Raw genomic sequence first — 576,716 nt, forward strand, 5'->3', positions numbered from 1 at the left:
TAATTACAACCATCTGATACAGTCGGTCACCTAAGTTCCCTTACAAATCTGGTTTTCAAAACAGGTATACTTCCAGAGAGCTTTAAGTTAACCACTATTTTGCCTCTGTATAAAAAAAGAAGACAGAAACTCACTTGAAAATTGCAGGTCTATCACAATAGCGCCAGCAGTACCAAAAATTACTGAAACCTTCGTAAAAAACCAACTGAACGATTTTTAAAAAAGTTAATCCCTTTTAAATAAAGTCCAGTATGTGCTTCGAAATGTACTATCAACTAGTTCAAGATGTGTTTTCTTCCTTACAGGGCTCTAAAAATAGATAATACACCCATGCCAGTCTAGCAGATCTTAGCAAAAACTTGGGCACTGTTTCACATAATAACTTAATAGAAAAACTAGAACATTATGGAATAAAATGCAATGAACTAGCACTTATGAAATCATATTTAGCTAACAGTATTCAAGAGAAAAATCAGATTTTCTGAATGTAAGGTATGGAGTCACCCAAAATTCTGTAATGGGACCTTTCCAGACCTTTCCTGTCTGTTCTGTATGTAAATGACTTGCCAGTTTTAGCGCTGTATAGAGCAGTGGTGTATGCAGATAACACCACCTTCTTCACATCCCATGCTGATGAAAAGTTCATGGTACAAATGAATGACCTCTTGATGAAAGAGGTTACTCAGCGGTTCAGGGATAATAGGTTACAGCTGAATGATACTGAGCAAATACGCTTTTCTCCATCAGGTTTCTTAATACTGACTTGTTCAATCAAAATGAAAAATGAGAGAAATTGTTAGGTATAAATTTCGACATTGAATTATTTGGAATACAACAACAGACAAATTGTGCAATAAATTATCGAGTGTAATGTACCTGATAAGAAAATTAAAAAGTTGTATCAATCAAGATCTGCTTCTGATGGATATCTTCCAATAAAAAACTGAACTATAGGCTACTGCTCTGGGGAAGCTCTGCTAGGACTAAGAATGTTTTCCTCTTGCAGAAGAAAGCAATAAGATGCACTTTTGGTCCAGAAAACAAGTGTTCCAAATAAAATAAGTCACTGGATGCAAAGTAATTACTTTTTCCAGCTTGTACATACTCCAAATACTTGTCAGTGTCAAAGAGTATATATATATTATGAAACGTCCCCTTAGACAAATTATACAAGACTGTGCTTAAACTGACACACAACAATTTTTAGCGCAACACAATCTGACTTTCAAAAATCCCTATAAAAAAATGGCCCTGATTAACATTAACCTATACGTTTCACAAATCGCTTACCTCACAAAAATCTTGGTTACTCAAACTACTGCAATACAGCGAGCGCCACTACTGCCATCTAATTAAAAGATTCAAACTACGGAAGGCACTAACTACTGATAGATATAGTTAGCGAATGAAAGATTTTAACAGAGAACAAACAATGTATTTACCCTAATAGTCATAATATATATAGCAGTTCATGACATCCAGTCTTACAAATTTCAAAACTCTGCCATCTCTCTTCCTACGTCCACCACTGCTGGCGGCTCACCTCCAACTGCGCAATGCTACGAGTTGTTAGCATCCAGCTGCCGCTGCCCAAAACTACAATGGCAGACAACAATGCAAACCAGCCACAGACTGCACACGGCACAGAAAGTGATTTTCATACAGAGCGCTACGTGGTGGCGGCGTTACCAATAAAAAACCTAAACAGCCTACTTACAATATATATATATATATATATATATATATATATATATATATATATATATATATATATATATATATATATATATATATATATATGTCCTTTGGACTAGACTATCCAAGACAAAAACAGTTCTGCATACACTGGCAAGGTGTTTCTGAACAAAGTACCACTAAGTGTAAAGGAACTGCCACATAAATTTATAATGGCAATGGAGTCTTGGTTAAAACGAAAGACCTTTGATAACCTTGAGAAATGCATATGTAATAGAGTAATCAATTAAATAATTTGAATATAATGTGATGTGAATTCTGGTTTGTACAAGATGTGTGATATTGAAGTGTAAACTGACATTCATGTAAGTCAAATACGTAATATTATATTCTGTTGTCTGTAAAGAAATAACCTGCACTGAACCATGTCTCATGCAACAGTAATATTGTTTTCAGACAAATAAAGGGATATGATTTGATTAATTATATTGAAGTGGTACAAGTCATTATATATATATCTCAATTACTGTATGCATTCATATTTAAATATGACTGTGTGCAGAACAACCGCAATTAGTTTCCATATTTATTTAAAATTTTCTAGCTCAGATGTGAATTAGTTATGCCTGTCTAACACCTTTTGCACACTACGAAAACAGAAATCCTTCTACAGAATGGGAGGAGAAACTTTTTCAGTTTGTTTCCCAAGTCTATCCTCGCTACCTTTCAGTCGTTTTATCTTCTGCGGTAGGTGATCAAAAATGTTGGTAGCAGTATTGTACATCTATTTTTGTGCTACAGACAACTTTAATGTGAATTAATGAAACTTCCATCAAATACAGTCACCGTAAAGAAACTTCTAAAGAAACAAACATTACTGTGTAATAGGTGTAAAACAATGTGTATGGCTGTAGCTAGAAAGATGCTGAATGAAATGCGTTTGGCTTCCAAGAGAGCAATACGTGACACCTTCAGTGACTACCATAGCAGAATACTGTCAAGTCATCTTTTACAGAAGACTGTTAGTGGCACCAGAGTTAATGTCCAGTCCCTAGAGAATGAAACAGGAACTAAAAATGAGAGTAGCAAAGCAAAAGCTGAAATACTTAACTGTTTTCGAGCGGTCCTATACAAAGGAAAACCCAAGAGAATTGCGCCAATTTAATCTCCGAACCAGTGAAAAGATAAATGAAATAACTATTAATGTCAGTGATGTTGAGAAACAGCTGAAAACATTAAAACTGAACGAAATTCCAGGGCCTGATGGAATCCCTGTCACCTATCTATACTATATCGTAGATATTTCTAAAAATAAAAAGCGTGCCCCGTTCTTGGAAAAAGGCACTGGTCACGCCTGTCTACAAGAAGGTTAGTAGAAGTTATCCACAAATCTACCATCTAATATCCATGACAGCGATTTGTTGTGTAGTCTTAGAACATATTCTGAGCAAAGACATAATGAGATATCTTGAATAGAATGACCTCCTCAATACCAGCCATCATGGATTTCGAAAACATCGATCACGTGGAACCAAACCTGCACTTTCTACACGTGACATACCGAAAGCTTTAGATCAAGGTAAACAGGTAGATGCTGAACTTCTTGATTTCTGAAAAGCGTTCATAGTTCCACACCTACACTTACTGTCAAAACAACGATCATATGGGACATAAAGTGAAATTTGTGACTGGACTGAGACCTTTTTGTTGGAAGGAGGCAACATGTTACTTTGGATGGATTGTCATTGTCAGATGTAAAACAAACTTTGGATGCGCCCCTGGGAAGTGTGCTGGGCGGTTTGCAGTTCATGTTATATATAAGTGATCTTGCAGACAATATTAATAGTAAAATCAGGTTTTTTGTAGACGATGCAGTCATCTAAAATGATTACTATCTGAAAGGAACTGCATAAATATTGAGTCAGATCTTGATAAGGTTTCAAAGTGAGATTGGAAACTTGTTGTAAATATCCAGGAATGTAAAAGTTTGCACTTCACAAAAAGAAAAAAAACATAGTATCCTATGACTATAACATCAATGAGTCACTATTAGAACTGGCCAGCTCATACAGGAACCAGGGTGGAATGCGTCGTAGGGATACGAAATGGAATGATCGCATAGGTTCAGTCGTGGGTAGAGAAGGTGGCAGACTTTGGTTTATTAGTGCAATACTGAGAAAGTGCAACCAATCTGCAGAGGAGGTTGCTTACAAATCACTTGTGCAATATTGTTCAAGTGTATGGGACCAGGAGCACATTAGGCGTAACAGGGGATATCCAACACATACAGGGAAGGGCAGCACCAAATGTCACAGGTTTGTTTAGTCCATGGGAGAGTGTCACAGAGATACTGAAAGAACTGAACTGAAAAACACTCGAAGATAGGAGTAAACTATCCCGCTAAAATCTGTTAACAAAGTTTCAAGAACTGGCTTACAAGTATTACTGAAGGAATCCACAGCCCTGTATATATATCTCACATAGGGATCGTGCAGATATGATTAAAATAATTGCTGTAAGCACAGAGGCATTGAAACAATCACTTTTTTCGTGCTAGGTACGTGAATGGAACAGAAAGAAGCCCTAATAATTGTTACAATGGGACGTTCCCAATGCCATGCAACTCACGATGGTTTGCAGAATATAGATATAAATGTAGATGTACTAAATGTATTTTTTTGTCCACGTAGCACTCGTTCTTGTGATCTCGCAAAAAAGGCCTCTCACTGAACCATTCAATAAACTGCGCAATTGTTACTAACGACCTACTGTGAGACGTATTTTGTTAGCCCAAAGCACACACATGACATAATTACAATCACAAAAATCAGAATAAGGTGACGTAAATACAAAATTCTGTCGCAAATTGGCAGTTGAAGGACGCTAATCGGTGATGGATTAGATTAGATTAGATTAGATTAATACTTGTTCCATAGATCATGAATACGACACTTCGTAATGATGTGGAACGTGTCAGGTTAATGAAAGATGTCTGTACAAGATATTACATTACACAAAATATTGCATGACACTAATGCTTAAGTTAGTTTTTTTCCCTCCCTTAATTTATATCTAAAAATTCAGCCAATGAGTAGAAGGAGTTGTCATCTAGAAATTCTTTTAATTTATTTTTAAATGTTGGTTGACTGTCTGTCAGGCTTTTGATGCTGTTTGGTAGGTGACCAAAGACTTTTGTGGCAGCATAATTTACCCCCTTCTGTGCCAAAGTCAGATTTAACCCTGCATAGTGAAGATTATCCTTTCTCCTGGTGTTATAGCTATGCACACTGCTATTACTTTTGAACTGGGCTGCATTATTAACAACAAATTTCATAAGTGAATATATATACTGTGAAGTTACTGTGAGGATCCCTAGATCCTTAAATAGATGTCTGAGAATGACCATGGGTGGGCTCCAGCAATTATTCTGATTACACGTTTTTGAGCAATGAATACTTCTCTACTCAACGATGAATTACCCCAGAATATGATACCATACGAAAGCAGTGAATGAAAGTAGGCATAGTAAGCTAATTTACTGAGATTCTTATCACCAAAATTTGCAATAATCCTAATAGCATACGTAGCCGAACTCAGACGTTTCAGCAGACCATCAATGTGTTGCTTCCAGTTTAACCTCTCATCAATGGACACACCTAAAAATTTTGAAAATTCTACCTTAGGTACAGACTTCTGTTCAAAGTCTATATTTATTACTGGAGTTGTGCCATTTACTGTACGGAACTGTATATACTGTGTTTTATCAAAATTTAAGGAGAGTCCGTTTGCTGAGGACCACTTAATAATTTTGTGAAAAACATCATTGACAATTACATCACTTAGTTCTTGGTTTTTGGATGTTATTACTATACTTGCATCATCCGCAAAAAGAACTAACTTTGCATCTTCATCAATATGGAATGGTAAGTCATTAATGTATATCAAGAACAGTAAAGGACCTAAGACCGAACCCTGTGGGACCCCGTGCTTGATAGCCCCCCCCCCCCCCCCCCCCAGTTTGAGGAATCAGCTGTTGTATTAACATTACATGAACCACTTATTTCAACTTTCTGCATTCTTCTAGTTAAGTATGAATTAAACCATTTTTGCACTGCCCCCCTCAAACCAAAATGATTTAGCTAATCTAAAAGAATTCTATGATTTACACAGTCAAAGGGCCTTTGAGAGATCACAAAAAATACCAATGGGTGATGTCCGGTTATTCAGAGCATTTAATATTTGATCAGTGAAAGCGTATATAGCATTTTCTGTTGAAAAGCCTTTCTGAAAACCAAACTGACGTTTTGTTAGTACTTTATTTTTACATATATGGGAGGCTACTCTTGAATACATTACTTTCTCAAAAATTTTTGATAGAGCTGTCAGAAGAGAGATTGGGTGATAGTTGTTGACATCCGACGTATCCCCCTTTTTATGCAATGGTTTTACAATGGTATATTTCAGTATATCGGGGAAAACACACTGCTCCAAAGAGGTATTACATACGTGGCTGAGAATCCTACTTATCTGTGGGGAACAAGCTTTAAGTATCTTGCTGGAAATGCCATCAATTCCGTAAGAGCTTTTACTTTTCAGTGAGTTTATTATTTTACTGATTTCAGAGGGAGAGGTTCGTGGAAATACAGTTGTTTCAAACTGTGACTTCACGAAATTACACGTTTTGGTAATTCGAGTTGTTTACCGCTGGTGTATACATTTACAAGATTTACTGAAAGAGGTAATATGGTTCTAACTTTTAATGGCATAATTAAAGGTGCTGCCACTCTATGAACACTACAGGAATCTGGTTGTATCCAAATGCAACTACAATGACACTACGGGTGACGTTACTATTGTTGCATTCGGAGACCCGACTTAAGCCTTCAACGATGGTGAGGTAACGCTATAATCCTTCGACCATAGATATGGTCGAAGCTATAATCTCTCCTTTCATGAACATCTTTGATGATTTGAAAATCTGTCATCAGAGGGGCATGTGTTTATTTATTGGGGTTTACGGTGGTTTGATGGATGACAACTTCGTTGGGCTTCACTGTTTATTTCTATATCGCTTGGTTTTGCAGTCCACAACGCAAAAAGTAACGTAAGCATATTAAAACACTTCCTAAATTTACCTTTTCTTATGAGTGCACAGCAGACGACTACCTTGTTTGCATTTCTGTAGTTTTAAATCTAAAGTCGTAGTATCTTGTACCTAAGTTGGCCTATAGACACTGTTTTTAAATACAAGCTCATAGTGATATTGAATTAAGCTTCGTAGCTCAGAAATAACTATGTTTTTTTGACGAAACATTTATAATGCACTACAAAGTGATAGGAACAGACCCATATCCTGCCAGAACAAATCACATAGATCTCGTAATTGTTATGTACTGCTGACTTCAGATTGGAATCCTGACCTTAAAGTTCTTCTGGTTGCTTTTATGTTGTATTTGCGAATAGTGATTGTAGCCTTTTTCGAGAAATCTAGTTGTTTATGTTGTTTCACGACACGAAGTACTTGGGTACAATTGCATATATTTTTAAATCTCTGGGCCCTTCTTCTGAGAACGTTTCAAAATTTGTGTGGTGCTTAACTGATTGCATGTAGGAAAGTTTCATCATACATTTCGCATCATATTTGAATGCTTAAGATAGACTGTAACTCGTTAACTATACTGTATGCTAAATTGTGGCAATTTTTTTTTAATCCATGTATTATAGGCCGAGTGAAGTAGTGCCCACTAACACATCAGATAAGCAGACAAGGTACTTTTACAATAATTTATTTGAAGTTCTCATATGTGAGTACGGCTGTGTACATTTTGATGCTATATTTGAAGTACTTTTGTTTAACTCTTAATTAATGGCAAGAAGACATAGTGCTTTGGTTTTTGCCTCAGTCAAGGATAAATAGTTCATCTGTTCAGTGACATAAAATTTTTATTTGTTGCTACTTAATTTTACTCATAATAATTGGTGATGACAAGAATGCCCAACTGTCACACTGTTTCACCTTACAGAATATTTTGATTGTCAAACAACAGTGTGGAAAATGTTTTGTTATAGGTGATGCAGGCAGATGTCCAGTTCTTCTGCAGTCATTGTTAACCTCACTTAATGACAAGTGATACAGTTACTAGTACTGCATTTTGTAAGTGGAAAATTCTCTGACTTGCATAACATATTGCATCCTATGTTAAAAAACTTGCCAAAATAAAATGCCTTATGTTTTCTGTGTAATATAAATCATCAGAAATTAAATTCTGAATCGCTAATAGAGATGTTGCTAAACATTTATTGTTTTATCATTTCAACAAGACAATAGGTGCTTGTGTTTTTTTTCCCTCCATCTTTCACCATTAACATGCAGTCGATGTCATCAGAAAAATCACAACTGTTTGGACATTATGTGTTACATGGGCCGTAGTCACACGACATTATTATTATTATTATTACATAGCAAAATATTACATGGTGAAAATATTACAGTGTTGTACCCTATTAGCTTATAGCTGCCGCTACACCCATATCTATACATGACAGTAAGCCTTAATTTATCGGCCGAGCGGTTCTAGGCGCTACAGTCTGGAACTGCGCGACTGCTATGGTCGCAGGTTCGAATCCTGCCTCTGGCATGGATGTGTGTGATGTCCTTAGGTTAGTTAGGTTTAAGTAGTTCTAAGTCCCATAGTGCTCAGAGCCATTTGAACCTTAATTTATCAATAAATTAGGTCATGTTTACAACTACTCTGAAATTCTTCTATACCATAAAAGGTATTTTTCTTCATCCACACTTTGGTTTTAGTTTTGAAAATATCCAGTGAAACCAGCTGAGTCTGTACGGGTAAAGTGTTGAACTTTTTGCATGTACATGTTGTATTGTGTCCACTTACAGGATAAGGGGGGTAAAGTCCTACAATTTTCAATTTTTCTAACATTATGGTCAATGGTGTGTAAATTTTTCCCACAATTTCAAACTGAAGGCATAGATTGTGGTGTTATCTATAACCCACCAAGATTTCAGCTCTACCTTATTATTAATTCCAGAGAAATTTAAAGTTAGGCAAAAAAAAAAAAAAAAAAAAAAAAAATTGCATGTTAAAGCACCGCAGGTCTTGCCCCATTTGGGATAAATATGGATTACAAAAGGATCATTGCATTAAAGAAAAACCACTTGTAATATCCCTTTGTGATGTCGTTCAATTGTAGCCAAGTGACTCAACACAATATTGAACTTAAATATCTCGCAAATTTGAACATATTGCTTAAAAAATATCTGTACAAAATAATACTTTTTTTCCCCACAAAAGCAGGATTGGTAAGGTAGCCTGAAAGAGTTCAGTGACTGATGCTAAGCTATCTAAGTACCTAGTAAATAGTGTAGGCCTACTTTGTTGAGTCATCTGAATAAGTTATTGCATTATGGAAGCATGAAGCATTCATCTTTGTGGGTTTCAACAGTTTCAGTATCGCATTGTCAACAACCCTTCCTCTATCACAATAAATTTGTAGGCTCCTGGAAAAATTCACCTTCAAAGCCTTCCTCCTGGTATAACGAAATTACCTCGGCAACAAAAATCCGGAAGCTGGAAGTCCTAGGCTCCTGTACCTTTTCTTCAGGTACTCCTTCACTTTACCTGAATATTTTTGTTTTTTGGCAGGAGAATTATATCTTTAAGTGAGATAATCTTATATAGTGTGGGTTGAATGTCATCTTTTGGGGGAGGGGCAGGGTTATTATTGGAGCATTTCTGTCATGTTACTGGGGCTATGGGTGTTAACCCCAAAACACTCCGGGGATTTGCTCTATTTCGCCATATTATGACAAATATCCCATGTTTATCTTTGGGAACAACTGCAACCATTATTTCCATTTGAAAGTGAAATTTAAATGCAGGAGTGTCAATAAGTTCTTCGTTATTCTTCTTTCCAGATGATACCGTATACAATGTTTAAGTGAAATATCAGAAAAGTTACATGTAAATAGGAAAATACAGTCTTGCCACATTTTCTCATCTCTGGTACGACCGACCAGGATGAACTTTAATGGAACAGTAAGTTCTAATAAGGCAAATATGCCACTTGTTGGTCAACTCCTGAATCACTGACAATTAATTCAAAAACTTGGTGTGGTTTTTTACCCCACATGGTGCTTTATCCTGCCTACACTAGACAAGAAAGTATTTGATAGCTTCAATTTTGTCGTTAGGGAATCAAACTGGTGGCTTTTGCTTTGTTTTCAGGTGAAATGATAAGTCCATATTTTTTCACCAGTTTGACTGCCTGACATTGCAAGTATCATATCTGTTGACAAAACATTGAACACTGATCACTTTGCACTTGTACAAGGTTTTGCAGTATCTGCTAACTGCATTCCTCCTTGTTGTGACGATTCTCTTGTGTGACGTTAGAGATGGCCTTCTTCATAATCTCAAAGACTGTGAAGAATATGCAGTCAGGTGCAGTAAAGATTTTAAATTATTTCTCACTAACAAAATACATTTTCTTTGGCAGTGGCTGCTGCGGAGTGGCTTGAGTTATTTTCACCTCCAACAAAATTTCTTTGGAGTGTTAGTTCATTGAACCAGCTGCAGACTATGATAACAGAAAGTAAATAATTCCAAAGTGCCAAATTCAAGACTTCAAGGCACTGACTCACACTGGCAGAGGAAACAATTTAACCAACTGTGATAGTGTCCACAATCTTATATAAAGGCGAATATTAAATAAATTCCTCACTAGTAATGCTGCTCATTTATTACATGACTACAAATAAATATGTATGGTGAAACCTGACAGATGATGGGGGCAAAAATGAAAGTTGCAATTCCACCCATCTCCTTGACCTGTGATATCATCAAAATGGCTGGACAATCCTATTTCAAGCACATACAAAATGGCAGCCATGATCACAAATTACACTTCACCTCCAGAATGAGATTTTCACTCTGCAGCGGAGTGTGCGCTGATATGAAACTTTCTGGCAGATTAAAACTGTGTGCCCGACCGAGACTCGAACTCGGGACCTTTGCCTTTCGCGGGCAAGTGCTCTACCATCTGAGCTACCGAAGCACGACTCACGCCCGGTACTCACAGCTTTACTTCTGCCAGTATCCGTCTCCTACCTTCCAAACTTTACAGAAGCTCTCCTGCGAAACATGCAGAACTAGCACTCCTGAAAGAAAGGATATTGCGGAGACATGGCTTAGCCACAGCCTGGGGGATGTTTCCAGAATGAGATTTTCACTCTGCAGCGGAGTGTGCGCTGATATGAAACTTCCTGGCAGATTAAAACTGTGTGCCCGACCGAGAAGTAAAGCTGTGAGTACCGGGCGTGAGTCGTGCTTCAGTAGCTCAGATGGTAGAGCACTTGCCCGCGAAAGGCAAAGGTCCCGAATTCGAGTCTCGGTCGGGCACACAGTTTTAATCTGCCAGGAAGTTTCATATCAGCGCACACTCCGCTGCAGAGTGAAAATCTCATTCTGGAAACATCCCCCAGGCTGTGGCTAAGCCATGTCTCCGCAATATCCTTTCTTTCAGGAGTGCTAGTTCTGCATGTTTCGCAGGAGAGCTTCTGTAAAGTTTGGAAGGTAGGAGACGGATACTGGCAGAAGTAAAGCTGTGAGTACCGGGCGTGAGTCGTGCTTCGGTAGCTCAGATGGTAGAGCACTTGCTCGCGAAAGGCAAAGGTCCCGAGTTCGAGTCTCGGTCGGGCACACAGTTTTAATCTGCCAGGAAGTTTCATATCAGCGCACACTCCGCTGCAGAGTGAAAATCTCATTCTGGAAACATCCCCCAGGCTGTGGCTAAGCCATGTCTCCGCAATATCCTTTCTTTCAGGAGTGCTAATTCTGCATGTTTCGCAGGAGAGCTTCTGTAAAGTTTGGAAGGTAGGAGACGGATACTGGCAGAAGTAAAGCTGTGAGTACCGGGCGTGAACGTGCTTCGGTAGCTCAGATGGTAGAGCACTTGCCCGCGAAAGGCAAAGGTCCCGAGTTCGAGTCTCGGTCGGGCACACAGTTTTAATCTGCCAGGAAGTTACACTTCACCTGTGTAGCGCCCTTGATACGATGAACCCACAAACAACTTCAAACACAATATTGCAGATTTCACTTGACCTTTATGGTAGCTACAACAACACACTTATATTGTCAAATTTGTCATTTTGGCCTCCAGTTACTCTATCTGTCTAAAATGAAGTCCACAATACAACAAACCAAAATATACAAAAATGTAACTTAACCAACAATACCTGTCAACCACAACCCAACACAGTTACCAAAAACTAACAAGAAAAACCCCAAACTTCATGAAAACTTGCATCATTACCAATATTGATATGCACAAGCAACTGCAAACACTAACACTCATCCACACGTATTAAAATAAAAAAGAAAGAAAACCATGAAAACATGCTCGTCAACCAAAGCCACTGTCACACAGATCTAGGCTACCCAACCTTGTCTTCGCCCACCCTCCCTCCCCGCCCCCCCCCCCCCCCCACACACACACACACAAAACCTAAAAGACAAAACAAAATCATCTGAAATCAGCCAAAAAACTGTAGGACATTGAGCATAGAAATCATATCTTTACCCTATGCACCAAGCAACAACCTATTTGCAAATTTTTATCACACACATGACAGACAAAAACAAATAAATCTCTAACCATAAGAAACTCATGGCACTAATAATTCTAAACACAAACATGTATCCACCAGCAAAATTGAAGTGCCTCACTAGCAAACCGCAACAAACTCTTTCAATAACAACCTAATACCCTCATCTCACTGACTAACATGCTAACTAACAACTTTGAAAGATAAAAACATCAGATACAGGAGACACTACCAAACATGATGCAACTCATAAACACATCACCATGACTTCACACAACGTAACACAGTGACGTCATGGATCAAAGCAGTTGGGTGGAATCACAATTTTCAGTTTACCCTATTTGGGTTGCAAGGATGGCAACTTGACTATCTAGCACAAGGGAGACTTCTATGGCTGTATATCCTGTAAACAGTGTAATGGATATAACATCACAGAAATGGTAATCTAATTTGGGAAAGTGCTAGAGAGTATGTGCTGTGCCATGTCTTAACACATGATAGTGGGAAGACAGGGTTTGGGTCAGTCTGTAATTTCCAAATGGTGAAGAGCAAATGCAGAAAGACAAATTCCTAGCTAGGCAGATTGATGACTTGGATTAGTGCTAAACACTGTCACAGGACATCTATGAAAGACACTTATTCTGGGACTTGACAGGATTCTTGTAATGGGAGACTCATGGAATTCAGGGGGTCTGATTAACACTATTTATTAGTGATCAAACTAACTACTAGACTGAAGGCTAGTTCCAAACATTAGAAAAAGCAAAGGAGACGCTTGGTTGCATGACAGAAGTCAGTATCTGTATCCTTGGGGTGGGGGGCAGTAACAGTAACAGCATGTTATGTACAAACTTGAGATCATCACTCCAAGTGAGAAAAATAGACGTTATAGCTTACCAAGGCTGGCCAAGAATGACATGGTGTCGGCACCCAAAGATCTGACTGCGAACTCCTCTAAATACAAAAACATGCATTTTTAAAGAATTGTGGTGGCACACTACTACTCCCTTCCTGTAGTTGACTCACCAATCCACCAGCAATTACCAACTTTCTGTCAACCAGATGAGTTGCTCTGCACCTCCAAGGTCTCTCTAGCCAACCACATTTAGATTCCTCCCCTTCTCCTATTCTGTAAGTAAGGTTGCTTCTGTACTTTACATTAACAAACCCCCAAGTTTGTCAGCAATACCATTCAGCAGAAAGCTGTAGGTCATTGACACTGATATTATGGCCAGCAACAACAGTGTTCTAAGTAACTTGGCCCTGCCCCCAGTCCTCTTCTGAGTGGGGAGAGCTATAGTAGAACTCTTAACTTGTCTATACCCACTGACATTGCAGTTTGTAGGAGCAAGTATCAAGCTTGCTGCCTCTGGTAAGACTTGCCTTTTTGTGGCCATCTTCTAGTGTGATGCCTTACTACAGTGTTCAGGTGGTGACTGGAGTTACCAGTTAATTCTCTGACATTAAACTTAACTCCCCTGGGACAGCTGTCCACAGCGTCTGCATTTTGCAGGGCTCTAGTGTTAGTGTTTAGCCCCACTAACTTAAAAGTGACCATTTTTGCCTGTTCTTTGCATTGTGTCTCTGACTTCCCATCTTGTAGTGCCCTTGATGGCTTCCAACAGCCTTAAGCATAACAAATTGCAAGTCATTACGTTGTCAGTATGTGACAGTTCTTCATGTCTGTGAGACTTAACTATTCCTCTTTTCTCATATTCGCAAGAGCATTATGGAGGTGATCAAGAAACTTCACTGACATATGCTACAAGATAAGTTTTTATAAAAGGAACAAACACAATATACAGACCATAGTTCGGGATTACATATACGTCCGATTCCACCCGTCTGCTTTGACCCATGACATCACCAATATGGTGGAAAAGACCATTCTAAATATCTCCAATACGGCACCTATGATGTCATTACATAAACATGACAACAAACTCGAAAATACATATAAGACCAACACACATATCTCCCTCCAAAAATATAATCAAACTAACAGGATCATGAATACATATAGACACACACAATCCCAAACCACACAAAACTACGACATAAAAACACCACGAAATCCCCTAATTCCGCTACACTTACAATATCGACAGGAATTGGTCTCTTCCCTTCAACTACATAGCTCAACCGCAATTGTTAATACTGCAAAATAAAAACCAACTACTCCAAATATTATAATCACGCTGGAGCTATCAATACCACAAAACCACACTTAAAACAACTAAAATTGGAATAGGACACTTCCGTTGTGACCTATCAACAGCTCACAATACCAAAACACACATAGCTATGACGACAAATTGGAATCGGTCACTTCCCATGATCTATGTAGCTCAAATACAACTGACGATACAAAAAAAATTGAAATTGGGTACTTCCTCCAAGATACATAAATCAGCGACAAGTGCCAATACCAAAACATCAACCACAACTCATGCAGTAAATAACACCAACCCAACAACACGCAAAAACCCCACTGAACAGCATAACATGCGAACAATAGACCCAAAGAAATGACTGCTTACCGCATTTCACTATTTCCATCTCAAGCCCAAAATGTTGCAGAAACTTAATGATGGACAACATTTCAGCTCGCAGATGCACACTATTAAACTTAAGTCATATTCACACCCGTAAAAGAAGCCAAAAAATTGAATTAAACGACTTACCGCGTGACAAACAGCAAACCAATAACATCAAATGACACCACAATAACATAAACACAACGGAAACTTAATTCTTCACTCACTGAAACCAATTTCCATTCTTCTATAACAGTCACGACCGATAAATGCACACTTCAAGAACCGACACCCAAATAAATCCAATTCACATAACACACAGACCATACACACACCACCAGAGGGCACCACCAATCGCAACAAGACGCATCTACAAGCATAACACATTCATAAATTAAACTCCACACCGTCATGACGTCACACGCCACAACACCCTTACGTCAGGGGTCAAAGCTGACAGGTGGGATCGGACGCCTCCGTTGACCCCATAGTTGTTTATAGAGCAACATGTAAGGTGCAGGTTGTGTATAGCACTGAACCCATTGACTAGACAACAATAACACAATGTAAAGGGTAGGCCGAGCACTCATTTGTGATATCGTAAATAATGCTGTTTCATAGGGCATGAGGGGAAGAAAGAAACATTCCATATGGGAAAAATATATTAAAAACAAAGATTCCATGACTTACCAAGCGGGAAAACGCCAGTAGATAGGCACAATAAAAACACACACAAATATACACACACACACAATTTCGAGCTTTCGCAACCGGCGGTGGCTTCGTCAGGAAAGAGGGAAGGAGAAGGAAAGATGAAAGGATGTGGGTTTTAAGGGAGAGGGTAAGGAGTCATTCCAATCCTGGGAGCGGAAAGACTTACCTTAGGGGGAAAAAAGGATAGGTATATACTCGCGCGCGCATATATATATATATATATATACACACACACACACACACACACACACACACACACACACACACACACACACACACACACACACACACACACACACACACACACACACACATATACAGACACAAGCAGACGTATTTCTGCAGACATATGTCTGCTTGTGTCTGTATATGTATGGATGGATATGTGTGTGTGTGTGTGTGTGCAAGTGCGAGTATATACCTATCCTTTTTTCCCCCTAAGGTAAGTCTTTCCACTCCTGGGATTGGAATGACTCCTTACCCTCTCCCTTAAAACCAACATCCTTCCCTCTTTCCTTCTCCTTCCCTCTTTCCTGACGAAGCAACCGCCGGTTGCGAAAGCTTGAAATTTTGTGTGTGTGTGTGTGTTTGTGTGTGTTTTTATTGTGCCTATCTACCGGCGCTTTCCCGCTTGGTATATATATGATTGGAATGACTCCTTACCCCCTCCTTTAAAACCCACATCCTTTCGTCTTTCCTGATGAAGCAACCGTTGGTTGCGAAAGCTTGAATTTTGTGTGTATGTTTGTGTGTCTATCAACATGCCAGCACTTTTGTTTGGTAAGTTACATCATCTTTGTTTTTATATACACATAACACTATGGAAAAAAGAAGCACTGGTACTGAAAAAGTACTGATACTGTGGATGGAAAAGAAAATCACTAATGTCATAAGGTACCACTGAGATTATGTTTACTGATAACACCAATGACTGTGCTGATGGCCGTTTCATCGTATGACAAAGGCAGCTGCCAGGTGCTGCAGCATGTGGCGGACAGTCACTGACGAGTAGGGGTGGAAGTGATGAGGGGTTGGGTTGGCGCAGTGTCTCCCCTCTCGTGAGAGGCTATAGGGCAGGACCAGGGACAGTGCGTGCATTGCATCATCCTCACCGAGGCCAGGGGCTGGTGTCACAGGTGTCAGCAGGGGCATCGGAGATGACACCCGCACAGGACCCAGCAACAACAACGGTGATGGCTGCAGCTTGGGGTGCAACCATGACGCCAGTTGAAGAGTGTGTGATGAAGTGTGAACCTCAGGAGCAGTCAGCCAGACACTGACCCGCTCTGTGGCATGAACCGGTCTGTCTGCGACACAGGAACAGGCATCAGCTGTGGCAGGGGTTTGCGGGGTGGTGGGCCCCCCAGAACAGGCCCCATCTGGCGTGGCCACAGCTGGTCGAAGTGATGGGAATTTTACCCATCAGGAGTGAAGGTGACACACTGGCGCCAGCCTTGGCAATGCTCAATAATGGCAGGAACCTAGTTTGGTCAGCAGCCAAAGCCACGAGCCCAGACAGGCACACTTTGCTGGAACTGTTGTGAAGCTGATGGTGCTGGTGGATGGAGTGTCAGATGCAGCAGGTGAAGGTGGTTCAGTAGTTGGTGTCCATGTAGCAGCTCCATTGGGCCCTTGCCCCCACTTGAGTGAAAAGGTATGGGCTCAAAAAACTTTTTAATGCAGCTTCAGGACACCTGTCAGATACCACTTCCACATTTGATTTTTAAATATTTGAACCAAGTGTTCAGCCTTGCCAGTAGATTGAGTGTGAAATGGAGTAGCTGTGAGATGGCGAACACCATTAGCCTGACAAAAACATGCAAATCTTCAATTAACAAACTGGGGGTCATTATTGGTATCCACTGTATACATAATCCCTCAATTGCGAAAATCTTGGAATAGGCATCCACTACAGTTAGCCAATACTGATTTAGGTAGGCCCCGGCAAAATTAACATGTAGACACTCCCTTGGGTGGAGCTACATGTTGCTGAACACAGTGAGTGCATGCGGTGTTAAACCACATAAAATCCTCGTCTATGTCTGGCCAACACATATGCCGAAGGGCCAAAGTTTTGGTGCAAGAGGTCACCCAATGACCGATACACAGAAGCCCCAGTATATTATGGTGTAAGGAAGTGGAAATCTTAAAAAAGGGAGCATCCTCATCCATAGGTAGCAAAATAACCCTAACAAACACAGGAAGCCGGTGCTTGATGGGAAGAAATTATGCAAGGCATCTGAGGCATGGCTCAGGATTTTTACTGACCAAACATTCTGCACAGAAGAGAGGACCCAACAAAGTACAGGATCCACGGTGGTGGCAAAGCTCTCATCTAAATAGAAACAAAGCAACTTATTTTGATCAAATGCCGTGTCTGGGCGATTTGAAGGTCAGATAAGGCATCGGTGTTGGTGTGTTATGCTGTTGGCCAATATTGGATCTGATAATGATAATGGGAGATGAAGATAGCCCACTGCTGCAAATGGTACTCTGCCTTGTTCGGCGTGGAAACCAAAGGTTTAATAAGAACAAGGAATGGCTTGTGATCTGTGAGTAAATGAAACTTAGACCAATCGCTAAAGCCTCCTTTCAATCTGAGAATACCACTGCTGAGCAGGAGTTAGTCTTAAAGAAGTGTAAGCAATAGGCCGTTCAAACTTCAGACCAGTCTGTACATTTGTGAGACAATACTGCACCAAGACAATGCTGAGAGGCCTCTGTAGCCAACACGAGATGCTGACCCGCTGGAAGTGGGCTGACACAGGGCAGATTGCAGCTTAGATTTAAGCAAAGTGAACACTCCATCACAAATTGGGGACCAGAAAAAAGGCACATTTGTATGGAAAAGCATGTGCAGGGACTGAGCAACTGTGGATGCATTTGGTAAAAAACATATGGTAGTATGCAACTTGACATAGAAATGCTTGCAGTTTTGTAACGAAGGTCGGCCACGGAAAATCTGCAATTGCATTAACATAGTGGTGCAACGGCTTGATCCCTGTGCAAGAATGTTTCAAATTCATTTGACGTGAACTGAGGTCAGTTGTCTGACACTAGTACTTCAGGTAAACCTTCTAGGCAAAAGACTGATGTCAACACCTGAACTGTGCTACGTGATGTGGCAGAGTTAATTGGCACAGCAAAAGGGAACTTGCGATATGAGTCAATCACAATCAACCAAATGGTGTTCAAAAAAGTTCCCGCAAAGTCTATGTTCACACGTTGCCAAAGCAAGTGCGACTTAGGCCAAGCAAAGAATTTTTATGGCAGAGCAGATTAATTGTTTGCCAGTGCGTGACACTGTAATGTCATGTGTTCTATTTGGGCATCCATACCCTGCCAAGCACTGTGTCTGCACACTAACTGTTTTGTACGAACAATCCCCACGTGTCCTTGGTGAAGTAACTGCAATACTTTTTTATCCAAAGCTTTAGGGATCAACACACATGATTGTCCACTGTCATTCTGAACAAGAATCACACCTTTCTGTACAGTGAGGCGATGCTGACGTGCAAAGTATTGGCACACTACAGAATTCTTTATGCTATTCAATGTGTGAGGCCAAGATGTGTGAATATAATTGAGCAAAATGTTCAAACCTAAATCAGCTTCCATGGCCTGTGCTATTTTCCTATAGCTCAGTGGAAAAGACTGAAGCAATTCAGAATCCTGAGCATCGATGTGCAAAAAGATGCAGCAGAAGTGTGAAAGTCTGTATCAGGGCCAATTGGAAGACGTGAAAGCGCGTCTGTATTACTATGTTAAACTGTCGGATGGTACACAGTCTCGTACTGGTATTGAGACAATAACAAAGCCCATCATTGCAATTTTTGGTCAGGTCGTACAGGTACCAGTTTCATCAGATGAAACAAGGACTGCGAAGGCTTGTGATCTGTTACTAAGTAGAATTTTCTGTCATACAAATAGTGGTGGAATTTGGTGAATCCATACGCAATAGCTAAACTCTCTTTTTCAATTTGTGACTGGTTACATTGAGCTTTGGATAACACTTTTGATGTGAAAGTGATAGGTCTGTCTTTATCACCAGTTCTGTGCGAAAGCACTGCATAGATTCCGTAAAAGGAAGCTTCAGATTGCAATACAACTGATTTTTCAAGATCAAAGTTAATTAAGCATTGATCACTGAGCAATGCATCATTAAGTTTTTGAAAATCTACTTGGCACTCATCTGTCCAAGCAAAGGGGACATTCTTGCAATGCAAGCGATGCAATGGAGTTGCAATTTGTGCAGCATTCAGTATGAACTGAATATAATAGTTCATTTTCCATAAATATGACTGCAATTCTTTGACATTGTGAGGAACTGGCGAGTCTTGTATAGCTAACAAATGCGACTGAAGAGGATGTACACCTTGACTGTTTATGACATGACCAAGATACTGCAATTAGGTTTAAAAAATCACACTTGTCCAGTCTACACTTTAGTCCTGGTTCAGATATCACATGAAACAAAGCATGTACATCTGGAATATGTTCTTCAGGTGTACGACCTCCTGCTTCTACAATATTGTCCAGATAGTTTGAACAGTTTAGTACTTGCACAGTCAGCTGTTCCAAATACCATTGGAAAATGGCGAGTGCGGAAACATTGCCAATAGGCAAATGCAAATATTTAAACAAGCCCAAATGAGTATTTGCTACACTCACTAGCTCAAGACAGTAGTATGCTAATAGATAATTTATTTGTACAGAAAGGGGATGTAAAACAAACACATGCTTATCCTGTGGTGAATGGATTTTCAGACCATGATGCACAACTGATTAACTTACAAAACCTAACAGGGTGTACTGTTTGGAAACCATTAAGTAAAAGTGTGAGGTCATTCAACCCGGTATCTGTAGAGCACTTCAGAGAAAGCTTAAGAAATGTTAATTGGAAATATGTATATAATGAGCCAAATGCTAATGATAAATGCAACATATTTCTTGATAAATTTATACCAATTTTGGAGCATTGTTTCCCAAAGAAAATTATTAAATGTAACACCGCACACTTTTCATAGAAACCTTGGATTGCTAAAGGTATTAAAGTGTCTTCAGAAAGAAAAGGAAAACTGTATGAGACAGCAAGAACTAGTAAAGATCCAGAAGTAGTTTTACACTACAAAAATTATTGTAACATACTGAGAAAAGTTGTAAGGAAAATCAAGAAATATGCATGTTAGAGAAAAAATTAACAACTCCGGCAATAAAATCAAATCAATATGCAATGTTGTTAGAAGGGAGACAGGAAAAGTACGCACTGGGGTAGGTAGTATTACTATTAAATAGAGTGAGACCATCCTAAACAACAGTACACAAATAGATAATGTGTTTAACAACCATTTCTTACGTGTAGGAGAAAAAAATTCGTGAGAACAGTTCAAAAGAAAAAGCCAGGCAGTACATGGAAGAGCCTGTTAAAAAAAAAAAGTCACATTAAGTTTCACCTAACAACCTCTTGTGAAGTAAGTAAAATCATTAAATCTTTGAAAAATAAATGTTCTGTTGGAGTAGATGACATCTGTAATAAGATATTAAAACAATGTGGAGCAATGACAACTGTTGTTCTGAGTCACATATGTAATGCATCACTAACTCAAGGTATTTTCCCAGACAGGGTAAAATATGTCATTGTCAGGCCTCTGTACAAAAAGGGGGTCACCACAGATGTCAATAATTATCAGCCAGTATCCTTGCTTACAGCATTTTCAAAAATCTTCGAGAAAGTAATGTACTCTTGAGTGGTTAGCCATCTCAACAGTAATGGGATACTTGGTAAATCACAGTTTGGATTTCAAAAATGTTGTTCCACTGAGACAGCTATATAGAATTTCACTGTCCACATAATAGAGTCTTTAAATAGTAAAATGTCACCATTGGAATTTTCTGTGACTTGTCCAAGACATTTGATTGTGTGAATCATGACATTATGTTACAGAAATTACAGCTCTATGGTATAAATGGAATAGCATACGAGTGGTTTAAGTCATACCTACAAAACAGGAAGCAAAAAGTTTCCTTATATGGATCAAGTGATTTAAATAAGTTTCCCACTTCATCTAACTGGGGTGAAATTACATTAGGTGTTCCAGAGGATTCAATCATGGGCCTCCTTCTGTTCTTGATATACAAGGTGTTACAAAAAGATACGGCCAAACTTTCAGGAAACATTCCTCACACACAAAGAAAGAAAATATGTTATGTGGACATGTGTCCGGAAACGCTTACTTTTCATGTTAGACCTCATTTTATTACTTCTCTTCAAATCACATTAATCATGGAATGGAAACACACAGCAACAAAACGTACCAGTGTGACTTCAAACACTTTGTTACAGGAAATGTTCAAAATGTCCTGCGTTAGTGAGGATACATGCATCCACCCTCCGTCGCATGGAATCCCTGATGCGCTGATGCAGCCCTGGAGAATGGCGTATTATATCACAGCCGTCCACAATACGAGCACGAAGAGTCTCTACATTTGGTATCGGGGTTGCGTAGACAAGAGCTTTCAAATGCCCCCATAAATGAAAGTCAAGAGGGTTGAGGTCAGGAGAGCATGGAGGCCATGGAATTGGTCCGCCTCTACCAATCCATCGGTCACCGAATCTGTTGTTAAGAAGCATACGAACACTTAGACTGAAATGTGCAGGAGCTTCATTGTGCATGAACCACATGTTGTGTCGTACTTGTAAAGGCACATTTTCCAGCAGCACAGGTAATCACGTATGAAATCATGATAACGTGCTCCATTGAGTGTAGGTGGAAGAACATGGGGCCCAATCAAGACATCACCAACAATGCCTGCCCAAACCTTCACAGAAAATCTGTGTTAATGATGTGATTGCACAATTGCATGCCGATTCTCGTCAGCCCACACATGTTGATTGTGAAAATTTACAATTTCATCACGTTGGAATGAAACCTCATCCGTAAAGAGAACATTTGCTTAGGAATGAGGATTGACACATAGTTGGATGAACCATTCGCAGAAGTGTACCCGTGGAGGCCAATCAGCTGCTGATAGTGCCTGCACATGCTGTACATGGTACGGAAACAACTGGTTCTCCCGTAGCACTCTCCATACAGTGACGTGGTCAACGTTACCTTGTACAGCAGCAACTTCTCTGACGCTGACATTAGGGTTATCGTCAGCTGCATGAAGAATTGCCTCGTCTGCAGGTGTCCCCGCCATTCTAGGTCTTTCCCAGTCGCGAGTCATAGGCTGGAATGTTCAGTGCTCCCTAAGACGCCGATCAATTGCTTCGAACGTCTTCCTGCCGGGACACCTTCGTTCTGGAAATCTGTCTCAATACAAACGTACCGCGCCACGACTATTGCTCTGTTCTAATCTATACATCAAATGGGCATCTGCCGACTCCGCATTTGTAAACTTGGCACTGACTGCAAAACCATGTTTGTGATGAACACTAACCTGTTGATGCTACGTACTGATGTGCTTGATGCTAGTACTGTAGAGCAATGAATCGCACATCAAGACAAGCACCGAAGTCAACATTACCTTCCCTCAATTGGGCCAACTGGCGGTGAATCGAGGAAGTACAGTACATACTGATGAAACTAAAATGAGCTCTAACATGGAAATTAGGTGTTTCCAGACACATGTCCACATAACATCTTTTCTTTATTTTTGTGTGAGGGCCAGTTGAATAACCATTTCATGCACCATGTGATCAGCATAGGATTCGCGATGAGTGCTTGTGACTAATTTGCAGTGATGGCTCAAACCTTGTTATCCTGCAGCCCAGGCTTTGTAATATTGATTGGGGTGTTTCTGACAATGGTAAAATTCTACATGTGTCCCAATGATATGCGTTCTGTCACAGTAATCGGTTGAGAGAAGCTTGCAAATTTCATCAAATGATAAGTTGAGCGGTTCTTGCAAAGGTGTAATTTGGCACAACAACTGATATATGTGTGACGAAAACCAGGAGAGAAAGAAAGCCCAGCTTGGGTTTACATCACCCACATGAAAAACCTGGAAATTTCAGCGTAATCGTGTCTTGTAGCAGTCCCGGTCTTCAGCCAATTTATCATATGGTGGAAAGGACAATGGTTACACTGATGTAAGAGCAACATGCTGCGAACATGAAGATGCTACTTGATTGGAGTGCTGTTGCTGTTCTGCGAAAGCTTGCTGCTGTGCAGTGAGACATTGGAGTATTTCTTCCATCGGGATGTTTGTTGGGTGATTTAGCACTGGCACTAACACACGGAGGAAATCTAACCCTCACTCACTGCCAGGTTTCTAATATCAAGAACAAGCACGATATTTGGAACATAGTACTTTGTAGAGCAACATTAAGATACAGGTTGTGCATAGCACTGAACAAGTTGACTGGTCAACATGAATGCAGCATAAAGAATAGGCAGAGCACTCATTTGTGGTCACTTAAATAATGCTGTTTCATTGGCGCCGTGCCAGTGTGTGCCAGGAGACTGACACAGGTGGTCTCTATAAGCGGCTCTATGGACTCGTATGTGGACTATATGGGCTCGTGCTCTCAGAAATTGCATGCATCATGAGGAAGTGTTGTGTATCGCAGGGAGGGTTATGGTTGAAATTCTGAGCATATGTTCCAAGAAGGATCAGGCAATATTTTACTTCCTCCCCCGCACATCTTGTGAAATGAATGCATCTAGAAAATTATAGCTCAAATTAGGGTTTGTCAACAGTCATTCTTCTCACTCATCATTTGTGAATATTGTGTTTAATGGGTTACATTTAAAATGAATTATTGTACCCATCATTATCCCCTAAGAGGCCCTACACATTCCTCATGGCCTTTCAACATGCTCGTGATGGGTTTCACTTGCTCGTAAGTGTGAGTTTCCACTGTGTTAAGAGTGAAGAAGTTGACACGTACCATCCTCTTGATTATACACAATTTAACAAACAATAAGTGCATATCATGAGCACAAGTAAATGATGTTGTGATGCTCAGTTCATGCATATATTATTCATTAAAAACCAATTGAGATGGTGTGGTGTTAGCACACTCGAGAGGACCACAGTTCAGATCCCCATCTAGCCTTCTAGATTTAGATTTTCTGTGATTTTCTTAAATAACTTAAGACAAATGAAGGGATAGTTCCTTTGAAAGGGCATAGCCAATTTCCTTTCCCATACTGAGTTTGTGCTCTATCTATAACGACATCATTATTGATGGGATGTTAGACACTGTTCTTCCTTGCTTCCTTCTTTCTTCCCTTCCTACCTTTTATTCATTAAAATATGTGTATTCAGATGTATTTATTGTATTTATCAATGTCTTCACAGTGGACACCTTATGTTCTCATACTGTCCGAAGATGATTCGAGCTATATAGTTGGTGATGCTCCAGGTGTGACGGAGAGTTTTGTTTACCTCTATATGTTATTCTATAAGCTGTAGCATTTAAATAGTGTTTTGATTTTTTCAGCACTTTATAATAGCCACCTACTGGAATCAGCTGATGGTCGCACAAGCAACTAATCAAGTAAACAGATATTTATTTAAAGATTTTAAATAAGTGAAGGATGCAAAATGGTTTTAACTTTTAACATATTTTTTGCTAGTCTGTGCTCACAAACATATGTTTCCTTTATAGTGAGGCAGTCAGGAATGACTTTTAAACATAATCCTCCAGTTTCTCATTAATACAAAATGGTGTCACAATAGAAACTAAGCTGTAGAGAACTGTCTATTCTGCCTATGGCACATGACCTATCATGAAACACCATCAACCAGAGAAATGCTGCCTTCTTTTGGTACTACTGTCTGTTAAAAAAAAAAATGGTGAGAATTAAAATGTGCCATGAAAATTGTGGCAAAGTGGTCTCTACACGACTGTGGTAAACACATTACTCAATTATTTGATCACAAATAAAGTAAACTTTCCATTTTCAGAAACAAAAAATAAAGCAACAGGAACTATATCAAATTTTTTGTTACTTGTTGAACATCCTGTAATAAACAGCATCCATCGTTCTGCCCACATCTAAGCTGACTGCATGTTGTTCATTTTCTTCATACTAATGGGACATTTTGTGTTATATAGATATTGTCAACTGAACGTTTATGTCTTTTTGTTGTTGGAACAGAATACCTTCACTAGGATATTACTGGTGAAAGTGTCACTAAAGCTGAGTTACTAAACATAGTTTTCCAAAATTCCTTCACAGAAGAAGATGTAGTAAATAGTCTGTATTTGAATCAAGAACAGCTGCCAAAAAATGATTAATGTAAATTAAATATCCTTGGTATATCAAAGTAGCTTAAAACACTTAATGAAGGCAAGTCTTCTGGCCCACATAGTGTACTGATTAGGTTCCTTTCAGAGCATGCTGTTATATTAGCACCATACTTATTGATCATATACAGCTGCTTGAACGGCAAAAGGTCTATACCACAACACTGGAAAGTTGAACAGGTCACACCAGTACTTAAGAAAGGAATTAGGAGTTATACGATGAATTACAGGAAATCATTAAAAAAACGCTCATTTTTCGTTGCAGCAAGATCTTTTTACAAAAGTTCGGGCACCAACTTGATCTTGTGAATGCAGAAATACTTTGTCACCAGTGTACGTAGGGAGAAATGATCATCATAAAAATATAAGAGAAATCAGAGCTTGTAGAAGTAGCGTTAAGTGCTCATTTTTCCCAAGCACTATTAGATAATAGAAGTTAGGAAAATAGTCGGAAGTTGGTTTAAAGAACCCTCTGCCAGGCACTTAAATCTGAATTGCAGAGTGGTTATGTAGATGTAGATGTAGGATGCCCAGAATGGTTGTGTGTATTATCTTATCATGTTTTGTTGGTGTGCCATCCAGACACTGGTTTATTGCAACTCTCCACATGGTGTATCCTGTGAAAGCCTTGTCATTGCTCCGTTACTACTGCAGCCTGCATCATCTGAACTTGCTTACTGTATTCAATCCTTAGTCTCCCTCTACAATCCCCCTCCCCCCTCCCATCCCTACTTCCCTGCAATATAAAACTGATCATCAGTTGATGCCTCAGGATGTGTCACCAATCAGTCCCTTCTTTCAGTACGGGGTGCTGTAAGTTCCTTTTCTCCTCAGTTAGGTTCAGTACCTCCTTGTTAGTTATTCAATCTACTGATCTAATATTTGGCAGATTCTACTGCACCATATTTCAAAAGCCTCTGTTCTCTTCTTGTCTAAACTGTTTACCACCCACGCCTCACGGCCATACAAGGCCACACTCCAGACAGACACTTTCAGAAGAGTCTTCCTACAACTTAAATTTTTATTCATTGTTAACAAATTTATCTTTTTTAGAAATGTGTTTCTTGCTATTGTAAACCAGTTTATATACTCTCCACTTGGGTCGTAATTAGCTTCTTTGCTGCCCAAATAGAGATCTTCCTCTACTGCTTTGAGTGTCTCATTTCTAACGTAATTCCCTCTTGGTTGCCTGTTAAGTGGTGTTCAATTTATAACCTCCTTTCGAAATACTATCCTTTCCATTCAACTGCTTTTCCAGGCCTTTTGCTAGCTTTGGCTGAATCACGATCTCGTTGGCAAATCACAACATTTTTTTTTTTTTCTACCCTAACTTTGCTGTGATTTACTTTCCCAGTTGCTCAGTGTACAGACTGGATAACATTGGATATAGGCTACAACCCTGTGTCACATCTTCCTAGCTACTACTGTATTTTCACATTTTTCAATTGTTAGAACTGTAGTCTGGTTGCTGTACAGGTTGTGATAACTTAATGCTCTCTATATCTTATCCTTGCTGCCTTCAGGATTTCAAATAATGTGTTCCAGTCTACATGCCAAAAGTTTTTTTTAAATATCCAAATGCTCTAAATCTAGGTTTACATTTCTTTAACCTATCTTCTAAGATAAGTCAAAGAGTCAGTGTTACATCACATGAACCTACATTTCTCCAGAACCCAAACTGATCTTCCCTGAGGATTGCTTGAACTAGATTTTCCATTGTTCTGTAAATAATTCATGTCAATATTTTGCAACCATGGCTTGCGAAACTTACGGTTAAAGCTAATTTTCACACTATCAGCACCTGTCTTTTTTAATGTAAACTACTACATTCTTTTCGAAGTTTGAGGGTATTTTGCCTATCTTATATACTAGTAGGTAGCATATATAAGGCACAATATGTACAGTTCTGTACAGTAAATGGTGTTATGCCATTGATAAATATAGACTCTTAACAGAATCTGTAGCTAAGGCAGAATATTCAAATTTTTTGGGTGTGCGCATTGATTAGAGACCGAACTGAAAGAAACACATTGATGATGTGTTGAAGGCTTTGAGTTCGGCTATGAGTGCTGCATTCACTGCTTTCATATGGCATCATATTCTGGGGTAACTTGTCATTAAGGAGAAAAAAAGTATTCATTGGACAAAAGTATGTAATCAGTAATAGCTGGAGCTCAGCCATCATCTTGCAGGGATAATAACAGTAGCTTCACTATGTATTCACTTATGAAATTTGTTATTAACAACCCATCTCAGTTCAAAAGCAGTAGTGATGTGCATAGCTAGGAAAGAGGCTAATCCTCACTATTCTCGGTTAAATCTAACTTTGGCACAGAAAAGGGTGAATTACACTGCAAGAAAAGCCTTTGACCACATAACAAATAGCATCAGGAGTCTGACAGCCAGCCAACCATAATTTAAAAACAATTGAAAAGACTTTTTGTATGACAACACCGCCAACTCAGTAGATGAATGTTTAAATGAATATTAGTAATTTTACAATTAGTAAAACAAAAAAATCAAAATTCAACTATTTCATGTAAAGAAATCTCTTGTTAAACTGACACAAAGTGTCTACCTTTCCCCACATCATGCATGCTTCTGCAGCCTTGCATTTGTCCTCAAGCCATTCCTGCTTAGCAATATTGCACTTTCGGTCACTCATTTTTTAGATATCTTTGTTCCCTTTTGCATACTTCATTGCTGCATTTTTATGCTTTCTCCTGGCATCAATTAAATTCGCTGTCTTGTGCATTATACAGGGATACTGGGTGGGTATTTTCTTTGTACTTATGTGTTTTATTACTGCCTTCATTATTTCATGCCTCAAAGCTATCCACTCATCTTTTATTGTATTTCATTCAATTGTTGCCTAATGCTTCCTTTGAAACTTTCAACAATTTCTAGTCTTCAAGTTTTTTGAAGGACCATCTCCTTAGCTTCCTACCTTACAACGTGACTTTTTTTGAGGGGTTGGGGAGGGGGAGGAGGAGGAAGAACATATTTACGGTTAAGGCATATGAAAAGGTACATTAATGTACACTCCTGGAAATTGAAATAAGAACACCGTGAATTCATTGTCCCAGGAAGGGGAAACTTTATTGACACATTCCTGGGGTTAGATACATCACATGATCACACTGACAGAACCACAGGCACATAGACACAGGCAACAGAGCATGCACAATGTCGGCACTAGTACAGTGTATATCCACCTTTCGCAGCAATGCAGGCTGCTATTCTCCCATGGAGACGATCGTAGAGATGCTGGATGTAGTCCTGTGGAACGGCTTGCCATGCAGTTTCCACCTGGCGCCTCAGTTGGACCAGCGTTCGTGCTGGACGTACAGACCGCGTGAGACGACGCTTCATCCAGTCCCAAACATGCTCAATGGGGGAGAGATCCGGAGATCTTGCTGGCCAGGGTAGTTGACTTACACCTTCTAGAGCACGTTGGGTGGCACGGGATACATGAGGACGTGCATTGTCCTGTTGGAACAGCAAGTTCCCTTGGCGGTCTAGGAATGGTAGAAAGATGGGTTCGATGACGGTTTGGATGTACCGTGCACTATTCAGTGTCCCCTCGACGATGACCAGAGGTGTACGGCCAGTGTAGGAGATCGCTCCCCACACCATGATGCCGGGTGTTGGCCCTGTGTGCCTTGGTCGTATGCAGTCCTGATTGTGGCACTCACCTGCACGGCGCCAAACACGCATACGACCATCATTGGCACCAAGGCAGAAGCGACTCTCATCGCTGAAGACGACACGTCTCCATTCGTCCCTCCATTCACGCCTGTCGCGACACCACTGGAGGCGGGCTGCACGATGTTGGGGCGTGAGCGGAAGACGGCCTAACGGTGTGCGGGACCGTAGCCCAGCTTCATGGAGACGGTTGCGAATGGTCCTCGCCGATACCCCAGGAGCAACAGTGTCCCTAATTTGCTGGGAAGTGGCGGTGCGGTCCCCTACGGCACTGCGTAGGATCCTACGGTCTTGGCGTGCATCCGTGCGTCGCTGCGGTCCGGTCCCAGGTCGACGGGCATGCGCCTTCCGCCGACCACTGGTGACAACATCGATGTACTGTGGAGACCTCACGCCCCATGTGTTGAGCAATTCGGCGGTACGTCCACCTGGCCTCCCGCATGCCCACTATACGCCCTCGCTCAAAGTCCGTCAACTGCACATACGGTTCACGTCCACGCTGTCGCGGCATGCTACCAATGTTAAAGACTGCGATGGAGCTCCGTATGCCACGGCAAACTGGCTGACACTGATGGTGGCGGTGCACAAATGCTGCGCAGCTAGCGCCATTCGACGGCCAACACCGCGGTTCCTGGTGTGTCCGCTGTGCCGTGCATGTGATCATTGCTTGTACAGCCCTCTCGCAGTGTCCGGAGCAAGTATGGTGGGTCTGACACACCGGTGTCAATGTGTTCTTTTTTCCATTTCCAGGAGTGTATTATCTTAATATCTTTTTAGTGGGAGGCAGAGGGGGAGAAAAATCTTTATTCCTCTCCTAAAACCAAGTAACTAAAGTGTTGATCTCACTAGGTTCACAAGGACGACCCTTCAAAAAATCTTTAATCTGCCTATTTGACTTTAGACATTTTACTTTGCATGGATGCTGTCTGCTTACAATTACAAGTTAGAAGTATAAGATTAAAATATTAACAAAAGTTAATAAATTTCGATCTGTTCCAAGTTTATATTGCATAAATAGTTAGGCTATATGCAAACAGTCATTGGTTTCACCAATATATATGATTCCTTCTTCACATGGATATAAGTGAGCAAATATAATTCAATTATTTAAGACTCCTTACCAGAGACATGATTTTAAATTAAATTTACTTGCTTTTACAATACAAACACTGCCTAATTCATGAAATAAAAATGACATCCATGTGAAGTTCGTGGGTTTGTAATTCAGTCGACATATCTTACTCATATAGCTAACACTTGGTTTAAGAATCATGAGAGAAGGTTGTATACATGGAAGAAACCTGGAGATACTTAAAGGTGTCAGATAGATTATATAATGGTAAGACAGAGATTTAGGAACCAAGTTTTAAATTGTAAGACGTTTCCAGGGGCAGATGTGGACTCTGACCACAATCTATTGGTTATGAACTGTAGATTAAAACTGAAGAAACTGCAAAAAAATGGGAATTTAAGGAGATGGGACCTGGATAAACTGAAAGAACCAGATGTTGTACAGAGTTTCAGGGAGAGCATAAGGGAACGATTGACAGGAATGGGGGAAAGAAATACAGTAGAAGAAGAATGGGTAGCTTTGAGGGATGAAGTAGTGAAGGCAGCAGAGGATCAAGTAGGTAAAAAGACGAGGGCTAGTAGAAATCCTTGGGTAACAGAAGAAATATTGAAATTAATTGATGAAAGGAGAAAATATAAAAATGTAGTAAATGAAGCAGGCATAAAGGAATACAAACGTCTCAAAAATGAGATCGACAGGAAGTGCAAAATGGCTAAGCAGGGATGGCTAGAGGACAAATGTAAGGATATAGAGGCATATCTCACTAGGGGTAAGATAGATACTGCCTACAGGAAAATTAAAGAGACCTTTGCAGATAAGAGAACCACATGTATGAACATCAAGAGCTCAGATGGAAACCCAGTTACAAGCAAAGAAGGGAAAGCAGAAAGGTGGAAGGAGTACATAGAGGGTCTAACAAGGCCGATGTACTTGAGGATCATACTATGGAAATGGAAGAGGATCTAGATGAAGATGAAATGGGAGAAACGATACTGCGTGAAGAGTTTGACAGAGCACTGAAAGACCTGAGTCGAAACAAGGCCCCCGGAGTAGACAACATTCCATTGGAACTACTGATGGCCTTGGGAGAGCCAGTCCTGACAAAACTCTACCGTCTGGTGAGCAAGATGTATGAAACAGGCGAAATACCCACAGACTTCAAGAAGGATATAATAATTACAATCCCAAAGAAGGCAGGCGTTGACAGATGTGAAAATTACCGAACAATCAGTTTAATAAGCCATAGCTGCAAAATACTAACACGAATTCTTTACAGACGAATGGAAAAACTAGTAGAAGCCGACCTCTGGGAAGATCAGTTTGGATTCCATAGAAATACTGGAACACGTGAGGCAATACTGAACTTACGACTTACTTAGAAGAAAGATTGAGGAAGGGCAAACCTACATTTCTAGCATTTGTAGACTTAGAGAAAGCTTTTGACAATGTTGACTGGAATACTCTCTTTCAAATTCTAAAGGTGGCAGGGGTAAAATACAGGGAGCGAAAGGATATTTACAATTTGTGCAGAAACCAGATGGCAGTTATAAGAGTCGAGGGACATGAGAGGGAAGCAGTGGTTGGGAAGGGAGTAAGTCAGGGTCGTAGCCTTTCCCCGATGTTATTCAATCTGTATATTGAGCAAGCAGTGAAGGAAACAAAAGAAAAGTTCAGTGTAGGTATTAAAATCCATGGAGAAGAAATAAAAACTTTGAGGTACGCTGATGACATTGTAATTCTGTCAGAGACAGCAAAGGACTTGGAAGAGCAGTTGAATGGAATAGACAGTGTCTTGAAAGGAGGATATAAGATGAACATAAACAAAAGCAAAATGAGGATAATGGAATGTAGTCTAATTAAGTCGGGTGATGCTGAGGGAATTAGATTAGGAAATGAGACAATGAAAGTAGTAAAGGAGTTTTGCTATTTGGGGAGCAAAATAACTGATGATGGTCGAAGTAGAGAGGGTATCAAATGTAGACTGGCAATGGCAAGGAAAGCGTTTCTGAAGAAGAGAAATTTGTTAACATCGAGTATAGATTTAAGTGTCAGGAAGTCTTTTCTGAAAGTATTTGTATGGAGTGTAGCCATGTATGGAATTGAAACATGGACGATAACTAGTTTGGACAAGAAGAGAATAGAAGCTTTCAAAATGTGGTGCTATAGAAGAATGCTGAAGATTAGGTGGGTAGATCACACAACTAATGAGAAAGTATTGAATAGGATTGGGGAGAAGAGAAGTTTGTGGCACAACTTGACCAGGAGAAGGGATCGATTGGTAGGGCATGTTTTGAGGCATCAAGGGATCACCAATTTAGTATTGGAGGACAGCGTGGAGGGTAAAAATCGTAGAGGGAGACCAAGAGATGAATACACTAAGCAGATTCAGAGGGATGTAGGTTCCAGTAGGTACTGGGAGATGAAGCAGCTTGCACAGGATAGAGTAGCATGGAGAGCTGCATCAAACCAGTCTCAGGACTGAAGACAACAACAACAACATCTTACTCATTCACCAGACTGTTACTCATACACTGAATGAAAGCAGTTGTCATTTAAATATTGCTGAAGATTGATTCTAACTGTTGCAAATAATGTTACCTGTTTAATGTTTTCTGTTTTACTTGTAAAGTGAATGTTTTCCCTAATTTTAGTTTATGAATATTAATAGAACTGTTTCTGGTGTATGCTGTAACATATTTTCTAATATATTTGAGGCTGTGGAAGATATAATTACAAGGTTCAGCTAGGATATCAAGCATAATTTTATTAGAATCTATTCACCCATGAACATCAGCAGCTGCTGAGTTAGATTTTGTCTGTGGCTTGTATGATGTTTCAGCTGTGCTTATAGTGTTACGGTCATCTGCAGACAATATTTGTTTTTAGTTAGTCAGCAAATAGTATCTGCAAAATTAAAATGTATACTAAAAATGGTGAACGAGGTGCCGTGTTTGACTGGAAATTCATAAGTAACTCCCAGTATAGATCCAGGAAGTGTGAGTCCTACATTGGAGAGCATACCTCCATAATTGTCTTGGGAAGATGGTCTCAGAGAAATTTAACACAAAGAAATGGTATCCCACAAAGTATCAAATGTACCATTGCTTTCTTTCCAGCTATATACAGAAAGCATAACCAATGTAGAAAGGAGACCATTTAAGTGTTCAGTATTTTGTGGTAATTTTAAAATCTGTTGTTCATCCTCTAGGGATAGTCATATTGCACTTGGTACTTCAGAGACTGGAGGAAAAGGCTGCATAACAATGTTCATATTTTCCTCAGATCATTTGTGTTTGATGAGGTTTTAGTTTAGTTCAGCTGCACCTTAACAGCTCCCTGCAATCAGTTTCAACAATTTTATAGTGTTTCTGGGGTTGATATTTAATACTGAGCTCACTTTGCGGTAATTCCCAAGGAACCTTATTGTGAGAGCATTGAAGTTTGAGTATGTTTTGAAAATACTATTGTAAGAAAGTAGGGAATTGACAACACACTACAGTTTTGCTGTGCATACCAGTATATTCTTACATAATTTGATTATGAGTTTAGCTGTTATGGTTCTGTTCAGTTTTCTCAGTGGGAAATATTGAATGCCATGCAATCATATCAGCTAGTGGAAGTTAGTGAACTACTTGTAGCAATTGGTTGATGAATCTTCACAATGGTCAAGAGCAATAGCACCTTCAGAAAACTAAATAAAACAGCTAGTGGTGGAAGCTAAAGAAATGAATGTTCTCCTATAGTGGTGGAGCTAGTAGCTGCTTAAGGTTTTTTTTGCAAACCCAAACAATCTTTAAGTTATCCATACACAATGAGATGAGTATTGTAACTACTGGTGTAAAATCACTGTATTTTAAATATGCACTGTGACTTTGATTATTATAGGATGATGGCTCCAATCAAGGATACTTTATTGGTTACTACATTACATTCCTAGAAAAAGGCCTGGGAATAGATTTACCAAGGTAGTTCATTGTCTTTGATCAGTAGTTACACACAATCACAATCAGTGTAAAATTGATTAGATGTGAACATTTGTTGAAATTGCTCATCTGTTCCAGGCCACTTTGTGCTCTTCTAACTATTCAATGAGCATACCCAGCAGAGAATCTCGCGCTGGGCATTCAGGAGTCCTCCTGGTGTTGTCTCTTCAAAATGGTGATGAGAGATCATTTTGCTGAGTGTTGGAGTATTTTGGAATTCAAAGATACGAGATGTTAAGAGGCAGCTGTTAAGAGGCTATAGTGAAAATTGTATCAGTGTGTGCTTGCTTTCCTCCATGTTGTGGTTGAAAATGACGGCCATGGAAAAGAGGTTGGTTGGGAGTGAGATGAGAGACAAAACAGCTTCTGTTGGTCAGGTCAGCTGCTTGATAGGGCATACTTGTTTCTTGTAACTGAGGAATAGGATACCATTTAAAATCACTTTTGTGTTGGAGATTTGTCTTGAAGCTGTGGTTTCCTCCTCTGTCAGGAAGAACCAACATAGTTTTTTCCCTAAACTCTTGGGACACAGAGTGCAGTGCTTTTCCAAACCAGTTTTAAATACCTGTGTTTCTGATTCAAAGTATATTTGTTTTTCTTAGTGATTTATTCCCGTTTTACCATTATCTGCTCAACAGTTGTGGTTATTTTTGGAAAGTCACTAATGAGTATATCTTTGAGTGCCGTAACGTCAATGAAACAATAATCTTTTCCTAGATACACTTGGAAAAGGATGGTTTGCAAAACATGAACTGTAGGACTATTGGAAGGCAAAGTGGAGATGTAATCAGCACAGTTAAAGAGAGAAGCAATTTGGTATGTCAAGGAAACTTTGTATGTGGTTATTAAATCTGTTGAAATAATGTACCAAGAAGATGTGATAAACTGGTGCACACCTGATAGGACTTAATGAACTGCTTAATTGTTCTGAAAGTCGGATACCTGATATGTGTCTCTGTGAGCCCTGAGCCACTCACACACTCTCTCTCCCTGACAAAATACCTCTGCATAAAACTTTAGCTTTTTGCTCATTGATTCATCTTACAATTAAGACTTTTTTTATTGCTATTTTCCTTGAAATTTCTTATGAGAAGTACTCTTATATTTTAATTTTGATTGTTATTTTCACCATAGGTATTTTTTTTTCCAGGTCGTAGATGCTTCCATATGATGATATGACTGATAGACCCTTAAAATGTCCAATGAAGGGCCAGAAATGGAGCTGCAAGAGATACTGTTGTATAGTTCCAGGCATGGTGATTCTGTAATGGTACAGGAGCTTCTTGTAGCACGCAAAGATGGAAAGATTAGATTGGACATAAGCTGCAAGGGTAAATAGTACTTAGCAGTTATTTGTCAAATGTAATTATAAACTTGATTCAGGGGTGTAGGCCAAAACTGCGGCCAGCCTCTTGAGTATTGGAAGGTTTAACCATAAACTTTAGCAACATGAGGAAACGTGTGCTGACCATGCCAAGGACTGTGACAGGCCTGGCAAGCCAGTGATAGCATACGAGGCCTTTCGGAATTTTATCCACAAAATATTTCTTCGCTTACCCTTTACTTATTGTGCATGGTGTCCTTTAAAACACTCTCCTTTACAATTGATACATACACCACTCCCAATGCAATTTCCACTTCGGGTCACACGAAGCACAGTCTATGAATTTTCTTTTATCTCATCCATTGTTGCAAATCTTTGTCCTTTCAATGGGATTTTCAACTTTGGAAATAATAAAAAGTCTGCAGGGGCCAGGTCTGGAGAGAATGGAGGATGAGGCAATGAAGTGGTGGGGGTGCGTTATCATGTGCAAGAGCCATGAGGTGCCTTGCCACATTTCAGGGTGTTTTCTTTTCACATTTTCTTGCATCATCGCAACAGGTCTCAATATTACCATTGATTAACAATTTGTTCCTGTGGCATGAATTCATTATGATCTAGTTGTTCAAAATCAAAGAAAACTATCAGCATGACTTTGACATTTGACCTGACCTGATGAGCTTTTTTTGGTCTTGGAGAACTTTTCTTGACTCATTATGAAGACTGAACCTTAGTCTCAACATCATAACCATAGACCCATGTCTTATCACCAGTTATGATTCTCTTAAGGAACACCTTGTTCTCATTTGTGCATTCCAAAGCTCTTCATAGATTGCGAGGCGAAGGTCTTTCTGGTCTTGACTCATGAGCCATGGGACGAACTTGGTGCCAACATTATGCATTCCAAGACACTGTATCAGGACTTCATGACATGATCCAAATGAAATGTTACAGTCTTCTGCAATCTCGTCTAGTCAGTCAGTCAGTCTTTGATTGGCACGCAGACTTTTGTTGAAGTTCCTGACATGAGCATCGTTGACAGACGTTGCAAGGCATCCTGAATGAGGGTCGTCTTCAACTCCTGTCCAGCCATTTTTAGCTGTGTGAACCATTTGTAGCACTGAGAGCAGCTTAAGTGCTCATCACCGTAGGCTTTCTGCATCATTTGATGTGTGTCTGTAAAGATTTTCATGATTTTTATGCAAAATTTAATGCTGATGCATTTCTCCTCCACTTCTGCCATCTCAAAATTCTCAAATTGTGTGTCACAATATTCTACTCAATACAGCACTGAACAATAACTAACAGACATACAACAATGAAACTTCCAGCAGTTAAACATTAAACACAGGCATGTGCAGGGATGCTAACTGCATTTCACTCCAACACACTATTGGTGTGAAATTATGAATGTTTCGGAGTTTTTTGAACAGGCCTCGTACTCTAAAGATATAACATTTATTTGTCTAGATTGCTCCTAAAATGATATGACCAGTTTTGATTGTGCTAGCAATCATCTTCAGATCTAAAATAGACAGGAAGAAATTTTGTTCATAAAAAGGTTCTTTCTACTTACAAAATGTTCAATGAAAAATGAAAAGAAAGTAACAAACACCGTACCATAAAACACCATTACAGAGTGGGAGGGAAGGGACTAGCAAACGTTGAAGTCAGGGGTGTTATGGGAATGTAGGATATATTGCAGGGAGAGTGTAGTGCTTCGAGAATTTCTAGAATCTCTCGGCCTTCGACCGTTTCGCACACATGATATTTTAGATATGAGTAGGAGAAACGAATCAGCTACTGCGCATAGTTTATTTGTATGTGCAAGTCAAAAAAGAACAGCCACGAGAAAAAAGATGGGCATGGGGGCCGCATGGCTGCAGACAAGTACTTGCTGTACAGTCCACAGAGTTTCGTATACGGGCAAAGAAGAGCAAGAAAAGTTCATGTAGTATTCTGTGTTCTTTAATGTCTGTGATGATTATAAAAAGACTAGTGGACAATTGAAAGTAGTTTCCTAAGGACACTCGTGTTGGACGCGAATGAGAATGGAGACCTTTAAATTTTTTCATGTCTCGGTTATGATCGATGTGAGACACATGTAAGCTATTTTGAAGAAGTGTAAATGATTCTAATGTTTGGCGAATGAGTTAGCTTGCCAAAGTTATTGTTTATGAACATTGAAAATATATTGTGATTGAATTGAAAAGTTTTCTTTGAGTACAAAAAATAATTTCAAGAATAGAAAAGTAGTTAGTAAATTCCTTTAACCAGCAACATATCTTTGGAGAAGAAGCTGTTGGGAGATTCACATAGCAGATTAACCCGAGAAGAGGATCTGCTACTCATATCGGGCAAGTTAACTGAATTGAGAGACGTGTGAGTCTTGCATGCCAGCACCACACTGTCTCTTGTTGTCGTCTGGAGAACATTAGAAGAGTTCCTGCAACAATTCAGGAAAGCTGGTGTTGGTAGGAAGGATGTACATGGCATCATCTGTGAAACACACAGTGTTGGGCTTCATGTTCAGCAAGGGGTTTGGAGCAGGGGTGGAGTAGGAATGAACAAGGATATTGTGTAGGTTCGATGAATGGTGGAATACAAATGTGGGATGGGGGGGGGGGGGGGATAATGGGTATAATTTTCCTCATTTCTGGGCACAAGAAGACATAATTGAAACTCGGGCAGAGAATATGATTCAGTTGCTTCAGTCCTGGGTTATACTGAACCACAAGGTAGTATGCAACTAGAGACAAGGCATGGAAGATCTGTTTCTGGACAAGGTTGAGAGCACAATTTGGTCTGAGGAGGCCTCAGTGAAACTCTTTGCGTACATAGAGAGGGGCTGCTTGCCACTACAGATGTGAAGAGCATGTGTGTCTAGGCTGTAAGGAAGGGACTTCTTGGTATGGAATGGGTGGCAGCTGTCAAAGTGGAGGTATTGTTGGTGTGGATGGAGGAACTGATGGAGCCACCGTTGAGGTGGAAATCAACATTGAGGAAGGTGGCTTGTTGAGTTGGGTAGGACCTGGTAAAGCAAATGAGGGAAAAAGTGTTGAGGTTGTGGAGGAATGCTACCCCTCGCATTGCTTGTCTTGTGCCGCCTCCTTACCCCACCACCCACCCAAACTGCTGCACACATTAGGTGCAAGTACAGTTCGTGATGGGCCCCAGCGGATGGAGACAGTAACTGTGTGTGTGAGTTGTGCTTGCATGAATGTGTTCATGTGTGTGTCCTATTTCAGGAGGAGGACTGTTTTGTCTGAAAACTTAAATGTTTAGCCTCTTTTCATTGTGCCTGTCTGCAACTCAATGCCTCAATGTGTTAATAGTGATCTGTCCTTTTGTATTGTTATTCCATCCTGGACGTTCCATTGTTCCATTACATAATAAAAGTTATTGTATTAAAACAAAGTTAAACAATATACAAAGTAATTTTGGCAGGTTAATTTATGGTAGTAAAAGAGCTCAACAGCAGAGAATAACAAAGTGTGGGTAGCGTGTATGAGAATATAAAACAACAATTCTAATGAGCAGGCTGCTAATTGATAATGGAAGGTGCTCTTTTGTAAATTATGAAGTAATTTAATAAATAAAATGCTAGGTACAAAAAAAGGAAAGTTGTAGCATCAAAAAGTTCATTCATAACAATAAATTACAAAATAAATTATCAAATAAAAAGCAAAATACAGAAGGGCAGAGAGGAAACATTGTGCCCCTGATACGTTCATTGCATCCATCAGGGTTCTTTTACTACCATAAGTTGGCTTGCTGACATTAATTTGTCTATTGTTTAATTCTGTATCAATGTAACAAATTTTATTACGTAACTGTGCTTCTGTGGTGCCTTCTAGGAAATATGTGCATGTTTTTAGTACTTACATATAACTTCATACACTCTTTAATAATATTTTATGGTGTCCGCTTTGTCCCTTTCTTTTCTTTCTGTATTGTATATATTGTAAGTAAATAGAACTTTTTATGAACAATAGTTTTTCTTACATGTCTGTCTGAAAGGATAGACTCTGGTGACAATCGATAGCTGCATGAAATACTTCAGCATTAATTTCTGACTTAGAATGCATTGAGACCATCTGTATTAGGCCCAGATCTACTATCCAACAGTGACATATGAAAATTTGTGCCAGACTGGGACTCAAATCTTGAATTTGCTGCTTATTGTGAGCAGTCACCTTAATCACTTCGGCTATCTGTGCACCCTCAGCAGACCAACCTATATGTCCATGTGTCACACTATCTATGTCATTATATCATAGTCCACTTAATTCATTATCCAAGCTTGAACTTTTATTTGTATTCCTGCGACAGGTAGAATGAGACAGTGAATAATTGGGACAAATGATGATGTTGTCATGTGCCCACCAAGGCCTGTAATACTTACACACATGTCCGAAAGAACAGACATTGTTGATGCTCCACAGCTGTATGAAATACTGCAAAATGACTTCACTCACTGTGAATTACTTAATGTCAGCTGTATTATGTATAGATCTATTACCTAATAGTGCCCTATAAAAATTTGTGCCACACTGGATCTCATACCCGAATTTCCTGCTAATCATGAATGGCAGCTTTAATCAGTTCAGCTGTCTGTGCATGCTGTTCAGACCGACCCAAAATCTAGGGACTACATTTAGTGGGTTACAGTATAATGATGTAGACCGTGTGACATGCATAGTTTGTGTTGGTCTGGGGACCAAGCTTGAATAGCTGAAGTGGCTAAGGTGACTGCTCACAGTGAATGTGAAATGTGTTTGAGTCCCAGTCTAGTGCAAATATACATATTCCGCTGTTGAGTAGTAGATCTGAATGTAATGCAGCAGATACCAAGGAATTTGCAGTTGGTGAAATAATATCAAAATATTTTTTCTGTCCATTTTAGATCTGAAGATGATTTTTAACATGGTCAAAAGTGATTGCTTCATTTTGTTAACGTGCAACCAAGACAAGCAAAGGTTAACTGAGGATCACATTCAACATTCTACAGATTGTTTCTGTGTGATTTATGTAACGAAAGATTGTATTATTGAGCTCAATTAGCAAATCTACCAACAAAAATAATCAATTTTTGAAACATAAATAATTGGATAGATAAAAAAATCAACCTATGTAGCAGTAGGAGTAGCAGCAGCAGCAGCAGCAGCAGGAGAACACACACATAAAGCGTATTGCACTTTGCTAGCTTTTTGAGCCAATGGGCCTTTTCCTGTCCAAGGGGTTGAGGGGAAGGAAGAGGAGTGAAGGAAAAGGACTTGTGAGAATTAGGAAAAAGAGTAGTGTTTGGAAAAGTCGCCCAGAACCCAGGTCAGGGGAGACTTACCAGACGGGATGAGAAGGAAAGACTGATGTTCAGTAAGTCTCACCTGACCTGGGGCTCAGGGTTACTTTGCAAATACTACCCCCTTTCCTAAACCTCACCAGTCCTTTTCCTTCACCCCTCTTCCTGCCCCTTCAGCACTGCTGCCAGAAGCAGGAGCCGCTGGCATCAAAAGCACAAACTGTAATATCTTTAATATTTATGTTCTCTTGCTGCCGCTTTGTGCATAGATTTTTTTATTTATCCAGTTATTTATGTTTTCAGTTATTGGACCTGATTAATATTTCTTTAAGGTGATCTTCTTCAGTACCTTTGTGGTTATTTTGTGCGATGATGGTAGTAATGGACCTTGTGGTGTAGCTTGTAATACTTGATAGCACACTACTATGGTCAGTAGCCTCTAAAATACTCAAACCACAAAATTGGCTATTTCAACATGTTACTTGCACATTGTTACTACCAGAGAAAAGCAAGTTACAGTAATTACCAATACTGTGCTTCTGGTCAGGCGAGAATAGACAGAAGTATATGGAGTGATAGAGGAGCAAATAACTGGACATAGAAACAGAGGTGGTGGGAAGACTTTATTGATATTCTCAGGCTGCTGATTGTTGCAGTAGAGGAGATGGACTCTTTCAGTGAGTTCCTTAGCTTTCAGCCAACTGATTACAACAACATTTAAGTAAGGCTGCCACAGACATTCAGCAAGGATGGAAGCTTTAATTAGTAGTACGCTCTTTGCTCTCTGTGGCATATACCATCATTGTCTTATATGTGAAATAAGGGAAAGGCAACCACTTACTTATAGGGGATTGGTGTGTGGTGCACAGGAACATATAATAGAAAACAGTTTTCTATTACCGGTATGTATTTCCGTGCACCATGCACCAATCCTCTGTAGGTAAGTGGTTGCCTTGCATATTTTTCCATTGTGGAATTTCCATTACTGTTATTTATTGTGTTGTACTTATAATTTGGTGAATCTCTGTCCCTCTTTCCCTCCCCCCTCCCCCTCCTTCGTCCCTCTGCTTGGCCTCCCCCTTCACCTCTCCCCACCCTCTCCCTCTCCTATTCCCCCTCAGTCCCCTACCACTTTTTTTGAGTCCTAATATGGAATTCTATTACTTTACCCTGGTTGTATATAAGCCACATAAGCTTGATGAAGGAACCCAAGAAAATTTTTGTACGAGAATGTACTTTATATCACATACATTTAGCAACATCCATGATGGCCTTCCTGTCACTAAAACTGTATACTGGGCGAGAAGTTTTCGTGTCTGGAACCTCTCCCCAAAGTTCATAGAGGTATTTTTGAAACACCCTGTATATTAGTCAGTGTCTCATATTCCAATATATTGTGGTTAGAACAATAGGTAATGAGAATGAAAATGAAAGTAAATGAATGTGACATCAAGAAGAGCAGATTATAACATTTCAATTCCTGCAGAGAGCGACACAATATGCCATTTGTCAACGTGGATCTGTAGATGACAGTGGCACTGTTGACCTCTGCATGCCTCCAATAGTGTGGTGACACTTTATACTAAGAACTCAAACTTAAGTGAATAAAATCTTCAAAGATTTCAAAATAAAAATATAGTTGAAATCACTTCATTCATTAACACAGTCAGAATGCTGTCTCTTACTGCCACAAATTTCAAGTTCCTCCAAAATGCCCACTGATCTCAAAATTAGATACCTCAGCATTTGTAATTTAAATAATTGATAATTTAAATGTAAATCCCCCGATGATGAAAAAATCATTTAATCAGATGAGGGAGCTCTAAAGGAACGAACTTACATATGAAGTATGCTTTACATAATCACTTAACAGTACGAAAATTGTCTATTTTTAACTGTTAACACAGATGCAGCTACAGACAGTTGCTAGTAAATTGTTGCTCACCAAACATTATTGTGTTGTTTCCACTAATTAAATACATTTGTAAAGTGTACTTACAGTAAGGAAAGTGACATGAAACACAACTGTTGAGAAAACTCTTACCATCATGTACTGCAAGCCACTTTCTTATTTTAAATAGAAAATATCTGTATATTAATGTCTGAGACTTTGTATTTAAATAAATATTGGTTATAGATATGGTATCATGTTCGTGTCAGACTCTTTGATGCATAGAAAACATTTTAATATGGAACTTTTGAGTTACTTTTGTCATCTTATTGCAGTAGCTCACATCACTAAAATTCTTTTCTGATTCAGGTTTTGGTAACAGCAACATATTTACAGACAGAACACTTTCTCAGATTCAGCAAGAATGGGGAAAATAACTAAATGCAGCAATACTGACAAAACTGTACTGTTAATTCCTATTATCATTTAGGGTAGCAATACAGTCAAAATGCGGTTACTGTAATGTTTCTAAATTATTTTATTAGTTGTGATTTGCTCAGCAAGGTTCATTAGCTAATTCATTACAGTTTTCAACTTCTTGGTGATGTATTAACATTCATGGAGGTATTCATCGCATATCTGGTAATTGTTAGTTTCATGTTAAATTTCAGGAAAGAGCAAAAGTAATTTAGGTTGGACACCTTTACACCTTTCTACATACTTTGGCCATAAAGATGTGGTTGAACTTCTCTTGACCCATGGTGCGGATATCAATGCTGTTAATGATGTTGGAGATACGGCATTGCACAAAGCAGCATTCACTGGCAGAGAGGTGAGATATATATTGAGCCACTGTTACAAGTTTTCGTACTAAAGAATTTAGCAAAGATTATGTTCAGTTACCTATAGTTTATACCAGTGAATATTACATGGGTGATAACATCTGATGGGCAGGTTATTTACATGTTGTAATAAAATAGCTATGATGGTGTGACATTTATACTGAAGACGAGAAAAATGTAAGCATCTCACTTTTCATTTTCTTCTTTTAGGAGTTTTAATGAAGTGAAGTGAGGAGTATGTGACTGAAACATCAGTGACCAAATGTGAGACATTAGATAATGTAATTTTGAACATAGTGTACAAGCCACTTCTGTTGCTTTTGGTCTTTTTTATGTTATAATTTACAAAACTGTACATTTGTATTGAGTTATATAGCTTCCATTATGGACTGTAATATAGTAGATTAAACTCAGATTGAATAAATAAATATGTCTCTGTAGATGACGGTTGGTAGTTTTTGAAATGATGTACTGTAGTGCTATGGGTAGATAATACTGTTGCAATTCCAAGATTTTTACAGTAATTACATTTGAAATAACTTCAGTACAGGCTATTAACATTTAATTAATCAAACAGCTGAATAATAGTTATACACAAAGAGAGCCCTTTCATTTGCTATAACAACATGATAGACTCTGTAATCATAGTGATCTGGCCCTGCCATTCACAATCTAAGCATCTTAATGTGATGTGATCACATTGAAGTGCCAATATTAACACTTATCAGAAACTTATGTAGGGCATAAGTGTTCCTGGCAAGCGGTCTATGAATACCGTAGTTGCAAAGGAAGGAAGGTATAAGCAGATAGCCCAAAGTGAATTACAGAAGAGACTTGAAAAAAACTTCTGATAAAAATGTAAAAAGTTGTAATATATGTTTGAGAGCAGTCGATAACAGAAGATGCTCTAGTGTGGCTGGCAGATGATCTATAGATTTGTAGAGGGAAAAGCACATTAAGAATGAAATCAGGCAAAAATTATTACCACTTCACATTGCCTAAACTAAAACAAATTGGTAACACACCTTAACAGTGATATTCACAGAGTAGTTCTGCTGAAAATCCACTACAAAGGGAATTTTCTTTGTTGTAAATGTATGTCACACTGCTCTTTCGTAACATGGTCATTTCCAGTGGGTGAAGTAACTTTGTGTGAGATGTACTTTGACATAGTCGTATTGTTAAAAATTGTTGGTGTAGGCTGTGTATTAGGTACCCATAAAATATGTGCCGTTTGAGTTTACCTTCATACCAGTAGTTAAAGTTAGATAATATTTGTGTAAATTATTTCTGAGGTGTATAAATGTGGACTTTCTTAGGAAAGTTTGGTGATGAAAGCTTCTTGATTTATCAAAAGAGTAACAATCCTATTCTGTCAATACTTTCGTTGCTACAAACATGCTAATTGCATTCCGTGCTGAGGCAGCTTTTTATATAGCTCTTATGCTTGCCAAATGCTGATACCCGTGCTGAGAGATGGTAATCTGGTCAATTTGGAATACTTATCATATGATTTTTCGAAAACTATTAGGTGAAAAAAATTGATTTTTGAATATCTTATGGTTTGGTATCTTCACTCAATAAAGAACTGTATTTCTTTTTGTGATCTATCATATATCCTGTGCTGCAACAAATTAATTAAAACATAACATGAAATTTTAAATATTTCAGAGAGGTAAAAAAGCATTTAAAAATCAACATAGAATTTGTTCAAAAATGTTCAAAAACCAACAGGGATGTGTTTCAAAATCATGTGAATAATCGATAGACCAACGTGCGCAGGATGCTAGGCACTTTGTGAAACAAGGTCTTTTTCCTCAAGAATATGAATTTGGCATCCTCCCCCCCCCCCCCCCCCCCCCCCCCCACCCTATGAAATTGCCGCCCAAGGCAGATAACCTGGTTTGCCCACTGCCCCCTAGATCCGGCCCTGTTGCCCAAGAGTGAATCTGGCAGATTAGGTGTGCCAGTAAAATTTTTCCGGGTAGCATCTTGCTGCTATTGCTTATACAACTAACTGCCACACTTGTATAGCCAGAAGCGGGAGATGATGCTACTCGTACGCGACACTACAGCCCATGCGCATTAGCTCGCTTGCAACTGCTCAAATGAATCTAATGTAAGCAGTTGTGAAGTCATGCTCATCGGAGGCAATTTGTTGTTATGAAGCATTGCATAGTCTTTCTAAAGCCTTTGACACAATTGGCTGTTGGCAGAAGCTTGTATAAGCACTGTGTTTTGTTGTTGTATATGGCACATTTCCTTTGCAACTTAAGTTTTATTTTCTTTTTTTTTCTCATTTATGTTTCAGTGCTCCAGTATTATTCTGTAATAGCGATATACAGTGATATACCTTTACAGTATTGGTTCATACCAGTTCAAGTTACAAAAATTTAACTGAAAACTAAAACAATAAAAAATTACCGAATTTTAACTGATTTTCTGCTGGATGAAAAAAATTCCCAGGTTTTTCCCGGATCTTCCGGTTGTCCCGGCTCGTATACACCCTGCCATGGTTTTCCTGCATGTGGGAATGCAGAATTAGGAGGCATTTTGTATTTGGTGGGGGGTGTTAGGAATGTGTCTTAGAGAATCCTATCACATTGCCACACCATTAGTATAAATAGAAGTATGATGGCATGCTGCAGTGTGTAAGGCATTGAGTTTGAACTGCCAACCACATAAACACAGAGGCGAGCAGTGGCTAATTGGTTATGGAGTGACTATTGTGAGGATTTAAATTTTCACCTCTGCAGATGACTATGAGGAGACTGACTGTGAGACTCTGGCATTAATCCAGAAGAAGGGAGGAGAGTAAATGGCTTCTGACATGTCGTGGATATTTTCTTGTGTTTATTGTGCTGTTATTTCACACTGTGTCCGGTATGAACTCCTGAAGCAATAAACACACAAAAAAAAAAAAAAAAAATTTGCATTGACGTGTGGTGGAAACCTTCATTTGCGCATAATTTACCTCTATGAGTGGATACCTTCCACCCTGTATGTCGACTAGAAACATTGTGGAAAAAGGAGTCCAAGCTGTTAAGTATTGTGAAATTTCTTAAAAACTGCTGTGACTCTACATCATTCTATGCTTTGCTAAGATGATTTTCAACCCCATTAACCTCAACACATCACAGTGCATCTTCCTCCACATCAGTTAGACTTTTGTAAGTAAACACCTGCATTGAGAACTGTACAAAATAGCTCAGACTTTGCTATTCAGTTGCAGTGTCGACAATGTCTTTGTCGACCACATGTGGCACGTTCCACTTGCATCTCTGTGGAAGAAGGTACATTCCAACAGGTCGCAAGTGTGCCACCACGTGTCTCACTTTCTCCAGAAGTTACCATTTCATATGAATGGTTCTGAGGATGCAACCAGAGGATGCCATCTTTGCTTCATCCCACTGCATGCAATGTTCTCATCCAAGTGTCTAAGACTAGATCTCTGGAAACTTGCAGTGGGAGTAGAAGGGCATAGTATGAAACTACTAATGTTGTAACAGATAGTGTGTGCTTGAATCAGAGACAATGTGAGAATGACAACCAAATAATCAAAATGTTTGTATTTAATTGTTTATCCTGTTAATAATGTAAATAAATGTGATGATTTATTCATTTACTAATGTTTATAGTATTCTGTGCCACCTCATTTAGCTATGGTCACAGTATTCTGAAGGCATGCATATAGGACTTGACAGACACAATGACTACATCACAATGCAATTTACAGCAACTAAGGTGACAGCTGAGATATGTGGCAAATTTCAGAAATTAAATCAAGTGTGACACTGTATTACGAGATCAAAATGTTCTGGTAATTTGTGGATCTAACTGGGACAGAAGCAAATACAGCAACAGCTTAAATCCTCAGGATATAAACTTTTGTCATCATCTAAGAGTCTCTCAGAATATGAGTTCATCATTGGAATGGATAGTCCATTAGGGTACTGTCATCTGAAGGAGCTGAATAAATCCATTAAACTACATTTCACAGACCCAGAACTTCTTGGCTTTCCAGGCCTTAACATCTCATTCTCTGAGAGTAATCCCTGATGAAGTTGCATCAGGAAAAGGACATAGTTATTTTTCCAGCTGATAATGGGAATTCCAGCATGCTTCTTCACAAATTATGAAGAACATGGCAGCAATCCTAAACGATCCACATAGAAGACAATGACAGGTTGTCGCGTCCCAAGCGTGGGTTTTGCGAGGGATTGAGCGACACGGTTCGTAATCGGGAATTAGCCCGTTGACCTAATTGAGAGGGAGACTTTTGATCTGGCTAAGATGTTAAATTCCCTGGTGTGAAGGTACAAGACTAGGATGTTGGTAGAAGTAAACTCGTATGGACGTTATAAAAGTTCTAATTTATTCATAAAGAATACAGATCACCCTAACTGCGTAGTGATTGTACCTACAGAATAGCCAAGCCCATTACAGAGACGGTGACTGACTTCCACCGTTCTGGCTGCCTGATAGAACTTTCCAGCACTTTGCTGCCCACACTAGCACCCTACATCAGAGTCCCGCGGTCGCTGCCTAAACGCTCATCGGCGACTATCTCCAACTGTCTGCCTGCAGCCCGCCCTCAGCCCAAGTCGGCTGCTACTCACGCTGACTACCGTCGCTGCCTAAACCCGAGAGAGAGAGAGATCCCCGGAGCGGCGTGCCTCCGAGTTTTGTTAGCTCTTCCCCTTCGACCCCGCCAGCGCTTGGCATGACGTAGCGTCGAGTGCAACTTTTCCTTATTAGGGATTGTTTTAGTATTAACTTCAGTACTTTTCTTCAGAAGCTGGGTGGAGGGGTAGAGGGGCCTCTCCCTATATGGTCACGCACTGCGTCCTGAGCCCTTCATTGGCTCCTCATGACGTAGTGCGGTCCCCACCTAGGGCCCTCTTTCTTTCTCTGTCCGCTCCCAGACTTCTCCCTGTAGCCAAGAGTGTTGATACTGCAAGTTATTGTTTATTAAGGGACCTGCCCAGAGCGCCCTGTTTATCTTAATAGCTGAGTCTGCTTCCTTGCTTATCACGCGCAGCTGCCTGGCCGCTTGGACCGCCGCCTCGGCTATCTGGCTGCGTCGTTATCTTTTGTGACCCCTCTGACACGCCTGGCGTCCCCTGTTAACTCTATCTCCCCGTATGATTTCTGGTGTATCGTCTGAGAACAACTGCATTTAGACTTGGCTTTTCTGCGGTTACAACACCTCCCCCGCCAGGGAAATTGGCGTTACTCTTCAGAGTAGCGTCAATTGTGACTCTTTTATTTTTTTTTTCCATTACATGCTTTACAGATTTGTTTATTACATTAGCATCTGATATGTTATATTTTTCATTTTCATTTAGTAAAGTCAAATTAATTAAACACACAATAATACAATTACATTATACATGCCTAACATTCAGTTATGTCAAAAGCATTTGCATTAAAATCAAAAGACACTTTCATTGATACATACATTCACATTTCAATTAGAATTACATTTCAAATACAGTTACATTTCAATTACACATTTCAAATACAGTTACATTTCAATTACACATTTCAAATACAGTTATTTAACATCTGTTTCTGAAAGCGACCGTATCACCTTGGTCTTTTCCACATCTTTCATAAATTACTATCTCTTCAGTTTCTTTATTACTGTGTCTTCTAGCTGAACTAGTCTTTGGGTATTGGTTCACTATGGTATTTCTTATACATACTTTTCCACAACAATCACTGTCTTCAAAATATTTCCATATACTTTTAAAACAGTCTTTACAACATTTACAGTTTTTACAACAGCATGTTATTATGATTAGAATAACTATTGATATGGCTACATACGTAGTTATGGAGTAATGTGTGAAGTACCTGGAGTACTTCAATTCCTCCTCTTGTCTCTCTACCATCTTCTGGACATCATCCAGTCTTTTTCCTGCGACTTTCAAGTCGTCTAACTGTGTTATTACCTGGTCCAATGGCAAATCTAATGCTAACGTTGAGACATTCCTTTTTTCCTTGTTTACCACGCAACAATCGAATTCTAGATTGATCTGCGGAACCATGTCTTTCTTCGTCACATTACTCTGAATCACTCTATCTGTTTGTATGAACACTCTAGTGCCATACCCCTTACATTTACTGTAAAAACTAATTTTTCCTACCCCTTTTATTACTAGGTCCTTTGGTGGTTCCCTTCCACACAATACTGTTAAGCCTTCTTCCTTCGGTGCTACATATAGCCATTCGTTACTGTTTAGATGAGTCCAAAGGCTCTGATTCAGTGCGACTATTTTTCGCACACAATCTTCCGGAATTTCTCTTACCGGTTGCAACAATTTAGCTTCGCACTCTTCGTGGTCGAATGTTGACAGCAAGGCGAATGCTTGTTTGCACAGTCTCCTATTTTTACTTAGCTCCTTGCATTTTAGTTCCTCCGCAGAAAGTTTCGCGTACTGCCTTTTGGATTCATCTATTAGTAAGAATTCTTTCTCTGGCTGTATGTACACATATTTACCTTTCATGTTTGGAATTTCTTTTGGTAGTGGGAGTACTCTATACAAATTGAAATTGTTATTATTTATTAATGGAATATTAATTACATATCCTAGTATGCTACCCGAGATGAAAACATCTAAATCAATCATTCTTAACAATAGATAACCTGAGGACTCCGTAAGAGGAACAGGAAACTTTACATCTTTTAGTTCTTCCCGTATTAAACTTAGGTATTTTATAATTTGGACTGGATTAATTATATGAGGCTGTAGTATTCCCTTCTGAGCATTTACAATGGCATTTATCATTTGTTCGTATTCCTCTTCGATCTGACCAAACACTGCCGATAGTTGTAATACTTGCTCTGTTACTGTGGCGAAGGACGCTACACGTTTATACCCTATATCGGTTTCCTTCACGTATTCCTTCATGAATCGTTCTAGTCTTTGCATACCTGTCTTCAGAACGTGCTCATTTGACTCTAGTGTATATACCGTCCTGTTTACTCCCGCCAATGTGGCTCTTATCACTGCCACCTGTTCCTTTGTTAGCCTCAACAACCCTTCTGAGTTTTTCTCCATAGCGTCTATTCTTTCCTTATAGTATGCTGCATCTGCTTCGTCCAACGTCCCGAACAGTATTTTACTTACCTGCCCGACGAAGTTGAATACTCCTCTCTTCCTTCTGGTCTCGTGTTTCGTTAGCTGCTGTACTAAAAGTTGCAATCCTGTGATTTTTTCCACATGATGGGTTACTTGTTGGTCTAGTACCCTGCATTCTATTAATCCTACATTTAATTGTGTTAGTGTTTCTCGGCACCTTTGTACCGCTGCCCTACCATACCTCTCTGCATTCTGAAACCTTTCTGTTATTATATCTAGATTTACGTATGTGACTATTCTCCATGTGGTACTGTATATTTCTACCTGTCCTCTATTATCGTAATATAGTCCTGATGAACTCGGAAATGGCGTCACTTGGTACTCATTTGTTGCATGCTCTGATGCAGTGATGTAGTATGCTGTTATCACTATGACGAATTTCACGACCTGCCACTTGAGTGCCATACCTGAAATTTAAAAGAATTGTTTCAGCCTGTTGGCATGTACTTTTGTTTCCTTATTTCTTTTAACTTTTATTACTACGTTAGGACCTTCCACTTTTACTACTTCAAATGGACCTCTCCATTGTGAATCTAATTTCCGAGATCTACCCCGTCTCACCGACTCATCGTGCAGTAATACTTTATCTCCTACCTTGAAGTTTTTTGGATTTTGTTTCATGTCATACTGTTCCTTACTGATTTTCTTACTTCTTATAATCGAGTCTCTGGCCACTCTGTGGGATTCCTGCATTCTCGCTCTTAGTTTATTTACATACATTTCATAATTGTAACTTACCTGCTGTGTTTCTTGCTGCAGTACTCCTGGTATGTTAACCTTTCTTCCGTATAGTAATTCAAATGGTGTGTATCCTGTGCTGCTGTGTGGTGTAGTGTTGAACACAAAAATTGCATACGGTACCCATTTGTCCCAAGAACTTTGATCTCCTGTTACAAAGTGTCTGAGATACTCTACAATAGTTCTATGACTTCTTTCTAGTGCACCATTTGATTCAGGGTGGTACGCTGTAGTATTTATACGCTTTACCTTCAACAATTTACATACACTTTTAAATACATCACTCAGAAAGTTAGACCCTTGATCTGTTAATAATACTGATGGAATTCCATACCTTAATACTATGTTTTCCACAAATGCCTCAGCTACTGTTTCGGCATCTTGTTTGTCAATTGGGATTGCTAAGGTAAATTTACTCAGATCGTCTTGGAATGTTAACATGTACCTTTTTCCTGTATTAGATACATCTAGTGGACCCACTATATCCATCGCACACTTTCCGAATACTGTTTCTGCTGTGTCTGTAATTTCTAAGGGCATCCTAGTTTTCATTTGCGTGTTTTTATTCTTTTGACACGATGGGCATTTCCTAATGTAATTTTCAATGTCACGCTTCATTCCGCGCCACTGCTTGTATGCTTTAATTCTTTCGAGTGTCCTGTGCATTCCTTGGTGACCTCCCAAGGGATTGTCATGCATTTCCTTTAGTATATTTTCTTTTTCTTCGGGACTAATTTCCTCACCCCTATCCGTTTCCTGTTCTATTTCACTCGACACTTGTGCTTGCCGCACGTTTACGGAACTTTCTTCCCCATTTGCTTTTGCTGCCGAGATCTCTGTCTCCACCTTCTGCTTCACATCTATCTCTTCCTTCCCTTCATGCCTTATTCTACTCAGCGCATCCGCATTACTATTTAACTTTCCTGGCTTGTATATTACTTCATAATCATACTCCTCGAGTTTCAGTCTCCACTTCAGGAGTCTCGAACTCGGATCTTTGACACTAAATATCCACGTTAGTGGCTTATGGTCTGTCACTACAGTGAACTTTCTGCCATATACATATGGTCAGAACTGTTTTACTGCGTAAACTATAGCCAACAACTCTTTTTCCGTTGTGCTATAATTTAGTTCGGCTTTGTTCAATGCTCTGGATGCATATGCGATGGGCAAGTCTTCGCCAATCTTCTTACCTTGCGATAACACTGCACCCAAGGCTGCGTTACTCGCATCCGTTGTAATGATGAACGGTTTCGTAAAGTCAGGGTACTGAAGTAACGGAGGGTTTATTAATTTCTCTTTTAGTTCTTCGAACGCATTGTTCTGACGTTCGCTCCATCGGTACTCCACTCCCTTTTTTAAGAGCTCATGGAGAGGTTTCGCAATCTTGCTGAAGTTAGCAATGAAACGGCGGTAGTAACCTATCAATCCGAGAAACCCTTTTAGTTCCTTAGTTGTCTTTGGCTGTGGGAAGAACTTCACCTTCTCCACCTTCACCATATCTGGTGATATTCCTTTGTCAGTGATGCAATGACCTAGGAAGATTACTTCCTTCCTCAGGAATTCACACTTGTCTGGTTGCAGCTTCAAATTGTGCTCTCGCAACCTGTCAAATATTTCCCGGAGCTTTTCGTTATGCTCCTGCAGGTTTTTCCCATAACATACTATGTCGTCTAGATATACAAAGCATTTCACTCCTTGTAAACCTGCCAAGACTGTATTCATCAGTCTCTGAAAACATCCTGGGGCTCCCTTCAGTCCCATCGGCATTCGTTTGTATTCGTAATGCTGATAGTTTGAGCTAAATGCCGTTTTCTCTCTGTCCTTCTCGTCCGTCAATATTTGATGGTACCCGCTTGCGAGGTCAAGCATCGAGAAGTACTTAGCTTGCCCTAACTGATCCAGTATCTCGGAGATATTCGGTAGTGGAAATGCATCGCCTACAGTGATATCATTTAATCGTCTGTAGTCCACTACGATTCTCCACTTCTGTTTGCCACTAGCGTCTAGCTTCTTTGGAACTAACAGTAACGGTGCGTTCCAAGTGCTCTTACTCTCGACAATTATGTCATCTCTTAGCATCTGCTCTATTTGCTCCCTTAGCACTTCCTTTTGCGCTTCCGGGATCCTGTACGGTCTAGCGTTTACTGCCTTTCCCGCGTGTTCCGGTGCAATCGGTATTCTGTGCTTCACTGCGGAAGTATAGGACAGGTTGTCCCCTGGTAGATGAAATACATCTCCGTATTCCGCGCAAACCTCTGCTAGAGCGCTTTTCTCTTCAGCGTTCAAATGATCCATTCTTAATTGCCTTCGCAACACACTAGTACGACTTTCTGTCTTTCCTATGACATTAGTACAACATTTTACTTCGCGTATTTTCCCTACTTTTTCTAATTCTTCCGTCATTAACCTGACGTTTCCTAACTGCACTCTGTCTTCTGACAAGTTTAATGCACTTACTATGCATTTCCCATTTCGCACTTTTACTAACGCTTCAGGTACATGTACCCCTTGTGCAATCTCCTGCCTAGGAATAATCATTTCCTTTTCGATTCCCCTTTTTACATTTCCTTCCACCTTTAATAACATTATTTTTTCCTCTCGGGGCCCTATTTCCCCGCCTACTTCTGAATCTTGTTCGTTCTCATGTCCCTTTGGCTCTTCCTCTACTACTAAGGGTATATCTCGCCCTTTTAGTCTCACTATTTTACCTGCATAGTCTAACTTTATGCTCTGTCAAGAAATTTCTGCCTATCAGTCCGTCGTACGGAATATCTAATCCTCTCCCGTACACGTGAAATTTTTGCCCTACTTGCTCAGAACCGTCCACACTTAAGTGTACCTGTGCCGTACCTATTGTGCTGACGGCCTCACTGGTTACACCTTTTAGCCGAAGCCTTTCCGCTTCATTAATTGCAAGTGTACTATTTATCGGAATACTCGTTCTCTTGAGCAGACACAACTGTGCTCCAGTGTCTATTAGCAACTTCAAATATCTTTTTAATTCTATGCAGTATAAAACCAAAACGTCATTTTCTGTTGCACAGTCGATTACCCTAACTGAGGGTTTACCTATCGCAACAAGGCCCGACTGTGCGGCCTTGCCGCCTCTTAGTTTCCCTGCACCACTTTACCGGTTTTGCTCGATACTGGCACCCTGCCTTTTCTCCATGCGTGCCAGGGCCCTGCGTGACAATCTTTTGCGTAATGTCCCGGCCGCTTACACTTGAAACAAGCAACGTCTTTTACCCTCGTACACGGAACTCCACAGTTCCCTGGTAGATTACATTGTGGGCACCTCCACTCTCGTAACCCTCCATCAGCTTCCCTATGATTTCCTCTAAAGTCTCTTGTATCTATCGGCTGAATTTTTCTTAATCTTACCCGGCATTCCGCGTCTGTATGTCCTGGCTTGTCGCACCCGTAACAAAAATTCGTAAACTCTTTGCCCGTCATTATCCGTACTCTTCCCTCTGGCCTATTCTTTCTACACTTGCTTGCCATGTGCCCTCTCAATCCACAATTGAAACATTTCAAATCTCTAATATCTCTGGTATTCTTCACCGTTTCCTTTCCCCGGTTGAAAGTTACTCTTGGGGCTAGTCCCCGCTCTTTCATTGACAGTATTGCACTTTCTTCTTGCAATGCTAGTTCCACGGCCGCTGCTAGCGTGATTTCATCGCCTCTACTTCTTACTATCGTCTGTATTCTATCATTGCTTAACCCTTGTATAAAGCATGCTCTTCCTAGTGAATCAACCAGTTCTATTGCGCCCTTTAAGTTCTCCCTAGCCGTAACTCTGCTTACTGCTTCCCTGAAATCCCTTTGCATTTCATCTATTCGGCTTGCCCATGTCGCAATTGGCTCTCCTTGTCCCTGTCTCGATTGAAATATCTTGCACGCGTAGTAGTCAATGGTACGCTTACTCGCATAATTTTCCTCTAGAACATGTTTTACTTCCTGCCATGTCCCCGTGCGTTCCCTTACTTGCAGCCTCAATCTGGCCTCTCCGGTTATTTTGGCTTTAACAAACTTCAGTAACGTTTCGTGTTCCTCCGGTTTCACAAGTTCAAATGCAGCGTCTACATTTTCAATAAACTCCCTAAGATCTCTCTTATTTCCTTCGAACACTTTTGGAACTAGCTTACCGCTACTGGAGGACGACGGAACTTCGTTAGTTTGGGCCATCTTACCAACTTAACTATGTTAGCACTTTACAATACAAGATACAAAATTCTTAATATAATTTTATATGTACCGCTTCTCTTGTGGTGCGCCGTCTGTTCTGCTGATCCGCGTTGTCCCGCGTTGTGCCGTGCTGCTCCGAGCTGTCTCTGTGCTCTCTATGCCCGCGCTGTTCCGCGCTGCCGCGATGCGTCGGCCGCCGCTCGGCTGGGCTGTGCCGACCCCGTTGCTCACCTCGGCTGCCGCTGCTACGGCTGCTGCCGCTGCTCGGCCCGGACCCCCGGTCTCGAACTCTGGCTGCTTAGGCACCTTTGTGCCTCGTCGCTCCGCGTCGTGCTGCCGCTATCCTGCGTTGCCCTGCACCCGCGAGGACTACTTCTCTGGACTCTGTCGTAGTGGGGCTACTAATGCTGAAAGTTGCGAATCGCCACAACTTCCTGCTAATTGCCACAGTCGCTGTAGCAAAATCTACTGGCTCCTATCTCCTTTTTGCCTATATGCCTTTGTGGTACCCCACACCTGGCACCAAAACTTTTATTTATGTCGCGTCCCAAGCGTGGGTTTTGCAAGGGATTGAGCGACACGGTTCGTAAACGGGAATTAGCCCGTTGACCTAATTGAGAGGGAGACTTTTGATCTGGCTAAGATGTTAAATTTCCTGGTGTGAAGGTACAAGACTAGGATGTTGGTAGAAGTAAACTCGTATGGACGTTATAAAAGTTCTAATTTATTCATAAAGAATACAGATCACCCTAACTGCGTAGTGATTGTACCTACAGAATAGCCAAGCCCATTACAGAGACGGTGACTGACTTCCACCGTTCTGGCTGCCTGATAGAACTTTCCAGCACTTTGCTGCCCACACTAGCACCCTACGTCAGAGTCCCGCGGTCGCTGCCTAAACGCTCATCGGCGACTATCTCCAACTGTCTGCCTGCAGCCCGCCCTCAGCCCAAGTCGGCTGCTACTCACGCTGACTACCGTCGCTGCCTAAACCCGAGAGAGAGAGAGATCCCCGGAGCGGCGTGCCTCCGAGTTTTGTTAGCTCTTCCCCTTCGACCCCGCCAGCGCTTGGCATGACGTAGCGTCGAGTGCAACTTTTCCTTATTAGGGATTGTTTTAGTATTAACTTCAGTACTTTTCTTCAGAAGCTGGGTGGAGGGGTAGAGGGGCCTCTCCCTATATGGTCACGCACTGCGTCCTGAGCCCTTCATTGGCTCCTCATGACGTAGTGCGGTCCCCACCTAGGGCCCTCTTTCTTTCTCTGTCCGCTCCCAGACTTCTCCCTCTAGCCAAGAGTGTTGATACTGCAAGTTATTGTTTATTAAGGGACCTGCCCAGAGCGCCCTGTTTATCTTAATAGCTGAGTCTGCTTCCTTGCTTATCACGCGCAGCTGCCTGGCCGCTTGGACCGCCGCCTCGGCTATCTGGCTGCGTCGTTATCTTTTGTGACCCCTCTGACACGCCTGGCGTCCCCTGTTAACTCTATCTCCCCGTATGATTTCTGGTGTATCGTCTGAGAACAACTGCATTTAGACTTGGCTTTTCTGCGGTTACAACAAGGTAACAAAAATCTACAGTAGTAACACCCACAGTAGCAAATTACAATAAAAGTATAGTCACGTTAAAGCTCACAACACGAAACAAGTCAACTGCCAGGCTGGTACCAGTGTAACAACAAGATCCACGAATGGAGTGCAATTAGATACCATGTAGTACACAACAGAATGAAGGAGAGAGCACTCTGCTCCATGGTTACCAGGTGTACTTGTATGAAATGAGCGTTAAGATACAAATGTGTTGATAGGGAACATTTGTTGTGAACGAGCCTTAATTTTTTGTTTGTTTGGTTGGCATGACATCTGTCAAAGATATTTAGTGTACATCAAGTCATGGAACAAAGATCATCATATGTTTTCATCGTGTTAACAATGTCGAATTTTGTACCAGAAAGCGATGATTTGCGGAAAGCGTTAATTTTTTTGTTTTCGTTTGAAAAAAAAAAAGTGCTGCAGAGTTGCATTGAATGCTTGTTGAGGCATGGGGTGATCATGCTCTATCAGAAGCAACATTCAAAAGATGGTTTCAACGGTTCAGAAATAATGATTTTGACGTAAGAAATGAAGAACGTGGAAGACCACCTAAAAAGTTCGAAGATGCCGAGTTGCAAGAAATATTGGATGAAGCTGATACTTTGGGTCAGAAGCAAATGGCAGCAATGCTAAATGTTCACAACAAACAATTTCTGACTGTTTGAATGCTATGGGAAAGATCCAAAAGTGTGGAAAATGGGTGCCACATGAATTGAATGAATGACAGATGGAAAATTGAAAACAATTTGTCAAATTTTGCTTCAAAGACATGAAAGAAAATAAATTTTGCATCATATTGTTACTGACAAAGAAAAATGGATTTATTTTAAGAATCCTAAATGGAAAAAATCATGGGTTAATCTGGGACAACCATCAACATCGACTGCAAAACCAGATCGATTCGGCAAGAAGACAATGCTCTGTGTTTGGTGGAATCAGAAAGGTGTGGTGTATCATGAGCTTCTAAAACCTGGTGCCACTGTGAATACTAATCGCTACAGACAACAAATGATTAATTTGAACTATGCATTGAGCGAAAAAAGACCAGAATGGGCCAGAAGACATGGCAAAGTAATTTTTTTACACGACAATGCACCTGCACACAAATCAAAACTGGTTCAGGATACAATCAAAACTCTTGGCTGGGAGCAGCTACCCCACCCGCCGTATTCACCAGACTTGGCCCCTTCCAACTACCATTTGTTTTCCTCAGTGGGACACACATTGCCTGAGGAACACTTTGATTCCTACGAAGAAGTCAAAAATTGGATGTCTGGTTGGTTTGCTTCAAAAGACGAACGTTTCTATTGGCCTGGCGTCCACAAATTGCCAGAAAGGTGGTCAAAATGTATAAAAAGCTATGGTCAGTACTTTGAATAAAATGTTTTTACTTTTCAATTCAAAATTACTGTTTCATTTTCACAAAAAACACTCATTTCATACCGGTACACATGGTAAATAGACAAAAATTAGAATGTCCGACTCGGTGGTGCTGGACAGTGGCAATGTGCACCATTTGGAATGCACTGAAGTCTATGAGATCTGAAGTTGCCATGTCCTGGCGGCCAGTATTAGCCAAGAAACAAGTGATGGGCTAGCACCTGTTGATTTTGACTGACATGATTGGTGTAGTAGCTGCAGATTATCACAGTCATCTCCTCTTATCGGGAAAGCTGTAAGTTCGTGTTATACCGGCATCCCTCAACCATAAAATGGGACAGCGCTTGGTGTTCAGATTGGTGACATTGTCTTGTGTTGTGCTGCTGGTGGGTGCCGTGTGCACTTCAAAGAGTTCGCTGTTGACTTGCATTGGAGAATAGTGCCAAAAGTGACTTGGGCGGTGATGGGATTGCTGTGGGTGGGACGATGACACCAGGTTCTCAGAAATGACTTGGGCCATGGGAGCAGAAGAGAGCTTTGGCAGAAGTGGTGCCTGCTGTCCCTGACTTCGGCTGTTGTGAACAGTCTTCTGCACCCAGGTTCTGATGAACTGGATGAAGGCTAGAAACAATGTAGGAGGGTGAACAAGGTGTAGAATCATATGGGGACATAATCTGTGGAAGGGCCACCATGAACGAAAGGTAGGAAAGAGGACCAAGAACAGGAAGAGCAGACTTCTTCCAGATGTGGGTGGAGGTGGCAGAGAAGAGCCCTCCACTGGGGGTTGGCGTCGATTTTGGTAGTGGGTAGCCAGCCTGTCTTCTGTCTGCAATATGAAGACATGCCGACCATGCTGGCTGTGGATGATTGCTGGGATCCAGCACTCACGGCGACTAAACACGCAAGCCCAGATCGGAGTTCCAGGTGTGTAGTGCACCTTCTGATCTGCCTTTGGTGTAGGGAGCAAGAGATTCAGCACTACGCTTGGCTGACAGCCATGCAAACACTTCAGCAAGCTCTTCTCACCCATGGGAGAGAACCTGCAGGAAGTAAGAAAGTATGTGGTGCAGTATATTCATCCAAGGTTGTGCCACCATCCACTTCTTCATTTGTGTCTTAAATGTACAGATGAGGTGTTATGCCTTCACATTTGGCTGAACATGAAATGGGTGCATGAATATGTTGAATACCATGGTGTGCTCAAAAATCCTGAAAAGTATGATGGATGAATTGAGGACCATTGTCAGTTATCGGGGTGCAGTGCAGAGCAGTCCTTCAGTGGATAAGATGCAAGTGGGAACCTAACCATTGTATTTGCCATAGTGGAGCAGCAGTTGGCTACAAACAGAAACTGGGAGTTGGCTTTGATGATGACCAATCAATAACACTCAAGAAGGGGGCGTAGAAGTTAACACGGACGTGAACCCACAGCTGTAATGGCTCAGGCAATGGTGTACAATATTGTGAGAAAGAGGCCTGATGACCTGCACATTTAGAGCAAGTGCTGATTAAATGTCCTATCCCACAATCAGTTCCAGGCCAGTAGACATAGTGGCAGGCCAGTATCCTCATGTGCAAGATGTCCCAGTGAAGAATGTCTTTGAAACAACCACCTGTGGAACAGTGTTCATGTGGCAATAAGAGAATTCCATTGAGAGGCATGAATCTGTGTCTCAGCAAAAAATAATTGCAGACGGGATCCAATGAACAAGCCAGAGGTCTCCGATGCCACTCTTGCTGAACATATATTTGCACTTGACAAAGAACAGAGTTGGAGGTCATGGCGTGAATGATGTGAGAACTGCTAATAGGGAATCCGCCGACTGTCCAGCTATCCTCCTCATCAAGATAAAAATTAAATACTTTATCTTGATCAAAACTAGGGTCAGGTCCCATCAGAAAAAGCAGAAGACCATCGCATTGGAGTGCTGAACAGTAGGCTGGAAGTGAAGCTCATAATTATGTCTGCTGTGAAACAGGGCCCACCATTAGTCCATGAGTTGTCGTGTTGGGTAAATGTGCTGCAGACTAAAAAGAGACACCAATGGCGTGTGATCAGTCGCCAATGACAGTGAGATGCGGGCGTAAATATAGGTTACCATATCTACCATTATAAGGACAATGACTATGCTACCAAAGTGCTCTGTGTTACCACCTAGACATCCTGCAGTGTTTGGGGCTACAGGCATCAGTATCACCAAAAGTTCACATGGAGGGCATACCATTAAGGTACATAATTAGTGCCCTCAGGTCTTTGACAAGTGAACTGTCAAAAGATGTAGCCACCATACAAGGTGCTCCAGTGGGACACTGCTGTCACCAGATTGAAAATTCTGCACATTTTGTGGATATTGTCAGAACATTAAAATCAGACACTGGTAACATATTGGAACTTTTTAAAATTATTATTATTCTTTCATTGGTCATCAGTGTTCGTCTCCAAGAAATATATTTCCCTGAACAACATGTTGAACATCATATTAGGTTGTTTGCATCACTGCTTAACAGCAATGTGCTTCCTTCTGGATGTGAAGTACTATTAGAATTCAGTCAAGTTTGTGATGGACTCACCTCTATCATCTGTTGTGGTGTATTTCTGCAATGAGTAGTTTCATGAAATCACGCTAAAGATAGTGGCACACCCACTTAAGTATTTGTAACAATACATAGATGATATGTTTGTAGTGTGGCAACAAAACTTAATAGAGACTTTCTAAATTAATACTGTGATCTCTTAAATGATTTTCATAAATGTGCCAAATTTATTACAGAAGTTGAGAATAACAACTGTTTCCTGTTTCTGAAGGTACATGTGAAATAATAAAAATAAAAATAAAAATAAAAATAATAATAAAAGAATAGGCCTCCGGTATGTTCTGCCAGTCGTAAAAGGCGACGAAAAGAACAAACCACTAATAGAGCTAACCCCCCTTTAGTGTGATTAGTTGGTTCAGGACAGAACTAAAGAAGCCTCGGACAAGCGCCGTCATGGTCGGGGACGATGCTTGAACCCTATGCCCGCCCACAGTGGTAACGACACTGCTAGCCAACTGGAAAATGATTTAAATCCAAATAGAGGTGTTTTGCAGGATATGTTTCCTGTAACCACCCTAGAAGGAAAACACAGACAGAGGATGAGATGGTGAGATGAAGTTAATCGACACCTCATGTTCTGTTATTACCAAGCAACAAACCTAGGAACCAACACAACTGGATACAGATCACAAGTATACACAACATTTATTACCATATAACCAGAATTAAAATTTTTAACAGAACGACTAGCTGATCAGATCCGCGTAATAATCAAAAATAACAGGATACCCCAGTCAGAATTAAAAAACATCAAACAACAAGTACAACAAATACTGGAACAAAATAATGTGCAATCAGAAGAAGAAGAAGAAGAAAATACAGTAATGGACTCAAACATCCCAGATCAAACAAACAAAGAACAACACACATCAATTAAACAATCAGAGGAAAACGAAATCTTAAGACTGCCACCAGAACAAGTACAAAAAGAACACGAAGTGACACACATGTTAGATATAGAAGAAAAATTTCAGCTGACATATATAGAATACAAAGACACACATACAGACATTAGACCATTCTTGCATAGACCGCCAAATAACCCACAAGTCGAAACAAGAATAAAAACTATCAACATAATCATACACAACAAAATAAATGAAAACACAACTATGGAAGAGTTACAACTACTGGTTTATATAGGAGCACTCACTACACTAAATATACACACTACGCAGGCAGAGATCAGAACCAACCAACACACAGAAGAAACCCACAAAACCAGCATGGCAACACAGGCTACAGATCAGAATAGAAAAACTGAGAAGAGACATTGGACAGCTAACACAATTTATAAGACATCAAATGACAGAAAAAAAACAAACGAAAAAGGTTAGGTAAAGTCTCACAACAAGAAGCGATAGAGCAATTAGATGAAAAGAAGCAGAAATTACAAGCATTGGCCAAACGACTTAGAAGATACAAAAAAAGTGAAAATAGAAGGAAACAAAACCAAACATTCAACACAAACCAAAAGAAATTTTACCAGACAATAGATAACACACACATTAAAATAGACAATCCACCAAACATAAGACATGGAACACTTCTGGAGCAACATATGGTCAAACCCGGTACAACATAACAGGCATGCACGGTGGATAGAAGCAGAAACAGACACATACAAGATGATACCACAAATGCCTGAAGTGATAATTTTGCAACATGAAGTCACGAAAGCAATTAATTCTACTCACAATTGGAAAGCCCCTGGAAAAGATAAAATAGCAAATTTCTGGCTAAAGAAGTTCACCTCAACACATTCACATCTAAATTATTTAACAATTACATTGCAGACCCATACACATTCCCTGATACACTTACACATGGAATAACTTATATGAAACCTAAAGATCAAGCAGACACAGCAAACCCAGCTAAATACCGCTCATAACATGCCTACCAACAATATACAAAATATTAACTTCAGTCATTACACAGAAATTAATGACACATACAACACAGAACAAAATTATAAATGAAGAACAAAAAGGCTGTTGCAAAGGAGCACGAGGATGTAAAGAGCAACTGATAATAGACGCAGAGGTAACATATCAAGCTAAAACTAAACGAAGGTCGCTACACTACGCATACATTGATTACCGAAAAGCTTCTGATAGTGTACCCCACTCATGGTTACTACAAATATTGGAAATATACAAAGTAGATCCTAAATTGATACAGTTCCTAACCATAGTAATGAAAAATTGGAAAACCACACTTAATATCCAAACAGATTCAAATAATATTACATCACAGCCAATACAGATTAAGCGTGGAATATAGCAAGGAGACTCATTAAGTCCTTTCTGGTTCTGCCTTGCTCTGAACCCACTATCCAACATGCTAAATAATACAAATTATGGATACAATATTACTGGAACATACCCACACAAAATCACACATTTGCTATACATGGATGATCTAAAACTACTGGCAGCAACAAATCAACAACTCAACCAATTACTAAAGATAACAGAAGTACTCAGCAATGATATAAATATGGCTTTTGGAACAGACAAATGTAAGAAAAATAGCATAGTCAAGGGAAAACAAACTAAACAAGAAGATTACATATTGGATAAGCACAGCGGCTGCATAGAAGTGATGGAAAAAACAGATGCCTATAAATATCTAGGATACAGACAAAAAATAGGAATAGATAATACAAATATTAAAGAAGAACTAAAAGAAAAGTATAAACAAAGACTAACAAAAATACTGGAAACAGAATTGACAGCAAGAAACAAAACAAAAGCTATAAATACTTATGCTATACCAATATTGACCTACTCATTTGGAGTAGTGAAATGGAGTAACACAGACCTAGAAGCACTCAATAAACTTACACGATCACAATGCCACAAATATACATTCAGCAACAGAAAGATTCACATTAAGCAGAAAGGAAGGAGGAAGAGGATTTATCGACATAAAAAACCTACGTTATGGACAGGTAGACAATTTAAGAAAATTCTTTCTAGAACAAGCAGAAACTAGCAAAATACACAAAGCAATCACTCATATAAATACCATCGGCTACACCACTGCGATTTCATAACCACTTCTACAACCCTTTAGATCACATAACATCAACAGATACGAATAAAGTAAATTGGAAAAATAAAACACTACATGGCAAGCACCTGTATCATCTAACGCAGCCACACATCGATCAAGACGCATCCAACACATGGCTAAGAAAAGGCAATATATACAGTGAGATGGAAGGATTCATGATTGCAATACAGGATCAAACAATAAACACCAGATATTACAGCAAGCATATTATTAAAGATCCCAATACCACAACAGATAAATGCAGACTTTGCAAACAACAAATAGAAACAGTAGATTACATCACAAGCGGATGTACAATACTAGCCAATACAGAATACACCAAAAGACATGCTAATGTAGCAAAAATAATACATCAACAACTTGCCATACTACATAAACTAATAAAACAACATGTTTCCACATACAAGTATGCACCACAAAATGTTCTGGAGAATGATGAATACAAATTGTACTGGAACAGAACCATTATAATGAATAAAACACCACCACACAACAAACCTGGCATTATACTCACCAATAAAAAAAAAAGAAATTAACACAGCTAATCAAAATATCCATACCAAACACAACAAATATACAGAAGGTAACAGGAGAAAAAATTGAAAAATACATCCAACTGGATGAGGAAGTCAAGGACATGTGGCATCGGGATAAAGTTGACATTATACCAATTATACTATCAACCTTCCCCATGAACCATGGACCTTGCAGTTGGTGGGGAGGCCTGCGTGCCTCAGCGATACAGATGGCCGTACCGTAGGTGCAACCACAACGGAGGGGTATCTGTTGAGAGGCCAGACAAACGTGTGGTTCCTGAAGAGGGGCAGCAGCCTTTTCAGTAGTTGCAGGGGCAACAGTCTGGATGATTGACTGATCTGGCCTTGTAACATTAACCAAAACGGCCTTGCTGTGCTGGTACTGTGAACGGCTGAAAGCAAGGGGAAACTACAGCCGTAATTTTTCCTGAGGACATGCAGCTTTACTGTATGATTAAATGATGATGGCATCCTCTTGGGCAAAATATTCCGGAGGTAAAATAGTCCCCCATTCGGATCTCCGGGCGGGGACTACTCAGGAGGATGTCGTTATCAGGAGAAAGAAAACTGGCGTTCTACGGATCGGAGCGTGGAATGTCAGATCCCTTAATCGGGCAGGTAGGTTAGAAAATTTAAAAAGGGAAATGGATAGGTTAAAGTTAGATATAGTGGGAATTAGTGAAGTTCGGTGGCAGGAGGAACAAGACTTCTGGCCAGGTGACTACAGGGTTATAAACACAAAATCAAATAGGGGTAATGCAGGAGTAGGTTTAATAATGAATAGGAAAATAGGAATGCGGGTAAGCTACTACAAACAGCATAGTGAACGCATTATTGTGGCCAAGATAGATACGAAGCCCACACCTACTACAGTAGTACAAGTTTATATGCCAACTAGCTCTGCAGATGATGAAGAAATTGAAGAAATGTACGATGAAATAAAAGAAATTATTCAGATAGTGAAGGGAGATGATAATTTAATAGTAATGGGTGACTGGAATTCGAGTGTAGGAAAAGGGAGAGAAGGAAACATAGTAGGTGAATATGGATTGGGGCTAAGAAATGAAAGAGGAAGCCGCCTAGTAGAATTTTGCACAGAGCACAACTTAATCATAGCTAACACTTGGTTTAAGAATCATGAAAGAAGGTTGTATACGTGGAAGAACCCTGGAGATACTAAAAGGTATCAGATAGATTATATAATGGTAAGACAGAGATTTAGGAATCAGGTTTTAAGTTGTAAGACATTTCCAGGGGCAGATGTGGACTCTGACCACAATCTATTGGTTATGACCTGTAGATTAAAACTGAAGAAACTGCAAAAATGTGGGAAATTAAGGAGATGGGACCTGGATAAACTGAAAGAACCAGAGGTTGTACAGAGTTTCAGAGAGAGCATAAGGGAACAATTGACAGGAATAGGGGAAAGAAATACAGTAGAAGAAGAATGGGTAGCTCTGAGGGATGTAGTAGTGAAGGCAGCAGAGGATAAAGTAGGTACAAAGACGAGGGCTGCTAGAAATCCTTGGGTAACAGAAGAAATATTGAATTTAATTGATGAAAGGAGAAAATATAAAAATGCAGTAAATGAAGCAGGCAAAAAGGAATACAAACGTCTCAAAAATGAGATCGACAGGAAGTGCAAAATGGCTAAAGAGGGATGGCTAGAGGACAAATGTAAGGATGTAGAAGCTTATCTCACTAGGAGTAAGATAGATACTGCCTACAGGAAAATTAAAGAGACCTTTGGAGAGAAGAGAACCACGTGTATGAATATCAAGAGCTCAGATGGCAGCCCAGTTCTAAGCAAAGAAGGGAAGGCAGAAAGGTGGAAGGAGTATATAGAAGGTTTATACAAGGGCGATGTACTTGAGGACAATATTATGGAAATAGAAGAGGATGTAGATGAAGACGAAATGGGAGATACGATACTGCGTGAAGAGTTTGACAGAGCACTGAAAGACCTGAGTCGAAACAAGGCCCCCGGAGTAGACAACATTCCATTAGAACTACTGACGGCCTTGGGAGAGCCAGTCATGACAAAACTCTACCAGCTGGTGAGCAAGATGTATGAGACAGGCGAAATACCCTCAGACTTCAAGAAGAATATAATAATTCCAATCCCAAAGAAAGCAGGTGCTGACAGATGTGAAAATTACCGAACTATCAGTTTAATAAGCCACGGCTGCAAAATACTAACGCGAATTCTTTACAGACGAATGGAAAAACTGGTAGATGCAGACCTCGGGGAAGATCAGTTTGGATTCCGTCGAAATGTTGGAACACGTGAGGCAATACTGACCTTACTACTTATCTTAGAAGAAAGATTTAGAAAAGGCAAACCTACGTTTCTAGCATTTGTAGACTTAGAGAAAGCTTTTGACAATGTTGACTGGAATACTCTTTTTCAAATTCTAAAGGTGGCAGGGGTAAAATGCAGGGAGCGAAAGGCTATTTATAATTTGTACAGAAACCAGATGGCAGTAATAAGATTCGAGGGGAATGAAAGGGAAGGAGTGGTTGGGAAAGGAGTGAGACAGGGTTGTAGCCTCTCCCCGATGTTATTCAATCTGTATATTGAGCAAGCAGTAAAGGAAACAAAAGAAAAATTTGGAGTAGGTATTAAAATTCATGGAGATGAAGTAAAAACTTTGAGGTTCGCCGATGACATTGTAATTCTGTCAGAGACTGCAAAGGACTTGGAAGAGCAGTTGAACAGAATGGACAGTGTCTTGAAAGGAGGATATAAGATGAACATTAACAAAAGCAAAACGAGGATAATGGAATTTAGTCAAATTAAATCGGGTGATGCTGAGGGAATTAGATTAGGAAATGAGAGAATTAAAGTAGTAAAGGAGTTTTGCTATTTAGGAAGTAAAATAACTGATGATGGTCGAAGTAGAGAGGATATAAAATGTAGACTGGCAATGGCAAGGAAAGCGTTTCTGAAGAAGAGAAATTTGTTAACATCGAATATAGATTTATGTTTCAGGAAGTCGTTTCTGAAAGTATTTGTTTGGAGTGTAGCCATGTATGGAAGTGAAACATGGACGATAACTAGTTTGGACAAGAAGAGAATAGAAGCTTTCGAAATGTGGTGCTACAGAAGAATACTGAAGATAAGGTGGATAGATCACGTAACTAATGAGGAGATATTGAATAGGATTGGGGAGAAGAGAAGTTTGTAGCACAACTTGACTAGAAGAAGGGATCGGTTGGTAGGACATGTTTTGAGGCATCAAGGGATCACAAATTTAGCATTGGAGGGCAGCGTGGAGGGTAAAAATCGTAGAGGGAGACCGAGAGATGAGTACACTAAGCAGATTCAGAAGGATGTAGGTTGCAGTAGGTACTGGGAGATGAAGCAGCTTGCACAGGATAGAGTAGCATGGAGAGCTGCATCAAACCAGTCTCAGGACTGAAGACAACAACAACAACAACAATCAACTACAGGAGTCATACCACACAATATCCACCAGTACATCAAAGCAATACAGCTACATCCAAACGTGTCACGCTTGATCAAGGTCCGCGTCGCTTTCCATTTTTAACCAGACATAACATCTGAGAAAGGAAAGAAATAATAATAATAATAATAATAATAATAATAATAATAATAATAATAATTGTAATAATGTGATGCTACTCTGAAGACATGGGTAGTGGGAACCAAACACATGTAGTAGAGTATGACGATCATTACAGTAATCTTGCTGTATGTGCTGTTTGCCTCTGTAATATATGGTACCCATTCTTTATGAGTCCAGTCATACTTCATGATAACTCTGCAATCATCATGCTAACAAAAAAAAAAAATTGTTGTTCAAATGTGACACACCATCTAACCTAATAGGTCTTAACAGTTATACCTGTGATAGGATAAATTTTGCACTGAAGGTGATTAAAAGGATGTGAAACATATAGCAAAGAAATGGATGATGAGACATTCAGTTTGATTAGATTTTTGTCAGTATTATTGTTCTGATTATAATGGGAACAGCTGAGGACCTCATTTCAGAAGCTGGCTTTATAAAATTATAACTCCAACATGAAAGGTTGTTGAAATACTCAGTATAGTACAACTGTGAGAGGTACAAATCCTTCAACCTCTTCTCCTATTTTTTCACAGGAGAAGGAAATTAAAGTTCAATAAATGTTTCCCTCTGCTTTTGTATGTCTCTTCATAAGTGTGCTGTGGCTTCATAAGTAGACATTTCTGTGTCTTTATTTGGCTTTCCTTTATTGATGTCCAGTTAATGGAATGGAAATGTTGTGAGTTGTGTAGAGCTTTAAAGTAATATCCAATCTGTTTTTCCATTGTGTTGGTAGTTAGAATAGGTTATGTTAATTTAATGAAAGTTATTTACATCAAAGAATTTCATTTAATTTTAAGTAGGTTTCATGTTTTTTTTTCTGCACACTATATGCAAACCTCAACTGAAAATTGTTATTTTGACACACACATAGTTCCTTAAGAAAACTGTAGTAAATCTGATGTATTCTGTTGTAGGACATTGTTGTTCTCCTGTTACAAAACAATGCAAAAGTTGATGTAATAAATGGAGAAGGCCAAACACCAAGAGACTTGGCCAAAAATGAAGATGTTGCAAAACTGCTTTGGGCTGCAGAAAAAACAGACATGCGCCACAAAGAGGAAAGGCTCCTTGCAGCAGCGAGAGAAGGGGACCTAAACACTTTGAACATTTTGGTAATTATAATATTAAGAACTTGCTGGATGTGTTTTTTCTTGCACTGTAATCCAGTATAATTTGCTTAATTTTCAATAGATAACTACTCACCCATGAACCATGGACTGATATGGCCTTGTAACATCAACCGATACGGCCTTGCTGTGCTGGTACTGTGAACAGTTGTAAGCAAGGGAAAATCACACTTGTTGTTTTTACCAAGGCCATGCAGCTCTGCTGTATGGTCAAATGATGGCATCCTTTTGGGTAAAATATTCTGGATGCAAAGTAATCCTACACTCAGATCTCTGGGCTGGGACCACCCAGGAAGATGTCATCATCTGGAAAAACAAAACTATAGGTTGGAATGTTAGATTCCTTAATTGGGCAGGTAGGTTAGAAAATCGATAAATGGAAATGGATAAGTTGAAGTTAGATGTAGTGGTCATTACTGAAGTTCCGTGGCAGGATGAACAGGACTTCTAGTCAGTTGAGTATAGGGTTACAATTATCACAACCAAGACAAGTACAAAGCAAACACATTCCACAATGGTACGTGCTTATATGCCAACTAGCTCTGCAGATAATGAAGAGATTGAAAAACTGTGTGATGAAATAAAAGAAATTATTCAGCTAGTTGAGGAATAGAAGTTGATTTGTGATAGGAGACTGTAATGCAGTAGTAGGTAAAGAACATATATACTTTGTTCTGAAAAGACAATGCTCTACATGGGCTCAGAAAGAAATTATAGAATGGATTACACAACTCAGTAACATTGTTTTCTCAAGAGAATGGTCTACGTTGTGCTGCACAGATGACTTAGAATGTATACACCTTCATACATCCTTATAAAGTTATGAAACAAACAAATAGATTGAACTATCAAATCAATTTTATTCATGTTACAATTTATTGAAGTGCCGAATACCTGGATCCTCAACACTAATGTGCTAGAAAAATATGTGGAACAGAACTGACGTTTTTGTAGCATTAGAATATTTTAAATGACACATTTTATTCATGTGAAGTTCAGTTATTAATTAAAGTGGCCAGTCTTTACGCAATGAAAAATAATCAGCACAAGTCTAAAACCCAGCATGCACAATTACAGTGGGAAGTAATTTGTTCTGTTGTGGCATAAAACAATGTCTCTACTTTACAAAAATATCATTGCTCTCATTTACCATGATACAGTTCAGATTTAGCACAATCCTTCAGTAATTTTATTAGTGTAATTACAGTGCAGTGATACATTTAAGACAGTGCAGAATATGAATCGCCGAGTCGAAAAACAGTTCACTATGATGACGATGGTAGTCTGCAGTACTTGTTGATCACATTGCAGTTCACTTTTAAAAAAATCATTTATTTAGATTACAGATATCACTTGTTGGTAGTTAACATTAAAGTTTTTCAGTTTTGCGGTTTCCAGTGTGCATATATTCCATTATATAATGCACATTACTGTGGAATGATTCAACAGTGAGCACCTGTCTGACGTAGATGTTACTTGTTTACTTTCAGACTGCAGACTGACCCTTTCATGACTGAGACTGGCGTAGGAATGAAGTGTTATTTTGAAACTTACTAATGGGTTGAAAAATGGCTAGTTTGGCCTTAACTGCTTTTGATGCACTACAAGAACTAATATCATTTTGTTTTATAGAAAATGTTGCTATTCAGCAGTTTAAAAAAATATGTGGAACTATTATCCTTATGCCATTGTGAATCCCCTCATTTATATGAATGAGTGCAATATTTCAAAACACATGAAATTATTAATTAGTGAAGTCAGACGGGACAGAAAAATTAATGTAACAAAAGAAGTTAGGTAAAGGCTGGAATCTAGCCATGATTACTACAAAATCAGCAATGAAAAATGGTCTTAGCAAGAAACTTTGATGTTAATTATTGTGTAAGATAACACTTTACAGGAAAGTGTGAATCCTAAACTTTTGATTAGTATAGGTCACTTTCCTGAAATCTAAGTATTAGCTAAAAGGTTTCTATATGAGACAAGCAGCAGTGCTAACTTCAAGTAATTGTAACTTTTAAGTAAATAAAATAGAAAGAAACTTCCACATGGGAAAAAATATTAAAAACAAAGATTCCAAGACTTACCAAGCGGGAAAGCGCCGGCAGACAGGCACAATGAACAAAACACACAAACACACACACAGAATTACTAGCTTTCGCAACCGATGGTTGCTTCTTCAGTAAGGAGAGGGAAAGACGAAAGGAAGTGGGTTTTAAGGGAGAGGGTAAGGAGTCAAGGAGTCATTCCAATCCCGGGAGCGGAAAGGACAGGTGTACACTCGTACACACACACACACACACACACACACACACACACACACACACACACACACACATATCCATCCGCACATACACAGACACAAGCAGACATATTTAAAGGCAAAGAGTAAGGGCAGAGATGTCAGTCGAGGCGGAAGTACAGAGGCTAAGAGGTTGTTGAAAGACAGGTGAGGTATGAGCGGCGGCAACTTGAAATTAGCGGAGATTGAGGCCTGGCGGATATCGAGAAGAGAGGATATACTGAAGAGCAAGTTCCCATCTCTGGAGTTCGGATAGGCTGGTGTTATGTGGACGGATGTGTGAAGCTGGCCATTGGACAGATGGAGGTCAACGTCTAGGAAAGTGGCATGGGATTTGGAGTAGGACCAGGTGAATCTGATGGAACCAAAGGAGTTGAGGTTGGAGAGGAATTTCTGGAGTTGTTCTTCACTGTGAGTCCAGATCATGAAGATGTCATCAATAAATCTGTACCAAACTTTGGGTTGGCAGGCTTGGGTAACCAAGAAGGCTTCCTCTAAGCGACCCATAAATAGGTTGGCATACGAGGGGGGCCATCCTGGTACCCATGACTGTTCCCTTTAATTGTTGGTATGTCTGGCCTTCAAAAGTGAAGAAGTTGTGGGTCAGGATGAAGCTGGCTAAGGTGACGAGGAAAGAGGTTTTAGGTAGGGTGGCAGGTGATCGGCGTGAAAGGAAGTGCTCCATTGAAGCGAGGCCCTGGACGTGCGGGATATTCGTGTATAGGGAAGTGGCATCAATGGTTACAAGGATGGTTTCCGGGGGTAACAGACTGGGTACGGATTCCAGGCATTCGAGAAAGTGGTTGGTGTCTTTGATGAAGGCTGGGAGACTGCATGTAATGGGTTGAAGGTGTTGATCTACGTAGGCAGAGATACGTTCTGTGGGGGCTTGGTAACCAGCTACAATGGGGCGGCCAGGATGTTTGGGTTTGTGAATTTTAGGAAGTAGGTAGAAGGTAGGAGTGAGAGGTGTCGGTGGGGTGAGGAGTTTGATGGAGTCAGGTGAAAGGTTTTTCTATGTGGGAATGACCAGCAACAAACGGTCCATTCGCATGAATGGACACAGGCAGACAGTGTTTGTTGGTAATGAGGATCACCCTGTGGCTAAACATGCCTTGGTGCACGGCCAGCACATCTTGGCACAGTGTTACACCGTCCGAGTTATCTGGATACTTCCCACCAACACCAACCTATCCGAACTCCGGAGATGGGAACTTGCTCTTCAGTATATCCTCTCTTCTCGATATCCGCCAGGCCTCAATCTCCGCTAATTTCAAGTTGCCGCCGCTCATACCTCACCTGTCTTTCATCAAACCTCTTTGCCTCTGTACTTCCGCCTCGGCTGACATCTCTGCCCTTACTCTTTGCCTTTAAATATGTCTGCTTGTGTCTGTGTATGTGCGGATGGATATGTGTGTGTGTGTGTGTGTGTGTGTGTGTGTACGAGTGTACACCTGTCCTTTTTTTCCCCCCAAGGGAAGTCTTTCCGCTCCCGAGATTGGAATGACTCCTTGACTCCTTACCCTCTCCCTTAAAACCCACTTCCTTTCGTCTTTCCCTCTCCTTCCTGAAGAAGCAACCATCGGTTGCGAAAGCTAGTAATTCTGTGTGTGTGTTTGTGTGTTTTGTTCATTGTGCCTGTCTGCCGGCTCTTTCCCGCTTGGTAAGTCTTGGAATCTTTGTTTTTAATATAACTTTTAAGTAATATAGCTGTAAGGGAAAGAAGATAAAAATTAGTAAAAAGAAATTGATTATTTTTGGGAGTAGAAAAACATGAGAGATACAAAGGATCCACCTGCTTTGTCACATAACCGTACATTGGTTGTACAGACAGGGTGTACAGGGTGATTCAGCTGCCTGTACAGATCCATTTTATACAACCTGCACTACATCTATTTCAGGAATGGTATCCAGACAGGTGACAGCCACATAATTGATATAAGTTCCTTCTCAGAGCTGAAAATATGAATGTATGACTCACTGCGTTAATATGCTAATGTAATTTCATAAACAAAATTTGTACAATAGGTCTAAGATGTCTTTGTATACTCTATGCTGCAACATTTTGGCAATGTGCTTCACATCTCCAGAGAGAACTGGCCAACAACATTGTTCTGTCGTGTGGGGTTGCATAAAACCTCCCATTTTGATATTTTGTGTTAATTTCATTGTTTCCGATGAGACACACTTTATAAGGCAATGTTTTTGAGCCATTATGAATGGTTAAGTACTATAAACAGAGTAAAGTTACAGAGGCAATCAAGCCTGTATGACTACAGTGCTAATTACACAAAGCAAGATTGGAGACACTTGAATAAAAATAGAGGAAGTAAAAACAAATTCAAAACCAAACAATGGGAAATCCAGGATGGAACGTAACAACATTATGAAAAGGATAGTTGCTACTCACTATATAGCAGAGATGCTGAGCTGCAGATGGGCATAACAAAAAGACTGTCGCAAAAGAAACTTTCAGCCAACAAGGTCTCTATTATCAAAAATAGACCACACCAACCCAACCTACAACACAAATTGGGCACACATGATCACAATCTCTGGCAGCTGAAGCCAGACTACGAGCAGCAGCAGCAGCAGCAGTAGTAGTGCATGATGGGAGAGACAAGTGGGCAAGGGTAAGGAGGAAGCTGGGTTGGGGAGGGCGAGGGATAGCAGGTTAGGGGTGAGTGACAGTGGGGAGCATACAGGGACGAGGTGGAGAGAGCAAAAGGCAGCTAGGTGCAGTCAGTAGGTTAGGTGGAGGGTGGGGGAGGGTAGGGGGAGGGGGTAGCAGAGAAGGAGAGAAGTAAGAAGACTGGGTACGTTGGTGGAATAGAGGGCTATGCAGAGCTGGAATGGTATGAGGGAAGGGGTAGATGGGTGAGGACAATGACTAACGACGGTCGAGGCCAGGAGGGTTACAAGAAAGGAAGATATATTGGAGGGACAGTTCCCATCTGCACAATTAAGAAAAGCTAGTGTTGGTGGGAAGGATCCTTATGGCACAAGCTGTGAAGTAGTTATTGAAATGAAGAATGTCGTGCTGAGTGAGAGGGTGGTCTAGTTATTTATTGGGCATAGTTTGCTGGAGGCATACATACCGACAGACAGCTTGTTGGTTGTCATGCGCACATGAAATGCAGTGCAGTGGTTGCAACTTAGCTTGTAGGTCACATGACAACTTTTTCAGCTAGAAGAGATGTGAGGTTAGGGGTTGGGGCAGGAGTTGTGCAGGGATGGATGAGTATGTTGTGTAGGCAGAATACCACTGTTTGTGGGGTGGGATGGATAGTGGGCAGGACATTTCTCATTTCAGGGCACAATGAGAGGTAATCAAAACCCTGACAGAGAATGTAATTCAGTTACCCAGTCCTGGGTGATACTGGTTTATGAGGGGAATGCTCCTCTGTGGCTGGACGGTGAGATTGTGTGAGGTGTTGGGTCACTGGAAAGATAAGGCATGGGACATTGGTTTTTTACAAGGTTGGTTTCATAATTACAGTCTGTAAAGGCCTCAGTGAGACCCTCAGTATATTTCGAGAGGGACCGCACATCACTGCAGATGCAATGGCCACAGGTGGCTAGGCTGTATGGAATAGACTTATTCACATGGAACAGGTGGCAGCTGTCGAAGTGTAGGTATTGCTGATGGTTAATAGGTTTGATGTGGACAGAGACACTGCTGTAGATGTTTTTGAGGTGGAGTTCAAAGTGTAGGAGGGTGGCTTATTGGATTGACTAGGACTAAGTGAAGCAAATGGGGGAGATGGTGTTTAGGCTCTAGAGGAATGTGGATAGTGTGTCCTCATTTTCAATCCAGATCACAAAGATGTCATCAGGGAATCTGAACCAAGGGAAGGGTTAGGATTCTGGATGGTTAGAAGCATTCATTTGGATGGACCACAAATAGGTTGGCATAGGATGGTGCCATACAGGTGCCCATAGTCACATCCCGGATTTGCTTCAAAGGAGAAGTAATTGCGGGTGAGGATACGGTTGGTCATGACAACTAGGAAGGAAGTTGTTGGTTTGGAATAATTTGGGTGTTGGGAAAGAGTGTTCAATAGTAGTGAGGCCATAGTCATTAGAGACGTTAGTGTAAAGGGAGGTGGCTCAATAGTGGTGAGCAGGGAACTGTGTGGTAAACGAACAGGAACTGTGGAGAGTCAGTGGAGGAAATGATTGTATATAGGAGGTTAGTTTCTGGGTAATAGGCTGAAGGTGTTGGTCTACGAGAACAGAGATTCTCTCAGTGGGGGTAAAGTAACCGCTCACAATTGGGCATCCTGGGTGGTTGGGTTTATAGACTTCAGTAAGCATGTAGAAGGTAGGAGTGTAGGGAGTGGTAGGGGTGAGGAGAGAGATGGTTGTGGGGAGAGTTTCTGGTATGAGACTAAGGAGTGGAGGAGAGACTGCAGATCCTGCTCGATTTTTGGAATGGGGTCTCTGTAGCAAGATTTGTTGGTGGATGTATCTGACAGCTGGTGGAGTCCTTCTGTCTGGTAATATTTGCAGTTCAAAACAACAGTGGCAGCCGGAGATGGGTAATTTCCTTGTAAGGCCATGTGGGGAGGTTTCCATGAGCCAAGCAACAATGCAGGAACAGTATGTGGGACTGGATGATGGCTAGGGATATGGAAACTTTTCTGTATTGATGCAGGAGGAATGATTCGTGCTGGAGGGAAAAAAATGTTAAAAAATATATAAATAACATAGAATTACATTTAAAAAATCCCAAAAATAGACTAAAATATTCGTGAAAAATCACAAAAGAATGAAACAGATGAAATACGGGGAAAAAAAAGATGAAATCTTAGGGCGTATGATGATAGTGAAAGGCGAGAAATTACTAAAATTGGAGTGAAGACACAATGAGGTAAAAAGAAAAGAGATAAAACAAAGATGATGTAACTTACCAAACGAAAGTGCTGGCATGTTGATAGATACACAAACATACACACAAAATTCAAGCTTACACAACCAACGGTTGCTTCATCAGGAAAGAGGGAAGGAGAGGGAAAGACGAAAGGATGTGGGTTTGAAGAGAGAGGGTAAGGAGTCTTTCCAATCGTGAGAGCAGAAAGAGTTTCCTTAGGGGAAAAAAGGACAGGTATACACTCGCGTGCGCTCGCACCCACCCACACACACACACACACACACACACACACACACACACACACAAGCAGACATTTGTAAAGGCAAAGAGTTTGGGCAGATCTCTGCCCTTGGTGAAGGAGGCACAAGACCGAAGCATGCAAAGACGCAGGTACCACAACATGCAGCGAAGCATTGTTGGTGGAAAGGAGGATAACACCTTTTCTAGCCCTGTGGCGGTAGCACAAAGTGTAGTAGTTCCGCAATGGATCAGAAGTCTTAGCGGACGGACGATCTGGCCAACACTTCTGAATACAGCGTAAAACCCAGGAGAGGGTAGGGTCAGAACGCGTAGCAGCTGCCAACCGGTCCCCAGTGATGGGTAACCCATCCACAACCCACTGCTCAGCAACATCCAGGTGGAAACACAAAAGTTCGTCCCTATCGGATGCCAGATCAGGACCCACGGGAAGGCGAGACAGTGCATCAGCATTCGCATGTTGAGCCATCGGCCGGAAATGAATCTCATAATTGAAATGAGACAAGTAAAGAGCCCAACGCTGGAGGCGGTGTGCAGCCTTGTCGGGAAGCGACGTTGATGGATGAAACAAGGAAACAAGTGGTTTGTGGTCCGTAACAAGATGAAATTTGGATCCATAAAGAAAAACACCAAACTTATGAAGAGCATAAATAATAGCCAAGGCTTCTTTTTCAATTTGAGAATATTTTCGTTGGCATCCATGAGTGTTTTGGAGGCATAAGCAATGGGTTGTTCAGAACCGTCAGATAAACGGTGTGCAAGGACTGCACCAACCCCATGTTGAAAGGTGTCCGTGGCAAGAACAAGATGTTGGCCAGGTCGATAAGTAGCAAGGCACGGGGCCTGTTTCAGCATAGTCTTCAATTTCTGGAAAGCTGCAACACATGACTCAGACGAGTGAATAGGCACGTTTTTATACGACAGGCGATGCAACGGTTGAGCCTCTGGAGCAGCAGACGGTAAAAACCTGTGATAGTATGCTATTTTCCCCAAGAAGGCCTGAAGTTTCTTAACAGATGTAGGGTGAGGAAGGGCATCGATCGCAGCGACAGTTTGCTGAAGTGGACGAATACCATTCTGAGAGAGTTGAAACCGCAAGTACGTGACAGATGCTGAAAAAATTTTGATTTCTGAAGATTACACTTAAGACCAGCAGTCTGTAATACATGAAAAAGTGTGCGGAGATTCTGAAGATGTTCTTCAGTGGTGGATCCAGTGACAACAATGTCGTCATGTAATTTATACACCCAGGGACAGGCAGCAGTAATTGTTCGAAGAATTGCTGAAAGAGAGCAGGGGAGCTGGCAACCCTGAATGGCAGTTGTTGATATTGATAGAGGCCGAAAGGCATGTTAAGTACCAGGAATTGCCGGGAAGCAGCATTGAGAGGAAGTTGATGATATGCTTCTGACAGGTCAAGTTTGGAAAAATACTGGCCTACAGCAATTCTTCAGGTCGGGGCATCGGATAAGTGTCGATGAGGCATTGGGCATTTACAGTGGCTTTGAAATCGCCACAGAGACGAATATCACCATTTGGCTTAGCAACGACAATGACAGGAGAGGACCACTCACTTGATGTGACAGGAAGCAAGACCCCTGAAGCAGTGACATGATCCAGCTCCCGTTTGACCCGATCACGAAGGGCCTCAGGAATGGGCCGAGCCCGAAAAAACTTAGACCGAAGCAGAGGGTTTGAGCGAGATATAAGCTTCAAAGTCGTTTGCATGGCCTAACCCAGGAGAAAAAAGGGACAAAAATGTCGTTGACAAGGAATCCAATTGAGCATAAGGAATGGGATCAGAGACAATATTGACAGAGTCATCGATGGAGAACCCAAAAACGCGAAAGGCATTGAAACCAAAAAGATTCTCCGTGTTACTATGGTTGACCACAAATATGGTAACAGTGTGAACGATGGATTTGTAAGATACCTCAGCATTAAATGGTCCCAAGAGAGAAAGCTTCTGTTTATTGTATGTCCATAATTGCCGAATGACAGGTGATAGGATTGGAGAACCCAACTGAAGATACGCCTGAGAATTGATGATAGTGGCAGCAGCACCAGTATCCACCTGCATGCGAACATCGCGACCAAGGATTTGGACAGTGAGGAATAACTTCCCTGAAAGGGAAGAAGTACCATTGACAGACAACACAAAGCAGAATCAGCGTCGCCTTCATGAACGTCAGGTTTGTGGTCAGATTTGCAAACGGATGACACATGACCCTTATTTTTGCATTTGTAACACACGGCCCAACATTGTGGACAATCTTCTTGTGAATGTTGCGTAAAACACCGTGTCATGAAAGAACTTGCCGTGGGTTTTGCTGCAGGTTCTTAGAGGTTTGTTTATGGTTAGGCCGAGGCCGCGCTTGGGAGCGTACTGCGGCCACGTCGGTTGGCAGGGCACGCTGCACGCTTCATCAACAGCGCACAGAGGTTGTTCTTTCCCAACGTCACCCCATGCCTCTATTTGCGCCGCAGATGCACAAGAAATTTCAAAAGACTAAGCGATGGATAGGACTTCATCTAGAGTCGGATTTGCCAACTGAAGGGCACGTTGCTGAACTTCTTTGTCGGGCGCTTATTGGATAATAGCATCCTGTATCGTCGAATTAGCATAGGATTCTTTGTAAACTTCAGTAACAAATTGACACTTTCTACTGAGGCCATGAATTTCAGTAGCCCAAGCACGATACGATTGATGCGGTTGTTTTTGACAACGATAAAAGGCAACACAAGAGGCTACCACATGTGTTTGCTTTTGAAAATAGGTGGACGGAAGTGAGCACATTTCAGCAAAGGACAAAGATGCAGGATCTTTCAAAGGAGCCAATTGTGACAACAACAGATACATTTGAGGTGAAATCCATGAAAGGAACAGAGACTTATATATTTGTTTGTCCGCGATATGAAATGCCAAGAAGTGCTGTTGAAGACGTTTTTCGTAATCAGACCATTCTTCCGCTATCTCGTCGTAATGAGGAAAAGGAGGTATATACAATGACGAGGGATGTCCATTTGATGTCGCGGCTAAATCACGAATCACAGATGTGAGAAGCGTTTGCTGTTCAATGAGATCTTGCAATAGTTGCTCTAAAGTAGCCATGAAAACCAGTGGGTCAACGAAAAAGAAAAATCCACTACCTCGTCACCAATTGTTGTAACGTAAAGTTGAACAAATATAATTGTAGGACGACACAATACATGTAAGTCACAGAGCAAATAAACAATGTAAGATGAGTGTACACTGTAACAGTCAAATCAGCACTGAGTCCAAGTCTAGCGGCCGCTGGCTGGCTGGCCGCTTCGGTGGCGCAGCTGCTGCATGGCTGGCAGACAGCGCCGCATGTAGAGGACGTGTGTAACTGCGTGGTGGCACTTTGAAAGATTGGCGAGTCACAACAGTTAAGTTATTAATTACGGTGACCAGTTTTTACATTACACAAAATAATTAGTGCAAGTCTACAGGCCAGCTGGCACAATTACAGTGGAAAGTAACTTGTTGTATTGTGCATAAAGCAATGTTCATATTTGTATGAATGTGTCACCATTATTTTATCATGTCACATTTCAAATTTAGCACAATCATTCAGTAATTTGTTGAAGATCATTACAGTTCAGTGGGTTAAGACAGTTCATGATTCAGATCACTGAATACAGTTGTAGTTCACTACAGTGGGAATGATAGTCCACAGTAATTTTTGATCACATCATAGTTCAATTTAAAATGACCATTGTTACAGATCACAGATATTACTCATAGGTAATTTACGGTAATGTTCTTAAATTATGTGGCTGCCAGTGTGTGTATACTCACTTATATAATGTGCATAACTGTGGTATGAGTCAACAATGAGCACCAAGTTAGTGATGGAAAAATGGCAGTAGCCAGAGACTTTGATGTTAATTATTGGATAAGCCAGTTAGTTTTGGATAAGTATTAGCTAAAAGGTTTTTTTTTATGTGGCAAACAGTAGTGATAACTTGAATTAACTGTAACTTTTAAGTAACAGTTCTCTGATGAAAATTATTTAGACATATGGAATCAGATTAATGAAATTATAATTAGAAAATAAATTTAAGTAAAATTTTGTTTAAAGAAGAACTTGATGTTTCCTAGTAAGTGTTATGTGTTAACCAATAAATATATTGGAAAGAAGGTAAAAAAATAAGCAAAAAATTGGTTATTTTTGGGAACAGAAAAACATAATAGATAGATAAATCCACTTGCTTTGACAACACACATTCTATAGCCCTTCTTTCCCTGGATAATCCATAATTAAATATACATCATGGTGGCCTGTCTGCTAAGGCAGGAAGCTTCTCTTCACTCATTGACTTCTGTCACAAGCTACGAACTCCGCTGTGCGACCGGATACTTGGACGCTACAGTTGCTGGCTACCTGGTGTTTTATGAGGCTTCTGCCAGCCTGCTTTGCTGAGTCTGGCTCTTCTAAGTCCAGCTTTTGTCCTTGTGGTGTCAGCATCATCCCGGTCCTGCACCTGCATCTCAGCAAACATGCCACGTGGTGACACACTTGAGGTTGAGACAAGCACAGTCAGGTTGGAAGGTTTACCTGTAATGTACTGTCTCCACACTCACTTCAGATATCGGTGAGTGACAAAGTTCATGCCACAGACATCCGACTGGCGTGTATTTTTTGACCATGTGGGTATTGCCATGTAAACCTCATTCTTGATCTTGCCACCACTACTTCCCGCATTAGACAATTGCCCTGCATGTCTTTACCTAGCAGCGTAGAATTTACCAAGTAACCTCCTGCAAGTTCAATTAATCTGTGAAACTAATTCATATCCCTCTGGTGTAACTATTCAGTTTGTAAGAAAAGTGTCACAGCAACATGCTTGGAGCCACTCGCCTGAACCCATGTCTGTACCCGATGTCACTGCTACCACAGAGGCACTGCTTTTCTTTCTACATGCATTGCCTGTTTCGGCCACCTCTGCCACATCACAATGGACTGTGGGTGCCAAATTACAACAGTCCTTTTCAGGGCATTGACAGTCATCTGTTCGCTGACTTGCATCTGACGTCAAGCTACCAACCTGTCACCATTGGCATTGTGGAAAAGCTCCTCCATACTTTGAAGGCTACCATTACCTGCCACAACAGCAAGTGGACCGCTGCTCTGCCACTAGTACTTCTTTGCCTCTGCGTCACTCACAAGACTGACCTCGAGATGTCAGCTGCTGATCTTGTTTATTGCTGATCACTTTGCCATTCCAGGTGACTTCCTACAGCCCAGTGACCTGGCCACAGAAAATGTCCTGCCCAAATTCATTGTCGCATGATGTGCCTGTTGTTCACCCTTCCCCAGTGCCATGGTGAATGCAGGACATTCATTCTTGGTGACATCTCATGCACCCACATTACACTGTGTATTGACACTCACCAGCCCCTGCTTTGCGTGCACTATACTGGCCCCTACCAGGTCCTGAAATGCGACTTCAAGAAATTTACCCCGCATCTCCATGGCACCCTGAAAAGCATTTCATTTGATAGGCAGAAGCACGCCTATATGCTGCCCGATCTCGGACTGTGTAGCCCACCTACTGTGTTCGTCACCACCTGCTGGCACATGCCACCAATGATGCCAGTACCACTGATGATGGCAGCTGCATCGACATTGCTGACACTGCTGCTGCCGACATTTAGCCAAGGACCTCCACCACCGAAGCCTACCATACCACGGCCAGGGACACCATGGAAAACCAACCTTGCTAAGCTGGCACCATCTCCGACCCGCCAGCCATGGACAACACAGGTGCTCGCATCCCCAATGCCCAGGACACTCAAGTGCCAGCCTGTCCATGTCCACCGAATCCTGAACCTCATACAAAAATTCTGCCTCTGCCACTGCCAGCTGCCAGCAGTGGTCCCAATGCTGCATCAGTGTCCCTGCCTCTCCCACAGCAGAATTATGTCACACACTCACAACAACCCCCCCCCCCCCCCTCCCCTTGAGACTAGGCACCACCCATGCTTACAATGCATCTCCACAGCACCCAGCGTGTGCATTTTCAAATGCTGCCATCCAGCTGTCAGCCCCTACTTGCAGCGCCACCCGGCAGTTCCTCTATGACCCTGGCTACTCCCACCCTGCACTGGCGTCCACACACAGAATCTGCTCATAGCTGCTTGTACAGCAGGGGGGACAGCCCTAACCGGAACAGATCTGGCGCTCCCCACCCCCTGTGCCACCTGCTTACTCATTGCTCACACTCCCCTTCCCCAGTGCTTGCTGTTATAGAATGGCCCCATACTACTAATAGCTAGCCATCTTGCCTCCCTCACATATGGCAATTCGATGTGCGGTGCTTGCCTCTGTCACATGGCCGGCCCATTGGAAGATGCCAATTCACTGGTCACTGTCATCACCACACTCATTGCCTAACCTCCACTCATGAGGGAAGGAGAACTGTGTGGCAACCCCTCTGCCAAGGCAGTGAGTTTTTCTTTGCATGTCGACTTCCACCACTAGCTTATGACTACGCGTGACTGGATACCTGGACACTAAAGTCGTTGGCTACTGGTACAAAGAAGGTAGTACTGGGTCTGGAAAGACTTCCACCAGCCTAGCTTCGTTCAGTCTGGCTCTTTTCATCATTATGTCAGGATCATTCTGGTCACACGTTCACATGTCGATGGACACGTCATGTGGTGACACACTTGAGGTTGAGGCAAGTACCATCAAGTTGGAAGATTCACCAGTGCTACACTGTCTCCACACCTGCTACTGAACCCAATGAGTGACAGAGTTTGTGCCACAAACATTCCAAGCAGCATGCATTTTGTGCCATTGGTGTAACAATTTGGTTTCTAATAAAAGTGCCATTTTCTACTCACGTGTTGTAGAGTTATTTATACAGCACCTACCATGCTACACTCAGCTTCAGTAAATTAGGTGGGAAACAGTTTGCACTACACATTTCATTGGTTAATTGTGGATGAGAGATATCATTGTGTGTTTTCTGAAAGGAAAAGCGTCATCTCAACAAAACGGTGATAAATTTGCAGTCCTCTTCTGGCATACATTAGGTTCCAGAAGTAGGAGCACATTTTCAAACAATACGTTGCTGAAACAACTTCCTTTTAATACTCTCCCTTGAGCATTGTGTTCAAGCTCCCTAACACTATCATCGATTGGTAAAAATAATGTACCTACTTCAAAACCAGCTAACAAGACTATGGACTGGAATTATTAAGGGTTGATCAAGAATTAGCAGAAGCTTCACCCCTGAAATGATTTCCAGTCCATTTCAATAGATTCCATAGTTCCCAGTAAGAATCAGCTCTTTTCTTCCAGCTATTGAGTTTGTGTAGGTAAATATTCAAGCTGCGGATGTTGCCATTTTGCATTTGATGTTTCAATCACAATATTGGAATGATAGTGTTCCTTCAGAAAAAATAAAAGGAAAGTGTGATACATATTGAGCTCTTTAAATACCTTAAGGCGGAGTTCAAAGGACTGTAATTTTTGTGGAACATCAGTTGCTGTTGACTTCTTGCAGCATACTTCATCTGACACAATCTAGCAGACAGACAAATCAAATTGGAATTGTGGAGGAATCTGATAATGATTTTTGAGCTGATATGCAAATAAGGACAAAACAGTTCAAATAACTACAAAAGTATGAAATGATGTGATTTATGAAGTATTCCCAGCATGACTGATCATTGATTATATATGTGGAAACTTGTCTTGTCAGTGTAAAGATAAATAAGGAATTTGTTATTTATTTTACTGCAAACGTGCACAACAATAGAAATGAATGACTGATAAAAGAATGAAACATTAGTGGCATCATACTTTATAATTTGTACAAGGTGTGACTAAGAATACTATTTCCACACACATTTTGTGAAAAGCAGCAATAATGACATTGATTCCTTTGTCTCATATGAATTAAGCCACATGATTATCTTGTACAGTTACTTTGTTGGGAAGTGTGATACAAATATAAGAATAGAACAAACCACATTCAGTAAAGACTGCTATAGGACAGACTGCTAGATGGTTTGGGGAAGAGTGAACATTAGCAGATTACTTTGTTCTTTTAGATTTCAGAAGAATGTATAGATACTAATGCTAAAGTTAACAATTAAGATAGAGCAATGAAATTAATAAAATTGTACCTGTAAAGGGAAATGCACATAGCAGCTCATATTATGTCTTATGTAACAACTCAGATTTTGCTGTCCTGCCAAGGCACCGAGGCACTTTACCAGTCTTACTTATGAAACAATTAGTCACTGCATCTCTATTTCTTATTGCTGACACATTTCTTCTTCTTTTGTCCAAGTGTGAGGCAGACCCAAATCCCTTCACAGTAAATGATCTCTTGCCTACATAATTATCCGGAACACAGTATGGTTTAGCTATGTCAGTAACAAAATCAGATTTCTCATTAATTTCTTCCCGGAACACAAGCCATTTGTTTGACAATAAGTGGAAAAAAAAAACAACAGTTACTAATTTTGTTGTTACTGAAACTGTTAGACCAAACAAGAAAAATTGATGCACATAGTATATAGCTAACTCTGCCACTGAATCTGTGATTGTCTGTCTCTAGCTTCAAAATGAAATTAGCTTGTAATGGAATTGTAGCCACCCTTGCTGGGGAGGGATAGCTCTGGTTTCAGGATGGGAGGTGAAAGAGGTTTGAGGTGAGGTAGCAGGCTGGTTAAGTCCCAGAGAGAAGTGGCTGTCAAAATTAATACTTTATTTCCCACTCGTACAATAACACTGTGTCAGGGTAGGGCAGCAACCGTGTCCACAAGCCAAGGGAAGAGGCCTGGTGGCCAGCAAGATTTCAACTAGCATTCTGGCGAGCTGGCTGCAACATGTGCGCAGCCAGCTTTGCTAATGCCTGCACTCAGTGGTTGGGATACAACCCTGTTGCTTCATTTGCACTGCAAGTTCCAGGTCTCAGCAGCATGTGAAAACGAATTGCGACAGTGGCCAATTCTGATGTCCAACTCGTCTAGGTGGCCAGCGATGTGTAGCATGGAGGCACCCATCGTGGTGGCAGGAGCTGATTGCCGCACGTGGGATGCGACCTGCTGCCCCCTGGGCAGGAATCTGGCTTTGGCTGGAGTGATCCTGGAAGGCCTGCTACACTGTAGCAGTAAGCTCGGAGGATGGACTTAATTCAGAAAGCTGGTACTGTGACGGAGACTTGAACTCGTGACTGCTTCTTGCTGCTCCATTTGGTTCCTTTGACTGGCATAGCACCCCCCCACTACCCCACTCCCTGTCCTGGTAGAGTAGCTGGGCTGCAAATGAAACTGCTACAGAAATTGCAGCTATTTATCTAATGTAGCATCACATCTGTTATTACAGTGTGCCACTCTAGTCACATGCTCGGCAACATACCAAAACCTGAAGGTGGAGAAATCCCCTTGTCTGCACTGCAAGAATTGTGCATTACTGCATCCCTGGCACGTTTCACTGGTCTGTCTCTAAATAGTTCAACAGCTAAGTTACTATAACTGAAATAACAATACTCTGCGCCCACCAGCTAACAGTGTCTACATCAGTACTCCTCTACATATTCTCACTGACTTGCCCCCAAAGTAGTTGTAGCATTATTCTACCCTCTCCTCCATGGAAAGACCTGTCTCCTCAGGTCTCACTTATGACTGATCTACAGCAGCATATCACATGACCGCATTTAACTTGTAAATCCTGGTTGCTAGATTTCTTCTACACTGCTACGTTGCCTGTTAGTGCTCTGCTTAACAGTCCATTAGTTCCTTTGTAATGCACATCATGCCATGCCTTCTAAATCCTATCAATCATGTTCCCTTGGCTATTCTCTTTGCAAACATTAGTGGCTTGTTCCTCTTAAACTCTAGTAAATACATTTTACAATAACCTGCACACTACATAGTCTACATTCATTTATTTTCATGCTCTAGGGATCCAGTCAACTGGAATCTATATTACTGGTTGGTTGGGTTGATGGATGGCTTCCTGCCTCAGATAGGTGAAGGCTATGCAAAGCAGGGCTACACCCACAGTGATGCTAGGTACTGTGACGATCAACATCATGGTTATATGTCATTGCTCTTTACCATCTCTAAATTGTCTGCAGCTTGTGGTCTAGGGGCTAGCATTGCTGCCTCTAGATCACGGGGTCCTGGGTTTGATTCCTTGCCGGGTTGGGAATTTTCTCTGCCCGGGGACTGGGTGTTTGTGTTGTCCTAATCATTTCATCATCATCATCATCATCATCACCACCGTTTGTGAGAGTGAGTAGTTTGGATTGTGAAAAGAAAATGGACTGTGTACAAATTGGGACTTCATATGGGTGCCTATGATCGTGCAGTTGAGTGCCCCACAAACCAGTCATCATCATCATCATCATCATCCCTAAATTGCTTAACCATTGCATCAATTGTTCTGCTGAAATCTGACTTCTTGTGCAATTATTGATTGGTGTAGGGAATGGATTGGGTGTGGTTTCAATGTATTATTCAGGATTACTTCCAGGTCAGTACAAGTATGGCTGTGTCATTCTCAGCTGGGTAATTCCTTTTACTGTGGCTGGTGGATGGAAGGTTGACCCTGTTATCTCGCATGCTGTCCCATTAATAAATAACCCATTACCACCCCTCAGGCTTCATCTGCCATGAGCCTTCCATGTTTGTAACAACTTGCCACTACCACCATATTATCGTACATGGAGTTAATCCAGTGCAACCCCACTTACTGGAAATATGTTTACGGTCCCACAGTGTCCCTCAGGTAATACTGCCCTGTTGTTGTGCCCATGAGTAGCCACACAATACATCTGTTTGTACCAGTTTCAATCACCGAGGATGGACTCACTATAATATTCTCCCCCTCAAAATGCAGCAGTTCCTCCTCCATTATCACCACATTTCTGTTTGCCTGTTCAGAGATTGATAAAACACCACTATGCTCACTTGTACAAACTTTCTTATGACTCCCCATTTCACTGGATATTGACGAATGGTGTAACATCTGAACTGTGCTTGCTTCCATGCTACTGGGAATCTAACCAATGTGTACATCTGCACCTCTACCGGTACCATATGGTAGTAAAACCTCTGCTTACTGGGCTCTGCTACCAATCTCAGCTCTGACAATGGTTTCCACTGCACTTTCCGCAACACTGACAAGTATTGCTCTGCTGGTAATAGAACAGAACTCAGCTGCCCATGCAGTGTGTGATGAATAGCTTTCTGTAAGCTCACCATTACTACTTGAGCATCACTTTCGCTATTTGCTAATGGTTGTTACAGCCTTGTCGTACTGATCTTGCATCCAACACATCCACCCTTGCTTGCTTTATTCCCAGATCTCAATTTACAGTGTCCTCTGATGCCTTTGCATAATCCATCACCCCACTTGTTAGTTTTCATAGTGTATGAGTATTCTTCAACACTGTACTCTGCTTTCCAAGCTTGCTATCTGTGCAGTATGCCACTTCACCACCAACTTGCTATCCTCTCCTGACTTCTTCACTGCCTCCACTGTCATGTTCAATTGCATGATGTCACTGGCATCTGCTGTCCACAATACAGTCTTTAAAATTCTTCTCCCAGCATCTATCCAACCCCATCTATCCAACCCTTTTTCTGCCAATATAGTGAGTATGGCACAAGCTCCACTGCTTGCCACATCTGCTCTTGTAAGTGTTCTTATGATTTATCCATCTTCTTAGATTACCTAGAAACATTTCCAAGCAAGCTCTCGGTTTTCCATCGAAGCCCAGAAAACACCTGCTCCAGCCTTCTCACTTCATTCCACAACACCCAAGCATTAAAAACTAAGTTTGATGCCCATTGATGGCTGGTAACCACCACATCTTATTTAGCAAAAGAACACCTTCCTCCAGGTGGTGATTCAGCAAGTCCCCCATTCCACTCAGGGTGAAGAGATGCAACACTCCCACGGGTAGCATTCATTTTGTCTTCAACCACTGTGTACACCAGCCTGAAGACTAGGACTATCATCTCCCCCTCCCCCTTAGAAGGCTGCTGTCACTCATCAGCATACCCATACAAAGAAAATTAAAGGAACCCCCAACTCTGACACAAGAAATACATTTCTTTACCATCAATATATTACACCTCACATTTTACACATTGTGCCCTAAGTGAACATCAACAATAAAAATACCTCTGTCACTTCCTTGAACTTAATACATATGGCACCTCCCAAACAGGTCCAGTCATACTCACACCCACTTTTGCCATTCCTCTTTCTCAGGCTGTGCTCTTACTACCCCTAGTATTGACTCAAGAGCACCGTGGAACAGTCACGGGCATTCAGTATGCATTGCTGTTGACCACACCTGCAACTGTAGCCTAACATTGACTGATGATGTAGTTTCAACCACTTGGTAAGATCCGTTGTATGAATTTCTTACTTGACCCTTTGCTGTGTAATGGCTGGGTAGCATTATCCACTGCCATATTCTGTAATGTGTTAAGCTCCCTGTATGCTTCACAGCTTCCCCCTGTTCCTCCAGTGCCTTTGTGTTCACCATTTGCCCTCGTTTCCATACTTCTCTTATCATCCTCATGGAATCATCAACCAACTCTCTGTCCTTGCCCCTTCTTGCCTTAATCATATCTAACAAGATGGCATTTTTCTGCCATGCAGTATATCTTATGGAGATATTCCTTTATTAGTGTGTATCACTGAATTGTATGCCGACACAACAAATGAGATGTGTGTGTCCCAGTCATTAAGGTGTTAGTTCACATAATAGCTTAACATCCTTCTGACTGTATGATGTACCCGTTCCATTCTGACATTTGACTGTGGCTGGAGTGTCCTATTTCTCAGTTCCTTCACACTTAAAGCAACATAACTCCTTTATCAAGTCTAACGTAAAATTTGTCCCTTGAACTGTAATCATCATGTCTGGCACCCCAGACTTAAGTATCCAGCTGTTGACCACTGCCTGTACAGCTGTAACTGCTTGATGGTTCAGCATGGCAATCATTTCGACGTACCAAGAAAAGTTATCTATTACTGTCAACACAAAATGGGTCCCTGCTGAACTCTGGTTAAATGGTCCCAACACATCCACCTCACTCATTTCAAATAGCTTCGACACTTTTGGAAGTCTCTCTAATGGTATTTGTTTATTGCTCAAGGGTGCACACTACACACAATTTCTCATATACTGATCCATAGCTCCCTTCCTTCCCTTCCACCAGTATTCTGCAGTTGTATTTCAGTTCGTTACTCTGCACCCTCTATGACCAGACAGCATTTGTGCATGCATCTCCCTCAGGACTTCTTCCTGCAACTTAGGTGGCACAACACTCGTACATGACAAAATGTCACACATGGCCAACTGCAGTTGCATTTTATATAGCTTACAGTAACTGTCAACTTTCTGTGGTGCTTACCATTCAGCAAGGACATGACACAGGACTTGCATTGTTGCTATCTTTTTGCTCAGAGTATCTACATTTCCATGTTTCTTACCTGGCTTGCACACCACTTTGTAGTCAAACTCGCTGAGTATTACTGCCCACCTTGTTAGTCTGCTGTATGGGTATTATTGCCTATATCGAAATTCATATTACATCCTATAAACACAGACGGACCAGCCCAATACAGCCTGTGAAGCGACTTATTTAACAGGTATTTTATTCTTCTTGCCATCTATGGTAGCTGTCAGCTCAGTACTATTAATGTTTTCATAAACAGTCTTTCTTGCAAATCAATTGCATAATCATCTCATAGCTGCATGTTACATAACACTTCCGCAGCCCCCTAGTATTACCAGAGGCTGTGGTGCAATGAACACATCCGACCTTTGGCATCCTTAACTAGTTATGCAATACACAACCACTGTGATGTTGAATGTATAAAAACATACAAAACACACGTGCCACATCACTCTGTGTGAACTGCTGCACAAGAAAATGCATTGAATGGAGCCACAGCTCTGTTGCTCTATACAAGGAGATATTGATGACGTTTCTAGAAAGACTGGCATGGTCAATCACTACTTTTAATTCTTTCCCGTGATGATATCAAAATTACGTGACTCTGTATATGAGGATAAGCATCTCTTTCTCTGTGGCTGGATAGTTTTTCTCTGCTCTTTTAAGTTGTATGATGCATAAGCTGCAGGATGTTCCTGCCTAAAGACCTCTTGAGTCTGGGTACACCCCAGAGTGTCGTTAGATGCATCACAAACTGAAAATCTGGAAAAATTAAGACTGGATTTGATGTTAAAACTTTTTTTGACTCGTTGAATGTGCCCGGACAATCCATACACGTGAATTTCAGACCATTTTTCAACAGCAGCATGAGTGGTTGCACTATGTCAACAAACCCCCCAGATATCTCCTATAATAGTTCAAGAGTCCCAAAACCATCTTTGTTCTTTACCCAGCTTTGGAACTGGGAAATCGTGTGTCACCCATACTAATCTTGGGTTCGTACTCGCCGTTTTCTTGCTGATAACATGCCCAAAGTAACACACTTCCTCCAAAGTGAAATGACACTTTTCTATAACATCAGATTTGTAACCAACAGCCTCTTAAATAGCTCTTTAAAATGTTGCCTACGTTCCTCCACATCCTTTGAGAATACAGTTATATTGTCCAGGTAGACTAAACACTGGTGAGGCTCCAATCCGCTTAATAATCCATCCAACACTCACTGAAACATTGCAGAACCATTCTTCAACCCAAATGACACCCTCCTGTAATGATAATGGCCCCAGGGTAGAAAAAATGCTGTCTTCCATTGGTCGTCTAAAATCACTTTTAAGTGACTATATCCACTTCATTCTTGAGCCCAAACAGCATCCTCCTGTACTGATAAAGGCTCCAAGGTACCAAAAATGCTGTTTTCAATTGGTCCTCTAGAATCACCTTCAACTGATGGTATCCACTTCTTAAATCCATGGTAGAGAATTACTGGAAAGCTCCAAGTTATCAATGTTCTCTGCGATGATGGGTATGAGACAGCATCTTCACTGTTTTGTTATTCAGATGACAGTAATCACAGCAGAACCTTTGCTTCTTAGAACCAGCCATATACTTCTTAGGCATGACTACAATTACTGCTCCCAATGGGCTATTGCTCTCTTCTATTATCCTATCAGTGAACTACTGGTTGATAAAATCCACAATCGGTTGTAAATATCGAGTATTGGCCATGGTTTCCCGTACACTGGTATTTCATTTCCTGTCTGAGTTGGGTGCTGTGTAACAGGCATTGATGGTAATGGATGCAAGGGGGAAAAGAATCTTCAAGTTCCATCAACGCTTCCTCCATTCGCACTCTCTCGACTCCCTTTAGATGCCCCATCTTCTTACGTAATGCAGTCTTAGCGGTGGCCTGTGTGTGCTCATGGTTTACTCCCTCTGTGCACCAGTCATCTTCCTCTGAAATGTCCAAACTTGATACTGACATCCCTTTCATCAGCTTTACCTCTTTGCCATCAAAATTATCTAGATTCATGAGCACTATCATTCCTTCATCTCTCTCCTGTATGCATATAATCGTCCTTTTAACAAAACAGCTTTCTGAATCCAGCACATCATTCCCTTTCAGTGGCTCAATCATACACAACATATAGAGAGATTAGTCTGGTACCACACCACTCAAGCACCTTTCCATTGCCACCTGGCACACAGTCATGTGAATCAAGCCTTAGTGCATTTGTACGCGGTTAAATCAGATTGCACAATACTGTAGTTGCACCTTGAAACAGCTCTACACTGATGGAAGCTTCCCCTAACTGGAATGTTTTCCCCCTAAGTTCCACTGCATTACACCAAAGATCTGTTTTGGGATGATGTTGACGCAAAAAATCTAACCCCAGGATCACACTGTAGCCTGTGCTTATACGAGGCACTACCTCCACACATCGCTTTGACTGAACTGCCTGTACTTGAAAACTTCTTTTTGCTGACCTCAGTGGCCTTACTTCACTATCTCCTACCTCCCAAAACCTGTACCATCATGAGTTCCATTGCCTCCACCTTACTAGATCTCGTGACTTGTGTGCCCCTGTGTCCAACAAAAACTTATACTTCTTGCCCCCCCCCCCCCCCCCCCCCCCTACAACACCTATTGCTGCACATTCTGCCTCTGGATATAACTTGGTGATCTTAGGGTTCCCTCTTGAGTTTAATGGCTGCTTATTTCCTCCCTGCCCATCCTTATTACCCTTACCAAATTCTACTGCTGCTACATATTATGTTTAACCCACTGAGGATGGCAGTACTGCCTCTACACATGCCCTATCCATCCACAACCGTAACATCTTACATTTGTGAAGAACCCCTTGAGTATCACATACCCTTTCAGGAAAACCAATCTTTTCATGTTTCATTGCCAACCTAACTGCAGAATGGAGATCTTTAGCAGCTCCTGTGTGCACCTTTCTTGACATACTCGGTGGTAAACTACTTAGGAGAGTGTTAAGCACTCTTTACTTAGCTTCCTGCACCACAATTGTACTTGCTTCATCACCCCCCCCCCCCCCAACTTTTATACATGTGTGTTCACCTTTCTTATTCTACTGGTAAAATCCTCTATATCTTCCCCACACCTCTTTGAAAACATACAAAATTGATCCCGAAAGATCCTTTCCCTGTTCTGCTTCTTGTACCTCTGCAGAAGCCCCTGCTTCAACTGCGTGAACATCTCTGCATTTGTCAGTGCCTCTGTACATTTTACAAAAGTTTTCGCCTCTTCCATTAGACATAACTTAGTCACCAAAAACAAATGACTATCCGATCAACTGCCCATATCTGCTGACCTCATCAGGTCCTCCATGAATAACATCACACTCTTGGATGTCCTACAAGAAAAAGAATGATTAGGCTAGTGGCAGTTACATCTGTCACATGGTCTGGTGCATGGAAGCAATGCTATTTGCTCATTGTTAACTGCAGTTTTCCCTCGCAGCTCTTTGTTATTTGCCAACAACCGCAGTACGTTTTCTGCCGACAAACACACTGCTTCTGCTACGAAATGTCCACATCTCTGACTCTGCCGTCACAATATCTTTACCCCACTTCCACACACAATAACTACAGCAGTAATTCATGACCTTTGTGCCTTATCATTAACCATCTAGACTTACACTGCCTCGCAACATGACCATAACATGGTGCAGAATGCCCAAACAAATTGTGAACATCTAACAGGTTGAAAGTGCTGTTCTTTGCATGTACACCAAAATTGTGGCGCATCTGCCACTTTGTGTGTCCTAAACAAAGTATCTCTCAAATTACAGTTACACTTCATTCTAGACTTGATGTTTGTCACACACACCAAAAATAATAAATAGTGATCTCACTCACCCCACTGTGTTGACACTGCAGGCTGTGGTCCAGATGATTTGCTGCATGGATGATGCAACACCTGCTGCCTGCTGGAGACAGTGCCACCACTTATGAATCCTTGAGGCAATGGTAGCAGGCCAGTTAGCTTAAAATGTGACTGTAGCTCACTTCATAAACCACATATGATAGATAAACATGAGTCATAGTTCTTCAGATCCTTCCAGCATTAAGAACAATTTCAGTACTTTACCTACATTTTGTATGCAGCAATGTATTATCCAACATTCACAAAACATAATCTGGTGAGTGACTATAGTTTTCAGTACAAACTTTTTGAAATGTGTGCAGTGGGTTACTTAATTTTGAAGGGCCAAAATAACTATAAAAAAACAATCAAAAGAGAGAAAGTTCATCATCAAGGTAAGATGTGTGAGTGTAATGTGTGAAAGAATAAATGTGTTCATCAAATAGTTTCCTCAAAATCGACTGAGAAAGTCTGCATAGGGGAAACATTTGCAAATCTTATAACAGTGGTCTTTAATTTTTCATGTGAAAAGCAGAAGTTTTACTGAGAAACTAACTAAAAAGACAGATGTAGGTTTGCTACATTACATTAAAACATTAATTAACAGTATTAGGAAAAGGATAGATTGCTGTTCACCATAAAGTTGACCCATTGAGTTGCAGACAGGGACAACGAAAAGACTGTTGCACTTTATAGCTTTCGGCCAAAGTCTTCTTCAGCAAAGAAGATATACACAAATTCACACACTGAAGCACACCTCATTCACACATGACTGCTACTACTGGCAGCTCTGAATGGAATGCGACTGTCAGATGAATAGCAATCTGGAGTGGAGTGGAGTGGAGTGGAGTGGAGTGGGGAGGGGTCGAGATAGCAGGGTACAGATGGGCAGAGAAAAGAGCACTGTCTGTTTGGGCATGCATGGACTAGATGGAAACCTTACAAGACTGCCAGGTTTAGTGTTGGGGGGAGGGGGGGCGAGGTATGGGGGGGGGGGGGGGAATGGGGAGTGGGAAAGGAGGGGAGCAGGAAGGGGAAAGGCCGGGTAAGTACATTGGCACAGGGTGGCATACGAAGAGAGTGAGGGAATGTGAAAAGGGAGGAGGTGATAGGATGAGGGGCAGAAACTCTTGGGTGGAACATGTGGGGACAGTAGGTTACCAACGGTTAAGGCTAGGATAATTTTGGAAGTGGAGAATGTGTTGTAAGGATAACTCCCATCTGCAAACTTCAGAAAAGCTGGTGGTGGAGGGAAGGAACTGAACTGTGCAGATATGGAAATTATCCTTAAAACATGTTCTTTGCTCCCAAAATTATCCCAGCCTAGACTTACAGTGACCTATTGCCCTCATGCCCTTCAGCAAGCAGCTTCTGCCCACTTGTTCTATCACCTCCTCCCTTTTCACATTCCATCACCCTCTTTGTATGCCACCCTGTGCCCACTATCCTTTCCCCTTCCAGCTCATCTCCTTCTCTGCTACCGATCCCCCTCCCCTCCCCTCAAATACCACATCTCCCAATGCAGTGCTTGGCCATCTCCAGTCCGGGTGTGCATCGCCAGACAGTGCTCTTCTCTCACCCCACCCGAACCTTTCTATTCTTCCTGCTTCTCTGCTGCACTCCAGATTGCTATGCACATGACAATCACATTCCGGTTGGAGCTGCCGATGGTAGCAGTCATGTATGCATCAGGTATGCTTGTTTCTGTAAATATGTTTGTGTTTTCTTTGCTGAAGAAGGCTTTGGCCGAAAGCTATAATGTGTAACAGTCTTGTTGTTGTGCCTGTCAGCAACTCAGGGTATCATCTTTATGGAGAGTAGCAGTCTATGCATTTCCAACCTGGAGTTTCCATTGTTTGAAAAAATTAAGAAAGTTTACTAAAGCTAAAGAGCCTTCATCATCCTAAGAAGAAATGGTGCCACAATACTTCCATTGATGTCAGGTCACATGCTTACCATACTACTTCCATTTTCACTCAAAAAAGCTATATCACTTGTGCACCACTTCGGTGGTTGCCCTGCCTTAAGCATGCAATGATTTTTCTTTATTTTTCTTGTTTTCACATGTGCTGTGGAATGATGTGTTTTGTCAGTACTGGTTGTATTCTTATAATGTTCTTTCCTTGTATCATAAATAGCTTATTTTAATCTTTGCAATCCCTGTCCTAGAAGTCTTGTTTGACTAACCTAGCACCATGTTACTTTCTGTATACAGGGTGTCCCATTTATCTTGACCACCCTAAATAACTGTTTATCCAACTGCAAATTACAAAATGTTTCAAGCAAATGTTCTTTAGCTGTCAGGGAAACATCAATCAGCATGATTGCCTTCATTGTAGCTATGTTTTTTACAAAGATATGAAAAGCAGTATGACTTTTTTAAATGGTACCCTGTATTTTTTATTTGGTAATTCATTTCCTCTCTTAAAGACCTATTCAAAAATGTATCACAGTGTACCATTCACTGAAGCACAATGTTATTAATTACATAACACAACATTGACGTTGACACTCCCAGCGCTTAGTGCAGGTCCTCGGGGTAATGGAACACATCCATGTGCTGACGTTGACAGAGGATAAATGTAAACATAACTAGAATGCACACCTGTCATTCCATCAACCATCGTCAGTTGAAGACAAGGTATAAATGATACTCATCTATGGGTAATGTAAGTTAGCAGAACAGTAATTACAATACTGTTTTCTTATGTGCAGGTACATTTAGTACAGTAGTTTAGTCCTTTTAAATACTGTTGTGTTGAGTAGGCATACAGTAAAGGCTGTCCTTCCTACAAAGTGCATCGACATAATGTTTCTTTTATTGTTGTTGTTGAAAGTAGGCGAAACGCTACTCAGGCGGCGGAACTGTACAGAGAGCGATATCCTGACAAGAACCCACCTTCCCAACGGATGTTTTCTGGTCTTCTTGCAATATTTCAGGAAATGCGAAGTTTCAACCCACGACAATGCAATCATCATAGCTCTTGCACAGACGAAGCTGCTGAAGTTACTGTTCTCACTTCCACTGCTATGAATCCACATGTGAGCACACAGCAGCTTGAACACAAGATTGGCATTCTTAAAACCAGTGTACATTGCATTCTTACATGTCACCAGTTCCATCCTTGCCATGTACACCTACATCAAGAATTGTGTGGGAATGATTTCCAGAATTTTGTACAGTTCTGTCAGTGGGCACAGCAGCAAATCCTCACCAACTCGAACTACTTCTCCAATGTTCTATTTACTGATGAATCTTCCTTCTCAAACAAAGGACAGGTACATACAAGGAACATGCATTATTGGTCCAGTGACAATCCATGATGGCTTAGAAATGTGGAACATCAGTGTCAATGGATAGTTAACTTCTTGTGTGGGATCTTGGTACTACAGTTAATGGCCGTTATTTCACCAATGGTAGTCTAAACGGCACAGCGTATACCAACTTCCTCAGACGAATTCTTTCTCCTCTTCTGGATGAAGTGTCACTAAGAACCAGAATGGTTATGTGGTATCGAAATGATGGATGTCCAGCTTATAATGCCTTGTGTGCATGTTGTGTTCTGAACCGAAGGCATCCTGCCCGATGGATTGGTCAAGGAGAAACAGTTACTTGGGTCTCCTGATTTAAATTCTTCGGACTTTTTTCTTTGGGGATGCATTAAAGACGTTGTCTATCTCGATATTCCAACAACTGCAAAGGACATGCAGGAATGTATCATGCTTGCTTGTAATTCTCTTCAGTAGGCACCAGTGTATAGGTGTCCAGGGTCACCACTTTGATCACCGTTGAATGTCCTACTCCTGGGAAATGGTACAGGAGAGTCAAAGTCATTTATGTGTTATGTTTTTACTTGGTTTTCATTTGTTTTATGACAACTCCAGCAACTGGACAAGTTTGTGATCCTGGGCTCAAAGTTAGTGTTGTGTTATGAAATTAATAACATTGTGTTTCAGTGAATATGTTTTTGAATAGGTCTTTAGGAGGGGAAATGAATTACCAAATAAAAAATACAGGGTGCCATTTAAAAAAAGTCATACTGCTGTTCATATCTTTGTAAAAAACAAAGCTACAACAAAGGCAATCATGCTGATTGATGTCCCCCAGATGGCTAAAGAACATTTGCTTGAAACATTTTGTAATTTGGATGCATTCTTTCAGCTTGCTCATAGAAATCTTTACCATCAGATTTAAATAATATTTTATGTCTGAGGTCATCATGGTTGGTGAGTTGTTGTTACGTGTAACGTAATGTCTCTTTTCATCCTTACTGTATCTTCAGTGTTGTTAATTATCAAATCATTATGTTAAGATTTATTTTCTGAGTTTGTTGCAGTGTAATTTAGAATAATTATCTCAACTCATTTAACTTTATCATCTCATTAAAATACCAAGTGTGTGGTAATTATTAAGTCATTAGGTTAAGATTTATTTTCTGAGTTTGTTGCTGTGTAATTTAAAATGACTATTTCAACTGATTTAACTCTATTATCTCATTTAAGTACCATGTGTATTAATAAAGTATGTTTATCAGCATACATGAAATGCTTCGTTTTGCTAAATTAATGCACATTTTTTGCAGCTCCTTTTTGTAATGGATGATCACCATTTATCTGTGTAAACATGTAAATTCACTAACTTTGTCATTAAGTTTTTTAATAAAATTCCCGTTGCAGTTGAAAGATGAGAGGCCACCAAGTATAAATTGTGTAGATGCACAAGGAAATTCTTGTCTTCATTGTGCGGCATATAGAGGGCACAAGGAGGCAGCAGTACTTTTATTACAGAATGGCATTGACACCACAATTCAGAATACTCGAGGTGAGAAAAGTAATTTTCAATCGTGAAATTGGTTGTCTTGGGCTTCCAAAATGTGGCTATATTAAGGTATTTCACTACAAATGGGGATATTACGGCTAGTTTAGCTATTATGAAGTACAGTTTACACAGACAAAGTATGAAATACTACCATGAATGTACTGAAATGCGTGTATTGTTTATGATGTGTAGGCATAATTGTACATCCCTGTACACCGGCCTGATGAGGCTGTTTCCATGAATGCCCACAAAAATCAGAGATAACCATAGTCTCAGTCTTCCAACAATTTCCTCATTAAAAGACATACCTCACAGTAATACATGATTCTAATTATAAAAACAACGGACTTACTGTAACTGCATATACAGGACCATTGCAGAAACAGGTTCCCAGTACCACTGCTACTACTACTACTACTACTACTACTACTACTATTACCACCACCACCACCACCACCACCACCAGTTGTACTGTTTGGTCATGACAAGTTGACTCATTAAGTGTTGGCTGTTGGGAACGGCAAGTGTTGTGCTTTGGCCCTGATTAGGGCAGTCAAAGGGAGGGGAGCATTGAGTGGAAGGTAGTAACAACTCTTTCCCACAGTGCTGACTGCATTGCCCATATTTTGTGCATTTATGAAAGCAGAGGTGACACATGTGGACATATTGACAACACTCATAGAATGAGTATCTTCCAACTAATGCTGATTTCATTGCTACTGGCAACACTGTTAAAACGGATCAACTTATCATGAACCAACAATAGAAGTGGCACATGTTATCATCAGTATAGCCAATGTTTCCAAGTCTTAAGAAACCAGTACAAAATGTTTTACATGTTTGAACATTTTGCAACTTTTACTGAAATTCAGCACCAATATTGTATCATGTCTTACAATCTGCCTTTCAGATAAACAGAAAAAAGTTAAATTTAGTTTGTGTGTAACTCTAGTGTGGTAGTGATATGTATGTAATAAGGTGGGTAGTGAAACTTTTAGCTTTAATTTAGTTGCCATTGCACTGTGATGGAGTATTACGCAAATAAGTGATAACAATACTACACTGTGTAATTAATGCTTTGACAGAGAATAAGAAATAGAAATAGTGTTCCCATATGGGTCATATCTCTCTCTCTCTCTCTCTCTCTCTCTCTCTCTCTCTCTCTGTGTGTGTGTGTGTGTGTGTGTGTGTGTGTGTGTGTGTGTGTGTGTGTGTGTGTGTGTCGTGCACACGTAGAACATGGTAGAACATGTCACTCATTTATCTTGTTACGTGCACATCACTTTAATATCACATAATTTAAGATCTGAGAGATAATACAGACTTCCTTTTGTGAAGCTGTGCTTTCCAAGTAATTCAATTCAATATTGCTCTTGATTGTTGTGAAATGAGGTTAAGTAAGGAGCCACTGGGCAAATGAAATTCTCATCCTGCATCCTTTACAGTTGAACCACCCAAAGTCGCCCCATGTTCTAACTCGGTGTTACACTCTGTCAATATGTATCTCTCCTTCAGCTCCTAGAATTGTTGTAGCCATTCGCCGCCTTATACTTTCTGTTAACAACATAGTTCCATTGTGAGAAGGTGTTTGTAGGATTAAGAAATGCAGAAAAAAGAACTGTAAGAGTGAAGCCCTTGAGTCAGGCTGGGAGGTGTTTGTTTGCTTCAATTAGTCAAGTACTATATGTGAAATGCAAAGATTGTGCGTGAATGTCCAAGTCAAGCATACAGTTCTTATCTGGTTGGTGAGCAGCCAGCAAACTCTCTCTCATGAGAGTTGAATTTTTTTATTGGTGTTAAATATATTCATTACTTTTTGAAGCTATCTTATCAGAAATCTAATATATTTTGTGCTACGATGTTGCAACACTTTTAGTGCAGTATTTCATTTCTTCTCATTTTCTGTTGGCAGTTTAAATGCAACACCTTTTTTTCCACAAAAAGTAAACACTTCAGCTCATGTGCAATGGGGTGCTGTCTTCCAGAACTGTTTTTTTACTCTGCAAGGCAGCATATTTTTATAACTTCACTATATATATATACCAAGCGGGAAAGCGCCGGCAGACAGGCACATGAACAAAACACACAAACACACACACAGAATTGCTAGCTTTCGCAACCGATGGTTGCTTCTTCAGGAAGGAGAGGGAAAGACGAAAGGATGTAGGTTTTAAGGGAGAGGGTAAGGAGTCATTCCAATCCCGGGAGCGGAAAGACTTCCCTTAGGGGAAAAAAAGGACAGATGTACACTCGCGCACACACACACACACACACATATCCATCCGCACATACACAGACACAAGCAGACAAGCAGACATAATATGTCTGCTTGTGTCTGTGTATGTGCGGATGGATATGTGTGTGTGTGTGTGCGCGAGTGTACATCTGTCCTTTTTTTCCCCTAAGGGAAGTCTTTCCGCTCCCGGGATTGGAATGACTCCTTACCCTCTCCCTTAAAACCTACATCCTCCCTCTCCTTCCTGAAGAAGCAACCATCGGTTGCGAAAGCTAGCAATTCTGTGTGTGTGTTTGTGTGTTTTGTTCATGTGCCTGTCTGCCGGCGCTTTCCCGCTTGGTAAGTCTTGGAATCTTTGTTTTTAATATATTTTTCCCATGTGGAAGTTTCTTTCTATTTTATTTACATCATTATATATATTAAAAACAAAGATTCCAAGACTTACCAAGCGGGAAAGCGCCGGCAGACAGGCACATGAACAAAACACACAAACACACACACAGAATTACTACCTTTCGCAACCGATGGTTGCTTCTTCAGGAAGGAGAGGGAAAGACGAAAGGATGTGGGTTTTAAGGGAGAGTTTAAGGAGTCATTCCAATCCCGGGAGCGGAAAGACTTCCCTTAGGGGAAAAAAAGGACAGGTGTACACTCGCGCGCGCGCGCACACACACACACACACACACACACACACACACACACACACACACACACACACACACATATATCCATCCGCACATACACAGACACAAGCAAACATATTTAAAGGCAAAGATATTAAAAACAAAGATTCCAAGACTTACCAAGCGGGAAAGCGCCGGTGGACAGGCACAATAAAATAACACACACACAAAATTTCTAGCTTTCGCAACCAACGGTTGCTTCTTCAGGAAAGAGGAAGGAGAGGGAAAGACGAAAGAATGTGGGTTTTAAGGGAGAGGGTAAGGAGTCATTCCAATCCCAGGAGCGGAAAGACTTACCTTAGGGGGAAAAAAAGGATAGGTATATACTCGCGCGCGCACACACACACACACACACACACACACACACACACACACACACACACACACACACACACACACACAAGCAGTCTGTGTGTGTGCACGAGTATATACCTATCCTTTTTTTCCCCCTAAGGTAAGTCTTTCCGCTCCTGGGATTGGAATGACTCCTTACCCTCTCCCTTAAAACCCACATTCTTTCGTCTTTCCCTCTCCTTCCTCTTTCCTGAAGAAGCAATCGTTGGTTGCGAAAGCTAGAAATTTTTCTACTGGCGCTTTCCCTTTGGTAAGTCTTGGAATCTTTGTATATATATTCAAAACTCAGTGTGGTGTGTAACCAGTCAGACAAAAATTCACATCTGTGACATGAGCTTTTAATCTTTGCTCAGTTTCTACATTTTTGTTTGACAAAATGATAATTTATTTTTCCAGGACAAACTGCTGTTAATTTAGCAAGGGATCCACATATGCAACAAGTTCTGTGTGTCCGACCAGTACGTCAACTTCAAAAGTCTGCTGCACGTTTTGAAGGACAACTTCTTAAGCGATCACGATTTCTTGGTTGGAAGCCAATGTGGGTATGTTATAAATTATTAGAGTGAAATCAATAAAATAGGGCACACTAGTAATTTTGTTTATGGATTTTTTAACTGTCAATGTGTGTGCATGCGTGCGTGCGCGCGCGCTGGGGTAGGGGGATGTTCATACGCATGTGCACATCCACTCGTGCATATGCGTTCATATGTACTTCTCATTCAGAAAGGAACTGGTTTGATACGGATACACATAACTCAGAGTAATAGAGTTATAAGCATTGGCCAGAAAGAGTGAAAACAGGTCCAAATGAAGTTATTGTTATACATCATCAAATTAATGATGATTTTAGTTTTCCTTGAGCAGTAAAATAATTGATTTTAGGTTGTGCATATAGAGTAGCATATTATAAATTGAGGGAAACAATGAACTACTGCATCATACAGTTCTTGAAGGAAACACATACACGAGTTAAATGTAAACATCTGACTACGAACCATACTTAACTTGGACTACTTTGAGAGTAAATCCAGATAGGAATATGTGTGGTTCATCCTTAATAGATAAGCTTAATAGTGTTATACGTTTTTGATTCAGTCAGTCAGCCATATGTGCTTTTGTTGTAGTTTGTTAACTAGGAAGTGAAATAGTTACATTAAGAGAATATTCACAGTGATTTGAATTCAGTTTTAAACAAATTTAGTACCTCTGGGGGAATGAAACCAACTGAAATGTTTCATATATCACTATCCAATGAATGCCTCTCATCCATCACAATTGTAAATGGCATACAATATACTCTGTTTGTGGAACTGAAATGTAATTTGTGTTACTTACACAATCAAACTTATGAAATATGTTCTTGATGTGTATTCGTGCTGTTGTAACCCTTTTGCATGCCATGGGGGCTATATTTCATAGTAATTGTGTTTTTTTTCTAGGATACATTCTACTGCTGCTGTATGTTCCTGGCATGTAGTAGTGGTTCACTGCACAAGTTGTAGTTTCTGTTTGTTGTGAAATATAGCTTTTATGGGGCATGGAAGTACACATACCAGCAAATAATGATGTTTTAAAGGTTCTTGGGAAGTATGCTGCTTACTACCAAAGTAATTTCTCAAAGGAGCTGGGGAAGTATACTTACCACAAATGGGAAGTATACTTACCACAAATGGGAAGTATACTTACCACAAATGGGAAGTATACTTACCACAAAATTAACTGGAAATAAATCTTACTGCCTCTGCTTGCTTGATATCTTGTGGTAGTACACTGCACCATGTTAGTGAAAACTGCTACAGCAATCAGTTTCCGATTGTCATTACCTTTTCCAAAATACATTGCTTCATTTCTGCAGTATACATTATTGTGACTTTTATCGGCCCATGTCTTTGTGTGGGCATTGTGAAAGAAAACTGGAAGAAGTGCTTTCATTGACAAGAGAGGAATGTAGCTTGAAAAAAGGAGGATATTAGTTCTTGTGCAGTTGTATGGGAGATATAAAGTGGATGGACAACATATCTCTCAATATTTTGACAACTTCAGACAATCATAGCAATTTGTTACAAGGAAGAATAAAGATGGCATTACCAGCAGTAACAATTGTTTAACGGCTGTAGCAACATACAATAATATAATGGGAGGTGTAGATCACTTTGGTAATCTTAGAGAACACTCTGCAATAGGTCAACATTTTTATTAATGGTGGCACCAGATTCTCTACTCCCTGCAAGTTGTGGCAATTGTAAATATTTTTATATTCTACCAAATTAATGAAGGATGAGGATGATACCAACATCAACTGAACTTACTGTTATGACTCACAAAATAGTTGATAGGTGGCTTCACATACTGCTCGAAGAAATTCTGACCACACATGCTACTCAAAGAAATTCTGACCAAGAAGAACACTGTACCAGATCATGTTCAGCTGGCAAAAGTGGGACATCATGTGTCCATTTTGGAAAAAAATACAGACGATTCCAAAAGAGGTTAAAAAAACTTGAGACTAGAATAAAATACATATGCTGCTTCTGCAGAGTGCACATGATTGAACCATGCTTCTGCCAGTTCTGTGGAAACAAAATAATAAAAAAATGTGACACTCATTTGAACACTTGTTTGGGAAAGAAGTATTACTTGTTTAGATATTCTAAATTGTTAATGTTGATTATAAACTATTTGTAAACATGAAACGTAAATATTTTTGAAATAAAGTAAAATAAAAACACACAACACTTTTTTTTTTTTTTCCAGCTCGCAGTGATATTATGGTGATATACAGGGTGTTACAAAAAGGTACGGCCGAACCTTCAGGAATCATTCCTCACACACAAATAAAGAAAAGATGTTATGTGGACATGTGTCCGGAAATGCTTAATTTCCATGTTAGAGCTCATTTTAGTTTCATCAGTATGTACTGTACTTCCTCGATTCACCGCCATGATTTCATACGGGATACTCTACCTGTGCTGCTAGAACATGTGCCTTTACAAGTACGACACAACATGTGGTTCATGCACGATGGAGCTCCTACACATTTCAGTCGAAATATTCGTATGCTTCTCAACAACAGATTCGGCGACCGATGGATTGGTAGAGGTGGACCAATTCCATGGCCTCCATGCTCTCCTGACCTCAACCCTCTTGACTTTCATTTATGGGGGCATTTGAAAGCTCTTGTCTACGCAACCCCGGTACCAAATGTAGAGACTCTTCGTGCTCGTATTGTGGACAGCTGTGATATAATACGCCATTCTCCAGGGCTGCATCAGCGCATCAGGGATTCCATGCGACGGAGGGTGGATGCATGTATCCTCGCTAACAGAGGACATTTTGAACATTTCCTGTAACAAAGTGTTTGAAGTCACACTGGTACATTCTGTTGCTGTGTGTTTCCATTCCATGATTAATGTGATTTGAAGAGAAGTAATAAAATGAGCTCTAACATGGAAAATAAGCGCTTCCGGACTCTTGTCCACATAACATATTTTCTTTCTTTGTGTGTGAGGAATGTTTCCTGAAAGTTTGGCCGTACCTTTTTGTTACACCCTGTATATACTGTCATAGTTTTTGGCCCTAAATCCTAAAAGTAAAATTATCGAAAAATAAACATAATCAGCTAATCCCAGGTCTGATATGATACACAGAAAGTGTCTTTGCTGAATTGCTCCAAAAAAATGGGTCTGCAAAAGGGTTAAGAATTGGGTATATTAGATTGATACCATTAATGGAGGTGTGAGTAGAAGATGTGCAGAAATATTAAACCTGTGATAGGCACATAAACAAGATGTTGCAAATATTGCTCATTCAGTTTTCCAAACTTGTATTTATTTACAAAACGTAATATGCATCTGCTTGCTCTGAAATAATATGCAGCTTCAACATCATCTTTATATGTGAATCCACTGTTCAATACTTCATCTACACTGTGAGTAGTCATTTTCACTCATATCTATACTAAAGTAAATTACTTTACTAACAGTGGTCAGTACATTAAAAACCTTAAAATTATCAGTGAAACATCATATTTCTAGAACCATCAAAATTTATTAGTCAACCCGTTTCATTATTAGATTCCTCCTCAAAAATTGTGGAAAAGGTGATGTATTTTGACTGAGCATATCTATAAATATAATGTTCTGAGTCTGTCACAATTTGGACTGAAGAAAGGGATCACAATCAAATATGCCATCTATTCTGCAGTTAATTGTGTATTAAGATGTTAGAGTGACAGGATTTCTCCTATCGGAATTTTTCATGATCTACGCAAGGCACCTAACTGCGCAAACAACATTATTCTGGAGAAACCCATTTTTCTTGCTATATATATAAATTATCTTCCAACTTACACTATTAAAGCAGAAATTTGCTCAGCAGAACTGCAATAACAGGAGCAGGAATGAATAAAATATTCAAAAGTATTATTGACTGATGGGCTATCGCTTAATTAAAATGGTTTATTCAGTTCTAGGTTGGATGTATCATCATCAATAACAGTAGAGCATGGAGGAAAGAAACAATGTAAAGCTGATAGTTCAAAATTAATGGATGTGCATTTTTATCAGAACTTGAATTTGAAATCTCATACTATAAATCTTCCAAAACACTTCAGTTCAGCAAAATTTCCTCTGCATTTCTCTTGGTGCTGAAAGCATTCAAAAATTAGCTTTCTTTGCGTAGCTTTATTGATGATGTTGCACTGAATAAGTTTTGGGTCGATTCCATACACAGACACCAAGTGCTCATTGCACAGAAATGTCCTGTAAGGATAATAATCAATATCCATTCTTGAACTACTTGTAGATAATGATTTAAAAAGTTGGTTGTATCAACTACATTGTGATGAAGTTTGTTCTGAAGCATTAGGCACAATTTTTAAAAAGTAGTAGCACTTATAAATGTAACACTAGAAAGAAAAAGAACCTCCACTGTCCACAACTTGCCATCAGTTTTGCTCAGAGAGGCAAAGGATGGAGCCATTACAATATCTGACCACCTCTCTTCCAATTAAAAGTGCTGACAGATAGAACTGAAATAATTTGCACTTGAAAACTCATTATATTCGTAGACGAATCTCTGAGTTGATAGTATAAGTACTTGGTTGACATACATTTATCAAATTTTGTAATAAATTTAAAAAAAAATCCAGATCTGAGATGTGATCATAAAGTAATGGGAATTTTTATTTTTCTTAATCTTTATTTATTCATCAACATTAACTGGTCCCCTTGAAAGTTATCCCCCCCTCACATATAATACACTGTGCCAGCACTTTTTACTATTTTGGAAGCACTTCTGGAAACCATTTTTCATTAATGGCATTCAGCTCCTTCAACAATTCTGTTTTATCTCATCGGTGGTGGCAAAATGACATCCGTTTATGTTTCTCTTCAGCCTCAGGAATAGAGAGAAGTTGCAGGAAGCCATGCCGGTGAATGCAATACTGAGGCAACATATGGCTTTGTTTTCTGCCAAAAAAAAATTATTTGTCAAAAAATCGTGAACCGGTATTGAGATGTAAGCAAGAGCATTATCTTCATGCCATTTCCACCAGTGGTTTTGCGTCAGTTCTGGCTTTTTTCTTCAGATTGCTTCACGGAAATGACGCACGACTTCCAGGTAGTTTTCCTTATTGGCCGTACAACCATAGGGTACAAACTCGTATGCACCATCTGATTATAATCAAAGAAAACAGCAAGAAGAACCTCCAAATGTGATTGAAATTGTCAAATTTTTTCAGTCATGTCTCTTCAATCAGTTGCTATTGAGATGATTGGGCCTTGGTTTTGGCATCATACCCACATACCCATGTTGTGTCACCAGTTACAATGTTCTTTAGAAGTTCTGGACCTTTGTCGACTTCATTCAGGAGTTCCTGAGTGATGTCTATGTGACATCGTTTTAGGTCAAAGTTCAAAAATTTCAGAACAAACGTTGCTGCTACACTTTTCATGCCCAAAACATCTGAAAAAATTGCTTGGCATGAGCCAAATGATGTTCCAAAATCATCAGTGACCTTTATGATGATGATATAGTGATTTTCAGAACCATTTTTTTTACTTTTTGCACATTTTTGTCAATAATTGATGTGATAGGGCATCCAGAGCAGTTGTCATTTTCTACGTCTTCTCGACCCTCTTTGAAATGTTTATACCACTGTAAACTCTTGTTTTACTCATATAGTAGATTCACCAAAAGCAACAGTCAACATTTGAAATGTGTTGTTGCACTTCATTCCATTTTTCAAACAAAATTTCATGCAAATTCTTTGAACCATCTTTTTAATAAGTAAAAATTCACTGAGCACTTGGATGCACCTATAACCTTTTTGACTGTCAACAGAAAACTAAATATTCAAAACAGCTGAAAATGCATTCATACATGTGGAACATGTGTACCAACAAAATAAAAAAAAATTGAAATGCAATGAATAATGCCCATTAAATTAAGAAATCCTCAATAATTTTTTATCACACCTTGTGTGCCAATGTCTGGCATGTAGTGATTGTTTGCACAGAGAATATGTATTGTATTTGTGAACCTACTGACACATTTCACATCATAGGGATTTGTCATGGATATCATCCATGGAACAAGCAAAAATCTAAACTTAATTAAATTTGCTTTTCCACAGGCTGTGCTGGAACGTGGGGTTCTTACATATTTCAATAGCAGAGCTGATGCTTCCACAGGATTTAAGAGAAAGGACTTTAAGTATCTTGATGGTGCAAACATTTTACCACTTGACTGTGATAATTCATCATTTGTAGTGCATTTCTCAGATGGAGCAGTCCATCGACTTAGTGTTGTAAATTATGGAGAAACTACAGGACAGATAAGCAGACAGGTATGATTTGACATGTATGGTGTCTACATGGATATTATAAATGCATTTGTTTTAAATTATGGATTATTTTCTGTTTTAGAAATGGATCAATGCATTTTCAGAACATGCAGAATTCAGCACACACTACTTAAGTCAAGGTCATATTAAACATGACAGTGATGAAGAGGATGACAACATTAAACCGCTTGGGTCCATGCAGGTAAAAGAGCATCTACTATTTTAACTGAAACTAAGTAAACAATTTGAAAATATCCCCACTCAGTTATTCCAGATGTCAGTATGTATGCGTATGTGCATAATACATTAAATGGCATAATCAGTTGTTTCAGAAATTTGCTTTGCTGGCATCTTGCACATTAAACAGTTTTGGGAACTTGGTGATCATTGCTAAATGACGTGTGTATAGTGCTGGTCTTTTCACATTGTAATATTAAACATGTAAACTGAACGGCCATCTAGTGAACAGTGGTAACTCAAAATTGGTATTACAAAGAATACACACATGAAAACAGTGAACTGACACTATTTACACCACACCATTTAGAGGAAATTGTTAAGAAATACTATGTACAAAAAAGAACTGTCATAAATATTTGGCAATTCAGCATGAAAGCTTGGCTGATACAATGAAAGTCATCTCTGTGAACTAGGAAGAAGAATATATTGTACATATGATCGTCCACACTTCCAAGAGAGAAGTCAGAAACTTGACATCATCTTTTGCAATAATAAGATGATAAATGTACTTAGTTAGAGAATGTAAGTTTATTTGTGAGATAACTTACACTTAAAAAGGAAATATGTTTTTATTGTTGGTAAGACATGGGAAATATAATTTTGGTTACTAAAAGAATGGAAGTAGAACCAGACCATACAGGAAGTCAAGAACCTGCTTCATGGTGTAGCGTCCATAGACAATTATAAGGAAGGTACTCTATGTATGTAGTACATTGTAAATGTAATGAAATTTGCAAGGTATTTAAAGTATTTCAGAGAACAGTAGTGTAATAATAATTGTGACCATTTTGCAGAAGGTTCTCTTACTTGGTTCATTCGAGTGACGGTCAGCAATGTAAGAAATATTTTACCTTATAGTAATCTCACTTTATCATTAATGAAAAATGGAATGCCAATGCAAAATTGAGTCTGCAGTAATTTAAACGCATACAGAGCAGAGAAGAGTATTAAATAACAAGGGCAATATGGGTATAACAATGTGAAATAAAAAAATTCAGAGATGTATTTAGCTTAATTTATGTGCTCGAGCTGAAATGTTTCTCAACAGAAAAATTACATTAGATGCATGCCACTGAACACACATGTACATGTCGAAATGTTAACTACGTACTGCTGAAAATTTGATCTATATGGAGTAATTATCAGAGCAGTTGTACTCATGTCCAAACTCCATGATGCCAGCACCCAACAGACAGAACAAGATGGTGCTAATTTGTACGCTCTTATCTTTAAAAAAAGTGAAGAGCAGACTTGCATAAAATTGTACAATTCGGAGTCTTAAGCAGCCTTAATCATAGCAGATGTATGCTAGGAGTAAAAATATGTTTGGGACATTACAATGGGCATCGAAGATTAGGTTCACACAATTGTGTGGTGACTTGAAACTTTCCAGCAGATTAAAACTTTGTGTTTAAGTGAGATTCAGACCTGGGATCTCTGCCTTTTGTATTTGGTACTCGATCCTGAGATGTTTTATACAGGAAAGTGTTCATCAAATGAATTATCCAAGCATGACTCACGACTTGCCCTTGGAGCTTTACCTCTGACAGTACCTTGTACTTCATAAAAGTTTACATTTAACATATGCTAGCTCTTGGAATTGAGCATTAACTCCACGGGAGAGCAAAGGATGTGAACACTGACCTGAATGATACATTGCAAACCAAAAGGTGTGAATATTACTTTGAATGACAGGCTACACACCACTTTTAACACACCAGTATTTTAACATTCTGAAAAAAGGAACCAGTCAGTCAAGAGATTAAATTTTTACTTCAGCATACTACCAGTATCAACAGCTTGCAAAACAACATGAGTAACAGTGACTATCATCAGAACAACAGAACATACAGACTTTAAAGGACTGAAGTGTTTACAAACAAAGTATCATTACCACCAAGGAATCATTCAGAACATAGTGGGCAAATGAAATGTGGCAGAGTAACTGTTATATTATGAAAATATTTCATTCTACTATTTTGATTTGTAAAACCTCAGTTGTTTATCAGACATTTAGTTTCTGCTGGTGTGTGATAGAAAAGACAGAAAGGAAGTGTTCTTTTTATTGTGTTTAGACATTGATATGTCTTAGACAGCTTTTGTGTGTGTGTGTGTGTGTGTGTGTGTGTGTGTGTGTGTGTGTGTGTGCAAAATCTCCTTTAGCCATATCTTGTGCTCAAATTAAATTTATGCAGTGATGATTAATAAAATGAATTGTGGCTTGTTATACCCTTTACATGCATGGTGTTCAGCTTGCTGTTCATAATTTGATTAAAATTTATATTATGATGAATTTATTTATATGATGCTGAATAGTAAGTAATTTTGCAGGATGCTCTGCAGACTGCTGCTGCCCATCATCAGGTATTAGAAAAACAACTTAGAGACAGCACAGCTGTAGTTGAAGTCTTGAGTAATAATAGTCTTGCATCTGACACAATTACAGGAGCTGCTATAAGAGTAAGTTGAAAGTACAGTTCACAGTAAATATATGAAAAGTTTTAAGTATGACAGTTTTATGCAGGAAGTGTCAAATGTCATAATTTTGATGCTTTTCAGAGATTCCAGGCTTTGTCTGACACTGCTGGTGACATGCTCTCTTCCCTTGGGCATTGTCTCTCTCTGTTTCAGCAACAGGAAGAGGTATGCTAAAATAACTGTTTTTGGAAAGTGAAGTGAATAGTTCCTTGGGGATTCAGTATGACGTGTATATAGTCTCCCACTGACATTAAAGTCAGCTTGTTTGTCAAAATCTTTCAGTTTTTATTTCTAATATAATTCCCTATATTTTGAAATGTTTAATGGAACAAGGATACAGAATGGTGGAAAAAATTAATTTTTTTAAATTGCTTTATGAAGTTCTATAGTCTTTTGTTATTGCATTGATATATACATTATGGGTTTTCAAATGAAAAATGACCGATATATACCAAATTTAAAAGTTACTGTCATGTCTTCTGCCATGCCCCCTTTATTTCTGTTACAGAAACCACTATTATTTCGAAAAGAACTGTGAACTTTGTTTCCAGCAATCATACATGTGATACATTGTATATGTTGGTATCAGTGCAGTTTTCTAGTGTCTGTAAATGATTATCTTTGCTAGTATTTACTCCTGTTTCACTGAATCAGTTTGTTCACATATTATTGAATGTTTGTTGCCCAAATGCCACATATATTTGTGGAAGTACATATTCTTTAGTGTGCAATGAATATGGACTATACCTTACATCAAGAAATTCAGTAAAAGGAAATTCTATAGTAACCAGTCCACAAACAAAGCAAGCCACACTGTTGAAAGTAACCTGTGTATCAGTTCTTCAGGGAAGAAACTCCCACATGGCACCCCTCCTTGTAATTCAAATTTTTGTGTTAACAGTGATGCTGTTTGTAGTGGATTTTTTGTTGTTGATGTAGGCATCTTATCTTCTTTGATAAAGGAGGTGGTGAAATGTAAGCAATGTGACTGTGTAGGCTGTTTGGAAATAACTGAACAAAAAAGTAGGAGGAAGGGTTTAGAATCAAAATTAGTTGTTCTGTGATACTGCAATAAATCTACATCGAAAATAGCTTTGAACATTGCGCACAATTCATATGATGTGAATTTGAAATTAGTGTATGCAATGCATGCTATAGGAGAAGGAAAAAAGACTGCTCAAACGTTTTGTGGTTTGAAGGACCCTCCTCCTCCTCCCAGTAGGTTCAGCAAGTACATAAAAATACTTTTAGGTGCCTTGACGATTGTGTCTAAAGCATCTATGAAATTTTCAGAAGAAGAAACTGGAAATATTAGTGGAACCAGGGACATTGCTGTTGCACTTGATGAGACATGGCAACATCGAGGACATCGTTCCTTGAATGGTATTGCAAGAGCTACTTCTGGAGAATGGAAAAGTTGTTGATGTTGAGTTCTTATCTAAGTACTGCCACACATGCCATGGTAACACTAAAGGACATATTGAACATCAGTGTTCTAAGAATTATGGTGGTTACAGTGGAGGTATGGAGTGTGATGAAGCTCTAAAAATATTTCAGAGGGCGATGCTCATTTATAAAGTTAGATATACGAAGTACCTAGGTGATGGGGACTCTAAAGCCTTCAATAAAATTAATGAGTTCAATGCTTATGTTGCTACATTGGTAACAAAACTGGAGTGTTGTGGACAAGTGCAAAAGAGGATGGGTGCTAGATTGAGGAAACCACAAAGAGAAATGAAAGGAAAGTTGCTGTCTGATGGAAAAACTCTGTCTGATTGAGGCAGATTGACATAAACTGAAATAGACCTTCTTTGGGGTTATTATGGACTGGCCATTAGACAAACTGCACCTCTGAATGATGTTGCAACAATGAGAAAAGCTGTATGGGTCACTTGCTTTCATAAGTTGTCCACAGATGACCGCGCTGTTCACGACTTTGCTCTAAAGGAGCAGATTCTTGGTGTGGTTACCAAAAAGCAAAAGAAAGTGGTCAATCATAACATCCTAAGCATTCTTCATGGGGGCTCTCAGAATACAAATGAATGTTTCAACCATTGCATATGGGAAAGATTACCCAAGAATGTTTTTGTAGGACTAAATACATTAAAAGTTTGTGTACAAGGTGCAGTGATTGTTTCAATGATGGAGTGATAGGAAGGCTGGAAGTCCTGAGAAATGTAGACATAAAATGTGGCTCTAATATGGAAGATCAATTACTTGTGTGTGATGGACAATGGGTGCATGAAGCTGAAAGATTTGCTCTTCAAGTTACCAGTTAGCAAGAAGTCCTAAAAGTAATGCCAAGAGGAAGCTTGAAGATGACGAAATGCTGCAGGATGAAGGCTATGCTCCAGGACTGTTCTGAGGCACAGTTTAATTGGACTCGTATCTTCGTTTGCAATTTCCCGCAAGTTGTATTTTTCAGAATTCAAGTACAAATATTTTCCAAGGTTTATAAACCATTGCTCCAATTTTTTCCTGTAACTTGCAATAGTCCATACTTAAGTAGTAGACCTAAACTTTATTGCAGGAATAACTAAATTATAGAAAAAATAACATTTTTAATAGGAAAAAAATTATAAAAATTAAAATGTGAGATGTGATACTTTTTATCCTTGTAATATACATAATAGATGGAATTAAGTAGGTCTAATACCTCAGCCATCTCCTAGCAACATATTCATTGTTCCTGTAATCTCCCCTGGCCTCAACTTCTATAGTCCGCATCCTCCACTTGCTGCTGTCTCCTTTAATGTGCGCACTTCAGCCTCACACATATCTCCTAACCCCCTCCTTGCTTGCATAGATATTTCCTATTGTCTGCTTGTCTCCTCTCCTCCCTTGCTCCCTCCACTCCTCCCAATTCCTTTCAGCACAGCTCATCTGATGCTGCACTTAGCAGCTCACCATCCTGCTCCCTACATACTTCCAAAAGCAGCACTACAGCATCCCCCCACCCGTATGCAGCTATCCCTCATCCTCTCTGCCCCATGCCTCTTCTGTACTCCACTACCCACTCAAGCTGGGATTGCTACTTGCCCCAGTGGGGCTAAAAACACTGAAATGATGGTGGCCATGTGTGTGAGAATTATGCTATATGAATGTGTGTTTTTTTCTTTCTTCATCTGATGAAGGGCTTTGTCCAATAGCTAAAAAATTATACAAGTGTGCTTCTAAATGTGCACATCCACTACTGAACACCATCTCTATGTAGTGAGCTGTGATCTAATTCATGTTGTTATTCCACCCTGGATTTTCCATTGTTTAATTTGACCCCTGTGTTCTGACAATCAGATTTGAAACTTCATCTTTGTAAAATAATTGTTGCTGAAATTTATTCAGTTTTCAAGAGCACCATTTTCCATTAAGTTTGTAACGATTAAAGCCATTGTGTGGTTTTTGTTTTCTGAGGCTGCAGTCATGTGTATGAGTTGCGTTTGAGTGTGTGTGTGTGTGTGTGTGTGTGTGTGTGTGTGTGTGTGTGTGTGTGTGTGTGTGTGTGTGTGTGTGTGTTGTTGACGAATGGCAGTGGCTGAAAGATTTAATTGTTAAAGCCTTATTGTTGTGCCTATCTGCGACTCAGTATCAGTGCTATATGGTGAGTGGCAACTTTCTTTCTGATAATAGAGGATGGTTATGTAATACATGCAAGGTGCATGCAAGAGGCAAGGTAAGAACACATGCACTTCTCTTAATTTCTGTTTATTTGTGTTATCCATGTTTAACAAATATGGCATTTATTTTTCATCAACTGTGATTGCAACTAAGGATTTTTTTCCAATATCAGAATGTTATCTGTTAGGTAAGAATACTGCAGTTGAAACAAGAACAGGAGAAATGCCGAGTTCTAGAAGAAGCCCTTAATGTGCTGGCAAAAGAGCACCATGAGCTGGAGCAATCAATGGCATCACATCTGTCAAACCCTTCACTCCATAACATGGTGGATGGTCCAACTCCAAGGAGAAGTCCTCGTTTTTATGACACATCTGATGATGAGTTTTATGATGCATTTGAAGCAGGTTAGTACTTCCAGTATTCAAATATGCTTGTTGGAAGGTGATTACACTTAGGAGGACTGGTCCGTGAAGCTCTCAGTATCTTAAGTGCATGTATTGTTTACATAATTGTATTTGTCGGTACTGGTTTTACTTACAAGGTAATGATCCAGTACAACTTGTCAAAACCTGGCATGAAATGTCTTATGCGAGAAGAATTCACTGAAGTAAATGCACTGTCAAACTTTTAGCTGTGAAGTTACTCAATTGTGCTATTCGTAGAATCACTTTTAACAGCAGTTTGTACAGTTCCTGCATTGCATGCGAATGAACAAATGAACAGAAATCACTGAAATGAAAGCTTAACATCACTTAATGCAGAAATCCAGCACTACACACAGAGAAATTTCAAGCACCTATGCCATACCAAAAGTATCAGTTATTACTTACTTTTTGGATAACCTGCACTTCATATTGACTGTTAAGCTATTGACTATATAATTCTTATGGAGGTGATTAGCAAAATATTGTGGTGTATTGGCATCATGCTGCAGATAACAAGTGTCAGTTCATTTGGGAATTTGATTTGTACACCATTTTGTATCAGTTTGTATAGCACAGTTCTTATGAAATTTTTTAGGTTTTATATTAAATGAAGGGATTGGTTGATAGAACGCGCCTTACTGAGGAAGCAGTTAATTTGTTAATGGGTGGTAATGTGTGAAGGAGGGGAGGGAGGGGGATGAAAATAGTTGAGTGAAATCAATGCTTGATTATGATAAGCTGGTTCTAATGACTGTAGACTGCAATAGTTACGCAGAGATGGAGAGGCTTGCACAGGATAGACTAGTGTGGTGAGGTGCATCAAACCCGTCTTAGGACAGTAAGACTGAAGGCCACAACAGTAACATTTTACTCACAGTGACACTGTTCCTCATCTGTTTCCTATAGTCATCACTAAAATGAATCACAGTACAAAGTTTCTCTTTACAAATCGTACACAAAATGTATCCAGTTGACAGGATGATTTAGATTAACAATGACACCTTACAGCAGATCCAACACTGAGGCAAGGACGTGGCCTTTTTCTGAATACTACGACACATTGGGATATCGGGAAATGACACATCCGACAAAAAGAAGCATCTAGGGATGGAACCATACATCAGTGTAATGTCCTTTTGCATGCCATCATCTCATGATCTGACAGAAGTATCATGTGTCAGTGGAAATCAGAGGGTTGGAAGTTGTGAATGACTGTCTGTGTTCAATCAAATTGACCATCTAGGCAGGGCAGACTTCATGCCAACCACACTGATGGTAGGAAGTGCTGCTCATCAGACTGAGATTAGGACATTGCTAATTGACATGTGGTTTCTTCCTACACGGGAAGATTCACCACTCTATGAAGTTTGTGGTGTACTGCTGTTGTAGCTGTGTATTTTGTATATTAACATGAGGACCACCTTCAGTTTGGCTGGAGATCTGCCCACCATCCTTGCTGACACTGACATCAGTGTACCATGGGTTTTGGAGTTCTGTGAAGTGTTGGGCCTCATCCATAAAGTGCTGCGGAGATGAGGTCAGTGTATTTTAAATGATGGCTCAACCAGACATTTTAGTATTTTTATCAATTGATTTTAAGTGCCATAGTTTAATGTACTATGATGGCGGTTTTTACATTTGTTAGGTCAATTTTTAATGCACTATAAGAAACTCTGCTGAGGCAGCTATCATCCCCCCACGAGTTGATATTCTGACACCTCATAAGGACGCTAATGACCATGCTGTTGAGTGCTCGACATCACTAAAATACAAAGTGTTTGTTTAGCAAAAATGAGTGAAATTTGAGAATACTGTACAACTGGCAAACCTGAAATGAGAAAGAGCTGTGGAAAGCAGACAATTTACAGAAAACTGCAGAAAGAGCTGTGGAAAGTCAGATAATTTCCAGAAAATGTAGAATTTATTTATTTTATTTAGAGGTTGAATCACATTAGTAATTCCAGGGGGAATATATATTATCAACAGCTTTTTGTCATTGTTTGTAAATACAAAGGTCATGTTACATTGAGGTCAAGAATCCAGCAAAAGCAATGAATTATTTTCTGCAATCAGTAAAAAGACATTTTGAATGAAATGTTGAAAATCATTCTTTCCTGTGTTTCCAAGTTTTGATACATTGATTATGAGAGTATTTCGATACATTGATTATGAGAGTATTTTGATACATTGATTATGAGAGTATTTTGATACATTGATTATGAGAGTATTGCAAATCAGATTGTATGGAAATTCTCTCCAATTTATTCAACAAATAGAGATATGTTGCATAACAGTCCTGAGAGCAGTACAACTTACGTTCTGGAAAGCTAGCTAACGGAGTCCAAAGAGTGAAATCTCACAGACCATGCCCACAGCGAACATCAAACCAACCGACCGACTGGCGTGCACTTACACTTACACTTCATTGCCACTGGAATCAACTTACATCTGACTCAGATTGACCCAGAGCCAGCTTATATGCAGAATTCTGCTCGGCATGATGTAATCAGAAGGCACCCCTGATTACAAGCACGATCTGTGTTGTGGTGACTGCTGGGGAGGGGGCGGGGGGACGCAGGTAGTGCTTTGTCCAGCAGAGCTGACACCTTAGATGGCAGCAACTTAGTCTCGATGGGTGTTCACGCAGAAGTCTGAGACATAACAAAGCTTGATGGAAGTCACATGAGCCGCCATGAAATTGAAGTGTTCACCGAGGTCAGAGTATCGGGAACCCCTGACCAGGATGGTGGAGATGAGGTGAATTTTGATGGCACCGCAGAAGACCATGTACAGTGATCACAGTATACAACATTAATCCATGACAGGCAGAGATCGTCCTGTGGATCCAGGTTGGGTGGCATCTTAAATTGCAGTCCCACACTAGGTCACCCACCTGGGAAGAAGAGGTTTTGGTGATGACATGAGCTGGTGCCACCAGCTGCAGCATGTCACCGAGAGTGCAGCGAGAGAAGCCATACAGCAACTCCCCCCCCCCCCCCCCTACCTCCCCTCCCCCCAGCCTGTGGTCTTCAGAGTGGGCCTGTAAGTTGCCAGAGAACTACAAAAGGCATTTGGTGTGGTGCTGGACATCATTTCCTTGAGGAGTTGGGTCTTGAAAGTACAGAAAAAATGTTCCATATGACTATTGGAGACTGGGTGAAAGGGTGCAGTATGAAGGTGCATAAAACTGTTCAAAATCATGGGAGCTGAACATTGCCCCATTATCTGAAATCAAAGTGCAAGGGATGCCTTTGACAATACAATTTTTTTCTGAGGTCACGATAGTAGTTCAGAAGTGACCTGGGACATATGGGACACAAAAGGGAAGTGAAAGCAGAAATCAGTCACAACCAACCACATGGTGCCCCAAAAGAAACTGACAAAATCTAAATGGATACACTGCCATGGCTCCACAACATCAACCCAGGGAGGTATGCAGTTTGATGGGGTAGACAGGCAGAACTTTGATGGACAAGGTCCACGATGTCAGAGTCAGTTTTGAGCCAAAATATGTTCTGTCACACCAAACTTTTTATCTGGGTCTTGGTCCAATGGACAGTGTACAGAAGCAATTGAATAATTATAACTTAAAGCAAAGGCTGTATTGTAATTCAGTGTCATTGATTCAAAACATGCTACCAGTTTTGATGCTGAAAGCATCATCCTCAGGCCCCAAGTGTCATCAGCCATCATCGTATGAACCACAATGACAAAGACTAACAGAATCTTTGAATCGATACAGTACAGCTTATTAAGCATTTCATGCTAGCATGTGCAGCTAACAAATTCAAGTGTAGTAGGGCCAAAATCAATTGGATACTGTATCAGTAACAAGCCCGTGAATAACCAGACTTTTTACTGATGTGGAATCTAGTTGGTTTTGGCCCTGCTGCACTCAACTTTGTTGGCTGCACGGGCTGCCACAACATGCTTAATAAATTGTACTGTATCCGTTTGAAGACCCTATTGGTCTTGGTTATTACACTTGTCATCAAAACTGGTAGCATGTTTTGGATAAACAATACTGGGTTAGAGCACAGCTGTTTGATTCAGTTATTATTATTGAAGTACTTCATGTCTAGCTGGTGTCTCACTGCATTCAATGGATTATCAGAGTGTGTAGAAGGTACAAACTTCATGGCCTAAGTGGAGGAGAAATCGTTAGGTAATAGTGGTCCTCGTCTGAGACCCACAACAGAATCCCTTACTTTAGGTACATTTGTTTTTGTTGTGGCTAGTAGGGGCAAAAATCGGGGCTGTTAGGTGTGTCGATGCACACATGCTGCACTGAGTGATGCAGCATAACATTGTATCCTTGCAGATGGCAGCCTCAATGTCACGTGATGTTAAGGGGAAAGCTGCAATTGCTGAATACAGATCTCAGTTTTCTGGGAAACACATCAATTCATGGTGGTCAATAACTTGGTCTAGTGCCATGGGGAACCATGACAGTGCATCTGTGCTAGAATGTAATTTCACAGTACAGTAATGGTGGCATACTGAAAAATCTACAAGTCACTGCTCAGTGCTAAAGGCAGTGGGGGTGATCGGGTCTGGTGAACTTTGGACAAAAGATAGCAAGCAAATGTTTACAGTCACTGAGAAGATGAAACTTATGTTCACAAAGGAATAATTTAAATTTTTGACTGTGTACATGACAGCAGTGGCTTCCTTTTCTATTTGAAAGTAGTGTTACTGGGAGATGGATAAGCTCTTAGAAGCGTATGCACTGAGGTGTTCTATGCCATCAGGATGTTTATGGAACAGGTCTACACATATGCTGTTTGGATACGCATTGGTCACTACTAGCGGTGGCAGACCAGGGATGTGTATTTTTAAGCACAGTGTCTTCTTGAGGCAATCTTTTAAAGCTTGGAAAACTCTGATATCAAGGTGTCCATTTGAAACACAAGCCTTGGTGTCATACAGGGGTTCAGCAGGTATGAGAGTTCTGATAGTTTCCCAAAAAGTGTCCATAATAATTGATCTTACCCAGAAAAACTTGTAGATCTTTTACATTTGTAGGTGGCAGCATGTTGTTGATTGCCACAATATAATCTTCCTTTAGTTAGAGTCCATTGGCTGGGAGTGTGAACTCCAAAATATATCTAGGGTAGTTGCTTGAAAGAACACGTGCCCGGGCTACATTTGAGTCCTTTTGCTGCCAGCCTCTGGAACAAAAATTTATTGTTGTGCTGGTGATCCCCTGGAGTCACATCTGAAAAAATATCTTTGAGGTTTGTAGTGCATTTTGAAATACCTTGTACTAATTTATTCACAAAATACTGGAATATGGCAGGGGCTGATGGTATTTCAAAAGATAATTTATGGTAACTATAGATGTCATATGGCATATTGAGGGCTAGGTAAGGCTGTATGCTGCATCCAAGGGAATCTTAAAGTATGCCTCTATTAGGTTGATTTTACTGAATAAGGTGCCATGGCCTAATTTTGCAGAGTTCATCTGGCGTCAGTAATGAGGTAAGTTTCCACTTCAGCTTAAGAGTTTATCCTCACTTTAAAGTCACTGCTAAATCTCAAAATGGTTGTTGGCTTGTGTACTCTTGCCACTGTAGTGGCCCATTGGCTATGGGATTACGTGATAACGTATCTGCCACCATGTGAGCTTTAAGGAAGTATGAGCTAGCTGTCACCTTAACAGTGAATGAGCTTCGAAATCAGTCCTCTTCCCTAACCTGGGTGAGATGAGTTGAGCAGGTCTGTATTGCACACACACTTTAGGGTGACATGGAGTTCTTTGGATTGTGTGGCACATACTGTTTCATGAGCTCTAAGCACAAAAGTGTGGAAAAATCTACCCCAAAAATGTTGTCCACTTTAGGGTCATCTACCACAAGAAAATTTACTAGACAAGTGATGTGGTAGTAATGGATAAAAAGGAAAATTTTCAAAGCAGGGTCACTTGATGGCATCCATAGGCCCAATGGCAGTTACATTAAATGTTAAGTGCTTTGGTCAGCAAGGACACACAGCACTTGCCTTAAGAAATAACTTTAATGATTGTTTTCTAGTGAATGTATCTAAGGACATTTGCTAAACCGAATTCTGAGAAATGTGCATTTCTGTATATTTATCACTTACTTTGTACACGTCCACAGGATTGGGTGTGTTTGTAGCAAAGCTTCTACAATATACCTTGTGCAAGCGTCACTTTTCACCATGCCTGTAGTGTGTTGCATGCAATGGGGGCACATGGTGTATGTGTAAAGGAGGAAGCTAATCTGCCACCACTGGTGTGCTTGTTTATAGTGTCACCTGAGCTGTGGAGAAGGTGAGCATGGCTGGTCCAGAGAACTGACTGCCGTGTCATCTTCTTCCATTGCAAACAAACTATGGGCTCCACAGGCACTTTCATAGGCTTGAGCTATTCATGTTACTTCCAGTAGAGAAGGATCTGATTTCCTCAGTGCATGATTCCTCACTTTCAAATCGGGGGAGAGACATACTTTAACATGACTCATTAGTGTGTCAGTGTAGGTCTTCCTGCACAAACATTCAAAATTGCATTTCCTGCTTCATCCATGTAGGTCAGTGGCCCAGTCTTCCTTCCACTGCCAAAATACAAAAGTCTAACCTGCCTGCAAAAATATGTTTGTACATTGAAAAATGTTTTTGTACTAAAGAAAATATTCAAGGAAACCCAAATTCTAGAATAAGATTTTCACTCTGCAGCGGAGTGTGCACTGATACAAAACTTCCTGGCAGATTAAAACTCTGTGCCGGACTGAAACTCGAACTCGGAACCTTTGCCTTCTGCGAGCAAGTACTCTACCATCTGAGCTACCCAAGCATGACTCATGCCCCATCCTCACAGCTTTAGTTCTGCCAGTACCTAGTCACCTACCTTCCAAACTTTACAGAAGATCTCCTGCGAACCTTGCTATTGCGGAGACATGGTTTAGCCACAGCCTGGAGGATGTTTCCAGAATGAGATTTTCACTCTGCAGTGGGGTGTGCGCTGATATGAAACTTCCTGGCAGATTAAAACTGTGTGCCGGACCGAGACTTGAACTCAGGACCTTTGTCTTTCGCAGGCAAGTGCTCTACCATCTCAGCTACCCAAGCACGATTCACGCCTTGTCCTCACAGCTTTACTTCTGCCAATATGCCATGTTCCACAGAACCAGCAATGCATAACAGGTATGATCCTGCGTCCGGCCATCCTGATTTAGGTTTTCCGTGATTTCCCTAAATCAATCCAGGCAAATGCCGGGATGGTTCCTCTGAAAGGGCACGGCCGACTTCCTTCCCCATCCTTCCCTAATCCGATGAGACCGATGACCACACTGTCTGGTCTCCTTCCCCAAAAGAACCAACCATAAGGGGAATGCTTCTTTCAATGAGATCATGGTCAATTACTTCATGTAATCGTTAACCAACTGTGGTAGTGTTCTCTCTTGACTGATCTGTATTTCAATGAGACATTAAATTTTTATGTAACCAACAGATAAACATTGTTAAATAAATACTAACAAAGAGATAGAGGGGCTGGCCAGTACTTATCTCAGCTCAGTACAGCCGATAGATACACAAAAAACAACTGAAAATTTAAGTTCCTAGCTTTCGGAATAAATGTTCCTTCATCAGGAAGGAGAGAGGGGAAAGAAAGGGAAGAAAGGAAAGTGGATTTAGTTACTCACAACCCAGGTTATGAAGCAACAGGGAAAGGAAAACAGGGAGGGTAGCAAGGATGGAGGCATGGTTGTCAGAGGGAAGCCAAAGATATTCTAGTGTAGGTACTGTGCCGGCTTCAAACCAAAGAGGATGCATACAGAAGTAAAGAGGTATATAGTATAAAGATGTAGGATGAAAACATGCATGAATGGCTAAAGAGGAAAGGGAAAGAGGAGAAGACTGAAGAGTAAATGGGAGTGAGGTTGGTTAACGTAGGTTCAGTCCAGGGGGATGGTGGGATGAAAGGATGTGTTGGAGTGCAAGTTCCCATCTCCGCAGTTCAGAGGGACTGGTGATGGGTGGGAGAAGCCAAATGGCACATACGGTATAGCAGGTTCCTAGGTCCCTAGAATTATGTTGGAGGGCATGCTCCGCTACTGGGTATTGGAAATCTCCTAGGCGGACAGTTCGTCTGTGTCCGTTCATGCGCTCAGCCAGTTTAGTTGTTGTCATACCAATGTAAAAGGCTGTGCAGTGCAGGCATGTCAGCTGATAAATGACATGTGTGGTTTCACACGTGGCCCTGCCTTGAATTGTGTATGTTTTACCAGTAGCGGGGCTGGAGTAGGTGGTTGTGGGGGGATTCATGGGGCAGGTTTTGCAGCGGGGTCGGTTACAGGGGTAGGAACCGCTGGGTAGAGAAGGTAGTCTGGACCGCATGGAGGAGGCTTTCCTGAAGACCCAACAGCTGCTTCCCCTGGCCTGGTATAGGTTTATAGATGACATCTTTGTGGTCTGGACTCATGGTGAAGAAACAAGGTCCCTCACAAGGCCTCACAACGGCTTCCATAGACTTACTCACTCCACCTGAGCCACGTACCCCTACCTTCTACCTATTACTCAAAATACACAAAGAGAACCATCCTGGCCTTCCCATTGTAGCAGGCTTCAAACCTCTCAGATAGTTCAAATTCTAATGTTTGGTCCGACAAGTAATTCCTTTTAACTTTAGCCTCAGACATAAAAAGAAAATGTGTGGTTTATATACATAAAACAATCACCATCTGTGGCAGTGCTTTGGCAAACTGTTTCATGAATACCAGTTTAATATCAAGAGGCAGTAGGATGATTTCTGTCATTATACCAAAGATTCTCATAAATCACATTTTTCTCTGCAGGATTCATGATTGTTCTGGTAGGCCACTCTATTTAACTCCAACGCTGTTCACCGACATGGCTACCCCAGAGGCACAGGAAACAAATGAACTTTGTAAAGCCAGACTTTTATCCCAGCAGCATTATTATTACTTTTGGATCTCCACATACAACATTTTGGATCTCCACATACAACACTTTGGTGTTTTCAGATACCCACATCTCTTCCCAAGTCATTAAGTTCTTCTTGTGTAAACTGCTCTGGTTGTCATTTTGTGGGTGTGGAGCTATAATCAGGATCAGAATTTTCACTTGATGATGCTGGTGGTGATGTTGAAGATTCTATAGTAGCGGGTGTTTCAGGCACAGGAATGTTACGACCATTTGATATGAACCTTATGGTTGATTTTTAGGTTTAGATAAACAATTTGTTTTGTACTGTTCTTGATAAGTGTACCCACTTTCACCATACAAAAATAGCAATTATCTTCATGGTTTTCTTGTTCTCTCTATGCCGATGGAATCCTGAATGGTAAAGATTTCTTCTTGCCTTGTGTCCATTTCCTCAAAATGCATGCTTGACAAGCAGGGTGTAGTGCAAAATGTTTGTCCTGGTCTCCTAACTTTATACCGAAATAAGACAGGTATGCTCTTTTGAAAAATGAGATCGTGTTCTCTCTCCTGCTTTTGAGAGTCAGAGAGCTGCAGATGTGACAAAACACATCAGAGTCATTCACGCATGATGAAGTGGCCATTATTATGCTGATTTGAAATAACCTGGTAATGTTTACACACAAATTTCACTTCAAATTTACACTCAAATGACTGTGATGTGTTAATGCACTTCTAAACAACTCAAGAACTATCAATTTTTCCACAGTTGATCATGTTGAATCACTTTATGATCTATTGCAGTATATATTACGCGGAAATTTAAAAATAGCAAACTTCATGAATTATGAAATAACTGTAGGTCTTAGAAGAAAACATTACTTTTTCATAAAGAGTGTTAAAAAAGCCACTCTAATTAGCCCACTTTCCTGTAAAATGCCAAAACATCACAGCCCTGTGTTATTTTCTTGTTTGTACATTAAAGGTTAAATTCGCCAGGGGCTTAAAATATTCAAAAAGTATGTGGATTTGCGAAGTAATGCATGTACTAAACTATAATTATGCCCAGCAGTATACAAAATGATGTTCTGTTTGATGCTATGGGGGGGGGGGGGCCCTAGATTTTTTTTCCAGGGGTGCACTATAATACAATTTTTTGATTTATGGGTGGGCTGGAGGGGGGGGGGGGTTGACTTTTTTTCCCAAGAGAAACATTTCACCACTAAACCCATCCCCGATTATGGTGTAAGAAGAAATAGACACAAATTTATGTGCTTTTAGAGAGTGGGATGCATCTGTAACAGGAAATATGGAAATATCTGAGAGTTGGGGTGAGTCTATAATAGGAAGCATCCCATAGTGGGTATGTAATGCATCCTAAACTTCTAGTGACATGTTGTGTCATATTGCACAACATGACAAATACTATTCTGGATGACATGATGTCATATGTCATATTGTATAACATATTATGTACATATCATATTACCTTACTTGTGCATACTAATGTGTGCTAATATAAGGGATGTTCAAAAAGAAACAAGCCAGAGGCATGATTAAAGAAACCAGTACGAGTATATTAGAATTACTGACCCTGGCTGTTGAGACACTTGTCCCACTGTGACACAAGGCGGTGAATGGCTCTGTCATAAAATTCCCAGAGCTGCAATGTGAACCAGTTCCGCATATACGGCTGGATATCATCGTCCACAGGAGTGCAGGAAGGGTTATGCTGACGTTCTTCTTAGACCAAGATGGCCCCCTTGTGATTCACTTCCTGCAGCATGGGACAACAGTGAATACCCAGCGTTACTCACAAACCGTGACCACCCTTCGCAAAGTCATCAAATCAAAACTACTGGGCAATGTCACACGTGAGGTCATTCTGCTCCACAAAAATGCAAAGCCTCGTATGGCCAACACAGTCGCAGCACTCATTCAGAAATTCAAGTGGGAGGTTCTTGGCCACCCTCCATACAGTCTGGACCTCTCTCCCTGTGATTACGCCATTTTTGGTCCCCTTAAAAAGATTCTCAAATGATTCACCTCGGACGACAATGTCCAGCTGTAAGTGTGGAATTGGTTAACATCACAGCCCTGGGAATTTTACGAGACAGCCATTCACCACCTTCTGTCACAGTGGGACAAGTGTCTTAACTGATAGGGTCAGTGCTTCTAACATACAGGTACTGGTTTCTGTAATTATGCCTTCAGCTCATTTCTTTTTGAATGCCCCTTATACTAAAAATTAAAAAAGGAGTCATACATACAACCATAAACATACATGACAGCCTGCTCTGTGATTTTAAAGGACTAACACACAATGAAGGAATTGTGAAAAGTGTGAAATGTATAATTAGGTTTAATGTAGTCATGCAGTGTTTGTTATGGCTCAATATTTTGCATATAACCTGAGTTGGAAGTCCAAATTGTTTGAGCTTCATATCATAAAATGAGAGGGGGGGGGGGGGGGACTTTAACAGATTTGCTGTTCATTTCTTTTCTTCAGGAGGTCAGGAGGTGAAATTTCAGTGCTGCTGATGAGAGACACCTGTAAAAGAGCATACACTATCCTAGGTTTCAGAACAAACAGTTCCTTCCTGAGGAAAGAGTTGGAGGTCATAGGTTGGGTAATGTTAAAAATGAAGGGCAGGTCACACAAACCCCTGGATGATTAGGTTCCCACATGTAGTGAGGATGTGGCGAGCCTTTCACAGCTTCTGGGTCCCTCTCATCGTGGGCTCTGAATGACCTGCTCTTCCTTTTTAACCTGTTCCAACCAATTTCTCTCTGTCCTCCCTGAGGAAGGGAGTTCCAAAAGCTAGAATAGTGTATGTACTACGAATCAACAACACTGAAAGTCTACTTCACAAAGGCCTGCATTTCTGCCTCATACTTTTATTGTTTTCTCAAGTTAATTTTTATTTGCGCACAAATAATAAGAGTGTTACTCACATGACTTTAGTATGTCCCACTTGAAAATGCTTGAAGTCTGAAACTGGTCTTGAGAGCGATAAAGAGATGTTGTTGTGATGGTACAAAATGTGTTTATTTTATTCATTATTTGACTATGGCTGCAGTATCCAACATGGACAATTTTCAACATAAGTTCTGTGGCAAGCGCACCTTATCTCGTGAAAAGTATTGAAGCTTGGCTGAGCAGCACTTTTTTACTAATCTCACTATAGTAACTCTTCAGAAAGTCTGTTCAGATTAATGACCTCTACATACTATCACCAGTGGTAAATTAGGCCTCAGAACATTGTCAATTTTAATATTTACTCTATAACTTGTTTCACATGGATACCCATCTTTCACCACTCAGCACCATTTCCTCAGAACTGCGCTGATGCCAACAGCTCCATCAGCACTTACTATGATCACACAGTTACCTTGACACGAACTTTTGTTCTTGTCCTGTCATCATTCCCTTTCCACAATCCAACAACATCTGTTCTCTTCCTGCTTTGACTTTAGATTTTCCCAGTCACTCACTTTCTTATTGTTTTCTTTTCATGTGCCTAATCTACTTTTTATTTTGTTCTTACTTTCCGACTATTTGCTTTATTTTCATGGTCCTTCTTTTCCACTTACTCCCTGCCCATCCTTGTTTTCTAGACAGATTCAGCCATGATTGAATTGTGTACTTGTCTTCTTATCTCTCAGCCTTAATTTGCTCTCTCTCCTAACTGCTCCAGGTATGGCATTTTGCCAACTTCTCCTCCCTCATCTATCCTCTCTCTGTACTCTTTTCTACCTATTCCATCTTAACTAGTACCTCAACTTTCATATCTGTACTTGATAGTGCTGTAGTACTTGTAGCTGTTCGTAATTGTTCTGTGTTACACTGTTTTTCTCTTCTTTTTTTTATAATGGAAAAGAGATAAGGAGAAATGTGTTAAGTACAGGTCAGAAAGTGAAACTGAGGATAATCATTAACATATTGTGTGGTATTAGTAGTATTTTAGTAATCAGATATGCTAGTGCTTCCCTTTATCCAGATTAATATAGGCACTGTTCTATTGGTGAAATTGATTTAGTTTTAACCTGAATGCACAGAGGTTCCATCAAATTCCTAAAGTCTAACAGAATTTGAAATACACAAGAACGATATCAACTTTTCCCTTAACATTGAAACTAAAATAATAGTTTTATATTAGAATGAAGAAATCCCTCATGTTTTCCATAATTTGTTCCATAGATTCAGATAGTGATACTATCGTGACGGCAGCATCACCTACCTCTGATAGTGACACGCTTGTGAGCTTTCCTTCACCTGCTTCCTCCTGTGCCACTTTGGTTTCGGCAGGGGGGCATGCTTACCATTGCGCTAGAGATCTTCCATATGACACTGTGGAGAAGAAAACTGTTAGTAGGTAAGTGAGACTTTTCATTTACATTCGTAATATTACGCATGTTGGGATGCGTAAAATCATTAAGTAAGAAGCCAGTTGTTTGAAGCCTCTTTCCAGTCCAGGTAAGTAAAGTCAACAATAAGGCTGTTGATAATCTGAACCAGTAACACTGAGAAATGGTAAGGTAGGACTAATATTCATGGATGGAAATCATGGGCCAATTGTTGTTTTAGATTGTGTGTGGTTTCCCTAAATCACTTTAGTCTAGTCTCAGAATATTTCCTTCAGGTAGGTCTTTGCTGTTTTCACAGTAATTGCCAAAAACTGTACTTATTACTTATATCTTGTGTTAACTGGGAGTTAAAATATTCAGTTTTTAAAGGTAACTGTAAATAACTATGGACCAAATAACTTTTTGCTCTTTATGAGAAGGTACATAAGTCAGGGGTAAAACAAAGTATTGACTGCAGTATTTTGGTAGGGATTTAAGCAAGATTAGGAATGTCAACATGTGTGGTGAGATGATTCTGGAACTATCATTAGGAGTACCTGTAAGTGCACCATGATAAAAATTAGAATCCTAGTGCTATCTAAAACTGAATACTCATTCATGATCCCTACATCATTATTATGATAGAAATTAGTATCCTAGCACCATCCAAAATTGAATAATCATTATTGATCCAACATCATCATTACATCAATTGTCATCCTTTTGAATTTCAAAGTTACTCCATGGTTCTCACCCACAGATTAAAACTGTCATTCATATCACCAATCTGTTCACAGATACTGAAAGATGCATGCCATCATAGGTTGTGTTGTTCAAACCTAGCTTGTCCCTGAGTAGGGATTTAAATCTTTCACTTATTCTGCTGAAGCTCTGTCTTTCCTTTCATGCTTTTAATTAATTAATTAATTAATTAATTTATTTCATGTTCACTAAAATTGAAGTTTTTTTTTATCTTGACTGCACATCTTGCACTTATTTAACCTTTCAAAAGCCATCTCATTGTTGGCTATCCTGGGAATGTTCTTTTTGCTGCATCATTTGTTGTAGTTTGTATCATGTACTGGGAAGACAGCCTGTACATGTCCTGATCACTATTTGTTGCAGCCTAAAAATTTGGAGGTTTCTCAATATGAATGTAACCAAATGTTAATTAAAGTTTGAACTTCTTAGCAAACTGTCATACTACAGAAAATTAAAACACTTGATGGTTGTATAGTCATAATGATCCTACTTTTTAAAAATATTTTGTGTCTGTTCACTTTTCTCTCTCTTCATGATGGATATGGTAAGACTTTCAAGCTCTCCCTGAATTTTAGAAAAAGAGGGAATTAGTTTTTGTTCTGAGAAACTTTAGAATGGGTCTAGTCCCCTAAGTTAGCCAGACTTACCATTAAAGCAAATTCTTCTTAATAACTCTATGTTCCTGCTCCTTTTCTCATTTTATGGTATGTATTTGTTTGTTTGTAATAATACAGAGAATATTGAATTCACAATCTCAGATTAACAGTGGTCATTTGCTCCACTGCCAACTGAATAGAATATAGTAGTTTTATCATAGTTATTTCCAGCTTCACTCTTTAAGGTGTTCCTTGACTTATTTGGTTTCCATGAAGGTTCTCTTTCACAACAGAACTTACAGAACATGATTAATAAATTAATTAATTAATTGTGAACACTAGTTCCTATGCAAGATTTAGTAAACTGGGTAACATGTCATAAGTTTTAACATGTTATTTCAGTAAAATAATTATAATAACTACCAACTTCCTCCAGATGCTATGCTGTGTACGGTACTGTAACTACAGTAATACACTAATAAACTACTACATTAGACAGAAATCTGTAGTAACACATAACAGCCGGCCGCGGTGGTCTCGCAGTTCTAGGCGCGCAGTCCGGAACCGTGCGACTGCTACGGTTGCAGGTTCGAATCCTGCCTCGGGCATGGGTGTGTGTGATGTCCTTAGATTAGTTAGGTTTAAGTAGTTCTAAGTTCTAGGGGACTGATGACCACAGCAGTTGAGTCCCATAGTGCTCAGAGCCATTTGAACCATTTTAACACATAACACTTCCTTTTGCCCTGATGAAGGCAACAGTGCTTTGTAGCATGTGCCCCATGAAACACCAGAAACGTAGGGGAGCAATACTGATCCATGACAGATCAAGTGCTATCCACAACTCATTGAGTCTGGTTGCAGTTGTGTCTAACACATGGATATCTCATTTAATAACACACTGGAGTAGCTCCTGATTGATACCAGGTTACCAGGGGCAACGCAGTTACCTTCATTTGCCTAGAGTCTTCCTGAAAGTATTTTGTCACAGTTTGATATTCCTGCAATGATACACTGTATAATTTTAGATACAGACTGCCTGCATGGTGAACAAACAGAAGTGTATGATAGGGCAGTTGATTCCTGTACCATTCACCATTGAGGTATGACAGGCTGAGGCAAATGAGAGGTGGAGATTTCATTCTGTATTGACGCCTCCCACAAACGAATACATCTACCTCCTTCCATTCTATACTGTTCCTTTTCTCATGATGTGGGTTTCATTTAACTTTTCTTCCACTTCGCTACATTACTAATGAATATACTGTACTAATAAAATGTTACTGTGTGCAAATGAAAGCCCATTGCCACAAAAATATAGAAGCTTTGCACTGTGCTGTTGCTGAATGTATGTGGCAGCTGGATTTCTCTCTTGACCCTTGGGACCAAGCAGCAGTCAATGCATAGGTGTCACAGTGGATCACTGGTCAAGGTGAAATTCAAACAGACTGCTTCAGTGCAGAAAGTGATGTGTATGATGTTCTGGAACAGGAAGGACATTCAACTCATTGACTGCCTGCCCAGAGGTGAACAAGAGGCTTGGAATGCTTACCGCAAGTGTTGTGCTCCTCCATGACAATACTTGTCCCCATATAACATGGCGCACAGCAACTGTTTTGCAGAAGCTCAGCTGGGATCTGTCCCAATAATTTACATCTTTTCTTGCACCTCAAGAAATTCCTGTCCTCCGACCAGAGTTTTGACAACGATGAAGAGCTGCAGATGACTATTACATGCTGGTTTCATTCACAGGTAGCAGACTCCTACAACCCAGTAATACAAAAGTTGATACCCTGATATGACAAGTTAATCAATTCTTGTGGTGACTGTGTCAAAAAAGAACTCAAACATTGCTGTACGTGTTGCCAGTAACTTTTTCGTGAAACTGTGTTGCCTTTGTTTTTAAAAAATAGGAAAACTCACTTTCTGGTTGTGCCTCGTATGCAGAAGGGCTACATGTTGGATGGCTTGCTTGTATCCTACTTGCATTCTAATGCAAGGTAACAGTATAAAAATTCCAAATGAAATATATAAAATTAAGGACTCTATAAAAGTTAACTAGGTTTTGCAAATTGACAGTTATGGCATCACATTAAATTGGATCTTGGTATTTGAAGAGGATTGATTTGATTTGAGTATTTATACTGTATTTAATTTCATCAGTTAACATCTAGAAAAAAAGATCCATATGTTCTGTACCTTCTACTGAAAGCTCTTTTAAAGGCACATTCTGTTAAATCCTGCCTAGTCGTCGAATATGGGGTGTCTAGGAAACTTGCTTTCTTGGATCTCTAGACAACATTTCAAGCAAATCATGTAAATGAGGTTTATTATAAAAAAATAAATGACAGTACTTAACTTTGAGAATTACAGAGATGTGTTGCAAACAAAGGGCGGCAGACAAAATAAACAAGCTTCTTCAGTGTATAAAATTCTTAATACAAATGCAGTAATACAGTTGATGCTTCTATTCAGGCTGCTAGTCCTGAAGCTTCTCTTTGACTGGGCCATGACCAGTCAGGCGCGACGCTTATGTCCTCTACACGTAGAGGTCATTGCTGCGTTGTCATCCTGGAGAAGGGTTCTGTCAGTGTGCAATTGGCTGACATTGTCTCACAGCCTTCTCTGTTCTGATGTTCCCAAAGGCTGTGCTAGCCCTTGACTTTATGGTGTAAAATTTTCAACTTAGAAGGGAGGCTTGAGAAATGAAATAGCATTAACATTTGTAAAAAGTTGAAACCTTTAGTGACAGTACATGTTGCAATGTGATATTATTACTGATTGGGAAAATGTAGTCTAATTATAACGAGAGCTAGTTAGGAATTGACCGTGGGCTTGCTTTGTGACATGCACTCAGATCTTCTCAAATATTCATCCTACATTTTACAGTTGCACTGTTTCACTTGCTCTCATTCACATTGAGCAGTTCTAGCTGCAACTCAATGGCCAAGGCACTGATCGCTGTAAATCACTGTGGCATTCCGAAATTTTTTTTAGATATCACTGACTAGTTACAGTCAGTTCTGTATGCTGTAGGAATGCAGTCTGGTTTAGTTTATAAACTGTGTATATTTAATGTGAAAAGATCTTAAGTGGATACATATAACAATAATGGAACTTCTTGGCTGGAATAGTACTCCAAATAAGGGGAAGACAACCACTCACCTACAGCGGACAGACGTGTATAGAAACATTTAACAGAAAATAGTAGTTGCAGCAGCTTTTGATATCACACAACCATATAGACACCAAGACAAACATTATAGTGGTCACGGAGAAACTGATTATTGATTATCAGTTACTGAGAGTTGCCTAACCAGAAGGAGGTGGGGAGGGAGTAACAGCATAGTGCATGACAGGTCTTCTGACAGATGATTTTGTGGCTGCAGAACAAGATGAGTGGAGTTCAGAGGGTAGAGCAAATAAGAGATATAAAAAGAGGAAAGGGTGTGGGATGGGAGGGAGGTGGAAGAGGGATGCAGATATGGAGGTGAAGAGGGAGACAGGGAAGTGATACTGAAAGAGAAAGGTTTGGGGGGGGGGGGGGGGGAGGAGAGAGAGAGAGAGAGAGAGAGAGAGAGAGAGAGAGAGAGAGAGAGAGAGAGAGAATGTCCACATGTGGGTCAAGGTGAAGAGGAGGAAGAATGATGGGAGAATGCTGTTCATAATCTGAACAGGGAAGGAATGGTGTGGACAGTAAACAGAAGGGAAAAGGTAACATGGGGCAGTACGAAACAGTTTAGCAGAGGTTTAGGCCAGGGGAATTGTGAGAGTGTGGGTTATGCTGGAGATAGAATTCCCACATGTGTAGTCCAGAGAAACTTGAGCTGGAAATCAGTATCAAAATGACCCATATAAAGAAGCAGCTGTGGAAGTTATTCGTGTAATATTGCACAGCATGTTTCACAATGGATGTTCAAGTTTGTTGTTTGCCACAGTTTGGCTGTGCCATTCATGTTAATAGACAGTTGGTTACTTATGCGTATGTAAAGAGTTGTATATTAATTGCAGCATAATTCATATATGGCTGCTATCACATGTGACCCTCCTTTGCACTAGTTGGGCAATTTGTGTTACTGGACTGCTGTAGGGTGTGATGGATGGGCGTATGGCACAGGTCTTTCATGGGCCGACCATAAGGGAAAGATCTATGAATTCAGGATTGGGATTGGCATTTGGGATAGGAATGAACAGGTATATTCTGTAGGTTGAGTGGATAATGGATCACTACTATGGGTGGTGTGGTAGGATTTTAGGTAGGATATCCCTCATCTCAGGGCAAGAAGCTCTGGCGAAGGATAAAGCTGAGCTTTTCAAAACCAGGGTGATTCTGGGTAACCAGAGGAGTGCTACTTGGTTGGTATTAACAGATTTGCTGGTGGCAGGAGAAGGAGAGGTCATGAGAGATCGATTCGTGGATGAGCTAGATATGACACTGTCTGTCAGTATAGGCTCTGGTTAGATTACTGGTGTATTTTGATAACTCCTGCTTTCTGCTGTAGATGTGATGTTAATGGTTGTTGAGGCTGTGGGGAAGAAACTTTTCAACATGGGACAGGTGACAGCTGTTACCGTGGAGATACTGTTGATGGTTGGTGTACATGATATGTGCACAGATGCCTCTTACATTCACATAGCACCATCCTAAGCAAACATATTTATGGGCTCTGTGGAGGACTCATTCCTGTCCACCTCACCTGAGTCTTCTAATTTCAACAAGCCAACTTCGTAGATGTCAATCTACATCTCTCAGATGGCTCCATAAATAAATCTGTTCATATCAAGTGCACCAGCCACCAACAGTATCTTCACTTTGACAGCTGTCATAACACAAATGACTTCAACTGCAGCTTCACTACTTGGACCATTTGGATACTCTTTTTCCAGCACTACACAAGTGGGAATTTTATCTCCAACACTGTGTGCACTACCACAGTCCCCCTGCCCTAAGCCTCTGCTAAACTGTTTCCCTCTGCCTCACCCTATTTTTTCCCTTCCTTCCTTGTGTTCACACGACTCCTTCCCAACTGGTTCATGTACTGCCTTCGCCTGCCACTCTTCCTTCAGTTTCACCTGCCCTGCATGCGGGCATTCTCTCCCTTTCTCTCCCCTTCTTCTCCTGTCCAAACCCTCACTTCCTCTCCCCCCTTTTCTACCCTCTCCCTTTCACACACCCCACCCTGTCATTCTGTTCATCTCCACCTTCCTCTTCCACCTTCTTTCCAGCTTTACTCTTTCCATTCTTTACGTCTCTTCTTTGTTCTACCCCCTGAACTCCTTTCATCTTTTTTGTGCGTCCACTAAATCATCTCCTGGAAGACCTGACTTGCAGTATCCTATTGCACCCTCCTTCTGCACAGGCAACTGTGCTCAGTAATTGATAATAAATTATCAGTCTCGCTATGGGTACTGTAATGTTCATTTTAAAGTGAGTGTATACTGTTTTCTGTTACATTTATCAATGCGCCATGTATCATTCTGCTATAGCTAAGTTTTACCTTCCCTTATTTTACACATAAGTGAGTGCATAATTTGTTTTGACTAGTTGTGCTGTGGCATTATTGTACTGTTTTGTTATGTTTGTGGAGTGTCCACATTTAAAAAGTTATTTTAATTTATATTGAAATCCTTTAATTTTCTGTTGTGAAACCACATAAATACGGCAAATATCAGTGACAGTCATATTCATTTCTTCTCTGTTGTAGTCCTGTTTTTTTACTGATGTATTTCAAATTCTTAAGAACATTGTTCCAGGAAACAGTGATCTAATAATATTATAATTTATGTAGCAAGCAGTCGTGGTTGCTTATAAGCTGCAACTTTTTATTTGTGGGTGACTGGATTCAATCTACTACAGAGAGAGATCTGATGATGATCTCTATAGTAGATCGAAAGCAGTCATCCACAAATGAAAAGTAACAACTTAAATGTGATGACTACTCTTTACTAAGTAAATTATGATATTTTTCACTTAATGGTTGGTTCATTTTTCCTGGTGTTGTCTTTTCTAAGAACTCAGTGGCAAAGAAAAGTATTGAAAAACTTTATATTTATGCTTTTCCCTTACACTTATTTGATGAAGTGTTTTGGCTTGGTAATGTCGGGTATTATCAACAAAGGAACTCTTGTCTTAGTTTCAACAAAAATATCTTTATGATTACAAGATTCATTATTTAAAGGAGCTCATAGGAATTAAGAACATTGAGCAGTGTCTCTTTTGTCAGGAAATTAAAACTTTGTAGCTGAATTACTGTCAGATAAATAATCTAAATGCTTGGTGTACATTCTCTAGTTGGTCCTTGAATGTTGCTTGTGTGAAAGCAGGTACATTTCTCTTTTCTGATCGAGGCTTTGCTCGAAAGGGTTATGTGCAACAGTCTTTTTGTTGTGCCTGGCTTTTACTCAACCAGTATTGTTTTACTTATTTTATGATAGTCCTATTCCATCTATTCCAAGTGTCTCCAGATGAGCATTAAAGCCAACTGGCTTTCTTTCTTAGCATCATATAAGACAGAAATAGAGAAAATAGGATCCACTTATTCATTAGAAAATGGAAGGCTGTGTGTGGAAGAGGCAATACCCATGCAATGTGATGAATTTGCAATTCAGCCCACATCTCCTACTGAAATTAGGAAAATAATAAATTCACTCAAAAGTAAAAGCTCGCATGGAATTGATGGCATTTCCAAGCAGGGCACTAAAAGCTTGTTCCAAACAGATAAGTAGGATCCTCAGTTGTATGTGTAGTAGCTCACTGAAATAGGGCATAGACTGAAATATGCTATTGTTAAACCATTACATAAAAAAGGGGATAGGTCTGCTGCGAACAACTACCGCCCAATCTCAGTTCTGACATATTTATCCAAAATTCTTGAAAATGTTGTGTATTCAAGAGTAGCGTTATTTAAAAATGAAGTACTAACAAAATCCCAATTTGGTTTTCAGAAAGGCATTTTCAACATAAAATGCTATGTGTGCTTTCATTGATCAAATATTAAATGCTCTGAATAACTGAACATCACACATTGGAATATTTTGTGATCTCTCAAAGGCTTTTGACTGTGTGAATCATGAAATCATTCTAGATTAGCTTAAGTTTTGTGGTATGAGTGAGACAGTGCACAAATTGTTTAATTCATATTTAACTAGAAGAATGCAAAAAGTTGAAACTGACGTTACAGATAGTCTTCAAAAATCAGCAGAGTCCTCTAACAGGGGAGGTGACTCACAGGGCCTTGGGTCCCTTATTGTTCTTAATATACATAACAACTTGTCACTCTATATTCATGAAGAGGCAAAGCTTTTTTTCTGATGATACAAGTATTATAACCACATCCAACAAACAAGAATCAGCTGAGGAAATTGTAAATAATATGTTTGAGTAATTTATTTAGTGGTTCTCTGCAAATGGACCATCACTTAAGTTTGAGAAAGCACTGTACAAGCAATTCTGTTCAGTAGATGGCAACACCATTGATGAATATAATCTTTGAATTGAAGTCTGTTGCTAAAACAGAATATTCAAAATTTCTGTGTGTGTGTGCGCATTCATGAGAAATAGAATTGGAAGAATCACATGGATGATCTGCTGAAACTGTTAGGTTCAGCTTCTTATGCTATTGGGGTTATTGCAAATTTTGGTGATAAACATATCAGTAAATTAGACTACTATGCCTATTTTCATTCACTGCTTTCATATGGCATCATATTGTGGAGTAATTCATTATTAAGAGAAAAAGTATGCATTGCGCAAAAGCGTGTAATCAGAATAATGGCTGGAACCCATCCAAGATCACCTTCTAGACATTTATTTAAGGAACTCATGATGTTCACAGTACCTCTGCAGTACATACATTCACTTATGAAAATTGTTAAAATAACTCGTCCCAGTTCAAAAATAATAGTGAAGTGTATAGCTACAACAGTAGAACAAAGGATGATCTTCACTATTCTGGTGAGCCAAAGAAACTGGTACACCTACCTAATATTGTGTATGGCCTCCACTATCACCCAAAAGTGTTGTAACATGGCATGGCTTGGACTCAACTAATGTCTGAAGTACCGCTGGAGGAAATTGGCACCATGAATCCTGCAGGGCTGTCAATAAATCCGTAAGAGTACGAGGGGGTGGAGATCTCTTGTGAACAGCATGTTGCAAGATGTCCCAGATACGCTCAATAATGTTCATGTCAGGGGAGTTTTGGTGGCTAATGGAAGTGTTTAAACTCAGTAGAGTGTTCCTGGATCCACTGTGTAGCAATTCTGCACATGTGGGGTGTCGCATTGTCCTTCTAGAATTACCCAAGTCAGTCGGAATGCACAATGCACATGAGTTGATGCTGGTGATCAGACAGGATGCATATGTATGTGTCACCTGTCAGAGTCATATCTAAATGTATCAGGGGTCGCATGTCACTTCAGCTCAACGTATACTGCACCAGTACAGAGCCTCCACCAGCTTGAACAGTTCTCTGCTGACATGTAAAGTCAGTGGATTCATGAGATTGTCTCCATACCTTACATGTCCACCCACTCAATAACATTTGAAATGAGACTTGTCCAACCAGGCAACATTTTTCCAGTCATCAACAATCCCATTTCGGTCTTGACGGGCATAGGTGAGGCATAAAGCTTTGTGTTGTGCAGTGAGAAAGGGTACACAAGCGGGCCTTCAGCTCCAAAAGCCCGTATTGATGACATTGAATGATTCTCTTCAGTCATCATTGGTCTCATTCTAGTAGGATCTTCTTTTGACCACAGCAATGTCAGTTTTGATGTTTTACTGGATTCCTGGTATCCACAGTACACCCGTGTTGGTCAAATGAGAAAATCCCCACTTCATCACTACTTGAGAGATGCTGTGTCCCATCACCCATGCGCCGTCTGTAACACCATGTTCAAACTTATTTAAATCTTAGTAACCTGCCATTTTAGCAGCAGTGAACATCTAACAAATCTGCCAGACTCTTGTTGTCTTATATAGGCATTGCTGGCCACATCGCCATATTCTGCCTCTTTACATATTTCTGTATTTGAATACACATGCCTATACCAGTTTCTTTAGTGCTTCAGTGTATAACTCTGTTGGAAAAATGCCTTTCCGAGATTGATGTTTGAAAAACTGCTCTGTGATAGTGAAAAGGGAGAGATTGAGTCAGTAATTAAATCAATGACGACTAAGGGCTCTCATGGATATGATGGAGCACCTAGCAGAATATTAAAGTGCTGGCTGCATATGTTAGCCCTGCGTTTGTAATTTTTCTATAAAGAATGGTCAGTTTCCTGAACAATTTAAGTACTTAGTAGTAAAGCCACTCTATAAAAATGGAGAAAGGGATAATGTAAACAATTTTAGATCTATTTCTATGCCATCAATGTCTGCTAAAATTATTGAAAAGGCGGTTTATCTAAAGATAATTGATAATTTTATTTCTCATAATTTGCTATCAAATGTACAGTTGAATTTTAGAACTGATTTAACGACTGAAAATGCTGTATTCTCTTTTCTCTGTGAGGTACTCGTTGGATTAAACAAAAGATTTCAACTGCTAGACATTTTTTTTTTTAATTTAACTAAGACATTTGATTGTGTTGGTCACAAGATATTGCTCCAGAAGTTGGACCATTATGGAATACAGGGAGTAGCTCACATTTGGTTCGCCTCTTACTTTAACAACAGACAGCAAAAGGTCATTGTTCACTGTGTTGAGAATGTCTATGACAGTGGATCTTAGTGGGGCATGGTCAAGTGGGGTAGCCCTAGGGATCAGTGCTGGGGCCACTCCTTTTCCTTATTTATATAAATGATATGCCGTCTATTATTACAGGTAATTTTAAAATATTTCTGTTTGCTGATGACACTAGCTTAGTAGTAAAGGATGTTGTGTGCAACATGGTTCTGTTTCAAATAGTGCAGTTCATGACAAAGGTTCATGGTTCAAATGGCTCTGAGCACTATGGGACTTAACATCTGTGGTCATCAGTCCCCTAGAACTTAGAAGTACTTAAACCTAACTAACCTAAGGACATCACACACATCGATGACCGAGGCAGGATTCGAACCTGCGACCATAGCAGTCACGCGGTTCCAGACTGAAGCGCCTAGAATTGCACGGTCACACCGGCCGGCCAAAGGTTCATGGTTTGTAGAAAATAAACTAACACTAAATCACAGCAAGACCCAGTTTTTACAGTTTCTAGCATACAATTCAACAAAACCCGACATTTTAGTTTCACTGAATGGGCATATTATTAGTGAAACTGAACATTTCAAATTTCGGGTGTTCAGATAGGTAGTAAACTGTCGTGAAAAGCCCACATTCAGGATCTTGTTCAAAGACATAAGCTGCCATATTTACTGTTAGAAAGATATCCGAAGTAAGTGATAGTTCAACACAAAACGTTGTCTACTTTGATTATTTTCATTTGTGTATCATTTATGGTATTATGATTTGGGGTAACCTCACCCATTCTCAAAGGATATTTTTGCCTCAGAAATGGGCGGTTCAGGTGTAAGTTTATGAACCTTTTGTTGCTCCTTATTCATTAGTCCGGGTATTCCGACATTGGCCTCTCAATATACAAACATCAAAAAGTAGTTTTGCATCACCTCGGTTCTCAGAGTTTCGGAACCTCCATAGAAAAGTGCAATAGAGATCAATATAAGTATCATTTCTGCCCATTTTATTGCTCATAGAAACCACACTTTGAATGTTGTACCACCATACAGCAAGACCTTCAGAGGTGGTGGTGGTGGTGGTGGTCCAGACTGCTGTACACACCGCACCTGTAATACCCAGGAGCACGTCCTTTTGCATTGATGAATACTTGTATGTGTTGTGGCATACTATCCACAAGTTCATCAAAGTACTGTTGGTTCAGATTGTCCTACTCCTCAACGCCGATTAGGTGTAGATCCTTCATAGTGGTTGGTAGGTCACGTCGTCCTTAAACAGCCCTTTTCGATCCATCCCAGGCATGTTTGATAGAGTTTATGTCTGGAGAACATGCTGGCCACTGTAGTTCAGGGATGTCATTATCCTGAAGGAAGTCATTCACTAGAGGAGCATGATGTGGGTGTGAATTCTTGTCCATGAAGACGAATGTCTCGCCAATATGATGCCGATATGGTTGCACTATCAGTCGGAAGGCGGCAGCCACGTATTGTACAGCTGTTACGGCACCTTCCATGACCACCAGCAGCGTACGTCTGCCCCAGGTAATTCCACCCCAAAACATCAGGGAACCTCCACCTTGCTGCACTCACAGGACAGTGTGTCTAAGGCATTCAGCCTGTCTGGGTTGCCTACAAACACGTCTCCAATGATTCTCTGGTTGAAGGTATATGCGTCACTCATTGGTGAAGAGATTGTGATGCCAATCATGAGTGGTCCATTCAGCATGTTGTAGGACCCATCTGTACTGCACTGCATGGTGTCGTGGTTGCAAAGATGTACCTCACCATGGACGTCAGGAGTGAAGTTGCACATCATGCAGCCTATTGCACATAGTTTGAGTCATAACACGATGTCCTGTGGCTGCACAAAAAGCATTATTCAACATGGTGGCATTACTGTCAGGGTTCCTCCGAGCCATAATCTGTAGGTAGCGGTCATCCACTGCAGTAGTAGCCTAGGGCAGCCTGCGTGAGGCATGTCACCGACAGTTCCTGTCTCTCTTCATCTCCTCCATTTCTGAGCAACATCACTTTGGTTCAGTCTGAGATGCCTGGACACTTCCCTTGTTGACAGCCCTTCCTGGCACAAAGTAACAATGCGGATGCGATTGAACTGCGGTATTGACTGTCTAGGCATGGTTGAACTACAGACAAGACGAGCCGTGTACCTCCTTCCTGGTGGAATGACAGGACGTGGTCGTCAGTTGGACCCTCTCCATTTAATAGGTGCTACTCATGCATGGTTGTTTACATCTTTGGGTGGGTGTAGTGACCTCTCTAAACAGTCAAAGGGACTGTGTCTCTGATAAAATATACACAGTCAATGTCTTATCGTCAGGAGTTATGGTAACCGTGGTGATGCAAACCTTTTTATATATATATATATATATGTGTGTCTATATTCTTCACTGTTGTTTTTTTGTTAACGATATCAGCTTATTCCCAAGAATTGGCAGCTTTTACTCAATTAATACTAGACAGAAATTCAATCTGCATGTGTATCACACTTTCTTGACTCTTGTGCAGAAAGGTGTGCAGCATACTGATGTTTCGAAAATACATTTGTGGCTCAAGAAGTACAGTACAATGAACTACCACAAGAATTCAAAAGTCTTAGCAGTAATCCACATGACTTCAGATCGAAACTGAAGAGTTTCCTCATGGGTCATTCCTTCTATTCTGTTGAGGTGTTCCTTGAAAAATTAAGCTGATTCCTGTGTTATATTGTTGATTGCATTTATGTAAACTTAGGGCTTGTCTCTTTTTGGCTTCATAAACATTTATTTTATCTGTTATTACTTTTATGTTGTAATTTCATGTACTGATATGTTCCATGACTTTGGAGATTTGCTCTTCAATTTGGTCATGTGGAACTAGAAGTGTAAAATAAATAAATAAAATATGTATAGTTTAGAGAAAACTTATGTTAAACTGATACGTTCCACATCATTATAAAATATTGTATACTTGATGATCCTAGTAGTGCTTAATAGATTAGAGATCAGGTAACCTGGATAGCTGGTCAAGCATCCACGTGTGTGTGGAATATTCCTTAAAGCATTCTGACACAATTCTGAAGTGTTGTAGTGCACTGTTGTGTTGTAAAGCAAAGGATGCATATATGACACTACAGGCGAACAAACTGCTGCATGCGAATGGGAAGTAGTGTTTGTTCATGAGAGACGGTGATAGACATATCACAGCCCCATCTCATCACAAATGAACATCCCCCACATGAGAATACCTGTGCCATCTGTGTGTATGGTGCTGTTCTGGCAAGCATATTGCGTTGCTTCCTGCAATTTTTTTAATAGATTGGTGCGTAAGTTGGTAGTTTTTTCCTTGAGTTTAATAAACACAACAGACACACTTAACAGAGACTTTAGTCATCGATAATATATTCTCCTTCACTATTTACAATATTCCTGATGAGCTGGGGTAACTTTCTGGTTTCATGGCTATAGAAATCATCTGGTTTTGGGGTATAAACCCCATAGAGCCATGTTTGAAGTGCATTTTCATCTGGAAAGGAAGTTACTTGAAGGCTGCTCTGTAGAGAGTGGAAAGGTGAAAATCTGAGGGTGCAAGATTGGATGAGTAAGGCGGGTGAAGTATGACTTCCTAACCAAAAGCCCGTATAGTGTTTTTTGTCAGTGTAGCAGAATGCAGGTGGGTATTATTGCCGAGTGGCGTAACTTTTCTTAGTCTTTCTGCTCATTGTTCTTGGACTGTATCTGCAAGACATCTCGGTTGTTGACAGTAAATGTCAGCAGTCATGGTTAATTTCAGAGAAGCAATTTGTAGTACACCACACCATCGCTGTTCCACCATATGCATAACATTATCTTTCGTGGATGCATGCAGGTCTTTGTACTGGGAGTTGCTGCTTTGTTTGGGTTCAGCCATTTGTTTCTTTTCCTTATGTTATCATTTTTGTTGTGGTCTCACAGACAACATTTCTTGTCACCAGTAACAATACAGGATAGAAATGAATGACGTTCATGAGACAGTTGATGACAAGCTAGTAGAGGTCATGTATGGCTAGCCACTGATTTTAATGATTTTTGGCTAAGAGGATGCGGTACCTATAGACCCAAGTTTTGACACTTCTCCATTGCATGCAGATCTTGAATGATTGTGGAATAATCACAGTTCACCACATTTGCCATTTCTCAAATATACTGATGTGGATCTTTGTGGGTTCATGTGTTTAAATGATCTTCATCAAACCTCGAAGGTCTTCCTGAATGTGGAGAGACACTAATGTCAAAACGATCCTCCTTACCTCCTTAAAATGAGAAAACCATTTTCTTGCCTTGCTCTGTTCAGTGGCATACATGGTGCAAATGTTTCTGGTTCCCTCCAATTCTGTCACTCCTCTATTGAAATCAACCAGAAGAATATGGCAGAAATGTTTGGAATCCTCTTCCTGGCACTCCACTGTCCAGCATCCACAGCTCCACCGACTATCTCCAAATGATGGTCATTTTCTGTGGTTTGAGCATCCAATGACAGCAAGTAGAGGTATACATGTCCGTTGGTGAGTAATGTAGCCCATATTGAGAAGGCAATTCTGTAAGGTACAGCTGCTCTGCAGTAGCAGCAGTAGTGGTAGTTGTCATCCCACATTGAATTGACAAGTGATTTGCTGTTAAGTGAAATCTCTATCTGCTATTACAATCCACAATTCTTGCACACTGGAGCAATTTTTCTTGAATTCTCAGTACGTCTGTGGCAAGGAAGCATGTGGAAAGCCTCTTCCTGCAGGGTCTTTGATGGATTTTTGTAGCCACCTCAGTGATAAAAGATGGTGGAGGCGTCATCATCTAAGAACATCAGGGAGAGAAGTAAAAGCTTTATATTTCTTTAGTTTTCTTTTGCAGCTTAGTATATTTTGCTTTCCAGTTTGTGTGACATTGATATACAAGTAACATGGTTCCATCTTTGAGCATGTGGGAATCAGTGGAAATCTACAGCATATATCACCTGATGGCATGGTGACGCAGTTAATTCATTCACGTTTCAACTGCACTGACAATAAAAAATAAAACGGCAATGCCAAAATATAATTATTGTAGAGTAATGAAATTTTGGAAATACGTTTGTCTAGGTAACATATTTAACTGATTAACATTGCATGTTGATAGTTTAATATAAGTGTGAGACAAGCTTTTACAAGAAATGGTGGTACATTAATGACTGGTGTAACTGCAAGGATGTTGAATGAGAGCATGCAAACACGCATGCATTGAGTTGCACTGGTGCCAGATGTTAGTTTGTAGGATGCCTTCCATGCCTGTTGCATGTCATCAGTCAATAAAGGGACAGTTAATGTAGATTGTGGATAGCACTGGAGTTTGTCAGATGATGTCCCACATGGGCTCGATTGCAGACAGGTCCGATGTTCCAGCAGGCCAAGGCAACATGTCGACACTCTCTAATGCATGTTGGGTTACAGCAGTGATATGTGAGCAAGTGTTATCCTGTTGGAAAACATTCCCTGGAATGCTGTTCATGTGCAGCAGCGCAACAGGTTAAATCACCAGACTGACATACAGATTTGCGGGCAGGGTGTATGAGATAACCATGAAAGTGCTCCTGTTTTCATAGAAAATTGCACCCCAGACCATAACTCCAGATGTAGGCCCAGTATATGTAGCATTTAGGCAGGTTGGTTGCAGGCCTTGAACTGGCCTCCTACTATCTAACATATGGCCATCACTGGCACTGAGACAGAGCTAGCTTTTATCAGAAACACAGCTGACCTCAACCCTTCATTCAATGAGCTCTTGATTGAAACCTTTGGTCACAAATTGTGGTGATTTGGGGTCAGTGTAATGCACACCATGGGGTGTCTGGCTTGGAGCTACCCTTGAGGTAACCAATTTCTAACAGTTCATTGTCACTGTGGTAACAACTGCTGCTCAAATTGCTGCTGCAGCGACAGTACGATGTTACAGACCTGTATGCTGAGCACAATGGTTGCACTTCGTAGTAGTGCCCTATGGTCGTCCAGAGTCTGATCATCTTCCAACCGTACGTTCTTGTGATTGCTGCTGCCAGCAGTTGTGTACTGTGGCTACGTTGCTGCCAAGTTTTACTGCAATATCACAAATGGAACATCAAGCTTCTTGTAGCCCTATTACACAACCTCCTTCAAAGTCAGTGAGGTGTTGATAATTGTGTCTTCATCACTTTAAAGGCATTCTTGACTAACGTCAGCTCACCACATCCAGGCTCAAAGGTAACTAATGCTCTCGACCATTACAGCATATATAGTGGCATTAATATTGCCACTCTTGTGCAACTCGTGTGAAATTTGAATAGACATCATGTTTCAGATGTAGAAACATGTCTACTAACTTTTGTTTATGTCGCACAACTCCTCCATGGTGTTGTGAGTTTTTATTCTTCAGTTCACATAGGATAAATTTATTATTACTTGTTGATACAGGGATGGATGAGCAGTTTCCTCATGTTATCAGCCGGTATGTGTTGTGAATTTATATAAATTCCTACATCCTTTTGCCTGAAGTTGTAACTAATTGGCTCTGAAATCAGTTGTATATAAACTGGTAAATAATAGAGGTGAGTAGGTAAGGAGAAAAAAATTCTTCATAAAAATCTGATATGAATTCTCCCATACCTTGTCCACTCTCAATATGGCTACGTTTGAATGCACTTATATCGTTTGTCTTGTTCTTCTTTAGGTCAACTGCTGCCAATGGGCAGTGCAAGATCTGATAACGTCCGAGGCGTGTCATCTGCCAAACTATAAAATTGGTGGACGCAGCAGCTATGTCTAATTAAGTTGCTTATTAATGTATAGTGTTGTTTGACTATAATGAAGAGAGTTTAGGGACGTGATGGAAATAGTGAAACCTGGTGCCAGCACGTGATCTGCTGATAAGGAGTTGGAGCAAAGGATCGTCACATTAGACACTGGGACATATTTGGAATTTAACCCAGGATCTTTGTGCACGGTATAGTGATTAGGAATGTACACGAGCAGCTTGTTGGGTTAAAAGTTCTCCCACAAAAAGCACTCAAACAGGCTCTCTAAAAGATCGAGTGGCAGCTGACTAGCGCGCTTTTATAACCTTGAATGAGGGTGAGGCGTGGGGGTTCGGTAATACGGAAACTTCCTTATATACAGACGAAACATTATAACATCACTTAAAATCGTAAATTATGTCTCATTTGAGTTATGAGATATTGTATTGTCGGATGTTAAGTTGATGGTACACTTCCGAAAGGCGCTAATTCGCTGCCGATTAATGATGCAGACATTGACATATCGGTACGCTCGTGTTGGGTGTATGGTTTTCTGTAACAGCAAGTTTGCTACAAGCGGCAATAAGTTTGCAGGCGGTGTGTAACGTCGAAAGAGATTTGCGGTTGGAAAGGCGAGGTTATTGGATTTCGACAGACGCGGACCCACATTTTCGGGGTCAAGGTCGCGAAAGCTGAGACGAGAGTGCTTCAGATCTAGAGAGCTTGGTTTTGAAGCCGAGCGACATTGTCGGGACGTCGTCGAGTTAAGGTCGCTTCACACTTGACGAACGGAACGAAATTTCTAAACTTTCTATAGTGCATTTCAAACAGCGGCATTCACACAGGCCGTCAACTGAACGGGACGGAACGTCAGGATCGTGGTTTCTCGGGGAGAAAGTTTGGACATTGAGGGTGGTGGGATGAACGGTGTATTCTGCTAAAATCTGTACAGTTTGCATAATACTCTGTGCTGACATCAGAAGTGAGTCTTATTTTAGCTGCACTCACGCATGTCTTTCGTACTTTTGTCCCTTCTTAGTATTTATTTTATAATTTTGCTTTGTTTTTGTGACAGGTCGCAAATTTCTATGACACCTTGCATACTTTGTACATTTTGTGCTCTTGTTCAAGGGTCCTGGTACCGGAAAGCTAAAAATGATTTAGGTTCTACAAAAACCGAACAGATCTGACGCCTATGCCCTGTATACAGAAGAAATTACACTGAGGTGAAAAAATCATGGGATAGCGATATGCACATATACAGATAATAGTATTGTCGCGTACACAAGATATGAAAGGGCAGTGCATTGACGGAGCTGTCGTTTGTACTCAAGTGATTCATGTTTCTAACGTGATTTTGCTCGCGCGACCGGAATTGACAGACTATGAATGCGGAATGGTAGTTAGAACTAGATTCCTGGAATATTCCATTTCAGAAATCGTTACACAGTTCAATATTCCGAGGTCCTCAGTGTCAAGAGTGTGCCGAGAATACCAAATGTCAGGCATTACCTCTCACCACAAACAACGCAGTGGCCAACGCGTTCACTTAACGACCAAAAGCAGCGGCTTTCGCATAGAGTTGGTTGTTTTAACAGACAAGCAATTCTGCGTGGGATAACTGCAGAAATCAGTGTGGAACGGACGACGAAATTCGACGTTAATGGGCTATACAAGGGCGATGTACTTGAGAACAATATAATGGAAATGGAAGAGGATGAAGATGGAATGGGAGATATGATACTGCGTGAAGAGTTTGACAGAGCACTGAAAGACCTGAGTGGAAACAAGGCCCCGGGAGTAGACAACATTCCATTACAACTACTGAGAGCCTTGGGAGAGCCAGTCCTGACAAAATTCTACCATCTGGTGAGCGAGATGTATGAGACAGGCGATTCCCTCAGACTTCAAGGCTATAATAATTCCAATCCCGAAGAAAGCAGGTGTTGACAGATGTGAAATTTACTGACAGCTACAAAAAACTAACGCGAATTCTTTACAGACGAATGGAAAAACTGGTAGAAGCCGACCTCGGGGAAGATCAGTTTGGATTCCGTAGAAATGTTGGAACACGTGAGGCAATACTGACCCTACGACTTATCTCAGAAGCTAGATTAAGGAAAGGCAAACCTGCGTTTCTAGCATTTGTAGACTTAGAGAAAGCTTTTGACAATGTTGACTGGAATACTCTCTTTCAAATTCTGAAGGTGGCAGGGGTAAAGCACAGGGAACGAAAGGCTATTTACAATTTGTACAGAAACCAGACGGCAGTTATAAGAATCGAGGGGCATGAAAGGGAAGCAGTGGTTGGGAAGGGAGTGAGACAGGGTTGTAGCCTTTCCCCGATGTTATTCAATCTGTATATTGAGCAAGCAGTGAAGGAAACAAAAGAAAAGTTCAGTGTAGGTATTAAAATCCATGGAGAAGAAATAAAAACTTTGAGGTACGCTGATGACATTGTAATTCTGTCAGAGACAGCAAAGGACTTGGAAGAGCAGTTGAATGGAATAGACAGTGTCTTGAAAGGAGGATATAAGATGAACATAAACAAAAGCAAAATGAGGATAATGGAATGTAGTCGAATTAAGTCGGGTGATGCTGAGGGAATTAGATTAGGAAATGAGACAATGAAAGTAGTAAAGGAGTTTTGCTATTTGGGGAGCAAAATAACTGATGATGGTCGAAGTAGAGAGGATATAAAATGTAGACTGGCAATGGCAAGGAAAGCGTTTCTGAAGAAGAGAAATTTGTTAACATCGAGTATAGATTTAAGTGCCAGGAAGTGGTTTCTGATAGTACTTGTATGGAGTGTAGCCATGTATGGAAGTGAAACATGTACGATAACTAGTTTGAAACATGGACGATAAATAGTTTAGACAAGAAGAGAATAGAAGCTTTCGAAATGTGGTGTTACAGAAGAATGCTGAAGATTAGATGGGTAGATCACATAACTAATGAGGAGGTATTGAATAGGATTGGGGAGAAGAAACGTTGTGGCACAACTTGACTAGAAGGAGGGATCGCTTGGTAGGACATGTTCTGAGGCATCAAGGGATCACCAATTTAGTATTGGAGGGCAGTGTGGACGGTAAAAATCATAGAGGGAGATCAAGAGATGAATACGCTAACCAGATTCAGAAGGATGTAGGTTGCAGTAGGTACTGGGAGATGAAGAAGCTTGCACAGGATAGAGTAGCATGGAGAGCTGCATCAAACCAATCTCTGGACCGATGACCACAACAACAACAATGGGCTATGGCGACAGACGAGGGTAAGAACTGATGGTAGGGTCCGAGTGTGGCTCAGACTCCACGAAGCCATGGGCCGATGCTGTCAACAAGGCACTGTGCAAACTGTTGGTGGCTCCGTTAATGGAATGGACTGGTTCCTTTGGCCAACTGAAACGATCATTGATTGAAAATGGTTATGTTCGGCTACTTTGAACCCATTTGCAGCCAAAAACGATTGAATTTTTATGGGTGACAATGCGCATGTCACCGGGTCACAAATGTTCGTGTTTGCTTTGAGGAACTTTCTGGACAATTCGAGCGAATGATTTGGTCACTCATGTCGCCCGACATTAGTCCCGTCGAACATTTATGGGACATAATAGAGGGGTCAGATCGTGCCCAAAATCTTGCACTGGCAACACTTTGACAGTTAAGGATGGCTACAGAGGCAGCGTGGCTCATTATTTCTGTAGGGCACTTCCAACGACTTCTTGAATCCATGCTTCGTCGCGTTGCTGCACTATGCCGGGCAAAAGCAGGCCCGACGCGATATTGGGAAGTATCCCGTGACTTTTGCCACAGCAGTGCAAATCGATGAAGCAGTTTTCTTTAAACAACCTTTTGTTAAGTGAGAAGGTCAGCTCGGTTCAAGGAGAAAAATAAAGTATTTTTTCAGCAGAAGATTGCGCGTCAGTTGTTTGCATAATGGTGCAGGACAGTTCTCAGTTGTTCAGTTACTGTTGCGAATGTTCGCTCCCCATGCAGCTTGAAACGCCATATCTACGTGCAGCAATCACTCCTGTATATCTGATGATGGGTACATTCCGAAAGGCACCGTATTAGCAATAAAGTCATTCCTTGTCTGATGTCTGACTTGTCCGTCTGCGACCTGGTCAGCCTGAATATAGAACTACTAATTATACTAACGGTCGATTGCTCCCTACATGACATTGACACCTTTCTATTACTCTCGAGGATGTTTTAATTTTAATCATCGGATTTAACGTCAGACCCGATAGCTGAGTGGTCAGCGTGACGGATTGCCGTCCTACGGGCCCGGGTTCGATTCCTGGCTGGGTCTGGGATTTTCTCCGCTCAGGGACTGGGTGTTGTGTTGTCTTCATCATCATTTTATCCCCATTCGCTGGTAGCCCAATGCGGCGCTGAATGTAATAAGACCTGCACCAAGGCGGCCGGACTTGCCCCGTAATGGGCCTCCCGGTCAGTGACGCCAAACGCTCATTTCCATGGGATATTATTACAGAACAAATTTTCACGTTTTTCCCTTTATTTCGCAAATTTCATAACTCTAAGTCACCCGGTAGTACCTTACGGGCTTTACTGAGTGAGTTTACGTGTATCAAATATGTGACATAAATGGTCGTATCTTTTTGATAGTATTGACTTAGAAGCTTCAATTTTAAATACCTCCAATGGCCGTAGACCTTAGTATTTGACATAAATTTCAACTTTTTACTACTACCCATTCCTGAGGAACAGAGTTCCTGACAGTCGGACAGACAGACAGACAGACAATCATATACGGGTTCCGTTTTTACCGATTTAGGGACGGAACCCTAAAAATAGGAAAAAACAATCACTTGACAACACCGCTTCGGCAGGTAATTGAGGGAAGCACGATTTCATTTTGGAAGAAGCAGCTACCATCTCAACCCAATTCAAAGTCCGCAGCTCGCGGTGTGGATGCTAGTGGCTTTGCCTCTAGATAGCGGGGTCGCGGGTTCGATTCCCTGCTGGGTCGGAGATTTTCTTCTCTCGGAGGCTTGGAGTGCATTGTTTTAACCACTTTTATTTCATTTTCATCGACGCACGAGTCACCGAAGTAGCGTCAAATTGAAAAACTTTCACCAGACCGCCGAATATGCCCAGAGGAGGTGGGGTGGTGTACTCCAGTCAATAATGCCATACGATAATTTGGTTTCATACCACCTAAAAGAGATAGAGCATTTAACATGTGTTGTTGCATGGAAACTGCGTGACTTGCGTTATAAATTACTACCACGTTCCCCTTATGGCGCCCTGTGACTCTTTTTTTTATTTTTAAGCCTGAAGAAAAGGTTTACCGTTTAATTCTTGTAAATATCTGCTCGGATTTCCAATTTCCACACATCTGTAAGAATAAGCTTAATTAATTCTCAGTGACACAGTTTACTTCGCTTATTTTCGTTCAGTTCTGTTTAGTTGTTGCGTATTTTGGAGCAACTCTGAGCATCCACAAAGAATATTTTTGGCACGGAAAAGGGCGTTCGGTGCGATTCTCAGGGTCTGTTCATCAGCTTCATATAGCTGTTATCAAGTGCTTCGGAATTCTATCTTCAGTCACTATACACATACTAGCTCATGGGATTTGTCTTAAGTAACATGGATTAATTGAAAAATACGTAGGGAATCCAACGGCACCGTCGTGGCTTTGCTTTGGAATTATTTCTATTCCCTTAACCAACTTGCTATTTTCATGCTCAGATTTAAGTTAGCACCCTTGATCATTGTTGCGTACCGTCCAGGAGCTGTCACTTGTACTCAGTTGATTCAGGTACAAAGGTCTCCGGCGCGATTTGGACTGCACGACGGGAATGAACAGACTTTGAGCGCGGATTGGGAGTTGGGGCTAGCCGCATGGGAGATTCAGTTTCGGAAATCGTTAGGGAATTCAGTATTACAAGATCTACAGTATCAAGAGTGTGCCGAGAATGCTAAATTTCAGGCATTACTTCTCACCACAGACAACATAGTGGCCCCGACGGCCTTCACTTAACGATCGAGAGCAAAGGCGTTTGTGGTGGGTTGTCAGTGTTAACAGACAAGCAAGACCGCGTGAAACAACCACAGAAATCAATGTCGGGCATACGATGAACGTATACGTTAGGATAGTGTGGCAAAATTTGACGTTAATAGACTATGGTAACAGACAACCGACGCGAGTCTCAAAACATCACCTGCGGCGACTGTTTAGGGCTACTGACACATCGGTTGGACCCTAGACGGCTGGAAAATCATGGCCTGGCCAGATGAGTCCTGATTTCAGTTGGCAGCAGTTGCTGCATCTTTCACAAGTAAGTGTACACTAGAGATTTAACTTCGAGTTTGATCGGCTTTAAATACGCTGTGGTTCAGAGAAAAATAAGAGACACCACATTTCTTTATACGTATACAGCCGTTAAGCTGGCGAAACACAACCTGAAAAATTTGTCTCATATTTCTGAGTGAATACCGTTGAAAAGGTAACATGGAAAAAACAATTTACTGAAAAAGTCATTTTTTCGAAACCCACTACCCCCATAATTTGTTTTTCATTCCGATATTTGACTAATAAAAAAACTTACAGCATCGTTAATATCAAATACAGTCATATACATATGATAAAATTATATTTCGAAGGCACATTTGTAGAAACAAATTAGGAATATCTCTGTATCGCTGCATGAGTGCCTGATATGTGTCCACTTCAGTACCAGTTGTCGTATTGCGTTGTTTAATAAGTCTTATCCGAACACGCCGTAGCTGTTGCCCGTCGCCATACAGCGACCACCTATCGAGGTGTGGCCAACACAGATGGACGGCAGTAACCAAGATGTCAGGAAATCGCTTTGACGCCATCATCGGCGATCAATCTGTCCGGGTTCTAGTAGATTGCTTTCTTTTTTGTAATGACGAATGCTGTTCCTCATCAGCTAATAAAGAGGACAAGAAAATTGTTGTGCTTAAAGTCGCAACACAGCCATTCTATCTTCTCAGTTTTTTAGAATTTAGTCGTAATGTTATCTCGGATGGAGCTTCTTGCAAGCATCATAATCATATTCTGACGAGGACTGGAGCGCCAGATTGACGAAGCTGCAATGGTTTACAAAACTTCAGGACGAAATAACTTTGTCGTGTTATATCATTGAGTAACATAGCTCGATGAAATTTGCACCATACATAGAAAGTACTACTACAGCATAGTACAGAAAGTTAATAAAAGAAATACGCAATGAGACGAACAGAGGTGACACTTTAACTAAAGACAGTAATTACACTGAATGCACTGCGATGTACAATAGTCTCCCGGACATTAAAAAAGGTGGGACGTAGTTCTTAACAGGGTGTGTCGCACTATGCATGCTGTGCAACCTGCTCCCATGCCGACCACAAGTTTGGTTAGGGCTTCTTGTGCCAGGGCATTCAGTTCCTCCACCAGCGCTATTGACAGTTGCTGGATGGTCGTTGGTGCATACGTACGTGCTGCGGAAACAAGCAGGTCAGCCCGTCTGCCGGATACCCTCTCATTCCAAGAGCTTTACCACCTGCAGTATTCGATGCAGTCGTGCATTGTACGAGTGGGTACGAAAAAAAAAGGAATTGTTTTTTTAAAGCTATATATTTTCAAATTATTTACAAAACAACCTTATCCCCTTCAAAATACTCTCCATTACGTCTAATGCATGTATGTGTGTCGTCCCCCCCTCCCCCTATGCTTCCACTGTTCGAATTTTTTGTTGATATTTTTTGATATGATTAGAAATAACTGACAGCTCCTACCTCGTTTTTATTTAATCTTCGATGTTGTCAAATCTGTGTTTTTCCATGCCTCTTTTTGTGCGTCGAAATAAGAAAAAGTCCCACGGAGCCAGTTTAGGCGAGTAAGGTGCGTGGGGCAGCGGAACGGGTGAAGTTCAATGATGTGGAGGTGAGTACAACCAAGCATCATACTACATCTATGTCCATACACTGCAAGCCAGCGTACGATGTATGTCGGTGTACCATTAGAGTGGCAGTCACGAAATTAGACGCCTCAAGGTCACATTTGCTGCTTGCAGTCCACAGGCACTTATACCTATGATTCGCCCACTTCATAGCTTTGTTGCCGCAGTGTTAACAGTGCAGTAGTTCAGTTTTAGGGAAGGTAAAGGCACCAGAGAAGAACTCTGAGGTTGCGGTTGACGTTCATAGGATTTGTCGACATGGAAAAGCATTCGTCGTCGTAAAATGGCGCAAGATGTTGGACATTTTGAGAAAAACAGAGATAAGCTGTAGGGAGAGACAGGTGCAATATGTAATGTACAGAGCAAAGAGGGAATAATAAGAGTGGTCGACCAAGAACGAAGTGCTCGAATTAAGAAGAGCGTAACACAGGGATGTAGTCTTTCGCCCCCTACTGTTCAGTCATTGCACCGAAGAAGCAATGATGGAAATAAAAGAAAGGTTCAGGAGTGGAATTAAAATTCAAGGTGAAAGTATTTCAATAATTCGTTTCGCTGATGACATTGCTATACTGAGTGAAAGTGAAGAAGAATCAGAGGATCTGCTGAATGGAATGAACAGCTTAATGAGTACATCATGACTGATGGCCACGAAGTAGGTGAAGTTAAGGAATTCTGCTACCTAGGCAGCAAAATAACCAATGACGGATGGAGTAAGGAGGACATCAAAACAGACTAGCACTGGGAAAAAGAGCATTCCTGGCCAAGAGAAGTCTACTAGTATCAAACATGAGCTATAATTTGAGGAATAAATTCCTGAGAATGTACGTCTAGAGCACAGCATTGTACGGATGTGAAACATGGACTGCTGGAAAACTAGAACAGAGTAGACTCGAAGCATTTGAGATTTGGTGCTACAGAGGAATGTTGATAGGTAGGTGGACTACTGATGAGGTAAGAAATGAGGAGGTTCTTCGCAGAATAGGAGAGGAAAGGAATGTGTGGAAAATAGTGACAAGGGGGATGATAGGACATCTGGTAAGACATCAGGGAATGGCGTCCATGGTACTAGAGGGAGCTGTAGAGGGCAAAAACTGTAGAGGAAGAGACAGATGGGAACACATCCAGCATGTAATTGAGGAAGTAGGTTTCGTTTCCACGTGTGGTTTTACTCTTCCGTGGAACGGTGCATTGGTGTGTGTTTGACAGTGTGCGAAATGCTGAAGCAAGAGCCTATGTGTAGTGTTACTCCAGTAAGTCTACGTAAAGGACAAAATGATGTTGGAAAAAAATCTAAATTTGTCGACTCGAATTTGTCGAAGTTTTTCACTGATCTGGCTAACGGTGAAGAAACCAGAAGTAATATAAATTTAGGCAAGTTCGTAATGTGACAACAAAGTATTGTGGTAATGCGGAATCGACTGTATTTCGTATTAAGAGTGCAGTAGCATCGGCAGGCTCTCTAGAGGTGAACGCGTGTTTTGATCCTACAAAAAAGGGATATAAGTGAAGATGGAAATCTATGGAACTCGACCATTTTGAAAAAAAAAAAAGTCGATGTGTAGAACTGTACGTAAGTACTGCGACAGATGAGAGTATCTGATGGGTAAAAGAAATACAAGGTGATCTCATAAAAAATTAATTATTCTGACTTCCTCAGTTGTTTTTCTCCGCTCTTCCGGTTTTTCATTCAGAAAATGCAATGTTGGACGAAAGTTTTTAATGGAATGCAGAGACACTGCAACATTTCGAACGAAGTTTTTTGTACAATGAACTTACTGCATGCTGAGGACAATAGTCTTGTATACTTCGATAAAACTTGGGTATAACAAAACTATACTCACAAATATATTTTGCTCGATTTCAACGGAGTTAGTGGCCTGAAAACCTGCAGTATTTTGTGTAGTGTATATCGGCAGCATGGACGGTTGATGCGGTGACGAAGGGTCAGTACGAGCTGCAGATAAAAATTTTTCGGCCGTCGGAACAAAAATCCTTGCGTCTGGACAAGTACTCGTTCGCTGCGGCGCATGGACTCTCTCTCAGAATAAAAACTACATTCATTGGTAACACGATACAATAATGATGTCTTAGATGCTACCAAAATTAATTTTATAGTTTTTTTAACAACCTTCCCGCTGTAAGTTTCTACAAAGTCTAACAAAACGCAAATTCACCAGCGACGACATTTTTTGCTACACAGACGGAACAGTTTCACACCTCTTACGTTCTTTTTTTTATCGCTGGATAGTGTTATAAAATATGTATCATTTGAATTTATGAACATTCAGAATTTTAATTTTTTTTCTGTCCACTATGTCAGTACTTCTATTTTATCAACATGTTGAAGTAAAAAATTATTTTTCTCACAAATTTCTTGTAACGCTGGTTTTTATTTTTTTCGTAGCAGCTGGCAAGAATTTTCTTTTGGAAAGTACTCCATCATATTCTAGAACTAAAAATAGAGATGTCTAATATGTTTTTCTGATTTTTTACTAACATTTGAAATTATCACTAACTAGAAATGTTGCAAGATGGCGAGATGACCTTTAGTAGACTATTGTCGTGGCCATTTCATTTCTTGTTCCACTCGCAAATAGGGCAAGGGGGGGGGGGGGAGTTTCTTCCCAAGGGCTCCACACTAGCCCTAATTTCTCGCTTCTTATCTACGTGATCCTTGTGCGAGATGTACGTTGGCGGCAGTAGAATAGTTATGCAGCTGGTCTCAAAAGCCGGTTCATCGTTTTCCCTCCAGGGGTTCTCGGTCGAGCTCACGAAGCATCTCTGTAATACTTGGGTGCTGATCGAACCTGTTGGTAACAAATATAGCAGCGTGCCTTCGAATTGCTTCGATATCTTCCTGTAACTCGACTTGGTTGCGACACAAACGCTCGAACGGTACCCATGAATGGGTCGCATTAGTGTTCTGTATGCCATCTCCTTCGTACGTGGGCTACACCGTACCAAAATTCTCCCAATAAAACGAACTCTATCCTTCCCTACTACCACCCGAAATGTTCACTCAATTTCATATTGCTTTGCAGCTTTACATCTACATATTTAATCGATGTGACTGTCAGGTTGCACCCTACTAATGCTGTATTCGAATGTTACAGGATTGTTTTCCCTTCTCATCCCCGTTAAAGTAAATTTTTCTACATTTATAGAAAACTGCCCTTCATCACACAAACTAGAAGTCTACGTCATCCTGTATCATCCTGCAGTCACTCAATGACCACACCTTCCCGTACACTACAGCGTTATGAGCAAACAGCTGTAAATTGCTGCCCACCCTTTCCATCAGATCATTTGTTTATTGAGAATAAGAGCAGTCATATCACACTTCCCAAAGGCATTTCTTACAATACCCTTGTATCTAACACTCGCTATGGAGGACAACATACTGGCTTCTGTTACATAAGTCTTCAAGCTACTTACATGTCTATGGACTTAAACCGTTTGCTTGGACCTTCGTCAACTGTTTGCAGTTGTGCACGATGTAAAATACTTTCCGGAAGTCTAGGAATTTTAACTGCAGTTTGCCCTCGATCCATGGTTTATGGTAGATTGTGTGAGAAAAGGGTACACTGAGTCTCGCGCTATCAGTACTTCCTAAATCTGTGCTAATTTGTGAATAGAAGCTTTCCTGTCTCAAGGAAATTTGTTGTATGACACCCTGCACCATAACACCTGGTCAACCAAAACGGTCAGGTTCGACAATTTTCCAGGTTGTATCACGTGTTCCCACCTCTCACTATCGGAGGATATGCCCACAATCACTTCTCAGACTGAACCTGCACTTTTCCGTCAAGAGCACGTGACCCTACTCTTCATTGTTTCAGTGTCTGTGTTCTTGACGTCATTGTAATCCGTGCATGTGTTAACGAACCACCACGTACTAGTCGTCGGGCAAAGAGACCACCCCCATGCAGTGGCTGCCTCACTGTGGAGTGTGGGATTATATGGCTTGCAGTCGTGTTACATGTATTTGCAATTGCACCCGCTGTTTGCCGTCAGTTTATTCTTACTTGTTGCACAATGTAGCGGACATCTGCTGCTGTCAACCACTTCCTCTCTTTCGGGCAGCAGTGCACTTAGTTCGGCACGCTTCCCACGCACATGAAAAAATGCTGTGAGCAGTACATAGCTCCTGGGCTACACACTTCGTTCTACTCGTAGTTCCCGAATGATTCTTCCCCACTTGAAGCCATACATCTGTTGTCTTCGGACCACGTTGTAATGAACACCACCACCACAGTTCTCGCTGGTTGACACACGCTCTCTTTTCTCGTTCTTTCAACTGCCTCATCTTGCGGTGCCAACTCCATGTGGCGCTATAGTCAAGCGGACCTCTCGCCATATGACGTCAGTCTTTCTGTGCACGCATAGGAGACCTCTAACAACACGCTCCTAGACTCTTTAGGACCTGTCTGAAATTTTCAAGTTGGACTTCACAGTTTGGTATAATACAAGTAACATTCATTATAGGATGTGATAAGTCCGATCAGAAATACAACAGTGGGCGTTGCTGTTAATGGTAATATTGTTTTTGAAGTTAATGCCATTTATCTTCCAGCGCTGCTTTCAGCGAAGTATAAACGTTGGAGAGGACTGCGACGACCACGCCTCCCGAGAACGTCCCAAACGTGCTCCGTGAGCTCCAAGTCAGCAGGAAAAACGGAGCACGTCGTGCATACAGCTGTTTGCCGTCGCAAGTATTGGTACACAAAACGAGCCATGAATACTTGGACATCTGCGATTTATAGGACAAAATCAACAACTTTTACATCAAAATAAGGACGTGAGCAATCATCTAGGGCGTTATCTACATAGCTCCAAGTTGACACACTCCGACGTGGAATGACATGGTGGTACGGATGTTTGATGCATGATGAAGGTTGTTCCGACCGAACGCCGAGTCAGAATGTTTGTTGCGAGCTTGCAAAATAGGCCTTGGCTCATCCGAGGACAGTTCGAGCCCCCGTCCATTGGTGTGAAATACACGTCGGCGCTTGGTGGTCCCAAAGACTGAAAATCTGGTCAGTGTAGAAGTCATCGATCACGAATCAGCAGTTAAACAATTCACAACTGAAAATAAGTAATTATATAAAAATTATTGTATGTTCTGGAAGTTAATGAATATAAATTTTTACTAAAGATTGTAATTTTTTGTGGTAAGTTCCTGTGGGACCAAACTGCTGAGGTCAGCGATTCCTAGGCTTACACAGTACTTAATCTAACTTAAACTAACTTACGCTGAGGACAGCACACACACCCTTGTCCGAGGGAGGACTCGAACCTCCGACGGTGGGAGCCGCGCGAACTGTGGCAAGGCGCCTCAGAACGCGCGGCACTAAAGGTTGAACAAATGCTGATGATCTAATATTTTTCCTTGAAAAACACCTGTTTGTGTGCAAGTTAATTTTATTGTTTTAGAGATGTATATGTTACCGTTAAAGACCGAATCTGGAGATTGTCGTGATTCATATAGTCGCAGACAACCTGGGGTATATCTCATGAATTTTCCTGAGAGTGAAAAGGGGAATATCTCTCCTCCATCGTTAAAAACAATTTCAATATGTTATCTATATTTGACATGTAGCAAAGTAGGCCATAAAATTCATCAGACGTAAAGTGGGAAACGACTAGCCGCGTGGGATTATCCGAGCGGTCCAGGGCGCTGCAGTCATGGACTGTGCGGCTGGTCCCGGCGGAGGTTCAGGTCCTCCCTCCGACATGGGTGTGTGTGTTTGTTCTTAGGATAATTTAGGCTAAGTAGAGTGTAAGCTAAGGGACTGATGACCTTAGCAGTTAAGTCCCATAAGATTTCACACACATTTGAACATTTGAAGAATTTCAGGATCCATACAGTCTCTTGGTGTATAGCCGAATTATTTGCGAAATACCCTTAGTTTCACTTACACCAAGAAATGTCGACATTCACGATGAACTGAATATGAAAGTCGAATAAAAATATTATTATTACGTTTTTAAATCATAATTTATGATATAATATTTGTTAAAACAGGAGAAAGTTGTTGGACTTAGAAGGCAGTACATTCTTCTGGAATTAACAGTAGCTGCTACTCAGCGACATTTCCTGAGAAGTCTCATCTACGGAAAGTAACCTTTCTTAACGGTTACCTTTTTATTTGCTAATTTATAAAAATCGGAATCTTCTATTCCAACTAAAACTACCACACTTTTTATGGAAATAAACTCGTATTGTTCATTCAGGACTTGATATGCAGACATAGTGAGCTCCTCTTCAGTATGGCCAGTGCCAAATTTCCCTTCGAAAGTATTAACAATTTATTTCAGGTATTCTTCAGTTTCAATATTTGCGATATGTTTGCGAGACAAAGATAACGATCCTGTTTCTCTTTTTGGTTTAACGCCCAATGTGGCTTCATAAAGACTCCGACTTTTTGCTTCATGATATGTTGTCTTTTTGGCAAACTGAACAGAGAACAAACCATCTGATCATGTGGTACCGCAAAACTTTCCCGGCGTAGTAATTGCTGATAGTCATGTCGAGTGTCCAGCCGGAACATAAAGTCATCTTGACACATTATTTCTCGGTCCATCTGGCCCCCATCTTCAGGTAAGTCATCGAGTTAGTGCTCGCCGGACCGGTTCCGATATGAATATCATCTCACCAGGTATTTGTATCGGCATCATTTCCATGCAAGTAACATATTCTTTACATTCTGATTGATGCCTTCAACCGAACCATCGTAACATTTTTCTGTATAGCGCATGATTCGGATATGATTTAATTACAGAATTCCCTACCATTTTCTGCTCTAAATATAGCTGGGACACTAAATGTTTTAAAAAAAATCTAAGAAGAAGGTGATATGCTACTTCTTCAGCTGCCGTAGTTTTCATAGGACGTAGCTGGAGAAAGTTCGTTAAATGAACGTGATACACCATTATGAGCATATATTCGTCATCCCTGTGTGACTCCAGGTCTATCAGATGGGAATGAAATTGGTCACTGGTTTCACAACAATGCCTTTTTTAGGTACACTGTGTTTCATTTGACATCGTTTACATAACTTAGAACACAACATTACAACTTAATATCTAATATTTTTGTATTTAATTTGCAATTCTTTAAGCATACATCCTCTTCCTCGACATCATGTTCTGGTGTGAATTTCAGATAGTATCAGGGGAACCGGTAAGTAATGACGTTTGTGCACATGTCCATATTCGTTTGTCATTTGTCAGGTTATTGTGGTTTCAGAGAGATAACGCTCGTTTCCCAACACTTCCCGCGAACATGACGGCATTTTGACACACGCTCAGTTTCGATGACCGCGTGATCGGCTCTCGACTTTTTGACAAGAAAGAAGGTTTTAGCTCCTCGATTCACTCGTAACAGTTTGAAGTATCCTCTTAGGTTCCTTCCTAACCACACGCTCGGAACTCGCCACATTTTCGAAAATAAGGAGCCAAATATGTGTGAGAAGGAAGAATACGAATTTTATTGCAACTCGTTTTAGTCACAGCATTTAGAGCTGTTTTTTTTTTTTTTAGGTTCCCGCCTTGAAATATTTGTGTAAAGGGAGAACATGAATTTTATTGCTGCTCGTTTCAGTCGCAGGAATTTAATCTGTCCTCTTAGGTTCCTGCCAACCACACACTCGGAAATCGCCAAATATTTATTTCATCCTTCGCTCTGAAATCAGAGGGAATGGAAATAACATCGAATATTGCAGAAAATACTGGCATCACATTCATAAGAAAGTCCCAGAACATGTTAACAACACTCACTTCATGTTTGTCTCGTGTCTTGGTTATCATAGTTTTTGCTTTGAAGGCTTATATCGTTGTTGCGATGTTAAGTGACATTTAATGATAACAGTGACGTGTCTGTGAAAAATATTCAGTGCTCCGTTACCTCGAAATTATAAAACAAGCGTGTTGACAATAACTCACGCCTGTAATAGCGCTCTTATATGAAGGCATTAACTGTCGATAAATCATAATGTGACATTTCATTACAACAATAATTATAATAATCATAACAAGAATGACTTGTTCTTGTAAATCTCCGGTACGCTTGCATTAGGTCTTGTGAGAGACCCGTATCAAACGCTAACGAGAGTTGATAGTCGATCATGCGGTCGTCGATATTCCACTTGACGTAAGAATGAAACTACGTTACCCTTTTCAAAGTCATGCGAAAGACATTTATGGTTAGAATGACTTGTTTACTTTGCGATATTTATCAAAGTGCATTAGACTTTAATAAACGCCAAAGGTGGTTTTCTAAGTTCAAATCCGGTATTTATCGTCTTTACGTCTCTTAATGACAAAGAAGACCATCTTTAGGCAGTGGTGTATTAAGGTCGGAAGTGCAAACAAATCCGAATCAGACAATCGAGGAGCTGTCACTCACATTAACCGACCCCGGTTGACCATCTAAAAACATTTTCAGGAGATTGGTAAAGACAAACAAAACTAACCGATCCACCACATGCAACTTAGTGCTTCAGCCGCACAATACAGAAGCGTTTTTTGATCGCTTGATCTTGATCACTGGAGATGAAAAATGGGTCCTCAATGATAATCCAAAACACAATAGGTAGTGGATCTCTCCATATGAATCTGCACGTTGTTAAAACTAAAATTTCGCTCCTTGAGCCAGTGTAGACGGCAAACTACACTGGTGTCCACAATTAAAACAACAAACTGCTATTTCCCCGTCCTGTGTCTAACTTACGGTATCATCGTACAAACCGTCAACAGATGTCGTTGACGATGCACAGAAGATGGCATTCCGATCAACGGTCAACCACGCCAGCAATTACGTCATGGCACCTATCAACCGGGGTAGTGTTTGCAAGATAGTCCCACTTCCACAATCGCTATGTACACAGTCACAGACGTTCAGTGTGGCACAGAGTAGATGCCTACAGACTCTCTGCCGTGGAGGGCCATAGGAAGAATGGAAACAAGAGGGTCGCAAACTGATGTTGCCCGATGGCTTAATGTGAATTGTTCTCTTGTATCTAGGCTGTGGCGACAGTTTATAGAGACCGAAACTGCATTCTGGAGACCAGTACAGGGTCGTCACGTGTGACATCAGATTTAGTGGATCGTTATTTGGCTGTAAGGGCACGACAGTACCGCCTTAGTACAGAACTGCAACTGGCATTTGACCTCATGTACAGAAGGCTTCAGCAGAGTGGCCTTTATTGTTGGAGACCTGCTATCTGTTAACCTCTGTCGCGTCTTCACAGAAGGGAACGTCTACAATGGAACCGTCGACATGCCACCTATACGGTCGAACAGTGGGCCTATCTTCTTTTCACAGTTGAGTCCCAGTTTGGTTTGGGGAGTGATTATCGACGAATTCGCAACTGGGTTTCGTGACCCAAACATGGTGGAAAGAAGAGAGTTCGAGGAGGATACTTAATGGTGTGAGCAGGGGCTATGTTGACCACTCGGACACCTCTCCATGAAACTGTATGGGTGAATCAGCAAGATTTAACTACTGTCAGATACCGCGAGGAGATCTTGGAATCTCATGCGTGGTTGTTGCGATGTACTGATGGACGATAATGCTCGACCCCATTCAACACGGGTGGTTGATTCTTTTGGAAACGGGGGATACTGCACGCACGACGTGGCTTTCCAGCTCTCCCGATTTGGATCCCATAGAATATGACGGGGATTCACTAGGGAAATGGGTTGCATCACGCCAGCATCCAGCAACCACTCTCTAAGGCTTGTGAGCAGTTCTGCAGAAAGAACGGGCGTTATAGCCGAGATTGATGACATCATTCACAGCATGTCCCGTCGTTGTCAGGCCTGTATTGGTGACATAGATGGTCACACCTCATACTGAACACGATAACCAGTTGTCAGAATGTGCGTGTCAAATCCGTTAAGTTGGAAAAAACGAACAAAATTTTTGCCTACCGTTATGCATGTTGCAGTTGATTACGTTCTGTATTCAGTACATCGTTTGTACTTTACTATCACCTGTTTGTACTGTTTTGTGCCAAAATAAACGCAACTATGCAAAATTTCCGTTGTTGCTTTAATTATGGACACCAGTGTATTTACCGTATGAATACTTCGCTTTATAGGAATGATGATCAGACTGTGCACTGCAGGATTTGCATTATTAATAGTGTTAGTGTCATGACTGGCCGTTAGCGCCGGTACTGGTTCGGCAACGTAGGACGAACTCTGATTCCAAGGAGCAAGAACATGCAGCGTGGACGGCACACGTTGCTGTGACGTTCTTCGCCAACATGCGATGCCTGCTCTACGGCAGAGTGATGCTTTGGAATCAACTGATGTGATCACAGTGGAGCTCCATCTCAAGTTGTTCGTGAGGCCACTGGTTTACTGCGTAAATACGTTTGGAGAAAACCATTGGGCGATCGTTCCAAACTGCGTGGCCATCAAGATCATTAAATTTGAAACCGTGTGCTTTCTGGCTGTGTGTTTATCTCAAGGACAGGGTTTACGGGAAACTGTCACACGTTGAAAGTTCTGAAGATGAGCATAGCGAGTGAGATAGCGAACATCCCACCTGAGATGTTTCGGGCAGCAGTAGAACAGATGGCCGTCACATTGAGCGGTGTTTTCAACATGGAACGTGAAGATGGTACGCAATTTACAGATGTTACTCTCTCAGGTGGAAATGTTTGTTTCAGTGGTTTGTTCGTTATTTATCTTCCACTTGTCCTTTCCAATGTTTCCACCACGTTTTGTTGTCCTATGATTACTCGTTTTTAGGGAGGCCCTCTGAAGTATTAAAAGGTTTGATTATAGCTACCCTACACAGCTAAGCCAGATTTAGACCTCAAGAAGTCGCTTTTGTGTTTTTCGTGGAGAATTGACGGGGTCGAACATTTTGAAATTCTGAAACGTGGACGAATTGCGAATGCAAACTTTTACTATGAACAAGTGTGAACCGCGATTTATTTTCAAAGAATATTCTTAAGAATTTATTTTATTTACTAGCGATTCATCAAGAACATTAACACATTTAATCACACTATGTAAGCATGGAAGTAGTTGCCAGGGAGTAACTGATGAAATCATAACCAAATTCCTTTTAAGAAATGGGAATTTTATTCACTTTAATAGAGCCTAAAAGCATTTTTTTAAAGAAACAGATTTAAAATTATAATCAGAAATATCAAAGTTACAATTTATTTAGAGGCAGAAATAAACAAGTTTTGACTATGAGCTTTTGGGCAGAGAACCTTCCCATTCCCTTTGACACGGCCATAGTTACGACCGCTCACAACAGCCTCTGAAAGACTACACTGGTGCAAATCTGCAACACACCAGATAACATTCAGAGTTTTAACAATTAACACAAGCAGACAAGCTATGCACCCACCGTAGGAGGGATGGAAATGGTACAAAACACTAACAATTAAAATATTAGCCTTTCCACCGAAGGTGCAACATCATGTTAACTTCTAAGAAAAGTCTTATGGTGAAAGGGTGGTAACTTTATATACTAAAATGTTCATTTAAATAAAAGCCCATGAAAAGCAATCTTATATAAAATTCTACAAGGTTGGCCAAACAATAGTTAGGATGCTCTACAGTACACATATACCGCCTCTCGATATCATAGGCAATAACATCGAAGTTTTCAAAGATCAAAACATGTTTCAGGTATTCGGCCGTTACACTCACGGCAATAAATTCGTAAACACACCAAATCCGACAAACATGACACAGACAGCTACTAACGTACGGTAGATTGATAGGGAGATTACCGAACAACCCAAACCGCAGGTTGCTCTAACCCGCCCCTACTCCACAAGGGAAAAACGGACCACCCAATTTATAAACAACCACCTTCACGCGGGTGGGCAAACGGAGGATGATAGTGGGACGACCCTAAAGCAAAACGTCTGGTGACCTCACCAAGAAAACAAGTAGAATTTAACAAGGGTAGGTCAAACAACACACCACCAAGCTATTAACTTCTAATAAACTGCGATTTCTCGAGAAGACCTGGCGCAGCACCCCCAAATCGCTCTCCCGAACCGTCCGCTGCCAGCCGCTTCAACGGACGCAGGAAGGCGCGCCGATCTCCCGTCTCACGGCGTCGCAGCTCGCACCGGCCAGACTGATGTCGTGGGTTGACTCCTGTTGCTCTCGTGTCGGCCGCGAAGCCACTACCCCTCGCTATACGGCGCGGCCCACTGGACTCAGGTGGCGACCTCACATGCGCCGACGCTCAAGACGGACAAGTCATCTTGTGTCTCAGTGCGCGACCGACCAACCGATCGACCCAACCGCCAATGACTATTGCCTGAGCAGACTGGCGGCCTAACGCGCAGACTCAGATGCAGGAACCAAGCCCCGACCGAGCGATCACTCGCTGAGTTCTCTTATTGACGGAGTGGAAAGACTCTCATTTTGCCGGCTTTAAAGGTTGATCCGAACGACAGACACTAACTGCCTAACAAATGCGGACGAGAGACAGACCCAGACTGACCGCCTGGCGAGCTCATAGCGCTCCTTAAACGCACGTGAACAGGCAACCTTTCCCCTTTCCCACCAGAGGGAGGCACCAGAGCTGCGATTGCCACAGTGGCGCCACCGCCAGAAACGGAGGGCGACTGCTTCACACTATGCGCTGCGGCGCGCTCTTCAAAACAGCAGTTTTTACCACGGCTCAAAGAGGATGAGTAAATCAATCTTTTAATTGAAAAATTCCCCGCGATTCTCAACAGAAAATGCATAATTCATCAAACGACAATGCAAGACCGCACTGCGCAAGACGGACCCTGGAAAAAGACACTCGTCCCATATTGCGCCTTCGAATTTTCATTCATTCCGGCCGCTGCAACGTTTTCTAAGTGGCAAAAAAATTGGAAAATGTGGATTATGTGCAAAATGCCGTCTTCAGCAGTTTTTCTCAAAAACCAATTGATTTTCATCGATCCGGCATTGACAATTTGCATTATAGATGGCAAAAGGTGGTTGATAACAGAGGTGATTATATAACTGATTAAAAATAAAAACATGTTAACAATTTATCTATTTGAATTTAATGAAAAAATACATGTTCTGGTCCCCTAATATACTGAACAATCCATTGTTGTCTTGTAAAGTCATCAGATGGTCTAAACAAATTCTAAAATACTTTAAACAATATATAAGTTTAAAATCATGTAAATGAGTGCGGAAAGAAATCGGATAAATTTCTATTTCACGACAAGTCACACAAATCCAAAGGCTGTAAATTCAACTAAGTACTTAGCGACTACATTCCGAATAACTTAAATTGGCACAATGACATAGATAATGTTATGGGGAAAGAAAACCAGTCAGCAGTGTATTGGCAAAACATTTAGAAAATGCAACAGGTCTACTAAGGGGATTGCTTTCACCACTCTTACCGGCCCTCTTCTGGAGTATTGCTGTGCGGTGTGGGATCCGCAGTCCACAGCTCGTGGTCCTGCGGTAGCGTTCTCGCTTCCTGCGCCCGGGTTCGATTCCTGGCGGGGTCAGAGATTTTCTCTGCCTCGTGATGACTGAATGTTGAGAGATGTCCTTAGGTTAGTTAGGGATGACCATAGATGTTTAGTCCCATAGTGCTCAGAGCCCTTTGAACCCCCCCCCCCCCCCTCTCTCTCTCACTTTTTTTTTTTTTTTTTTTTTTTTTTTTTTTGGGGGGGGGGGGGGTCTATCCGCATCACCGCATCAGGTACGACTGACGGGAGGACATCGACAGAGTTCAAAGGAGGGCAGCTCGTTTTGTACTATCGCGAAATATGAGAGAGCTTCACAGACATGATACGTCAATTGGAGTGGCTATCATTAAAATAAAGGCATCTTTAGTTGCAGGATCTTCTCGTGAAATTTCAATCACCAACTTTCTCCTCCGATTGCGCATATATTTTGGTGGCGCGCACATACATAATGAGAAATGATCTTAATAAAATAAGAGACATCAGCGCTCACGCAGAAAGATTAAAGCCTTCCTTTCTCCTGCGCGCAGTTCGCGAGTGGAGCGGCAGAGAAATAGCTTGAAGATGTTTCGATGAACCCTCTGCCAGGCATTTAATTGTGAATTGCAGAGTAATCATGTGGATGTAGCTGCAGAAGTAGATGTAAATTGGTAACGGAACACTGTACATCTACGGGATTACTCTGCTATTCACAATAAAGTGCCTTGCAGAGGGTTCAATGAACCTCCTTGAAGCTGTCTCTCTCTACCGTCCCACTCTCCAACGGCGCGCGAGAAAAACGGGCACTTAATTTTTCTGTGCTAGTCCTGATTTCTCTTATATTATCGTGATGATCATTTTTCCCTATGTAGGCGGGTGCCATTAGAATGTTTTCGCAATCGAAGGAGAAAACTGGTGATTGAAATGTCATGAGAAGATCCCGTCACAACGAACACCGGCTTTGTTATAATGATTGCCACTCCATTTCAAGTGTCATGTCTGTGGCACTATCTCACGATAATACAAAACGAACTGCCCTTCTTTGAACTTTTTCATTGTCATCCGTCAGTCCCAACGGATGCGCGTCCCACACTGCATAGCAATACTCCAGGATAGGGCGGACTACGTGGAATAAGCCTCTTGAGTAGACCTGTTGCACCTAAGTGTTCTGTCAATGAATCGTAGTCTTTGGTTTGCTCTGCCCACAACATTATCTATGTGATCGTTACAATTTAGGTTATATGTAATTGTAATCCGTAAGTATTTAGTTGCATTTACAGCCTTCAGATTTCTGTGAATTATTGCGTAATCGAAATTTAGAAGATTTCTTTTAGCACTCATTCTTTATTCATGGTCAATTGCCAATTTTGGCATCATACAGATACCTTATCTAAAAATTTTTACATTAAGTTTTGTTCATCTGATGTCTTTACAAGACGGTAAATGACAGCATCATTTGCAAACAATCTAAGAGGGCTACTCTGATTGTCTCCTATGTCGTTAATATAGATCTGGAACAATAGAGGTCCTATAACACTTCCTTGGGGAACGCCGGATATTACTTCTCTTTTGCTCGATGACTTTCATTCCATTAATACGAACTGCATGTTCCTTTCACCTGGTTTTGATGATACTATTAGTTTCTCGTCATTAATTTAAAACTTCAATTGTCTGCAATCCAGATGTTTTCTGCCCTTACTTTTAGCAGAAATCACTAAAGTAAGTATTTATGAATACCTTTTTTGAGGAAAATAAAAAAATTGTTTTTTCGTTTACTCGCAATTAATGCACGTAGCTATTTCTTTTCTTAAAAAAAGTCACAGTTCACTGCAGTATCCATTCTGTATTAATTAGAACATCGGATAAAAAAATTAAGAAAACATTGCACGTACCAACGAACGTTGTATCAGATTGACAAACAATAATGTTCCAAAGTGTAACAAATACACTGTTGTCCAAAATTAAAGCAACAAACGGAAATTTTTCAGGGTTGTGCTTATTATGCTACAAAATAGTATAAACAGGTGATGGTAATGTAGAAATAGTGTAAAGAAAATAGAACGTAAACAATTCAAGACGCTTAACAGCAGAAAAAATGCTCTTCGTTTATTCTGTCGTGACGGATTTGCACACTTAATTCGATAACTGGTTAATGTGCTCAGTATGGGGTGTGACTGTTTCTGGCACCAATACGGGCCTGACAACAACAGGTTACGCTGTGAATGTTGGCATCAATCTCATTTTCAGCCAATAACGCCCATTCTTCCCGCAGAGCTCTCGCAAGTCTTTGGAGAGTAGTTGGTGGATGCTGACGTTATGCAATCCGTTTCCCTAGTGAAACTCAGTTCGCGAGAGCGGCTTGCAATATGTTCCATTTAGAAGAAAACATCAACCACCCGTGCTGTATGTGGTCGAAAATTATCGTCCATCGGTACGAAACCTGAGCCCACAGCAACTCACAACAACCGCACATCAGGTCCCAAGTTCTCGTTACGATAGCCGACAGCAGTTAAACCTTGCCTATTCACTGGTACAATTTCATGAAAAGGCGGTAGGGTCAACATAATCGCCGGTCGTGGTGGCCGTGCGGTTCTAGGCGCTTCAGTTCGGAACCCCGCGGCTGCTATGGCCGCAGGTTCGAATCCTGCCTCAGCATGGATTTGTGTGATGTCCTTAGGTTAGTTAGGTTTAAGTAGTTCTAAGTTCTGGGGGACTGATGACCTCAGATGTTAAGTCCCATAGTGCTCAGAGCCATTTGAACCATTTTTTTCAACACAATCCCTGCCCGCACCGTTAGGGATCACCCTCGATATCGGTCCATTTCTACAATGCCTGGGTCCCGAAATCGTGTGCCATGTTTCCTCTATATGCCAACCCGCCGAGAATCATTCTAGACATTCCCTTCTGTGAAGACGCGACAGCGGTACACATACAGCAGATCTATGACAATAAAGACACTCTGCTGAATCCTTTTGTGCACCATTTGCCTCGATACAAGACGTCTAGTGGACGCTGAGAAGTCAGATGCCAGTTGCCATGCAGTACTAAGGTGGAACTGTCGTGTTCTTAAAGCCAAATCAAGCTCCTCTCTTTCTGATGTCTTACGTGGTCAGCCCTGCCCTGGTCTTCAGGATACAGTTCCGGTCTGTGTAAACTGTCGCCGCATATGAGAAACAACAGAAAGATTCACATTAAGACATCGGGCTTGCGACTGTCCAGTTCCATTCCATTCTTCCTATGTCCCTCCACAGCAAAGTGTGTGGTAGGCGTCTTCTCTGTGTCTTACTGTGCGCCGTCTGTGACTGTATACACAGCGATTGTGGGTGTTGCACTAACTGACAAACACTACCCCGTTTGATAAGTGCCCTGACGTCATTGTTGGCATGGTTGTCCGTTGACACATGTTGACAGTTTGTATGATTATTTCGTGAATTAGACACAGGACGGGCAAATAGTGGTTTGTTACCTTACTTTTGGACACCAGTATAGATTCCACGTAACCTCAATCGCGGCAGGTTGGTTGATTGGTTTGGGGAAGGAGACCAGACAGCGTGGTCATCGGTCTCATCGGATTAGGGAAGGATGGGGAAGGAAGTCGGCCGTGCCCTTTCAGAGGAACCATCCCGGCATTTGCCTGGAGTGATTTAGGGAAATCACGGAAAACCTAAATCAGGGTGGCCGGACGCGGGATTGAACCGTCGTCCTCCCGAATGCGAGTCCAGTGTCTAACCACTGCGCCACCTCGCTCGGTAATCGCGGCAGAACAAGGGGTTACCGACAGGCTGTCGCCTCTCTGTCTACATTGGTTTCTCGTTTCGCCATCCACCAAAGCATATCTGGTTTGTCGACATTCACCTACGAGGGCCTGAATGTATAAGAATGGCCTGACTGTACAAGAATATAACCAAATATTAGGCTTTTCACCAACGTATTTGGTGTGTGTTGACGTTCAAAAAATAGTTCACCATCTTCGGTCTTCCACGGTAACATATATTTAGTTCGTTCGATATTGATTGGCATTCCCCTTTCTGAAATGTGTGTCTATGTATACGTGAAGGTACTACTGTCTATCGCCATCAGATGGCGTTGCTACTTCCCATAGGTGGCGCATTGCAGCAGCAATTGTTATGGCTTGCAAGTGCGCAGACAAGCATGAAAACGGTGGACAGTGTGGTTTCGCTGGAGGGTAGGAATGACTGCTTGATACATCCACAAGAGGTCAGTAGCCATATGTGGAGAAACAGCATCAAGTCGCATATTCTTGTTTCGTTGGGTATCAGAATTCAGAGACGGCAGGGACTGTGCTGAAAAACGCAAAAGAACTGGGCGTGCAGCAACTGCAAACAAACCAAACAATGCTCAGCGTGTCAATGACTTGATAATGAGGCACAGGAGAATCATGTTTGATGAAAAGAGAAGGGAACAGGTCTGTCATGGAAAACCTTCGACATCATCATCCGTGAGGATTTGAAGATTAAGTAGGTGTGTGCAACATGCGTGCCTCATTCGCTCACTATTGCGAAGAAAAAGAAGCGTGTGGAGATATGCCAACAATTACTGCAACAGCACAGTGCAGATTCAGCGGAGGTTTTTGAGCGTCTGGTCACCATCGACGAGTTACGGTCTTTCCAAAAAAAGAAACGTCAGTATGTGAAGTGGAAACATAGAGGGAGCCGTCCTCCGAAGAAGTCACGCATGTGACTATTCGTGCAGAAACAAATCGCTACTGTTTTTTGGGATTCAGCTGGTGGATTGACTCCTGCCACGTTGAGCAATGATCGGGACAGCAGTTCACTGCACCAACTTCGCCGGTGCACACAGCGACGCTGCGTTCTACGTCAACACGACAATGCGCGCCCACTTGATGACAGTCCCCAGACAATGGCCACCGCTGGTGAACTAGGATTTACTGTAGTGTCACGTCCTCCATATTCATCGGATCTGGCTCCGAGCGACTATGCTCTGTTCGACGCAATGAAAGACGTTATGTGAGGTAAGAAGTACACCACCGATGACGAATTTCATGCAGCTGTCCATCAGTGCCGCCAGGATACCCCAAAGAATGGTTTGATACGCAAATACGGAAGCTGTCAGAACAACGGAAAAAGTGCATAGACATTGGCGGGGAATACCTGTAAAACAATCTGTATTCGTTTGTTCAGTTAATGGTTCCTGTCAACCGACAAATATGGTAGGGCTAAGACTACAAGAAGAAATTGTATACCATCTTCTGAGCTGAAAATGTTGCCTTCGTTGAACACAGTCCCAGTTCACAGCGGAACCGTTAACAGCAGCACCTCTTTTTCTGGAAGATCTTTCATTTCTGTTTTGCGAATGATAACGCCCATCGTTAGTCTAGTCGCGTGAATTTTTTCACAGGTAATCGGTGCGATATCTCCTAGTCTAGGTTTGTGAATTTTTTCACAAGTAATCAGTGCAATATTTTCTATATGACTTAGTTGAAGAGTCAGGACACTTTCCGACACATGCCTCGTAGGATGGCTTTATAGGTATATTATTTCTGACTCGTGAATCGAAAGTTTGTTGACAGAAGTTCGTCTGTAGTACCAAGTGTATAATTACTGACAAATAATCCAGCTGTTTCGATTGGATAGTCCTCGCATTTGTTAACATTAACATCATTCCAATTTGTCACCACTCGTAGCTTTTTATTAAAAACAAAGTCCAATTCTTGTCTGAATAAACGAAATACTTCATTAAGTTTTATCTATACTAGTTAGGCAGCTACATCCAAGATAATTATTTCCATAAATGAAAATTAATAATTCGTCCCTTTATAGAAAGAAGAAATTTTGCTGAATGCAATGAAATGCACCACTTCTGCCTTCATAATCGAAGAAAAGTTCTTGGATATGTTTATTTGTTATAAAATAATGATTACTGTGTACTGTTCGTGCGTTTGGACTATTAAGAATGATTCTAAATTCCTCCTACATCGTCTTTTCACAAATACCTCTTGTACAGTAATAGCCACTAACGACGAACACGCGCATATTAGCAGAAGGTTACATTTGCGATGTGATGTAAGTTATCTGTGTAGACGTTGTACCACTTTAACGGACAGATTCTAAAGCAAAAATGTTAATGAATCTGATATGTGAGTCAAGCAGGGCCAAATAAAAGGTTTTGGCTAGTTTTTTTGTGCTTTGGCCATACTATGTGGCTTGCCAGCTGTAAACGTTTTCACCTTGATGGTCTGTGAATGGTGTCACACAGTACCTGGCGCTATGCGTACAGTCCATCACCATGAAACCTTCTGTGCACAGTAATCAATAGCAACCCTTTCAGTAGCTGCTGCTAACGGAGAGCGTAGAAGTAATGCGATGTAGTCCTACTCCTTCAAATGCCTGACTGTAAATATGCTCATACGCGCCGTCCAAGGCTATTCTTTATGGCCCTAATGTGTGCATGAGACGGCCTCAAACAGTTCGCAACCTAGCGTCCTCTGTCTCAATGCCATCGCCCCTCCACGCGTTTCATTGACGTGAAATCATATTTCGTGTAATAAATGATGCTTCGGTGTAAAGTGTCACCCCTAATAGTGAGAGGAGGGAAGCACTTTAATTACCACTAACGCTGAGTGAGAAAAATATACAGTATCTCAAGTTCTGACTATAGTTGGGCTTTGGTAATAGTGTACTCTCAATCATACCAACGGAGCAACTTAATAGTTTTAAACTCCACTTTTCACAAGTACGAAAACGAGTGAAACTAGAACATTTCAGTTACAGTTAATGAAAGTCCTCATAACAACTTAGCTGCTTCATGTGAACCGAAATGTGACTCATCCATGCCATCATCTCTGAAGTGTTCAATAAAACAAATGGGATTAAAGCTTGTTTGTTTACAGCTTTACTTAGCTTACCCGTAGTAACTTTAATCCTAAATCCCTCAGAACTCTGCTTAACTCTATCACTGAACTTTTCACAAATAATAGAAATTGCACTACCTGTGTCAATCAAACAGTAACCATGCCAATCGCCAACTGTGATTTTGATATATGGACTATCACGTAAATCCTACTGTTCGTTAATATTAGTTTCTCTAAGCAAATAATCCTCTGTATCTTCAAAATATAAATCTTTCTGCAAATGGTTCTGATTCTCATTAGATAGCTGCATATGGCAAAGTGGTACCTGTCTGCTTGTGTCATGAAGAACTTCTAATTCTTGATTGGATTTACAAGTCAGACTTGAATAGTTGTGATTATTAGTGCTGCAATCTGAACTGAAATGTGACTCATCCATATCCTCATCTCTGAAATGTTCAATAATCCTTTTATTTACCTCGCAGTGCTGTGTTCTAATGTTCTGGCAGTCGCCCAAAATATCACTGATGTCAATTCTGGATCACTAATGTCGACTGGAACAAATTGACTCTTCTAAGCATCATCGTTTTCCCAGTCATGATCTATTACTAAACGTAAACAATATTGTCCATCTCTTCTGAATCAAGTGTGTCAGCTTCAGCTTGAACCTCTACATCATTAGTGCTGACACTACTCACATGGGTGTCGAACACTTCCAGCACTACTACTTAGGATAAACCTCCCCCTCCCCCTCCCCATCACAGTTAGCTGCAAAAGTCTCGTGCTCAGGGTACTTTAAAATACAAATACCGAAGTACTCATTGTCAGCATCTGCATCTTTCACAGAACATTCATAGTTAAATAATTCTAGTAAAACACCTCCTTCAAGTTCATGAGGAGCTACAGTACATCTGTTTGATTACAATATCCTGAAACTTGCTTTCAAAATTAGTTGCTTTACGGGATGTATGTATGTATTAAACGGGGGACCTAGACACGACGGAGAGGCTTCGTCCCGCCGAAGCCCTCAGTGGTTCACAACCCTACAACAAGCCATATTAAAATGCCACCCTAAGTTTTGAGACGAGGGAAATCCTTTAATTACCACTAACGAGAATGAAAAAAATATACACTCTCTCAAGTTCTGACTATAGTTTGACAGTGGTAATAGTGTCTTCTCAATCATGCCACTGTAGCCACTTAATAGTCTTAGCCTTCACCATTCACAAGTACGAAGACGAGAGAAACCTGAACATTTCAGCCGCAGTTGATGAAAGTTCTCATAACAACTTTGATATCCTCGGGGGTTGTTGCTTTATCTTTGCGTCGCTGTAGTATTACTTTTGAAATATAACACAGAGTCTAACACTTTTCTTGTCATATATTGTGACTGATGACCAAGTACATAGGTGGAATATACTTTGACCGTCTGACTCTTACCCAAATAGCTTCTGAAAGACAGTAATGCAGACTGACTTCGTGGCTGATGCCCCACTTCCTTTTTATATAAAACTAAACAATCGAATACATTATTGAATGTTAGATTTACAAAATAACAATTTCAAGTGATGAGATGATTTTAGTTACTTGCATCAAAAAATAGTCGACATATTGCACTACGGCTAATGATATTTGATGTGGAAAAGTTTACTTAATTTCATATATAATTTCAGTGGATTTACAATACAATAATTTAAATTAAATTAAAAAATCCAGGGTTAATGTGCGGTTCGGCGCCCACTGGACACCCCCTTCCCCTCACACCACGATATCGTCTCATACCAAACGAGTGTAACCCCAAGTGTCTGCGTGGTAGAATAATTATGGCGAACACGTACGTGGAAACAATGTTTGCGGAGCAATCGCCGACATGTTGTAACTGCGGCGGAATAAGGGGAACCAGCCCGCATTCGCCGAGGCATAAGGAAAACCGCCTTAAAAACCATCCACAGGCTGGCCGGCACATCAGACCTCGACACTAATCTGCCGGACGGATTCGTGCCGAGGACCGGGGCGCCTTCCCGCACGGGAAGCAGCTCGTTAGACGGCGCGGCTAGCCGGGCGGGCTACATTTTAGTTAATTATGAACAAATTACTTTGAATAAATTATTACTAACAGTATTTCGGTTTGCTCTCAAGACAGCTGTCTATTTTTATGATCGTAATGCGGAAATGTCGTAGCTTTTCTGAAATAAGGGAGAGGTAAATTTTCAAGAACATGTGGTGCAACATGACTGCACAATTCATGTCACGAAATTACAAAGTTCAATTATTAACATTCTGCTTATCCCTTTAGTTGCTAATACAGGGTGTTTCAAAAATGACCGGTATATTTGAAACGGCAATAAAAACTAAACGAGCAGCGATAGAAATACACCGTTTGTTGCAATATGCTTGGGACAACAGTACATTTTCAGGCGGACAAACTTTCGAAATTACAGTAGTTACAATTTTCAACAACAGATGGCGCTGCAATTGATGTGAAAGATATAAAAGACACCGCAGTCTGTGGGTGCGCCATTCTGTACGTCGTCTTTCTGCTGTAAGCGTGTGCTGTTCACAACGTGCAAGTGTGCTGTGGACAACATGGTTTATTCCTTAGAACAGAGGATTTTTCTGGTGTTGGAATTCCACCGCCTAGAACACAGTGTTGTTGCAACAAGACGAAGTTTTCAACGGAGGTTTAATGTAACCAAAGGACCGAAAAGCGATACAATAAAGGATCTGTTTGAAAAATTTCAACGGGCTGGGAACGTGACGGATGAACGTGCTGGAAAGGTAGGGCGACCGCGTACGGCAACCACAGAGGGCAACGCGCAGCTAGTGCAGCAGGCCTCGAGTTTCCGTTCGCCGTGTTGCAGCTGCCGTCCAAATGACGCCAACGTCCACGTATCGTCTCATGCGCCAGAGTTTACACCTCTATCCATACAAAATTCAAATGCGGCAACCCCTCAGCGCCGCTACCATTGCTGCACGAGAGACATTCGCTAACGATATAGTGCACAGGATTGATGACGGCGATATGCATGTGGGCAGCATTTGGTTTACTGACGAAGCTTATTTTTACCTGGACGGCTTCGTCAATAAACAGAACTGGCGCATATGGGGAACCGAAAAGCCCCATGTTGCAGTCCCATCGTCCCTGCATCCTCAAAAAGTACTGGTCTGGGCCGCCATTTCTTCCAAAGGAATCATTGGCCCATTTTTCAGATCCGAAACGATTACTGCATCACACTATCTGGACATTCTTCGTGAATTTGTGGCGGTACAAACTGCCTTAGACGACACTGTGAACACCTCGTGGTTTACGCAAGATGGTGCCCGGCCACATCGCACGGCCGACGTCTTTAATTTCCTGAATGAATATTTCGATGATCGTGTGATTGCTTTGGGCTATCCGAAACATACAGGAGGCGGCGTGGATTGGCCTCCCTATTCGCCAGACATGAACCCCTGTGACTTCTTTCTGTGGGGACACTTGAAAGACCAGGTGTACCGCCAGAATCCAGAAACAATTGAACAGCTGAAGCAGTACATCTCATCTGCATGTGAAACCATTCCGCCAGACACGTTGTCAAAGGTTTCGGGTAATTTCATTCAGAGACTACGCCATATTATTGCTACGCATGGTGGATATGTGGAAAATATCGTACTATAGAGTTTCCCAGACCGCAGCGCCATCTGTTGTTGACAATTGTACCTACTGTAATTTCGAAAGTTTGTCTGCCTGAAAATGTACTGTTGTCCCAAGCATATTGCAACAAACGGTATATTTCTATCGCTCCTCGTTTAGTTTGTATTGCCGTTTCAAATATACTGGTCATTTTTGAAACACCCTGTATAAATCGGATAGTATATTAATGTGACATTTAATCTGAAATAATGAAACTCATTTGTACTAATTTTTTAAAACGCAGTTTACTACTGGAACTGGGTGTAGACATAACAGTATAAAGGCCAGAAAGTTAAAAAATCAGTTGTCTATTCCAGTTGTGTTTTCCGATCCCACAGCACCACCTATCTCCCTACTCTGATTTCCTATCGTGTGCATGGGGAGATAATGGGAACGGATTAAGCTCTGCTGGCATTCATGGGGTAGTTTGGTTCAACGCTAATGTAGTAGCGGCACGCACGCCATTCGTGTCACTTGCATTATTTTCCCGAGTGCTGTTTTTCTGACTTTTTCATCCGGAATTTATGCAAATCTACCTCCAACTCAATTTGTGGAAGAACGCTTTTTGCGGTTCTGCGATTACTCATAGTCGACCAAAGGCGTATCCGGCACAACATCTCAACACAATGTCTGTCAATGTTTAACAGTAATTCTGAGAACTTTTTGCGTCGATAGGCGACTGTTTATAAAACCTGGATCTGTAATTATGAAGCAGAGTCAAAACGGCAGTCATAACAGTGGGCGAAGGCTGGTGAAAGTGCACCGAATAAAGCGAAGGCCATTTTTTCAGCTGGTAGGGTGATAACCACTGTTTTTTGGGGTTCCCAATGAATAATCCTCATAGATTACTTGGAAGAAGGCGGATCCGTGGCTGGGCCTTGTTAGGCTTCATTGTTGTATCGTTTGAAACTTGTGTTGGCTGAATAAAACCAAGTTTGGCATGGAAAAAATTTCTCGTTTACAGGGTAATGCGCCGTCCCACACATCGGCGATAAGTATGGCGAAAGTACACGAATTATGATTTAAATTAAGTTCCTCATCCACTCTATTCACCAGACATAGTCCCAAGTGACTACTTCCTGTTCCGTAACTTGAAACTTTGCCTTGGAGGGAAGAAATTTTTATCAAATGTGAATGTGATAACTGCAGTCAACGAATATTCTGCTGAGTTTGACAGAAAATATTTTTGCGATGGGTTAAAAAAAATCTTGGATGATTACTGGACCAAGTGCGTATCTCTCAAAGGAGACAACGTCGAGAAGTAAGACGAATTGTTTACGAAACAAAGATTTTTTCTTGCTTTTGTACCAGACTTATCAAACCACCCTCATACTACTACTATTACTACTACTACTACTACTACTTTCACCACCACGAGCATCCTCGGGTCTCCATTTGAGCAACACAGTGCCCATCCACCTTGCTTCTAGTTGGCTCTTCCTTCTTTTGTAATAGTGTCTTATTTTCATTACTCTTTTGGGTATCCTATCATTCGCTAGCTTTCAGTATTTCCTGACCAAGGTCTCTGAGATTTTATAAATTTAACTATATCTCGTGCCACCACGGTGTATTGGTAGCTTTTTTCAGTACTAACCAAAACAGCCTTAGGGTTAGCTCGCAGGTACTGGTTAAATTTTGAGTAAAAATCAGCAGCAGTGACGTCTGAAGACTTCCTTGTCAAAAAGGGCGGAGGAGCAAACAGAGGTTCCGGGCACCATCTTGCCCATGGTGTGGGGAGCTGCCCCTAAAAGGCGGAAGAATCGACAGCGATCAGCGGCATTAGGATGCAGAAGGCAATGGAAACCACTGCATTAAAACGAGTCACCTGTATCCACAGGACATATGAATTGGAGAAGAATCATGATTGAGAAAGGTTCCGCATGTGTCTCCTATTCGGATCTCCGGAAAGGTGATGCCAAATGGGTGATAACCATCTGAAAAGCATGAATAGTCAACGGAAGGAGAACAATCTACGAATCGGAGCTTGGAATGTCAGAAGTCTGTAGTAGGAGAGCTAGAAAATCTGAAAACGGAGATGCTAAGCCTTAGTCTAGATATAGTGGAGATCAGAGAGGTGAAATAGAAGGAGCTAAGGATTTCCGGTCAGACGAATTTAGGGTAATATCACCAGCGGCAGAAAACAGTACATTGGGACTGGAATAGGAGGATAGGGCAGAGAGAGGATTATTCTCGCAGAATCGACGGCAAACCAACGTTGACCTTTGTAGTTTGGATATACGTACCGACGTCATAAGCAGAAGATGAAGAGATAAGATGTTGATTGTGTTATTCAGTGTGTAAACTAAGACGAAAATCTATTAATCGTGGGTGACTAGAACGCTGTAGTAAGGAAAGAAATAGAAGACAAGAGTTGCGAGAGAATACGGGCTCGACAGTTGGAATGTGAGGGGACAAATACTAATTGAGTTCTACAGTAAATTTCAGCTAGTAAAACGAGTGCGCTGTTCAAAAAACGCAAGAGGAGGAGGTATACTTGGAAAAGGCGTGGAGACACGGGAAGGTTCCAGCTATATTGCATCATGGTGAAACAAGAGATTCGGAAATCAGGATATTGGACTGTAAGAACAGACACAGATTCTGATCACAATTTGCTAGTAATGAAGAGTAGACTGTAAGTGAATGGTTCAGAGGAATCAATGTGGTAAGGAGTGAGATACTAAGGAATAACGAGAACAGCCACAGAAGTTGCACAGATAAATAAAGTTACAGGAAAGGTAACTACGAAGGAACCTTGAGTAACAGAAGTTGGTTCAAATGGCTCTGAGCACTATTGGACTTAACATCTAAGGTCATCAGTCCCCTTGAACTTAGAACTACTTAAACCTAACTAACCTAAGGACATCACACACATCCATGCCCGAGGCAGGATTCGAACCTGCTACCGTAGCAGTCGTAACAGAAGTAGTATTTCAGTTGATAGATGAGACTGAGATACAAAAATGTTCGGGAAAGACAGAAACGAAATAAATAGAAAGTGGTCGTCGTTGCAGGAAGACGAAAGTATTGAAGAGTAGCATAAATGAGGTTCGCCATAAACATCAAAATTGGGTATCACGAAATAGACGAAGTGTAGGAATTCTGCTGCCTTGTAGCCAAAATAACACGAAGCAATAAGAACATAAAAAGCAGACTAGCACTGACAAAGAGGGCATTCCTGGCCGAAAGATAAGAAATGAGGTAGTTCTCAGCAGAATCGGCAAGGAGAGGAACATGTGGAAAACACTGACAAGAAGAAGGGACGGGATGAAAGGACATTTATTAAGGCATTAAGAAGTTACTTCCATTGTAGTTGAGAGAGCTGTAGAGGGTAAAAACTCTAAGGGAAGACGTAGATTGGAATACGTACAACAAATAATTGAAAAGTTTAGTACGAAAGCTACACTTGTCACAGGAGAGGAACTCAGGGTGGACCTCATCAAACAAGTCCAAAGAGTGATTAAAAAAGAAGCTGGTTGACACGCAGGTTTTCTGTTCGAGTTGATTTACCTCATTACGTTTGAGCTAAGAATATATCGTGAGATTCTGCAACTGGTGGACGTGAAAGATACTGGACGGTAATTTTCGGCATCAGTTCTGGAGCGCTTCTTGTAGACGGATGTGACCTCTTTCTTCCAATTACAGGGCACAGTTTTTTTGCTTGCGGGAACTACGAAGAACGTCTACGCGAGTCTTCTGGACCTACCAGATGAAAATTAAAGAAGGAAAAAAACCGGGGATCTAGATTGGAGAAACAATAATTCATATCTGACCAGAGCAGACGGTATTTTGGCAATATGAAAACTAAGTCATTTGTGGTACGATTTGGTGACATCCTCTCGTAAAGAATATAGCCTTTCGTTGTCTGGTCGATATTTCCCCTTCTTACTCTAGTAATAGGGACTGCGTGCAGACCTATTGCCGTGTCCGCTACTTTCAGTTCTTTGTCAGTACCAGAGCGCTTATCTTACTTAACACCAGCCACTTACGAGTTTGTTAGGCGATGAAAAGATGGTGCGGTAGTAGAGTCCTCATTTGTGATTATATTTTTAAAAGCAAAATTTGATATACAGGCTTTCCCTTCGTCGATTTCTGTCCCGTTATCTGGGATTTTATCAGTGTGTGTCATGGAAAAAAAAAGAGAATCGGATTTACTATCAACAAATCTAATACTAGGGATACCCATTCAATGTGCAGGGAAAGAGTAAACTTGACTGAATTAGCGTAGTTGAATGTAAGATTTTGTCCCGTGGTGATGGTGGTAGAGGTAGAGGTAGACGCAGTGGTGACTCTCCTGTGGCGCTGTGGCCGCTTTCCGCGCTCGTCTCGACCAAGAAGTGGTTGCTTAGGAGGGGTGATAGCGCGCCGCCATGAGTGCTATTGGATCGTTAGCTTCGCGCATGCGCCGTGGGTGCTGCGCGGGCGGTGGGTCCGCTCGGCCGGCGCTCGCAGTGCGGTGGTCGCTTCGTGACGTTCTGGACGCAACTTCGCGCGCTCCTCCCACCCCGCGGGCGCCGGCACCCCGCCGCCGTCGATCTGCGAGCAGTCGGCCGGCGATGCGAGCGAATGGCGCGCCATCGATCGCGAGCGCCAGGTCTGTCCGCCCTCGATTCACGGTGATCTCTTCTCGGCTCTGTCAGCTGTTGCCGGTGTCGCCTAAGCTGCGTTGTCGCGGCGTCGCTCTTCGCCCGAACTGTCACATTCTTTCAGCTGTCATTCTCATTTCTCCGTTGCCTAGGTCATGGTTCTCTCGTCACGGACAGCGTTGCTTCCGCGCAATGAATGCTGCTTTCACACATTTCATTCTCCAGCGTTCATATTCACTAGTTCACATTTTCTTTGCTACTTTTACCAATTTTGCAGAGATATTTTCAGGATCCAAGTTAATTTTATTATCAAACGTCCCTCTGGAAGAATATATTATAGCTTTGTGACTGGTTTCGACCCTTTTGGCCATCATCAGATCCCCGCAACGATGTTGTTACGATCTAGCTATTCGTAATCACATCTGCATTGATCTTTACCCGTTTGCTTTATAATTCCTCTTTTTCATAGCAGACGAAACGCTACATATGCGCGTTTCGTGTTTGGTAATATCAGCTACGATATTTGCCGATAGCGACGAAAGCTATAAACTGCCCAAAACTAAACATTGTTTACGACCTGGACTGTAAATAAATTCCTGCAACTATTTCTGTGCCACGTTGTTCTGTTTCGTATATTGAGAAACGGCTCAAACGCCGAAGGCTATCTGTTAGATAACAATTTTACTGGAAAAAGTGGCGTAGTCCTCGTGTAGTAACGAAAAATGAGCTCCTTAGGGGCTTGGCGAGACGTATCCGTTTTCCATAAATTCATCCAGTAGGGTGTCAAATTAACACGGAATCCATGGCGGTAGCACTTGATGTAATTTTCTGCGATCACATCGAATAGATATGAGGGCTAGGCCAGGCTTTGAGAGGTAAGCTTCCGTATCTCGTGTCTCATAGCGATCCTCAGCAAGTCCACTTGCTTCCTATTTTGTTGTTTTTGTTTCGTCATACTGAGAGCGAGGTGGTGCTGTGGTATGCTGCCGGACGCGTTCTCTGGAGGACAGAGGTTCATTTCCCCGTCCGGACATCCAGATTTAGGTTTTTCATCGTTTCATAAAATCGCCAAAGGCCAACGCAGGAATGCTGCCTTTGAAAAGGAATCTGTTTATTTCCTTTCCCGAACATTTCCTAATCTGAGTGTATGCTCCATCTTTAATGACCTCGTCGTCGATGGCATTTTAAACTTTAACCATCCATGTTTCATTTCGATATTCATTATGGGCAGCACAGCCAACTTATTTATACACGTATATTTGGCTGTATATGAATTTTCTTGCGGTCAGTCGGTTTTTCACAATGCTTTGTGAACTCATAGAACATGTGTTGGCTCTTTCCATCCTTGTATCTTAAATTGTAATTTTATTACACGTAAGAAATTTTGGCAGCATGCTATAACTGTACAGAATTTTACTTTATATAAGAATAAATCGTAACAGTATAAATAGAAATTTATTTTCTTCCTTTTGGTGGTTGAGCAGTTGGCGATAGCTACCATTTGGTAGTACAGAGCTGCCCAGAGTGCTGACTACCTTTGCGATCAGGGTGAACTAATTTTGATAATTGAAAGTTATGTTAACAGAAACTGGTCACCACCGATAGGAAGAAAAGAAAAGTACGATTTACAGTGTTCATTTTTTCTCTTATACATAAGCTTGAAATTTATACGGTTCCGGCAACTTTGCCTTTCGTCTATCAGCTGCATATTTACGGCAGTACACAATCAGTTTAAACACCTTAAAAAAGGGTGCCAGGGCGTTACTGAGAATGCGGTGTGAAGTCTTTGATCAAAAGTAGCATTTCGTATTCTTAACTGGCAATAATTAGTTACTATCACTCCAACGGCCGAATGTCTCTGTTGTTGAAGATAAATTAAGTGGCGCAGAGGGTTTGACACTGGACTCGCATTCTGATGGGGTGGACTTCAAATTCCCACATCCATATTTCTGTGGTTTCCGTAATTAACTTAAACGTAATGCCTAGATGGTTTCTCTAGTAAAGGTACGGAATGTTTCCTTCTTCATCCTTTCCTGATCCGACCCCTTCTTCGAAGGGAAACTATACTATAACCGTTTTCCTTTTTGTTTATGAATCAATTTCTTACGTACACACTACGTTGTAGTTACGAACGTAGTCTGCGTATCAGGATATTATATGATGGGACCTGAAGTGTTGGTCAAATTTTTATTGTTCGTCTTTCGAGCGTTTCAAATACTACTACTTTGTATTTCAGCAGCGAGATGAAAGAATCTTAGTGGCGATGAAGCATTGCAATATCGTGTCATTTACATCATACCTAAATCATCACGATGAAATTGGTGGCTAATGCTTTTTAGAGATGCGGGAAGTCACAAGTGAACAAATACTTCCTGTTACCATTGTTGTCGGTAGGATGTGAAGCACAATGAAAAAAAGAAACTGTATGCATGGGAGGGGGACGACGAAGCCACCTGCGAGCATCCGCGAGTTCTGTTCCTGACCTGCGCAATCTAATGTCCATTTTCCGACGCGCTCCCGTTAAGATGGCGCTCCACAAACATAATTTGGTACCTGTTACATACTATAAAGTCCCATTGTTTCGTAATGACGACTTATGAGTCGTTACGAAGCGTCAGTGGTTATTATTAATGTAAGGGGATGTGTACTGCATATGGTTATCGTGATGTTGACACGACTACATAGCTGGTAGAAGACTTTGGACATCTTTTGGAAGATTTTATGGTTCGTTGTATGGTATAATGTTGTTTCGATACGGATGGAAAACTGAAATAAGGATTTTCACAAATCACAGAGTCCATGCCAAGCCGTAGTTTTTCACAGACAGTCTTCAGCACACATGTAGAGGACAATTTTAGAACTCGGCATTTGGAACCTCAGAATTTCAGTAGGGAAGAGTATTCTAGAAAACACCTTCACCGCGTTGACTATTCATATACTGCATATTACTTAAAAGCTGCAATATACAGTTTTTGTACTAAATGTAACAGTAAAATCATTCTATTTAAAAATTGCATTGAGAAAATAGATATAATGGCATTTAAAGTAAAATGACCCGTAACTAGAAATTAGTAATCAGCGCAAACAAGATAACGCATCTAAAATATTTTATGTTTTTAGCACGTTATATCTCAAGTGAGAAATATGTAAACCTAAATGTAGACAATAAAATTCTAATTGTATGCGAATGTATTCACAGAACTCTTAAAATAAAACTAATAAATTCAGTGGCATAAAGCCTATCATACGGAATACGTAAAGAAGCAAAGTAGAGTAAAAAATACAAACTGGGGACATTTCTGTCGACTCACTTCGATGTACAATAATTTGATAAAAAGGAAGACAGATTGATACACAGTTTCTGAGTAAAATAAAAACCAACAGCAAGTTGACGCAGATAATTGCATGATGTATGGATGTGGATTGTAGGTAATAGCAAAAACTTATGCTTCCAGACTCCAAAGGGATGACACTGGGTGTGATTATCATTGGTTAATTTCTTAGGAGGGGGAGGAGGAGAATAAGAATAAGAAGACGACTGCTACAAAATATGTCTTTAACTTGTCAAGATCGATGGAAGTATGCAGTGTGTTTGTAATGTCCAAAACTTGCGCCACATCAATGACATTGAGTGTCAAATAAGTGGCATCCTCGTTTTTATACTGCTGTTTCGGGTGTAATTTCTCCTCTTAACCGTCTTGTTCTTTCGCACATTCAAGGAACCTCTACGTATTAACACTGGTTTCAAGATTTTCGCGGCTTTCGTGCTGCGTTGGCCTGGTCAGATATGCTTAACGGTGGTAGTGGTGGTGGTGGTCGGTGGGAATGATTTTGTGTGTGTGTGTTTTCCGGAGACATAAGTGCTCTGCTGTGAACGTACCGCAATGAAATTGTCCGTCGCTTCTTTCCAAGTTTTTTTCCCTTTTTTCTTCTTTATCTATTTCGTGATTGGGCGTGCTTGCTGCTTGCACACCTTAATATAGTTTTTCCTAGGTGACAATGTGTGGCATTGATTGCTGTGAAAATGCAAGCCGTTGTACCGTCTTTTAAACGTTTTCAATTAACCTCGTTCTCACTGGTTGTCTAAATGTTCGGTTTTCGGGAATATGGACGCACTATTCCTACAGATGAACAATAAATAATAAGCTCCTTATCCATATCTCTTTGTGATTATTTTGTGATGGAGATATTAGATAGCTTTTTGTAGAATAATGGGATCGAGCAGTCGTCGTCTGCGCGTACTAGTTGCTCAGATGGCAGATTTTCTAAATTTTTTGCGTGCATTCTCTGCAGGGTGTAGTCATAAAGTTTTATTAATTACCTTGCAATCGATCATGAAACTTGGTGAGGGGACGCGTCCTTCTCTACATTGCTGACTCAATGCGACACATTTTTCCTAACCCTGGATGACTTGGCAGAGGCTTTGTTTTGAGAAGTATTCATTTTTACGGCTCAAAAACAATGGTTCAAATGGCTCTGAGCACTATAGGAATTAACATCTGAGGTCATCAGTCCCCTAGACTTAGAACTACTTCAGCCTAACTAACCTAAGGGCATCACACACATCAATGGCCGAGGCAGTATTCGAACCTGCGACCGTAGCGGTCGCGCGGTAGCAGACTGAAGCGCCTACAACCGCACGGCCACACCGGCCGGCGGTTCAGGAAACATTCCACCTCCAAAATCATCTAGCCATCATTTTATAAATGCTTGCCAGGCAATGGTTTCTTCATCCGAGAAAAAGAAAGAAATCACTGGGTGCCATGTCAGGAGAAATCTGATAGCTCAAACAACAGTGTGTGTGGCTGCGTCCTTTACATAATCATCCGGTACGTTGTCGTGGAGCAAAAACAACTCATTCAACAGCTTCCCATGACTCTTCACCTTGACAACCTTCCGTAAACTCGTCATAGATTTCAGTAGTATGCTCCTGAGACGATTTGCCCCCTTTTAGTATAATCTGTTAGCACCACACCATGGCAGGTGTCGGTGATTCTACAAGTTTCCGTTGCTTGCTTTACTCTTTGGTCTTAGGGTCACAGTGAGACACCCAGCAACGGTCCGTGGTTGGTAAGCGGCTTAAGAAGCTATTTGGATGGGCCTGGTTCTGCCTGTATTTCGAGTGCCGGTGAGCAGCTAGCGACCTTTTTCATTTTTAGCGTGACTGAATTTCACTTGTTCCGTTGTAGTATCGATCGATATACGCCGATCCTCAAAACACCAGGACCGTCTCGCCCGCCCACTTCTCTTGTAATACGCGCTATCCGCAGAGAGATGATTTGTAACTTGGTTCTTAGTAATACAGGCTTGGTTGACCACTCTGGAAGCATCTGTACCACCTAACAACGGTGTCATATGATGGCATACTGTTGCCACACACTCCCACCAATTGGTACGGATTGTTCCATCATTGTTACCCTGCATGTACTGGAATCGAAATTGCCGCACGGTACTACACTGTCTCAGTGACCCTCGCCGTTTTGGTTTGCTGTTCTAGCGGCATGATACGGTACTGTGACGCGAGGATTTCGGTGTGTGACTCCCGGCGCTGCATGTGTGTGTGTGCAAACAAAGAAACAATGACTACGTTACGATATTTTTTCTACGGTACAATACGAAGGAACATTGCATCGTTCTTCTTAACAATACAGACACTGCAGTATCGTATTTATCAAATACTAACACGAATTCTTTACAGACGAATGCAAAAACTGGTAGAAGCCGACCTCGGGGAAGATCAGTTTGGATTCCGTAGAAATGTTGGAACACGTGAGGCAATACTGTCTCTACGACTTATCTTTGAAAATAGATTAAGGAAAGGTAAACGTATGTTTCTAGCATTTGTAGACTTAGAGAAAGCTTTTGACAATGTTGACTGGAATTCTTTCTTTCAAATTCTGAAGGTGGCAGGGGTAAAACACAGGGAGCGAAAGGCTATTTATAATTTGTCCAGAAAACAGATGGCAGTTATAAGAGTCGAGGGACATGAAATGGAAGCAGTGGTTGAGAAGGGAGTGAGAGAGGGTTGTAGCCTCTACTCGATGTCATTCAATCCGTATATTGAGCAAGCAGTGAAGGAAACAAAAGAAAAATTCGAAGTATGTATTAAAATCCATGGAGAAGAAATAAAAACTTTGAGGTTCGCCAATGACATTGTAATTCTGTCAGAGACAGCAAAGGACTTGGAAGAGCAGTTGAACGGAATGGACAGTGTCTTAAAAGGAGGATATAAGATGAACATCAACAAAAGCAAAACGAGGATAATGGAATGTAGTCGAATTAAATCGGGTGATGCCGCGGGAATTAGATTAGGAAATGAGACGCTTAAAGTAGTAAATGAGTATTGCTATTTGGGGAGCAAAATAACTGATGATGGTCGAAATAGAGAGGATATAAAATGTAGACTGGCAATGGCAAGGAAAGCATTTTTGAAGAAGAGAAATTTGTTAACATCGAGTATAGATTTAAGTGTCAGGAAGTCGTTTCTGAAAAGTATTTGTGTGGAGTGTAGCCATATATGGAATTGAAACATGGACGATAAATAATTTAGACAAGAAGAGAATAGAAGCTTTCAAAAGATGGTGCTACAGAAGAATGCTGAAGGTCAGGTGGGTAGATCATGTAATGAATGAGGAAGTACTGAATAGAATTGGGAAGAAGAGTAATTTATGGCATAACTTGACTAGAAGAAGGGATCAGTTGGTGTGACATGTTCTGAGACATCAATGGATCACCAATTTAGTATTGGAGGGCAGTGTGGAGGGTAAAAATCACGGAAGGAGACTAAGAGATGAATACACTAAACAGATTCCGAAGGATGTAGGTTGCAGTAGGTACTGGGAGATGCAGAACCTTGCACGGCATAGAGTAGCGTGGAGAGCTGCATCAAACCAGTCTCAGGACTGAAGACCACAACAACAACAACAACAACAACAACAACAACAACAACAACAACTAGGCACCGACTTTCAGTTATAGTGAAATGCCCTCCCCTGTACACGGTTTGACGCTGGAACGACTACAGCCTTCACTTCACGACCGAGAACAGCGGCTTGAAATAACAACAAAAATCAGTGTGGGACGTATCAAAAGTGAGGAGAAATTTGTCGTTAATGGGCTATGTGTTAGCAGAGGACCGACGCCAGTGCCTTTGCTAACAGCACGACATGGCCTACAGCACCTCTTCTGGGCTCGTCCGCAGCTCATGGTTTAGTGGCTAGCGTTGCTCCCTCTGGATCATGGGGTCCCATGTTCGATTCCCGGCCGGGTTGGGGATTTTCTCTGTCCGGGGACTGCTTGTGTTGTCCTCATCATTTCGTCGTCGTCATCATCATCATCAATATTCGTGACAGTAGCTAGATTGGACCGTGGACTATGAAACAATTGGGACTTTGTATGGGTGCTGATGAACGCGCAGTTGAGCGCCCCACAAACCTAACATCCTCATTGTCTTCTGGGCTCGTGACCATGTCGGTCGGACCCTAGACGACTGTGCATTGGCCACATGAGTCCCGATTTCATTGGGTAACAGCTCATGGTAGTTTACCAGTGTGGCGCATATCTCACGAAGCCAAAGACCTAAGTTGTCAACAAGGCGCTGTGTGAGTTAGTGGTGGCTCCATAATGGCTGGCTCTGAGCACTATGGGACTTAACATCTATGGTATGAAATGAAATGTCGTGTGACGAGGGCCTCCCGTCGGGTAGACCGTTCGCCTGGTGCAAGTCTTTCGATTTGACGCCACTTCGGCGACTTGCGCGTCGATGGGGATGAAATGATGATGATTAGGACAACACAACACCCAGTCCCTGAGTGGAGAAAATCTCCGACCCAGCCGGGAATCGAACCCGGGCCCTTTGGATCGACAGTGTGTCGCGCTGACCACTCAGCTACCGGGGCGGAACATCTATGGCCATCAGTCCCCTAGAACTTAGAACTACTTAAACCTAACTAACCTAAGGACATCACACAACACCCAGTCATCACGAGGCAGAGAAAATCCCTGATCCCGCCTGGAATCGAACCTGGGAACCCGGGCGCGGGAAGCGAGAACGCTACCGCACGACCACGGGCTGCGGACCGCTCCATAATGGTGTGGGCTGTGTTCACATGGAATGGAATGGAATAGATGGTCCAACTGAGCCGATCATTGAGTAGAAATAGCTACGTTCGGCAACTTGGTGAGCGTTTACAGCGATTCATGGACTTCATGTTCCCCAACAACGATGGAATTTTAATAGCTGACAATGCGCCTTGTCACCGGGCCGCTGTTTTTCGCGAGTGATTTGAAGAACATTGTGGACAATTAGAGCGAATGATTTGGGCACCCGGATAGCGCAACATGAATCCCATCGAACATTTATGAAACATAATCGAGAGATCATTTCGTGCCCAAAATCCTGCGCCAGTAACACTTTCGCGGTTGTAGACGGCTATAGAAGCAGCATGGCTCAATATTTCTGAAAGGGACTCGTAACAAATTGTTGAGTCCATGCCACATCGAAATGCTGCACTACGCCGGGCAAAAGGAGCTCCATCACGATATTAGGAGGTATCCCGTGATTTTCGTCACCTCAGTGTATATTCCTGACATTGTCGGTCTGGGGGCGGCCTGCAGTGTATGGTCGTGCGGTATTAACCGAGCGGTCTCAGGCGCTGCAGTCATGGACTGTGCGGCTGGTACCGGCGGAGGTTCGAGTCCTCCCTCAGGCATGTGTGTATGTGTGTGTGTGTGTGTGTGTGTGTGTGTGTGTGTGTGTGTGTGTGTTTGTCCTTAGGATAATTTGGGTTAAGTAATGTGTAAGCTTAGGGACTGATAACCTTAGCTGTTAAGTCCCATAAGATTTCACACACATTTGAACTTTTTTTTTAATGCAGTGTATGGTAATTGAAGAAGATTTCTCAAGCCAAGATCACTGAAAAAGCATTTGATTGAATGACCGGTTTGGACACTATTTCGCCGTCATCATGCAAAATATGTTGTAATAATTTGGAAACATGTGAAGTCCGAGGATCACACTATAGTTCTGTCGAAACCGGTCATCCAATAAAACGCTTTTTTGCGGGCTTGGCTTGTGAAGGTTTCTTCAGTTATCTCTTTCCACAACTGTTGGAGAATTTGTGGCGGATAATTCAGATGGTTGAACACGACGATGTAGGTTAGGTGTGCTCGCATAAGTTTGATTGTGTTACAGTCTGGGAGTTATGAAAGACATGTACATACTTCAAAGTATTCCAACATTTGCGAACATTTCTAGTTTTGTACCACAGAACATTATCACGCTGAAGTTTCCAGTCTCACCAAGACAAATGAAGGAAAACTAGAGCGTAACCCTCCATTTATGTACTTAGAGACGATCTCGGGTTATTGAGAGGGATTGTACCTTTGTAGGGGGCAAAATATAATTTTTTTTTCATAAATCTTCCTTGGAGTGTATTTTACTAGAGAAATATGTTTTCTAAGGGCATTTTAGCCATTAAGGGTCTTAAATATTTATTTACTTTAAGGGCAGCAAATGTTGCCGCGTCCCCGTTTTGCCTTCTGTCAACTTCTTGAACTTCAAAAAATTAATTTGATGATTTGTGAAAATATTTCGTGTTCACAGTTGGCTGACCAGATCGTGCGCTACATTTACTTATTCCCTGTCCTTCCAGAGTCCAAATCAATCATTTAACGGTGTCATATGGTCTAGAATTCCTAAAACATTATTTGTGGGTAAAGCTACATTGAATTTGAGTCTTCATGCAGTTCTTCCATTTAATGATGGCCATGTGGGGAGAGTTAGGCTTCTTCAAAAGTTAAGCATAGGCCTACAAACTGGGGAAAGTACGGTGATGGCATGCTACGAATTGGGTGCTGTCCGTGTGAGGAAAGCAGATTATGAAGAAGTGACTATGATAGCTAGGAAGGCAAGAATGCACTCAAGGAATGCTAAGAGAGCCAGGGAGGATGAAGAAAATGCAGATGACCCAGGACATAGTGCAGGGATGTTCTAACGTCAGTAACAAACTATGTTCATCGTTAAAGCCGAATTCCTGAGTTTTTTTAGTGATTAGGTACAGTTTTTTCAGGAACTTGCTATCATAGAACAGTGAAACTTACACAAGTCACAGAAACTAGACTGAACATCAATGATGCATTTTTTTAAAAAAAGTTCAGTTTAACACTGTACAAATTATGAATTAAAGAAGCTTAAATATGTGGAAAAAATTTTACAACTTGCAAATCTAAAAAATAAATTATGCAAGCGACTTATCCACAAAAATAGGTCAATGAAGAGAGACTCTTCCTCCACCAGCCATTAAAATTTTATAACATTATCATGAACCGTTCTCGAGATAAATGTACCTAAAATTCACAAATTTAACATTGTAAGTATATAAGGTACCATCTCCCCTTAAGGATTAGGAAATCGATCATTAGTAGCTGTTTCAAAGCACCCACCGCGCCATTTGTTTGAAGCAATTTACCGACGACATACAAATATTAATGTTGCTGTTTGGACGAGTATTTGAACCCTGTCTTCTCAAATACGAGTTCTGTGCTTTGGCTACTGCTCACCATCGGTCGTTTCGTCTGCAAGGAAGATAATTATTAAGAGCTTGCTTACCAAGGGTGGATATATAACTAAATCCGCTTGGATGAGAGACCCTGGAGAATGTCACGCTTTCCACAGACCACATTGTATCCGTCCCCACGGCTCGCTTCCTTCTGCCAGTGGTTGCAGGATGTTTGCTCTTCTGTATTTCTCGCGGGGAACTCAGACTTGTTGCCGTCTTACAAAGGAGGAGCCTCACTCATGAGAGCAGCAACACCGTCGTCATTAGCCGGCAGCAGCATCCGCACAAACGACAATATTTTCCGCCCTTGCCTGCGCCACTGAGTGAACCAACCTTGTCATTTAAGATACATAAACCTTACCGTTTTTCTTTTCTCTCAATGCCACCATGCCACTATGAAAAACACGATTTAAATGCTCAAATCGTGAAGGAATTGCCATCATGCCTATCTATGAAGAAAAAGACTGAATAGTAGTCTTTTTATATGTTTCTCCAAGTGTAAAAGCGCCCTTCGATAGGAAGCGAGGGAAGCAGACTCACCGGACCACCTTAGGTGTTTCCATTGATTGGTTATTTCTGGGTTTTGCTCTTTTCACATGAACTTTCTTACTTGTATCTTGATGGTTGACAATAGATTCGGCAGGAAAATTATGACGTTAAATTTTTACTCTATGCCGTTCCCGTCAGTCTGTTTTGTTTGACACAGTGCCCTCTACGACGCATTATAATGATGTACGTATATCATCTTGATACTGATTTAAATAGCACAATACCCTTCGTAGATCTCAATCATGAATATGTCAGTTAAATGATTAGCTCTAATTTGTCAATTTTCTCATTTTTGCAATTTTTCCTGTAGCGATGTGTCAAAATCAATCCTCACTCTATCAGCATAATATGTCTGGTGATTCTGAACCGTTTCGGGTGCTAAGTAGCCATCTTAATGTCTGGCTTAGCTATTGCCACGCTAATTATACCTGTAAAAAGGCAATCCGTATTTGCCAGATTACTTGACATCCTTATACAAGAAAATTACGTGTAAAGAGGGTTACTTGGCATTCTAAAAGAGACATAAAAAGTGATTATTGCGATCAGGATTAAATTTGGTACAGATTTGCAAACTACGATTGCTGCTTCTCTGTATTAGACTTTCAATACTCTACCCTTAAATTACGGTACGTTTCAGTGTGGTTTCTTCGTATTAAAATGAAGACGCACAAGTGAGTGAACGCCCCGAAATTAACATTGGGAAGTGGAACAGTAAGGAGAAACTAGGCTCTTATTCAGGAGGTGGGTACGGGGAATGGGTTCGCCACCTTGTTCGCCCGTCCAGATTTCGATTTTTCGTATTTCCCTAAATCACTTCAGATGAATGCCTGTATGGTTCCTTAAACTGGAGATATATGTATCCTTGTCCCCACGATTACTCGATCGAAACATTACTCTTATCCGTAATTACCTCGATGTACATAAGAGTTTAAACCTTGACTGTCCTTCCTTTCACGATCTAAAAGTTTTGGTTGTGATGACTTTGGTGTTGGTGTTCGGGTTTGCAGGTAAGAAAAAGATCTAGAAAAGCGGCTTTGTTCGCCAGTGCGCAGATATAGTTTTACTCGAATGCGGACAGAGAAGCCTCGACGAGTAGGCCGTCGCGGAGTTGGGGCGCATTAGCGGAAAATCAGTTTGGCCGCTTCATAAGCCGGTCTCGGTCTCGCCCACGCTGCCGCCGGCGCGGTCTGGCGTACCACGGCGCTGGAGCGCCAGCCTCATCGGAAAAAGCGCATTAAAATATTGAAAAGGAAATTGCGTCAGTCTGGAGCCGCTGCCGTGGTGTATGCGGTTAACGAGCGGTCCGCGCTTAGCAACAGATTCCCTACTGGCAGCCATTTTATTTGCCGTAGTAGCTTCAGTACAGACTTCAGGGTACGTGGCAGAGGATTTCCAACAGCCAGAGGTAAGAAACTAGTTAAATGTGCATCGCTGTAGGAAATTTAACTTAAGGCAAAATCTGCTGAAAAATGCCCCTTATCGGAGCACAAAAAGGCGAATATGGTCCTCTTTATCAAAACATTCTGACTGAAAAGTGGCATACCACCTGCTGCATTCTGATTTCCTCAGCACCTTTAAAAATTTACACAAAAATATTGGCATGCGGAGATATTCTGTTTAACATGCAATTCACCTCTCACACCCACAAGCTGCCCCCCTCGGTAAGTCGCTCCCTCCCACGAGTCCATCGCTGTTAAGTCTCTCATGCCTATCCACTGCCACTTGAACATTCCCTCTCTCTCTCTCTCACTCATTTGGCCAACTCATTGTCATTACCTCTTGTGTCTCTCTGTCAGTCTCCGTCACTCTATCCTACTTCTATTACGGTCTTCTCTCACCGTTACCGCCTACCTCTTGCTCTCTCCTACTGCTACTATCTCATTCATTCCTTCTCGCTGCTACTGTCTCTTCTCACTGTCACTATCTCTCTCTTCCTCGTTCCTAGTGTCATTGTCATAGGCTCTGTCTCTCATGATCACTGGATCCCACCCACTACCTCTTTCTCCTTCTCTTTAGTTCTGTTCCACTGCCACTGTCTCCTTCACACTTTTCCTAGCATTGTTCTCTCACTATGTACTATGTTCCCCTGCCATTGTGCCCCTCACTTTCTCTCACATTTCCCCGTTGTCTCTTTCGATCTTTCTATACTACAACCAATATCTCCCAGTATATATTATTTCTCTGTCGCTTTACTGCCACTGTCTCCTTCTCTGTTAGCATACAAAGAGCGAATATGATTGCATGCCAATATTTTTGCGAAAATTTTGAAAGATGCTGAGCTGGTACTCGCACTTTCCAGAGTCTGTTAATAAAAAGGATTATATTCGCCTTTTTTGTGCTCCTACAGGAGCATTTTCGCGCTGCATCCCTTCCTTTTCCTGGCATAGCAGGGCTTGTCACTCATATGAAAAGACCGGGATGGGTCAGTAAAGTTTTGATAGTCTACTTATGTGAAACTGAAATAAAACAAAACTAATTTTACACCTCAGGCCGAATAGTACTTGCACACTAAATTTAGCAGTTGCTACAACGTCGAGCTCGTAGAATGCTTCTCAAGATAACCGAGACCAACCGCCGGCCCTCTGCTGGTCTCCCTGCATTTCGCCACAGGCTTCAGGCGTTACAACCTTCTGGCAGACAACAGCACCGTCTGTATAGAGCCTCATAGAACTTGTAACGTTATCCACTAGATCATTTTTAAACAGGGCATCCCAAGAGAGTTGGTCAATATTCAGGGATATGACTGAACGATCATTCGAAGCAAAAAAGTCATGTAAACTTGAGCTCTAAAATGCGTATCGTAAGAGCCGTGGACAGTTGTTCGTCTTCGATACTGTGAAAGTCATCTCTTCTACTGCACAGTTACTCACTGCTCTTAAGTTAATTATTTTCAAACCCATTTTTACTCGACATCTTTGTTTGACAACATCGAAGATGCTCATAGTTCGTACGGTATACATTTTAGAACCTCTGTTTACTAGACTTTTTTGCTTCGAATTATAGTTCCTGTCATATCCCTGAATGCTGACCATTTCTCCTGGGAGACACAGTGTATTGCAAACAGCAGTGGACCTTTAATACTGTCTTGGGGTACTCCAGAAATTCCCTGTACATCTCTCGATTTCATCCCGATAAAGTCCAGAGTGTAGACTGCTATTGCAGGTATTTGTAGCAGGGTAATTTCTTGTGCTCTGTAGACAGCAACTTACCACTAACCGAAAAGTCAGGGAGGCTGTCGATAGAGCAAAGCGGCCGTGCAACATGAACCACGAGGACGGCTGCAATCTTCCGCCGGATGGTTGCCAGTAGTTACAGGCCGACGGGCCGACCGGTCTAGCGGAGCTGCCTGCAGCGCGACGTTACTGCAGGCAACAGAAGTGCTGGCAAGTCTCAGGCGCCGCCGGCCACTAACTAACCAGCACTGCATCACGATGGCAGCTTTACCGGAGTCGCCGATGAAAATCGATAGGAATCAACATCAAATAATATCTGTAACCCGATCAAAACGTAGTATGCCAAGACGCCCAACCATTTTCAGATAATAAATGTCAATTTAAATAATAAACATCGAATAAGATTAACGAAACTAAAGGAAATATAAATCAACAACCAGAAATACCAAGTAGCCACCCTGATGATAGCTACCTGTGATAGCAGCGGTCGGCCGGTGTGGCCGAGCGGTCCTGCCTCGGGCATTGATGTGTGTGATGTCCTTAGGTTAGTTAGGTTTAAGTAGTTCTAAGTTCTAGGCGACTGACGACCTCAGATGTTAAGTCCCATAGTGCTCACAGCCATTTTTTTGTGATAGCTGCGGACGTGTTGATAGTTTTATTACGTATAACGCCCTCACACACCCGGAAGAATATTATGAAACTACCCGGCACAGTTCCGCTAGAACCATGTCTCCTCTCTTAGGACCCAGCCGGATGGCCGCGCGCGTTATCATGCTGCTTCCCAGACTGAGATATCGGATCTGCCCAGCGGATTTGCACCGAGTACCGCTGTGCCGGCCAGCCTAGGTGTGGTTCTTAGGCGGTTTCCCACGTTCGACTAGGTGAATACGTGGCTCGTAGCCATGTGGCGCCTCAGCGTTTTCAAGCTTTCACGTAGCTAACGCTATACACAAAAAAATAGAGTACACAATTTCCGTCTCGGGAGGGGGGGGGGGGGGGGGGGTTGGCGACAGGAAGGGCACCTGGCCATTCTCTAAAAATTGCTCTGCCAAATCCCGTTTGACTTGTCGACTCCGTGAAGATATGGGATAAGGACGGGAAAAAGGAAGAGGAATGAAAAGAGCTCTCCTTTCTTACAAAGATTTCAATTTTATGTTCTCTGAACAAGTCGGTTGAGCTGTCGCATAGGTCTTACTGACTGACCTGTTATGAGCCATACTTGATAAAGGCCAAAAAAATTGAAGAATAATGTGTCACAGGTCACCGTAGTGGTCTTGTGCGCTGTTTTAAAAAGATGAACTGTTCTTTACCAGAATCCGCTCAACAAATCTCAAGCCTGCCATTGGACACCACTACTGCTGATTTGACGCGGTTGTTCCACCTCATATTCCTTTGTAGCATCAGAAAATCAGAATCAGCGCTTACTCATTTCACGCGGTTGTTCCACCTCACATTCCTTTGTAGTATTAAAAAAATCAGAATCAGCGCATACTCAGGAAATTATTATACAGGTAGATGCTGCCTGGTGCCCTGGTCAAGATTCTACTGGCGGTGGTTTATTGTTACCTCTTTCGACGTTTACGAATTCGATTGCTGAGCCTGGGGGACCTACAGAAACACTCATGCTTCTGGTGTGGCCGACAAGCATCCAGATTGATGTGAACTCTGATGAAAATGCTGAGTACAGTGCGCGGACACTGGACCACTATTCTGGACGGCAGCAGTTCAGATCTAGGTATAGCTTTTCTTTGATTTCCCTAAACCGACTAGACTATTGTATGGATTATTTCTCCGCCAGTTGATTTCCTTTCTCGTCATTCCTCTATCCGAGATTGTAATCCAGCTATAATTTACGTTACACCCTAATCTTCCTTCCTTTTCCAATGAAAATTTGCATCACCTGAAGAAAGTCACTGGCAGCAGCCGCGCAGTCTAGTCGACTTTCCCGACTTGGTGTTGCACGAAATAAACCCATTCTCAGTTCCACGCTGGATAGAGAAAGTGTACCCTGCTAATCACGCTTCATGTATACACACATTGTTTGAAAATTTTGTTTCTCGCGTTTTTTTAAATGAAGTATTGCACCAAAACGTAGAAATCAAAAGTTTGAGAGAGGGTCATATGAGAAAGCACTCTACGCTGTGCTGTACACAATGGTTTGTGTTTGATGTATCCTTGTTTGTATTAAACTTCGCGTCCGGTCGCGAGTCAGTTTGAATATTACAGCTGGTAACAGCACTGACCGAAAAAGTCAGAGATCAGAGTAGATTGCGTATCCTGCAGAGTTGCAATCAATTTTGGAAATCGCTTCACTGTAGAGTGAAACATATGCACCAACTTTGCGCTCTCATTTGTTCTGATAGTCGTCGTATTTCAACTCCAGATGTTCAGCAAGCAACTTGCCTTGCAAGCTACAGACAGATGCGGTGGAATGACGCGATTGGCCTGCGCGTGACGCGTAACATTGCCCCCCGCTACTAATCATCGCCGTGCCTCCGACCACACTACATACATAACCAAGGGCTGATTCGGGAGGGAGGGTCTGCGGCAGGGATGCAGGTGCTCCCCCCCCCCCCTCTTCCCCTTCCCCCTTCCATATAGTCAGAGGAGGGGAAAGAAAAGAAAAAAACGGAGATAGGGAGAGGGAGAGAGACGAAAAATCTAGGCATAATCACAATTTTTACTTACGGGCAGCACGTAATTGTGAGTTTAAAAAATGCAAAAAGCCAGGAATTAACGGAACGTAAGTGTGACTTGTGTTATGCCTCCATTTTATTGCTTATTGTTTCTTTTTTTGACAGAATTTACAGTAAAATACAATAAAATATGATGTTTATTGCATAGAAGATAAATGAGCTATTATGTAGAGTTTACTCGCTATGTAAGTAGTTAAATATTTAGCTTTTTGAAAAACTAGTGAATTTTTATGGTTACTTCAGGCTAACACATTCAGATATTTTCGGTAAATATTTGATTTCTCTTGATTGTTTTCATAGATACTAAAAAATATTGCTGTTACTAGTTATTATAAACAGCTTTATTGGATGCTGCACATTTCAATTTTCCAGTTACGGACTCTTTTAAGTTTCTATTGTATCTCGAAGGCAATAAAAACCATTCTTTCCAGTTATACTGGTTGCAGAGATATGAGTGGCTTGTACAGCGTAAAATTTCCGGTGGCGGATTATGCCAGTTTGCATTACTTTTAGGCGACGTGAGGCGGATACAAATGATGTGAAACTGGAAAAATTAAAGGCAGAAACGTTGAAATTATATAAAAAAGAGTTGATGAAATTTTCACACATCACGAGAACACGAGGTGCCGCAAAGTTAATATGGCAGCCTCTCACCAATTTCCTGATGATGATGATGATGATGATGATGATGATCATGATCATGATGGAGGGGAAGTCAGTAAATATTTTTGGCCACATGAAATCCCAGGAGAGCAAGGATATAGAAGAGAACAGTGAAAAAGCTTGTACCGTACGCAAATGCAGCTGCTCTCGATCGTTATGTGAAGGCCGTCAACAGCTGCGCTGTCTGTGGTGAGAGGTAACGCCTGAAATTTGGTATTCGCGGCACACTCGTGATACTGTGGATCTCGGAATGTTGCATTCCCTAACGATTTACGAAATGGAATATTCCATGCATCTACCCCTACCTACGATTCTGCGTTTGAAACCATAGCGGATGAATCAACTGAGTACAGGTGACAGCTCCAAAAATGTATTGCCCTTTTATATTTTTTGTATACGATACTGCCGCCAGCTGTATTTGTGCAGATCGCTATTCCATGACTTGCGTCACCGCAATGTATTTAAGATGTCTTATGTTATACGGGCAACTTTGGGTGCTTCATAATTCCTTGTGGCTACCAACAGATAGCTTAACGATCGCTAACTCTCTTCATAATTCCTTGTGGCTACCAACAGATAGCTTAACGATCGCTAACTCTCTTCAAACAAAATTCTGTAATGAGTCTATGATTGTGCACTATTGTTGTAATACACGTGACACACAACTGTTTCATAAATTTAGACAACATAGTCTATGGAGAGCAGCGACCTGATGCATTATTTAAGTTGAAATGAACAAATGTTTATTTAATACAGACTGGAAGTGAGTACATTTTGCGGACATTCTCCTGTTAAGGTGTTCGTTGTGGGGAAAGTTAGACAAAAAGGGAATATCTCACCGACGGGGATAGCCCTGTAAAAAATACAGATAGCACCAAATCCAGTTCTTAAGATCGAATTTCTGTGCTACCAGAGACATAAATGCTCCTTCCTCAACAATAACAAAAAACCTCTGTATTTCATTTAGCCAGAGAGGAGGAGCATGGAGTGAGAAGTGATTTGTGTAGGTGAGTTGAGAAACAGGGAGTGGGACAAAATAAGATTAAATACGTACAGGTCATGTCCATGCTGTTTACAGACTGCCTCCAATTTCGAAAGAGAAATAACTGCATGAACTGATCAGTCATACAAAATAAGGCATTAAGCCTGAACAACATCACATGTGCCGGCCGGTGTGGCCGTGCGGTTCTAGGCGCTTCAGTCTGGAACCGCGTGACCGCTGCGGTCGCAGGTTCGAGTCCTGCCTCGGGCATGGATGTGTGTGATGTCCTTATGTTAGTTAGGTTTAGGTAGTTCTAAGTTCAATGGGACTGATGACCGCAGATGTTAAGTCCCATAGTGCTCAGAGCCGAGCCAATATCACATGTGTAGGACAACTAGGCGTAATTGCGGGATGGCTCAGTGCAAAACTCTCTTCATCCTCAGCACGACTCCCTTACGCCTATATCTACTGCTATATCTATACTCCGCAAGCCATCTTACGGCGTGTGGCGGAGTGTGCTTTATGTACCACTGTCAATTCCCCCTTTTGCTGTTCCCGTCACCAATGGTTCACCGGAAGAACCATTGCTGGTAGGCCATCGTGTGTTACCGAACTCATCTAAGTTTGCATTCGTGATCTGTTGGCGAGATATACGTAGAAGGAAGCAATATTTTTGTTGACTCTTCTAGGAGCATCCAAAGTGGGAACTAACGGTAAACCACACCGTGAGGCAGGAAGCCTCTCTTGCAACGTCTGCTGCTAGAGTTTGCTAAGCATCTCTTTGACGCTTCCGCGCTCAGAAAAGAATCTGTAACAAAACGCACTTCTCCTCTTGGGATCCAATATTAAGGTATTGGTCGAACGAGGGTTTTATAAGCCACCTACTTCGTGGGTGAACTACGCTTCCTGAGGATTCTCCCAATTAACATCAACCTGGTATCTGCCTTACCTGCGATTTTTGTATTTTGTCGGTCCACTTTAAATTTCTCCGTATATGTCTTATTGATGTTACTACTTCCTGTGACTATTCTGCCATCGTGTAATCATACTATGTTGGATCTTTCTATCAGTTTATGCGCAACACGTTACATTTGTGTATGTTGAGGATCAGCTGACAATCGCTACACCGGCCGTCGATCCTTTACAGGTCTTCCAGCATTTCACTACAGTTTTGTAGCTTTGGGACCTATCTGTATGCAGCAGCACCATTCGCGAAAGGCCTCGTGGAACTTCCGGCCTTATCCACCAGGTCATTTATATATATTGTGGAAAATGATGATCCAGTAACACTCCCTCGAAGTGTGCCCAAAGCTACTTTTAAGTCTGAGAGTTTCACTTATTCGAGAACGACGTACTGTGTTCTGTTTGCTAGAACCTCTTCAGTCCAGTCACAGAAGAGCTTGTCTGTTACTCCAGACGCTCGTATTTTGTTCATTAGGCGGCAGTGCAGAACTGTGTCAAGGAAAACGGCATCAGTCTTGGCCAAAGCGTCTATGGTTTACCGAGTGCCATGGACGAACAGAGCGACCTTGGTTTCACACCATCTTTGTTTTCAGAACACATGTTCGTTCCTGTCTACAGAATGTATAAGTAAGCATAAAACGCATTACACGACTTCATAACAGGTGTTTTTGCTTGATATTAGTCAGGTGTACTATGGTTGAATTCCAGATTCTGCTTAGTGCACCAGGTTGAGTGAGATACAGGGTGTCTATTCTTAAAGTTCCAGTTTCAAAACGCTGTAGAAGGAGAACCATTGCACATTACAATATCCCTACTACACATCGGACGGGAAAAAATCCGTTTTTTAATTGTCCTGAGAACAAAAACTGCATAAAAAGAAAAACGACATTGGCTTTTAACTGTCCTGGGACCAAAAACCGCATAACAAGCAAAATGACATTGATTTATAATTGACGTGAACTATGTTTAGTATGCTGTGCACGTTTACTGCCATAAATTGAAATCTAGAAACAGCATGTTCCATGTCAGGTCGGAGAGTTTCGATGATCACGTTCAGAATGTGTTGCGCAGTGCGTGCCTTCAGTTCAGCTGCGCCTATGATTGGATCGCTGAACATACTAACTTGCATATAACCCCACAGCCAGAAGTCACAGGGATTAAGATCAGATGATCTGAACTGCCAAGCTGTAGGAAAATGACGGCTGATAATTCTAGCATTTCCGAAATGTCTCTGTAGCAGTCGCTTCACTGGCTGTGCGAATTAACGCCATCTTGCATAAAAATGATCCCACCCACACATCCGGCCTGTTGAAGGGTTGGAATGACGTTGTAGCGCTAAATACTGCCACAGCGTTTACCAGAAGTGGTACAGGTAAGACGACCCGCAGGACTCATCTCTTTGAAAAAAGCTGGCCCTGCGATAAGCGATGTCATCAACCCGCACCATTCACTTTTGCAGAATGGAGTGTTACCGGCTGATGAGCGTGCGGTTTTCCATTGTCAAGATTCTGCAGTTTTGCGTGTTCATATGTCTTTGTAGACGGAAAGTTTCGTTGTCCACAGAATGTTCCATGGCCGTTCATTGTTTACTTCCATGCGAGCAAGAAATTCCGGAGCGAACATTTGTCTTGCTGGCAGATCAGCCGGAAGCAACTCTTGAACGTGGGTGATTTTGTATGGTTAGCAATGCAGGATATTTCATAGGATTTTATGCACCGTGCTCGCAGGCTTGTCCTTAAATTCGGGTGATTCCCCCTGCATTGCATGTTTGCACACTGACCTCTCTACATCTTCGGCAGACGTCAGAGAAACTTCTTTCCTCCCTCTCTGTTACTCCTCTTCGAAAGAACCTGTCTTTTCGAATTATGTAATCATTTTCTCCAGACATCGAACTAGTGCCTTTTCTTCGTTCACTGAGTGTCCGGAATTTCTGTAGGGCTGCTGACGCACAGTTACCATTCTTGTAAAAGAGATTTGCCAGTAGCTCGCGAAACTTCACGGATATAGGCATGTTGGCCGTCGCGGACGCAAACCATGAAACAGCCATGTGCCGCACGTCTGTTAGTGTGCTAATTCTGATACTTACAGTGCCATCTCTTCGTCAAATTTTCGTTAACTTTCTATTGTTCAGTGACGTTTCGCCCTGCGTCAATAATATGCTGTCCAGATTTGACGTTATTCTGATCAATGGTTCTCTTTCTAAAGCGTTTTGAAACTGGAACTTTAATTATTGCCACCCTGTTGTGACAAGCTTAGTCATAGTGGATTAGACTCACAGAAAAATTTCTTCAAAATCTTGGCTAATATATATATATATATATATATATATATATATAGGGTGGTCCATTGATCGTGACCGGGCCAAGTATCTCACGAAAAAGCGTCAAACGGAAAAACAGAACGAAACTTGTCTAGCTTGAAGGGAGAAACCAGATGGCGCTATGGTTGGCCAGCTAGATGGCGCTGCCATAGGTCAAACGGATGTCAGCTGCGTTCTTTTAAATAGGAACCCTCATTTTTATTACATATTCGTGTAGTACGTAAAGAAATATGAATGTTTTAGTTGGACCATTTTTTTCGCTTTGTGATAGATGGCGCTGTAATAGTCACAAACGTATGGCTCACAATTTTAGACGAACAGTTGGTAACAGGTAGGTATTTTAAATTAAAGTACAGAACGTAGGTACTTTTAAACATTTTATTTCGGTTGTTCCAATGTGATGCATGTACCTTTGTGAACTTATCATTTCTGAGAACGCATTCTGTTACAGCGTGATTACCTGTAAGTACCACATTAATGCAATAAATGCTCAAAATGATGTCCGTCAACCTCAATGCATTTGGCAATATGTGTAACGACATTCCTCTCAACAGCGAGTAGTTCGCCTTCCGTAATGTTCGCACATGCATTCACAATGCGCTGACGCACGTTGTCAGGCGTTGTCGGTGGATCACGATAACAAATATCCTTCAACTTGCCCCACAGTAAGAAATCCGGGGACGTCCGATCCGGTGAACGTGCGGGCCATGGTATGGTGCTTCGATGACCAATCCACCTGTCATGAAATATTCTATTCAATACCGCTTCAACCGCATGCGAGCTATGTGTCCGACATCCATCATGTCGGAAGTACATCGCCATTCTGTCATGCAGTGAAACATCTTGTAGTAACATCGGTAGAACATTACGTAGGAAATCAGCATACATTGCACCATTTAGATAAAATGGGGACCAATTATCCTTCCCCCCATAATGCCGCACCATACATTAACCCGCCAAGATCGCCGATGTTCCACTTGTCGCAGGCATCGTGGATTCTACGTTGCCCAATGGTTATATTATGCCGGTTTCCGTTACCGCTGTTGGTGAATGACGACGCTTCGTCGCTAAATAGAGCGCGTGCAAAAAATCTGTCATCGTCCCGTAATTTCTGTTGTGCCCAGTGGCAGAACTGTACGCGACGTTCAAAGTCGTCGCCATGAAATTCCTGGTGCATAGAAATATGGTACGGGTGCAATTGATGTTGATGTAGCATTCTCAACACCGACGTTTTTGAGATTCCCGATTCTCGCGCAATTTGTCTGCTACTGATATGCGGATTAGCCGCAACAGCAGCTAAAACGCCTACTTGGGCATCATCATTTGTTGCAGGTCGTGGATGACGTTTGACATGTGGCTGAATACTCCCTGTTTCCTTAAATAACAAAACTATCCGGCGAACGGTTCGGACACTTGGAGGATGTCGTCCAGGATAGCGAGCAGCATACATAGCACCCGCCCGTCGGTCATTTTACTCACAATAGCCATACATCAACACTATATCGACCTTTTCGAAATTGGTAAACGGTCCATTTTAACACGGGTAATGGATCACGAAACAAATACCGTCCGCACTGGCGGAATGTTACGTGATACCATGTACTTATACGTTTGTGCCGGCCGCGGTGGTCTCGCGGTTCTAGGCGCGCAGTCCGGAACCGTGCGGCTGCTATGGTCGCAGGTTCGAATCCTGCCTCGGGCATGGATGTGTGTGATGTCCTTAGGTTAGTTAGGTTTAAGTAGTTCTAAGTTCTAGGGGACTAATGACCACAGCAGTTGAGTCCCATAGTGCTCAGAACCATTTGAACGTTTGTGACTATTACAGCGCCATCTATCACAAAGCGAAAAAAGTGGTGCAACTAAAACATTCATATTTATTTACGTACTACACAAATATGTAATAAAAACGGGGGTTCCTATTTTTATAAAACGCAGTTGATATCCGTTTGACCTGTGGCAGCAGCCGGCCGGAGTGGCCGTGCGGTTCTAGGCGCTACAGTCTGGAACCGAGTGACCGCTACGGTCGCAGGTTCGAATCCTGCCTCGGACATGGATGTGTGTGATGTCCTTAGGTTAGTTCGGTTTAATTAGTTCTAAGTTCTAGGCGACTGATGACCTCAGAAGTTAAGTCCCATAGTGCTCAGAGCCATTTGAACCTATGGCAGCGCCATCTAGAGGGTCAACCATAGCGCCATCTGGTTTCCCCCTGGAAGCTAGACGAGTTTCGTTCTTTGTAGTTTTTTCGTTTGATGCTTGTCTCGTGAGATATTTGGCCCGGTCACTATCAGTGGACCACCCTGTATATGCCAAGATAACACACACTGAAGCGCCCAATATGCTGGTATAGGCAGGCGTATTCAAATACAGAGATATGTAAACTGGCAGAATACGACGCTGCGGTCAGCAACGCGTATGTAAGACAGGAATTGTCTGGCGCAGTTGTTAGATCGGTTACTGCTGCTACAATGGCAGGTTATAAAGATATAAGTGAGTTTGAACGTGGTGTTGAAGTCGGCGCACGAGCGATGGGACACAGCATGTCCGAGGTAGCGATAAAGTGGGGATTTTCCCGTACGACCATATCACGAGTGTACCGTGAATATCAGGAAACCTGTAAAACATTAAATCCCTCACGTCGTAGCAGCCAGAAAAACATCCTGCTAGAACGGGACTGCGACGACAGAAGAGAATTGTTCTACGTGACAGACGTGCTTTCCTTCCGCAAATTGCTGCAGCTTTCAATGCTGGGCCATCAACAAGAGTCAGCGTGCGAACCATTCAGCGAAACATTATCGATTTGGGCTTTCGGAACCGAAGGCCCATTCATGTACCTTTGATGACTGCACGACACAAAGCTTTGCGCCTCGCCTGGGCCCGTCAACGCCGACATTGGACTGTTGATGACTGGAAACATGTTGCCTGGTCGCACGAGTCTCGTTTCCAATTTAATCGAGCGCATGGACATGTGCGGATATAGAGACAACCACATAAATCCATGAATCCTGCATGTCAGCAGGGGACTGTTCAAGCTAATGGAGGCTCTATAATGGTGTAGTGCGTGTGCTGTTGGAGTGATGTGGTACCGCTGATAAGTCTAGATACGACTCTGATAGGTGACACGTATATAAGCATCCTGTTTGATCACCGGCAACCATTCATGTCTATTGTGCGTTTCGACGGACAGTGGCAATTCCATTAGGACACTGCGACATCCGACACATCCAGAATTGATACAGAGTGGCTCCAGGAAAACTCTTCTGAGTTTAAACACTTCCGCATGAACATTATTGAGCATATCTGGGATGCCTTACAATGTGCTGTGAGAAGAGATCTCTATCCGAACCCCTCTCCCACCCGTACTCTTCCGGATTTATGGACAGGCCTGCAGGATTCATGGTGACAATTCCCTCCAGCACTATTTCAGACGTTTGTCGAGTCCATGCCACGTCGTGTTGCGGCACATCTGCATGCTTTGGCTCTTTAATGTGTATATGGAAAAGAGTCGGAATCGTGGTTGCAGTAATGTGATGAAATGCGTCGTGAGCAAAACGACCTAGGGATGGGAAAAACCGACCGGTTAAAACTGATAGCTGTATTTTAGTTATGAATAACCGGAATTTTTCGATATTTGTTCGGTGTCGGTTGTAACAGGTGGTTTTTTTTTATTTTACCAATAACCAAGTAAAACAACTATAATGTCAGTTAGTCATAGCAGCAGTTCTAAAATTTTTCGTTTCAAAATAAGCCTGTTTTTTTTTGTTTTTTTTTTTAAAAGAAAAGGGAGTAATTTTTTTTAAAAATTGCATTGGTTTGAAATAACGCGTTATACAGAAAATGGGAAAAGCGATCAGTGCATTTTAATACAGTGCCGACAGAAACGAGTAACAGAGACATGGCATAAGAATTGGTTGCCGTGTGTCGTGGCTTGAGATACGCGTGTGCTGCTTGTGCGCAAGACTTGCCGCCACCTTTTCCATGAACTAGTCCCTGGCTGTCGTCGCTGGATATCTGTTGTATTGCAAAGTGACACCATCTCTAGTCTGGAAATATGGTTTGGAAATGTCGTAGCAATGAAGTACAAAGCTTCATTTTCTTTGACAAGTTGAAGATTTGTATACCATTTCTGTGGAATAATAAAAGAGGAAGGATATTATGGTTACAGTAATACATTGGAAACAACAACAGTTCATTCGTAGTATACAATAAGAATAGAAAGTAGCTGATCTGATGTCTATGTCCGAGTAACATGCCGTTCTCTGTCTGTAGCCGTTGAAGAGGATAAATTAACACCGATTATAGATTTGTTCAACCTCAGTTTTAAACTTTTAGCACTGACTATTCGCAACTCGCAAATAGTGATATCATCTTCAATTAAAATTTACTTGTGAGCAAGCTTTTAAAAATTTAGAATTAGTGTGAGAATACTGGTCATTTTCTTACAATCACGTATCATTTTTCGACAAGCGGCGAACGGTGGACGGACTAAGTTTTATTTTATTTAATTTAACATTTTGATTATATGTATCTTGAAAATGAGAGAGTGAAAATTTTTCAATCTGAGTTCGATTTCAACGTTTATTACAGGAATAAAAATATTAGGAATAAAAAACTGAATATCGATTACTTTAGAAACCGGTCATTTTGTACAGTTTTAGCAGTCAGGTTGAACGGGCGTGGAAGAAAAACGGTATAACCGAAAATCGGTTGTTCCAGCAATGCCCTGTCATACCTAAAGCGGCTCAATGGCAGCCCAGGGATGGTCCGCCAACGGCGAAGAGCCGGCTTCGATCGCCGGTCCTGTCGGGGCCAGACTACGTTTCCATGTCACTGCATTAGGCACGAACTCTGGGTTCGACGGCCTGTCTGGTGCGCAATGCGAGGGGCGGAGGCCCTGTCCGCCGACGGATGAGTCCGAGTGGTCGATTACTGGCGAGTGCAGGAGGGGAGGGAGAAAGGACTCTCGCGCTCAGAATTCCGCCGGCCATTACTGCTGACAATTGGAATTACAACACCGCGACAGATACCAAATAATGAAATTTTACTTATTCTGCACATACAATATAGTAGTAAGAAAACATGATTAAATTTTTGGGTAATCTGGGTGTGTACAGAGTGAGAGATGTAGTACACGGAGCTGCTGGCTGTGGCAGCAACGACAGCTCTAACCCTTGAATGACTAACAAGCAACCTCTCGAGTGCGTGGTCGAAAGTACAGTGTTCAGTACAGCTTATTTGAAAGTGTTGTGTTAACGATTATGGCAGTAAAAATAAATATTAGCTGCTGCTCACTCACCATGTGCATCACGAGGGCTGCGGAAGGTGAGTGTCTGGGAGGTGCAGAGATCAACCTTCATCTACATCTACATCTACATCCACATCCATACTCCGCAAGCCACCTGACGGTGTGTGGCGGAGGGTATCCTGAGTACCTCTATCGGTTCTCCCTTCTATTCCAGTCTCGTATTGTACGTGGAAAGAAGGATTGTCGGTATGCTTCTCTGGGGGCTCTAATCTCTCTGATTTTATCCTCATGGTCTCTTCGCGAGATATACGTAGGAGGGAGCAATATACTGCTTCTATGGGATGTTTGTATTACACTTCACAAAATGGACATCGTCGACGTTCAAGAAACGTTCAAACAAACCATTAACTTACACCATGAATACCGCATGAAAAACGACGCGCCACAGTGATCACAAAGGTCCACACCGTCAAGATCGAAGGCGAACGGCTTGGTAGTTACAGGACGTTCAGCTAGGTGTTCATTCTTAAAAAACGCATGTAGAATCACATTGGTGTAACGGGGTGATGAGAACCGATGGAATGTGATGGCATGCAACCGTATGTGAAACAATCTGTCGTGGGCTTAATCATGAAACTGGCTGTCCTTGAAGGCGTAGCTGCCGGTGGAGGCGATGAAAAAAACAAACAAACATACGTCCTTAGGCTGAATTTATCCAATGGTTCCAGATCGTTTGTGCTGAAACGTCCACGCCTTACAGGAGGGTAGTTCGCTCTAAAGACACAGACCAGAAATCAAGCAAAAGCAAGCTATTTTCACTAGCGATTGGCTAAAAGTCGTGCTCATACCGTAGTTGTAGTTGTCTTAAGGCCGTTTTATTCAATTTTGCTTGCTGTGAAGTAAATATTCACTAGTGATTGCCAGAGTCAGATCAGGTACACAAGGAAGATTCGTAGGGGGCAGATCACATCCAGCTTCTCACAGCTCATTAAATTACTTACCAGGCAATTTACCATCCAGATTAACAGTCGGTATAGTTGTAAACGAATGCGTTAAGGCATTGATGGTAGTTCATCATGATACCTCTTGGTACCTCTAATTTCCTGCATCCTTTTATGCGCATTTCCACTTCAAATTCCATTTGGTCGGAGCTAAAAAACAAATTCCTTAATGAACGATGAGATAAATTTGTTAATCTAGTCTACAAATTTTCCGGCCGATTCCGCAGTTTGCTCTGCAAGTTGATGTTTTGCTTGAGATTTCGTTATCTTACGTCTCCCAATTCTGTAGCCCTTTTGAATTTATGCAACTATCCACTGCTTCCCTTGAAATCACTGTAATCTGTGTCACGCACAATTTGGTGTGCATAACGTAATAGGTTACTATCACGCATATCCTGCAAATCGTATCGAGCATCCTTGAAACGTTCAAACGCCAATTTCTGTCCTCCCTTGAATATCCGTAGTTTTTCTTACGCACTACGCGTCATATTGCTGCGGACTTATTCGAAATATGTTCATAATTGTTTTTTACTATGCAGCGGATGAGCTTCCATGCACGTAAATATGTTTAGGACCGCCTCCTTGGACAACGGTCGTACTTTACTGCCTTTCACTGGAGATGGGATTTGTGGTTACGTGTCCGACAATTATGATGAACTACGTGGCTCGACAACTGTTTCAGTATCACTTTCATTTATGAAGCACCTATCGTCGTGATTGCAGTCGTTATATACACGCATCAAAAAAAGTTCTGCATCACCCCGGTTCCGAGAGTTCCGGAACGTGTACAGAAAGTTGCAATAGAGATCAACATAAACATCATTTCCACCCGTTTTATTGTTCATGAAAACCACACATTGCATGTTGTACCACAAAACAGTGAGACCTTCAGAGGTCGTAGTCCAGATTGCTGTACACACCAGTACCTCTAATACGCAGTAGCACGTCCTCCTGCATTGATACATGCCTGTATTCGTCTTGGCATGCTATCGATAAGTTCATCAAGGTAGGTCACGTCATCCATAAACAGCCCTTTTCAATCCATCCCAGGCATGTTCAATAGGGTTCATGACTGGAGAACATTCTGGCCACTCTAGTCGAGCGATGTCGTTCTCCTGAAAGACGTCATTCACAAGATGTGCACGATGGGGGCGCGAATTTTCGTCCTTGAAGACGAATGTCTCGCCAATATGCTGCCGATATGGTTGCACTATTGATCGGAGAATGGCATTCGCATATCGTACAGCCGTTACGGCGCCTTCCATGACCACTAGTGGCATCCGTTGGCCCCACATAATGCACCCCAAAACAGCAGGGAACCTCCACCTTGCTGCACTCGCTGTACAGTGGTCTAAGGCGTTCACGCTGACCCTGGTGCCTCCAAACACGTCTCCGACGATTGCCTGGTTGAAGGCATATGCGACACTCATCGGTGAAGGGAACGTGACGCCAATCCTGAGCGGTCATTCGACATGTTGTTGGGACCATCAGTACCGCGCTGCATGGTGTCGTGGTTGCAAAGATGAACGTCGCCATGGGCATCGGGAGTGAAGTTGCGCATCATTCAGCATAATGCGCACAGTTTGGGTCGTAACACAACGTCCTGTGGCTGCACGAAAAGCATTATTTAACATGGTGGCGTTGCTGTTAGGGTTCCTCCGAGTCATAATCCGTAGGTAGCGGTCATCCACTGCAGTAGTAGCCCTTGGGCGGCCTGAGTGAGACATGTCATCGACAGTTGCTGTCTCTCTGTTATCTCCTCCCTGTCCGAACAACATCGCTTTTATTCCCTCTGAGTTCCTGTACACTTCTCTTATTGAGAGCTCTTCCTGGCACAAAGTAACAATGCGGACGCGATCGAACCGCGCTATTGACCGACAACACGAGCCGGGTACCTCCTTCCCTGGTGGAATGACTGGTACTGATCGGGTGTCGGACCCCCTCCGTCTAATAGGCGCTACTCATGCATGGTTCTTTACATCTTTGGGCGGGTTTAGTGACATCTCTGAACAGTCAAAGGAACTGTGTCTGTGATATGTTATCAGCAGTCAACGTCTATTTTCAGGAGTTTTGGGAACCGGGGTGACGCCAAACGTTTTTGGGTGTGTGTGCATTATCCACACTGTCGAGCGTGGACGACACCACACATTCTACTGACTCATCTTGTAGAAACGCTAATATTTCATCTGCCACTTCTTTCTCACTCTACGAAATCCCTTGGGTTCCTTTCTTACAAAATGTCAACTTTGGCAAGTGTTATTATAGATGTAACGCATTATTTGCTTTGTTCATCGTTGCCATTGCTCTGCTTTGTGTCAACGCCACTAACACTGTAGCACTGTTGTGAGTTGCTCATCGACTAAGCAGTTCAACGATGCTCCGCAGCCTCGTGCTGTGGTTACCATTGGATACCTACAGTCTCACTACCTTTTGCCATTAGCAGTCAATATCGTGGGGGCACGGTAGACAATATGTGGGGCGTGGAATGTCGCAACCGTCATTGCTCTTCAATGCTGCTTCAACTCTGTGTCAATGCTAATGGCTGGTGAGTGGTGGCGTTTCAGTCTGCGGCTACCAATGATCACGTGTTTTGAAGGGTGAGACATCAGGAGAACGCGATGGCCAAGGCAATAGGCGGACACTTATGTAAAGAGATGGTCACGACAGCACGAGAAAATGCGATCCTGCTTTATCTTGTTGAAAGCTAACGTCACGGATACCTCGAAGACAGGGTACAGCCACCGGCCTTCACACGTGAAAAATGTAACGTCTGCTCTCCAAACTACCTGCTATTCGGACCGTAGGTTATCGTATTGTGTACCCAGCAGCACCCCAAACCATCACGACAGGTGTTGAGCCCGTGTAACGATGACGAAAGTAATCTGGAAAAATTCGTTCTCGTCGGGGCCTCCACACGCATATATATTTCTTGTGATGCCGTACGCAGAACTGGAACTCATCAGCCTACCGCTCCTATGTCCAGCAGCTCCGCTGTCCACACGACTGCCGACGCGCCTCTCTCTACTGCTGCTCCAGAGGAAGCTCTCTCTAGACGTCGCCACACTGTAGTGTGGATAATTGCGTTGCTGCAAGGAAGCTCTTTCCGTGACTCAAGGCACGTGACGTGGCTGTATGACTCAGCACGGACGAGTGAATAATACTGTATGTTTGTTCAAATGGCTCTAAGCGCTATGGGACATCTGAGATCACCAGTCCCCTAGACTTAGATCTACTTAAATCCAACTAAGGACATCACACACATCCATGCTTCAGGCATGATTCGAACCTGCGACCGTAGCAGCAGCGCGGTTCCGGGCTGAAGCGCCTAGAACCGCTCGGCCACAGCGACCGGCTGTATGTCTGTCCTGTGGGGTGATAGACTCACGGCCCCGTTGAGATCCTGTAAGGCGCTGAGTATGGCCCTCCTGAACTCCTCGATTCCATATTCGCATGACTGACACGACCACCAGTAAAGTGGAACGATAAACCACAGTCTCGATACGCAACGATCATACTGCTGTCGAATTTTGACGTGCACTGGTAGACAATTCTCATTCTTACAAGAGGCATAACGCGATCTTCTTGGAATGTAATCTTTCCTTATATGCTGAATGTAGATGACGATGCTCCTACTTATTTTGTGCGGTTGCACTGAAATACTAATTATTTACATGTCCAAGCATATAGTGCATTTAATGCCAATTTGACGTTTGTTGCATTCTGTCTTCAGAGTGTTACAGTTTTAACGGCCGTCAGTGTAGATATCGTTACATACTGGCCAATAGCTCAGCTCTGACAGTGAAAAGACAAGCGTAACCGTTCTCCACTGGTTGCTTCGCTATTGCTTTCACAAAGGCTGTCACGTACTTAACTTACAGCATGGTGGATGGGGTGGGAATACCGTATGGTTTTATGGGTAATGTCTAAGAGGAAGCGAATCACTGCTGCCTTCCTCTGACATGTAAATGGAGGTATCAACTGTGTATGTGCACATTATGAGTGGCTGTGGTGAGTGGTGTTTATATTACGAATGAGTGCTGAATGAAAAGAAGCGTCACGGCGAATTCGTGCATGCACATAGTTTGGTTCTTTTCAACAGCGCCGAGATTAATGCCCCAGTTCGAATCGACGGTCAGATTACCGTCGCCTCTGCCACCCGCCCTCCGCCAAAGACAGACTGCAGAGATTTAACCTATGGTCGTGGTGCCCAGCCTATATTGTACTTCAGTCAATCCACCCGTTGCCGAGCAATTCCGTTAATGAAAATTTTTCCCATCAACAGCATTGGGACTAATACACTCCTGGAAATGGAAAAAAGAACACATTGACACCGGTGTGTCAGACCCACCATACTTGCTCCGGACACTGGGAGAGGGCTGTACAAACAATGATCACACGCACGGCACAGCGGACACACCAGGAACCGCGGTGTTGGCCGTCGAATGGCGCTAGCTGCGCAGCATTTGTGCACCACCGCCGTCAGTGTCAGCCAGTTTGCCGTGGCATACGGAGCTCCATCGCAGTCTTTAACACTGGTAGCATGCCGCGACAGCGTGGACGTGAACCGTATGTGCAGTTGACGGACTTTGAGCGAGGGCGTGTAGTGGGCATGCGGGAGGCCGGGTGGACGTACCGCCGAATTGCTCAACACGTGGGGCGTGAGGTCTCCACAGTACATCGATGTTGTCGCCAGTGGCCGGCGAAAGGTGCACGTGCCCGTCGACCTGGGACCGGACCGCAGCGACGCACGGATGCACGCCAAGACCGTAGGATCCTACTCAGTGCCGTAGGGGACCGCACCGCCACTTCCCAGCAAATTAGGGACACTGTTGCTCCTGGGGTATTGGCGAAGACCATTCGCAACCGTCTCCATGAAGCTGGGCTACTGTACCGCACACCGTTAGGCCGTCTTCCGCTCACGCCCCAACATCGTGCAACCCGCCTCCAGTGGTGTCGCGACAGGCGTGAATGGAGGGACGAATGGAGACGTGTCGTCTTCAGCGATGAGAGTCGCTTCTGCCTTGGTGTCAATGATGGTCGTATGCGTGTTTGGCGCCGTGCAGGTGAGCGCCACAATCAGGACTGCATACGACCGAGGCACACAGGGCCAACACCCGGCATCATGGTGTGGGGAGCGATCTCCTACACTGGCCGTACACCTCTGGTGATCGTCGAGGGGACACTGAATAGTGCACGGTACATCCAAACCGTCATCGAACCCATCGTTCTACCATTCCTAGACCGGCAAGGGAACTTGCTGTTCCAACAGGACAATGCACGTCCGCATGTATCCCGTGCCACCCAACGTGCTCTAGAAGGTGTAAGTCAACTACCCTGGCCAGCAAGATCTCCGGATCTGTCCCCCATTGAGCATGTTTGGGACTGGATGAAGCGTCGTCTCACGCGGTCTGCACGTCCAGCACGAACGCTGGTCCAACTGAGGCGCCAGGTGGAAATGGCATGGCAAGCCGTTCCACAGGACTACATCCAGCATCTCTACGATCGTCTCCATGGGAGAATAGCAGCCTGTATTGCTGCGAAAGGTGGGTATACACTGTACTAGTGCCGACATTGTGCATGCTCTGTTGCCTGTGTCTATGTGCCTGTGGTTCTGTCAGTGTGATCATGTGATGTATCTGACCCCAGGAATGTGTCAATAAAGTTTCCCCTTCGTGGGACAATGAATTCACGGTGTTCTTATTTCAATTTCCAGGAGTGTAGAAAAATATAAGTTAATACGGATGAGTAGGAAAAACAAATACCTAATGCTAGGATACAGCATTAGTAATGTAACCGGCTGCTTGAGGCGGTCACGTCGTTTAAATATCTAGGCGTAACTTTGCAAAGCGATATGAAATGGAACGAACATGCGAGGAAGGCGAATGGCGACTTCGAAACACTGGGAGAATTTTGGAAAAATGTGGTTCATCTGTAAAGGAGACCGCATATAGGATGCTAGTCCGATCTGTTTTTGATCAGTGCCATAGTGTTTGGTATTCGTACGAGGTCGGATTAAAGGAAGACATCGAAGCAATTCAAAGTCGGGCTGCTATATTTGGAACCGGTAGATTAGAAGAACACGCAAGTATTACGGAAATGCTTCGGGAACTCAAATGGGAATCCCTGTAGGAAAGGCGATCTTCTTTTCAAAGAATATTATTGAGAAAATTTAAAGAACCAGCATTTGAAGCTTGCTGCAGAACGATTCTACTGCCGCCAACGTACATTTCGCGTAAGTATCGCGAAGATAAGATACGAGAAATTAGGGCTCATACGGAGCTATACAGACATCAATTTTCCCATCACTCTGTTTGCAATTGGAACAGGAAAGGAAATGATTAGTAGTGGTACAGGATAGCCGGCCGGGGTGGCCGATCGGTTCTAGGTGTTTCAGTCTGGAACCGCACGACCGCCACGGTCGTAGGTTCGATCCCTGCCTTGGGCATGGGTGTGTGTGATGTACTTAGGTTAGCTAGATTTAAGTAGTTCTAAGTGCTAGGGGACTGATGACCTCAGATGTTAAGTCACATAGTGCTCAGAGCCATTTGAACCATTTGGTACAGGATACCGTGCGCCACATAGCGTACGATGGCGTGCGGATTATGTATATAGATGTAGATGTACTTCCAGGCAGATCTTTAGGATCTGTCGATTAGTTGCATTTCCTCATAACATTCTCAAGTGTTGTTAAGAAAGATGAAACACAAATTTTGGGAGGCAAATCCAGAAGCAGCAGTCATGGTCGATTAAAACCTAGTAGATAGTAAAGGTACGTTATGTGATCCTGACACCGATAGGAAGGTTCCTACTTTTCCATCCCTGTAAGGAGGTCTTTCTGGAGGTTTGCGCGCAGCGGGAAGTATTTCCTGGCGAACGCGACAGCGACAATAAGAGCTGGTGGCCTGTCGTGGTTTTATTTCCCGAAACCTCCTCTAAATGTTCAGCCGCCTTTACACCACAATTTGGCCTGTCCAACCTGTTATAAACTGGTTATTTTTTTGTTGTGAACTCTATCTTGTTGCAACTGCGCGGTTCGAACAACTCTTGTTATGCGCAGTCTTCCTTCCTGAAGGTTCTTGTGGTGTAGACAGCTAATAAGTGACAGAATGCTATTGTAGTCCTTTGTCGTGTAACTTGTACTTAGGGCAAGAAGAGACCAAAGTTCGCTTCGCAGCAGCCAGATCACACTGTCACTTCCGCGGCTACATGTTTCCTCTAGAAAGATGCCGTTCGGAATATTTTCTACTAAAGCGCATGTTTCCATCGGAAAGACACATGCTGTAACATGAATCGGCACTGGACATATCTTCTTTGCATTGTCCGGCGGTGCTGTGACATCTCTCCACACACGACATGGGCATACTTTAGTATTTTGCGGCGTATGAGCGATTGCTCAACATTCTTACCGTGCCACGAAGAGATAGTCCCAGAGCAGTGTTCGTTGATAGTGGTGATGGAAGAAGCAAATGAGATTCTCAGAGCGTTGTGCCTCTAGGGATCAAACTGTGCGGTTTATCTAGTAGCCCTTGACCTGTGCACGTTCACTTACATTTATACTGCACTGTGAATTCGAAATAATCTGAGTATATTTTTGAAAACCGACGTATTAGTTAAGATGATGGCACACAGCCATTTGACTCCGTTGAAAGCCCTGAGCTGCTAAGGAGGACTCTCTTCGTTTCTCGCCCTCCGCTGTTTCTATGTCTTTCTTCTAAAGTATTACTCAGAGGCATTTATTCAAGTATTGAACATTGGACAGCTAACTCATATCAGTGTATCGCTTAGTTAATATAGAAATATGAGTCCAAGTAAGATGTAAGATGGAGAGAAACTTCCCTCCGGCTGGCAATCACATTTTGATCCGGGAAAGTGGAGACGATTTCATGCGTTCATTACGTCATCATCATCACAATCTGTGTTCCGGCTGTCCTTTAATTCATTAACTAGTTGTAGAAAATCTCTCCCCATCGAATGAAGCTATTACGCTTTCCTTTAGATCTTCGCCAGTGCCACATTGTGCTTTGTACCCAGCGATTTGAATGTAAACTTTTTTAAATGCGATTTGATAGTTAGAGACAATTAACGCTTGCTAACGTCTTATAAATTTTATTGCACTTAATTTGATCACATTTTCAATCAAGAATGAGAAATTCAAAACCGAGAAAATACACGGACGCTCCGCGGAAGGAGAGAAATTGTCTGGTCTCAGGAAACATTCATACCGCCGATGTGTTCAATTTGACCACAGTTGCATGTCATTTCGAACGGGTAAGCATAGAGCTGCAAGTTTTCGTCTGGCAACGGCTTGCGTGGCCGTGATTCGTCTACATACTTTACTATAGGCTAATACCTAGACGTGTCTCAAAGACCAGTGCCTCGTAACATGCCTACTAGAGGGTACTAGGAAGTTCCCAGTGAGCTTGCTGCTACGTCGTCCGAATTGCAGCGTACTCTCGTGTTAGTGACATGTAATTAAACATGGGTTGCGTACAATAATCGTCATCATTTTATCCAGTGGCTCGAAACTGAGGAAACCCTAAGCCAGGGATGACCTTAACGTCTTCGTTTCACAGAGTTCATGAAAAACGCTGAAAGACTGAATCTCAATAATTTCTACACCCTTTATAATTTAACGCACATAAATTTGCAGACGGGGTACAGTGCTTTAGTCCGCAGCTCGTGGTCTAGTGGCTAGCGTTGCTGTCTCTGGATCACGGGGCCCCGGGTTCGATTCCCGGCCGGATTGGGGATTTTTCTGTGCCTGGTGACTGGATTTTTCTGTTATCCTCATCATTTCATTATCATCGTCATCATCATTCGTGACATTGGCTAGTTTGGATTGTGTAAAACTTGGACTGTGTAAAAGTGGACTTGTACGGGTGCTGATGACCGCGCAGTTGAACGCCCCACACACCAAACACCTACAGTGCTCTTCAAAACGAGCTTACAGTGTTTCACGGCAACTTGAACAGCCATGCAAGAAGATCAATCGAAAAATCTCTATAAATGGCTCTAAAGAAGTCTATCTTATTCGTCGTTGTCACCAAAACTCCCGCCATCCGACTACTACTTCGCAGAAGTTTGTGACTATTTTCGGTCCAGAAGTTGGTACAGAATCTACAAAATCGTATCGTAAGATATTCTTGTAATATAGAGTGTTACCATGAGAGCAGTGTATCACAGATAATGGTGCGTATTTTATAGTTATAAAACTTCTTTTCCAACGAGTTCGTTTGCTTGAAGCAAAGCGTTCATCATGTGCATAAATTAGATAACATTGTGTCTAAGCTCGCTGTTATGTTGATTTATAACAATGGGATGAACGTTCGGTAAAGATCTGTGAGTTACCGAAGAGACTGAATTATCAAATCGGCATTCGGCATGAGAATTGAGATGTTACATCAACAGATGGCTGCCTCATGAGCTTTCAAGTTTCTGGAGAATTGTGCAGTGAGTGATTACGGTTATTGTCATTTTCGTCGCAGTGAATTAAGCTTGATTAATAGAGGGCTACACTTTTACATTGTGACCGATAATCAGTTATTGCCAGCAGAGACCATTAACCGTTGCACTAATTCAAAACTGTCCACTTGTACCGTATTTGATAGAGATATTCAAGTAACGGATGGAAGTCCGCAGTAGAAATGGACAAGACGCCTCACTCTCAAAAACGCTAAACTACTCAAAGAAAGGTCTAGCACTAACCTTTCGACGTTTATACACACCTCATCGAAAGTACCTGGACATTTGTAGGAAAGTACCTGGACATTTGTAGGGGGCATTAACGCTGAGTATGTTCACCCTTCGACTGCATATTGAACTCTGATGGGGAACGCTTTCAGTGAGATGTCTGAATAAATGTGGAAGAATGCTAGACCATTGTTCCTCGAGAACTAATATCAGAGAAGGTAGGACGCTGGGATCAGGGGCAAAGTCGGCGTTCTAACTCATCCCGAAGGTGTTCCATCGAGTTAAATCGGGACTCTGGACAGGCCCGTCCATTTCGGGGATGTTGTTATTGTCCATAAACCATTGCCTGACAGATGCTCCTTGAAGATAGGATGCATAGCGGTCCTGATAAAATTATAGTCTCAGAAATGATCCTAAGTACACACAGTGCTCAGTGGAAAAATGTGTCCACATCCTTCCACATTTAGCGTTTCTTGCGCTCAATGATGGGCCGACATCCTAACCACAAAAAAACGCCTCCATACCGTAACATCACTGCGTCCATACTTCACTGTTAAGACTACAGATGATGGCAGGTAACTTTCTTCAGGTATTCGCCAAACCCAAACCCTTCCATAGGATTGCCACGGGGCATAGCGTGGTTCATCACTCCATATCAATCGTCCCAGTCATCCACTGGCCAGTGTCGACGCTCTTTACTCTACCTCGAGTGTAGCTTAGCATTGACTACAGACGTGTATGGCTTCTGAGTAGCTGCTCGACCATTGTACCCAATTCTTTTTAACCTCCTACGCAGAGTCATTGTGCTAGGTGGACTGCCGTTAGCTTTTGGAGCTCGAGTGTGATTCCTTCCTCTGATTTCTTGCGATTTTTTTCAGCCACGCAACGTTCGACGGTTCCCGTCTGTCAGTACAAAATGTTCAAATGGCTCTGAGCACTATGGGACTTAACATCTGCGATCATCAGTCCCCTAGAACTTAGAAGCGATCATCAGTCCCCTAGAACTTAGAACTATTTAAACCTAACTAACCTAAGGACATCACACACATCCATGCCCAAGGCAGGATTCGAACCTGCTACAGTAGCAGTCGCGCGGTTCCGGACTGAGCGTCTAGAACCGCGAGACCACCGCGGCCGGCCTGTCAGTACAGTACCCGTCTGTCTTGGCTTAGCAGCGATTGTTTCTTTGCGTTTCCATTTCACAGTCACATCACCAGCAGTCGTCTTGGGCAGCTTTGGAAGGGTTGAAATGTCCCTGACGGATCTGTTACCAAGGGGCACATCCAATGACTGTTGTTGTTTTTTGGGGGAGGATTCAAATGGTCCAAATGGCTCTGAGCACTATGGGACTTAACATCTGAGGTCATCAGTCCCCTAGACTTAGAACTAGTTAAACCTAACTAACCAAAGGGCAGCACACACATCTATGCCCGAGACAAGATTCGAACCTGTGACCGTAACAGCAGCGCGGTTCCGGACTGAAGCGCCTAGAACCGCTCGGGCACAACGGCCGGCTTGGGGGAGGAGACCAGATAGCGAGGTCACCGGTCTCGAGGGATTTGGGAAGGACAGGGAAGGAAGACGGCTGTCCTCTTTCGAAGGAACCATCCCGGCAGTTGCCTGGAGCGACTTAGGGAAATCACGGAAAAACCTAAATCAGGATGGCCGGACGCGAGATTGAACCGTCGTGTTCCCGAATGCGAGTGCAGTGTGCTAACCACTCCCAGTGATTGTTCCTCATTGGAAGTCACTGAACTCTACTGACCGACCCTTTTTTCTGTTACTGCTTCTATGCTGAGATCACGATACTCGCTGCCTCCTTTAAACTGGCCTGTCCACCTCTCTTGATATGGAGTCTCCAGTTCATTACATAGGGGTGTCCGGGTACTTTTGATCATGTGGTGTAGTTAATTTTTTATAGGAAGCCTATATCTCAGTTCTCCTTTGCCCTTAGGAAATCACTATGTACTTGCATAATGGGTCTAAAAGTAAACCCGCATTCTCTGTGCAGATCAGCAGTGCGTGCTCTCTCTCTAATCGTGAAAGAAACAATGCGGTTGACTTATACTATTCGGTCGGTCAACATGTCGATGTCATTTCATGTCCAGACGGTGCGCGCTTTCTCTCTTTACAGCAAGTAGGGTTGTCGGCACAAGAAGCTATCCGGGAAATTGGTTGCACCACAGTGGCATCTTTGGAATATTCAACCACCATCGTCAGACACACTTAACATTGAAGATCCACCTCGTAGCGGGCGCGTGCGGTCAACAACGCCAGCTGACGGCTGCTACCTGAAAATTATGGCTCGTAACTTACCGACGAGACTGCAACAGAGCTAACTTCTCGGAGGCAACTTGGAGAGCTGTGTCGATCCAGGCAACGAGCCATCGTCACCAGGACGATTAAATTGCCCTCTTACTGTCCGTTACGAGCAACAGTACAAACCTCCCAGCAGAGTAGTGCATGAAGATTGTGTGCAAAGGAATACCTGGAATGGAAGTTGTCTAAGTCGCGTGGTCTTCTCTTTCACCTTCGAGTGCATTATTTGTAATCGTCGTAGAAAAGTGCAGAGGCGGCCAGGTAAGATCGAGTCAGGCATGCAGTCCAACAGTTTCAGCAGGGATGTGGATCTCATGTTTTAGGAGGGTACCACGTACATATCCGATACTTGTCATCGCTATCAAGGGTCATTTGAGAATAGTGAAGTATCGGGATAGGATCCTCCAACCTGTCGTCCATCTCTAAATTTTGAGGATGGGATCGTTTTTCAGGGCAGTAATGCCATATAACAGTGCATCCACCTACCTCGCGAAGACGGCCTTCCAGGAAACAGAAATCACCGGAATGCACTGCCGCAATACCAATTGAGAATGCTTGGGGCTAGTTGAAATCTGCAGTGCGGTGTCGCGGGAACCTCTCACTCGCTGGATGATCTGGTCGTGTTGCAAGAGTAGCAACGTGTCGACCGCCGCATGGAGAGCATGCTAAGAAGGAGCCAAGTTTGCTACAGTGGTGGAGCAATACGTTATTTAATGTTACCCAGCAGCAGATTTTGATTTCACAGATGAGCATAGATATGAACTTTCGAATAGGCTACGTTTATTTTGATTCCTGTTTTGCCTTTGTTTCACAGTAACGGTATCTCTTTTTTTAAAAAAAATTCTAGAGCTCTATCTTTCAGTTCCTGCTCTGTTTGAAACTAAGCACGCTCACACATTTGCATGTATGCAAGTGGTGCACAACTATTCTTGAGCAGATTGTGTACCTCTCCCTGCACCAAGTACAAGTGTTATATTAAAGCCGTCACAAAATTTCAGGCGCAACATTTACCAGCAGCAGTCTGAAAGAAACTGTACATACTATCGAACGGCCTATTACTGTGTACCGACTTCCCGCATAAGCGTAAATCTTGCCATGTGACGCAAGAAAATCTGCTACTATTAAAGTACACTGTTTCAAATAGTTAGGAAACGAAGCGGAAAGTGTAAAAAACTGGATGATCGTCTGTAGGAGGGCAGACCGACGGTGCTCATAAGATCTGCACTCCACTATCGGAAATTACGAACCACTATTCCAAACGTCTGTTCTCTCTTGAGACTGTTTCTGTGCAATTAGAAACAAGTCGTGCCTAAGGAACTTTACAGTCTGTATTGCGGAACGGAAACAGATTTTACGTCGTCATTTCAACAGTCGTTTCTACTGTCTTCTAACGGACGACATACGCAGTGATATACCACTGACTAAAACGCAATCACGCTGCGACCCGTTGTTGCTGTGGACAGTAAGCTGTATGATACTTAAAATTTAACTTATTCTGTCTTAGAATTATCGTGGCTATTTTCCCACGAGCTAATTAGTAATCCATAGCACAGTACTTAACTTGTAACTCCTTTTGAAGGTTTCTCCTAAAGTTTCTCACGTTTTAACGTTTCACAACTTCCTACTTACTGTTCGTCAGTTGTGTAGGGAAAGTAGTCAGTTTACAAGTAAAATCTCTGCATTTCTGCCCATGTTGTGCAAAATCCTGTATTTCCCCCCCTGTGTAATATTAAATAAAGCTTTATTTCTTTCTGTGAACTTGTGCATACACTTTAAAGTGTTTTGTGACACGTGACATGATTCACACCAAAAGGTAGAAAGTTCATACACTGTAAAGTGAGTAGTTTGGCTAGGCGGTTTCTGGGACAGCTGCCATTGTTGCCAGATTTATCCAAGATGCCGGATCCAAAATGGCGGCTGTCGATGTGGCAATCTCGCGCTGATGTCATCGTGGAAAATTCAAATTTTGGTGGGAAATAGGGCAATTGGGGTACCTCGACTAACCTAAATCTCCCCAAGCCTCGCCCCACTTGTATGACATCACCCCCCCCCCCCCACACACACACCCTTGCACCACCCCTCGAAATGGCGGTAAATGGTCAGACTGTGCTGAGCTGCAGTAGAGGAGGTTCAGGTTAGCGTACATTATTTTTGGTGGGAAACTGAAGTAAAGGTCGCTCCTAATTACACATCAGTATGCAAAGTGCTACACAACGAGTGTCTGAAATTACAGTATGACTCAAAATTGACGATGTCACACAACTGGTGTTATCCTGCTGGAAAAAAAACGATAGTTGAAACTGATATATGCATAAAAATCAGGGAGTGTTAAAAAAAACGGGAAGTGACGTTAAAAAATCGGACTACACATACCTGCTACTTATAGCAACACCGTATCCTCCTCGTGGATTGTCGTCCACACTCCGCCGCCCCGCACTTTCCGCCACCTTCTGCCCCCACTTCTTCTGATCGCGCGTGTGTATGTTTTCCTCGATGTCTGAAAACGGACTGCCCTAGCCCTCAATACCGCCACCGTAGGATGCTCGAAACTATCCTACAGCCATCGCCCACTTCCCACTTCCACTTTTTCCACTTTCCACCCCCCCCCCCTTCCAAACATACACACTGTTCGAAAAAGAAGTCAGACACCAACAGCTACTGTGATGTTCACTACTTCTCTGTAACACTGAGTGCGCTTAGTTTGTTTTCGCTGCTGGAGTCATGGATGTTAAGGTACTTATTTTTTTATTGTCCTCACTTTTTGCAGCGCAATTCTACAATGGGAAACCCACACTGATGTCTGAACATGGACGGGAAAATCAGAACAATTACATATCTAAAAGTTTGACGTATTTTGAAACGTACAACAGATTGCGAAAAAAAAGCACAGGCACACAGCAAATCGAATGTGTAAATGATTCTCCTAAAGTTCGAAGCACTGTCCTACAGACGAGAAAAATCGCTGGAATTTTCGATATCCTACAACTGCTGGTCTAGAGATACTCTAAAGTCATAATGGCGGATGAGGGACAACATCTCACATGTCCGAACCAGAGGAGGCTGGTTTTCGATTTGTGTATGAACAGTCGAACAAAGAAGATATCACAGAAACTTCCGTCACTACACACACGGCACTGGTGAGAGTTTAACAACCATACAGGTTGCATCAGTGAGCTATACAGTTTTAAAACTAGGAGAAGTGTTCTATAGTTCTGACACCAAGTGGGGTTCATGTTAAGTGCTGCTCAATAACAACCAATGGGCTTCCCACCATCTTAAATTTCAAGTGAGTACATTTTGAATTTCTCGATATTTTAAACATAGGACAAAAGAATTTTGTGAAATTTTCTACCATTTTAAAATTTGGAGCAGTGAGTTCTTGAGTCCTGGGTCTGAAACTTACGGTATCTTGACAGGGATTACATTATTTAAACTATAATGTCAAAGTAGTGAGGAAGGGAACTGTTTGAACTGTAATCTCAGAGCGGCAGTGTTCAAGCATAGCAGCAGTAGACTTAGGACGGGTTAGTACACATAACAGTGACAACCATATAGTTTTAAAGTCAGCTCCGAAACAAATGGTTGAAACTGTAACGCCAGAAAGGCAGTTGCTTAAACTTAGTTGCATAGCGGGCTTGCATTTTAGAATTGAAATAACGCATTGCTGTATGACATATGTGTTGGCCAGACTTAAGCAGCCATTTAAATGGTGACATCAGTGAGTAAAATTCCCGAGGGCAGTTGGTGTATGACAAAGGGATCGATGGTGGGCGGTGGTTGGCATGTCCGATGATGCATGTATGATATCATAGGTGACCGAAACACCCCAAAACTATCCTGCCGTACCTACTCTGATGTTAAAAAGCTCAAGGATGTAACAGTAATAGTGTTGCTTGTTGTACTTTGCTACTTGATTAACTCCCCTATTGAAACACCTTTCTCGCAAGTTTGGTTCCTGCATGATAAAAGTGAGAACGTGTCAGAGTTTCTATCACTACGTCATTGCTGTCGAAGATAAAGTGTCATCACTATGTTAATACATTTCTTTCGATGGCTACATCACATTTATCAACAGCTATCACTTTTGACGGTTCCCCGGTTCGCTGCGCAGAGTGGACATTCTCACGTCCTGGACCGAACATCTGCGCTCGTCTAAACGCCACAGATTTGTTCACCGCATGGTGTCTAACAGATTCAGCGTCGCTGTTTGCGGCTCTCATGTTCCTACATTCAGACAACGTATCAATGAGCGATACTCCCACACAGCACCCAGTGGTAGTTTCGGCCTGTCACACTTTAATTTCCTGTTATCGGTACTCGACATCACATTTCTAAATGCAACTGGCGAATATTCTCAGCTTAAATGACGATGTGGGCACGACGCCTGCCCAGTAGCTGCCGCACCTCGTAGCTTCCAGTATTCATTGACAATAACACTCATGTTGTTGTTTTTTTTTAATTTAAACGTACAACGTAGTCTTGGCACAAGAAAATGTAGTCCGAAAGCCACCACTGTTCGAGCAAAAAAATTGTCTCTCCTCGTCATCAGCCTAGTGCGATAGCTCTGTGCAGAAAGAATGAGTCGAGTACTGCAGATACGCGACGCTGTCTCACGGACACGTTTCAAAGACGCTGTCCTTCATCCAGTTTGTCGGACTTCACGTCTGTTGCGTAACCGGCAAAGACGTTTGTCGGACACTGCAAAGACGTCTTGCTGTGAAATTGTCTCCAATAATCTCATTATCTACAGTGTTATTCATCTACCGCTCGGCGGCATTTGAGTACAGTGTACAGGAAGAATCATCGGGTCCTGAAAGTTTAGAAGAACAAACGTAATGGGGCAGACTAAAACTCTAGGTTTATTCGCAACATTTGTCGCAAAAATAACCTGCAGCAAAGCGTAATTATAATTTGCAGCAACGAACATTTAGAAGTTCATATCGCTTTATTAATAATTTAAAACAATAGATGCCAAAATAGGAGTATCGTAACACAGGTCCGTTTTATAATAAATCTACTTCAGACTGTGACCGCATTTGGAAGTACGTTTGGTTCAACATCTCGATGACTTTAACATAATTAGAAATTTTTCGTGAAAATGGGACAAACGGATCGGTTGTTAACTTCCAAGAGAATGATACCTGGCATTCACCTGATATCATTTACGCAAATCGTGGGAAACTTCAATCAAGACTGATGAATCTTTCGAGTAGGAGCCATGTTCCCTAACTACGGTGTCACTTCAAACAGTATTTCCTGAGAAAAACCTTTCCTGAGTCTTATACGAATTTATTTGAATGCGCGACGTCCTCCTGCAATGCATGGCACTATGGTACGTGGCAATTGCACTCAGGGACGCTTAGTACTCTGTTTGTGTCAATAGTGCTACGACCTGCTGGGGTGGATTTTGATTCCAAAATTTGTCTCTTTGGCGTAATGCTGATGTTGGCGAAAGTCTGACTACAAATACAGAGATACTTGGATACTTCTGCTATTCGACATGGTTTTCAATTCTGTCGAAGTTATACATTCAGTGATGAGCCGATACATTACGACCGGTACCTATCGCGAGACAGAATGCCACCTGCTGGCGCTACATTCACGTCACGTGGTTTCAGGGGAGCAGGGACGAATGGCGAATCAGGGACGGTGCGGCCAGCGAAAGAGAAAACCCGCTGCTAACAAGCGACTTCGACAAAGGTCGAATTGTTACGGTCAGGTTCTGGGAACGAACATCTCGGAAACGGCGAAGCTTGTCGTCTTATTCGTGTGCTCTTGTCGTTGAGCCTCTATGGAAACTGGCTGAACGGCTGTGAAACCACGACCAGACGACAAGGTATCGGACGTGCACGTTACATCACAGAACGTGGAGATCAGAGACTTACCCGCTCTGTAAAGGAGGATAGGCGGCGATCTGTGTCAGATCTGAAGACAGAGTACCGTGCTGGTTCAGGCACAGTTGATTCGGAGCACACTGTTGGCATGGAGCCTTGCAGCAGACGACCCTTAAGAATCTTGGCCCAACTACAAAGTCGATTACGATTGCAGAGGACACGGGATCATCGACATTGGGTCACAGATCAGTGGAGACTTGTTGCCTGGGCAGATGAATCTCGTTTCCAGGACTAGGACGGTGGTCACTGACAAATTCGCTGACATCCATGTGAACGACTGTCCGAAACTTGCATCGCGCCACGGACGCAGGCCGGCAGTGGACTAACCTTGGCTACCATATGACCTGTGATAGTAATAAAAGGCATCATGACAGCTGTGGACTACATGAACGCTATTGCTGAACCCTACGTCGTTTCATGCTTCGTGTCTTCCTCGACGGCGAGAGCACCCGCACGCGAACGCCCTTCCCCTTCCTACCCCCCCCCCCCCCCAATCCCCCCTCCTACACGGCCAGAATCGTGCTGTAGTGATTTGAGAGATATGACAGCGATCTCACAAAAATTTTCGCGTCATTTGGACCCGATTGAACGCAGCTTGGTCGCTGTTTGGAGAGACAACTTTCCTAGAAGAGTCGGACAGCATATTACTTCTCCCACATAAACTGATGAGCCAAAACATTATGACCACCTGTTTTACAGCGTGTTGCTCGACTTCACAAACACAGTACAACTGAGATTTGATTGGCATGGATTCTACTAGTCTTTTACAGGATTCCAGAAGTATGTGCACCAAATTTCTACGCACAATTCCCGCGAATTACGGGACGATGGTTACGGCCACGCAGCTGGCGCCCGATATGTGTTCCAATGGGTACAGATCAGGCACATTTGCTGGCCAAGACATCACTATAATGATCTTCAAACAATTGTAGATCGATTCTGACCTTGCAACGCGGACAATTATACCTTGCAACATGGACAGTTATCCTGCTGGAAGATGTTATCACTGTTTGGAAGACTTTGAGCATAAAGCGATGGAAGCGGTCCGCATTAATGTTCATTTAGAACAAAAAAAAAAATGTCGTGGAATAGGTTTTATATGTGAAGGTTAAATAAACCTATCTTGTGTAACCAAGTCTGTTTTATTCTGTTCTAAAGATTTATTATGGATGCCGCACCACTGCCACTGCTGTGGTCAAGGAGTGGAGTGATTTTAATCAATACTGTTCACGTAGCTCACTGTTGTCATGATGCCTTCGATTACCTCCACATATCCCAAGAAAGCCCAACTCAGTGCACGCCACAGCATAATTCTGACCTCACTGGCCTGCTTCTGTGCATGTTTCGTGCAGTCATTCGCCTGGATGACGGCGTGTAAGGACCCAACCATCGACGTAGTGTAATAAATAATGCTGTTCATTCGACAGGCGACACGTTTCCATTGATCCACGGTGAAAACTCAGTCTATGGTCGCAGGTTCGAATCCTGCCTCGGGCATGGATGTGTGTGATGTCCTTAGGTTAGTTAGATTTAAGTAGTTCTAAGTTCTAGGGGACTGATGACCTCAGATGTTAAATCCCATAAAAAGAGACAAAATAAATGAAAACTCAGTGATGCTGTGCCCTCTGCAATGATATCTGACAATGTTCTTGTGTCGGCACAGGAACATGTATGGGTCTTATAAGGTGGGGCTCCATGTTCAACGATGTCCTTTGAACGGTGTGCCTGCACCAGCATTGTACTCTGTCGCCAGATCTGCCGCAGATCTATGCCTATCTTGGATTACACAGTGAGGAATCCTCCGATCTATACGTGTTGTGATGAGACGTGGTCGCCCAATACCATACGACCTGCTCGTGGTTTCACCACTCTTTAATCACTTTCCACAGTAGTACGTCAACAGACGACCAGTTTCGCCGTTTCAGAGATTCTCGTTTCCAGCCGCTGCGCCACATCATTGTGCCCTTTGTCAGAAGCGCTTTAATCAGTGAATTTTCGCATTTGCGGGCCGTATTTTCGCTATTATGACTACCCATTCATTTCTCTTCCGCTTACATTGTTTCCTTACTGTGCCACGAGCCCGAAACACCACCAGGAAGCATTCACCTCGCAGTGTTCAATGGTCATGGTGTTTTGGCTTATCAGTGTACACCTCACAGAATGACCACGACGAGAACATTCGAAAAATTAGAGCCGACAGTCATTCTTCACACGCACCAAACGCGAGTGGAAGAGGGTATGGGGGATTAGTTGGTGGTTCCAAGAAAGCCCTCGGCCACACACCATTAGCTGGCCTGCGAAGTATGGTGTAGATGTAGACTGGGCGCCAACTCCACGCTCACAAACCGCCGGTCCGTAACATACGGCAATTTCTTTACCTGCACATAGACATCTTGTGCTACATACCCCCGGAAATCTACCAGTGACTTGTCGAATCTGTTGCCATGCAGAATCGGTGCCATATTTTGTATCGTTGATGGACCAATGCGCTATTACTCAGGTGGTAGTAATGTTTTGGATCATCAGTGTGTGTGTGAATTGCACATCTTCCAATTAGGCAGTGCAAAGTAAAGCGGTCTAACCTACACTGGGGTCGTGGCAGCTTTGCTTTAGTGGGTGAGATATCCAGGCGCAGACTGACGTCATCATTGCTTCCCGTTGTAGCGTAGCAGCGACCTCTGGATCGACGCAGATCAGATGTAACCTGTCTGCAGAAACAACAAGCTGTGATAAGTAATCCTGAAAGTGCACCAGTTCTTCTTGAGTGACTCTGTTGGCCTGCATTGAGAGGTCGTGCATTACAAGCAGTTGACGGACTGAGAACGCGCTAAAATTGCTGGGATTTAACTAGCTGATTTTATCGTGCGGTATGTATGACGACGTGAATCGATTCTGGTCACCACGCGACCAGTGGCAGCGAGCATATCTACCGCAACGTCGCAACATGTCGTTGTAAAGTCGACTTTATATGCGCAGAGTATCGACTCTGATAGCAACGGGGCCATTTATAGCGGAAGGGCGGGCGAAACGTCTATTTTATTTTTTAAATTTTTTTATTAGCTAAGCTACAATCGATCTAGGAGCTCCAAAGTCGCAGGGCACAGTCAGAATATTCTTGTACGTACCTGATGTTTTTCACTCTTTTTGAACAAAAAGAAAGCACCTAAGCAATCCATAAAGTACCCAGCTGGCCTTTCTGCTTCACAGGGTTGGACATAATGGTCACATAGGTGCAAAGGGCTGAACGAAATAGAGAAAATCAGTTTTAACTCTGAAAATGTGTATTGATAGGGAAAGGTAGAGTATAAATTACCTGCTCTCTCTCGTCGCATCGGTCCCATATCTATTGCCCCCTTTCTGCTTGTATGTGTACAACATCGCTAATGGAAAAAATAAATTATTTTTATTACTTACTAACCCAACCTCATAAAATAATGGGTTCTTATCGCATAAAGTTGCTGTGGCATTTACAGCGTATGACGAGCACAACTTGCTAATGCGCGCTTCACTATACAAATACATCGAGATCAGTTTCCAAGTACTAGAGGGCTATTAAAGGTATTCTAAAACGAAGCACAGACTACACGAATCACACGGTAGTTGATTAGCTGAGTACTTTGCCAACGAGTAGTACCTTCATTAGACTTCATGCAAAACCATGGGCTCTTTTCCCATTTTTAGTTCAGGGCGGGTGTGTTGGACACAACGGCGGGTATATTGAGTGCCTCTCTAGAAGCCGTCCCACAAAATTAGTTAGTTGATGACAGTCTCCGGTGAAGCGACTGTCGATCGGCATTTGTTGCTAAGTAACCACCCTTTCAACACATTTATGTTAGAAAAACCCAGTAGTTGGTACGTGAACTTAGAACTTACCTTAGATGAAACAGTGATTGCGAGACAACGCGTTATCTTGGGTGTTCACATGGCTATGCGTAATCGAGGGGGTCACGAGTGACACCTTTATGCAGTTACCGTACGACTGCAGCTCTGTATGGACCTTCAAATTCAAATGGCCATTTTGCCAGCCCTTCCCTTGTAGCTATTAACACAGTGATTTTTTCTTCTGACGGAGCGCGCTTCTTCTAGTCCAGAGAAGATAATTAGGGTATATGCGTTCGACCACTTCGTGTTTAACAGTACCTGGAGCCGTGCTCTCAGCAGCTTAATGCTGAGCCGTGGTTTGGGCATGCCAATCAGGTTACGTCCTATTCAGCTTTGGCGGATCTTTGACTACGCAACGTTACAGCGTAAAATATGTATGTACAATATAACAGTCGGATTGTCCGATGTTGAGTGAACAGCGAATACCAATTCTACGCAGCGCACCATTCCATGTAATAAACTGTGTCGCCAAAAGTCTCTCGAACCTCGAGACTGCGGTATGAAAGCTGTCCCAGGAGGAATGGTCAACACTCAGGAAATGACGTTGACGACCATTCGAAGCAAAGAAGTAGGTGCTTACCTTAAGTAAATACGTCTCTTCTACTGAACAAGTGTTTGTAGCGCTGACAGTATGAACTTTGGAGACTATGTTTACTGGACAATTCTTTCTTCTTTTGACCTATACTAACTTTTCCCAGAGTATGGAAAGCACTGTCGAAGATGAAGAACCCACAACTCTTTAAGGTGTGCATGCTCAAGTAAACAGGACTTCCTTGCTTCAAATGACCGTTCCCGTCATATCCCTGAATACAGACCATTCCGCATCTGACATATTGTATATTTTGAAATTTGCGTTGTGAGGTCCATTGAAATTCTCTCTAGATCTCTTATTAAATACTAAATGTCTACAACTAACAGCAGGTATGTGTGACTCGCAAGCCTCAGTCGACCTCTCGCTCGCCGTCTCTGAATATACGCGTATATCGGAACTCTACAACATTCTGCTTCACTATGGTGTATAATCTATTACTTTTTTAACTTTCAATTTAACGTCAATTTGACGTTGTAATTAATGTTCTTGAATGGGAAACAGGCTTTCTACATCTGTATTCCGTACAGTATGTTGCGGTGGACATTTGTTGCACCTGAATCATTGCTACGCTTTGCTATTGCATCCGCGGTTGGTGTTCGGCAAGGAAGATTGTAGGTACCGTGTATATGCGCCCGAATTCCTCTATTTGTTTTTCCACTCGTGGTGTAAATGGAAGTATTACGTTTCTTGACATACTCGTGCTCTGGCTCTCGGAATATTCCGAGTATGGCTCTCCGCGCCTTTTTTGTAGCGCCTCTCATAGGAGGTGTTTCTGACGCTCTCACACTGACCAAATCATTTCGAAGCGCGCAGTTTTTACATATGTCCTCTGTATCTCTTCTTTTTTCTAATCCTCTGTCGCAGATCAATGAACAAAAACTGCTAGAGCTAGGGTTTTGGTAGCGACTTCCTTCATATATGACTCGCATTACTTCCGGATTCTGCCGATAACTCCGACAGACATCTGTTATCTCTGCTGTTAGATTCCACCTATAACTGCTCGATTAGGCAATCCCAGATACTGGGATTGGGTTCCTATATTTAAAGTGGAACTATTCACAATGGTCCGATTGGTTCAAATGGCTCTAAGCAGTATGGGACTTAACATCTGAGGTCATCAGTCCCCTAGACTTAGAACTACTTCAACCTAACTAACCTAAGGACATCACACACATCCATGCCCGAGGCAGGTTTGGAACCTGTGCGGTTCCAAACTGAAGCGCCTAGAACCGCTGGGCCACTTTGGCCGGCGAGCAGTAGCACTACCACTGCTCGGGGCAGGTGCTGAGTGGCCAGTTACAGCAACAGCAACGTCATCAGTAACTTCCACCGTGATAGGACGCCTTCCTCTTCGAGGTGCCACATCAAGCACACCCATTATTCTAATTTTATTATCAACTTTTTAAACCATTTAATGACATCTAACTTCTCCTCAGACCTTTCAGTCGCCAATACCCTCCCAATTCAGCACTGTAATTGCTTCCGTTCAGATAAAATAGTTTCACTAACAGCGGACGCGGCTGTTAGGGTCGAAGGTTCGAATCCTGCCTCGGGCATGGATATGTGATGCCCTTAGGTTAGTTAGGTTTAAGTAGTTCTAAGTCTATGGGACGGATGACCTCAGATGTTGTGTCCCATAGGGCTTGGAGTCATTTGAACCACTAACACCGCACGGTCTCTCTTCTCAATCGCCGTAATGTCCATTCTCGTTCCGGCTTGTTAAATGACATCGTGGATGTCATACCGTCTTGCAGACAGTGTGCAGCACTAGATTTCCACCTGATGCCCAAAATCGAAAACAATTTGTTTTCCAAAATCGGTCCAGAATTAACTCATTAACATTTCTACCAAGCTTCGCTGTCATACCGCAATTACATACCTGTGTGAGTAGTTGCATTTTAATCATAACCACCCGTTTCTTGACGCTTGTGACTGATTCTAGTGACTAACCACTGACCCATTTGTTAAATGATACTTGCAAGACTTTCCGTTTAGGCTTATTGCATTGCATTTATTTATGTTGAGGGTCAGTTGGCAGTCTTTGCGCCAAATAAGGATTATTTTCAATTCCTCTTGCATTTCGTAACAATTTTCAAAGTATGTGACTTCCCTACATAGAGCTGCGTCATTTGCGTAATGTTATGAAACCTTGTGAAACTATCTGGCAGATTAAAACTGTGTGCTGGACCGAGACTCGAACTCGGGACCTCTGTCTTTCGCGGCCAAGTGCTCTACCAACTGAGCTACCCAAGCACGACTCACGCCCCGCCCTCACAGCTTTACTTCTGCCAGTACCTAGTGTCCTTCCTTCTAAACTTCACAGCAGCTCTCCTGCGAACCTTACAGACCTAGCTCTCCCGGAAGAAAGGATATTATGGAGACATGGCTTAGCCACAGCCTGGGGGATGTTTCCAGAATGAGTAAAGCTGTGAGGACGGGGCGTGAGTCGTGCTTGAGTAGCTCAGTTGGTAGAGCACTTGCCCGCGAAAGGCAAAGGTCCTGAGTTGGAGTCTTGGCCCTGCACACAGTTTTAATCTCCCAGGAAGTTTCACATCAGCGCACACTCCGCTCCACAGAGAAAATCTCAGATTGGAAACGACACATTTCGGCATAATGAACGCCAGTACAGTATTTCACAAATCTCTCTCTCACTTTATTGTGTAGTACTTCGCGCTCGGCCATTAAGCGGCTACAGAACGAGTGACAAAGAGCTGGGGAGCACGGAAATTAATAGCTGTACGTTCAGAAGGCGATAACTGTTTCCTGCAGAGTTATGGCCCAAGTTATCTCGCGGGACTGATTGCTGGGGCTGATATGTTGCAAGCGTTCTTTTCGTCTCCTTAAAATATGAGGTTAGGTTGATGATGTTTTCTTGCCAGTGGAATGAATGTTTTGTGACCTACTTATTCCGTAGACGAATTAAATTACTGTAGGATCCTTCCAATGAATGTTCCAATGAATCTTGCTTTCCTTCAACTAGTTCTACTTGATCGTTAACTTTAAGGTCGCGCCGGACGGATACTTCAAGATAATTTACCCTCGTTAATGTTTTCTATGAGTTATGTCCCTTTGCATGCATGGAGTGTTGTTTCTGTTCTGTTCTCCCACGTCTTTCTTAGTTGTTCTTGTCCTTTCTTTCCATCTACTCATACCTCCTTCATTAATCTTGGCAGGTGATTTTCTGGAGGGGTTCAGACAACGTCAGCTATTACTCTTGCTTAGTCTCCTCAAGAGGGTTTGCATTTAATTTCTTCCGATTAGTTGTGTGTCAGGTCCTGCCCCTGCTAGTTTCTCATACCTGGAGCATGCAGGTAAATAAACGTACATAAGTAAATCAAATGGTGTGGTTGTCATAACCTCAACTTAGAAGTAAATCTTGTTCTTACACGATTGTGCCTTGTTGTAGCCTACAGTACCTTTATCAGCACGTGTTCCAACACCCTTGTCCTCGTCTCCTTATCGGATTAAGGCTTTGCAGCTAAACTAGACGCGCAAAGCTAACAGGACTTTCGTATTTACTTGCTTACATTCAGCGACGCCGTCCGTCATGAAGCTGCTAACATGCTTTGTAGGCGGAACGGAACTGACATATAAATTAAATCTGCAGCTTAAACGGATTGTTCGAGGCATTTTAAAATTTCACGTGTTTTTCATTCAAGACCTCATTATAGTGGTGTAACCTCTGATTATTGAATCATTTGCGAGTTACACGGTCTCAATCGACGGCGTTTCGTACTGAGACGACTGGTCACAAAATGGAAATGCAAAAAGCACCATACAGATTTCAGTTTCATATCAGATGTCGTATATCAGAACTGAAACATCTGATAGAAGATTGAAGATTGTGGTTCACAGTGCGTTTCTTAAAGTGTGGTGGCTTTGCTCATTATCACGGTGAGGTGTTCGTCTCCGTAGTCTTCGTGTGGACTCCCAGAGTCACACGGAGTGTGACAGCTGTCATGAGCAACATACTTCATAAGTATTGTTGTCTTTGAAGTATTTTTTCTTTCCGGAACACCGATACAAGTGCGTGATGAAGCGGATGATATGAATATTTCTTCATTTAATTCTATAGAATAATAGTTTAGCAATTATGAGAAAGAATGTTGGTTGCCAAATATGTTAATTATCTTGCTTATACAGTGCGCGGGTTGTGGATAGGCAAGACCATTTTCTGCTTCATACAGTGCTGATATAATGGGACGAGGCTTCTTTGCTCCGCAGTTACACGCGGTTTATATACTTATACGTTTTGGAGCAGCTTAAGAAGTGACCTGTATAATGAGACATTTCGTAAATGAACGTTTCCTGTCCATAACACATTGTATACCTGGACTTGGAGAGGCTGTGACAAGAAACATTGCAAGCCACATTAAAGGCTTGTAAGATAACTATACAATATTTATGTTGTTGATTCAATATGAGAACCTGCAGAACTTCACCTTGTGCTTCACAGACTTCTCGTACTACAGGGCTGTTCAGAAAGATGGAACAGATTTCAAACTTTTATTGTTTCCAAACGACCAACCATAGAAACACAATTTCAGCGTTCCTGGTTCAGAAATTCTCTAAGCGCGTCTGATGTTACGTAAATGACACTATTCCAGGACGTTTGATTGGAAGAGGAGGAGCAGATGAACTTCATCGCCGGTGGTCTCCCAAATCTCCAGACCTCACACCTTGTGACTTTTGTCTGTGGGGTTACGTAAAAGACTACGTTTTATCCTCCCTATGCAAGACACTCTTGAAAGTCTGCGACATTGCTTTGCTAAAGCTGTGAATTTGATAACGCGAGACAAGCTGCATCTTGTGTCGTAGGAAATGAGCCACCGTTTTGATATTTGTCGTTTAACGCGTGGTGCTCACATTGAATGCATAAAAATTTGAACTTTTGTCTTTCCAGGAACGTTGGGATTGTGTTTCTATCTTTTGTAGTTTGGAAGCAACAAATGTTTGAAAGCTGTTACTTCTTTTTCAATAGCCCGATATTTTAAGTATTATTTGCTTCGAAATTTGAGATAAAGGTAAAAGGCTGTTAAATGAATCTCCGGTTACCATGAAAACGGGGAATAACGGTAAGTCTTTGGTTGATTGGAATCGCTTTCCTGAAACTTGTGTCTTTCTTTGATAGAAATGGTGATACCATATTAGACAGAATTTCGAAACTGGAAGATGGCACCCTGTTGAAGCTACGAAAACCAGTGCCGTTTTCGAAATTAAGCTGTTGTAGCACAGTATTCCCCTCACGTCTTCTGTTTTATGTTTTCCTTCGCCAACGGCGACAACGTCTTTCTCTTCTTTTGCTTAAATCTTCCAGTATGCATAGCGGAGCACCACAACATATCGCCCTCTTCACTTAACAACGTATCACATGATCATTTTCAAATGTATTCTGATCAGCCTAGGGAACGTGTTTTCAACTCAGACATGTTTTCAGTGGACGTGTTTACTTGGCTTTAGAGAGAGAGTGGGAGGGAAAGGGCGAGAGAGAGAGAGAGAGAGAGAGAGAGAAAGAGAGAGAGAGAGAGAGAGAGAGAGAGAGAGAGAGAGTTGTAATGAAGGGACGATTCCAACGCTCGCTTAGATACCACTGAAAAATTCTATTGGAATCACCTGACAGCACGATCGAATCGGGATCTGACGATTTGTATTTGCAAAAACACTGTACCACCAGCATGGTAACGGAAGATAGTGATGTGAAGGTAACCAAGTTCTGTAGGTAATGGCGATATCCTGCAAGCTTTCTGCATTAGACGATTGCTTAACCCTCGATTACTAATTCATCCTAAGATTTTCTGTTGCAGCAGGCTATAAAACAGGACATTTTGTACTTAATTTGGTATGTAACATTCCGTTGCAGATCTTATAATTGTACTTAACAAGTGCATAATGTATAAATTACAAGTGCATAATGTATAAATTGTGACTCCCTTTGAATAAAATTGGGAATAGTGCAATTTACGATGGTTGTAGCAATATAACATTTTCCTCCCTTTAGTGTTCTAGTGTTAAAGAAGATTCTAGATGAAGAGCAAGGGTTGTGCATCTGCTTGCATTTGGCACAGACAATTCCGGCATTCGCCGTTTGTCGGGCAGATGGTTAACGCGGCATTAACGGCGTGCTAATCTTGATTACGCTAAAAAGGGATCTTTGGCATTAGTATCGATTGCGAACAGGGCCGGTGCGTCCGCAGTCAGTACTCCCTCCGTGCCCCGTTGGGCTGCTTTGCATTGATTCGCCGCAGTGCGCGTTGCGGTTGCAGAATAGAGCGGAGCGGTCGTTTGCACGATGCTGTTTGGCCCCATGCTTTTCAGGGGGCGCCGCGAACAACTCCACAGTAGTTGGATTTTACAAGAGATCCACAGAACAGTATGATCACAGTGTCGTAAACACATCATGCACACTGTTTACTAGTTTACCAATTATTGCTGGCGTTGTCTGTTGTTTTTCTGTTTTATTACTTCTCTGGCAGCGTTCTTATTCAGCACTGTGATGTGACCGATATGTCAGCTGCTTTTTTGTTTTCTTTAGAGTTCGGTTTGGTGGTGCATCTGTAAGATAACATAAATCTCTAAAGATTTACAGGCTGCTTATTAGGTCTACAACTTTGCTTCCGCTGGTTTTTTTTATCGAAGTTCGAGGCGGTATTGTGAAAAACTTACAAAAAATTTACAATTTGAAGCATTGGCCATCGTTGGCAACTACTTAATCGAATCTTTGTGGCAGATACGAATCCCGCGCCGGAAGAACTGGACGTCTTTTGAGGAGATCCAATAATTGATCCAATTTTGCTCTTGTTCATACACTGAAGAGCCAAAGAAACTGGTACACCTGCCTAGGGCCCTCGCGAGTATGCAGAAGTGACGCAACATGACGTGGCATGGACTCGATTAATGTCTGAAGTAGTACTGGAAGGAATTGACACCATTAATCCTGCAGGGGTGTCCATAAATCCGTAAGAGTATGAGGGGGCCGAAATCTCATTTGAACAGCACGTTGCAAGGCATCCCAAATATGCTTAATACTGTTCATGTCTGAGGATTTTGGTGGCCAGCGGTAGTGTTTAAACTCAAAAGAGTGTTCCTGGAGGCACTCTGTGGCAATTCGGGACATGTAGAGAAGTGCTGGAATTGCCCAAGTCCATTGCCTTGCACAATGGACGTGAATGGATGCAGGTGATCAGAAAGGATGCTTACGTATGTGTCACTTATCAGAGTCGTATCTGGACGAATCAGGGTTCCCATATCACTCCAGCTGCACACGCCCCACACCATTACAGAGACTCCACCAACTTAAATAGCCCTTTGTTGACACGCAGAATCCTTGGATTCATGCGGTTGTCTCCATACCTGAGGACGTCCATCCACTCGATACAATTTGAAACGACACTCGTCCGACCAGGCAACGTGTTCAGTCATCAACAGTCTAGTGTCAGTGTTGACAGGCCCAGGCGAGGCGCAAAGGTTTGTGTCGTGCAGTCATCAAAGGTACATGAATGGGCCTTCGGCTCCGAAAGCCCATATCGATGATGTTTCGTTGAATGGTTCGCACGCTGACACTTGTTGATGGCCCAGCATTGAAATCTACAGTAATTTGAGGAAGGGTTGCACGTCTGTCACGTTGAACGATTCTCTTCAGTCGTCGTTGGTCCCGTTCTTGCAGGATCTTTTCCGACCGCAGCGATGTCGGAGATTTGATTTTTTAGCGGATTTCTGATACTCACGGTACACTCGTGAAATGGTCGTACGGGAAAATTCTCAATTCATAGTTACTTCGGAAGTGCTGTGCTCTATCGCTCTTGCGCCGACTATAACACCACGTTCAAATTCACTTAAATCTTGTTAACCTGCCATTGTAGCAGTAGTAACCGATCAAACAATTGTCCCAGACACTTGTCTTATGTAGGCGTTGTCGACCGCAGGGCCGTATACTGTCTGTTTACATATTCTGGGTATGCATGCCTGTACCAGTGTCTTTGGCTCTTCAGTGTATGACCGGAAATACTGATCAGCTACAACATGTGACATAGATAAAGGTGGTAGTGAAAGGGAGCAATGTCTGGAGAATACGGCGAGTGAAGGAGAAACTTCCATTTCAAATTTTTCTGTTATGTATTGGCTGCTTTTGCGGCATGGGGGTCAAGCTTTGCCGTGTTACAGAATCACCTTTTCATGCCTATTGCTGTACTGTGATCTTTTGTCTTTAAGTGCTTAGTTCAGATGCATCTATTACTTTCGATAACGATCTCTTGCGATGATTTCCGTCTGTTTTAGTACCCTTGAAAATCTTCTCCCTTCCACCGCCATGAAACGTGGATCCATTCTCTGCACGTTATTTCACTAATAGGTGTCTCATCCTAGGTCGTACCCAGCATTTTACGAGCCTGAGCCGCAGATTTCATCATGTTAGAACTTCCTGCAAATGACGATACTTTGGCTCGTAAGTTGACATATTCAATCGAGAATAACTTTTTCATGCAATCACAAATCGACTAATATTTTAATGGCTTTAGGTTTACAAACGCCTAAGCTCATTTATTGTGCGCCTACCACGTGCACCACTTCTTGCCACTACTGCCATCTGTTGGAAAGTAGCGGAAGCAATGTTGTAGACATAATATCTAGTGCAGTGACTGTATTAATGGAAAAAATTTCGGCTTCTAACTACAATAAAATGTAAGGAAAGTAAATATACTGAAGGAATGGGTGGAATCCTTGAGAAGAGTACTGCCATGAAACTGAGTGCCAGCCGTAATATTCATCTAGAGAAACCATTGTCAACGAAAGTACACTAACTGAAATGGAAAGTGTTACGCTATAAAGCCCAGTCTCATATTTATCAAGCTTAAGTGACATGTTCATCATATGACGAGTACTCTATTAAATTATTAAACTTTCATTCCATTTGGAAGTGATGTCCATCGTCAACATCAATGAGAATTCCAGAGAGCCAAATACACTCTTCTGTATGTTATGGCGTGGAAGCAGACAGCCTCCGAATGTCATCTTGAGGAACTCTTTGCCACATCTGAAACACATACGATGCCACTTCCCGAATGTTGTTGGTTAGAGGCTGGTATGAAAGCAAGCGTCCAAGGATCCGTACATCCCCTGAGGCGTTTGTGATGTGAACAGCAGCATGGGATATGGCAGTGTCCCGGTCGTGAAGGATATTCTAGTGATTCCTCCCCCCCTTCTCTCTCTCTCTCTCTCTCTCTCTCTCTCTCTCTCACACACACACACACACACACTTCCTGAAGTAGCAAGTTCAGCCCGGTTTTAGAAAAGGCAGCTAACGCAGAAAAAAGTTAATTGTAACCACTTCAATATCGTTATTTGCTGAACAATACATTCCAGTTATTCCTGCTAATGTACAGTATAATATATTTTAGTAATAGCGATATTAATTTTGCTCACCAAAGGTAATTAATTTGTCTGTTTCCTTTATTATAACTTTCTTCGAACGAAAGAAGAAAATCCAAATAACGGCAGTTCTTGTTTAAAAAATACAAAGAACGGCGGCCACAGATCGTCGTGAAGATTGTCCTCTCAACACCTAAACCACATCCTTTTGAAAGAAAAATTAAACGTGTTCAATAATTTTCCATCAAGGCTCAGTATCTACCAAGTTTACCAGATAGCTGCAAAACGAAGCTAAACGTGTCGCCAAATGAAGCAGGCTAAAGGGAATACAAACGTCTAAAAAATGAAATTGACTGGAAGTACAAAATGGCTAAGAAGCAATGGCAAGAGAACAAATGCAAGGATTTAGAAGCACATATCACTAAGAGAAAGTTAGATGTCGCCTACAGGATAATTAAAGAGGCCTTTGAAGAAAGAGAAGCAGCTGCGTGGATTCCAAGAGCTCAGACGGAAAACTAGTTCTAAGCGAAGAAGAGAGTGCCGAAAGGTGGAAGGAGCATATAAATGGCGTATACAAGGAATATGTACCTGAGGTTCATGTTATAGAAATGCAAGAGGACGTAGATGAAGAGGAGATCGGAGACATGATACTGTGTGGAGAATTTAACAGAGCAACAAAATACCTTGGTCGAAACAAGACGCCCTGGAGTAGACGTCATTCCGTCAGAAATACTTATTGCCTTGGATCAACTGGACGTAACAAAACTCTTCCATCTAGTGTGCAAGATATATGAAAGAGGCGAAATACCCTCGGACTTCAAAAAGAATGTAATTCCAATTCCAAAACAAGTGTAAAAATTACCAAACTATCAATTTAATAAATCATAGTTGCAAAATACTAACATGAATCCTTTACAGGAGAATGGAAAAACTGGTAGAAGCCGATGTCGGAGAAGATCAGTTTTGATTCCGAAGAAATATAGGAATAAGTGTGACCATACTGACCCTACGACTTACCTTAAGAAGAGGGGTTAAGAAAATCAAATCCATTTTTATAACATTTGCAGACTTAGAGAAAGTTTTGACAATGTTGACTGGAATACTCTCTTTTGAAATTCTGGAGGTAGCAGGGTTAAAATACAGGCGGCGAAAGGCTATTTACAACTTGTATAGAAACAAGCGGTAGGTAATACACTGAAGCGCCAAAGAAACTGATGTAGGCATGCAAATACAGAGATGTGTAAACAGGCAGAATGCGGCGCTGCGGTGGGGAACGGCTATATAAGACAATAAGTGTCTGGCACGGTTGTTAGAATTGTTATTGCTGCTATAATGGCAGATTATCAAGATTTAACTGAATTTGAACGTGATGTTGTGGTCAGCGCACGAGCGATGGGAAGCAGCATCTCCGAGGTACCGATGAAGTGGGGATTTTCCTGTACGACCATTTCACGAGTGTACCATGAGTAACAGGAATCCGGTAAAACCTCAAATCTCCGACATCGCTGCGGCCGGAAAAAGATTCTGCAAGAACGGGACCAACGACGACTGAAGAGAATCGTTCAACGTGACAGAAGTGAAACTCTTTCTCAAATCGCTGTAGATTTCAATGCTGGACCATCAACAAGTGTCAGCGTGCGAACCATTCAACAAAACATAATCTATGTGGGATTTCGGAGCCGAGGGTCCACTCGTATACCCTTGAATACTGCACCACACAAAGCTTTAAGTCACGCCTGGCCCGTCAACACCGACATTGGACTGTTGATGACTGGAAATATGTTGCGTGGTCGGACGAGTGTCGAGCGGAGGGACGTATACGTGTATGGAGACAACCTCTTGAATTCGTGGACCCTGCATGTAAGCAGGGAACTGTTCAAGCTGGTGGAGCAGTACGTAGTTGGAGTGATAAGGGACCCCTGATACGTCTAGATACGACTCTGACAGGTAACACGTACGTAAGCATCCTGTCTGATCACCTGCATCCATTCACGTTCATTGTGCAGTCCGACGGACTTGGGCAATTCCAGCAGGACAGTGCGACACCCCACGCGTCCCGAATTGCCACAGAGCGGCTCTGGGGACACTCTGTGTTTGAATACTTCCGCTGGCCGCCAAACTCCCGACATGAACATTATTGAGCATGTCTGGGATACCTTGCAGCGTGCTGTTCAGAAGAGATCTCCGTCCCCTCGTATTCTTACGAATTTATGTACAGCCCTGCAGGATTCGTGGTGTCAGTTCCCTCCAGCACTACTTCAGACATTAGTCGGGTCCATGCCACGTCGTGTTGCGGCACTTCTGCGTGCTCGCGGGGGCACTACACGATATTAGGCAGGAGTTCCAGTTTCTTTGGCTCTTCAGTGTAAGAATCGAGGGGCACGAAAGGGTAGCAGTTGTCGAGAAGTAAGCGATACACAGGATTGTAGCTTATCGGCAATGTTGTTCAATCTGTACATTGAGAAAGCAGTAAAGGAAAGGAAAGAAAAATCTGGAGTAGGAATAAAAATTCAGGGGAAACAAATAAAAACTGTCATGTTTGGCAGTGACATTGTAATTCTGTCAGAGGCATCTTCGGGCTTGGAAGAGCAGTTGGACGGAATGGACAGTATCTTGAAAGCAGGCTATAAGATGAATATCAACAAAAGCAAAGTAAGGATTATGGAATGCTATTGAATTAAATCAGATGATGTTGATGGAGTTACATTAGGAAACGAGACATTTAAAGTAGTAGATGAGTTTTGCTAGTTGAGCAACGAAGTAAATGATGACGTCCGAAGTAGAGAGGATATAAAATGTAGACTGGCAATGGCAAGAAAAGCTTTTCTGAAAGCATTCACATGGAGTGTAGCCATGTATTTAAGTGAAACAGCGTAGGAAAATAGAAGTTTACGAAATGTGGTGCTACAGAAGAATGTTGAAGATTAGGTGGATACTTCATGTAACTAATGAGGAGTTACTCAATAGAAATGTGGAGTAGAGAAATTTATGACACAACCTAATTAGAAGAAGGGATCGGTTTATAGGACACAGTCTGAGACATAAGGAATCACCAGTTTAATGTCGGAAGGATGTGTGTGTGTGTGTGTGTGTGTGTGTGAGGGAGGATTAAAAATCGTAGAGGGATACCAAGAGATGAATATAGCAGACAGATTCGGGAGGATGTAGTTTTCAACATTTATTCGGAGATTTAGAGATTGGTACAGGATAGTGTACCTATGAGAGCAGCATCTTCGGACTGAAGACAACAATAACGACATGTGATTGCGCCAAGTGGTAGAGGTATAAAAGTTTTGTGACATTAGAGTATAGCAACAGGGTTTATCATTCCCTGTTGTCATATACAGTATCTCACCACAACTTGATTCCAGGAGCCGCAGGTATATGAGTTTTGAAAATCGGTGCTTCCTGTGATCTTTCACCAGGTCGCCTACGAACAGGTTGTTGTCACTCTGACGGCTACAAATAGAAGCAGCACTCGTCGCTGAATACCGTGTAAGTCTCTGCTTTCTGTGAGGCGTATGGTGTCAGCGGTAAAAGACGCAAGGAAACTCGAGATCTCAACCCAACTTCCAGTGGTCGTTTTCTGACGGTTCAAGACCACACTTTCCCTGTAACAGCTGTCTGGATTTCAAATATTGTCATCCATCTTCTCGTGGCGTGCATCTTGTTACTCTTCTTGCTACACTGTAGTCCAGATTTCATCTTGTAACCATTCGTTCTGCTGTCGTCGTACTACTTTCAGCTGTTTATGCAACCTGTCAGTATGATGCTCCTGTGTCTCAGTAAGCTCTCGTGAGGATGGAACTTTAATGAACATCTCAGACAGGCATGGAAATTCTGCAGTATCAGTTGGTACTGTTCGATCAGAGCGTTCGTGGTGTAACACTTTACACTCCTGCCAGAACATCACGATGGGAACTAAATGAATGGCAATATTCGTGATGGTTACGAAAGAGTGTGACTCACGACGCACGTCTGTTTTCAGTTGAGGCCACTTGGGCAGCTCGCACGTCAGATGTCTCTAAGTGCACCTGCCTCGTGTAGGTGACTGATGACACTGTGTCTATGTTGTTGGTAGTGATGACACAGAAGGGGAACACTGGCACCGATTAAGAACCTACTACTGTCAAATACTACCAGAGAAGTTTTCGAGCTTAATGTGCTAACCGACGGATAGACCACCATCAACTGCCGAAAGGCTTTCACCCAGGACACTGTTGCAACCTAGTAAACAACAATCTATCCTCCCCTTGTCAGCTAAATACTGACGGTGTAAATATCTTCCGCCGCCAGGATACCTCCGAGTCGAGCACCTACGCACAATCTTGTGTTGACAACCTCGACTATGGATTCAGCAAAATTCGTGGTAGAACTCCTGATGTAATATCGCTTGTAAAATACGTGAATGCAGAGAATAATCTGTGGTCACACTGGAGGTAACTGGGAAGGTCAACGAAGCTGTGTCTCGATGGTAGTGAAGGCGCTAGCAGTACCCCGCATGTCATCCCTCATAGGTATGACATATAAAGAATGCTATTAACAAAATTGAAATTCTTGTAAACGTGCGAACAGAACACAGGAAGACGATTAATAATCTAACCACGTGTTTTAGAGTAAATAATACTATAGGTATAAATTATAAATAAGCAATCATCGTAATTTTGTTTTTGTTCAGTATACCATGTTTTTATCAAAAGACGACGAATTTTTTTCCGTTAATTAAATGAGTTTGAAGTATTTTTTAAACAAGAAAAAACGATGTGGTAAAGTGCCAGATTACAGATCCGAAGAGCTCGGATTCGATTATCAATCAGTCTAGGATTTTTGTGTGTCCCATGTCACTTCTTTTCACCACTGACAATGTTTGTTAAAATGAAAAATGCCGAGTTGCACCATAGTTCGGAGTACACGTCAAAGTGTAGGCTCCCCTATAAGTGGCTGGGTAAGTAGGAGGAAGACAACTTTATACCAGCTCCAATAGGACCACGTCTTGTAAACTTTCGGGTTTAAAGATAGCTTTACCTCAAGGTCGATGGATACAGTCTAGGTGACGAAATTAATTCACTGATGCTACGGCTGCTTCCAGAGAAGTATTCTATGTTCCGACATGATAATGTCCTTACTTATCCGGCTAGAAACGTCCAAGGTTAATGTGAAGGCCACGAGGGTGAAGTGAGAGGTGTTTGGTCTCCACATTTGCCAAGTTTTAGCCTTACCTACCCGTTGTTCTTTATATGGGGGAAAAACAATTAAGGGTCCAGTATCTCTCTACAGCATATCTCAAATAATTTGATCGGTTTCTCTGCGTGGTGGTGACCGTTTAAATTTATATCCGGTCATCACTATGAAGATCCGGGCTGATCGGGTGCATTAAGCGACCGTACAGCTTATTACGTGCGAGCTCGTACCTTTCGTTGAATCCCTGTTAACGGCTGGGAGGGAATCTCAGATAGAGCGTGAAAGTAATGCTGCGTATGACTAATACTGACATAAATTTTCTTTTAGGAGGAGGAGGAGATAGTGTTTAACGTCCCGTCGACAACGAGGTCATTAGAGACGGAGCGCAAGCTCGGGTGAGGAAAGGATGGGGAAGGAAATCGGCCGTGCCCTTTCAAAGGAAACATCTCGGCATTTGCCTGAAGTGATTTAGGGAAATCAGGGAAAACCTAAATCAGAATGGCCGGAGACGGGATTGAACCGTCGTCCTCCCGAATGCGAGTCCAGTGTGGTAACCACTGCGCCACCTCGCTCGGTTTTCTTTTAGGTAATGCATTCATATCGACATCTCCAGAACGGTTCAGATAACTAGTTACCTGTTGGTGGAGTGACAGTGCTGTTCCTCTATGAGAAACGGGCCAGTGGCGCTGTGGAGAGCAAGAGCAGCCTTCCATTACCGACCATTGTTCTTTTTTTACCACAGGTTTAGCACCCGACGTAATTGTTGTTCATTTTATTAACGTCCCAAGCGTGTCATTATGCGTATGTTTTTGAATATTTAATGAAAATTTTGAACGGTTGCATTATTTAACAAGATACGTCCGCGAGTATTGCTGTAAGGACGCTAAAGACCTCAATGCCGAGCACGTAAAATCTATAGCCATCGTATTTGATTCGTAACACTTGTTTTCTTAACTGCCGAACATTGCTTCATCTGGAAACATTTCTTGTACGTTATCTAGGGCAGCGTAAGGATTTTAGAGTCACAAAGACGGAGAACAAACTTTTAACAACGATGACGATGGCCACATCCGACGTAGTAACTACCTTAACGTCTTCTTTCCGTCTTATACCTGTTAAAGGCACATACCTGAAGGGAACTAAAAGTTAGTCAGCAGTTGCACTTTCATCAAAAGAAGTGCTCTTCCACCCGTTCCTCCGCTCCATTCCCACTTGGTCGCCACGCCCTGAATGTTCGCAGCTCGCAACACGTGCGGTCCACAAAGCAAAAGCTCTAATTGACTCTGGGTAGGGGCGTCCCAGTTAACAGTTTTGAGGCACGTAACTAAGGCCCACCTACACTTCCTGCGCCTTGCATCATCTCAAGTACATTGCTACTGATGTTTCCTCTTCGATAATGGTGCTCGAAGTTCTCTTACTGCCAGACTTTGAGACGCAGGACTCATATTCTGGAGGAGTGGAATCCAGATTCCCGTATTGCATTCCTGATTAAAATGTTCCGTGTTTTCCGTAGATCATTTAAGGCAGTCACTGGACTAGATATTTTGATCAGTCGACTGTCGGTTCCTTCCACACTTCTTCTCCTTCAGAAATAGGACAGGTTCTCATAAATTTTTAACTATCGCAAAGGGGAAAAAACCAACCTTCAAATTCGATGCTGGTGTTAGTCTTGTCTGCGTGTTCACCCTACAGTGCGCCATATTTTTCCAACGATGGACGACTTGATGGAGACTGTCGTTATAGAAGTCTGCCGTTCCTACTTCCACCTTGAAAATCACATCGTTGGCATTCTAGATGTGCCCGCCATGCAATGGCGTTTTCTTTCCAGGAAAGCTTCCCCCAACGCCTCATCTTATTAGCCCACCATACTCTCGTCGAAAAATTTCGATAGTATACTCGTGTGACAGTTTGCCCCTTATAAGCATAATACACACTGATCAGCCAGAACATTATGCCCACCGACCTACTGTCGATACAAACCTGTCCAGGCGGTAGCAGCGTCACCTGATAGTCAGACACACGCACGGTGAATATATCAGTGAGCGTGCTGTCCGTGTGTAGAATGAGGAGCCGGCCGATGTGACCGAGCGGTTCTAGGCGCTTCAGTATGGATCCGCGTGACCGCTACGGTCGCAGGTTCGAATCCTGCCTCAGGCAGGGATGTGTGTGATGTCCTTAGGTTAGTTAGGTTTAAGTAGTTCTAAGTTCTAGGGGACTTCCATTTGCCACTGTTAACACTACGGCGTCGGCAACTAGGACGGAAATGGTACGTGACCATCGGCACTCGACATTGACGCAGTGACACAGCGTTGAATGGCCTGACGAATCCGGATACCTTCTCCATCATGTCGATGGGAGGGCCCTAATCAGTCGTCTTCCAGGGAAACAGCTGCTTGACACCTGTACTGCGAGATGGAGAGAAACTGGCGGCAGCTCAATTATGCTCTGGGGAACGTTCATGTGGGCATCCGTTGGTCCAGTGGAGGTTGTGCAAGGTACCATGACGGCCAAAGTGCATCGTACAATTGTTGCAGACCACGTAAACCCTTCATGGCGATCATGTTTCCCGACGGCAGTGGCATTTTTCAACAAGATAGTGCGCCACGCCGCAAGTCCAGTAATGAGATGCAATGCCTCGAGGAACACAGTGTCGAGTTCCAATGACCGGCTCGCCAGATCTGCACCCGTTCGAAAACGTGTGCGATGTGACTGAACGTGGCGTCAGAGCTCATCGCCACCTCTCCGGAATAGATAAATTGTGCGTGCAGATTTGATGCCACCTCCCTGCAGCGACCTACTAGCTAAAGAACAATTGCCAACTGCTGCGGAACAACCGATAATAATTTCTACGGAGCACTTGACCGATAATTGAATAATAAGGCGCCCTATTTTCCAATAGCTTACGAAATCTAAGAATATGGTTGGTTAAAATTCAATTGGAAACTCCCGAAAATGACCGATATACGTAAAACATAATAGATTTTGATTATATATAACATTTTGTAGTGAAAGTCAACAGATTACATTTAATAATTTATGTCAAAGAAATGTACATTTTGGAGAGTGTACTTAAAGGGTGCCCTGTTGTAGATAGTGTGGTTCTTAATTTCGATTAGGGTTACTTCATAAGCGAAATTCAAGAGATCATACCTGTAGGAATATTCTTTTATCATAAAAAGGAAAAAGGTGGTATTGATATATTCAAATTTGATTGTAATAATACAACAGCGTATATAACTACACTGCGACAATCATTTGCAGTTTTCATATTTGTACGTCTTCCAGCCATTTTTTTAAAGCCAGTACCGCCATTAGACTTGTTTATTTACCCATCCACGATTGTTTCCTCGACTAACACTTTTTGTCGCTTATACAACTAATACAAGCCAACTTGGGCGAAATCACAGTACACTCGACTTTAAAAGTCACAGTCCTCCGTTTGTCACTGCAGGATATCTTCCAGTGTGAATCCAAGCGCGCCTACGCTAAATGTTCCTCTATGCAACTGGTAACCGCCGATAACACTCTGCCACCTGACCACGCAGGAGTGGGCCTCTTAACTCCACCGAAGTGCACCTCGATTTTTCTGCTTTATAACACTTCTTAAAATTCACTGCTTGTTGGAAGTATTGTAGCTGGCTGATGCTGTGGTTGCGGAATGGGTGGCATCCATCAATTAAATCCTGCTCCTTGATAGAATCGTACGTAGCATATTTTAAAAAAAAACTAAATATCAGGAATCATCGTGGGGAGTACTCTGAATACGGTCTGGCCATCAACCCAGATCTCTAGTATAATAACGACCTACAATCAAAACTTAAAATTTCGTATTTACTTCCATGAGTACACACAGTTAGAACGACTCGCAGATTCAGGCAGATTCCAAGCAGACATGGATTTGATTAGATATACATTTTATTCAGTACATCAAGGACACATATTTACAAAAAAGAATATCATAATGTTTCTTCCGTAGGTATTAAGCGAAATATTTCTCATACACGAGCAGTCAGTAAAAACATTCTTTCACTTATTTTTCATTTAACAGATGCTAAAAAATTTGTCACAAAACACTGAGGTGCACATAATAAATCTTAGACTACTGGAGCAACGCGTTAACGAACAGAAAATCAGTTTACAACAATTTCTTACTTTGGTCTCTTTACTGCACAGACTGTGTGCAGAAGTCAAATTTTACGTGCACGTTATTTCATATTCTTAATAATGTATGCATCCATTAGTTCTACGTAGAAAGTTGTCAGTAGAGTGGGAGAAACTGGGCTCCAATTTATACTTAAGGTCCTCTTAAACTCAACTTTATTAACAATTAAACTCTGTATGGCTACTGGAAAGTTATTGAAAATGTGTATTCCTGAATACTGGACACATATCTGGACCAAAATAACTGACTTTGAAAGTTTATGAGGATTATTCCTATTACTAGTATTGATTGGGGGAGGGCGGCGAGGAGAGTGCTTGCCACAATGCTTGCGAAAGGTTTGCATTTCCAGTTTATGCCGTGCAGCGAACGAAAAACTTGGATTGAATCGAGGGACGCCTCCATTTTATTATGTAGACAGTACTGGTGCAGGTAGAAATTTAAATTCATACTGTGTGTATAGATGTGTGTCTGCGACTGACAGCGGAGTAAGAACTATGAGATAATCAGTAGCGCATGTAGAGCGACTGCGTTCCGTTCAGAAAGCTACCTATAATCCGTTCATCGTAAGAATAAACCTGATGTAAGCAAACACAAACGTGAAACCGTAGCACACGTACACTCGTGTTGTTAGGTTTTTGGAAGTGGGTCCAGCTTATGTATTAGATTCTGTCAAGCAGCAGCATTGATGGATGCCACCCATTCGGCAACCACAGCACCAGCCAGCTAAAATGCTTCAAACAAGCAGTGAATTTTAAGAAGTGTTATAATGCAGAAAAATTGCACAGAGGGACACTTGGCGTAGGCGCGCTTGGATTCACAGTGGAAGATATCCTGCAGTGACAAACGGAAGAGTGTGACTTTTAAAGTAGAGTGTACTGTGATTTCGCCCAACTTGGCTTGTACTAGATGTAGAAGCTACCAGATATAGACTGGGACACTCAGATGTTCAGGACGGGTGGTAGGGACAGAGCATCGAGTAACATTGTACTGAGTGCACTATCCGAAAATTACATCGAGCAATTAAACAGAGAACCGACTCGTGGAGATAACATCTTGGACCTTCTGATAACAAACAGACCCGAACTTTTAGACCCTGTAAGCGCAGAATAGAGAATCAGTGATCATAAGGCCGTTACAGTATCCCTGAATATGGAAGTAAATAGGAATATAAACAAAAAGGGAGGAAGGTTTATCTGTTTAGCAAGAGTAATAGGAGGCCGATTTCAGACTACCTAACAGATCAAACGAAAATTTCTGTTCCGACACTGACAATGTTGAGTGTTTATGGAAAAAGTTCAAGGCAATCGTAAAATGCGTTTTAGACAGGTATGTGCCCAGTAAAACTGTGAGGGGCGGGGAAAACCCACCGTGGTTCAACAACAAAGTTAGGAAACTACTGCGAAAGCAAAGAGAGCTTCACTGCAAGTTTAAACGCAGCCCAAACCTCTCAGACAAACAGAACCTAAACGATGTCAAAGTTAGCGTAAGGAGGGCTGTGCGTGAGGCGTCCAGTGAATTCGAAAGTAAAATTCTATGTACCGACTTGACAGAAAATCCTAGTAAGTTCTGGGCTTACGTTAAATCAGTAAGTGGCTCGAAACAGCATATCAAGACACTCCGGGATGATGATGGCATTGAATCAGAGGATGACACGCGTAAAGCTGAAATACTAAACGCCTTTTTCCAAAGCGGTTTCACAAGGGAAGACCGCACTGCAGTTCCTTCTCTAAATCCTCGCACAAACGAACAAATGGCCGACATCGAAGTAAGTGTCCAAGGAATAGAAAAGCAACTGAAATCACTCAACAGAGGAAAGTCCACTGGACCTGACGGGATACCAATTCGATTCTACACAGAGTACGCGAAAGAACTTGCCCCCCCCCCCCCCCCCCCCCTTCTAGCAGCCGTGTACCGCAAGTCTCTAGAGGAACGGAAGGCTCCAAGTGATTGGAAAAGAGCACAGGTAGTCCCAGTCTTCAAGAAGGGTCGTCGAGCACATGCGCAGAACTATAGACCTCTGCCTCTGACGTCGATCTGTTGTAGAATTTTAGAACATGTTTTTTTCTCGCGTATCATGTCATTTCTGGAAACCCAGAATCTACTCTGTAGGAATCAACATAGATTCCGGAAACAGCGATCTTGTGAGACCCAACTCGCTGTATTTGTTCATGAGACCAAGAAAATATTAGATACAGGCTCCCAGGTAGATGCCATTTTCCTTGAATTCCGCAAGGCGCTCTATACAGTTCCGCACTGTCGCCGGATAAACAAAGTAAGAGCCTACGGAATATCAGACCAGCTGTGTGGCTCGATTGAAGAGTTTTTAGCAAACAGAACACAGCATGTTGTTCTCAATGGAGAGACGTCTACATACGTTAAAGTAGCCTCGGGCGTGCCACAGGGGAGTGTTATGGGATCATTGCTTTTCACAATATATGTAAATGACCTAGTAGATAGTGTCGGAAGTTCCATCCGGCTTTTCGTGGATGATGCTGTAGTATACAGAGAAGTTGCAGCATCAGAAAATTGCAGCGAAATGCAGGAAGATCTGCAGCGGATAGGCACTTGTTGCAGGAAGTGGCAACTGACCCTTAACATAAACAAATGTAATGTATTGCGAATACATAGAAAGAAGGATCCTTTATTGTATGACTATATGATAGCGGAAAAAACACTGGTAGTAGTTACTTCTGTAAAATACCTGCGAAACGATTTGAACCATACGCGAACCATACGCGACTGGAACAGGAAAGGGAGGTAACGACAGTGGCACGTAAAGTGCCCTCCGCCGCATACCGTTGGGTGGCTTGCGGAGTATAAATCTAGATGTAGATGATGGTATGGAGTGTCTCTGAATACACAACATGATCACCTCTGGTTTGCATAGCTGGTAATTTGGGCGGTAGGCTTTATGTTCCTGGCGTGTTAAGATAGGCGCGTGTGCCCTATCTCTGAGATCTTAGTCGTGTCGTCTCCCGACAACATAACACAAGATTGCATGTTGTTCAGCTGATTTCACCTACCTTGATACAAAATGTTTGGCTGTTGCTGTGGCCACCATGTTTTCCAAATATCACATGCTTTGAAAACATCGGGTCATGGGATGCCGAGAGGCCGCCAATAAGTAATATTTCTTATTTTTCCTGATGTCGCAGTTCCAATGGCCAGCAACGAATATTTTTCCGTATGATGTGAATACATTTACATTGTTACATGACAAAGACCGAAGAGGATTACGGCTCCAGTGCTTTTGTAACTTCCAGCTCCAACTTCCAACTCTCCATTTTCAACTACTTCATTGTTGACAGCACTGAAGTCCAAATTTTATTTCTTCCCTCGGTGATCGGCATTCGCTTCGCATATGGGTGAATTTAGTTGCGTGTGTCCGCTTGCATTCCAGTAATGGCACTGAGACTACAGCCTATTGCATTGCAGATGCACACGGTTCTTTTCGGACGTATTTTGCCTGCCTATTACTGGGTGGGCCTGTATGCCCGCATGGTAGCACTCTACTAGTCGACGTCGGAGCCAACATCTTGCTGCATCAGTAACCTCCCCATTATTGCTTCCTTTGGAGTGCATCCTTCGTTGGGCCAAACAGGCGGTAGGTTATAGATCAGGGTTGTAGGTTAGGTGTGGGATAACAATTCAGTGAAGTTTAGTAAGCACCTCTCGGGTGTGCAGACTTGTGTGAGGTCTTGTGTTCTCATAAAGGAGAAGTTCCTTTGCATTTTTGTGGCGACAAACACGCTGAAGTCATTTCTTCAATTTCCTGAAGGTAACACAACACTCTTCGTAGGTGATCGTTGCATCATGAGGGAGGACATCGAACAGAATAAACCTTTCAGAGAACCAGAAGACCGTTGCCTTGACTTTACCGACTGAGGCTGCGGTTTTGAAGTTTTTCTTCAACAGGACGGGTGGTGTGGCGCCGCTCCGTGGGTTGCTGTTCTGTTTCCGGTTGCTATAATGACAGACGTCCCGCCCACAGACCCACCGTGCTTTTGTTCACTGTCAAGTCTCCGTACACACTCTCCAAGCGCCTATGGACATCTGCAATTCTCTGGTTTTCCGCCAAAAGGAGCTCACTGATAGCGATGGATGTGTTACAGATCTCTGCTTGGTTGCACCTCCATTACAGACGCTATTTTGAAAACTACTTACAGCGTTGCCACCTATCGGAACTTTATGAAACTAGAGGGGCCGAAGTGGGAATATTCCGCATGGTCCCACAACAGATTCCTCATTCTTTTAACCAAAATTGCCCGAGAAAAAAGTGTTGCATTACTTATTGAATGCGCCTCGTAAATGTAGTTAAATGCAAGATAATGCTCTTAACAAAGAGAAAGAACTCGATAGCATCCAATTAAAATATTATTGGCGAATATAGAAGGCACGCCACATCATTAAAATGTTTTGGGATAATACTGAGAAGCGATATAAAATTGGGCAATGCATAGAGAAGGCGAATGGTGGAGATAGGTTGGAAGGAGTCTGGGAAATTGTTGTGAATCTGTTAAGCAAATCGCATACAAGGAGCTATTGTGACTAACTCTAGAATAATTCTTCAGCCTCTGGAATCTTCAACCATGGGGGATGACAGCAGACATCGAACTAATTTAGAGGCATGCGCTAGGATCATGAGACATCGGTACTCTCCATACGGAAGGCTGAGTTTGCCCGGGGATCTTCATTAGGAATTGAAGGAAGAAAAGCGATCTTGTTTTTGCAAAAATCCTGTTGCATACACTTAAGAAACCCATATTCGAGAAACCTATGTGATATTGCTGCTACCACCCTGGTATATCTGGCACAGGCTTCATGAGATCCAGGGATATTAGATAGTGCACAAGACATGCTGACATGTATTTTTGTTTTTGCAATATGTGATTGGGACATGAGGGAAGATTGCTAATATTGCTATGAAATACCTTCAGCTCTGCACTATGTAGTGGCTTACAGAGTATGTATATGAATTTAAATATAAATAAAATAGAAAGAAACTTCCACATGGGAAAAATATATTAAAAACAAAGATTCCAAGACTTACCAAGCGGGAAAGCGCCGGTAGATAGGCATAATAAATAAAACGCACAAACACACACACAGAATTTCGAGCTTTCGCAACCGGCGGCTGCTTCGTCAGGAAAGAGGGAAGGAAAAGGAAAGATGAAAGGATGTGGGTTTTAAGGGAGAGGGTAAGGAGTCATTCCAATCCCGGGAGCGGAAAGACTTACCTTAGGGGGAAGAAACGGTAGGTATATACACACACACACACACACACACACACATATCCATCCATACATACACAGACACACAAGCAGACATATTTAAAGGCAAAGAGTATGGGCAGAGATGTAAGTCGAGGCGGAAGTGTGGAGGCAAAGATGATGTTGAATGACAGGTGAGGTATGAGTGGCGGCAACTTGAAATTAGCGGAGATTGAGGCCTGGTGGATAACGAGAAGAGAGGATATATTGAAGGGCAAGTTCCCATCTCCGGAGTTCGGATAGGTTGGTGTTGGTGGGAAGTATCCAGATAACTCGGATGGTGTAACACTGTGCCAAGATGTGCTGGCCGTGCAGCAAGGCATGTTTAGCCACAGGGTGATCCTCATTACCAACAAACACTGTCTGCCTGTGTCCATTCATGTGAATGGACAGTTTGTTGCTGGTCATTCCCACATAGAAAGCGTCACAGTGTAGGCAGGTCAGTTGGTAAATCACGTGGGTGCTTTCACACGTGGCTCTGCCTTTGATCGTGTACAACTTCCGGGTTACAGGACTGGAGTAGGTGGTGGAGGGAGGGTGCATAGGACAGGTTTTACACCGGAGGCGGTTGCAAGGGTAGCAGCCAGAGGGTAGGGAAGGTGGTTTGGGGATTTCATAGGGATGAACCAAGAGGTTACGAAGGTTAGGTGGACGGTGGAAAGACACTCTTGGTGGAGTGGGGAGGATTTCATGAAGGATGGATCTCATTTCGGGGCAGGATTTTAGAAAGTCGTATCCCTGCTGGAGAGCCACATTCAGAGTCTGATCCAGTCCCGGGAAGTATCCTGTCACAAGTGGGGCCCTTTTGGGGTTCTTCTGTGAGAGGTTCTGGGTTTGAGGGGATGAGGAAGTGGCTCTGGTTATCTGCTTCTGTACCAGGTCAGGAGGGTAGTTGCGGGATGCGAAAGCTGTTTTCAGGTTGTTGGTGTAATGGTCCAGGGATTCAGGACTGGAGCAGATTCGTTTGCCACGAAGGCCTAGGCTATAGCTGTTGTCTGTTTTGGAAGTGGGAAATGATTTGGTTACAATAATAGCGAAGAATACTTCCTGGGAGATCTGTTTGCAGATAAGGTCAATAGAGTAGTAGTGGAAGAGGAAAACCTGAAAATGGCGACTGATGAAGATTGAGCTGAAACAATTCCCATAGATATCTAGTCTGAAGAAAAAAGAGCATTTGACTTGGATTGGGTGGTAGTATTTGAAATGGTGATGTTACTGCTTTTTGTGTGGTATTACTTTGTTTGATGTTTGGATTTAAGTGTCAGACAGATGTCAACATGCTGGAAGGTGACTTGGGATTTGGATAAATTTAAAGTGAATTACAGTGTGGAAAAATAACTTAGCTGTTGGAGTAAGTCCATACAAAAATATATCACTATTGTGTATTAAAATTTCTCAGATTCATTGTAAGAGTCTTAAAAAGTAACCTGTTTTCTAATTTCCTGGTTACAAATGCATTCCTTCTTTTAAATTACAAACTTGTACTTCATTCCTGATATTGAGTGGACATTGCTAGCCTTTGTGAAGACAAACTTTTGTCATTCACTGTGAGGTATTATTAGCACTTCCATTCCTTTGCATAGAAAGGTGTATGCTAGGATTAATACATGTTCTCTTCTATTTTTTTCATGAGGCTGCCTCTGATTGACAGTTGGTGACACTCACTTAGCATAGGATTCAACATTTTCAGCAGAAAACCATGAACAAAAACTTCAAAGATAAATTGTGTTATGAAAGGAAACACACTATTCCAGCTTCCTTGTAAAAGTGATCCACAGATGAATAGAACAATGATCAACACCACCCCCACTACAGCCACCACCACCACCACCACCACCACCATTACTACTACTACTACATGTCATATAGTTTAATATTTATAAAGGGATGCATTTATAATTCATCTAGCCTGAGTTCACATAATAACACAATCTAACAACACCATTAGCAGATGGAGGCAGTTATCTTCACTTTTTTGTGTTTTTATAATTTCAGATCTTTTTTAATGGTGTACATTCTATTAAAATTTCTCTGATTGATTATATGACATGTAAAAGTTGTATGTTTTGTAATTCCTGAAGCACTGATTCTTCCATTTTTTAAAATTGTTAATTCAAATTTGAGTCTCGTGAGTCATTACACAATTCAAAAAGTGCAACTCACAGAGTGTGACTCTGCTCATTAAGATTGATTATGCAAGGTTACCATTTTCCTTTCTTCTTCTGCTATGTGTGATAAAATCTTAGGCGCTGTGTTGTGCTACAAACGGTGTTGCCATCTCTGACTGTAGCTTCCAGTCACCAGTCTAGCTGCATAAACTCACACTCTCTTTCTGCGTTGCTGTAGTTTTCTTTCTACTTTATTTTCATAAATGTGCATGCACACACCACTTGTTCACCCCACTTCCTTGCAGGCACATTTTTGTATCATTGTGCACATGACTTAGGAATTTGCAGAAAATTGTGAAATGTGTTGCAGTACAGAAATATCTAATTCTGCATCTTTCGTAACAGAGTTGAAACCATGAGGCAGTCTGGATGGTTGCTGCAATGAGGTGGTATTGCATTCCCCATCGTGTTTGATAGTATTCAAAGGCTGGGAAGCCTTATAGTGATTATAAACAATTTGGTTCAGAAAAGTGTAGCTCGAATGAGGCAGGAAGAAAGTGATAGAATTATAACAGTGACTGGTGTGGTTGATTCAGTGGCAATATGGCTTCAGAGGAGAGCAGTGCAGAAAGGAAGAAGTGTTACAGGTATGTAATATTTTATTTCAAAAAAACTAATGTTTTAATAATGTATTTTTTATTGCTTGTATTTGCAACAAACTTCTTTTTCCCCTCTGTTTTACCTTCCACTCCAGGACTGACAGGTTAGTAAAAGATTTAAAAAAAATCATTTATTTTTAAGAATCTGATACTCAGGTTCATTACTGTATGGACTATGGGATTTGTGGAGCTAGTGGCACCCGAAGACTCTCATTGTATACTGACTTTTGTTATTAAACCTTATTTCACGTTATTCCCATGTTTTTGAACTACAGATTAAACCTTCCAAGATAACTTTTGAAGCATGCAGAGATAAAAGTTCATTTCTTAGAAATCCTACCCTAGTAACTTCTTCATATTCATGATAAATATTTTACATTGGCACAAGTTTCTAAACTTTGTGGAATGTAAAGTTGCTATTTACATAATTTTTTTTTAGCATTAGAGACGAGACGTATAACTGGTGAAAGGAAATTATTGAAAGATGTATTGCGTGTGCAAATTTCAGTTCATGTATCTTTATATCTCGTATCCTAGTATACTCAGTTATGAATCACTTGAATTCAATCTGTAGTTTGGATGGTAATAATTCTTAGTTTTTGTTTAACCAGTGGTTACCAAGCACAGAAAATAACTATAGATTTCAGAAAATATGAACAATATTTCATGGCAGTCAGATACCAGAACAAGGCATACAAAAATAAATAAATATTTTAGGTTTCTTGTGCAGTAAGGACTACTATAGGTAACTGAATAAGTGAATTAAATAATTCTTATCCAGCAGAAGAAATTTTCAGTGAAATTATCAGGTGGCTGGCTATATCCTTTGTTGTCCACACAGTCAAGTCCAAGAAATCAGCTGGTGATGATGAAATATCGAATCAGGTAATAAACCAAGTAAGTGAGCAAATACTCTCACCACTGCTGGACATAGCAAACAGCTCTTTCAGAGAAGGAATTTTTCCAGAATAGCATAAGATAAGCAGGGTGGCACCAGTGTGCAAGAAAGGGGATAAGGATGACCCCAACAACTACAGACCTGTTTAACTGATATTACATTTCTCAAAACTGCTGGAAAGGCTTATGTACAATAGATTAGTTGATTATCTGGACAAATACAATGGTCTCATTCCATCACAGCACGGTTTCAGAAAGAGTGATCTGTGAGGTGCGTTTGAATATTTTATTTGGTAAAAACCTTCCATGTGAGGCAAGCGGCTAGCTTAGAGTCCTGACCACATACAATTTTAATCTTTTATAAAGGTTTATTACAATGCTCCAATATCCTCAGAATGCCATGTTTTTTTCAGTAAAGGTGTCCTGAAAATGTTGGAGCATTAAAAGATCAAAAGACGTATAGGAGGTGGAATCCAAAATTTTCGAGACTGGTGCTGCCATCTGGAAAGTAGGAGTATTAGATCTTTGCACCGCTAGGTGGCGAGATCTGCATATCTGATGAGTTAGTGTGCGGAGTGGCATTCAGTTGGGAGGATGTGTTGCGTGTCCACAGTGATTTCCGCAATACTCTGCATTTGGTGTGTGGCGATTTTACGATGGATCCGCGTACAGTACAGCAGGCCTTCGTCAGACTGCAGCTGGTGATCCAACCTTCTTGTCACAGGTTATCACCGGTGACAAGAGCTGGATTTATGGTTATGACCCAGAGTGAAAGCAACAATCGTCCCAGTGGAAGAGCCTGGGCTCTCCGAGACCCAAAGAAGTAAGACAGGTGAAGAGCAAAGTTAAGAGCATAATCATCATTTTCTTTGATACCAAGGGAATTGTGCACAAAGAATTCATGCCACCCATCCAATCAGTGAATTCTGTGTACTACTGTGAAACTTTGCGACGCCTCTGTGAAAATGTTTGGCCACGACGGCCCGAACTTTGTTGTCAACGGAACTGCCTGCTGCATCACGACAACACACCCTGTCACATGTCCTTGCTCACCAGGACCTTTTTAGCAAAAAGCAACACAGTGGTTGTACCCCACCCACCGTACTCGCCAGATTTGGCACCTTGCGACTTCATGCTCTTCCCTAAACTGAAACTCAAGTTGAAAGGCCATCGGTCCGACACACTAGAGAGGATTCAAGAAGCATCGCTGGCGGCGATAAGCACCCTCAAAGAACAGGACTTCCAGAAAACATTTGATCATTGGCAGAGGCGCTGGGACCGGTGTGTAAGGTAAGTTGTTCAACAGTGGCAGCACCAGCCCCGAAAATTTTGGATAGCACCTCGTAGGCTGTTTTTGGCACCAGGAGCAGCTTATAAATGTGCTTCATTGTAAAGGAAAAGAAGCTTTTCATTTACTGATTTTTTAATGTTGGGAAATTGTGTAATTTTAGGAAAATCAGCTTACTTTTTCAGCAGGAAATCTGAAATGTAGATAGTGATAATTTACTTAAGAATATGACTTTACAGTAGACCTTATTAATCAGCAAGTTCAGCATCTTAGAAAATAGGGATTCTACTGATACAGATAAGACATTTTTAAAAACAAAGGTACTTATGTAAACAACAAAAGATGTTGCAGGTAAAAAGGAGTCTTTAATTAAAAAAAAAACTATTAAAGAAAAGGAGAGAGTCATGATAACAGGAACAATATAGTGTATCCTAAATTAAACAAAACTATTTGGAACTGTCTTTAAGAGGACGTGTGATGGTAGAGTGATAATTTGGCAAGAGAAATGGTTTTAAAAAATAAGAGTATGAAGAAAACAAAGCAAAATTATTATGGTAGACATCAGACTTCATCTGCGAAGGTGACAGATGGCACAGTACCTACAAACTTATAAAATGTGTACTGAGGAGTCCACACATCAATGCTACACCTTCCACTACACTTCATTAAAATAGTGAGAAATTAAAAATAGAAAGAGGTTTGGGCAAAGAGATTCCAAATTATTTTTTTATTAATTCAAGATTTTCCTGCTCATGCAATGGAAACTTAATACAATAAATAACCAAGCTTTTTAACCTATAATTTGCACTTCCCAATTCCATGCTTGATACTGGTGACGTACTTAACACACCTGGCCTTCTTGAAATGTGAGCTTTTTCTCTATGTTCAATTTCTTTAAGTCATGGGTCTCAATCTTTCTAAAATTTACCTAGTTGGAATAGGAGTTGCAGCTTCACACTTATGTGTGAGTTGTCTGGAGGTCCTGCAGTGCAATGAATGGTCCTGGGGTAATACAACTCTGTGAATACAGTGATGTGCAGGCTGCTGCTGACAGAAATGAAATCTCATATGAGTACAGTGCTGTTGCTACAATTGGGAGATGAAAATGTACTAGACCAAACTTACACATGAATAAGAGAGGGAAAGATAGGCTGACTGCGGTTCTAGCAGAAAATGTACAGAGAGCCACTCTCACATAAAGTAAGATCCCTGTGGTTACTGGTGTCAGGGAGATATCTTTTATTAAGTTAGAGTCAGGATTCAGGCAACCTGTTGCGAAAGAAGTTAAAATAATGGAAGAGCAGCAGAAAATATATGACAATGGACAGAAAAGTAAGATTATCATATTTCTTCAGAATGTTAGGGGATTGAGTAATACACTAGAAGAGCTTCTTGCCTGTGTGGAAAATTTAGAAAACCCAGAAAAGATAAGACGTCCTTTGCCTATCTGAACACCCCCCCCCCCCCCCCCCCAAAAAAGAAAAGCTGGAATAATTTTTTTTTTAAACTATATGTTTTCAAATAGTTTACAAAACAACCTTATCACCTTCACAATACTCTCTCTTATAACTAATACATTTGCCTCACTGGTGCTTCCCTGTTCAAAACATTTTTTGTTGTCATCTTTAAAAATAGCTGGCAGCTCCTCCCTCATTTTTTTCTTGACTTCTTCAGAGTTGTCAAATAGGTGTTTTTTCATGCCACTTTTCATGTGTGGAAATAAGAAAAAGCCGCATGGAGGCAGGTCGGGCAAGTAAAATGCGTGGACAGCAGAACTGTGCCATTTGTAGCCAAGAATGGTCTAACAGAGATTTCCGTGTGTGCAGGTGCATTGTCGTAGTGAAAGGACCAGTCTCCCATCTTTCTTGATGAACACTTTTGTGAAATCTTCTTAAAACTTCCAAATAAAAAGTTTGATTGATGGTCTGACCTAGGGGAGCAAACTGTGAATGAGCTACACCCTTGGCATCAAAAAAGCAAATCGACATTGTTTTGATGTTCAATTTGACTTGACAACATTTTTTAGATGTCTTCCATTAGCTTGACCGTTGCATTGTTTGTGGGTTGTAACCATAGCACTATGACTCATCACCAGTAATGACCTTTGACTGAAAATCTGGATCAATTTCAAGCTGCTGTTTCAAAGCACAGCATGTTTCAACTTAACGTTCCTTTTGATTGTCAGTCAGAACCCGAGGAACAAATTTGGCAGCAACTCTTTTCATTCCCAAATCTTCCATCAAAATTCACTGAACTGAGCTCCAAGATAACCCACTAATCTCTAACAGTTAATCAAGTGTCTATCGAATATTTTCAATATTTTCATCGATTCAGGCAGTTGGTGGATGTCCGGAATGAAGTTTGTCATCAACTGACGTTCTTCCATTTTTAAATTAAGCAAACCACTCATGTGCTAGAGTTTTTCCCATAGTGTCATCTTTGTAAGCTGATTTCAATATTAAAGCAGTTTCAGCAGCATTTTTACCAAGTAGGTAACAAAATTTCACATCTGCACATTGTTCACTTAAATTTGCCCTCATAAAGAATGAAACAAGAACAAAACAGTGCAATAATGAAGACAGCAAGCCAGGTAAACAACACAGGATGCAGCACAGAACTGGCAATGAGTTGCGCTATACACGCCCAGTGGTAGAAGTGCGTACTACTCAAGCTCCACCCATGGCAATGTTATTCCGAATTTTTTTTTTTGGTACCCCCTCATAATGTCACGGTTAAAGAAATTAAATGTAAAAAAATGCATATAGAAGTAATACAGGAAAAGGAGGCGTTTTTTACATTGTATTAAGACAGAACACAAGTTCAGAAACATTGAAACAAGTAGATTTCATAGAGATCAACACATAGAAGAGTGTGCTTGTGAATTAATACTGAAAAAGAGTTGAGATTTGATTGTAATTGGAGAAAAATGATCAGAAAACCTTATTTGGATTTACAATGTGATCTCAGTTTACTTCCCAACATGCGTGGATACGGGCAGTAGCACTGTGATAATGTTTTCTTTGATGAACTTCAAAGCAAGAAATTATTCATGTTGGACAGTGTGATAAAATAAAAGGAGGTAGTGCCTCAGGAAGTGCTTACAGTTTAAAGTCACTTCAGTCAAAATCTGTTAGAATAATTAATGACTCCTGCACAAGAATGTTTACAAATAGTTTACGAGAGACGGCCTAGGAAGAAATTTTAAACGAACTAAATGCTGATGTAAAATTTAATTTGTTCCATGGTAAATTCATACCATTGTTTGAAAATAGCTTTCTTCATAAATGAATCAGAAAGAGCATTATACACCTATGTAAAAACCAATGGATCACTAGAGGGATTAAAGTATCTTGTGAAAGGAAAAGGGAAATATATCTGTTGACAAGAACTACTTAAGATTCTGCAGTAACCACACACTGCAAAAACTACTCAAAATTGCTAAGAAAAGTTATTAAAATCAAAGAACTTCCACAGTGTGTCAGAAATCAATAATTCTGACAACAGACTCAAATCTGTATTTAATGTAGTGAAATGAAATACAGAACAACAAGCCACAGAACTGAGTAGTGTTGCTGTTGATTTAAATGGAAGGGCTATAAATGACCAGTCACCAACAACAGGTATATTTAATAATAATTTCTCAAATATAGTAAAACTATAGGGACAAGCAGTTCAAGAGAACAATCAAAGAATTAGTTGAAAAAGCAACCCATGTGAAATTCAGTCGTCTGCATGTCTTCCCACTTCCCATGCTGAAATTGGAAAAAAAAATCTTTCAAAAATAAGAGCCCATCTGGATTTGGTGGTGTTTCAGACAGAATACTGAAGGCATTTTCCCATATAATAAGTGCTTCTTTTCTGAAATATGTAATACATCACTAACTCAGGGTATTTTTCTAGAGAAATTAAAATATACCATCACTAAACCTCTCTATAAGAAAGATAACTGGAGAGATGTAAGTAATTACCAACCTGTTTCAGTACTATCATCATTTATGAAAGCTTTTGAGATGATGATGATGCATTTGAGAATAATATCACATTGAAGCAACATCAAAATTCTTAGGTGTCCATATTGATGAGAATTTAAACTGGAAAAAATGCATTTTGGAACTGCTAAAACAACTTAGTTCAGCCCCATTTAGACTTTTGTTCAATGCAAATCTTTGGGAGAGACAAATTGGTAAGTTAATGTGTCTTGTGTATCCTCATTCAAAAATTTCACATGGAATAATGATACAGGAAATTCATTTTCCAGAAGGAAAGTCTTATTAGCTTAAAAATGTGCTGTAAGAGTAATACATGGTGCCCACCCAAACTCATCTTGCAGACATTTGTTTAAGCTGTTAGGCAGTTTGACTACTACTTCACAGTATATTCATTATGCTGCAAAGGTTATTGCAAATAACACACTGTCATTCAAAAGGACAGTGATGTATGCAGTTACAATACAAAAGGCATACTTTAGTCTACCTTGAGGTTGTCATTAGCACAAGAAGTGGTGCACAGTGCTACCACTTAAATTTGATCACTTAACCAAAGTATGACAACATTAAATTTGAAAACAAGCTGAAAAGGTTTCTCCTTGACAATTCCTTCTATTCTGTAGAACAACGATTTTTGTAATGCGTGGGTAGAAATTACTAATTCACAACCATATTAAAATAAATTAAAAAGTAAGAAAACTGCTTGCATGTGGTCAGCCTGTAGTGACATTTACATACAAATGAGTAATGTGAGTATAAAATGACTCATTCTGCATCATAACAATTACTCATTCAAATGGTGCATGGAACAGGAAAATAACTAGCCACTGAATGTGTCTTCTTGGATGTCAAGGTCATGAAATGTCAGTAAATTCCAGCATAGATCTAGAGACTTTGCAGCACCATTTTCTGACAGCCATGACTCAGATATTTAGGAATGTAAGGCACCGGCAGTGCTTAATATTGTGTAATAACTTGATTATGTGGTTTGTGAACAGTGTCAGTTTACAACTTCTGAAATTTTTGTACCTAGTTTTCAATTTTGAGACCTACTCTTTGTGCCATTATATGTTTTGGAACCTTGTGAATTGAGAATAGTGTGTAGGGTGAATGCCCAAGGGTTTTGTGACTTTGCCACTTTGGCAACAATACTGGAAAAATTACTACTATAGTTTGATATCTAAATTGCTATTTTTTAAGTACTGTGAGTGACTTTTATTTTGCTGCCTATTAAACATTTTTGCTTAATGTTAGTAGCAGTAATAATACCAGTCTTATTTCTTACAAATTCTACACTATTGTTGTGACATTCTCATGCTGCTGACATTGTCCTCATTTCATTATACTGTTAGATTATTAGTGCTGTTGTGGCTTTGACATTTGGTAAGCTTCTTGAAGACAAGGAGTGGTACTGCAACAAAGACAAGGTTTAGCACTTCTACTACCGTGACATGTCTCGGGAACAAAATGTTAGTAAAATTACTTGATCTGAATCATACAATTTTTACCATCAGAGGTACATATGACAACTGTTGTTTAATCACTTGAAACTTTTACTAGGTGCCTCTACTACATGCCGATTCAAGTATGCTGAAAAACTGTCATCTGCACAGAAGAATTAGTTAGGTCGGAGTTCTTGCTTTTGTAAATGATGTCCCAATGTTTGGCATTTTTGTAGTTGTGGATGTGACAGAAGAATATGCTAACATCACACTTAAAAAAGAAAAACATTTTAGATAATGAGAAATTGTGTTATAGGTATGACCCCAAAACCAGTCAGCAATCAAGCCAGTGGAAAACTGCTTCATCATCAAGACTGAATAAACCAAAACAAGTGAGAACCAAGATAAAAACAATGTATATTTCTTTTACGTAAAGAACATAGGCCACCATGACTCTCTCACAAACATCATAGTCAACCTGTTTTCAAATGCTTAATTCCTTGTGTAAGGAGAAATTTGTCTGCATTGTGTTAATCAAAGAATAGGTTCTCCCACCACGACAATGTTCCCAGCCGCATAGTGATGAATGTTGGATAGTTTTTTTTCCCAATTACAAGATAACATTGCTTCCTGCAACTGTCTACCTTACTGGATCTGTCCACTTGTGGCTATTCCTATTCTTAAGAATGAAACAGACATAAAGTGGAAGTGGCTTCAGGACATAGAAGAAGTGAAATAGATTTTTTTTTAAATGCGCGAAAGATGTTTACAGAAACTAACAAACGATGGTCAGTTGACACATTCAGAACAGTATTTGGTAGGTGGTGTTTAGCAGTTGAACCCATCACAAAATTCCTTCTGCCTGGAGGAATTCAATACTTACATTTATATTTTTATATTTTACATTCTCATTACACCTGATAAAATTTCTGCTAGATCATGTGTGATATGTGTTTGTACCACAGACATCTACTTTATGCACAGTGCAGACTAAGTTAATTATTTCACTGAATGATATGGAAAGGAAGTGTGTCTCCTTCATAACATATGACCATTTTGAGATACACATTATACAACTATGCCTGTCAATACTTTATTTTTCAGCAATTCATTGACCACCATTTAACACATATATTTGTTTTATTTACAGACAATGTTTGCCTGTCCCAATGTTCAGTCGAAATGATTTTTCATTGTGGTCTGTGCTGAAGAACTGCATTGGAAAAGAACTAAGCAAGATAACAATGCCAGTGATTTTTAACGAGCCTCTCAGCTTTTTGCAGCGGATGGTTGAGTATATGGAATATGCTCACCTCCTACAACGGGCATCTGAGGCAACTGATCCAGTTTCTCGTATGCAGGTAAGAGTCACCAAAAAACCATGTAACACACACACACACACACACACACACACACACACACACACACACACACACACACACACTTGCACACGCACACGCACATGCACAAGCACAGACACTGATGAGATGTTCCCATATTCTTAGTTAAAGAAATATATATTTTACATTGGATTACTTAAAAAAAAGTATTTTTTTCAGCAGATGTGTATGTGTACTCAGTACCTTGAACAGAGATCTATGCATCTCCATGTCCTCCTTGACATCTTGTGGATCATCTCAGGATTTATCCTTTGGAAGGCTTCCTCAACACTTTTGCACAATTCTTCATTAGTCTTGTATCTACAATGATCCACAAATTACTTGATTTGTCCCTGTGATGAATTAGCTGGCTTGCTAATGTACAGGCTTCATGATGTACATTCCAATAGAGCTGAAGATGTTGTTGAATCATTCCCATTTCTGTGATCTCAAAATTGTTCATTATGAAATTTACCTGCTTGCATAGCAAAGTTTGCCATATATTAGTCTACATCTGTGTATTTACTCTGCAATCCACACTTATGTGCTTGGCAGTTGGTTCATTGAACAAGTTTCAGACCATTTCTCTGTCCTTCCACTCTCAAACAGTATGTAGGACAAACAAGCACCTACATCTTTTCATGTGAGCTCTGATTTCACTTATTTTGTTATGAGGTCATTTCTCCCCATGCAGGTGTAAATCAAATAAATATGTTCACACACAGAGAAGAAAGATTGTGGCTGAAATTTCATGTAAAGGTCTGGCCACAATGAGAAACACTTGTTTTAATGATTACCACTCCAACTCACATATTTTATCCATGACACTATCTCCCCTATATTGCAATAATATAAAATGAGCTGCCAGTCTATGAACTTCTTTGATGGTCTCCATCAATCATATTTGGTAATGATCCCATACCTCGCAGTAACACTCCAGGAGAGGACAGAAAAGCATAGTGTAGGCAGTCTGTGCTGTAACCAAACATGATCCGTGGTTCCCTTGTCTTGTAGCTATGTTTTGCAGCATGTCCAAATAAGAATTTCCATTCACCTACCATTAAATAAAACGAAGGTCTGAATAGGTACTGTTATGACAGCCCAGCCTGTATCATGATGTGAGGTGCATTGTTTTCCAGTTCTTGCACCTATCGGTAATATTTATTTGGTGAGTATACCACAGTGCTCCTGAGTGAACCACAGTATATCATACATTCATCAGAAAATAGTACTCTTGAATGAGATATTACATTTGGATATTGATTGAATGACAACACCACACATTCCCTCGTGCATTTTCTTAGTTCCATTATGTGACCTGTCTTGTACACTGCTTTAAACAAATGTCCATTTCTTGCAGCCAGGCAGAGTGAATTTATGAGGGAGCCTTACCAAAACAGAGACACTAATAAGACCAGTACTTAGTTCTCCAATTATGCAAAATCAAGAGGCATAGAGGGACTTCTTGGACACGTTGTTTGTACTGAAATAACAAGTTTTTTGGAGGAATGGATTTCAAACCCTCATGATTTCATCAAGATTTATTTTTTTCTGTCATTTCCCTAAATGAGCAGGTGAAGTTGGGAATTTTCTGTGTTCTGCAGGATGTATAGTTAAGGTGATAGGATTCGGATTTTGTTTCTTCAAGGGGTGTGGCTTGTTTTGGCAATAGCTCTATGTTAGTAGCTTGCAGAGCTGATCCCTAGCTGACTAGGTCTGTGGGAAATGGAATAGATTTGGCTAAGTTTGTTTTATAAGGTGACAAAAAATAACATAGTTTCTAGAATGAGATTTTCACTCTGTCCCAAGTTCGAGTCTCGGTCCGGCACACAGTTTTAATCTGCCAGGAAGTTTCAGTAACATAGTTTCTGCTGAAAATCAAGTAAATAGAAGATTATTGTTTAATACTCTATTGATGGTATCATTAACCTGGTAATTTTATTTATGTAACTATGTCCTTCCTGCATTTAGGCATCAAATATGAGACTTTTGGCTCCAGTGAATTGAAAATTGTTGGCAATTGAATAGGGGTGCAGGAAACACCTATTTCCTTGTTCAGACATCTGTTCATGAGTTTTATGACTGTAATGAGGTGGCAGTAGGGTTAATATCAATATGTAGTAGCAGACACTCATCAGCATTGCCTCGCAGGTGCAAGAGGCACAGATGATTGTTATTAAAACAATTTTATGAATGTAGGTGTGAAGGGGGATTGCTTTTTACACCTCAATTTTTTTTTTTTTTTTTTTTTTTTTTTTTTTTTTTTTTTTTTTTTTTTTTTTTTGCTAATTTTGGAATAATTACTTGTGCAGCATATTCCTGGACCACATCAATAAAGACAATCAGTGCTCTTTACCAGTCATGTAGAGGAAAGGAACATTTTATCACCAGGTCTTAATTTCTTTCTGGAATTAAGATCTATCTTTTATGCAAGTAGACTTCTGTTGGCAAGGAATGCCATTTTGCTTATGTTAATCTGATTTTCGTGTCATATTTGCTTTGTCCATCATGTGTCATTTTGCCTTCAAGGTAGCAAAGTACATTCACTCTGCCTACCTTGTTGTCCCCAATTCTGTTTTTAAGTTTATTACTAATCTCATTTCTCATTCTCCTCATTGCTGTTTTCTTTCTTTAGTTTACTCTCAGTCCATGGTGGTGCTCATTAGAGTGTTCATTATATTCAGTAGTTCCTGCAATTCTTCATCACTTTCACTGAGAATAGCAATGTCATCACCAAATCTTATTCTTGATAACTATGCATTCTGAATTTTAATTTCATTTCTGAACCATTCTTTTATTTCCCACATCATATAACATATACTTAATTTTTTTCGTTCTTCTGTGTATTAATCTTTTCAGCAGCGTGGGTGCAGAGATGTTGAGCTGATTGTTTGATAGTTCTTGCACCTATATGTTCTTGCTACCTGAAGGAGTTTAAGGATGGTACTTTTCCATACTTAAACTTTTGGTACTTTTACAAAAGTCTGATGGTATGTCTCCAGACACAAGTACTTTGCAAGCCAACTTGAATAATTGTTTATTTGCCACTTTACCCAATGATTTTAGAAATTATGAAGAAATGTTATTTATGCCTCCCACTTGATATTTGATCACAAGTCTTCCAAACTATTGTTAAACTCTAATACTGGATCTCCATCTTCATATTATCAGACAGTTCTTTGCCCTCATAGAGGCCTTCACTTATCATTAGTAATGTACAATTTCACAGTTGACTTGGAGTTCATGACTATGTCTGTCTCCATTCAACTTGAATTTCCTAATCCATTGCATGGAGTGCTGTTTCATTTTATGTAACACTTTGTACCTTTTGTTCTGTCTTCTCATTTCCTATATATATATATCCCTCCCTCATGCTGAAGAAACCAGTTCAGAGTTCTCAGAATTAGAGTTTTCTATTATATAAAATATTTGTGCCTGTCTACTTTGCTACAGTTGTGCTCATTTCCATGGCTGCTAAATAAATACTCCTTTTCTCTGTTATATGCAGTTCTGTACAAATTGATCTTGGACCCACTATTGTAGTTTACAAGCAAATTAGACAACAGATTTGTTACCTGGTGTCTCAAAACTGACAGTAATTTGAATGAGGAGCTTTCTTATGCTATGTAATGAATGGAGTGGGGTCAACTGCTTGAAATATATTGACTTGTGTTTAGACTATCTGCAGATGAGAGGTGCAGTGCAACAGTTGCATTGTTTGTCAAGTGTGTAATGGGGTGCAAGACTGTTAAGATGAAATGGCAAAATGTGATTGGTTGCATTCCTGTGTATTGCGGTGTGACAATGTGCAAATATTAATTTTGTTGTTCTTACTTTTATCCTTGATCATGAGTCCTTTGATTCTTGTTGGAGCTCTGCTCCACTGGTACTTGTGTTGTTGTTAAGGAAAGGTAAACCATATTTTTAAACTTCTATCAAATATACAAGAAGTCCAGTTTTAATTAATAACTTATGTATCAACTCATCAAATACACATCACGAAACAAATTATAACAAGCTCTTCCATCAGTGCTCAAGGACAGTCACAGAATGAGTCTTAAAAGAAAATCTCATATTTTTGCATGACTTAATCACTATTGTTCATGGATGTGTATACATTTTCTTAGGAATTCTGTACATCATCAGAGCAGGCCAGTGATCTCTGGAACTTCTGTTTCAGTGTTCAAGCAGGTATTTGCTCTTGCACAGCTGCTGCGATCATTCTCCCATGGTGAAGGCATTTGATTTGCCACATGGAAATAAAAAATAACAACCCACACAATATCTGCACTTTTACATATGACATCTTGTATTATAATTTTCAGTCATGTGTTTCATACGATGCTAAGGAGATGTAGGAATATATATCACTCCTCTGGAGTGGTATGTATCACCACACTATCTAGCATCATGTGTGAAAAAAATTCAATTTTTCAGGTGTGTCACAAAAGACTGTGCTACAATTTTTACTAGTTATCGTAGATTACCCTAACGTACTTGGAATTAATTTCAACATTGCAGGAGAAAGATAACCACATTGGACTAAGTGTCCTTTGATTCTTTTGCAGTCACATGACTGAGTAATATCTTCCCAGTTTTCAAGTCACATTATTTCAAAGAAAATACTTGAGATTTCAACAGTACTTGAGATTTCAACAGCTGTCTTGGTCATCAAAAGGAGGAGAAAATCAAACTCCTGACTGCCAAGGCTGGCACAGTGTTTTACTTATATAGGCAGGACAGCAGTGTCTGGAGCCTCTCTGAAAGGTTCCATATTGTGCTTCTATGCCTGTATAAACTGAACACTATGCCTGCAGTTAGTAAGTTTTTTTAACACCTATTGACAATGGCAGAGACAGCTTTTACAATGAGTGGAGGACTGTGTGCTAAAGTTAATGCAAGCTGGTGGATACTGTGTTGGGTTATTTCCAATTAAATGAAAATGACTCTATTGGTTGAAATAACATAGAAATTGACCCAGAATGGCTATATTAAACTATTGGATAAACAGATTATACTGTTTGCCTCTCATCTTTACGAAGTTGGTAATATTATCAGCTTTCTTTCCTGATGATGTTGCTTGGTATGATAAATATTTAGGGGCAAACACACATCTGGAATAGCTCACAACGACCCCAAATTTGAACCAACACTGAAAACCCTGTGGGACTTTATGGTACAATACTCCATATGCCAGGTTTGACATCCCCATATTCTGGCCAAGTTGTACAAGTGTTAATGGAAAGAATGGTTGGAGATTGCTTTAATCTACATCCAGAAACTTTTCCAGTCCATGTGACAGTGAATCACAATTGTTATGAAGGATTGCAATATGATAGATGCTGGTAAGACAATTGTTTTTCTCACAAGCTAATATGTGAACTATCTTTTATTTAATATACAGCAAGTGGACGTAGTCCTCTTACTAACTTCTCAAGTATAATTAAAGCTGATGCAAAAATGAGAAATGACATATTGAATAACAAGATGGACAACATGGTAGCATTTTGTAAGTGTTAAAAAATGTACAAGGGAACCATAGAGCCTGGTGTCCATGAACAAACATTCAGCATCAACCTAACTTTGCAAGCAGATATTCCAAAAGCCAGGGAGAAACGCGTAAGTCAGAGAGCACAACTGCTCGAAGAATTCACAAACGAAAAGCCCACGACTGTAGGACATTCAAACAAGAGCTCAGGCTGAAGCCAGCAAGTGACTGATTCCAGAATCATCACAGTCAGACCAGAAGTGTTAAGATTCCACATGTACTGCCCAGTGTATGCAACTCTCATGCTGCTCATGGCAGAGTTGCAGATCACTCTGACTCTTGAACACGTACAACTCCTCACCTGACATGCCAGCATCTGGCAGGAATACCAAATCCCTCTACCCTTTAAGAGGCATGTAGGGTCAAAAATGCCCAGATCTGTACTGGAGTAGGAGAGTCAAGGTATGGGAGATGACAGGATCTCCTCCAGAGGTTCCTCGTGGGTGTTCTCTGATGGGACATCAAGGGCAATGCTGGGGGTGGTGATAGGCTGATACTCAACCTGAGGGTCACCGTAGAGGACGGATGAGGACTGGGGGGACAGCAGCCGTGAGTGAGGTACTCCATCTCCATCAGGTCATGATACCTTCCTATGCAATTATTTTTTGTGAAAGACTGGTTGTACAAGCCAAGGGCGCAGTTAAATGGTGAGCAGTGCACAGGTTGTTGGAACATTGGTGGGTGCCACCTCGTGCTTGGAGCTGTGTGTGATTGGTTCCTTTGCCTGCATGAATGTTGCCATTAGGACTTGAATGTGATGCCCTTTGCTCTGTCTGACAAAGCTGTAACTGGTTAGTGTGCTGCATCACCTGCTGCTGACTCTCTGCCACAATATAAAGTTGTTGGCACTTATTTTCCACCACTATGTCTTGCAGCCAGCCTGATGTCCACCCGAAAAAGTGTGCCTAGACAGTGGAATCTTTCTGATACCATGGCATGGCCCTTGTGTGAGGGGCTATGACTTTGAGTCCACTAGTTCAAAGAGACCACAAGGCATATGGCCATGAAGCACCTCAGCCAGACTATGCACATTGATTGGAGTTTCTCAGTAAAATTCCAAAAGATGAGATAGATTTTACTCTCTAGGGACCTCTGAGGCCGTCCTATTCAGTTCCATTCAGTTGTGATTTATATGTCGTCACCAACTGCTTGACCTACACATTAGATGCAAATGGTCAGATTTGAATACCATTTTGGTAGCAGAATGCTTAAGATTCCTCTGACACAAAGTAGTGTACCATTGACTGAGATCAGGTTGTGTATGTTAATCTCCACTGTTACAATGGCTCCATCCAAACATCTGTCCATATCATGCTCACTAACTGACAACTGTACCTGGAGTTTTATAGGTGCCATCCATTCCACACTAAAAAGTATCTCCCTTAGAGTTTGGCCAACCCTGTATGGTAGACCTCCAGTGGTGACAAGCCCCTGCCAACTATGCTGAACGACTAAGGCCTTCACAGACAGGCATTACCTCCCAAACATAGCCTTCAATTGGATTTGCCATGTCGTATCTACACTTGATAGTCCTCTGATCATCCCCAGAACCAGGTGCAAAGAATCATCCCCCTGCCCACCCAAATCATCACCCAGTATTATGCCAGACTGGAACAACTTAATATATTCTTTACCAGGGTTTCGGCTATTTATTATCGTGCTCAGAAATAAGGAACATCTGAGTCATAGATCTTCCCCCCTCCACCCCCCTCCCCACCCCCCATCCCCAAATTTTCCCAAAGTGGTTTTTCTGTCACCCACATAATCTGCCCAAAATTTTAATGCATCCTGATCACACCTACTCCTTCGCAAGGGGGAGGAGGAGTGGCACTGGCTCCCATCTCCTCCCAATCTAGAGTACATATTTTTTTTCATTACAGATTCCTCAAACATGTCTAGATACAATTTCCTGTGATTCCAGTAAACCTACTGTAAAATGTAGGTCTTGTGACATGACACATCTTACACAAATTTTTGCAGGCAGCCATGCTCCCAATCCCATGCCCACACGGGTCATATCCCAGTGGAAGGCACAGGTGCATAATGTGTCATCCTATCAGGGGCAATGCCTACTTTGAAAGCAGTTATGTTACATATGTGTTTTTGTGTAACAGAGAGAGTGGTAATTCATACTCATTAGAAAGAAACTTCCACATGGGAAAAATATATTAAAAACAAAGATTCCAAGACTTACCAATCGGGAAAGCGCCGAAAGCGCTGGTAGACAGGCACAATAAAATAACACACAAACACACACACAAAATTACGAGCTTTCGCAACCGACGGTTGCTTCGTCAGGAAAGAGGGAAGGAAAAGGAAAGATGAAAGGATGTGGGTTTTAAGGGAGAGGGTAAGGAGTCATTCCAATCCTGGGATTGGAATGACTCCTTACCCTTGAAATATGTCTGCTTGTGTCTGTATATGTATGGATGGATATATGTGTGTGTGTGTGTGTGTGTGTGTGTGTGTGTGTGTGTGTGTGTGTGTGTGTGTGTGTATGCTAGTATATACCTATCCTTTTTTCCCCCTAAGGTAAGTCTTTCTGCTCCTGGGATTGGAATGACTCCTTACCCTCTCCCTTAAAACCCACATCCTTTCGTCTTTCCCTCTCCTTCCCTCTTTCCTGAAGAAGCAACCGTTGGTTGCGAAAGCTAGAAATTTTGTGTGTGTGTTTGTGTGTTATTTTATTGTGCCTGTCTACCGACGCTTACCCGCTTGGTAAGTCTTGGAATCTTTGTCTGTGTATGTGCGGGGTGTGTGCGAGTGTACACCTGTCCTTTTTTCCACTTAATGTAAGTCTTTCCGCTCCCGGGATTGGAATGACTCCTTACCCTCTCCCTTAAAACCCACATCCTTTCGTCTTTCCCTCTCCTTCCCTCTTTCCTAAAGAAGCAACCGTCGGTTGTGAAAGCTTGAAATTCTGTGTGTGTGTTTTATTTATTGTGCCTGTCTACCGGCACTTTCCCGCTTGGTAAGTCTTGGAATCTTTGTTTTTTATATATATATATTTCCAACTTGCTTATCATTAATTTTGATATTGTGCTGTTTGTGAAAACTGCAGCACCCAGAGGAAATGGCCTGAGTCACTGCAAAATCAGGGAATGTGTACAACAGTGTAACAATAAAAAGTGATTAATATTGTGGGGAGATGGCATGCATGAAGGCACAGCAACATCTCTTTTGTCCAACTGGACAGGCCAGTTTTAAGCCACACTCAGTTGGTACAGAGTCATCAAAAATGGAAGCATGCAAGCAAGTGCCAGTATGCCTCGCTGATGTCAATGAGCATTCAATATCAGTATATGAGTGAGTTTGAACTTGACTGAATGATTGGCCTCTGGGAAATGGTCTTGTCATTCTGTGACAATGAGGCTTGTTCAGGGTATGCTGCCACAACAGTGGTACATATATGGAACCAGTGGATAGAAGGGGATCATCCACAATAATAAGCAGTTACTGGGCCACACAATGTGACAACAATGTGGAGGGACTGCCATCTTGTCCACATAGCCATAAGCAACAGAACAGCTTCGTCCCCAATGGTGGCTTGACATTAGAATTCTGCAACATGCATGGACAAATCTGCATTGATGGTTTGATGCTGTCTGATGATGGCTGGACTGATGGAACGTATGCCATTGGGTTGGCTTCAAGATAACAGAAACCACCAACCCCTCAGGTGATCCAAGACACATGAACAGCATCACTGGCATGCTGAGTGGCAAAATGGTGTGCCTTCAAACGAGTCATCCTTCAGCTTGCCCTAACTGATGGCCATGTGCATGTTAGATTTTTCTGTGGTGAATGCAGTTCTGCAAGCTGCACTGTTGAGTGGCATGAAGTAAAAATACCAAATATACTGGCTTGTGGTGCCATTCACTATAAAATGTGATCTCATCTCATAAGTATTAAGGGCAACTAGAGGAGTAGCCACTACTTCAGGGAGGTTTTAGAGTTTAAGGCACTGGCTGCTGGGCCTCCTGCAGGCTGCTCTAAATGCTCTATTTCAGGGTAACAGTGTTTGCCCACATGATGAGGAATATGCAAGTCTTCTCAAAGAAAGACAGGTATTGCTATGATCCGGGCCTGCTCATTTGCCAGACAAGTCCCACATCAAATATGTCTTGGATATGTTCAGTCGGCAGTTTCTTTGTTTTGATCCTCCTGCAACTCTTGTCAGTGCTTTGTGGATGTGCCTACAAACTGTGTGGCAGCACCTCTGGGCATTATTTAACTCCAAGCAATGATGTCTGCAGATTCTGATTGCAGCAGGTGGCAGCTTCGCACAATACTGAATTTTTATGGCCTAAGTCCAGGTACAGTTCTGTAATTCTAATTATTTGTGTATTGCCAATTCTCTAATATGTGAAATAAATTTTATTTTAATCATGTCTTCTCCTTGTGCTGCATTTTTCACAAATATTTTGTGTGTATCCATTTCTGAACCCAGCTTGTTTCTTTGCCAAATTAAAATGTAATATTTTTCTTTGCAGTTGCTGATAATTTTATTAAATATCTTGTTCATTATATAGTGGATCCTGATAGGGCTATAGTTTTAATGTCTTACTCCTCACTTGCCGGTAAAAAGTACCTCACTTTTTAAATGCCATATTATTTCTCACAAGACAATGAATGCATGCTTCAAGTTGCTGAGAATGAAAATTTGATTAATTTTGTATTCATATTTTATTACTAATTTTTCAGTATGTGGCAGCGTTTGCTGTAAGTGCACTTGCGTCTAATTGGGAACGTCTGGGCAAACCATTCAATCCACTGCTTGGTGAAACATACGAGTTGGAGAGAGATGGATACAGGTATTTTAGTAAAAGTCAATCCTTCTGTCACAAATACAAGCAGAATATTTATTTTAAATCAGTTGCTGATCAGTCATTACTTCTGTTATAGAGTCATTAAATCTGTCATACTTCTGTTATAGAGTGATCTGTGAGCAAGTTAGTCACCATCCTCCAGTCTCTGCCTTTCATGCAGATTCTAAGGATTTCATTTTTCATGGTTCCATACATCCTAAACTAAAATTCTGGGGAAAAAGTGTTGAAATCCAGCCGAAAGGTGTTGTTACTGTAGAATTGCCTAGGTGAGTATATCTTTGATAGTAATCATATTAATATCTTATCTCTCAGACGTTGTTTGCATTATTAAAGTCTGTCTCACAGGTGCATGCAACACCAGTGTAACAATAAACTCCAGCAAAATTTCATCTTCTCTGGAAACAAAAGTTTTTAGGCATATGACTTAAAAATAACTTCAGATGGCATACACACAAACACACACAAATATATATATATATATATATATATATATATATATATATATATATATATATATATATATATATATATATATGTCATAGTCTACTGTTACTCTCTGTTAAAGGAAGTTTTAGCATGGTCCAAATTGCCTACTTTGCTCAATTCCATAGCATACTACTGTACAGAATTATATTCAGGGGTAATACACCACCTACTCACTCATTTTCCTAACCCAGAAAAGAACTGTAAGAGTAATGCCACATGCTAGATATACATATTCTTTTGTATCCCGCCTGGATAGGCGGTGTGTGGGTCTGCTCCTGTGAACTGCTTCTGTAATATAGGCTGAGAGTGAAGGAAGTGAGTAGGAGCAGGAGAGGTGAAGCACTTCAAATATCAAATGCACACATAACTTTGGCTAGGATGAGCACATAGGTGTGAATCCATAGTCCATGTCTAGTCCTGTGAAGTTAGGATGACTGTTCAGTATAATGTCAAAACTAACAAATAGTCGTTGCTGTCCAAACTTCATCTAAACGTAACTAATACAAAGTCTCAATAGCAAGCAATGTTTCCAGGCCATCTGCTCTTGATGAAAACTGGACCAGCAGTGCAGGCAGGGGCACACGTGCCGTAGGTGTGTGCAGCGTAGGCACCATCGGTGGAGTCATGGGCTGTGACGGCGGTAGCTGTGAAGCATCCAGTTCTGCCGGAAAAGAACCAGCGGCAGAAAACAGAGGACGGCACAAACGGATCTGGTGTCAGAGAGACCAGAAATTACAAACAAGGTGTGGCCAAGCTGGCAAAGAATGCGCCCCTGCTCCCAGCGCTGCCTGCCAGAGAAAACACGATAGAAAACCAAATCGTACTGCACCAAGCCAGAATGAGGCAAACAAGTGGGAGCGCGCAGCAGCGGGTGCAACAGCTGCAATAACGACCGATGTGTGCGGTCATGTAGCAGTTCCACTGGGGAACGGGTGCCACGTGATTGGGAATGATATGAAGCAAGGAAAGTCCATTGCATTTGCTTGCAAGAGTGCGTGGCATGCAACTTGTTCATCTGCGACTTAAATATATGCACAAAGTGTTCAGCCTCGCCGTTCGATGTTCAGCCTCGCCGTTCGACTGGGGGTGGAATGGGGCTGAGGTCAGATGGCGAATGCCATTAGCAATGCAGAACACTTCAAACTCGGAAACTCGGAGGGCAGAAACTGGGGGCCATTGTCAGAGACAATGACTTCAGGAAGGCTCTCAATGCAAAAAAATAGATGTCAAAGTCCGAAGAGTATGGGCAGATGTGGTAGAAGACATAGGTACAACAAAAAGAAAGTTGCTGTAAGAATCTATGACTATCAACCAGCGCGTGTCCCAGAAAGGACTCAAAAAATCATACGCAGTAGGAGTTGGCCACATAAAGAAGCGCTGGCGGGGAGCAGATTGGCGCTCCATGAAAGAGCGGCAATTAGCGAGCAAATTCTCAATTTGGTTATCAATACCGACCCAAGTGCAGTGATGACACGCTAATTGCTGAGGGAGCTGCAGTTTGTAGTGTGACAAGTCCATTCACAGCAGCAAACAGCTGCATCATTTGCTGAGCCTGAAACCGTAAAATATCGGACAGTGAAGCCTGTTCCTGTTGTGAAGCCATCGTTGACACAAAATGATTTCTTAGAGCGAAGGGTGGGAGTGCACATTCACTCAGTCACACAGAGATAGCACAAAAAAGATAAAGCAGTACCTAGCAAAAAAACATAGGTAAGAGGAGGAAAAAAAAATCATCCCATCCTCGTCGCCGCCTCTTTTGTGTGTGTGTGTGTGTGTGTGTGTGTGTGTGTGTGTGTGTGTGTGTGTGTGTGTCCTGCCTGGATAGGCAGTGCGTGGGTCAGCTCCTGTGAACTGCTTCTGTAATATGGACTGAGAGTGAAGGAAGCGAGTAGGAGCAGGAAATGTGAAGCACTTCGGTATTGCATGTAACTTTAACACTTTTAATAGAGTCAAAAACACAAGTAAATAGCAAATGCATACTTATCTTTGGCTAGGATGAGCACATAGCTTGTGAAGCCATAGTCCATGTCTAATACTGTGAAGTTAGGATGACTGTTCTGTATAATTTCAAAACTAACAAATACTTCTTGCTGTCCAAACTTTATCTGTATGTAATAATTCAAAGTCTCAGTAGCAAGCTAGCCCACTCGGTAGTAGAAGTGACATCTCCAGGGCATCTGCTCTTGATAAAAAATGGGCAAAATCCAGGCAGCACTCCCTGAGCTCCACAGCATCGGCCAGAGGGTGCTGTGGTCAGCGTAGTTAGTCTTCTCTCATAGTGCCAACTTATGAGAGCATGCACATACATTGTGGCATCATAACTATCAACACAACATATTCTTTCAAACCCCTCTGTCAAAAGTCCAAGACAGAAAGTATGAAATGTGCGAATCACCAGTGTTACATGTTAAATGACAACAAAAACAAAATTACATCATTATTACTAGAGGAAGCTCAATCATTGTAAATGAAATATGAGAAATTACACTCTTGAGTATTATTAAATGTTGTTACACTAATTTTCCAGAGGAGTGTGAACATAAGAGGGAGGTGTGGGAGGCGAGAAGGGCTATGACTGATAATCGCTCCAAATGATGAATTGTATGTTAAATGCGAATGAATGATAATAAAATAAGGCAATACATTTGGGATCATAAAACAAGTGCTGTTGTCGTCTATTTAGATAGTCACAGAAGAGAATTATAGAAACTTTACAATAGTAGCAGGTTTTATTACAGTAGTTGCTTGTGGCTATTGGAGGGGGTGAGGTGGACATAATTATTGTAATTAGGCCCTGATAAATAAGTGCATGATAATATTTGTTGGAACAATAATCTTAGAAGATTAGCTTGAATGGTATGAGTGATTTATATAAAATAAAAAAAATGATTGTAATGATCTCATCTGGTGTCATGATCTACTAGATTGGTTAAGCATTAATCCCTTGAATTGGGAACCTAAATACATTTTGTGGACTGTGAGAATCTACACAGGCGATATATGGAATTCTATGAGGATCTTTCTGCTGAAATGAGTGAGTTGGAATAGATCAAAAACTACAACCTTTCCTGTTTGAAAGGAAAAATGAAGTTGTATGGTGATACGTGAAACAGTAGAAGGCTAAATGAATATTTCAGTATAGTGTGTGTTGTTTATGAAGCCATTGAGAAGGCAAAGGAAAAAGCACTAATAAATTTCTGGCTGTTTCTTGTAACTGAGTTATTGGAAACTCACTGGAACAGAAAGTGATGTAGGATTCTGTTTCAAAGAGTGTTTGAGTATGTTGCACATTGACTTTTAAGTATTAATGTATTTTTTAAATATGGTAAAAGTCTATTGAAAGGGTCTTGAAAATTTCATTAATTTTGTATAAATGATTCCTCCACTGGAATGAATTAAGTAAAAGACTGTATTCCTTAACCAGCGAGCCATATGAAACCCCAGCTTGAAGGGTTAACGAGAAAGTTCAGAAGCCAACAGTTTTTTTTTTTTTAGACTCAAATTTAAAGCATGCTTGTGGAGCTAATGAGAACTATCATCATATTGCAGTATAAATATTGTTGGCAATATCCTGAGCTTTTATAACAGCATTATCAACAAAGGAAGTGAAATGAGTAGCAATACCAGATAGCATTATTTTATGTCTGTATGTTGATCAGAAATGAAATTAGGATGAAAATATCAGAGTACTTGGAAAAGAATGAAAACAAGAAGATATAACCTCTGAATGTTAACCACAGTGTATAATAGCTCATTCATTCATATCTTTTGTTATGGCATAATGTTCTGGGATGCAAATGCGTAGAAAATGAAAAATATGTTCAGAATGCAAAAGGGCCACCAGCATAATAATTAGAAGTATCAGAATGGCCTTCTGAATATTCTTTAAAAGCTGGAAACTTTTGACAGCTCCAAGTGAATACATCTTATGAAGTATAGTCTGTAAGGAAAAGTATGTACTAGTATTAATCAAACATCACTATACATAGTCATCAAACCAGGAATAATGGCTGCTTGTAATCACGCAGAAAAAAAAATAAAGATCAAATCCAAACCACTAGGTTTTATCAAGCAGTAAAGTTGTGGAACATACAGTCAAAAGATACTCAAGACATGGAAGAACTATGCAAGGCTAACAAATGGCATAAAATGTGTTTCTTAAATAATAGATTAAGAAGTACATACCATAGAAATTGTTCCTGTTGCAAATAAATATCTAGACTGACCAACAACAGAATAACCAAAGAGGTCAATGTATGTCTGCAATAATCACAGTGCATTTATAGTTTTCTAAATTATTACATGCAGTGGGAAAAATAGCTTGTATCACCTAGAGCAGTATTGTTTGTCATTTGTATTGTTTGAATGAATGCTCTCTTTCTTTTTGATCATGCATACCTTTTGCTATAAAAGAGTAATGGAAAGTCTTGTGTCAAATTTCAATAATGGAAAGAGTAAACTTAGCAACTCATCATATAGCTGAGGCATATTGTGGTCAGTAGGCATATAAACAAGACTAAAAATTTTGCTAAGCTTTCAGATGATGCCCTTTAGAGTTAAATAGTACAGATTACACTTATGCATACCAGAATGGCCACATTGCCATAGTTGACTGCATTCTATTGGTGCTGCAGCTTGACTGGAGTGAATGATTGTATTGGATGGTGTGGCTGAGGAGAGAAATTAGGTGGAGAGGTATTTTGAGCTATGTGGCTCACAGCCAGGAAAAGGAGGCAACAAACAGATCAGTTAGGAATGTGGTACTAGTGAGCTCATCCCAGCACAGGCAGGAAGAGTTGCATGTGGCCCATAATAATGTGGAAGAGATGTGTGGGAATAGAATACAGAACAGGGGAAGAAAGAGATGGCAGAGACAATGATGTGAGAGTAAATTAACTGAAGTGGAGAACATGAGGACAGTGTTAGAGACTGGTGTGGGACAGAGTCTAGTAAAGACTGAGGCCAGGTCTCAGTAAAATGGAGAGCATAGAACTAGGGACATACTTGTTGGTAGGTGTGGAAAACGGTCTAATAGAGATTGAGATCTGGTGTCAAACTCCAATATCTTCCATCCCATAGCTATGTTCTTCCACCTCTGTCCCCATATTCCCCATTTTACTTTTCTAGGCTCAGATCATCCTCTCTGTCGTCTCTCTCATCCCTTATTCTTCCTCCCACTTTCAGCCCACTTTTTCACATCGTTATGGGCCACATAAAATTTCCCCTGCCCTATCTCATCCACATGATGCCTCTCCCTCCCCAGCCATCTGCCAGCCTTCCCTCCAAACCTCTTTCCTTTTCTCCATCTCCTTTCTCCTTTTATTCCAGTTGAATTGCAGCATCGGTATACTGTAGTTGTCCAGGACAATGTAGTTATCCAGGTGTATGTGTGTTATTTACTAATTAACTTTGAAGAAGGACGTGTGTGGGAGGGAGGGAGGGGCGGGGGAGGGGGGGCGGAGGGAGGAGCACGTGCGCGCGCGCTCACACACATACACACACCCACACACACACACACACACACACACACACACACACAAAATTCTATTTATGTCTGCATAACTACATTGCCCTGGCATGTGCACGCATCCATATAGTGGCATTTGTTTATAGATTAATAATAAACAAAAAAATAATTAAAATATGTAAAGCTATCAGATTTCAACTGCATGACCTATCCAAAAGAGACAATATTATGATTAATGACATTTTGCAGAAGATAATGGGAGTGACACACATGAAAACCTACACATTTTAGACATACTTACCTGACTGGAAACCCAATTACGTACTACTGCATCAATGTTTCTGCTTCCATTACACTAGACAATGATTTTGTTTTGGAGCTCACAGGCTAGTGCCATATTAAGTTTCCACTCACCAGTGTTTATTGTTTACTTTATTTGCAATCAAATTTGTAGCTTCTTATTGCTTCATTCCCAGTCACTTAGGCACAATTCAACAATTGTGCTTAAGTGACTGAGGATTCAGTTGTAAAAAGCTGTGAAATAGATCGAAAATAAAGCTGAGCGGAAAATTAGTGTAAAAACAGTCTGTGTACTCCACAAGAAAAGCACATAAATATGCCCTAACAGACAACATTGACAATGTCAGGATTTAATGGTTCCTATAAAAGCTCCAATTGAAAGACTTACTTAGTAATCATTAGACACTGAAAAGTATCTTTTATTCATGGCCACTTCACCATTATTTGCAAGTTAAATACTGCTAAAAGAAGAATAAAGTCTACTCTATACGCCTGCGATTTTTGCTTATGAAACACACACTATTCCATTCTGTTTACACTGTTTGCTAACACTGCTTGGTGTTAGTGAAGCTAGCCTGTCAATGGACTAAAGTATTTGATGAATGCAGCTTGTCGCAACTTTAATGTGTGCAGTCATTAGTTAAATACCAAATTAAATAAGAAAGAGTCACACTTTTGCTAAATTAGCAATTAAACATGTTTGATGTGGCAGTACAGTTACAATAAAATGTTTTTCTTTCATCTTATTAGGTGGGGTGAGGCATATACATGGACCAATGTGAACTGCTGTGTCCACAACATTATTGTTGGAAAACTTTGGATGGAACAGTATGGAACGATGGAAGTTGTAAATCATTCAACTGGTATGAATAATAATGTGCTAAAAAATTGTAATTTCTTTTTATTTTGAGAACTGTAGTGTAATATGAGAGAGGAGAAGGAAAGAATTTTGCTCAGGTGTGTAGACAGTTACTGACAGGAAACGTATGTTTTAAAGAAATTACTTCCCAGTTTTCAATCATGGTATTTCCCAATTTTAATCGTTTTTTATTTCAAGAAAATATGAGGATAATCCCAAAAGTATGGTCTCCTATTTTTTTAAAGTACATAGACCTGTTTATTTCTACAACAGTTTACATCAGTTTACTGCTTGAACATTTAGCTATTTTTTGACATAATCACCATTTCTGTTGATGCATTTTTGTAGACACTGTGGCAGTTTTTGTATGCCCATGTCGTACTAGCTCGCCGCCATGCTGTTCAGAAAGTTGTGAACCTCTTCTTTCACCTTGTTGTCGGAGCTGAATCGCTTTCTGGCCATATGTTCTTTTAACCTAGGGAACAGGTGATAGTCACTGGGCGATAAGTCAGAACTATAGGGTGGGTGGGTGATTATGTTCCACTGAAATTGTTGCAGGAGAGCAACGGTTTGCCAAGCGATGTGTGGGCGAGCGTTGTCATGGAGAATGTGTACGCCCTTTCTCAACATTCCTCTTCTCTGGTTCTGAATTGCCTGTTTGAGTTTTATCGGAGCCTCACAGTACCTATCAGCGTTAATTGTGGTCCCAGTGATCCTGCTCTGACGACGAGGTGAAAGAAGAGCTTCATAACTTTCTGAAAAGTATGGCGGTGAGCTGGTATGACATGGGCATACAAAAAATCCCACAGCATCTACAAAAATGCATCAACAGAAATTGTGATTATGTCAAAAAATAGCTAAATGCTCATGCTGTAAACTGATGTAAACCATTGTAGAAATAAACAGGTCTATGTACTTATGAAAAAATAGGAGACCTTACTTTTGGGATTACCCTCGTATAACTTTAGAATTTCAAATGGCTGCTGTACTCGTTAGCAAAAGAATGTGGGAACGGGTTTGGGGAGGGGGGGGGGGGGAGGTACTGGCTTCTGCTATTGCCTTGTAAGCATAATGTCATCAAGCTTTTAGAGTAATCAGTTTCCCTGATCATAATATGGAATAAAGTGTAGATCTGTCCTACATACTTTTCTAAATTACGAATTGTTTGCTATATGGAATAAAGTGTAGATCTGTCCTTCGTACTTTTCCAAATTATGAATTGTTTGCTACGCACATATTATATGCACTTTCTAAGAAAACTCTTAGCAAAGTAACTGATGGAAATCAACTGACACTGACTGGTAGTAACAGGTTTCTAATCACAGCTAACATAGCAGACAAAACTGTTCAGTGTATCTACATCCACAAGAGTAGAAGTGATATGCCGAATAACAACCATTGTAGTGTTTGTGTGGTTTTGGAATCTGAGTATTTATTGACATGGTAAACCTTTCCAACACAGTGTTGTCTGCTCTCTGAATTTGGTAGTGATGTGAAAGGAGTCAATACTGATTACTGTCTTTTTATTTCAATTGATGTAGCTGTTTCCAGCAGTCATCTCGATAAGAATCTTATTAGATTGTACTTACATTGGTTTTGTATTCAAATGATGTAGTGTTTTATATTCAGGTATCCACAGCTGTTGAAATGCATAATATTTGGAAGAATTCCACTAACATCTGGTAAAATTGTTGTTTATTAAAACACAACCAGTTTTGCAGCCTAAAGCCACATAATTAGGTGCAACCGACATGGTAAAAAGCAAAGGACAGTGTCACCACATTTTGTGGCTATTAACATTAATGAAGGAATATCTAAAATATACTTGCAATATTAAAAGATCATATACATACCCATCACTCCTATGGTGAGTGAAAAGTAACGAAGATATGTCCCTTCATTTAGGCATGAAATGCAGAGAGGCACAACTCGTGGTTACAGAGCCATGTTTTAACATTTGCATGCATCTAAAAAGAAAAATATTTTATAGTGAGAGAATGCTAAAAATTTTTAATGGGGCTGGATTGATGTGAAAAAATTGTCACTGCTGACATGGTTAGTCATGACACTATGCGAATTATTATATGGAATGTATCAGCTGGCAGTGTCTTACTGGTGTGATGGCAAGGCAACCCCGTGTTGTTCAAAGTAAAAGCGGCTTACACAAACAACAAAGTGACACTAGCTGGCTGGTGGAACAGAAGCTATTCATGTGGACAGTGTGACTTCATGTATTCATGACTAGGAACACTGAGTCATTCCCTTTACAATAGAGAATAATACAGAATTTTATTATGTACTAATAGCTAATTGCATAAACAATCAAAATTAGCCAGAATGCTGTGGTGCTTCGATTGTAATTGGTTATTCAGCATTAACTGTGCTTTTTCTTTCTTATGTCTAAAATTTCTACTTCCCCTAATATATTCAAAATGTGGCTTTTTTTCTTTTTATGAAATATTTTTAAATTTTCTGAAGGGCTTGTGATGCCGATCCCCTCTTTGTGAAAGTGCATTGTTAATGTAGATTATGAATTATTTAAGTTAAACTGTTTGTGCAGTCTTACTTGAAATAGCCTACCAGTTTGCCCTGTATATTTCTTCAGGCAATGTGTAATACAGTGTACACACACTTCATTATGCAGGGTGTACATAAAGTCCAGGAACACTTTCAATTATCTGTTGCACAAGAACCAAACATTGTAATGATATCATACATATGTCATTTGAAGAGAAACCTTGAAAGTTCCTTTTTTTCTCATCTATACCACCACAGCATAGCTTGGTAATTTGCCGATAGTTAGCTCTAATCGCAAACATGGCAAGTTGAGGTGTGGAGCAAGCTTTCTGTGTGCCAGAGTTCAACAAAAACAAGTGTGCTACAGCTGTTCAACAGATGTTTAGAACCAAGTGCAGTAAAAAGCCACCAACAAGGAAGGCCATTTACCACTGGCATGACACATTCTTTACAACGGGTTGCTTGTGCCCGGCAAAGAGAAGTGAATGTGAATGAAGTGAATGTGGAATGCGTACGAGAGACATTCATAAGGAGTCCAAAGAAATCGGTACGTCATACATCCTGTGAACTCAAAATGGCTCCAGTGACAGTGTGGAAAGTCCTGCGACAGAAGCTGTCTATGAAACCATTCAAATTGGAGCTACTGCACAAGCTCAATGACGACAACAAAGACAAGCATTTTGAGTTTTGTTCACAATTGCAACAATTGAATGAGGATCAGGATGGCACTGTTGATCGCTTAAGTTTTAGTGACAAAGCCACTTTTCACACTAATGGGAAAGTGAACAGGCATAATTGTCGAATCTGGGGTACAAAGCATCCACATGAATGCATTGAATTTGAGCATGATTCCTCTAAGGTAATTTTTTTTTTTGCCTTGTCACATCGAAAACTGTACGGGCCATTCTTCTTGACTGAAAACACTGTCACTGGATATTTCTACTTGAACATGTTGCAGCAATTTCTGATGCCTCAAATGCAATTGGACTCTCCATTCGTCTTTCAGCAGGATGAAGCTCCATCACGTTTTCATTGTGAAGTTCGTGGGTACCTGAACACGGATCTGCCAAATCGATGGATCGGCCGTACTACAGAAGGGGACAGCTGTTTCATGAAATGGCCTTCCTGATCACCAGATCTCATTTAACACATTAAAGATTTGGTGTATGTAGCACCTCTACCATGTGATGTAGCAGAACTCCGGGAGAGAATATGGGAAGTGACTGTGACAGTTGATGATGCCATACTGAAATGTGTATGGCAAGAACTTGATTACCATATTGATTTCTGCCAGGTCACTCATGGTTCGCATAACGAATGTTTGTAAAAAAAACTTCCAGAGTTTCTCTTCAAAATCCGAAATATATGAGATCCATACAATGTTTAGTTCTTGCGCAGTAAATAACTGAAAGTGTTCCCAGACTTCATGTACACCTTGTATTTATTTACCACGGCTTTTTCCTTGTGTCTGAGTTTTCTATGTAGATCTGTAAAATAAAAATATGCTGAAATAATATTTTTTGGATCTCATACATCTGCCATTTTTTTCGGATACTACACCCAGGTATGGTATTCTACAACAAAATAGAATACTTCTTTGTCTGCTAGGTTGATTAAGTCTTATAAAATCTGCCTCTCATTTTCTATGGGGAGGAAGATGTTTCTTTTTCAATATAATTTTATTAATTGTGTTAAAAATTCTGGATTGTAACTGTTTCGATACGCTATATACTGTATAATCTCGTATTCAGTTACTTGAGCTCCACTAGTAAGGGGCATACGATATAACGTAGCTCAGAATGCTGCAGATTTTTATTTCATTGGGTGACATGATTGCATGTGTGTAACTAGATTTGCTGTGGTTGGCTTTTGGTAAATACTGAAGCCTTTGGTAAATATTGTAGCCTGTGTTTTCATTTTTTATGGTCACTTGGATGTCCAAAATTGGTAAAGCTTCATCTCAGCACATTTACCAGTAAACTATATCTTTTGGTCCATACTACTTAGATCCCAGAGGAACTAGTCACTTTCTCCATTATTACCATCATATAATATGAAAACATCGTCAACATATCTATTCTGTAAAATAAATCTTCTTGTGTGTTGAGGGAATTTTGTCAGAAATTCATGCTCAAAGTTCATCATAAAAGTATTTGCTATGCAATAGGCAAGTGGTGAGCCCATGGCTAAGCCTTCTTGTTGTAAATAAAAATCATCCCCAAATTTAAAATAATTAAAAGATAAAACAGTAAAGACAGAATTTCTTCCACCTCCTTACATGATCTCTCTGAAAAGGTATACAGATTCTCTGCAATAATACTTGCATCAGAACAATAGGTACATTATCGTACACATTATTGACATCATGTACCATCACACATGTGGTTGGTGGCATGAATACACCCTGCAAATTGTGTATGACCTGTTTCCTGTTTTTATACTGAAATCAGTAGGATGCCGGAAATGTTTATTCAAATAATCAGTGAACAGATTTTCTACTTCATAACCTGTGCCCCCTCCAGCATTCGCAACTGCTCGTAATGCTTTACCTATTTTGTGAAGCTTTACAGTAACACATAATTTTGGCACAGTTGGGTGCATTTGTAAAAGCTAGGAAAACATTTCCATTTAATAGCAAATAGCTTCTTTAGGTTTGATACATATAGTTTGCAGTTAAATAATGTCTAATTTTCATTATCTTATTCCGCTAAAAAAAATCTATAGTCTGCCTTCTTATATAAAGAGGGGCACAACATTACAGGCCCTTCAGAAAGTTTAAAAATACTTCTTAAAAAAAGAAAAAGCTGTATTTTGAATATATTGGTGGAAGTAGAAATTTTTAGATGTTGTTGTTCTTGTCTTCAGTCCTGAGACTGGTTTGATGCAGCTCTCCATGCTACTCTATCCTGTGCAAGCTGCTTCATCTCCCAGTACCTACTGCAACCTACATCCTTCTGAATCTGCTTAGTGTACTCATCTCTCGGTCTCCCTCTACGATTTTTACCCTCCACGCTGCCCTCCAATGCTAAATTTGTGATCCCTTGATGCCTCAGAACATGTCCTACCAACCGATCCCTTCTTCTAGTCAAGTTGTGCCACAAACTTCTCTTCTCCCCAATCCTATTCAATACCTCCTCATTAGTTACGTGATCTATCCACCTTATCTTCAGTATTCTTCTGTAGCACCACATTTCGAAAGCTTCTATTCTCTTCTTGTCCAAACTAGTTATCGTCCATGTTTCACTTCCATACATGGCTACACTCCAAACAAATACTTTCAGAAACGACTTCCTGATACATAAATCTATATTCGATGTTAACAAATTTCTCTACTTCAGAAACGCTTTCCTTGCCATTGCCAGTCTACATTTTATATCCTCTCTACTTCGACCATCATCAGTTATTTTACTTCCTAAATAGCAAAACACCTTTACTACTTTAAGTGTCTCATTTCCTAATCTAATTCCCTCAGCATCACCCGATTTAATTTGACTACATTCCATTATCCTCGTTTTGCTTTTGTTAATGTTCATCTTATATCCTCCTTTCAAGACACTGTCCATTCCGTTCAACTGCTCTTCCAAGTCCTTTGCCGTCTCTGACAGAATTACAATGTCATCGGCGAACCTCAAAGTTTTTACTTCGTCTCCATGAATTTTAATACCTACTCCAAATTTTTCTTTTGTTTCCTTTACTGCTTGCTCAATATACAGATTGAATAACATCAGGGAGAGGCTACAACCCTGTCTCACTCCTTTCCCAACCACTGCTTCCCTTTCATGCCCCTCGACTCTTATGACTGCCATCTGGTTTCTGTACAAATTATAAATAGCCTTTCGCTCCCTGTATTTTACCCCTGCCACCTTTAGAATTTGAAAAAGAGTATTCCAGTCAACATTGTCAAAAGCTTTCTCTAAGTCTACAAATGCTAGAAACGTAGGTTTACCTTTTCTTAATCTTTCTTCTAAGATAAGTCGTAAGGTCAGTATTGCCTCACGTGTTCCAACATTTCGACGGAATCCAAACTGATCCTCCCCGAGGTCTGCATCTACCAGTTTTTCCATTCGTCTGTAAAGAATTCGCGTTAGTATTTTGCAGCCGTGGCTTATTAAACTGATAGTTCGGTAATTTTCACATCTGTCAGCACCTGCTTTCTTTGGGACTGGAATTATTATATTCTTCTTGAAGTCTGAGGGTATTTCTCCTGTCTCATACATCTTGCTCACCAGCTGGTAGAGTTTTGTCAGGACTGGTTGTCCCAAGGCCGTCAGTAGTTCTAATGGAATGTTGTCTACTCCGGGGGCCTTGTTTCGACTCAGGTCTTTCAGTGCTCTGTCAAACTCTTCACGCAGTATCGTATCTCCCATTTCGTCTTCATCTACATCCTCTTCCATTTTTAGATATAAAAAAGAAAGTGCATAGTTTACATTGGATACCCAATTAGAATCAAAGCACCATCTTGGTTGTTTTTACAATTGGGTATTTGTATGTAATAAAATTCTATATTATTCTCACTTGTAAATGTAGAGATCCAGTGCTCCTAGTCATGAGCATATGACGTCACACTGTCCACATGGATAGCTTCCATTCTGCCAGCTAGCTAGTCTCACTTTGTTAATCGTGTGGGCCACTTTTACTTTGCCCAACAGTGGGTTGCCCTGTCATAATACCAGGAAGACACCTGATGCATTCCACACAGTAATTTGCATAGTGCCATGAGTAATTATGTTAGCAGTGACAATTTTTTATAGCCAATCCAATCCCTTTTAAAAACTTCTAGCCTCCTATCTGTATAAAATATTTTTATTTTTTATTTTTAGATGCATGCAAATTTTAAGTTGCACATATCAGCAATTTGTCCTAAGTGAATGGAGCACATCTTCATTAACTTTCATTCACCACATTATTTACAATATTCTCTGAATAGTAATTTTTAACTTGGAGAAATGGGTACACCTCACTTACTTACTTACTTACTTATACTGGCCACACAAACCATAGCTGGTCCTTGGTCTCACTCAGTTTGCGTCTTCATATCCCAGACCCAGTATATGCATGCTCCCATGGTATTATCCTTGCATCTCATTCTCGGCCATCCCAGTGGTCTCTCTCCTTCAGCTTCTCCATCCATTACAGCCTTTATTGCAGTGTTCTTCCCTCTCCTCCTCACATGTCCATACCATCTTAGTCTGTTAATTTTCAAACTTGCTACGACATCAGGCAGTGTGTATAATTGCCTGAGTTCTCTGTTTTTTCCTGATTCTCCACTGTTAATTTTCTTTCACTGGTCCGTATATTTTTCTCAGTACTTTATTTTCAAAAGTGATGAGTTTTTTCTCTGTTTTCTTTGTCAGGGTCCATGTCTCACTTGCATAGCACACTATTGGCTTGATGATGGTTTGATATTTTCTCACTTTCGCCTGCCTAGATAGCAACTTCGATCGTATGATATTGTGCATAGCTCCTAGACATCTTCCCGCAGCTTGAATTCTTGTTACTATCTCTTGTTCTATAAGGTTTTGTTGGCTGCTGTTGACACCAAGGTACGTGAATGTGTCTGTCTTCTGTATTGTTAGATTTCCAATTTTTAGATCGTTTGGTCCTAAGTGAGCTCTAATTCCTACTACCATGAACTTTATTTTACTTTCATTTATAGTTAGACCTACTGTATTAGCTTCTTCCATTAGCACAGTCCCCATTTTCTCCAGTTCTGTCTTTTTTCCTGTTAGCACAATATCATCTGCAAAAGCCAGGACATTTACTTTTTTCCTGTGGTGACTCCTGCACTTTCACATGTTACTGTCTTCAGGGCGTTGTTGAGGGCCAAATTGAACAGGGTTGGTGATATAATATCTCCCCGTCTCACTCCTGTTTTTACTTCAAATGTTTCTGAGAATTCCCCCTGTACTTTCACTCTACACTTTGATTCCATCACACATGTTTTAGTTAACTTTATCAGCTTGTCAGGTATCCCATATTCTGCCATTATCCTCCACATTTCCTCTATTACTATGGTGTCATATGCTTTGTTGAAATCTATAAACAGGCAAAAGCTATCATGATTGTGCTCCCAGTTCTTATCTAATATTTGTCTTAGTGTGAATATTTGGTCAATTGTTGATTTACCTTCTCTGAACACTGCTTGTGCTGTGTTTAATATTTCCTTAATGTATGGGTTGAGCTTGTTCAGTATAATTCTAGATATTACTTTGTAGCATGTGAATAGGAGAGATATCCCTCTGAATTTCTGTGTCCGCATTTTGTCTCCTTTCTTGTGTCTGGGACATGCAGCAGCAGTTTTCCATTCCTCTGGCATTATTTCTTTTCTCCTTACCTCTTTTATCAGTTCGGCTAACCATTCATGTATCTTCTCTCCCCCTTCTTTGATGAGCTCTGTTGATATCATGTCTATTCCTGGGGCCTTCCCATTTTTTAGTCTTTTTATTCCCTCCTTCACCTACATCAGAGTTGGTTCTTCTACTAATGGTTGTATGTTCTGATTGTTTTCTGCCATGTTTGCATTGTTGTAGGTATCTACTGGGTTGTTCAGCAGTTCTTGTATTTCGGCCAGTTCTCTAAATTTCCTTCATTCGTAGTGATCAATTTTTCATTCTCGTCCTTCATTATCACAGCCTGTGCTCTGTGCTCTTTCATTGACCTGTAAAACTGTTTATTGTTGTTCTGGTTATAGTCCTCCTCAGCATTCTCTATCTTGTTTATATATGAAAGCTCTATTCTCTCACCTCTTCATTTCTCTGATAGTTTTCCTGGATGTTGTTTGATTTTCATGGTTGTTATTGTTCATCATTGCCTGTCTGGCTCTCTTCCTGTCCTGTACTGCTTTTCTTCATGTTTCATTGAACCATGATTTGCACTTTATATTGCTATTATTATTATCTCCTAGTAGTTCATGCACGTCTCCCTCATAACTGTCATCATCATCTTCCATTTTGTGTTGATATCTTTATCTTCTTTTCTATTGTTGCATTATCTAATTCAGCAAATCTATTTTTAAGCTTAATCTTAAACTGGTTATTCACCTCCTCCTCTTTTAGCCTACTCACATCTACTCTCTGGGTTCTTTTACCACTGTTGTCCTTACTTGGTAGTTTTGGTAATGATTGTTTCATCTTTATTAGCACAAGAGAATGGTCTGATCCTATCTCAGCCCCCCTCATTGTCTTAACATATGTTGTTGCCTTTTTATTTTGTTTTTTTCTATCAAAACTTGGTCTATTTGGTTTCTAGATAATCCATCCGGTGAGGTCCATGTTGCTTTATGTATATCTTTATGAGGGAGTCATGTACTTGCTTTTTCCATGTTTCTAGGTTTGGCGAAGTTGACAAGCCTTATACCATTATCATTTGATTCAGTGTGAAAGCTGAACATGCTTATATATGGTTGCCATTGCTGTTCTTGCCCTATTTTTGCATTTAAGTCTCCCAGCACAATTTTGATGTCATACTGTGGTAATCTGGAGTACATCTGATCTAAGATGTCATAGAATTCATCTTTTATGTCTTCCTTCTTGTCCTCAGTTATGGCATGGACACTTATTAATGAGATATTTCTATATTTACCTTTGATTCTGATGTAGCATATTCTTTCATTGACATTTTCTAATTTCATCACATTGGCCATTATCTTATAATGAACCACAAATCCTGTCCCATATATTTGGTGACCATGCTTGTGTCCGCTGTATATGATCGTGTTGTTTTTCTCTCTGTGCATACCTTGTCCAGGCCATCTTATCTCCTGCAGGGCTGTAATATCCATTTTGTACTCTGTTAGTTCTTTGTCCAGTATCTTTGTCTGTCCTGCAGCATACAGGGTTTTTATGTTCCATATACCTATTCCTAGTCCCTTATTCATAAGCTTGGGGCATTTTCCATTAGATCCATTCCAATCCAAGGCTGGGTGTAAGTGTATAGGAACCAATCAGTTTTTTAGAATGTTTGATGGTTAGCCCGATGATTAAACCTCCCATTTTATATGGGCTTGGGACTGACTGGAAGGCTGGGTAATGGGTATGCCTATGATCTTTTAATGTTGCAAGTATATTTTAGACTTTCCTTTATTAATTTTAATATCCACAAGATGTCGTGACACTGTACTTTGCTTTCTACCACGTAGTTTGCACCTGATGATGTGGTTTTAGGCTGCAAAACTGATTGTCTTTCAATAAACAATAAGTTTACTAGCTGTTACCAGAATTTTCCCTAATGTCACTCCAGAAAAAGATTAATAATAATATGGAGTAATTATTGTACAACTGCCACAAGGCCTAGCTCTTGCCTGCACTTGTAAATGGTTACACAAAGCATAAAAAACAACTGATTGTGCTCTTGAAAAGCTGAAAAACTCTAGAAAATAGTAATAAACAATTTACTGCATCTATGATAATGAACACAGGCTGAAGAATGAATTAAAATTTCTATCAAAGCTGGTATTTGAACCTGGACTCCTATTCACTAGGCAGATGTGCCACTACATCTAGCACAGCTGTACGCATTACTCTAGTACATCTTCCTCCGTAATACAAAATCCATTTCATGTCTCAGCCGATCTTGCTATTCCAGTGTCGGAGAACCCCTACGATACTGATACAAGTTATGAAGGGGGACATCAAGGTAGGCTGACGTGTGAATTAATGTTTGTGTTAGGGAGGGAGATGTACTAGGATAATCCATGCTGTTGTGGCAAGCCATTGTGTTAGGGTAGTGTATGGTTAGTGCATGTGTCTCATGAGCAGGAGACCCAAGTCTGAATACCGGCTTTGGTACAAATTTAAATTTATTCCTGCAGCCTGTATTCATTATCATAGATAAAGTTGAGGCTTAATATGTCTCTGGGGCATATAATTTATCTTATTAGTTTACTGAATGTTCACAGTGGCAGAACTTCTTCTTTTTTTTTTGAAAACTTAGAAATATTTAAACTTTCATACATATTCAAAAAGTCACACAGTTTATCGAGTATGGTGTACATAAAATGTGTGTACGGAAACATGTCTTGTCAATAATAAAAAAAAAATAAAAAAAACAATTTTGGATAGTGCCCTTGCCACAATTGAAACAAGCGCACCTACTGCATATAATTCCTGCATTCTTCATGGGCCAGCCTTACAGTCTGCTATGTCAGATTGAATAGCCTCCATGTGCCATGTTGGTACCCAACAATAAGGGGTACTGAGAATCTACAGAAAAAGATTAGAGGGCTCTGTTTCAATACAAACCTGCAAAGATTCACACACAGTTTGAGTTTAGGTTTGTACATAAAGCAGCTATTCCAAGAAAAATGGCATAGTTTTTGGTTTATGCGATACCTATTGTTCATAAAAAACCTTTTTTTCCAAATTTAATAACTATAACAACTGATGCTACCTTCCTTTCTTCTGATTTGTACTGAATGATTTTGTATTAATATCTTTCACTTACTTTTGACAATATTATGAAATGAATAGTTCCTACTCACCAAATAGCGGAGATGCTGAGTTGCAGATAGGCTCAACAAAAAGACTATCAAACAGTGCTTTTGAACAAATAGGCCTTCATCAGAATTCGACAATAAACACAAACACACACACACACACACACACACACACACACACACACACGATCACAGTCTCTGGTTGCCAAGGCGAGATTGGCCTTGGTAGTCAAAGAATGTGGTCATGTGTGTGTGGATTGCTATTGCTTGTGTACCTTATCTAATTCTCATGAAGACCTGTTGATGATTAGCAACTATCCTTTTCATAATATTGTCATTATTCCATTCTGGATTTTCCATTGTTTGATTTCACTTACTTTCCCCATAAATATATTATTGTGAAATTAATTTTGGTGTCCTCATGAATTTAACATATGCTGTTGTCATATTATTCCTTGTTGTTGTTGATTATTGTGCAGATGTTCTATGTCCTACTTTTATAATGTGTGTAATCTCAGAATGCAGACCAGTTTTGAATCACTCTGTGTATCCCTCTCTGTTAACCATTGGCAACCAATGAGAATTACTTTATTTCTGGATGACTTTCTGTGATTTAGTGAGTACTACTGGACGATGAAAACTGCTCTCCTCATTGTTAACTGTTGTCCATAGCAATGCTTTATAAGAATGGACAACATGAATAGTATCCTTACAGCTTATTCCTTGTCAATCAAAACCTCTAGTTATGAAACAGTCTTCCTTCACATATCCCTTCTGCTTTGGAAATCACTCTTCCTACTCTTTTTCTTCCTCCTCACACATTTGATCTGCTGTCATGAAACATTCACACTTCCAGTCACTTATATATTGTTTCCATACTGCTCTTCATGTATTATTGTTTTGTTACCTTCACTACATATATTGAGCAAAGGTCATCTTTTTCAACTTTTGCCTTTCATTCTGACCCTCAGATGTCCCATACCTGTGTGCTAATTTCCTTCCTGTGTGATGGTTCTCTCCCCATGTGCTGCCCCCCCCCCCCCTTCCCCCACCCCTATGTACTGGTACCCTCCCCAAGTGCTGGTCCCCTCGTCGTGCACTGGTCCGCTCATCATGCTCTTGTCCCTTCTCTGTGCATTGCTTTCCTCCCCATGTGCTGGTCTCCCTCCCTGTACACTAGACCACTCTCCATGTGCTTGTTGTCTCCACATGTGCTGGTTCTCTCTCTACATGCTGTTTCCTCCCGGGATGTTCCCCTTCCTCCCTTCTTTTCTGTATGCTCTCACTCCCTGTCAGATTTTCAACTTGGTAAGTGAGGCAGTGTCTAACAGTTGGAGAGACTGGGATCATATGTGTTCAGTCTAGTTTCCAGTTATTCATAAGTAAAGGCTGTTTCATGTGATTAACTAATCTGTGTGGCATGGTGATTAGTTAGGATTGCAGAAGCTGGCCAGTCATTATATGATTTAAAAAATACCATAGGAGTATATGACTGTGTACTTGCTTTCAAATACTTGGAGGTATTCAAGAATGATAAGGGCAGTGTTGCTCTGAAAAGACCATAATGATGATCACCATATCTCTTTCTTGTATGATTGGACTGCAGACTGCAAACAGCAGAATATCAGTAAAGTCAATGCAGATCATCTTCAATCAATTTAGTGCAAGTGGCCTCAGTGCGTATCTTTCCATGATGTCGTGTCAACAATAAGACATTCTAGTCTCTACAGACAATGGTCACATAAGTAATGCAGATAGATGAACACCACAGAGACCCATGTGTTTTTCTCTCTTAATGAGTTCTGATTTAGTGTGAACTTTGACAGTCACCATAGTTGCAGCTAAGAAGACTATGGAATATAAAACAGCATGAAGCATACCTCATATACTGATGGACTGGGACCATTGAGCATTGTGGAGAGTGGACGTAAATGATCACATGAAATGAGTTAGAGGAATCACTTGCAAGTTCTGAAAACAGTTCAACATTGTCGTGACAGACTGTTAGCATGGAGAGGAATCAGGTTTCACGTGTGTGCAGAGCTTACCATCACTCAAGTGGTTACGTAATCACTCAAGGACATAGTAACAGATCCTCCATATTTTTATTACGCTGTTGTGTGCTGGTGGTATTCATAATTATTTCCTTTTTGTTGGTAGGACCACTCATTCTTCTCCATTTTGAATTCTGTTTAGATATGCTCAGTGTTCAACTTTGTCATAGTTCTCCAAGATCTGTATCTTCTGAAACTGTTAAAGAGCTACAGTTGCTCATCTTGAAAAGCAATATAATATCTTTCCAACAACCATCAGTGTTCCAACTGACTCCATATAATCTATTTCTAAGCAGTGATGTCATACCATGTTATGAGGTAGTTGTTATTTTGTTTCCTGTTTCCGAGCTGCTACACTGGTGGAAAAAAAAAAAAAACCCTTTCACATTTTAAGATACACGGATAATAATTACAGCATCTGCTCACAGTTAACAACACTTGAATCATTGTATGAGAGACTGCAAAAAAGAAGTTACACATTATTATAGCAGGCCAAGTAGCTTTCATATGATGCTTATCTAAACACCAAATTGGCAAAGACATATGACTTTATATTTCAATGTAGCCACCAGGTCTCTCTAAACAACATTCAGAAGATTCTACCAACTATTCAGTTCATCGGTGGTACTGCTCCATCATAGAGCCATTCGTTTCCCCCAGACATTTATTTAGCTTGCCAAAAAGATTGTGGGGACATTGTTATCTGTGGTTGATGTCAATGGCATTACTTCCCGATTAGTATCACCCACATCTGTATGGCCTTGGCCAAACTTTGGTACTATTTCATTACGGCAGCATGTGACATACTGACAGAATTTCACAATGAATCTTGGGCAATGGAGATGTTTTGCTACAAGAATCAAAAACTGTTCCAGATACTTCATCTTTGGAGTATGTTTCCATTTTCGGCATTTCACTCGCATACTGTGATGGACCTATTATGCTTACTGGAGCAGGACTAAGTCTGCAGGAAACCCGGAATGCGTGGTCTCTTTTGACAGTTCACCACTCTAGTTACAATGGTCTTGTGTGGGATGACATATGTAACTTACTTTCTGAAGTTCCTAAATAATTCACTATATTATAAAGTGCCTGGATATAATATTTGGTGCATAGTCAAAGGGGCTTAAGGTAAAACTACTACTTTTTTAGAAGAGCCACAACGAAGTTCACAATCCTCTCTAAAATCCAAATATGTATATATTTAAACCAACAGCACATTATTATATAGTAAATATTCCCTATTTTATGGCCCAAATTTCTTTGGGCTCTTGGGTTTATTTTTCCCCCATTTTCATCCTTTGAACGTAGATAAGTGCTCCAGCCCATTTGCATAATAATTTTGTGACCTTGATGAATGTGGTATGAAACAACTGTATTTGAAAATAATTACTACATTCTGACATTACATGAGTACCACTATATATTAAACAAGAAAGTACATACTGTGTAAATATTTCTATAACAACATGTTATGAACAAGAACAATATTGTGGATTCAGTTATTCCATAAATCGGCCTGATGTTATAAATAAATCAAACACAATACAATGAGAATGCTACTCCAACTCAATTTTAGTTAGATCTGGATCTTGTGCAGTTGTATCAGGATCTGCAGGAAGACACACTGACAGAACACTGGTGGTATAAGAGGCAGTAGCTCAAGTAAATCCTTCTTCTTCTTGTTGGATATAGGCATGCGTGATTTGCATTTCTTTTCCACTTGGTTTATTGATGGCCTATCCCTTCTTCTGAAAATCAATGTCTTGAAAGGTTCGTAACCCAAGGAATTCTTGTAGTTGACCATTCCTTCATTGTTAGTATACTGGAGCCATTGAGCAGCATGCCATGAGTAATGTTCTCCGTCTGTGTTTTTCTTTCTAGAAAGCAAACAAGATATGAGCAGTCCAGCAAAGTCAAAAAACTGTTCTTGGTTTAATTCAACAACGTTGAATTGTTTCTTGCCAGTGCTCCTCACCAACTGGTACTAATTATGAGGATGATTAATTGGAATCTTGCATTTTTCCTCTGTTTCTATTGCATGGAATGGTCAATGTTGCATTCCATGTGTGCGTGTGTGTGTCCAGCAACTAGGAATTTATGACTGATGACCTTGATTTGAGGGAACTCTCTTGAAGCCTTAATGGACATTGCTGCAATATGGGAATTTTTATTTTGATCCCCACATATGTCAGAATAAAAGTTATTTCTGAAATATTTATGGGCATATTAGACAAGTGCATGTATAAGCACAAAGCTATTTTGTTTGCTCCCCTACAAGCTAAAGCTTAAAGCCACATATTGTTGGTGGATTGCCCTGTACCATTGTCATGTACTGTCAAATTAAATGTCCACAGCTGACGTTTGTAAAAAGTTACTGAAGGCATGGTGTAGGAAGGCATTGCTGCAGATCAAAGCTGAAACATTTTTTAGAATCATCTTTCTTACACATATCTTTGTCTTTTGCTTTTGATAAGAAAGCAAAGTCAGTAGTTGATGTAGTTTTTGTTCAGCTGAGTAATTTTATAGGTCGGCTGTCATATCAGTTTCATTTGCAACTTGTATTTTCATATGTAATACATCACATTTATGGCATGTATTTACACTGGGTTGTTTGAAGGAGAGTTTCAAGGCATGAAATTCCCTTCCTGGATACAGGTTTTGATTTGTTCTCTTTGTGTAACTGGTACATAATTTACAAATTCAGATGAGAAGGGAGATACCTCTTGTAATTGCTCCTTCTGGTGTAATGAATTTCATTTGAAGGGAAAGACAATAAATGAGCTATTACGTCATTCAATTCTTCCTCACCCTTCTTATGTTACAAAGTATGTTTTCCATGCCTATCAGTGGGGGGGAGGGGGGGTCCAGTAGTGCTTCATCTTATATTTTTAATGGTGTGTCTAACAAATTTCTCATGCTCATCTACTGTGCTGAGGAAATGGTGTTTGCATACTGGTTTCCTTTGACCATTTGACCATTGATTTCAAACCAGTATTCATGATTAACATTCCTTTTTCTAGAACATGTTTCGTTTCTGGGTCTCCTGGTTGCCTCATGTTTAGCAGTGACATGCTTTGCTATAAATGCAGCTCTTATCATGAGTACTGAGTCCCCAGATTTCTGAAAAAAAAAAAATAGTTTTGTGAATATCATTTTCCAGAATGAGGAAACATTTCATTTTGCACTGTTTAAGAGGTTTCACCTTTCTAGCACATACTTACTTCCCACTAACATTAATGTACAATTGTCCAATATGCAAAAGAACCATTTGTTCTTTGTGCAGTGTCTAGCCCAATGAGTTGAATAGCCATACCTTCACCGTTGCCATTGCTTGTAGAAGGCTGTTCAATTTCATCTCTTGAAAGAGATGTCTCCACCATTGGGTGTGCAGGAACATTTTGTGCAGTGTACTCTTGCTGCTGATCTGAATCATGAAAAGGGGCTTTCAGTTTTTTCCTGACGTGACTTTTTGTTCTTGTTATTATTTCGTCATCTAGGCTGTTTTGACTTTTTGAACCTGGTATATTTGTCTTGATCACTGTCATCCTCGTAATCCAAAATACCTGACAGTGTAGATGGTTTATCAGGGGCGCCCTCCAATATATCCCATATTTTATCTTGTTTGAGTAGTGGTGAAGACAGTAATAAATTGTTATCACTACATTCATTTGAATATAAACAATGAAATATTTTGTAGAAATTAATAGTGTTCCGTATTCAGTATTCTTAATTATTGTGTCTGTAGTCTTACAAGAAGTGCAGTTTGACACAACTTTTATAAAAGAGACCTATATGGCTACAGTTTATTTAGTCTTGTAAAATGAAAGCTACTATATCGGCTTAAAGATCCACTTGTGTTAATGCCAGTGTGTTTCTGCAGTGAATGAAGCATTTCCTTTCTGTGGATAAACATTTTCAAACACGTTCAACAAACAGTGAATGTTAATCTTCCCTCTTTCACTATGCAACAACAGTTCACATATTTATAGCACATGCTTCCTCACTAATACAGTATTGCCAACCCTGGGAAAGATTATGGAATAACAAATATCAATTAAAAATGTTGAATATTACTAAGAGCATAAATCGACAAAACTTATTCAGTTTATCGCACACTGCTGATATTAAGGGCATATGTCGACATAAGCACTTAATACAAAACAAATGTTAGCTAAGGCACAGTGACCATTTGATTCAGTATGCCTTGTATTGCAACCTGATGTAAGCCCTTTATACCAAACTAAAGCTTGTGTTTTCTTTGTCAGTGTCGTTTAACAAACCAAAAATGACCAAAAAGTGACTTACGCCCTTATGACCTTGCACTAAAGATATATGCTGCTGTATGTAATACCAAATTAACTGAAATCAAACAATGGAAAATCCAGGATGGAATGTAACAGTATTATGAGAAGGGAAGTTGCTACTCACCACATAGTGGAGATGCTGAGGCACAGATAGCCACAACAAAAAGACTCTCACAATTAAAGCTTTCAGTCATTAATGCCTTTGTCAACAGTAAACACACACACACACACACACACACACACACACACACACACACACACACACACGTGACAGCAGCCTCAGGCAACTAATGAAACCACACTGCGAGCAGCAGCACCAGTGCATAATGAGAGTGGCGACTGGTTGGGGGTAAGGAGGAGGCTGCAGCGGGAAGGGGGAGGGATAGTTTGGTGAGGGTGGTAGACAGTGAAGTGCTGCAGGTTAGATGGAGGCCGGGGTAGAGGTGGAGAAAAGGGGGGGGGGGGGGGCAATGGAAAAGAAGAGAAATAAAAAGACTAGGTGTGATGGTGGAATGACGGCTGTGTTGTGCTGGAATGGGAACAGGGAAGGGGCTGGAGGGGTGAGGACAGTGACTAATGAAGGTTGAGGCCAGGAGGGTTATGGGTATGTAGGATGTATTGCAAGGAAAGTTGGTGGGAAGGATCCATATGGCACAGGCTGTAAAGCAGTCAGTGAAATGATGGATATCATGTTTGGCAGCATGGTCAGCAACAGGGTGGTCCATTTGTTTCTTATTGGTGGCCATTCATGTGGACAGACAGCATGTTGGTTGTCATGCCTACATAGAGTGCAGCACAGTGGTTACATCTTAGTATGTAGATCATGTGACTGGTTTCACAGGTAGCGTAGCATTTGATGGGCTAGGTGATGTTTGTGACCAAACTGGAGTAGGTGGTGGTGGGAAGATGTATGGGACATGTCTTGCATCTAGGACTATTAGAGGTGTATGAGACATTAGGTAAGGGATTGGAAGCACGGTTGTGTAATGAAGGACAAGTATATTGTGTATGTTTGGTGGATGGCAGAATACCACTGTGGGAGCAGTGCAAAGGATAGTGAGCAGAACATTTCTCATTTAAGGGCAAAATGAGAGGTAATCGAAACCCTGGCAGAGAATATAATTCAGTTACTCCAGTCCTGGATGGTACTGAGTTATGACAGGAATGCTCCTCTGTGGCTGGACAGTGGGGTTTTGGTATGTGGTGGGGAGACTGGAAAGATAAGGCACGGGAGATTTGTTTTTGTTCAAGGTTGGGAAGCCTTCACTGACCATAATTATCCTCCCAATCTTGTACATAAACAAATCACTTGCTCCTTATTTTTCCAGTCTTCTGCCACCTCCCAAAGTCCTGCCATCCAGCCACAAAGGAGCATTCCCCTTGTGACTCACCACAACCCAGGACTAGAGCAACTGAATTTGATTACCTCTCGTTGTGCCCTGAAATGAGAAATGTCCTGCCCACTATCCTTCCCACCCATTCCACAGTGGTGATCTGCAATCTAAGCTGCAACCACTGTGCTGCATTGTATGTAGGTATGACAACCATCAAGCTGTTTGTCCGCATGAATGGCCACCAACACACTGTGGCCAAGAAACAAGTGGACCACCCTGTTGCTGAACATGCAGCCAAACATAATATCCTTCATTTTAATGACTGCTTCACAGCCTGAGCCATATGGATCCTCCCCACCAACATCAGTTTTTCTGAATTATGCAGGTAGGAACTTTCCCTACAACACATCCTACTTCCATTAACCCTTGTTACCTCAACCTCTGTTAGTCACTGTCCTCACCCCCTCTAGCCAGTTCCTTGTTCCCATTCCAGCACTACACAGCCATCATTCCACCACCACACCCAGTCTTTTTATTTCTCTCTTTCTTTTCCGCCACCTCACCCCCCACCCCCCCACCCCCTGCCTTCTTTTCCACCTCTTCCCTGGCCTCCATCTAACATGCAGCACTTCACTGTCTGCCACCCTCACCATACTATCTCCCCTCCCCTCCCCCCCTCCCCCGAGCCTCCTCCTTACCCCCACCCAGTTGCTACCATCAGGCACTGGTTTCAGTTGCCAGAGACTGCAGTTGCATGTGTGTGTGTGTGTGTGTGTGTGTGTGTGTGTGTGTGTGGTGTTGTTGATGAAAGCCTTAATGGCTGAAAGCTTTAATTGTGAGAGTCTTCTTGTTGTGCCTATCTATGACTCAGCATTTCTGCTGTATGATGAGTAGCAACTTTCCTTCTCATGAAATTAACTGAAAGCTTATTTTTATATTGCTCTAGTGATCTTTAAAATTGTAACACCAGGAAAGATAACAAATAATGAAATTTAACTTTTGGGTGTTTACAGTATGGTAGGAAGACCACCGTACTAAATTGGTAGATAATGTGGGGGTATACTTGGTGAAGAACGTAGTGCAGAGAGCTGCCATCTCTGGCAGCAATAATGGTGCTAATGCCACTGAGCATTGAGTCAAACTGAGGTTGGATGACAGACGCAGTTATGTCATTTGAGGAACATAGTTTCAAATCATATTAAATGACAGGAATGAACCACAACAAAATTCTTGAAGGAAGAACCTAGATATTTAGAATATGTTTCAGAATTAGTCATGATTGAAATAATGAAGGCATGAGACATCATTTTAATTTTTAAATTGCTCTTAATACATTTTCAACCAGTTCACTGAACAAAATATATTTTGATCCAGTTGTGTCTTCACATAATCTGAACTGAAATATTTATTTTAATTTTTTTATTAATTTTATTGTTGGACCTGGCCCATCATGTAAGAAAATAAAGTTGTTAACATGTCGTTGCTGGTAGATTGATGTGTTACATTCTTGCATTTAGTTCTTCTTCCTCATGCAAACAGCCACAGCCATCATCCTCATGGGCCAGCCTACACTGATGCATCAGTGTTTAGTGTCAAAACGTAAAACTGCAAACTATGAAACCAACTCCAGTTGTCTTCAGATCTTGTTTTCAACAGGTTAGGGACATCCAGTTTCTTAGTGTCGGGTAATACTCTCAGTTTATCATTAATTGGATGTTCACATACCTGGTCAATCGTTGTGTCTCATTGCAGGTGGGTTGCAAATTGCTTTGAGGGATCATCGAACCTGTATGTTGGCTCCATCTTTACACTGATGTGAGATTGCTCAACTTTCTTCTGAGTTTGTAGTCCCTTACAAAGCATTTTTGCCTAAAAATGTTACAGTTCCTACAGCCTGGTAAATCTCATGGTATTTCTCAGGTGTAATAATGTCCAAGCACTTACACAATGCCAAAAACCCTGTCTGTGGGTAAAAATCAATGTCTTCTCACTGGGAAGAATACATTAATCATGAAAATGTTGGTGGTGCTTTATTCTGAAGCCAGTAAACTAGAGCATGGATAACATGAATGTTATGTTCTGCCCTCCACACACATCTGCAGAGAGCCTGATGGAGGTGATCGAATTATCAAATTTAACCACACCTGGAAATGAGGTAATGCCAGATGGCTCCTTATTCACTCCTCTTCCATCCTTGGTTCCATTCCAAGCATACAATTTTGTAGTCTGAATTCTGACATCAGTAACTCATAGTGTGTAAAAGCATATTTGCCATGAATAGTATGCTTTGGCAATCGATAATTTAGGCAGTTGTTATACCTGTTGCAAATCAAAGCAAAATGACATTGTATCAGGAGGACATTCTATCATAAGTCTTTTAAAAGCCTTTGTGCAAACTTTGTGTGCTCTCAGTTCAGCTAGTAAACCATTCTTTTTCGTTACGTCCTTTTCAGATTTAATCTGAAAGAGAATTTGAGCACAATAACTATAAGTATCCATGTATGGTATCCCATTTTGAAGTGTGTGTGGAAAATGTTCTGGAAGAACCATTTTCTTACTTCCAAGTACAGAGGAAATCTCACATTATGCATCTTGAAGAGACTGTTTATGTTTAGTTCTGCTGGATGATAAAGCTTTTGACTTCTATTCCTACTGTAATGTGATTCCCTTGGTTAAATGAGAAATAAATGCAGTCATCTTTTCTCTTTTTGCACCAGAGCATTCTTTCTGTAGCCACCTCTCTTTTCTTGAACACCGTCACCATTCTTAACAGCTTTTGATATGTTGTTAATGCTGGTTTGGCTTATCCCAAATAAATTGTGAAGGAATTTTGAGCAGACTGTATCAAGATAGGTCAGGTCAGCACAAGCAACATGCAGTCTTACGTTACTGTGTTTAAAGATAACATTATGGACAACTCAAACATAGGGCATAGCCACCAGTCATAACATGTCAGAACTGTAATGCCTGCTGTCCAAATTACTGGCTATGCAAACCATAGGTGGCAACATTCATTGTCCTTGAAGGCTCCACATAAGGATATATTCATCCCAGTGCCGTATGCAGAACTGAGACTCTTCTGGAAAGATAATGTAATGTCACTCTTGTGTCCTGTATTGCCAATGGGCACACTACTGTCGCCATGCCTCTTTCTGCTGTACTGTAAGTGGGAGATGCAACACTGGTCACTGAGCTGATAGTCCATACCACTCCAGTCATTGTTATACTGTCCGCCTGGATACATCTCTTGCTTGTCCTGACACCAGGCATCTGATATGCCTGTACAGTCCTATTTAGCTGACTGAACAATATATTTGTCCTTCAGGGCTAGTTGTGGGATCATTGAAATGTATTTGCATGTAATACACTTAATGCTGAGCTCATGTTTTTTTGCATATTACCTTGAGATGGTGTTACAGTTTTACTGACCAGCAGTATACATGTGATGTGGTTTCTTCCCTAAATATTTTGACTAGCATCACTCTTTTCTGACATGCAAAATTTGTCAGTAGCCCAGATAGAAACTCACTAAAGTCTGGTAACTCTAAACAGTATTTTGCAAGGTCTACACTATTATCCATTTCATAATGATTGACCCCTGACTTTGAGTTTTCCTGTCACATCGCATGACAGACATTGATGTGTTATAGCTTAATGAAATTGTGGAAATGGTGATTCACATTAACACAATGAAATGCAAGCTCTGTTGTTGCCTTTCATAGCTGTTATGTTTTTATGCACATAAATCTATATAAAGCATTAACATCATATTTAATTTTTTTGCTTTTGCATTTCTATGCACTGTGTACTTGATTTTGATATGTTACTGGACCTCTGAACAGTATTTCCACTTCATTGTTCATTATTGCAGTATTTACATCACAACTTCCTGTCAGATAGGAAACAGCAGTGCTCCCATTTGTTGTTGTGTATTTGTGTGAGACAGTGCTTGTAATATAATTAGTTGCCTTGTACTTGTGTGAAACCGTGCATCATTTATGGAGCTGTGAGAAGGCTATGGTGATCAGAGCATGTGCTTATTTGAGGCTGAAAAAGAACAGGGAGTGAGCAGTTCTGTATCACAGCCAGTAAAGAGAACTTCTGAATGTTTTGGTATTTGTTCAAGTACAGTGAAGCAAATTTCAGGAGAATATAGAGAAACTTCATGATTTGTATCACCCAAAAAGAGCTCTGGCAGAAGACAGAAGTTTGCATTGGATGAGTTTACACAGGTAGTCACAAGAAGAAAAATCCATGACTTCTATGTGGAAAAGCAGCAGTTTCCAACATTGGCAGCTGCATTGGAAAAGTTGAAGACTGAAGTGGAAGATTTTCCTGATATGGGTGAAACAACCCTTCGGTGTGCTGTTCAAAAATTGGGCTTCAGATTCAAAACGTTCTACAAAAAACCTGTGCTGATGGAAAAGCACAAAAAGAGACAAGTTCTTGAATGAGATAAGACATTTGAACAACACTGGAGGGACTATTTATTACACTGATGAGAGTTGGTGTGGTGCAAATCATTCCAGAAAGTTTGGTTGCCAGGAACAAAAAATGCCTGATCATCAGAAAATGTACACAATTAACTCAGAGAAAGTGTTTAGGAGCCAAATGGCTGCAAAAGGAGGAATTCAAACACTGCCCAGTTCTTGGAAAAGGATTATAATGTGCTACATTGGGAACAAAGATAGGTTCCTGCATAATACTGGCTTATTTTATTCGCCGTGAAAGAGGTACAGATTATCATTCTGAAATGAATGCCAGACCCTATGAAGACTGGTTTAAGAGCATTCTCGAAAAACCACCAAACAGATCTTTGATTGTTTTATATCAGGCTCCATTTCACACGATGATAAATTCAGTATCATGAAATTCACCTGTGAAATTGAGAAAGGATTTTATTATTGAATGGATGGAAAGCTATAATGCAGAGCTTGTATCTAGTGCCACATCATCTGAGGAATTTACTAAAGCTGTGCTACTGGAACATATCAACTGCACTTCAGGACACAGGAGTACCTTTTAGAGAGTATTTTGTGATCAGTGGACAGCAAAATTAAACTTCTGTGTTTGCCTGTAGCGCACTGCAAATTGAACACTGTTAAACTTATTTGGGCATTTGTCAAGGACAAGGTTGCAAAGAAGAACAAGAATTTTAAAATAAATGATACTTTATAGTTGTGTTGCTCCACTCTGGAAAATGTTCCCAAAAGTGTCTGGAGGAATTCAATGAGCCATGTACACAAACTAGTAAACGGTTACACACAAAGAACACACTGTCTTGACATAGCGATAGAATCATTGCTGATCCAAGTCATGTCTGCAATAGCAGCAGGAAGACTTCCGCCAACAGTGAAAGTGATTAAGGTAGGTTTTATTTCAGTCATCATTCTTTACTGCAAAATTTATCCAAGCTAATCAACTTTTCCATTTGCTGTTGAAATGTGCTGTACAAACATTCATTTATCGTGAGCTGCTTGTATATTGGGCACTTATTTGCAATTTCCCATATTATTTGCCTCTACTCACAAAACTGAATGTGGCAATCCTGTACTGGAGTGCACCTATGAAGTTCCTGTTCTACATAGATGAACAAACACTTTTGGTACATTACAACAGTGGCAGCACACTGGTATGACAACTACGCTCCACCACAGCCTCGCATATATTGCAGCTACTAATACAATTGCTTTACAAATTCTTAAGTAACAAACCCCAGGAGTATTCATTAGTAAAAACATATGATGCAACCAACAAAAGTTCAAGATTAACACCAGTGCGTTCTCCTTCACCATAGCTGCAATAGTAAGCTCAACTGCAACATCTTGCATTTGACATTATAACAATGAAAAACTGAAAATCTGCACCTAAATAGAAGAAGGTTGTATCTTTAAACTACGCAAAGAAAATTTTTCGCCTAATTACAGTCTGATTTTTATAAGTATTTGTCCTTGAAGTTGACACTTGTGAAAAGAAGCTAGAAGCAGCCCAGTTTCTCTTAAATATCACCATGTATGTCATCCCCTTTTTAACTAAGATGTAGTATTCATTCAAAAAAGGAAAGATTTTAATGATTCTGGTAAGGTGTGACATATTGATAGTGACCAGAATATGAGCTCAAAGTCAGGGGTCAATCATTATGAAATGGATAAAATTGCTAATACTTCTCGCATTCGGTGTCTCTTTGCACTTTGTACATATTTTATCATACTGTGAGCTTTATGGATACAGTGCGACATAATCACCGTATCACTTTCAGCAACCATGACTAATGCATTCTGTCCAAGCCATAGCAGCTTGCTCACCAGTGGGAATGTTCAGATTGCTTCTTCCCATCCTCCACACACCCTCCATTCCATAACAGTATTGGTATCTTTAACACAATAAGAAACAATTGATTGGACACTTGACCATCATTAGTCTGCCAGGAAGTTACAAATCAGTGCACACTCCACTCAGAGTGAAAATTCATTCTGGAAACAAGCCCCGGGCTGTGGCTAAGCCATGTCTATGCAATATCCTTTTTTGCAAGAATACAAGTCCCACAAGGTGTACAGGAGAAATTTTGTGTAGTTTGGAAGGAAAGTTGTGAGGGTGGATCAAGTCATGCTTGTATAGCTCAGTTGGTAGAACACTTGCCCATAAAAGGCAAAGATCTCATGTTTGATTCCAAATCTGGCACACAGTTTTAACTGCCAGGAAGTTTCATTTTCCATTTATCTGACATTGTTCAACTGTTGTTTTACTGCTGTTGTTTATGATATACTGTTCTCTTTGTAGAACAAAAACTTCTATAGAAACATAAATGCAGTATTTGTTGAAATATTTCTGTATTTCTTATTTCAAAGAAGACACTCTTAAGTATTTTCATTTTCATAGGTCATCGTGCAATTTTAACTTTCAAGCCAGCAGGGTGGTTATCCAAAGATCTCCACAGAGTGGAGGGCTTTATCATGGACAAAAAGTAAGTATGCTTCACTTCGCTACCTGCTGAGATTTATTGTGGTATACTTTTTGACTCAAGTTAAAATTAATTTTTTTCTGTTTTGTGCATATGAATTATCTAAAAATAATAATACATTTTTATTTTGGATATGTTTAGTATTATAACAAAAGGTTATGAATTTAAAGCCACACTGGCTGTTAATTGAGCACCACTATTTCAAAAACATGAAAAAGGTTTTTGGAGACTACTACCAGTCACAGTTTTTGTTGAATTACTTAAATTTTTTAATAAATCAACGTGTTTAAAGGTACAAATCTCTTCTTTAGGTTACAATAGCAATACAAAAATATTTAACAAAAGTATGTACTGTTCTTTACAGTCTTTGAGCATACCGTGGCATCCTGTAGAGAAAGAGAAAGAGAACATAATGTAATTATTTGTTGGTATGCTGCTCAAATAGCTTTCTTAAAAAAACAATCATTCAGTTTGTTCATATGACAGGTCTGTCTTCTTGTAGTGTGTTCAGTTACATCTGTTGCTCTAGCTCCTGGGATCTTGTTAATCACTATTTGTAAGCTTACAGAGGATACTTAAAACATCTCATAACAGTCAACTCTCGTGATGACATATTTTAAGTGTCCTGGGCAAGAGTATAAGCAGTGGTTGACAAGATCCAAAAAGCCATAACTGTGGATGTACTGAACACATCACAAGAAAGTAGCCATTTCATATGAACAGAGTGAGTGATTGTTTCAAACAAAATTATGTGAACAGCAACCAACAGTTAATCATGGAAGATTATCTTTCTTTTGCTTTGCAATATGGCCACATAATATATCGGGAATGTAAAGAACAATCTCAACATCTGTATCTACTTTTTTTTAATGTTTTTTGTGTAACCATTGTAACCTAAAGATAAGATTTGCACTATGAAACATGTTGCTTTATTAAACAATTTAAGTAAGTAAAAAAATGTGACTAGTAGCAATATTTAAAAGATCTTCTTAGCAATTTATAGATGCTTGATGTTATTTTATTCCTGTTGTTGTGTGTTACATTATTCGATATTCATGCATGAAACAATAAGAAGTGTAAAATAGACAAGAGTCTCTCTTCTTGAAATTCTAGGTTTGATGACTATATTAGTCATCAAGTAAAAATTTACCTTTTACCCTCAAACATGTAAAGAGACAAATGGACGTAACTGTACTAATACTCGCAGATCAACTGTGTTTATATTTGCCAATCATGAACCTTATGTATTTAGACTGAATACCTCCACCCACTGTGTGTGTGTGTGTGTGTGTGTGTGTGTGTGTGTGTGTGTAGGAATCATAAACATCTATAAGGAGCTTGCAGATACTTCCAACATTTCAAAAACATCAGAATTAGACATAATGCATTGAAAGGCTAACCAACACAGAAATTAACATGTCGTTCCTCATACCTCCACCTACTTATTCTGATCTCGTGTGTAGTGACAAAATGCTTGCATTCAAAGTAATAGACTCCTTTCTCTTCTTTTTCTGATGTTCAACTGTTCCAAAACCACCACTGTTGTACAAGGCACTAAGATCTGAGTCATGGAAAACACCATCGGTGGTGCTGAAGTTGTTTCATTGCCCTAAGGTGACAGCTGCTGCAGCTTGTGGTGGGCAGGCACTGATGAGTACGGGTATTAGTGATGAGGGGGTGGGATGGTGCCCCGTCACCCCTCTCGTGATAGGCCATATGGCAGGATTGGGAATAGTTTCTCCATAGTTATATCCTTGTAGAGGTGTCAGCATTTGCATCAGGGACAGTGGCCTCACACGAACAAGCAATGGAGGTGGCGTCAGTGTCAGGTGCAGCTGGGGCTGCACCAGCAGCAGCAGTCAAGGAGTGGAGCCATAGACAGCGGTCTGTCACACAGCAACCCCTCTTGTTGCGACCTGGGCCATCTGCAACTCAGGAACAGGCATCAGTGGTGGCGGGGGCAGGGGAGGTGGTGGGCCTTCCGGAACAGGCCCCACCATGCTTGGACGCAGCTGGTCGAAGTGAAGGGACACCCACCAGTCAAGAGCATGGACAAATGCACTGGTACTCACCTCAGAAATGTTCGGTGACAGCAGAACCCAGTTCAGCTGACGACCCAAACCGGCAACCCAGTCAGGTGCACCCAGACGAAACCTTTGCAGAGCTGGTGACACCGGCAGGTGCAGTGTCAGATGCAACAGGTGAAGGAATGTCTGTGGTTGGTGTTCATGTAGCAGCTCTGCTCGGCTCATGTTCCTCATTGGAGTGAAACGGCACAACCTCAAAAAACAGCCTACAGCAGCTTCAGGGGACCTGACAGATACACACTTCTGCATCTCAGTTTCAAAAGTCTGAACCATGCATTCAGCCTGACCATTAGAGTGAGGAAAAAATGGGGGAGCTGTGTGATGTCAAACATCACTAGCATGACAAAAAGATGGAAATTGTCGACAAACAAACAGGGGATCTGTATTGGTAACCACAGTATATAGAAGTCCCTCAATTGCAAAAATCTTAGACTGAGCCAAAATAGTGGCTGGTGCAGAAGTGGACAGATAATGCACCATGTAGGGAAACTTGGAATAGGCATCCATTATAATGAGCCGATACCAATTTAGCAAGGGCCCAGCAAAATCGGCATGTAGACACTCCCACTGACACTGCGACTGCGGGACTGCCTTTTGCTAAACACTGTGAGTGCAAGTGGTGGGAAGTCATGTAATGTCACCATTAGTGCCCAGCTCGTATACATGCTGGCGGGCCAAAGCTTTGGTGCCAGAAGTCCACCAATGACTGACATGCAGATGGCACAGTACGTTACGATGTAAGGAAGCAGGAGTCACAACCAGAGGAGCAGTGTCCTCTTTAGCTAACAAAAGAACCCCGTCACACATAGAAGGGCAGTGCTGGAGGAAGAAGTAATTACGCAAGGAATCTGAGGCACGGACTATGCCTTTTAATCCCTAGCCCAGTGGCTTGTGCTGTTTGTTTGAGGACCAGCTCATTGTTAGCTGTGTTTCGAATCAGCCAAATATCAGCAGCAAGCAGTGAAATTTCCAACATTTACTTTTCAAACAAGGAAAATCTCAGAACTGGAACTAATTTTGTATCCACCAGTGCATTTATCATTAGTCTGGATTTATTGTACCCAAATCTCAATATTTTTAAACAGTTCCCAAAGCATGGAGCTACTCATGTTCATCTGTTCATTAAACAGTGTCGGATGAGATGATGCTTGATGGCAGAAGATTTCAAAGCCTTCCAACAGATTCATACACTTTCCCTTCTCACAGGGATGGAGCATCCCCATGTGTGAGGCCCGGAGGTTTTACTGGCCAATCATACAGCACAAAAGACAGGAGCTGATTAAATACACATCCAAGGTGACGCCTTGTGGTATTGTGGCACTAGTAGTAGGTAAACTATTGACCATGTTCTGGTTATCAGTATATAAATAGAAACAAAGCAACTTATCCTGACTGAATGCTGGATCTGGCTTGATCGGCATTGGCGTGTTGCTCTGTCAGCTGGTAATGGATCTGATAATGATAATGGAAGAGGAAGAGAGCCCACCACTGCAAACGATGTGCTGCCCTGTCTGGCATGAAAGTCAAAAGGTTACAGCTTGTGATCCATGATTAAGTAGAACTTAGACTCATACAAGATGAAGTGAAATTTGTTGAGGTCAGACAAGATCGCTAAAGCCTCTGTTTCAGTCTGATAATATTGTTGCTGAGCAGGGGTTAAAGACATGGAAGCATAAGCAATGGGTCATTCAGATGCATCCGTGTGTTTGTGCTCTAACACTGCGCCGAGACTTGCTGAGGGGGCTTCTGTAACCAACATGAGATGCTGACCCAGCTGGAAAGTAGCCAGGGAACAGATTGAAGCTTAGATTTGTGCAAAGCAAATGGTTGGTCACAAGTTAGGAAGAAGAAAAAAAGGCATATTTTTACACAAAAGCACATGCACTGACTGAGCAACAGTGCATGTGCTCTAGTAAAAACTTATGGTAGTATGCAACTTTACCCAGAAACACCTTCAGTTCCTTAGAGTTCGGCCTTGGCAAAGCCACAATTGTGTCAACACGGAGATGCAATGGTTTGATCCCTGTGCAAGAAACCTCAAACCTAGGTACTCAATTAATGGCTGAAACTATTAATATTTCACAAGATTGCAAATGAGCCTGCATACTGCAAAACAGAAAACAAAGATCGGAGATTGCTAAGTTGGTCTTCAGTGGAAGAAACTGGAACAATGGTATTGTCAAGGTAATTGATGCAACCATATACTGAAGCTGTTAGCTGTTCTACAAAATTCTGAAAAATTGAATCTGTGCTAGTGACGCTAAAAGGCAAGCATTGATACTGGTATAGGCCAAAAGGTGTGTTGGCAACAAGAAGGTGTGTAATGTCCTCATCCAAGGGAACCTGGAGGTAACTGTCCAACAAATTAGTTTTGGAAAAGTAGTGGCCACCTGACAATTTTGCAATAAACTGGTCAAAGTGGTGCAAAGGATATGTAATCTATCATGGACCATACATTAATCATGACACTGAAGTCACCACAGAGACAAAGCTTACCCATTGGCTTCTTAATGATGACAAGTGGTATAGCCCATCCACTGGAAGAAACAGGCCAAATGGTATTGAGCGATGTCAAAAATAGCCATTCAACCTTGACAGAGTTGCACAATCCAACAGACACCTGTCATGCTCTTGCCTGGTAATTTTAGCCTGAAAACTAGTTGCATAAACTAGCCAGGGAAAACAGAGATGAAAACTTACAGCAGAGGGACTCCAGTTGCTGATACAGAACTTCATCTGACACTAAATTTACCTTATCGGCAATGCAGAAACTGAAAGCGTTAAATGCATCTAATTTGAACAGGTCTGCAGTATGGAAATAATCCACAGTAAGAAGGATGAGAGGCAAAAAACAGATCTGTAAGAGACAGGAGTGGAGAACTGATTTAGGATTGGAATCTGCTGTTTATTGTCTCTAACTAACATCGGTGAAGCCTGTGTGAGGGGAAGGGAGGCCAAGTCCACATATGTTTGCATTTTTACGAAAGGCACTGCCGTTCCTGAGTTCACTTGCATTTTTAGCAGTTAATTAAACACACGCAAGTGAATAAACAATGTATTCAGGGAAACAGTCATTGTAGAGATATAGTTTACAGGGTATGTGTAAAAAGTAATGAGACTTAGCTTGTGAATAAAAATTTATTGTAGATATTACCACAACCCCCTCCCCCCCCTCCCTCCCATGAACCATGGACCTTGCCGTTGGTGAGGAGGCTTGCATGCCTCAGCGATACCGATAGCCATACCCTAGGTGCAAACACAACGGAGGGGTATCTGTTGAGAGGCCAGACAAACGCGTGATTCCTGAAGAGGGGCAGCAGCCTTTTTAGTAGTTGCAGGGGCAACAGTCTGGATGATTGACTGATCTGGCCCTGTAACACTAACCAAAATGGCTTTGTTATTCTGGTACTGTGAATGGCTGAAAGCAAGGGGAAACTACGGCCGTAATTTTTCCCGAGGGCATGCAGCTTTACTGTATGGTTGAATGATGATGGCGTCCACTTGGGTAAAATATTCCGGAGGTAAAATAGTCCCCCATTCGGATATCCGGGTGGGGACTACTCAGGAGGACGTTGTTATCAGGAGAAAGAAAACTGGTGTTCTACAGATCGGAGTGTGGAATGTCAGATCCCTTAATCGGGCAGGTAGGTTAGAAAATTTAAAAAGGGAAATGGATAGGTTAAAGTTGGATATGGTGGGAATTAGTGAAGTTTGGTGGCAGGAGGAACAAGACTTTTGGTCAGGTGAATACAGGGTCATAAATACAAAATCAAATAGGGGAATTGCAGGAGTAGGTTTAATAATGAATAAAACAATAGGAATGCGAGTAAGCTACTATGAACTGCACAGCGAATGCATTGTTGTGGCCAAGATAGACATGAAGCCCAAGCCTATGACAGTAGTACAAGTCTATATGCCAACTAGCTCTGCAGATGACGAAGAAATTGAAGAAATGTATGATGAAATAAAAGAAATTATTCAGATAGTGAAGGGAGACGAAAATTTATTAGTCATGGGTGTCTGGAATTCGGTAGTAGGAAAACGGAGAGAAGGAAACGAAGTAGGTGAATATGGATTGGGGGTATGAAATGAAAGAGGAAGCCGCCTGGTAGAATTTTGCACAGAGCATAACTTAATCATAGCTAACACTTGGTTCAAGACTCATCAAAGAAGGTTGTATACATGGAAGAACCCTGGAGATACTAAAAGGTATCAGATAGATTATATAATGGTAAGACCAGGTTTTAAATTGTAGGACATTTCCAGGGGGCAGATGTGGGCTCTGACCACAATCTATTGGTTATGAACTGTAGATTAAAACTGTAGAAACTGCAAAAAGGTGGGAATTTAAGGAGCTGGGACCTGGATAAACTGAAAGAACCAGAGGCTGTACAGAGTTTCAGGGAGAGCACAGGGGAACAATTGACAGGAATGGGGGAAAGAAATACAGTAGAAGAAGATTGGGTAGCTTTGAGGGATGAAGTAGTGAAGGCAGCAAAGGATCAAGTAGGTAAAAAGACGAGGGCTAATAGAAATCCTTGGGTGACAGAAGAAATATTGAATTTAATTGACGAAAGGAGAAAATATAAAAATGCTGTAAAAAGGAATGCAAACGTCTCAAAAATGAGATCGACAGGAAGTGCAAAATGGCTAAGCAGGCATGGCTAGAGGACAAATGTAAGGATATAGATGCGTATCTCACTAAAGGTAAGATAGATACTGCCTACATGAAAATTAAAGAGACCTTTGGAGAAAAGAGAACGACTTGTATGAATATCAAGAGCCAAGATGGAAACCCAGTTCTAAGCAAAGAAGGGAAAACAGAAAGGTGGAAAGAGTATATAGAGGGTCTATACAAGGGCGATGTACTTGAGGGCAATATTATGAAAATGGAAGAGGATGTAGATGAAGATGAAATGGGAGATATGATACTGCGTGAATAGTTTGACAGAGCAGTGAAAGACCTGAGTCGAAACAAGGCACCGGGAGTAGACAACATTCCATTAGAACTACTGACAGCCTTGGGAGAGCCAGTCCTGACAAAAGTCTACCATCTGGTGAGCAAGATGTATGAGACAGGCGAAATACCCTAAGACCTCAAGAAGAATACAGGGTGATTCAAAAAGAATACCACAACTTTAGGAATTTAAAACTCTGCAACGACAAAAGGCAGAGCTAAGCACTATCTGTTAGCGAATTAAGGGAGCTATAAAGTTTCATTTAGTTGTACATTTGTTCGCTTGAGGCGCTGTTGACTAGGCGTCAGCGTCAGTTGATGCTAAGATGGTGACCGCTCAACAGAAAGCTTTTTGTGGTATTGAGTATGGCAGAAGTGAATCGACGACAGTTGTTCAGCGTGCATTTCGAACGAAGTATGGTGTTAAACCTCCTGATAGGTGGTGTATTAAACGTTGGTATAAACAGTTTATAGAGAATGGGTATTTGTGCAAAGGGAAAAGCTCTGGACGGCCGAGAATGAGTGATGAAAATGTAGCACGCATCCAGCAAGCATTTGTTCGCAACCCAGGAAAATCGACTCGCAGAGCTAGCAGAGAGCTGCAAATTCCACAATCAACTGTATGGAGAGTCCTACGAAAAAGGTTAGTTATGAAACCTTATCGTCTGAAATTGGTTCAAGCACTGTCTGCAGCTGATAAGATTAAAAGAATCGATTTCTGTGATTTTATCCTTGCTCAAATGGAAACAGATGATTCTTTCATTTCAAAGATTGTGTTTAGTGATGAAGTAACTTTCCACACTAACGGGAAAGTCAACCGTCGCGATGTCTGTATATGGGGCACTGAGAATCCGCGGGAAACAACTCAGTATGAATGTGACTTGCCTAAGGTGAACGTTTTCTGTGCCATTTCAGCCAATAAAGTTTTTGGTCCCTTTTTCTTCGAAGGTGCTACTGTAACTGGACTACAGTATCTGGAGATGTTAGAGAATTGGCTGTTCCCTCAGCTCGAACAAGAAGCACAACAATTCTTATTTCAGCAGGATGAAGCGCCACCACGTTGGCACTTATCTGTCCGTAACTACCTGAACGTCAACTACCCGAGGCGATGGGTCGGCCGCCAGGCAGCCCGTGACAGAGCACTTCATCATTGGCCTCCAAGAAGCCCTGATCTTACCCCCTGCGATTTTTTCTTATGGGGGTATGTTAAGGATATGGTGTTTCGGCCACCTCTCACAGCCACCATTGATGATTTGAAACGAGAAATAACAGCAGCTATCCAAACTGTTACGCCTGATATGCTACAGAGAGTGTGGAACGAGTTGGAGTATCAGGTTGTCTGGAGGGGGCCATATTGAACATCTCTGAACTTGTTTTTGAGTGAAAAAAAACCTTTTTAAATACTCTTTGTAATTATGTATAACAGAAGGTTATATTATGTTTCTTTCATTAAATACATATTTTTAAAGTTGTAGTATTCTTTTTGAATCACCCTGTATAATAATTCCAATACCAAAGAAAGCTGATGTTGACAGATGTGAAAATTACCGAACTATCAGTTTAATAAGTCATAGCTGCCAAATACTAATGTGAATTCTTTACAGATGAATGGAGAAACTAGTTGAAGCCGACCTTGGGGAAGATCAGTTTGGATTCCGTAGAAATATGGGGACACGTGAGGCAGTACTACCCCTACGACTTATTTTAGAAGCTAGATTAATAAAAGGCAAACCCACATTTCTAGCATTTGTAGACTTAGAGAAAGCTTTTGACAGTGTTGACTGGAATACTCTCTTTCAAATTCTGAAAGTGGCAGGGGTAAAATACAGGGAGCGAAAGGCTATTTATAATTTGTACAGAAACCAGATGGCAGTTATAAGAATCGAGGGGTATGAAAGGGAAGCAGTGGTTGGGAAGGGAGTGAGACAGGGTTGTAGCCTCTCCCCGATGTTATTCAATCTCTATATTGAGCAAGCAGTAAAGGAAACAAAAGAAAAATTCGGAGTAGGTATTAAAACCCATGGAGAAGAAATAAAAACTTTGAGGTTCGCCAATGACATTGTAATTCTCTCAGAGACAGCAAAGGATTTGGAAGTGCAGTTGAATGGAATGGACAGTGTCTTAAAAGGAGGATATAAGATGAACATCAACAAAAGCAAAACGAGGATAATGGAATGTAGTCAAATTAAGTCGGGTGATGCTGAGGGAATTAGATTATGAAATGAGACACTTGAAGCAGTAAAGGAGTTTTGCTATTTGGGGAGCAAAATAACTGATGATGGTCGAAGTAGAGAGGATATAAAATGTAGACTGGCAATGGCAAGGAAAGTGTTTCTGAAGAAGAGAAATTTGTTAACATCGGGTATAGATTTAAGTGTCAGGAAGTCGTTTCTGAAAGTATATGTATGGAGTGTAGCCATGTATGGAAGTGAAACATGGACGAAAACTAGTTTGGATAAGAAGAGAATAGAAGGTTTCAAAATGTGGTGCTACAGAAGAATGCTGAAGATTAGATGGGTAGATCACATAACTAATGAGGAGGTACTGAATAGGATTGGGGAGAAGAGGAGTTTGTGGCACAACTTGACTAGAAGAAGGGATCGGTTGGTAGGACATGTTCTGAGGCATCAAGGGATCACCAATTAAGTACTGGAGGGCAGCGTGGAGGGTATAAATCATAGAGGTAGACCAAGAGATGAATACTCTTAGCAGATTCAGAAGGATGTAGGTTGCAGTAGGTACTGGGAGATGAAGAAGCTTGCACAGGATAGAGTAGCGTGGAGAGCTCCATCAAACCAGTCTCAGGACTGAAGACCACAACAACAACAACAACAATCACCACAACCACATAATACTCTTCAATGAATGACCCTTGAGAGTCAACAACTTGTGCATGTGAGATTTCCATGCTTCAAAAGCTGCCGCGAATACTGAGTCTGGGATGGCCTTCAAAGCCCTCATCGTGGTAGTTTGGGCCTCCTCTAGGGTCCCATAATGGTGTCCTTTCAGGGAAGTTTTTAGTTTGGGGAACAAAAAATGTCTCGCGGGGCCACATCAGGACTGTAGAGGGGCTAGGGAATCATTGGAATCCCTTTCTTGGCCAGGTAGCTGGTCACCATGAAGCTGATGTGACTTGGCACATTGTCATGATGCAGCTTCCAATCATCAGTGATGGCTGGCTCACGCGATGGACCCTTGCTTTCAGTCTCTTGAGCACTTCACAATAAAAAGCACAGTTGACAGTATAGCCTTGGGGCACAAACTCATGATGAACCACACCTCTGACATCGAAAAACACAATCAGCATGGCTTTAACCTATGATTTGGTCATGCAAGACTACTTTGGATGTGGTGGTGCTGCGGTGTGCCATTCGACACTCATACGCTTTGTCTCCGGGTCATGCTGAAACATCTAGGTGATAATGTTATCTAAAAATTCTGGATCAGCTTCAGGGCTCTGGAGATTCTCTTGGCAGGCATCCACACATGCTTGCTTTTGAATGTCTGACAAAGTCATCAGGAACACCTTGACACAGATCTTCCTCATCAACAATTCTTTAGTGGTGATGTGCACTGTCATTTTATCAAGTCTGAGGTCGTCTGCTATCATTCTGATACTCATCTAATGATCAGCGTTCAATAAAACGTGAACGTGGTTGATGTTTATGTCAGTTTTGCTGTTTGATGGATGTCCAGAGTGGTCCTCGTCCTCAACGCTGTCCCAGTCCTCTTTAAAGCTCTTCATCCATCTGAAAACTTGAGCTTTTGACAGGCAATAATCGCCGTTGGCTTGCTGACACATATCCAATGTTTCCATACCTGATTTTTCTAGTTTCACACAAAAATTGATGGCATAATGTTTCTTCATGGTGTGCCATGATCAACGACTTTGTGACATGTCGACTCAGCGTACAATGCTGCCGATATAGAGCCTGCAGACGACTGGCATGCCATATGTTTTCGGCCTGACACCCTACACCACCAATCCCCCCCACCCCCAGGTGAGTGTACACTGTGAAGTACAGTTGTGTCAGCAAAAAATCAGTCTCATTACTTTCTATACAACCACTGTATGTCCATAGGTACTACTGCCTCTGCCATGTTTGAAGAGGAGTTACCCATACTGATGTAGTGTGGCCTTTCTTTTGACTCTTGTTTCAAACCACCCAATGCTTAGGGCATGCAGCACGTTCACGTTGGTTCAAGCAGTATGTGCAAGACACATGGGGGAGCACACACTGTACTTTTGATATGGCCTGTTGCTGCTGTGGCCATAACCAATGGTGCCTCATGCAATGCTCAGTTGAAGGTTCTACTGCTACAACAGCTTCCCTGTCACCCTGAACACTTGCAGTGTGCTGAACAGGGTTGACTGAGCAACTTCTGATACCTCTCCCCATGCAGCAATCTGATTGCCTGTGACCCTGACACCTCATAGGACTGTACTATCTTGAGCACATCTGTAAGTATTGGATTCTCACATTAAAGTGCTCTTTCACAGACTTTCCTGTCCAGGCCCTGAAAAACAACAACATCAGGCACCATGTCATGAGCATAGTATTTGTGATGGGTACTAGTGACGAATTTACAATGGTGGCTCAACCAATGTAATTCTGCAGCCCAAACTTTGTAAGATTGATTTCGGTGTTTCTAACAATGGTAAAATTCTACACATGCCACAATTACTGTACATGAGTGGCAGAAGCCAGGAAAGAAAGAAAGCCCCATAAGAATTTGCATCACCCCTGCGAAAATCCTGGAAATGTTGGTGTAACTGCATCTTATATGAGTTACAATTTTGAGCTGATTCACTATATGCTGGAAAGGTGATGGTTGCACTGACGGTAGAGTAACCTGCCACAAACACATAGATAACACTTTATTGATGGCTGTTGTTCTGTGAAAACTTGCTGCAGGGCAATGAGATGTTGGATTATTTCTTCCATCACTATGTTTGTTGAGTGACTTAGCACTGACTCAAACATGCAGAGAAAATATAACCCTTACTCGTTGCCCAGTTTGTTATAGCAAGAACAAACACAATGTACAGAACATAGTACTTTATAAAGCAACAGGTAAGATACATGTTGTGCATTTCACTGAACACATTGACTTGACAGCTTTAATACAGCATGAAGAATAGGCAGAGCACTTCTTTGTGATCATTTAAGTAATAATCAAACAGTGGAAAATCCAGGATGGAATGTAACAGTATTATTAATAGGAAATTTGCTACTCACCAAATAGCACTGAGCCGTAGATAGGCACAACAAAACGACTGCCACAAATAAAGCTTTCAGCCATTAAGGCCTTCATCAACAATAAACGTAGACACACACACACACACACACACACACACACACACACACACACACACAACTAGCACACACAACTGCAGTCTCAGGCAACTGAAACCACACTGAGAGCAGCACCAGTGTGTGGTGGGAGTGGTGACTGGGTGTGGTTAAGGAGGAGGCTGTGGCGGGGAGGTGGAGGGATAGTATGGTGGGGATGGTAGGCAGCGACATGCTGCAGGTTAGACGGTTGGCAGGGGAAAAGTGGGGAGGGGAGGAAGTAGCAAAAAGGAGAGAAGTAAAAAGACTCAGTGTGATGGTGGAATGCTGGAATGGGAACAGGGAAGGGGCTGGTGGGTAAGGCCTGTGAATAACAAAGATTGAGGCCAGGAGGCTTACAGGTATGTAGGATGTATTGCAGGAAAAGTTCCCAACGGCACAGTTCAGAAAATCGGTGTTCGTGGGAAGGATATATATGGAATAGGCCATGAAGCAGTCATTGAAATGAGGAGTGTCATGTTTGGCAGAGTGTTCAGCAACAGGGTGCTCCACCAGGTGTTTCTTGGCCACAGTTTGTCGGTGGCCATTCATGTGGACAGACAGCTTTTTGGTTGACTTGCCCACATAGAATGCAGCACATTGGTTGCAGTTTATCTTGTAGTTCACATGACTGGTTTCACAGGTAGCTCTGCCTTTGTTGGGATAGGTGATGTTTGTGACTGGACTGCAGTAGGTGGTGATTTGGAGAATTAATGGGACAGGTCTTGCATGTAGGTTTAGTACAGGGGTATGAGACATGAGGTAAGAGGTTGGGAGCAGGGGTTGCATAAGGATGGACGAGTATATTTTGTACGTTTGGTGGACAGTGGAATACCACTGTGGGAGGGTTGGGGAGGATAATGGACAGGACATTTGTCTCCCACCACCTCCCAAAGTCCCACTGGCTGGCCACAGAGGACCATTCCCCTCATAACTCAGTACCCCCGAGGACTGGAGCAACTGAATTACATCCTCTGCCAGGGTTTTGACTATCTTTTGTTGTGCCCTGAAATGGGAAATGTCCTGCCCACTGTCCTTCCCACCCTTCCCACAGTGGTATTCTGCCGTCCACCGAACCTACACAATATACTTGTTCGTCCTTACACAACCCCTGCTCCCAATCCCTTACTTCATAGCTTATACCCCTGTAATAGACCTAGATGAAAGACTTGTCCCATACATCCTCCCAACACCACATACTCCAGTCCAGTCATGAACATCACCTATCCTATCAAAGGCAAGACTATCTGTGAAACCAGTCATTTGATCTACAAGCTAAGCTCAACCACTGCGCTGCATTCTATGTAGGAATGACAACCAGCTATCTGTCTATCCGCATGAATGGCCACCGACAAACTGTGGCCAAGAAACACCTGGTAGACCACTCTGTTGCTGAGCATGCTGCCAAACATGACATTCTTCATTTCAATGACTGTTTCACAGCCTGTGCCATATAGAACCTTCCCACGAACACCAGATTTTCTGAATTGTGCAGGTGGGAACTTTCCTTGCAGTATATTCTATTTTCCTGTAACCCTCCTGGCCTCAACCTTTGTTAGTCACTGTCCTCACCCATTCAGCCCCTTCCCTGTTCCCATTCCAGCACGACACAGCCGTTATTCCACCATCACACTCAGTCTTTTTACTTCTCTCCTTTCCTGCTACTTCTCACCCTTCCCACTGGCCTCTGTCTAACCTTAACCTGCAGAACTTCACTGTGTGCCACCCCCACCATACTGCCCATCCCCACCGCAGCCTCCTCCTTTCCCCCACCCAATTACCATTCCCATCATGCACTGGTACTTCTGCTCGCAGAGTGGTTTCAGTTGCCTGAGACTGCAGTGGTGTGGGTGAGCTGCTTTTGTGGGTGTGTGTGTGTTCATGTGTGTCTACGTCTATTGTTGACGAAGGCGTTAATGGCTGAAAGCTTTATTTGTGACAGTCTTCGACCCAGCATCTCTGCTATATGGTGAGTAACAACTTTCCTTTTCTACATCTACATCTACATGACTACTCTGCAATTCACATTTAAGTGCTTGGCAGAGGGTTCATCGAACCACAATCATACTATCTCTCTACTATTCCACTCCCGAACAGCGAGCAGGAAAAACGAACACCTAAACCTTTCTGTTCGAGCTCTGATTTCTCTTATTTTATTTTGATGATCATTCCTACATATGTAGGTTGGGCTCAACAAAATATTTTTGCATTCGGAAGAGAAAGTTGGTGACTGAAATTTCGTAAAAAGGTCTCGCCGTGACGAAAACGTCTATGCTGTAATGACTTCCATCCCAACTCGTGTATCATATCTGCCACACTCCCTCCCCTATAATGTGATAATACAAAACGAGCTGCCCTTTTTTGCACCCTTTCGATGTCCTCCGTCAATCCCACCTGGTAAGGATCCCACACCGCGCAGCAATATTCTAACAGAGGACGAACGAGTGTAGTGTAAGCTGTCTCTTTAGTGGACTTGTTGCATCTTCTAAGTGTCCTGCCAATGAAACGCATCCTTTGGCTCACCTTCCCGACAATATTATCTATGTGGTCCTTCCAACTGAAGTTGTTCGTAATTTTAACACCCAGGTACTTAGTTGAATTGACAGTCTTGAGAATTGTACTATTTATCGAGTAATCGAATTCCAACAGATTTCTTTTGGAACTCATGTGGATCATCTCACACTTTTCGTTATTTAGCGTCAACTGCCACCTGACACACCATACAGCAATCTTTTCTAAATTGCTGATACTGGTCTTCGGATGACCTTACTAGACGGTAAATTACGGCATCATCTGCGAACAGTCTAAGGGAACTGCTCAGATTGTCACCCAGGTCATTTATATAGATCAGGAACAGTAGAGGTCCCAGGACGCTTCCCTGGGGAACACCTGATATCACTTCAGTTTTACTCGATGATTTGCCGTCTATTACTACGAACTGCGACCTTCCTGACAGGAAATCACGAATCCCTTCGCACAACTGAGACGATACCCCATAGCTCCGCAGCTTGATTAGAAGTCGCTTGTGAGGAACGGTGTCAAAAGCTTTCCGGAAATCTAGAAATACGGAATCAACTTGAGATCCCCTGTCGATAGCGGCCATTACTTCGTGCGAATAAATAGCTAGGTGCGTTGCACAAGAGCGATGTTTTCTGAAGCCATGCTGATTACGTGTCAATAGATCATTCCCTTCGAGGTGATTCATAATGTTTGAATACAGTATATGCTCCAAAACCCTACTGCAAACCGACGTCAATGATATAGGTCTGTAGTTAAATGGATTACTCCTACTACCCTTCTTGAACACTGGTGCGACCTGCGCAATTTTCCAATCTGTAGGTACAGATCTATCGGTGAGCGAGCGGTTGTATATGAGTGCTAAGTAGGGAGCTATAGTATCAGCGTAATCTGAAAGGAACCTAATCGGTATACAATCTGGACCTGAAGACTTGCCCGTATCAAGCGATTTGAGTTGCTTCGCAACCCCTAAGGTATCTACTTCTAAGAAACTCATGCTAGCAGATGTTCGTGTTTCAAATTCTGGAATATTCCATTCGTCTTCCCTGGTGAAGGAATTTCGGAAAACTGCGTTCAATAACTCCGCTTTAGCGGCACAGTCGTCGATAACAGTACCATCGGCACTGCGCAGCGAAGGTATTGACTGAGTCTTGCCGCTTGTGTACTTTACATACGACCAGAATTTCTTCGGATTTTCTACCAAATTTCGAGACAATGTTTCGTTGTGAAACCTATTAAAGGCATCTCGCATCGAAGTACATGCCAAATTTCGCGCGTCTGTAAATTTTACCCCATCTTCGGGATTTCACGTTCTTCTGAACTTCGCATGCTTTTTCTGTTGCCTCTGCAAACAGCGTTCGGACCTTTTTTGTGTACCACGGGGGATCCGTTCCAACTTTTACCAATTTATGAGGTATGAATATCTCAATTGCTGTTGCTACTATATCTTTGAATTTGAGCCACATCTCGTCTACATTTGCATAGTCAGTTCGGAAGGAATGGAAATTGTCTTTTAGGAAGGCTTCCAGTGGCACTTGATCCGCTTTTTTAAATAAAATTATTTTGCGTTTGTTTCTGATGGATTTGGAAGAAATGGTATTGAGCCTAGCTACAATGACCTTGTGATCACTAATCCCTGTATCAGTCATGATGCTCTCTATCAGCTCTGGATTGTTTGTGGCTAAGAGGTCAAGTGTGTTTTCGCAACCATTTACAATTCGCATGGGTTCGTGGACTAACTGCTCGAAATAATTTTCGGAGAAAGCATTTAGGACAATCTCGGAAGACGTTTTCTGCCTACCACCGGTTTTGAACAAGTATTTTTGCCAACATACCGAGGGTAGGTTGATGTCCCCACCAACTATAACCGTATGAGTGGGGTATTTATTTGTTACGAGACTCAAACTTTCTCTGAACTGTTCCGCAACTGTATCATCGGAGTCTGGGGGTCGGTAGAAGGAGCCAATTATTAACTTAATTCGGCTGTCAAGTATAACCTCCACCCATACCAATTCGCACGGAGTATCTACTTCGACTTCACTACAAGATAAACCACTACTGACAGACACAAACACTCCACCACCAATTCTGCCTAATCTATCTGTCCTGAACACCGTCTGAGACTTCGTAAAAATTTCTGCAGAACTTATTTCAGGCTTTAGCCAGCTTTCTGTACCTATAACGATATCAGCTTCTGTGCTTTCTATTAGCGCTTGAAGCTCAGGGACTTTTCCAGCGCAACTACAACAATTTACAACTATAATTTTGACTGTTCCTTGATCCAAGCATGTCCTGTAATTGCCAAGCACCCTTTGACATTGCAGCCCATCCCGCACTTTCCCGAGGCCTTCTAACCTAAAAAACCGCCCAGTCCACGCCACACAGCCTCCGCTACCCGTGTAGCCGCCAGCTGAGTGTAGTGAACTCCTGACCTATTCAGCGGAACCCGAAACCCCACCACCCTATGGCGCAAGTCAAGGAATCTGCAGCCAGTACGGTCGCAAAACCGCCTGAGCCTCTGATTCAGACCCTCCACCCGGCTCTGCACCAAAGGTCCACAGTCGGTTCTGTCAACGATGCTGCAGATGGTGAGCTCTGCCTTCATCTCATAAGCAAGACCGGCAGCCTTCACCAAATCAGATAGCCGCTGGAATCCAGAGAGAATTTCCTCAGATCCAAAGCGACACACGTCATTAGTGCCGACATGTGCCACCACCTGCAGCTGGCTGCACCCTGTGCTCTTCATGGCTCAGCCAGAGACAGTGCCTGAAACCGGTTTGTTAGACGCACCGGGGAGGCTTTCTGATCAGCTTCCGGGGACGCCTTTCACTGCCTGCCACGCCTTGGAACGACCTCCCAATCAACCACAGGCGAGGGCTCAGCCCCACTGCGGGCAGCAACCGGGGCAACCACAGCGGCAGACCGATCTGGCGACAGACGGGACGAGGTTGACATCCCCGTGATACCCGAGTCCGGCTCCCCACAGTGGTGCCCATTGGCAACAGTCTCAAGCTGCGCGACCGAAGTCAGCGCCGATTGCAGCTGTGAGCGAAGGGATGCCAAGTCAGCCCTCATCCGAACACAGAAATCGCATCCCTGTCCATTCTAATCGATGTTGAACAACAGTTACCGAAACACGAATCCGTGCCCAGATAACGCAAGCGAAACACGCAAAGAATGTATTAACTAACCTGTACAAATGCCTAACGACTGCACTACAATCTGCTGAATTTACGATTACAGTAACTAAAACTCGAAATTGCACCTCCTATACGAAACTCACATGCAATTTAAATAAGAATCTACGAAGTAAACACTAAAGCGCGATGCTACAACTGTCAAATACTATAATACGCCCGAAATATATGAATTAAACAATGCAAGTACCCAAAAACATGCAAAGAAATTAATTAAACTATCTAAGAAACAAGTAAGCTAGGGTTATACGACTTGCTGCTGCAGCTGCTTATCCACCGGCGGCAGGGAGCACATAATATTATTTAAATAATACTGTTACTTTGGGGGCTCACCAGAGTGCCGTACCAGGTGGCATCTGTAGGCAGGCCTCTGAACTGTATGGATGCACTCTCTATGAAATCATGCGTGTTGTGAGTGAAGGTACATCAGGATGCAGCTCTTGTAGTCTGTTTATTTGGCACTGACAACAAATTCCTCCCCCATTTAACTAACCTGTGGGTGAAATATTGGCCTGTCTTATGATGGTAGTGAAATGGAAAGGGAAATATTGTGCCCAGTATCTCTTCCAAGGACTCTGGAATGGAAAGATTGATAATTGGGGGAGATGAGTAGGCAGCCAGTGTCAACAGATCAGTGGAATTGTACTGGGCTATTTAGAATGTGGAGGTGAGTTCGAGAGCGCTTCCATGGTAGGAAGTGTTGATTCAACCCTCAGAACCTAAATATTGCTGTACGACATTGTCAGGAATGTTATCTACTACACTGCAGCTGTTGATCCTTGCTTTAGTCCACTGCCACCGGAGACATCAGATTGCATTGGCTACAGGATACCATTGTCTCCATGGGCAAAGACAGGACCAGGATCTGGGTTCAGAGGGAGTGCAGAATCACAATTCTCCACTCTACAACTTTGATCAAAATTATGATACGATGAAAATGTTCAGCAGATGGCGGACGAAGTATAAAGTGCACAATGCTGGAAAAATGCTGTCTGGGAAATACTTTGGCTATCAAATATGAACAGAATTTGTAACTGAGGAAAGCTTTGAATGAGCTGGCAGTTGCCTTAGTGATCTGATGCAATGTAATGTTAAAACCATCACTTGTGTTTTGTAAATTGTCATCAATTTAAATGCAGAGCACCTCAAGCATGTCATATACTGGACCAGTCCCTAGGTAACGATGATATATGATGTCAGGAATGCCATATCAACTTTTTCAGATGGCATTTGATTTCATAATGTTGGTTAGTGAGTTATATTGAGTTATTCCAGGTAGCACTGAAAATTGTTTGAGCACCAGTAAGCCACCGGAAGAAGGTAGTTTTACTTTCTGAGAGGAATGTTGCTAACCTTAAATTAATGTGAGATATCATCTAAGGGGTGCTGCAGATCAATCTTTGTGAAATATTGGCCTCTCAAAGGCCCAGTTATCATCTCTTTGGGCCATGACACAGAATAGTATCAGTTTCTAATTGGATGTTAAAAGTAGTCAGAGAGGTCATGGTTTACATATAACCATCAGGGCTTTGGATCACCAAAAACTGCATGAGCACTACTTGGTTTTCATGATGGATAGTTGTTGCTCTGAGATCATCACAAAGGACAATGGTATGAGATGGACTGATTTAAAATTAAAAAAAATAAAAAATAAAAAAAGTCTGCAGGAACCTAATGTATATAGTCCAAGAAAATTTTTTCCGGTATAGGGTAGGAGATGACATCAGTGAAGTTCACTATTCTGCAAACATTTTCATGTTTCTGTCATGATCACTATGTCTTTTTATGGAATATCATATCTACCATAATTCAACAGGTATGTGCGCACTTCTTGCAGAGAAGGAGAGCCTATATGCCTATCAATTTTTGGCAAATGTGTAAGATTAATGCACATGTATCAAACAGAACCTCCAAGAAGGTGCCTCATATTATATGTGTGAGCAGTATATTTTACAGAAGGGCCAGTTCCAAGTTGTCAATAAGCATAAAGCTTTTTGCTTCATACCTACAGAGTGATGGCTATCTGGCAACCGGTGCAGCTGACCAGGGCAGACAACAGGAAGTTGATCTCAATTTCGTCATTATATTATTGCTGTGGAACAATGAGAGCAGTTATATTGCATATTTGTGTGAAAGCAATCTGGACAAGTGAGAAAAGGCAGACATCAGTGCGTGGAAGAGTTTGAGACCCAAATGCTAAATTTTAAGCAACTGACAACATGAAGTGTTGCAGAAGTGCAATGCTTTCCTCCCTGTGTAGGTAGGCACCAGTAAAATATTTTCACACTGAGGAGAAAGTTGGTGATTTAAATTTCATGAGAACATCCTGCGACAGCTAGAAATGCCTTTGTTTTAGTGACTGCCATCTCAGTTCATGTTTCATATTCATGGCACTCTCTCCCCTACTTCATGATAATACAAAATCAACTGCCCTTTTTTGAACTTTTTCAATGTCTTGTATCAATCCTATCTGATGTGGATCACACAGTGCATGGCAGTACTCCAGAAGAGGGAGGACAAGTGTAATGTAAGCAGTCTCTTTAGAAGACCTGTTACATTTTCTAAGTGTGCTGCCAATAAATCACAGTCTTTGCTTTGCTTTCCCCATAACATTATTTAAGTGATTGTTCCAATTTAAGTTATTCATAATTGTAATACCTCAGTATTTAATTTACTTTACAGCCTTTTGATTTGTGCAATTTATCATGAAACTGAAATTTAGCAGATCTTTTTAGTGCTCGGGTGGAAGACTTCACACTTTTCAAGATTTACAGTTAACTGTCACTTTTTGTATCAAACAAATATCTTGCCTAAATAATTTTGCAATTTGTTTTGATCATCTGATGGCATTGTGTGATGGTAAATGACAGCTTCATCTGCAAACAATCTAAGAGGACTGCTCACATGTTTCCTAAATCATTATGAAAATCATGTACAACAGGGGACATATAACACTTCCTTAAGAAACACCAGATAGTATTTATATTTTACTCGACGACTTTCCATCAGTTATTATGAACTGTGACCTTTGTGACAGAAAATCACAAATCCAGTCTCACAAGTGAGATGACACTCCACAGGCATGCACTTTAATTAGAAGTCACTTGTCAGGAACAGTGTCAAAAACCTTCTGGAAATGTAAAACTATGGAATCAATTTGATGTCCCCTGTCAATAGCACTCCATTACTTAGATGTTGATGTTGAACAATGGCAGTTGCCTGCACAATATTTTTTATGCCACAGTGGTATCTTTTATAATTTTATGACTTTAATTTTCTTTTTAAATGATTTCTGAACTGCCTACCTTCCTATCATGTCAGTAAGTCTCCCCTGACTCAGGATTCTGGGGGACTTTTTGGTAACACTCTCCCATTTTATAAACATCGCCAGTCCTTTTCCTTCATTCCTCTTCCTTTCCCTTAAATTGTTCATCCAGAAGAAAGAGTCACAGGCTCCGAAAGTTGTGTGTTTCCATATCTTTTGTATGACTTTTCTCCTGCTGTCTCTTGGTTAATAGAGAACAGATTTTTTATTTGTGAATTTATATTAGGTCTGTAGAGTAAGGAATTTCTGAATCTCAGTATGAACATCTTGGTAGAGATAAAGTTAACCACATTGTAATGGGCCATCCAGGAACAATTATAATCTGAATTTTCACAATGGGATTGGCAACAACAGCTGAAATCTTCAGGCTCCAACATTAAAACATCATAATACTGGCTGCTTTGCTTTCTACATTGTAAAATCTCTAAATGTGCAACCACTACTTGAGTCTTTTTTACAGAGTGATCATACTACATAATATACATATATCTCAGAACTTGACAAACTACTGGAATATGCAAGAAGATTCAGGTGACATTGATAGCTATACTGTTCTTCAGTTACTCCTCTTTATTCTCAATGAAGGGCCAGAATATGGGTGACAGTGCTCCGTTTGTAGGTAGCTGTTACCCCTGGCCCTGCCAGCTTTCCTGTGCCAGTTGCCGCTGATATTGTTGTTGTAACAGTGATAACAGCTGCTGATGGTATTCCTCTTGCTATTGATGATGTTTACTGTTAACATTGTTCTTGTTGCTCTGAGAACTGGAGGTTTGCATGATTTACACAGAATGGAATGGTCCAGTGGAGTTCAATGTTCTGATACCATTTTAGCAAAAGCACATGAACTGAAGTGAGCAGACCCTTCACCACTGTGGGGTATTTGTAGACACCAACTTAGTTAATGTCAAAGAAACACACCCTGAAGGTGCCACATAAAGTAAATCTGTGTCCATTGTAATCTTAATACTTTTTTGGTTAGGAGTGAAGCCGTTTCCCACCACATTAATCATTTCCATTGTTTTTGTTTCATTGACACTGACTTTGGTAATCAATCATTCCCCTTGTTCTTGGTTTAAATGCAGCTGTACAATTACTTTTACTTAAGCTTTTCTTATAATGTTGGGCTCATATCAACATCTTGTGACCAGTGACCAAGGACACCAAGAGAACCACGGGAATGGAAACGCCTCATCCCAGCACAACGAGACTGCGACGCCTGAAGAACAAAGACACCAACAGCCCTTATAAAAGGCTTTAATATGACTTTAATGTTAAAATATGTTTTTGTAAGGCCCTTGAGCCTGAAGATGGGGTATTCCCCGAAACATGTTGCTCAATAAATAACACAGTAGTAACAAATTTTGTGACTGGTAGCGGTTATTTAAATAAACTTTTTCATAATGTAAACTGTCTTTCAGATGTTGTTGCCTGTTGGTAATTTGTAGGTTATGTGCTGGAAGCACGTGGGCAGCAACATTTAGCACTTAACTATTCTTTTAGGTGTTAGGAATTTAAGGTGGAATGTTGTCAGTAAAGTTTAGGGATTCACTGAGCATGTTCTGCAGATACGGTTGAGAATATTTTAGTGACGTATTTGCAACATCATATCTTTTTTTTTTTCTTTTCTTTTTTTTTTTTTTGCAGTGTTTTACAGAACATTTTTTCCTTGTTTTATGATAAGTTTATGCTTAACTTACAGACCATGTTTACACTCATATGCATTTCTGCCCAACTGTAACAAAATAAAATATGATATTTCCCACATTTTTGTCAAATTTATGGATGCTTTACATTCCTCCATTAAAGAAAGAACTACCTAAACAACTATTTTCAATCACTTCATCTAATGATGAGCCAGGAATTTTTACAAAATTTTTATAAAAATTTAAGCTTATGTGATAGATTCTTCAAAGAGTCTCATACTTATTTAACACATATTTCAGCAAGAAGAAAATACATTTCCTTTATGGAAAGTGGACGGAATTCATTCGCTGTACAGATATAAGCTCTTATGATGATTATATGAAAGAAAATGCTCACAAATTCAGGTACAGTATGCTGTATAATACTTTATCAGTAGAAAAACTTGAAAAATGTTGTTGCATCATTACTTAAATGCATATAAAAAAAAATTACTGCCGCAACTTATTACTGTTGGTATTAAATCTGACCAGTAAGGTACTGAGTTAAAAAAAAAAAATCTAAACTGTGTCAAATAAAAATAGTTGTGAGATGGAAGCAGCTCCACAGTTATGGATGATGATGATGATGAATCAGTTTTAAACTTTCGGAAAGAGGGATCCTATGTCACATAAGAAAAGAGGGAAGGATAGAGACAGAAAATGGTGTTAACATCTTATAGAACAAGACAAGGAAAGAAAGTGAGACCTTTGAGCAAAGAAAAAAACACATTTTAAGATGCAATGGAAATTAAAATAAATATAATTGACAGAGTTCATAAACACAAGAAGTAAACTCACTGCCAGTCCTCCACACTGTAAGCCATGTGTTGAGGAGCACTGGCAGTGAGTAAAAAATATGAGAAGAGAAGATTTGTAAGAGTCATGTCAGTTGAGCTATACATTGACAAAAATGGGGGGGAAAAATAAAGAAATGAAAACTGAGCAGAAGGAATGGCAAAAGAAATGGATGGTAGGAGGAAGAATTGAAAGCACACTTGCTACCTCAGCTCATCCCTCCCCCTCTTAAATTTCTGATTCTAACTGTATTGTTACTTCGTTAACTTAGTAATATTCGGCATCGTGTGGCTCAGTGGGTAAGAGTCAGACTACAAATATGAAGTTATGGTGTCGATGCCCAGCCAGTCTTACAATTTTTTTTCTTTATTATTGCTTCTTTCATCTTTTGTGATGATTGGTTAAATTGAAAAATATGAAATTTTACTGTGGTTTGGAGTCCACATTAAACTTGTAATCTTACCCCTCCCTCACATCATTTGTTGATTCTCTCTCTTCAAAATAAACTCTTTTAATAAGCTGCGAAAGGAGTAAGATTTACAATAAACTTTTTACTTATCATCTTTTCTCATAGTTGGCTTCAATTCTTCATGTCTAGGGGTTGATTCTTGAGGCTGAAATTTTTGACTTTATAGATTTTCATGGTTCCAATTGACATAATAACTACTGAAAAATTGCCTGTTTTTATCTTGATTTTTATTTTTTCACATTTTTCTATCTCGCACTATCTTTAAAATTTCCACTTCATTATCAAAAATTACATTGTTATTGCCAAACATAAAAAAAACATCCTATCACATCACAGGCATGCCCACTACTAATCCAATACTAACAATATTCCTAAGAGTTTACAGATTTTCTTGACAAATGAATATTCACCATTAATATTAGTATGATATAAATGAGTCCAGAAATAAATTTAATAATTAGCATCAGATAGTGCAATTAATAATAGGAATTTTTAAGTATGTCAGATATTTCATAATTTCAAATATTTCTAAAAGAAAAGTAACATTAACATACATACAGAGTTAGTACATATCGACTGTAACAAAGAAAATAAAGTGATTTATTTTTATACATTTTAGCCTGAAACATAATGCATTGTATACAAAATCATATGAAATTCTTTTAGTTAAACAACTGAGATAATATGTTCAATAGGTAGAAAGTATTTTTGGTCTAAATAACTTCTGTTGAAGAAAGGTAATGTTAGACGAGGGTGTCCGTTTACAAACTGCAGGTCCCCTTATAAGTGCCAGGGAAAGTCAGTCAAGAGTTTGGAGGCATGAAGGGACACATCAGCTCCAAAAAGATTATATTTAGCAAAGCATTGCTGTGTTAAGCCAATCTTTGGCTTCAGAACAGCTTTGCTTGAAAGTGTGCAAGTGTTATTTTTCAGTTTCTTCCCCTTTAATACTAAACAAGTAGTATTTTTGCACAGAATGTTTTTCTAAAGATCTGTTTAAAAAAGGAAATGATTAGTGATTATGTGAAGTATCAATTGCCAGAAATAGAACAAATGAGATCGTACTGAAGTGCTCGAAAATATTGTTACACCACCTGCATATCTCTATGTGTGTATGGTCTCAGTTTGAAAGGGTATAGGGAATGAAAGAATAAGCTACAATAAACGTAAGTAAAAATAAATAATAAAAAAAATACTTAACTGTGAAATACACACAAAACTGTATTGACAATAAAGGCAGTATATTTGAAAGTAAACTTCTTCCTTTATATGTGAAAGCAAAATCTTGTAACTGGGTAACATTCAGTACTGTGGTGCTCAATCCTATGCATTGTAACATACTTGAGCCATCCTTGGCACATAGCCTACAAGATGGTAGAGGTGTTGTTGTTGTGTCTGTTCTGCTCTTCAGCGGTGGCCCTATTGAGTCCATCCAGAGAGTGAGAAGAGTTGATACAAATTTAAGCTGGTTTTGAGCACACACAGTTGGCAAGTATTACTGCCAGTTTCTTTCAAAGCAGCCTCCCCAGAATTGCACAGTCATTGAATTACTGTCAGTAACAATGAGAGGCATCTGACATCTGTACATGACACCAGTGCCGAAGCATGACTGACCCACCTCCCTGCTGAATGTGTGGGACTGTTTGGCGAGATGTGCATTGGTACCTAGCTGCCTCCACACTTTCTGTGACAGGCATCAGGTTCCAGTGAAGAGAACTCAATACCACTGTACCACTGATATATATTCCACTCCAAACATGCCCACGGGGCGGGAGTTGCACTGTTGTTTGTAATGAATCTGATGGGCTAAGTTGATTGTGTCAAGATGGTTCTTTACTTTCTAAGTTGACACAGGTTCCAGTTGCCTCCAAAAGGCAGCACACATTTCTATAATTTTTCTTGTGACACCTACAATCCATTAATTATAGATAATGTTCATTAGCTGATTTAGACCACAGGCAACCATTGGGAAGCAGCTCAGTGCTTTGTCTCTCACAGTAGCGTTGAAAGTCAGTATAACGTTGCTGGGTGCAAACCAATTTTCTGGGCAAATTTACATGCTGACAACCCTTCCTGTTGTAAAGTAATAATGTACATCTTGAAATGACACAATTGAACATTGCTCAAGAGCCACATTTACAATTGGGGACACAATGGGTCCTACTGAACTGTGCTGAGAATACAAGTTTATATCCACTTATACATCCATTACGAATATGACTGTACTTAGTGATTTCCTGAAGTCAAAAGGGTTTTGTGAAAGATGCTTCTTATCAAAAATCACAAACTACAAAAGTTGAAAGGCTGGCATTAAACTTTTATGAGCATTTCTTAGAGTAATAACGGAATGCTTAGTTGTGATTCAAGAAAAATACTTATATGTAATGCTGTAAGAAACAATAAAGAAGGAAGCATCAACATACACATACCTAATTGTGAATAATAGCTCCAGTCAGGCATACTGAAGCACTTTTAATGTTGTAAATGGGAAGATAGCACTTGCACCATCAACAATGCGTATCCTTTGTTGAGTCTCCCTCGTAGCAATTATAAAGGTATTTGAAAAGATGGAGAAGGAGAATGGTTCTGTGCTGGAAGTGGGTGGAGGTGTAGGCAGTGAAGGCAGTAAAAAGTTCTCAAAGTTTGTTATTTTAACCCAAATTAACTTTGGCATGATTTTTTATCAGGAGATCTAGCCCAAGTATACATCAGAGCTTATGTCAACATTAGGGAGAATTTCCACGCAAACCTGGAAGTCTCTACCCCCACCCCTCCCTCCCTGCCACTTGGAAACTCAATAAAGCTAAAGCAAGCAAGTAAACACTATCCCAACTTATGCCAGTTACCTACAACATGGTGGGTTCAAATTAATGCACCAAATGTGCTCTGTCAAGCCACATATACCTGTGACTCCATATCCAATAAAAACTTGCTCAGTATTCCTCTTAACCAGTTAGACTAATGTCTGCCACTCAAAAAATGTGTGTGAAATCTTATGGGACTTAACTGCTAAGGTCATCAGTCACTAAGCTTACACACCACTTAACCTAAATTATCCTAAGAACACACACATACACCCATGCCTGAGGGAGGACTCGAACCTCCCCCGGGACCAGCCACACAGTCCGTGACTGCAGCGCCTTCGACTGCTCGGAATGTCTGCCACCGATTCCACACAGTGGGTGCCCTGTGCTCTTATTTACAGGGAGCGATGCACAGTGATCACATAACCACATGTTCCATTTAATGTAGGGGGTGAATTTTACCTTTATCTGCCTTCTTTACATCTGTGGGCATTTTGAATTGAAGTGTCCCATTGCTTATAACTATGACATTTTGGATTCTTACAGTACTGCTAAATGTGACCCAGATGGCCTCATCTGTAATTTATGACTTCTGATCTGAAGACTGCTTTCTTCTCCCTCAGCTTTATCACCAAGTCAATCTCAGCCAAAGGTGTCACAGTCACTACCAATTCTTTCAAGGTTTCTAGGAACTCGACGTGCACTTCACACAACATTTCAGCTGGCATTTGCTGCAAAACTGCATCAGGCTTGCTCTACTTCCTGCAAAATTGCCGTATGCCTGCTGTAATCATTGGTCAGCTTATATGTATTATTTTATTTTACACATCTAGTTCCATAGGACCAAACTGAGGAGCAAATCTCCAAGGTCATGGGACATATCATATCAGTACATGTATATGAACCAAAAAAAAAGAATTACAAGCCATAAGTTTGTGTAAAGGCAATCAGCAGTATAACACAGGAATCAGATTAATTTTTCAAGGAACTCCTTGACAGAATAGAAGGAGCAACCCATGAGAAAACTCTTCAGTTTCAATTTGAAAATGCATGCATTACTGCTAAGATCTTTAAATTCTTGTGGTACCTTATTGAAAACAGATGCAGCAATATACTGCATACCTTTTTGCAGAGGAGTCAAGGAAGTGCGATCTAAATGCAGATTGGATTTCTGCCTACTATTAACTGAGTGAAAGCTACTAATTCTTGGGAATAAGCTGATATTGTTAACAAGAAACGACAGTAAGGAATGTGCATATTGAGAGACCAATGCCAGAGTACCCAGACTAATGAACAGGGGTTGACAAAAGGTTCGTGAACGTTCACCACTTATTGTCTGAACCGCCCATTTCTGAGCCAAAAACGTCCTTTGTGAATGGGAAGAATTACACCCAAATATAATATCATATTTCATAAGTGAATGAAAAAAAGCAAATCAGACTACTTTTCATGTCAAACTATCACTTCCTTCATATACCATTTGAACAGTAAAAATTTTTGCATTAAGTCTTTGAAGAAGATCCTGAACATGGTCTGCCCACAGCAGTTTACTATCTATCTGAACACCTAGAAATCTGCACTGTTCAGTTTTACTAGTCATATGCCCATTCTGTGAAATTAAAATGTCGAGTTTGTTGAATTGTGCGTTAGAAAGTGTAAAAACTGACTCTTACTATGATTTAGTGTTAATTTATTTTCTATGAGCCATGAACTTATGTCGCAAACTGCACAGTTTGAAATGGTGCCAGTGTTGTACACAACATCCTTTACTACCAAACTAGTGTCATCAGCTAACAGAGAAATTTTAGAATCACCTGTAATACTAGAGCGCAAATCATTTATATGAATAAGGAACAGGAGTGGCCCCGGCATGATCCCTAGGACACCTTTTACATTTGACTGTGCACACTCAGAGCCCACATCATAGCCAATCTCAACACTGTGAATAATGAGCTTTTGCTGTCTATTGTTAAAGTAAGAGGTGAACCAATTGTGAGCTACTCCCCATGTTCCATAATGCTTCAACTTCTGGAGCAATATCTTGTGATCAACACTATCAAACACCTCAGTTAAATCAAAAAATATGCCTAGCATTCAAAACCTTTTGTGTAATCCATCCAGTACCTCACAGAGAGAGAATATAGCATTTTCAGTAGTTAAACTACTTCTGAAACTGATAGCAAATTATATGAAATAAAATGATCAATGATGCTTACGTACACAGCCTTTTCAGTAACTTTAGAAAACACTAATGGCATAAAAATAGGTCTAAAATTGTTTACATTATCCCTTTCTCCCTTTTTATGGAGTGGCTTTACTACGGAGTACTTTAATCATTCAGAAAAGTGACAATTCTTAATGGAAAAATTACAAATACAGGGCTACCATGCGCAGACAGTAGTCTGCTAGGCACTCCATCATATCCATGAGAGTCCTTAGTCTTCAGTGACATAATTATTGACTCCATCTCCCCCTTGTCAGTATCGCAGAGGAGTATTTCAGACATCAGTCTTAAAAAGACATTTTCCAGTAGATTTATATGATTCCCTGTAGAAACTAAGTTTTTATTTAATTCACCAGCAATGCTCAGAAAGTGATTGTTAAATACTGTACATATATCTGACTTATCAGGAACAGAAATATTTTTACTATGACCTGACTTTATATCATCAACCTTGTGCTTCTGACCAGACACTTCCTTTATGACTGACTATACGGTTTTAATTTTATCCTGTGAATTAGCTATTCTATTTGTATACCATATACTCTTTGCCTTTGTAGTAACATTTCAAGCACCTTACAATACTGTTTGTAATGGACTACTTCTAACATCTTGGTATAATTCCCATTTTGTTCTGCATGATATCCTTATCCCACAGGTTGTCTTTTACTGCCAATACCCTGTTTAGAATGTTTCAGTGGAAAGCAACTTTCAAAGAGCATGAGAAATGTGATGAGGAAACCATTATATTTGTCATCTATGTCATTGGCACTATAAACATCCTGCCTCTCTTGTTCCTTAACAAGATTTAAAAAACTCTACTGCCATTGGGAGAGCTTTTCTAAATAAATTGCAATTATACATAACATTCGTTTGTGTATAAAAATCTTTTAGTGTTAAAATTTGTGCATCATGATCTGAATGGCCATTCACCCTTTTTACTAACAGAATCCCTCCATAGTAATGAAGACTGAATAAAAATCAACTCTCACACACAACTGCAGTCTCAGGCAACTGAAACCCTACTTCAAGCAGCAGCACCAGTGCTTGGTGGCAGTGTCATATGGGTGGGGTTAAGGAGGAGGCTGGAGAGGGGGGGATAGTATGGTGGGTGGACAGTGAAGTTTTGCAGATTAGGGGGATGGCTGGGGAGAGGTGGGGAGGGGGGGATGTAGCAGAAAAGGAGGGAGATAAAGAGACTGGGTGTGGTCATAGAATAATGGCTGTGTAGTGCTGAAATGGGAACAGGGAAGGGGCTGGAAAAGATGACATTGACTAACAAAGGTTGAGGCCAGGAAGGTTATGGGGACCTAGGATGTATTGCAGGGAAAGTTTCCACCTGCTCAATTCAGAAAAGCTAGTTTTGGTGGGAAGGATCCATATGGCACAGACTGTCAAGCAGTCATTGAAATGAGGGATATCATATTTGGAAGCGTGTTCAGCAACAGGGTGGTCCACTTGTTTCTTGGCCACAGTTTGTTGGTGGCCATTAATGTGGATAGACAGCTTGTTGGTTGTCATTCCTACATAGAATGCAGCACAATGGTTGCAGCCTAGCTTGTAGATCAAATGACTGGTTTCACAGGTAGCTCTGCCTTTGGTAGGATAGGTGATGGGACTGGAGTATGTGGTGTTGGGAGAATGTATGGGACAGGTCTTTCATCTAGATCTATGAGCCATTAGCTGAGGCATTGGGAGCAGGTATTGCATAAGGATGGACGAGTATATTGTATAGGTTTGGTATACAGTGGAATACCACTGTGGAAGGGGTGGGAAGGATAGTGGGCAGGACATTTCTCATTTCAGGGCACGACGAGAGATAATCGAAACCCTGGTGAAGAATTTAATTCAGTTGCTCTTGTCCTGGATGGTACTGAGTTATGAGGGGAATGCTCCTCTGTGGCTGGATGGTGGGGCTTTGAGAGGTGGTGGGAGGCTCGAAAGCTAAGGCAAAGGAGATTTGTTTTTGTACATGGTTGGGAGGATAATTATGGTCAGTAAAGGCTTCAGTGAGAGCCTCGGGAATATTTTCTGTGGCTGCACTACTGTTCCCCTGCACCCTGGTTGGAAAAAAAAAAAATAGGGAGATCTTATGAATTAAGAGATCTTCCAACAACGTTTTCTTGCACAATCACATACAAAATTAATATTGAAGTCACCACATACTTCCTATAAAGTGAGTCAAGAACCCCCTCTAGGTTGAGCAGAAATTCTCTCAGTGAACCTACTAACACCAACAATTAGAAGTTTAGTTTTACTATATTCAACTGCACATGCACAACATTCAAATACCTGTTCAGTGCAGTGCTATAATAATTATGCAGACTCAAATGGAATACTCTTTGTTACATACATGGCCACTCCCCCTCTACAAAGAACTCTTTGAAAACAGCCATCTAATCTGTATCCTGGTACAGGAAGCCTCTGAATTGTCAAATTATTTAAGTGGTGCTCCAATTTACCAATAATGTCAGTGTCAACATCTATAAGCTGTTCACTAACTTTATCTTTAATACCTGTTATATTTTGATGAGGTATGCTAATTCCCCTCCCCATGAACCATGGACCTTGCCGTTGGTGGGGAGGCTTCCGTGCCTCAGCGATACAGATAGCCGTACCGTAGGTACAATCACAACGGAGGGGTATCTGTTGAGAGGCCAGACAAACGTGTGGTTCCTGAAGAGGGGCAGCAGCCTTTTCCGTAGTTGCAAGGGCCACTGTCTGGATGATTGACTGATCTGGCCTTGTAACAATAACCAAATCAGCCTTGCTGTGCTGGTTCTGTGAACGGCTGAAAGCAAGGGGAAACTACGGCCGTAATTTTTCCCGAGGGCATGCAGCTTTACTGTATGATTAAATGATGATGGCGTCCTCTTGAGTAAAATATTCCGGAGGTAAAATAGTCAACCATTCGGATCTCCGGGCGGGGACTACTCAAGAGGATGTCGTTATCAGGAGAAAGAAAACTGGCGTTCTATGGATCGGAGCGTGGAATGTCAGATCCCTTAATCGGGCAGGTAGGTTAGAAAATTTAAAAAGGGAAATGGATAGGTTAAAGTTAGATATAGTAGGAATTAGTGAAGTTCGCTGGCAGGAGGAACAAGACTTCTGGTCAGGTGACTACAGTGTTATAAACACAAAATCAAATAGGGGTAATGCAGGAGTAGGTTTAGTAATGAATAGGAAAATAGGAATGCGAGTAAGCTACTACAAACAGCATAGTGAATGCATTATTGTGGCCAAGATAGATACGAAGCCCATAGCTACTACAGTAGTAGAAGTTTATATGCCAACTAGCTCTGCAGATGACGAAGAAATTGAAGAAATGTATGATGAAATACAAGAAATTATTCAGATAGTGAAGGGAGACGAAAATTTAATAGTAATGGGTGACTGGAATTCGAGTGTAGGAAAAGGGAGAGAAGGAAACGTAGTAGGTGGATATTGATTGGGGATAAGAAATGAAAGAGCAAGCCGTCTGGTAGAATTTTGCAGAAAGCACAACTCAATCACAGCTAACACTTGGTTCAAGACTCATGAAAGAAGGTTGTATACATGGAAGAACCCTGGAGATACTAAAAGGTATCAGACAGATTATATAATGGTAAGACAGGGATTTAGGAACCAGGTTTTAAATTGTAAGACATTTCCAGGGGCAGATGTGGACTCTGACCACAATCTATTGGTTATGACCTGTAGATTAAAACTGAAGAAACTGCAAAAAGGTGGGAATTCAAGGAGATGGGACCTGGATAAACTGAAAGAACCAGAGGTTGTACAGAGTTTCAGGGAGAGCACAGGGGAACAATTGGCGGGAATGGGGGATAGAAATACAGTAGAAGAAGATTGGGTAGCTTTGAGGGATGAAGTAGTGAAGGCAGCAGAAGATCAAGTAGGTAAAAAGATGAGGGCTAGTAGAAATCCTTGGGTAACAGAAGAAATATTAAATTTAATTGATGAAAGGAGAAAATATAAAAATGCAATAAATGAAGCAGGCAAAAACGAATACAAACGTCTCAGAAATGAGATCGACAAGAAGTGCAAAATGGCTAAGCAGAGATGGCTAGAAGACAAATGTAAGGATGTAGAGGCTTATCTTACTAGGGGTAAGATAGATACTGCCTACAGGAAAATTAAAGAGACCTTTAGAGATAAGAGAACCACTTGTATGAACATCAAGAGCTCAGCTGGAAACCCAGTTCTAAGCAAAGAAGGGAAAGCAGAAAGGTGGAAGGAGTATATAGAGGGTCTATACAAGGGCAATGTACTTGAGGACAATTTTATGGAAATGGAAGAGGAGGTAGATGAAGATGAAATGGGAGATAAGATACTGCATGAAAAGTTTGACAGAGCACTGAAAGACCTGAGTCGAAACAAGGCCCCCGGAGTAGACAACATTCCATTAGAACTAGTGACGGCCTTGGGAGAGCCAGTCCTGACAAAACTCTACCATCTGGTGAGCAAGATGTTTGAAACAGGTGAAATACCCTCAGACTTCAAGAAGAAAATAATAATTCCAATCACAAAGAAAGCAGGTGTTGACAGATGTGAAAACTACACAACCAGTTTAATAAGCCGTAGCTGCAAAACACTAACATGAATTCTTTACAGACAAATGAAAAAACTAGTAGAAGCCGACCTCGGGGAAGATCAGTTTGGATTCCGTAGAAATACAGGGACACGTGAAGCAATACGGACCTTACGACTTATCTTAGAAGAAAGATTAAGGAAAGGCAAACCTACGTTTCTAGCATTTGTAGACTTAGAGAAAGCTTTTGACAATGTTGACTGGAATACTCTCTTTCAAATTCTAAAGGTGGCAGGGGTAAAATACAGGGAGCGAAAGGCTATTTACAATTTATACAGAAACCAGATGGCAGTTATAAGAGTCGAGGGGCATGAAAGGAAAGCAGTGGTTGGGGAGAGAGTAAGACAGGGTTCTAGCCTCTCCCCAATGTTATTCAATCTATATATTGAGCAAGCAGTAAAGGAAACAAAAGAAAAGATCGGAGTAGGTATTAAAATCAATGGAGAAGAAATAAAAACTTTGAGGTTCGCCAATGACATTGTAATTCTCTCAGAGACAGCAAAGGATTTGGAAGTGCAGTTGAATGGAATGGACAGTGTCTTGAGAGGAGTATATAAGATGAACATAAACAAAAGCAAAATGAGGATAATGGAATGTAGTTGAATTTAGTCGGGTGATGCTGAGGGAATTAGATTAGGAAATGAGACACTTAAAGTAGTAAAGGAGTTTTGCTATTTGGGGAGCAAAATAACTGATGATGGTTGAAGTAGAGAGGATATAAAATGTAGACTGGCAATGGCAAGGAAAGCGTTTCTGAAGAAGAGATATTTGTTAACATAGAGACTAGATTTAAGTGTCAGGAAGTCTTTTCTGAAAGTATTTGTATGGAGTGTAGCCATGTATGGAAGTGAAACATGGGCGATAACTAGTTTGGACAAGAAGAGAATAGAAGCTTTCGAAATGTGGTGCTACAGAAGAATGCTGAAGATTAGATGGGTAGATCACATAACTAATGAGGAAGTATTGAATAGGATTGGGGAGAAGAGAAATTTGTGGCACAACTTGACCAAAAGAAGTGATCGGTTGGTAGGACATGTTCTGAGGCATCAAGGGATCACCAATTTAGTATTGGAGGGCAGTGTGGAGGGTAAAAATCGCAGAGGGAGACCAAGAGATGAATACACTAAACAGATTCAGAAGGATGTAGGTTTCAGTAGATACTGGGAGATGAAGAAGCTTGCACAGGATAGAGTAGCATGGAGAGCTGCATCAAACCAGTCTCAGGACTGAAGACAACAACAACAACAACAACAACAACATGCTAATTCCTTCACTACTTGAATACCTGACCTCCTCCGAAGGTGATTCCTTTGTTAGAGGTACTTCCTTTAAGCAGGAATACCTATCAGTTTACCGAGTGAGGTGGCGCAGTGGTTAGCACACTGGACTCACATTCAGGAGGACGACGATTAGTCCCGCGTCCTGCCATCCCAATTTAGGTTTTCCATGATTTCCCTAAATCGCTTCAGGCAAATGCCAGGATGGTTCGTTTGACAGGGCACGGCTGACTTCCTTTCCTAATCCAATGAGACTGATGACCTTGCTGTTTGGTCTCTTCCCCCAAATCAATCCAAGCCAATCCTACCTATCTGCTTTCTTCAATCGAGAAAAGGTGCAGCCCTAATGCCAACTACTACAGGAATTTTCCCACCACCATCACTACACTGTCATCTATTTGCTTTGTTAGCCTTTCCTTTCCATACCTATTGGGGTAGGCTACGCCTAGTGAAACTAGATCTATTGATTTTCTCAACTGGCACCACTGCATTGTGAGCCACACCCCCCACCAACAGCACCCTTTCCAGCTCCATGTTCACATGCCTAACAGCAGCATTAAGATGAGGCTGATGATGATGTTCAAAAAGTTGCATGAAACATGCATTATTGCCACCAGTTTGAGTAGCTATCTTCACCAAGTCACCACCTACATCATAATTCCCATCCCTATCAAGACTATTCCCAGCTCCACCTACTATCACTACCTGATTCTCTGTCATAAAATTCCTACATAACTCCCTTATGTTAACAGACACCTGAACCAACCCTGCATTAGACTTCACAATGCTGGTGACCTGGTAGTCACTCCCCATTACTTCCTGCTACTGCTGGCCCACACCTCTGCCAGATGTACTACCTAGTAGCAGAACATTCTTCTTTCTGTTAGAATTTGCAAGTGACTTAGGCTTCCTAACTGCCGAGGACTGCTGCATTTTTCCTACACCTATACCTAGAGGAGGCTCCTCTTCACTCAACTCTGACAGTTGGTCAAATCTATTGGTTATAAGCAAAGTACAACCTGAATATCTCCTCTTCCTAGGTGCCTTCTTACGAGCTGCCAGTTCCCGTTCCGCAGCCCCTTCACCCTCCTCAGCCTTTTTAATTCCTCCTTTGCATCTTTTAACTGCATCTGAGAGACATAGAACTAGCTCGTGCTCCTCTGTTAACTTATTTCTGCTACAAGTTCAGCATTTCCAGGAGAGGATCTCACTATAATGCCCAATGGCTTCCCCACTGCATTTGACCCAATAAAAATATTTTCAACAAATCTCACACTGTAACTCACTACTCACAAACCTACAACATAGCCCACTTCTCACTCGTGGTAAAATTTTAACAGTTACCGAAAAAACTATATGTCTGTGTTACTTAAGTTCAAATACAACAGTAGAACTATTTGAAGAAATAACAGTAGTGACCTCGAATTTCGCTGTCTAATAAGAAAGCAACTACTTTTGTTATTACTACTAAACCACAACTAATACTAATACCACAAAAATTCCACACAATTTCTTATTTAAGACCAAGAATTCAAGCAACCACTGGAACACTCAACAAAATTAAACACAGAAAATGAAAGTTTTACTGAAATATTTCACTGAGAACAATAAGAAATGTCAGCTGAAAACTAACATACTAAATTTAATAAATGACTTCAGTGCACCAACAACTCTAAAAAAACACAGTGGGCAAAAGTTTCTGAAAGTTTATTAAACTCTTATTTCACCAGAAACAGCATGAGACACTGTTGTAAACTACTAAATTTAATAACTGAATAACTGTGGACAAACAACTTTGTCAGGACTTAGCTTTAGAGCCACTACATCTGCCACTGCACACCAAGAAATGTCCATGTACAATTAATGTTGATGTTCCTCATATGATCTAAAAATCTTTCTACTGATTCCCCTTGTTTTTGAACTATGTCATTTAACTGTTTGTGGTAAATGTCTAGATGTATTTTTCTTTTTGTAACACTCTACTAACCCTACCCGTAAGCCCTCACAGGACTGAACATCACGTGCCTTCTAACGCTTTGGACAAATTAAAGTGGTGAGGTATGTGTGTAAACTCCCACTTCCTTAATGATACGGCTTACTTGAGATGGTCAGCCGACTTTCCTTGCTGGGTAGCTTGCTGCTGTAACCTCCTATTCTCTTCGTCTCCAAAGTATATTTGCTAGGTACAGGAATTTTTCAAGACTATTTATACTTGTAAAAAAGCAGACATATGCAGTATCTTTTGCTTCACTTAACAATGTATTTTCGAACATCAAAACTTCTACAATTCTCATTCTCCACATAAAAAAACACTGTCAAGTAAGTCTCCTCGTGTATCCAAAGGTTAGAAACAAAGTTCATTTACACATAAGAGAAAGTTGGCTTAAAAACCAAGTTCATTCTCATCCTGACTGTAAATACACATCTTATCCTCTCCAAGTCCAAGATGAGCATTAATTAACATTATCTCAACTGGTCTTTTTCTTTTTCACTACAATAGTCAAAGTTATAAAACAGCACAGAATACATAAACACTCATTGTTCTTTCACTACAGCTTGCGTGGCGTGACCGGCAAACACTTGTCGGTGCTGTTCGTCTACAGTCTTCTCACAATAAACTTCAAACCTGTACACGCAGACAGGTGATGCACAGTAGATGGGGTTTCTTTCTTCCACTCAAAACTAAAATATTGGGTGTTCAAGATGGTGGAAGGCCGAGTGGTTCTAGAATTTACACAAAAATGCTCGAAGCACTGCAACCTTTTGCAGCCCATGCTAATTTTAAGCAAACCACTTGTAACAACTGCTTGTCATTCCAGTTCCCTAAATTTGTGACTGTAGGTAGATTATCAAAGAAAATTTTATTTATTTATTTATTTAAATGTCAAGTTCCGTAGGACCAAATTGAGGAGCAAATCTCCAAGGTCATGGAACGTGTCAGTACATGAACTCACAATATAAAAATTAATAACAGATAAAAATAAATGCTCGTGAACCTAAAAGAAAGTCAATCCATAAGTTTAAGCAAACGCTATCAGCAATACAATGAGAATCATCTTAATTTTTCAAGGAACTCCTCAACAGAATAGAAGGAGTGACCCATGAGGAAGCTCTTCAGTTTCGATTTGAAAGCGCGTGGATTACTGCTAAGATTTTTGAATTCGAGTGGCAGCTTATTGAAAATGGATGCAGCAGTATACTGCACACCTTTTTGCACAAGAGTTAAGGAAGTCCAATCCAAATGGAGGTTTGGTTTCTGCCGAGTATTAACCGAGTGAAAGCTGATTATTGTTGGAAATAAACTAATATTGGTAACAAGAAATGACAATAAGGAATATACATATTGAGAGGCCAAAGTCAAAATACCCAGACTCGTGAAAAGAGGTCGACAAGATGTTCGTGAACTCACACCACTTATTGCCCGAACCGCCCGTTTCTGAGCCAAAAATATTCTTTTAGAACGGGAAGAGTCACCCCAAAACATAACACCATACGACATAAGTGAATGAAAATAAGCAAAGTAGACTAATTTACGTGTCGAAATATCACTTTCAATACCGTTCAAATAGTGAAAATGGCAGTATTAAGTCTTTGAACAAGATCCTGAACGTGGGCTTTCCACGACAGCTTACTATCTATCTGAACACCTAGGAATTTGAACAGTTCAGTTTCCTAATCATATGCCCATTCTTTAAGAGTAAAATATCAGGTTTTGTTGAATTGTGTGTTAGGAACTGTAAAAACTGAGTCTTACTGTGATTTAACGTTAGTTTATTTTCTACAAGCCATGAACTGAGGTCATGTACTGGTCTACTTGAAACCGAGTCAATGTTGCACACAACATCCTTTACTACCAAGTTAGTGTCATCAGGAAACAGAAATATTTTAGAGTTACCCATAATACTAGAGGGCATATCATTTATATAAATAAGGAACAGGAGCGGCCCCAACACTGATCCCTGGGGCACCCCGCACTTGACAGTACCCCGCTCAGATCCCACATCACAGCCATTATCAACATTGTGAATAATGACCCTTTTGCTGCCTGTTGCTAAAGTAAGAGGTGAACCAATTGTGAGCTACACCCCTTATTCCGTAATGGTCCAACTTCTGGAGCAATATTGTGTGATCAACACAGTCAGATGCCTTTATTAAATCAAAAAATACGCCAAGTATTCGAAACTTTTTGTTTAGCCCATCCAGTACCTCACAGAGAAAAGAGAATACAGCGTTTTCAGTTGTCAAATGACTTCTATAGCCAAACTGTGCATTTGATAGCAAATCGTGTGATATAAAATGACCAATTAGCGTTACATACACAGCCTTTTCGATAACTTTTGCAAAAATTGATGGCATAGAAATAGGTCTAAAATTAACTACATTATCCCTTTCTCCCTTTTTATAAAGCGGCTTTACTACTGAGTACTTTAATCCCTCAGGAAACTGACCATTCCTAAAGGAAAAATTACAAATATGGCTAAATACATGGCTAACATGTGCAGCACAGTACTTTAATATTCTATTAGACACTCCATCATAACCATGAGAGTCCTTAGTCTTCAGTGATTTGATTATTGTCTCAATCTCCCTCTTGTCTGTATCACAGAGGAGTATTTCAGACGTCAATCTCGGAAAGGCATTTGCTAAGAAATTTATATGATTTCCTGTTGATACTAAATTTTTATTTAATTCATCAGCAATTCTCAGAAAATGGTTGTTAAATACTGTACATATATCTGATTTATCAGTAACAGAAATATTATTACTGCAAACTGACTTTATATCGTCAACCTTGTGCTGCTGGCCAGACACTTCCTTCACAACTGACCATATGGCTTTAATTTTATCCTGTGAATTAACTATTCTATTTGCATACCACACACTTTTTGCCTTGCTAATAACATTTTTAAGCACCTTACAATGCTGTCTGTAATGGGCTACTGTAGCTTGATTGTGACTACTTCTAACATTTTGATATAATTCCCACTTTGTTCTACATGATATCCTTATCCCACTAGTCAGCCAACCGGACTGTCCATTACTGCTAGTACCCCGTTTAGAATGTTCTAATGGAAAGCAACTCTCAATGAGCATGAGAAATGTGTTACGGAAAGCATTGTATTTATCATCTATATTATCGGCACTATAAACATCTTGCCACTCTTGTTCCTCGACAAGTTTTGAAAAACTCTCTATTGCTGTTGGATTAACTTTTCCACGTAGTTTGTAATTTAATACGACATTTGTTAGAGTACAAAAACCTTAGTGTTAAAATTTGTGCATCTTGGTCTGAAAGGCCATTCACCCTTTTAATAACAGAATGCCCATCTAGTAATGAAGAATGAATAATAATATTGTCTATGACTGTGCTACTGTTCCCCTGCACCCTAGTTGGAAAAAACACAGTTTGCATCAGATCATATGAATTTAGGAGATCTACCAACACCCTTTTTCTTGCACAATCATGTACAAAATTAATATTGAAGTCACCACATAGAACTACTTTCTGGTACTTCCTACAAATTGAATCAAAATGCTCTGATGTCGGAGTTAGGGGAGCTATTTACAACAGCAATTAGAAGTTTAGTTTCACTAAATTCAACTAATGCTGCACAACTTTCAAATATCTGTTCAGTGCAGTGTCGTGATATGTCTATGGACTCAAATGAAATACTGTTTTTTACGTACAGAGCCAATCCCCCACCCCGCAAGTAACTCCTTGAGAAACAGCCAGCTAATCTGTAACCTGGTAAAGGAAGCCTCTGAATTATCAAATTATTTAAGTGGTGCTCGGATGTACCAATAATTTCAGAGTTAACATCTATTAGCAGTTCACTAACTTTATCTCTAATACCTCTTATATTTACCAAGCGGGAAAGCGCCGGCAGACAGGCACATTAACAAAACACACAAACACACACACAGAATTACTAGCTTTCGCAACCGATGGTTGCTTCTTCAGGAAGGAGAGGGAAAGACGAAAGGATGTGGGTTTTAAGGGAGAGGGTAAGGAGTCATTCCAATCCCGGGAGCGGAAAGACTTCCCTTAGGTGAAAAAAAGGACAGGTGCACACTCGCACACACATACACACACATATCCATCCGCACATACACAGACACAAGCAGACATATTTAAAGGCAAAGAGTAAGGGCAGAGATGTCAGTCGAGGCGGAAGTACAGAGGCAAAGAAGTTGTTGAAAGACAGGTGAGGTATGAGCGGCAGCAACTTGAAATTAGCGGAGGTTGAGGCCTGGTGGATATCGAGAAGAGAGGATATACTGAAGGGTGAGTTCCCATCTCGGACGGTGTAACACTGTGCCAAGATGTGCTGGCCGTGCATCAAGGCATGTTTAGCCACAGGGTGATCCTCATTACCAACAAACACTGTCTGCCTGTGTCCATTCATGCGAATGGACAGTTTGTTGTTGGTCATTCCCACATAGAAAGCGTCACAGTGCAGGCAGGTCAGTTGGTAAATCACGTGGGTGCTTTCACACGTGGCTCTCCCTTTGATCGTGTACACCTTCCGGGTTACAGGACTGGAGTAGGTGGTGGTGGGAGGGTGCATGGGACAGGTTTTACACCGGGGGCGGTTGCAAGGGTAGGAGCCAGAGGGTAGGGAAGGTGGTTTGGGGATTTCATAGGGATGAACCAAGAGGTTACGAAGGTTAGGTGGACGGCGGAAAGACACTCTTAGTGGAGTGGGGAGGATTTCATGAAGGATGGATCTCATTTCGGGGCAGGATTTTAGGAAGTCGTATCCCTGCTGGAGAGCCACATTCAAGGTCTGATCCAGTCCCGGGAAGTATTCTGTCACGAGTGGGGCACTTTTGGGGTTCTTCTGTGAGAGGTTCTGGGTTTGAGGGGATGAGGAAGTGGCTCTGGTTATCTGCTTCTGTACCAGGTTAGGAGGGTAGTTGCGGGATGCGAAAGCTGTTTTCAGGTTGTTGGTGTAATGGTCGAGGGATTCAGGACTGGAGCAGATTCGTTTGCCACGAAGGCCTAGGCTGTAGGGAAGGGACCGTTTGATATGGAATGGGTGGCAGCTGTCATAATGGAGGTACTGTTGCTTGTTGGTGGGTTTGATGTGGACGGATGTGTGCAGCTGGCCATTGGACAGATGGAGGTCAACGTCTAGGAAAGTGGCATGGGATTTGGAGTAGGACCAGGTGAATCTGATGGAACCAAAGGAATTGAGGTTGGAGAGGAAATTCTGGAGTTGTTCTTCACTGTGAGTCCAGATCATGAAGATGTCATCAATAAATCTGTACCAAACTTTGGGTTGGCAGGCTTGGGTAACCACGAAGGCTTCCTCTAAGTGACCCATAAATAGGTTGGCATACGAGGGGGCCATCCTGGTACCCATGGCTGTTCCCTTTAATTGTTGGTATGTCTGGCCTTCAAAAGTGAAGAAGTTGTGGGTCAGGATGAAGCTGGCTAAGGTGACGAGGAAAGAGGTTTTAGGTAGGGTGGCAGGTGATCGGCGTGAAAGGAAGTGCTCCATTGCAGCGAGGCCCTGGACGTGCGGGATATTCGTGTATAGGGAAGTGGCATCAATGGTTACAAGGATGGTTTCCGGGGGTAACAGACTGGGTACGGATTCCAGGCGTTCGAGAAAGTGGTTGGTGTCTTTGATGAAGGATGGGAGACTGCATGTAATGGGTTGAAGGTGTTGATCTACGTAGGCAGAGATACGTTCTGTGGGGGCTTGGTAACCAGCTACAATGGGGCGGCCAGGATGTTTGGGTTTGTGAATTTTAGGAAGTAGGTAGAAGGTAGGAGTGCGAGGTGTCGGTGGTGTGAGGAGTTTGATGGAGTCAGGTGAAAGGTTTTGTAGGGGGCCTAAGGTTCTGAGGATTCCTTGAAGCTCCGCCTGGACATCAGGAATGGGATTACCTTGGCAAACTTTGTATGTAGAGTTGTCTGAAAGCTGACGCAGTCCCTCAGCCACATACTCCCGACGATCAAGTACCACGGTCGTGGAACCCTTGTCAGCCGGAAGAATGATGATGGATCGGTCAGCTTTCAGATCACGGATAGCCTGGGCTTCGGCTGTGGTGATGTTGGGAGTAGGATTAAGGTTTTTCAAGAATGATTGAGAGGCAAGGCTGGAAGTGAGAAATTCCTGGAAGGTTTGGAGAGGGTGATTTTGAGGAAGAGGAGGTGGGTCCCGCTGTGATGGAGGACGGAACTGTTGCAGGCAGGGTTCAATTTGGATAGTGTCTTGGGAAGTTGGATCATTAGGAGTGGGATCAGGATTGTTTTTCTTCGTGGCAAAGTGATATTTCCAGCAGAGACTACGAGTGTAGGACAGTAAATCTTTGACAAGGGCAGTTTGGTTGAACCTGGGAGTGGGGCTGAAGGTGAGGCCTTTGGATAGGACAGAGGTTTCGGATTGGGAGAGGGGTTTGGAGGAAAGGTTAACTACTGAATTGGGGTGTTGTGGTTCCAGATTGTGTTGACTAGAATTTTGAGGTGTTGGGGGGAGTGGAGCTGGAAGTGGGAGATTGAGTAGATGGGAGAGACTGGGTCTGTGTGCAATGAGAGGAGGTTGAGGTTTGTTGGGAAGGTTATGGAGGGTGAGTGAGTTGCCTTTCCGGAGGTGGGAAACCAGGAGATTGGATAGTTTTTTGAGGTGGAGGGTGGCATGTTGTTCTAATTTGCGTTTGGCCTGTAGGAGGATGCTATGTACAGCCGGTGTGGATGTGGGAGAGGAAAGATTGAGGACTTTGATGTGGGATAGGAGTTGACGGGTGTGTTCATTGGCCGAGTCGATGTATAGGTGAAGGATTAGGCGGGTGAGGGCTATGGATTGTGCTGTTTGGAACTGGTATAAGGACTGATGGAAAGAAGGATTGCAGCCAGAGATGGGAACTTTAAGTGTGAGGCCTTTGGGAGTAATGCCAAATGTCAGACAAGCCTGAGTAAATAAAAGATGGGAGCGTAATCTGGCTAGGGTGAAGGCATGTTTGCGGAGGGAATGTAAATAAAATTTAATGGGGTCGTTGTAGGGATGTTGTGAGGTTGACATGGTATTAGTAGGTGGAAAGGGTAATATGAGGTTAAAGTGAAAGTAAATAGAGATTTATATAGGGAGAGATAAAGGTGTGAAAAAAGTCGAAAAAGTGTTGGTTTGAGATGAGCTATGTTGATCATGTGCAGAACTTAGGTTGCTGAACAACAATGGGTGCAAAGGTTGGGTAGTTATGTTGTCTCCAGATCACGTTAAAGGGTGGGGAAATTCAAGAAAATTTCGAAAAAAAAAAAAAAAAAAGTTTCGAAAAAATAATTTCCGAAAAAATAAAATTCGAAAAAAATTTTCGAATAAAATCTCGAAGAATATGTGTGTAAATTTATTCAAAGGACTGGTTATGTACTGGCAGGTTATGAGAATGAGGCTAACAATTGTTTGATGAAGAAATAATAACGTGTAAACCTGTGGGAAGCTGCTAAAAAATGATCGGTTATGTGGGAAAAACGGGAATGGAAATAAAACGAAAGTTGTTGGAAAAACTGAGATGGTTGTGTAATGGGTGAAAGGAACTGAAGCTGTGAAATAGTATTCACGAGTTTACACGAAATGTTTGTAATCTTGGAACAATGGATTTTATAGCAGCGGTTATGTTGAAAGCGTTGAAAATTTTAGGTTATGGTTTGGAAGTAAATTACGTATTATTGAGTATAATTAGGCAGGATAAAATGTATGGTAGATCACGGAAAAATGGAAGATGAATACAAAGTGAAACTTCTTGTACAAACGAAAAGAGAAAGTAAGACGATAGAGAAGATTTCGAAATGCAACAGAGACAATAACAAACGTAATTGTTGGGTTCAAATTAATGGTGATGTAAATAAAATAGAAAGAAACTTCCACATGGGAAAAATATATTAAAAACAAAGATTCCAAGACTTATACCAAGCGGGAAAGCGCTGGCAGACAGGCACATTAACAAAACACACAAACACACACACACTCCCAGGTTCAACCAAACTGCCCTTGTCAAAGATTTACTGTCCTACACTCGTAGTCTCTGCTGGAAATATCACTTTGCCATGAAGAAAAACAATCCTGATCCCACTCCTAATGATCCAACTTCCCAAGACACTATCCAAATTGAACCCTGCCTGCAACAGTTCCGTCCTCCATCACAGCGGGACCCACCTCCTTTTCCTCAAAATCACCCTCTCCAAACCTTCCAGGAATTTCTCACTTCCAGCCTTGCCTCTCAATCATTCTTGAAAAACCTTAATCCTACTCCCAACATCACCACAGCCGAAGCACAGGCTATCCGTGATCTGAAAGCTGACCGATCCATCATCATTCTTCCGGCTGACAAGGGTTCCACGACCGTGGTACTTGATCGTCAGGAGTATGTGGCTGAGGGACTGCATCAGCTTTCAGACAACTCTACATACAAAGTTTGCCAAGGTAATCCCATTCCTGATGTCCAGGTGGAGCTTCAAGGAATCCTCAGAACTGTTGTGTGTTTGTGTGTTTTGTTAATGTGCCTGTCTGCCAGCGCTTTCCCGCTTGGTAAGTCTTGGAATCTTTGCTTTTAATATATTTTTCCCATGTGGAAGTTTCTTTCTATTTTTTTTACATCATCATTAATTTGAACCCAACAATTACGTTTGTTATTGTCTCTGTTGCATTTCGAAATCTTCTCTATCGTCTTACTTTCTCTTTTCGTTTGTACAAGAAGTTTCACTTTGTATTCATCTTCCATTTTTCCGTGATCTACCATACATTTTATCCTGCCTAATTATACTCAATAATACGTAATTTACTTCCAAACCATAACCTAAAATTTTCAACGCTTTCAACATAACCACTGCTATAAAATCCATTGATCCAAGATTTCAAACATTTCGTGTAAACTCGTGAATACTATTTCACAGCTTCAGTTCCTTTCACCCATTACACAACCATCTCAGTTTTTCCAACAACTTTCGTTTTATTTCCATTCCCGTTTTTCCCACATAACCGATCATTTTTTAGCAGCTTCCCACAGGTTTACACGTTATTATTTCTTCATCAAACAATTGTTAGCCTCATTCTCATAACCTGCCAGTACATAACCAGTCCTTTGAATAAATTTACACACATATTCTTCGAGATTTTATTCGAAAATTTTTTTCGAATTTTATTTTTTCGGAAATTATTTTTTCGAAACTTTTTTTTTTTTTTTTCGAAATTTTCTTGAATTTCCCCACCCTTTAACGTGATCTGGAGACAACATAACTACCCAACCTTTGCACCCATTGTTGTTCAGCAACCTAAGTTCTGCACATGATCAACATAGCTCATCTCAAACCAACACTTTTTCGACTTTTTTCACACCTTTATCTCTCCCTATATAAATCTCTATTTACTTTCACTTTAACCTCATATTACCCTTTCCACCTACTAATACCATGTCAACCTCACAACATCCCTACAACGACCCCATTAAATTTTATTTACATTCCCTCCGCAAACATGCCTTCACCCTAGCCAGATTACGCTCCCATCTTTTATTTACTCAGGCTTGTCTGACATTTGGCATTACTCCCAAAGGCCTCACACTTAAAGTTCCCATCTCTGGCTGCAATCCTTCTTTCCATCAGTCCTTATACCAGTTCCAAACAGCACAATCCATAGCCCTCACCCGCCTAATCCTTCACCTATACATCGACTCGGCCAATGAACACACCCGTCAACTCCTATCCCACATCAAAGTCCTCAATCTTTCCTCTCCCACATCCACACCGGCTGTACATAGCATCCTCCTACAGGCCAACCGCAAATTAGAACAACATGCCACCCTCCACCTCAAAGAACTATCCAATCTCCTGGTTTCCCACCTCCGGAAAGGCAACTCACTCACCCTCCATAACCTTCCCAACAAACCTCAACCTCCTCTCATTGCACACAGACCCAGTCTCTCCCATCTACTCAATCTCCCACTTCCAGCTCCACTCCCCCCAACACCTCAAAATTCTAGTCAACACAATCTGGAACCACAACACCCCAATTCAGTAGTTAACCTTTCCTCCAAACCCCTCTCCCAATCCGAAACCTCTGTCCTATCCAAAGGCCTCACCTTCAGCCCCACTCCCAGGTTCAACCAAACTGCCCTTGTCAAAGATTTACTGTCCTTCACTCGTAGTATCTGCTGGAAATATCACTTTGCCACGAAGAAAAACAATCCTGATCCCACTCCTAATGATCCAACTTCCCAAGACACTATCCAAATTGAACCCTACCTGCAACAGTTCCGTCCTCCATCACAGCGGGACCCACCTCCTCTTCCTCAAAATCACCCTCTCCAAACCTTCCAGGAATTTCTCACTTCCAGCCTTGCCTCTCAATCATTCTTGAAAAACCTTAATCCTACTCCCAACATCACCACAGCCGAAGCCCAGGCTACCCGTGATCTGAAAGCTGACCGATCCATCATCATTCTTCCGGCTGACAAGGGTTCCACGACCGTGGTACTTGATCGTCAGGAGTATGTGGCTGAGGGACTGCGTCAGCTTTCAGACAACTCTACATACAAAGTTTGCCAAGGTAATCCCATTCCTGATGTCCAGGCGGAGCTTCAAGGAATCCTCAGAACCTTAGGCCCCCTACAAAACCTTTCACCTGACTCCATCAAACTCCTCACCCCACCGACACCTCGCACTCCTACCTTCTACCTACTTCCTAAAATTCACAAACCCAAACATCCTGGCCGCCCCATTGTAGCTGGTTACCAAGCCCCCACAGAACGTATCTCTGCCTACGTAGATCAACACCTTCAACCCATTACATGCAGTCTCCCATCCTTCATCAAAGACACCAACCATTTTCTCGAACGCCTGGAATCCGTACCCAGTCTGTTACCCCCGGAAACCATCCTTGTAACCATTGATGCCACTTCCCTATACACGAATATCCCGCACGTCCAGGGCCTCGCTGCAATGGAGCACATCTTTTCACGCCGATCACCTGCCACCCTACCTAAAACCTCTTTCCTCGTCACCTTAGCCAGCTTCATCCTGACCCACAACTTCTTCACTTTTGAAGGCCAGACATACCAACAATTAAAGGGAACAGCCATGGGTACCAGGATGGCCCCCTCGTATGCCAACCTATTTATGGGTCACTTAGAGGAAGCCTTCGTGGTTACCCAAGCCTGCCAACCCAAAGTTTGGTACAGATTTATTGATGACATCTTCATGATCTGGACTCACAGTGAAGAACAACTCCAGAATTTCCTCTCCAACCTCAACTCCTTTGGTTCCATCAGATTCACCTGGTCCTACTCCAAATCCCATGCCACTTTCCTAGACGTTGACCTCCATCTGTCCAATGGCCAGCTGCACACATCCGTCCACATCAAACCCACCAACAAGCAACAGTACCTCCATTATGACAGCTGCCACCCATTCCATATCAAACGGTCCCTTCCCTACAGCCTAGGCCTTCGTGGCAAACGAATCTGCTCCAGTCCTGAATCCCTCGACCATTACACCAACAACCTGAAAACAGCTTTCGCATCCCGCAACTACCCTCCTAACCTGGTACAGAAGCAGATAACCAGAGCCACTTCCTCATCCCCTCAAACCCAGAACCTCTCACAGAAGAACCGCAAAAGTGCCCCACTCGTGACAGAATACTTCCCGGGACTGGATCAGACCTTGAATGTGGCTCTCCGGCAGGGATACGACTTCCTAAAATCCTGCCCCGAAATGAGATCCATCCTTCATGAAATCCTCCCCACTCCACCAAGAGTGTCTTTCCGCCGTCCACCTAACCTTCGTAACCTCTTGGTTCATCCCTATGAAATCCCCAAACCACCTTCCCTACCCTCTGGCTCCTACCCTTGCAACCGCCCCCGGTGTAAAACCTGTCCCATGCACCCTCCCACCACCACCTACTCCAGTCCTGTAACCCGGAAGGTGTACACGATCAAAGGGAGAGCCACGTGTGAAAGCACCCACGTGATTTACCAACTGACCTGCCTGCACTGTGACGCTTTCTATGTGGGAATGACCAACAACAAACTGTCCATTCGCATGAATGGACACAGGCAGACAGTGTTTGTTGGTAATGAGGATCACCCTGTGGCTAAACATGCCTTGATGCACGGCCAGCACATCTTGGCACAGTGTTACACCGTCCGAGTTATCTGGATACTTCCCACCGACACCAACCTATCCGAACTCCGGAGATGGGAACTCGCCCTTCAGTATATCCTCTCTTCTCGATATCCACCAGGCCTCAACCTCCGCTAATTTCAAGTTGCCGCCGCTCATACCGCACCTGTCTTTCAACAACTTCTTTGCCTCTGTACTTCCGCCTCGACTGACATCTCTGCCCTTACTCTTTGCCTTTAAATATGTCTGCTTGTGTTTGTGTATGTATGGATGGATATGCGTGTGTGTGTGTGTGTGTGTGTGCGCGCGATTATATACCTATCCTTTTTTCCCCCTAAGGTAAGTCTTTCCGCTCCCGGGATTGGAATGACTCCTTACCCTCTCCCTTAAAACCCACATCCTTTCGTCTTTCCCTCTCCTTCCTGAAGAAGCAACCATCGGTTGCGAAAGCTAGTAATTCTGTGTGTGTGTTTGTGTGTTTTGTTAATGTGCCTGTCTGCCGGCGCTTTCCCGCTTGGTAAGTCTTGGAATCGTTGTTTTTAATATATTTTTCCCATTTGGAAGTTTCTTTCTATTTTATTTACCTCTTATATTTTGATGAAATATGCTAATTCCTTCTTTACTTGGAAACATTACATCCTCTGGAGGTGAGCCCTTAGTTAGAGGCACTTCCTTTAAGCAGGTATACCTATCAGCTGACTTCAGTCTAAAAAGGTGCAGCTCTAACACCAACTACTATAGGAATTTTTCCATGAGTGATACCACTACCATCACCACCCACTACACTGTCACCTATAAGCTTAGCCAGCCTCCCCTTCCCATACCTATTGAGGTGCAGACCATGCCTAGTGAAACCCCATCTATGGATAGACCCAACTGGCACCACTGAGATGTGATCCATGCCCTCTGCCATCAGTGCCCTCCCCAGCCCCATATTAACGTGCCTAACAGCCGCATTAAGGTGAGGCCGCGCATGACGCTGAAACAGTTGCACGAAATGCACATTAGTACCACTAGTTTGAGTAGCTATCTTAACCAAGTCACCACTGACATCATATTCCCCGTCTCTATCGAGACTGTTCCCTGCTGCAACCACTATCACTACCTGATCCTCTTTCGTAAAATTCTTACATAACTACCCTATGCTTTCAGTAACTGGAGCCAACCCTGCACTAGGCTTCACAATGCTGGTGACCTGGTACTCACTCCCCAACACTTCCTGCAACTGCTGGCCCACACCTCTACCGTGGGAACTACCTAGCAGCAGAACCTTCTTTCTGCTAGACTTTGCAACTAACCTAGGACTCCTAATTGCTGAGGACTGCTGCAAGTTACCTACATCTATGGCTACACGAGGCTCCTCTTCACTTAACTCTGACAGTTGGTCGTATCTATTGCATGTATGCAAAGTAAAACTGTCTGAGTACCTCCTCTTCCTAGCTACCTTCTTGCCAACTGCCAGTTCCCATTCTCCACCACCCTTCACCCTCCTCAACCTATCTAGTTCCTCCTTTGCGCATTGTAACTGCACGTGAAGGGCACAGATCTTACGCTCCTGCTCCTCTATTAACTTGTTTCTACTACAAATTCTACATTCCCAGGAGAGGATCTCCCAAAAATGACCACTGGCTTCCCCACTGCTTTCCCCCCAATGAAAATACTTTGAACAAAGTTCAGTTACACCAGTAGAACTATTTAAGAACTAACAATAATGGTCTCAAAATTCTCTGCCTACTAAGAAAGCAGCTACTTGTATTAATACTACTACAACACAGCCAATACCAATACCAGCAAAACTTCACAAAATTATTAGCTACAACCAAAAAATTAAAACTACCACTGTAACACTAAGCAAAGTTAAAACACTATATGAAAATTTTACTGAAATATTTCACTAGAAGGAATAATAAATTTCAGTTGAAAACTAAAGCACGAAAATTACTAACGACTTCAACACACTGAAAACTCTCTAAAACATAGCGAGTGAACGATTACAAAAGTTTATTAAGTCGTTATTTCTCCACAAACGGCACGCAACACCACTGAAAACTATTAAATTTAATAACTGTATTACAGAGCACAAATAAATTTGTCAGCACTTAGCTTATAACTGCTACAGCTGCAGTGCACGCCGTAAAATGTAAACACACTACTGAGGTTCAAGCCTCCGATGCTCTCCAGATATTTGGGCAACCAGTAAAAAGATGTATTGGTCTTGTGACTAGGGCCTCCCGTCGGGTAGACCATTCGCTGGTTGCAAGTCTTTCGATTTGATGCCACTTCCGCGACTTGCACGTCGATGGGGATGAAATGATGATGATTAGGACAACACAACACCTAGTCCCTGAGCGGAGAAAATCTCTGACCCAGCCGGGAATTGAATTCGGGGCCCTTAGGATTGACATTCTGTCATGCTGACCACTCAGCTACCTGGGGGTGGACTGGGCAACCAATGAGTCAGTACTAGTGTGAAGGGGAGGTAGGGGTTACTACGAGTTGACCTTTCCTTCTTTCCTGCTTTAACCGTTCTACTATCCTAAGTATCTCCACATTATGACCTCGAACGTGAGCTGCCTCATCCAGAAAATGCTGAATTGCTTCCTGGGTTGATAATTTCCTACTGAAAGACATTTTGCCCATCTACCACCTGAAGTGTGTGATGTACACTAGCAGAAAAGAAAGGAAGAGTAAAACCAACTGTACAGGTCCAATAAACTGCCTTTCTTGCCCTCCATTGATTTACCATTTCAGCCTGCAACATCTCTTCTTCTCACTTTAAACGTAAACATGTTGGGATGGATGGAGGGAGTGAGTGGCTGTTCTTGGAGGTGGGTGCAGAAATAGACAATGAAGGCAGCTAGATGTTGTCAAATTTTTTTATTGTGAATCATAAAAAACAGATGTAGGACAGCATGCCCGCAGTAAGCAGATGACAGGTGACGAACATAGAACCCTGTACCCAGACGTGCCTCTGAAGATGTGCCAGTGTAAATGTTTCTCGAAGAGGGACCTGGTAGTGAATGGTGTGGTGTTGCTAAATCAGGATGGAGTGACAGCATCCTGGGTTTGGATGGCTGGAGCAAGGCTGGCCGCTCAGGGTGATGAACCCCAGACTGATGGCTAGTGCCTGTTTCTTGCAGTGTTGAACCCCAGCAGCATGAAACAGGGTGAATCAAAATTTATACCTTCACTGCGAGGCAGTGATAGCATTCTGGTACGTGGCCTTGCGGAGACAGTGACAGAATGAAGGCAACTTGATAGCAAGACCATCAGGCAATAGTTGTTGGTTCATGGCCTAGTTTGAAAAATTTCACTGACTCTACAGAAGGGATCTACACATGGCAGGTGTTGATGCTTAGCCGAACAGTGCTGATGACCTCCTTGGGTGGTACGAGCGTATATATACAGCTGAAGTGGGTCTGTGAATGCAGAAGACAAATACTGCTGCATAAGACAGTGCCATCAAAACTTCCTTAATGATGGTCATTGCCTGGAAAACCAGATAGCTATTGAGGACTCTGATAGGATGGTGAAATGTTTCATTGGGTGGCTGCAATTCACACCCTGCACACGGCACGGAGCTTGCGTCTTGGCCTGGGTTATTAAACAGTGAAGTTTTTTGTCAACCTGTAGAACTTTCTCTTGTGTCATATAGAAGACATTTGAAATTAATACTGGTAGTATTTCTTGAATAAGTACATTGGCTTCAGTGTCTCACTTGCAAGTGATAGGTGGCATGAGAGTGTATTCACAAAACCATATAGTGTGGACAGTTACATGAGTACCATCCTCAGAGGGTATATAGGACCTCTTAAGTATGTGTAAAGTGCTATGGTAATAAATAATTGCTCTGTGAGGCCTTGTAAATATTTTGTCCCTCTTTCAGACTCTTGCTTGCAATAAATAGTTTTTCTGAAATAGAATATTGACAGATATAAGTAATATTATATTATGAGAGGTGTGTGCATCTTCTGTACAGATTTAGTGGCATTGATATTGGCTGAAGTTAATCTGGCAGTAGACCCCTTTTATTTAATAGACTGGTCGTAACATACAGGAATTGTAGATTTTTATAACACCACATGTGTTTACTGTGATAGTTTACATCTGAAGGGCTCAACTTGTAGTTAAGATGTAACAAAATCTGGTGAGAATAACAATGCAATCTTGAGACTCAACTTTATGCGATACTTTAAGAGAGAATTCGAAAGTGAGGCAGTGTTATGTGACAGTGGTAGATCTTACCACTCTGTCCTCTAGGTAAAAGACAGCACTGTAGATAGGTACAAACATAGGCCACTGTAGTGGTATTGAACAAATAAATAGCCAGAAAAATTTTACAACTTTTTGAGACTGAAATTTAATCATGATTGCAATAAGAAGCATTTTATCGGAATTGGCATGGTGGTTACACCAAACTGCCTTCAGTGAAGAAGAAGAAGGATGATGGTGACATCATTTAAGTCACATTGGAACTGACATATGATGGAATATTATTGTTGTCTTGTTGATGTGGTCTTCAGTCCAGAGATTGGTTTGATGCAGCTCTCCATGCTACTCTGTCCTGTGCAAGCTTCATCTCCCAGTACTTACTGCAATCTACACACTTCTGAATCTGTTTAATGCATTCATCTCTTGGTCTCCCTCTACGATTTTTACCCTCCACACTGCCCTCCAATACTAAATTAGTGATCCCTTGATGCCTCAGAATATGGCCTACCAACTGATCCCTTCTTCTAGTCAAGTTGTGCCACAAATTTCTCTTCTCCCCAATTCTATTCAATACCTCGTCATTAGTTATGTGATCTACCCATCTAATCTTCAGCATTCTTCTGTAGCACCACATTTCAAAAGCTTCTATTCTCTTTTTGTCTAAACTATTTATCATCCACGTTTCACTTCCATACATGGCCACACTCCATACAAATACTTTCAGAAACGACTTCCTGACACTTAAATCAATTATCGATGTTAACAAATTTCTCTTCTTCAGGACATCTTCCCTTGCCATTGCCAGTCTACATTTTATATCCTCTCTACTTTGAACATCATCAGTTATTTTGCTCCCCAAATAGCAAAACTCCTTTACTACTTTAAGTATCTCATTTCCTAATCTAATTCCCTCAGTGTCACCCAATTTAATTTGACTACATTCCATTAAATTACATTATATTGTTATTGAAACCTAAAACAAAATAATGTATGGCACATACATCCACATTGGCAACAAGATGCCAACAAGAATGTGAACAATGGAGGTCTGTATGAAGAAATGTCACATAAGTTGTAGATTAAAGGAAGTACTTTCAATAAGTAAAAACATCTTGAATCATTTTGGGCAGTTTGGTTGTGCTTCTTTGTTGGAACCTATTGTCAGCCCGTATGACATAGCTATGAACAGTGAAAGTGAAATAAGCAATTATGTTAATTACACTCATTAGTGATGTGAGTTTTGTGCTGGCTTTAGAAATAAAAAGTTTGGCAAGACTGTGTGAAATACACAGGTTACTGACTTCATGGTCACTCAAAATAACTGAAAAACTGAAATTGTTGGTTGATGGTTGTTGTGTCCTAGATCCTTGGTAAATCATTTGAGTATAATTCAGAAAATGAGCATAAATCGATTGTCTGTAACCAGCGTACTCCAATTAGGTGAGTCATAATTGACTTTGCCACCAATTACCATATTTAAGATAATGTAAAATGGGAGAAAGAAACATTCTTATGCATTGACTAAAGACATTTCAAAATTGCCATCTAAGAACCCTACCTGTATCAGCTTCTACACAACATGTATTTCTGTACTTGTGTTATTTATTTTAGGTTAAGTGTTTGGGTTGTATTCTGTAGTAGCATTATTTTATAATCAAGTGAATTGATCTTTTGTACATGCTATTAATTAATTCTATGTACTCTTGTATCTTAAGTGGAGTGAAGTTGATTTCAAGAATTATTAATAATTTTCCTCATTTCATTCTCAGAAGAGATGGCGATAAAGGAAAGGGATCTACACCTACAGATAGCCCATCAAATACTCCAAAAAAAGTTTTAGCTAAGCTCAACAGTTTAAAAGTTGGACCATTTAAGAGCAACTCACAGTCTGAGGTATGATTGTTAGACTTTGCGATGTCTGTTTCATTGTTTTTAGTGTAATGAACTCATAGTTTTATATATCTCATCAGGCAAGCTTTAGTGCTGATGATGGATGTCCAATACCTGAACCAGTGGATGGTGATATTCCAAAATGTGATTCCACCTACTCCATTGATATTCCCAATTCAGTAACCATGTGGGAGGCTGACCCACGACCAGAAAACGCAGCAGATGTAAGTCACACCTCATTGTAAAATCTGCATGTAGAACTAAGTACTTTTTTTACATTTTACTGTATTACTGGATTCTGCAGTAATTGTTTAGAAAGGCATTCCATTCATAAATGAAGTATGAGAAGTATTAAAGTTCCAGAGTTTATTTTTTCATTGCTGTTCAACGTACATGGTCTTGCAATTTACAAGGTCTTTTTTGCTTTTTTGTTTTCCAAACTATTGCTTTAAATTACGTTAATGAAGAGGGGGAAAAATTAAGGTCTAACGTACGAATTCATGATGAAGCGTGCAATTCTGTGAATAGAAATAACTATGTAGTAATTGAAAGAAGATTTAAGTGTAAGAATAAGAAATTAGCCAGTAGAAATATGTTTCAATAATCAAGGTTAGATAAACAAAAATGGAAATAGGGACCAACTTTGAAATTTCATCAACTTTGAAATTTATCGTTTGTCTTCAAATCTATGTGCAGAAATGCCACTGTTTTTATCAGTTGATGATGATTGATGATGGTGAAGACACTGAGTTGATTAATATTAATCAGGATGCTGAAGAAAGATTTTATTGTTTTTTATTTTTTATTTTATTCAGTTAGTTTTTTAGATGATTTAGTTAAGAAATGGAAAACTTGAGCATGCAGAGTTATGAAGCTACACTTTTTATCTTTAGTGACAATAAAACCCTGAAAACTTATAAATATGTAGTCACTTACTCAGCACATATCAAGCCATAAATTTTATTAGATCAAAATTGTGTTTGAATATCTTATCCTTCAATCTTTTCCACTCTTGTTCAGCCTGAAGTTTTATAGATAGCTTTCGAGCAGACTGCAGTGTGATTAACAACTAGTCTTCATCTTTTTTGCCTCCTACTTTCTATGTATACTTTACATAATAGAAAAAGTAAATATCTGGCACATAATGTTACACACAATTGCAGTAAGAATGTTGGAACAAATTTACTAACTTTAAAGTTACAAGAAGTCTGAGATTACAGTGTAAAAAAGATGTAATAAAATTTAATAAAACAGTGGCTCTGTTTTCATTTTTGCTGGTAATAAAACATGGAGAAAACAACAAGTTAGAGAAGTAGAATCCTAGAAATGAAATACTGAGTTAAGGAATGTATGAAACAGAAGGCAAACCTGCGTTACGGTTGATAATAGGGTAAATTATAGCAAATAATGGTCTCAGCTCACTATGCAATTGGGGGACTATTGTATGAGATAATGCCTGAGCAGCAACCAAATGGAAGAAAAAGTGTGTGACAACCAAGGGAAAGGTGGCAATGAATTAGTAGTTCATAATCAGCAAACATAACCCATCTCTTGTTGCAACTGTGTGTGTGTGTGTGGGGGGGGGGGGGGGGGGGCGGCATGCATGTGCATGGCAAAAAGTGCCCCTTCCCCTTTCCCCCACCAACCTGTGACCTCATGAATGCCTGAATGAGTGGCACCTATGCATGTAGAGGGGCATTGTGTGTTGTGTCTGTCAGTCATAAAGGTTGCTTGAGTTACTGCTCATCTACTGTTACAGTCTGAACACACTCTTCATGAGTGTGGTTTGTTTTATTGGGACACTGCAGCTCTGTGGGATGTAATGATACTACAGTGATGTGTCTGAATGGATAGACTTGCTTCTAAAATACAGTGTGTGACCTCACCACAGACTATCAGTCAACTCGTCTGAGTGGTGGCACAATATAGGAGCATTGTTTTAGGTGGGTCATTGCCTGGCTCCTGCAGGTGACCATAACATGCTGTACTTATGAATTTTTGCATATAATCGTTTGCTTGGGATTCAAACAATGGAAAATCAAGGATGGAATGTAACAATATGAGAGAAGCAAAGTTGCATGGTGATGCTGAACAACGATAGGCACAATAAAAAGATTCACACAATCATAGTTTTCAGCAATTAAGGTCTTTGTCGGCAGCAGTCACACATATACACACACACACACACACTCACGCAAGCGCAACTTGCACACAAATCTGCAGTCTCAGAGAGCTGGGGATTCATTGGATACAAACAAAATATCTTCAGCTGTAGCCAGCACATGAATGCAGAAAATTAACTGTGAACCAGGAGAAGACTATGAAATTTACTTCAGTTTGGATAGTAATGTTGGATGAGAGCATTTAAAATGTTACATAGATGAATACAGTATTCCAAAATTCATTAGATGGAGCCATCACAAATGAACTCCTGGCATTGATTTAGATTACCATTGGATACTTCTGTCACACAGTTGGTTCATTTTGTATTCTTAGTACCAGTCACTCCATTTACAAAGCTGTAGAGCAGAATGTGGTAATCTTTTTTGGTAGCTTTTCTGAACTGCATGACAACAGCTCAGCCACATTCCATACTTGTGACTTGCATTTGAGGTTCCTCTTCTCACTTGACCAGCCCATTCACTAGATGTATTGCTTTGGTGTTTTGTTGGTTCTCAACCCCATTTTTGATTTTCATCTCAAACTAATGGAACTTAATTGCAAGCTTGGATAGACACTTTCTGGAATGAAATTCCCAGCATGCTTTCAAAGCCTATGTGAGTTGAAGACATGTTTTTACCACAGTTTTGCAGTTTTCACAAACAAGAGAGCATATGAACATGTGAAATAACTGTATTAATTCAGAAATCAAATGAGGCTTTTGGTATGATATTCATACAAGTCATAATGTGCAAATTTTCTACATGCATATAGCAGTTGTCGTTGCTGTTGTTGTTTTTGGTAGTAGTAGTAGTAGTAGTAGTACTATTGTTATTACTAGTGCTGTTGATATTATTAATTTTCATTCTTTTTTGACAGTACTACCAGTTCACTTTGTTTGCCATGTCCTTGAATGAAATGGAAGAAGGAATGAGGGAGAAACTGTGTCCCACTGACTGCAGGTAAGAAATGATATCATTCATGATCTTTCATTCAAGTAGATATTTTTTTCACCTAATCATCCATTAATAATGTATTGACGCTATTTTGTAAACACTATGATAGTAATGGCACTAAACAGTGAGGTGGACTCCAAAACTGAGAGCAGCATTGTACTAACACTGATATTTAGTTGCTACAGCATTTGCTTTGAATTATATGTGAAGGATTCGCAGAAACCACTTGCATCTGACGTACGTGACATGTCTTTACATATAATCAGTGATAGTGTGTAAGTCTGATGTTCATTGTAAATAGACTACAGAATGTAATATGAGAGTAACATATAGTCCAGTCCAAATTTCTCAATTCAATAATACATAACTTTTTTTTAAAAAAATGCGATGTATTCATTACTGAAACATATTTTTCCACATCTGAGCATACTTTTCATTGTACATGCTTATAGAGGTTTGAAAGTACAGATTGTTTTAAAAATGTTAATATAGTCAACAGAATGATTGATAATATGATACTGTAATAATGAGAGATGCATATGCTTTTGTGTATTTGCTTAAATTTATGGTTAAATGTGATAGTAGTTTAAATAATAATAGAGTGCCTAAAATAATAAACCTGTGCAGTGGATCAATTTACTCCAACCACAACAGATTCTTCTTGCACCGGAAGACAAAATTTGGTGGCAATTTTGGAAGAATATGTGGTTAGCACACTACTGCCATTGATAAGTGTCACATTTCAAAATCATGTAGGTTCTTGTTTGGAGTACATTACGGTATGGATAAAACAGGGATGGTCAGTGAAAATCAAACATTAGATCTGCACATCAGTAACTAGTCTCACCAGTGACTAAATCATTTATAATTAAAGTAATATCCAAAATGAATGTACAGTCAAATAAGTATGTCATTTACCAGAGAAAGTTGAGGAAGAAACCACAAATGCTAAGTTTTAGAACCATAGATCCATCTTCTGTAAGAAAGACAGGAAAAAGTTGAAGGGAAATGAATTGTGTTCCAAATAGAAAATAAAATATTATAAAAGCACCAGTTTGCTTTTGTTCTAGAACAAAAGCAAACTGATGCTTTTCATTTATTATAATGTTGTTCTGCCAAGAACCGACGGAAGATTCTGTTAATATAATAAAATATTTATTGGAAGTTGTTAAAAAACTGCTAATTGCCCATTGAAATTATATACACTTATGCCCATGAACAGTCGACCTTGCCATGTTGGGTTGCCTTGCGTGCCTCTATAATACAGATAGCCATACCTTAGGTGCAACCTCAGTAAAGGGGTATCCATTGAGAGACCATACAAATATATGATTCTTGAAGATGGGCAGCAGCCTTTTCAGTAGTTGCAGAGGACAGGGTCTTCACTGATCTGGCCTTGTAACATCAGCCAAAATGGGCTTGCTGTGGCAGTACTGTGAATGACTGAAAGCAAGGGAAAACCACTGCAATAGCATGCTGCTCTACTGTATGGTTAAATGGTGATGACATTCCCTTGGGTAAAAAATTCTGGAGGTAAAATAGTCCCCCATTTGGATCTCTGGGCAGGGACTACAGGAAGATGTCATCATTAGTAGAATATGAACTGTTGCATGGAATGTAGAGATTCCTTAATTGGATAGGTAATTTAGAAAATCTGAAAGGGGAAATGGATATATTGAAGTTAGATATGGTGGGAACTTGTGAAGTTTGGTAGCAGGAGCAAAAGAACTCCTGGTCAGGTGAGTACAGGTATGGAGTGGGGGGGAAGAAATGAAAGAGGAAGCAGCCTGGTGAAATTTTGTTCAGAGCGTAATTTAATCATTGTTAATACTTGGTATAAGAATCATGAAAGAAGGTTGTAGATGTGGAAGAGGCCTGGGGACACTGGAAGGTTTCATATTGATCATATAATGGTAATACAGGGATTTTGGAACCAACTGGAAGATGTTCAGGGGCAGATGTGGACTCTAACCACAATTTATTGTTTATGAACTATAGATTAAAACTGAAGCAATTGCAAAAAGTTATGAAATTATGGAGATGGGACCTGGATGAGTTGAAAGAACAAGAGGTCGCTGAGAATTTCATAGGAAGTATTAGGCAAGGAGTGAATCAAAGAGGGGAAAGGAATACAGCAGTAGATGAATGGGTTGCTGTGAGAGGTGAAAAATGAAGGCAGCAGAGGATTAAGTAAGTTAAAAGACAAGACCTATTAGAAATCCTTGGATATCACAGTAGGTACTGTATTTAATTGATGGAAGAAGAAAATGTAAAAGTGCAGCAAGTGGAGTAGGCCAAAAGGAATGAAAATGTCTAAAAAGTGAGATTAACAGGAAGTGCACAGTGGTTAAGTAGGAATAGGTAGAGGACACATGTAATATAAGATACCATGTGTAGGAGAATTAAAGAGGCTTTTGGAGGAAAGATAACCAGCTGCTCGAATATCAAGAGCTTGATGGAAAACAAGTATCAAGTAAAGAAGGGAAAGCAGAAAGGTGGCAGGAATGTAGAGATGGGCTATGCAAACAAAATGTACTTGAAGGTAATATTGTAGAAAAGGAAGAGTACATAGACGAGTATGAAATGGGAAATATGATACTTTGAGAAGAATTTGACAGGGCTCTAAAAGACCTAAGCTGGGGTCTGATGCCTCATCGACATTGAGGTCATTAGAATCAGAGTACAAGCTTGGATTGTTTTTAGGATGAGGACAGAAATTGTGTGTGCCATTTCAAAGGGACCATCACAGTGTTTTCTTAGACCATGTAGGGAAATAATTGAAAACCTGAATCTGGATGATCAGATGTGGATTTGAATGTTCGTCTTACTGAATGTTTGTCCAGTGTGCTAACAGTTTTGCAACATCACTTGGAAGTGAGCAGGAAAGCTACATTAGCAGATGAATCAATTGAACATATAGTGCACACTGTCCTGCATTTACAGTAACAGTGAGCTGTTGTATAAGTACATGATGAAAGGCCCCCAGGATGCCGAAAAATTAAGATTTATATTAATAAAAATAAAAAATAAAAAATTTGAAACATCACTTAACCAGAGGGTTGGCAAAGACATTAATTATGAATGCTTGGTAAGGTGCAGACAAATGAAAAAGTTTTCTCATTCAATTGGTTGTACAGTTTTTTGTTTTAGACAGACACAGTCTAACTCTCTCATACGTAGAAGAACGATGAGGATGTGCGATTTTAGAGATGAAGTATTGTGATCTCGATGTATTATACATGTGAATGAATAATACAGTGTTAAAGAACCATATCAAGCATTTTTGTTATTGAAGTAAGTGAAGAGGAAAATTACAGGAAGAGGATTTTTGTGACTACGACAAGCGCCGTTGTGCCCGGGGTACTCTGCCGCCTGCAGCTTCAACAAAAATATGAGGAAGTCTAATGCCCAAAAGAATACCAATAAGCACAGAACATTTTAACAATGCAATCATATATAATTTAATTCCTTTAAAAAATTTATTTTTTATATTATACTGGGCAGACATAAATGGTTAGCGGAATGAGTAGATTTGTAACTGTGCGTTACGCATGGATTCTTGGGAAGAGATACTGTTTTATAAATATATTTGTGCTTTATTTGAGAAGGTGGATAAATCCAGACATCTTTTTTACTTGATTACAATTTACTAGTTACAGTTATGATCTATTGAATCAAAGGGTTGGTAAACTAAAGGGCCCTTCTAAAAGTGCAGCTTTTTTTTTAATCATGTGGTATATTCTTGTTTGTGCACATTGTTGAGTATCATTTCCATTCATGTATATATTTTGATTGTTGCTTTGGTCTAAATTTCTCACATTTCTTCATTGTGTGTCTAACCATGGAGCTGTTTACTGTTGTGCAGTGGATGCTAATAGTTGAAATATTGTATGAGAACAGGAAAGTTATGCAGAAACCGTGAGATGTCTTCGTCTGATTCTAGGGTGCAATGCAGCAACTGTGAGATGTTTTCATATGATTCTAGGGTGACATGAAACATAAGATTAATCAAAAACTTGCAGACTTATTGTAAAGTTTGATGAAACAAGTTGAAGAGTAAACATTAAGAATTCTGGATACCCTCATTCTGGCCAATCTGTGCTTCCAGTGGTTTGTGAAAGTCTGGCTGTTAGTGAAGTCGATTCTTCACCTTTGTCAAAAACTGGGTGTAGGATTTTTTTCAGCACATTATGCTTTCCACTGTGATGTTCATTACCACTCTTACATAATGTAATTAACACAGCAGCTGAAAGAAGCTAATCATGAGAAAAGGTAACATTTTATTGACTGGTTCCTGAGAAGACAGCAAGAAGACGGTGGTTTTGCAAGGAACATGATCTTTAGAGACAGAGCAACACTTCCAATTGAATGGCTTTGTGAATATAAAGAACTGGTGTATCTGAGAATCAAAAAATCCTAGTTGATTGAAGACTTGCGAATTCATCCACAGCATCCAATGGTTTGATGTGTCTACTGTGTAGGCGTTATAATCAGCCCATATTTTGTTGAAGGTGAGACAGGACTAGTTGTGGCAGTTAATGGAAACTGATACTGTGTATTGATAAGAAGTTTTTGTGCCTTCATTTCAGTGGAATGAATGTTCAAATGTTGTGGTTTCAGCATGATTGAGCCACATTTCCCACAAAACAGTTGAGTTGCTCTGTGAATGGTTTCAGATCATGTCATGTACCATCAGTGGCCACTAAAGTCACGTGACTTACCCCTTGCTATTTTTGTCTGTTTGGGGGTTACCTTAAATCATTGGTGTAAGTCAATACACCATGAAAAATCTGAGTTACAGGAGGAAATTTGGCATGTTTTTAGCAAAATGCAAGTGGAGGCTGCCATGCTAGTTCAGTAGAGGAGGTCATATGTCAGACATCATTTTCCTTACCTGATACGGGAAGGTGTGTATATATTTTGGTAATTTGTTTTGAAACAATAAAATTCATAATTTGATAGGTCAAACCAGGAGCACTTGTAGAAGGGCTCTATGTGTATATATTTATATATTGCAATCTCTTTAATGTGTAATGTGAAGTTAACAGAAAAAGAGAAACTGAGAAGGCATGAGAAAGTACCAGTCCAAATGAAAAATACTTGACATCTGCTTCCTCCTGCTCTCTCTCTATCCATCTCCACCTTTCCCGTTTCTGTGTCCATTTCCTCCCCCTTTCTGTTTCTACTTCCTCCCCCTCTCAATATTCATTTGCTGCCCCTCTCCTCTTCTCTTTGACCATGAGCCTCATTTATTGTAATTGCAAACAAAACCTTGTTTGGGAGCTTAAGTCACATGAAATAAGTAACTATATCTGTTGGGATGATTTAGGGTGACCAGGCATCCAGTTTTAACAGGACTGATCCTTTTTTTGTCGTGTGTCCAGTTATCCCAAGAAACCTTTAATGAGATACCATATGCCCTATTTTTCTGTAGACCCTTACTTTAACTTTTTCATTTTGTTCTCTGTTTTTTTGTTTTAAATGTCAATTTTGTCACATATTTTTTTGACATTTTCTTACTGAGAGCCAAGTGCAACTTGAATGTTGAAGAGAAGGCAGAGGCTAGCTGCAACATTTCAGGTGTTAAGTTTTCTTGGCTCCTGACCCGTAACAAGAGCAGAGTGGGAAAGTACACATTGACAGTAGAGGTATGAAGAAAAGATTTTCCACAGCCTTTCTCAGTGTTGACAACTCTGGTGTGAGCTTTGTAATGATCATTTTTCTGTGTATAAATGACATATGGAAATAATAAAGTTTTGTGAAAGCTCATTATTAGGACATTAATGTTCAAATGTTGTGCTTATCTGTAGTAACAAATATGAATTAGCTACACATCGTTAGATCTTATGGACTGGCAGCAGCTGCAGATTGCTTGGTGTTCACATTTCTACTGAAAGTACAATAAAAAGTAGTGAACAGCTTTTAACAGTGAGGGCACAATGAGCTTCTGCAAGTGAGTTCTATTGTTTACTTTCACTTTGTTCAAGACACATGTGCATGTTAATATGGGGAAAAGAAAATGTACTTTCTCCGAAACTCTTAAAGGTAGGGTTTGAACACTATTAGGGATTGCTGCTTAACATAGAGATTACCCACTGAGTTGCAGATATGGATAACAAAAAGACTGCTACACATTTAGCTTCTGGCCAAAGCCATCTTCAGAAAAGAAAATGCACATCCATTCATACAAGCAAGCACACCTCACAAACACGTGACTTACATCTCTGGCAGCTCAGACCGGAATGCATCTGTCATGTAAAATGAAATTAGTAGTATGGAGTGGTGGAGTGGGGCGGGGAATGGGGAGGGATAGCAAGGTATGGGTGAGGGGAGAGAAGAGTGCTCTCAGGCAGAGTGTACAAGGACTAAATGGAGGCATCGCAAGATTGCTGGCAATGCAGTTGGCTGCAAGGTGGGGGGGAGGGGGGAGGGGGAGGGGGATGGGGATGGGGATGGGGATGGGGAGGGAGGTTGTGGAAACGAACACGAACAGCAGCCTTGTCATGTCATCATCTAGTCACCACACACTTTGCCTGGCAGTGCTCTTCTCTCCTTCTACCCAAACCCTGCTGTCCTTCCCACTTCCCTGCCCCACTAGAGATTACTGATTTCATTCGATGTGGGAGTTGTGTGTGAGATGTGCTCGCTTATATGAATATGTGTGTGCTTTCTTTTCTGAAGAAGGCTTTGGCCAAAAGCTAAACGTGTAACAGTTGTTTCGTTGTACCTGTCTGCAACTCAGTGTTTCATCTTTATAGAGAGTAGCAATCTATCCTTTTCCTAATATTATTGATATTCCAATCTGGAGTTTCCATTGCTTAAAGTAGAGTTTCCTTTCTTGAAGCAAAACACAACATCTATGAAAGTAGTATGTACTTTGTCATTCAGTTTTCATCATTCAACATGGACATGCCAGTATTACACAACACATTAAGAAGAAGAAGCACATGTTGGCAATTTCCTTGAGAACTTTCAGTAATATAATGTCCTTTGTAAGTACCACTCAATTACAAACTGAGAAAAATAAACACATTACTGCTGAAGAAGGGCTGTTTGTGTTTCATTCTGCAAAACATCATTCATTCCATTCAATGGGCTGCACAGCTCTTGTCATCAGAACATTTTGAGAAGAAAGTCACTTGCTGCAGAGCAAAGTGCGAGTCAATTGTAGTGAATGTTTTATTGCCATATGCAATACAGGAAGTGTAATCAGAACTTAGAGATGCTAATTATGTGTCTGTGGTAGCTGATGCATGAAATCATGAAAGCTTAAAATTAGCCCCAATTGTAGGTAGATATTTCATTCCTTCCAAAGCTATTCAGTACAAAATAAACATTGGTGGAGAAACAGAAGAACCATTAGCTAGTTTTGTCCTAGGCATCTAATGAAAGCATAATTTAGTTGACAACATCATTGCATTTTGTGCAGATAACTGCAACACTAATTTTTATGGGTACAAGAGGGCTGGGACAAACAATGTTTATTCAGAATAGTATGCTCTAAATGAGCATTCAAGGCATTGGTTGTGGAACCCATGTGATACATAGTGGTGTACAGACAAGTGCAGCCATTCCTCCAATGGGTATAGAACCTGTGGTAAATAAAATACTTCATTGTATTTAATATGTATACTGTGCATTTGGAAGAAGTGAAATCATTTTGTGATTTTGTTGCTACTGAATATGAGGAGATTCTGGGTAGAACTAGATGGTTGTCATTGCTGCCAGGAGTTACAAGACTTACTGATACATATGAATCTCTAAAGTATTCATTAATGTCTCAAGATTGGTGCCCTACATAGCTAAAACAGTTTTTGAGAGCCCCGTTTTTGGCTTCATTTACACAAACTCAATGAAAATATTTTCAAATTCAGTCCAAAAATTGGATATAATCAAAACTTCTACTACTGAATTAGCTGAGGAACTAAAATTTCTTAAATAAAAAAATCAATAGCAGAAAATGTAGTAAGTTTCAACTTTAGTTGTTTATTCAGTGTTAATTAACTTAGAAAATGAAAGTGATTTTACTCATTTGAAATATAAAACTAATATAGATTTATTCAATGATACTTTTGTAAACTATATAGAAAATGCATTTCTCCTTATAAGCCCTGAAACCATTTAACTGCATAACATTGAAAAATACTGCATCCTGGAATGAGTTTTTAAAAACTCTGAAAATTCCTGAGACAATAGATCCAGGTTCAATGATTCAGCTTAATAATGACTTGTTTGGTGAGTTACTACAAAACTACAAAACTTGAAGACTGGGGGAAAATAATGTGGATACTGATAAGGGAGGGTGAAAGGTATCACACACATACTTAAAAATGTAGACATTTTATGTATAAAAATGGAGGTGTTTGTGGGTTTTGCTCTTGCTGTACCAGACAGAAATCCTATTGTGGAGAGAGTTGTTTCAATTGTTAACACCCTTTGAATTGATGAAAAAAATCATTATACTACTGAAACTGTTGCAGGAATTGCAATTGTCAAGAGTCATTTTCAATACATTAGCTGTAAGGAATTCTACAATCTGCTATTAAGCAATCCAGTGTTAAAATAAATATCTGTTTGCATGTATAAATCTTAGTATTCTTTTGTCTCATTGTAGCTGTGCTGACATATATGAAGTATATTTTCTTGGTAACTAGTGTCCTGATTTGTCTCTTTTTTTTCATTTCTGTTTTTCAGAAATGTTCTTTTTTATATTAAAATTTGGTTACCCTAAGATAACTGGTATATCGGGTATGATTGAGACTTCTGCAGCTGCCAGATCTGTTTGGATAGAGGTTTGATGATAATATTTCACATAGTTAATTTGTGAATGAGTAGGATTACAAAGTTTTGGATGATTCAGATTCTTTAGTAGTATTTTAATCATAAGGCGGTAAGCCATAAATACAACTTAGCTGTTTGCTATTAAAAATGCCTGTGAGGAGGACAGTAAAACAGCACATTGTTGTGTATATGTTATTTGTGTAAAGTTGTATACAAGGAGAAAGAATATATATGGGAGAAGAAATGTGTTTAGTAGTTTAAATACCATGCTGTTATAACTAAAACTGATTGTGGGAAAGAAAACAAAACTGTACATTTCCACAGCACAGCACTACATATTCTTTCTCACAGTCAGTTTTAACAAAAATCCTGTACATTGCTGTTTAAAAACATACATTGATAAGCCAAACAGTGTGTCCACTGCCCACCATGACACTGGATGCTGTCTGGTGGTACTGTGGGCATGTGACACAGTAACAAAAGTATTTAAGTCGAGCAGACATGGACACTAGTGAAGATATGAGCAGCACATTGGGTGTCAATTGATGTAAGCAACTTTGACAAAGGACAGATGATTATTATGTAGAGCACGTGAACAAGTATCTAAAAAATGGCAAAACTGGTTGAGTGTTCACGTGTTACTGTCATGAATATCTATCGAAAGACGGAGAAGGACAGTGAAACTATCTGTAGGCAGTAAATGTTTGAATGTCCACAACTCTTCACTACAGAATGTGGGATTCGGAGGACTGTCTGCTGCGTATAGTAGGATAGATGATGATCTGTGGCATCTCTGCTAAAAGAGCACATTGCGTGTGCGCGCACCGTGTTTCGGAGCACACAGTTCATCATATGTTGTTGAACATGGAGCTCTGCAGCAGAACACTCCTACACAATCACATGTTGATGCAAAGGTGTCATCAATTATGATTGCAATGGGCATGGGACCATCAGGATTTAACTGTCGATCAATGGAAACATGTCGGCTCTTTGGGTGAGTCACATTTTTGCTACACTAGTTTGATGGTCGCTTCCACAAATGCCATCATTGAGTTGAATGATGGCTCAAAATGCAGATGTGGGATGATGGGAGCAGTATTATGCTATGGGAGACATTCTCCTGCACTTGCGTGGGATCTGCGGTAGTAATTGAAGACACTCGTGACAGGTGCTGACCACCTGCATCGCTTCATGCATGATGTCTTCCCTAATGGAGATGTCATCTTTCAGCAGTAAAACTGTCCATGTTTTGGAGCCAGAATTGTGCTATAGAGGTTTCAGGAGCATTGTAGTGAACTCATGTTGATGTCTTGGTGACCAAACTTGCCTAAAGTAAATCCTATGGAACCCAACAGGGTCGCTGTTGGGCCATCACCACGTATGCAAATTAGCAGCCCATTATTTATGTAAAATACATGACCTGTGCATAGACATCTAATGCCACATACCTCCACAAGCCTACCAACAAACTGTCAGATCCCTGGTTTTCAGAATCAGTGATGTATTTTGCTCCAAAGATGGAAACAAGCTATTGATCAAGTGGTCATAACGGTTTGGCTCAACATTGAATATACCTGTGTTTATCAGAATGTTTATTAGAATATTGTGTAAAAACTTGATTTATATGTGTCAAGAATGTTTTGAACTTTGTGAGATTTTTGTTAAGCGTTTCCCACTTATACATTATATACATATTTATATATTATATATATTTAAAAAATATGTAGCCTTGTCCATCTGATTGTGCAAAAATTTGAAGTAAGTCAGTGAAGAACTTTTTGAGACTACTGGTGACAATATTTACCTTTTATATTATGTACATATATTTATAAACCATATACTGAGTGAATCAGCTAAAAGTTGTGCCACAGATATTGTGGAAATGGGTATTGCAGAATTGATGTGCAGTTTTCACCAGGGGCTCATATTGTTAGCCAATAAACAGATTGTAACAACACTTAGAAAGTGTATTTTTTGTGCTAACATAATCTTTGTAAATGTAAGAACACTTATTGACATTAACAAACTAAAAATAGGATAAATTAGAATGTCAGTGTTGTTTGTTGCAGGGTTCTAGTGAGAGTCATTATGAGACAGTGTTGTTTGAAAAGTTTTCACACCTGCACTTGTTTGTACTATTCAATATGTATAGTTGTTAGGTACGATATGTGTATGTTTGCTTACAGTGTGATTGTGTGTTGAGTGCGTTGCAACTTGCTGGTCAGTTAGTGTGTTACGGTCCAAGCAGTAGGTCATGGATGGACAATGGGATTTATCGATGTAGCAAAAGCTGACACGCTCATGGTGTATGGAGAGGGTAGAGAGAATGCAGTTTATTCTTGTACGATGTGTGCAGCAAGATATTCCAATAGATGTCAACCATCTTGGCAATAATTTATCAAGCTCTTCAACCTTGTATGTGAAAGTGGTAGTTTAATACATAGACAATGTAACTGAAGGAAACAACTGATGACAGAAGATGGGGAAGTTAATGCTGTTGCAGTTGATCCACATGTTAGTTCCTGTGCAATCCAATGAGGAGGTGCCATGAGTCAGACAGGTGTCCTACATATTCTTCATCAACATATGTTCCAACGATACTGTGTCTCTCTCCATCAAGAGACGCATGGAAACAATAATGAGAATCATGTTAACTTCTGTGCGTGGGCATTAAGAAAAGGTACTCCAGATGTATCATGTATCTCTTTTAGTGATGAAGACTTTTTTTCCAGTCAAGATAAGGTAAATAGTTGAAAGATGCACTATTGATCTGTTTACAATCCCAGTTGGTTTCTTCAGGTGGAAAGTCAGTTTACATGGTGTGTAGAAATGTGGTGTGGGATAGTGAACTATTAGCTTGTAGGCCTGTTTCTCATAGACGGAATACAGAACATACACAAGTATGACAGCATCCTAAAAAACCATCTTTCACAGCTGCTTGTAGACATTTCTCTGCAGACTAGTAGAAACCTTTGATGATAATATGATGGCTGTCCAGCCCATAGTGCATTAAGTACTACAACTTGTCAACACAAATTGTTTTCAGATTGTTAGACTGGAAGCACAATACATGTACCTTGGCCAGCCCATTCCCTGGACTTGACAGATGTAGACTTTTCTGAGGGGAAAACTGAAAGATACTGTGTACAAGGACATACCAACTACACCTGATGATATGCAACGACGTACTACTGCACCATGCTTGGACATCTGTGCTGAAATACTAGCACATGTACAGCAATCATTCCATATTAAACTGGAAGTGTGTATTGCCACTGTCAGTAGTCATTTTCAACACAACCTGTGATGGTCAGTTGTCTTGTTACTGGTCAGATTCCTCATAACTAGTGTTGTTCTTGTGTTTTTCTTTAGTGTGTGCTACCACAGGTATAGTACAAGTGTCAGTGTGGGAACTTTTCAAAATACTACATCTTATAAATGACTCACAGTAGAATCCTGCAACAAACACCAGTAACATTCTAATTTAACCTACCTTTAACAATGAATGCTATTTACCATAAAGAAGACACATCAAGGTGCTGCAAACAGGAACAATTAAAAGACACTCTTGACACTCACATATAGCTTTTGGCCACAGCATTCATCAATAAACACACACACACACACACACACACACACACACACACACACATTCACACAAAAAGCAAGCAAGCACACCTCATCCACACAGCTGCCCTCAGACAGAAAGCAACATCATGTGGGATACAAGCAGCAATCTGGAATCAAATGCAGAATTGAAAAACAGCTAAGTGATTGATTAAACAATATCAAGGACATTAGTGTATTTGTGGGTAGAGAGACAAACACTGTCTGGTGGAGTGTACAGAGGCTAGACTGCCAACAGCACAGCGTCAGGAGATTCTGGGACCGGGAGGTGGGGAAAAAAGGAACAAAAAAAGGAGAGGAGTGGGGAAAGATGGGCAGATGCATTGGCAGAGGGCTGCAAATAAACAGGTTGGGAGACAAGGATAGGGAAGAGACGGTAGGACACTGAGGGTGGAAAATGTTGGGTGGAGGGTATGGGGAAAGTTTGTTACTGTAAGTCGAGACCGAGATATTTACAAAAGTGGAGAATGTGTTGTAAGAATAACTCCCATCTGCGCAGTCCAGAAAAGCTGGTGGTGGAGGGAAGGATCCAGCTGGCTCGACTAGTGAAGCAGCCATTGATGTCAAGTTTGTTCTGTTCAGCTGCATGTTGTGACACAAGGTGGTCTACTTTGTTCTGGGCCACAGTTTGGCAGTTGTTGTACATCCTGGTGGGCAGCTGGTTAGTATTCATACAAATATAAAGACCGGTAATTTTCGTTTGGAGGTCTACTGGAGTTGATAACTCTTGTCCTGGGCAACGGAGGTCAACAGCCAAGATTATGCAGTAGTGTGGAAGTTACTGACAGCGCTGTAACCAAGAACTTGTAAGAAGATTTGAATAGTCAATAAACGGTTATTAAATCGTTGACTATGATTACAACAAAGAAGAACGTAATTATGAGTCATAAGATGCATCTTCCAAGAGCTTCAATTGTGTCATCAGTCCTACAATGAATTTGTGGCATCTGTCACAGATTGCATCTGTCCCACTATCATATGGACATACCTTACCATCAGCATCTCAACATGGTGGACTATGCAAGAAAAATTTGGTGAGCTATATAAAATCCAAGTTTACTAGTGTGGAATTGCTTTTGGTTGTTGTGTTTGTGTTGTGGGTCAAATTGCAAGTGGTTTGACAACCAAAGTTTGTGGTTGTAAATAATGTTGTGGGTGTCATTGTCACAGTATTAAGCTAAGTTTAAATTTATACATATTTATGTAGTTATTGTATGGAGGCATGGAGGCAAATGTACCCAAGTGCTTTAAAAGTTTTTGTGTGCAATTCAGGACAGATATAAAGCTGTTATGGAATCAAATGCTGAATTGGAAAACAGCTAAGCGACTGATTAAACAGTATCAATGTTAGTATAAAAGCTAACGGGGATGATCTTGCAACTACAATAGCAAGTATGTGTAATAACTTCAGATTAGAGTTGAGCAAGGAAAAACAGAAAATTAATGATAAAATGTCTACATTACAAACAGCACTTTGCACCACTATGGAGGAGTTTAATTCTGCAGTAATTAAACAGTGTGATTTAGTCTGTGATGAAGTTAATGAGCAATTTAAAGATGTAGACAAGGCATAAAATAATTAAAAGACATAAATAAACAGAAATTTAAAGCAATACCAAACAAATATCAGATGCTCAATTAAGGCTATTAGTGTTTGCCCAAAGCAAAGATTCTGATGTATCTACTATTTCAGTATCTATTTTTGCTAGTTTGGAGGGGTATAGGTGAGAAAAAATTAAGTTGTCTGTCAGCATATTTCATTTTAATGCAGAAACATACAGAATGGAGAGAAAATAGCAGAATATTCGGGATGGATGAATTAGGCAAAACTAAAGAGGAATTAAAAGAAACTGATAGAAAAATTGAATCTTGGGAGTGGAAATAATTTATCCAAACAATTCACTAAATTTAAGCCAGATGGGAAGGTTGCCCCCTGCATTTCTTAAAAGAGTTTACTAAATCTTTTTGTAAGTGGCAGGATGATTCAAAGGGGATAGATTTTGAACTAAGTTAATTATAGGGTGACACGGCTGAGTGAGCAACTGCCCAGTTCAAAAGAATTTATATCTTGAGTTGATATTCAGGAAAAGTTTAAAAAGAAGTACTTGCTGCGCAGTAATAAAGATAAATTGTCTCTTGAGCTTCTTGACCCAAGGTTCTCTAATAATAGGTGGAGAACTTGTACAAAACGTATTGCATGATGCCTGACGAAGACTAAATACTTGGATGATATGATAGAGGGGAGTCACTTAGTTGAAGTCTTCGTTCTTAGTGGAAAATAAAAAGGTGTGTGTAACATAGATATAATATAAGATATGTGTCCTAGAAACACACTTTAGGTGAGTTCACATCCTGCGTTAATTTAGTGGATTGACATGGGCTGAACATCAAGTTGTCTGATGAAATTCTTCAAAATTATATTCTATATTGCTGTTTTTTACCCTTTCCCTATCTTCTTTAAACCTGTAATATCCTTTAACTAACCTGTACCTTACAAATAAAGTAGAAACATGGCTACAGAAAGTGATTACGATAATACAGAGACTTCAGCTGAGAACATGAATATGAAACAAAGTACTAAGCTTAAAAAGCCTGTGCAGGTTTTTTACTGTAAGGTAACTAATTGATGTGCAATGTAGTAATTGTGTGTAACTTATGACATAGATTGTGAAAGAGCCATTGAAGTCAAACATGTTGTGCTCAGTGGCATGTTGGTCACAGTTTGGTGATGAAAATTAATTTTTGTGGGCAGCTGTTTGATCATCATGTCAAAATGTAAGGCTGCGCAGGTGTCACTGGAGATTTTTTGTATGCTGTGACTGCTTGAACGTGTGGCTCTGTATCACATATGGTAGGATTAAATGATGATATGCTGGATGAAAGATATGAAAATTACCGACTATCGGTTTAATAAATCACGGCTGCAAAATACTAACACGAATTCTTTACAGACGAATGGAAAAACTGGTAGAAGTTGACCTTTGGGGAAATCAGTTTGGATTCTGTAGAAACTTAGGAACATATGGGGCAATACTGAGTCTACAACTGATCTTGGAAGATATATTAAGAAAAGACAAACCTACATTTCTAGCATTTGTAGACTTAGAGACAGCTTTTGACAATGTTGACTGGAACACTATCTTTCAAATTCTGAAGGTGGCAGGGTAAAATACAGGGAGCAAAAGGCCATTTACAATTTGTACAGAAACCAGGTGGTAGTTATAAGAGTCGAGTGGCATGAAAGGGAAGCAGTGATTGAGAAGGGAATGAGGCAGGATTGTAGCCTATCCCTGATGTTATTCAATCTGTATATTGAGCAAGCAGTAAAGGAAACAAAGGAAAAATTTGAGTTGGAATTAAAATCCATGTAGAAGAAATAAAAACTTTGAGGTTTGCCGGTGACATTGTAATTCTGACAGAGACAGCAAAGGGCCTGGAAGAGCAGTTGAATGGAATGGTCAGTGTCTTGAAAGGAGGATATAAGGTGAACATCAACAAAAGCAAAACGATGATAATAACTAATGATGGTCAAAGTAAAGAGGATATTAAATGTAGACTGGCAATCGCAAGGAATGCGTTACTGAAAAAGAGAACTTTGTTAACATAGAGTATAGATTTAAGTGTCACGAAGTCTTTTCTGAAAGTATTGGTATGGAAGTTCAAATGGTTCAAATGGCTCTGAGCACTATGGGACTCAACTGCTGTGGTCATTAGTCCCCTAGAACTTAGAACTACTTAAACCTAACTAACCTAAGGACATCACACACATCCATGCCCAACGCAGGATTCGAACCTGCGACCGTAGCAGTCCCATGGTTCCGGACTGCGCACCTAGAACCGCGAGACCACCTCGGCCAGCATTTGTATGGAAGTGAAACATGGATGATAAATAGTTTAGGCAAGAAGAGAATAGAAGCTTCTAAAATGTGTTGCTACAGAATAATGCTGAAGATTAGATTGGTAGATCATGTAACTAATGAGGAGGTATTGAATAGAATTGGGGAGAAGAGGAATTTGTGGCATAACTTGACTAGAAGAAGGAATCAGTTGGTGGGACACATTCTGAGGCATGAAGGGATCATCAATTTAGCATTGGAGGGAAGTCTGGAGGGTAAAAATTGTAGAGGGAGACCAAGATATGAATACAGTAAGCAGATTCAGAAGGATGGAAGTTGCAATAGTTACAATAGTTACTCAGAGATAATGAAGCTTGCACAAAATAAAGTAGCATGGAGAGCTGCATAGAACCAGTCTCTGGACTGAATACCACAACAAGAACAAAAACAACAACATGCTGGATGGGTGCACAAAAGGGACCCTGCATCTGGGCCTTCCACTGGGATATAATCCATGTGTCAAGGGTTGGAAGAAATCAAGGATGGACCAGAATATCTCATAGATTGAGTTGGTAGTGGAATACCACTTTGGAGGAAGTGGAGAGAGTTTTGTCCAAGGATCTTTTGTGCACCCCTATCTTCAGGTGGCTACTACAAGTAATATGTAATTGATGAGGAGTGTACCATAATTTTCAAAGACTACAGTCAATTGCTCATTTTGTATTGATGGTTTTGTAGTGGTCTAACAAGTTTTCCGAGTATCACTTGATCTAAATAAAGCTAGCACAGTAAAAATAGTGCATTAGTAAGTTAAGACTGTAACATGCAATTACTTAAAGTTTATTGCAACAAATAGCACCCTGTGGACACTTATATACACTTTCACAGATCATCAGACTATAGTTTCACAACAAGTTATGAGTGAAAGATTTATGTACATATTGTTTAAAGGGTATTAATTTGTGGATAGTCCTTCAAGAACGTTTGTGGGAATATTGTTTAAGGCATGTAACAAAATATTATGCAGATATCCTTGCAAGGATATTGGCAATTAACACTCACTTTCCAATACAATTACTCTTCGAATAAATTTGTCCCTACCGGTGAGAGTAACTTTTTGATGATCTATTGTATGCCTAGTTATAACACTGGATAAAAAAGTAATGTGAAGTCAGATTGGTCTCTTTCTTCAAAATTTTGAGCAGACTTCTATTTTATGGTACAAGAACCGTATGCAAATTAGGCAGGGAACTGATACTCATAGGTGAAGAAAATACATTGTTCACATGTATTATTGACATTTACTACAAGTAATTGGGATCTGGAATCACAAAGTCTAGTTACTGTGGCGTGCTATAAATCTCCATACAAAATAAGTCTTTGTAATTACTCACCCTCCGTAAGTATCCATACTCAGATGGCTGCATTCCTTTGATGTACACCTCAATAAGGAAACAGTATCATAAATGGTACAACATTGCCATTTATAAATAACAGTTTTATGTTTTTGTGTTTTATTTCTTACTTTTTGAATGTTGTTGGGTAAATGCATACGTTTAGTTGAAATTATGTACACTGAACTGTCCTTCATGTTACCAGTTAGCAAAGGATCTAGAAGGAGTCTGTGGTAGTTGCTTTATCTTGACTCATTTAGTACCCTCAGAAATTTCACACACACACACACACACACACACACACACACACACACACACGCTCACTCACTCACACACATGGTGGTCACGAGAGGGACAGGGAAAGAGGGGGGGGGGGGGGGGCAGAGAGAGAGAGAGAGAGAGAGAGAGAGAGAGAGAGAGAGAGAGAGAGTTGTCTTTGTCTTTGTAAAGTAACATTATATGCATTCTTCTTTTAAGATTACGACCAGATATACGGAAACTTGAAGAAGGAGATATAGATGGTGCTGCAGCAGAAAAAACTAGACTGGAAGAAAAGCAGAGAGATGCCAGGAAAGCTAGAAAAGGAAAGAAAGCTGTTGACTGGGCGCCAAGGTACTAGTGATACCACTTTACCAATATTTTCATATAGTGTTGTGGTTAAAACTACTTGTATAAAATAAATGTCACCTGTAAACTATTCCTTTTTTCTCAGATGGTTCACCCAAGGAACAAATCCATATACTAAACAAGAAGACTGGTTGTATAGTGGGGGATACTGGGATCGTAATTTTACTCATATTCCAGATATTTTTTAAACAGTACAGAATACCATAAGGTAAGTATACTTACTGGATTGGAGGTTATTTTTTCCTTTTCGCAAAGGAGTGTAACTAATAGTGTGTATTTATTATTTATGCATGTGAGCTTTTTGATGCTGACATGCTATATTTTAAAGGATCAAGTTCATGTTGACATTTCAGATGTGGTACAATTGTTCATTGGTAAATACTGTGCCAGCTTCAGTCCCGAGATGAGAAGGAACTAAATAATTGATTAAGAGCAAGCGATATGAATAGCACAACTAAGAACTAGAGAAGGAGAGAAGATTATAGAGGGGAATGTGTTAATGAAGATTAAATCCAAAAATGCAATGATGTGTTGGAAGGCTAGTTCCTTCTCCAGAGTTCAGAGAAAATATTTGTAGTATCGGATGGCAGGATCCAGATTCTGTGTGGTTAAGCAAGCATGCAGGTCCCTTGAGTTATGCTGTTGAGCACCTTCAGCAACTAGGTTCTAGCTGTCACCAAGAGAGACATTTATTCTGTTCATTTATGCACTGTGACAGTTAAGTGATGATCATTCCTATATAAAATGCTGTCCAGTGCATGTAGTTAGTTTGTAAACAACTTGCATGGTTTCTCAAGTTGCTCTGCCTTTGATATTGACATTGTAGCATTTGCCAATGGGGCTGCTGGAGTATGTGGTAGTTGGAGTGTACATGGTGCCAGTTTTGTAGTGTGAATGATTACAGGAGTGGGGGTAATTGTCTGGGAATGACATTTAATTTGATTAGGTTGTTACAGAGGCTAGGAGGATGACAGGAGGAGATAGTGGGTGGAATGGGGAGGATATCAGCAAGGAGGATATCATTTTAGTGCTTTACTTGAGACAGTCACAGCCTTGGTGGAGTAAATTGTTGAGACATTCAAGGCCTGTATGTTACTGGGTGACTAGGAAGGTGCTACTGAAATCCTGGGAGAAGTTGTTGGTGTAGGTGTTGAGGGATTTGGTGGTAGAGCAGATATGTTTGCTGAAGATACCTAGCCTGTATGTAGGGGAATATTTGATGTGAAACAGGTGGCAGCTATCAAAGTGTAGATATTGTTGGTTGATTCGGTATGCATTGGCACTTGGATGAGGGCTTCAGGTGGCTGTGGATATGAAGAAGGACCAGGTATGTTTGAGTTTGGTAAAGAAGTTTACCTGTTGCAAGAAGTGGAGCAGTAGCTATTCATCATGAGTCCAGACCACAAAAGATGTCATTAATGAATGTGTAGCTAGCCAGGGTGTCCAGATTCTGTGTTTTGAGGAATGCTTTCCCCATGAGGCCCAGGAAAAATTTGACATAGGACAGGGAGATTTTGGTTCACCTATCAGACCCGCCTGGTCTGTATGTAAGTCTGGCCCTCAAAGGTGAAGTAGTTACAGGCAAGGACAAATTTGGCAATGATGACAATTAGTGAGATATTTGAAAGAGCTTCAGGTAGCTGTTGGGAGAGGTATTGATCTGGGTGTGAGTGTGTGTGTGTGTGTATGTATGGGTGCATGCATGGGGGGGGGGGTGTAGGTATAGTGACAAGGAGGGTTCCGTGTGAGAGAGGGGTTCTCAAGGAAGTTGTAGGCTCTATGCGATGGGTTAGTCATGCTGGTGAATGAGGGCTGATAATGTGAGAGCATTTAATCCAGCTACTATGATCTGGCAGCGAAGGTTGCTTTGTGTGTTTTGGGAAGTTGGTGAGAAGTGGATCAGGAGGAATAATAATTTTAATTAGAGTAGTTATGAGCCCTTGTGAGGGGCCTAAGTTTTTAAGGATTTTTTGCATCTCAATCTAGTTGGCAGGAATGAGGCTGCTAGGAACAGTTTGTATGTTGATGTGTCCCAGAGCTGACAGTGCTCCTTTGCCACATACTGCTGGTAGTCAAGTAAAACATTTGTGGAGCTTTTGTTCACAGTGAGGATGATGATAGAACAGCCTTCATCTCACTCACAGCTTGGGTCTCAGCTTGAGTGAGGTTTGGTTTCTTGCCCATATTTTATTTAGAAAAGATTGGAAAGCAATGCTGGAAGCAAGGTATTCCTGGACTGCATGGAGAGGATGGTCTTGGGGAAGAGGAGGAGACTCCCTTTGGGATTTGGGCTCAAACTGTTCTAGGCAGAGTTTGCTGCTCACTCTGTTGGTTGTGTGTTGCAATTGAGTATTGAATTGGCGTGTCCAGTTGAGGTTGGTTGAAAGAAGATCTCTGACTTGGTCAGTGCGGCTGAGTTTGACTTTGGGACGAAATGTTAGAGCTCTGGAGAAAATTGTTGTCTCAGGACAAGAGAGATATTTGGATGAGACCCTACCCCCCCCCCCCCCCTCCCCTTTCTCTGAGCCTCATTGCTACTTATTTATCTCCCTATGTTACACTGCTGTTACCATCCGTACATTCCATGTTGTGATTGATGACAGGTTTATAAAGCTGACAGTACAGTTTAATATTTATGATTTGCAATCTATATGTCCACTCTTGTTTTTCTCTTCGCGGGGCAATTGTTACTCCCAGTGAGATTCAGTAGTGTACAGTGAATCTCCTATGTGGCATGACATTATCACTGAATAGTGTACCCCAAACAGCAGGGGTCTCCATGTGCAGGAACACAGATGCCCATTTTACAGCCTCGCGGATATGCTGCTGCTTTCAATATCATGACATGTGCAAAAGAACAGGAAAATTCCTGCACAACATGTGACCTAAAACTGAACACTCACATACTAAAAGAAGAAGATGCTTTCACAAACTCATGAATATCCGTTTTTGGTTAGAGTGATAGGGGAGAGGAACACACCAGTTTCTCCAAAGCAACAAGTTACACCTCATATGCCCCCACTTAGTGTCAGTTCATGAACCTAAACAACTAAAATATCCTTTTGACTTTGCATTTAACATGGCGAACAGTCCATTACTTACAACTGCTTTCAAAAACAAGTGTGCAGTATATCATTTTACAGCATGTTACAGCTGATTTCAAAATGGGAACATAGCTTCCTCTTAAATGTTGTACCTTTATATTTTTATTTCAGTCCTTACAAGTTGCAAGTGAATTATCCCCATAATCTTAGCAGGTACTGATATTTAAATATATTTTTGTTTACTTGGGTCTCTTTTTTGGTAAAATAATGTAATTACTGTTACTTGTCAAAAAATGAGAGAAGAAAAATCCTTGCCACAACATTGTTTTGCACATGACATCATCTTATGTTAACTTTATTGTAATCTATCTGGACTATCCTCCTGAAACAACCATCCCATTATTGATTACCTTGACTTAGTTACTACTACCTCTGGTTCCTTTTCATGTTGTCCGTTTTCCAGCTGGTTACTTAAGAAACTGATAAGTATATCCCCTGATTATTGTCTTCTTCCTGTATTCATTTTAAGTTAAAACTAACCTCCCATGAGAAAAATATTTGTAAACCTGACCAGGAACTTCCTATGCTCCACAAAACAATAAAATTTCCCAGGTAAATACAATTAATCAATCTATAATCGATATCATACCAACTCAAACATACATATTAATTGTTTTACATTTCCACAATGAATTTTTAAAATTGTTGGAATTGTTTGTTGATGATTATTGTTATATGCTTCATAACATATACTTGAAACAAAGATTCCAAGACTTACCAAGCAGGAAAGCGCCGGTAGACAGGCACAATAAATAAAACACACAAACAATCACACAAAATTTCTAGCTTTTGCAACCGACGGTTGCTTCTTCAGGAAAGAGGGAAGGAGAGGGAAAGACGAAAGGATGTGGGTTTTAAGGGAGAGGGTAAGGAGTCATTCCAATCCCGGGAGCGGAAAGACTTAACTTAGGGGGAAAAAGGACAGGTGTACACTCGCACACACACGCATATCCATCCGCACATACACAGACACAAGCAGACATTTGTAGAAAGACTCACCTTAGGGGGAAAAAAGGACAGGTGTACACTTGCACACACACACATATCCATCCGCACATATATGTATGTGTATGTGTGTGTGTGCGAGTGTACACCTGTCCTTTTTTCCCCCTAAGGTAAGTATTTCCACTCCCGGGATTGGAATGACTCCTTACCCTCTCCCTTAAAACCCACATCCTTTCGTCTTTCCCTCTCCTTCACTCTTTCCTGAAGAAGCAACCATCGGTTGCGAAAGCTAGAAATTTTGTGTGATTGTTTGTGTGTTTTATTTATTGTGCCTGTCTACCGGCGCTTTCCCGCTTGGTAAGTCTTGGAATCTTTGTTTTTAATATATTTTTCCCATGTGGAAGTTTCTTTCTATTTTAATAACATATACTTGAGTATATATCATCAAATTTGTTATTACATTATTTTTGTCTCAGAGGAATTGTGTGCTGTATGGTTATTTGCAAGTTTCTGTTACTTCCATCACTACCAGTCCATTTATGCTCTCTGTGCCATGACTGGATAACAAAGCACAGACCATTGTCTTCTTATTCATGTAATTTTTGAAAGGTCACAGAATCGCAGGGAGTTATTTAACTTTGCTAGCTTGGAGTGAACCTCAAAATTACCATCTGTGTACCTCCCTTACAAACATTGTCAATTACATCACTTGTTGCAGAAGGTCACTCTCTATATACTCATTATTCCCTACTGAGATAGTGTCCCCTTATTCACACACACACACACACACACACACACACACACACAAGGATGTTAACATATTGTTAGCAATGATACAGGATTGATTGGTCCTCCTAACCCTACTCCCAATTTATGTGATGTTGTTAATTTCAGATTTTTCCATCTATGAATGCATAGCCAGAAATATTTATTACCTGTTTCATAATTTTACTATGTGTCTGGTGTACAGTGCCAGAATTATTTTGAATTGTTAATATGCAAATCTCAATGCCACACACTTTCTTAATGAAATTGATTAATAGAGTTGATTATCAGTGGTTGAGGGGTTAGCTTATTATTGTTAAGTAATGCATCTTATTCATACCTTAATTGTTTTGTTATCTAATAACTAGGTTTCCACAGACCTCTAGAACTTCTGCAGGTACTAAAAAAAACTTTTTAGAGTAATCACAGTAAATCTAATATGATTATATACATTACATAGAGTATGTTTCAAAAGCAATACAATTTTATTACAATTTGAACCATTGGTTTAGTTTGCTGCATCACTAGTTCTTTCCAGGAATGTTAAATTGCATATCTTTTTACCAATTCTACATTATAGAATCCAATCTCTTGATGTGTAGAGGGATCTTATCAAAAATAAAGCCTTAGGATGTGGAATGTGTTATTTCATATGGACCCTCGCAGTGATGAGAAAACCTGCTGGCCCCATTTTACAGGTCTGAGCTGTGATGACCTTTTATTAGTACTAGCTTACTTATATTAAACTTGGGGAAGAAAAGGATAGGTTTCTGATTGTGTTTTCTCATTCTACAATTATCTTGCTGTCTTAATTGTTTTCTGACCTGATAATTTATTTCCTGATTACTTCCAGTTTTATTTTGGCCAAGAAAAAAGTTTCAGAAAGATTTCTCCAGTGAACAGTTTATTCATTACCATTATTCATTACCTCTACTGTTGAAAGTCCATTAGTTTGATGCGGTATCTCATTTGAAATTATGTGAAAGTCTGCAATCATTTGTGCCCAGGTGGTGTGTCTAGTAGAACACTATGTTCTGTGTTGCCTACCATTTCCCTTCATTATCCATGCAGGTGGGTTGGATTTAGAGTGATATCCAGATATGGTTGCAAGTTTAACTCCTTCCTAGGCTAAAAAATGCCTGAAGCTATTGCTCATAAATTGTTATCCACTATCAGTGAGTACCCTTTGGAGTTTCCTCATGCCATAAAATAATCTCTTAAACAATTTTTATGGTAGTTTTATTTGTTAATTTTATCAGCTACAATTTAACATATTGTGACCAAGACAATAGTAGTACTGAAATATAAGTAACTCTACCTCTACCTATTGGTAATGCCTCATAGAGATCAGCAGCTGTTGGGTCATGCAAAGCTTTTGATATTACTGGATATGACCTATAGGTCACATGACTGTTATCCTCATTCAATTCTTGACACAAATTACAAGTCCTCCAGGTATTTTTGACTTTTCTACTCAAATTCTTAAAATGGTAAATTTTTCCATATGCCTAATGCATTTCCTAATGACAAAATGACAATAACCTTTATGTAAAAAACAAAATTGGGCCCTCCACTTGGGTTTCAGAAATGCCCAACTCCACTGCATCAATTTCTCATCCATCAGCCAAAATAAATTCCTACTGTGTATTACCCATGAATGATTTTCCATTTTTGGTAATGTCTCTTGCTTGCACAACAATATCTTTTCTCCAAAATATGTATGTGACTGCAGATCACCTTTAATTTTTTCAGCTATGGGCAATGAATCATTTTTGGTGTAACCAACAGATAAAACATTAATAGTAAAAACCACACTAGGCCCTCTCGGTTCACGTCATTTTGCTCATTCCCAATTGTAACTGAGACAGAGTGTCTGGCAGTGTATTTTGTGATATTTTTATGTACATTATCACTGTCCAAAAATCTTGCAAAAATAATACCCATCTCAGTAGGTGGCTGTGTAATAACCTGCTTTTCAAGAGGAATGCCAAAACTTGTTGATGTGTATAAATGACCATTTGTGAGCTCCATATTAAAGTTTGGATTTTTATGTACCCAACACAGTGGCTAATAATTCCACTTCATTGCTGTGTAGTTCAACTCATACTTGTTCAAATTTCTACTAGCAAATATCTCATATTATTTTAGCCCTCCTCTGGATTCAATTCCCCTTGGAACAATTGACATACAATTCTGTATTCAGGCACATCTGGGGCAAAGTTGAATGTCTGGCTCTTCCATGGATATTTTAGAATCAAAGCAGTTACTAGAGGTTTCATACTTTGAAATGCCCTGCTGTGTTCTTATCCAATATTCATTGAGCTCACTGTTTCAGTGACAGGAGACATGGGTCATTTATCAGTTGCCCCTTTATAAATTGCTGACAGACCTAGGAATGAACATAACTGCTTCACATTTCATGTTTCTGGGCACTCCTTTGTTGCTCTTAATTCATTCGGGGTCTGGTTTTACCTCCATTGTAACTGCTATGTGACCTAAAAACTTAAGTTCATTTTATCCAAAATGGGACTTAGATAACTTTATTGTTATGTCCTTTTTCTGTAACCTTTTTAGAGTTTTAATCAGGGCTTAGGTGCATAAATATGTCATCCACATAAATAATCAACTCTGGCATGAGATCATCATGTAACACTTTATTCAGTGCACCTATGAGAACTGCCACTGAAAGATTTAAGCCAAATGGGAATACTGGAAAATTGTATGATTTTCCTTCAAAAAAGAAAGTTGTGTAAGCTCTTGAATCTTTATATAATGGCACCTGTCCATAACCCATGGTTATGTCCATAGAGATAAAATTTCATCGATAATTCTTCAATGCTTTTTGAGCACTCATTCTCTTTCAGTCTCATATGTTTATTTAGCATCCTGGCATGGAACACCAGGTGTACTCCTCCAGCTGGTTTTCTTGTTGCCAACAAATAATTGTTTTATACATTTTGATGCTGTTCCACCTTTTGAACTACTACTTACATCAGTGACCATATGCCCATGTGGATCGGCTAAGGTTTACAAAACGTTGTTGTGTTTTCCTTTATTTTAAAATTGCGTACAAACTCTGCTATTACTCGTATCATCTGGTGATATTTAAGTAAAATAGCCTGTAGTTAAGGCATTACGTTTACAAGACTTTACATGTATCTGTTCCACATGTTTATTTACTTCCTTTTTTGTGCTATCCACAATCATTATTGTAGTTGTAACTATTAAATGAATGTGATCTACCTATATGTTGTGTGAAGGTGTGACTGAATTATTTTTTGTATGGTAGTACCACCCATGTGCGGTTTTCTCCCATCCAACATAATGGATTGGTCTTAAAATTTTAGGATGCCTGGTGAGCTAAACTTAAATTTAAATTTTGTACCATCAGTAATGTCTGTGAAAGCATAAATTTACTTACTATTATAGGTAATCTAGTTTCTTCTTTAACCAATTTTCCTTTACTTTCAGTTACACGTACTACATAAACACCTGTCACTGATAGTACAGGGCAACTAAATTCATGCTGAACTGTGGATACTAATTCCTGAGCACTATAGAGATTTCATTTCTCATATCTAGGTGAATTTCTACCTCTGTTCCAAATACTTCACATACGACTATCAGTCTGTTGTTTTCTTCTTCCTCTATTAGCCATTCTTTGTAGGTTCTTAATGTGTAAGAGTGACTTATGTTTCTCCCCATGGGCCTATAGTCGCATTATTGTGCCCTGGGGCTTGGCCTCTGCCTCAGAGCATTCGCTGTTCCCTGAAAGGAAACTCAAAAATGATCTGTCTGATGAAACCTGGTTATCTCTGTTATTTATGTTATTAGGCATCAACACCAGACAGTGATCATCTCCTAGGTCATCTCCTAGGTTATTTCTCCAGCTGTTGTTTTGCTTATTAATTTAACATAACTTTCATCTATTTTTCCTTTGTAATTTGAAGGGGTAACAGTTCCCACCATTGTTATCTGCCTGGTGATTTTTGCTTATGTATAATCAATGCATTCTTTATTTGGTTTATCTAATCCTTCCACAAATGTCATTAAATCATTCTCAGCTGTCCATCACTGATACCAAATTTCCTTTCTCACATAATACAGCAGTCTCCACACAAAAACAGCGTTAACTAAATATTTATAAATGCTTTATAACTCCAAATGTGTTGCTGTAATATTTAGGATCAAGTAGCAGTTAAGTTAATTTCTCTTGTGTACGACCAGTATTTTCTCTTAAATTTCTTCTGAAGTGAGTTCTTCAAGAAGTCAGTTCTTCTGAGTGTGCTGTTTCCCATTCCCACGTAACTAAGTGCGAAATTTATTTTTCTTCAACTGTCCCAACATGTAGACAATGTCCTAGAATATACGTTTAAAAATATGGTGTACTTCTCCCTTTGGTTTGAACTGTGGGAACTGCTTGGACAAATTTGTTCCATTTTCTAGTTGCATCTCCTGAAGTAGCTCTCCTAACAATCTGCTACTTCTCATCAGCTGACATTTTTGTGAGCTCATCCCAGATTTTCTGGGATTTCTCTCAATTTCTTTCTGAGAGTGCAGCATACTGTGATGTACTGCCATTTGATTTGATTTTTTGTTGCACCTTCTGATTAATCAAGTCATTTACTCCTTCCTCCAAACTAGCAAAGGTGGAGCCAGGAATAAATGTTACATCTGAATCTTTAGTTTGCTCTAATACAATCAACCTCAGTTTTCTGTCTGAGATTTGGTGCTTTACAGTTCTAAATTCCTGTTGCACAAATTCTAGCATTTGTTTTATGTCATTATTTATCTCACAAAATTGCTGCCATGTGGGATTAGCCAAGCGGTCTAAGGCGCTGCAGTCATGGACTGTGCGGCCGGTCCTGGCTGAGTTTTGAGTCCTCCCTCGGGCATGTGTGTGTGTGTTTGTCCTTAGGATGATTTTGGTTAAGTAGTGTGTCAGCTTAGGGACTGGTGGCCTTCACAATTAAGTCCCATAAGGCTTCACACACATTTGAACATTTGAACAAAATTGCTCACTGATCTTGTTTCGTACTATATCACTCTGCCTATTTACCTCTTCATATAATTACCCAGGTACAGTTTTAATACAGCTACACTGTTACTCAAGTTCTTCGACCACTCTGGTACATTTGTCTCATGTCTCTTCTTATTAATGCTAATTTTGATCAGTACACTGACAAAGCATTCTAATTTGATGTCTATTTCTGCAGCACTCCAATAGCTTTGATCATTATAAACTATTCTGATCCTGCTAAAATGTACACACCACAACTACCACAAGAAAAAGAAGTTTCAAATACAGCTCACTGTAGGCTGAAAACAGCATTCATTTCCTGGAGTGATCAACAAGAATCTTATTTGGCAAGCAAAGAGAAAATTGCCAAACAAAAATAAAAGATGATTCTTAAAGAATTGCTCTTAACCCATTCTTTACTACTCATCATCTCTGACCTGAAGCTGGCACAGCACTTAACCATGGTACTATCTTTGACGAACTACTATCTCTGATGTGCCCTAACCCCCCCCCCCCCCTCCCCCATTCACCCCTCTTCATTGTTGCCTTCCCTTATCCTTGCACAGGTGGTTCCCTCTCATCCTGGGGTTTGAATGACCTTTACCCCCTCCCTCCTTTTTTTACCCTATCCCCTTTTCATCTCAGAGTAAGGAACTAATAGCTCCAAAAGCTAAGATAGTGTGTGTTTTTACATGTGTCTATCAGCAGTATAGATATTTCTCCTGAAGATATGTACTGAACAACAATCCTTCTCATGGTTTTACGGATGAAATATCAAGAAAGCAAGGTGGGAAGTAGGAGAGAATGTTGCGGAAGAGTGCCTGACAGTTCGAAGAGAGCCAGCAGGTGTGTGAAATAGAAATGCACCAGAGAGAGGCAGCAAGGATGCGACACATGGACAGGAATGTGACACATGGGCACTGGAGCTGTTGAGTTCATGCAATGCTCTGTGACAATGATGCGAGAAATGGATTGAGAAGATGTGTCGGATAGAGGGAGAGGAGATTCTTGTGTAGAGGGTGGGGATACAGTGAGCCAATAGAAATTGAGGCTACTAGGATAGTGGAAACAAAGGAAGGGTTGCACAGATATAACTTCAGTGTATGTTGTTAAAAAAAAGCTGATGCTGTGGGGAAGAATCCAGATGGAATAGTTTGCAAAGCAGCTATTTAACTCGAGCATTTCGTGATTAGCAGCATGTTACACCAATGGAAGGTCAACACAGTTTGGCAGTGGTCTTTCATTCTGGAGAACAGCTGGTTAGTGGTCGTGCCCACGTAAAATGCTGTGCAAAAATTGCACCACATGATGGGATACAGAAATGGCCCTGTGTCTGATGAGAAGTGACAAGCCTGTGACAGGACTAGAGCAGAGTGTGCTCTATGGGTGAATCAGGCAGTTCTTTCACCTGCGTATTCCACAGGAATATGGCTCTTGTGCCAAGGGATTGGGATTGGGAGTTGCATAGCAGTGTTCCAGGATGTTGTGTAGGTGGCAGAATGCAACTTTAGGATGGATGTGAAGGATTGTGGGTTTGATGTTCCACACTTTTAGGCACAATTATAGATAGTTGAAGCCCGGGCAAAGGACATGGTTCAGTTGCACTGGTCCAGGATGATATTGGTTGATAAAGGGGGTGACCTTTTGCAGTTGGATCTTGGGGCTAGTGGGAGGATTAAGCACGTGACAAGATGGCACGGGAACTCTGTTTACAGGCTAGGTTCGAGGGATAGTGGCTGCCTGTGAAGGTCATTGTGAGACCTTCAGCATACTCGCCACTGAAGTTGTCACTGTAGATACAATGTCTATGAATGGCGAGGCAATGTGGGAGGGATTTTTTGGAGTGTAAGGGATGACAGCTGTTGAAATGCAGGACTGCTGGTGCTTAGTGTGTCTGATATGGATGGAAGTGTGGATGGAACCATCAGAGAGGTGGAGCTCAATGTCCGAAAATTGTGCCACATATGGCTGAGGAGGACCAGATGATGCAACTCAGAGAGAAGGTGTTGAGTCTGTGGAGGATCAAAGATCACAGATAAGGTGTCTTGGCCGTGGCTTCAGATCATGAACATATCATCAGTGAACCTTAACCAGACAAGGGGTTTGGAATTTCAGGAGGCTAGTTAGATTTCCTCTAAATGGCCCCAAAACGGATTGGCATAGGAGCAAGCCATGCAGATGTCCGTGGCCATATTATGGGTTTGTTTGTATATTTTACCCTCAAAGGAGTAGCAGCCTAGCCTCTCATATTAAAGACACAAACCATTTCCTTCACTGACTGTCAAACGTCCCCACGTCATTACCATATGGAACTGCACTCGACACTGTTGATCCCACCTCCCTACAAACCAAAATCCTGCATGTCCATGGCCTTGTTGCTATTGAACACTCTCATGTCCTTCTGACTCAAAACTCACTACCTTCTCCTTATACATCCAACCAATTACATTCTCAAGCATAACAACTTCTCCTTTGAGGGCAAGATACACACCGAAGAAACTGCTGTGCCTGCCTAATACCGTGTAGGGCCCCCATGAGCACAAAGAAATGCTGCAACATGACATGGCAGGGACTCAACTAATGTCTGAAGTAGTGCTGGAGGGAACTGATGCCATGAATGCTGCAGGGCTGTCCATAAATCTGTAAGAGTTTGAAGGTGGAGATTAGAACAGCATGTTGCAAGGTATCCCAGAAGTGCTCAATAATATTCATGTCTGGGGACCTTGGTACCCAGCGAAGGTGTTCAAAATTCAGAAGAGTGCTCCTGGAGCTACTCTGTAGCAATTCTGGATGTGTGGGGTGTCACATTGTCCTGCTTGAATTGCCCAGGTCCGTTGGAATGTACAATGGAAATGAATGGATGCAGATGATCAGTCAGGATGGTTACTTATGTGTCACATATCAGAGTCATATATAGAGGTATCAGGCATCCCATATCACTACAACTGCACATGCTCCACAGGATTACAGAGCCTCCACCAGCTTGAACAGTCCACTGCTGACATGCAGGGTCTGTGGATTCATGAGACTGTCTCCATCCCTTTACAAGCCTTTCTGCTCGATACAATTTGAAACGAGGCTCATCCAACCAGGCAACATGTTTCCAGTCATCAACAGTCAAATTTCAGTGTTGACGAGTCCAGGCGAGGCATAAAGCTTTGTGTCGCACAGTCGTCAAGGGTACATGAGCCCATATCAATGATGTTTCATTGAATGGTTCTCACACTGACACTTGTTGATGGCCCAGCATTGAAATCTGCAGTTGTTGCTATTGCTCCTATTCTTTTTCTGGCCCCTGCGACATCAGAGATTTGATGTTTTACCAGATTCCTGATATTCACGATACACTCATGATATGGTTGTATGGGAAAATTCCCAATTCATCGCTACCTAGGAGATGCTGTGTACCACTGCTTGTGCGCTGACTATAATACCATATTCAAACTCACATAAATATTTATAACCTGCCAATGTAGCAGCAGTAACCGATCTAACAAATGCGCCAGACACTTGTTGTCTTACATAGGTGTTGCCGACCTCAGCACTGTATCTTGCCTGTTTGCAGATCACTGTATTTGAATATGCATGCCTATACCAGTTTCTTTGGCACTTCAGTATACAACCAAATCCGGAGCACAGCCATGGGCACCTGCATGGTGCTCTCTAGTGCCAGACTGTTCAAGGGTCATCTAGAGAAAACATTCGTAGCTTCTTGAAATCTCGATCCTCTTGCCCGGTTCGTGTTTATTGATGATATCTTCATGACCTGGTGCCACAGTCAGGATACCCTATCCTAATTCCTGCACAACCTCAACACATTCTCTCCCATTCACTTCACCTGGTCCTCCTCAACCCACTGTGTCAGTTTCCCGGGTGTTGACCTTTACCTTTCTGATGGCTCCATCCACACCTCCATCCATATTAAGCACACTAACCATCAACAGCACCTCCATTTTGACAGTTGTCATCCCTTCCACACCAATAGTTTGCTTCCTTGTAGCCTGCGTATCAGTAGAAGGTATCTGCAATGATGAGAATTTGAGCTAAATATGTTCATATAAAATTATGCTCCGTTATAATTGATTCTTAAGATAAATGCTTCTAAAAATTAATTTCATTACGAAAATGTTTTAATTGTTCTTTTTTTTCATGTGTTTGTAAGGTTATTAATGTATTGTAACTAATAATAAATTTTTGAAAGTCCACAAAACAAATACTTTATCAACTTCTGTTTGCTTCCCAGAGAACATGATCCATTTCTCATCTCTTCAGCTCTTCTGCTCTCCTTTGCTTTATTAAGGCAGCAGTGTCCATAATGTGACCTAACACATCATCTTTTATCTTCACTGTTAACCTACAATATTTTTATCATCTAGTCTCATAAACTGAAGTCCAACAGCATTAAGTCTAGTCACAGAATTTATTAGTATTGTTATAGTGCAGTGTGTTTAACTGGTTTGCATATTATCTGTTGAAATACTTAGTTTTCATGCTACAATATTGGAAATTTGTGGATGGAAATAAAATGAGGAAAAATGGCAACTCACCCCCCCCCCCCCCATATCAACAACACATCTATGCCTATTTTCTCATTTGCCATTGAACAGTAATACACCTCTAAAATGAGAAAATAATGTGGAACCAGTTACTCAAGAATGGAATTGGTTGTTAACTTAACAGTATGTATTGTTTTCCTGTGATTATGCATTTTCTACTGCATTTGTTACAGCCAGTAAAATCAGGAAACAATAATGTCCCATTCTTTCTCGAGTAGATCCTCTTTTCCTGTCCTGAGTAAAGAACATGGTTGTACTGTCTGAAAAAAAGTCTCCTTGTTACAACTTTTGGTATGTGGTGTAACTCTGAAGCGTAAGGGGTGATCCAAAGGTTCCCATTTTAGGGCATTGCTGTAGCAAATATGCAACTTGTAAGCAAGGGATTACTATTGCATTCATGTCTTTCCAACACACATGCGGTAAATGCGAAAGCATGAACTATGGTGAAGTTATTACCAAATTCATCTAAACAGAACCAAAATTTGCTTTCTGTTCTTGGTAGATATCCATTGGAGAATGAAGAATTTGTATGGAGAAGCATGTCAGTTGAAAACCACTGCTGTGCAGTGGTGCACCAGGTTCCATGCTGGTCACAATTCGAGACAGGATGCCAGTCAATTTGAGAGGCTAGAGAAGTTATGCCAACTAAATAGGAGACACTTGAGCACCTGCCCTACAGTCTTGATCTTTCCCCATGCAATTGTTATGTCTTTGGTCACTTAAAAAGGGCCTTGAAGGTTCAACAATTCCTGTCGGATGAGGACATCACACAGGTACCTTCAGCCTGATGCATTTGTGTAAAAAGGGGGGGGGGGGGGGTGATTGTCTCAATGCTCATTGCAGTTTTGCTTGATTGGCAAACCAATTCTGGACTGTTTGGTCTTCCCACAGAAACTTTTTGATTGTGTCTTATGCATTTGTTAACTTTTTTCCATCTGTTGCATACATTTATTAAGAATGGAAAAATAATGTAGAATTTTTAATTTTCCAGCATGCTTCCTGATGGACACCACAATGAAAATTAAAAAACAGAATTACACCTGAGAGTTAACAGACTACTGATAATTTGTGAGTGTGCCTAATGAATGAAAGAGGTGGGACCATTAATGTAGTAGTCTTCCAGGTATACTCTCTGCCTGGTAACTGGTGTGTTCCCATTCAAATTGCTCCCGAATATTTGTATGTGGTGATGGTGAAGACAAAATGATAATGAGTTGACATTGTAAATTATTGTGAACTGTCATAAAAGTCTATGTTTTGTTGACTTATAGTGTATATGTGTCTTATAGTATGCAGCTGTTAATATGGAATGCAGTTTGTACTATATTATTAATCAGTTATGCATAACACAAAATGCACATGAAAATTTGATTGTGATATTACAACATCTTATGTTCACTAGTATGACAGTGATAGTGCTCAGTTGCAGGCCATTTATTTTGCATGACATGGTTTTGGTAGCTGCATTCTTCATCATTTGTGATGATCCCTCTTCCTCAGGCAGATTGTATTGTGACCTAATTTCACTCTGTTAATTATCTTCAGTTATTCAGTTGGTGTAAGGTTTCTTTCAGATAGCTGTGATGCTGAAGTATGGAATATTCTGAAGTTGTTAGAGTTTTGACATAATGTTATATTAGAACATTACAAATGGTGACATGTGAGTTGTTTGGATTTATAAGGTTGTGTGAAAAAACGTACCACTATTATTTGTAATCAGATGGAGGGTAACCAATCAGTAATTCGTACTTGTATATGCTTTATTTCAATATCCTTTACAAGAGTTAGTGTAAAAACAGAACATTTGTTTTCTATGTAGGATGTGTTGTATGTATGTTATGTTTTAAATGTGTTTACTTTCCTGTATATGGAAATATCTTATTCTTAAGAAGAAGAAAGTACTGAATGTGGGTGGATAGATCGGTTTGTTATTCTTACATGTTTGTTAATACTCACTGTTGTAGACAACCTCTGTAATGCAGTTTGATTTCTGTTAATATATATTCATTGAATTCTTCACTGTCAGCTCTAAAGCATTATATTTACTTGATAACTGTTTGTAAATGTGTGTCATAAAAAAAAAAATATAGTAGGTTTGAGTAATAGAAATCAGAGGTTGTAAATTAGATATACTGGTAAATATGGTTGTGTGTGGTGCTAATACCACTTTTGGCACTGGCTTTGTCCAGTCGTAGTAGCTAAGTATCAAATGTGTGGCATAGTCTTGCAGCTACATAAACACAATACACACTAAGTCTAAATACATGTACAAAAGCTCAGCAGTGTCACTAATAATATCAGTCATTATTGTAGTAAGATGTGAGAACATTATTATTGTTCTAACAAGACTCAAAAGATATGCAGTTTTAGTACAGTTAGTTCGTGTTGCATTTGTAAATGTGCAGGTAGTCACATTAATCTGACACTGATGTTTAGCTAGTCCATTAAATTTACAACTGGCCTATTGTGACTGTGTATCAGAACAATCTTAGAGGAACATTTGTATCATTAGTATGTGTTACTATTTCTCAACTGAATTTTATTTTGTACATGCAGTGCAACACATTTTGCTTTAAGTTAAAGAAATGTATTAAGTAACTTTGCAATTTATAGATCTTGAGCAACAGAAGATTGAAATGCTTTTGCTGTGAAGTTAAGTCTAGCACACTACTGTATTGTGGTAGTGTAATACTTAGTACTGTGCATATAAAATGTGTGTAATTTGATGATGGTTACCCATAGGTTGCTAAACTGGTACAAACAGATACTGTCGTAGTGTCGTTCCAAACTGACTAGCATTATATGTACACAAAACTGTTACAAATCTGTCAATTTGTGTGTATTACAATATTGTTGTATTAATTGACAGTACAAAGTTACAGATCATAGTTACTGATACTCAATAGTAAGTTTTTGTGCACTAGCTGGAACAATTAGAATAAGGAAATATGCAGCTATTTTATACTGTGTTACAAGCCATATAACTAATTATTTTCATAAACTACTGCCATTGTTTCGAGCAGAATAGAAGCAACACGGCGTGTGAAGTGATTCAGTAAGTAACTTAGCTAAATACTAACTCTATTTTTCATCCCATCTCTTTCCAAAGTAATTTACCATTTAATAAAATATTATACTAATAGGGATCAGAGTCTCTAAATCCACACTGTCGCACCCACTCCCGAATTTCCTGTGCCCGTATCCTTCGTCTGCAAACTCATCTCCCCCTCCCCTGCACACACCTCTTTCTTTGTTAGTCTTTGATACTTGACAAATTCTAATTGCTGGGGGCCATACCTTTGTCATTTTCAGTTTTTGTTCTCCTCTTCTTGAGCCTTATGAGCAGGTATCTGACTTGGGAGAAGCACTGTTTTGTATTTTTGTGTCATTTCTTTACAGACTTCATGACATAGATATTTGGACCTTGAATAATGCATCTTTAGGCAAAATTCAACTTGTTTAACATCACAGCAAGAGGTAGCATTCTGATCTATGGAACAACCAGTTAACTAATTAATCATATACTGACGTGGTGCTGATAACAACACAGGCAGTATTCCCAAAAACTATATGCTTTGTTTTATGCAGGTTGTTGTAGTATCTGGTCATAATTCATTGATTCGGTGAGTAACATTTATTTTCTTGTGCCTCACTTTATATGCAGGTGTTGATTTAGGGAGCCTTTGAGAAATAACATTTAAGTCTCAGTGCACTATGAACTTACAAAGTATAGGGAAATGTTGACTGCAGGAAAGTCATTAGTATTAACTCACTTCCTGTACTATTTCTTTGAGTGATAGTCCCACTAATTATTTAGTTGTTCTGATTAAATATTCAATTTATTTTACTATCCAAGTTAAATTGCTGCTCAGACTTCCACATAATGTGTATAGGTGGTTCCTCACTTTCCTTCCAAGAATCTCTCTAAAACAAAAACTTGAATGCTGATCTTAATGTGTCACTTACACAATATCCATAAATGTGCTATTTGGTGATAGATACACAGAGAGAGAGAGTGTGTGTGTGTGTGTGTGAATGAATATAAAATTAAGCAATGCATCAAATTATTCAAAAGAATTCTCCTATGTAACTTATTGTTGAACACAACTAATATCAAAATAAGAGTAGTATTTTGGTAAGCTTTTGTGCAGGTACATTAAAGATTCAGTTTTTACATAAATGTTAGAATGCATTTATACTTAATAAATAGTTTTATTGCGACAAATACTTCTGTCTGTGGACTTTGTTGAGAATCAGAGTGAAATATTGGCCATTGAGATTTCTAAGAATTGGCAATACTTTCTTTTTATAAAGATCATATTGTAGATGCAGTCTCTCTGCAATCGTGTAATTATTTTTAATAAAGACTGTTTTCACTAGCAGGTTATTTCTGTCTGGAATAGTATTTATAATTTTTCCATAAAGGCTAGTAACAGCACTTGTATGAACTACAAGCTTAAACAAGAAAAAACCGACATAAGCAATAATTGGAGTCAAATACTTGATGAGACTACAACTGAGTACAAAAGATTTGTCAGCCACTTCTAATGTAACTACTGATTTTGTAGCGGAGACGCTGAGTCACAGATAGGCACAACCAAAAGACTCTCACAATTAAAGCTTCCGGCCATTGACCTTCATCAACAATAGACACACACACACGCAAACGCATGTGTGTTTGCATGATACCCCCCCCCCCTTCCCCCCCCTCCACACCCACACACACAACACATGCACACTTGTGCAAATGCAACTCAAAGCTTTAATTGTGAGAGTCTTTCTGTTGTGCCTCTCTGCAACTCAGCATCTCCGCTATACAGTGAATAGCAACTTTCTTTCTCATAATATTGTTACATTCCATCCTGGATTTTCCATTGTTTGGTTTTGTAACTACTGGTTGTTATTTTTTATATGTTATACTGACTGTGGTAGATGCTACGTTAAAACAGTAATTTCATTTTAGCAAATAAGTTATATTGTGTTCATGTTCAGGTGACCTCTCCAATTTTTCAAAATTAAATTCATTGCATGTAAAAGAACATTATGTCATTAAAAAAAAGCAATTATTTGGCTGCACTGGCATACAGTTCTTTTCTCTTTTCCTTTAGTTATCTATTGAAAATCTCCAACCAATTCCCTGCACCATTTATTTGAGAACATTTCAAACAAATATTAAAGTCAATTAATCAAGTGAGATGTGTGAAATTACTTCAGTGCTGTTTTGTAAAATATATTTTGAAAATTACTTGTCTCAATCTGATTTGCAGACAGCATAGGATGTAACACTTGTCCACCTCTTAGTTTAGCTGTTATTCTAACTCTGAAAGTTAAGTTTTCTTAAGGACTTTTCATTCATATCTATGCAATTTATGTACTGTAGCAACTAGACTGTGTGTTAGATCAGTTGCAGACATCATGTGTGGGGTTTTAATAGCCCTCAAGAGATGTCTCTTTCGTCAAGGAGGCGGCACATTAAATTTCACAGTTGGAGATAAATTGTAGATCTCACACATTTGTTGTGTCATTATATGTTTTCCACCAATATGGTTTGTAATATATACTTTGAGTTTCTATATTTTAACTATTTTCTCTAGACATAGATGCGCAGTTTTATTATGTTTATTGGTCTACGGTGAAGACTGGCCATCTAAATTTTCTTTTTTATTTTATGTATGTCAATATCACTGGCACAAATATCTCAAAAAATATCTAACCTTTTCTTGTGTGATTTACAACCGAATTTTAATACTGATCTGAAATAAATAATTTCATAGATTCTAGTTTAATAATTATGAATTCATCAGATTTTTTAAAATAATTTATCAACTCCAACTCTGAAATTAAAAACATCTTGAAAAGACCAGAGGCCAAAACGTTAGGTTCAAAATGTTTGTGGGAAGCTCATAGCTCAGAAAGTTACATGAACTTTGGTACACTGTTGACAAATTTTTGTATTGCTGAGGTGAAATGAAGAAACATTCTGGAGATTCAAAGATAATTTTATATTCAATAGTAATAGTTAGATGTTGATGTGCAGTGATGGAATTATCTACAGCCATTTTTCAGTTGTGCTAGGTTTTTTGTGGAAGAAATTTTATTAATTCAAAAAACACTTTTTGAATTGTTAGACTGTATACATTTCATTACTGTGTCTACACATTCCCATGTTTCTAACATTCTTTACACTTGTAAATTAGCCTTATTACTTTTTGCAGGTTAAGGTAGTCTTGCCTTTTTATTTGATATTACTTTTTTTTATATTGTCTAAATGATAAAGTAGCAACAACTTTTCCATACATGTCACCAGGCAAACTTTTCTGTAATGTATAGGCAAATTGTATAATCTGTGCACAATTTTTGTGGCAGAAAGAATTGTCAATCTAAAGAACAGAAAATACACTGAGATTAAGTGATAAATAGGAAAAAAATTATTTGAAATATGGGCTGCTAAAGATGTGGTTATTGTGTAATATGACCATAATCAGCAGAAAGTGCTTCTCCTCATGTATGAATTTGTGTAAATTTAGGGAAAATTGTACAAAGTAGTGTCAGTTTTGTAGTATCAAAGTGCTTGTTAATGCAGTTTATATTCTTATTAAAATGAAGATGTTATGTACATATCTGTTATTGAAGTTTAAGTTGACAAGAACAGAGCAATAAAGTACTGTAATGGAAATACGATGTTCCTTATTGGTAGAGGGATGATAGTGCAAATATATGAATGTTGATGGCTTATAAAAGGTTGATTTAGTTTGGACTTTATCAACTAGTTGAATCATATTGCGAATTGTGTTTTATTCATCTCACCATGTACATTGAAGTTTACACTATGAATGAGAGCAAACTGTTTTGGGCTTGGTGGTGAATATTTTACGTTGAAATCAATTCTGTGTTTTGACAGGTAGAAACAAACCAATAAACATCTGTGTTCTTTATTAGTTGTTAATATTTAAGAACTTGTTGCTAATTCTCCTTTGATATGCATGTTGAAACCTTACCAGCATTTAAGTCTACATTTCATGTCCAAAAAAGAACCATAATATTTCTGTGAACAATATTGGTGTTGATTTTGGGCAATAACAAAAAAGATTGAGAGAAGGCATCAGTCATTTCTGCATTTTCATGGAAGTTTTTGCTATAATGTATAGTAAAGATTTCGTTGTACATGATAAGATGGATAAGCCATAATTCACAACAGGCTTAAGAAACTGGGAAATGTCACTCATTTTGTGATTCTGTAATTTAGTGGTCTACAAAAGAGCAAGAAAAGGAGAGTATTTAAAAACCAAGAGTCCATAGGAAGCTCAGGTTAGAAACCATACGAATAAATGTGGCCATCAAAGCTGGACAGGACTGAAGCTGCCACAGTGCTTTGACCACCTCCTCTCTTTGATGCTGCATCCCTCACCTTTTACTTCTCATGTTGTGACAGAGCAGCCTGATGTCGGAGTGACCTGTCCTTCCTTTCTAACCTTCTCCAACTTATCCACCTTTCTCCCTGGGGAAGAAATGAACATTTCTGAAAGCTAGGATAGTTTTTTCCACTATTATAGGTGTCTGTCAGCAAAACTTAGAATTTCAATTCTTGAAGGTAAGTACTGGCCGTCCATTCTGTCTCCTTATGGTTAATAGTTCCTCAGAATAAAAAAAAATCAGAAAGAAATGAGAAAACTCTTGGGAATGAGGCATGCCTTAGCACAGGTGTTGAATGATTTAGCTTTTCTATATAAGTACCAAAGTAGGCAATAAATAATCTTTCACAAGATTTCTATTGAGGGATGTCATGGTCCTAATGTAATGCATCATATTGTGTGACACTCCTTGCATGTGTGTTGTACATAGTACTGACACCATCTTGTTGTGCACCACCAAACTGTGTGTATAGTCCATAATGTTTATAGCATTTCATCCTAGGAAACTAGTGATGACTTCTTCATCCTTCCTTACCAGGACTGTACTAAATTTTATGACTGAGAAAATCTGCTCCTAATATGGGCTCTGCCACCTTCACTGACATGAATTATCACATACAGCTCTTACAAAACCATAGGTCTACCTCCACTTCATGACTTCTATATGTCATTATTGATGAACTATTTGCTGTTATGAGGCATACTGGCAAATTTGCAATTGTGCCTCTATATTCACTGCCTGACTATGTGCTGACATCTGGTCCAGAGTTGATGACGTACTAAAAATCTAACTCCATATATTATACATATAACCACTGCAACAGTGTTGGTAAACTCATTACTCACGCTATTGGATCCCTCACCAAACTCACCTCTGGGTGTATAAGGCACTCTTGCTGTTTCCCTCAGCCTGCTCTACCTAATACCAGCTGCTGATGCCATTTGGGTATGTATATGGTGTCATAACTCTCTCACCAAAACACAGGTGATACCAACATATTGGCTTCTTTTGTTGTGGTCCACTATTGTCTCCTGTGCTTTGCCTGGGGATGGTTCTCCTGTTTACTAAGAGCCTTGTCATTTTCTTTTGCAACATGTCCATCTGTTCTTTAAGGCAGTGTATCTGCTTATTGGCATCTGATTGTTGCCCTTTTTGTATAGCTATGGTCTCTTGTGTAACAAATATTGTTATGCTTGCTGTGCATGTACTATCCAATCTTGCATAAACGTTGCTATTCTGATCACTGTGTATGCACTGTCTCTTTTGCATGTTACCACTGCTGATTTTATTGCCTGCAGTAATTGCACAATCCAGACCAAGCAAGCTGATGCAGTGGCTGGCACACTGGACTCACGTTTTGGAGGATGATGGTTCAAATCTGCATCCAACCATCCAGAGTTATGCTTTCTGTGATTTCTCTAAATTTTGAGATGGTTCCTTTAAAAGGATACAACCAATTTTGTTCCTCATCCTTGAAACAATCTGAGCTTGTGCTTCATATCTAAAGACCTCAATGTTGATGGGACGCTTAACCCTAGCCTGCCTTCCTTCTTTTTTTGAACCATTCAGATGTGTCACAGCATTGCACCTGGTAATTTTCTCTCTCCTATGTTGACTTGTAAGTGACACTCATTTTCAGAGAGTGTCGTGTTTCCCATTTGCTCATCCTTCAGCACTTGCTGTATTTGTCAGTCCAGTGGTTTACATACTCTATTGATTTACAGCTTCCTTAGACTTGTATATTGCTGATCTTGTCATGGTTTTAGTATTATGTATGCATCTACAGTAGCTGTCCTAGAATTTTGCCCATAGACTGCTATTGCAGACTGAAAGTGCTCATTAGTCATCTCATTTTGTGCAAATACTAGTTTGAGAATTGCAAACCTAAGTTCCAGTTTTACTGGCGAGAACAGTGATCTCCATACCTTCATCTGTGGTTTTCTGACCACTATAATTTTATCTTTAGTCACTGTATGCAGACACGTCAATGAATTTCTCTGTTCCTCTGTTGCCAATTAGAGTTCTTTTGTCTGCCTCTATAAATTATCCTGTTGATCAGCTACCTGCCTCTTGGTCTGAAAGCGACTCCCCTCTTGTGCCAACAATATCATCTGACTTTGCGTGCCTGCTTGTGTATTTTTGTGTTTCTGTGGGATTGCCACTTTTTAGTGCCCCTGTATTTGTTACAAAATTACCTGGACTACAGGATATCAAGATGCTACACAAAAAATTATTTCTCTTTTTATGCAATATCAGTAACTGTCAAAAATGTCGATTACAAAGAGTACTAATAATTCAAGGGGTAAACAAACTGTTAGTTAGTCCACTCAAAAGAAGACAACAAATTACACTGTTTGCAATTTATTCTGCTGGTGGTGACTCCTACAAACATGAAGTGAAAAAATTTCAATCTCTTCCATCATCAGATCTACATATCTACTTTTCTGTGTTTCGTGTAGAATAGTAGTACTGTTTTCAAATTTATGTGCTACTTTATTTTTATCCCTTGAATATGTAGAAAATAAAAGAAAAATTATGCAGCAACTTCACATGTTATAATAAATCATTTCTATGGTTTGTCAGAAACGTGCAACACACCCACCAAAAACTGTTTTAAAGTAATGTATGTTAGTAAAAATGGAAAACAACAACAAAACAATGAATGGCATTCAAATGAAATTTTGTGAAGTGATGGCTGTATATCTGCTACGGTATGATTGTGAGAACTGGCCATTAAACAGAAAGGAGAGTTATTGCCCAGCCCAAAGCACCAAGAACAGAAACTTGAAATTTGGAAGAGTGATGATCTTATACTATAGGCATTGTTTAAAAAAGTTTTTCTCAAAATTCCACCCCTTGAGGGGGCTAAATAGAAGACGAAAGTTTTTAGAAAATGTAATTTTGAAGATAGAACCACGAAAGTTGTTATTTGGTTTCTTGGTTAGAAATAAAGAAATAGGTGTTTCAGCATTTTTGGAAATTTGACCACCAAGGGGTGAAATACTTGGTGAATGTGTTTTGAAAATAAATCATTTTATTTTGATAATTCAACAGCTAAGGGGATGAAATAAGGGGGGGGGGGGTTGAAAGTTTTATGGAAAAATTTCATTATGAAAGTATTTCAAAGCGAAATCAGTCCCGAAGGCGATGAAATAAGGGAAGAATATTTTTATAAAAATATTTCGTTATATTAGAAAACTTTTAAAGCTAAATCTATGAAAATTTGTATCTGACTTCTAAAGAAATATGTATTATGGGATGTAAGAATTGCTGTTTAGTCAGAAGTATATTTGAAAAAGACCACGATTCTGTTGCCTTATTACCTTCCAAACTTCACAGAAGCTCTTCTGCAAACCTTGTGGAACCTTCCTCTCTTCCGGGAGTGCTAGTTCAGCAAGGTTTGCAGAAGAACTTCTGTGAAGTTTGGAAGGTATGAGATGGGGTACTGGCAGAATTGAAGTTGTGAGGATGGATTGTGAGTCCAGCTTGGGAGCTCAGATGGTAGAGCACTTGCCCCCAAAAGGCAAAGATCCCAATTTTAATCTGCCAGGAAGTTCCGTATCAGTGCACACTCCGCTGCAGAGTGAAAATCTCATTCTGGAATGTATAAATAGAAATGTGGGGTATGTGATTGATATTACATGGGCGAGACTGGTCAAGGCTTTGTAACACGATTAGGGAATACATTGGCTCTAAAACAAGACTGCCTCTGGACAGCATTTAACTGCCACAAAATGCAAACCAGGTAGAACAGAAGACATTTTGAAAGTATTGCACAAAGCACAAAAAGGAGTTCAGCTGGATGAAAAATTCACATCATTACATTCCAGTGCAGACTGCTTGTGATCTATATAATGACCTCACCCCATAGGAAAAATAATTATCAAAATCTGAACTGTGAAGCCACCCAAAATTCTAGTTGGAAAACCAAACTATTTGTTATGCTTCTCAATTGGTTACAATCCCGCTTTATTTATGATCTGAAAAACTGAATGTTTATGATAAACTGCTCTGAAAATAACTTGAGTCAACAAAATTGTGTATTTGCCCTCCAAAACATCAAAGACAACATCTGACAGAATTTAGAAAAGGTGACAAAATTATGTGAATCACATACAACACTGTTCATAATTACATGAACACTGGGGGAATTCACTATACATCTACCCACTTTTGAGTATAAACAGCATCTCTCAATACTACGACTTGTAGCAATACGGTGGAAATGAAGTCTTATGTATCTTGACAGAGTGTAGGGGAATGGTGTGGGAGACCTGTACTGCCATACTAGGCAAGGTCCTAAGGGAGGTGGTTTCCGTTGCCTTCCTCTGACTATTACAGTCAGATGAATGATGAATGATGATGATGAATATGACACATCAACAACCAGTCATCTCGGGGCAGGTGAAAATCCCTGACCCCGCCAAGAATCAAACTTCGGACACTGTGCTCGGGAAGCAAGAACGCTACCTTGAGAATTTCCTCTCAATTTCCATGTACGGTGCTCCTCTCAATGCAAACAGTATAGAAAAAGATTTTCTTGCAAAAGGCTCATGTGGTTTCACATCTAATTTACGCTCAAAATTCTTAGCTTTACCTGTCTTATCTGAAAATACTTCTCTATTTATCCACAAAACTTCTCTTAACTCCTCTTTCTGGTGTACACTTCATCCATCTGCTTTACCCATTTGGACTTTAAATTCTTCAAGTATTCCTTTTTCATTTTCAGTATTACCATAATCTAAGTTCAATTCTAAGACCCCAACATCAACTCCTACTGGCATCATTCTCATCTTCAACTGCCCTACGAGATAATTTTTATCTATTACCATACCATCAAAATTCATCTGTGTTTCTGATCCTGTACTCTCAAAACTGATGAAACTATCACCACAATTAATCCCTGCTTTGCAATCCATTAACCAGTCCATGCCCAGGATAATATTAACACTCAAGGCAGGTGCTACCAAAAAAATTGTGTACCAAACTCATGACCCCAAGTTCAGATTCTAAAATAATCTGACGTCTGACAACTTTACTCACTTTACCTATAACACCAATTATTTTCAATCTTAATACTGGCATATCCATTACCTCATTATCATTCTTCAGCTACTGCACTAATTTCACTACCAGTGTCTCAAACAGCTTTCTCTCCCCTACTGCAGACCCCTATTTTTACAACACGTTGCCCACCTTTAATATCATCAACATCCTCTTCCCCATGCAGTACTTCTTCCTCAATATTGTTATATTCCCAATCTCCACAACTTGACTTGATTCTGGATGTTCCACCTTTCCCAACTCCTTCTGAATCACACAAAAACCTCTTTCTTCCAGTATTGGAAGTCGTTATCCCTTTATTCTTACCAATGATGAACAGAAAAATTACTTCCTCTGTATTTTCATTGACACTGTGGTTCAAAGAATTTGTAGAAGTTTCTCCCCCATTAACATTAGATATTTGCCCTCCTTCATTACCATCTTCATGCAAACTACCATGTAAAAGAAATGTATACCTTTGTACCTCCTCTCCTTCTTCATCACTACAACTACTCTCACTACCTGCTTCTTCTTCACTTCCAACACTTGCAATTTGTATTATATTATCTTCCCTTTGACCTCTTTGCATCTCTTCATATTCTCTTATACCATCATACCTATGGGGAAACATCTCCATACAAGAACCTACTAACTCCTCATTACTCCTATAACCAACTTCAGGCACTATCTCTTCAATCACCAAGTTCTGACTTATACACCTACCACCTTCACTAGCATTACTTGTATCATTACAAACTACTAAACGCCTTGCCTCAGTGTGACAACTTGCCATGTTAGTGGGATCTGACCCGTTGTGTTGTATTAATAAAAAACGAAAAATAAATAAATAGGTATTATTATTACTAAATATTATTGAATGTGCATATGAAGATACATTTTGGTAGTATATAATATGACTGCCTCATTAGAAATGTTCTGCACTTATCTGAATTTTTCTTGGCTATTGGACATTACTTACATTTCAATTGTAGTTGCAGCTGACAGACTCCGAGAACACCGGAACTTGTCATAAGCAAGGATATCCACCTTATATTGTTTTCACTCCACTTCAATAAATAAAAAATACTTGATACTGTTGTTCAATATACTACTATTCATGCACACAAATGATACATAAAACTCATAATGTTTCATATTTAGAATCACACATCTTCATTGCCCTTTCCATACAAGAGTGTGCCTTTCTGTGAATTCATAATTAACATCCTTTCCAATTCTTATGGTCAATCAGTGTATCACTTTTTATTTTTTATTAATAAATATTAACTTCATGATATCTTGGGGGGTCTTTTATCGTGTACCTACACAAGTGCCTCCACACTGTAGGTTGACATGGTATGGAGTCGTATAGTGTTTGTTTGTTTGTATTTACATTTGCCAATAGAAGTCGATGCCCTTTATTGTTGGCTTCTTTTTTTATTTAATAGAATGGATATGGCAGCATATCCTATGCATGTTAGAATTATACAAGAGATTAAAAGATTAAATACATAATATGATAGTACATTACATATTTAAATTTAGCATGCTAACAATAATGTTCAGTTTGCTTCATTCTCACTGCTGCGTTTCGCGCTGGTGCCCTGCCCGATCAAGCGTTGTGAGCCATGATACTCAGACATTATTTTGTTGCACACGCATGTTACTGTCACCACACTTGACCATCCACTTGTTGAAAAACATATATATATATCCATCCAAAACATAGTATAAATTGCTTGTTCAGAAAGTTCATTTTTTAAAATCTGGAGTTAGATTTCCAATGAAAATTCATACAAGTATTGAGTTACAACAATATACATAACACAATAGCTTATACCTCAGGCTGACATTTCATCCACTGCTTATACTACGAACATAAATTTCTTAAGCTTTAAAACATCATAAAATTTTCATTAACTAGGTTCTGTTACTACAGTTTATTTGTTAGTTTCAACTTCTCTTCATTCACATCACATGTACAAATTAATTACTTTTCACATTATTATGTCACAATACAAGGATATGATACATTTATGTTTCACTTTATAGTTAGGCTTGTATCACTTATGGGAGCTCATTTCTTTTTTAGGTAGAGGAGGGAGAAAAACATTGGAGATAGGACTAAAATGTCACGCAATTCTGGCCTAACTACACTTGGTGCCACCCCCTTTGTTTGGAAGGGAGGAAAGGAAATACTCATCTACTGGTTCAAGGATTCATGAGGGAATGTTACTCGTACAATGATGGACTAGTTGCCAAGGAACTTTTGCTTCATTGAAATAATGTGTACCGACTAATCACCCATGTAGTATTACGTTGTTTCTTCATGCATTAATGCTGTTTACTCCAATTCATATGTAGCTTAGTGTGAAACATGACATTTTAACCATTGTAGACTTATTTTCTCAAATACCTAGAAATGTTGCTATTTAAGCTTTTATGTGACGTGATAAAATTAATTGGTTTTTGTAAAAATTACACGCAAAAATTTTTTTGTGTACACTGCAATGAATAGCTAATTGTCATGGAGACACAATCCAACAACGCATATTTCATTTGTCATTTGCCTTATGACCTTTGTATAAATATCCTTATAACTAAATTGTTTACTCGAGGTGCGGCCTGTTTCTTCATTTGGTACAAACTCTCTTGACGTAATTCTCTTCTTCTGCACCATGACGATGCACTGGTCACTGAAAGAAAAAACTTGAAACTAACTTAAAATTTATTGCATTATGTAGCTTGATGGCCACTGATACAATTTATCATTAGGTACGTCCACAGATATTTCCATACTTTGTTTAAATTCAAGGACATCCGTTTATTCTGTTACCCATTATGATCATTTACTCTGCAAAGAAAATTATTTGACATCTCTCATAGCATTTTGTCATTAGTCCTTAGCATACACGTCTCGTATAGTTTTTCATAATGCTTCCTTTTGACTGTAAATATGTTGTATATAGCTTAGTATTTAATTACATCTATGTGTACATACATCAATCAATAGGTTCCTTAGTTCTTAGACAGTAGATGTATTTGCATAGTATTTCAGTTTACTTTGTATTTAGGTTAGGTACATACTGAATTCCTATTTTGGTTCCACCTTCTGTCAGCCTGACGCGCATTCGCACAGGTTAATGCCTCCTCTCCTGCTACTGACGTCAGTATGTATTGTTGAGCATGGACAGCAAGCCATAATTTAACTTCGTTTATACTTTTGCTTTGCATGAAGCAGTGTGTGACTTCTCATTGCAGTTAATTTTATGCCTACGTGTACAAATCAGAATAATTACTTATGCCTCTACACATTACTTTTCTTAAAATAAATGTTAACATGCTTTGTCATTCTGTGAGGGTTTTTATATGTTTGTGAGGGTGGAGACCTTTTTCTCTCCCTGTTTTGTCATAGGCTTATTTGTACATCCCAGGGTACGGTATTTTGGAAATTACATATGGTCCTGAATAGAATAATTGCCACTTTTTATTCAGTTTGCCAAATTTTGTCAATTTAGGATGCATCCGTAAGAGGACTCATTGCCCTTCAAAAAAATCTGTAACATGTTTCAGGTTCTTGTTATAAATTTTCCTTCTATACTTGGCCCTGTTTTCTAGTGTAACCATGGCTTGTTTGATTTTGTCTTGTAGCGTCGTTTCAGTAGTGGGCACCTTTGGTATGGGCGAATCCCACTCATTTGTTTGTTTTGTCCAGAACATCAATTCATTCGGTGTGAAACCAGTTGAAGAATGTGGAAGGTTGCTGACAACTTGCATGAAAGGCATTACGTATTCTACTCATCGGGTGTGGTTGTGAAGGCTGTATGTCCTAATAAACTGGTTAAATTCTGTAGAGACTCATTCTACTGGGCTTGCTTTGGGGTAAAAAAGGCTTACTAATATGTGCTTTATGCCCTGTGATATCATAAATTGTTTCCACTTTTGCCCAAGGAAATATAAAGCACGATCAGTTAGTTGTGCCTTTGGTTTACCTACTCCTCTCAAATAGTCTCCCTTAATTCTTTTTCTGTTATTTGCGGCTGTTGCATTTTTAATAGTATACATTTTGATATATCTTGAGAAAATATTGTATAGTGTTACTACATAGCTTATTCCTCCTCTATTTCTTGGATATGGACCAGCTATGTCCAGAGATACTATATCTAGAGTGTTGTTTTTTGTGAGTATTGGGTGTAGCTCGGTATGTTTTGATATCTTGGACCTCTGGCTACATCTCTAGAAGAAATTAGGCCTACATCAGCATCAGAATGGGAACCATCATTGTTGCCGCTGGCATCATCAGAAGCAGTAGTAGAAAATGTATCAGATATAGAAGCATCTCCACAAACCACAGCAGAAGTTACACCAGCAACAATAAGTACATCCCCACTAAAAGGAGGGAAGAGAACTACAGCAGAAGAAGCAGTACGAAGTGTTGTGGGTAAGCAGAAAACAGTGCCTCCTCTCCATCTACATGATTTTTTATTGGAACACAGCAAGACGAAGAAGCCCATAAAATAGGTATGTAAAAGATTTTATAGCTCCTAACCAAACTGTTAATTCTAAAGACAAGAACAATTCAGATCTTAAAATTTCCTATCTGAATATTCAAGGAGTAAAAAAAAAGAATTTATTGTAAATAATTTTGGACTAGAGAACAAATTTGATATTTTTTGTTTGAGTGAACATTGGACAACAGAGAGTGAACTTACAGCTGTCAAATTTGATAACTATAAAATAGCAAATGGTTACTGTAGAAAAGTGCATATAAGCATGATGCGGCATTGTATACTAACCAGTCACTCAGCCACTCCATTAATAGGTTGGATCTAGACTATCTGTATGATGAACAGAATTTTGAAGCCACTGGTACAGTTAGTGACAATTTTAATTTAGTGTTGTGCAAGAAGGAAGTCAGTACCAAGACTAAGTTATCTGTGCACCATTCAATCTTTCGACCAACTTTGTTGTATGGGAGCGAAAGCTGGTGGATTCAGGTTACCTTATCCATAAGGTTGAGGTTACGGATATGAAAGTAGCTAGGATGATTGCAGGTACTAGGAGATGGGAACAATGGCAGGAGGGTGTGCACAATGAGGAAATCAAAGAAAAACTGGGAATGAACTCTATAGATGTAGCAGTCAGGGCGGAACAGGCTTAGATGGTGGGGTCATGTTACACACATGGGAGAAACAATGTTACGCAAGAGACTCATGGGTTCAGCAGTAGAGGGTAGGAGGAGTCGGGGTAGACCAAGGAGAAGGTACCTGGATTCGGTTAAGAATGATTTTGAAGTAATAGGCTTAACATCAGAAGAGGCACCACTGTTAGCACTGAAAAAGGGGATCATGGAGGAATTTTATAAGGGGGGCTATGCTCCAGACTGAATGCTGAAGGGCATAATCAGTCTTAAATGATGATGGTGATAGCCATACACAAATGTGTTAGAAAAACTGGACATGCTGTTACATGTATTTAGAAAGACAAAATGGTTACATTATGAAATTGTAATAGGCGGAGATTTGATTGCAGCCAAACATAGTGTCACTGAGCTCAAAAAGACTGTACAACTGTACTTTTTCAATAATATAACCACAAGAGATGAAGCATGTCTTGACAGTATCTTTGTCAGTTTCAATACTACAGAAGAATCATGTGATGTGACAGTATTCACAGATCATGATTCCGTATCATTAAATTACATAAGTAGGTTTTGTGCTGATAAGAGAAATATGATAAGTCTATCCCAAAAATGGTAATCACTTGACGGGACACAAATGATAAAATTGACAGGTTTTGTAAGTCCATTACTGACAGAGACTGGTTTGGCCAATGGTCAGGTGACACAAATTATAGTCTACGTAAAGATCTATCAGCAAAACAAATATATGAAAGGTTTTTCAAAGCATTTTTGACACAATTTAATGACTGCATTCTGATAAAGAACAGCAAAACAATTGACAAAGGCTCCAAAGGCAAGGGTATAAACAAACAAAACCCATGGTATACTGCACAACTAACAAATCTGAAAAATCAAGTTATGTTGTTGCACAGTTCACACAAAAATCTGAAGACCGACCATGCCAGATCAACCAATGTTCCAAAAGAGCATAAAACTTCAGCCGTATTCAGAATTCCACGAATAAATTCAAAGCTACATGGAAACTAATAAATAGTGTTACTAAAGATTAAAGAAATAAAAAAAATCTGTATGTGCCCTCAGAAATATAATGATTTCTTTCTTAAATAAGTACAAGAAGTAGGAAAAGCTATCACCAAACCTGTCATTATCTCATCTGAGAGTTCATCAAAAGATGTCTGTAAACCACTAGTAAATACAAGTATGTTTACCTTCTCTGGGGTTCCACCTAGTCTCGTTCTTACAATAGTAAAACATTTGAAATTGTCGGAGAGTGTAGACATATATGACATTTATTGTAACATTCTAAAAAAAGTAATAGATTGTATTGTGTATCCTTTAACATACTGCATAAGTAAGTGTATATCTGAGGGATATTTTCCTGGTGACCTAAAAGTGTCTAGGATAGTCTCAATATGTAATGAAGGAGATAGTGACTCACCTTCAAGTTACAGGCCAAAAAAGTTCCATAGTCCCAGCTCTCTCTAAAGTGTTTGAATGTGTAATATACCAACAGTTATCCATGTACTTTGAAAATGCAGGAATAATTAGCGAATCACAGTATGGTTTTAGGAAAAACTTGCAAACTGTTGATGCTATAGACTTAGTAGTCAAACACATACATCAGGTGTTTGGGGACAAAGGATTTTCTCAAGTCACTTTATGTGATCTAAGTAAGGCTATTGACTGTGTAGAGCATAAAATATTCCTAGAAAAAGTGGAGTACTGTGGCATTGGAGGTAACAGCCTTAAACTATTAAAACCATACCTACAGGATCACAAGCAAGCTGTTTGTGTAGGTAAAGAAAACTCCAGTATTGAATTAGTTAAAATAGGTGTACCACAGGGATCTGTACTGGGTGTTTTGTGTTCCTAATAATGATTAATGACCTGCCATCATCCATCGATATGTAGGTGATACAACTTTCTTACAATGTAGTAGTGATTTCAGTAGTCTCAAACCTTGTGTTGCAGAGACAATGGCTCAAGCATCATATTGGTTTAAAGCAAATGGCTTCCTACTGAATGATAACAAAATGCAGTTGATGGTTTTTAGTCTAAAAGACAAGCCTCCATCAGATGATCCTAGTTGTGTTAAGTTTTTAGGGGTATATATAGATCAAAACTTATCCTGGGGTCAACATGTACAATATATTACTGGTAAATTGTCTAGACTGATGTATCTGCTATGGCAGCTTATGGACTGTGTACCTCAAAATTATGTTAGAACATCGTATTTTGCATTTTTCCAAAGCATCGTAACATATAGTATTATTTTATGGGGGAACTCAAGTTCAGTGTGTGACATCCTAAAACTACAAAAGAAAACCATTAGGATCATTACTGGTTCTCCATATAAAGCACACTGGAAACGATTGTTCTGTGAACAAGAAATAATGACTGTAATAAACCTATATATTTACTATGTTTTACTCCACACAAAATAGAAGTTACTCCAAGCAAAATCTAGGGAAAATATAAATTTCTGCAACATGAGAAGGAGCAGATGCATTTATGCTCCTTACCACAGACTGTCAGCCACTTAACAGCTATGAACTGATGGGGCACAAATTATTTAATAAGCTTCCACAATATGTACAAGAACTACCTGAACAAAGACAAAAACTGTATGAATCACTAGTTGCTCACCCATTCTATGACATAAATGATTATTTCAAATATAATATAATTTTGTAGTATTAATGACATGTCTCTTGTTTTCTTACAGTTACCAGTTATATTGTATTATATGCTTGAGGTTGTCTATTGCTGTATTGGCCGAATGACAATAAAATTACGATTATTATTATTATTATTATTATTATTATTATTATTATTATTATTGTTTTGACTATTGACATATTGCACACTTGCTTAATATCTGTAGGACTCATTTTCTCAAGTTTGGAAAATAACGAAGTATTGAAATTTTTTCCTGCTCCTTAATGTCCCCATACTTCATCTGTATCTCTTATAAATTTATCGATATAATCTTCAGGAATACACACACACCACTGATCATATTTTTCATATTTCCTATGAAACAAAATGCCCTTGTACTAATGATACCATTTACTTACCTTCCCACCCTCATCTTGCTTAAGGTTTTGCATGACTTTACTCCATCCATGATCTCACTGTTGTATAATTTTCTTTTGCTTACCGAACTTATGGTAATCAGACTGTTGTGTTGTACATTGCGTTAATAACATTTTGACTTCTGCATCTTGCTCTGTTAATTCACCAAATTTTCTAAACCTTGTGGTAACCCGGTCAAGGCATCCACAATAACATTCTGACTTCCCTTAATATAAATGATCGCAAAAAACCTGGTCCGATGCAGATATAAACACTCCTGCACTTAATTTTCAGTCCAAGAGGTAGAACATGGAATTCATAACTTCTGCCATCACAAATAAATGCTGTATATTTTCAACTTTCTTCATGGAGCTTTACTTGGCAGTAGGACATCTTGAGATCAAGTATACTTAAATATTTTGTATTTTAAAACTTTAGAAGCTATTCATCCTAGTTGTCTGGTCTTATCCATGTGGTTGGCTTACTGGTAATATTGGTCTACAATAGGATGAAAATGAAGATTGTACAATTCCCCATTTAATCATATGATTGATCTCTTCCCTTAGTGACTCTCATTTTGCCCATGGAGTAGGATATGACATTAAACAAAATGTCTCATATTCATCGTCTTTCACATATGATTGATCTCTTCCCTTAGTGACTCTCATTTTGCCCATGGAGTAGGATATGACATTACTCAAAATGTCTCATATTCATTGTCTTTCATTACTCGTGGCTATCTACAAAGTTCTTGTTATTGCATCTCATGTAGTACCTGTGATTCACTTAGTTTCTGCTCTACCATTCTGTAACTAACCTCAGTGTTTGCCTCTTGTTCAATATGAAATTTATTTGTGAAATATACAGCTTGAGAGAAATATTGCACTACTACATTTGACTCTGGTTTGTTTTTGTTAATTTCATCAGGTGCTTTGCCTAAATCAATAGAAAATATCTGATCCTTTATATAAAAGTGACATTTACCATTATCTACGTCATTCTGTGTTTTGTATGTTCTAAATGTGTCCCTGCCAGTAAGGCAATTAACTATAAGTATGTCAATTATAAGAAAGTTGCATTTCACTATAAAATGTTCAATTTGTAATGGAATAAGTGCCTGATGCTTAAGAAATTTAGTCTTACCACCTGTAGCAGCTTGCACCTTGCAAATTTGGACAGGAAATGTTGGAAATTTGCCTCTCTTCTTCAATTAAAAAAATGCATTTGCAGTTGGGTTGGTAGTTGAACCTGTATCTAAAATTAACTGTGTATCAATGTTAAATATTTTCACCTTAATGATTACTTGTACTTGTTGTTCCTTTGCTTTATCTACTATGTCTAACCCATGCTGATACAAATCATTGATGTCGTCTTGTTTGTCAAACCTTATGAAACATGTTTGTAGTTTTGCTTTGCCTCCACTCCCTGAGAGGTCAATAGCCTGGGGCTTAACTGTGACCAGTTGGTGTTTTCTGACAGCATAGTGTGACTTAATTTATTATCTGGAGAAATTTCAGTTAGTTGCACTGTGTAGGTACTTCGCCAATTTGTGTCACTAGCTGTTGTGCCTTTATTCTGCTGTTGAAAGAACAGCTGCAGTACAGCGTAAGACATGGCATTGTTGCTGCCCATCGACCACTGCTGTGGCAGACTGTTCCTATTCATTTTCAGCATAGGGCCTTGTGATGGTGAATTGTAATACCTCCAGTTGTTTCGAAAATTTCTTTTAAATCGTTTGTTTTTCCTGTTCCCATTACTGTACTCATCACCTCTGGGTGTGAAATTTTGCTAATTTTTCTCTAATGTGTGATGGTAAACAACTTTTCAAAATTTTTAACATATCTACTAATGATATTGGGTTCATCCAGTAGCAGGTCTTGTTCAGGTATTTTTCAAATTATCCATGTAGACTGTCTATATTTGCCACTGAATGGTGCAGGGTTGAAAAACCTCGTGTCTGAGTCTTTATTGCACTGCGTCAGACCGGGTATTTGTTGAGGAAAGCTCATTCAAATTGGATTTAAGTGCTGCAATGTTCGGCCACTTCAGTTGCCCATAAAAGCACATCACCTTGTGTACATCCCAAGACAGATCTGATTTTCTGTGCTTCCATCCAGTTGCATGGAAATACATGACGAAAAGCACTGATAAATACTATGGGATTAACTCTTTTACCTTCGGTAGTGAATGTTGGAAACTATCGATGTCTCAGCAAACCTTCATCTGCAAAATTAGTTGATAGACATGTGGCATTTTTGGCCATATTTATGTTGTAATTGTAGTTACCTGTAATTCCAGCTGGTAATTGTTCAGATATTGGACTTGTGAGTATGTTTATATTTGGCACTTTACAACTGTCACTGGTATCTGTTGTGGGGCTCATGACAATTTGTGGATAAATACCGACAGGTTGTGGTATGTTCACTGTAGCCTGTGTATTATTCACATGCATATTTCAAGATCTGGTAATATTTTCTTCTAGAAGATTGTGGATACTATCTTTCACAGCTTGTAGATTATGTTTGCCTTGTCCACAATTTCATTTTCTTTTTTCTGAAGAGCCTTTTCTACTTCATCTGTGTATAACTTACAATTGGTTACTAACTTCTCTGCAATGGTATTACCCTTACTAATTAATGGAAAATCTCATATAAAGATGTGAAACAATTACTAACAAAGAGATAGAGGGGCTGGCCAGTACTTACCTCAGCTCAGTACAGCCGATAGAAACACAAAAAACAACCGAAAATATAAGTTCCTAGCTTTCGGAATAAATGTTCCTTCATCAGGGAGGAGAGAGGGGAAAGAAAGGGAAGAAGGGAAAGTGGATTTAGTTACTCACAACCCAGGTTATGAAGCAACAGGGAAAGGAAAACAGGGAAGGTAGCAAGGATGGAGGCATGGTTGTCAGAGGGAAGCCAAAGATATTCTACTGCAGGTACTGTGCCAGCTTTAAACCAAAGAGGATGCATACAGAAGTAAAGAGGTGTATACTATAAAGATGTAGGATGGAAAGATGCATGAATGGCTAAAGAGGAAAGGGAAAGAGGAGAAGACTGAAAAGTAAATGGGAGTGAGGTTGTTTAACGTAGGTTCAGTCCAGGGGGATGGCGGGATGAAAGGATGTGCTGGAGTGCAAGTTCCCATCTCCGCAGTTCAGAGGGACTGGTGTTGGGTGGGAGAAGCCAAATGGCACATACAGTGTAGCAGGTTCCTAGGTCCCTAGAATTATGCTGGAGGGCATGCTCCGCTACTGGGTATTGGACATCTCCTAGGCGGACAGTTCGTCTGCGTCCGTTCATGCGCTCAGCCAGTTTAGTTGTTGTCATACCAATGTAAAAGGCTGTGCAGTGCAGGCATGTCAGCTGATAAATGACGTGTAGTCTCACACGTGGCCCTGCCTTGAATTGTGTATGTTTTCCTAGTCGCGGGGCTGGAGTAGGTGGTTGTGGGGGGATGCATGGGGCAGGTTTTGCAGCGGGGTCGGTTACAGGGGTAGGAACCGCTGGGTAGAGAAGGTAGTCTGGGAATATTGCAGGGTTTAACAAGGATGTTACGGAGGTTAGGGGGACGATGAAAGGCAACTCTGGGTGGTGTGGGGAGAATTTTGTCAAGGGATGATCTCATTTCAGGGGTTGACTTGAGAAAGTCATATCCCTCGCGGAGTAATTTATTGATGTATTCGAGGCCAGGATAATATTGGGTGACAAGGGGGATGCTTCTGTGTGGTCTGAGGGTAGGAATATTGTTGTTGGACGGGGAGGAATGTATTGCTCGGGAGATCTGTTTGTGGACAAGGTCTGCAGGATAGTTGCGGGAGAGGAAAGCACTGGTCAGGTTATTGGTGAAATTGTTGAGGGATTCGTCACTGGAGCAGATACGTTTGCCACGAATACCTAGGCTGTAGGGAAGGGAGCGTTTGATGTGGAATGGATGGCAGCTATCAAAGTGAAGGTACTGTTGTTTGTTGGTGGGTTTGATATGGACAGAGGTGTGGATGTGAGCTTCAACAAGATGAAGGTCAACATCCAGGAAGGTGGCTTTGGTTTTGGAGAAGGACCAGGTGAAATTCAGATTCGAAAAGGAGTTGAGGTTATGGAGGAAATTAAGGAGTGTTTCTTCACCATGAGTCCAGACCACAAAGATGTCATCTATAAACCTATACCAGGCCAGGGGAAGCAGCTGTTGGGTCTTCAGGAAAGCCTCCTCCATGCGGCCCATGAAGAGGTTGGCATAGGATGGAGCCATCCTGGTTCCCATGGCAGTTCCCCTGATTTGTTTGTAGGTCTGGCCTTCAAAAGTGAAGTAATTGTGGGTGAGGATGAAGTTGGTAAGTGTGATAAGGAACGAGGTTTTTGGAAGATCTTCGGGTGGGCGTTGGGAGAGGTAGTGCTCAAGGGCAGAGAGACCATGGGTGTGTGGGATGTTTGTGTAAAGGGATGTAGCATCTATGGTGACAAGAAAGATTTCCGGTGGGAGAGGAGTGGGAATGGATTTGAGGCGTTCTAGGAAGTGGTTTGTGTCCTTGATGTAGGATGGGAGTCTGCAGGTGATAGGTTGGAGGTGTTGGTCTACCAGAGCTGAGATACGTTCTGTTGGGGCTTTGAAGCCTGCTACAATGGGACGGCCAGGGTGGTTCTCTTTGTGGATTTTGGGTAATAGGTAGAAGGTAGGGGTACGTGGCTCAGGTGGAGTGAGTAAGTCTATGGAAGCCATTGTGAGGCCTTGTGAGGGACCTTGGATTTTTAGGATTTTCTGCAGCTCAGTCTGAATGGAGGGAATGGGATCCTGGGTAACAGCTTTGTAGGTTGAGGTGTCGGAGAGTTGACGCAGTCCTTCTGCCACATACTCCACACGGTCAAGTACCACAGTTGTGGAGCCTTTATCCGCCGGAAGGATTACAATAGAGCGGTCTGTTTTCAGCTGCTTAATGGCACGGGATTCAGCTGGGGTGATGTTGGGCGTTGTCGGGATGTTCTTCAAGAAGGACTGGGAGGCAACACTGGATGTGAGGAATTCCTGAAATGTCTGCAAGGGATGGTTTTGGGGGAGGGGAGGAGGATCCCTTTGAGAAGGCGGTCGGAACTGTTCTAAACAAGGTTCAACACTGGGTCTAGTATTTGGGGGCTGTGTTTGGGTGGTGAAGTGATATTTCCAGTTGAGGTTCCGGGTGAAAGAGAGGAGATCTTTAACCAGGGCAGTGTGGTTGAATTTAGGTGTGGGGCTAAAGGTTAAGCCTTTTGATAGAACAGATGTCTCTTGAGGAGAGAGGGATCTGGATGAGAGGTTTAGAAATGAATTGGAGTTGGTGATATGTGGTATTTGACTGTGGTTATAGTTGAGATTTAGTCTGTGTGGGGTATGTGCTGGGATGGGGAGACTGAGTAGGGTGGCTAGGCTAGGTTTGTTGGCTATGAGGGGGGTTCGTTGACGGTTCTGTTGTGGTTGGTGTTCGTGAGGGATAGGGAGAGGGACCCCACTTCTTAGGTGTTGCACTAGCACTGTGGATAGTTTTTTCGGGTGGTGTGTGGCATGGGACTCAAGTTTGCGGCTGGCTTCTAGGATGATGTACCTGAGTGTGTTCTCCAAGCAAGGGTTTGAGAGGTGGAGGACTTTGAAGAGAGATAGGAGCTGTTGGGAGTGGTGGTTACATGAAGTAGTGTAGAGATTCAGGACAAGTTGGGTAAGGGCTAAGGATTGAAGGTTCTGGAAGTCCAGGAGAGATTGGTGGAAGGAGGAATTGCACCCAGAGATGGGAACTTTTAAGGTAAGTCCTTTAGGGGTAATTCCAAAGGTTAAGCAGGAACGGAGGAAAAGTATGTGGGATTGCAGTTTGGCTACGGTAAATGCATGTTTCCGGAATGAATGTAAATAATGTGGTATAGGATTAGGGTACATAGTGGGTAACTGGTGGGTAGGGAAATTAAATAACTAAAGTTAGAATAGTAATCATAAGAAGGAATAAAACACGGAAGGAAGGGCGAGAAAGAAAGAAATTGTGTTGGTAACGCTAAATACCAAAGAAAGACCACCAAATAAGAAAAATACGGAAAAAGTTGACCAGACCAAGCAAGTATGTCCAGATCAGTGGAAAAAGAACACACGCTGCTCAAAAACAGAGATAGCGAGTAGCGAAAAAGAGATCGCGCGTGACGCAAAATAGATCGCGCGTGCCGCGAAAAAGATCGTGCGTGCGCAAAAAAGATCGCGCGTGCCGCAAAAAGGTTCGCGGGTGGCGCAGAAATGTTCCAAAAAATGTTTCCTGTGGCAGAGAAAGATAGGCAATGGCACAAAAATATCTCCAGCAACACGAAATCGACGGAATTGGATGATACTGATAGGTGTGGAAGAGATTGTTGGCAGTGATTGTTGGCTGGAAAACAGCGAATAACGAACGTTAAAACTATGGAATGTTAAATAATGGAATGTTAAATAAATAAATCAATAAATAGAAAAAGAGAAGTGGACTATAAACCGAACAAGACAATAGGAGGCAAATGAAACTAGCACAGTTGGTGACGAAAATATATATATATATATATATATATATATATATATATATATATATATATATATATATATATATATATATATATATATATATATATATATATAAAACACTGAAAAAGAGAAAGTGTTTAGATGACAGATGTAAGTGATAGCTAACAAAAGGGACAAAACAATGAAGAATGTGGACCATATAGGTGATCTAACTAATTAATGGAAAATCTCATATAAAGATCTGAAACAATTACTAACAAAGAGATAGAGGGGCTGGCCAGTACTTACCTCAGCTCAGTACAGCCGATAGAAACACAAAAAACAACCGAAAATTTAAGTTCCTAGCTTTTGGAATAAATGTTCCTTCATCAGGGCGGAGAGAGGGGAAAGAAAGGGAAGAAGGGAAAGTGGATTTAGTTACTCACAACCCAGGTTATGAAGCAACAGGGAAAGGAAAACAGGGAAGGTAGCAAGGATGGAGGCATGGTTGTCAGAGGGAAGCCAAAGATATTCTACTGCAGGTACTGTGCCAGCTTCAAACCAAAGAGGATGCATACAGAAGTAAAGAGGTGTATAGTATAAAGATGTAGGATGGAAAGATGCATGAATGGCTAAAGAGGAAAGGGAAAGAGGAGAAGACTGAAAAGTAAATGGGAGTGAGGTTGTTTAACGTAGGTTCAGTCCAGGGGGATGGCGGAATGAAAGGATATGCTGGAGTGCAAGTTCCCATCTCTGTAGTTCAGAGGGACTGGTGTTGGGTGGGAGAAGCCAAATGGCACATACAGTGTAGCAGGTTCCTAGGTCCCTAGAATTATGCTGGAGGGCATGCTCCGCTACTGGGTATTGGACATCTCCTAGGCGGACAGTTCGTCTGTGTCCGTTCATGCGCTCAGCCAGTTTAGTTGTTGTCATACCAATGTAAAAGGCTGTGCAGTGCAGGCATGTCAGCTGATGGTTCTCTTTGTGGATTTTGGGTAATAGGTAGAAGGTAGGGGTACGTGGCTCAGGTGGAGTGAGTAAGTCTATGGAAGCCATTGTGAGGCCTTGTGAGGGATTACCCAAAATCCACAAAGAGAACCATCCTGGCCGTCCCATTGTAGCAGGCTTCAAAGCCCCAACAGAACGTAACTCAATTGGTAGACCAACACCTCCAACCTATCACCTGCAGACTCCCATCCTACATCAAGGACACAAACCACTTCCTAGAACGCCTCAAATCCATTCCCACTCCTCTCCCACCGGAAACCTTTCTTGTCACCATAGATGCTACATCCCTTTACACAAACATCCCACACACCCATGGTCTCTCTGCCCTTGAGCACTACCTCTCCCAACGCCCACCCGAAGATCTTCCAAAAACCTCGTTCCTTATCACACTTACCAACTTCATCCTCACCCACAATTACTTCACTTTTGAAGGCCAGACCTACAAACAAATCAGGGGAACTGCCATGGGAACCAGGATGGCTCCATCCTATGCCAACCTCTTCATGGGCCGCATGGAGGAGGCTTTCCTGAAGACCCAACAGCTGCTTCCCCTGGCCTGGTATAGGTTTATAGATGACATCTTTGTGGTCCTTAATTTCCTCCATAACCTCAACTCCTTTTCGAATCTGAATTTCACCTGGTCCTTCTCCAAAACCAAAGCCACCTTCCTGGATGTTGACCTTCATCTTGTTGAAGCTCACATCCACACCTCTGTCCATATCAAACCCACCAACAAACAACAGTACCTCCACTTTGATAGCTGCCATCCATTCCACATCAAACGCTCCCTTCCCTACAGCCTAGGTATTCGTGGCAAACGTATCTGCTCCAGTGACGAATCCCTCAACAATTTCACCAATAACCTGACCAGTGCTTTCCTCTCCCGCAACTATCCTGCAGACCTTGTCCACAAACAGATCTCCCGAGCAATACATTCCTCCCCGTCCAACAACAATATTCCTACCCTCAGACCACACAGAAGCATCCCCCTTGTCACCCAATATTATCCTGGCCTCGAATACATCAATAAATTACTCCGCGAGGGATATGACTTTCTCAAGTCAACCCCTGAAATGAGATCATCCCTTGACAAAATTCTCCCCACACCACCCAGAGTTGCCTTTCATCGTCCCCCTAACCTCCGTAACATCCTTGTTAAACCCTGCAATATTCCCAGACTACCTTCTCTACCCAGCGGTTCCTACCCCTGTAACCGACCCCGCTGCAAAACCTGCCCCATGCATCCCCCCACAACCACCTACTCCAGCCCCGCGACTAGGAAAACATACACAATTCAAGGCAGGGCCACGTGTGAGACTACACGTCATTTATCAGCTGACATGCCTGCACTGCACAGCCTTTTACATTGGTATGACAACAACTAAACTGGCTGAGCGCATGAACGGACACAGACGAACTGTCCGCCTAGGAGATGTCCAATACCCAGTAGCGGAGCATGCCCTCCAGCATAATTCTAGGGACCTAGGAACCTGCTACACTGTATGTGCCATTTGGCTTCTCCCACCCAACACCAGTCCCTCTGAACTGCGGAGATGGGAACTTGCACTCCAGCACATCCTTTCATCCCGCCATCCCCCTGGACTGAACCTACGTTAAACAACCTCACTCCCATTTACTTTTCAGTCTTCTCCTCTTTCCCTTTCCTCTTTAGCAATTCATGCATCTTTCCATCCTACATCTTTATACTATACACCTCTTTACTTCTGTATGCATCCTCTTTGGTTGGAAGCTGGCACAGTACCTGCAGTAGAATATCTTTGGCTTCCCTCTGACAACCATGCCTCCATCCTTGCTACCTTCCCTGTTTTCCTTTCCCTGTTGCTTCATAACCTGGGTTGTGAGTAACTAAATCCACTTTCCCTTCTTCCCTTTCTTTCCCCTCTCTCCTCCCTGATGAAGGAACATTTATTCCGAAAGCTAGGAACTTATATTTTCGGTTGTTTTTTGTGTTTCTATCGGCTGTACTGAGCTGAGGTAAGTACTGGCCAGCCCCTGTATCTCTTTGTTAGTAATGGTATTACCCTTATCTAACATATTAACATATCTGTTTCAGCTTGATTGATTATATTGCTCAGATTTTCATTGATCCTGTCTGTCTCTTTCTTAGCTGATGCTGAGTCAACTTCTAATTTTGCTATCCTCAAAGTAAGCTCTTCTACAGCTAGAGGTACACTTTCATAGTGTTTATTTAGTTTATTAATGACAGTGATTATCTTTTTTACTGTCGAAACCAAATGGTTTTGTGAAGCTTCAATGTTTGTGTTTGCATCTGTGATTTTCTTTATCTGTGCTCTACTCAATCATGGTAGTCGTTAAAAGAATCTACCTACTGTTTTAACTCTGTAATGTTACTGTTAACTTTAGAAAGTACTTCATGCTTTACCTGTGTTTTCACATTATTCAGTTTTTTGTCGATTTCAGTGTGAAATTTTTTGGCTAAGCCATCGAATTCCAGTGAAACTGTGTCTTGCAAATCCTTGAATACTTCTTTTTGTTCTTGCTTCACTGCATTTAGATCTTGTGTGACAAGTGTTTTGTTGCTGTTTTACCATGTTCCATATCTTGTGTAACAGTGTTTTGTTGCTGTTTTACCATATTTATATCTTCTATCAAACTACTGAAATTGGTGTTCATATTGTGTTACATATCATCAAATTTCACATTTATACTGGATAGTAAATGCCATAGCAGTGCTTCAGTTTTATTACTGTGGTTGCTGCCAGTTGTACTTCCCAGGTTAATGTTTGTGTTGTGACTGAGTGGTGTTTGCAACATGTTGTCAAAATTTATATTGGAACCCCTCTTCAATGTTTCATTCATGAGTGGTATGTTGCTCTAGGAGATGCACAACATTATCTCATCAGGTGTAAACGTTGTGTCATCAAGGTTGTTCTGCTGTGGAGCACCACTATCATTTGTCACTCCTGCAACACTCATCTCTGATCTACTTAAACTTTCTGCAGTACGCAGGCATGGCGCCTGAACTTCAATTGTTCTGTCACGCAATTCTGTGGCATCTTGGCTGATTGTATTTTCACTATCACCATCAACAATGGACATATATTTTTCTGCCATCTTGTATGAATATACAAAAAATAGAAATTTCACAAAAATATAAAAATTTCATATGCTAATTATTATACTTGACAATTGTAATTTACGTGATGTCAAAGCCTGTTTTATGTCAATTATGATGTGCAAACTATTGTGTCACAATTTTGTATTATTGACAAAATTTCTGTAAATTTTTTGCAAATAAAATTCAAGGAAGGGAATAATGAGGAAAAGGTTTCTATCTACTTCAAAAGAGGCGCTACCAAGTGTAAACATGGAAGCAACTTTACTGCACCAAACAAAACAGCCTACTATTGAAAATTTTTATGTAACTTGCATTCAATTCTTATTCCTTTCTAAAATTTCTCCTCAATTTTTATCTTTTTGCAATACTTGCTCCCCATTGTGATTCATGCAAACAGAAAATACAGACAATTAGTTTTTATGATTCATAACAATGTCATAGAAATTTCTTACTATAACAATAGTTAACAAACACTATTCACAACTGGTGCCCTAAATTCCTGGCTCACAGGTCACCAGTTGTGTTGTAATAAAAAAAAATAATAAATGAAAAAATAAATATTACTATTACTAAATATTATTGAACATGCATATGAAGACACATTTTTGTAGGATATAATATGACTGTGTTATTGGAAATGTTCAGTGCTTATTTGAATTTTTCTTAACTATCGGACGTTGCTTACATTTCAATTGTAGTTGCAGGCGACAGACTCGGGGAACACAGGTGCTTGTCATAATCAAGCAAATCATCCTTATATGGTTTTCACTTCACTTCAATAAATAAAATATACTTGCTACTGTTGTTCAATATAGTATTACTCTTGCACGCATATGATACATAGAACTCATAATACTTCATATTTAAAATCACACATCTTCATCATCCTTCTACATACAAGAGTGTCTATGGAAAAAAATTCTGTACATAGAATTGAATGTATGTTTTTGTTTGTCTATGCCTTACCGTGCACTCATAGTTAATGTCTTTACCAACTCTTCTGGTCAATTGGTGTTTAATTTTTTGTTTTTTAATAAATATTAACTTTACCATATCCTAGGGGTCTTTCATCATGTACCTACACATCACCCCAGCACGAGCCATCACTTTTGTGGGATACCATTTCCCAGATGAAATTCTCCCGTTCTTTCCTGACCTCTGCTGTTACCCCTGAAACTTCCTCTACCTCTTCCTCTACCTCGCACATTTATTTGATTTAGTCTGTTAGCACATTCTCTGTTTTCCAGGTACTGCTCATAACCTCTGTTTCATGAAATGAACAATTTCTCTGCCATCTATCTACATCCCTCACTCTGTTCAGAAAATCTTTGACATTATTATTATGCTCTATCAATTCACACCTCTTGTTGGGGGGTAGCTTCCCCATTAAAATCTTTATTGTATCCCTGTCACTTACAGGACCATCCAAATGTTGCAGTTTATTAATCCACCTCTCACAGCACTCACGTATACTTTCTCTATTTCTCCTATCATACCGTGGGGCCTTCTTAAAGGCTTCAATAACATCACATTGTTTCTCACTGGAGCAGTACTCTTCCAGAGAAGCTACTCAAATTCCTGAGAAGCTTCATATTTCTCAGGTGCCTCAGCTTCCCAATCCAAACTTTCACCTTTTAGACAAGCACTAGCCCTCCTCAATTTATCTTTCTCCATCCACTCTACAGTAAACTGAGTTTTTAAGCTGTCTATAAAAGACATGGGCTACACATTTCCCCTAGTGTCAAACATTATATTATTAAAACTACTACCATCATTTACATGCACTACTACAGATGAAACTGTGTAATTCCTATCTTGTACCGTCCTTTCTAGAGCCTCCATTCTATTTTCAATTACAGTAGTGGTCTCTTTAATTTGTTCCACTTCTGCCTCAGTCTTTTGGCTGTATTCTTTGAAAATTTTGTCACAATACCCTTTCACTTCAGTTCTCCCTTGTTTACGCTCATTAGCTTGGGCTTCAACATTTTTAACCAACCATTCTACCTTTCCCTTTACCTCTTCCTCAAATGTTTTTGTTTCTGCTCTTTAAAATTCTCTTTAACATGATGTTTGAACTTTGCAAAATCTTTACCCAGTTCTAACTTGACCTCAGACATCTTACATTCTAACCCCTCTTCCAATTCCTTCTTGAAGTCTTTCAATCTTTGATTGAATTTTTTATCTAACTGTTTCAGTCCCTCTTTCATTTCCTCCTGCCCTTTTTAATTTTCTTTACTTCTTTCTGCCCTTTTTTTCATCCCTTCCTAGATTTCTTTGTGTAAACCTTCTTTCATCTCTTGCTTCCCCTTTTCCATCCCTTCTTTGATTTCTTTCACCTTGTCCCTCATTTCTTTTTACCATTTATCTACTCTTTTTTTCCACTCCTTTAACCTTTGCTAACAGCAATTACAACATACTTTCTACTCGTCCCTTCTCCTCTACTTTTCTTTTGACACCTGGTTCCACATTAATGTCTAATTCTTTATCTACCTTTTCCTTAACAAACTTCCCTTCTTTATTTTCTCCTTGCTCAATTCCCACACCTTGAAACTAGCTTCATGCTCATCCTCTTTGGTTGTCATTTTGTCTACAAAATGAAAACCACACAAAACAAAAAATACAGTTTTCAATCCTCCAAATTTACAACTCTGATCATAAGGTTGACAGGTTTGAAAAGTCAGTCTTACTAAAACACTGTTCTGACATAACATGGTGCCATATGTGATGACCTCTCACCCTAGGAAAATTAATTATCAAATTCATAACTGTGAAGTTACCCAAAATTCTAGTTGGAAAACCAAACTATTTTTGTTATGCTTCTAAGTTGGTTACAATCGAACTTTATTTATGAACTGAAAAACTGAATTTTTATGAGAAACAGCGCTGAAAATAACTGGAGTCAACAAAATTGTGTATTTAACCTCCAAAACATCAAAGACAATATCTGACAGAACTTAGAAAAGGTGACAAAGTTACATGAATCACATACAACGCTGCTTTTAATTATATGAACACTGGGGGGGAATCACCACACATCTACCCACTGTTGAGTATAACCAGCATCTCTCAATACTACGACTCATAGCAATACAATATCAAAGCTTATAATACTGTATGAACATTCCCCAAGCGTTTTTGACAGCTGACATATATGATTCATGCTCAAAGCAGGAAATGCACCAATAGTCAAATGTTGTTGTTGTTGTGGTCTTCAGTCCTGAGACTGGTTTGATGCAGGTCTCCATGCTACTCTATCCTGTGGAAGCTTCTTCATCTCCCAGTACCTACTGCAACCTACATCTTTCTGAATCTGCTTAGTGTATTCATCTCTTGGTCTCCCTCTACGATTTTTACCCTCCACGCTGCCCTACAATACTAAATTGGTGATCCCTCAATGTCTCAGAACATGTCCTACCAACCGATCCCTTCTTCTAGTCAAGTTGTGCCACAACCTCCTCTTCTCCCCAATTCTATTCAATAACTCCTCATTAGTTATGTGATCTACCCATCTAATCTTCAGCATTCTTCTGTAGCACCACATTTCGAAAGCTTCTATTCTCTTCTTGTCTAAAGTATTTATCATCCACGTTTCACTTCCATACATGGCTACACTCCATACAAATACTTTCAGAAACGACTTCCTGACATTTAAATCTATACTCGATGTTAACAAATTTATCATCTTCAGAAACGCTTTCCTTGCCATTGCCAGTCTACATTTTGTATCCTCTCTACTTCGACCATCATCAGTTATTTTGCTCCCCAAATAGCAAAACTCCTTTACTACTTTAAGTGTCTCATTTCCTAACCTAATTCCCTCAGCATCACGTGACATTATTCGACTGCATTCCATTATCCTCGTTCTGCTTTTGTTGATGTTCATCTTGACCCTCCTTTCAAGACACTGTCCATTCCGTTCAGCTGCTCTTCCAAGTCCTTTGCTGTCTCTGACAGAATTACAATGTCATTGGCAAACCTCAAAGTTTTTATTTCTTCTCCATGGATTTTAATACCTACTCCGAATTTTTCTTTTGTTTCCTTTACTGCTTGGTCAATATTCAGATTAAATAACATCGGGGACAGGCTACAACCCTGTCTCACTCCCTTCCCAACCACTGCTTTCCTTTCATGTCCCTCAACTCTTATAACTGCCATCTGCTTTCTGTACAAATTGTAAATAGCCTTTCGCTCCCTGTATTTTACCCCTGCCACTTTCTGAATTTGAAAGAGAGTATTCCAATCAACATTGTCAAAAACTTTCTCTAAGTCTACTAATGCTAGAAACGTAGGTTTGCCTTTCCTTAATCTTTCTTCTAATATAAGTCGTAGGGACAGTATTGCCTCACGTGTTCCAACATTTCTACGAAATCCAAACTGATCTTCGCCGAGGTCGGTTTCTATCAGTTTTTCCATTCGTCTGTAAAGAATTCGCATTAGTATTTTGCAGCTGTGACTTATTAAACTGATAGTTCGGTAATTTTCACATCTGTCAACACCTGCTTTCTTTGGGATTGGAATTATTATATTCTTCTTGAAGTCTGAGGGTATTTTGCCTGTCTCATACATCTTGCTCACCAGATGGTAGAGTTTTGTCAGGTCTGGCTCTCCCAAGGCTGTCAGAAGTTCTAATGGAATGTTGTCTACTCCTGGGGCCTTGTTACGACTTAGGTCTTTCAGTGCTCTGTCAAACTCTTCATGCATTATCATATCTACCATTTCATCTTCATCAACATCCTCTTCCATTTCCATAATATTGTCCTCAAGTGCATCGCCCTTGTATAGACCCTCTATATACTCTTTCCACCTTTCTGCTTTCCTTTCTTTGCTTAGAACTGGGTTTCCATCAAAGCTCTTGATATTCATGCAAGTGGTTCTCTTTTCTCCAAAGGTCTCTTTAATTTTCCTGTAAGCAGTATCTGTCCTACCCCTAGTGAGATAAGCCTCTACATCTTTACATTTGCCCTCTAGCCATCCCTGCTCAGCCATTTTGCACTTCCTGTATTTCTTGTTGCCTGCTTCATTTACTGCATTTTTATATTTTCTCCTTTCGTCAATTAAATTCAATATTTCTTCTGTTATCCAAGGGTTTCTACAAGCCCTTGTTTTTTTACGTATTTGATCCTCTGCTGCCTTCACTATTTCATCCCTCAATGCTACCCATTCTTCTTCTGCTGTATTTCTTCCCTTATGCTCTCCCTGAAACTCTGCACAACCTCTGGTTCTTTCAGTTTATCCAGGTCTCATCTCCTTAAATTCCCACCTTTTTGCAGTTTCTTCTGTTTTAATCTACAGTTCATAACCAATAGATTGTGGTCAGAGTCCACATCTGCCCCTGGAAATGTCTTACAATTTAAAACCTGGTTCCTAAATCTCTGTCTCACCATTATATAATCTATCAGATACCTTTTAGTATCTCCAGGGTTTTTCCATGTATACAACCTTCTTTCATGATTCTTGAACCAAGTGTTAGCTATGATTAAGTAATGCTGTGCACAAAATTCTACCAGGTGGCTTCCTCTTTCATTTCTTAGCCCCAATCCATATTCACCTACTATGTTTCCTTCTCTCCCTTTTCCTACTGTTGAATTCCAGTCACCCATGACTATTAAATTTTCATCTCCCTTCACTGCCTGAATAATTTCTTTTATTTCATCATACATTTCATCAATTCCTTCGTCATCTGCAGAGCTAGTTGGCATATAAACTTGTACAACTGTAGTAGGCGTGGTCTTCGTATCTATCTTGGCCACAATAATGCATTCACTGTGCTGTTTGTAGTAGCTTACCCGTACTCCTATTTTCTTATTCATTATTAAACATACATTGGCATTACCCTTATTTGATTTTGTATTTATAAGCCTGTATTTACCTGACCAGAAGTCCTGTTCCTCCTTCCACTGAACTTCACTAATTCCCACCATATCTAACTTTAACCTATCCATTTCCCTTTTTAAATTTTCTAACCTACCTGCTCGATTAAGGGATCTGATATTCCACGCTCCGATCCGTAGAACACCAGTTTTCTTTCTCCTGATAATGACATCCTCTTGAGTAGTCCCTGCTCAGAGATCCGAATAGGGGACTATTTTACCTCCGGAATATTTTACCCAAGAGGACGCCATCATCATTTAATCATACAGTAAAGCTGCATGCCCTCGGGAAAAATTACGGCTGTAGTTTCCCCTTGCTTTCATCCGAAATGGTTGGATCTCATGCAATTGTGACAGTTACCGTAATTTATGCACGCAGCCATATTTCATGACAAAATATTCTTATTGCTCACTACCACATCACTGTACTCATAACAATACATAAATCACCTAAAATAATGCAGCTGCAATAATTTTGATGTGAAGGGATAAGTAGTTCTAATTAGAGGAAGAAGTTTATATTTACTGGCGTTTCAACAATGACTACTATGCAACCGTTAGTTCACTAATGGTACTTTTATTTTCGATAACAGAAAGCAGACAGAAGCAAAGAATTGATCTGATAGAGTCCATAATTCTACTACTTTTAACAGAGAAAGAAAGTTTTAGATCAGGGGATAGTGTTCAGCAAAATATCATAACTTTTTGTTGCAAACAAAGCATGCACTGGGCAGCACATTGCCGGCGAGTTACAATGTTGTGAATAGGATACAGGGAGTTCCACTTGTTAATCTTTTCTGGCAAAATGCAAACAAAGTTTCTGCACAGATGTATCAGTAGCACACATGCACACATATCCATCCGCACATGCACAGACACAAGCTGTGTATGTGCGGATGGATATGTATGCGTGTGTGAGTGTGCGCGAGTGTACACCTGTCCTTTTTTTCCCCCTAAGGGAAGTCTTTCCGCTCCTGGGATTGGAATGACTCCTTACCCTCTCCCTTAAAACCCACATCCTTTCGTCTTTCCCTCTCCTTCCTGAAGAAGCAACCATCGGTTGCGAATGCTAGTAATTCTGTGTGTGTGTTTGTGTGTTTTGTTAATGTGCCTGTCTGCCGGCGCTTTCCCGCTTGGTAAGTCTTATATATATATTAAGAACAAAGATTCCAAGACTTACCAAGCGGGAAAGCGCCGGCAGACAGGCACATGAACAAAACACACAAACACACACACAGAATTACGAGCTTTCGCAACTGGCAGTTGCTTCGTCAGGAAAGAGGGAAGGAGAGGGAAAAATGAAAGGATGTGGGTTTTAAGGGAGAGGGTAAGGAGTCATTCCAATCCCGGGAGCGGAAAGACTTCCCTTAGGGGAAAAAAAGGGACAGGTGTACACTCGCACACACACACACACACACACACACACACACACACACACACACACACACACACACACACATATCCATCCGCACATACACAGACACAAGCAGACATATTTGGCCTTTAAATATGTCTGCTTGTGTCTGTGTATGTGCGGATGGATATGTGTGTGTGTGTGCGCGAGTGTACACCTGTCCCTTTTTGTCCCCTTTTTTTCCCCTAAGGGAAGTCTTTCCGCTCCTGGGATTGGAATGACTCCTTACCCTCTCCCTTAAAACCCACATCCTTTCATTTTTCCCTCTCCTTCCCTCTTTCCTGATGAAGCAACTGCCAGTTGCGAAAGCTCGTAATTCTGTGTGTGTGTTTGTGTGTTTTGTTCATGTGCCTGTCTGCCAGCGCTTTCCCGCTTGGTAAGTCTTGGAATCTTTGTTCTTAATATATTTTTCCCATGTGGAAGTTTCTTTCTATTTTGTAAATAAGTATTGTAGTAGTTGTATCACATGTTTATTACCTTATAAATAAATAAACAATTTTTTTATTTTAAATTCAGTGCATTAGTATTTGTAAAATGACTTTCATATAGTGTTCATTAAAAAACGACGATCATTCCACTTGGGACCTGTGGAATGGTACATTAGCTTATTTTTTTCAGTTGTAAATATTTGCCATGTATTGTTGTTTTTCTGACATGTTCCACATCCTGGAGGACCACCTCACTACAGATCAATTGAAATGGAAGTAAATCTAATCTATTCTTATCTAAACTGTCATGAGGCCAAAGGGGATGGCAATGCAATACTGACAAGTAGGTTCACACTGCAAAATTCTTTGTAACTTTGATTTGGTTTTCTAAGCACTGAAATTATATCATATATCTTCTGAAACAGTGAAGTTTTTTTTTTTTTTTTTTTGTCAGGCAGTATATTTTCACATTTTAGAAAGAATTTCTTGGGACATGTTATCCACTCTAACAATCAGGTTAAATGAAATAAAAGTTGAAAAATATGATAATCTGATCAACACCTAATGTAGAAATATGATGTAGAAGTATGAAACTAGATATTGTAGTGATAACCCTATGACTTGTAGGAGATTACGGCCAGTATCAAAGAAAACATAAAAACATTAGAAGTCTTAGTTTTTACAGTTGTTACAGACCAAAACTTATGGCACCCAAGTATAAATTACTGAAGAGATGACAGTAACAGTAATGTTGGGAACTAATAATACCATTTTTGGATGATACTGTTGGGTGTAGGGAAGTCATGATTCCATAAATTCGTAGCAAAATAGTGAAAATGTATGAAGGATTGACACTTGGTGCAAAGACTTGCAGTTGACCTTCAAGATAAGCAAACTGGACATAAATAGATGAAACAATCAACTGTTCAGTCATTTTGGTTTGTAATTGGGTCCTCAGCCAGTCTAAAATTTATCAAGGACAATGTTTTTTTCATAACAGTACGAATATTTAATGTATCCTCTATTCCTTATTAGCTGATAATAACCCAGTTCACTGGGGTTGTAGGTTTCTCTCATTGTGCACAATTACTATGACCACTTGGTTTGATTGAGGTGCATTGAACCGTCTTTCATGCCTGCCTTTTAGTCTCTTATCAGCTTGTATTATTATTTTGTAATTATCTGCGACCATGTTTTTGACTTTATTTTTAAACTTTCATCCCAGTTCATTATTTTTATGAATGAAACATGGTAGATCCAGAACTATATCTTGATGCAATCTAGTGGTGTTAAAAGAGTGCTGACTGGCTTCATTATCTTCCTTTTCTACAAAGTAAACGTGTAGAAACTTCAGCGTTTCATTTGGAAATGGTAACAATGACCCAATTTTATGATACACTTGTTTTGGATTCTGAACACTAGATTAAATACTTCCTCCCTAGTTTTTTGCTATTGCCCCAAATGACACCATTTGGAAGCATGCATTATAACATCTTAGTTTTTTCAAAAAGTCCTTCTATATCAGTGTTTCACCTTTCATATATTCAAAGGATTCAGATGGAGGTAATTTTAGTGCTGGTTATGTAATTTTACCATTTGAGCAGCATATACTTGGTGTTTCTCCTGTAAATTTTCTTGCCTTATAATACGAGGGGCAGTCGAAAAGTTTCTTGCCCTATGTAGTTACCTTAATGTCTCACACAGGTCCAATTTCATGGCTCAAGTTTTGTTAGTTTTGCTGGTAGGATTCATTGTATACCATAGTGTAAGAAAACTGGTGAATATTGAGAGAATCAAGAATCGAGCTGTGACTGAATAACTCCATTTGAAGGGAATGATGCCCAAGGAAATTGCAGAGGAGGACATGTGGAATATACTTAAGGACAGTGCTCCATCTAATGCAACAGTGAAAAACTGGTGTCCGAGTTCAGGTGTGAAAGAACGAGTGTGAAAGATGCACCAAGGAGCAGAAGGTCAGTCACTACCGTATTTACTCGAATCTAAGCCGCACTCAAATCTAAGCCGCACCTGAAAACTTAGACTCGAAATGAAGGGAAAAAAAAAATTCCCAAATCTAAGCCGCACCTGAAATTTGAGACTCGAAATTCAAGGGGAGAGAAAAGTTTTAGGCCGCATCTCCAAATTGAAACAAAGTTGGTCCATTGAAATATGAGACACAATTTAGGTAGAATGAATGACGATACAGCTACAGTAGTTTGGTTCGAGTCGTGAGCTTAGCAGTTAAGCTTTACCAGGTAGCCATTGCTATGCGTCAGGCGCTCCATCCGTATTTATACGGGTACCCTTCCTCTTTCACGTGCTTTGTCTGGTTTGAATTGATTGCTTATTTTTCTTTGATCTGATAAGCGCCGTTTTCTTTGTTATGGGTGTTTACGTCAGTCTAAGCTGAAAATTCATTACTGTACTGTGTCATGCATTGTTTGTCACATTCTGATAATGAGTGTTTACGGCCTGTCACCGCTAGTGGCATGACTTGCTATTGTGCACGCTACCGCCGCTTTTTTTTTTTTAAAAGAGAGAGAGAGAGAGAGAGAGAGAGAGAGAGAGAGAGAGAGAGAGAGAGAGGAATCGTCTCATTAGCGAAACAATGGCAAGAGACTGCTATTTGTTGTTACTTGCACTGCTGCTTTCTTTGATAATGATCAACAAGAACCAAATAATAGACTGCGTATGATGGAAGATGTTCTGAACGAGAGTTTAGTGAAAAATTTTCTCCGTTTGAAAGTCTTTGCAGGTGCCTCTTTAGTACATTACATTCTGCACAGAAATTAGAGTCATCTTTGATTTAAAAATCTAGTCAATTGCTGTGCTTCATTTCTGACTGTATCACTATTAGGCATAAGAATAATGCGAATATAAAGTGACATGATATGTATATTCTTCCGTGTTTGCTGTTGTCTCACACTAGTTTCATAGTTCATTAGGCAGACAAGATTTAAATGAGATAGCAGCAAACACGAAACAATACGTGGCAAAATGTTTATATTCGTATTATTCTTATGGTGAAGAGAATACTACATGTGATTCAAAATTCATAAAAGTTCCTATTGGCAACCATCTCTTCTCACAGCTAGGAAAAAAATTCAGAATGTAGAGTTGGCCATATTGACAAATAGAGTTGGCCATATTGACAAACATCCCAAACAGTCTTGGCAGTTGCCGTCGGATTTTCGTAGTACATTGAAATGCTGCAACATTCGAAGATGAACAATACGGAATTTGTATTTACTTTGTTGGATAATGTATGAAAATGTAGTGGCCAAAACTAGGGGCGGAGAAAAAAGCTCGTCTTCCACCTTTTTCTTAATTTATTTACTGACGCAGAGGATTTGGTGCCAGTATTTATCTTTGTGCCTACAAAGCATGCCTGTGTAGCGCTACATATATTCGACGGCAGAAGTTAGTTGTGGCGGCACCCACCAACACTTTTCAGAACTTCCGCTTGCTTTGCACTCGATTCTAAGCTGCAGGCGGTTTTTGGATTACAAAAACCGGAAAAAAGTGCGGCTTAGATTTGAGTAAATACGGTTGCCACTAATGAAATAGTGTCTGCAATACATGATACAGTCTTACAGCTGTACAACACAGCAGCCATTGAATCCACATTTGGAATCTCCCATGGGTGTGGTCATGACATGGTTATGGATATTTTGGGAATGCAGAAAGTTATATCTCAGTGGGTCCCAAAAGACTTTAACACATATCAGAGATGGGAGTGTGTACAGTATTGTGAAGAAATCATCTGCCAATTTGGAGCACATGAAAATGGCTTTCTTGCAATGTATGTGACAATGGACGAAACATGGGTTCACAACTTTGATGCTGAGGCAAAACGACAGTCACAACAATGGAAACATTCTTCATCCCCTATCCCAAAAAAATTCCGTGAGCAAAAATAAGATGGTAAAGTGATGGCATCTGTCATCTGGGATGCAGAAGGGGCAATTATGGTGGATTACTTGCAGAAGGGCATAATTATCAATGGATCATATTATTGCAGTATCCTGTGTCATTTGAGAGAAGAAGTAAAGAAAAAAAGGCGTGGAAAATCGGTGCATGGAGTTCTTTTGCAGCAGGACAATTGAACAGTGTACGCACAAAGCCCTCCCAACGCTGGAAACTCTGAATGACTGCAGGTTCAAATTGTTATGTCATACACCATATTCTCCAGATTTGGATCCATCGACATTTTTCTGTTCCCAAACCAAAAAAAGACCTCAAAGGATGATGGTTTGACAATGATGATCCAGTGATTGATGCAGTGAACACTTGGTTGGACTCGAAATCAAAGACCTTTTATCTCAATGGCTTGTAGATGTTATCTGACTGTGCCCTTGAAAAATAAATTGGTATTATGAAATATCTTTCATTCTTTATTTGTTCGGCTAGAACATTTTTGGCCCCCTCATATTTACATAGTTTATCCATTCTCCTGATTGCTCTTCTTGGATGTTCATTACTGTTTATAGTTGGGTCATAACAATATGCTGCATTTTTAAGATGGTGATGACATTGCCTCCTTGCACCCAGCATTTGAAGATGTCTTTTATAATTAGGCTGTGACCTGATTTCCTAAACAAAGATTATTTATTGCTTCTGCTTTATATTCATAACTTTTATTGCAGTCCAACATTTTTCATTTTTTTTCTATATGATTGCTTTCTTCTCCTATCTATCTCCCTTATGTTTTCATGGTATCCCCTGTTAGGTTATTTCTTCTTCATTGCAAATTCTTTTGTAACACTGCTAGACATGCTTCTCTTTCTTGATTGATTTAAGGCACAGTACAGAGTCATAAAAAGTTGCTTTTATGTTTGGGCATTTTGCTCCAATATATTTTCACATTTTTTGTTATTAAACATAGATATTAATTACTCTTCCTGTAAATGTTGAATTGGAACTGAATCCCAGTTTATGCAAGCAATATTTCCTTTGCAAGACTTAAGGCTAATCCCATGCATAAATATAATTGGTCTGTAGTGAATAGTTTTGGCTGCAAATTGAAATATACTGACGCACATCTCATGTGTTTTGATTACTGTACCATCTCAGACATTCTCAAATATACATCAGGAATGTAAAAGACAGTTTTACAATTTAAATTACATTTATATGTGATTGAAGAGCCACTTACACAATTTAGATTAACAAGTTCAATCATAATATACTATATTTTATACAAATAAATAAGTCCATTATTATTTGATTACCCCGTTGGTGATCAATTAAGTGAAATAATAACAACTTTAAAGCAACTAGAAGTATGCATCTGGAGTGTCCTAAAGAGAAATGGCAACATAAAACAAATTGTAAAAAAAGAATACTCCAGATTGAGATTTGTTAGAAGATATATAAGGAAATGTAAGAAACAGTTTATAAAACTTTCATTCTACTGATGCCTGAGTCTAGGTCCTTAATTTTGGACTGCTGCCAAGTAGGGTTAATTGCCTTGAGATAAAAAGTTTCAGTCCACAAATCAGCATGGATTTTGAAAGCATCACTCATGTGAAACTCAGCTTGCCCTTCTCTCACATGATATCCTGCAAACCATCGATGAAGGGCAATGGGTGGGCAGATACCATATTCCTAGATTTCTCAAAGGTGTTTGAGATGATGTTCCACTGGAGATTTTTGTTGAAGATGTGAGCATACAGTTTAGGTTCCCAGATAAATGAGTGGCTGGAAGACTTCTTAAGTGATAGAACTCAGTATGTTGTCCTTGATGGTGAATAATCATCAGAGAGAAGGGTAGGAGTGCCTCAGGGAGGTGTGATAGGATTTCCCTCATTCTCACTCTTATTTTCACACCTGTCAACACCTGCTTTCTTTGGGATTGGAATTATTATATTCTTCTTGAAGTCTGGGTATTTTGCCTGTCTCATAAATCTTGCTCACCAGATGGTAGGGTTTTGTCACGGCTGGCTCTCCCAAGGCTATCAATAGTTCTAATTGAATGTTGTCTACTCCCAGGGTGTTGTTTCAACTTAGGTCTTTCAGCGCTTTGTCAAATTCTTCACACGGGGTCATATCTCCCATTTCATCTTCATCTATGTCTTCTTCCATTTCCATAATATTGCCCTCAAGTACATTGCCCTTGTATAGACACTCTATATACTCCTTCCACCTTACTGCTTTTCCTGCTTTGCTTAAAACTGGTTTTCCATCTGAGCTCTTGGTATTCATATAAATAGTTCTCTTTTCTCTAAAGGTCTCTTTAAGTTTCCTGTAAGCAGTATCTATCTTACCCCTATTGATATATGCCTCTACATCCTTACATTTGTCCTCTAGCCATCCCTGCATAGCCACTTTTGACTTCCTGTTGATCTCATTTTTGAGACGTATATATTCCTTTTTGCCTGCTTCATTTACTGCATTTTCATATTTTCTCCTTTCATCAATTAAATTCAATAGCTCTTCTGTTACACAAGGGTTTCTACTAGCCCTCATCTTTTTACGTACTTGATTCTCTACTGCCTTCACTATTTCATCTCTCAAAGCTACCCATTCTTCTTCTACTGTATTTCTTTCCCCTGTTCCTGCCAATAATTCCCTAATGCTCTCTCTGGAACTCTCTACAACCTCTTTCAGTTTATCTAGGTCCCATCTTCTAAAAAATCCACCTTTTTGTAGTTTCCTCAGTTTTGATCTACACTTCATAACCAATAAACTGTGGTCAGAGTCCACATCACCCCTGGAAATGCCTTACAATTTGAAATCTGGTTCCTAAATCTCTGTCTTAGCATTATATAATCTATCTGAAACTTTCCAGTGATTTCAGGTCTCTTCCATGTATACAACTTTCTTTCATGATTCTTAAGCCAAGTGTTAGCTATGATTAAGTTATGCTCCATGCAAAATTCTACCAGGTGACTTCCTCTTTCATTCCTTCCTCCCATTCCTTATTCACTTGCTACTTCTCCTTCTCTTACTTTTCCTAATATTGAATTCCAGTCCCCCATGACTATTAAATTTTCGTCTCCCTTAACTATCTGAATAATTTCTTTTATCTGATCATACATTTCTTCAATCTCTTCATCATCTGCAGAGCTAGTTGGCATATAAACTTGTGCTTCTGTGGTAGTACACCATAGAGAGATTTATATTCCAGGTGTAGATACTGTAAGAAGAGTCCTGCTACATACATCTTGCAAAAAGACCTTGACTCTAAAATAGGAGGAATAAGACTGGTACCTCATCTCCTACTTTCCAAACTTCACAGAAATTTTCCTCCGAAACTTGCAGGGCTAGCAGTCCTGGAAGAAAGGATATTGTCACCCTGTGTGGGTAATCTTCCCAGAATGAAGTTTTCACTCTGTGGTGAAGTGTACACTGATATGAAACTTCCTGGCAGATTAATTGCCAAGGCAAAGGTCTTGGGTTTGAGTCTCAGTCCAGTACACAATCTTAATCTGCCAGAGAGTTTCGTATCAGTGGACACTCTGCTGCAGCATGAAAATTTCATTATGGAAACATCCCCCAGGCTGTGGCTAAGCAATGTCTCCACAACACCCTTTCCTCCAGTAGTGCTAATCCTTTAAGTTTTGCAGGAGTACTTCTGTGTCATTTGGAAAGTGGCGATGAGGTATTGGCAGAAGTGAAGCTGCACTTGTCCCTGAAAACCAATGATTACGAGTTTGAATCTTGGTCCAGCACACAGTTTTAAGCTGCCAGGTAGTTTCATATCAGCACACACTCTGCTGCAAACTGAAAATTTCATCCAGGAGAAATAAGAGATTGTACAGAGACTTATCAAAAGTTGCTCTTACAGCACTCATTCAAAAAGGGAAAGTGAGTGGGAGAAATGATTCCAAAGACTGGTTTAATGCAATTTTCCATGCTGGTCTGTCCTGTCTAGCCTCTTCATCCCTTCATAACTACCAGAATCTACATACATTTGTATCTGCTTGATCTCCTTCCATGCACCTTCTCTCATACTCCCTTTGATAACCAAACTGACAATATCTTGATTGGTCAGGATGTGTTCTATCAACTGATTCCTTTTTTTAATCGACTTGTGCCATAAATTTCATTTCATTATGTCATCATTTGTTATTTGATCTACTCATTTAATCTTCAGCATTTTTCTCTAGCACCACATTTCAGAAAATTCAATTCTCTTCTCATTTGAGTGACTATCATCTACATTTACCTCCATGAAAGGCTACAGTGTGCACAAATACCCAGAAAATACTTCCTAAAACTTAAAAAGAAATGACAGTGCCTTGCACTACACTTGCAGAATATGAGTGTATATGCAGATACAAACAGTAAAGCATCAGGAATAGGCAAAATTAACAATATGAAGAGACTGATACCGTTTCTGCATAGTACCACATAATCCAGCTTTGAATTAGTAGTTTGCATTACATTTTTACAGATGAACTACACACTAAATTTGGGCAGTTGCAGTAGCAACATTATCTTAAAATTTTGAGTAATCTTTTCAGTTGTGAGTTTTCAAAAAAGGTCATCATCCTATCATTTCAGTTTGAAATAGAAAAGAATAATTGAGGACATAATCTTGATGACAAATGTATGTTGAAGAGCTATAATTGTTCATTAATCAATCTATTAAATCATAATGAATGTCATGCAAACTTACAAAATCATATTTTAAAAGCTGTGTTTAGGATCAAAATTTATTATTCACTAGTTGTACACAGGCACACAGTGCTGTGGCCCAGTCTGGTTAAATGGAAAAGAAACAAAAGAGAAAGCACACATTTCGCAATGCTTGTGGGTACATTGTACTTTTTGATGTTCCATCATCCATGCAGATATAGAGATTTTGTGATTTACCAACTCTAGAACATGCAGTGTATAACTGTCCATATGAGGAGTAATCTGTATCTAGATCTAAACTGCACAGCTCAAAAGATTGGCCCTGAGCATTCTTGACGGTCGCTGCAAATATCAGTTGAATTAGAAATTTCAGTCTCTTAAATTGGAATGGCATAATTGTTGAAATAATTAGAAAGTGAAGATTAAGGACATCTTCACCCTTTGTCCTGTCAAGATTGTTGCTTCGATGACATTATTCATAAACTCTTTTATTGCAAGCTGCACACTGTTGCAAAGTTTTGGCTGTTTGATATTTCACAACATGATAATTAGCATGCTAATTTTCAACTGTAGTACATGCTGTGGTATCCCTGATAGAGTGAATGAATTCAAAAATTTTGTTGTTGCTTATCTGTTTCTACAACAGTGTTGACAGACTTGTATGTGGCTGCCTCACTTTGAATATTAGACTGAATAATGTTATGTTCATAGACATCTTTGTTCTTGGAGGCAAGAATAACTCATTCACTCAGCCAATCATGATTTTTGTAGTTGGTTTTGTTGTGGCCACACATAGTAAGCATTGCTTCATGCAGTGGAGAATGGCAAAACAGAGGCATGCCGTTGACTGAGGCATTGCGAAGTAGGCAAGCACATATAGCTTTGCTGACAGCAGCAGTCTACCAGCAGGCTGACACAAGGACAGACACAGACCAAGCGCTGAGCGAAGCCTGGAGAGTGCTGAGTAAGGGGAAGTGAGGCCAGCACACTAAGTTATGCTGCAATATACTGCGGGAGTAATAACAAAAAGCTACCACCGAGGGTAAAAAATGTCCTCCTGCTGGATATAAATAGTGGAGCTCAGGTAGCATCAGACAGAAGCCATTAGGAAGCAGTTCAGATCTGAGGATGGACGTGGTCCATGTCCGAATGTTCAATCTTCATAGGTGACGATTCTGGAAGTCTGTTCCAGCTTGCAGGAGTCATCCATTCGCCGCCAGATGTCAACTTCAGCTCTGGACGTCGGCCCGAGTTTGGTTGGCACCATGGCTGACAAACTACAGCAAGAACTTCCAGCAGGACCGTCCGCAGTGCAGTCTTGGTCACAGGCACCACTGGGGACTGATACACTGACTTCACGGCAACCTGACCCCATGGCGCTTGGTCTGTCCATGATGGGACCTCGTGGACATCACGACTGACAGATTCCCATCTGCCGGTGCAGCAGGCATTGGCAGCTGACCTCACGGCGACGAGTTCATCTCAACCACAGGGCATCCTGGCTTCAGCAGAGCTCTGGTGGCCTGAGGCTCCCGAGTGCAATCAGTGGCATGTGTTGTGCGCATTGTTGGAGAACCTACATAGCAGCAGGGAGGCAGAGGGATCTGCAGGGCTGGGCAGCGACGACAAGGGAGAAATTGTAAAGAAAATTCAATAAATAATTGTAAAACTCCACACTGTCCCAGTCTTTGGTGCAGCCACTGTGTCTGCTGCTAACAAGTGGTACAGAAGTCATAACAAGTGGTGTCAGGTGCACCCACACCACGACTTTGACTAACACCGTACGGAGCAACCGAGAAACACTGAATAGGGTGAGTCCAGCAACTGCCTTCTCTTTATGTTTTCTGTGTAGCTAGACATGTCGAGGGTAATGTTAAGGGATGTGAGAGTGTCTTTGGAAAGGCCTAGCAGCCCTGTAGACTTATCGCAGTATCATGGGAATGATAGTCACGTTAACTTAGTACCATCTAGATGTATAGTGTGTGGATTAACAGGTTACGTCGCTCCTTGCGATAAATTTGTACCAAGCACTTGTGATGTGTGTGGCTTCTATGGTCATGTAATGGGGCAATGTGGTAAGTCTAGATGGCTTGCCATCAGACGTGCTGGGAATGAACTTGCTTCTGGGTAATACAATTTTATTTTTGTGAGTTGAGGTATACCACACGGAAAATGCCAGACACACGTGCAACCAGAACAAGTGACGCTGTAGTTGCATTGACAGAGCATGTTAAGAAACTGATTGAAGAAAATAAGTTGCAAAAGCGGCACATGCAGAGGATGGAGCAACAATTGTTGCAAAATACTCAATCAGGCTTGGGAATCGATAGCGTAGAATACAAGGGTACTGTCTTTTCCGGTGTGGCAGATTGTTCAGCGGCTAATTTGATACCTTCCTTCTTGGGTAGAACATCAGAGGATGTGAATGTTTTCACTGGTGATGTATGTAGTACGGCTTGACTGTGTGGCTAGTCAGATGAAATGTGTTTGCAAATGGCGAGGTTACAGTTAGTAGGTGATGCAAAGACTTATGTGGCATACCACAAAGGGTTAAAGGATGCTATTACATTCACAGAGTTGGCTGAGAGATTATTGCAAAGATTTAGGAAACAAAAAGTGCCAGATTTTTTAGAGAAAAATTGGGGAAGATGATGCAAAAAAAGAGTGAAACGGTATAAGAACTTTCAGACAGAATTAGGAGAAAAAATGCACACACATATGAGTTAATGCAAGATGCGAGAGCAAATGAAGTTCTATTGAAAGAATAGAGAATAGAGCTTTAGATCCATTTTTGTGAGGGCTCTTCCCGGATTTTTCACACTGGATACGGATGGAAAATCCAAGTGGCTTAGCAGCAGCATTGCGCGTAGCTACACATTTGCAGGAAGTGGATAGCTCCACTAGAAGTCGCAATGACAAGAAAATTTTTTCATCTTCCAAAAAGTGTTATCATTGTGGGAAGCAAGGTCAAGGAACAATGTTGGGAACTACAGTGTTTCAGTTGCCAGAAAATAGGGCATAAGGCCTGGCAGTGTAAAGCCAAGAAATGGGTTAATGATACAGCAGGTAAAAAACTGTTAAACAAAAAAGGGAGTATTCCTGCCATCGGGAGGCATTCCCAGTAAAAAGAAGTACGCAGAGAGTGCATGAAGAGGTGGGCTGTAGTTTGATGGTTTGGGTAAAAGATGAGTGGCGAAGAGTTTTAAAAGCAGACTTTGTGGGCAAGAAATGATTGGAAGCTCCGAGGTACAAATTGCACGCAGTAGGTGATAAAAAATTAGATGTACTAGGGACAGCACAGCTCAAGTTTAAGATAGGGAACGTGTGGTTCCAGGAGCAAATGGAGGTGTTGTCAACTGTGGGACAGGGATTTTCAGCGATACTTGGGTTGGACTTTTTGATCAAACATCATGCAAAAATTGACCTTTTGCAACATACGCTGGAACTTGATGGGAACTTGTTCTCAATGGGTACAGCAATTGCAAATATCTCAGAGTCACAAGGTGCACTGATAGCTAAGGTGATACCAAATAAACTGCGTACAAGTGCATTAAAGGTCATTTCTTGTGACGAAGTACGAACAGGTACAGGGAAGTTGATCTGGGTACCGGTGGATGTCGATGTGCCACAGCAGCGGTTATTCTTGGTAGAGCCACTACCAAGTAATGAGGTTTTAGACGAAAAGCATTGCTTTATTCGTAGTAGTGTATCATGGTTAACGGACATAAACAGGCAGTTTATGGTTCTGGTGAGTTTAGATAACTTTGGGCGGGATGATGTCAATCTGCCGAAGGGATTAGTAATAGCCACAGTAGAGTTAATGGATGAAGAGGACATTGATAGTTTGAGGCTAGACTATGATGTGAAGCAAACCGTCAGCACGTCTGCACTTGGTGACAAGATAAATCTAGAGAGGAAATGATCGTTCGGGTATGGAAGCATTATTACTAAAGTATAAAGCATTGTTTGAAGCACAGGGTACATTATCTGCTACACTGATAACACAGCATCGTATTCCAACAGGGAATCACGCTCTGGTGTATTGTAAGCTATACAGACTACTGAAACAATTACAACCAGTAGTAGAGCAATTAATAGAGCAACACCTGGAAGATGGGATAATCCAGCACAGTAATAGTTCTTGGTCTAGTAGTGTGGTCCTAGTTTCGAAGAAGACACCAAATGGGTCGAAAAAATTTCGCTTTTGTTACAATTACAGACATTTGAATGAACGGACAGTGGCGGACATATATCTGATTCAAAATATCACAGAAACGTTAGACAACCTAGGGCAGTGTAAATTTTTCTCAACTATGGATTTGCGAAGCGGTTATCACCAGATTGAAGTATGTCCGCAGGACAGGCCAAAAATACCATTTATGATGCATTGTGATCACTTTGAGTATAAAAGAATGCTGTCTGGACTGATAAACTCTCCAGCAACATTTCAGAGGTTGTTGGATGGAGTCCTTCGTGGGTTGAAACCGCAAAAATGCATGGTGTATCTGGATGACATTATAGTTTTTTCAAGGGATATAGAGCAGTTAGAGGAGGTGTTTAAAAGATTAGAGGCAACACGGCTAACATTAAGTTTGGACAAATGCCATTTTGCGCAAGGACAAGTAAATTATCTTGGGTATGTTATCAGTCAGGACGGGGTACGCACAGATCCTCGTCTCACTTCTGCAGTGCGAGATTTTCTGGTTCCGCAAACGGTTAAGCAACTGCAGTCGTGTATTGGTCTTGCGAGCTATTATCGAAAATTCGTACAGGGGTTAGCAGAAATAGTGAGGCCACTTACTAAGTTGCTAAGAAAAGGTGTCAGCTTCCAGTGGACGTCAGAGTGCGAGAAAGCATTTCAAGAGTTGAAACGGATACTGACATCAGATTCAGTTTTGAAGTTTCCAGACTTTTCAAAGGAGTTTATACTACAATGTGACATCTAATCACGCTCTTGGGGTTGTATCTGGGCAAGAAACTGATGGCAAAGAAGATCCAATTGTGTTTGCGTCTCATCAACTTAACAAGGTGGAACAAAATTACTCCACAACAGAGAAGGAATTGTTAGCGGTAATATATGGGATTTGGTACTTTTGATGTTATCTGTAGAGTAGAAGGTTTAAGTTTGTGATGGATCATTCAGCTATGAAATGGTTATTAGGTCTGAAAGACCCAGCAAGTAGGCTAGTGAGATGGGTGCTGAAACTCAGTGAGTTCGATTATGAGGTAATACACAAGCCAGGTGTGAAACATGCCAATGCTGACACATTGAGCAGGAAAGTGGCAGTATTGCAAGTAACAGGCGTAATTGAAGATGAGCGGAAAAGGACACAAGCTGTGGATAGTGACTGCCAATTGTTCAGAAAGCAACCGCAGTTCCTAGTACAGGATGGGTTACTCTGCAGTTTGACGAAATGCGGCCCGTGTATCATCGTACCAGCAGTGTTAAGATCTGAAATTTTGCAACAGGTGCATGACCATTTTCTTTCAGGATATGGCGGGAGAAGAGCTATGGATAGGCGGATATCGGAGAAGTTTTGGTGGAGGACACAACATCAAGACGTGGGCGAGTACGTCAGGAATTGTGTGCCATGTGCATAGTGTGTGGACTTGAGCCATCAAAAGAATCAGCTTCAAAGATTACCAGAGGCAGACAGATCTTTCCAACAAATCGAAATTATGTATTAGGCTCAGTTAATAGGAGTGCAGCAGGGAATAAGTATATGTTAACAGTGATTGACCACTTTTCTAGGTATTTAGTCATGGTCACATTACCAGATCAGAAAGCAAGTACAGTGGCACAAGCTTTAGTTAATAATTAGGTACTCAGGTATGGGATACCTCAGTCCTTAATCTCGGATCAAGGTACTAATTTCATGACTGATCTGATGAAGCAACTATGTAAGTTACTGAAGGTAAAGAAACTACGGACTAGTCCATTCCATCCGCAAGCAAACGGATGAATGGAGAGAGTGCATCGCACGATCGCTAAGATGTTGAGTCACTATGTAAATAGTCAAGACACCGACTGGGATGTATACTTGCAATTCATAACCAGTGCATATATAGTAGTAAGGTACATACATCAAAAGGATTGTCGCCGTATGAAGTGGTGTATCGGTGGAAGATGCCATCACCTTTTGACATGCTTCATCCAAGGCTGGGAGTGGAGGGCAAGCATGTAAGGCAATTTGCAAAAACCATTAAGGAAGTATGGCAGAGAGTTAGATGAGGTAACATGAAAGCATTGAAATGACATGAACGGATGGGAGGTACAACGAGGAAGTTGCCACAGTACAGAGTAACCTAATGGGTGCTACTAGCTAATCCATATGTTCCGAAAGGGAGAACCGAGAAGTTCACAAACAAGTTCCAGGGACCGTACCAGGTAGTGGAAATGACATCACTTGTCAATGTAAAATTACAGTTGCCTATCAAGACAATGGTGGTTCACGTTAGTAGAGTTAAGCCGTTCCAGGGGGTAGCAGATCCGTGTATATGTACTTCTCCTTCTGGAAGAAATCGAAAAGAAGTGCCAGAAGCAGACAGTAAACTGGGTATTAAGTATAAGTTGCATTCAAGGGATATGTAGTTAGCAGTAATTATCATGTGTGTATTATTTTTGTGCATGGACTAGGGTTATTTTATTGGTATTAAAGGATGGTGATGGGAGGTTTTTCCTTCTCTCTCCATTCTGTAGGTGACACAGGATGGGGTACAAGTGGATAGTATGGGGCATAGTCCTCTGGCAGCTGACACAAGCTGGCCAGGTACAGGATATGCCATTGCAAAGTGAGGTGATGTTCGGGAAACAACCAGATGTGGTCCTCACAAGTCACAAGTGGATGCTTCGGCTGGCACTCAACATCCTGCAGGTAAGGAAGGAGATGCGGCAGCTACAGGAGGTGGTATCGAGTGTGGAAATGGTTACATCTAAGTACGGAATGTTACAGGAATTGCAAGAAGAGTACAAGGCTTTGGTTAGGTCATGTAAGGAAATAAGGGAACAACTGCGCCAAGTTGTGAAGCAAGTATGTCACTTTTTTATCATATGTCTAGGATTTTGGTAACAACGTATATAGTTAAGATGTATATAGAGATTAGATTTCCAGTAACTAGTCGGGAGAGACAGTATCACTGTTACACAGAGCATCCTTATCCGGTCAGATGGGAGCACATGGGGAAGGGCGTACAGTTCAGGACACAGGAGGCTTTATTAATTTCTGAGTAGGGGGATACTCATGCTACTATGTCGAGTTTAGAGTTGAGTAGATGTCTAACAGAGTCAGTTTCCATTTGTCCATCATGGCTTGTTTTCACGGGTGGGATCCAGTTATTTAGGGCAGAAGCAGAAGCTTCAGAGTGTATGAGAATAATAGTGAAGCTATGCCACATTTTCAGCAAGGCGGGAGGCACTGGTTGTATTCAGTATTCGCTATGGAGAAGCTATCAGCCAAGTGTTATGACAATGGGAACTGGCCAGCAACCACGGAGATGGAATTACGGGCAGTGGTTTGCTAATCAACGGGACAAATTGTGAAATAGTAGGGGATCGTTTCAACTTACCAGCAACAGTCACGGGAGTCACCAAGGTTACAAATACTCATCTGATGTTGTAATGGCCAGATGCATCATTCAGCATTGCTCCAGGAGAAAATTTGACATATATTAACAATACCTTGGATTCTACACTATTGCAAATGATAGATAAACTAGTAGATTCAGAGAAAGGTCAAATTTCAATGCAGCAATTATTAAGGCATGTGGAGGAGTACGATACCAGGAAGAAATGTAGCATAGTGACCATTGGTATTTCAACCAGTACTATTACCGTGTTGACTGTATTTATCGGTGTGGTATATGTCTTAATAAAATGGAGGATTCAGCATGTTAATGCAAGACTGCTCCATGAGATTCCTGTAGAATGGATTACCAGTAGGGCATGAGTCAGGGCAACCTGGATGTATATAGGGAAGAAGTAGAATATAGGATAGAACTAGAGTTAATGTATAGGGTAAATTTGGGGACGAATTTAATTTTTAGGAGGAGGCAGTGTTGTGGCCACATGTAGTAAGCATTGCTCCACGCAGTGGAGAATGGCAAAACAGAGGCACGTGGGCAACTGAGGCATTGCGAAGTAGGCAAGCACATATAGCTTTGCTGACAGCAGCAGTCTACCAACAGGCTGATGCAAGGACACACACAGACCGAGCGCCGAGCAGAGCCTGGAGAGTGCTGAGTAAGGGGAAGTGAGGCCAGCAAACTAAGTTACACTGCAATATACTGTGGGAGTAATAACAAAAAGCTATCACAGAGGGTAAAAAATGTCCTCCTGCCGGATATAAATATTGAAGTGCAGGCAGCAACAGACAGAAACCATTAGGAAGCAGTTCGGATCTGAGGACGGATTTCGTCCATGTCTGAATGTTCAATCTTTGTAGGTGATGATTCTGGAAGTTTGTTCCACCTCGTAGGAATCATCTGTTCACTGCCAGATGTCAACTTCAGCTCTGGAGGTTGGCCCGAGTTCGGTTGTCACCATGGCTGACTAACTACAGCGAGAATTTCCAGCAGGACCGTCTGCAATGTGGTCTTGGTCACAGGCGCTGCCGAGGACTGACGCCTGGACATCACGGCAACCCGACCCCATGGCGTGTGGTCTGTCCATGATGGGACCTCGTGGACATCGCGACTGTTGGCTTCCCAGCTGCAGGTGCAGCAGGCGTTGGCAGCTGACCTCACGGCGATGAGTTCATCTCAACCACAGGGCATCCTGGCTTCAGAGCACTGGTGGCCTGAGGCTCCCGAGTGCAATCAGTGGCATGCATTGCACGCATTGTCTGAGAATCTACACAGCAGCAGCGGAGGGATCCGCAAGTCTGGGCAGCAATGACGAGGGAGAAATTGTAAAGAAAGTTCAGTAAATAATTGTAAAACTCCAAGGTGTCTCAGTCTTTGGTGCAGCCACTGTGTCTGCTACTAATAAGTGGTGCAGAAGTCATAACAGTTTGAATATTGAGAATTATTTTTACAATCAATTTTTCTTTTGAAATCACTAAATTGCTTAAGTTATGAGGCAACAAAACTTGTCCTGAGGTCAGATCAAATGGCATCTTCCATTCCCAATCTCCAACAATTGATGTGAGAATGTCTCAGCTGATCAATTGTTTTGCAGCTGGGAATGCATATTATTAGTTAATTTCAGTGTCTTTACATGTCACCACAAAGTAAAGTATTTCGCACAGACATTCAGAAACACTGAAAATGTTAAGTGACAGCAGCTGTCAAGAGGCACACTGTCTGGCATGAGCTGAACTTTAGCAGATTTAAGCTTTTGTGCAAACAAACATTTACATTTTTTATTTATATAAAATGGTGAAACATTTGTACCCTGATCATGGAAATGTTGCTGGCTTTTGGAGGGGGGGGGGGGGGGGGGGACACTTTGATATATAGAAATATTTTGGAAAATCAACATTTAAAACAAAGACATTTAACTGTCTTTTCTATAAATTTTGGAAATAAAATTGAAATTGAAATAAAAAATAAATATCAGTGTTTTAAATAAAATAGAAAGAAACTTCCACATGGGATCATCCCCTCAAACCCAGAATCTCTCACAGAAGAACCCCAAAAGTGCCCTACTTGTGACAGGATACGTTCAGGGACTGGATAAGACTCTAAATGTGGCTCTCACCAGGGATACGACTTCTTAAAATCCTGCCCTGAAATGAGATCCATCCTTCATGAAATCCTCCCCACTCCACCAAGAGTGTCTTTCCGCCGTCCACCTAACCTTCGTAACCTCTTGGTTCATCCCTATGAAATCCCCAAACCACCTTCCCTACCCTCTGGCTCCTACCCTTGCAACAGCCCCCGGTGTAAAACCTGTCCTATGCACCCTCCTACCACCACCTACTCCAGTCCTGTAACCCGGAAGGTGTACACGATCAAAGGCAGAGCCACGTGTGAAAGCACCCACGTGATTTACCAACTGACCTGCCTACACTGTGACGCTTTCTATGTGGGAATGACCAGCAACAAACTGTCCATTCGCATGAATGGACACAGGCAAACAGTGTTTGTTGGTAATGAGGATCACCCTGTGGCTAAACATGCCTTGGTGCACGGCCAGCACATCTTGGCACAGTGTTACACTGTCCAAGTTATCTGGATACTTCCCACCAACACCAACCTATCTGAACTCCGGAGATGGGAACTTGCCCTTCAATATATCCTCTCTTCTCGTTATCCACCAGACCTCAATCTCCGCTAATTTCAAGTTGCCGCCACTCATACCTCACCTGTCATTCAACATCATCTCTGCCCATACTCTTTGCCTTTAAATATGTCTGCTTGTGTCTGTGTATGTATGGATGGATATGCGTGTGTGTGTATGTGTGCGCGATTATATACCTATCCTTTTTTCCCCCTAAGGTAAGTCTTTCCGCTCCCGGGATTGGAATGACTCCTTACCCTCTCCCTTAAAACCCACATCCTTTCATCTTTCCTTTTCCTTCCCTCTTTCCTGACGAAGCAGCCGCCGGTTGCGAAAGCTCGAAATTCTGTGTGTGTGTGTTTGTGTGTTTTATTCATTGTGCCTATCTACCGGCACTTTCCCGCTTGGTAAGTCTTGGAATATGAGTGTTTTCTTGCATTTGAGTTATAGACTGAGGAATGTCAGTAATTCCCTTTTATTTTACAATTAGTTTATCATTCAAGAAGTTTGTTCTCCTCAAATGTTCTCACATCAAAATAGAGTCTTTATGAAGATTGAATGCATAAAAATTAAGTGTCATTTGTCTCACAGCTATTAGACGTGTACACTGTGTGTCTTTTGTTTAAGCTCTTCCTAAAATATGTCAGTGTTTAGTCAAACAGAGTGACAATTGTATATAGCTAACCATTTCATCAGGCATCTTTGTGATTGTGAGATAACTGATTTGTTAAGTGTACTATAATTTCTCAAAACTTGAGCAAAATGGAAGGACAACAAGGTTATCCTACAGACATAAGTGGGAAATGGTTGACCTTCATCAATATAAAACTCTTCAGATACCATTACACAAAGGTCTCCAACAAAATGCATCTGTCCATATCCCTGAATTTAAAATATTGCCATATAATGCATGGAAAGAGGAGAGGGAAGAATCATGTTGACACAGAGCCAACTAATATTGTAATCTGCAACCTCCCTTTTCCCCATAAGATAATGGTTTATCGACTGGGCACTCAGTGGAGAAAACCTCACATCCATCATAAGGATGCACTTCCATAAGAAAATCTTGAGTTACTTACACGGCATTGGCATCAGAGGCTCCCTGATTTATTTATATGATTCAATATCAGCAGAGGATTAATATCATTGTGATATTTGTACAAGAGTGGGAAAAAACTGCAACTGTAGTTTCCTATTAGCATTACTTTTATCCTTCCTCCATAAAATGCCACAACTCACAAAATCACAGCATAGATTTTAAGAGATTGTAACCTACACATATGGTTATGTGTTATTCCCAAAAAGTGTTTCTGCAGCATGCGATGGACCTTCCATTGGATAATATGACTTACCTGAAACTAAAAACTAAACTCCTCCCAAACAAGCCATGAAGGCCCATGTCATCCTCAGCCCACTGACATCACTGGATGCGGATATGGAGGGTCATGTGGTCAGCACACCACTCTCCTGGCTGTATGTCAGTTTCTGAGATTGGAGACACTTCTTCTCAATCAGGTAGCTCCTAAGTTGGTCTCACAAGGGCTGAGTGCTCCCTGCTTGCCAACAGCACCCGGCAGACTGGATGGTCATCCATCCAAGTGCTAGCCCAGCCCGACAGTGCAAAGCTGTTGGCATGACTTACCTACGTATTGATTAATCCTTACTTAATAGAAGCTATCATATGACCGGACAATAATGTTACAATGTCACTTCTGAACAAATTAGTATATTTGTACAATTCATGACATTTTCTCCCAAATAATGTTAAATAAATGTATTTGTCTTCTGGTGCAATGATGTTTTGCTTTGCTCTGTTGTCAGCTGGCTTTGAAAGTTTTATTTCTTCTTTCTGAACTTTAATTCCCTTTCCAAATTTCTCCTTGGCTTCCTCCACAGCTTGCTCAACAAACAGGTTGCATAACATTAGGGACAGGCAAAAACCTACCTACCTCTCTTCTCAACTATTGATTCACTTTCTTGTCCTTCAAGTCTTTATAACTACAGTTTGGTATCTGCACAAGTTATGAATAACATTTTGCTGTCTGTATTTTATCACTCCTGTCTTCAGGTTTTCAAAGAGTGTAGTCGAGCCAACATTGTCAAAAACAAGTAATAGAAAGTTACAGGGGCAATTAATTCCACTTGATAAAATGATGAAATGGTCAGACTACCCACTGGACTCCACTGATGGCAAAATTAAGAAGGCAAACAAGGACAACTAGAAAGCTGTACCAATGCACTATTACTGCAATGAATAGTCAGCTGAGGCTAGGTCATTACAGAGCAAGTAAAGACTGCTATAAGTCATTACTTTTCCAAACTTAAAAAGCCTGCCAGGAAAGTATCTGTGCACTCACTTTCAAACATATATCAGGGACAGACACAGAGCAATTAAAGATTGTTATAAATCATTACTCTTCCAGACTTAAATAGCCCACCAGGAAAGTATTTGTGCACTCACTATTAAACGTATATCTGAGGCAGACACTATAACTTCTTAGCTCTATTTGTCAAATCACATATGGTCTCAACAAAGCTACAGATGAATGGCAGCAATTTCACAAGGAATGAAAGCATACAGCAAATTATCTGATACATCAATTCCTCCCTAACGATGACCCAGCTACAGATCCACATGGACACACACAAACCAGCACCACACTACACACCATAATTACACAACGCCATTGCTCAACTGTATGTGCAGGATGATGCTGTGGTGGCAATGAACAAGTTACCACATACTTGACAGTGGTCATGCAGAAATTCTGCAGCAACTGGTACTGTACTGAAAACCTGTACTAAATAAAGCATTAAGGCTGAGGCACATACCTAAGCAGATCCCAAGAGCAGTAATTATTTAAAAAAGTATAAAGACCACAATCCACTGGAATGTAAATTGTACATACCCTTGTGCCTTATGAATACTCATTTAAGGTCCAGGAGTGCCTTCTGTGCACTGTTTTAAATAATTTTATTTACTATGATTCCCAGCAGTAATGTTACAGCAACTGACACCAGATACACAGGAAACCCCTTAGACTTAGCCAGTAACGATTGATAGATGATGCCATAAATGTGATACTCAACATAATAAACAAGACCCTTTGGAAATATGTAATGGTAGTTATGATCACTATCAAAGATACCATTTATAATTTTGTTGGCCTGCATTGCTCACATGACAGAGAGGGATACAAGTGCCAACATCACTCTATGACAGCTTCCGAGATTATTGACATGGGCATAGCACATGCTGACGGTCTTCTAAGTAGTGGTGTCTTTGAACTCAAACTGCTCTGTTGAATAAAGCCTGCAGTGCACTGGAGAAAATGAAGAGGTGATGTGTGGTGAGGGGTGGGGAAGGGGGGGGGGGAGAAGAGAGGACAAGAACAAAAACAAACTGAAAATTTGAGCACAAAAAACTAGCTACATACTGCTTAAAGGTGGTTATCACTGAAATCATGAAAAACAAGTCCAACATTTACACTAGGAACTATCTATATACCTAAAAAAATTAAAAACGTGAGCTGCAGATACCCTGGGATACAGACGGATGAGAAACTTAGAAACTTACAGTGATCACATATCAGCAGTAGTGGATAAGGCTTCTAAAATAAAGTATAAGAAACAGATATAGGAATTACTTATTTCAGGCTAATGCTGTCCACTATGAAAGCACATCACACTTGGTGACATCAAATATTTATGCATCATGTATATAGAAATATTCTAGAGAAACTACCTGCAGCATTCCAGACCAGTTGAGTAGAGTCATTGTGTGAAGTTCTCAGAATGTACATGATAGAAATCACTATTAGTTACATTGATGCTTCATATTGGCTAACTCCAATCAAAAGATTGGAGGTAGATACCTGGAAAAGTCAAATGGACAACACTGAGAAGAGTCAGATATCTGGGAAAGGTTCAAAATACAGCATGTCAATCCCTGTTGGAGCATGGCAAATCTTTAGACAGGAAATGGTCCATCTCCAACTCATCTTGGAATGACCCAGGCTCAAGCAGTGAGGCATCTGTGATGTGGAGGCATAGATACTCTGGAACAAACTGTGTACCATTCTGCATTACTCAACAGCTCCAGACAGAAAATTCCATTTATATCTGATTTATGCACTGCTGTAAGAAATCCCAAAAAGTTGTGTGTATTAACTAGTGACCTAGTCAACAAAATTTTGGTCAGTCTGCTATTAGCATATAAGGACAGGTGTTATAACAGACTTCCCAGTGTGCTGCATGTACAAAACAAGAAATGGGGTTCTATAGTGAGTGCAAATGAAGAGGAAGTGTCAGCTAGTGAAAGTGAAGTGATCAGTGATGATGTTAGGCATGTGGTGCTCATGATCAGGTGTCCACACAGATGCAGACATTCACAGACTCAGTGCTGCCTTAACAACAGGAAAAAGATGCATTGTTCCAACATCTGGCAAAGGTCAGATATACATCTGCATATATATACTCTGCAAACCACTACTGATCCAACCAAAAGAGAACAGGAAACAAATGAAACTTTATGGGTTGAGAGGAGATGTGATTACAATATGGAGTCAAATTTACAAAGAACTTGGCAGTATGAGCTCACTTACCAGAAAGACACTGAACCTGCTGGGGTGTGGTGTGTGTGCTGATTCAGTTCAGAAAGGGGTCATAAAGTTGTTGTGTCTTCTCTGGAGGCAAGCTGGGCCACAACTGTTGTAACTGGTCACTGATATTCTGGATACTGGCCTTGGGACAGAGTTAACATCTGAGCTGGTCTCACATGTGTTCTATCAGGGAGAGATCTGGAGATCTTGCTGGCCATGGTAGAACTCAGCATCATGCAGACATATCATAGAGACACTTGTCATGTACAGACAAGCATTGTCTTGCTGGAAGATGGAACCAGGAAAGTGTCACATGAGAGGCAACACATCAGGCTGGTAGTGATGAGGGTAACTCTGATGAGAGTTACCCTCATCACTACCAGCCATGAACTGAAGTAAGACACCATAGCTCCTCACACTGTGATGACAGGAGCAACATCACTGAGACTCTCCAAAGAAATGGTTGCTAGTATACTCTCTGACGATTGCTACCTAGGGTGTTGTGAAACTGTGTTGGTTTGTTGAACACAATATAATTTCTTTCAATAATAGTCCATGCTTCCTGGTCACAGTACCACTCCAAACACAGCCATTTGTGATGTTGTCTTAATGGCAGCCTATATGTGGAACAGTAGTTCCCTAGTCCAGCTGCTGCTAGTCTTCAACCAGTGGTGTGTGATGACATGAAATGTTGCCAGGAGTATATTATTTGTTACTGGATGGCAAGTGCACATCTGAAGGGGTTACAATGTACTTGGTGCACAATATAGTGATCCTCTTCAGATGCAGTCAACCGGAACCTTGACAACAAGTGTGCCTGCCTTTACACTCTCATGCAGTCCAAAATTGCACATTGTCACTTCCAAATTCCTCACAAAACTAGATAGTGTGCAACTCAACCAGTCTGCCAAATGGAGACCCACAATGTGGCCTGATTCAGACACAGTCAGGTGCTGATAACTCTCACACAAGCATGGAGCATTTCCAGTTCTTTGTAGTGATCAGTCAACATATGATGTTGTTCATGCCCCTTACATACCCTACCAGGCCTGGTAACAACACTAAACATGAACAACACTAAAGCACTCTGGTGGTCAACCTACCAGTCATGGAGAATTGCAGTTTTAATCATTTACATATCCACTGATGGTGTTTACTCATACAAAGTTAGCGTGACATCCACCCATGTCTTCTATGTGTTTCACTTTTTCTCATGCTGTGTAATAAGGTTTCTTTCCATTCCATTTACATATGGAGTCTGGGAAGACTGATTACTGAAATGTCTCTATGTGCACTGTAATTAGTTGAATCTTGTATCTTTGAACGTTCTGGGAGTTATATATAAGGTGTTATAATATATTTTTCAATTCCACTCTTAAATCTGGTTATTGAAACTTTGTAAGTAGGCTTTCAAGGGATAGTTTGTGCCTCTTCAAGTGCTTGCCAGCTCAAGTTTTTCAGCATCTCCATGATGCTCTCCCATGAATCACATAAACTTGTGACTACCATGCTGATCTTCTTTGTACATGTTTAACTCTCAAGTGGGTGTGCTAGCGCACGGATTGCTCCACTCGTTAAAAAATCTCTATGAAATATAATCATTTAGTACCACTGTGTTCTTGTCTCGAGTATTCCTTCATTGTTGTCTTGACTTCTGCTGTGAACAATTGTTTCTGTCTGTGATTATTACAAGTGGAGTTATTTCATTTTTCTTCTACCTGTATGTAGTTGGTGCACAAAGTGCCCCATGTGCCTGCTGATGTCCCCATACCAGTATGTACTTTTTATTTCATTTTATGTGGTGTACAAAACCTTAATGTTATAATACTTAACTGTTATACACATTTTGTAATTATTTTTGCTTTTATAAGACTAAAAGATGTCTTAATGATGCCGAGGTTGAGTGGCTACTCAATGAGGATCCAGTATTTCTGGTATCAAATTTTAAGTTTGATGATTGTGAAGATGAGGAAGAAGAAGAAGAAGAAGAAGAAGAAGAAGTGATCACACAGAGTGGCCATGTTTCAACAGGTGAACAAGAATGTGCCCCTGAAGCCAAAGAAAGGGGTGTCGAATCTGTTTCAAATGACAAATATTATATTGGAAGGGATAAAACTTGTAAGTGGAAGGAATCTTGCAGTACAGCCACAACAAAGACAAAAAGTAAGAACATTGTCAAGATACTTCCCGGACCTAAAGCCATAGCCAGGGATGTCAAGGATGATATAAGTGCATTCACTAAAATAATCAGCATTGACATGATCGATGAGGCTGTCAAATGTACTAACATGTATATTCAACATAAAAAGACCAGTGTAACTTATGTGAAAGAAAATGATGCCAAAGACATGATGAGAGATGAAATAATGATATTGTTTGGATTGATCTACATTTTAGGAAAGAAGAAGGATAACCATACAGATGTGAATGAACTTGGGATGACTGATGGATCAGACATGCAGATACTTAGACCTGTGATGAGCTCCAAGCATTTTCTTTTCCTATTACAGTGTCTCAGATTTTATGATAAAAGAATACGACAAGTGAGACAAAAACTGGACAAGTTAGCAGCTATTAGAACAATTCTTGACAAGTTTATTGGTAACTTCAAACACAGTTACAGTGTGAGAAAATTTGTAACTGTGAATGAAAAGTTACAAGCATTTAGGGGACACTGTAACTTCATTCAGTATATCCCAAGTAAAACAGCAAAATATGGAATAAAGATGTTTGCTCTCTGTGATTCGGAAACTTTTTACACCAGTAACTTTGAGATCTATTGTAGCAAGCAACATCAAGGGCCATATGCTGTTTCAAATTCTCCTTCAGATGTGGTCACCAGGCTTACCAGTCATATTGAAGGAAGCAATAGGAATGTGACTCTGGATAATTGGTATACCAGTTATGCACTAGTACTCTATTTACTGTCCTGGAAACTCACATATATTGAAAAAACGAGAAAAAATGAACATGGTATTTTGCAAGAATTCCTGTCAAAGAAAGATAGAGTACAAAATTCGTCTTTATTTGGGTACCAAAAAATATTACTCTAGTTGTCTACATACTTAAAAAGAATAAAGCTGTGATTCTCCTATCTTTGATGCATGATACTGGAGATATCAGTAAAGAAAGTAACAAGCCTGAAATCATTATGGACTGTAATGCCACAAAAGGAGGAGTTGATACTGTTGATCAAGTATGTACCTCCTATTCTGTAGCAAGTATTGTGAGAAGATAGCCTTTGGTAATATTTTTTGCACTGATGGATAGTGCATGTATCAATGCCCAAATAATCTAACATGCAAACTCCAAGCACCCTAAAATCCCAAGAAGAATATTACTGAAAGGCTTGTCATATACCCTAATGAAACCATGTTTGCTACAGAGAGCTAAGATTCCATCTCTACCATCTGACATTTTAGATATTCTTCAAAATTACAAAGAAGCAGAAGTAGCAAAAGTTAGAGAGTCCTCTTCAAAGAAGCATGGACAATGTATGAACTGCAGACACACTAGAAACATAAACACTACACTCAAATGTGATTTTTGCCCCAGTTTCGTCTGCAAATGGCATGAGACTATCAGATACACATGTGAAAACTGTTAACAAATCGAATCAGAATAAGACATTACAAAGAAATGTGTGTGCATTGTTCACTTTCATAATAATGTAAAGTTTTATAGTTGATTATTACGGTAAAGAAATAACTTTGTATTGTAATATTTAGTGTTTTACATGTAATCTTCTGCTAACCCAAATATATATGTTCTATTTTTGTCATTCATAAATCCATGTAAATAGAAATAAAAATACAAATGAGACACAAGAAACAGAAAAAGTGCCACGGTGCATAGAGAGCATCACACACCTGCTTGCATAATGAATGGAAGCATGCCCATTCAAGGGTTAATGTCCACTGTTAGTCCTATTTGGAATGGGCTTCCTACTCTTGAGCAGTATCCTAGGATATATCAATGGATTTTTCTTCTAAGGAATCTTTTTTTTAGGTGGACTGCATTTCCCTAGTATCTTAACAATGACCTGAAATCTACCACCTACTTTAATTATCAGTCACTGAACATATATTATTATGGCATTTCATGCCCCTACTGAAATGTAACAGTCCATTTTTCATAAGATTTGAAGCTGATTTGGATCACTTGATTAACTCTTAAGTTGTTAGTAGCATAAATTTATGTAATTTCTATCTTATGAGTTCTGTAATGTGATTTGGACAACTATATGACAAAACATTGGCTAATATTACATCTGTCCTTCATTAGGAACACATGTTGATTATTTTGACTGCAATTAGGACTTTTCATTTACAAACAATTCCATAACAAAAGAGGCACCAAATATACTGTGTTTTATAATGTTAGAAAACTGTAACAACTCTGCTTGTTATACTGTCAAATTGCTATATTATTGTTTAATATAACAGCTTGTAATTACATCATAATTACTGTAATTCACAATATTAAACTAATTGATTATGTAAACAAGGTGTTTATTTAGGCTGCTGGATTTTGTATTGAAATTACATGTACAATACAAAACAGTGTACTCATATTTGAAGCAGGAAACACAATAGGAATACTTGAGATAATGTAGTTTCAGTGCAATTAACAAAAATGTATTCAACATTGTTGGTTAGAATCATTTCACTAATTTTCCCATGAAAATAACAAATATGTATTTGAATTTGTATCCAGTTTCATATATTTCAATTATATTCTCTGAATGATGACATTTCCTGTAATTTTGAGCAACTTCTGCAATTGTCATTAAGAAAATTATTATATGCAACAGTGTTTGCATTGTTGGCAAGAGTATATGAGACCCATGAGAAGTTACATGGGAGAGCCAGTGCAATTTTGAGCAGAACTAAGTGACATAAAGTCACATAAGTTTATGTAGAACTGAAATTGTCTTTGATTTTTCACATTATTAGAGAATCATGGTGTACTCTGGCCCATCATTACTTAAGAAATTTACAGAAAGAATAAACTGCAGCAGAGCAGTGTAAAGGGATTAAGTTATTACCAATATTATTATTATTATTTTTTTACCGAACTGAGTTATGACCATCTAACTTCAAGAACTTTTATTTCAGCTATGATTTTCAAGCTCAACATTTGTGAAGACTTTCACTTTGGTTGAGCTTTATTTGTCAGTTATTACCCTCATCAAGGTGCTAACACCTCACTACAAACTGTTATACACAGATATTTGTGAGAGTTTTCTGATTTCAGTTCTGATTTTTTGTCACTGTAGCCATAAGAAACTATTATTTTTCGTTTTGTGAAGTGCATAATTTTACATTTCTGAAGCAAGTTGCCAGTCTTTGCACTACTTTGAGTTCTTATCGAGGTCTAACTGAATATTTGTGCAGCTTGTATCATACAGTAGTTAATTATAGACAAATGAATCACCTGCTAGAAGTCTGAGGTTACTGTTAATATTGAACGCTGTGTCATTATTGTGTGACATGAACAGCAAGGGTCTCAATGTGCTCCCCTGGGGCACACCTGAACTAATTACTAAATCTGTTGATCACTCTCCTTCAGAGTTAATGTGCTGCATCCTTCCTACCAAAGAAGTGCTCAATCCTGTCACAAATTTCACTTAGAAACCCATATGACCATACTTTTGATAATAAGCATAGATGTGGTACTGAGCCAAATGCTATTTTGGAAGTCAAAAAATATTGCATCTATCTGACTGCCTTGTTGCATGACCTTCCAGATGTCATGTGTTAAAAGCTTGAATTTAGGTAACTGCTAGCATTAGATAGTGTTTTAGTTATAATAACAGTAGCTATAAGATATTTTCAATGTAAAATACAAATTTGACGTAGTAATTCTGAAGGTGGCAGGGGTAAAATACAGGGAGCAAAAGGCTATTTACAATTTGTACAGAAACCAGATGGCAGTCATAAGAGTCGAGGGGCATGAAAGGGAAGCAGTGGTTGGGAAAGGAGTGAGACAGGGTTGTAGCCTCTCCCTGATGTTATTCAATCTGTATATTGAGCAAACAGTAAAGGAAACAAAAGAAAAATTTGGAGTAGGTATTAAAATTCATGGAGAAGAAATAAAAACTTTGAGGTTCGCCGATGACATTGTAATTCTGTCTGAGACGGCAAAGGACTTGGAAGAGCAGTTGAACGGAATGGACAGTGTCTTGAAAAGAGGATATAAGATGAACATCAACAAAAGCAAAACGAAGATAATGGAATGTAGTCAAATTAAATCGGGTGATGCTGAGGGAATTAGATTAGGAAATGAGACACTTAAAGTAGTAAAGGAGTTTTTCTATTTAGGAAGTAAAATAACTGATGATGGTCGAAGTAGAGAGGATATAAAATGTAGACTGGCAATGGCAAGGAGAGCGTTTCTCAAAAAGAGAAATTTGTTAACATCGAATATAGATTTAAGTGTCAGGAAGTCGTTTATGAAAGTATTTGTTTGGAGTGTAGCCATGTATGGAAGTGAAACATGGACGATAACTAGTTTGGACAAGAAGAGAATAGAAGCTTTCGAAATGTGGTGCTACAGAAGAATGCTGAAGATTAGATGGGTAGATCATGTAACTAATGAGGAGGTATTGAATAGGATTGGGGAGAAGAGACGTTTGTGGCACAACTTGACTAGAAGAAGGGATCGGTTGGTAGGACATGTTTTGAGGCATCAAGGGATCACAAATTTAGCATTAGAGGGCAGCGTGGAGGGTAAAAATCGTAGAGGGAGACCAAGAGATGAATACACTAAGCAGATTCAGAAGGATGTAGGTTGCAGTAGGTACTAGGAGATGAAGCAGCTTGCACAGGATAGAGTAGCATGGAGAGCTGCATCAAACCAGTCTCAGGACTGAAGACAACAACAACAACAACATGACAAAATGTTTCTGTTAATACTAACAGTGGCTTTGGAAGGGGAGTAAAGACCCTAGATATCAAGTGCTTAAGCCACATCTGCAGGGCTGGACAGAAGTAGAGTAGTAAGAGAATGTAAATGACTAATCATGGGGTGTAGACTTTGTGTATATTCCAAAGCAACAATCCCTACAGGCTGATATGGACTTACCCCATATCAGTTCCTGTTTTCTATTCAGTGTTTTCTGTTACTATCTCATGATTAGATTTCTTCAGTTTTCCATATAGCTCATTTCTATAAGATTAAGTAGTAATGAGCAGCGTAAACTACTACCATACTGTTATTTTTTGCACTATTATTGCACTTTCAAATTACACTTTGTTTACAAACTTAGTTGCATCCTTAATTCTACATGATTTAATTATTGGAACTATGGTTGTTAGCTGCTCATTAATGGAATTTACAGTCTCAGTTTGTCATAGTATCTAGATGATATACCAGAGCATAAATTCTTGCAGCAACTGAATTAATTTTTAGCAGATAGACATTGAGAAAATGGTTAAATTATACATTATTTTAGAACCATCATTTATTTTAACCTAAATAGCTGATTAAAATACACTCCTGGAAATTGAAATAAGAACACCATGAATTCATTGTCCCAGGAATGGGAAACTTTATTGACACATTCCTGGGGTCAGATACATCACATGATCACACTGACAGAACCACAGGCACATAGACACAGGCAACAGAGCATGCACAATGTCGGCACTAGTACAGTGTATATCCACCTTTCGCAGCAATGCAGGCTGCTATTCTCCCATGTAGACTATTGTAGAGATGCTGGATGTAGTCCTGTGGAATGGCTTGCCATGCCATTTTCACCTGGCGCCTCAGTTGGACCAGCGTTCGTGCAGACCGTGTGAGACGACGCTTCATCCAATCCCAAACATGCTCAATGGGGGACAGATCCGGAGATCTTGCTGGCCAGGGTAGTTGACTTACACCTTCTAGAGCACGTTGGGTGGCACGGGATACATGCGGACGTGCATTGTCCTGTTGGAACAGCAAGTTCCCTTGCCGGTCTAGGAATGGTAGAATGATGGGTTCGATGACGGTTTGGATGTACCGTGCACTATTCAGTGTCCCCTCGACAAGCACCAGAGGTGTGCGGCCAGTGTAGGAGATCGCTCCCAACACCATGATGCCGGGTGTTGGCCCTGTGTGCCTCGGTCGTATGCAGTCCTGATTGTGGCGCTCACGTGCACGGCGCCAAACACGCATACAACCATCATTGGCACCAAGGCAGAAGCGACTCTCATCGCTGAAGACGACACGTCTCCATTTGTCCCTCCATTCACGCCTGTCGCGACACCACTGGAGGCGGGCTGCACGATGTTGGGGCGTGAGCGGAAGACGGCCTAACGGTGTGCGGGACCGTAGCCCAGCTTTATGGAGACGGTTGCGAATGGTCCTCGCCGATACCCCAGGAGCAACAGTGTCCCTAATTTGCTGGGAAGTGGCGGTGCGGTCCCCTACAGCACTGCGTAGGATCCTACGGTCTTGGCGTGCATCCGTGCGTCGCTGCGGTCCGGTCCCAGGTCGACGGGCACGTGCACCTTCCACCGACCACTGGCGACAACATCGATGTACTGTGGAGACCTCACGCCCCACGTGTTGAGCAATTCGGCGGTACGTCCACCCGGCCTCCCTCATGCCCACTATACGCCCTCGCTCATAGTCCGTCAACTGCACATACGGTTCACGTCCACGCTGTCGCGACATGCTACCAGTGTTAAAGACTGCGATGGAGCTCCGTATGCCACGGCAAACTGGCTGATACTGACGGCGGCGGTGCACAAATGCTCCGCAGCTAGCGCCATTCGACGGCCAACACCGCGGTTCCTGGTGTGTCCGCTGTGCCGGGCGTGTGATCATTGCTTGTACAGCCCTCTCGCAGTGTCCGGAGCAAGTATGGTGGGTCTGACACACCGGTGTCAATGTGTTCTTTTTTCCATTTCCAGGAGTGTAAGTTATTCAACAAAAGATGACATTCATGCTATCCAATTGCTCAGTCAGATATTGAGGATGTCTTACTCATGCCCACTACCTTTTTCCCATGCAGTACACCACATCAATAAATTTATTGATAGTTAACAATATTGTTTCTATCAAGCATGTTATACTATCTATAACATTTTATTCATTGTACAAACACAACTCATTGTATAAACCCAACTCACCAATTTCAGGCCAATGGAAAATTTTCAAATGCTGTTAAGTATATGACTGAGCATCAGTGTCAAAACACTTTCAAAATGTTACTTATATGAAACAAGGGAGTGACACAATGTATGACATTTTACAGTGCATCAAAATACAATAGCATATGTATTATAATAACAGAGTAGTTACCAAACACACTAGATGTCCCAATCATTATTTTAGCTTCAGAGAGCTAATATTTTTGGATTATAACTGACTAGAGCACACATAATTTTGCAGATGATATAACAAATTTGTTGGAAACCACAGTCTTAACCCTCTATTACGTATAAGAAGAAGCAACATCACCCTTCATCACCCCCAGCATCAGAAACACACACAAGCTATCATCATATGAAATTATAAAACTTTAAAGCAGCTCTGGGTTTTATAGTACACAAGTAAATCATTGCAGTTTTTATTTTATTGTATTTTTCCACAATAAATGTTTGCGTCAGAACTTCCCAGAACCAATATTTGACCTATATTGTTCATAAGGTCAACAACACAGTTTGGTTTACATATTCTTGATGGTACCTTACATATTGTATTTGTATCATCTTGAGAAACACAGTACTCTACCATTGCAACTTCTACCCAAGAATGACCAAAATTCCCACGAACAAGGGTGCAAGGCAAACTGATGCGATCAGCAAGCACTTTGAATAACATTGCTCTTTCCAGGTAGTAGCCACTACGAATATAGCCTAGTGGGATGATGTTACTTCCTAGATAATGCTTAAAAAAAAAAAAAAAAAAAAAAGAAAAAAAAAACCTGTAATAAAATTAATTCAAATTATTTCATCCTAAATTACAACTTGAAGTATAAATTAGCATAGAAAGGTTTCTGGTGTAACACAATATCTAATTTTAGACTGTCAATTAACAGACATATACTAAGAATGTAAAATACAAATATTAAAATTTAGTAGTTGTTTTGAAAGAAACATAATGTCATGTAAATTGTTTCCTGTCCATTGTGATCCTTATACTCACACTCAATTCGATCAGAAAACATATATTCATTGTATAGCTAAGGGTAATCTCTTCATTTTTCAGTGCAATCACTTTTTGCAGTCTTTGAAAAACAAATCATGCATATAGTGGGAATGTTGAGTTGCAGACAGGCACAACAAGACTGCTAAACACACACACACACACACACACACACACACACACACACACACACACACAGAGTCATTCATCATGCAAATGCAACTCACACACATGGCTACTGTCTCCGCCTGTTGAGACCAGACTGTGAGCTACTGTGCATGGTGGCAGAAGTAATCTGGGTGGTGGGTGTAAGGAGATGGCTGGAAGGAAGGGAGAAAGAGCAAAGTAGAGATGTGGGACCGTAAAGTGATGCTTGTGGATGTATATAGGGAACAAGGTAGAGAGTGATGCTTGTGGATGTATATAGGGACAAGGTAGAGAGAGGGTAGGGCAGCTAGGTGCAGTCAGGATATATATATATATATATATATATATATATATATATTGTTACAAAAAGGTACGGCCAAACTTTCAGAAAACACTCCTCACACACACATAAAGAAAAGATGTTATGTGGACATGTGTCCAGAAACGCGTAATTTCCATGTTAGAGCTCATTTTAGTTTGTTCTTCCACCTACACTCAATGGAGCCTGTTATCATGATTTCATATGGGATACTCTATCTGTGATGCTAGAACATGTTCCTTTACAAGTATGACACAACATGTGGTTCGTGCACGATGGAGCTCCTACACATTTCAGTCGAAGTGTTCGTACGCTTCTCGACAACAGATTCGGTGACCGACGAATTGGTAGAGGTGGACCAATTCCACGGCCTCCATGCTCTCCTGACCTCAACCTTCTCGACTTTCATATATGGGGGCATTTGAAAGCTCTTGTCTATGCAGCGCCGGTACCAAATGTAGAGACTCTTCATGCTCGTATTGTGGACGGCTGTGATACAATATGCCATTCTTCAGAGCTGCATCAGCGCATCAGGGATTCCGTACAACGGAGGGTGGATGCACGTATCCTCGCTAGCAGAGGACATTTTGAACATTTCCTGTAACATAGTGTTTGAAGTCACACTGGTACGTTCTGTTGCTGTGTGTTTCCATTCCATGATTAATGTGATTTGAAGAGCAGTAATAAAATGAGCTCTAACATGGAAAGTAAGCGTTTCCGGACACATGTCCACATAGCATATTTTCTTTCTTTGTGTGTGAGGAATGTTTCCTTAAAGTTTGGCCGTACCTTTTTGTAACACCCTGTGTATATATATAAAATAGAAAGAAACTTCCACACGGGATATATATATATATATATATATATATATATATATATATATATATATATTAAAAACAAAGATTCCAAGACTTACCAAGCGGGAAAGCGCCGGCAGACCGTAATTCTGTGTGTGTGTTTGTGTGTTTTGTTCATGTGCCTGTCTGCCGGCGCTTTCCCGCTTGGTAAGTCTTGGAATCTTTGTTTTTAATATATTTTTAATATATTTTTCCCATGTGGAAGTTTCTTTCTGTTTTATTTACATCATCATGAATATATACGCTCCCGCGGAAACGCTCCCGGAAATATATACGCGGAAACGCTCCCGGGATTGGAATGACTCCTTACCCTCTCCCTTAAAACCCACACCCTTTCATTTTTCCCTCTCCTTCCTTCCTTCCTGACGAAGCAACTGCCAGTTGCGAAAGCTCGAAATCTGTGTGTGTGTTTGTGTGTTTTGTTCATGTGCCTGTCTGCCGGCGCTTTCCCGCTTGGTAAGTCTTATATATATAAAACAGAAAGAAACTTCCACATGGGAAAAATATATTAAAAATAAAGATTCCAAGACTTACCAAGCGGGAAAGCGCCGGCAGACAGGCACATGAACAAAACACACAAACACACACACAGAATTACAAGCTTTCGCAACTGGCAGTTGCTTCGTCAGGAAGGAAGGAAGGAGAGGGAAAAATGAAAGGGTGTGGGTTTTAAGGGAGAGGGTAAGGAGTCATTCCAATCCCGGGAGCGGAAAGACTTCCCTTAGGGGAAAAAAAGGACAGGTGTACACTCGCACACACACACACACATATCCATCCGCACATACACAGACACAAGCAGACATATTTAAAGGCAAAGAGTTAAGGGCAGAGATGTCAGTCGAGGCGGAAGTACAGAGGCAAAGAAGTTGTTGAAAGACAGGTGAGGTATGAGCGGCGGCAACTTGAAATTAGCGGAGGTTGAGGCCTGGCGGATATCGAGAAGAGAGGATATACTGAAGGGCGAGTTCCCATCTCCGGAGTTCGGATAGGTAGGTGTTGGTGGGAAGTATCCAGATAACTCGGACGGTGTAACACTGTGCCAAGATGTGCTGGCCGTGCATCAAGGCATGTTTAGCCACAGGGTGATCCTCATTACCAACAAACACTGTCTGCCTGTGTCCATTCATGCGAATGGACAGTTTGTTGCTGGTCATTCCCACATAGAAAGCATCACAGTGCAGGCAGGTCAGTTGGTAAATCACGTGGGTGCTTTCACATGTGGCTCTCCCTTTGATTGTGTACACCTTCCGGGTTACAGGACTGGAGTAGGTGGTGGTGGGAGGGTGCATAGGACAGGTTTTACACCGGGGGCAGTTGCAAGGGTAGGAGCCAGAGGGTAGGGGAGGTGGTTTGGGGATTTCATAGGGATGAACCAAGAGGTTACGAAGGTTAGGTGGACGGCGGAAAGACACTCTTGGTGGAGTGGGGAGGATTTCATGAAGGATGGATCTCATTTCGGGGCAGGATTTTAGGAAGTCGTATCCCTGCTGGAGAGCCACATTCAAGGTCTGATCCAGTCCTGGGAAGTATTCTGTTACAAGTGGGGCACTTTTGGGGTTCTTCTGCGAGAGGTTCTGGGTTTGAGGGGATGAGGAAGTGGCTCTGGTTATCTGCTTCTGTACCAGGTTGGGAGGGTAGTTGCGGGATGCGAAAGCTGTTTTCAGGTTGTTGGTGTAATGGTCGAGGGATTCAGGACTGGAGCAGATTCGTTTGCCACGAAGGCCTAGGCTGTAGGGAAGGGACCGTTTGATATGGAATGGGTGGCAGCTGTCATAATGGAGGTACTGTTGCTTGTTGGTGGGTTTGATGTGGACGGATGTGTGCAGCTGGCCATTGGACAGATGGAGGTCAACATCTAGGAAAGTGGCATGGGATTTGGAGTAGGACCAGGTGAATCTGATGGAACCAAAGGAGTTGAGGTTGGAGAGGAAATTCTGGAGTTGTTCTTCACTGTGAGTCCAGATCATGAAGATGTCATCAATAAATCTGTACCAAACTTTGGGTTGGCAGGCTTGGGTAACCAAGAAGGCTTCCTCTAAGCGACCCATAAATAGGTTGGCATACGAGGGGGCCATCCTGGTACCCATGGCTGTTCCCTTTAATTGTTGGTATGTCTGGCCTTCAAAAGTGAAGAAGTTGTGGGTCAGGATGAAGCTGGCTAAGGTGACGAGGAAAGAGGTTTTAGGTAGGGTGGCAGGTGATCGGCGTGAAAGGAAGTGCTCCATTGCAGCGAGGCCCTGGACGTGCGGGATATTTGTGTATAGGGAAGTGGCATCAATGGTTACCAGGATGGTTTCTGGGGGTAACAGACTGGGTACGGATTCCAGGCGTTCGAGAAAGTGGTTGGTGTCTTTGATGAAGGATGGGAGACTGCATGTAATGGGTTGAAGGTGTTGATCTACGAAGGCAGAGATGCGTTCTGTGGGGGCTTGGTAACCAGCTACAATGGGGCGGCCAGGATGTTTGGGTTTGTGAATTTTAGGAAGTAGGTAGAAGGTAGGAGTGCGAGGTGACGGTGGGGTGAGGAGTTTGATGGAGTCAGGTGAAAGGTTTTGTAGGGGGCCTAAGGTTCTGAGGATTCCTTGAAGCTCCGCCTGGACATCAGGAATGGGATTACTTCGGCAAACTTTGTATGTAGAGTTGTCTGAAAGCTGACGCAGTCCCTCAGCCACATACTCCCGACGATCAAGTACCACAGTCGTGGAACCCTTGTCAGCCGGAAGAATGATGATGGATCGGTCAGCTTTCAGATCACGGATAGCCTGGGATTCGGCTGTGGTGATGTTGGGAGTAGGATTAAGGTTTTTCAAGAAAGATTGAGAGGCAAGGCTGGAAGTGAGAAATTCCTGGAAGGTTTGGAGAGGGTGATTTTGAGGAAGAGGAGGTGGGTCCCGCTGTGATGGAGGACGGAACTGTTGCAGGCAGGGTTCAATTTGGATAGTGTCTTGGGGAGTTGGATCATTAGGAGTGGGATCAGGATTGTTTTTCTTCGTGGCAAAGTGATATTTCCAGCAGAGACTACGAGTGTAGGACAGTAAATCCTTGACAAGGGCAGTTTGGTTGAATCTGGGAGTGGGGCTGAAGGTGAGGCCTTTGGATAGGACAGAGGTTTCGGATTGGGAGAGGGGTTTGGAGGAAAGGTTAACTACTGAATTGGGGTGTTGTGGTTCCAGATTGTGTTGACTAGAATTTTGAGGTGTTGGGGGGAGTGGAGCTGGAAGTGGGAGATTGAGTAGATGGGAGAGACTGGGTCTGTGTGCAATGAGAGGAGGTTGAGGTTTGTTGGAAAGGTTGTGGAGGGTGAGTGAGTTGCCTTTCCGGAGGTGGGAAACCAGGAGATTGGATAGTTTTTTGAGGTGGAGGGTGGCATGTTGTTCTAATTTGCGGTTGGCCTGTAGGAGGATGCTATGTACAGCCGGTGTGGATGCGGGAGAGGAAAGATTGAGGACTTTGATTTGGGATAGGAGTTGACGGGTGTGTTCATTGGCCGAGTCGATGTATAGGTGAAGGATTAGGCGGGTGAGGGCTATGGATTGTGCTGTTTGGAACTGGTATAAGGACTGATGGAAAGAAGGATTGCAGCCAGAGATGGGAACTTTAAGTGTGAGGCCTTTGGGAGTAATGCCAAATGTCAGACAAGCCTGAGTAAATAAAATATGGGAGCGTAATCTGGCTAGGGTGAAGGCATGTTTGCGGAGGGAATGTAAATAAAATTTAATGGGGTCGTTGTAGGGATGTTGTGAGGTTGACATGGTATTGGTAGGTGGAAAGGGTAATATGAGGTTAAAGTGAAAGTAAAGAGAGATTTATATAGGGAGAGATAAAGGTGTGAAAAAAGTCGAAAAAGTGTTAACTCTTTGCCTTTAAATACCCACACCCTTTCATTTTTCCCTCTCCTTCCTTCCTTCCTGATGAAGCAACTGCCAGTTGCGAAAGCTTGTAATTCTGTGTGTGTGTTTGTGTGTTTTGTTCATGTGCCTGTCTGCCGGCGCTTTCCCGCTTGGTAAGTCTTGGAATCTTTATTTTTAATATATTTTTCCCATGTGGAAGTTTCTTTCTGTTTTATTTACATCGTCATATATATATATATATATATATATATATATATATATATATATAATAAAGATTCCAAGACTTACCAAGCGGGAAAGCGCCAGTATATACAAAGATGATGTGACTTACCAAAGAAAAGCGCTGGCAGGTCAATAGACACACAAACATACACACAAAATTGTAGCTTTTGCAACCAACGGTTGCTTCTTCAGGAAAGAGGGAAGGAGAGGGAAAGACGAAAGGATGTGGGTTTTAAGGGAGAGGGTAAGGAGTCATTCCAATCCCGGGAGCGGAAAGACTTACCTTAGGGGGAAAACAGGACAGGTTTACACTCGCACACACACATATCCATCCACACATACACAGACACAAGCAGACATTACTTGTCTGCTTAGAGGCTGCATAACAAAATGAAAGGAGTTCAGAGCGTAGGGAGTGGGAGTGGGTGGGGGGGAGAAAGGGAGAGATGTCTTGCATCTGCCTCCCTACAATAGCATATGTATTATAATAACAGAGTAGTTACCAAACACACTAGATGTCCCAATCATTATTTTAGCTTCAGAGAGCTAATATTTTTGGATTATAACTGACTAGAGCACACATAATTTTGCAGATGATATAACAAATTTGTTGGAAACCACAGTCTTAACCCTCTATTACGTATAAGAAGAAGCAACATCACCCTTCATCACCCCCAGCATCAGAAACACACACAAGCTATCATCATATGAAATTATAAAACTTTAAAGCAGCTCTGGGTTTTATAGTACACAAGTAAATCATTGCAGTTTTTATTTTATTGTATTTTTCCACAATAAATGTTTGCGTCAGAACTTCCCAGAACCAATATTTGACCTATATTGTTCATAAGGTCAACAACACAGTTTGGTTTACATATTCTTGATGGTACCTTACATATTGTATTTGTATCATCTTGAGAAACACAGTACTCTACCATTGCAACTTCTACCCAAGAATGACCAAAATTCCCACGAACAAGGGTGCAAGGCAAACTGATGCGATCAGCAAGCACTTTGAATAACATTGCTCTTTCCAGGTAGTAGCCACTACGAATATAGCCTAGTGGGATGATGTTACTTCCTAGATAATGCTGAAAAAAAAAAAAAAAAAAAAAAAAAAAAAAAAAAAAAAAAAAAAAAAACCTGTAATAAAATTAATTCAAATTATTTCATCCTAAATTACAACTTGAAGTATAAATTAGCATAGAAAGGTTTCTGGTGTAACACAATATCTAATTTTAGACTGTCAATTAACAGACATATACTAAGAATGTAAAATACAAATATTAAAATTTAGTAGTTGTTTTGAAAGAAACATAATGTCATGTAAATTGTTTCCTGTCCATTGTGATCCTTATACTCACACTCAATTCGATCAGAAAACATATATTCATTGTATAGCTAAGGGTAATCTCTTCATTTTTCAGTGCAATCACTTTTTGCAGTCTTTGAAAAACAAATCATGCATATAGTGGGAATGTTGAGTTGCAGACAGGCACAACAAGACTGCTAAACACACACACACACACACACACACACACACACACACACACATAGAGTCATTCATCATGCAAATGCAACTCACACACATGGCTACTGTCTCCGCCTGTTGAGACCAGACTGTGAGCTACTGTGCATGGTGGCAGAAGTAATCTGGGTGGTGGGTGTAAGGAGATGGCTGGAAGGAAGGGAGAAAGAGCAAAGTAGAGATGTGGGACCGTAAAGTGATGCTTGTGGATGTATATAGGGAACAAGGTAGAGAGTGATGCTTGTGGATGTATATAGGGACAAGGTAGAGAGAGGGTAGGGCAGCTAGGTGCAGTCAGGATATATATATATATATATATATATATATTGTTACAAAAAGGTACGGCCAAACTTTCAGAAAACACTCCTCACACACACATAAAGAAAAGATGTTATGTGGACATGTGTCCAGAAACGCGTAATTTCCATGTTAGAGCTCATTTTAGTTTGTTCTTCCACCTACACTCAATGGAGCCTGTTATCATGATTTCATATGGGATACTCTATCTGTGATGCTAGAACATGTTCCTTTACAAGTATGACACAACATGTGGTTCGTGCACGATGGAGCTCCTACACATTTCAGTCGAAGTGTTCGTACGCTTCTCGACAACAGATTCGGTGACCGACGAATTGGTAGAGGTGGACCAATTCCACGGCCTCCATGCTCTCCTGACCTCAACCTTCTCGACTTTCATATATGGGGGCATTTGAAAGCTCTTGTCTATGCAGCGCCGGTACCAAATGTAGAGACTCTTCATGCTCGTATTGTGGACGGCTGTGATACAATATGCCATTCTTCAGAGCTGCATCAGCGCATCAGGGATTCCGTACAACGGAGGGTGGATGCACGTATCCTCGCTAGCAGAGGACATTTTGAACATTTCCTGTAACATAGTGTTTGAAGTCACACTGGTACGTTCTGTTGCTGTGTGTTTCCATTCCATGATTAATGTGATTTGAAGAGCAGTAATAAAATGAGCTCTAACATGGAAAGTAAGCGTTTCCGGACACATGTCCACATAGCATATTTTCTTTCTTTGTGTGTGAGGAATGTTTCCTTAAAGTTTGGCCATACCTTTTTGTAACACCCTGTGTATATATATAAAATAGAAAGAAACTTCCACACGGGATATATATATATATATTAAAAACAAAGATTCCAAGACTTACCAAGCGGGAAAGCGCCGGCAGACCGTAATTCTGTGTGTGTGTTTGTGTGTTTTGTTCATGTGCCTGTCTGCCGGCGCTTTCCCGCTTGGTAAGTCTTGGAATCTTTGTTTTTAATATATTTTTAATATATTTTTCCCATGTGGAAGTTTCTTTCTGTTTTATTTACATCATCATGAATATATACGCTCCCGCGGAAACGCTCCCGGAAATATATACGCGGAAACGCTCCCGGGATTGGAATGACTCCTTACCCTCTCCCTTAAAACCCACACCCTTTCATTTTTCCCTCTCCTTCCTTCCTTCCTGACGAAGCAACTGCCAGTTGCGAAAGCTCGAATTCTGTGTGTGTGTTTGTGTGTTTTGTTCATGTGCCTGTCTGCCGGCGCTTTCCCGCTTGGTAAGTCTTATATATATATATATATATATATAATAAAGATTCCAAGACTTACCAAGCGGGAAAGCGCCAGTATATACAAAGATGATGTGACTTACCAAAGAAAAGCGCTGGCAGGTCAATAGACACACAAACATACACACAAAATTGTAGCTTTTGCAACCAACGGTTGCTTCTTCAGGAAAGAGGGAAGGAGAGGGAAAGACGAAAGGATGTGGGTTTTAAGGGAGAGGGTAAGGAGTCATTCCAATCCCGGGAGCGGAAAGACTTACCTTAGGGGGAAAACAGGACAGGTTTACACTCGCACACACACATATCCATCCACACATACACAGACACAAGCAGACATTACTTGTCTGCTTAGAGGCTGCATAACAAAATGAAAGGAGTTCAGAGCGTAGGGAGTGGGAGTGGGTGGGGGGGAGAAAGGGAGAGATGTCTTGCATCTGCCTCCCTTCACCCCCCCCCCCCCCCTCTTCCCTCTCCCTCTCTCTTCCTTCAGTATATGCTCTAGCTTCTAAACTCAATTCATCTTGTTATGCAGCCTCTCAAATGGTTCAAATGGCTCTGAGCACTATGAGACTTAACGTCTATGGACATCAGTCCCCTAGAACTTAGAACTACTTAAACCTAACTAATGTAAGGACATCACACAACACCCAGTCATCATGAGGCAGAGGAAATCCCTGACCCTGCCGGGAATTGAACCCGGGAACCCGAGCGCGGGAAGCGAGAATGCTACTGCACGACCATGAGCTGCGGACGCAGCCTCTCAATCAGCTGGTGAAAGATCTGCCTCACAATATCCTGCTACCCCTTCCTTGCCTCATGAATCCTTCACTACCCCTCCCCAACTCCATCTATCCAAACAACTGCTTTCAATAATCAGGATTCAGTTTTTAAGTGTAACTATCTTTGTTGATAATTTTTCGGTATATTTTGAAGTGAAAAGGAATTTATATAGAGTTTCAGAAGGTAGTATCTGTAGTGAATAAAATCACAGCTGAATACCATTTTTTGTCAGTGATCATGATTTCCTTTTAAAGATCATGTATCTCATGGATATCAGTGTTTACTGATTTGTGATGTTACAGAGACACATTTATCACCCATCCTGTATAATTAAGAGACTTAGGCAAGGATGCACATCTGTACCTGCTTGAAATGATGAAGCCATGTAGTGTCATGAAAGTCTCCATGTGCTTAGGTATAATATAAAACAAGCTTTGAATGGGGCAGTTTGAAATCACAACTTTACAGGCTACTTAATAACTGATGCTCACTGAGACAAAAATTATTTGAGGAGGATCATTTTAACCACACAAACAAAACAAGAAATAAAATTAATTTAATGCTACACATGTCACAATTGAAATTATCTCAGTATTTGGGGATGACAGTGTATAACAAGTTAATGTGCAAAAACATATTTAATATGAAGCCAGATACTCTACTAACAAGGCTACAATAGATTTTTGGGGAAAATGTTACCACTCAGTAGAAGAATTTATAGAGGATGAAATGATAATTTGTGCAAGAGGTAATTAAACATTAGGTTTCTTAATAGTGTGTATATATAACAATATGTATTATTATGAATATAATAGAGGGAAACATTCCACATGGGAAAAATATATCTAAAACCAAAGATGATGTAACTTACCAAACGAAAGCATTGGTATGTCGATAGGCACACACAAACAAACACAAACACACACAAAAATCTGAGGTTGCTTCATCAGGAAAGAGGGAAAGATGAAAGGATGTGGGTTTTAAGGGAGAGGGTAAGGAGTCATTCCAATCCCGGGAGCGGAAAGACTTACGAGTCATTCCAATCCCGGGAGCGGAAAGACTTACCTTAGGGAGAGAAAAGGACAGGTATACACTCGCACACACACACACACACACACACACACACACACACACACACACACACACACACACACATAGCCATCTGCACATATACAGACACAAGCAGACATATCATATCATATCAGGTGCAGATTGATATGTGTGTGTGTATGTGCGTGTGTGTGTGTGTGTGTGTGTGTGTGTGTGATTTTCACTTTTTTTTCTGAATGCTTAATAGATAAATTCCATATTTAAAACTGTGGAATGTTGTACACATGATTTTAAAATCCGAAAGTCTGCCAGCTGATCACCTATTGTCAAAACTATTTACATTACAACAAAGACATCAACTTTGTGGTGGTACACACGGAAATGTCTTTTGTAAAAGCTATGTAGCACAGCCAAAAGAATGTTTTAGAAATGTATTTGTTTGTGCAGAAGTGCCTATATGAGATCCAGGCTAATGACCAGCAGCATCATAAAAAGGAGATAAGTGAGTGATAAATATAACTGTAAGATAAAACTGTAGCATCGTAGATTAATGTGATTATCCTTTAGTAGTGTTCATAGATTCAAACAAATTTCTGACTGTAACTGCCTAGCAATGAATGGATTATCTCCGCTGAAGTTGATTGGGGTCTGCAACATTCAGAAATATCAAGAATGGAACTTCCAGGTAAAAATATCAACAATGTAGGAAAAGACAAATTGCACCTTACTGTAAAGAAGATTTGTCACGTTGCAGACAGGCACAATTAAAAGACACTGCACACCTCATGCACACACAATTGCCAGCTCCAGAATCTCGGGCCAGAATGCAACATCATGTGGGATGCAAGCAGCAGTCTGGAGGAGGAAGAGAAGGGGAAGGGATAGTAATGTATGGGTGGGGAAAGAGACTAATGCTGCTTGGTGGAGTGTGGAGGGACTAGACTGCCAACAGGTACAGCATCAGCAGGTTGTGGAGCAGGAAGGTGGGGAAAAAGGATAAAAAAAGGAGAGATGTGGGGAAGGACAGGTGGATACATTGGCAGAGAGTTTCAGATAAACAGGGTGGTAGATGATAATGGGGAGGACATGATAGGACAGTGGGGGTGGAAACTGTTGGGTGAAGGGTGTGGCGACAGTGTGTTCCCATACGTTGAGGCCTGGATAATTACGGGAGCTGAGAATGTGTTGTAAGAATAACTCCCATCTGTGCAGTTCAGAAAAAGTGGTGTTGGAAGGGAAGGATCCAGATGGTTTGAATAGTGAAGCAGCCTTTGAAATCAAGTATGTTATGTTGAGCTGCATCCTGTGCCACAGGCTGATCCACTTTGTTCTTGGCCACAGTTCGGCAGTGGCTGTACATCCTGGTGGACAGCTGGTTGGTAACATACCAATATAAAAAGCTTTGCAATGATCGCAGTAGAGCTAGTAAATGACATGGCTCCTTTCACAGGTGGCCCAGCACTTCATGGGGACAAAACTATGATAGGACTGGAATAGCAAGTGCTGGGTGGGTGGATTGGGCAGGTTCTGCACCTGGGTCTTCCACAGGGATGTAATCCTTCTGTCAAAGGGTTTGGATTTGGAGTGGATAGGTCTGAACTAGGATGTTCTGGAGGTTGGGTGGGCGATGGAACACAACTTTAAGAGAGGTGGGAAGTATTTCTGCTAGGATGCCTCTCATTTCGGGCCATGATGATAGGTAATAAAAACCCTGGTGAAGGATATGGCTCAATTGCTCCAGTCCAGTGTTGTACTGGGTGATGAAGGGGATACTCTTTTGTGGTTGATTCTTGGGGGGCAGTGGGAGGATTGGGGGTGTGAGGGGAAATGGTACAGGAGATCTGTTTGCCGACTAGTTTTGGGGGTAGTGCCTATCTGTGAAGTCCCTGGTGAGACCCTCAGCATATTGAGCAAAGGAGATTTTGTCACTGCAGATATATTGTTTCTGGGTATCCAGGCTATATGGGAGGGATTTTTTGGTGTGAAAGGGATGACAGCTGTCAAAATGAGGTCCTGTTTGCAGTTGGTCAGTTCAGCGTGGGTAGAGGTGCAAATGGAGACACCAGAGAGGAGGAGGTCAACATTTAGGAAGGTGGGACACTGGGTGGAAGAGAACCATGTGAGGTGGATGGGAGAGAAGGTGTTGAGGTTTTGGTGTCTCGGCTTGAGTCTAGATTATGAAGATATTATCAGTGAACCTGAACCAGACTAGGGGTTCGGTGTTTTGGGAGGCTATAAAGGTCTCTTCTAGACAGCTCATAAAAAGGTTGGCACAGGAGGGTGCTGTGTGGGTGCCCATTGCTGTGCCATGGATTTGTTTATATACCTTCCCATCAAATGAGAAGTAGTTGTGGGTTAGGATAAAGTTAGCGAGGTGTATGAGGAATGAGGTAGTGTGCCGGCCGCGGTGGTCTCACGGTTCTAGGCGCGCAGTCCGGAACCGTGCAACTGCTACGGTCACAGGTTCGAATCCTGCCTCGGGCATGGATGTGTGTGATGTCCTTAGGTTAGTTAGATTTAAGTAGTTCTAAGTTCTAGGGGACTAATGACCACAGCAGTTGAGTCCCGTAGTGCTCAGAGCCATTTGAATGAGGTAGTGGGTTTGGAGTCTGAAGGATGTTGGCAAAGGTAGTATTAAATAGCAGTAAAACCATGGGCATAAGGGATATTGGTATATAGGAAGGTGGCTTCAACAGTAGGTGAAGGGATGGGGATGATGGAGAGTTGGTTCTGGAAGTAGTCGCTGTCATTGACATGGGAGGCTTGATTATGGACAATTGGTTGGAAGTGTTAGTCAATGAGGGCCAAAATTCTTCCAGTGGGGCCATAATAACCAGTCACAATTGGGTGTCAAGGATGGTTGGGTTTGTGGATTTTGGGGAGCATGTAGAAGGTGGGTGTACAGAGTGTCGTAGGGGTGAGGCGGGAAATGGATTCAGAGGAGATGTTCTGGGAAGGGCCTACAGCTTTAAGCAGAGACTGGAGTTTGTTTTGGACTTCTGGGATGGCAAGAGTTTATAGGTGGAGTAGTTAGATAATTGGCAGAGACCTTCTGCCAGGTAGTCACTGTGATTCATAACAACAGTGGTGAAACCTTTGTCTGCAGGTACGACGATTAGGTAAAGATTTATTTTTGGTGGTTTTTTGGTGTTCTGATGAAGGGATGTGGGAAGATGGTGAAGCTAAGCAGGAAGTAAGGAATTCCTCGAAGGTGACCAGCAGGTGATTAAGTGGGAGATGGAGAGGATCCCGTTTGGATGATGGTATGAACTGGAAGAGGCAGGATTAAGTGTTGGAAGTAGGGTGGTTTTGGTTGGAGGGATCAACGGTAAAGAAGTGCTTCCACTGCAAGGATTGAGAGAAGGAGAACAGGTCTTTGACAAGTCCAGTATGGTTAAATTTGGGTGTAGGGCTAAAGGAGAGACCTTTGAATATGACTGAAACTTCTGTGGAGCTGAAGTTTCTGGTGGAAAGTTTAACAGTAGTGTTATGAGTATGATTTGGCTCTGGGTTTGCATTTGTTGGAGGGCTGGTAGAGAGTTTTGGGGGTTGTGGCAAATTGAAAAGGTCAGCTATCCAGGATTTAGGTACTATGATGGGTGGATGAGGAGGAACACTGTGGGTATGATAGGGGTGATAGTGGTGCCCCACTGTGGCAGTAAGATGACAGCAGGTTGAATAACTTATGGAGATGGTGTCTGGAATGCTCCTCCAGGTGCTAGAGAGCAAGGGATTCAATTTTAGAGATGCTATGTATGGAGTAGGGATTGCAGAGAAGTAGTATCTTGCAGAGGGTGCAGTGGTGGTTCTGGGATGCATGCGACATGGAGATGTATAGTAGTAGTAGTATATTCATCCAGAGACAATTTACATTGCATGGATTTCATCAGAAAATACATACTATATAGAAATAAATTACACTTATGATGATGTATTGTATCTTTCAAATATGAGGTTCCACAGTACCCCACACAATCTAACATTAAAACAGTACATACATCTTTGATTAATTGCACAAAAGTAATTTTTTGCATATTATCATTAAGATTTAAATACAAACACCTAGTAGTTATAAAACTTCCATTGAAAATACTAATTCAGATCATAGTAAACATATGACTGAAAATACTGTTGCATTGACTATTACATATAGTAGCAATATAATAAATGCATATAATTACTTTCTACTAAGCTGCTGAAGGTGCATGTTTGCACTGTAATAGCAGTTGGTGATTAAAAACTTGAATATTGCTTCCTTAACTCTGGCCATCCTGGAAGTCCAAAACAAACTCGAATCCCTGCTTGAAGCCTTAGGCCCTTCCCACAACATCGCCTCTGAGATCTCCTTGCCAACATCCTTCAGACTCCAAACCCACTACCTCATTCTTCACACACCTTACTAACTTTATCCCAACCCACAACTAGTTTTGATTTGAAGGGAAGGTATATAAATCAATCTGTGGCACAGCCATGGGCTCCCACAGGGCACCCTCCAATGGCAAACTCTAGAAGAGCCTCCCAAATCACCATGTCTGCAACTTGATGTGTCTTCTTTCCAGTAAGTAGCTATCTGTCTTTTCCTACATTCATGAATATGTTTACTGATATATGTAAAATCATGAGAGAGAAACAAGTATGACTTGATGAAATGAAAAATGCCCCAGCTGAAAAAGCAAAATGTAAGCACTAAAACTATAGTGAGTAACTTGGTTTATAAAAAAGCCCAAAAGTAAGAAAACAAGAAAAAGATTATCAATCCCAACACACAGTAATGGTAATTGCTCAGTCATGGAATTCTAAACATTTGTTTACATTACTTCACACTATTTCATCAGAATTTCCAAGCAAATTATATGATGCAAGAAGTGAGGTAATTAATCAATGATATGCTCATATAAAGATGGTGGTAGTATAAGGTACACAAGGTATAAAAGGACAGTGCATTGATGAAACTATCATTTCTATTCAGGTGATTCACATGAGAAGGTTTCCAACATGATTATGGCTATATGACAGCAATCAATAGACTCTGAATGCAGAATGGTAGCTGGAACTAGATGCACGGGACATTCTATTTTGGAAACAATTATAGGAATTCAATATTCTGAGAGCTGCAATGTCATGAGTGTGCTGAAAATGCTAAGTTTGCAGCTGTACCTATCACAACAGACAATTCAGTGGCCCATGGCATCCACTTAATAACTAAGAGCATCAGAGTTTGCATAGAGTTGTCAGTGCTAACGTATAAGCAAGACTACACAAAATAACTGTTGAAATCAATGTGGGAAATATGAGAAGTGTATCCTTTAGGACAGAGTGGCAAAATTTGGTATTAATGGCCTATGACAGCATATAGTCAAACCAGGTGCCTTTGCTACCAGCACAACACTGCTCGCAGAGCCTCTCCTGGGATCATGACCATATTGGTTGGATCCTAGATGACTGGAAAACCATGGCCCGGATAGATGAATCCCAATTCCTGTTGGTATGAGCTGATTTTAGAGTTTGAGTGTGGCATAGCCCTTGCAAAGCCATGCATCCAGGTTGTCAAAAAGACACCTTTAAAAAATGGAATGGACTGGGTCCTCAGTTATGTTCAGCTGCTCGGAGACCATTTGTAGCCATTTGTTGACTTCATGTTCCCAAACAATGATTGAATTTTTATGGATGTCAATGTGCCATGCTACCAGGCCACAGTTGTCCACAATTGGTTTGAAGTACATTCTCTACAGTTTGACTGAATGATCTGGCCATCGATGTCACCAACATGTATCCCATTAATGATTTATGGGACATAATTTAGAGGTCAGTTCATGCCAAAATCTTGTACCAGCAACATCTTCACAATTAAGGACAGTTATAGAGGAAACATGGTTAAATATTTCTTCAGGAGTCTTCCAATGACTTGTCACATCCTTGTCACATTGAGTTACTGCACTGTGCCAAGCAAAAGAAGGACTGACATGATATTAGAAGATATCTCATGACCTTTGTATCCACAATGTATATGAAAAATCAATTGTCTAAATAAAGAGGATTTCATTTCCAGGTGCTTCCATTCTCTGAGGAAATATCTTGAAAAGTCCACCCCCATAGGTGAGAAGGTTTCTCTGCCATATGGACAACCCAGTTCAATTCCTGGTTCTGCCAGGGAATCTACCTGGCTGAGAATACTATAATGCTATGAATTCAGCCTTGCAAAATCAGTTGAGGAGCTACTTAAATAAAAAGTAGTGGTTCAATTGTCTGGAAAGCTGAGAATGACGAAGAGACTGGGATGCTGACCCCATGCTCTTCCATACCACATCCAAATGATATCACTTTGCAGAGGGTTCCATGGAACTCTTGGCCTAATTGCAGAGTTATTTATTTACTTAGCAGATTAATATCATACCAACCTTCAGTTTTATATTTGTGAAGTAGTTTAAATAATACAATGATATGCAATATTAGTATTTGATAGGAAAAATGTGTTTAGTTTAAATATAAGTGTTACTTAGGACTGATGAATGTCTATTGTGCACAGTATAATACCAGATTTACAGCATCATTAGATAAAAAAATGCACCCGTCTGGCCATTTTTGTTGTTGTTGACATAACTGTTCTGTATGTTATCTTGTGTTTCACTAGCGTGAAAAGAATTTTATCAACTGAGTAAGAACACATATCTGTGTTACTGTAATAGTTGCTGGAACTTACAGCAGAAATTGTAATACATACATTAATGATATCACATGAAGAAATTAAACAATATTCAGTTTCAGTCTTAAAATTATATACATACTTTAATTTCAGTGATATGAAGATCATGTGAGTGGTAAGTGCATTCTAGTCCTGGATCTTTTCCAGCCATCTGTTTGGCTACAAATGTTGCCAATATTTTAACACGCTGCCTTAGTATTTGATTGACATCTCTGTCTTTCCTGAAACAAATAAGTCATTGTAATTTACAATCTTATCCATTACACAATAGAAGAAATTTTCAAGCTCATACTTTGATTAACAAAACTAAATTAATATCTTCCTTTTCATTGCTGTATGCTGAAAGTATTAACTCTGTGATGACATACACTGTGATACATATCATGTATCTTATTAGGACATTCCCTGTTCTCCATGAAGGAACATCATCCACAGTGGTGACTTGCACAATTCACAGTGACCATGTGCAAGGTAATTTTCATGCCGATGTGTTTACTACACAGGGACAGTCCAGCACTTCTCACCTGACTCTTGAAAAACCTATAATGATCAATTGTGCAAGTGACGTGTTTCAGTACTGTGGTTTGGCTTCCAACTTTAGTGCTGAACAATTGAAACAAACAAAGGATGTACTGTGGGAGCTCATCACCATTACCATCTTGCAGAAACATCAGGCAGTGGCTAACTGGCAACATTTCCAAATCCTCCAAAACTAAATGAAAAATATCCCTATTCAAGAAAGCAGACAAGAATTTGCTTGAAGTTTTCCTAAGAGACAATCCCCACTCTTTCCAAATTAACAATAAAATTGTAGACCAGATGTGACTTGAATTCAAAGAAATGGTATCAACTGCGATCAAGAGACGTATACTAAATAAATTAACAAATGACAGACCTGATCCTTCTTGGTGCCCAAAAGGGTCAGAGCACTGTTGCAGAAACAACGAAAAATGCATGCCAAATTTAAATGGATTCAAAATCTCCAAGACTGGTGATCTTTCACAGAAGCATGAAATTTAGTGTGGACTTCAATACAAGATGCTCATAATAGTTGCCACAGTGAAACGTTGTCTCAAAACCAGGCAGAAAATCCAAAGAGATTCTGGTTGTACGTGAAGTATGCTAGTGGGAAGACATGGCCAGTGTCTTCTCTGCATGATAGCAGTGAAACTACTATCAATGACAATGTTGCTAAGACAGAGTTACTAAACACAGCCTTCCAAAATTCCTTCACTAAAGAAGACATAGTAAATATTCCAGAATTTGAATTGAGAACAGCTGCCAACATGAGTAACTTAGAAGTAGATGTCCTCAGAGTAGAGAAGCAATTTAAATCACTTAACCCTCCTTTACACGCACCGCGGACTGTGAGTCCGCAGTTTTATCTTCCCATCAACAATCACTTATAAATTCAAGATTTCCTTTAGTGGCTTTTTATACCTTCCCCTCCTTCCGTAATGAATTATTGGCAACCATTGAAGTTAGTCATTATTGCCAGAAGCAGCAGTCTCCTGAGGTGCGGAGTGTCAGTCCGCGTGTGTGCATTCGTGTGGTGCAGTTCTGTCATCAGTTCTTTTACGATGTATTGCAGGTAAGGAGGTTTCTTCCTTTATAATATTACAAAACATTCACAGTTATGTTTAGAAACTTTTTTATTTATTTATTATCTAAACTGTCATAAAATTATGAGCCTTTTCATTGATCAACACCGATTAGTGAAATAAGTTATACACTTCTTTTTTTCAGAAGAATGGTGGATGACGAACAGATTTTGCAGTGGTTGGGCAAAGAGCTTGGTAATGAAGAATGTAGTGATCTGAAGTCAATATTCGAAAGTGATCACTATTCAGATAGTGAACAGTCGCTGGACGAAAGTTATTCTATTGAAAAATTTGACTTGTATTTTGGGAAGGAAGGTAAGCAATGGAGCCACCCCTCTAATCCAAAACAGAAGAGTAAGAAGACCTCAACATAATATTGTCAATCATTTACTGAGAGTCATAGGCAAAACAAAAAACTGCTTTTGTTGTACCTACAGGACTATATGAATTTGCAAGAATGCCATTTGGTTTAATAAATGCACCAGTCACTTTTCAAATATTTGCATATTTGTTGTTGTATGTACTGAAACCCACAACATGGTTAGTATATTTAGATGATATTATCATTTTTTTACAAGACAATAAAGGGACATGCAGAGAGACTGAGGGATGTATTGGAAAGGCTGAAAAGAGCTCACCTGAGTGTGAAACTGGAGACCTGTACCTTTGCCCAATCATAGGTGTAATATTTAGGACATATAATAGGTGAGGAAGGTGTCAAACTGGATCCCCGTTTGGCCACAGCATTGAAGGACTTTCCAACACCAACAGATATCAAAGAACTAGTCATTTTTAGGCCTTGCAAATTATTACAGACGTTTTGTGAACAACTATGCTATCATTGTTAAGCCCCTGACTAAGCTATTGAAGAAAGGAGTTAGTTTCACCTGGACCAAGGAATGTGATGAGGCAATGCAACAAATTCAACATGTTTTGACTAGAGCCCATGTACTAGCCTACCCAGATTTTGAAAAACCATTTATTCTGTCAGTAGATGCCTCAGATTATGCCGTAGGACCCATTTTGTCACAAGAAATTGATAGAGAAGAGTGAACAGTTGGTTATGCATCTCAACAGCTTAACAAAGCAGAATTGGGTTACAGTACAACTGAGAAGGAACTTTCAGAGCTCATGTTTGGTGTAACCTACTTTTGATGCTGTTTGTATGGGAGGAAGTTTACTGTCATTACAGATCACACCACATTACAGTGGATGTTGAGCCTGGAAGATCCTAGTAGCAGGTTTACTCATTGGGCTTTAAAATTGAGCGAATTTGAATATGAGGTAAAATAGTAACCGGGCAAGTTGCTTCAAAATTCCAATGCATTAAGCCGGAAAGTTAGAGTGATTGTTACCAATGATGTTTCTATTGAAGAATTGAGGGAAGCACAGCAAAGAGATGTTGAATGTCAGAAGTATGAGACTTAGCCTGAATTTTCTGTTGAAAATGGGATTTTGTATCAAAAAAACCCACTGAGTAAACGAGTAGAAATTCTGAAAGAATTACGTCCATCCGAGGATAATAGCACAATGTCATGATAGCCTGCAAGCATGTCATAATGGTCTTTGCACCACTTATTGTCAAATAGCCACCTGTTATTTCTGGGAAGGCAGATGGTGAGATGTACAAAAGTATATAAATAATTGCTTTCCCTGCATTAGGAGGTCATTGCTGCCTCGAACAAAGGTACCTTTGCAACAGGTGCCAGAAGCCACTTGTCCCTGGTAGCTGCAGATATTGTTGGCCCTTTCCCTTTTTAGTCCACATAATAACAGGTATATATTGTCAATAATATATCATTTTTCCAGATTCTTAATTCTCATCCACATACCACATATGTCAGCAAAAACTGTAGTTCGAGTATTTGCACTCACCTAGTGTTGCCAATGGAAGTCCTGAAGCTGTACTTACAAATCAAGGCACAAATTTTATGTTAGGATTATTTACAGAAGTCTGTCGATTGTTGCGAATCAAAAAGTGGAGAATGACACCGTTTCACCCTAAATTGAAAGGACACTTAGAGCAAGTCAACCGCACCGTTATGTGCATGCTTCCTTACTATGTCACCAAAAATCACTCAGACTGGAACGGGCATGTCCAATACACCACATCAGCATATAATAGCCGTGTCCATGAAGCCACAGGATACTCCCCTTATGAAGTGGTACATGGCCGACCTATGAATATGCTTTTTTGAGATTGACAAACTGCCCCCAGTAATTAAATCCAAGGACGTGAAAGGTTTGGCACAACATTTAAAAGCCATCTGCATGAAGGTAAGCAGGAACAATGCAAAAGCTATGGCTCAGCAGTTAAAAAGGAATAATCTGAAAGCAGAAATGTCCGAGTAGGAGGTAGGAGACTTAGTGATGTTCCGTAACCCAGTAGTAAAGAAGGGAAGGACAAAGAAGTTTCCTCCTACATATGAAGGATCATACCATATCACGAGGCTTACTTCACTGATAAGTGCAGAAATTCAGTTAGCAGAACACACAGTGATTGTTCATTTCGACAGGTTACAGTTGTATAAGGGTTCCGAGCCACCTCCACTTGACAGCAAAGCAGAGCCGGTTACACCAGTATTCCCAGCCAGGAACGCAAGAAGGAAAGTAGTACAATCACCTATAGTGAAACCTAGGTAAACTCTAAGGTCAAAACATCCCTATGGGTTATGGTCCAGGGACTAGGTCCAGCATGCCAAGTATTCAATTTGAAAAGTCTTTAGTAAAGTAAGAGAATTAATTTATAGGAAACTGACATCATTGCTATGTATGCATTTAAGTTGTGCATTTTATTTGTAAGTACTCATAAGTGTTGGCAAACATCTGTAATAGAATTTAGGATGACACATGTTAATGGATGGGATTGGAGTTTTAGTAATCACTCTGTCTTACATCATTACGTCTTCAGTAATGTTGTCATCGCGCTAGAGAACTGTAAACACAAACACTCATTAGTAACTGAATTAAGAGGAAAAGTTGTCCTTGTCAATGGAACACACAGACTTAAGAATCAATTAATTTTTTATATGTCAAATGGAATGACACTTCACCTGTTGATTTAGTGAACAATGAACAGAAACAGCTGTTAAAGCTTTACCATGAAAACATGTTAGTAACGTGTGTTTGTAACTGCCATTAGCTTAGAATCAGTGACAACATGCTGCCCTCTACCTACCATTTGACATACACTACATTACATGTATGTTTAGGCTAAATGTTCACACTCCGATAATAACACTGTTACAAGGGAATGAACAATTTGAACACCGGGCTAGAGAGACAGTAGTTCCGGTTAACAAGAATACATTCGTCTAAGCTAAGCAGCCAATATGTTACTTTGAAAGTAAAAGGAGCTCTTCCTAAGTGCTATTTTATTGCTTTCTTAATATGCTGCTGGAGAAACAACAAGGTAAGTTTCCATGATACTATGTGTTTCTGTATACCAAATGTGCCATGGAATGTTCTCGCACACAAATGCATACTCAGCAATCAAAATATATCACCAAATACCCTTCAGCTTGGTGTATGAACAATGGCAACTTTCTGCCAAAGAGGAAATACCAAATTAAAAGAGAAAGTCATGTGGTTAATGCCAGGCAAGACTGCTGCCCACAGTTTGTTTACAAATCGCAAGCCTTGCTCCTCCCTGCCATCTGGGGACGCGACAACCGACAACCCTCCCTCCCCTCTCTCCTCCTCACAGGCCTCTCCGCCAAGTGAGTGGCCATTAGAGTTTCAGCCCCCCCCCCCCCCCCCACACACACACCCACTGCCACGCTGCCTTGTGACGTATACCTATCTCCCACCTCTACCACTGGTGCAAGCAGTGTCTGCAACTCTCCCAGCCACCCCATCTTAACTGCTCGGACCGACCTTTCGTCTTCCTCCTGCACAGAGACACTCCAGCCCCACCCCATCACTCCCCCTCTTCCTCCCTGTGGACCACACATCTCTGCCACGTAAATGAAGTCCCCATGCTATGCTTTCGTACATTCATACGGCTGCAGCATAACCACCAAATCCAAGAAGATAATTATGAAAATAAATCCACTAGCCTAATATTGCCCTACAGGTTGCACTAGTTTTACCAAGGGATAGAAATCTATTCATGTCATCTATTGAAATTCTCACTGCCTAATCCACCAAGATAGGACACGTTAGGGTCTCAAATTGGTCTTCAACTACATTGTATTGGCACTGTTGTGGTTAATCAACAGATCTATATGGTGTCAAGGTATGATATTTATTCTGTAAGTGACCACTGTGTGGGAAACAGGTCAGCCAAAAGGATTGAGTTTGAAATGCCATCGTAAAATAAAGTAGAGCAAAAACCGAGTTAATACCAATCCAGAATAACAGTTCTAACTGAATACCCCACTGTCAATCTCACAAGTTATTAGCCCCAAGTTTCAAGTAAACGATATTTGAGAGAGCCAAGCCATCATCACAACTCATGTAGAAGTATAAAAATTTGTAAATTACATAAATTTTGGAAGAACAGAATATCTAAGTGAATAAATGAATCATGATAGTTCCAAAAACTTTAATGATTGAGTTATCTGAGTCCCTTGAAAAGAAGATCCTTCATGAATAACTGTTGTGAACAACATAAGCTAAGTCTGGGAGAAATTTAGTGACTGCCAAGAGGAACTTGACTTGGCACACAGGAAGGTAGGCTGCCCAGCCCCCACATACAAAAGCCCTATTCTACTCTCCACCACCATCCTTCCCCCCGTCGGGACCAGGCACAGCCATCTGTTTTGTATCCAACCCCAGGCAAAAGAAATAACTGCTGAGAAAGTCCACATATCTGCACGCCTGAAGCATCTGAGCTGTGTCGCCTAGTGCAGTATACGACTTTAGCAAAAGTAAGAAGTACCCAAAACATTTACACCTTATATGTGACCATTTTTACCTTTGCTAATACTACTACTAATGAAATTAATTTTTAATCTGTTGCCACAGTATCACGGAAAGCATTTTATGTACGTACCAATTGGGAGTTGTAAAGAAGGGAAAGATAAAAGCCCGAATTGAACACCATGCAAGTAACAGAGTAATAATTGGAGTAAAATATAGAACTACCATATACTTCAGCTTGGAAAGAAACAGCTCCTACTAGCATCGAACCCATGACCTGCAAAGAGTTACTTGAGAAGTCATCTAGGCCTCTATCTGTGACATTAGGTGTACGAGTTTCACTGACCATTACCTTTAGTACTATAAAATAATCCTTCTTGCAAAGGATTATTCTAGAGTTATTTAGTGCTCAACACTCTGCCAATAGAACAGATCCTGTGGTCATGGCTACCAGCACTATCCTCACACCAGGTAGAGCTGGTCATATCTGTAATGTCAGTACTCTGCAATCGTACGAGCGCATCACTTGCTGCATCTCTAGTGCCGCAAGTAACACTGATTCTCAACACGGAACTCATAACCACTATATGATGAATATTTTGAATAACTTTACACACATTTTCAACACTATGGGAATTAACTTCCTTCCTATACAGTCTACACATGGCTAATGGACCCTAATTTTATTCAAAAACCAAAACGCCGACAGGTAAGTTTTGTCGACGTCATCGAGAGGCAACCCGTATCGTCAAACCAGCATTAATGAGTGTCAGGAAGCAGGTAGGTGAGAGAGTTAATAAAAGGAACAGCAACAATAACTCAGCACAGTTGGTTAGGAGGCTGCCAACACCACATTACATAGTTACAGGACAGGGTGTACAAAATAATGCAGGAAATATACAAAATGTTTAATAACATCAAGGAAGGTAATGGCAACTATTGATCTATAGACTAAAGGAGACGTGAAACCACCTTAAACTGAAATACTGCTGGAGGGAATATTAACCTCCGCAAACCACCCAACGGTGTGTGGCGGAGGGCACTTTACGTGCCACTGTCATAACTTCCCTTTTCTGTTCCAGTCGCGTATGGTTCGCGGGAAGAATGACTGTCAGAAAGCCTCCGTGCACACTCGAATCTCTCTAATTTTACATTCGTGATCTCCTTGGGAATTATAAGTAGGGGGAAGCAATATATTCGATACCTCATCCACAAACCCACCCTCTCGAAACCTGACGAGCAAGCTACACCGCGATGAAGACTGCCTCTCTTGCAGAGTCTGCCACTTGAGTTTGATAAACATCTCCGTAATGCTATCACTCTTACCAAATAACCCTGTGACGAAACACGCCGCTCTTCTTTGGATCTTCTCTATCTCCTCCGTCAACCCAATCTGGTACGGATCCCACACTGATGAGCAATACTCAAGTATAGGTCGAACGAGTCTTCTGTAAGCCACCTCCTTTGTTGATGGACTACATTTTCTAAGGACTCTCCCAATGAATCTCAACCTGGTACCCGCCTTACCAACAATTAATTTTATATGATCATTCCACTTCAAATCGTTTCGCAGATATTTTACAGAAGTAACTGCTACCAGTGTTTGTTCTGCTATCATGTAGTCATACAATAAAGGATCCTTCTTTCTATGTATTCGCAATACATTACATTTGTCTATGTTAAGGGTCAGTTGCTACTCCCTGCACCAAGTCCCTATCTGCTGCAGATCTTCCTGCATTTCGCTAAAATTTTCTGATGCAGCAACTTCTCTGTATACTACAGCATCATCTGCGAAAAGCTGCATGGAACTTCTGACACTATCTACTAGGCCATTCCTATATATTGTGAAAATCAATGGTCCCATAACACTCCCCTGTGGCATACCAGAGGTTACTTTAACGTAGACATCTCTCCATTGATAACAACATGCTGTGTTCTGTTTGCTAAAACTCATCAATCCAGCCACACAGCTGGTCTGATATTCCATAGGCTCTTACTTTGTTTATCAGGTGACAGTGCGGAACTGTATCAAATGCCTTCTGGAAGTCAAGGATAATAGCATCTACCTGGGAGCCTGTATCTAATTTTTTCTGCATCTCATGAACAAATAAAGTGAGTTGGGTCTCACACGATCGCTGTTTCCGGAATCCATGTTGATTCCTACAGAGTAGATATTGGGATTCCAAAAATGACATGATACACGAGCAAAAAACATGTTCTAAAATTCTACAACAGATCGATGTCAGAGATATAGGTCTATAGTTTTCCTCATCTGCTCAACGGCCCTTCTTGAAGACTGGGATTACCTGTGCTCTTTTCCAATCATTTGGAACCTTCTGTTCCTCTAGAGACTTGCAGTAGACGGCTGTTAAAAGGGGGGCAAGTTCTTTTGCGTACTCTGTGTAGAATCGAATTGGTATCCCGTCAGGTCCAGTGGACTTTCCTCTGTTGAGTGATTCCAGTTGCTTCTCTATTCCTTCGACACTTATTTCAATGTCAGCCATTTTTTCGTTTGTGGGAGGATTTAGAGAAGGAACTGCAGTGCGGTCTTCCGCTGTGAAACAGCTTTGGGAAAAGGTGTTTAGTATTTCAGCTTTATGCGTGTCATCCTTTGTTTCAATGCCATCATCATCCCAGAGTGTCTGGATATGCTGTTTCAAGCCACTTACTGATTTAACATAAGACCAGAACTTCCTAGGATTTTCTGTCAAGTCGGTACATAGAATTTTACTTTTGAATTCACTGAATGCTTCATGCATAGCCCTCCTTACACTAACTTTGACATCGTTTAGCTTCTGTTTGTCTGAGAGGTTTTGACTGCGTTTAAATTTGGAGTGAAGCTCTGTTTGCTTTCGCAGTAGTTTCCTACCTTTGTTGTTGAACCACGGTGGGTTTTTCCCGTCCCTCACAGTTTTACTTGGCACGTACCTGTCTAAAACGCATTTTACAATTGCCTCACACTTTTTCCATAAACACTCAACACTTTCATTGTCGGAACAGAAATTTTCGTTTTGATCTGTTAGGTAGTCTGAAATCTGCCTTCTATTACTCTTGCTAAACAGATAAACCTTCCTCCATTTTTTATATTCCTATTAACTTCCATATTCAGGGATGCTGCAATGGCCTTATGATCACTGATTCCCTGTTCTGCACTTACAGAGTCGAAAAGTTCGGGTCTGTTTGTTATCAGTAGGTCCAAGATGTTATCTCCACGAGTCGGTTCTCTGTTTGATTGCTCGAGGTAATTTTCGGATAGTGCACTCAGTATAATGTCACTCGATGCTCTGTCCCTACCACCCATCCTAAACATCTGAGTGTCCCAGTCTATATCTGGTAAATTGAAATCTCCACCTAAGACTATAATATGCTGAGAAAATTTATGTGAAATGTATTCCAAATTTTCTCTCAGTTGTTCTGCCACTACAGCTGCTGAGACGGGAGGTCAGTAAAAGGAGCCAATTATTAACCTAACTCGTTTGTTGAGTGTAACCTCTGCCCATAATATTTCACAGGGACTATTCACTTCTACTTCACTGTAGGATAAACTACTACCAACAGCAACAAACACGCCACCACCGGTTGCATACAATCTATCCTTTCTAAACACCGTCTGTGCCTTTGTAAAAATTTCAGCTGAATTTATCTCTGACTTCAGCCAGCTTTCTGTACCTATAACGCTTTCAGCTTCGGTGCTTTCTATCAGCACTTGAAGTTCTGGTACTTTATCAAAGCAGCTTCGACCGTTTACAATTACAATACCAATTGCTGCTTGGTCCCCGCATGTCCTGACTTTGACCCGCACCCTTTGAGGCTGTTGCCCTTTATGTACTTGTCCAAGGCCATCTAACCTAAAAAACTGCCCATTCCACGCCACACAACCCCTGCTACCCCTGTAGCTGCTTGCTGCGTGTAGTGGACTCCTGACCTATCCAGCAGAACCCGAAACCCCACCACCCTATGGCACAAGTCGAGGAATCTGCAGCCCACACAGTTGCAGAACCATCTCAGCCTCTGATTCAGACCCTTCACTCGGCTCTGTACCAAAGGTCCACAGTCAGTCCTGTCGATGATGCTGCAGATGGCGAGCTCTGGTTTCATCCCGCTAGCGAGACTGGCAGTGTTCACCAAATCAGATAGCCGCTGGAAGCCAGAGAGTATTTCCTCTGATCCATAGCGACACACATCATTGGTGCTGACATGAGTGACCACCTCAGATGGGTGCACCCTGTACCCTTCATGGCATCGGGAAGGACCCTTTCCACATCTGGAATGACACCTCCTCCCCCCCCCCCCCCCCATATGCACATGGAGTGCACATTGGTTTTCTTCCCCTCTCTTGCTGCCATATCTCTAAGGGGCCCCATTACGTACCTGACGTTGGAGCTCTCAACTACCAGTAAGCCCACCCTCTGTGACAGCCCGGATCTTGCAGACTGAGGGGCAACCTGTGGAACAGGACAAGCAGACATCTCTGGCCAAAGATCAGTATTAGCCGGAGACAGAGCCTGAAACCAGTTCGTCAGATAAACTGGAGAGGCCTTCCGTTCAGCCCTCTGGAATGTCTTTCGCCCCCTGCCACACCTCAAGATGAGCTTCTGACGAATCTGGGTGGAGGAAACCACGTGACCATGCTGGATGTACCCTGCCACCCATCGGTGAGATGCCCTCTCTGTCATGTGGCCTGCTGCTGTGAACACCACCTGCCTCTCCCAGTGCTGTGGAACTGTGGACTTTGTCTCTGTAGCCGCCACGCCATTCAGACTTGACCAAATGGCAGACACCACTATTCATTAACTTTGCCCAAGTTTGATGCGAACTAAGCATCGCCTACCTCTACACTCTGGCTCACCCTCGCCTCCCTAGGCCTGACTCATGTTGCCCATTCGAAGGCATTTTCTGCCAATAAATGGCCTCATCACAAAAATTGTACAAATGATTTATTTCCGCCCACTGCCTTAGCCGCTCCAGCGAACCTGAACAATGCTATTGGAGGTAAGGATAAAGGAATCAGATTTTACCAGATCCCATCCATCCTTTTCATGATATTTTGCATGTCAGCATTACCTACTGGAGCCCACTCATCTTTCAGTTCTTCTTTGGGAACATCTCTAAGATCTCTACATGATACATCTCTTTTACTATAGTTCAGTTCGTTGTGTACCTCCATTTCAGTGGCATATTCCAAAAGGTATTTAGTTTTCTGAAGGTTCATCACTTTTTTTGGTAGCTAAAAATATCAATAAACAGTGTCATATTTTGCAGTCACTTGACAGATTTTAAATTTTCATCAATACCCTCTAATAGTTTTAGGTGTAGAAAGGTGAAACTTTCTCAAAACTGTCCTTTTTCAGTTAAAGTATTAAAAGCATACTAGCAGCATGCATTCTGTTACTATATACACAAGAACGCTGAAATATTACTGTGTCTGGAGGACTGGCTAAATGAGCCTTCTTGTTAGATAAGTTGTTGACTGGACTAGGAGGTGGAGAAAATTTTGAGGGTTCCATCTGAGCCCCATGAGCAGAAGAGAATAAGGGTTCCACCCAGAGAGAGCCCTATATACTTAGGTAAGCCTTATACAGCTGTGGTGTGGCAGCTTCCCCAGAGGTTGCCCACTAACAACTGCTCAACAGCTATGCCTTTAATCAGTGTGCGGCACACCTTGATACTGGGGGGATTTTATGGAAATTTTCTCCATCTGCGCCATACAGGCTATGAAGACAAGCCTTCTCTGTGAGACACAACATTCTACTGCTGCATTGTTCATTCCTCACTGAAGCTTGCCCAGAGTTTTTTGACAGAGGAGTGATGGTGCTTACCAGTCCCCTGCTCAGGAAATCCAGTGCCACAAAGTCCATATCCAGAAAACAAATGCTGAGTCCCTGAGGGCACAAAGAAGAATTCTGTAATGGAGCATCAGTTGCCATTAAAGAATCAAATGAATCAACCAACGGTTAAAGGTGAACAAATCCATGCCAGCATAAATGTCTGTATAGTCTCTCAGAAAAGCTCTCTACTACACATGTTTCAAAGGTGGTTTTAGCATGTTTCACAAAAATTTCTTACTGAAATGGAAGAGTGAAGTCAGCACCATTCTGGTAGCTAAGGCAGATGGTCATGTTATCTGACAGTTGAGGTGTGACCAAGGAAAAGCATTCAGTATGAAGAAATTGCTGACAGACAGAGGCTTAGAGCATTACATTACTTTACACTACACAACACAGCAAAATGATGCTGCAGAATGACAAAACAGCATTTTTATGGAGTATGCATGTTGTATATTTAACCCTAGTGAACAAGAAGCTCCTTAAGGCCTGGTCACATAGAACACAGTCTGTGACCTTGAACTGCAGTGGTCAGGCTGCATAATTGGAATGCATGTTGTTGCCATTGTGTCAGTCACATAGGGAGTGGTGACTGGCAAGCCACAACAACTAGTGCCAGTCTGTCTCAAAGTACAGATTTGCTCTGCGGTCGGTAGCTGTGAGTGCCGGCAGCCACATTTTTATCCGTGTTCTCACACCAATGGTTGAGCCAGCAGTGGCAGCAGCCAGATCTGTTGAACTAGGGAGCATGCAGTGCACTCAGTGGAAACCATGCAGACAAAAAACTTATTGAACAAATGAGGAAGTACAGCTCCATGAATGATACAGGCAATGCAGAGCATATTGAAAAAGGCCAAATTATGGAGGGAAACAACTGCTAAACTGGTAAAAAATGCTAACTATTGTTGCAAAAGTTTAATTTTCACTCATCCAATAAGTTACATAAAATGAAGTACAGTACGTACAGTGTTGAGTACTGGAAATCACTTAGTGTATGTTACATCTTAAAGCAACTGAAAAATATTACAGCATGTGATCACAATGGAAACAACACATAGAAAACTTAACTTTATTCGACAAATATGTGTCACATTCAAACAAAAATTAGTTGTCTATCCTCTCATGGTATTTCTAATGTCAAAACGAATTATTTCTAAGATTTTTTCTAGCGTTAACAACTGAAGATGTTATTCCATACCATTGTTTTATAATATAATTTAAAGCAATGCCTCCTATCTTATGATAAATTGTATGCTTAACATCTGCAATCAGTAAAGAGTTTACCTACTCATTAAAATTGAACAAAATCCCAGGGTCCAATGGAATCCCTATCAAATTTTATATTGCAACTGAGTTAGCCCCCTGTTAACTATAATCTGTTATACATCCCTCTAACAAAAAACCACACCCAGTCTTTGGAAGGAAGCATAGGCCACATACATCTACAACAAGGATAGTAGAAGTGATCCATAAAACTACCGTCAATGTCCTTCACATAAATTTATTGTATCTTGGAACACATTCTGAGTTCAAACATAAAGAGGTGTCTGGAAGAGAATAACCTCCTCCATGCCAACCAGCATGGATTTTGAAAACATCGATTATGTGAAACGTAACTCACAAGACATACTGTAAGTCATAAACAAAGGCAGTCAGGTAGAAGTAGTATTTTTCATTTTCCAAAAAGCTTTTGACTCAGTACTACACCTTACTTATTATCAAAAGAATGATCATTTGGGATATCAAGTGAACTTTGTGACTGGATTGAGGAGTTTTGGTTAGTGAAGATCCAGTAAGCTATCTTGGACAGTGAGTCATCATGAGATGTTGACGTAAATTTGGGTGTACCCCAGGAAGTGTATTGAGACTTCTGCTGTTCTAGTTGTGTGTTTATCATCTTATGAACAATGTTAATAGTACCCCCAGATTTCTGCAGAAGATGTAATTAATTCAAAAAATAGAAAAACAAAGTATACTATGACTGAAATATCAATGAGCTACAGTTGGAATCAGTCAAGTCGTACAAATACATGGCTGTAGTTATTTGTATGGATGTGAAATGGGATGATCATATAGGCCCAGTCATCTGTAGGGCAGGAGATGTATCAGACTATGGTTCATTGGCAAAATGCCGGGGAACTGCAGTCAATCAACAAAGGCAATTGCTTACAAATCACTCATCTGACCAATCCTAGAATATTGCTGAAGTGTGTGGGACTCTTACCGAACAGAACTAACAGTGAACACTGAGTGTATACAGAGAAGGGCAGCATGAATGGTCACATGGTTCTCTGACCTGAGCGAGAGTGTCACAGAGATGTTGAAAGAACAGGTAGATACTTGAAGACACACATAAACTAGTGCATGGAAGCCTGCTTACAAAGTTTCAAGATATGGCTTTAAATGAAGACTCTGTGAATATAATACAGTCCACTAAGTATTGCTCACATAGGGATCATGAGGATAAGGTTAGACTAATTACAGCATGCACAGAGGGATTTCAACAGTCATTTTTCCTGTGCTCCATATGTGAATGGAACAGGCAAATCACCTACAACTGGTACAATAGGACATACCCACAGCCATGCACTTCACATTAGTTTGCAGAGTATAGATGTAGATATAGAATTTTGTCTGGATACACAAAAGAAGAAATTAGATCCTGGATACTGTTCCACAAAGGTGACACTTGGTTCTCTTTCCTTTAATGGTATTCATTTATTGAAATGTAAAACTGTAGTAATCTACTATATTGCTCATTGCTCTGTGGTTGACTATGTTATGGGATACTAGAGAGAATGTCTCTGTGGTTACAACAGGGTCAGTTTGATAAGTGTTGTCACACTTCAGATAATTTGTTATATGTTGTTGTTGTTGTTGTTGTTGTGGTCTTCAGTCCAGAGACTGGTTTGATGCAGCTCTCCATGCTACTCTATCCTGTGCAAGCTTCTTCATCTCCTAGTACCTCCTGCAACCTACATCCTTCTGAATCTGCTTAGTGTATTCATCTCTTGGTCTCCCTCTATGATTTTTACCCTCCATGCTGCCCTCCAATACTAAATTGGTGATCTCTTGATGCCTCAGAACATGTCCTACCAAACAATCCCTTCTTCTGCTCAAGGCCGTCCAAAAATTTCTCTCCTCCCCAATTCTATTCAGTACCTTCTCATTAGTTATGTGATCTACCCAACTAATCTTCAGCATTCTTCTGTAGCACCACATTTCAAAAGCATCTATTCTCTTCTTGTCCAAACTATTTATCATCCATGTTTCACTTCCATACATGGCCACACTACATACAAATACTTTCAGAAATGACTTTCTGACAGTTAAATCTATACCCGGTGTTAACAAATTTCTCTTCTTCAGAAACGCTTTCCTTGCCATTGCCGGTCTACATATTATAGCCTCTCTACTTCGACCATCATCAGTTATTTTGCTCCCCAAATAGCAAAACTCATTGACTACTTTAAGTGTCTCATTTCCTACTTTAATTCCCTCAGCATCACCCAATTTAATTCGACTACATTCCATTATCTTCGTTTTGCTTTTGTTGATGTTAATCTTATATCCTCCTTTCAAGACACTGTCCATTCCATTCAGCTGCTCTTCGAGGTCCTTTGCTGTCTCTGACAGAATTACAATGCCATCGGCGCACCTCAAAGCTTTTATTTCTTCTCCATGTATTTTAATTCCTACACCGAATTTTTCTTTTATTTCTTTCACTGCTTGCTCAGTATTCAGATTGAATAACATTGGGGAAAGGCTACAACCATGTTTCACTCCATTCCCCACCACTGCTTTCCTTTCATGCCTCTCAACTCTTATAGTTGCCATCTGGTTTCTGTACAAATTGTAAATAGCCTTTTGCTCCCTTATTTTACCCCTGCCACCTTCAGAATTTGAAAGAGAATATTCCGGTCAACATTGTCAAAAGTTTTCTGTAAGTCTACAAACGCTAGAAACATAGGTTGCCTTTTCTTAGTCTATTTTCTAAGATAAGTCATAGGGTCAGTATTGCCTCACGTGTTCCAACATTTCTACGGAATCCAAACTGATTTTCCCCAAGGTTGGCTTCTACCAATTTTTCCATTCATTTCTAAAGAATTCATGTTAGTATTTTGTAGCTGTGGCTTATTAAACTGATAGTTTGATAATTTTCACATCTGTCAACACCTGCTTTCTTTGAGATTGGAATTATTATATTCTTCTTGAAGTCTGAGGGTATTTTGCCTGTCTCATACATCTTGCTCACCAGATGGTAGAGTTTTGTTAGGACTGGCTCTCCCAAGGCTATCAGTAGTTCTAATGGAATGTTATCTACTCCCGGGGCTTTGTTTTGGCTTAGGTCTTTCAGTGCTCTGTCAAACTCTTCACACAGTATCATATCTCACATTTCATCTTCATCTACATCCTCTTCCATTTACATAATATTGTCCTCATGTACATCACCTTTGTACAGACCTCATACATACTCCTTCCACCTTTGTGCTTTCTCTTCTTTGTTTAGAACTAGGTTTCCATTCATACAAGTGGTTCTCTTTTCTCCAAAATCCTCTTTAGTTTTCCTGTAGGCAGTATCTATCTTACCCCTAGTCAGATATGCCTCTACATCTTTACATTTGTCCTCTAGCCATCCTTGCTTAGCCATTTTACATTTTCTGTTGATCTCATTTTTGAGACGTTTGTATTCATTTTTGCCTGCTTCATTCATTTCATTTTTATATTTTCTCCTTTCATCAATTAAATTCAATATATCTTCTTCTACCCAACTATTTCTACCAGTCCTCATCTTTTTACCTACTTGATCATCTGCTGCCTTCACTATTTCATCCCATTCTTCTTCTACTGTATTTCTTCCCTAATGCTCTCCATGAAACTCTGTACAAACTCTGGTTTAGTCAGATTATACAGATTATACAGATCCCGCCTCCTTAAATTCCCACCTTTTTGCAGTTTCTTCAGTTTTAATCCACAGTTCATAACCCATAGATTGTGGTCAGAGCCCACATCTGCCTCTGGAAATGTCTTACAATTTAAAACCTAGTTCCTAAATCTCTGTCTTACCATTATATAATCTATCTGAAACCTTCTAGTATCTCCAAGCCCCTTCCATGTATACAACCTTCTTTTATGATTCTTGAACCAAGTGTTAGCTATGATTAAGTTATGCTCTGTGCAAAATTCTACCAGGCGACTCCCTCTACCATTTCTTAGCCCCAATCCATATTCACCTACTTCGTTTCCTTCTCTTCCTTTTCCTACTACCGAATTCCAGTCACCCATGACTATTAAATTTTCGTCTCTCTTCACTATCTGAATAATTTCTTTTATCTCATCATACATTTCATCAATCTCTTCATCATCTGTGGAGCTAGTTGTCATATAAACTTGCACTATTGTGGTAGGCATGGGCTTTGTGTCTATCTTGGCCACAATAATGCATTTACTTTTCTGTTTGTAGTAGCTTACTTGCACTTCTATTTTTTTTATTCATTATTAAACCTACTCCTGCATTACCCCTATTTGATTTTCTATTTATAACCCTGTATTCACCTGACCAAAAGTCTTGTTCCTCCTGCCACTGAACTTCACTAATTCTCACTATATCTAACTTTAACCTATCCATTTCCCTTTTTTAAATTTTCTAACCTACCTGCCCATTAAGGGATCTGACATTGCACGCTCCGATCCATAGAAAGCCAGTTTTCTTTCTCCTGATAACGATGTCTCCTGAGTAGTCCCTGCCCATAGATCTGAATGGGGGACTATTTTACCTCCGGAATTTTTTACCCAAGAAGACGCCATCATCATTTAACCATCCAGTAAAGCTGCATACCCTCAGAAAAAATTACGGCTGTAGTTTCCCCTTACTTTCAGCTGTTCACAGTACCAGCACAGAAAGGCCATTTTGGTTAGTGTTATTAGGTCAGATCAGTCAATCATCCAGAGTGTCCCTTCAAATACTGAGAAGGCTGCTGCCCCTATTCAGGAACCACATATTTGTCTGGCCTCTCAACAGATATCCCTGTGTTGCATTTGCACCTACGGTATGGCTGTCTGTATCATTGAGGCCCGCAAGCCTCCCCACCAACGGCAAGGTCTGTGGTTCATATAGTTGTAAAAAATATGCCATATTTTAATGCAGTCTAAATTATCTGGGAATTTTCAAAACAGAAGAATTTTGTGTGCATGTAAACAAGAATTTTCAGTCAAAGTTTGATGAGAACACTGTGCATGGACTTCTGGTTGGCTATGTAAATGGCAGAGAGGCTTTAGGATCTGGATTACACCTCAGAGGAAAGTCATACCAAGACATGTGAAATTTAAGACTGAAGTTGCATGGAATCTGTACACTTCAATCTAACCAGACTATGGATGAGAAAAAGGAATCATAAAATCAGCCTTGACAAAAGAACAGGAGGTTCAAGGTAACAGGAAGAAAATGTGACTGTAACATCAAGTTGCAGAGGAAGTTAAGTATTACAAGGGGTACCCAAAAAAACTGGAATAACATTGCCATGACTAGAGCTTGTGTACTACACATCACTGCAGCTAGGCATGTATGGCATAACTCATTGCCAGTTCAATCCACTTGTGTTGTCGAACTGGCTTGTTTTGTTCATCTGCAGTGACTGTTTTTGCTAGTGCTGTTTTGCTTTTGTTTCATTTTTTATTATGGCAAGTTGAATGACATGCAGCTGCGAAATTTTGTTATCTACTTAGTAAAAATGCTGCTGAAACTGTTTTTATGTTGAAAACAGCTTACGAAAATGACGCTATGAGAAGAACTCAAGGATACTAGTGCTTTGGCAACATGTTAATTGATGAAAAACCTCATTCTGGATGTCCATCAACTGCCCAAATTAACAAAAATATTGAAAAAATCGATAGCTTGTTTTCACACACCATTGACAAACAATTGATCAATTATCAAAGATTAGTGGGTTATCTTAGAGCTTGGTTCAGCAATTTTAATGGAGGATTTGGGAATGGAAAGTGTCGCTGCCAAGTTTGTTCCTTGGATTGTGATTGACAATCATAAGGAACACTGATGTGAAGCATTTCATGCTTTGAAACAACAGCTTGGAACTCATCCAGATTTTCTGTCAAAGGTGGTGAGTCATGGTGCTATGGTTACAACCCAGAAACAAAGCAGTAGTCAAGTAAATGGAAGACATGATAGTCATCCCATCCAGTAAAATGTTGTGAAGTCAAATCAAACATAAAAACAATGCTGATTTTCTTTCTTGATGCAGAGCACTTAGTTCATTCTGAGTTTGCTCCCCTAAGTCAGACCATCAATCAAACATTTTATTTAGGAGTCTTAAAAGGATTGTGGAACTGTGTTCATCAAAAACGACCTGATCTGTGTCAGACAGGAGACTGGTTCCTCCACCATGACAACACATCTGCACACACAGTCATCTCTGTTCGTTTTTGGCTAAAAGTGGCTTGGTTCTGCTGCCACATGCACCTTACCCATCTGATCTGTCCCTGAAAGACTTTTCTTATTTCCATGCATGAAAAGAGGTATGAAAGGACATCGATTTGACAACATTGAAGATGTCAAGAAAAACAAGAGAGGAGATGTCAGCCATATCTAAAGATGACTAGAAAAATGTTTTGAACAGTGGAAGCACTGGAGAAATAAATGTATTAGTTGTAATGGAGAGTATTTTGAAGGGGATAAGGTTGTTTTGTACACAATTTGAAAATATATAGTTTTTAAAAATTAACTCCATTTTTTGCATACCATCTCATAAGTGAAAATGATGAAACAAACATGATGAGAAGAAATCTGACTATGTATCTGGCTGACACTCCTATCATCAGGGACAAGCTAATTTACTGAAGCTTTGTAATCTAACAATCAAAATCAGTGGCAGGAAGCCATTTATGAAGAACTAAAGTCTCTGAAAGAGAATATTATTTGGATATTAGTTGATCAGCGAAGTGATAGATTGCTCAATTGATGGGTCTTATTCAATAAAATTGCAGAAAGCACAGTTTTTGCTCCATTGGTGGGTCTTATACAATAAAATTGCAGAAAATAGGAAAGTACACTTGAAGGGTTGACCCTTGACCAAAGGCTACTGTATGAACTGATTAGAACTCCCTAACAATTAAAATCTTCTATGCTCTATTCAAATAATTTACGGGTTTGCTGCCGGATGATGTCGTCAACCACTGCCGATATTTCGGCAGGAACACACCCTGCCATTCTCAAATTTGCCAGGAAAAGTTAAGGTCTCATATTCTAGCTCTGCATTGATGACAGTTCAACTACAGTGAAGTTGTCCAAAAATCAAATGTATAATTGAAAATTGATGCGCAAAGAAGTCTGTTAATTCTATATCACCAAAATATTTTCAAATGGGGACCTTGACTGGACTAATCAGTTAGCTGATCTACAATCCAACCCATTGGAAAGGGCCCTGTTTGAGATGCTGCCTGAAGAACTGGAGTGAAGAAGATTAAAGCCATGTGAAACTCAGTCCTCACTTTTATATTTTTCTTTGGAGGAAGTGTTAACATGGCAAGAAAAAAATGCAAAGTGTGTTGACATATACATGTGATGTAAATTTTAATTTCTTAATTATGCTAGTGCAATGGAATGTGTTGAGATGTGATTTGATAATACAGACATGGCACATAATTACTGAACTACTTTATTCACATCTCACTGTATGTAGAACAACACAGGACTATTTCTCGCTTGAAAGTGTGCATAGTGGCATTCATAGACACCAATGATATTACATGGTAATAAAATTTGAATCTCTAAATGTCCCCCCAAATCTCACAGACAGTTCTGTCAGCTGATATTCCATTTTCAGTGGATATGATGACAGATATACTAATGATGGAGGACTTGGACTTGGGTCTAAGACTCAGTTCTTAGCAAATAACTCTCTGTACAAATTAAAGGATCATATCTTTTGTAGCCTGTTTGAAACAAATAATGTTAACAATTCTTCTGAATAGCTGTGTCATTATCAGACATAACAGTTTTTAAGGGTGTGTCAATGCTCTAGAGAAATTATTTATGGAGACCTAGGAGATTACTAGGTCAAATGCTAAACTATGTGACAGACCATTCTTAATGTTTCCCCAGTTTGAATTTAATCTTTTCCCTATTATATCACTTGCTAATGTATCATATCATTTTAGTTTCCCTAGCTGAATTTTTTGGTCCACACAATCAAAGGTCTTAGCAAGATCACAGAAAACGCAAGCTGGGTAAAATTTCTTGTTTAGTTTTACTAGAACTGAGATTATGAGATATATATTTTATTCTCAGTAGAGGAGCCATTACATAAGCCATCAGAAAGATGGTTCAATATTCTACTGTAGGTTACATTTTGAAAATAATCTGAGAACCCAGGAAGGAAAGAAATGGATCTATAATCAGAGGCCATTTGCTTTTCTCCACTTTTTCAAACTGGTGTTATACATATGTTGTTGACTCCCCACATTAAAGAGAAAATGCTGTATCTTACCTACCAAGAAACACTTAACCCAATAACAAATTTTATTTGATACCCATATGACTTCTCTTTCACTATAAAAAAAATGGTGTGGTAGTCAGATGCTTTCCAAAGTTTTTTAATACTAAATATTGCATCTACTTGATTTCCTTGGTCCATCACATGCGTCATAGCAATCTGGAATTCCTTAATGTGGATTTGTACAAACTTGTTCAGCTTCTCCATGTTTGATGCAAAAGAATTTGGGATGTTACATATTGGTGACTTCACGAATTATTACCAAAATCTAGCTTTTTGTGTCTTAAAACACACAAACTTTTACAATTAAATAACTGAATCTAATTACTCACATTATCACTAAACTGTTCATTAGAGTCTTCACTTGCTCTAGGTAATGAGGCAGATAAGGATCATGTGTATATGTGCCAAAACGTGCTAGTAGCTCTTCTGTTTTGTCTGGCTTTTTCGCAGACACTGGTTCAGACCCTCTTCTGCTGCTTGCTGTCTTTTTCTCACCTGTAATTATACACCAGTTCTGATACAATGTTAGAACAGGTACCTCAGTATGAATTGTAAGAGAATATTGTCAAAACAGATAATGAAAAATCCAGGATGGAATAACAATATTATGAATGGGATAGATTGCTATTCACCGCATAGGGGAGGTGCTGAGTCATAGACAGACACAGTGGAAGACTGCTAAAATATTTAATCTTTTGGACAAAAAAATACTTCTTTGGAAATAAGAAAAACACACACACACACAAAAGCACAACTCACAAACACATATGGCCAATGTCTCCAACTAGTGTAACTTTATAATAGAACCACAGCAGCTAGAAATGACTGAAAAGTCAACATCTGCATAATGTGACAATTAACCAATAATTATTTATATCTAAAAATTATATATATGACAATTAGTTATACGTGAAAATCAACCAGTATATATAAAAACAAAGTTGATGTGACTTACCAAACAAAAGTGCTGGCTGGTTGAGAGATACACAAACAAACACAAACATACACACAAAATTCAAGCTTTCACAACCAATGGTTGCTTCTTCAGGAAAGAGGGAAGGAGAGGGAAAGACAAAAGGATGTGGGTTTTAAGGGAGAGGGTAAGGAGTCATTCCAATCCCGGGAGCGGAAAGACTTACCTTAGGGGGAAAAAAGGATAGGTATATAATCGCGCACACACACACACACACACACGCATATCCATCCATACATACACAGACACAAGCAGACATATTTAAAGGCAAAGAGTATGGGCAGAGATATAAGTCAAGGCGGAAGTGTGGAGGCAAAGATGATGTTGAATGACAGGTGAGGTATGAGTGGCAGCAACTTGAAATTAGCGGAGGTTGAGGCCTGGCGGGTAACGAGAAGAGAGGATATACTAAAGGGCAAGTTCCCATCTCCGGAGTTCTGACAGGTTGGTGTTAGTGGGAAGTATCCAGATAACCTGGACGGTGTAACACTGTGCCAAGATGTGCTGGCCGTGCACCAAGGCATGTTTAGCCACAGGGTGATCCTCATTATCAACAAACACTGTCTGCCTGTGTCCGTTCATGTGAATGGACAGTATGTTGCTGGTCATTCCCACATAGAAGGCTTCACAGTGTAGGCATGTCAGTTGGTAAATCACATGGGTGCTTTCACACGTGGCTCTGCCTTTGATCGTGTACACCTTCTGTGTTACAGGACTGGAGTAGGTGGTGGTGGGAGGGTGCATGGGACAGGTTTTCCACTGGGGGCGGTTACAAGGGTAGGAGCCGGTGGGTGGGGAAGGTGGTTTGGGGATTTCATAGGGATGAACTAAGAGGTTACGAACGTTAGGTGGATGGCGGAAAGACACTCTTGGTGGAGTGGGGAGGATTTTGTGAAGGATGGATCTCATTTCAGGGTAGGATTTGAGGAAGTCGTATCCCTGGTGAGAGCCACATTTAGAGTCTTATCCAGTCCCGGAACGTATCCTGTCACAAGTGGGGCACTTTTGTGGTTCTTCTGTGAGAGGTTCTGGGTTTGAGGGGATGAGGAAGTAGCTCTGGTTATTTGCTTCTGTACCAGTTCAGGAGGGTAGTTGCGGGATGCAAAATCGGTTTTCCCGCAACTACCCTCCCGATGTGGTCAGGAGGGTAGTTGGGGGATGCGAAATCTGTTTTCCTGCAACTACCCTGCCGATGTGGTACAGAAGCAAATAACCAGAGCCACTTCCTCATCCCCTCAAACCCAGAACCTCCCACAGAAGAACCACAAAAGTGCCCCACTTGTGACAGGATACTTTCCGGGACTGGACAAGACTCTGAATGTGGCTCTCACCAGGGATACGACTTCCTCAAATCCTACCCTGAAATGAGATCCATCCTTCAGAAAATCCTCCCCACTCCACCAAGAGTGTCTTTCCGCCATCCACCTAACGTTCGTAACCTCTTAGTTCATCCCTATGAAATCCCCAAACCACCTTCCCCACCCTCCGGCTCCTACCCTTGTAACTGCCCCTGGTGTAAAACCTGTCCCATGCACCCTCCCACCACCACCTACTCCAGTCCTGTAACCCGGAAGGTGTACACTATCAAAGGCAGAGCCATGTGTGAAAGCACCCATGTGATTTACCAACTGACCTGCCTACCCTGTTAAGCCCTCTATGCAGGAATGACCAGCAACAAACTGTCCATTCGAATGAATGGACTCAGGCAGACGGTGTTTGTTGGTAATGAGGATCACCCTGTGGCTAAACATGCCTTGGTGCACGGCCAGCACATCTTGGCACAGTGTTACACCGTTCGGGTTATCTGGATACTTCCCACTAACATCAACCTGTCAGAACGCCGGAGATGTGAACTTGCCCTTCAGTATATCCTCTCTTCTCGTTACCCGCCAGGCCTCAACCTCTGCTAATTTCAAGTTGCCGCCACTCATACCTCACCTGTCTTTCAACAACATCTTTTCCTGTATACTTCCACCTCGACTTACATCTCTGCCGAAACTCTTTGCCTTTACAAATGTCTGCTTGTGTCTGTGTATGTGCGGATGAATATGTGTGTGTGTGCGCGAGTGTATACCTGTCCTTTTTTCCCCTTAAGGTAACTCTTTCCACTCCCGGGATTGGAATGACTCCTTACCCTCTCCCTTAAAACCCACATCCTTTCGTCTTTCCCTCTCCTTCCCTCTTACCTGAAGAAGCAACCTTTGGTTGCGAAAGCTTGAATTTTTTGTGTATTTTTGTGTTTGTTTGTGTATCTATTGACCTGCCAGCACTTTTGTTTGGTAAGTCACATCAACTTTGTTTTTAGATATATTTTTCCCACTTGGAATGTTTCCCTAACATATTTTCACCAGGGAGAAATTAATGGATGGAATATTTGATGTGTGATACATTTTGACAGATAAAAATCAAGTAGATTTGTTAATGAAGTCACTAAATCATAATTCTCATGAGCATCATTGTAAGAAAATGTTACATTGGAAATAACATATGTGATTACTTTTAGGTATCATTTTGATGGGGACAGTATTGAGAGTTGACCAGTTAGAAAAAAGCTTCTTTATTTATTCAATTTTTGTGATGCGACTAAATTATCTTTGACATCACTTAAAAAGTCAATGAAAATTGAGAAACCTTTATTCAGTTAAAACGAAGTTTTACTTTTTCTCTTCTTTGCTGGTGTATGCAATTTTTTCTATCAATAAATATTAAGTCAACAAAGAATTGAAAAGCCTTTATTCTGTTAAACAGAAGTTTACTTTTTCTCTTGTTGATAGTGCATGCATTTTTTTCTATCAATGAATATTAATGTAAGTGATATGGTTATTTTATTCTACACAAATGTAAAAAAAATCCATGGCATGGCCATGGGGATGTGGCTGGGACACTTCTGTGCCAAGGTAGAGGAAACTTTCCTACTCTCCCAAAACCCCAAACTTCTTGTGTGGTTTAGATTCAATGATGATTTCTTTATGATCTGGTCCCAGCACTAGGATCATTGTTTATTCACAGCCTCAAAAATTTCTCTGCCATTTGCTTTACCTAATCCTCCTCAAAACCCAATGTTCCTTATTCCTGGACATTGACCTCCATCGATATTTTCCACTGACCATTGACAGTACCTGAATTTTGACAGCTGTCATTTCTGCCTCACCAAAAAATCAGTCACTAACATTCACACACAGGCACCATCTCCCAAATCTAGTCCACAGACAGATTATTTCAAATGCCATATTCTCACACCTCTAATCCTCTCACCACCATTGAATACTTGCTACATAGGAGCAGCAGCATTGTCACCCATATCACTCTGGACTGGAACAACTGAACCATATCCTTCACTAGTGCTATGACTATCAATCTTCATGCCAATGCCCACAACCTGCCCCAACCTTCCTAATGTGGTATTTTTCTACATGTCCAATCTATGCAACACACTGATTTGACCTTGTGCCACAGTGTCTCCAAACTCTTTGTCACATAGCTCATGTCCCTCTGGAAGACCCAAATACAAAACACATGCAGGATGTTAATCTTGGGATTAAGAAACTTTGGTTTATGGCATGACATTGAGTTGTATTTTAGAAGATGCTGCTGAGGATGAAGGCGCTATGTCTCTATATCCATGGTTATCAGTGGTCATTCAGAACTGTTTATTAGTGGATTTAAGTGTTGTGTCAGGATTGGTGTGTTTAGTATTGGTGTAGTGGGATTACAGCGTATTTTATTGGATTTGGTCAATGTAGTAAGAATGACTTTCAAATTCATGTGTACATCATTTCAGTAATTAGAGTGCTACCTTTCCTAATTAGGAAAATGGCTTTTACAGCAAAGAAAGATCATCAATAATCACCCCCACAAAATGGTTCAGATGGCTCTGAGCACTGTGGGACTTAACATCTCAGGTCATCAGACCCCTAGAACTGAGAACTACTTAAACCTAACTAACCTAAGGACATCACACACATCCATGCTCGAGGCAGGATTTGAACCTGCGACTGTAGCGGTCGCGCAGTTCCAGACTGAAGCGCCTAGAACCACTCGGCCACCAGCGGCCGGCAATCACACCTACAATAAAGGAGGAAATCTAAGATAAGTAGCATTTTGAAAAGGAAAGATTGTTACTCACCATGTAAAGGCGACACTGAGCTGCCAACAGGCATAAAAGAAAGAATGCTATACATCTGAGATTTTTGACAAAAGGTCTACCTTTGAAGTTGCAAACACACACAGACTCACACAAGCACAACTCACACACACATGACTACTGTTTCTGGCCACTGAGTTGTCATTATTGCATCCTGGACTTTCCATTGTTTGTTATGTAGCATTCTACTTCATAGAGATCACCAAACCTGTCATACTCATTGATGGCCACTTAAAAACAAAAGATAGAGAATTATTTATTTTTTATTTATTTTTTTTTTTTTTTTGTAATGGTTGAAATTGTAGTAGAAAGTTATAATTTGTGAAGCACAACTGAAAGCTTTCAGAGGGAGATTGCAGCACAATGTACTCAGAGGACTTGCAGATTCAGCTAATAAGGTTTTTAGTGATATTGTGAACTGGTTTAATGTAAATGGTCTGTCTATTAATAACAGTAAAACAAACTATGTCCAGTTTCAGACAGTCTCTAAAGAAGATGAACAAGAACAAAAACTAGGTGACATGCAGATAGCTAAGGTCGATTGTACAAAGTACCTTGGCTTAATATAGGTAGCAAACTAAACTGGTCAAACCACATCTTGGATCTCTGCAAAAGGCTGAATTCGGCAACTTATGCTTTACGCATTATCTGCTCTTACAGAAACACGGAAACCAGTAAATCAGCTTATTATGGTTATTTTCATGCCATTATGGCATATGGAATCATATTCTGGGGAAATCAGCCACTTGCTAGGAAAGTGCTATCTGCACAGAAAAGAGCCATAAGAATCATGAGTGGAGCCCACCCTAGAGCCACATGCAGAAATCTTTTTAAAGAACTTCAAATTTTCACATCCATTGCACAATATATATTCTCCTTGATGTGTTTCATAAGGAAAAAAAAGCCCCTCTTCAAACCTAATAGTGTTTATCATAATCATGATACTAGAAGAAAAGATGATATCCACTATGAGCATGCAAACCTGAGTAAGGTACAGAAGGGGGTCCACTTCAGTGGCTGTAAGATTTTTAATGCCCTCCCTTCACAAATTAAGTGTTTAGTAGATGATGAGTTCTCGTTTAAGAAAAGCTTAAGGCAGTTCCTATTGCAAGGGTCATTTTATACTATAGAAGAGTTCCTGAACCATGATGAATAGTACCCTAGTACCTGTACGGATAAGTCTCAGATACATTTCCCACTCTTCATTTGTTATCCTGTATATTTATTACTCGTAAACATCTTAAGTTTTCAGTAGTATATTTTCTGTATGTACGTGTATAGAGTCTGTAATACTTAACTTTGTAACATTTATTGTTTTGTGATTTTAATTTGTAATGTTAATCTAAGCCATATAATTGTAATATGAATAATAGCAATACTTACAAAATACCATAAAAAGTTTGTAAAACTGACACATTCCATATCCTGTGATGAATTCACAACATGGATCACCGGAACACAAAATAAATAAATAAATAAAATTAAATAAATAAATAAATCACCTTTCTGGCTCTGAGGTAAGACAGATTATTGGTGTAAGGGACATGGTAGCATCATACTGCCAGATAGCACAAACAGTTGGCTGCAGTCCAACAACAGCAGAATAAATGGTGATGAGATGGACTCAGAATGACAGTATGGCAAGAAGCATAATCTAATGGAACTGCTCAAAACACCTCTTTTTTGTAAAGTATAGAAGAACATGTCACACAACAAATTAAAGTTATGAATCTTGTGATGCACTATTATAATCACTGTTATTGTTATCCATAATTATTCAAAATGATAAATTTAATACAAAAATGCTTCAGTATATGAAATATTAAGTTACTTTATCTCTTTGTTAAAGAAACATCAATTGTATATGCATATCTTTGTATATTTTTTGTTCTGTGAAAAAGAGTTGGAGTTCATTTGTCTGTTATCAAATAGCTGATGAGGTGCTGGACTGTACATTTGTTTTGTAAATGATTATTAAATTGTCAAGAAGTATTCTGACTGTCATGCAGTATAGGGCTTGATGTCAATTAAAACATTGATGTGTAGAAATTAACCTGCTTGATGACATTATTTCAGTGTACATATTTTTAAGCAACAACCCATCTATGTTGCAGAAAGCAGAATCTGCCATCTAAATGAACAGACAGACAAGAATTTCAGCTTAAGTAAATAATAATAATTTATAATTGTTCAACATCTAGTTGCTCATACTAATTGTTAATTATCATACAAATGATTACATAATTGGTAGATTGCAAACTATGCAAATCTCTTTAGTATTTCAATTACTGAAATCAGCAGAGCACAGGGGAGATTAGAGTAGGCACAAGTCCTTCCAGAAGGACTACATGGAGAGAAGATTATAGGATTGTTTAACTGTCTCTAATAGCTAGACAGATAACAACAGCCAATATCTGGACAGAGGCTATGAATAGTGATTACTAGAAGTTGGGTTGAGATCCCAAGTTGCCATGCATCATTTAAAACTAACACCAAACCAAAAACAGCAGAGTGCAAGGTGTACAGCCAGAGTGATGGGACACTGGGTGGCATTCTGTGGTGTTCATCAATGAGTCTCCCTTGTGAGTGTGGTGGTCACATTAATGTCAGTTTTTCTGTAGATGATCTGGTGAAAGGTCACAGGAAGCAGTGATTCTTGAGACACATACTTCTCCAACTTCTGAAATTATGGTGTGAGGAACTAAGCAAAAAGAACTCATTTGATAGTTGTTGGAGAGAGGCTGAATACTCAACAGTATGTGGCAAAAATGGTACACCTTGCTGTCATACCTTCATGACCAGGCTACTAAATTTCATGATCCAGCTGTGTAATGTCAGACCACTCACTGCAATTGACACTAAAAATGCCTTGAAGAATATTTGGCTGCTTGACTAGTCAATTGTCACCAATAGAACACATCTGTTTTGCAATGAGATGATGTATTCTTTCATACCAGCCTCCAGCTGGCAGTTTTTATGGACTTATGAAGCATGTCTTTCAGGAACACCAAGGTATTATTTGGAACTGCTTGCTTTATTGTCACAATGAATACAAGAATGTATACATGCCCATGGAGGTCACACCTCAGCTAATGTTGATTATGTATATCTGTTTTTAGTGGAATGGATTTTTATCTTATTGTGTCCTTTATGTGATGAACACCTCCACAAATTTTGACTTTTATCAGGCTAGTGGCTCATAGAATAATACTTTCCATTTCCATCAGTGTAGGTTCATGACACTAATACTGACAGCTTTTTATTTAATAAGCCTTTACATCAAGGCTTTCAAACAGCAACACAGTCTTCCAATTGATAGTAGTAGTTTTCAATGGTGACATTATAACATTTACAGACAGTGACATAGTCACAAATAAAACCAGTGATCCAGGAAGTATAGAATCTGTTTCTTTATTTACAGTGACCAGGATCACACTGTACATCATCATACTAGCATTTTCCGTCTATAGCAACCACTTGAACATCCATTTAAAAGACATTTTAAAACAATAAAGCCAGAACACTGTTGTCAAAAGACATAAAACAAATTAGTGCAGGCATTGTTGAACAGAAGTAATTACATGATGTTAACTAGGCTAAACTTCTGCAATAGTCATAACATTGCGGTTGGGGTTGGGTTGTTTGGGGGAGAAGATCAGACAGCAACGTCATCGGTCTCATCGGATTAGGGAAGGGTGGAGAAGGAAGTCGGCTGTGCCCTTTCAAAGGAACCATCCTGTCATTTGCCTGGAGCAATTTAGGGAAATGTCAGAAAACCTAAATCAGGATGGCCGGACCTGGGATTGAACCGCCATCCTCCCAAATGTGAGTCAAGTGTGCTATCCACTGTGCCATCTCACTTGGTCTAGTCATAACATTCACAGAAAAATTGCTTTGAAGTGAACATCAGTGCTGTTCACACTATGGCTCTTCTGGCAGTGTGGCTTAGTTCACAACATATTATTAGTTGTGCCTGGTGATGCCTTGGTTAATTTTGTTTTGTACCTTTAAACAATGCGACACTGGTTTTATTACACTAGGATATTTTTCAAACATATTTGAATATGGTCACTACAGGCTGAAATTGATAGTCTGATGGAAATTTTGTGAATTTTTGCAAGCACCATGTGGATAAGTAAGAAGTAGAGAAATAGCTTTTCCTATTGCAGTTTCATCATTGTTTAGGTCAGTCTATGAGAAAACATATAAATTATACCTGGTGATTCTGATAATGGTGGGTTACCAATACTTTGAGGGGATTCAAAATATGCAAAATAGAATGGACAGATTGGAGAAGCTCTCTGTGATAGTAGTTCATCAAGAAGTACAAAGTTATTCATCCTGGTTCTGGATATGTAGAATCCGTCACATGTTATATCATCCAATTCCAATCGTGCTTTATAAAAAAATTTTGCTGGAAGGTAATTCTTGAAAACAGCATCTATTGCTGTATCCCATGCAGGGCAAATATGATTATGTGATCTGTTGTCAAGCATCCTGAAAAGTTGTAGAATGAATAGTCAAAACTTGTGTTGTAAATAACATGATGCCATAATTTAACACACTAAATTATGAGTAACTACTCAAAATAAATATTGAAAAATTAACACGAAAAACTAAAATTGTATGCCAGACAACACAATTTAATGATCACTTAGTAAATAAATGGGATATACACAATAAAACCTCCCTCAAAATGCAAAGAGGGTTTCTAATATCTCTTCAACTTCAAAATACATGCCATGCTTTTCTCACTGTGACTCTCTATTTTTTTTTTTTTTTTAAACAAAAGGCAGCAAGGAATTAAGTTGTAGCACAGTGGATGTACTATGCTGTAAGGACTGCAAAATGGCTGACATGTCTCACTGGAGGAGAAATCAGTTAAATTAGATCAGATGTATTTTTATTCCAATAGACCCATAATGAAGAAAATGCCAGAAAAGCATAACATGCAATAAATATTTACAAAGAAAATCAAATGTGCTAATGTACTTTTCACAGATCCCATGTGAAATTGTCTTCACAGATGTGGAATAAGTCAAAAACATTTAACATATTTACATTAGCAAGATAATGCCAAATTTGTCACAAAATACATAATATTCTAATTCTCTAAGGAGCATATGATAATTCTTGGGCTATTGTAGACATGCATCATCAAACGGAAAAATTATTTTACAACACCTATGTACAATGAATGTTTTACTGCACTGACTTTGCACCGATGTTATCTTGTGCACAATATCCACATTATTTTTTATTATCAGTAACATACACCCATCAGTTGCTTCTACTAAGAAATTCATCAATATAGTAGGAGTTGGCCAACAAAAAATCTCTTAGGCTCCTCTTAAACTGTGCTATAATAGTAGTTAAACTTTTTGTAATTGGTGGCAAGTTGCTGAAAATGTGTTTTCCTGAATAATGGACATCTTTCTTGATCAAAGTGAGTGACATTAAATCTTTGTGAAGATCACCTTTATTTCTAGTACTGGTTCCATGAACTGAGATGTTGGTTTGAAAAAGGAATAAGCAAATTAGCAAGCTGTAGTTATTATCCTTAGTTCCATAAACAGGCCTCTGTGTGATATTCTTGAGTTCGCGCCACAAATAAATTGTACTACAAGTTTTTGGACTCAGAAGACTTTACCTTGGCTCAAAGAGTTACCCTAAGGAATAATCTGATGTGACATTATGAATTTTTATTTTAGTATCACATATGTCAAATGACATTCATATTGTACATAGTGATTAGTTAAGCCCCTTGAGCAGTTTTGTGGTATGCTCCTCCTGGCTGTAGTTATTGCCAAGCTGTAATCCCAAGAATTTAAAACTGTCAACTTTTTCTGTCTGCTAGAAACCATAATTTAGGCATATACTGGTGGGGAGCCTCTTACAAGTTCTAAACTGCTTACAGTGTGTTTCTTTAAAGCTTATCAACAAAGAAGTATCTAGGAACAAATTTATTAATGGCCTTGAAAATTTCATTGATGATATTTGTAAGCCTACACTTGATTTACTATTTATTGCGATATTTGTTATCATCCAAACAAAACAAACTTGGCATCTGTTAATGTTATAGATAAAAGGTCATTGACATACAAAAGAAAAAGTTTGATATGCAGAAGAAAAATTAAAGCTGTAAGATGAAAACATATAGAACACCACATTTAATTAGTTCCCTTTTGGATGATACCTGATAGTGTAACAAATTTCTTTCCTATTGGCACCCTCTGTTTCCTGTCAGGTATATAAGATTCAAACCACTTTACAATATTTCCTTTGAAACCATAAGATTCTTGTTTACTTAAAAGGGTATTGTGATTCATACACCCAAATTCCTTTGATAAATGGCAAAATATAACAGTAGCCTTACTTTATTGCCTAATGAATTAACTACATTCTGGTTGTATGTGTAATAGCTTGCTTAGAAATCCAGATGGTGGCTTTGACAATATATAATTTGTTGTCAGGTAGTTAAGAAGTTGATTGTACATTGCCTTTTCTGAAATTTTCAAGAGTGCTGACAAAAGGTACACTGGGCAGAAAAAACAGTATTCAAACAAAGTAAGAATTTCATTAATAAAAGTGTTTTATTTTTCAATCATGTCATGAGCACTGAATTCATCACTCGAGTTCAGTTCTTCCTAAAAACTGAGTGAGGTGGTGCAGTGGTTAACACACTGGACTCGCATTTGAGAGGGTGACAGTTCAATCCCACATCCAGCCATCCTGATTTAGGTTTTCCGTGATTTCCTTAAATTGCTCCAGGCAAATGCTGGGATGGTTCCTTTGAAAGGGCACGGCTAACTTCCTTCCCCGTCCTTCCCTAATCCAATGACACCAATGACCTCGCTGTTTGGTCTCTTTCCTCAAACCTCTACCTAAAATAATCAATTTTTGGCTTATTGATTACCATCTTGATGTGAGATTTAGTTGATTTTGTATCCAGTTCAGTATAAACATTTGAGAAAAGGAACTGCATGATATGGTTTGAGAGACCATTGACTACTGATTCTGTGATGTAATTTTTTCCAATTAGACCCTTCCATAATAATGTTTTCCGTGGCTGTTTGTGAGAAGTTAGCCATACCAGATGGGAAGTTTACAGTAAGAATTAGGTTAAATTATAGTGATAGAGACTGTAACATTTTTTACTGGAAGGACTGGAAGAGTTTCAAAGAAAATATAATTTTTTCTCTTTAAATAGTCCAATAGAGCTTCAAAGTGAGTTATGAAAAGATTAAAATTATCTGCAGATGCTCAGTATATGCTTGCTATTACGAAGGAATTGTTATGAAATTTTGCCTCTATTCCACTTTTTCATATGCTGTTCTAGGAAAAATTAAGAATGTCTCTGTCATTAATATTATAACATTACCATACCTGATGAATGTGGCAAGTCCCCCTTTCTCTAGTTATGATCTACAAATGTAAGATGCTAACCAATATTGTGTAACACTTAACAGTGGTCAGATGTCCATAGAGGCAGATTATATCAAATGGATCTGATGACTCTCGATCATGAATGCAAATAAGTAGTTCATTAATTTTACTTCTTAGTTCTTGAATATTTTGATGCAATAAGGATGGCTGGTATTTCACATTGATTGAGCTAAGCTTGGGTGGAAATAAAATTTTTGCTAGTTGCTGAAAATTTGTAGCTAATGGGTGTTTGTGCTGATGCAATATGCTAAAATTATGTTGTGCAGTTGCATCTAAATATCTGTTTCAATCCTAACCTCTCTTAAAACTTTATTTCTTTCTGTCCTTCCTATCCTTAAAAAAGTGTTCTTCTGACACCTAAAACAACTGGTATTATACCACTCATGACAATGCCACACAACCTTACATTTCCTTCTATTAGCCCAGCCAGTTTGCCCTCTCCTTTCCTGTAGACGTGAAGGGCATGCGCAGTACAATTCCATCTTCAGAGAATCAGCAGGGACCATGCCCATATGTGACCCTGCACTTGACATATCAGCCATTCCAATCTATAGTTAACTCTCCTGACAGGAGAGTTCAAATGAGGTCAGCCATGGGTCTCAGAACAAATGCAGATTGAACACAAGTATGTCTTAATACTGATGCAATCTTCACCTGGTCACATTTCACATTGTACCCAGGATCCCTGTCAATATTATTCCCTGGACCACCAACTATAACAATAGCATCTTCCTTAGTGATATCTTTTCAAAGTGATCCTAAATCCCCAGGCACCTGCCCCAGAACAGGCTCTATGTTTTAAAAAATGGCTGACTGACTGATTTTTCATTGGTCCTCTTTTATCAACCAGCACAAATTGTATAATTAATATTGGACAAGTCATAGAAAAGTTGCAATAATTCATAGTATTAACAAATAGCAAGCAAATTAAAATTAGTGCCTATTCTTACCATTTAATTTTAAAGTAACTTTTTGTTACATACTCAGAAATTTTTTACAGAATAGAAACAGTGCTTTATTAGAAATGCACTTTGCACTTAGTTCAGTTTTAAATATTGGTATATTATTGTGTAGTATTAAAGCAATCTTAATTATTCTCCTCTGATAGGCTGTCGTTGGGTGATATTTTTTGTGTATATTGGTTTCCCTCTGGTACAATAAATGCGTACATTTTTGTTCTGTAGTAGTTTGACTGTTATCAAGAGCTAATCTCTAACAAACAAAATAATTTCATAAATGAATATGCTTAAAACATTTATAACTCCAAGCTTAGTAAAATTTGAATTTCAGGACTCCATATTTTTAAGGCCACAAATTATTCTTAGAGCTCTGTTTTGCAGTCTAAAAGCTTTATGCTGTGAATTGAGTGTCCTCAGAAAGTGATCTCAAATGAAAGCAGGGAGTGGAACTGCAAATAGTATGACAGCAGTGTTGTTGTTTTGCTTATTGTAGACTTTAATATTCTTAGACAATTACACAGTGATGAGAATTTCCTAGGCAAGATATTTACATATGTGTCCCACCTTAAGTCTTTCTGAACACACAGATCCAAAAATTTTGTGCACTTACAATTTTAGGGGATTATTTTTTAAGCATGCTTGAATAGACATCTGATTAGAAGGAGGAAATAAATGAAAGTTGATACACAGTAGTGAAATGAGTTCGTTTTTGGAGAACATCTCAGACAGTCCATTCATAGAACTTTCTGCTGTTGATAGGACAGTTTCTATGCTCACCCAGAAGCAGTAAGCTGGTGTCATTAGCAAATAGGATAGTCTTTTGGGGACTCATGTATTCGATAAAGTTGTCTAAATAAATCAAGAAGAGTAGTGTAGCAAAGATTGAGCCGTGTGGTATGCCATATTTTATTGGCAGTTTGTTAGAAAGGAAGGAGCTGTTCCTTGTTTTATTCTTGGTGTTGAATTCATACTGAAGTGTGCAATTTTACCCTTCCACACATCACCATTAAAGTTCTCTTTCTTTGCACAATATTTTTAAAAGAAGAGTAATTTTAACTGTGAGTACATATTGATTGTAACACATTAATTTCTGTTTTATACATTTTAGTATACAAAATCATATGAATTCTTTTAATGAAACAACCGGAATACCACCTGCCTGCAGTTTTTAGGTATGAACGCAAGCAGCTATATCTCTTATTCCTTTTCTGTCTAATTTTTTGTGCAGAATGTTATGGTCCAGAACTACAAAGGTTTTTGAACATCTAGAAAAATATCTGCTATTAATTTATGGGGTTTTAAACCACAGTGTAAGAATCAAATGATAATTGTTTGTGTAGATTTAGGCATTCTAAAACCATGTTATTTTATAGTAAGAGGAGAATATTTACTTATGAATCTTAAATGCCTGTCATAAAAGAGTTTTTCTAGAGTTTTTTAAGAATGAACTTAACAGTGAGACAGGTTAATAGTTTGATACTTTAGAAGAGGAAACCATTTTCAGCAGCAGTGAAACTGCTGCTATTTGTAGAATATCTGGAAAGACATCAGTTGCTCTAGGCAGGTTGAAAATATTTTGCCAACAATTTTGCTATGCAGTGAGCACATGCTTTTTATATATGAAATCAGGTACTTTCTTGCTTAATGTTGTATTGCTTAATAATACAATTTATAATGGATAACTGCATATTTCATACGACAGCACTCCAGTAATCTGTTTCACTCACTCAATTTTTTTTCCTTTAGTTGCCCATTGCTTACTGTTGTTAAGTTTTATTGGTTTTACTTCTTTTGGAAAAGCTACATTAAAACAGTAAGGAAAGATATGCTGAAAACTCATGTACATGCTGTCATATTTGTTCTGAAATCAGATACTTTCCCAATTCGTGTTAGCTATTGAGTAATTAAAAGTTCTAATGTTATCTTCAGAAAAACTTATTTTTTTCCAAATACTTTTGCAAACTCCTACTTGGTGTTTGCATAACTATACACAGCAGCTCTGCCTCATGCTCGCTATAACTACTTGGTGACCTAGTGTTCTGATCCTCGTTCATTGTGCAAGAACTGGTCTACACCACTACCATCAGATTATTTAATTACAACATTTCTTTCTTTTGCTGAATTTCCTACATTCTTACTTTTCAGTTTACTGCTGAAACTTTGTGTTGCACTATCATCATACAACAAAAAAAAAGTTTTATGTCACCTCGGTTCAGAGTGTTCTGGAACCTGTAGTGTAAAATTGCAATAGAGATCAACATAAACATCATTTCCAACTTTATTATTCCTCAAGAAAACCACACATTGCATGTTGTACCACCATACAACAAGACCTTCAGAGGTGGTGGTCCAGATTGCTGTACACATCTGTACCTCTAATACCCACTAGCATGTCCTCTTGCATTGATGCATGCCTGTATTTGTTGTGGTGTACTATACACAAGTTCATCATGGCACTGTTGGTCCAGACTGTCCCACACCTCTATGGTGATTCACCATAGATCCCTCAGAGTGGTTGGTGGGTCACGTTGTCCATAAACAGCCCTTTTCAATCTATCACAGGGATGTTTGATAGGGTTCATGTCTGCAGAACATGCAAGCCACTCTAGTCGAGGAATGTCATTATCCTGAAGGAAGTCATTCACAAGATATGCACAATGGGTGTGCAAAGTTTTGTCCATGAAGATGAATGTCTCACCAGTATGCTGCTGATATGGTTGCACTATCAGTCGAAGGATGGCATTCATGTATTGTACAGTTGTTATGGTGCCTTCCATGAGCATCAGTGGCGTACGTCGGCCCCACATAACGCCACCCCAAAACAGCAGGGAACTTCCACATAGATGCACTTGCTGGACAGTGTGTCTAATGCGTTCAGCCTGACCAGGTTGCCTCCAAACATGTCTGCGATGATTGTCTGGTTGAAGACATGTGCAACACTCTTCGGTGAAGAGAATGTGATGCCAATCCTGAAGGATCCATTCAGCATATTGGTTTTAGGCCCATCAGTACTGCACTGCATGGTGTTGTGGTTGCAAAGATGCACCTCACTGTGGACGTAGGGAGTGAAGTTGTACATCACGCAGATTATTGTATGCAGTTTGAGTCACAACACGACATTCTGTGGCTGCACGAAAAGCACTATTCAACATGGTGGCATTGCTGTCAGGGTTATTCCGAGCATAGTCCATAGGTAGTAGTCATTCACTGCAGTAGTACCCATTGGGCAGCCTGAGCGAGACATGTCATTGAAAATTCCTGTCTCTCTGCATCTCCTCCATGTCTGAACAACATCGCTTTGGTTCACTCTGAGACACCTGGACACTTTCCTTGGTGAGAGCCCTTAATGGAACAAAGTAACAATGTGGATATGATCAAACCACAGTACTGACCATCTAGGCATGGTTGAACTACAGACAATACGAACCGTGTACCTCTTTCCTGGTGTAACGACTGTAACTGATAAGCTGTTGAACCCCCTCTGTCTAATGGGCGCTGCTCATGAATTTTTGTTTACATCTTTGGGTGGGTTTGGTGACATCGCTATCAGTCAAATGAACTGTGTCTGTGATACAATATTAACAGTCAACGTCTATCTTCAAGAGTTCTGGGAACCAGGGTGATGCAAAACTCTACATCCACCTAAGGCTCATTAGTTTCTCGCAGAGGCAAAATATGAAACTTATTTTACACTTTCACCAGTAAGCTGTACGGTTATCTTTGGCCACTTCCTTCTACTCTCTCCCCTGGTTTCTCTTTAACCTGTCAACATCTTTCCTAGCTTTGACAGGATCAGCAAACAAGTGTTATTACATCAAGAAATAACTTTCATGGTGCTTGAGGGAGCTGCAGAGTGTAAAATCTGAAGGAGAAGAATGAGATTGGAATATACATGACAAATAACTAAGGATGTTGGGTGCAAGTGCTAAACTAAATAAATAAATCTGGGCTATATTTGATGGCAGAGGGCTAGTTAGTGACTGTTTTTCTGTATCAGTGTATTGTTTAAAGTTGCAGATACAAATGGTCTGGGAGAACTGTTAAAGGATTAGCTGAGTAGAATATTGTGTTTCCATAGAATCTCTGGATAGGTTATCAAAATCTTCAGATACTTTCTGGTTCCAGCTGCAATGAGATGCAGGAGAGAGACTTATTGTTGAAGAACAAGAGGCAGCAGCCAATAAAGAAATACTAATTTTGAACAAACCTTTTCCTTATAAACAGTTTTTGAGGTTTCTGGGTGACAGTTATAACATAACTATACTTAGGTTAAACATTTATATTGGAGTTTTTGTGTACTCATCCTTTCTGCAGATCTGTCACAGTTGAAGTCCTAGAACAGTAACTGTAGGTTTTAACTATAAAGTAAAAACAATATTTAATCAAGTATAGTTTTTCATTTGATATTTATTACAGTTTCAAATTAAAGGCATCTTGACAAACCTGAAATAAGTTGTAACATACTTACAATAATGAAATAAATGATCACAACAAGCTATTTGCTTTCTGTCCAAAAACACATAAAATACTGACCTACATTGCCAACATGGCTGTAACTATTTATACCTTCTCAACAATCCCGAACAATCCTTGGCATTGTTTAGAACAATTTTTGATTAATTAACAATTAAAACTCCCATCCTAAAACAAATGACACATTTCAATAATTATCTAGATTCTATTATGTTAAACACATAGTGAATTCTATATCAATTGTAGCATATATAAATGCTTAGATATCGAATGTTAACAATACACTTTTTATATTTACTAATTACAGAAGATTCATATCATGTAAAATGTTCCTACCAATTAACAGGCTCCTACACATTAGTGTAATTAAGATTCCGTAGTTATTTTCTTCGTAACTTTTTCACAAGTGCGTATTTCCATACACCTCTATGTCAGAAATTACTGTTTACAGTATGTGTTTAAATTGGTTTCGATTAGACTCTTACGTTTCAACAACCCCCAAAAGGATTTGTGCAACTGAAAGTTGAACAAAACCTTTTCTGACAGATCTACGTAATAGTTCTAATTTTACAATCAATTGAATGAACAAACATTTTGCGAAAGATATGTATAACCAAATATGTAAAATTATCATAAATTATTTTGTATCAGATTTAGCTAGATTAAGCAAAATATTAATTAATAGCACAAAGAAAGAACAAGTTAATTTGCAGAATTTGTCTGCAGCATGTATTACAACATGAATATGAGGTAAATCTATTTCAATCAGAAAATTATCTACTTGAAGTAAGCTGAATTGGTCTTGTTTTTGTACATTTATGGCTGTCATTAGATCCTCCAGGTTCTCCTGAGTGCAATGGAGACAATGGTGTGTATAACTCTTTCTCAATATTGGCAATGCATTGTGGAACAAGCGTAGTATTGGATACTATAATACTCAAAATCCATATTAGTTTGTATTTAGCTACCTCCTATCTTTGGCAAGTACACCAAGTATTGGACCATAATATAACAAAGTGTTCAGTCTCCTCTATTTTCAATGAAGAGCACTGACCTGAAGTACACTGTAGATCTCTGCTTGTTGGAAGTTCTTTGTTGCAAAAACCTGAAATGTGGCTCATATTCCACTCCTTATGACCATCATATATATTGTACAATTGATTGTTTTGAATAGGATAGTTCAATTCACCAAAATTCCAACTGTTCATATTTAAACATTTCCTGTCTTCAATCTCATATTGTAATTTTAACTTGTAATTTGATAACATATCACTAAAATCATACTAGTACAAAAAAATTTTAAGTGCTACAGCTCTGCTATCTGCAATTGGTATTGACATTTACATATAGTATTGAATAAAAATATATTATTATAATATAGTATTATTATAATATAATAAACCAAGCATCAAATTCATCCAGCATTAGTGGTATCAGTTGCCACAGGAGTCACTGATATCTGGAACTATTTTTCTCTTTGCGGATCCAGTATCATTCTGCCAATCATGGGATAACTAGCAATGCACAACCATTCTCAGCCAGTTCATGTTCCATTCACAGCAAATTACATCATAGTTCACATCTGACTTACTGCCTACAGTTCTACAGTTCCAATCTGCACGAGCCCACAGTATCTTTGTTGCCACTGATAGCAAGCTGCTACTTATGAGTACTCATTGGGCTGTTCAATGACAAGTGCCTAGTGACAATATTAATTAGAGACAGAGCTGAGTGACAGTCAAATACCACAGTCTTTCTAAACACTTTTAAATTTAATAGCCATTTGCAATATGTTAGACTACTCAGCATGCTGAACTTTGAATACCAGGTCAGATACCTTCCAGTGCTCAAAGCTGAGTATTTATTTTGTACATAAACTTAATAAATGTTAATTATTTCACTCATTTTGTGTTGCCTATATTATTTATGTTTTAGAGCCCTGTGTTAACATAAATTTGCAAAGCATGTAGACCAGTAACCTTACACAGCAACTAAATATCCCTAGCTGGAATTCGCTTCCTGCAACCTATGATGTCAGATGATGGTACATTGTAATGAATCTATGTCATTACATAGTGGTGAGGTAAAAGCAGGAATTCATGCAAATCATTACATTGTAATGAGGTGAAAACTAAGTTTTCCAAAAGTTCCTAACTAAGGGACTAAATGTTATTTCTAACACATTTTGTGAATGCTTTACTGAATTCTTTGTACGGTAAGTTTTTAAATGCCCGGATTTTATTGATAATATTTTGCATTTTTTCGGATGTATTGCACCCAATCACAATTTTACTGTAGCAGCTGTAAGCCACATAGGAAATTTTGGTGGGATACCTGGCCAATCTGAAAGAGAATAAAGAAACCAGCCATAGACAGATGTTAAGCTAGTGCCACTAACCTTTTTGGCATTTGACTGGAAATTAGAAGCCTGGCAGCTCTACATTGGAAGAATGGAATTACATTTCATCTCACACCATGTTTCAGGAGATGTAGAACATGAAGTTTTTCTTGTTGCTGATTCCAGCCTTGATACATAAAAATTGATCCAGAAATTATTTCCCAAGGCCGACTCAGCAACTCTACCCCATTCTGAAATTGAGAATAAACTTGAAATGTATTTCTAGCAACAGGTGCATATTTCTGGAGCCTGGCATGACTTTTTCTATGTTTGGAGAAAGAGAATCAAGACTGCCAAGAGTGTATTGCATAGTTGAAGGACCTAACTGAAGAAGACTCCAATGCCAATATAATCACAGTGAAATTCCATAAGAAGGTTCTATAATTTGAAATGTGCTACTCATGCACTCACCAGGCAGTAAATTGAAGAAAGATCTGCTTAGCTTACCTAATCATCTTTGCATGACTGACTGCCATTAATTTAGGCACATGAAGAGATGTATCAGTTCTAATGAGTTTGCAATGTGTGAGCAACCACCATGACCCTGTCATCCACATTGCCATATGCAGAAAACACGGGGCATATTGACACAATGTGTGTAAGCAGACAGAACATGCACAAAAAAATTTGTGGATGGTACAGAGTTAAAGATGCATGAGAAAATTGTTTATTTTAAAACAATAAATGCAGTTATTGCCACAAGACAAAGTACACAGCAGACTCTGCAATAAAAAGCATACAAGGCAATGAAATCAGGCACTGAGGTGTACAAAAGTGATTAAGAGTAAATATTTGAGTGACGTTCACAATGAACATGAACAAACCAACATACCTACATGTACAGGATGTAACATAAATACGATCTTTTCAGTGAATGACAAAGTTTCAACTGTAATACTCAGAGCCAACAATGTGCAGCTAAAATTTAAACTCAACACTGGCTCATCAGTTTCAATAATTAATCTGCAGACATACCAGAAATTAGGATTGCCAACATTAACAACGTTTCAAGTTCACTGTGCAGTTATAGCAACTAGCAGGTTTAAGTAAAGGCCAGTTTACAACAGATGCAGCACACAAGTAATTTATCAAACAGGCAAGATTCATAGCTCTCAATTCTCACAAAGCAAGAAATTTTCTGGGACTTGATCATTTTACTAGCCTAGGCTTCACAATTCATGGAGTGAATCAGATTCACACTGATGTTCCAAAAGAAAAGCTGTGAATGCTGTTGCAAATATACAGTAATATTTTTTCAGAAATGACAAGTAGCGTTATGAATTGTAAGGCACAAATGATGTGGAAAGTGAATGAAGTACTACAGCTTTGAAAAGCGATCGACATCCCCTTTTCACATTTATATCGCACAAATGATGTGGAAAGTGAATGAAGTACTACAGCTTTGCAAAGCGATCGACATCCCCTTTTCACATTTATATCTATTCTCTGCAAACTACTGTGAAGTATATGGTAAAGGGTATATTCCACTATACCAGTTATTGGGGTTATACTTTCGGAGATATTTTACATCTATCTTCAAAAGTCTGTCAGTTCAGTTTCTTCAGCATATCTGTCACTCTCTCCCGCAGGTCAAATGAACCTATGGTCTTTTGCGCTGCCCTTCTCTGTATACACTCAATATCCTTTGTTAGTCCTATTTGGTACGGTTACCACACACTTGTGCAATATTCCAGGATAGGTCTTACAAATGATTTGTAACCATTGTAGACTGATTGCATCTCCCCAACTGGATCACAACTGAGGTTACTTCGGCATCTGTCAATGACTCTCAGTTCAATATAACCTGCGGCGTCATCCCTACCAAAGCTCTGTATCTAAACTTTTACTGATTTTAAAGTATGGATATTCCTGTCTAGATTATTCTCTATGGAGAACTGTGACATTTTCTCAAGAGTGCATTCATTTTTCTCCCCCACTGGCTAGCAGTCTGTGTTTGGCTGCTGTTACTTACAGAAGGCTTTAAAAATGGTTTCTTGAGATTTATTACTGAGGCCTAGTAAGTTGATTGAATTTTGGTACCTATCATCTGCCTACTTGTCCCATTGGTGACAGAGTTAAAATATTCCACTGTCATTCAGTGAGAACATAAGAAAATGGAGGTTAGTTCAGATAGAGTCACACATTATTTGGACAAAAGTAATAAAATTTGGGTATGATGGGAGATCCAAAATTGACTGATTTGCTTCAATAAACACCATGCACCATATCTGAAGGTTGATTTTTTTATTTAAAGAGTTTGTCTCATTCTTACAGTCAGAATAACTAAGAGATGCTCTCCATCATCCAAGACACATAATATAATGGCATCACATATGATGGTGGTCAGTGAAGCATGCCCATTATTTGCGGCTCTAAGGTTTAAAGAACCTTGTCAGCTCTGAATTCCTGTCACTGGTAGCGCTAAATCATTACTGAGTTTTAACTGAGCAAATTTCCTGAATTGTTGTTATTTGGAATACCCAATATGATGTATGTTGTTTCATTGAAATATCATTAAGATGGTGAATAACTACATTCCCCTCCCACAACACGCACATGGAACAAAATGTGAAGGAGGATTGAAAAGTTATGCACACTAATTTTTTTCTTCACAAGTGTTGCATCTGGAATATTGAAATTTGAAGTTTGTGCTACAGAGTTATTTTGTTTTTGTGTGCAGCCTTAGTGAGAGAAGCCTGAACTATGACACAAAAATGGCATGCATGTTAGTATGATCAACTTGTAAAAAGCAGTGAAATGTAGTTTGATATTTGTGGGATAAAGGGCATAAACAGAGCGAAATCCACAGGAACATGCATGGTGGGAATGGGGCTGACTGTATGGACTGTAGAAATGTATCCATGTGGTGTACATTTTTCCAAGAGGGCCTTAGTGATTCACCATGTCCTGGGCAGCTGATAACTGCTCCAACCACACTGAATGTAGAGCCATTGAGGCAGCAGTTTTGAGTGGACTGGTACATGAAATTGCAAACCTTATCACAGCAGCTCAGTATTTCCTGTGGTGTGTGGTACAACATTCTTCATAATACATAGAAATTTGTCAACAACAAAAACTGGAAAAGAAGAAAATATTTCAGATAAAAGACGTGAATAGCTGGTAAACATAAAAGAAAGTCAAAATAAACAGAGAGAGAGAGAGAGAGAGAGAGAAAGAGAGAGAGAGACTAACAGGTATACAGCAACAGGACTGATTAGCATAAGCTGAGACCAGATGGTTGTAGAAATCAAATGTATATACTACTTTAATATTTTGCAACCCAAGTTCAGGACAACAGGGTTCCACTGAAGCCACAACTGAACATTGTGAGACTTTTCAAAAAGTTATAGAAGATGGGCAGGTACAGTCTCATTGGTGTATTTGCTTCATTCTAAAAGTGATCTTTCATTTAAAGACTGACTAACAGCTGATGGACACCACAGGGGTCTGGGCACTCAAAACACTTGAGTAAGGGCTTAAAAGCTTTCTCATTACAAACAAATGGGCTTGTTGTTAAGCTGCAGCCTTATTGACATCTCAGGAATACAGAGAAGCACCTAAAAGAATTCTCAGCAGTTTTTCAAGGAAGTCTAGCATCTGAAACATTACAGACCCTTGAGCTAACAGTGGCAGATGCTAAAATGGGAAATGGCAATGGTGCGAGATGACACTGCAGTTTCCATTTTATACTAGCCACTATCCAGGGACTTTATAAGGAAAGATCAGAAAGTCTGGCACTCTGTGTGAGGACTGGCTTGGGTGGTTACCAGCATTGTTCATTAACTGGATGACAATGCAAATTGAGCTGATCAATGACAAAGATGATTTGTTGAGAAATTCAGCTCCCTGAGTGACAGAATGGGGGATAATGAACAAAACTGCTAGGCAGGATGAACCTCTACATGAGAGTGGGAATCTTTAGACTGAGATCAGATAAAGAATTCTGAGATCAGCCCAGAGCTCTTGAGTATTGTGGAGTGGAGCAATGTGAGCTCACGGAGGATTCAGTGATTCAGAAATCTCTTGGAGATGAGTAGCTCATGCTGTGGGACTTTAATGTAGGAACATTTGGAAGAGCATTCTTAGACCTGTAAGAGTTCATTCTGAAGTGACTTGAGGGTCACACAGAAGATCCTTTCAGGAGATTCTCATGTGTCATACTGAGTGATTCACATCCTTATAAAGCATTCTGACTTTACCTTCAGCAGGTATATCAACATATTTTCTAATCAGTTTTCAGATACCTGCATTCATTCCAGTGTCTATTGTCACATTTTGACATACTCATATTCCAGTCAATGTCAGATGGTCTTTCTTCTGCTCTAATGCATGAATCTTTAAGCACCTGAATGGGTTCTCCTCATCTGACCTCAACTTCCAAATTTAATATTTTCACCATCTATGCAGTCTAATTACTGCAGGTAATAGATGTGGCAAGTGTGCTGGGAGCCAGTGAGGGTCCATGCCTTATCAGGGGAATAACATAGCATTAGCCACTGGACAGTATTTTATCTGAAGATAGACTAGGCATAAAGTGTGGAACAAGGAAGGGGTTAAGCTGCTCTAAGCATCAGCTAAAAACCTGCAGTACAACCTCATCCAATAGCCACATGACACCATGAGTGATTGAGTGGGTGATCAACATGTGGAACTAACATCACATCAACTACCCATGCTTGCATGTAACACTGATTCCATCATGTGGTGAGATAAATTGGTACGATGTATAATAAAGATCTGATATTAGAATCCCAGCAGGTGATTCCATCACAAAACATGGCAGAAAAAAGTCTACCAAAAAATGGTTGGAAATTTACCAGCACATAAATTTGCCAATAGAAATGGGGACCAGATTCTTTGCACTGTGGCGATAAAAGAATTTTTCCACACCTGTAATTTTATTGTAGAATTAAGAAAAAGACATGTCTCTGATACAGTGATTTAAGGTCTCATATCTTCTAGGATTTTTCCTGTTCATACTTTACTTTTTTATCTTTCTTATTTTAAATGAAACAGATAAATACATACCACTGTAGTCCACCATCCTGTATAAATGCTTTCACAAAGATTTGGTTGTATACCATCTTCTGAATAAGGTTTGCAGCAGCTAATTTCACAGGCACACTAAATGCTTGCAAACATTTTATTATGGCTTTTAAACATCCACAATCTGTAACTTTTTCTCGGACAGATGATTCACAGGCATATTCACTAAGTGCCTGACATGCAATTACCTGAAGCTCTTCATCTTGACCCTAAACAAAGAAATAGAATAAAAAATACTGCACTCTTTCTTGTTCAAAATATTTAAAGTTTCCTTTAGAATAAAAGAAGATATGTAACTACCACTGGTTCAAACAAATTCACAAACAACCATCAAAAGTTAGATTCATGTGAAGGTATAACAATGTAAAATCCTAGATGGAATGCAAACATTTATATGAGTGAATTCACCCAGTCACTGTGTAGAGTAAGTGTTGAGCACTGTATAAGTACACAAACTTAAACCCTGAAATCATTCTGGTATCATATCTGTAGCTACTGCTTCCACATTTTTCATTTCAGCCATTGTGTTTATTATTTCTGATTATCATTGACAGCACTCATAGATTTGAGTTACACAGTATTTTCCTAATGGTATCTGTTGCTAACAATAAGACTGAATTCACAGCCACAATACTAGAAATAAAAAAGATTTCCATGCCAACAGTGCATGGAGTCTTATTCTGGTGCAAAATTTAGAACATTTTCTTGGTAGATATCAGCCATGAAATAGAAAATTCTTGGATTCAGAAACAAAGTAAAAGAATATCTCATTACACACTTTCTACAATTTAGCAGAATACTAAAACTCTTGATTTTGTGCATATATTGATAGCTAATAGTGGCTGGTCTGTGTAAAGTTACACAAATGCTTTGTTTGAAGTATTAGACAAAACTGGTAGCTGAGTAAAAGTTAAGGTGTAGTTGCTTTTTTCAAACAAATTAGCTGTTTTTCTCCTAATATACTTACACAAATTAATCAATAAGTAATCCCCAGTCTCTATCAATGTAAGTAAATCTGCACTAGTCTTAATTTGTTGTTGATATATATTACAGGAGTAACCTGCAGTGGCTGCTTCAACCTGTTTATGTACAGCTTGACTTGTTACACATCTTGATGGGATTTGTGGAACATGATGTGTGATTGAACAAATGGATCAGTACATTTTTATAAGTAACTCCTGTCTGCTAGTATAAATAATGGAGTAACAAAAATGCGCAGCATAAATTGCAGGACACATTCCTCACACATAGAGGAAGAAATTATGTTACATGAACATGGATCTGGAAATGTTATGTTTTCTTCTCCAACTCATTAATCATGGGAAACACACACAAACAGGTTACTTCAGCATATCAAATGGGACCCTTTCTGTCAGGGGATGTTTAAAATGCACTCTGTGGGCATTGATACATGTGTCAATCCACCATAATAGTGAATCTCGGAGCACTGATGTCTCCCTTATAACATCCCAGCTTCCTCAACCAAATTATAACATCCCAGCTTCCTCAACCAAATTATAACATCCCAGCTCCTCCACCAAATTATAACATCCCAGCTTCCTCAACCAAATAATAACGTCCCAGGACTTTCTGCACCAAATTATAACATTTCAGCTCCTCAACACCAAATTAAAACGTTGCATTAGGAGGTGTCTGCTTCGTGCAAAAGATCTTGAGTTCATATTGACGACAACAAGTAATTCTTCATTACAGACGTTTATTTACAAACAGAACTGACAGACTTCACAGACTCAACAACTGACTCTCCGAGCTAACCGCACTGTATATCCGAACTGGCAACTGACAACTCCTAGGTGTATTAATATCTTTCCAAACAATGAGAGTCTTTAACAATGTTTTGTTTACAATACGATAGCAATTCATGGCTTAAAACTAAATTAGACATTACAGAATTTTAGTACAGATTAAAGTAAGTAAAAGGATCAGTACATATAAATTCTTACAAGCATAATTTCCAAATAGATTTTATAATATTTTTCTACCAGCTTCTGGATAACCTTCACCAGATTTGTACCGATGTTTCCAGAAATATCTTGACATTTGATTCTGGATATTTCTTGAGTGATTTAGAACAACTATTTATATGTAAAATGATTTAAATCGTGTTTCAAAACGTAAATAAATCTTTTTAGCAATATTTCTTGATACAAATTGTCTTTCGAAATTAGGTTATGAAACAGTTTTCACAAGTTTTCGTATTTTTGCGATCATAATATAGAATTTCTCCATAGAAAGTTCCAGAAGTGTGCATTAAACGATCATTCACAGACTTTCTCTTTAGCTGGTGAGTTTTTAAAAGTATCTTGTCCTTATTATACGAAATAATTTAGCTCAAAACTGATAATTTATACAATTAATCAGAGCTAAAGCAAACAGTGAGTCTTTCTTTTACAAAATGAAATATAATTACAAAATTGAATGAAAATAGGCTACTAACACTAATATATATTTACATTAATTCTATTTTTGTTCTTTCTGTGCAAAATGTCCTAATATTGACACAGTACAATATTTAAACATCACCAAAGCTTCCCTTTACATTTTGCATATCTGTATCGACATCCCCTAAAAGTCTACAGTATCGAATACTTCAATATGTCCCAATATATCCTGTAATGTTACACCCTGGAGTATTGAATATGGTTTCACAGCCTTCCATTATATTGGTATGGAGACTCTGAACATCTTGTGCCGGGGTTCCGTAGAGAAGAGCTTTCAAATGCCCCTATAAATAAAAGCCTAGTGGTTTTAGGTATGGAGAGTGTGGAGGCCTGGCAATTGGTCCACTTCTACCTATCCATCTGTCACTGAGTTTGTTATTTAGAAGCCAATGGACGTTAACATTAAAATGAGGAGGTGCTCCATCATGCATGAAGTATATGTTTTGTCACATAACTAAAGGCACATCTGCTAACAGATGTGGTGGCTTATTCTCTATGAAATTATAATAACTTTGCCCATTGAGCCTTGGTGGGAGAAATGGGTGGAAGGAAGTGAGGCCCTACCAAACAGTCACCAACAATGCTAGCCCAAACACCAACAGAAAATCTTTGTTGGCAACTTTCTTCAACAGTTGCAGGAGGATTGATGTCTGTCGAGATATGACAATTGTGAAACTTTACAATCTGATCTTGCTGAAATGACATCTCATCTTTGAACCATACCATTGCACTAAAATTAGGGTTGGAACTTTGTTGAATACACCATTCACACAAGAGGAAAATCAGCTGTTGATAGTGCCTGCACCCACTGTAAATAATATGGATACAGCTGGCCCTTATTCAACATTTGCCAGACAGTCTTTTTCAACATTCAGTGTTGTCTACAAAAAACATGGCTTGTAGTGACATGAGTGTCATTGTCAGTTGTCTGAATTTCCATGTGTGCCTCAAGGATTGATAATTGGTCCCTTCCTCTTTATATGTTATGTCAATGACTTCCCAAATATAGTAAAAAACGATACCTTCACTACAAGGTATGCAGATGACACTTCAGGCCTTTGTTGAGAAAATGATATTCTTAATCTCGGCATAGAGGTAAATTTTTTTATAGATATTCCAAAGGAGAAGTTTGAAAATGACAATCTAAAAGTCAACTTACAAAAAACAAATATAATCCCCTTCAATGTTGGCGATTTGCAAACTTGTATTGATTCTCAAGATAGCAATATCGCAGGGAAAATCTGCAGTGAGTGTAAATTCCTAGGTATATGCATAGATAGCAAACTACTATGGACACAACAAATTGGCAACTGATGTGCAAGGCTATCATCTAGCCTATATGTTTTAAGAAGAATAGCTCCATATGTCAATACCCAAACAATGAGGATGATGTATTTTGGTTTAATACATCCATTTCTGGCATGTGGTCTTGCACTGTGAGGCAGGGCTTCCAAAACTCATGTAGACCAAGTATTTAAACTCCAGAAAAGAGATTTGAGAATATTAGGCAGAAAATATGCTTGAACATCATGTAAGGAATTGTTTATAGAATTTAAAATTCTGACTATCTATTCAATGTATATGTTTGAAACAATAGTTTTAACTGTAGAAGATAAGAAATGTACCTGTTGTAATGCACAAATTTATGATCACAATTCTAGACAAGTACAAAATTACCATATGATACACAGGAGACTGAAAAAAACAGTCCATATATTAATGGAGCAAAATACGTCAATGCACTGCCAAATGAACTTAAGGTAATAACTGGAGAGACATTCAAAAAACATTTAAAATTGTGGCTCATTGAGGAGTGCTTCTATAGCCAACTGTAGAAACTAAAATCTAAAGTATTATTATGTCAAATAATTTGGACCACATTCTTAAGTTCCTATTATAAAGTAAAATTAGATTGTATACTGTTGTATTGTGCTACCAATTGCTATGCATGTAATTACATGTTTCAAGCAAATGAATTACAAATTACAAATTACAAATGTCCCATTTTGGTGTTCTCATTCTCATCCTTGTCCTATACTTTTTTAAATGGGACAGTGCCTATTGACATTAACAAACTAAAAGTATGTCAGTGGCATTTGTTGTGGGATTCTAGTGTGACTTATTTACAACGAATCACATTTTGAAAAGTTTCCACACTGACACTTGTACAAAATCTGTGGTGGCAAACATTGATGAACAATATACAATAGTTATGCATGTTCTGACCAGTTATGAGGCAATTGACCATCACAGATTGTATTCAAAATTACCACTGGCAAAGGTAATACATGCTTCCAGTCTGGTATGGAATGACTGCTGCACATGTACTAGCATTTCATCAGAGATGCCTGAGTAGGCTGTAGTAATTGCTTACCATAAGGTGTAATTGGTATATTCTTCTAGATAGCATCTTCCAGCTTTCCCCACACAAAAAAGGTCTGCAGCTGTCAGATCCAGAGACCAGGCCAGCCAAGGTACAGGTCCTGTGTGATTTGTAAACAACTGATGAAAACATGCTGTAGTACCTGATGAACTATGGGGTGAAAAGCTGACATGTTGATACCATAGGTTCTTCCTAGTCTGGAGAGGAACATCTTCTGTCATCCATGGAAGAGGTCCATTAAGAGACTGTGATACATATGCACACTCGGTGTTCTGTCTATGAAAAACAGGCCTATGAGGTGATAGTTCACTATCCCACACCTCATATTTATGCTCCATGGACACTGATGTTCCATCTGACAAAGCCAGTGGAGATTGTCAACAGACCAGTAGTGCATGTTTTGGTAGTTTACCTGGCCTTGATTGGAAAATGTGGCTTCATCACTAAACAAGATGCATGATACATCTGAAGTATCCTGCCATAATTGCCATGTACAGAAGTTAAGATGATTCTCAAAACCATTTCCATGAGGCTCATGGTGGAGAGAAATATGATAGGGAAGAAACTATGTCAATGGAAAATGTGTAGGGCACTTTCCTGACGTATGCCATTACCTTGTGCAATTGTACAGGAGGCAATGTGCAGATCAACTGTAACAGCAACAAAAACATTAATTTCCCCCCTCTTCTATCATCACTTGTTTCCTTCTGTTACATTGTCTAGTTATTACACTACCACATTCATGAAACTAGTTGAAGAAGTTGATAGATAATTACCGAGGTGGTTGACGTCTAGTAGGATATCTTTCTACATACTTTGTACAAGGATAAACTGCATCCTTTCCGCACTCTCCATACACCATGACCATATCAGCTTTTTTTTGTATTGATAAATCCCATTGTTCACTCACTGCCTAATAACTTGGACTATCTCACACTCACTGACTAACAAGTTGCAATGCACTCAAGTAACAAACAAGCACACTATAAGCAAACATAACAACATCATACCCAGCAACTACACAGGTTGAATGGCACAAAAAAGTGCCAGATATCTCATAAATGACTCACACTAGAATCCTTCAACAAATACCACTGACATTCTAATTTATCCTAATTTTAATTAGTTAATGTCAACAGGTATTGTTCCATTGAAAAAGGTGTATGTTTGAACAAAAAATACACTTTCTAAGCATTATAACACTCTGTTGATTGAGTAATAATACGAGCCCCTGACTACCAATCCAGTCTGTGAAACCCACACACCAATAGCACTTTCCATTTCCAAAACATTTGCAGTGTCAATTTTAGGTGATTCACCCTGTATGTGTATAAAGGGTGTAAAAGAAATGTATGGCACAGTTTGCAAGACACATTCCTCAAATGTAGATGAAGAAATTGTGTTGTAGGACATCAGTCTTGAAACACTTTGTTTCCAAGGTATAACTCATTTTCTCCAAATCATTAACTATGGGAAACGCATAAAAAAAGAAAGTTAGAATCACGGGGAATCTGTACTCTTGGCAATGTCTGGTTATATTGTTGCTTGTTTTCAGGTACCATCAGTTGTTACTGTGATCAGTACAACACTTGCAAGCATACAGATTACTACACATCTACATCATCTACATCTACGTGGTTACTCTGCTATTCACAATAAAGTGCCTGGCACAGGGTTCTGTCAACCACCTTCAAGATGTCTATCATTCCACTCTCGAATGGCATGCAGGAAAAATGGGCACTTCATTTTTTTGTACAGGCCTTGATTTCACTTATTTTATGGCGATGATCATGTCTCCCTATGTAGGTGGGTGCCAACAGAATTTTTCACAATTTGAGAAGAAAACTGGTGATTGAAATTTCATGAGAAGATCCCATTGCAATGAAAAAAAAACCTTTGTATTAATTATTGCTACTCCAATTCATGTATCATGTTTGTGGTACTATCTCCAATATTTTGTGATAATACAAAACACACTGCCCTTCTTTGAACTTTTTTGATGTCATCCATCAGTCCCACCAGATGTGGATCCCACACCCCACAGAAATACTTGAGGAGAGAGTGGACAAGTTCTTTAATAGACCTTTAGAAACTTCTAAGTGTTCTGCCAATGAATCACATACTTTTTTGCTTTACCCACAACATTAACTATGTGATCGTTCCAATTTAGGTTATTTGTTATTGTAATCCCTAAGTATTTAGTTGAATTTACAGTCTTCAGATTTGTGTGACTTACCGCATAATCAAGATTTAGTGGATTTCTTTTAGTACTCATGTGAATAACTTCACACTTTCCTTTATTCAGGATCAATTGCCACTATTTGAATCATACAGATATCTTATCTAAATCATTCTGCAATTCATTTTGGTCATCTGATAACTTTACAAGACGGTAATGACAGCATCATCTGCAAACAATCTAAGTCTTCAGGTCCAGATTGTATACCGTTTAGGCTCCTTTCAGATTATGCTGATACAATAGCTCTCTACTTAGCACTCATATACAACCACTTGCTCACCGATAGATCTGTACCTACAGATTGGAAAATTACACAGGTCGCACCAGTGTTTAAGAAGGGTAGTAGGAGTAATCCATCTAACTACAGACCTATATCATTGACGTCGGTTTGCAGTAGGGTTTTGGAGCATATACTGTATTCAAACATTATGAATCACCTCGAAGGGAACGATCTATTGATACATAATCAGCATGGCTTCAGAAAACATTGCTCTTGTGCAACGCAGCTAGCTCTTTATTCGCATGAAGTAATGGTCGCTATCGACAGGTGATCCCAAGTTGATTCCGTATTTCTAGATTTCCGGAAAGCTTTTGACACCGTTCCTCATAAGCGGCTTCTAATCAAGCTGCGGGCCTATGGGGTATCGTCTCAGTTGTGCAACTGGATTGGTGATTTCCTGTCAGGAAGGCCGCAGTTAGTAGTAATAGATGGCAAATCATTGAGTGAAACTGAAGTGATATCAGGTGTTCCCCAGGGAAGCGTCGTGGGACCTCTGCTATTCCTGATCTATGTAAACGACCTGGGTGACAATCTGAGCAGTTCTCTTAGGTTGTTTGCAGATGATGCTGTAATTTACAGTCTAGTAAGGTCATCCGAAGACCAGTATCAGTTGCAAAGTGATTTAGAAAAATTGCTGTATGGTGTGTCAGGTGGCAGTTGACGCTAAATAATGAAAAGTGTGAGGTGATCCACATGAATTCCAAAAGAAATCCGTTGGAATTCGATTACTTGATAAATAGTACAATTCTCAAGGCTGTCAATTCAACTAAGTACCTGGGTGTTAAATTACGAACAACTTCAGTTGGAAAGACCACATAGATAATATTGTTGGGAAGGTGAGCCAAAGGTTGCGTTTCATTGGCAGGACACTTAGAAGATGCAACAAATCCACTAAAGAGACAGCTTACACTACACTCGTTCGTCATCTGTTAGAATATTGCTGTGCGGTGTGGGATCCTTACCAGGTGGGATTGATGGAGGACATCAAAAGGGTGCAAAAAAGGGCAGCTCATTTTGTATTATCACGTAATAGGGGAGAGAGTGTGGCAGATATGATACGTGAATTGGGATGGAAGTCATGACAAGCAAAGACATTTTTCGTCGCGGCGAGATCTTTTTACGAAATTTCAGTCACCAACTTTCTCTTCCAAATGCGAAAATATTTTGTTGAGCCCAACCTACATAGGTAGGAATGATCATCAAAATAAAATAAGAGAAATCAGAGCTCGAACAGAAAGGTTTAGTTGTTCGTTTTTCCCGCGCGCTGTTAGGGAGTGGAATAGTAGAGAGATAGTATGATTGTGGTTCGATGAACCCTCTGCCAAGCACTTAAATGTGAATTGCAGAGTAGTCATGTAGATGTAGAAGACAGCTGCTCAGATGATCTCCTATGTCATCAATATAGATCAGGGACAATAGAGAACCTATAACACTTCCTTGGGAAACGTTGGATATTACTTCTGTTTTACTCTATGACTTTCCATCTATTACTATGAACTGTGACCTTTCAGACAGGAAAAAATGAATCCAGTTGCACAACTGAAGCAATATTCCATAGGTATGCAGTTTTGCGAGGAACGGTGTCAAAAGCCCTCTGGAAATCTAAATATATGGAATCAATTTGACATCCCTTGCCGATAGCACTCATTACTTCGTGAGTATAAAGACCTAGTTGTGTTTCACAAGAATGATGTTTTCTGAATCAATGCTATGTGTCAAAAATCATTTTCTTCAAGGTAATACATAATGTTTGAACACAGTATATGTTCCAAAACCCTACTGCAAATCAATGTTAGTGATATAGGCCTGTAATTTAGTGAATTACTGCTATTTCCCATTTTGGGTATTGGTGTGACTTGAGCAGTTTTCCACTCTTTAAATACAGAACTTCCTGTGAGAAGCTGTATATAATTGCTAAATGTGGAGCTATTGTATCAGCATACTCTGAAAATAACCTGACTGGTATACAATCTGGACAGCAGGCCTTGCCTTTATTAAGTGATTTAAGCTGCTATTCTACACCAAGGATATCATCTACTTCTATGTTTTCCATCTTGATTGGAATTTGGGAATATTAACTTCATCTTCTTTGGTGAAGCAGTTTCCCAAAACCATGTTTAATAACTCTACTATAATGGTGCTCCACTGTTGTTATCACAAGTTAATCATAGACTTGCAGACGTGGCAGATGCCCATTTGATGAATGGATTAGGTGATGGCAATGATGTTTGCCCTCAGGGTTTGTACTGGGAGAAATTTCCAGGACAAAGGTGACCCAACAGGAAAACATTTGAAGCCATTGATCATCAACTTAACAAGGTATGAAATTCATTTACTAAGATTAACCAAGGAGTAAAAAATGGTGACTACTTCAGTGAGAAATATCAACAGTGCAAAAAAGGTTCCCCAGTGCCATCAGAACAACTGTCATGGGCAATAATAAATTATATTTTGATTTGGAAACCATGTTTACACAATCCAAACTGGAAATTATGCACACCAAGTTTCAGACATTTTGGAATATGTCAATGCATACAACACATGAATAAATTTTGTTAATTTAAGAATCTTAGTCGAAAATTAATTAAACTATGACCTTCCCCCCCCCCCCCCTCTCCCACCCCCACCTCATTGTTGTTGTGGTCTTCAGTTCAAACACCAGCCTTGAAGTGATATATACTTGCTTTTATAACCAAGGATACAATGTGGTTATTAAATAAGACAGATTAGTAAGAGTCACGTGTTTTGCTGCCTGGAAATGGAAAAAGTGCCAAGCAAATATTTTCTTGAGTGTGAAAAGATAAAAGTGGTAAAAGCACAAAATTCAGTAAACTAAGATAATTGTCATATCTGTGATGCAACAAAATCAATGAAAATACAGTGTTCATTGTTAACACTAATTGTGTAAGGACCATGATACTACTAAGACATACTTCTGTTTGAGTCATTTTAAGATTATAATTCAAACTTGTATGCTAACATTTTACTATGTGGATGTAAATGGCTGATGAAATAACTTCTGTTTGTAATCTCAGAATATAATTATTGTTTGTTAACACAAAATAACTGATTTTATTTAACATTAATATGTGTGTAAAGCATCTTTCCTCCAAGTTATTGCCATTTTCAGTGTAGCAGATCTATGTTAATTGTTGGCAGTGATTGCTATAACATTCTCTAAATTCATTTAAAGTTGGGCAAGGCACTCACATATTCACTAGAAACTGGCTTCATTAATCAAGAGAAGTGAAACATGCAAGCAATACAAGCACATATGGTCATAATTATAATTATTTCATGTACACCACGACACAGACAGCTGCGTAGGTTAAACAATGAAGCACCTCATTTTCTTTTACTATTTTCAGGTACTTACAAATGTTTTTTAGGTCATCAGTGGCTGTTCATGCAGATACAACATTTTCCCTAAAAATAAGATAGCTCATGTTCTTCTATTTGATCTGCTGTTCAAGCAAATTGTCATTGTCAGACTGTCATGTAGCTAGCCATATCTTGAAGCAAATGGTAATTACTGTGAGATGTTTGACATTAATCTTGTGTACTATTACATGAAATGAACATCATTATCTTAACAGTGTTGTATAATCCAACTTATCTGAACTTCACATGAAACTTAAAGAACTTTAAAAGCAAAGATTTAAAGAACCATTCTCCTTTCATATTTTTCATCAAGTTTAAGAAAAGTAAACATTGACAGTTTTTTGTCTTTTATTCATCATACACATTTTTAATAAGGTAGGACTTTTTGCACATAGAATGCAAAATAGTGTAAGGGAAGTAATGGCTTTGAAGAAATGAAAGAAGAAATGCCAAAGTCATTAACTTGCACTCCCAACGGATGTTATTCTGCTGAATTTGCAAAATGTGCAAATTATCCTGGGATATCTCTTTCTTAACTGTATCAACCCTGTATAGTCCATTTTCCTGGTCTGAGTTGAGATCAGCAAGGAACATTGCTTTAGGATCTTGTAGTCCCACCACCTTAAAAGGTCCACAACACTGCGGAAAGAACTTACTTGTATCTTTCTTTAAGCTCGAACTACAATGGACATCTTTTACTAAAACTAGGTCATCTACACTAAATATAGGCACATCCACCATATTTTATAAGTATGTAGTCTACTCTGAGCTGACTCATGTAACTTGCTTCTTGTCTTATTGTCTATTACTACAGTCTCTTCTTCTTTTGGAGAGGGCCATGTAAATAATTTTAATTACAACTCTCTAATAACTTCTTATACATTATTTCTACTGGTGAGTACCCTGTGGACATAAAGGGTAACTCATTCGATATAACCTCGAATTTTGGTATCATTTGTGCTCATTTTTAATGTTTGTCAGTGCAATGTGTTCTACATAATTAGCCAATCTCCTTCAGTACTCCCTCACATGGATTGGATCTCAGATGATATTTTGATAAAGTTAAATGTTGTACTCCTTCCCACACTAAAAGCTCTTTAAATTTGTGGCTGATAAATTGTGGTCCATTGTCAGTTAAAAGCTGCTAACATTTTCATGTATCTTTAAAATAGTTGTTTAAACAATTAAATAAATTGGATGTATTAGCTTGTAACTTCCTGGCAGATTGCTGTGAGGACAGGGTATGAGTCATGCTTGGATTGCTCAGTTGGTAGAGCACTTGCCTGGGAATGGCAAAGGTCCTGAATTCAAGTCTTGGTCTGGCACACAGTTTTAATCTGCCAGTATGTTTCATATCAGTGCACACTCCACTGCAGAGTGAAAATCTCATTCTGGATGTATTAGCTTACTTGATAGGGTAAAGTATTACAAGTTTCAACCAACACTCTCCCAGCATAAAAATGTGAGTCACAGTCCCTCCATTCCTAAGTAGTTGTGCAAAAACATCAGCTGCCCCCCATGAACCATGGACCTTGGCATTGGTGGGGTTGCTTGCTTTCCTCAGCACTACAAATAGACCTATAGTACATGCAACCACAATAGAGGAGTATCTGTTGAGAGGCCAGGCAAACATGTGGTTCCTGAAGAGGGGCAACAGCCTTTTCAGTAGTTGCAGGGGCAACAGTCTGGATGACAGACTGATCTTGCCCGGTAACATAAACCAAAATGGCCGTGCTGTGCTGGCACTGTGACGAGCTAAAAGCATGGGAGCACTACAACCATAATTTTTCCCAAGGGCATGGAACTCTACTGTATGGTTAAATGATGAAAGAATCCTCTTGGGTAAAATATTCTAAAGGGAAAGTAGTCCCTCACTTGGATAACCACGGAGAGACTACCTGGGAAGACATTGTCATCAGAAGAAACAAAACTGGCATTCTATAGACTGAAGCATGAATGTCAGACCACTTAATTGGCTAGGCAGGTTAGAAAATTTAAAAAGAAGATTGGATCGCCTAAAGTTAGATGTAGTGGAAATTAGTGAAATTTGATGACAGGAGGTACAGGACTTCTAGTCAGATGAATATTGGGTTATAAACACAAAATCAAATAGGGCTAATGCAGGAGTAGGCTTAATACTGGATAAGAAGGTAGTCATTATGAACAACACAGTGACTGCATCATCACAGCAAAGAAAGATACAAAGCTCACACCCACCACAGTAGTGCAAGTTTGTATATCTGTTAGTTCTGCAGATGATGAGGAGACTGAAGAAATGTACAATGAGATAAACGAAATAATTCAAATAGTTAAGGGAAAGAAAATTTTAATAGTCATGAAGGAGTGAAATTCAATAGTAGGAAAAGGAAGAGAAGGAAAACTAGTAGGTGAATATGAACTGCAGTAAAGTAATGAAAAGGGAAGGCTCCTGGTAGAATTTGGCATGGAGCATAATTTAATCATAGTTAACACTTAGTTTAAGAATCATGACACTGAAAGTTTTCAGATAGATTACATCATGGTAAGACAAGATTTTGGAACCAGTTTTTAAATTATAAGACTTTCAAGGGCAGATGAGGACTCTCTCCATAAGTATTTGGTTATGAACTGTAGATTAAAACTAAAGAAACTGCAAAAATCTCGGAAATTAAGGAGATGGGACCTGAATAAACTGAATGGACCACAGGTTGTAGTACATTTCACAGGGAGTGAGTGACAAGAACAGGAGAAAGGAATACAGTAGAATAAGTGTGGGTAACTTTGAGAGATGAAATAGTGAAGGCAGCAGAGGATCAAGTAGGTAAAATGATTAAGGCTGGTAGAAAGCCTTGGGTAATGCAAGAGACATTGAATTTAACTGAGCAAAGGAGAAAATATAAATATCCTGTAAATGAATCAGGTGAAAGGGAATACAAACATCTAAAAAATGGGATTGAGAGAAGTGCAAAATAGATAAGCAGGAATTCGAGAGGACAAATGTAATGAAATAAAAGCATATGTCACTAGAGGTAAGAAATATGACACCTACAGGAAAATTAAAGAGACCTTTGGAGAAAGGAAAACCACATGTATGACTATCAATAGCTCAGATGGAAAACCAGTCCTAAGCAAAGAATGAAAAGTAGAGAGGGAGAAGGAGTATGTAGAGGGTCTGTACAAGGGAGAAGTACTTGAGGGCAATGTTGTGGAAATGCCAGAGGACACAGATGAAGATAAAATGGAAGATATGATACTGCATGCAGAATTTGAGTGAGCACTGATACACATAAGTCAAAACAAGGCTCCGGGAGCAGACAACATTCTGTTAGAACTACTGATAGCCTTAGGAGAAGCAATAGCCTTAGGAGAAGCAGCCTTGACAAAATGCTTCCATTTGGTGAGCAAGATGTATGAGGCAAGGGAAATACCCTCAGAGTTCAAGAAGACTATAATAATTCCAAATCCAAAGAAAGCAGGTGCAGACATGTGTGAAAATTACTAAACTATCAGTTTAATAAGTCACACTTACAAAATACTAACACAAATTCTTTACAAAATAATGTAAAAACTAGTAGAAGCTGACTTCAGGGAAAATCAAGTTGGATTCTGGAGAAATGTAGGAACACACAAGGCAGTACCAACCCTACAACTTCTCACAGAAGATAGGTTAATGAAAGGCAAACTTTCATTTACAGCATTTGAAGACTTAAAGAAAGCTTTTGACAATGTTGACTGGAATACTCTCTTTCAAAATCCAAAGGCAGCTGGGTAAAATACAGGGAGAAAGCTATTTACAACTTGTACAGAATCAAATTGGCAGGTATACAAGTATGAAAGGGGAGCAGTTGTTGAGAAGGGAGAGAGTGTTGTAGCCTATCCCTGAAGAAAAATTTGGAGTAGGAATTAAAGTCCAAGGGGAAGGTTTGCTGATGACAGTGTAATTCTGTGAGAGACAGCAAAGGATGCAGAAGACCATTTGAATGGAATGGACAGTGTCTTGAAAGGAGGATATAAGATGAACATCAACAAAAGCAAAATGAGGATAATGAAATGTAGTTTAATTAATTCAGGTGATTCTGAGGGAATTAGGTGAAACACTTAAAGTGCCAGATGAGTTTTGCTATTTGGGCAGCAAAATAGCTGATGATAGTCAAAGTGGAGAGGATATAAAATGTCAACTGACAATGGCAAGAAATGCAATTCCAAAGAAGAGAAATTTGTTGACATTGAACATAGGTGCAAGTGTCAGGAAGTCTTTTTTGAAAGTATTTGTATGGAGTGTAGCCATGTATGGAAGTGAACCATGGAGCCTAAGCACGCATGCTAACTCTTTGAGATCTAATAAATAATCTTGCATGAAGATTAAAAGAAATATTCAATATATTTTTTAATGAAAAAGGAAACGAATAACAAATTGTAATCTGATATCAAATATGGAAATTTAATTGTAAAAATGCATTAAAGGAGTTTTACATGACATCTTCCATCTCAGTGGGAGAATCTGTAGTCTAACATGGGTCATTCAAGAGAATGACCTATGTTCCATTGAGGATGCACATGCTGGCAATAGATGATTGTGTGTTTCAAAAAGATTTTATGTAGTGTAAAAAATATACTGTGCATACCCCAATCTGTGATCTGTGCAGATGGTCCAAATGCAGTGATGTCACAGAAGAGGCAAGGTGCAGTGTGTTGAGTGCAATAGTGCTACTTGGTTGTGGACACTTATACCATGGTGATGCCCCTTGAAAATGTCATGAAATCAGACATGTTATAACGAAAATGCTCAAAAAGAATGAAGACTGTAAATTTTAGATCTTAAGTTGAGTTTGGTGAGGTCAAACAAACTGAATGATGTATCTGAAATTACACCTGATGTAAATAGTTGAAAGTAATATAGCAGATAATCATTGAAGATTATAGTGGATCATCCTCCTCTACCTTACCTTTTTTTTAATGTAAATAAAATAGAAAGAAACTTCCACATGGGAAAATATATTAAAAACAAAGATTCCAAGACTTACCAAGCGGGAAAGCGCCGGCAGACAGGCACAATGAACAAAACACACTAACACGCACATAGAATTACTAGCTTCCGCAATCGATGGTTGCTTCTTCAGGAAGGAGAGGGAAAGACGAAAGGATGTTGGTTTTAAGGGTTGAGGGTAAGAAGTCATTCCAATCCCGGGAGCGGAAAGACTTCCCTTAGGGGGAAAAAAGGACAGGTGTACACTCGCACACACACACACACACACACACACACACACACACACACACACACACACACACACACACACATATATCCATCCGCACATACACATATGTCTGCTTGTGTCTGTGTATGTGCGGATGGATATGTGTGTGTGTGTGTGTGTGTGTGTGTGTGTGTGTGTGTGTGTGTGTGCGAGTGTACACCTGTCCTTTTTTCCCCCTAAGGGAAGTCTTTCTGCTCCCAAGATTGGAATGACTCCTTACCCTCTCCCTTAAAACCAACATCCTTTCGTCTTTCCCTCTCCTTCCTGAAGAAGCAACCATCAGTTGCGAAAGCTAGTAATTCTGTGTGTGTGTTTGTGTCTTTTGTTCATTGTGCCTGTCTGCCAGCGCTTTCCCGCTTGGTAAGTCTTGGAATCTTTGTTTTTAATATATTACCTTTTTTTTAAATAGAGATAACTGATATCATGTTTACTATTGATTCTTGCATAGGTTAAAACTATCTTTGTAATTTCATTAAAAGAATTCATATTATTTTGTATATGACCTATTATATTTCAGGCTAAAATGTATAAAAAAGTAATTAATGTGTTAGAATTGATATGTACTAACAGTTAAAATTACTCTTCTTTTAAAAATAATTGAAATTATTAAATTGCTGTCATACTTAAAATTCATATCATTAATTGTGCAATCAAATGCTAATTATTAAATTTGTTTCTGGGTTTATTCATGAAATAATGATATTATTTGTAAAGATGATTCTCCTGTCAAGGAAGTTTGTAAACTCTTTTGCTTTGTAACCTTTTTGGAAATTGTGAGTGCTGTGGAATGTAAATGATAATGGGCAAGCCTCAGATGAAAGTAGATGTTTTCATAAGTTTGTCACCAACAATGTAATTATTGGTTTTTTGAATGTGGAAATTATAAATTTGGTGTGATGTATAAGAATGGGATAAAATAAAAAGATATTTATAGCAACAGGCAAATCTTCATCAGTTACTTAGTGCAACAAGAACTTGCAACGCCAAATCAAAATTTTCAGCAGCAAGAATGTACTCCTAGGCACAACAAGATTTTGAGCTGGCAACAACAACAACAACAAGATAATCAAAATAAGTAAGAAAGTCCTTCTTTTGTATCTTACTCCTCTCAAAGTTTTCAGAATTTGTGCAAAGAATGAGAGCTTTAATGGTGATGTGTGGGAGGATAACATTACAAGATGTGTAGCTGTAAATAGTGAGACTCTCTCTTTCAGCATCACCCTGCCTGGAGATGAAGTTGGGAAGAATTAAGTTTATATATGGCCATGGTACAGAATGGCCAGATCACGAGAACAAAACAAAAATGTGACTGTATTTGAAGAAGAACAGTAAAAGGTTCCCTGCTCATAGTGTGACAGTCAAGTTACCTTACACACACAAAATAGGGAAATGTCACAGGTTGTAAGTAGTTTATGACACATAAAAAATCTTCCAATTGTACGTGGAATAGTAGAGCCAGTGTAACATTTGTATTTGTTTCCTGTAATTTTGAAGGGAACCTGTTAAGCCAAATTAATGTTAAGTAGACATTAAGGAATATCCAATAGGAGAGGAGAGTTTGGTAACAATTCCCTGTTAGTGACTTCAGGAAATTACAGTACATGTGTAAATAAAAAGCCAGTGGGCTTATGTCATAAGCTTAATATGCAGGTGATGAAGCTTGTGATTAAAACTGACTAGCTTTTTGAATGTGGAAATGTATGTTGAGTCTTAGAAGAATGACAATGAGCTAAGGTCCAGTGACTGGATCTACCAGAGTAGGGAAATAAGTGTGCTGCTACTATTCTTCTGCTCTATGTAGTAAAATAGCAGCTCTGCCATGGCTGTTACAAAAGGGCCAGTGCAGACCTGATCAGAACACCATTATATCAGACACAGTAATATCACCAATCTGTTTCTACATTGCAGGCCAAGGTCCAGAGCCCACAAGACCAATGACTTAGCAGAAAGTCAGGGTGACCATAACAATGGCAGGCCAATTGCTACACCTTCTTGCTACTGCCTTGTTTTGGTGTATGTGGCTGCAAACAGTGTCTCAGCACAAGTAGGTACATAGCCTATACATATACCCAACAATTTTAGCCAAAAGCATCTCAGTCTGCCAACAACCAGCTGATGTGTCTACAATGTGGTTTTTCAAGCCACAGCCAGCCTTCTGCCCTGGAAGGTAGTCATTCATGATAAGGATGGAATAGCCACTCCATTGTCAGCATATGTGCAGGGAAACTGATGCTGTAGGCCTCCCCTTGCAAGGTTGGACACTACAACTGGAAGCTGTCTTCCTCTAAAAGAATCACAGTGGTTTGTGTGTCTGCCAGTGCACCCTGGTCTCAGTTATAGTCATACCAAGGTGTTGCATGTCCTACCATGCACATCTTTGCTATCTGGTCGTGGGAGCCATAGGTCAACAGGTCAGAGAGTGACAGAAGAGTATTGGTGGAGGACAAGGAAAATGAATGTAGAGCAATACATAAATAATTGTGTACCATGTGCACAGCAAGCAGATCTGCAGCATCAGTGAGTACTACTACAAAGGTTACAGAGGCAACCAAGCCTTTTCAGATGCTGAGAATGGATATTTTATAACCTGGTAACCAGACGCTAGTGGTTATCTGTTATGCTCTGACTATCATTGGCCATTTTTTACAATATGTAGCAATGATCACCATTCCAAATCAATAAATAACATAGTGAATAACCAGTTGCCAAAGTTTGGTGCCCTTAAAGAGTAATTTTGAATCAAGGTACTAACTTCATGTTGGACTTACTGAAGCAGTCATGTCACCAATTATGGTTGTGAAAACAAAGGACTAGGATTCATACTTACCATTTGTCCTCATAGCATATAATTTCAAAGTAGGGGCCATACCAGGTGACTGAGATGATGTCAGCAGTAAATTCCAAGGCACAATTTTCAGTTCAGATGACTGTAGCTCATGTAAGGCACTCTTGAATATTTTAAATGGTCCCAGATTCATTGCCACAAGTGTCAGAACCAACTGCTAAGAAAAAGCAAGGAAAGAAAGGGAGAATGGGAACCCAAAGGATCTTGCAACATATACACAAGAAATATTGTGTGGGTTGAGATCTCAGAAGTAAGAAAAATGGATGTGGAGTACCATGAAATTCTGTTTAACTTATGTAGTTTGTATGATTATTTTGGGATTTTAATTTGTGGAAGAGGTAAGGACAGCAAGTAATTGCTGTGCATCGTGATTCCATTGCTAGAAAGACTGCTGGGGGAAATTCTGTAAATACTGTAGTTTTGTGTCAGGGTTGCAACCACCTACAAAGGTATACTTTTCTCTCTTGTCTATTTGCTTAAGGAGTTCTGTGGAGGAACGTTGGGTCTTTAGAAGGGGGGGGGGGGGGGGGAGTAATGATTGCAGCATGACAGAGATAGGGTTCAGGAGCATCCTAATTCTGGTGATACTACACCTTTTTATTAAGGATGGAGCAGGAGCAACGCAGGACCAGCATGTGGAAAGTGGGGTGCTATAACGCCAGGAAAGATTATGTTATACGTACCAGTCACTAGTGGACTCTGAGGCTGATGTATAATATGTGACATATGAGAAATGAGTAGCAAAAGTTGGTGGAAACAATTTCAAATTTTGACTGGAAGCAGTTATGAGGGAAACTGTAGCAAGTTATAGATGTAGAATCATGAAACTTAACAATGGTGTAATAGGGGATGGAAGGATACTGGTGAGAAGACATTAGAAATGGCATTCTGGACTGCCAATGGCAGTGATATCTGAGAAGTGAATGACACCATGGGAAGAATAAAGGAAATGGCAGACAATATATGCACATAGTGGACATTGACCATAGAGCTAATGGCGTATGCATCAAGACAACTTGTGGCACAGTAGGTTTACATTCGACCTCCTTGCCACTGCTACAGGAACCATCAGAATATGGATAACTCAGTCACTACTGCATTGGTCATTATGGATACCCCCAGCACAAAATATGATCTATATCAATATTATTGGAGAACATGACCATATCATTGCCCTAGTCCAAAACACAGCATCCCAGGAGGGACATCTTTCTGCAGAATAGATGCTGTAGAATGTACACAAGGATAACTAATGTCATACACTTGAGACCACAAATATCACAAAATACAGCATCTTAATTTCAAGTTAAAATTGCTTCAAAAGAATTACTTTATAAAATATTTTAGTTCTGATGTTGTAATCCATAAGTACTAGATCTGAACATATAGTTAAAATTATTTTTTTAAAGACATTTGAAATTACAAATTATTTGTACAAATAAAATTTCTGTTATTAGTTACACAATCCCATACTGTTTACTATGCTTGTTTCTGGATTCATTTACGAAATAATAATTGAAATTAATAATGTAATGAAAGCTAGTAGGAACTTGTTTGTTAAGAAGAATTGTAAACCCTTTGGAATATTGTTGCTTCACATCCTCTGATGTGATTGGATGTATTTTTGTATAACATGTGTGAACAATGTAATTTTGGCTTTGTTAATATGAAAAATCAAAATACTTTATGATATACTAAAATGTGAAAAAACCAGTGGAAAATATATTTACATAAAAAATTCTGAACCAACAGTCTTCCAATTTATTTAATTCAAACCAACGATGATGACCTGAGGTTAGATTTTTAGCTTCAAGAATCAGACCCCTATACGAGAAGAACTGGCGCCACCTCAACATGACAAGCTAAGTAAACTTGAAAGTTTATTGTAATCTTCACTCCCCTCAAATTTTCATAAAATGCTTGGCTTGTTAATTACTTGGACTGGGAATTGTTTAATGTTGGCAATAGATGGAAGAAGGAGGAGGGGGAAATTACAAGTTGGGTGTCATCCATGATTAATTGACTAATAATGAAGTATTGTGTGTTGCAGAAATAGTTTCATTTCACTGATATTTGAAATTTATGTATGAATAAATTTTCGAGCACATGGAGCAGAACTGAAGGCTGCCCAACAAAGGACATTTATACCAACACTGATGATGCACTACCACCTTAGATGGACTGGATGTAATGAAACTGCGGTCGCAGGTTCGAATCCTGCCTCGGGCATGGATGTGTGTGATGTCCTTAGGTTAGTTAGGTTTAATTAGTTCTAAGTTCCAGGCGACTGATGACCACAGATGTTTAGTCGCATAGTGCTCAGAGCCATTTTGATGTAATGAAAGTGAGGATGAATTTTCAACTACAACCATGATCATCAAAAAGGAAAGATGAGCACAAACAATTTGTGAAGTTAATTTCTTTGTGAACTCATGTTAACAAAATCAATAGGCACAAAAGCAAAAGTGAGTTAGAAATGGAAGCTACATGATCCAGTCAGGACATTTTTGAACGGAGTGAAATTGTGAATAGTAAAGAAACAGTCAAGACTGATGTTTTGCAATTAGCCTTGGCAAAACCAGAGGAAATGAAGACAGATAACAATAGAAAATTTACTGCAGTTAACTGAAATAGGAGTAGATATTTATAGCAAAGATACTCCACTTCAATGTCAATTAAATGAATTGAAAAAAGAAAAATAGTAAAATGGACAAGGTACAAGATCAGATATGTCAACTTAGTAATCAAGTTTCAGACTTAAAAAATGGGTTGTCAGAGGGGTTAATGAAAAGTTGATGTTTTAGAAAATAAATTTATTGTTCTACAAAATGAGTCTGTAGCTGAGAATGTTAATGATATCAGACTTGAACAGAAGCCTGTAGCAGAAAAACTGTGTTAGTTGGCAGCTACCACCCAACAAAATGTTCCCAATTTAAACCAAAAAACATTAAATGTAGAAAACAATATGCAAACCAAAGTAATTGCTTTAGTTAAAAAATTTCAGTAAAGGAGTATTAACAAAAATCTGTGTGCAAAGACGGTATTGCATGGTACAACACTCCTATAAAAAGTTTTCCATCAGATGATTGACATCCAGTGAATTTTCTGCACCACTGCTAAGGTAGATTTGTGTCAGGTATGAATGACACTCAAAAAATTAAATTTGTAAGAAGATTTCTTGAAGGCAAAGCTCTATCATGGGTAAATTTACATTTAAGTCAGTGGGAAACAGATCAGACTTTCAAGAAATTTTTTTAAAATAAATACTGTGTGAAAGCAAAACAGGGGAGGACCAAAAGTCCATTTTTTGAATGGTCCTAACTCAAGGAAAAAGACAGTACTTTGAAAGTGTTTTGTAGGAATCAACTTAAAAAATTAGCACATCTTGACAAACCATTGAACAAAATGACCTTAATTGATACACTTAAAATGAGGTTACCAGAAAGGCTGCAGAGAGATTTGGTACACGGACCTGACAATTGTCTTGAACAGTATTTGCAATATGTTGACAGGCTGGATAGGGCAGTAGAAAGAAGTATGTACCATGATAATATGAATGATGGAAATCAAATGGGAGTAATCACATAAACAAATGTAACTTCCATCAGGACCAAAGTGACAATAGAGAGAAAAATTCTGAACAGCAGTAGGACAGGAATTATGGGAATAACTATAGATAGGCATTTCAATAGAAGAAACAATCACAGAAGTAACTACCCCAGAAATGGTAGTTTGCCTCAATGAAGATCCACAGTTATGGGGCAAGGAAACATAACAAGCACAGGACACATAAGTTACACTTGCAATTAGACAATAATTACAGTTATAATGATATGGCACATGTATCTTAAACTGAACAGAAGGAATATCATATTTCTCATTTACATTGTGATCAAAAGTTTTGCTAATCACAAACCAGAATGTGAGAGTAGTGAGAATTTTGGTGTAGTATGTAGTAATGATTTCTTCTCTTGCGCAGAAAACAGTGTTGTTGATGTATGTAAATCAGGTGATGACTGTATTGGATCTGGACTAAGTGGTATTTTAAATGTATATGTGAATGAGAGCTGGGAAGTAACTGAGGATGGTCTGAGACTGATGGCTTATTGCAAATGAAGGAAGGTGTGGTAACAGCCTTTGATGGAGATGAGACTTATGTTGTCAGTGTTTTTATTGATGAAGTAATTTTGGAGGAATATGATGATGATGAGTATCAGGTATTTGTGGAGTTCAAGACAATGAAGTTTCAGAGTTATTCGTAAATGATGTTGACAATAGAGATAAGGTAACTTATGTATGTGATGTTATAGATGAAGATTACGGAATACCAGTTGATTCAAAACAGTTTTTCATTAATATCATGCCAGAGTAATGATCGAAACAGTAAAGGTGAGCTATCTGTGCGCCTACAGAATAAAGGTGAAAACTTTTTGAAGTTTTTTTGGGACCAGATTGATGATAAAATAGATTAATGTGCATTCTGGAATAAGTTAGCCAGAATCTGTATCCCAATTAGGTGAATGAAGTGAAAGAGTATCTCAGCAGGAAGTGTAATTTTGAGAGTAATGTGTTTTGTGTTCCCTCAGTAACAAGTGATGTTAGTTGTGCCATGGAATATATTCATTGTGTTCAACATCTACCTGAGAACGTGAGTAACAAAAGTAATGTTATGATACCCATTCAGTTTATAAAATCTGGTGAAGACAATGTGGATGGAACATTTGATGAAACTGAAAGTGATCTTTTGCATGTAGTGTCTGATGCAGGGAGAATGATTCAGATTTTGGATGTCCTTACTTTAAAATTAAGATTGATTAGTGGGAAGCCATCTGTTTGATTGACACATGAAGCCTAATTTGTGGTATATCTGAACAATTTAGAGATGAGATCAAGCATACTAAGAATTTAGTAGAAATGCCCATAGTAGGTGTAAAAATAAGAGGAGCTACAGGTAAGCAAAGCAACTTAGTAAAATCTCAGGTACTTTTAACTTTTAGTATAGAAGACAAGACTTTTGAATATGAATGCTTAACAGTGATCCCTAGTCTGGAAGAAAATATAATTCTCGGTATGGATTGGATAATGAAAGTTGAAGCTTGTTTTGGATGGAGTGCTGGAGAACTGTCTATTTTGGAACTTAAAAGTAATACTTATGTGAAAGCTAATTCCTGTATTTCAAGTATGGGAAAAGTTGTAATTATTTGCAAAACATTGTGAACAAAGGTGAGTACCAGATGTATCATGATGATGTAAATATTGATGAGACTGAGGATCAGGATTTTAAAAGTGTGGTAGATTCTAAAATGAGGGAACCTAAAACTCTTAATGACCAACAAAAGTGTTGAGTGAAAAACCAGGGAAGGTTAAATGCCATCAGGGCATGCTGTACCTTAGAGATCGTCAACCTTTCTTTCCCAAGCCACATAATGTGCCATTTTCAAAAATAAAAGTGTGGAGAAAGAAATTCAGTACATGGAAACATGGGAAGTAATTGAGAGAAGTCAGAGTGCTTACAATAATCCTTTGTTTGCAGTAAGTAAGAAAAGTGGTGAGGTGAGAATTGTTTTGGATTCTAGACATCTAAATAAGTTTCTTAGCAAAGAGAATGACCAACCTGAGGACATGGACAATTTGTTACACAAATTTGATTATGTGAAATTCATGAATATTTTGGACTTGACCTCTGAATTTCACCAGATTCCACTTGAAATTAGTTTTAGAAAGTATTCTGCACTTTTGTATGGAGGTAAGAGATTTAACTGTATGGTTCCATTTCAGCTAAATGTATTGTAGCTGAATTCATCAGAGCTCTGAATTCTGCCTTGGGAAGTGTAGTGAGTCCAAAATTAATTGTGTATATCAGTGGCATTTTCGTCACTGAACAGACTTGAGAACAATATTTGTATCTGTTAAGAGATGTGTTTTCAAAACTGAAATCAGGAGGTACGACTCTAAAATTAGGTAAGTGCAAATTTGGTGTGGAAGAAGTAAAATTTTTAGGACAGTTACATCTGAGATAGAAATTGCACCTGATAAAAAGAGAAACTTGATGCTATTGTTAATTTTTATACTCCTTGCAAAAAAATTAATGAAATTATCGAGTAAATAATGATTAAATTTCCGATAGTTTTAGTCATCAAAAGACAGCTGTTTTTATGTATTTAAGCTAATAACAAATTTTTTCCTAATAGAAAGTAAAATAATATATGCAAATTAATGAAATATTGTTGCAATGATAAAATATATAATTTATAGTCTTAAAAGAGACAGCTTCTTTCCTGTCTTTGTGTGAATTTATTCACTTTTAATTCATGTAAATTTCTATGCAATTTGGGAAGATGTATGTAAAAGTTTTTAATTGTTAAACATGCAAATTTAATATGTAACAAAATCAGTAACTGTTTAAAATCATAAAAATAGAGGCAATTTGTACACTGCCATAGGTCAGTCACGAGACACTGTTAATACAATTTTATGCATGTCAGATGAGTACCAAAACATTATTTACATGTCAGAGTAGTGAAACAGTGACTTATTAGGTAGTGAAATTACACACTAAGTCAGGTAAAAATAATTCATATGACATACTTTGTAAATATAATAGGAAAGATAGTTTTCGGAAATGGCCTTTTTTAATCATCTTGTCAAGTTGTGCAAAAATTCGTCAAAATGAGTAGAGAAAATATATATTTTCAGTATGTGATCAAGACAGAATCACAAAAAGATCGAATCAGCAGCTGCCTGCATTGATGCCGAATCTGAACACTCAAAGCCATGAAAATTCATTAGGTAGTTTAATTTCACTTTTCCATGGATTTCAACAATCAGAAGAAATACTAGAAAAATTCTCAAATGTACTAGATAGTAAAGTAAATAGTAAACTGTCCAAAATCAATTTTAGAATAATGGGCAATACTCTTGTAAAAATGGACCAGAAACTAGAAGCAATTGGGGAAGATGTTAATAAGGCAAACAGACAAATAAACAATGTAAATGAAAAAGTAGATAATGTAGGATCTGAGGTGAATTGTTTGAAGAACTTTGCTGTTACTGAGTTACAGCTAGTTAACAAATTCATTGACGTAATCGATGAACAAGTAAAAAGAACAGAAACCATAGTCATTGAAGAACTTGAGAGATGAAAATCAGAGTTGCATAACGAACAAACTTATATTGAAACCAAAAATAATTTCATTGATGAGAAACTAAAATTAAATTCTATACTTGTTTCAGAACAATTTTCTTGACTAAACAGCAAAGTGAATGAAGTATCAAATAATTCTCAAACAGTCAACTCTTAAATTGTAAATCTAGAGACTAATATGTTTAGTAATATATATAGCGGTAATAACATGTTTCACAACAATTGCAATAATGTTAATATGAAACTTTTTCCAGGTAATTTTAGAATACATCCTGCTAAATGTTTGTAACAGTGCAAGGACAGATTTGCTCCTGGTATGCCGGAACATATGAGAGTGAAATTTGCTAAATGATATTTAGTTGGAGAAGCATTATCCTGGGTCAACCAACATCTTAACCCAGAAATGAAATTTGCAGAGTCTGAAAAATTATTCAAACAAATTTTGGTCAGAAAGTAAGCAGATGTGAATAAAATCAGAATTTTTGAATGGGAGTAGAGACTGTGAGATGAGACTGTGAGAATTTTGTGAAAAGCAGCTTAGGACATTAGTATACTTAGATAAACCACTTGATGAATTAAACCAAATTAATACACTGAAGTTCCATATACCTGGCCATGTTCAGTGGAGTCTTGTTTACAGACCAGATGACAGTATTGTGGAATTTCTCAAGTATGTGGATAAATTAGATCGTATCTGGAAGAACAATTTTCAGAATGGGGATCATCACAACACCACCAGGATAACAACAATGAGAACAATAATAATACATACGATGGTAATAAAAGTAATAAAAATTTTGGCAACAACTATCACAACCAAAGTAATAATAATAATAATAATAATAATAATAATAGGAATGAGCAGGGTGGAGGTAATCAGAGGAGAAATGGTAACAGATCTTATGTAAATAATAAAAAAAGGTACACACCTCACTGCGAGCCTGTCAGTTTGTGGTGAGAACAGTTACAGAAATCAGGTTAGAGGTAGAAGAGGAAGGCAAAGTTCAGGTCACAGACACTACAATAGAACAATAATTATCAGATAAACAGAGTTGTCTATAATAAGGTATTTTCAGACTTCATACTGATGGAAATGCGTGAAGATACTACTAAAGTAGAAAATAAATTTAATGTTAGTGTACATAAAATGACTAACTTATTTTAATGTGAGTTGTGTGTTTAGCAATAGTAACATTTATGATTATGCTGATGAGTATGTTTTAGTTAGCTTATTTGAATATGATGAATTTTCGAGGCTGTTGGAAAAGATGTGGAGACAAGTAAGGATCATAAACACTGAAAGTATTGGAAGAGAATGAGGAGTATGTAGGAAAAGGTGATTACTGTGACAGTATTAAGCACACACACTCTAGTTGTAAGCTGCCTTTAAGTACTTTACAACCTAAGTTAGGAAATGAGGTTCAAGTAAATGCTGATTTAAATTGTAGGGACACTGAAGATGATTTATAAGCAGAAGAGGATGGAAGTAATATGCATGAAATACTTGGCAGTCCCTATATTGAAATATCTGTAGGAAACTGGAAGGGAGTTTGTCTATTGGACACTGGTAGCCCAGTATGTTGTGTGTCTGGTAAATTAAGAGAGAACACTAGACAGTATACTGAATTTGCAATCACTGGTGTTAAAATAAAAGGTGCCACTGGTAAACTTAGTAAATTAATCAGTAGTCAAGCTTTAATTTCATTTACTGTCAGTAATGTTATATTTGAACAAGGATGTCTGCTAATAACTGACCTTAATAACCATACCTTGTTAAGGATGGATTGGATACTGAAAGTTAATTCTAGGTGTGAATGGATAAATATTAAGTTAGATTTTATTGATCCAAAATCTGGCATTCATAGTGGAACTAAATTATACATAATGTTTGATGAGAATTGTACCAATAATTTAAGAAGAGTGGAAGTATTTGATGACATTAGTTATTTAGATGAAGATAATGATGAAGATAATGTTGGTTAGTGAAGACGTTTCTCAATTAGTACTGGACAAACTTAACTCAGCAGACAATTTAAGTAGTGATTAAAAAGGTGACTTTCAGGGTTTCCTGTGGGAATATAATAACATTTTCAGTGACAAGCCAGGCAAGGTGAAAGATTACATGTGTAAGTTAAAACTGAGACCACATGAATCATTATTTCTTAAGCTACATGGTATACCTATTTGTAAGAGGAAGGTTGTTGAAAAGGAGGTGGAGAAATTGCAGAGTTGGAGGACAGTATAAAATAAACCCCCAGGGGGCACACTCTCTGTGTGTACCTTGCCTCTGGCAAGCACAAGGGCACCAGCTAATATAGTATCTGCTTCAACACCATTATACATTGGTACTACATACACCCACATATTTATACACATTTCTATCCTGTGGATTTATGCTGACTTAGATTATCTATTTGATTCATGATAATTGTTACTCACTATATAGCAGAGATGCTGAGTTGCGATAGGCACAACAAAAAGGTTTACACGATTAGATGCAAGACCTGTCCCATACAGCCTCCTACCACCTAGCACATCAAAGGCAGGGTTACCTGTGAAACCAGTCATGTGATTTACAAGCTAATCTGGAACCACTGTGCTGCATTCTGTGTGGGCATGACAACCAACAAGCTGTCTGTCCGCATGAACGGCCACCGACCAACTGTGGCCAAAAAACAAGTGCACCACCCTGTTGCTGAACATGTTGCAAACATGATATCCCTCATCTCAGTGACTGCTTCACAGCCTGTGCCATATGGATTCTTCCCTCCAACACCAGCTTTCCTGAACTGCGCAGGTGAGAACTTTCCCTACAATACATCCTACTTTCCCATAACCCTCCTGGACTCAACCTTCGATAGTCACTGTCCTCACTCATCCAGCCCCCTCTCTGTTCCCATTCCAGCACTACACAGCCATCATTTCACCACCAAACACAGTATTTTAATTTCTTCTTGTTATTTCTCTCCATTCTGCTACTCACACCCTGCCCCCCTCCACACCTTCTCTCCTGCCCTCCGTCTAAACTACAACACTTCACTGTCTGCCACTCCCACGCTCCCAACCCCATTTCCTTCTCTCCCTTTTTCTACTCTCGAATTCCAGTCACCCATCACTATTAAATTTTTGTCTCCCTTCACTACCTGAATAATTTCTTTTATCACATCATACATTTCTTCAATTTCTTCGTCATCTGCAGAGCTAGTTGGCATATAAACTTGTACTAATGTGGTAGGTGTGGGCTTCATATCTATCTTGGCCACAATAATGTATTCACTATGCTGTTTGTAGTACCTTACCCACATTCCTATTTTCCTGTTCATTATTAAATCTACTCCTGCATTACCCCTATTTGATTTTGTGTTTATAACCCTGTAGTCACCTGACCAGAAGTCTTGTTCCTCCATCCACGGAACTTCACTAATTCCCACTATATCTAACTTCAACCTATCCATTTCCCTTTTTAGATTTTCTAACCTACATGCCCGATTAAGGGATCTGACATTCCACGCTCCGATCCATAGTACGCCAGTTTTCTTTCTCCTGATAATGACATCCTCTTGAGTAGTTCCCGCCCAGAGATCCAAATGGGGGACCATTTTACCTCCAGAATATTTTACCCAAGAGGACGCCATCATCTTTAACCATACACTAAAGCTGCATGCCCTTGGGGAAAATTACAGCAGTAGTTTCCCCTTGCTTTTAGCCGTGAATTTATTAAGTGTGATTTCATTAACCTGACTCTATGGGAGGTTTTTCCAATTGCAATGCTCTTTGCATTCATACCATTACCTTGTGACATTTGCTTGTACTGATGTGATTCTTACTTCCAAACTTTCAGACTGTGGACTGATTATTTTGGGGTGGGTTGGAATATTTAAAGACTGGCAACATATATTTGTTGATCTCAGAAACTACATATGTTTGAAAAATTGGCTGTGTTAGATTTTTCTGTTCTAAATAGTCTGTAAATCGCAATATTTGTTTGGTTCATAGAATAGGGTTAGTAAATTATAAAACTATGTAGGACTATCTTAAATTGCTGCTTTGGGTATACCCTACTGATGATTATAGCATCCACCTTGAAAATTATTTTCTATTGTGTTAAATTATTCAGAATCTTAATGAATGGTTTAATTATTTAATGAGTGGTATCATCTGATTCAGAAATATTCAACAACCAAATTACAGTATCAAATTTCTGTATCTAACACTCCCAGAGCCAAAATAGGCAGTGAAATATTGTGGATGTCCTAACTTTCAATGTCAGATACATTATAATTTAATTATTTTCAGGTAATTTAAAGTACTTTATTAAAGAGTTGGATTGTCAGCATTTTCAATGGTATATAACATTTGCCCAACTATGCTGACTAGCTCACAAGATTTTGCTCGTGGCAAACTGTAGTTCATACTTCAATTAGTTGTATCTTTTAATTAATTATGATCATAGTAAAACTAAATGTGTCACTGAAATCAACATGATTAACATTACAAAATGGATAATAAATTGAAATGGGACTTAGTCTAAATAGCACTTTTAAATATTTATGTACTTTTACATATTTTGAGTGCAACTATACTAAAATTAGAATAAAACACCAGGAAATTTTTTTATTGATGGGAGCATAAGACAAAACAGATAGATAATTTCCAAATATACCTCATGGTGACTGAACGTAAGTGTTGTTCTGTCACTAAAACCATATACTAGGTGTAAAGTACGAAACTGGGATTTGGTTGCAATAATTCAATGTCTTTTGTTTGAAACTGATAAACAATATATTATTTAAAACAGTCCCCATTGCTGTTTATGTATTTCTCCCACCTCTCTGGTAGGCTTTGAAAGACACGAAAAAAAAAGAGTGTCCCATTGATGCAAATAGATGATAACTGGATGGAGACAAGTCTAGACAATGAGCCGCATGCCCTAGTATTTGCCAACTAAATGCCTCGATTGTTTCCATAACCCGTTCTGCTGTGTGTGATGAGGTGTTATCATGGAGCAATATGACTTTGTGTAGCTTTTTTTCTATATTCTGGTCTTTTTTCATAATTCTTGATGGAAATTGATCATTTGCTGTTGGTAGCAATCAGTGTTAACAGTTTCACCAACTTTTAGCAGCTCATAATAGATGACACCCTTCTGATCCCACCTCACACAGAGCATTGTCTCCTTTCCAAATTGGTCCTGCAGTGGAGGTCAGTGGTTTGCATGGGTTCACTCATGATTTATGATGCTTAGGAGTCTCAAAATATATCCATTTTTCATCACTTGTCACTATTCAGTGGAGAAATTACTTTCTTTTGTATGTGGCAAGCAGCATTTCACAAGTGGTCCTTTGATTTGCTAGCTGTCTTTCATTCAGTTCACATTGAAACCATTTTTCGACTTTCTGCACCTTTCTCATAGCTTTCAATGGAAACAAATGACTTTCTGTCCCTCATTAAATTGTTCTATGAGTTCCTGTGAAGTTTGAGTATCATGTTCATGTAATAAAGCCTGCAATTCATTGCCTTCAAACCTTTTTGTGGTTTCCTGAACTCATTGTTTCTCATGACAAAATCATCACTTTTGAATTTTTTGAACCACTCGAAACACTGTGTTTTACCGAGCATATTTGCTGAAAGATTCAAAAAGCATTCAATGCAATTCTGTAGCAATTTTTCTTCAAATGATAACAGAAAGCCAATTCTGTCCACAACTTGTAGTCCATAGTCACAAAACTCAACATGTTTAAGGGTTTGAAACAGATATCGATGTATGAAACTTGGGTTACTGTGTATTGACATTTGTTGTCAGTAATTACAGGAAGCAGATGTCACTGTAACTGCAGTCTCATGGGCCCTACACTGACTGCTAGCACCATCTATAGGGAAATTCTGGTTTCATACTTCTGCACATGCTAATTCAAATACTGAATAGAGGAGAGACTGGAGTTTCACTACCTGTGTTTTCAGAGTGATATATACCCAAACTGGTCATTGCAACACTTAATGTGTTAATCAATCTGGAAAGGACCATTTTAAAACATAAACTCAGTCATGTCTATGATCAAACAGCCCTTGAGAACTGCTTTCAACTAGATCAATGCTAAGAGGAACATCAAGTGTTCCAAGAGCCAGGTGGGCTGAAGCATGTAGGGAAATGTCATAATCTATGCTTGTAGTATTTTGATGGCTCTTGGGTTAGTGTGTGTCTTGGCTATGTGGATCTGTTTGGAATGCCATTCATAGTATTTCAGGATGAAGGAAAATAACTTTTATAGTATAGAAGAATTTCAGAGTAGTTGTAAAGATGATCTAATTTATTGATAAATTAAAGCTTACGGTCATGTATAGACATGGGTGTACAGGCAGATAAATGCTGCTAGTAGGGTACAACACTGCTATATTTTTTACCATGTAATAATTTGTTATATGAGACATAATGTGCAAATAGGTATTATTCTTCTGATGACATCGATTGCATGTAATGCTGACAAATTAAGGCTTCTGTTATGTATAGATATGGGTGTAGAGGCAGTTAAAAGCTAACAGGGCACAACACTGCTATATTTTTACCATGTACTATTTTGTTGTGTAAAACATAATGTATAACCAGCTATAATTCTTCTGATGACACTGTGTGTTAATGCTGGAATATATATATATATATATATATATATATATATATATATATATATATATATATATATATATATATATATATATAAAACAGAAAGAAACTTCCACATGGGAAAAATATATTAAAAATAAAGATTCCAAGACTTACCAAGCGGGAAAGCGCCGGCAGACAGGCACATGAACAAAACACACAAACACACACACAGAATTACAAGCTTTCGCAACTGGCAGTTGCTTCGTCAGGAAGGAAGGAAGGAGAGGGAAAAATGAAAGGGTGTGGGTTTTAAGGGAGAGGGTAAGGAGTCATTCCAATCCCGGGAGCGGAAAGACTTCCCTTAGGGGAAAAAAAGGGACAGGTGCACACTCGCACACACACACACACACATATCCATCCGCACATACACAGACACAAACGCTTGGTAAGTCTTGGAATCTTTATTTTTAATATATATATATATATATATATATATATATATATATATATATATATATATATATATACCAAGCGGGAGAGCGCCGGCAGACAGGCACATGAACAAAACACACAAACACACACACAGAATTACGAGCTTTCGCAACTGGCAGTTGCTTCGTCAGGAAAGAGGGAAGGAGAGGGAAAAATGAAAGGATGTGGGTTTTAAGGGAGAGGGTAAGGAGTCATTCCAATCCCGGGAGCGGAAAGACTTCCCTTAGGGGAAAAAAAAGGACAGGTGTACACTCGCACACACACACACACACATATCCATCCGCACATACACAGACACAAGCAGACATATTTAAAGGCAAAGAGTTAAGGGCAGAGATGTCAGTCGAGGCGGAAGTACAGAGGCAAAGAAGTTGTTGAAAAACAGGTGAGGTATGAGCGGCGGCAACTTGAAATTAGCGGAGGTTGAGGCCTGGCGGATATCGAGAAGAGAGGATATACTGAAGGGCGAGTTCCCATCTCCGGAGTTCGGATAGGTTGGTGTTGGTGGGAAGTATCCAGATAACTCTGACGGTGTAACACTGTGCCAAGATGTGCTGGCCGTGCATCAAGGCATGTTTAGCCACAGGGTGATCCTCATTACCAACAAACACTGTCTGCCTGTGTCCATTCATGCGAATGGACAGTTTGTTGCTGGTCATTGCCAGCACATCTTGGCACAGTGTTACACCGTCCGAGTTATCTGGATACTTCCCACCAACACCAACCTATCCGAACTCCGGAGATGGGAACTCGCCCTTCAGTATATCCTCTCTTCTCGATATCCGCCAGGCCTCAACCTCCGCTAATTTCAAGTTGCCGCCGCTCATACCTCACCTGTCTTTCAACAACTTCTTTGCCTCTGTACTTCCGCCTCGACTGACATCTCTGCCCTTAACTCTTTGCCTTTAAATATGTCTGCTTGTGTCTGTGTATGTGCGGATGGATATGTGTGTGTGTGTGTGTGCGAGTGTACACCTGTCCTTTTTTTTCCCCTAAGGGAAGTCTTTCCGCTCCCGGGATTGGAATGACTCCTTACCCTCTCCCTTAAAACCCACATCCTTTCATTTTTCCCTCTCCTTCCCTCTTTCCTGACGAAGCAACTGCCAGTTGCGAAAGCTCGTAATTCTGTGTGTGTGTTTGTGTGTTTTGTTCATGTGCCTGTCTGCCGGCGCTCTCCCGCTTGGTAAGTCTTGGAATCTTTGTTTTTAATATATTTTTCCCATGTGGAAGTTTCTTTCTGTTTTATATATATATATATATATATATATATATATATATATATATATATATATAATTTTAATTTTTATACCTACTTTTGCATTATATCTGTTTCATT

The 576,716-nt window shown here is 40.3% G+C and overlaps 1 protein-coding gene across 7 annotated transcripts; it reads left to right on the forward strand.

The window, feature by feature from the left end:
- The first annotated feature begins 6,641 nt into the window (after window positions 1-6,641).
- Window positions 6,642-420,536, forward strand: LOC126344938 (oxysterol-binding protein-related protein 1-like). 7 transcript variants are annotated; one of them, XM_050002061.1, is made up of 26 exons: window positions 6,677-6,799; window positions 7,420-7,464; window positions 7,765-7,849; window positions 35,739-35,919; window positions 43,774-43,934; window positions 69,710-69,907; window positions 99,390-99,534; window positions 103,201-103,346; window positions 109,439-109,651; window positions 109,731-109,850; window positions 112,220-112,348; window positions 112,448-112,531; window positions 116,169-116,385; window positions 129,509-129,683; window positions 269,957-270,167; window positions 280,438-280,547; window positions 280,670-280,828; window positions 287,566-287,678; window positions 314,199-314,283; window positions 337,640-337,744; window positions 369,636-369,759; window positions 369,837-369,980; window positions 372,796-372,878; window positions 390,988-391,122; window positions 391,223-391,345; window positions 406,519-412,203. In XM_050002061.1, the coding sequence occupies exons 4-25, from the start codon at window positions 35,784-35,786 to the stop codon at window positions 391,323-391,325; spliced, it is 3,096 nt and encodes a 1,031-aa protein (XP_049858018.1). In that variant the 5' UTR covers window positions 6,677-6,799; window positions 7,420-7,464; window positions 7,765-7,849; window positions 35,739-35,783; the 3' UTR covers window positions 391,326-391,345; window positions 406,519-412,203. The 7 variants fall into 7 exon arrangements, with proteins under 7 accessions (XP_049858022.1, XP_049858021.1, XP_049858023.1 ...); XM_050002065.1 differs by lacking the exon at window positions 7,420-7,464 and having other exon boundaries at window positions 6,642-6,799; XM_050002064.1 differs by lacking the exons at window positions 7,420-7,464; window positions 406,519-412,203 and adding an exon at window positions 420,076-420,536 and having other exon boundaries at window positions 6,647-6,799.
- Window positions 420,537-576,716: the final 156,180 nt, after the last annotated feature.

Source organism: Schistocerca gregaria, chromosome 1 (genome assembly GCF_023897955.1).
Source record: "Schistocerca gregaria isolate iqSchGreg1 chromosome 1, iqSchGreg1.2, whole genome shotgun sequence".
Classification (NCBI taxonomy): domain Eukaryota; kingdom Metazoa; phylum Arthropoda; class Insecta; order Orthoptera; family Acrididae; genus Schistocerca; species Schistocerca gregaria.

Coding starts and splice junctions, on each gene's coding strand:
- LOC126344938 (XM_050002065.1), top strand. CDS start 35,784: ATGTCCAATGAAGGGCCAGAAATGGAGCTGCAAGAGATACTGTTGTAT. Junction 103,347..109,438: donor TTGGTTGGAAGCCAATGTGG/GTATGTTATAAA, acceptor GCTTTTCCACAG/GCTGTGCTGGAACGTGGGGT. Junction 270,168..280,437: donor ATCCAGTTTCTCGTATGCAG/GTAAGAGTCACC, acceptor CTAATTTTTCAG/TATGTGGCAGCGTTTGCTGT.